The sequence below is a fragment of the Rattus norvegicus genome, chromosome 4 (assembly GCF_036323735.1).
Source record: "Rattus norvegicus strain BN/NHsdMcwi chromosome 4, GRCr8, whole genome shotgun sequence".
In the NCBI taxonomy this organism is placed as follows: domain Eukaryota; kingdom Metazoa; phylum Chordata; class Mammalia; order Rodentia; family Muridae; genus Rattus; species Rattus norvegicus.
The window spans coordinates 61,648,871-62,225,586 of record NC_086022.1 but is presented as its reverse complement, the minus strand read 5'-3'; the positions used below and the strand labels follow the sequence as shown (position 1 = coordinate 62,225,586).

General features: G+C 44.7%; 1 protein-coding gene and 3 long non-coding RNA genes across 8 annotated transcripts; 3 read left to right on the top strand and 1 right to left on the bottom strand.

Moving 5' to 3' along the window:
- The first annotated feature begins 40,616 nt into the window (after positions 1-40,616).
- On the top strand, positions 40,617-51,182 carry LOC134486671 (uncharacterized). The gene is made up of 3 exons (XR_010066015.1): positions 40,617-40,933; positions 42,554-42,643; positions 51,064-51,182. It is a non-coding gene; the product is annotated as an uncharacterized LOC134486671 (long non-coding RNA).
- Positions 51,183-96,119: 44,937 nt separating this feature from the next.
- Plxna4 (plexin A4) lies at positions 96,120-538,104 on the top strand. Of its 3 annotated transcripts, XM_063285987.1 has the most exons (33): positions 96,128-97,093; positions 134,785-134,818; positions 169,064-170,333; positions 186,924-187,106; positions 373,092-373,223; positions 432,987-433,087; positions 444,438-444,561; positions 445,926-446,079; positions 447,320-447,419; positions 449,573-449,687; positions 460,451-460,651; positions 467,979-468,075; positions 468,443-468,633; positions 472,597-472,748; positions 477,777-477,894; positions 480,831-480,967; positions 482,040-482,204; positions 484,651-484,744; positions 485,117-485,356; positions 485,824-485,970; positions 486,572-486,806; positions 490,643-490,785; positions 497,252-497,520; positions 500,009-500,075; positions 500,826-500,972; positions 504,101-504,260; positions 516,493-516,596; positions 517,187-517,286; positions 518,770-518,960; positions 520,035-520,204; positions 524,200-524,412; positions 529,377-529,527; positions 531,729-538,104. In XM_063285987.1, the coding sequence occupies exons 3-33, from the start codon at positions 169,149-169,151 to the stop codon at positions 531,822-531,824; spliced, it is 5,682 nt and encodes a 1,893-aa protein (XP_063142057.1). In that variant the 5' UTR covers positions 96,128-97,093; positions 134,785-134,818; positions 169,064-169,148; the 3' UTR covers positions 531,825-538,104. The 3 variants fall into 3 exon arrangements, with proteins under 3 accessions (XP_063142058.1, XP_063142057.1, NP_001101322.2); NM_001107852.3 differs by lacking the exon at positions 134,785-134,818 and having other exon boundaries at positions 96,142-97,093; positions 531,729-538,086; XM_063285988.1 differs by lacking the exons at positions 134,785-134,818; positions 373,092-373,223; positions 432,987-433,087; ... (25 more) ...; positions 529,377-529,527; positions 531,729-538,104 and adding an exon at positions 318,626-353,701 and having other exon boundaries at positions 96,120-97,093.
- LOC108350688 (uncharacterized) lies at positions 441,015-525,109 on the bottom strand. Of its 3 annotated transcripts, none has more exons than XR_001837561.3 (3): positions 524,970-525,109; positions 498,397-498,512; positions 441,015-442,498 (listed from the first exon to the last, which is right to left on the bottom strand). It is a non-coding gene; the product is annotated as an uncharacterized LOC108350688 (long non-coding RNA). The 3 variants fall into 3 exon arrangements; XR_005504158.2 differs by lacking the exon at positions 441,015-442,498 and adding an exon at positions 448,855-451,878; XR_005504157.2 differs by lacking the exon at positions 441,015-442,498 and adding an exon at positions 465,676-465,979.
- A 10,733-nt stretch (positions 538,105-548,837) lies between the features above and the next one.
- LOC108350687 (uncharacterized) lies at positions 548,838-560,138 on the top strand. The gene is made up of 3 exons (XR_001837559.3): positions 548,838-549,122; positions 555,463-555,537; positions 559,877-560,138. It is a non-coding gene; the product is annotated as an uncharacterized LOC108350687 (long non-coding RNA).
- The last annotated feature ends 16,578 nt before the right edge of the window (positions 560,139-576,716 follow it).

Here is a 576,716-nt window from a genome sequence, read left to right as displayed (position 1 = left end):
AAGGGGAAAAAGATCCATGCAAAGATAGGAAGCAATGTCTTATTGGATCTGCCCACTTCCTCATGGAGTCATTCCCAAGCCATCCCTGTGAGGACATTGTGGAGAAGACAGAGGAAGGGAGGCTAGTCTGATTGTGGAGAGGAGACACACCCATGCACGCGCGCACACACACACATACACACACACACACACACACACACTCACACACACATACTTCTGGGTGGGTGGGGCCAGTCCACACTTAGATGATGTTTCAGTTTCTTCTCCAGCAGAATCAACTTCTCATCAGCATCTTCTCCAGAAGGCCTACAGCTGTAGTGGGAGGACTTACTTCCTAACAATGCGTGAGTGTTGCTGGGTCACAGGAGTCATGTAGACTTTGTGCTAGGGTTGACTCATGTAAAAACAATGCGTTGGAGAAAGTGTCATTGGTGTTTCATACAGAACAAGTCCTAAGTGAGGGGCTTGTGTATAGGCAGAGCTGCTTTTTAAGGTACTGTGGTCTTACAAAAGTCATGTGAGTGTCTGTCCTTATGCTCATTGGCATCATGTGGACAGGCATCTACATTGTCCTTTATAACTTCTGGAACACACTTTGTGGTGACACTCACCTTTAACCTGAACACTCAGAAGGCAGAGGCAGATAGATTTCTGTAAGTTCAAGGTCATCTTGGTCTACATATTGAGTTCCCAGCCATCTACACAGTGAGACCCTGTTTAAAAAAATTCTTCTGAGATAAGAGATTCCAAACTTGCCCTCAGAAGCCAAACAAACAAGCTTTCATAAATTTAATATTCCAAAAGCTTGGGTCCCCATCTCTCTTAAAAACCTTAAGAAAAATGTTTTAAATTTGACTGAAGGGAGGAATAATGTCTCTCTAAGGATAGGATTCTTTTTCATGAAAGCTGTTCTCACATCTATTAATGACCAAAGCTGTAAAGGGAGAAGATACAACATGAATTAAAACTTGACAACAACCTATTATTGTTTCAAGTTGGTGGAAGTCATGAGATTCTGGACCAAAATATGGTAGTTAGATTCCCATATGAGGGAGTAAAGATGGCCAGATGACACCATGACCAAAGCAATGTATGTCTGAAAGGTTTTTATTGCAACTATGGTTCCAGAGGGACAGTTCATAATGATCTTGATAGGAAGGCATGGTGGTGGGCAACTAGAGCAGGAAGCTAAGAGATCCTATCGTTAACCACAAACATGAAGTACAGTGGGTGAACTGGAAGTGGAAGAGGCTATATATGCTTAAAGCCTGCTCCCAGTGACTTACTTCTTCCAACGAGGCTGTACCTCCTAAAAGTGCGATAACCTTCCCAAACAGTTCCACCAACTGGAGGACTATGTGTTCAATGCCCGAACTTAGGTGGGATATTTCTCATTTAAATCACCCTATCACCTATACACACAATAAATTCCATTGTAGGAAAGGAAGCCTGCATTAGTAAGCACAAATCCTTTGTAATGGGCAGTAGCCACTAATATTCCACTCATCATCTTCAAATCTATTTGCTATACAAACATTCTTAAGTGATTGGAGCAGTCACTCAATAACTTGCTGGTAAAACATGTAAAAATCACAAGAGTTTTATGGGAAAGGGCCTCCTTTTTGTTGTTGTTGTTTTGTTTTGTTTTGTTGCGTGTTTCTTTAATCTTTGTCCCTAAGTTCTATTTCCTAGCCCCATCAATTTTCATGCAGTTATCTGGGGAGGAGGGAGGCTAAGTCTTTTATTCTTCCTTGATTTGCTTTCTAGGAAGTAGCATTTATACATCTAACTCTGGAGACATCCATGATGACAAAGGCTTGCCTCCCTCTTCTAGAGTCCTCAAGGAATCTATACCTGGAAGGGACATGGTCTCATCTCCAGTTTAGAAGCATGAAGACAAATTGCATGCAATTTAGAAGCAAGCAACTTAGGTGATTAGGGATGATGCCAGGGGAAAGAGCTGCACATGTAAATGTCTGCTTAGGTTGTGGAGAAACAGCTTGAAGGCAGGGACTGTGGGAAGCATCTCTCACCTGTGTGTGCCAGGCATGCAGAACCTTTTCTAAGACAGACCTCTGGTTGTTCTTTCCTGACTTGGCCTTCCTCTGTATCACTGCATCAGTTGCTTTTCTCGTTATGGGGACCAAAATACCCGATAGAATCAACTGAAAGGAAGAAGTTCTTTAAGTTCACAGTTCAGAGGGTACCATCTATTATGGGTGGCAGTGGCATGGATGACAGTGGCATAGTGGTTAGGTACCATCTATTATGGGTGGCAGTGGCATGGTGGCTAGAGTGGTTTGGTACATGACAGTGGAAGTCATCCCTCATGGAGCCAATCAGGGAACAGAGAGTTGAGTCAAAGGTATGGCCAAGGTATAACCATCAAGGTCTACCTGTAGTACCCCATATCTGCAACTAGGTGCTAGTCTCCAAGAATTCTGCAACCTTTCAAAATAGTACTGCTGGCTGGAGCCCAAGAATTTTGAATCATAAGTCTATGGGGTATCATTTTATATCCAAACTGTAACAGTTTCCTCTCATAAAACTGGATGAAATGATTATTTTTGTTGTTGGAGATCAAAGACATATTGTATATTAATAATTGCCTAGCATGGTGCCTGGCGGTGTGTGCTAGTTTTGAAATACAATAAATGAGAACCAGAAAGAACCTTAGCCTCCTCTTCAGGGTCTCAGTTCATGGAAGATGAAAGTGAAAGTCTTGGGGGGGTCAGATAGGTGACACATGCAGAGCATTCATCACAGAGGGAACAATGCTAGCTCAACATTCATTGGAAGCAGGGTATCTTGGTGACCCAGCTGGCACAGGAAATATCTAGACCAAACTTTACTCAGAATATTCAAGACATAACATATGATGGGGGTGGGGAGATGGTTCGGTAGTTAAGAGTGTGCAGTGCTTTTGGAGAGGACCTGTGTGTCATTCTACTATGCTTTTTTGTTCATGATCATTCAATAAGAAAGAAGAATGGAAACCTACCAGACTCCAGGTGTTTCCGTGCTCCTTAAAAGCAAGTACACTGATGGATTGACATGGAATGTTCTTGTAGCAAAAGCCTTTCGAGGTTCTTCTAACTCACTTTGGATGTTGACATCAATGTGTATGATCTTGTTATTCTAGGGGCTCACTAGAGGCAGCCATAAATTCCTTAGTTCCCGCAATTCTCATTAGATATCTCCAGGTTTATGTGAAGAGAACTTATTACAACTTCCCACAGGTAAATTAATCTCCCTTCATAAACCTGCTTATGGATGCCAATTTGCTTTACTTCTAAGGAATCTCACAAGACATTTTTTCAATCAACTTCTATTGAGTCAATAATGATTATGTCTCTACCTTCTATTAATCAAAATCAACTGCCAGTCAGAGCTTTTGATTAGTCTCTGACCATTGCTTTTTCATTGGGCTATAAATCAAAACATGATGTTTTAATATAACTAAGCAAATTTATCTCCAACGAACTATTTTTGTTGTGTTTTTGGAAATAGTGAAAGTTGCCCAAAGATTCTCCTGAGTACTGCCAAGAAGCACTGGAAACCATTAGGCACAAGATCAAGCAGTAGAGATGAGCTATAATGATGGCTTAGTTGGGTAAAGCACTTGCCATGCAAGCATGAGTTCCCAAATCTTGCCTTAAAAGAGCCAAATAGACGAGTGGTGGTGTGAGTTTGCACTTCTAATATGGGGGAGGCAGAGAAAGTTGAGTCCTTGGGACTAGGCAGGCCAGTGAGAGAACTGTCTCAAAACTAAAGAACCTAGAAGGGCAAGTTCTGAGGAACAACACTGGATGTTGGCCTATGGCCTTGGTATATATATATACACACACCTATATAGAGATGTACATAATGCATACATAGAGAGAAGATGATGAAGATGAACCAGCAGCAGTAGCTAGAAGGACCTTAGGAATAATACGGTTCAACTTCTGACTTGAAAAGGAACCAAGGATTGAGATATTTATCTATGTGAATGAGTTCTCTTAGAGTTGGCCTCCAGACTCTTAACACATCGCTCTTTTCTAAGAACGAATGTAGCACAGGGGAAGACCTTCTAGTCACAACTAAGCTGTCACTTTACTCTCTTGAGCTCCTTATTTGGAACCCTGTGACAACTGGCTGTTTTTCTTTGGATAATAGTCTGAAAATGAAATAATCCCCTGTAGGTGTGTCGACTGTCTGCTGCCTAGCCGGTAGCACTATCCCCGGACAGGATCTGGAAAGTTTAGGGGGGAGGATGTAGCAGGTAGAAGTAGGTCATTGGGGTAGGGTCTTGAAGATATCTTGTCCCTGGTCCCTTCCTCTTCTGTTTGTTTCTTGGTTCATATTACCAGGATGTTCAGCATACCCCAGGCCCAAAGTGGTGTAGTCATCCAATCACAGATGAGTTCCTCAGAAGCCATGAGTCAAAATAAATATTTTCTCTTTTAAGTTGTTTTTTTTTTAAGTTTTTTTAAGTTTTTTTTTAAGGTATTTTGGCCAAAGTGCTGAGAAGACCCATGAGTACATGACAGACCCATGATCTGTCATGAGTCTGACATTCAAAAGAGATGCAGACCCTGGTATTTTAAGGCTAGGCTGCACCATGAGGAGGAATACGTGATCCCCTGAGGCCAAGCACTGGAACCAGTCCCTTGTTTTCTTCTCACATTTTAGACTTCCGAATCTTCATTAAGTTTCCTGACATAGTTCAGTGTCCTTCCAAAGAATTATTATTAAGATAAATAAATCCTATTTAGATCTGGTGTTTGATGCTGGCTACAGAAAGAACCTTAACCAAAAGGAGGCATAGGATTCATAAGTAATGATATTGCCATGAGAACCCAGACCTTGGGACCTTCAATTTAATGTTCTCTATAGCATGACATGCTGCCTCTTGAATATACATATATGTCCTTGGTGTAACTCTAATTTGAGTGACACAATAATTATTAGACAGTGGAAGTTCTAGGGGAAAATCAATCTTTTGTGATTGTTATTGAAACGTCTTTTTAAATTTTTGAGCTAGAGAAAACAAAACCCACAGTATACCTAAATACTCTATTATATTAAATTAGAATACGGAATCCAGTTTACATTAAAATGTGATCTTATAACACAATTTCTAAGGTGGATTTGCCAAAACATCAAAATACAAAATAGACATTCTGTAGATTTTGAAACCACTTTTACTGTTATATTTAATAATACCAATTGGTTTTTCTCTGAGTTCTCCATGGGGTGCAAATGAATATGCATCTCTAGACAAAAGAATACACATTTCTTCGAGTGTAAGGAGAAAAATAAGGATTTTACATTTTATGAATAGTTGTATTTTATCCGCCGAGACAATCCATGCAATTGCTAGCAATCTCCCGAGAGAAGGGAATAGAGTCAAGGGATGGTTGTCTATTAGTCAACATTCCATTACTATAGCAAAGTACTTGAGTTTGCTTTTAAATAGAGGAAAGGTTTGCTTTGTCTCAGAGCATTAGTGGTTTTAGTCCATGACTGGTTGGCTCTGTTGCTTTCGGCCTTGTGAGCCTGCCCATCATGGCAGAGGCATGCTGCTCACCAAGTGATTACTGGGAAGAGTGAGAAGGAGGAGGAGCCATATCCTTTAAGGGCATGTCCTCCTGTGACCAGGAGTTTTCTAACTAGGTCCTACTTCTTAGATGTTCTTTCATTTCCCAACAGAGCTGTGTATGGCTTGGGGACCGAGCTTCAAACACAGGGACATTTGCTCAGCACTTATTCAAACCATAGCAATGGGCTAGCCACCCCAGGTGTTTGCTGCTCTCTAACCTTTACCTTTGATTTCCAGGTAGATTTTGAACAAAAGAAAAATGATGGCTTGGTGTATGTGTTGTCCTTATAACTTCAAGCACCTTGTACATAAATAGGTGTTTAATAAATATACACAGAAAGAAGAATGGAATGAGAAAAGAAAGAAGAAAAGGACTGGGGAAGAAAACATTGCTGGCATGAATAATATCCATGAGCAGCTTATCTGAAAACTGTCTTAAGAGTCCTTGGAATACATGTCCCATGAATTTTAGTGGTAGGTTGGGCAACTTGTAGCCATCTAGGCTGGAGTAAGGGGTGGGGGACTTATCAGTATAGAAAGGGAGGATAGAGGAGAGCAGGAGAAAGAAAAGGGGAAACTAAAACAAATTAAAAGCGAAAGGAAACATGTAGGGTTGGGTTTCAGAGGAGCGTGGTATGGGACTCAGAGCTCCCAACCCTGCTGGTGCCTCCTCCTGGCTCACAGTGCCTTTTCTCCGCTTCCATCTCAAAACTTCCCAGAGGAAACTTCATAAACTTCATAGCTAAATAGCACACCATCTTCCTTTTAATGTCCCAGAGTGGGACATCCTCCCTGAAATCATGAATGTATTTCATGAACACCAGTATCAAGAGCCAACCCATGGCAGGATGGGAAAGCTAAGGTAAAAGGGTTAATGAAGGAACTATGGGGGTAGACAGAGGCAGATGGAAATAAGACCAGAAGCTTTCTCTCTCTCTCTCTCTCTCTCTCTCTCTCTCTCTCTCTATCTCTCTATCTCTCTATCTCTATCTCTCTCTCTCTCTCTCTCTCTCTCTCTCTCTCACACACACACACACACACACACACACACACACACACACACACACAGTGTGATGATCCTGTATTTGGCGACTGGGACCCAATGAGAATAGTTTACCAATAGGAATACAATGAAGGTCAAATAGAGCGAAAATAAACTGAGTGGTGGGTGTGTTTCAGACTGCTGGGAGGCTAACAACTGGTGGGAGCCATTGTAGAAGATATCACTGTACCAAGAAACTATGACATTTTAACAAATATAGATAAACTTCTGTTCTCACCTGCCTGATGCTCCTGTTGTGGTTGGATGTAGTTTGTGTCTCAAGGCTTCACAAATTGGAAGTGTAGTCCCTAGGATGGCACTGTCCAGTGGTGGATATGGATACAGTGGTACCCCAACCTTCATAGATGTTCAATGATCCTCAGCAGGAGTTCTGTTTAGCTTTTGTGAGACAATTTTTTCCTCAGGCTAGGCTACCCCATGTGTTGGGTCTCTTCTGCATGTGCCCAGTTCCTCTGAAGCTTCCCTACCATGCTATAATACAGCCAGGGAGCCCACACCAGAGGCTGAACAAATGGAAGCTACTTGACCATGGCCTTCCATGAATACTCTTTGCATTCAAAATACCATATATATTTATTGATCTGATTCAGTGCATGGCTGGGGTAATGGGGTAGGAAGGGAACAGAGGAGAAAAGGTAGCCCTCAGAAGGTAGGTGAGTAGCCAGTCTTTTAACTCTAACAGTGTGAGGCAGACTTGAGATCCAACTTTCTCACCTTGGGCCAGTACCTCAGTTTCCCTTCTAAGTGAGCGTTTTATATTCAATGCACCCTCTATTTTGTTTGGCCTTGTCAATTACACTGCATAAACAATCTGAATGCATGCCTTGATAAGATCATAGTTTACTCTTGTGATGGACTTTTGAAGTCAAAAATAACAAATGTCAAGTCTATAAATACCAAGGTGTGGAACAGGGTTCCTGAGAGAAGCAGTTTGGTGGAGTTCCCTCTTGACTCTGGTTTCTGTAAAACTCAAGAGAAATCTGTTTTGAGATGCAAAGAATGAAATTCTCTACAGAGATGTAACTCTCTGAGATAGTCCATCGTTAAGTAATTGCTTCTAAGGTGCACTATGGAGGTTGTTCAACCAGCTGCCAATGGCTCCTACCCTCTCAGCTTGTGCTTTGTCTGGAGCTGGTGAGAGGCTGGTGTTGGTGAAGCTGATGGTAGGAACCCTACCTGCCCTGATAGCCAGGAGCTGGAAAAGGCAATAGATCTGCTATAGCCAGGAGCTGGAAAAGGCAATAGGTCTGCTAAATTGAGAGCACACTGTACAGAGATCTTGAAATCATTGGAAGCATGGATAGAGGGTTTGGTAATACAGCATCTAAGGGAAACAGTATATTTTCTCTCTGGTTTGATTCCTGTGAGCACCTCAGAAGGATCAATATCATTCAGAGAAGGAAGTGAGAAGATCAATTGTTTTTATATTTATTGATCTGATTCAGTGCATGGCTGGGGTAATGGGGTAGGAAGGGAACAGAGGAGAAAAGGTAGCCCTCAGAAGGTAGGTGAGTAGCCATCTATTGGAGAAATAGAAATGTCAGGAAGGCCAGAGACTGCTCTGACCCCCTTAGAGGATGCATGTGGGGCAGGCTCCTGTGAATATGGGGTTGGGAGAAGCTTCTGTCTGTGCTAGGGGCTGGAATTTTATTCAGATACTGCAGAAATTTCTTTTTCTTCCCTGTTTTCTTCTAGTTTAGAAAATAATACAGGTTCAATTTTAGAAAAGATGGCTTACAAAAGAGTAATATAGTAGAAAAATTAATTTAATTTGTGTTGCAACTGCTCCAATCTTTCCTGTACATATGATTTAGGTAAGTTTGCTAGAACTTACATGTATGATTCCGTATCTTGCTTTCTGGCTTAGTAATAAAAATACATTTTTCATGTTATTTAAAGTTCCTCAGAACATCATTTAAATAAGACCTTTTTAAAGTAGAATAATCAGTATAGAAAAATTGAAAAATGCCAGAAGTATAGAAGTAAAATTAATAAAAAAATTGCCACCCAGAATGACTACTATTGATATTTTAATGCTTCATTTTGATGTGTACCCCAATGGATTTGTCAATCTTGCTTTTCATGAATGCTTGAAGTAATCTGCAGAAACATAATTTATGTACTATTTGATCTTACCTCCACAAGCCAGTATGACTGAATTTATAAAGAATACAGTAATGACTTTATTTATATTTGTCTTTAACTTTTTGGAACATGGGAAAAATAATATCCTGGACAGCTACATCTCAAGTGCATAGGAGAGACATACTCCTCAGTATGGGTAAAGTAAAGTTCATGGCTGTCCTCTTGACAGGAAGATGTGGAACATTGCCACTGTCACGGAGAGTCCTTAGCACAAGCACTAGAGAAGGTTACTCCACATTCTTCATTTCTAGTTTGTCTCTAGTGATAAGAATACCCTAACAAAAACAGTTTAATGGAGCAAGAATTTATTTCAGCTCATATCTAAGTGCTGGGTGCAGTGAAGCATGGCGGAGAAATCAAGGTAGTGGGAACTTGAAGCAGCCGGTTGGATTGTATCTGCAATCAGGAAGCAGAAAGGGATGAATGCATGCTGCTACTCTGATGGTCCTCCCACTTTCATAGTCCCGGATCCCAGACAGGGAATGGTGCCACCCACAGTGAGCAAGGAGTCTTTCCACCTCAATTATCACAATAAAGATAATCCCCCACAGGCATACCTGGAGGCCCACTACCCAGGTGATTCTTGAATCTATGACACTATAATTAATGCTAACTGTCAAGATATGCTTTCAGATGCCCATCGCCAGAAGCACGTCTGGGATTTTCTGTCTCCTGTTATAACCTTCAAATACCTCTTCTCAGCAAGTCCTGTTCTTCAGTTTCCCCTTAGTCTGGTTCAGAATTAGGTTTTACCCAAAGGTGGAGTTTAGAAAGGGTTTCCCCTCCTCGTGGAGGAGGGTAAAAGGTCTCTGTACTTTGACTATGTAGAGAGAGGGCATCAGTCACCACTTACCTGTTCTGAGGCCAGGCTTGCTATCATCAGGCCCTGACAGGCAGGGACACAGGCCTGGTGTGTAGAAGGAGGTGAGGTATTTGTTTCATAAACTCAGCAGAACACTGAGATGGAAACCACCTGGGATCATGTCACATGCCAAAGGCAGCTTAAAAAATGAACCACACCTTCAAGTCATTTAATTCCTATTTCAATGATGGCATCAGCATTGATGTTTCAACAGTAATAGTATCAGCAAATGCCCTCAGAGAGCTTTATAGAAAGTTCTCTGGGCCTTAATGTCCATAGGGAGAATGTCAGTGGTCAAAGAAATTATTGCTAAAGAGGGATATGTGTTTGATGGGGTGACCCTGGACCCCAGAGGAGATTGTATTAAAGACCCCTCATCCTTGTCCACTGTCTCTTCTCATAAGACTTAGAACAGAAAGGGAAGAAGATGAAGATTTCTTGATAGAGAGGAATGGGGTTGGGGAGGAACCTCATACCTCCAAGTCCCAGGTCAGCTCCCAGACTCTAGTTCTATAAGAGCAAGGGATGTGCTTATTCTGCTCCATGACCAATTTCCAGCATAGAAACAGGATGATGTGTAGGCACAGAGCATATCTGCCTTACCACCACAATTCATCTGGCCTTATTCAGCCTCTACATCCTTTTAAAGGGCAAATGTATTTTAGGAAGGATAATGAGATTTGGGACCAGAGAAAGTGCTTTTCATATTCTTAACATATCAAGTTTGTTAAATAACATTTAATATCCACATTATATATGAAATATGAGATATATGATCTATATAATAAAGTGACAGAATACACGCTGGTATGATCTGCCATCTCAATGAAGAGCCAGCGTTCACCTGCATGGTGGATGCTACCTTCACTGTTTTCTCTATGTTTTGTGGAGTCTCCTGTTTAATAAAGATAGTCACTCTTGGGCCAGGGCTATGGTCTAGTGTAGGTAAGCCTCTAGACTAAACTTTCCTCACTAGAAAATATAAGATAACCACTGTATATCATTCCCTAGACTTTCAAAGAAAAAGTTCATTTCTCTTTCTGAGAAGCATCACAGAATGTTGTTTCATTTTTCTTGCTTTTGAGCACAAACCAAAAGACATATTGATGATGATTTTTGAGACTTGCTTCTTATTCGGCATATGGGTCTTGGATTGTCCTCATGGCTGTGAGCAGCTGTACTACATTCACTTTTCACTATTTAATTCTATTATGTGGGATATACTAGAAATTATGCATTTGCTTTCCCTTCAGTGTAGATAGTTGGTTATTTCAAGCTTTGCTATCTTTGTGACTGGGAACATTTTTCCTGTTCTGTATGCCCAAAGATCTCTCTGGGTGCATCCCGGGAACAGAACAACTTGACCTCACCAGGTGGTTTTAACTTTTAAGATGTTTTCATTTGTTTTTCAAAACAACCAAATAATGTCATTAATCTTTAAAGAAACTTCATTAACCATCAGTGCACTACAGTTTATTAGGACTAGTTACTGAATATAATATTTGCCACACTGACCCATTTAGAAAAAGTGATTTAAGAAACAAACATTTGTTCTAGGGGGTTAGGAGAGGTTTTATAATTGGAAAATTTCCTCCTTTTTTCCTCTTCTTTAAAGAAGTTAGGCCTAATGCCAGATGCCCAAGGGCTTTGTGAGGGATAATTAAGGGAAAAACAAGACTGGAGTTAGACTTACCACTTATGGAAACTCAGTTGGAAAACCAAAGTGTAGGTAGTTGGTGAGTGAGTGTGTGTGTGTGTGTGTGTGTGTGTTGTGTGTGTGTGTGTGTGTGTTTTCTTTTGAGACAGAGTTTATATCTGCCAAGCCCAGAGCTTGCTGAATCTCCACATTGACACCAGTCATTCGTATTTTCCTCTACCCATTTCCATTTCTCTACCCCACTGCCCCATCATAGCAGAGTCAAAGGCACAGCAAACAATGTGGATAAGGAGAAATGGAAGCATTGGCAGAAATGACATAAGAAAGCACATGCTCCTTTCCATCCCCCAGAGCCTCACAGACAGTGAGCAAATCAGAGCAGTTTTAGCCTAAAACCAGGATCAAAGATGTCTTTTACAGAGACCTAAACTATTGATTCAAATGGAGGCTGTGCTGTTTGAAATAACGATGATGAAGAGCAGTATGTACTAATCAAGACTAACAAGAAAAGTCATAGAACCCCCTTCATGTTTCATCTCTGACAACAGAGTATGCCTAAAAGGATTATGGTGGACAGGGCATTCTTTGATGACACTACTGATCCATGTGTTCAATGTTGGGGTTGATTGTAAAAAGGTTAGAAATAAAAAAAACTATATCAAATAATTTTATTATAATGTTATTTAATATGTAAACTGTATGGGTATATATAAAATCAAGTGTGCGGAAAAAAAAAAAAACCAACCCAGCATAAAACTTGGACTAGAGAGATGGCTCAGTGGTTGAAGTACTTGCCGATCATGCAGGAGACCAGAGTTTGAGTCCCAGCACCTGTGTTATATATTTCCCAAACTCCAGTAATTCTAGCTCCAAATGAGCCAACACACTTCTTGACACCTTCAGTCATCTGTGTACATATGTGCACACACAAATAAAAATGAAATGAAATGTATTTAAAACATAACTGAATTATCACATGCTTTCTCTCAAGACTGCAGTCACTGGGGAAGAAGGAGTAGAAAGATTATAGGAGCCAGAGGTGAAAGAAGGTATCAAGGAGACATTGTTTCCCAGACTCAGCAGGTTTGATACATTGTGTACAGGACCTGCACATGCTCAAGATGGACAAAATCCCAGCACCAAAGAGGGGAAGGGGACACAGATTACACACTGAGGCAAGAGGCTATGCACAAATAATAGCTTCTAGGAGAGGAAATATCACTTTTCTCCAATAGAATGACACAATGTATTAACCATTCCCCAGGAGAGGCTCCATGATCAGGAGTAGATGGCCAACACAAAGTGGACTCCATGTTTTCTAGTGGCTCCTTCCTTCCTTCCTTCCTTCCTTCCTTCCTTCTTTCTTTCTTTCTTTCTTTCTTTCTTTCTTTCTTTCTTTCTTTCTTTCTTTCTTTCTCTTTCTAAGAGAAAGACCATTAGTTGGTAGACAGGTAGGTAGGATCTGGGAGGAGTTGGGGGATGGGAAAGAATATGATACAAATATTATGTATGAAACTGTCAAAAATCAGATTAAAAATGACCCATGTAATATTTATTCACGAATGCAGAGTTCCAGGTGCCCCTTGTCTCCATCCTCAGGTCATCCTCAGGGTCTTTAGCTTTTGTTGGTCTGTGTCAGGTGGTACTTTCTTGTCTTCATAATTTGTAGTCTCATAATGTGTATAGTAGGGGTGACCCTCCTGTCATATCTGTTTTACTTTTTGTATTACTTATGGTTAACATTCCTTTTCATGTCTTTGTCTTTTTTTGTTGAGTTTTTATCAGTTTCTAAATTGATTTAAAAGAATTATTTCTATGTTTCAGATGTGGACTCATTACCTATTAAACATTCCTCTAATGTTTTTTCTCATTTGCTCTTTACTTGTTGAATGTTGCCTCTGATTTCTTTTCTTTCTTTTGATTAGAGGTCTTCATTTTAAAGAAGACTTTTTTTTTTCAGTGCTGGGGAAATGGTTCAGTTGGTAAAATGCTTGCTATACAAGCATATAGCCCCAAATTTGATCCCAGGAGTCCACATAAAAAAGCTGATTCATCAATCTCTAACGACAAAAATAACAGGAAACAGTCACTATTCGTTACTATCTCTTAACATAAAGGACTCAATTCCCCACTAAAAAGACATAGACTAACAGACTGGATACATAAAGAGGACCCAGCATTTTGCTGCATACAGGAAACACAACTCAGTGACAAAGACAGACACTATGTCAGACTAAAAGGCTGGAAAACAACTTTCTAAGCAAATGGTCCCAAGAAATAAACTGGAATAACCATTCTAATATAGAATAAAATGGACTTTCAACCAAAATTACCAAAAAAGATAAGGAAAGACAATTCATATTCATTAAAGGAAAAATCCACCAACACGAACTCTCAATTCTGAATATCTATGCTCCACATTCAAAAAAGAAACTTTACTAAAGCTCAAAGCACACATTGCACCTCACACAATAATAATGGGAGACTTCAATATCCCACTCTCGTCAATGAAACAGAAACTAAACAGAGAGACAGAGAAACTAACAGAAGTTATGAACCAAATGAATTTAACATTTATCTATAGAACATTTCATCCTAAAACAAAAGAATATACCTTCTTCTCAGCACCTCATGGTACCTTCTCCAGAACTGACCATATAATTGGTCACAAAACAGGCCTCAACAGATACAAAAAGCTTTAAATAATCCCATGCATCCTATAAGATCACCATAAAGCTGGTCTTCAATAACAACAAAAATGAAATAAAACCTACACAATTCCTTCTATGAAGTCACAATTATGCTTATACCTAAACCACATGAAGACCCAACAAAGAAAGAGAACTTCAGACCAATTTCCCTTATGAATATCGACGCAAAAATACTCAATAAAATTTGCAAACTGAATCCAAGAACACATCAAAACGATCATCTATCATGATCAAGGAGGCTTCATCCCAGGGATACAGGGATGGTTCAATATACAGAAATCCATCAACATAATCTACTATGTAAACAAACTCAAAGAAGAAAACATGATCATCTCATTAGATGCTGAGAAAGCATTTGACAAAATTCAACACCCCTTCATGTTAAAAGTCCTGGAAAGATCAGGAATTCAAGGCCCATACCTAAACATAGTAAACGCAATATACACAAACCAGTAGTTAACATCAAACTAAATGGAGAGAAACTTGAAGCAATCCCACTAAAATGGGGACTAGACAAGGCTACCCACTCTCTCCCTACCTATTCAATATAATATTCCAAGTCCTAGCCAGAGTAATCAGACAACAAAAGGAGGTCAATGGGATACAACTTGGAAAGGAAGAAATCAAAATATCACTATTTGCAGAAGATATGCTAGTATACTTAAGTGACCCCAAAAATTCCACCAGAGAATTACTAAGCTTGATAAACAACTTCAGCAAATGGCTGGGTATAAAGTTATCTCAAACAAATCAGTAGTCTTCTTCTACTCAAAGGATAAACAGGCTGAAAAAGAAATTAGGGAAATGACACCTTTCACAATAGTCACAAATAACATAAAAATATCTCGATGTGACTCTAATCAAGCAAGTGAAAGATCTGTTTGACAAGAACTTTAAGTCTCTGAAGAAAGATATTGAAGATCTCAGAAGATGGTAAGATCTCCCATGCTCATGGATTGGCAGGATTAATATAGTAAAAATGGCCATTTTGCCAAAAGCAATCTACAGATTCAATGCAATCCTCATCCAAATTCCAACTCAATTCTTTATAGAGTTAGAAAGAGCAATTTGCAAATTCATTTGGAACAACAAAAAACCCAGGATAGGGAAAACTATTCTCAACAATAAAAGAACTTCTGGGGGAATTCTTGACCTAAAGCTGTATTACAGAGCAATAGTGTGAAAACTGTATGGTATTGGTACAGAGACAGGCAGGTAGATCAATGGAATAGAATTGAAGACCCAGAAATGAACGTACACATCTATGGTTGCTCGATCTTTGACAAAGGAGCTAAAACCATCCTGTGGGAAAAAAGATAGTATTTGCAGCAAATGGTGCTGGATCAACTGGAGGTCAGCATGTAGAAGAATGCAAATCGATCCATTCTTATCGCCCTGTAAAAAACTCAAGTCCGAGTGGATCAAGGACCTCCACATCAAATCAGATACACTCAAACTAAGAGAAAAAGAAGCAGCAAAGATCCTTGAGCACTGGGGAAAATTTCTTGAACAGAACACCAATGGTTTATGCTTTAAGATCAAGAATCTATAAATGGGACTTCATAAAATTGCAAAGGTCACTGTCATTAGGACAAAATAGCAACTAACAGATTGGGAAAAGATCTTCACCAATCCTACATCTAATAGAGGGCTAATATCCAAAATATATAAAGAACTCAAGAAGAGCCAAATAACCCTATTAAAATTGGGGTACAGAGCTAAACAAAGACTTCTCAGCTGAGGAATATCTAATGGCTGAGAAGTACTTAAAGAAATATTCAACATCTTTAATCATCAGGGAAATGTAAATCAAAACCACCCTGAGATTCCACCTCACACCACTCAGAATGGCTAAGATCAAAAACTCAGGTGACAGCAGGTGCTGGCAAGGATGTGAAGAAAGAGGAACACTCCTCCATTGTTGGAGGGATTGCAAGCTGGTACAACCACTCTGGAAATCACTCTGGTGGTTTCCTCAGAAAACTGGACCTAGTACTACTTGAAGACCCAGCTATACCATTCCTGGGCATATACCCAAAAGATGCTCCAACATATAACAAGGATACGTGCACCACTCTGTTCATAGCAGCCTCATTTATAATAGGCAGAAGCTGGAAAGAACCAAGATGTCCCTCAACAGAGGAATGGATACAGAGAATGTGGTACTACTCAACTATTAAAAACAATGACTACATGAAATTCTTAGTCAAATAGATGGACTAGTAAATATCATCCTGAGTGAGGTAACCCAATCACAAAAAAACACACATGGTATGTACTCACTGATAAGTGGGTATTAGCCCAAAAGCTCAGATTACCCAAGATACAACCCACAGACCACATGAAGCTCAAGAAGGACAACCAAAGTGCGGATGCTTCAGTCCTTCTTAGAAGGTGGAACAGAAATATTCATAGGAGGAGATATGGAGACAAAGTTTGGAGCAGAGACTGAAGGAAAGGTCATCCAGAGACTGCCCCACCTGGGGATACAGCACATATGCAGCCACCAAACCCTGACAATATTGCTGATGCCAAGAAGTGCATGCTGACAGGAGCCCGATATATCTGTCTTCCTAGAGGATCTGCCAGATTATGACAAACACAGAGGCAGATGCTCGCAGCCAACCATTGAACTGAGAACAGGGTCCCCATTGGAGGAATTGGAGAAAGGATTGAAGGAGCTGAAGTGGTTTGCAACCCCAAAAGAACAACAATACCAACCAACCAGAGCTCCCAGGGACTAAACCACCATCCAAAGAGTGCACATGGACAGACCCCTGGCTTCAGCTGCATATGTAGCAGAGGATGGCCTTGTTGGGCCTCAATGGGAGGAGAAGCCCTTGGTCCTGCCAATGCTTGATGCCCCAGTATAGGGGAATGTCATGTCAGGGAGATAGGAAGAGGTATGTGAGTGGGGAAACACTTTCATAGAAGCAGGGGGAGAAAGGATGGGATAGGGGGTTTATGGACAGAAAACCAGGAAAGGGGATGACATTTGAAATGTAAATAAAAAAATCCAATAAAAACTTTAAAGTTAAAAAAAGAAAGAAAGGAAGAAAGAAAGGAAGGAAGGAAGGAAGGAAGAAAGAGAGAGAGAGAGAAAGAAAGAAAGAAAGAAAGAAAGAAAGAAGGAAAGAAAGAAAGAAAAGCTGACTCATGTATTTGTATTCTAGTGCTGGGGAGATTAAGACCCAAAGTTGTCTGGGGCTTGCAGACCTGCCAGTTTTAGACTTTTTAATGAACCCCCAGGCCCATTAGAAGTTCTGTCTAAACAAAACAAAACAAAACAAAAAAACAAAAAGAACCAATGTGGCTGGGCAAGGTGGTGTTTGTATTTAATCCCAGTAGAGGCTGTGATCCCTGTGAATTAGAGGATGGCTTGGTCTACATTGTTCTAGGATACTGAGGGCTACATAGAGAGACCTTGTCTCCAAAGTCAAAACGAACAAACAAACAAACAAACAACAAACAAACCCAAACCCAAAACCAAAACCCTAGGATGATGTATCCTAAACAGCTAAATCCAAAATCCAACCCACTCAGTGTGTAACACATTACTTGATTGTATGTTTTCAGGGATGAACATTTGCTATTACCCGTGTACTCTTTCTTGGGGAAGGCGATTTGCCCCACTCTCAGCCTTCCTTAGTTGCCTGTAGTTCTTTGTGTAAGGGTGAAGCTCTGAACACCCCCACCTCTTCTCATGTTCATGTTTGCAGCCTATTGGTGTAGTCTTTGTTCGGTATGTATTAACAGTTAATGAAAGCAGAGGTTATGAATTTAAAAGCAATGTAAGGGGGCGTATATGGGAGGAAGGAAAGGGAAGGGGGAAATGATGTAATTATAATCTAAAAAAAAACAATTTAAAAATTAAAAAAAAAGAAGCACTTACCAATGGATTGAAGCTAATTTTGCGCTTTTATAGCATTTCATAATGGGAAATTACTCTGTAGTATTAAGTTAATGATCATGGAATTGATTTAAATCATCAATTTATGTGCTGTCCAAACAACTTACGTTTATCCTTGGAGTGATACTTTGAGTCCCACTGCTGTAAAGGGAGTTATGGTATTACAATAAAATCAGTTAACGGCCAAGAAAAAAAAGGTGGATGTCTCCTGAAGGTATCGGGCCCAGCACTGACCTCTGACCTCCATCCCCTTTACAGATGTGCATGTGCACTCAGATATGTGCATCCACAAGGACACATACCTCAACCACCAACCCCCAACATACAAGATGAAGTAGTTAGTATTTTTCTTCTGCCTGTCTGTGTGTTTTTCCCTTGTTTACTTTGGTTGAGAAAAATAACCCTCGATGTAGGACCTTGGTCCGCCCTGCCGCTGGGCACAGCCACTGGGGAGGTGAAATGCAGGGAGTTTGATTGTGCTTATCCCAGTGCTGCCTGCCGGGCAGGTGTTGGGCTTCAGGAAAGCACGGAGACACTGCTCCAGGGTGGGAAAATGCAGTCTGAGGTGTGAGAAAGCCGAAGCTGGCATTCCCTAACTTGTGGGCATCTAGTAAACAGCACAGAGAAGTCGGGAATGAAGTGTACAGCATCCAGCCCAGGGCCGGGGCTGGGAGCTCCGGCTTAGCTCATTGGCGAAGGTAGCAGTGGTTGTCTGGGAGCACAGATGGGCCATCTACAGGAGAATCAAGCAGAGGCTCTGTAGGCAAAAGCCCGCTCCATGCTCCCATGGCGGTTCTTCATGAAGGAGACAGTCCTTGGTTCCAAACTGCTTACTGGTTGTTCATTGTGGAAAATGGATGCGTACCTTTCTCTCAGGGTGGACCAGAGATCAAATACCCTTTTCAGGGAGGAATGTCCGGGAAGGGAAGCTTATAGGCTAAACCCGCGGGTCTCTAGGTACCTCATTAGCGTGGAGAACTCTGTTCTGGAACCACGTGACCACAGGTCACGTTTCCTTCTGTGGGAAGTGTGGCACGTGTTCCAGGCTAGGAATGTAATAGGAGAGGGGAACTGTGTCAGCTGTGTACCCCGAGTTTCCGGGGACTCAGACCCGCTCTTCCCACCAAGCTCCCTGTCATCCTTTACTGTTCCACACCTCCACGGTTTATCGTAAATGTTTTTTTTTTTTTTTTTTTTTTGGTTCTTTTTTTTCGGAGCTGGGGACCGAACCCAGGGCCTTGCGCTTCCTAGGTAAGCGCTCTACCACTGAGCTAAATCCCCAGCCCCTATCGTAAATGTTTTTAAATTTGCCCACCAAAGCTCAGTCCTCAGTGAACCTGGAATTAATTTTTACATGTCTCACACTTCCTGTTTTCTCTCCCCATCCTTTTGTGTGCAGCCGCTTGACTCTGTACCGTTTATTGTAAATTCATCTTTTCCCAGTGAACCTGAAACGCCACCTCTGTGTCGAGGATATGGGTCTATGTAACAAATCTGGAAGCCTGGTTGTGTAAGACCTCCATTTTATTTTTCTGCTTAAGGAAAATCTTTCTCTCATTCTTCGGAATCTGGGGGAAAGATTGTGGAACCAGCGTTCTAAGTCACAAATACCTGGGCCTTTGAGCTCTGATAATCTGTCTGTGTGAAGCTTGCTTACAAGGGGGGTACCACCGGGACTACGCCAAACCATCTGTCTGTGATGCCCAGGCTCCCCGTTCAATGTATGAAATGCCAAATCTTTTATAGCCCAAGGCTCTACTTCCAATATCCGTATAAGTCTTGAATTCCCTTAGACAGAGGAACCATCTGACACAAATGTTAGAGTTTACCCAAGGACAAGAGAAATAGCAGGGTTGACTTCTAAACCAGTTGTGCTGGATGTGACAATCCCAGGAGGGAAGTAGCCTGGTGTCAGAATGGTTCACAGACCACAGTGTTTTGTGCTGTCACACAGTAGGAGGAGAAAATGAGGCAGAGGAGAGGTGATCTGGGAGATAATCCCATCTAAACCTCTGCTTTTTGACAAATGACTTTTAGGATGCCTCTAGGAAAAGCTGAAAAGACTAAACTCAAAGAGAGATGTGTCAGGTATGGGGAGAATCTACTCATCTCTCCTTATGATAGCTGCATATCGAGCACCTACTGTGTGCTGGTTACTATCCTAGGGGATGAAGGATACAATATTAAGACAGGCTATATTAAGACATGCTAATAGGACGATACAAGCATCGAACCACAGCACAGAGCCACATGAGCAAGGTGACCTTAGATATTAGTGATGCACTTTTCTAGAAGGAAAACTGATGTTCCTCGGGGGTCATGCCTTGAGGAAGGATAACGGGCAGGAAGGGGCAGCCCTGGAGAAATCTGAGGGGCTAAGGTCCTAGTTCTGAACCAATCAGAAAGCTGGTTCAGTCTTATCATTAGATAAAGGGTTACAGAGACGAGCAATGGACCGATGGGTCAGTAGGAGTAGGAAGTGGTGTGATAGGAATCGAAAAGGCAGGAGACCACCTACTATCTAAATGCTGGGCTCCAAGTGTGGGTTCTAGCTTAAAGCATGGAAGTCACCGGAAGGTTTTAAACAGGGAAGCAAATTATGAAGGTTTAAAATTGGAAAGCGTTTGTGTTGTTCAGAACGGTGAAACAGTTCTGTGGGGATGTGAAAGACTAAAGCAATCTCTGTGAGCACATGCGGCCCAGGATCATTGCCTAAACGGTTACTCTATTCCTCAGTCTGTGAATTCATCAGTGTCTTGTTGCTGTAACAGAATAATTGAACAAACCAGTTTAAAAAGAGGAACAGGTTTGTTTGGGCTCCTGGGTTTAGCTCATGGTCACTCGTCCATCCTAGTTGCTTTGGACTTGCGACAGTACAGCACGCTGTGGTGATGACAGGGCATGGTGAGGAAGATTGCTCACTTCATGACTGCCAGGAAGCAAAGAGAGGGTGGGAGAGGGGTCAGGGTCCTGATACAGGCTTAAGTCACACCTTTAATGACCCAACTCCCTTTAATTCGGCCCCATTGCCTAAATTTTCCACTAGTTCTCCAGAAGAGACACAGACTAACAGCCAACCCAAGTCCATAATGCATGAGGCTTTGAAAGACACCCAGAACCTTCAGCACAGCAGCCTGTCTCTGAGAGCCAGATGCTCTGAACAGCGGCCTCTCTGCCAAGAGGGGTTTGGGGTGAGAAGAATGGAGCTTTTCAGGCTTGGGTGGAAGTGGAGTTAGCATGCCTCTGTGTAGTCTATCATATCTGCTTTGCAGAGGGTATGTTTTGACCACAATATTTATCAGAGGATTATCCAGCTTTGTGGAGACTCCAGACTGTGGTTTCCTGTGGACTACCGATTACTCTCTTCTGACACTATTCGTTCTTTCAAGCTCTCCCACTTCCCTTGAGGTTCTGTTTTCTTTCTTTTCTTTTTTTTTTTTCTGTTTAAGTGTTGGAGATTGTGTCTAGGACCTGGGGTATGCTTGGTGCATGATAGACCAGAATTCTACCCCGAGCTAGCTCCCCAGACTCTGGCTTTTCCTGAGAAGCTAGCCATCATGGAGTTTTCATTTTCTCTGGGCCAAAAGCATCCAGCAGGCTTCAACCCAGGCCCTTCAAACGAGCATCTGGGCTCCACTGCTGCACTTCTCTCCTTCTCCATCTGGGGAAGCCTGCAGTTTTCCTCCATGATCTTTTGAGTACCTCATACCCTGCCCCATCCAATACCCCCTGGATCTGTGATGCCGTTCTCATCCACAGCCCCAAAGCAACTGGGTGGAGCTTTCTGCCCAGCATTCCTTTCCAGAGCTGCTCACTTCTTCCAGAAACATCCCGCCTCTGCCTGAGCCACAGGATCAAATGCTCTCAGCTGGTCCAGCCAGTTGGCCTTCCCTATTTTCGTTACAATGTGCCAGGCCTCCTCTTGGACCATCTGTGGTAGAGAGGAGCCGTGACTGGAAGATTGGAGAGCCCTCCATGCAGACTTGCTGTGTGACCTTGAGTATGCTGGTCCAGATGTTCACTCATGAAACCAAAGGATTGTAGCATGAAGGTTTTGACTGTCGTGGAACTCACATCTTATTCTCCGATGAGGTGATCTGGATACTGTTCAAAAACCATTTTTTTAAAAAAGATGTAATAGAAAGATGTAACTCCAGTGAGCTATATGGCACATCGCAGCATATTTGAATGCAACATGTTAATTTGTTTTGCTAGGCTTACTCATTTGACACAGATCTTAGAACAGAGCTCTTTCTGCCATCTGGGTATGTGTATACTCAAACCATTTATTAACAGGCCCATTGACTGGTATGGATTTGCCCTTACTTGGCATGTCTGCACCCAAGGAGTAATACCACAAGTGCACTACTGCAGAGCGCATCTTTCCCGAGGGATCCCCTATGGCTAACACAGGTGCAGGTGACTTCAGCCTGCTCCTGGCATTTTCAATGGTCAGGTTCACAGTTGAGCCTGTAATGTACTGCCTGCTTTGCATTTATGATCCAGGACTGCGTGCTTTTAGACAGATGTTTTCTTTGGAAACAATTTTAGATTTAGAGATTCAGGTTTGCTACAGTTTCCCTACTTCCCACATACTTCCTGACCATTGTCAGGATGGAGAGTTAGCTACAGGAGCGATGCTCTTACCTAAGTACAGACTTCACTCAGCATTTATCTTCTAATAGCATCTTATTATGTCCTAAGAGCCACTCCAAGAGCCATTTGGCACTCTGTTGTCCTGTCTCCTTCATCTCCTCTTGTCTGTGATGTTTTTCTTCTCTTTTTTTTTTTTGTTTGTTCTGATCCTGACCCTGGAAGAACACTGATAGTGTCCATAGAGTCTCGGTTTGGGTTTGTCTGATATTCTCACATAATTAGCATGGGGTCCCAAGACGTAGTGATCATAGCCTGCTTAGACCCGTCATGTTCATGTGTAGCGATCTTGCCCACTTCTAGCCATGATCCTGTCAGTGTTCGGAGACACAACTCAGTCCTGTTAGCATCTTTTCCTTGAGCAAGATCCAGAAGCAATGAACACAGGGCTCCAGACGTCACTGCTCTTGCTTTCGTTCATCTACATGTAGGGTAAGGGTTTGCTGGAGGAGGGCTCTCATTAAGGATCACTGGAGCAAGAAGCAGTGTAACCACTGAGAATGTAAAGCAAAAGAATGAACAAGACGCAGTTCTTACTAAGTACCGTAGCTCAGGCTCTGCGGGAATTAGACGAATTTTATTTTATGTCACTAAAAAATTGCCAAGTGTTGGGCAAGGGTAAATTAGTCATTGTCACCGGGAAGTATGAGTTGAGAATGTTGGAAATGGACAGCAAGCCTGTGACCCAAAGGACAGCCCAGGTATATATGTGAGTGAATGTGTAGATAAGATAATGTATGAATATGAGTATGTGTCTGCTTGTGAGGCTGAGTGTATGCATGTGAACCCTTGTGTTTGTGAGTGTTTGAGAGTGTGACCCTGTGTGTGTGTGTGTGTGTGTGTGTGTGTGTGTATGTGTGCGTGTGCTCGCTCAAGCACAAGAGAGAGGGGGCAGTGAATTATATCCTGAATTTTGTGTATTGAGTATGTCTCAACTCCCTCTGTTTGTAGAAGGAGCCCAGTCACCAAAAGGAAGAAATAAATATAAGTAACCTTGGGTGAAAAATGAAGTGATATGCCTCCACAGGATGGTAATATTGGGACTAGCAAAATTACTGAGAGAGATAGACTGTTCACAGACAGGAAGGCTGGACCTGAAGCTCAAGTCTAGCTTTGGTTCAAGGTCAGATTACTTTGCTGCGCAGATCTGAAGGGCTGTAGACGTGAGCATCCCTGCTGCTTGTCTTCCCACTTGCTGCTGAGGTACAGTATATTATACACTAATTAAGGCTGTTAATGATTATGGCAATCTAGTAAGTAATCTACAGTATTATCTTGATCTATCTCTGTCACACTCCCTCCGTCAGGCCATTAAGGTGACAAGCTTCATAGAGCACAGTGTGCCCCTCTGTCAGCCTTCCTGGTGCTTTCCTCTGAGGAAGAGCTGTGAAGTCTCTGGGGCTGAGTCATTTGAGAACACAGCTGAAGGATGAGACTGACTGAGTTCCTCCGCCACCCAGAGATGATGCCACTCCTGAAGCATAGGCATAGGGGAAGCCTCCCTTATATTTACTCCCTATGTTGTGTTTCCCTTAAAATTCATATACTGAGGCCTTTGGGATATAATCAGGTGCAGATGAGGTTGTGTAAGCTACCACTTTCACTGACTTGACAGAAGCAAGGAAGGGTTTGTCTTGGCTCACAGTTTGAGGGTGCAGCTCATCATGGTGGGAAGGCATGGCGGTGGCAGCAGGAGTCCCTGTGTCCTTTGTCAGGAGGCAGAGCAGGGTGAATGCTGGTTCTTGGCTCACTCTCTTTTTTTCTTCAGTCGAGGTCCTCAGCCCACGTAATGGTGCCACACACACTCAGAATAAATCTTTCTTCAGTTAAGCCTCTCTGGAAATGCCCTCATGGTCATGCCCACATGTTTTTCTCCTGCTCCAAACCCAGTGAAGCTGATGATGAAGAGGGATGAGTATACAGGTCATAAAGGCTTCCAGATGGGGTTACTATCTCTGGATGAGAAAGAAGAGACACAAGAACTCTGGTTCTGCCCTGTGAAGAGATGGCCAGTGTAAGCCTAGAAGAGGGCCATCCCCAGGAACTGAAGCTGTGTATACCTGCTCTTAGACTATTAGCCTCCTGAAGTTACCCAAACTGGCTTTGTGACAGTAGCACTAGCCATCTAGGATATCCTGGTAATACTCATACCCTGAAGGTTACATCAAGTGAACATAACGAATGTAGGTATAGATTCTTTATGAGTATCTTTAGCAGCAAGTGAGTTTCCATGCTTGGTTCTGTAAGTCAAATGACACAGAACTCAGAGCCCATTCTGCTGTTTTCTGATATTTTATCCAACAGCATCCTCAGACTCTTGCCTGCTATGACTACTTTCTACCCTTGGGTGGTCATACAGTTTTGACAACTGATTCAGGAACCATACCTAGAAGGGAAGCAGGCTTCAGAATTTTTATCAGTCAAGAAGCAGAACCAACCCTCACCATTGCTCAGAGGCTGAAGTTGGAGGCCAGAGCAGGAATGTCTTAATGGCTAGTGACCTCAGTAGAAAACATTTTCTCTACCACCCAGACATTGATTCATCATCTTTAATTTTGAATGGGGCATGCATATTGTATATCTTTTCAAACCACAAATCAACTTCCATCCTTTTCTTCATCATCTTCATCATTAAATCTATCATGAAAGAGCTATAGTGGCCTGGGACCATCCATTTCCCTGACATGCATGCTTAAAAGAGGATGGGATAGCAAATGCCCTACTAGGACAATGTAATGCCCTCCACTGAATGGGGATGTGCCTCTGTGGTTATACAGCTTCTCTTCTGGGGAAGAATCAGGAAGCTGGGGAGACCATTGCTTCTTAGGCAGTAGTAGGAGGAGGCCAGGAGTAGATGTTGGACTGGAGGACTCTGAGACAACCAGAAGGAGGGGATTTCTTTTTTAGCTGCAGGCCATTATGTGCTCTGTTCTCAGGTCTGTGCCTGGGGCTGAGAGGCTCAGCAAGCTATAGGGAGTGTCCCATGCATGAGGTAGTACTAACATCCATTTCTTAAGTGCTGTGCACACATTTCTTAGGTGTATTACAATGTATTACTACTGCTTCTGCTTTACCACAGGGGAAGATTAAAGGCCCAGGGAGGAGGAACCATACTGCTGAGATTGAGCCAACCTTGACTTGACTCTAGAGTCTGAGGCTTCCTTCTCTGGTTCACAGGTTTTCATACACTTTGGGTGAAAAATCACAGTGAGAAATGTATTCATACCTCAGGGCATACTCTCTAAAACAGTGATTCTCAACCTTCCTAGCCCTTGCCCACCCCCACCCCAATCAACCATATGTGTTGCATTGCTACTACATAACTATAATTTTGCTTCTGTTATGAATCATAATGTGAATATCTGATATGCAGGATGATCTTAGGCAACCCCTGTGAAAGTGTTGTTCAACTCCAAAGGGGTTGTGACCTGCAGGTTGATAACCAGTGGTCTACATTCATTTGAAGTGATTTCATAAACCAATATATGCCTCTATCCAAAGATGGCACATCCCAATATTTACAAATCCCTTCTTTTTTAAAGGCACTACATTGGTTATACAACTTACCGATGGATTGTGACCCCTTAGTTTGTCTTTCTTTCAGGTGACTGTGAGCATTGTCTTAATCATACATGTATGTGGACACACACACACACACACACACACACACACACACACACACTAGTTCTAAGAAAGGTGTGCAAATACTGGACTGTCCAGAAAAGAGAATTCCCTGAACTCAGGCTGATAGTAAAGGTATTTGTGGGGAGGTAGATCAGTCAGTCTGGCTGCTATACTCAAGGAGCCCTTTTGGTGTATATAGCATGCCTTAGGTACTGTGGAAAAGAATTCCAAAATTGCATTTGAGGTTCCTGCTCTTGAGGAGTTGATGGGATTTTGGAACCAGGCTCCCACTATGTGAAATAGCAGGAGAGGGAAGCCGAAAGGAGCACAGAAGGATTTGTTCATCATGTCTTCCGGAAGCAGAGGCAGAGCCCCAGTTGAGTTAGCCTCACTCAGGAGACATTTTTGTTCTCTATCTTGTTCCCATTTTCTCCCCTTTCCCCTCCTCTCTCCTCCTCTTCTTTCTCCTCTTCCTTCTCATTTCATTTGGTTTTTCTGAGGGATGGCACACCTACAATAGTAAAACCTTAAAACATTTCAAAGGGCAGGACATCAAAATTCTCCTTTCCTATCCCTGGCCATTCAGTGCTCCCTCTGGGGTTTGTCTACTTCCTTGTACATCTTGGTACAAATAGTCTATCACATATAAATATAAATCATTTTTGCCTTAATTTTTTTCAGTTAGTGACTGATTAGTTCTTATTTTTTTATAATTTTATACGCAAATGCTATATTTATGTTCCTCCTCCCCTCTTTTCAACTCATGCTCATCTGAGGCACCCCCATCCAGTCCCCGACGTCTCCTTTAGTTTCGTGTGTTGGGGTGTGTAAATGTAATCTGCTCGGTCCACTTGGTGTTGCTCATATGTGTACGTATTTAGGAATGACCACTTGGGATCGGATAACCCTAGAGAAACTCCTTCTCCTCCCAGCATTCATTCATTTCCTGTAGCTCTTCATCTAGGACTGGCGTCTTGTGAGATTCCCCCTAGCTACACTGGCATAGCAACTTGTAGTTTTACTGTACAGGTCTTGTTTAGGAGACTGTACTGATAAGATTTCATGGAAACATCATTCATGTCATATGAAGAAGAGACTATTTCATAGCAGATAACCTGGTCCTTTGGTTCTTACAGTTTTATGTCCTGTCTTCCAAGATGTTCTCTGAGCCTTACGTATAATACCCATTGTATCATATTATACTCACTATTTTACATCTAGTACTTTTCATCCCCTGGCACTTACTATATCTCAGAGATCATTACACACCATTAGAACTCAATGGCCCTTCTTCATAACTGCCTACAACAGTGGTTCTCAACCCATGAGTTGTGACCCCATCTCATATGTGCCATATTCAGACTCCCTCCTCATCAGCTTCAAGTCTTCATCTTCCTGCCTCCAGTCCTCCATGCAGGTGGTTCTTCCCTTTGGAATTCTCTTCCCTGGCCACTTCCAGACCTGTCTTCGCTCTCAGTTCAAAGGCTCTTTCTCAGAGAAGTCTTCATCGTCCTAGCATGCTGGACACTTGTGATCATTCATGTCCTAAGGTGGAGATGCCTTACACGGCTTAGAATCTGAACAATTCCACTTCTTTATGTTATGCAAATAATTCACACAGTAGAACTTGGAAAAGATTTGACCATGATTTATTACGTTTAATTACAGAAATGTTGGCTTTCAACATCTCTGACATAATTTTAGATACATTTGGATATTACCATTCCATATTGTGAAGGGATTATTACATAGAAAATTAAAGGGAGAAATTGCAACAAATGAATCATTAAAATTTTTGTTGAAATCTTGAGGAAAACCTCTTCTTCATTGCATTTTGAAAATTGTGTGGCTACTTTATAAAAATGAATGTATTAAACCAAATGGTGTACTACAGCTAGTCCAATTAAATTTATTTTGCCATAGTTCATCTGATGTTTACATTCTTTTCTCCACAGTGAGATTTTCTGAGGGTTGGTGGTGCATCTCACATAAATTCTGTCTTGCAGCATGGGCTGGACAGAAGTCATGACTGCTGGTATCCATTGTCTGAGGAACCATAGGTCATGGTTGTTCCCATCAATATCTCTTTAGTTGAATTTGGTGTATGACTGACAATGCATATATGAGGTTGAGTTTATATTCAATATACTTTCAAAATGATGTCAGTCAAATTTGCCCCTGAAACAGAAATGCTTATGTGTAAAGGTACAGGCTAGCAGAGTATTGGTTTGCTGTAAGCAAGCGAAGCAGATTTCAGCATTTAAAAGACAACATTACTTCAATATTTTATTGCAAAGTAACAATGAAAATGCTTTCCAGGGTGGTTACAAAGTGAATTTTGTTCCCCTAAAATTTCTGTATTGAAAATCTAACCCTCAGAATGAATGTTTCTGATGTTTAAGCCTTTAACGAGGTCATTAAGGTTAAACGAAGTTATGTGGGTAGGCCAGAATCTAATAAGACTGATGTCTTTATTAGAACAGGAAGAGACAGTAGAGTTTTATGGCATAGAGGAGAGGACAGATAAGCGCACTACATGTTAGCAGAAGGACAGAGTCCTCTGGAGAAATCATACCAGGCCTTATCTTGACCATGGTTTTCCAGACCTGTGACACACTGATGTCACTATTTTGGTATGGCAGCCTAACCGGCTAATATTAGAGCCTAAAAAAAGAAAGAGACAACCCTAAGTGAGTGAAATTTAGAGGATGTTTCATTGCTGACATTAGTGTAAAGGAATTGTCTATGTGGGCATGTATGGGAGGATGAACATTCATCTTCAGTGACAGGTGCCAAGCGCTGGCAAGGAAGCCTTGGAGACAATCATGGGACACTTTTGAGAGTTGCTGCCTCTCCTGTCATCCATCTGAGGTGCCATCCTCAAGTCCAAGTTGGAAAGTGACTGAGCAGAATTGGACTCTAAAGTGCTAGGAAACACATCATCTTCTTACTTTGCTTTAATTTTCTTCCTGACAGCCCTGGACCAGATTATCATGAAGGCATCTATCTTGAGATTCTTTAAGAAATAAAACAAAACAAACTGATAAAACATTTCAGTAAGTCTGAAACTAACAACTAAAGTCTGAGTCTAGTGTAGTGACAAGTATCATATTTAAGCCAAGAGTTTTCAAGGTAGTACAGAGATAATAGTCACAAAGTAGTGATGGTCTTGGTTTTATAAAATAGGAGGCTTCTGTAACAAAATACCACCAATTAGGTCATATAAAAAGCAGGCATTTTTCCCACACACTTGGATGATAGAAATCTATACCAGGATGATAAAATATTTGGCTCCTGGTGAGCCCACTCTCCCTGGCTTTCCTCTGTGTCCATCCAGGATTCAGGTTCTTTGTATATGGTCTCTCTTCATCTTCAAAGGGTATTAGTCCTACTAAATTAAGAGTCCACTCCTGTGTCCTTCTAACCTTAGTTAATGTCTTCAAAGGCTGTCTTCAAATACTCAGGTCAGAGGCAAAGGCTTTAATATATGAGTTCTGGGGGACACAGTTTAGTTTATAATCTCTCATAATTTGTATTTATTTTGAGTCTTGACCAACTGAAAGATTCTGAAGAGTATAATGTTGCTTGTCAGTTTCGTGATGGGCATGGATATTTTGGTCACTTGTATAGTTTGGATCTTTTTTTTTTTTTTAATTAACTTGAGTATTTCTTATATACATTTCGAGTGTTATTCCCTTTCCCGGTATCCGGGCAAACATCCCCCTCCCCCCTCCCCTTCCTTATGGGTGTTCCCCTCCCAACCCTCCCCCCATTGCCGCCCTCCCCCCACCAGTCTAGTTCACTGGGGGTTCAGTCTTAGCAGGACCCAGGGCTTCCCCTTCCACTGGTGCTCTTACTAGGATATTCAATGCTACCTATGAGTTCAGAGTCCAGGGTCAGTCCATGTATAGTCTTTAGGTAGTGGCTTAGTCCCTGGAAGATCTGGTTGCTTGGCATTGTTGTACATATGGGGTCTCGAGCCCCTTCAAGCTCTTCCAGTTCTTTTTCTGATTCCTTCAACGGGGGTCCTATTCTCAGTTCAGTGGTTTGCTGCTGGCATTCGCCTCTGTATTTGCTGTATTCTGGCTGTGTCTCTCAGGAGCGATCTACATCCGGCTCCTGTCGGTCTGCACTTCTTTGCTTCATCCATCTTGTCTAATTGGGTGGCTGTATATGTATGGGCCACATGTGGGGCAGGCTCTGAATAGGTGTTCCTTCAGTCTCTGTTTTAATCTTTGCCTCTCTCTTCCCTGCCAAGGGTATTCTTGTTCCCCTTTTAAAGAAGGAGTGAAGCATTCACATTTTGATCATCCGTCTTGAGTTTCATTTGTTCTAGGCATCTAGGGTAATTCAAGCATTTGGGCTAATAGCCACTTATCAATGAGTGCATACCATGCATGTCTTTCTGTGATTGGGTTAGCTCACTCAGGATGATGTTTTCCAGTTCCAACCATTTGCCTACGAATTTCATAAAGTCGTTGTTTTTGATAGCTGAGTAATATTCCATTGTGTAGATGTACCACATTTTCTGTATCCATTCCTCTGTTGAAGGGCATCTGGGTTCTTTCCAGCTTCTGGCTATTATAAATAAGGCTGCAATGAACATAGTGGAGCACGTGTCTTTTTTATATGTTGGGGCATCGTTTGGGTATATGCCCAAGAGAGGTATAGCTGGATCCTCAGGCAGTTCAATGTCCAATTTTCTGAGGATCCTCCAGACTGATTTCCAGAATGGTTGTGCCAGTTTGCAATCCCACCAACAATGGAGGAGTATTCCTCTTTCTCCACATCCTCGCCAGCATCTGTTGTCCCCTGAGTTTTTGATCTTAGCCATTCTCACTGGTGTGAGGTGAAATCTCAGGGTTGTTTTGATTTGCATTTCCCTTATGACTAAAGATGTTGAACATTTCTTTAGGTGTTTCTCAGCCATTCGGCATTCCTCAGCTGTGAATTCTTTGTTTAGCTCTGAACCCCATTTTTTAATAGGGTTATTTGTTTCCCTGCGGTCTAACTTCTTGAGTTCTTTGTATATTTTGGATATAAGGCCTCTATCTGTTGTAGGATTGGTAAAGATCTTTTCCCAATCTGTTGGTTGCCGTTTTGTCCTAACCACAGTGTCCTTTGCCTTACAGAAGCTTTGCAGTTTTATGAGATCCCATTTGTCGATTCTTGATCTTAGAGCGTAAGCCATTGGTGTTTTGTTCAGGAAATTTTTTCCATGTGTTCCAGATGCTTCCCTAGTTTTTCTTCTATTAGTTTGACTGTGTCTGGTTTGATGTGGAGGTCCTTGATCCACTTGGACTTAAGCTTTGTACAGGGTGATAAGCATGGATCGATCTGCATTCTTCTACATGTTGACCTCCAGTTGAACCAGCACCATTTGCTGAAAATGCTATCTTTTTTTCCATTGGATGGTTTTGGCTCCTTTGTCAAAATTCAAGTGACCATAGGTGTGTGGGTTCATTTCTGGGTCTTCAATTCTATTCCATTGGTCTATCTGTCTGTCTCTGTACCAATACCATGCAGTTTTTATCACTATTGCTCTGTAATACTGCTTGAGTTCAGGGATAGTGATTCCCCCTGAAGTCCTTTTATTGTTGAGGATAGCTTTAGCTATCCTGGGTTTTTTGTTATTCCAGATGAATTTGAAAATTGTTCTGTCTAACTCTTTGAAGAATTGGATTGGTATTTTGATGGGGATTGCATTGAATCTGTAGATTGCTTTTGGTAAAATGGCCATTTTTACTATATTAATCCTGCCAATCCATGAGCATGGGAGATCTTTCCATCTTCTGAGGTCTTCTTCAATTTCCTTCTTCATTGTCTTGAAGTTCTTATTGTACAGATCTTTTACTTGCTTTGTTAAAGTCACACCGAGGTACTTTATATTATTTGGGTCTATTATGAAGGGTGTCGTTTCCCTAATTTCTTTCTCGGCTTGTTTCTCTTTTGTATAGAGGAAGGCAACTGATTTATTTGAGTTAATTTTATACCCAGCCACTTTGCTGAAGTTGTTCATCAGCTTTAGTAGTTCTCTGGTGGAACTTTTGGGATCACTTAAATATACTATCATATCATCTGCAAATAGTGATATTTTGACTTCTTCTTTTCCGATCTGTATCCCCTTGACCTCCTTTTGTTGTCTGATTGCTCTGGCTAGAACTTCAAGAACTATATTGAATAAGTAGGGAGAGAGTGGGCAGCCTTGTCTAGTCCCTGATTTTAGTGGGATTGCTTCAAGTTTCTCTCCATTTAGTTTAATGTTAGCAACTGGTTTGCTGTATATGGCTTTTACTATGTTTAGGTATGGGCCTTGAATTCCTATTCTTTCCAGGACTTTTATCATGAAGGGGTGTTGAATTTTGTCAAATGCTTTCTCAGCGTCTAATGAAATGATCATGTGGTTTTGTTCTTTCAGTTTGTTTATATAATGGATCACGTTGATGGTTTTCTGTATATTAAACCATCCCTGCATGCCTGAGATGAAGCCTACTTGGTCACGGTGGATGATTGTTTTGATGTGCTCTTGGATTCGGTTTGCCAGAATTTTGTTGAGTATTTTTGCGTCGATATTCATAAGGGAAATTGGTCTGAAGTTCTCTTTCTTTGTTGTGTCTTTGTGTGGTTTAGGTATAAGAGTAATTGTGGCTTCGTAGAAGGTATTTGGTAGTGATCCATCTGTTTCAATTTTGTGGAATAGTTTGGATAATATTGGTATGAGGTCTTCTATGAAGGTTTGATAGAATTCTGCACTAAACCCGTCTGGACCTGGGCTCTTTTTGGTTGGGAGACCTTTAATGACTGCTTCTATTTCCTTAGGAGTTATGGGGTTGTTTAACTGGTTTATCTGTTCCTGATTTAACTTCAGTACCTGGTATCTGTCTAGGAAATTGTCCATTTCCTGAAGATTTTCAAGTTTTGTTGAATATAGGTTTTTATAGTAAGATCTGATGATTTTTTGAATTTCCTCTGAATCTGTTGTTATGTCTCCCTTTTCATTTCTGATTTTGTTAATTTGGACGCACTCAGTGTGTCCTCTCGTTAGTCTGGCTAAGGGTTTATCTATCTTGTTGATTTTCTCAAAGAACCAACTTTTGGTTCTGTTGATTCTTTCTATGGTCCTTTTTGTTTCTACTTGGTTGATTTCTGCTCTGAGTTTGATTATTTCCTGCCTTCTACTCCTCCTGGGTGTATTTGCTTCTTTTTGTTCTAGAGCTTTTAGGTGTGCTGTCAAGCTGCTGACATACGCTCTTTCCTGTTTCTTTCTGCAGGCCCTCAGCGCTATGAGTTTTCCTCTTAGCACAGCTTTCATTGTGTCCCATAAGTTTGGGTATGTTGTACCTTCATTTTCATTAAATTCTAAAAAGTTTTTAATTTCTTTCTTTATTTCTTCCTTGACCAGGTTATCATTGAGTAGAGCATTGTTCAATTTCCAAGTATATGTGGGCATTCTTCCTTGATTGTTATTGAAGACCAGTTTTAGGCCGTGGTGGTCCGATAGCACGCATGGGATTATTTCTATCATTCTGTACCTGTTGAGGCCCATTTTTTGACCAATTATATGGTCAATTTTGGAGAAAGTACCATGAGGAGCTGAGAAGAAGGTATATCCTTTTGCTTTAGGATAGAATGTTCTATAAATATCCGTTAAGTCCATTTGGCTCATGACTTCTCTTAGTCTGTCTACATCTCTGTTTAATTTCTGTTTCCATGATCTGTCCATTGATGAGAGTGGGGTGTTGAAATCTCCCATTATTATTGTGTGAGGTGCAATGTGTGTTTTGAGCTTTAGTAAGGTTTCTTTTACATATGTAGGTGCCCTTGTATTTGGGGCATAGATATTTAGGATTGAGAGTTCATCTTGGTGGATTTTTCCATTGATGAATATGAAGTGTCCTTCCTTATCTTTTTTGATGACTTTTAGTTGAAAATTGATTTTATTTGATATTAGAATGGCTACTCCAGCTTGCTTCTTGTGACCATTTGCTTGGAAAATTGTTTTCCAGCCTTTCACTCTGAGGTAATGTCTGTCTTTGTCTCTGAGGTGTGTTTCCTGTAGGCAGCAGAATGCAGGGTCCTCGTTGCATATCCAGTTTGTTAATCTATGCCTTTTTATTGGGGAGTTGAGGCCACTGATGTTGAGAGATATTAAGGAATAGTGATTATTGCTTCCCGTTATATTCATATTTGGATGTGAGGTTATGTTTGTGTGCTTTCATTCTCTTTGTTTTGTTGCCAAGACGATTAGTTTCTTGCTTCTTCTAGGTATAGCTTGCCTCCTTATGTTGGGCTTTACCATTTATTATCCTTTGTAGTGCTGGATTTGTAGAAAGATATTGTGTAAATTTGGTTTTGTCATGGAATATCTTGGTTTCTCCATCTATGTTAATTGAGAGTTTTGCAGGATACAGTAACCTGGGCTGGCATTTGTGTTCTCTTAGGGTCTGTATGACATCAGTCCAGGATCTTCTGGCCTTCATAGTTTCTGGCGAGAAGTCTGGTGTGATTCTGATAGGTCTGCCTTTATATGTTACTTGACCTTTTTCCCTTACTGCTTTTAATATTCTTTCTTTATTTTGTGCGTTTGGTGTTTTGACTATTATGTGACGGGAGGTGTTTCTTTTCTGGTCCAATCTATTTGGAGTTCTGTAGGCTTCTTGTATGCCTATTGGTATCTCTTTTTTTAGGTTAGGGAAGTTTTCTTCTATGATTTTGTTGAAGATATTTACTGGTCCTTTGAGCTGGGAGTCTTCACTCTCTTCTATACCTATTATCCTTAGGTTTGATCTTCTCATTGAGTCCTGGATTTCCTGTATGTTTTGGACCAGTAGCTTTTTCTGCTTTACATTATCTTTGACAGTTGAGTCAATGATTTCTATGGAATCTTCTGCTCCTGAGATTCTCTCTTCCATCTCTTGTATTCTGTTGGTGAAGCTTGTATCTACAGCTCCTTGTCTCTTCTTTTGGTTTTCCATATCCAGGGTTGTTTCCATGTGTTCTTTCTTGATTGCTTCTATTTCCATTTTTAATTCCTTCAACTGTTTGGTTGTGTTTTCCTGGAATTCTTTCAGGGATTTTTGCGATTCTTTCAGGGATTTTTGCGATTCCTCTCTGTAGGCTTCTACTTGTTATTAATGTTTTCCTGTGTTTCCCTAAGGGAGTTCTTCACGTCTTTCTTGAAGTCCTCCAGCATCATGATCAAATATGATTTTGAAACTAGATCTTGCTTTTCTGGTGTGTTTGGATATTCCATGTTTGTTTTGGTGGGAGAATTGGGCTCCGATGATGCCATGTAGTCTTGGTTTCTGTTGCTTGGGTTCCTGTGCTTGCCTCTCGCCATCAGATTATCTCTAGTGTTACTTTGTTCTGCTATTTCTGACAGTGGCTAGACTGTCCTATAAGCCTGTGTGTCAGGAGTGCTGTAGACCTGTTTTCCTCTCTTTCAGTCAGTTATGGGGACAGAGTGTTCTGCTTTCAGGCGTGTAGTTTTTCCTCTCTACAGGTCTTCAGCTGTTCCTGTGGGCCTGTGTCTTGAGTTCACCAGGCAGCTTTCTTGCAGCAGAAAAGTTGATCTTACCTGTGGTCCCGAGGCTCAAGTTCGCTCGCGGGGTGCTGCCCACGGGCTCTCTGCAGCGGCAGCAACCAGGAAGATATGCACCGCCCCTTCCGGGAGCTTCAGTGCACCAGGGTTCCAGATGGCCTTTGGTGTTTTCCTCTGGCGTCCGAGATGTGTGTGCAGAGAGCAGTCTCTTCTGGTTTCCCAGGCTTGTCTGCCTCTCTGAAGGTTTAGCTCTCCCTCCCACGGGATTTGGGTGCAGAGAACTGTTTATCCGGTCTGTTTCCTTCAGGTTCCGGCTGTGTCTCAGGCAGGGGTCCTGCCGCTCCTGGGCCCTCCCCCACGGGAGCCCAGAGGCCTTATACAGTTTCCTCTTGGGCCAGGGATGTGGGCAGGGGTGGGCAGTGTTGGTGGTCTCTTCCGCTCTGCAGCCTCAGGAGTGCCCACCTGACCAGGCGGTGAGGTCTCTTTCACACGGGGTCTGGGAGCAGAGAGCTGCTGCGGGCTGGGATCCGCGGGTGTCGTATAGTTTGGATCTTAAATATCATCCAGATCTACCTGTTAAGATCTGTCCCCACGGATAGAATTATAAGACTATCTAATGTGGAATCCGATGAGAAGTCTTTAGGGCACACTCATTGGTAGTGTGTTCCTGAAGCAGACTGTGGGACTGTAGCATCCCCCTTGCCTTTTGCCCTTTATCTTGAGATGTAAGCAGTTTTACTCTACCATGTTCTCCCACCATGATGTGCTTGCTGTCTTTGCACATGACTAAAATCAATTAAGACACCTCATCATGGAGCACAACCTCAAAACTCCAAGGCAATGTAGCCCCTTTTCTCTTTGCAAGATAATTATCTCAGATAGTTTGTTATGGTGAGAGAAATCTGACCAATACATTGTTCTACCCCATCTACTGTGTAATCTATCATACCATAGATGCTCCATGATATGTACTGAATCATTGACATCTGTTTGTAAGATAATTGTCTCAGATAGTTTGTTATGGTGAGAGAAATCTGACCAATACATTGTTCTACCCCATCTATTGTGTAATCTGTCATACCATAGATGCTCCATGATATGTATTGAATCATTGACATCTGTTTGTAAGATAATTGTCTCAGGTAGTTTGTTGTAGTGAGAGGAATCTGGCAAATACATTGTTATAACCCATCTTCTATTGTGTGTCTTAGTTAGGGTTTCCATTGCTGTGAAGAAACACTATGGCCAAGGCAAATAAAAGATAGCATTTAATTTGGGCTGGCTTACAGTTCAAAGGTTCAGTCCATTATCATCAAGGCAGAAAGCATGGCAGTGTCTATGTAGGAATGGTGTTGGAGGAGCCAAGAGTTCTACATCTTGTTCTGAAGGCAAACAGAAGACTGGCTCCCATGTGTCTAGGTAGAGGGTTTCAAAGCCCACTCCTCCAACAAGGCCACACCTCCTAACAGTATGGGCCAAGCATATTCAAACCACCACACTGTGTCACCTAGCATACAGTAGAAGCTCCATGATAAGTATTGGATCAATGGCATTTCTTTGTATCTTTTCCAATAACTGAGCCCATGTAAGTCCCTGACACTTGTGTCAAAACACCAAATTCTTGGGAGACAGGGGACAAGAAGATTGTCGAAAGTTTGAGGCCAGTGGCTACCAGATCATCTGGGGCTACTGAACAGCAAGGCTCTGTTTCAAAGGAACAAAACCAAACAGCAAGAATCAAAACAGCAAAGCCCATACCAAGATATTTGAAGGTACAGCTTCCTTGAGGGATGGGGAGAGGTGCTTGTTGTAGTACAGGGTGAAATAGCATTTGCCCACATCCCACCTCCTGTATCCTTTGTGCTCATTTGTCTGTGGCCCTCTCAACCCTTTAAAATATGAAAGTGGGATGACTTAGGTGTTCCTGAGGAGTGCCAAGTCACTACATACCTGAAGTCAGCTGAGTTTCTAGAAGAGAACGCATCACAGAGAGCTGCTGGACTCAGTCTGTGCTCTGTTCCAAGTGGAATTCCCTATTGGAGTGCAGGGTGGAAAACATGTGGGATGACATCAGGTAAATCAGAGCCTCTTAAAGCCTTGGAATGATGCTAGAAGGACTTGCTGCTGCTCCACTGAGCCTCGCACGGCCTTACCAAGAAGTCAAGTTGCACGGGGACTTTCAGACATTTGCCTAGCAACTGTGGGATGGAGGTGAGGGCACAGGGACAGCAGCTGGAGTGTAAATATTTGATGTGGCCTCTGCATTCCAGACTCCCCAAAAGCCCATTCCAGAGGTTCCACAACCAAAAGCACTAGTCTTTACAGAGTCTCCCAATCCATGCAGTTAGGAGTCCAGGCTGTGAATATCAGTTCCCTTCCTTAGCACATCTTCCTGCCTCTAAGCTTCCTTTCCTCTTTATCCTGTGGCCACGACAGCCTAGAATGCTCTGTGTGATCAAGGATGATCTCAAACTCCTGATCCCTCCTATTTCCCGCTTCTGACTGCTGAGATCACAGGTGGACGCCACCATTGTTAGTTTGTGTGGTGCTGGGGATTGGACCTAGAGCTTCACACATGCTAGACAAGCGCTCTGCTAACCAAGGTGCTTTCTCAGCCTGTGCATCCCCTTGTCTACCTGACCTACTTGGCTTTTGTTGTTGTTTCAGTTTTGCTTTTGTTTAGTTTTGCTTTTGATCTACCTGCCCCTGTATCCTCTATCATTAGGAAAAGGCCCCTTGAAGGGCAGCCTCTAAAGTAGTGGTTTTCACCTGTGGATCTCTCCCTCTTTGGGGGTCAAACAACCTTTTCACAGGGGTCACCTAAGACCAACAGAAAACACAGATGTTTACATTACGATTCATAAAAGTAGTGAAATTACAGTTATGAAGGAACAGCAAAAATAATTTTATGGTTGGCAGTCACAGCAATATGAGGAACTGTATTAAAGGGCCACAGCATTGGGGGGGTTGAGAACCACTGCTTTAAAGCCTTTGGGATGCTATAAGTTCTAGAATAGACAGAGCTAACATTAGACCCAGAGCCACAGGTTTATTGCCCTCATCTCACATATATATTCTGTTGCTTAGAATGTAATGCCACCAGTAGGTATGTTATTAGAGAGGTTTCTATTGGTCATAGGTCTGGTCCAAGGTCAGGGTCTGTATCTTGTGATTGCTGTCTTGCTGGCAGAGTTCCAAGATAGAGCAAGGTATCACATGACATGTTTGTCCATATGTCTGGCGTTCCTCTCTCAGTTTGCAGAGCCTCAAGGATTCAGTCGTAGAGGCTCCATCTTAATAGGCTTGTTTAATTCTAATCATCTCTCCAAAGTCCTACTTGTGAGGTAGCACCGTGAAATTGTTCCCATCTTTGCAATTCCTCACAGAGCGGGCTGAGATTTTGACAGAGAAAAACCCTAGGAACATGGTCAAGCCACACCCAAACCACAGCACCAAACCCATCTTGAGACAGAGGTGGACTTCTTCCTGGCCCCTCACTCTGCTCTAGAGCTTTCTAGTAGGAATGCTGCCTTCCAAAGCTCAGGAACCTCAGTGTCCAGTCAAATGGTCTCTTGTTCTAGGATCTCAGAAGCTTCCTCATTCCCCACTGCCCTACCCCCACCAGCTTTCTTTCATGTCATGTGTAGATGAGATGTGATCTTCCTCTCTTTAGAAGGTACCATGAGCAGTCATTCAGACTTTGAGTTTATTGAACCCGGCCCTCACAAAATTCTTGCACTGTTTAATATATAATTTCCCCCTCCTGATTGGATAAAGGTTTGAGGACTTGCCTGGTGGAGTTTTGAGATGAAGTTTGTGGTGCTGGGTTTAGAAAGAGCCTGTCCTGGGAGTTGAGGTCGTGTCTGTGTCTTTCTTCTTCCTTAGTCCTCTAGAAACCATCGTTAGCAGTGTCCACTTGCCAGTTTCTTTTTCTGCTTTCTGTGAATGATCTACATTCTGTATTCTAACTCAGGATGGGTTTTAGCGCGGCATTGTCTTACATCTGTAGGTGGCAAGTCTTCAAATCACTTACCAGTTCTTGAGGACAGAGGCCATGTCTCATCTGGCTTTCTAAGCAAAGGAACACGGTTTTTTAAGAAAAATCCATTTGAGTTTGGGCTGTGCTCCATAGAGAAGGTGAACATGAGTGTAACACGACCTTATCTCCAAAACATAAGCGTCAAGAGACATTTCAGTGTGGCCCAGTGATGGTCAGAATGAGGTATGAATGCACATCCCAGTGATGCAGCTCAGGTGAGAGGCAGGTGACAAGGGGAAGGCTCACGGAAGCTGAGACCTCCCTCACCGAGGTCTGAAATGTTAGGTAGGAAATAGGTGGGAAGGAGAGTTGTCTGCACACAGTGAAGCACGGCAGAGGTCCAGTGGCACACATACAACAAGTGTGATTAAAATACCACGAATGCTCTGCTAGAGAGCCCCATCTTAACTGGTGGTGAGAAAAAACCGAAGAGAGCAAGGGACTGGGTTAAATCTGCCTCTCAGAAAGCCTCATTCAAGGAAGTTGGGCTATGGAGACACCTGTCAAAGCTACCTTCCCCTGAGGGTTGATGAGCCTCAGGGTCAGAGCACAGGTACTTACAGAAACTGTAAAGTACCTCAGAGGGAGAAGGACCAGAACAAAAGCCTTACCTCTCTCTCTTCAGTTACAAATAAACACTTTATGACAGTCAAACCGAAGAAGACACAATCCACAAAGAACCGGATGCCGGCCCAGTTTGCTCAGTCACCTTGGGCGGATGCTATTTGTCTTCCTTTGTCTTGGGCAATTAACTGCCTCGGCTCATTTTCTCACTTTCAGATCTCTGAGCTCAGGATACTGTCCTCAGACATGGTCTCATGGTTTTGGTATGTTCTTTTCCTTCCCTCCCTCCCTCTGTCCTTTCCTTCCTCCCTCTCTTCTTCCCCTTCTGTCCGTCTCTCTGTCTCTCTGTCTCTCTATCTCTCTCTGTGTCTGTCTGTCTGTCTGTCTCTCTCTCTGTCTCTCTGTCTCTCTCTCTGTCTCTCTGTCTCTGTCTCTGTCTCTGTCTCTGTCTCTGTCTCTGTCTCTCTCTCTCCATTTCTTTACCCACCTCCCCTTACACCCCGGCTCCTCCAGGAACATCTGGCGTTAAAGGGTGGGTGAGAAGTCCACTTGGGATGAAGGATGTCTTGGCAAAGAGCAGGTATGAGTTTCCCCACATTGGAATGTTCTTAGTATTGGGGCCTAGGGTCTTTCATTTACCCTCACTTCCAGCGGGCCTAGAAATTCTGCTCTGGATCCTGAGAAAACAGATCTGGGGAGATGATTGGTAGCTGCAAAAGATCACAGCGGGTCCCAGATATTTCTCACTGCTTTTAAGCAAATTTTGAAAAAATGAGATTATACAGCTTTTTTGTAAGTTGGAATTTATTCTGCTTAAGAACCCGCCTTTATCCCGAGATTATTTCTTCCCATTTTTTGGTGTTAATAAGTCATTTTAAAAATGAAGTGATAGTGATAACAGGATTTATTTTTGATGTGCTTATGTGGCAAAACAGAAACTTGGCAACCCTGTGTTTATCTACCCTCCCCCAAATTATTTTGAAATTTTCTTGGCACGCAAAGTCTGGAATCTGGGAGCTCTTGTGGTAGATGCTATGCTTTTGCTTCAGGGGTTGGCTAGTGGAGCACAGCCTGACCTGGAGCCAGGGACAACACAGGTTCACACCCAGACCCAGAATTATGAGCCATGTGACTTCTGAGCTTCGGATTTCCTATCCATAATATGGGGCAAATATAGGATCTACCTGTAGAGTTGTAAAGATTGAATGAGGAGTGTGATCTTCATTAATAACACATGGCAATAAAACCAAGGTTCTCTCCAAGGAGCCTGGGATGCTTCCCCATGACTGATTAATCCAACCTGTCTCCCATTTCTTTTCCATGTTTATAATAGGAAGGGACAGAGAGAGAAGGAGACCAGAAAGAGAAAAGGTGAGAGAGTGTTTACAGAGCAGGAATGGTTGCTTCTGGGAACCAAGGAATGTAGTAAATACCAACATAGTACCACAGATACTCAAGTCCCTCATATAAAATGATAGTGTTTGTACATAACCTGTGAGGCTGATATGTTCTCATCTGTTTCCAGGTTATATCTTAAGAAAAAGATTTATTTTATTTTTAATTATGTGTATGTGCATGAGTATATGCACATGAGTGCAGGGGTTCATGGGGGTCTGAAGAGGGCCTCAGACCTCCTGGAGCAAGAATGACAGGTAGTTGGCTGTGAGCTGCAGGATGTGGGTGCCGGGGACTGAACTTGGGTCTTCTGCAAGAATAGTGTATGCTCTTCTCACTGAGTCATCTCTGCAGTCTCCAGATTGCTTTTAATACCCGATAAAACGTGGAATCTGTATGAGCAACCATACCTTCCTGTTTAGGGAACAATGCCAAGGAAAATGTCTGTACATGTCCAGGACTCACATGCTTTTTAGGTGACGATTTTGATCCATTGTTGGCTGCACCCCAAAGACTGGAACTCGTAGATTTGGAAGACTGAAATGACAGATTCTGAGAGGAGAACTGAAAGCGACTTCAAATGGCTGTCTTCACCTCTGAGAAGCTGCTTTCTGTTTCTTCTTGTTACTGAAAGGCCTGGCTCTTAGCTGTGCTGGAACGTTGAAAAAGTCTGTGCTAACCCTGGAAGAGTATCTCCTCACCAAGCTCCCTAACTCAGTTGCTCCTAGAAGTGGTGTAGCTACCTCTGTATCTCCTGACTGAGGGATGGGAGAGAGTTCTTGTGACATTCCAGTGTTGTTCCCAGGTACAAGGAAAGACCATGTGATGGATCTTCTTGATTCCCAACTTGACTACATCTGGAAGGAACTACAATCCAGAAATGGAGGGCATGCCGGTGAGATATTTTGCTTGGTTTGAAGTGGGCGAATCCACTTCCAGTCAGGACTTTTGAGGTGGGGGAGACACAGGCCTTTAATCTGGATCTTAAGTTGGGAAAGCATTAATCTGTGTCACACCTTCTGCTGAAAGCTTATATAAGGTCGTGAAGGAAGTCCTTGCCCTTTGTCTGCTTACCCTTGCTTCCTAGCACATCCATTCCTTCATAGGCATTGGAGACCACTTCTTTAGGATTCCAGCACATACCGAAGACCAGCTAGGACATCCAGCACTGTGAAATGAGAAACTACGGGATTCTTGGACTTTCTGTTCACAGCCAGCCATTGTTGTACTAACTGGACTGCAACCTGGAAGTCATTCCAATAAATCCCTATAAAAATATGTACACATTTATGTATATAGACATATACATATATGTGTATATATGCATATATACATATATCTATACATACATGTATTAATTCCATATATTCATTCTACTATATATGAATACATGAATATACACATTCATTCTATGCTTTCTATTACTCTATAGAACCTTGACTAACACGGACCAATAATTCACAAGGAGCTTTTCTGGCCTCAGAGGGAGCTTGCTTTAAGTTTGAGGTCTGCCCTGCAGTGACTCGTCTTTATGTTAAGATGGGCCCTGCTTCAACTTTTTACATGGCTCAGGCTTGTAGCATGGGTTCAATCTTTGCAGGTACTGTAGTTTGAATGAGATGTCCCCACTATTCTTGGGCATTTGGGTACGTGATTCCTCATGGAAAGCATTGTTTGGGGAAGCTTCGGATGTGTGACCTAGCTAGGTGAGCTTTGAGGTTTCAAGAGCCACATGTTTGCTCCCTGCTTTTGCTTGAAGCTTGAAACATAAGTTGTCAGAGGTTCCCGCTACTCTGACTGCCTGCCACTGCCATGATGGTGACAGATTCTTACCCTTCTGGAATTATAAACCCCAAATAAACATTTCATCCTAAGGGCTGCCTTGGTTGTGATGTTTTATCAGGGCAAGAGGAAAGTAATGAATGCACAAGGCACAGAGGTGACAAAATAGCCTGAGGCTTCAGTGCCAATGCTCACCCAGAGACAAAGCACCTCAGGAATCTCAGGGAAAAGGGATCAGAAGCAAGAACACTTGGAGAAAGCTCCCACCCAGAGAACCAAGCAGAATCAATGCCTTGTCTAGTATGAAGCTCAGCTCAACCACCTACCTGATGAAAGGGCCCTTCCCTCCTCGTCCACTCTTCATGACTTCATCTACTTACTTCATTCAGCCAACACCCGGAGGTAGCTCCTAGTGGCCTGCGCTGCATTTGCTGTTGGAGGTAGGATGAGAACGAAGCTCCTTGAGATCTAAGACTCTTAAACTAAGTTGTATGCCTCGCAGAGATGCAAAACAATGAGAAAACATGATCCATCTTCCAAAGGATCTTTTTTTTTTTTACTTGATAATTAGTGAAGGAAAGGAAAACAAAGCCACCTAAATGCTAAGTAATTTAAAATAATATTTTTTTATTAAAATAAACAACACTATTACAGAATTAGGGGTAAAATTTGCATATAGTTAAAAAAATAAATCTTGAGATTTCAAAGAAATTTCATGCAAGTGATTTTGTCTTTTTTGGATATCATCCCAGAAACTTGAGAGTAAACATGTTAATTCTCTTCTGACGATGGGTGCATTGGTTAAAAGTTTAAAAGTTCTTTCTGTGTATCACAGAAGGGGATAAAATAGTTTTAGCAAGAGAAGAGACCTAATAAAGACTGAAGATTAGAGATCCCTCTCTTGAGGAATACTAAATTTATAGATTAAACATTTGTATTTATTTCTGTTGCCTTCCCCGAGTCTACTGTAGTGCCCATAAAGTTCTTTTTTTAAGGCAGATAATGTTTGCAAAATCGTGTAAAGTAGATGGCAATGAGCACATGACAAGTGACTTGACGGGAACAGAATTCTGTAACTGTGCCAGGACAAGAAGAAACACATTTGTTTACAGCAAGAAACAGAACAGAGGCGTCCTTCCTGGAAGCCTATTTTTGCATAGGTATTATGGACTGCAAGATGGCTGCCCCTCATTCATATGCTGAGGCTTCATCCCTCAGATCACTGTATTTGTGCATAGGAACATTTGCAGACAATTAAGGTTAGACTGTGTCATGAGGGTGGTCTCCTCTGTTGGTTTTCATCTTGACTGTTAGTTTGATGGGATTAGGATCACCATGGAAACACCCCTGTGTGTATCTAGGATGGTCTTTTCAGAGACAAGAAAGGGTTGGCCTCAGGGTGAGTGACACTATTCCGTGGGTGGGCTCCTGGGCTTCCAGAAAGAGGAGAGGAAGTGGAGCACCAGCATTCATCTCTTTTGGATTCCTGTCACCAGCCTTCTCAAATCCAGCCACTGTGGCTCTCCCGCCACTCTAGACTGTACCTTCAGACTGTGAGTCAAAATAAATCTTTCTTGAAATTGCTTTTGGTGGGTATCATGTCACAGCAATGAGAAAAGAAACTGGTACAGCTTCTAATCTGATTAAAATTACTTTTCTTATAACAAATGATAGTGAACCCTGTAAAGAGAAGCCACGTGAAGACAAAGCCAGAATACAGCTTTCTGACCCTCATTGGAAACCAAAATGGCTGCATATTCCTAACTTTTATATTGCATTAGGAAATACCACCATAAAAGACGCTTACAGATGAGTTTATTTGGGCATACAGCTCTGGAGGGCTAGAGTCCATGATGGTGGAACAGAGGTTGTAGTAGGAGCTCACATCTTGAACTACAACCTAGATACAGAGAGAATATACTTAAAATTGCAGTAGTTTTTAAAGCCTGCCTCCAGGGACATACTTCCTCCAATAAGGCCACACCTTCTAAACCTCCCAAACAGGTCCATCAATTGGGCACCAAATATTTAAATTGCATGACTACAAGGGACATCTCCTTCAAACTACCATAGGCTAGAACTTTAATCTTAAACTTTTAACCCCTAGGATTCTAAGAATATAAATTTCCATTGTGTATATCACTTATTCTACAATATGTTGTCATGACAACCTAAGCATGGCCATTTTGGCATTGAGAGGAGAAATGAATGAAAGTGTTTATAAGGAACATTTCGAGTCATACTTCTCACTTCTCAGAATGCGTCCATTCCTGAGTACATTTCATCATGGAATTTTTTTTTTTTGTCTATTCTGATTGATAGTTTTGTTGAGTATAGTTATCTGGGCTGATTAGTAATCTATTGTCTCTCAGGGCTTGTGGAACATCTGACCAGGCCCTCTGTCTTTCAAAGTCTCCATTGAGAAGTCAGGTGTTACCAATAGGTCTGTCTTTATATGTGACTTGGTCTTTTTTCCTTGTAGTTTTTTAATATGCTCTATACATTTAGTGTTTTGGTTTTATGATTTATGGGGAACTTTTGGTCCTGTTTATTTGGTGTTCTGTATAGCCTGGGTAGGCTTTTTTTTTTAATTTCAGGAGATTTTCCACTATTTTCTTAAAAATAGTTTCTGTGCCTTTGACCTCGGTGTCTTCTTCTTCTATGCCTATTATTTGCAGGTTTGGTATTTTCACGGTGTCCTCGATTTCCTTGATGTTTGTGATTTAACATTTTTTTTGGACTGAGCTATCTATTTCTTTTACCTTGTCCTCCAGACTTGAAATTATTTCTTCAATGTCTTTTAGTCTGTTGGTGAGGATTGCCCCTGAGAGACAATATCATGAAAATGAAAAGCAAGATAAAAGAAATAAATCTAGCAGTGACAAGATGAAGTTGGGGGCGATCTTCAAGATATTAAACGAGAATACTTAGGAACTGAAATGAAAGAGAAAAGGAAATTCACAAGACCTCAAATTTAGATTAAATATATTTAGTAAAGAAGACAAAGTGAGAGGGGGAAATGTCTTTAAAAGAACATGAACATAACGTAAAACGTTTTATGAATAATAATGAGTTGCAGTAATGAAAGGCCTCCTTGAATGCTTAGTGTAACGAAGGAGGAAGAACATACTACACTGAATTGCAACATGGGTTTAAAAATGGCATAGCTTAAAACCTGAGAGATCAGCGGAGGGAAGCAAGGAAGGAGATAAATGGGCTCCAAGAATGTAAGGAAGGAATAAGGAAGAAATGTAAAATATAAAAGAGCAAAATTCAATACAGCACAGATCAACAATATTAGAAGTGACACCTGAGATATACCTTTGGAATTCAGTGACAAAATGAGCTTGAACCTAAAATTCTATATTACTTCTAAATTTCTATAAATTCTATAAATTTCTAAATACTATAAAGTTCTAAAATTACTTCAAATGTTAGGATATAGTTAAGTTTTGCATGGAAATTCTCAAAGAAGGACATCTTAGGTATGTGCCCTTTATCAGAAATTCAGAAAAATGGGCAAACTCACAAAGCTCATGTCTGTGCCCTAGTTATTCACTGTGCTGGAGGTGGGAATTCTGGTAAAGAAAAGTATAGTATCTCATTAAAAGACTGGGGAAAATATAGTATCTCATTAAAAGACCAATTATTCTATCTGTCTTTATAGCATGGCTTACGGCAAGCCTGAGTTCACCGAAGTGGTCCTTTGGCCAGGTCAGTGACCCTGTGTAACTAGAATACAAAGTTTCCATCCAAGGCTAGATAGAGATTCGAGTCTCTTGACCAGAAAGATTTTTTTTTTAATTCTAATATTACCCTCTCTTAAGAGACAACTCTAAAATTACTTCTGGCATCTCTGACCTCTGACAAGGAAGAGGCCACCAAGAGGCCCACTTCATAGGGGAGGTCATTTAAGGACTGATGGTAAAACTGATTCTGAAGCAGTGGGTAGGTAGGGTGTGCAGAATCGAAGTAGGTCAGCTTCTGCAAAATTTGCTAAGAGCGGGAGGTCCTGACATTCAAATTGTGGGTTGCAAAACACCAAATCAACAGCCTGTGGGTTATGTGGACTAAGTTCACAACTTATCCCAGAGATAAGAAGTTATAGTTCCAGGCTCATGCATCCTTTTCCAAGACTGACTAACCCTTCGATGGGGCTTTGCATGAAAAATGGGTCCTGGGTTTTGAGCCATTTTCTCGGCCGTGAGGATGAGTCTGTGTCCCAGTGATCTCAGCAATAGACATTTGACTGCAGGGCTTGTGATGTGTTTCTCGGTGTGAAGACGACTTTGGAGATAACTGAGCTCACCACCCTGGCCTATTATAACCAGGATGAGGAGTCAGCCATACTTTGCATATAACCTCAGTGGGTGCTAGTTCACCTTCACCCCAGCATTATGGGGGCAGAAACACAGAACTTCAGGGGTGATAAGCAGGAAAAGCATTGGGACTTGGAAGCTGTGGATGTGATTCTAGGACTGCCCCGCCCTTGACCGTCTGTGTCATCTTGCCCATCGCCTAACCTCTCTGCAATTCCACTTTTATTAGGAAGATGGCAATCTCTGACTTGTTTCCTGCACAGATGCTCTGAGGACTACGTAGGACAACAAAGGGGCAAGCAGTACATAAGCATTGAAGTTTGATGTGACTATTTCTGATGGCCATGTGAAAAGAGGCCTCATTCATTTCCTCATAGCAAGTGCCTGCTGTGTGCTGGATTATAAGGCACATTCTGGAAAGACAGGATGCAAAAAGGGCAGAAAGCAACTAAGCAGAATGCAGAATGTCTTGGGTCAAAGGCAGGGGTTTTTACTTGTTCCTTTTTGGCATCACCTTTGGGTGTGGAGCCATACGTTCCAGAGATTGGTTCCTGCATGATCTTTGAATGGCGGGGTCTTTGAGTAGACAATTTATTTACTGTTCTTAGGAGAGTCCAAAGGTCAAGAGCCCATGGATGAGAGAGAGAGAGAGAGAGAGAGAGAGAGAGAGAGAGAGAGAGAGAGAGAGAGAGAGAGAGAGAACAACCAGAGGGACCCTGGTCCTCCCTGGCAGTCAGTGGGACTTGCTTCTCTTGATTGTCTTTGATTGTTTGAAAGCTGCTACTTTGGTGGCATGAGCTGGACAGCCTGTGTCCTTGATCTTTCCAAACTTTTGCATCTGACTCACTGGTGATTGTCTTTTGAAGTCCCTTTCTCCATCCCTCTTCCCAGTGGTACCCAGAAACATAGACAGCTGGTCACCATTGATGGAAAGCAACCAGGGTATAGGAGCTTTAATTTCAGTTCCTATACATAATGAGAAAGGGGCTGAGAGGATGACAAGTCACCTAGAGGTGTGGGTCAGTTTTCTTTCAAAGATGCAGGACAGCAGGTTGCACACATGGTCTGTGATAGCCACCCGGCTGGGTAGCTTTGTTTCATGAAATATGCTGGTCGTATTCCTGAGGACTCTGCCTCAGGAAATTACTCTGCTCCATATAGAGTCAACCTCAACATTTAGCCGTGTAGTAGTTTCATCACCGGTCCTGATCTCATGGGCAGCGTGCTGACAGCAAATGTTATTCCTATAGTCTCTGACCTCTCATGAAACAATTCTGCAGTCATTTAGACTCTGCAGCAATTGGTGCTTGTGGTTGATGGGGCATTTCCAAGGAAACAGTACTCTAAGCCTGACGTACTGTCCAGTGACCAGAGACTACCAATAAGAGGTACTTCTGAAGATGCTGTGAAAAGCAGGGAATTGATAATGTGTCTTTCTTATCCAAACTGTAGAAAATTCTAGAATCTTATGGTCCCATGTAGCTCCTAATTAGTTAGATGGTTTCTACTATGGATTATTCCATCCTGATACATATACCTAACTACTCAGACAACTGACTCTGGATTTCTTCAAGCTCTTTATAGTACCCACATTAATTTTAATAGATGATTCCCATTATTGATAATGGCTATGATAGGTAGATCCTTGAGTGCTCAAAATTTGTTCTGATGTTAAATCAAAATAGGCGGTCTGGATTGGCGGTATCTCTTTTTCAATAGACTCACCTGACATCTGGGTTTCTGCCATGGCTTCCAGGTTCTTCATAACTATTAGCATAAAGGTAGTTGAAGGAGAAACATGGACCAGTCCCAGAAGTGGGAAAAACCATTCCACTTTAAGGTCAGTGGCTGTATTGAGAAGAAAGACTTTACTAAACTGATCAGAAGCAAGCCAGTTTTTCACAGTCATCTCAAGGAGCACAGGAGGTTATGATGTCGCGCATATTGAATACTCTTTAATTTTAGACAATAATGTGGCCCTATAGTTTTGAACATAGTAACAATCTAAGGAGTCTGTCAAGAAACTGGCAACAGGCTGCTGCTATTGTTCTATAAGTCTCTAACTATATTCTCTATACAGTAGTATACTACTACATATAGTAGTTTAGCAGTAGATGTGTGGCTCCACAAATGAAATAAAACAGTGGGCTACACATGCTTGTTTTGTAAAAAACTACCAGACATACTCAGTTGTCAAGTGATTCTGGAATATTCTAGATCTTCTAGGAGTAGAAATAGAGGAATGGAAAAAAATCACTATTTTATTTGTAGAGATTGCAGAAACTATCCTTAGATAGTTTCTATTTTTCTCCCTCCTTCTTTCCCCCTTCCTTCTTCCTCTTTCTTTGGCAAGATCTGACACATCTTGGCTAGTATGTAGCTTGCTGTGAATCTGAGGTTAGTTTTGAACCCTTTAACTATCTTTATCTCCCAATTTCTAAGATTAAATACATGTAGTATCATACCCAGTTATAGGTATTTTTGTTGACAAAACACTAATCAATTCATAAAATTTTCATTTTCAGTATTTTTTCTATAAAATACTGGCTTGCTCACATACTATCGAGCACAGATATCAGTAATAAAGCCAATGAACTAGAAGGTAGTGGGCACCAGCAGGATGAACCAGACACCTTTCTTTGTATGTATGACAGCTAATCTTACAGACATATATGCATAGTAACTGTATTATAGTTTATATATGTGGTAAAACTGCATCGTCTTCAGTCAGAATGGTTGGATTGTCACTGCAGTGAAGACTATCAATGTCTCATGATCTATTCAGATGCTATAATAATTTCTGGTCTTGGTATTATCTTAAAATGGTTAAGAACCACTGACATATGTTTCGTTCTTTTATAGGACTGTTTATTTTTCCTAAGGTTACAAAGCAGGAAAGAAATCTTCATGAAGAAGGCTTTTTGGGACTTATTTCTTGCTGACATTTTCCCAGTGTTCTGAGTCATTCTCTCTGAGCCATAGCTTGAGGAGCGGCCAAGCTCATCAAGGCCCCAGAAACACAGCCTAACAAATTTCAAACTTTTCTCAAATAATTCAGGTCCTTTTCATGTATGATTTGGTATCATGAAGCCCATAGTGATATTCCTTAAATATATTCTTTCCTACCCATTTCTTTCATGCATCCCAATTATTCAAAAACTACCCCTCACTATCATCTTCTCCTTCTTGTCTTTTTCTCTCCTCCTTTCCCCAGGACACACAAGATCATCTGGACTGAATGAGTCTGGAGGAGACAAAGACCCTGACCTAGAGGCAGGAGAAGCTGAGAAGTACCAGAGAGAGAGGGAGAGAAAGGTTAGAGATTGATGGAGGTTATCCTGTGTCTCTCTTGTCATTCTACTAACAAGACTGAAGCCTCCTGCTGGACCATGTCTCAGAGAGGCCATCCCTAGTCCCTTGAGTGGCTAAAATGAGAAGCATTATGGGGTCATAGTGGAACCATCTAAATAATTAAGAGTGACATAGATCAGAAGACCCTGGAATATTCTACACTTTGGCTAAGAGAAATACTGTTCATATGCTGGTCTCCATGGCAGCCTCAGAAGCATCTCTTAGGAGCAGGCTCTGGTCATTGGTCTGTACATCAGGCTGTTCCCTTGGAAATATCCTATCGACCAACAAGGTCAATTACTGCAGAATGTCTGGAGGCTGCAGAATTGTTTTGTGGGAAGTAAAAAACTACCAGACATACTCAGTTGTCAAGTGATTCTTTCAGTCCCCTTATCTACAGAGGACATTTTCCACAACACCCAAGGTGCCTAAAAGTAGATCAGTATTGAAGCCTGTCCTACTATGCTTTTTTCTACAAATAAATACCTATAATGTAATTTGATTTCTAAATTAGACCAGTTAAGAATAAAGATAAAGGTTATAAAATGTACTATAAAAAGCTGCATGGGTGGTCTCTTCTCAAAATATCTTATTGTAGTTTGTATAAAGGGTTTAGCACTAGAAAGGAACTAAAACTGTAGGTAGAGATAAGGGAGGCTACCGTGCACATTTCTAAAGTGCTGTATAGGTATAAAGTGATGAAGCCTGTAATACTGAGAGGCAGAAAGAATCCAGCCTATACCCTTATGGAATACGGAGAAGAGTAAAGGATTGGCAATGTGGTATCTTGAATATTCTGGACCAACTGTACAGGTGAGTAAAGAGCTAAGTGACAGCAGAAAAGCTTCCTGAAGATCTCATGTTATACCAGGCTGCAAATTGTTCCCCCAATATCCCTTCTACTCTTCTCTCAATACAGGCATACCCAAAATGTAGTTGGTGACTACATCTCCCAGGAGTCCTTGCAGTTGAGTTTGACCATGTGACTCAATTTTAACCAATGAGATGTGAGCAGAGGTAGTATACACAATATTCGGTTTCTGCCTCTGAGATGAAAAGTGACCTTCCTTCTTTTAGTGCTGACGTCTAGAGTGTGGGCCAGAGGGTGATGACTGGATCAGCCCTCTGTGGCATAAGCTATTGCTCTTCAGTTTCCCTTTGTGTGTGTGGACCAAGACACCAAGTCATAAAAGATTGAAAAGAGATTTTCAAATTCCCTCCTCTTCTAAACTACTTTAAAATCCCATAATGCAGTTCAGTAGCCATCTTTCGGTCAGATAATCTGGGAGGCATTTGGGAAGTTGCAAATATTTTAGATTTCATTGAGCCATGGTTACCAATATGTAATACTACTAGGAACTTCTAAAAGACAAGGCACAGCTGCATCGGGGAGCTATATCAGCCTTTAAAGAAAAGGGTTTGTGTTTTGGTCTAAAATAAACTTGTTTCTATTAGGAAGCTAGATAATATGCAGAAACTAGCAAAACAGGGTCACCTCTCATCTTGGCATAGAGGTCTTTAGCCCAGGACTCACGGTTGGTCTCTGGGTTACAGCAGAAGCTATGCTTTCTCATGTAGGGTCAGAAGACTCAATCTCACCCTTAATCTCTAGGCTTGGTCTTCAGACAAGGGGCCATTTCTTACATTTTTACCTCTTCCTTGGCTTTCCTTCCTTCACCATGGTAGACTCATCATCATAGCCAAGATGTATTTGCTCAGCTCATTGTGACTCCTGGAGAGACCAAACAACAAGAAAAAAGCTGCTGCTGATGGTAGCATTTAGGTTCCGCACATAATAGTATTACTTGAGACAAGTCACAATGTGCTGCCGTAACGAAACCTTCTAGAGCATAAGGCTAGCATGACTCAGCACGACTTCTCAATTTGGCCAATCAAGGTACCTGGGATGACCCTCTCTGAGGTGTTGATCAACAAGAGGGTTCAGGCTTCTTTGTGAAATGAGAAAAGAGGCATAGAGAGTCATTTATTTTGCTTTCTAATCAAAAGGATTCATCGACTGTACAAAACAAGTCATATAACCACTCCTGACTTCAAGGGGAAGAAGGATATGAATACGAATGCATAGTGGTGGTGTCCACCACAGAGATTATCTGGGCATGAGCTGAAGGTCAAACATTCTGCACAGGATGCTTTAGAGGTGCGGAGAAGCAAAGAGGATGGCTAGGTAGATCGTTATTTTCTTTACAACTTCTATTTTCTGAGTAGATCTGTTATTTCCATTATAATGGGAATGTCTATTTATAATATACATAATTTTGGACATGTGTTGTATGTGATTATAATTACAAATAAACAAATATGTATATACTGAGGGTGGATGCTCAAAAAAAGTTTTATGGATAAGGCAAGCAATCGAAAATATTTGAAGACCATTGGGCTTGAAGAATAGAAACCAGAAATGCACATAATCTCAGTTTTCTTGGCCAATTCTGACTGTGAATCTCTTTTCAGAGGCTTCGAGGATCAATACCTGAGAGGTCCTTACAGAGCAGAGGCTATGGCAAAGTAAGCTGGGGTAAGTAACTCTTCTCCCCATTTGTCTATAGCAACTGTGGAAGCATCTGCAGCCTTGAGAAGAGGCATTACAGAGGCAGCTGACTGCAGAATGTGGGGGTAACCAGAAGAAAGGTAGACTCTCGAGCCGAGGAGGAAGACCAAAGGAAACAGGAGCAGGAAATCTGGGCACCACATGTAACTCCAATATAAGCCTTTGAAAGAGTCACTTAAAAGTTGTTGCTAGATGAGCCTGGCTGTTGTAGATAGTGATGGGGAGGGGGAACAAAGGGAGAGGAACAGAGAGGGGTTACTAGAAGGAAGAGAGAGGAGTGGGGAGTAAAGGAAGGATTGGAGGGAGAAATAGTATTAAAGAAGCTAATGAACCTTCCCTGGACAGCTATGTTTATCCTAGAGGCTGATGCAGGAGGGTCCTGTGATTTCAAGACTAAGCAAGTAAAGCAAGACAAAATGATACTTTGAGGATTGAGAGTGTATTGGCTGGTTTTGTGTGTCAGCTTGACACAAGCTAGAGTTATCCCAGAGAAAGGAGCCTTCCTTGAGGAAATGCCTCCATGAGATCCAGCTATAAGGCATTTTCTCAGTTAATAATCAAGGCGGCGGGCCTAGCCCATTATGGGCGATGCTATCCCTGGGTTGTTAGTCCTGGGATCTATAAGAAGAGCAAGCCAGGGGAAGCAAGCCAGTGAGCAGCATTCCTCCGTGGCCTTTTCATCAGCTCCTGCCTCCAAGTTCCTACCCTGTGTGAGTTCCAGTCCTGACTTCCTTTGGTGATGAACAGCAATGTGGAGGTGTAAGCTGAATAAACCCTTTCCTCCCCAACTTGCTTCTTGGTCATGATGTTTTTTTTTTTTGTTTTTTTGTTTTTTTTTTTTGCAAGATCCAAACCTTCATAAGACAGAGAGTAAGAGGGAATGAATGAGTGTTTATGCATACATGTGTGTGTACATACATGTGCCTTTGTATATTTGCTCACACATTGTAGTTTTTCTGGTCACAGTGAGGAAGATCTCCCTCACTGGGGACATGGAGAGACACTTTCTTTCCATTTGTATGTCTGCCTGAAAGAAGATCAAGGAGGAGAGAGAGTAGGGGAGGTGCCAGTGGGAGCCATGTGAGAGATTGTATCAGGAGGCAGATCAGAAAGTATACATTGAAAATGACTCTTTATTCTATTCAAAACCTGGTTCTACTGGTGGTTAGTGACCAGGGAAGCTGTATTGTACCGTACCACCTCTTATAATAAATACAGATTGATCTGCCCCCAAATATCAATAGTGCTGATGTTGAGAGACAGATGGAATACATATTTTTAGACAGAGAACTGAGTCTGTGACAGCCTGCCTGATGCCCCCTCAAATCTGTCGTCCCCTCTAAACTTAATCTAAGGCCAGAATACTTCCAGCTACAGGCAATATTCCTCAGCGCCCCATGAAATTATGTGGCTAGGTCCTGGTCTCTGGGATACAATAAGACGTATGTGGGAGAAGTCTTATTTGGGGAGACAGTTGCTAAAATGTAGCTGACTTGGCTTGTGGAAGCATCAAGGGGCCATTTCTCTTGTGTGTTCCTTATTTTCTACTGCTTAGAGGTGACCTTGTTGATGAAAGAGCACAAAGTCAGTAGGAACCTTAGCCTCTAATGGTTTCATGGCACCTGTGGGCTCTCTCCCTTCTTCCAGATGAGAGAGTGAACCTGGACTGTTAACATCTTGAGATTCCTATACCTAATTCTTCCTCTAGTGTTCCCAGGGAGGCTAAGGTCTAGCTACCATGCTGCCCCCACCACTGCACACATACTGATCCCCTTCTCTTTCTTTCCTCTCCTCTAGTTTCCTCCCCTTTCTTTTTTCTTTTTTCCCTCTCCCTCCTCTTACTCTCCCTCATATTCATTCTTTGTACAGGGATGAGGCTTGGACCCAGGGCCTTATAGTAGTAAGCTAAGTGCTGTACACTGAACCAAATCACCAAATCTATCTGCATATCTATCCATCCACCCATCCACCATCCATCCATCCATCTATCTATCTATCTATCTATCTATCTATCTATCTATCTATCTATCTATCTATCTATCCATCTATCTATCTATCTATCTATCAAGACAAGGACTCACTGAATTGCCCAGGCTGGCCTTGAACTCACTCTAGCTTACACAGGTCCTGAAACTCATCACTCATCATCTTTCTACCTCAGCTGAGACCACAGAGGCCTTTACCACCAGGCCTGGAGAAGGGCTCTTTCCACTGCATCACACTTTCTCTGGAGGCTCCATTCTCACCACAGCCATCTGTGCATCTCTGTGCTGGTCACCCCCTCCTGCTAACCTGTCAGCCACCTTCACACAGTTGTCACCATTTTTGGAAATCCTAGGCCAGACTCTGCCTTTGGTGAGGTTTGTTTTTAACTCAGTCTTCCAGATTGACACCCTGAGTTGTTTAATGAATTCTGTGCTTTGGAGGCTCACTATGGTGTGGGAGCAATATTCAAGCTCTTTGCACTCTGATCCCTCGCAGAGGCGTTCCGGAGTCATGAGGGAGTGGGTACTGAGGAATGCACGCGGGGCTCTGCTGCTGTTGTCATTTTTGAAGTCTGGAGTTTTGTGGCAGTGCTTGGATTTGGAAGCGTTAAGACATGTTTGCCAAAGGCTGGAGTTTTGATGTAGAGTGAAGGAGCTGTTACTTTGAGGGGGAGGGAAACACCTTTCATTTCTTTAGAGAAAGATAAGTAATATAACTTCGCTGGTTCGCACTTCAGATCTTCTGGAGAGCAGCTGTTCCTTCAGGAATGGTTGGTCCAGAGGCGACATATTTAAGTTCGCAAACACCACACATTTCGATGTTAGACATTTCAGTGTTGCTAAAGAAAACCAAAGGAAACAGCCAACTTTCCCTCTTAGTTTGTCAAAGAGAGACTTTATAAAATTAACTTGGCGGCTGGTAGAGGGACTGGCTCATTTGCCAGTCTCAGAGATGGGCAAGCAGGGTGGGTGGGTACTTTGGGCTGGGAAGCCCGGGTGATGGGAGGAGGGGCTTCTATAGACAGCAAAGAAGTGTGTTTCCCTTTCTGATGGAGACAGGCAGAGAGCAGCTCCTGTGGGCCCTGCCGGCTTCTGCTCGCCCGCCCACCTCACAAGTAGCCAAACTCTGCTCCTTCCGGAGGCAGTTATCTTCCCAAGCAACCAGGAAGCCACTCCTTCGCCACATGAGCCGCTAATGCTAATTCTTATAAAGATGCAGAAGGGAGGCAGAACCGGTGGGGAAAAGAGCCTTCGGTGAATGAGTGGAAAATGCTCCTTTCGATTCGCGATGAATGACACCCGGGTTTAAAGGATTGTTTAGCTGGGTAAATTGCTTCTCTTAGCCTTTTGCCCCCTGCTATCATTTATGCGTGTTTTAGTTTGAGACTAGCTGGAAGGCTGGATGCTGGCATAGAGATTTTGGATAGAGCTTCAAGAAGCCGTATCCAGCATTTTATCTTTAGAGGCATAGGGAGGGATAGGGAGAATCTTCTCGAAGAATCTAAAGGTCTTCTTTAGGAATGTGAGGATAAGAAACCTGGAGATAGCTTTTTCCAATACTTGCCCATGGAGCAGCTATAGGGATAGCTATAGGGACAGCAAAACACCACTTACGAGTGCCAGGGTCTGGTGGAAACTGAGGTAAAGAGAGTTTGTAAGGACTTGTTTCCCTTCTCCATACATTCTAGGGAGGAGCAGGGTCAGTCAGGTCTCCTAGCATCTTGTTGAAGGGCTCTGTCAGTACAATAGTGTTGGCTACATCGTATCACTTTCTGTTCTGGTTCTTAGAAGTGATTCATAAATGCCCTGTTCCGTGAAGCTCTTTCTTAAAATAGTAAGAGGATGAACTTATCTGAAGGGAAGAAAGGACCTTCTCTTAGAACTGGGCATAATTAAAAGTCACCCTGGTTTCGCTAGTTCACACAGACAGATGGTAGAGAGTACAGAAGCCAGAAAACACACACTTACCAAATTAGCACTCCACTCATCTGCTGCTACAGGGGAAAGGATGGGCACCTCTCTTTTTCACCATATAAGGTAAACAAAAAAGAGCTCACTGAGCATTGGCACTTCAGCATTGGCTGTGCCATCCACACTACACCCCCATAGGCTACAGGCATCCCCTTTTCACTCCAGGAATAGGCAGCTCAGCATAGTAAGAAGAAACAAGGCTCCCCCCAAACTATCAGTCAGAGGTTCAAATCCCAATGCCCGTACTTCCTAGCTGTGTGAAGTTTGGCAGATTAATCCCAGAGATGTTGCTTACATATATATAAAATGGAGCTGATGGTATTTATTAATTGGAGAAAACAAGAGCAAATAAACAATAGGTGGGGGACTTGTGCAGCCAAAGCTCCTTCGTAATGCCAACCAACCCCATTCTGGTGCCATCATCCAGCCTTTGGCTAAAATGGCAGTGGCCACAGGAGGGAAGAGGCCAAGGAGGTTGACTGTTCCAGGGACTATCCCCCTTCACTCTGTCATTGCTTATAGACACATGGTCCTGTAGTCAGGCCATAGATAAAGGGGGGCCAGAGACACCATGCTGCAGGGCCCTGACCCTATGACAGATCAGCTCATGCACTGCTAGGGTTGTGGTGGGGAGTTGGTATAATTTGGAAGCAGGAAGTTTTGTTCTGACTATACCTTTTACCAACCACTGCTGAGTCCCCCTACTCTGTGTCAGATAATGAGTTGGCTCTGCTGTCAAGGAATGCAAAGTCTAGGAGAGAAAAAAAGAAGCCACATGTTCTTGACACAGTTGAAAATACTATAATCACGGTGTGCCAGTGTCTGCTTGGAATGAGAGGGAAAGGATTGTTACTCCTGCGGATGCTGAGAAGGTCCAGTAGGAACAAGGGAGATTACAGTAAATGGCTGAGGTGAAGAAGGATAGCCCGGGAAGAAGGGACTCATAGAATAATGCTTTAGGGTGTGGCCTTGCTGGGTGGGCTTTTCAGGAAGGAATCAGTGGTATAGGCTGCAAATATTAGACTCATCATAGAATATTAGACATGAGTGGCAAGTGAGGCTGGATCCCACTGTGTTATGAAATTTCAATATGAAATGCCCCCTCCCCCGATCATATTTTAACTGTTTGGTCCCAAACTGGTAATGCTATTTTGGGAGGTTCTGGGAACTTTAGGAGATGATGTCTATCTGTAAGAGGTACTTAGAGCACTGGAAACACACTCCTGGGAGTGGATATCATTCCTGTTCCTCACTGTTTCTTTGTCCTATCTGTACAGACATGGAGAACAGTTCTCCTCTGTCACATGCCTCTGCTGCCGTGATGTCCTGCCCAAGCACACTGAGCCAAGTGACCCTTTGAAACCATGAGCCAAAATAAACCCTCCTCCCTTTTAGTTGTTCTGCCAGGCCTTTTGGTCATATCAATGCAAAAGTGACTAATGTGTACCATGAGCTACAGGCATAGTGTTTTTGTGTACTGCCTAAAGGTTATTCATGAGTTATTCAAGGCTGATTTCTCTGCCCTCGTATCTTGTTTTAATCCTGACAGGGCATTGTAATGCTTAGGTAAAGAATCTCCTGTCTGGAGTTTGTGTAAACAATTCTTACCATTTATTCTCGGCCTTATCAATAAATCCTGACCACCCAATGGCTGGGTAGAAGAGAGAATAGGACAGAATCTTTCCAGCCAGGGGAAGGAAAGAGAGGGAGGAAGATTTAGATTGGTCACAAGGAGGAGAGGGTCTAAGAGGACACCCTGGGAAGAAACATCTAAAGTAGAGAGAGTTAGAACAATATTAAACTGCAAATATCATGGGTGGGGGCTGGGAGGTAGCCCAATTAGCATAGGAGGTTAGGATAGATCACTACTGCCCAGATATTGAAGTGAAGCTGTTCAATAAGTCTTAGCTTCTCTATGTGGCTATTGGGGACTAGCAAAGGTAAAGAAATACAGTTGCCAAGTTAATTTACTGATCAAACTTAAATTAAAATAACTCATTTTACAATGAGGACCTTTTCTGAGCTTAATGCAGTCCTGGAGACAAGGAGAAGTTTCTGTCACCAGAGTAAGTGGTCAAGGAATCTTCCCTGAATAGAAGCTCCCTCCAGAATAGGAGTCCTTCCCTCCACTAGGCTATGCTAGAGGGACTGGACCAAAGGGTCTAGATTTTAAGGGATTCTAAAAGCCCAGAGGGCTTGCCTCAGGGCAGCAGTTTGAAGAGCAGGTTGAAACTATAATATGTGGGGAGTCTGGGAAGCTGTGGTGACGGACTGATGATTGGCAGCAGGCCAACAGCAAACACGCCGTTGCCTTCTCAGGGAATCAGAATCTCAGGCCAGCTTCCTCCTATGGCACACCAGGCATAATCCTTGGAGTTCATTTCTTCTTTGGCCACTAGGTGATCCTTCCATGCAGAAACTATGTCTTAAGTCATTCTCCCTGCACTTCTTGTGCTCATAGGGAAGAGGGGCAAACAGGCACAGAACCAAGACTTTGCTATCCCAGATGCCTATGGAAAGGGACAATGTCATCGCTCTCTCTCTGTACATTCATGGGGGATAATGTATGTCCAGCTGTTTTGCTGCACCCCCAGTATGGGGTCTCATAGATGCCTAACACACCCCGGGGGAGGGAGGCTGCTGCTGCTGGTGGTGGTGGTGGTGATAGAGGTGATGATGATGATATGATATATTACATATTTCTCTCTTTTCACAACACAATGTGTCTGAGCTTCACTGGGGACACAGGAGTTCTAATCAATAAATGTGAGTAAAGTGCCCTGATTAGAACCTCCAGGCTAAGAGAGGCCACAGACTCCAGGGACATTCCCACTACATAGCAACTACAGCTATAATAGCTGTGAAGGGCTCCATGAAGTCTCTTCTATCAAAGGTAGATAAAATTCCCTCAGTCCCACTATAATCCTTTAGAACTATCCATCTCTCCATCTATTACGCCCCTCCCCCATTCCTCAGCAACGCAGACTCATAGCTGCTTTTCGGTTGTGTTATTTGCTGTTTCTGGAGAGTGGGGGGGGGGGGAGAGGAGCCCTGTCTGCATCAATGAAGTGGGGAAGAGCCCAGGGTTGGGGAAACTGGGAAAGGTAGCAAGGCTGATTTTCCTCAGACAAGTTGAGGCACACGGACAATTTCTCCAGACTCTCAAGCTGGGATGTACCGTTCATGCTTCACAAATACATCTGCTGTGGGCAGGGGGAGGCCAGCTGCTGCTAACTGAAGTGCTCCAGGCATGGGAATCCCCATTGGCTGGATTATTGAACATCTTTGCTTTGGTTAGTCTGCTTACACTCTTTCTCTCAGTCTGCTTTCTTTCCTCAGCCATTTGAACATGAACATCCTCTTCCATTGAGTTGGTGATTCAGAAACCACCCAGGATCCTGATATAAGGATCACGCCATCTGAAATGCCAACCTTTATTACCTATAACCAGAAATGTGAGAGCAGGCCTCTATATATATATATATATTCTTGGTGGGTTTTTTTTTGTCTAAATCTGTATTTCTTATAATATTTATTTTTTAAATATTTATTTATCGTTTTATTTATGTATATGGAAGTTTCTTTGCACCACATACGTACAGCTGCCTGAAGAGTCTAGAGGGCACTGGGTCTCCTGATTATAGGTAGTTGCGAACTTCATGATGTGGGTGTTTTGGAACAGGACTAAATGCTTTTAACTGCTGATCTCTCTCTCCGGGCTTTATTTATGTCTTTTAAAAATGACTTTATAAAGTCAATGACAGATGATTCTAAATATATAAGGATTTAGGAGTTGCTTTCTGATTAATAACACTTTGCCATGTACCAGGCCCTGTCTCCTCCCTAATTGATTTCAGGCTTCCTTGTGGATCAGGATGGTTTCCTGTTAACTGATTCCAGTCCCTCTGCTGACAGCCTCAGTGAGTTTGGATGTTCAGCTTACTCTGCAATAATGCTTGTTTTATAACATAAATCTGTTCCAGTGCAGCTGATGGATCAGGGAGTGATTTGAGCATAGCACGATTTTCACGTCTACTCATGTGTGATTTAGCCTGCGAAAAACACCTAGGTGAACAGAGAAAGTTGCAAACAGCTGAACCAAATGGCATCAGAATGTATCAGAGGCACACAACTGCTTCTGATACCAACCAGAGACCTCAGCTCGCTTGGCACTGTAATTCACAACCATCCACGATTGGGTTTTTGACTCCATATTTGGTGTCAGGTAAACTTTCGTTATAATTAGGATCTTAAGTATCCCCAGGGTGGTTCTATTGAGATGTTGTGGAATCTTTGAGGGGCGGAGCCTACTGAGAGGTTCTTAGGTCATTGGGATCATGTCTTAGAAGAGAATAGTGTGATCCCAGTCTCTCTTGGCCATGATAGGAGCAATTGTGCTCTACCGTGACACTTGAATCGTCTGCTGTCTCACTGCAGGCCAAAAAACAATGAGTCCAACTGATCATGGACTAGGACTTTCAAAACTATGAGTCAGAGTAAATTTTGAGAGGTCAACTGTTTCAGGTATTTAGCTGTGGTTACAGGAACCTGACTTGACTCCCATGTCTTGCTTTGTGGTAACCCACAAGCTGCAGCCGTTCTTGTGTCCATTTTAATAAGCAAATCAAGACTTTGCCAGAGCAAATTGCCATTGTTACTTATCATAGTATTTATGGATTTTTAAAAGCCCACTTTAAGTGAGTTTTATTGATTATTATTGGGGGTGGGACACGTGACATAGCATGTGTGAAGGTCAGAGGACAACTTTGTAGAGTCACTTCTCTACTTCTACCCATTTTTAAGTAGGTTCTAGGGATTGAACACTGGTCAGTATGTACCAAACACATCTTACTAGCCCATTAGAGCCACTTTTAAAAGGCTAAATATGGTGGCACATGGCAGTAATCTTAACATTTGGATGTTGAGGAAGAAAGATCAGAAATTCAAGGTTTCAAGGGTAGTTTGGGTTACATGATTCCCTGTCTCAAAAAGGTACCAGATTATAAGCATAGGGTGTGTGTTATGATGCTGAGGTATTCCCATAGCGTAGTGGTCACCATGCTTACCAACAAATGTGTTAGGATGAAGCTTTTGAGCGTTGTACTTTACGCTTCATTTCTCCCATAAGATTATGGTTTTTAATCTCATAATTTTTTTTTACTTGATGACTATTAGCAACCTCTATGTTGCACTACAGAAAAATTGAATATAACTGGGGGGAGGGTACCCGTGAGCCTCATTCTAATCAGCTGGGAAAGTAAGATAGTTCTTATTATAGAGAGAAGGGATCTTACTGAATACAAATGATGCTTGATCTGACAACAGACAAGGCCGATTCCTCACCAAACGTGCATTACCCACAAAGAACACTTCTAAAAGGTGCCTTCTACTTTAAAGAAACAGAAACCTGACAAGATTTCAAATAGGCATATTGGTCTGCTACACAGACCATGCCCTCACAGTCTGTGTGGCATGTCCTGGGATACAGCGGCTGTGTTTAAAGGCACATGAGGGGAAGGGCTGGCATGCATTCAGTCCTTAAGATAGAATATGCGGGCTACAAGCCTTCCCTTGTTTGGCATTCATGCCCCACTGCTCCTACACCTCCATGTACCTCCTGAGTCTTACCATGTAGGAGATGCTTATCTGACACTCGGGAGACATCACAGACTCCCTGCTCCCCTGAGGGATTAGAGCTTCTGGTACAGGGAGCTAGACAGTAAACAAATAGATCAACATGCCTTCTGCCAACAGGATTACAGGCTCTAGAGAAACATAGTGCTAGAAAGAGGTCTTGGAACAAGGGGGACAAGTGGGAGGAAGCAGGCAGTGTTGTCACCTTCGTTTCTACAGAAGAGGTAAAGGGAGGAGGCCCACATTGCTCTGATCCATTGGTGGACCTGCTAGGTGGTGGGAGGGAGGGAGGCTTTTGTTTCCTGGCCTATGGGGAGAAGAAGACAGTATAGACAGGGTGGGCTGGTTTTCTGTAGAAGCCTATCTTGCTCTACCACCATGTAGCTTCCATGGTCCATATGTCATCTTCCTAACCATGGTATCCTCTTTTCCCCCTAGAACTCATTCAGGGACCCAGAGAAGGTTCTGTGATAAGAACTGTGTTATTTTCACAGGCTGGTATATCAAAGTACCAGGAACTGGGTGGTAGGAAACCATCGAGGCCTATTACCTTCTGGTTCTGAAGAGGAGAAGGTAGAAATCAAGGTGTTTGCCTAGGTAGATAAATCCTTCCTCATTTACTTAAGCTTCCAATGGGCTTACATATGTATGGTCCCATCTATGTCTCTTTGTTCATATGGTATATTTCTGTGTGTCTCTCTGTGTCCTAACCTCCATACCTGAGGACGAATACTAGTCATGTTAGATTAAGACTCATAATCTAATCTCGTTTGTATCCACAAAGATTTTACTTCCAAATAAGGTCATAATCAGATACTTGGGGCTAGGACTCCAACACTTAACCTCCTAACAACGACCATACCGCTCTCTTGTTCCAGCCCTCTTCCTAGCTTCTTGTTTCTAAGAACTAGTCCAAGTGTACTAACACCATTCATGAACTTCCTAGCAAACCTGTGCTAGCCAAATATCCCAGAAGAACAAATTAGAAAGAGAGAGGCTTCCTTTGGCTTACAGTTTCAGAGTTTCAGTCACAGTCTTTTGGCCCAATTATTCCAGGCCTGTGGGGAGGCAGGGTCACAGGCTGGGGAATGCATGGTAGAGCTCAACCTCCTGGTGACTAGAAAGGACAAGAAGGTTTAGCATCCAATCCAGATGTCACTGGACCTACTTCCTATAGCTAAGTCCCAACTCCTAAAATTTCTACTACTCTCCAGTGTGTGGAGAGCCAAGCCTGCAACAGATGAAATTCTGGGGATGTTTACCCTCCAAACCTAGGAGTATAGCTTTGGCGTCAGGTCTTTGCTGCAACTCCATTGTGCTACTGCTTCCTGGGTCAAAGTCCTCTTAGACTTTGCTCCCTGAGCTCTTGCTGAAGACTATGAATTCTTTGTTTTTCAGATTCATTTGTGTGTGTGCGCGCATATGTGTGGGTGCTCCTGGAGGCTAAGAGAGGGCTCCTGATTCCCTAGAGCTGGATGTGAAATGGTTGTGGTCCCCAGAGTTCCTGCTGGGAACCAAACTCAGGTCCTCTTCAAGAGCAACAGTACATGTGTTCTTACCACTGAGCTATCTTTTCAGCTCTTGTTTCTTAAAGCTAGTACTCATATCATTCTGGCCTCATCTATAGTAAATTCTCTAACCAAAGCCTTGTCTAAAGGGTCTAGTCTAAAGGAGTTTAGACTGGTGAAGGGCATGGCCTTTATGAGACCCAGTGTGGATCTGGGCTTTGTTTTTGCCATTTTCTAACTGTATGACCTTGAATGAATTCCTTGTTCCTTTAGGGCCTCAGCCTCTGCATCAATAAAAACGTGGATGAGAACAGCGCCAATCTCCTAAGTTGTTGTGAGAATTAAATGAAGCAGCTCCCGTGGAGTGCTCGGCATGAGGCTCGCACATTTGCTATTTCTGTTGTAAATTCTGAGGACTTCGATTCTTTCAAATGCCTCTTTTTCAGGTAGTGCCAGGACGAGTCATAGGTGCTTCCAGAGGAACAGCCATCAAGGCCAGGACACTAGGAAGGGGCAGGGCCATGCATATGGCCAGGAGTAGACCCTGACACAGGCACGTCCAGAGACACGGCTAAGAGGTATCATCATCTGTACATGAAATTAGAGACATATTGTGGTACCCACCCACCCATGTGCAGAAAAGCACTTTAATAAATGAATGGACTGTTGAATAAGTGTAGGATGAAGAAGTCGTAGGAGGAGCGACAGATTGGGAATAGCTCTTGGTAAATAATTATGTAAAGTCAGAGGTAGAGTGGGTGGGGGTGGGGAAAGGCAGGTGGGCTTCGGGAGAGGTGGGAGAACATGTAGTATATTTTGGCCAGTTCTTTCATTTTTCCTTATGATATTTACTGTTTATCGAATAATATAGGCTTACCAGATTGAGCTTCTATTATGTCTAACAAGAATCAGCTTAAACTAACTTTAACAGGAAGGGGACGTTATTAAGAGAATACTACATGTATTGCTCTTGAAGAGGACCTGAATTTGCTGCTCAGAGATAAGAGTTTCATGGAGCCCAGGCCAGAATGGAGTAAGGAGGCGGCATCCAACTTCATTCTGCTTTGTCTTTTGTCTCCTTTTCTTTGATCTTTGCTCCTCTTCCAGATCTCCTTTTGAAGACTAACTTGTTCCCTACTGCCATCACAGCATGTGGTCTTATCAGCTCCTGATTCTGTGAGACTTTAGTATTCCTTAGCACCCATCTAATGCTGAATCCTTAGGGGAAAGCATTTACCTAAGTCTGCTTGGTCAGCTGCCCACTCTGGACCATAAAGTATTCAAGAGCTGATAATTTAGCTTTCACCTCTGCATACGTAAAGACTAGATATATAAGACCCTGGGTTCAGTCCTCAGCTCTGGAAAAAAAAAAAGACTAGATATATAGAGGAACCTCTCCAAAGAGGAGGCTGGTGGAGGATCATAGCAAATAGCCCAACTCGAGCTGTGTCTGACATTAGATTGCTGTGACAAAATGCCAGGCAGAAACCACTTTATAAAGGCTGATTTATTTGAGCACTGTGTCAGAGTGTTTAGTCCAGCAAGGTGAGGAAGGCATGGCTGAGCAGCTCATATGGAGGCAGCCTCCTGTGCTAGAGATTTTGAAGGCAGTGCTTTTTGGAGGATTGGAAGCAAAGAGTGCTTCGGGTAGCTACCAGGGACAATACACCCAAAGGGACTAGCCAGTTGCCTACTTTCTCTGGCTGGGCCTCAACCCTCAAAGCCTCGAGCACTTCTAATACTAACTCCACCCATTCAAAACACTGCAAACCCACACTGCAAAGAGCCTTTTACAATGAGGTGGTCTGCTGTGTACTTTGATAATGGTATTTTAAAGATCTTCACCACAATTTACAAAGAGGTCACCAGCTTTTTCAATACACTGGTTTAGAATCTGAAGCTTTGGGGATGGAGAGATGGCTCAGTGGGTAGAATGCTTGGTACACAAGCCTAAGAACCTGAGGTTAGATTTCTTTTCCCTAAAAAAAGATAGTTAGTAGTGGTCATGGATGTCAGTAACCCTAGTGACAGAGAGTGGAGACAGGTGGTCCCCGAAGAGTGCTGGTTAGATAGTCCAAGCAATCAGGGATCTCCAGCATTAGTAAGAGATCCTGTCTCAAGAACATAATTCAGAAAGTGGTAATGGGAGATATCCAATGTCGTTCTGGCTTCTACATGCACACATATACATGTGCATACGCATCTGCACACATGTAAACACACTCACATGTATGCATCATGTACAAATACACTATACTATGCATTCATGCCTACATATACTAAAAGAACATGAGACCTGTAGTGACATCATTTGCTTAAAGGTGTTGTTCTATAGGGGATTTAGGATATTCATCTATGATTTAAGATGCCTTTAAAGTACCCTGCTTGAGTTGATTTGCCAATGCCATTGTTAATTGGTGGCTAAAGATGGGCTAATTAAGTCTATATTTTTATTTATAAATCAGAAATAAAGCAGTTGCAAAGAAGTCATGCAGAGTCATACTAGCCCTCCCTGCTGTGAGTGTAGTACACTTGACTGCAGTTGGCTACCCATCTCTCAAGTTCTAAGGCAGACCCTTGCCTTTTATTCTGGGTCTCAGCTGGGCACAGGGGATGTGAGGCCTTATGTATACCAGTATTTATTTGCAAGGCATTTGTCTGTGAGGCTGAATCCCAGCCTGCAGATGGTCAGAAGAATACGTATTAGGGGCCAGCTCTCCTACTTTATCCAGTAGCTGATAATGGTATGAGAATCCTCACAGGGAAGGTCACTGATGCTTCTGCTTAGAGACCAGACACAATCACTGGATTATCTGCAACTCAGGCCTGCCTGCCGAGTAGCCAGGCAGAAGTGATTTACAGAGGAATAATTCCCAACAAGGGATTCTGGTGACCTTATAAACTAAGAGACTGAAGCAACTGGGCTCCTCTTTTTCTAGGGTGGAATTAATTCCACTTAATTCTCTACTGTACATTTGATATTTTTTTCTAAGAAAGAGAATACAGATTCTAGCTGTCTATGCCATTTCTTTGAGAGATTAAAACTACAAGTTTTAATAGTATAGGAGCTAGTTTAAGGAAAATGGAGAAACAGAAACGGTGTAAAAGGGAGGAAAACTGGGAAATCTACTTAAAGAGCCAAATCAAAACAAAGAAAAACAAAACAAAACCACTTCCATTTCTAGGGGCAAAGCTCTTTTTTGGGTATTTTTGAAATGTAAACATTTGCATTGTTTTGTGTGTTTGTGTGTATAAGTTTATGTGTGTGTACATGCAGGTATGCTGTACATATGTATGTTAATATGTGTGCCACAGTGTATGTGTGTCAGAAGGCCAGAGGAGAGCTTTGGAGAGTCAGTTCTTTCCTTCTACCTCTAACTGAGTTCCAAGGATTGAACTCAAATCACTAGGCTTATGTGGCCCGCATCTTTTCCCAATGAACCATCTTGCTGATTCTTGCAATCACAATTATTATTTTACTTATTATGTTTGCAGTGCAGCAGATCAACCCCAGGGTCTTGTATGTTCTGGGTAAAAGACTCTTATCATTGAGCTGTATCTTCAGCTTGTTTCTATTCCTCAGTGATTTGTTAGAAACAGGTGATGGGGACATGCGTTGGGAACTAGTAGAGAGAAATGACTTTTCCTCGTGTTTCTTTTTGCTCAGAGGATTTCACAAGTAATTTCTGGTAGTATCAGGGTTATCTTCTTACTCTACTGACAAAGGGGGATTCCACTGTCAAGCCAAGTGATGACACTCTGAGATCTCTTTGTTGGTGCCTCTCTAGAGACCAAGATTTGCATCAAAGGCTGATTCTATCTGTCTTGTACTCTGTTCTCTGGCTAAGATAGGAGGCAAGTCCCTGTCATCTATTCTGTAACTACCCTGATGGTTAGGTGTTCAGAAACCAGGGTTGGAGCTTAGAAAGAGGTACTTGGTCTAGAGTCTGAACTTGCCTTATAGTCAAAACAAACAGGAAAAAAACCTAATATTTTCATTCCCTTTTAATGCATGCCTAACTTTTTTTTTAAGTATCTCAGTGCTCGGTCTTGAAAGCCATGCCAAGACCACAGGATTATTAAATGGTGGAGAAACAGAGATCAGAAGGATCTTGGTTTGACTGTGTGGATTAAAGAGATTTATAAGGAAGCTTTCTCTGCCCAGACCCTAAAGTCTCCTTGTGGAACTATAAGAAATGTGGACCCCAAACCCCAAATCACGTGAGGGAGATAGAGTGGCTCTTTGAGAGCCAAGCCCATTCACCACAAAGGATAAACTAGGTTTTTACATCTTTATATAATTGCCTTCGAGCATCTATTAGAAAGAACTGGAATTCTGGTTAAGTATTAAGGCAGAGGGTCAAACTAGAGAAAAATCATTCCACACTCTGGAGAGCTAGGACCTCTTTGACTTGGCCCAGGCAACTACTAAAGCTACAAACCCTTGAGTGTTTCCCCTCTTCTTTTAAGGTAAAAGGCTTTGGAACTAGCCTTCTTCTCATTGATTTAGTTTGGAAGGGGGTATATTTGCCCAGAGGTCAATTCTGAAGTCTGTGTAAGAATGTGAGACTGTCAGCACCATCGAGATTTTTCCCATGCATGAAATGGAGTCTCTGTTGTACCAGGGTGACCTCCAAGAAGGGGACATGTACAGTTTCTAACCTAATTCTATTCTAATCAGTTAATATGCTTAGTTACATGTCAAAGGCGTTTCCTCCCCACCACCTACCAAAGACCCCAAATAGTATCCTACAGGAAATAGGAGTTCATAATAAAGTTCAAAAGTGATCACTGGGAACTACCAAGGATGCTTCCTGACACAAGGAATCCAGGTACTATTTATCTTGCTCTGCTGTCATGGAGAAGGACGTTACTCCAAGTATTACATCTGGTCTATAGCTACTGGAGCCTTACCCATTATACACAAACCACACAAAGCAAGACACAGAAAGGGAAGAAGATATCTCTCCTGCATTTACACTTTTAAGTTGACTTGTCATTATCATTGGTATATCCTTGACTAACTGTTAATTGCTCGTTTTTTTCCAAATGGTTGTACATTAAAATAAAATAAAATAAAAGTCTTATTAGTTAAGAGAACAGAAAAGTATGATAGAATCTTTTTTTAAAAACTATACTATCTGTAGGGGGGTGGTTCTGATGTTAAGGTCCTGTTCCCCAGTTGGTTCTTGATCTGTCAGTAAAGAAAACCATGGGTCAATTGCTGGACAGAAGGTACAGGCAGGACTTCTGGGTCCCTGGAGAAAAGGGAAACACAAAGGAGGAGAACAGAGATCGCCATGCTTTGGAGAGAGAACCAGGCAACCATGTGAGAGCTCAAAATGGAGTGGCCACACAGGCTTCTCCTACAGGTAGATGGTCAGGGGAGTTTAGCAACTGAAGTTTAGGGCAAGTGGGAGAGACTGAGATAAGAAACTGATAAGGGCATGCTTCTCCAGGTGGGAGATAGTAGCACCCAGCAATTGTGCCAAGAAGGCAAGTGAAAATGAATATTTATTTATATTAAAATTGTTGGTAAATATTCTAAGCATTACTTAGGTCTCTCATTGTTATGTACATAGTTGGATGAAAATGAATAAGATAGGCTGTTGAATCAGGGCGTTTATACTTCATTCCCTTATTCAATGAACATTTGATGAAAAAAAACTCTTCTGTATACTAAGTATGTGCTAATTTCCGGAAATATAAAGTCAAAACACAACTATGACATTGAAACAAAGAAATAAAAATAAACAAAGTAAATATAAGAACAGATATCAATAAAATTAGAAACAAAAGAGAAATAATACAGATTTAGTGAAACAAAAAGTTGATTGTTTGGTGCTGTTAATAAAACAGAGCTCTGAAAAGATTAATCAAGAGGGAAGAAAAATATAAATAAATAAAATATAGACTAAAGAAAAATAACTGTAAAGTCATGACTAAAATAATGACCATTATGAGTGTGTGTGTGTGTGTGTGTATATATATATATATATATATACATATATATATATGGAAAATTTTACATATGTATGTAAAATTCCAAAATGGGTCTAAGATAAAGAATTTAGAGAATGGAATAAAATTAGACCAATAAATGACAAAGAAATTAAAATGGAAACAAATCTCTTTTATTTTTCAATTCAACCCCTAGGGCCAGATAGTTTTATATTTCTATTATAAAAAAACTTAATTCTAACTAACAATTTATATATATATATGTATATATTTGTATGTGTATAAATATATACACATATATATATATTCTATGCAACCTAATTCCTGAAGTTAATGTAACATTTATTACAAAACAAAAAAAAGTAACAAGCAATAAAACTATAACTAAAGTCTTAACTGACAAAGTCCACATATCATGATCAAACAGGATTTATTCTTAGAAAGCATGGATAGTTTAACTACAGAAAATCTACCAATATTATTTACCATATTAGTAGACTAAGCATAAAATTTGTATTGATACAGAAAAAAGTAATCGATACAGTTTAACTATTCACTACCAAACTCTTAACAAACTAAGATAGCAATGATACAAAAAATATGTAGCAAACATTGTTATTTTGGATGTTAGATGTATTTTTTTTAAAGATTGAGAATAGAGTGCCATTAGCATTGCTTTGGTTTAAGACAATACAGAAAGACTGACTGCCAAAAAGGGGGAAAGTCAGAGGTTTAAAGGCTGGAAAGAAAGGATTAGACACTGCTGTTTGAAGCTGTTATCTGTCTAAAAATACAAGACAAATGGTTAGCATAAAGAAAACATTTGTGGGTCTCAGATCTACCTAGAACCAAAAAGCATTTTTCTACAGTAGTAATAATCAAATTTAATATATTTTACCATCAAGCATTATCCTCATCAGCAATAAAGCCAGAAGTAAACTTAAGAATAATCTGAGGATTCTACAGAGAAAATGTTAATACCGATATAATGTCCAGAGCAGTTGATGACACACGACACATGCCATGTCCAAATATAGGATTTCAATATTTTAAAGATGTCAGTTTATCTCTAACTAACCAATAAATGTATTGGAATTTTGAATAGAAGCTCTAATTTGTTTAAGAAAGCCAATATGTCTGTATCCTACAACTACATCAACTGAAAAGAGGGAAGAAATAGGTCTTTCCTATTAGGAGGGGCTTGAGGGATGTAAATCTATTTTAATTAAAAGCATTAATAAAAACATAATAGTAACAAAAAGTAAAAATATATGGTTTCCTGTGACTAATTAAGACATTCAGTTAAGGTAGCTCACCAATCAGTGGGCTCAAAATGGGCCATTTAATTAGCAGATGGGTAAAGCCACATACCATGTGGAGAAGCAATAAGCCTGAGTCCCATAGTTCTGCATCTAAGTAAACTAGAGATGAACTAAGAGGGAAGGCTACTCCAGAAGGTCAATAGAAGACTATCTTTGAGACCTAAGGAAACATTTCTACAGAATAATTTAAAATAGTAGGAAGTAAGATATTTAATTATAATCACATCAAAAATTCAGGGTTTCTCTTGGATGAGGGATACCACAGAGAGTTAACTGGCAGGGATAATTGGGATAATTGGGATAACTATGTCTAAAATTGATGAAAGCCTGTTATCTAGAAAGCACGAGGCATTCTTGTAACTCAATAAGCAAAGGATGAGAATGGCAAATGAAATGGGAGCAAGGTTATGGATAGAACCACAGATTTGGAAACCCGAAAATGCTAACCAGCATTTACCAAATGAACCAAATCTATCTTTTAAATAAGAATTAAAATATCTCTTTAGCCTGCGAGAGAGACAAACCAAGATGTGAGACTATGTCCTGTGACCTGTACATCTTGAGTCCAGTGAGGGAATGAAGAAAGGACAGACACACAGACAGAGAAGCTGGGGTGAGGTGGGTTATGCACAACTCTGGTCAGGTAATACCAACTACCACAGCTATGCAGAACCTCAGCTTACATAGTGCACAATGCTGTGAGAGGAGTCAGCTAGTCTCAGTGGGAGGTCCCTGTAGTTGACTAGTCTCAGATTGTAAACACCAGGAGGAGGAAGATGTAATACTAAGTTTTTTTTCACATGCTAGTCACTTGTTTTATAAACATGGGTATGTGGGCCAAAGAAAGGCCTTGCCTTTCTAAGTCTGACTAAGGCACTGCCAGTTTTCCTTGCTCTGAGGCCTTGGTCCTTGACATGGCTGGCTTATGTCAGGCAATATGCATTCACCCACAGCTTCACTAGCTTATTCCCTACAACTATGGAAAACTTTGTGTTCTGCTGGTAGGAGTGTATATTTCTGCAGACATTCTGAAGGATAGCAAGCATAGCTTTCTCATAAATATTCAACTTCTAAATGTATATGCCATAGAATTTTAAGGGGACTCGGAGGGAATCTTGGTGCCAATGAATGAGAAGAGAATACATGGAAAGTGTGGCAGTACTCTACATCGTAGTGAAAACTCACAGGTTGAATATCTATTTAGCAATATTCAAAACACAATGTTAAGGGAAAAAGACAAAGAAGCAGATGAAGCATGTAATCTTGTGTGTTTATACAAATTAAAATTTCATGTGCATAAAAAGATTGACATTCTAGAAGAATGCATATAGTACACAAAAGAATTTCATTAAATCTGTAGTAATAGGAGGCACTGATTAGTGGTCCCTTTGAGAAAAGAGAATAAAAGGGAATAGAAAGAGAAAGAGACAAAGCAATAAACAGATAGAGACAGAGAGACAGAGAGACAGAAAAAGACAGATAAATAGACAGACAGATAGGTAGATGATAAAGAGGATAGATATATGTGAGAGACAGACAGACAGACAGTCAGAGAGACAGAGAGAGGGAAAAGGGAGGATGCTTGAATGAACCTGTCAGGAACTAGGACCACGGTTGAGTCAGTTCTCTGATCCAGTATCTAGTAGACTAGAAAAGGAAAAGGAGGTGATTAAATAAGGTCCCTAGGACTTAGATTAAAGGAGGGAGATGTACAATGATTTAGATCCTATAGGACAATTCTGCTCTTGGTAGCATACTGATGTGAATGATGGCTTAGGGACTACCACTAAGGTGGGTTCTGGGAAGATGAGGAGTGCACTTGTAGACAAGATATGAATGGGAGATATAGAAACACCAATCATATATAGACATAAATACATACTCATAAGTATATACATAAATATAAATAATACAATTCACAAAAAGAACAAGAAAGAATTAAATGTGAAGAGCTATGAATATATCTGATAAGAATGCAAAGGACAAGAAATGATCAGTCCTGAGAAAAACACATCAATAAGCCCAAAGCGCTGGGCAAGTGACACAGTCAGTCTGTGGCCACATCTAGTTTTACCCTGAAGCTCTGTCCAGTCAGATACCAACATGGCTAGTAGGAAAAATATGCTAATCAACAGATTAGGAACAACCCAAGACCCGTTAGAAAATGTAAACCTCTAATTTACATCCCAAGAGTGGAAGTGAGTCCCTTTAAAACCAGCCCCGCCACCCTTTATAGAAAGAACCATGGCATTTAGAGTCTGCCTCCAACTCTGGGGTGTAACAGGATGATTTATCATGGAAAATTATTGCTTGATCATCAAAAAGCAAAGGAAGTTGTCATAGCTTCCCTTCTTAATGGTATTTCGCACTGACCTCCTCCTCTACCCCCAAAATGAGCTTAAGGATGAGCAGGAAGCCCACCCAGTAGTCTGATGCTTGCTAATTGACAGAAGCAACCAACCATAAACACATTTTTCAGAAGTAAAGATAAATTCTGTAACTTTTTAATTAAAGCATAAAAGCCCATCGTTAAAGGTACATAAATCACCACGAAGCCTTTAGATCTTCGTAATATTTCGGGAGGTTGCATGCACATTTCCAGCTGGGTTCACTCCAAACTCAAAGGCAACAGGTTCAGGAGCAATAGGTAGGCATGGCTGGGAACTTGGGGGGCTGTGCTGTGGTGAGTAGCTGGTCCTGTGGCTGCACCGATTGGAGAGAAACGTGAGGATTCAGTTCTGCTTCTCTCTTAATCTCAGTCTGCCTTCAAAGTTCTGGGAAGTTTAGATGGTGACCAAGTATCAAGAGACAAGTCAAACAACTCTGTGGAGAAACAATCCTATAAGATGAGACTATAAAACGTCAAACCGTTAGCCTGGACTCCTCGAACTCAGCGGCGTGTAAGAGAGAAACTTGGAAAATATACTGATTTAAATGTTACAGCTAAATGTATTTGCTTTGACGGGGCCTTGGTTTTTCCAGACACAAAACCAAACCCAAGATGGCGAATGTAGTGACTCATACCTATAATCCCTGCACTCAGAAACCAGAGGCAGGAGGATTGCCACAAGTTTGAGGCCCGGCTGGTCCTCATAGGGCGTTACATAAGCTCCTTAGAGCTACATGGTGAGAATGTCTCAGAAAAAAAAAAACAAAAACAAAAACCAAAAATCAAAAGACAAAAAACAACCTAACAAAAACTATTCTTATATTAAAAAAAATCTATAAAGTACATTCCTATGAAATCACCACAAAACGCGCTAAGAATAAAACACAGAGGAAGTCAGACAAAACGGATGGAATTATGCATGATAACAATACTGTGAGTGTATGGATAACGCTTCATTCAAATTAGAGGGATGCCAAAATGTCTAAACTAAATTTTGTGATGTTTATAAAGGTGGAAAATAACAATTATAGTGTCTATAAAGCAATCGTGCGCTTATCTTGCTTTTTGAAAACTATGTATGGACTCGTTTTATAACAGTGTGGGGGAGGGGACAAACTCCTTTTGGACAGATATGTCTGGATGACTGGTCCTCTGCTGTAACTTAGTGTCTAGGTGTTGTGGAACTATACTTTTCCAAGTTTTGAAGTAAGATGAGCTTTGGGAAGGAGGTTGCTATTCAGGTCTTCACTCTGGGGCACCCATGGTTTATCTGTGTCCCATGATGCAGATAATTAGCATATAGCTCCAGTTTCTGGGGACCTCCCAGCCTAGCATGGGAAACAGATGAACAGTCAAATAGTTCCCACCGTATAGTTGTCCCTTCGGGAGGCTTCTGACCCAAATGTAACTAAGCTCAGTGTTATGCCTGAGGTCTCCAAATGTGATGAGAAACAAGGGGATCATCTATAGCTCAGTGTGATACCCACTGTTCTTGAGGTGTGGGGCATCACCACTGATGCTGGCAGTGGCTATTGGAAAAGAAGGACTGGTTAAGTCACGGAGCTGGCTGGATCTACTGGGAAACTTGATGTGATAACTGAAGTCTAGGCTTCAGGATCTAAACTCAGCCAAGACCCCCCTCCGTCCCTCCCTCCCTTCTTTCCTTCCCTTTCCTTTCTATCTATCTGTCTGTCCATGCATCTATCCATGCATCTATCCATGCATCTATCGATGCATGCATGCATGCATCCATCCATCCATCCATTACCTATGACAATGACAGCACTAAGTCAGGAAATTCCACTTTCCAGTTCCTCAGTGGAGCAACGTCCTTCTCTAAGGCTCACTGCCTGATAAAGCAAGCGAGGCTATGTGGGAGAAGGAGATCTGTATGGGGCCCATCCCTGGATTATTAAATCCATGTAGGTGGGGAGGAAATTGTCTCTGAAACATCCTTTTCAAGATGTTGAATAATCTTTTGAGAAAACTGAAAAGGGATTTGATGTAGAATGAGATTTGAAGGGATGTTGGAGATCACTGACCAATAGTTTACAGAGTGCTTGCAGGCTGTTTGAGGACTCTGAGCTCAAAGTTCAGATGCAAGTCCAGACTAAAATAGTCAGAGAGCCAAAAGCTCAATCCCACTTACCCCACGAGAGACAAGTTACATCAGTTTCCTCAGACTGCTGTAGCAAAGTGTCACAAATGAATGCCTTAGACATGTGTTGACTCATTGTGGAGGCTGGAAACCCAAGCTCGAAGTGTTGGCAGGGGAAGGATCTGTTTCAAGCCCTTTCTCTTAGCTTCTGGTGGTTCCTTGGCTAGTGACAGTGTGCCATTCTCTCAGTGGGAGTGTCTGCATCTAAATCGTCAACATAATGATGAGAGTGAGATGGGAATAGGAGCCCACCCACTCACTCCAGTATGACATCATGTTGGCCAAGTATATCGACAGTAACCTCCATCCCAACAAACACACTCACACTCCGAAGTATCGACTGAAAACTTCAAAATATGAATTTGGTGGTGGTGGTGTGGTGGTGGTAGGCTCAGGGCATAGTTAAACTTATAATATTGAACATGAAAGTAATGTATGTCCTTGCCTGGTAACGATGCCCCAAACCTGTGTCTACATCTCCTGAGGTAGCGTAAGAAACTCTCGTTGCAAGCTGCCTCCTACCTGATGCTTGGAGCAAGCACGGAGCTCTCAGGCATGCTTTTCCGAGCCCGGGCCTGTTCGTGCTCATTCAGTTTTCCAGTGTGCCTTATTGAACTTCTTTTTACGAGTCTTCTTTTTATGAGTGTCTGATCTGGTTATGCGTAGTTCCCTGTTGTGTGCCCCTTGCTTGCCTCTCTTAACAACAGAAAGAGCAGACCAACCTCTTGTCATCACTGAGCCAAGAATGAACAAATGCCTATTGATGGAACTAAACCATGGATTCTGACAAAACCGCACCTTGCAACCCATCTCACCTGGTAGGTTTATTATAAGGAGGAGTAAAGGGGGAAAGGGCAGAAGCTGCCTCTGAGTGGAGACGGGGAAGAAGGGGTTGGGGGAGGAAAATCCGCAGCTTTTTATCCAGCTGTGGCACACGCACAGGAAGACATGTAACTGGGGCGACAGTGGGAACTCATCGCCTCTGGGCACCCAGTGATGACGTTTCTTGTTGCCGGGTCCCTCGGGGCTGATGGCTCCCTTGTAGCCACGTCTCTCAGGGCTGGCCATGGAGAAGCCTGATTGCAAACACCTATGTCTTAACCCCTTGACCTCATCCTCCTGGAATATGGTCCCTGAGTGAAGGCAGACACTTTGTGCTCTAGGCTGTAGGGGCACAGGAAAGCCTGCTGGTGGAGCCTCATCTTGCTTGTTTTTTTTCAGCCTAGGAGGCTTCTAGGCTTCCCCTTTTGAGGCACTAACATTCCTTTAATAGGTTCTATCTTTGCCTAAGAGACAGGTGGAATCCATTGCTAGGACTTACAAACAAACTCTGACGGATGTTCCCAGGGTGTCTTGCTGGTTACCTGGGAAGATGACACTACATCCATTTTCATTTCAGAATGAGTCAGGACACGTATCATAAAATGTGAAAGATGGTACTTTTCTGTAAAGCAGATGTTTTTTTCTCTTTCTGTGAGTAAGGCCTCAGACTTGTTCTCTGAGACTGTGACTAACTCAACCAGGTTGGAGCTGGGGTGGGCAGGAAGGAGGTGACAACCAGCTGCCACACACTGATTTATATTCCACAACAGCCCATGTCGCGTGTCAATTGTGCGGGTAAACAGCTTCACTGGTGACAGATCACAGGGCCCGGCGATTTTTATCTTGTTAAAATGGAGCCTCAACAAAACAGATAAGCTCTGTGTCATCTCCGAGAATTAATTCACGTGTGTTTGGTTTATCTTTTGAGATGTTTGCTATGGTGTCATTTGGGTCTCCACAAACATAGGTAGGATGCATAACTCTAAATGATTTAATTTGCTTTTAGATGTACGTGGGTGGGAGACCTCTTCCAAACAAAATTATTTGAAAAATAAAATAGCACCAGGGCAAATGAAGAAATATATATGACAAACTGAAGAAGGAAGGCAAAATAAGAGGGGGAAAAAGTATGTGTGTGTGTGTGGGGAGGTCATTTTTATTAAATGCCTTAGCTTTGCTTTTGTATTTATCTTCCTGTGGCAGCGCCTGATCTAGTCAACAATGTGTAATTCTGTTAGCATTATCTCTCGGTTCATTCAAGAGGGGTTTCAGCCTGGACAGGCCGCATAAAAGACTATAGTGTTCCGGAAGCTTCTTTTTTTTTTATTTCTTCAGCAAGTTCATTCCTTTATCGGCAGCTGGCTTAAAAGCAACTAAAGGGGAGTCAGTTAAACCTTAAGTGAGATTTTTAATGTGGATTTTTTTTAAAAAAGCAAACCCAAAGCTTTCTGAGGGGAAGTTTAAATTAAATAAATGAATAATGCCTCCACAGCATGTGTAACTGATGGGTACTGTGGAGGGGCCTTTGTGTATAAAGGAGCCTCAGTATTTTCCACTTATTTATTGAGTTTTAATCATTGGGTTTTTCATGAGGAAAGTGATTCAGGTTGAATGATAGGATTCCTGGATATCTTAGCTGTCCCCCACCCCCGTCCCCCGGCAACCTTGTGACTCTGTTTCTCTGCCTGTACTCCCTGTCTTTCTTTGTCTTTAGTCCACCACAGAGGTGATGCTGGGAGGAAGAAAGGCCTGAGCTTCCTCAAGTGCCAGAAGTACCTGCAGAGGATGGAGAGGGCGGGCAGGAGGTAGATACAGGCAATTCTCATTTGCTCATGCTAATGGGACACGGGGCTCCCAGGGAGAAAGGAATCACAGGGGTAGAGCCAGGCTCTTCAGCTCGATCCTCCCCTCCCATGGGGCCTTTGGCCTGCTGTGTTGACAGAGTGTGGTTAGCTTTGCTTCCCTCCATTCTTTAGCCCTGTGGACTGTTCCTGGAAATGCCTGCCAATCAGAAAACAGGAAGGACAGACAGCAGGTAGTAGGAGATGCTAGGAGCATTGTAGTAGACTGGCCTGGGAGCGACTTGTACAGAGCTGGTAGTTCTGATCTTTCTTACTTTCTGGTACAGGGGTTGGAGGTGCTGGAAGAAGCACGTGCTAGGCATCTTTTGTTTTTGCTAATGGAATTGGGAATGACCATGACAGATGCCTGTCCTCGCCACTACAAATTGTAGGAGCTATGCAAGGGAGAACAGAGGCAGCCTTTTTTGAGGGCCCAATACGTGCCTAGTCTTGTGACAAATCCTCTATGCGCACTGCATTCTTTAAAAAAGTGTTTCCAACTTCCAAAAATCGGGCCTTTATGAGCAAATTTTTGAGCACTTCTAACATATGTACATGTATTTATTTATGAGTTATATATATGTGCTATTGTAATGTATTATGTATAATATATGCACAACTGTATATATTTTTAAAGAATGAGCGACATAAATAGGGACAGAAGTTACACTTTCTCCCTGCATCCCCACAGAGCCGTGGGCAGATGCTGGGTGCTCATAGCTCACTCTGGCAGTTTCCATTCTTCACAGCCTGCTTCACACGTAGGTGTTGTGGCTTCCATTTTGTAGATGAAGAACAGTGGCTGAAACTGTCTTAGGGATCTGTTCAGATCTGGGGCGATAGCCTATGTCTCTGATGCCTGGTTTAGGGTCCCTCCATCGCAGAGCTGTTCCTTCCTTCCTACCACCAAGGCCCTGGAGCTCAGGCATGAGTTTCTGAAGCCTATATCCCCCGCCCCTGGTCTTCTATGTAAGGTTCCACATTGGTCAAATCCACAGGGAATAACTGAGTGTTGACTGGTTCACGTCAATGTTAAATAACCCCATTCCCTTTTTGCATGGACTCACTTTCCCAGCCCCTCTTGCAGCATAAAATGGCCATGTGACCCAGTTCTGGCCAGTCAGATGCACAGGTTTCTGAGATGTCTTCTTTTGCTATTATATGGGAAAGCTCCTCCAAGAGAGTACCCCAATATCCCACTTCTCTCCTCTCTGTGTCTTAGATAATAATACAGAAGGAGGCTAGAGCTCAGGGTAGCCATTTTCTGAAAATAAGTCTAAAAACAAAAACTTGTCAGGAATAAGTACTAGAAAACCAGAAGGAAGCTGCCTCTTGGTAACCTCACTGTGTCCCTGCACTAGCCTACGGGACACCACGACCTTGTTGTTCTGTGAGGTGTGCTAGCATTAGTTGAGCATCTAGATTAGCACTTTGTTACTTATAAAAAGCCTTCCCAAAGGATACTGGTTCTGTTTCTCATCTTCATCTTCCACTTTCAACCTAATAGGGTCTGGGATCACTCAAGAAACACAACTCTAGGGTGTGTCTGTGAGGACAGTTCAAGAGCTTTAACCCCAACCTGGGTTCCCAGGTTGAATATAAAAGAAAAAGAGAGCTGAGTGCCAGGAGTCATCTCCCTGCATCTTAGCTATGGATGTGATGTGACTGTCCCGTCTTTCCTTTTGTGATAAACTGTACCTTCAAAGTGTGAACCAAAATGACGCTTCTTCCTTTCTTCCTCAAGTTGCTTTTTTCAGGTGCCTTGTCACGGCCATGAGATATGTAACTTAGTACAGTAAAAATTGTACCTAGATGTGGGTGGTTGACCTGATAAACCTGACCGTTTGGTCCATAAGCTTTTGGAACTAATTTGTGGGAGGAATGTGGAAAACTTTGGAGCCGTGGGCTAAATAATCCTTAGAGTGCTCAAGGCAGAGCTCAGCAAACCATTCGGATTGGAGTGCGGGCCACCGTGATGCTGACAGAACGTAAAGCAGTATAAATTGTTCATGGAGTTTCAGAGGAATGTAAGAACTATGATGTGAAGTGAGCTGGGAGCCATTCATGTTAGATTCTGGCAAATACACGGGCTCTATTGTACCAATGGCCCGAATACTACAGTGAGACTGGATTCCAAAGAAATGGACAGTTATTTGGTATAGGAAATTTCAAGACAGAATAATAGTTGATCTGTGGCTTGGTTATTGATTGATGCATTTACCCCCAGATTTCATCAGGAGGAGAGCATAGAGTTAGCTAGAAAAATGCAGAACAGGAATTTGTGCCAGTGAAAGATAAAGATAGGGTGTATTCAGACAAATCATCTATAATTGTTATAGAGATTAATACCATAAAAAAGAAAACTTACTTTCTTTTTTACAGGGACAATAAGAAAATCGTTCTGGTGGTAAGATCCTACCCGTCAAAGGCTCAACTTGTGAAAAAGCAAATTTGTTTGAAAGAAGAGAACCTGAACTGCTAATGCCATCGAAGGGCTCCCTGCCTGAGAAGAACTGGTTAGAGAGAGGTTTCCCAAGGCCCATCTCCCCAAAAGCATAGAAGCCACTATATGTCGTAGAAGGGAGCAGACTACATCTTGAACTAGCACAGGACTTGGCAACATTGTCCAGAACTTTAATGCTGGTCTTATAGATAGGCAAAATACATGATTTTTAGATCATAGAGGGTTGCCCCAAGGTTTCAGAAAAAACTGAGACGAGGGAACGTGTGGGGTTGAATTTCCTACAAGGAGGCCCTAAAATGCATTGTGTACAAATATGAAGGTAAATCCCAAATTATGCCAGAGACGCCAGGATGTTGGAGGGAGGAGCCAGACCTGTGGAGTAAGGAGGAAGGCTTCAGGACTGGAGCTTGCCCAAGTAAGATGCTTTGTGTGTTGCAGGTAGCCAAACTGGAGAGGCGCGGCTACCCAAGTCTGTAGAAGCCTGGATGATGTTACCACAAGCCCAGATGTCTGGCATGGAGCCATTATTGTATATGGGCAGTATAGGGGCGTGGAATTAAGATACTGCAGTCTTACTTAGAAGAGACATTGAACTTGACTCTTAAGACTTTGGGGGACTTATGGAGATGAACCAAAATAATTTTTTATTGTGAAATTAACATGAGACTTTAGGGGCCAGGGGTAGATTGTTATGATTTAAAGTGATATGTTTGGGTGCCAAGTTGACAAGGGGTGGACCTGTGATGATTGGTCTTGATTACCAACTTGACACGACTTGGAATCACCTAGAAGAGACATCTCTGCACATGCCTTTGAGAGTGTTTTCAGGGATATTATGCTGACAATAGACACAATGGGACCATCTAGCTCCTGCTCCCATTGTCTTCACTACAGCAACTCTAACCACCATGCTTCCCTGATCATGATAGACTGTATTCCCAAACTGAAGTGCAAACAACTCTTTTCTTAGATTATATTGGCTAAATGTTTGTTATAGCAAAGGGGAGATTGATGAATATTGTGGATTTATTTTTAGGAAACAAGCCTGGGTTCACACAGCATAAGAAATATTAGTACCCAACGATCTTTCTAGAGTGATAGCTGATTTCTTCTAACTCAGCTCTGTGTTCTGCAGTTATGGGACTCCATGTATTTGTGTGTTAGTCATGCTATTTGGCCCCCTTTCCTTTGTACTTGTGCTCCTACTCACCCTAATTTTATTTCTTTGGAACTATTATTCCCCTATACATCTTACCTCAGAGCCTTTGGGCCAGCTCTACCTTCCATTTTCTGTGACCTTCCCTGGCTAACTCTTATCACAGCTCAGACGTTATCATTTCAGAGCCATTTCTTTACCTTTCTCTATCTATGCTATGTTTTCATTTTCCTCATAGACCTTACCACCAGCAGAACTTGCTCGTTCACTGACCTTGTTTATTCTACCTAGAATGTGCAACAGAGGAGCAAGGACCTTGTCTGCTATGAGTTCCACTTCATTCCTGGGACCTAGACAAATGCTTGCCACACCATAGGTTCTTAGGCATATTTCCACAACAAACAAATAGAAGAAAGGATGAATGGACTTGCTTCTGTGAGCCCTTGGCTTCATTCCACAATGGAACATTTCAGTGTTTATGAAACATGGATACTCAAGTACAGCAAATCAGCTTTCCATGCCAAGGGCTAAAAGTGCACTATCATCAACTTTCCCCCATTTCAAGTCATAAACTTAGAAAAGCACGCATTTATGTCATGATTTCTTATGGAGGTGAGACTTATTTTTTGTTAAGTACTGGGACAACAGAAAAATAATGGATAGATTTATAAAAGGAATGGTTACAATGTGAACGTGACTGTGTGGCACCCGTCTCTTACAGTTCCTCACTCTCCCATGAACTGTCACCTCTTAGTCTCAGTAATGTGACTGTGATTGTATGCTTACTGTCCTCCCCCCGTCCCCACACACACTTACCTGAAAACCCCGAGGGTAGTGACTATGGCTGAGATAACTTTGATCTGCTGCACAGCACCATATGTAGGCATCCCATGTTGTTTGAACGGATGATACTGAACATGATATGAGTTATGCAAACTATCCAGTTGGCATACTTTCCTCTACAATTCCAATGAAATAAAAAAACTTTATGGTCTCATGAAAATCTCTGATCTTTGGAAGATGTTTTTATCAATGACACCACCTTACTATCTCTTCATTTTTCTCGATTACTTTCCCCTTCCTTATCCCTCATGCCTTCCTTTCTCACTCCATTCTTCCCTACCTCCCTCTTCTGACAAGACATATTATCTTTCATTGCATTTTCAAAGCACGGGTAAACATGAAGACTCAGGAGGATGAAGATGATAGAGCCTGAGAGGAATTGATGCTAGTCAATGGGGAAGAATCAGGGAGGTGCTTCTGTATTTCTTTCAGGAGAAGAAGATGATGAGGGGTTCACATTGTTCATGGTGACACAGGGGATGCACAGTCAGGAACAGCAAAGGGACATTTGGACTGGCAACTTGGAACTCCCGTGGAAGAAGCAACTTCAGATTCCTTCCCAGAAAGGTTCATTTGATGATGAAGCAATTTCCCCCAGGAGACAGGAGAGAATGTGACTTTTTAGGTGCTGAAGGACAAACCAGAGGAGGAAAAGGCAGCTGTTATTTACAGTTATCACAGTGTGGTCAGGTGTAGGATAACACCCACCCAGCCCCCAGGCTTACAGTTCCCAGAGTAAACTGGTATAAAATTACCTAGTTTCCATTACCAGAAACTTCTATGAGATCGTAAGGTCCTCAGTTTGGTTCTTAGGCCCTTGTTGGCTATAGAAAGCTCTTAAGGTTAAAAGGGATAGGGATACTGGGATAGAAAAGGTCTTCCTGGGGAAAGGAAAGGTTGTCAAGTAAAAAGGAAGACAGACCCATTTGGGTCCATACAGAAGAGAGACTGGACCTGAGTTACATGGAATGGTAGGTTGGTTTAGAAATTATCAGAATAGTTTCCTGATCCTGTGATAAAATACCCCAACAAAAGCACTTCAGGGAGGAAGGGTTTATTTGACTCACAATTCCAGGTTATAATTCATGATTCTAGGTAAGTCAAACTTGCAAGAACTTAAAGAAGCTAGTTGTAGTCGAGAATTCACAGTCAAACACAGAGGGCAATGGATCATTGCATGCATTTCAATGCTCAGTTCACTTTCTCCACTCATATAGTCAGAATCCTAAGCCTAGGGAGTGGTACTGCCAATGGTGGGCAGGTCTTTTCTCATCAATCAACTTAATCAAAATGTTCTTTCACAGATGTTATTACAGGTCAATCTGTTTTCCCAGCTTGTGTCACATTGATAGTTAAAACTAGTAGTCACAGAAACTATTGAGAAAAGTTGAGAATTTAGAACCCTGAGTTATATAAATATTTAGGGGAGGAGTGATGAAGAAGTGGTTTCATTCTGACCAGCACTGACTGAGCACAGGTGGCATCTCTAAGAAGTAGCAGGAAAGTTCAGGTGAAGAAGAGACAGGCTTTCCTGAAGGGAAGCCTCTCTCTCCCTCCAGTTCACTCTCTGGTTCTGTGCTTCTGACCCCATCCCTGAGTTCTATCCTTAGTGGTGATCTTAGGTGGGGTAATGGTTATCTTCCTTAGATGTGACCTCATGTACGTTGTAGTTCAAGTCAATAGATATCTACCGAGTCAATGCCAAGCCTATGGCGCTGTGACAGATACAAGAGTAGACCCAAAACAATTAAAATGTCAGAGCACTAGGATGTCACTTAGTCCAAATCCCAATTCCTATGTCATCATATCCCACTTCCTTCCTGAGCATGTCAAACAGTGGAGTGCTCAGAGCTACTGCAGGAAATCTATTACTCCAGAGAGCTCTGACTCTTAGAAAGACATTCCTCCTGTGGAACCTAAATGGCTCTACATAAACAAATTACACACATTGATCCTGCTTGCGTAGCTTATGGTTATATGGAACTGATACTTCAACTCACCCCTTGGCAGCCCTTTAAATATCTGAAACTTCATGCTCCCTTGAGTCTGACTTTCTTGAATAGTATCAGATGCCTTTATTGTTTCAAATGCATCGAGATTTTAAATTTCCTTTTGAGTTGGGCCACTCTTCCCTGAATGTACTCTAATTTATTATAAAGTAGAAGACATTGGGCAGCATGCATTAATCCATGTATGATCCATCTTAAAACGAAGCAGTGGTTATCACTCCCTTTGGGACTCCACTCTCCATTAATGTACCTTACATAGTACTGACCTTGGCAGCCTCCTGTGGTGACTCATATTGAGTGTATCATAGGTCTCAGCTTGCCGTCACATCTCCTTGGTACTTTATTTCCAAAGTTGTTCTCTACTCCTATGTATAGGACCTTGGGTATATTCATATCAAGTGGCCATTTTTTAAAAAAATCTTCCTCAACAACTTGAATGCAGAGTATATGCTTCATTGCTAAGCTCTGGTTGCAGGATATAGATAATGAGACTTCTTACTGCAACTTGATAATGTATCCAAAAGACAGTAAGACCATCCTCTCAAAGGACTGAGACTTATAGTTCTTTACTGGCTTCTCTGAGAGGCATAGAATAAGGACACCTAATCTATCATTACTCATCATGGAGGGCTTCCTAGTGATCTGGTGTGGTTATTTGAATACCACTATACCACTATTGAATAGCACTATTGAAAGCTGTGGCCTTGTTGGACGAATTGTGTCACTGTGGGGGTGGGCAATGAGACCCTCCTCCTAACCATGTGGGAGCCAGTCTTCTCCTTCCTTTGGAATGAGATGTTGGACTCTCAGCTCCTCCTGCTCCAGGCCTGTCTGGAGGCTATTATGCTCCTGTCTTGATAATAGTGGACTGAACCTCTGACCTGTAAGCCAGCCCTAATTAAATGTCATCCTTATAAGAGTTGCCTTGGTCATGGTATCTGTTCACAGCAGTAAAGCCCTAACTAAGACATCTGGTGACATACTGATGTCTTTCTGTCATCACATCTTTTTTCTTGCCTGGAAGGCCCCACCCTCCCTTATGCTTCCCTTCCTGCCTCCCATTGGAAACTGCTCCCCATTATCAAAATCCATCTTTCAAACACAGATGTGCTTAGCTCTTGGTTTTCCGTTTCTCAGCACAATGTCACACACCAAAGCCGAACTGCTCAATGAACACTGAATATCCCCAAATCCGAAGGTTTTTTTTTCTCTACAGAAAGGAAAGGATTACAGTATGCGTGTTCGATATTTTTAGTGTAGTCTAGACAAATTTGATAACTGTGTCTTCTCTGTCCTCATCAAAGTCACTAATCAGTGTGTTATATAGGACCAGTTCAAGAATATCTATCCCAAGGAAACATTCCTTCGTGCTGTCTTTGATGCATCTGTGAATATCACTGAGATCTAACCATTGAGTCCATTTGTCTCCCAGCCCACATCACCCACACGCTCTCCAGACTTTTATTCATCAACCGCCCTAATGCAATTCAGAAATCCTTGCTCATGTTTCCTTTTTAAGAAAATGTTATTTTTCTTGAGGATTTCATACAATATAGTTCAACAATATTCTTTCCCCACCCCTTCTCCTCAGATATATCTCCCCCACAACTTTGTCTTTGAACTCTTAATTTTGTTTTCATTTCATGTGTATGGGTGTTTTGCCTGCATGTCTGCTTGTACCGCAAATGTGCCTGATATCTGTGGTGCCCAGAAAAGGGGGTCAGATCCCCTGTGACTGGGGTTAGGATTGTAGTTAGCCAACATGTGGCTTCTGAGAATCAAACCTGGGCCATCTGAAAGACTAGCCAGTGCTCTTAGCCACCAAGCCATCTCTCCAAACCTCTCTTATTTTCTTTATCTTCAATCACTACAGCCCTACTGGATTATGGCATGAGGTTTAATATAACAAAGTTTGCTTTTGTAACTGCTCTGGAGCTGATGTTAGCGATGTCCTTAAGTTCATGTATTTCAGCCTAAAGCCCTAAACCCTGATGGTACTTAGAGATGGAGTCTTTGTAGGTGATAGGGTTTGAAATAAGGTCATGTGTGTGTGTGTGTGTGTGTGTGTGTGTGTGTGTGTGTGTGTGTGTGAACCCACTTCTGGTGGGATTAATGTCCTTATAAAAATGAAGAGACACAAGATCTTCCTCTCCCTGTCTCTCTCTCCCTCCCTCTACAAACCAAAGAGGAGGCACATGAGGACACAATGTGGAATACCGTCATCCCCAAGAACTCACTCTTGGTACCTAGCCCTCAGACTTCCAGCCTCAGAGTATTTAGGAAATAAACATTTATTTCTTAAGCACCCTTGTGTGTGCTGTTTTAATACTGTAGCCAAATGACAGAGACAGCCATCCCAGCCTTACCTAGTGACAGATCAAGTCTTGCCCTGAACCATCACATCCCAACTTTTGACTGATGAACAGGTCAGTTTCTAAACCATGTTTCTGTTTATGGATTTTCAGAATTTGTATTATTTTTCCCTTTGCAGCAATAGAGTATCATTTACCTGTCTTTGGTTTTCCTTCACTTCTTCCATTGGAAATAGTACAAAGCTTCCTTCCATGGTTAGCTCTTTTCTCTCTTTCCTTCTTTCTTTCTTTCCTTCTTTCTTTCCTTCTTTCTTTCTTTCTTCTTTCCTTTCCTTCTTTCTTTCTTTTTTCTTTCTTTCTTTTTTTTACTTCATCATATTTTTTTTATACCCATACATGTCTGGGTGTTACTGTCTTTGAGTTTTGCCAACCCTGGTAGAGAAGAATAGTTCCTTTCCCTCGACCTATGATGGCTCGTTCTAGTGTGGGAAAATGTCCTTCTGAAGTATCTATGAAATTCCCTCTGATCCACGTAGTATCAAGAAGAAATCTTCAGGCCAAGTTGACTGCTGCCTGGTCTTTAGGTTGGAAGATGAAGACTTCCTCGCTGGGGTAGACAGCCCCACTGAGTGACCTCCACTAAGGAGGAGTAGCTCGGAACAGAACAGGAGAGAGGAACAGAGGCAAGCCTGAGAGCTTGATACAGATGGGGTGGAGGAGTGGCTGCCTGGGCTCGAGAAGTGAGAGAGCAGAGGGCTGGTGGTGTGATAAAGATGTTTTTAGCAGCAGTGTATTTTTTTTTTGTTCATTTTTAAATGAGCTGTTTAAAAAAAATAGAGAATGCAGTTCTTGCACATGGTAAAATTCCACAAAGAACAAAGGATGTGCAAGAACAATGAAGTATGTGTCCTCATCTCCCCGTTTGCTTTTTAGTGCACCATTTCCCAATGGTCTATGCACATGCAGACCTATATAGACAGGCATGCACTCTTCTGTATACTTAAAAATATGCAAATACATATACCTAGCCATTTTTTTTCATGCAGAACAAAACCACATATATTTACTGCAATTTTTTCAGTATTTGCACTGCCCCCTAAATCATGGAATTTCATAATTTTAATAGTAGTACTTACAGGGGGGGATCGGCTTTAAGGTTTCAAATCCATGCACCACTCAAAGTTTGCTCTCTGCTTCCTGCTTGTGGTTTAAGATGCGAGTGCTTGGCTTGCTGCTCCATGCTTGCCTGGTGCTCGGCTTCCCCAACATAATGGCAATGGACTCGTACCCCCTAAACCCATAAACCCAAATAAACCCATTCTTCTGTAAGTTGATTTGGTCATGACGTTTTTATCATAGCAACAGAAAAGCATCTATTAACAGATTTCCATGTTGGTCTTCCTGTGTAGGCTGAGTCCAGGTAATGTTAATAGCCTTTGCTTTGGTTTTCTGGTTGGAGGAAATAAGTCACAGTCACTTGATAGAGCGAGAATACGGTCGCCTTAAATATAGAACTTGGAATTATAGCCTATAGAAAAGTGTATGCTAATATTCTCTCTAACAGTGACACGCTAGCAGAATAAGAAGCCTTATTGTGGCTACCATGACACGGAGTTAGGCTGGTGCTGTTGGTGCCTCTGACGGTGTTACTGCTGGATTCAGTCTGAATGGATGTTGGAGGCTTGGTCCTCAGTGGGTCAGTACTGTGGTGGCACTGATAAGAAATGGGGCCTTGTGGGGAGTCCTTAGGTGATTATTCTCCTGAAATACCCAAATTAGCTCTTTCTAAAAGGGAACAAATATGGTTGTTCCCCAGTCTCTTTGGCTTTCTACTGGTCATGTGACCTCTCCTTTTTCGAGTGCTTTGATGATTATGATGTTATCTATCGTGGGACCCTTTCAAGGGTGGAGGCAGTGCTCTAGAACCTACAGAACCAAGAGCTAAATAGACCTCTTTTCTTTATAAAGTTACTAACTTTGGCCATTATACTATAGCAGCAGAAGGTGAACTAATACAGGTGGAATTTGTTACCTGAATGGCTGGCAAGGCAATATGGACCAATCGCCCTTATCCAGGCTTGTCATTGGTCCTCTCTAATGTTACTCCAGCTGATGTTTAATAAAACAATCCCTAGTTGTAATGTGTGCATGTTGTCACGCTGTAAATATTTCCACAGTGTTTTTTTTTTCCAGCTACCAGCCTGGCATGACCGAATGCAGTGATGGGGAGAAATAGGAGTGACTGACTCTCCTCTATCCTTACAGGGCACCATTTACCACTGTGACCCTGGGCCATTGTTCCCCTGAATTCCAAGGGATATATGACATTTGCAAGTTTGTCAGCAGGAGAGCTTTAGGAGGAACTCCTCCAAAAACAAGGAATGGAAATGGTCCTGGTCATGGGAACAGAGGCAGGAAATTGGGGCCCCTCACACAGACCTGGCGGGAAGGTTCCCCTGAAGGGGAAAGGGTTAACATGAGTCTCAGAATTGACCCAGAACCCATCTGAAGGAGCTGTCAGAGTGTTCTTTCTACTCTGATCCAGAATAGGCACGTTCTCCCTTTTCTCATTCCTGCTCTTGGCTTCTTTTCCCCTTTCTCCCTTTCCCCAACCTTTGGATTTGATATGTGTTGGGAGTAAGTGGTTGAGGAAGGGTCTTGCTATTTAGTTCCAGCTCACTCAACTCGCTGTGCTGCCCAGAATGACCTTGCATTTCCCACCGTCGTGCCTCAGCCTGCCGAGTGCTGTGCTTGCCAATGTGTGCCACCACCTCTAGCTCTGGTCTCATCCTTGAGCATGGCCCTTGCAGCCTCCTGAGATCGATACAAGCTTTCCTAGGCTGGGCCCAGAAGACACAGGTACACCCTTGTGGGAAAGCTGTGGGAAGGAAAATTAAACTACTGGCTGCTAGTCTTGCTCCCTGCCCCTCTCGGTCTTTACTGTGCCTCCTAGCCACAAGAAGTGGCCCCATAGACTCCCTTTCACTTGTGGTGTGGTGAGCATCAAGAATCATCTGCAGGCAAAGCTTGGAGAGAGAGGCCCCAAGGGAGTGGTGTTCTGCAGATGCAAGGTCTCACACTAGGGTCCCACTTAGGCTGGTTTTCAGAAGGCTCCCTCGGTCAGGGGCTGGAGCCAGACTGCTCATTAAAATGAATAGGACCTAGCAGGCCTTCTGCGGCGCGCTCCTGGACGTCTCTGATTGCCGACCGTCTGAAACTGATGATGGCCTACTTCAAGTGAACTCTGGACTTGAACGTTCTCCGTGTTTTGCCTTCCAGACCCTTGGGTGGATTTTGTTATTTTCGTTTAATACATTGAGATGTGCTGAGAAGCTTTACCCCTGATTCCTTCAGGGAGATCCCGCCAGGGTGTGCATAGGAGCTCGGCCCTGCCCCACGTCATGATATGATGCGTGAAGCATGCCCCTCACCCCCTTTTCTTCTTCATCCTGAAGCCAAATGGGCTCAGAAAATGAGAGTAAAAGGCTAATGAGGCAGACGAGTTGGATGATTTGTTCTCCTCACTGCATCGGACACGTATTGCCGTGTGACGAATAGCCTCCAAATCTCTCCCATAAAGCACCGTCTGTCTCCTCCCTGCTCTATGTCTTGGACTTCACAGCAGATAGAAAAGACTAGAATCGAGTGTCTATACTTTCTGTAGAAAGCCACGAGTCCTGACACATCTGGACTCTGCTGTTTCTGGCCAATAGACATAGGCTATTCCTGTCCTCATACCTCGTCTCACACCACCGCATCCTCTAACTCGTCACTTTTTACCACCGGAATGGGAATGATACGTCTGCCAGTTGGTCAAGAGAGAATGCTGCAGAGCAGAGAGTGGATCAAGGAGGCTATGGAGGAGAGGGGGAACACTGGGACCATGGTTGAGGGACATAGGAGCTGCTTCTAGGCCCAGAGGATCAAGATCCCCTGTGTCCGTGCACATGTGTGGTCAGATGAGGGGCGTCCTCCTTACCTTTGCACATCCCCCTGTGGTCTAGCAGTCCATGGCAGAGCTGCCACACTGGCTGTGAACAGTAGTATAGCCAGAAAGAGGTGTCTTTAAGAAGCCACCGCATGGCTGGAAATGTCAAGATGTTTTTCCACCAAGTGACTCATGGAGGAGACCCAAAGGGAGCTGACAGTGGTGGCCAAAGCATTAGATGAGTAGAGGGGAGTGAGGTTCAGATGTTAGTATCTGCAGTCTTTTATACTTGTGGGCTGGTGAAACAGGCAGGAGCTGTTTGGGTCCTAAGACTATCACTACTATGGCGACAAGGATGATCCGTCCCCACTTTCACAAGGGAAACCATTTCTCTGTGCAACGGTTCAGTACCTGGAAGATAGACCCGTGGACTGAGAATCTGTAAATTGGCCGTTAATCTTTGAAATAGTAGTTTCTAAGAAATACCCACATTGAAGACTGCTGGAGTGTCTGGAGGAGGCCATCTGGTGACACACCCTGATAGCAGGGGTCCCTTCTGTCTGCCTGCAACTCTGTCCTGACCTTGGTAGTTTGGGGAAGCCAGAAACTGTCCTCAGTTAGATTTGGGATAAAGTCGATAATTATGCTCTCCTGCAGGTGGCGCCACAATGTAGGTTTTCAAGCAGACTTAGGCTAGAGGGTTTTTATCCTGAGCATAGAGCAGGACCCGGCTCTGGGACCGCTCTTGTGGCAAAGAAGTCCCTGCAGCACCACCAGGCTCAGGTAATTTGTTTAGTAAACAAACCTGGCCTTTATCAATGAAAATCGCGACCCTGGTCTTAAGCTGATGAAATAATGGTAGCGAAGGGTAGGGGAAGTTAGGAGTCTTCTCTCTCCCCTTAAACATGGGCCTTTTAGTCATCTATCACGAGAGACAAGCCAGTCTGCTTCTCCCAAAATCTGGCAAAGAACCACAGCCAAAATCTCACAAAAATAGCTTCTTTAGAAAACAGGGCTCTATGAAACAATATGCCATTTAACTTCTCCCTCTTGTGGCCAAGGGACCAGACGCTGACCTACCCAGCTCTGCCACCAGGCCAGGGATATACAGCTAGTGACTCACAGACCAGTCGTGGGTAGAGAACAGCTAGACTGCCCAGCGTATGTCTCTCTTCACCCTTCCTCACTGGTGGGGGCGGTAGGGGTGTGAGAGCTAAGAGGGATCATAGCAAGTGCAGAAGCGTGAGCTGGACCGTTGCACGAAGCTGCTTCTCCCAGACTATTGATTCATGGGGAAGAATCAGGAAAGCAAAGGGCCTGCCTACACCTGCGCTCCCCCTTGCGCCGCCCCCCTCCCCCGCATTGTACCACTGGAGAAAGAAGCTACTTTCCTACGACAGGGGTTGCAGATTCCTTTCACCTGCACTGTGTTGCGTTGGAGTTTCAAATCCTGCCCGTGGGGGTTGTATTTCTTGTGAATGCCCCTGCAACTAGAAGGCGTAAATGCGGCAGGCAAGCGAGGGAATGCCACGCAAGTACACGACCTGTGTGAAATGATGGTGGCGGTCAATAGCAAAGTCAAGGATGAAGATGGTCTACCTTACCCCTGCCCCCACCGCCTCATCCTAGACTCGAAGAAACTGTCAACAGGCCATCGGGTCTCTTGCTGTGGCTAGTCTGACCCTTTCTGCTATTCTTACAATGGTAGGAAGCTGTCACTGTTTCCAGCCTGCCTTCCTCCTGGGGCATTCAATAGAAGCCGAGAAAGGAAAAGGCAGCATGGGGAAGGTCCTATTAAGAACGGGAGGACGGGCAGGGGCTGCACCTGCCCTTTGTTGGTCCAGCTTTCCGCCATTCTTTTCCTGTCACTGGCCTCTGTCATTACTCTTCAGGTGCCACATGATGCTCATCCCTCTGAATGAAAACAAATGATACCACATGCTACGCAGGAGATAAAGAACAATACACATATTTTGTTTGCTACCCCTGGGGAAAAAATTCTTTGACTTCCGGTCCATCTATCAGGAGACACACACACACACACACACACACACACACACACACGAGACAAGGGGCAGGGAAGACAAAACTAGGAGCTATTACAAACTCTTGCTGGGATGATTGGCTGAGAAGGGTTTAGAGTCAGTTCTCACTTCCTTCCTCTCCCTTTGAGCATTTTTACAGAAGTCCCCTACAGCTGACAATTGGGTTCGAACAGATCTCCTGTACGCTTTAGTGAAGCGTAGTATTTAAGTAGCCTGTTGGGATTTTCTGTAGGACTTTCCAGGCTTTCGCTTCTAGGGTGAGCCTGCTATGATGGTGCCATGTGCTGGTTTCAGAGGACACTCTTATGAGAGAGTTTAGGCCCAGGTGAGGCAAGTCTTGCGGAGACCTTTGGGGACCACTTCCTTTGATTTTGCATGTGGAGTGTCTCTGAGGCATCATGTTAGACAGACACTTGGCTCCAGGGCTCCCTTAGTTCTGGAAGGAAGTCAAAGCAGCAGCAACATGGAATTAATGTTATGTGTTTCTCTAACTTGATATTGTGTGCTTTATCTCAGGTCTGGGATCCAGTGTTTCAGAGACGAGTGGAGCCAGATCAATGTATTAAAGGGAGCTAATGAGATAACCCTTGCTGTTTTCTGGGCCACACAATGCTCGGCGAACAACCAGAGCCTACACCAGGGCTCCATGCTGTCTCCTGGAACACCCTTTAACTAGAGAAATGTCTGGCTTCTTCATGCTTACACTTGATTCATTGCCTCCTTCTGGTGAGAGCACTTTCAACAAGGTCCTGGGTGGGTAAGTCGAACCCGACCCACGTGTGCTACCTGCCCCGGGGCTTGTCTACCTTGTCATCTCATAGCTCCCTTCAGAATCTACCCAGTTTATAACTTTGATTTCTGTGAAAATATAACCCCTATATATAGGAATTTATACCGCAGTTAACACGCTCCTAATAAGCAGGTTCTGAGAGGTTTGGTTGGGAGGGACAGTTATTCACAGGAAGTTACTGAGGTTGAGGAAAGTTAAGTTGAAGAAGTAGCATGGGAGAGTGGGTTAGAAACCCCAAACCATTGTCTTGAAAGGTCTTCCTTTGATGAATGGCTAGTCTTCCTGGACATGGCTGACAGTGCCATTTTCTTGAGCTTAGCATACAAGGTTGGGTGGACAAGTAGGTGTGCATCCTTTGAAAAATTGTTTTATTTTTATTTATTTGTTTTGATGGTTGGCCCATTAATGGGGGGAGGTCTTTGTAGAGATATTCTAAGTAGTTCTGCCTACTTCCTGTCCTCACCTGTACCTTGTATCCTGTCTGCCTGCCAGATGCTGTTTCAACTTAAGCAACTTCAGGATTTCTTCCTTCTGACTTCTGAAAGTACTCTGACGTTAGCAATGTCTGGGTTGTGTTTGGGACATGACCCAGGACCTAGGGCTTCAGAGTTAGAGAAGCAAGGTCAGCTCTGGACAGATCAGGTTACCCAGCAAGCTCTGTGGCATTGGCCATTTATTTCTGTCCCAGGACTAGAAGAAACCTTGGACTTGGGCATCCTCTAGTGCTCTGTGTAGGATTACCTTGGTTGGTGGGGTTGGACGAGGATTCTAGGTTGAGAGTGGATATATGTTTGGTTGGTGTCTGTTAGGAACACACAGAAGTGCCTCTGACCACCTACACCCACATGCCTGTTTGGGAGTATGCTCCAATCCAAGTGCACTTGGTGCCACCATATATGCACCACTCTGCCCTGTGTCTCCATCGCCAGGGTGGTTCGAGAAAGTCATGAAGACCCAGGGCACCCCCTTCTGCAGAAGTCCACGTTGGGGAAACCGGGCAGGCCAGTGGCGGCAGCGTGCGGGGAAGCGCCCCCTGCCCCCTCTGCCGGCCGCTCTACCTGGGTCTAGATGTCAGCCGCGAGCTCCGAGCCAGCTAGCGAGCCAGAGAGGGAGCGGCGGCGGCGGCGGCGGCAGCGGCGGCGGCGGCGGCGGGCCGCGGGCGGCGGGGAGGGGAGGAGGCGAGGAGAGGGAGGGAGGAAGGGAAGCAGGGAGGGCGGGAGGGAGGAGAGGAGGACCCAGAGAGCGCCAGGCAGCTGGAGTTTTGCAGCGCTTGGCCGGGCTTCAATGCACAGCAGCAGCGAGCCGCGGCGGCAGCAGGCAGCCCGGGAGCTCCGGCGGCGGCCGAGCCAGAGGCGGCCCCGCTCCCTGCCCCCTGCAAACTTTGCTAGCAGTCCGCCCGGGGGGCCGGGGACGCGCCTGGGAGGCTCGGCTTGGACCACGGCCGCACTCTTGGCCGCCGCAGCGCTAGCCGCCGCCGTCGCTGCTACCACCGCAGCTCCGCGCCTCCCCAGGGAGCTGCTGGCGGCTTCCGAGGCCCCCCAGCCCCGGCCCCTGGGCACTGCCCGGCTAGTCCCCGGCCAGGGGTGGGAGCAACAGCGGCGCAGTCAGCCCTGGGCTGCCAGGGGGTGGCCGTCACTGCCCAGGGAGACGCGCAGAGGCTCGCAGAGCGCTCCCCGGCGGGTCCCCAACGTACTCGCCGCCGCGCCCGGGCAGCGGCCCGACCCGGCTAGCATGGGCGGCGCGGAGTGACGCCGCCGTGCCCGCTTGGCATCAAGGACATTCAGCCCGCGGGGGTGGGGACGAAGGGGGGCAGCCCCGCGTCGCCGCCGCAGCCCCTGAGAGCCACCGCTGTCGTTGCTTGGGCTCCGGGGCTGGATGGAGGATAGGGGTGCTTGGAATTGATCTACATTTTCTGACCTTTTTGTTGGACATTACGCCCACCTTGGACGCTGCAAGAGGAGCTGTCAAGCCCGGCAGGCTCTGATTTGGCCCCCTCCGTTTTTCTCTGCTGCTCGTGGCTTCCCCGTGCCTTGGTGGAGTATTTGCGTTCGGGGCTGGGGCTGGAGGAGGCAGCCACACGCGCGCACACGCACACGTTCAGAGGAGGGCGAGAGGCAGCGGTACAGGCACCATCTGCAGTGTCAATGCGGCGCTGGGGCTGAAGGAGGGAAACGCCGCGCTTCCAGGTAAGGAGCCGCCGGCCGGGCGCAGGGCCAGCTGGGCAGAGCGGGCGGAGGTGCCGAGTCCGGTCCCGGAGTCCTCATCTGCTCCGAGGCAGCCCACTACACACACACACACACACACACACACACACACACACACACACACACACGCAAAACACAAATCGCGTGCGCGCACACACACATACACACACACATGCACACACTGCGCTCACGCACCTGCCCACGTCCCACCTGGACACCCGCGTAGGTGCATCGCAGTCGGAGCAGGGATTTCCCGTGTTCTTCTCCTTTCCGGACCTAGACTTCTCTTCCCCAGGACTTTCAGGGTGGGATTCAGTTAAATGACTGACTCTCCTATCCAGCCTGGTAGCATGAGGGAGCGATTTTGCTGTTTCTAGTTCCTTTCATTTCCTAACTGGTTTTTATAAGACAGGAGAAGTCATGGGAGGTCTTACGAGACCCGCCCAGTGCAATTGTCCCCTTAGCTTTTTTTGAATACTCGGAGATTTTTTCCCCTTTCTTTCTTTTCTTTTTTTTTTTTTTAAATAGGAGAAAGGCAGAGAGATATTGAAAGGGCAGAGATCTAGAGATCTTGGTGACCGGGCGCCTGGGAGGAGGCCACATAGGCAACTGGGGCTGCAGTTCTGTAGGGCGGCGCATAAGGAACAGACTCTGCGATTCCCCGGTAAAGGCAGCACACACGCCTTTCCGAAGCGTGGCACTGCTTCCCCGGAATGCGCTGGGATTTCAGGCAGGGAGGGGCTTTGACATCAAAGCTAGAGGAGTGTTCCTTGTCTAGGGAGGATGCTGCGGTCCTTTAAGGAGGATCAGACCTTATTTGCGTTGCCAGTCACTGGTAGACAACAAGCAGACAGGGCTTAAGGGGCACATGTTTGCAGCCAACCCCTCACTTCCTTACCCTCTGTGCATGTGAGGCGACTTCCCCCTGTGCCTTTAGTTAACACCTGTCACATGTCTTTTGGGGTGTGTGTCTGAGAACACGAACTAGGAGGGAGAGTAGAGACGGATTTAGACTAACAGAGAAAGGACTGTGAATATGCCATATTCACTTTATAACGTATTTGGTCTACTAGTGTATCCAAGTATGATAGGCTAGTAGTGTAACCCAGAGTCTAGATCCTCTGAGTGCAGGATTGCTCTCCAAAAACCAATGGTTTAAGTTGTACTTCCCCAGAGCTCCCTGCCTCCACCACCCCACTTTCAGATCCTGTTCATTTTGAAACTTCCTAGAATGGATGAGGGTGGTTGAAGTTCCAAAGGGCTTTTTTATGGCTCCCTTATTAGAGTCTAAGAGAGACTTCCTTTGGGGCTCAATTTTTGCAAGGAGAAGAATAGAAGATTTAAATAAATCATTATTTCAGGCTTGAATACATATATAGCAAGTTTCTATGTTCCTATAGCTGTCCCTTTGTGGTATTTTGTGGTTGGTTGGCTGTTTTTGGCATCCTGGCAAAAATGGGAATTGTTTCTATCCTCTTTATAAGAGAGTAGATCTCACACACCCCCCAAGTCTTTGGCTAGGTTTGGGTGGAGAGCAGATGACCCAGGAGGGAAACTCAATTCCTGTTGTGTAGTGTAAGCTGCCCTTTGATTGACTGAAAAGGGTATAAGCCGGAATAAAGGAAAGCTCTTCACAATGGGGAGACCGCAGATCGCAAAGAAACATTATTTTCTTTTTAGGAATGGTGGGTGTGTACACGTCCGGCTGTACACAGGCATTCTTAGAGCCCTGCCAAGTGCAGTCAGCTTGTACAAGCACAGGTGACGGGGTGTCCACGTCTGACTTCTGGGCTGTGACAAACATTGGCACGTTTTGGCATGCACACACTTGGAGTGTGTGGATGGGGAGGACCTGTATACGCATGCATATGGCTGTGGCACATGGTCTTGTAACAAACAGAATTACAGTGACAGGGAGTATCTCTCAGAGAGGCATTCCCTCACAGACCTGTGAGGACAGGAGGCTGGGCCGCAGATCATCCCACAACAGACTTCTGCTCCTTTCTCTTCCCTTTTGCATACATCTGCAGCCTCAGGATCTGTCATTTTAATGCAAGGTCAACTATCACTGTGCCGGTTTTAAGCTAAGCACTGGAGCTCAAAGCAATCTGCACACTTTCTGCACTCGCCATTGGTTTCTAGGAAAAGATCGACAGTAATTAACATCTGTGTATGTATTTTGCTTTTTAAATTTCCTGGCTCCTTTGCCCATCCCTGGAGTATACCACGATATCATTGCTCTACCATTCTTCCATGGACTTTTAAGTTCTCTGGTCTGCACTGGAAGGCGCTCGGTTGCACGATTTAGAAAAGGCCCAGACACAAATGCTTCTTTTTGATCAACCTCATTAAGCTGGAGGTTGTTCTGGAAACATGCCTGTGAACACCAGGCATGGATCACCCATGATCTGATCTGCCTCTTTACTAAATCCTGCATGGCCCCTCCAGCCCTGAAAATGTTTTAGGGAGGAATTTTGCTCCTAGGCAGCCAATTTGCTCCGGTCTCCTTTCCTTTCTCTATTCTACTCCAGCCCTGCTCCCTGCAGACAGGCAAATCTGCATGGCCCAGTCTGCCTACACTTGGCCTACAGATCCTTTTAATCACAAGGAAGGATGCTGGGAATTAAGTGGGGGGGTTCCTAAGGTGGCAGCATTCCTATCCTGGGGAGAGAGCTCAGGGGGTTGGGTTAGTAACTGCTCTGAGCTCCTAGGTATTACTGGGCTTTGATGGAAAGAAATTATAGAAGCATCTCTCCTCCTAGCCAGCTAGGGGGCATTTCTTAGCGGCTTTAGCCCAGTCTTACCAGGAGAAGGCACCGTACAGACAATACACATTGGAGACCTGTTGGAGTGCTTCTCTGGCTGTGATGGGGTGAATACTCTGAGCTTACTGTGATGTGATCTTGACCTCTATTACTCTGCGCCCAGTGTGTCACCCTCTCCTTTCCTCTTTATTTGTGTCCAGGGCTTCCTGATGGGAAACCAGTTCAGACCCTGGGCAGCTGTGCAGGGTTCATTTCTTTCCCTTGACACCTCCTTTCCTCCTCCAAAGCCCCATTCCTCCCTGCCCATCCACCTTCCAGCTTTGTGCTGGGATCCACCAGCCCATTTGCCCTCAAATTTGCAGCGCTCCACAGAAATCAATATAACATGAATTTAACGACAGCTGGATGATTAAGTGTTATTTATATTTAAGAGCGGTATTTAAAAAAGACATCGTGCTAATAAATCAAAGGGCTGTTTGGGAGATGCACATGATAAGGGTAATTGCCCTGGAGGCTCCATTGTGCCGTACTTGGTCCACACAGAGCCTTGCAGACGCTGTCTCTTTAAAGGCTAGTCCTTACTGTTCCCTAACACCCACCTGATCCCCTCTCACTGTCCTGACTTACTCTAGGTTTCCCTCCCGCCCACCCCTCCTCTTCCCAGACTTCGGACATTCTAGTTATGACAGGAAGGAGGAGCCAGCAAGGAGACAGGATCCGCTTTGCCTCTAAGTGGGAAGAGGTGGATCTGAAAAGGGAAGGCAAGCAGGGGTCCCCATTCCCCACTGGAGGCCAGTTCCAGAAGATGGAGGCTGTTTCTCCACTTGCTATTAAAAAGAATAGCTTCTAGAAAGTCCTCAGTGAAAGCCCTGACCTATGACCATGAGGCATCAGTGTCCCCAGGGAAGTAGCTATGAGAATAGTAGTATTGGTTATAGCCCTTCTGAAAACACTGGGATGGAAAATAATATTAATTAGTGATGATCGTGGTAGCCAGTGTTTGTGAGGCACTTCCCTTAATCTCAAATTATTTGCGTGCTCTAGATGGGGTTGCTCCTTTATTCCCCAAGAGCACCCAAAGAGGCAGTGGCTACGGCAGTCCATCTATCCTCCTAAAGGAACTGAGTTGAGGGAGATTAAGGACTTTGTCCAAAGTCACACAGCCACCAAGTGGTGGAACCAAGTCTCAGTGCTAAGTAGTCTGACCTGGCTTCTTGTAACCAGACTGCTGTCATGTGAAGGGATAGGTACTCAGGATGTTGCCTCCCCTTGCTAAGTGAGTGGGAGAGTGTAGTGGAAGGTGTGCTTTCTCCTTTAGATTATCTCTGACCTCCAAACAAAATTTCCTATTCTTTGAGCTTCAACTTCTCCATTAAGGGGATAGGGTCTTATCCTTGACTGATGGTGAAGTAGAAAGTGGTGTGGACTCTTTCTAGCAGACCATCCAGGTTGACTGTTACTTTATTTGGAAATTTCTATTTTTCTCCGTGGAAAACACAAAAGGTGCGACTGATGAATACATGAAGTCTCTGTCTTTGCTTTGAATTTGGGGAAACTCCAGGGAATGTTGGGGTCTGGTTCTTTCTAGAGAGTATTTCAAATGGCTGGCGTTGTGGGAGCAACACCCTCTCACTGAATGCTGAAAGTAGCCTGTAAGGTGGGGATGGTGGATTGCCATTTTGATGGCATAAGAACTTAGGCTGAGATGACAGTTAAAGATGCCTGAGGCCCCAGGTTGCTAGGCAACAGATGGCCAGTTCACTGTAAGGCACAGATTCATGCGATGACACTGCTCACAGGTGGTGCTCTGTAGTTGTTCTTTCATTCATTCACTGGCTCTCAGGACCCAAGCCTTAGCATCCAGAGGCAGGAAGGTGTCATGTAATCATAGGTGGAGGTTGGTGCCAGTGGCCTGCACAAGGCAATCCTGTAGCTGTAGTGCAATCAGAATTTAGAATAGAGAAGAAGAAGAAGAAGAAGAAGAAGAAGAAGAAGAAGAAGAAGAAGAAGAAGAAGAAGAAGAAGAAGAAGAAGAAGAAGAAGGAAGAAGAAGAAGAAGAAGAAGAAAGAAGAAGAAAAGGAAGAAGAAGAAGAAGAGGAGGAGGAGGAAGAAGAAGAGGAGGAGGAGGAGGAAGAAGAAGAGGAGGAGGAGGAGGAGGAAGAAGAAGAGGAGGAGGAGGAGGAGGAGGAGGAGGAGGAGGAGGAGGAGGAGGAGGAGGAGGAGGAGGAGGAGAGAGCACAGGCTAAGTGGGGCCAGTAGGACCCGGGAAGTACTATGGTGGGCACTGTCCCACCCCAAAGCCAGGACTCTTCAGACTAGGTCCCTCTGGTGTGCACACTCTTGGGCACAGAAAAGAGAGTGGTTATAGATTCCTTCTAACTTTCAAAAGACAAACTTTTATTTCCATGCATGATGTAATTTGCTTCCCCCCTCCCCCGCACTATGCAGTGTAGAAAGTTCTGCTAAGTTGGGGTTGTCTAGAAGAGGCCTGCTTAGAATTTTATCACTTTGGGACAAGAGTAAGGGAGACAGAAAGGACTCATATTTAAGCCAACAGGTGCCTGTGAGTTCAGAAGCATCCTAGGAGCCTGGGGCTGTAAGCTGGAATATCTACTCCCCTCCACGGTGCCTTTTCCATGAACCAGGATTCGCAACAGCAAATTGGATTTTAGGATGTTTTGTCACTCCAACACAAAACACATCACTAGCTAAGAGGATCTTGTCTCCACAGTCAATGTACCGAACCCAGCCTGAGTACAATCAATTTCCCAGGTCACACAAGGAAAAGTCTTTCATTATGAGGCGGGAGGAGAGGCCCTGTTCATTGAAGCTACAACAACTGCAAGTCTTTTTGTGTTCATCGCTGCAGACCAGCACTTCCCATCGGACAGGACCAGAGAACTCGTGAGAACCAGACTCACTTCCCTCAGGCCAGGGGAGATCCCAGAACCAGTTGGTGAACAAATTGGCCCTTGAGTTTGGCTCAGAGGCCATGGGGAGAGAAAGCAAGCAAAGCAGAATTGGTGGGTTGTTTTCTGCACTTTGGGCTTAGAGGCTGTGATGGCACTGGGTTTCTCTATTGAACTCGTCTACATGGCCACATGGTCAACATCTCTGATGGCAGGAGGTTCTTTTTCCTCACTTTTAATCTCAGACTTGCTTCTGGGATACCAACAGGAGAGCAAATATTCCCAAAGTTCATTCTGTGGATGTGTGAATAGATGTTATTATAAAAACCAAGGTTGCCAAGTCTGGTAAGTTTGAGACACTAGGTATAAGAGCTAAGTGAGTTTCCTGCTGTAGGATTTCTCAGAGACTTTAACATCCTGGCACATCTCACTGTGGTGTAGCCCTGGAATCTGTCTATGTAAACACTGTTGTCACTTGTGTATACATGGATGTCTACCTGGTTTTGGGTATATGTGTGTACACGTCCATATGTATGTTTATGTATCTGCTCCTATATGTGGAAGCCAGAGGTTAACCCTGAGACTCTTCTTCAGTTGAGCTCTGTTGCCTTATATTTTTTAAGACAGGGTCTGTCACTGAACCTTGAACTTGCTAACTTGGTGGGAAGAGCTGGCCGGCAAGCCACAGGAACTTCCTGTCTGCAGCCCCAGTGCTGAGATCCCAGTGCATGTTGCTGTGTTTGGCTTCTTTATGTGGGTACTGGAGAGTGAACTCATGTCTCTGTGCTTGTGTGTGAGCACTTCACTGACTGAGTCATTTCTGTAGCCTGTGTTTCCTTGTGTCATTATTAACTGGCATTTGCTGAGCCAGCCCCACACTTGTTCTTCCAAGGCAGTCAGATTTCTGAGGCATGTGGACATGCAGATTCATAAGTGATTCCTATATATTCTTTTTTGTTTACAGCCACTCATGTTATAGGAAAAGTAGGCTTTGGATACAGCAAAAATGTAAATCTCAGCTTGAACATTTACCAGAAAAGGGATTTTTGGAGAGGTCACCTTATGTTCAGTGCTACCAGTTACAAAATTAGGAGGTTGTTCTCGAATGGTAATTTTAAAAATATTTAATATAAAGGACAGGAACTCCTTGTTCGACTGAAATTTTATATGCAACCCTACTGCCCAGAAGAAGTGCAAACAATATTGTTCTGGTTAAAAAATGGGGATGCTTGGATTTGCATCTTAGCCTGCTGTCCCTTAACCCTGATCTCAGCCTAGCTTCCCCAGAAGCTGGTGAGAAATCACTTTATTGAGAGATGGTCAGGCCCAGCTCCTCTGTGGATTCTCCTGCTGTGTCTGACGATAGAACCCCACCTTTGTTCCAAAAGAAGAAAGCCAGTGATACCTTTAGGATAAGAAGGTGGACATGAGTTGTCATGTGGATGGGGATATGGGGATCAGGAGGGAAAATGGCTGAAGTTGGAAACTGTATGGGATAGGACAGATCTAGGTGGATGTATCAAATGAGTCTTGAGTAAAGAACTCTCCAAACTCCTAGAGCTGTGTCGGCCTTAGCCAACCGCACTGTGGGACACCCAGCCCACACTCCCAACTGAAACCACATTAGGACTGAATGCTGGCACTCTTTAGGGCTATTGCTACATTGTTTTTGCTCTTGTGGGTGAAATTATTTTATGAATTATGATTAGATAGCACTGATAAAATTATTGAGTTGGTCATATTAACAATCAGAGAAGATACTGAACATGGATCAACATGGATGTTGAGATAAATTAGCCCCAGGAGTGCCTTTTTCAGTGGTATGGGGACATCCCAGGCACTTCTCATGTGAGATGATGGTTCAGCTGCTGGGAAGCCTGGGACAGAAACAAATGACCTGTCTTCCAGCTTAGATCTGCGTAGTGTTGTAAGCACAATAGAGGGTATTTCTGCATAACCTATTTCTTTACGTTGTCGCCATTAGTCAACTCTGTTCTCTCTGATGTTTATTCTATTTTATTTTTTTATTTTTTTAACTCTTGCACTTTGAAGCTCTTCTCAGGTCAAGCTGGGCAGAGGCTCAGTGATCACACAGTGCTTGTGACCTCTCTCTCAGCTCTCTTCCCCATTAGAGGCTGACCCGTCTTCCTCCCCTAAATGCTCTTGCCTTTAAGCACTGACTGATGTGAACAACTCACTGGCATAGACACTGGGGCCTTCAGAGTAGCCTGCCTGAGGTCTGTGCTCCACCCCTGCTTGAAAGCGTATCTTGTGCAATCAGGAACTCCATTCGTTCTTTTCTGCAATGACAAAGAAGCTGTTGCCAGCAAGGGCAGTGATAACAATGGAAATCATGTACAACCTGCTCTCTATATCCATGGGTTCCACATCTGTGGTTTCAACTAACTGTGCAATGAAAATATTAAAAACAATCCTGTTGCTGCCGTATGCTAACAGACTCTTTTTCTTGTTATTATTTCCTACACAATGCAGCAGAACGACCATCTACATAGCCTCCCCATTGTATTAGTGCTCAAAGTAGTCGAGAGATGATTTAAAGTATACAGGGGTATAGGCATATGCTGCATGTGTGCAAGGATTACATCACTATATATAACAGTCTTGAGTATCCAAAGAGGTTTATATCCATGGAGTGTGGGGTTGTCCTGGATCCAACCTCTTGCAAGGGATGACTATATTTCCCAATGTCCTAGATTGAGAGGAACCATTTAATACTTCTCTTATACTCAGCCCAACCCAGAGTGTATCTTCTTTAGGTGATCAGTAAGTATTTGCTGACCATGTAGATGAGGGTAGATAGGGTGATGTGGGCTCTTTGTGTTGATGGGCATGGAATCAAAGTAATACTCTTCCTGTGAAACTCACTGTGGGTTAGAGGCTGATAGATGGAGAGGGATAGCTAACCTAGTTTACCCAGAGCTTTCTAAAGACTAGTCCACTAGTGGTGCTCTCTTCATGTTCCAGTGAAAAAGTTACACGGTCAAGCAAGTTCTGCAGATATCTTTTCTTGTGACTCTCCATCTAGAGATGCCTAGCAAGTGTATTAAAGGTAAAGGAGGCTTGCTATGGAGAAACCTGTTTACTGTTAACCAAATGTTTCCCAGTTCATTTGGCAGTGACTTTGTGTGGATGTATTTAAACCTGGTGACATCTCCTGGAATGAGGGTTCCATTGAGTGAAAAACACTTTTGGGCTGGGCTTATAGTTCAGTGTTGCTTAGCATGTGCAAGATCCTGACTTTGTTCCATAACTAGAGAAGTTGAAGAGGAGGAGGAGGAGGAGGAGGAAGAAGGGGAGGAGGAGGAGGAGGAGGAGGAGGAGGAGGAGGAGGAGGAGGAGGAGGAGGAGGAGGAAAACTACAATGAAGGGGAGGCAATGGCAGAGGCAACATTTTAGGAGATGCTGTCCTTCAATGGGACACTTGTAAGTTCAAGGTCAGCTTGGAGGGGACCATATTAGAAAGAGGAATCCACTGTATTGGGAAAGTGAAGACTCATGAGGTTCAGCTGTCAAAGATGCCACCTACCTCTTGTCCCTGTCATTTGCTTTTGAGAGGCTCAAAAGTACTGAATTCTTTTGTGAGTCGGACCATGGTCTGCGGGCAGGTGTCCTCTTCTGCAGGGAGTGTTTTCAGAAGTGGGAATGCAGCTCTGGTAGATCATGGACTTGTTTCCAACAAATTGTATTTTTCTATTGCACATTATTGATCAAGGTGGATGTTTGCAAAGCATGTGAGTAATGACATTTACCCTTTTCATCTCCCCAACCCCACCCAGCTGCACTTAAGGAAAACAGAACCTTCGTATAGCTGGCAAAGTGAAATGGCCTTTATCAAACTAACAAATGAGGCTTCGTTAAGGCACACACCTCTAAATTGTGAATAGTTGAAAGTTTCTCATAGGGATATGCTGGGGAGTCTTTGCCACTCTTAAAGGGGATGAAGGTTTGTGATTTGACTGTAGACTTATGGCTTTAACCATGAAATAGTGACCCAGAGGTTGTATTTCCTATAGGAATCAGTTTTTTCCACCTGTTATTCATCTTACATAGGTAAATGATCTCTCTCTCTCTCTCTCTCTCTCTCTCTCTCTCTCTCTCTCTCTCTCCGTGTGTGTGTGTGTGTGTGTGTGTGTGTGTGTGTGTGTGTGTTATAAGTGGTGGTGGTGGGGAACTTGAACTAAAGTCCCTGAAGATTTTGTAGTTTGACTGGTAAGAACATCATGACCCTCCAAGTCAGAACATTGCAGTTAAAGAACCCAAATCATCTTGGTTTATCTTTATTTTTCTTAAATAAATATTTATTGCCCACCTCTGTATCTGACTTACCACACTTCTGACTACCAAGAAAAACATTCAGAATATATTCTTAGTAAACCATTAGCTTCCATCAGCCCCAAAGCTAAGAATGTCATCAGATAGCATCTAAAACCTATATTAGAGTTTTTTCCCACCTGTGGGTGGTCTGAATGTTGTTGGTGAATGCTCTGATTTATGGCTGCCTTTTGATTTGTGGTCATACCAGTTCATACAACTGTTTCCATGATGGATCATGTTGACTGGAGCAATGCACATCTGTGTTCCCAGGCCACACTCACTCATATATGGGTCAGTGTAAACCATCTCTTATAGCCTTTGGAAGGAGAGGTGTGTTTTGCATTGACAAGGTACCATTCCAGTGGTATTTGGTCAGGGACATCAACTAATAATCCACTTGCCCAATTGTTGGACCTGTAGTACTCTCAGTCTGTATCTAGTTCCAGAGTGAATAACAGTTGCACACACACACACACACACACACACACACACACACACACACACACACCAACAGAACTCCCCTGAGATCCATTCATAATGCACCACACCGGTGATTCTATCAGCGTTAAACTGTTTGGTGACTGAGTTTAGAATTATAGGAATCGGGGAAATGAATTAGCAGTAAATCAAGTCCCAGCTGAGTTCAAACCCAACTGCAGTGAGTTTTAAATTTAAACTATCTTGCTCTGATGAAGCAGTTGTAAGTCAAGCATCGGAGCTCTGTTGCTCTAGACTTAGGGAAAGCATGGCAGCCACTCTTTGAGGGAAAAACCCTGAGAACAGCTTGTATTGATTCCTAGCCATGTTGGGAAATTGCCACTTCATTTTTTCCTTATAAACTCTTGGCTCTCTCTCTCTCTCTCTCTCTCTCTCTCTCTCTCTCTCTCTCTCTCTCTCTTGTAGAAATCCTATTTGCAGGGACACAGCAGGAGACAGGTGGGAGAGGGGCTTAGGCCCACAGGGGACTATTCAGAAGTCTCTTTGGCCCTGCCCACACCAAGTCACAGGGAAGGGGAATGTGGGGCTCAGGAGCCTGTTATCTGTCTTGTTTTCCTGATTGGGACATATTTGATTCTTCTTTCTGGGAGATTGACACAGACAATCAACGAAGAGAACAGTCCGAGGAAGCAGCAGACCGCCATGTTGCAGTTGTCAGTTGTGGTCTAATAAGAAGTCATTTACATAAGTTACAGGCTCCTCCAACTGGAGCTGGTTGGAAATGTGGCTACAGCTACTGCAGACTGATTTTTTTTCTCCTGCAAAATAATCCTGTGGTTTTCATTTTCAGAGCAATTGAGGAAGAATTATGTGCTGGTCAGGGAATAGGAAGGTCTACCTTCTAATCCTTTGTCTGCTGAGTATTCTCCAGTCAGTTCTATCTGGGGAACATCTCTCTGTTTTTTAAAGCCAGGAACAAGCTCTTTGCCCCTCACCTGCAGACCAGGAGGATGAATGTGGTCATGCATATGAAAGGCCTGGCTTCAGAAAGCAGGGTCTATTTACTCACAACATCAAGAGAAAATCAAGAAAAGATGGGTAGAGTTCAGCTTTTCACCATGATTCCTGGTGAGATTACATGGTGTCTTCCATTTGCTGATTTGGTAAAGAGTTATAAAGAACTAATCCCATTTGTCCAGGGTCAGAAAGAACAATGCAATAGAGACAGCAGGAGAAAGCGGGATGGGATGGTTAGCATCAGAAACAGAGGTCTGGGCAGGGTGGGTCAGAGAGTCATGTCCCAGTGTTCGTCACTGGGGCTTGAGCTTGGCACTTTGGAGAAGGAAAGAGGCAAGATTTCCATCCATTCTCACTTTTCCTGGTGCTTCATCCCAATATAGGTCACTATTTTAGCTAGGGAACTTTGCTGTGATGTTATAGGTGATTTCCCCAACTATCCTACCATTCATTCATTCATTTATCCATTCAACCAGGGTCTGCTGAGTGCCTACTATATGCCAGAAACTGTGGAAGGATTGCTTGTACAGAAAAGGGCTTCTCACCTTCCCTAGGGAACGGTATATATCATGGATATAGCACAGTGTGAACAGAATCTAAATGAATCACGGGAAGGATGAGGGCAGAATGAGTTCATAAGTAGGCATGTGTCCAGAAATGAGAATGAACATATAGAGAAGACCCTGGCTGGAGGAGATGCTAAACTGAGTCTTGAAGGGTCAGTAGAATGGTGAGCAAACAAAGAGGGCCTTGAGGTGGAAGGAACAACATAAGGAAGCTGGGAGAGGATGTGAGAGTGCAGCCCTGGGGTCCTATGAAACAGTTAAGGGCCAAGTGTGAAGAAATGGGGAGAAGCCAGGCCAAGACCTGCATAAATGTCCCAGGAAGGGGGTTTTCCCTGTAGGCAAGGGGTCAAGCTTTGGGGGGAATAATTCAAGGAAGAGAACGAATATGATCAGATTCTCCTAAAGAAAGGCCTCAATAGGGACCATGTAGAGAATGGTTGGAGGCACTCTAGTAACTCATGAAAGACCTGAGCAGAAGCTCAAGAAAGTTAGTGGAAAAAAAAAATAAAAGCAAAAAAGGAAGAGCCTTGAGAGCTGTGAGGAGTTCAAGTTAGTGATGGTAGCCATGATGGTAAAGGTGTGCAGAACAAGGGAAGAAGAGTTGGGGATCCCTTATAGGTATCAACTTGAGCAGGTGGTGGCAAGTGAGATCCTTTATAAAGTTGAGATTACTAGATTGGGATGGGGCTGGGTGAGGGTGGAGGTGACCAGAGAGCAGTGGTTACGAATGTCTTCTGCCTACCCATGTCAGTCTTGTTTTACCTCTGTGACTGTGAACTTTAAGAGCTTACTTTGGGATCTGGAAGAAGCTTGGTAAACAAGGAAGAAGATGCATGGATTTTTATATTTTTCAAATGATTCATGTTTTGAATTAAACATGCTGTCTTGAACAATTTACTTGAGATGCTTCTAGCGGCTCTCCAGGCATCCACCTAGCTCGTGGAGAGCCCCACTATTTTCCAGTAGAAAAAAAATGACAGTCCTGGGAGGTTGAGCAGTACCCACCGGATTAAAGAGCAAGCTTGGAGGAAAGAGGACAATAGAGAATGACAGGTCTTTGTTCTGCTCATTTTCTCGTTCTGATTCTTGGTACACACCCCTCTCCATGGCAGCGAGGTCACATTCAAAACACTACGGTCTAGAGAAAGAAGTTTCATTGACCTAAGAGATGACAAATGGATTTTGACCTTGCCCCTCAGGAATAATGGCTTGTTTATCTACTCCAACATCCTGGGTGATAGTGAAGCATGATAAAAAGACAGGGTAAATTTGAGGAGCATGTGACGAGGAAGAAGTCTCTCATCCTGGGGTCTAGTTTGCCTTTCCTGCTGAGAGTCAGGACATTTCAACACAACTGATACATTTTACCTACAAGAAAAATATGCATTTTCCTAAAGATATCTCCAATAAAAATGTTAAAAGCCATAGAATACACTTATGTCCAAGATGTCTGTGACCTTGAACTTGGTTTTTCCAACAGTAAACTCTCATCCTGAAATTCAAGCGATATAATACATCTGTCTGTCTGTCTGTCTGTCTGTCTGTCTGTCTGTCTGTCTGTATCTCTCCATGGTGAAGTCACTTGTGTAGGCTAATTTTATGTCAATTGGACACAGGCTAGTTGTGGCCCCCTGTGCCTAGTAGGCCATCAGAGGAGGGAATCCCAACTGAGAAAATGCTTTCATAAGATCAGGCTGTAGGCAGACTTGTAGAGCATTTCCTTAATTAGTGTAATTGTGATTAATGGAGGAGAATCCATCCTCTTGTGGGTGGGACCACCCTGGGCCGGTTGCCCTGGGTTCTATAATACAGCAGACTGAGCAAGCCATGAGGAGCAAGCCAGTAAGCAGCTCCAACTCTTGTCGGCAGGTTCCTGTCCTGCTTGAGTTCCTGACCTGAATTTCTTTGATGCTGAACAGTGATGGGGAAGCGTGAGCCCAGTAAGACCTTTCCTCTCCATGTACCCTCCTTTTCTTAAGCATCTCTCTCACTCTATAACATTCACATTACCTTAATAAATTGACTTTGTTTTGCTCCAGCCTGTCCTAAAATTCTTTTCTACAGGTAGTCCAGGATCCAGCTTTACCTGAATGGAGGAGCAAACTCCTCAAGCTGCTGGTGGCAGGAATGGGTTGCATGTCATGGGGACCACCACTAAACAGTAGGAGCCAGTCTGCATAGTCAAGGTGACTGGATAGGTCTGGCTTGGTCCAGAGTGTTAAAGAAATTTTTCATTGCTAAAATGCAGGCTCATTCCTATCCAGAGAGCTCAGGAGCTACTCCCTCTGTGATCACACTTTTGTTTCACCCTTAGCATTCTATAGGAAGGGTTCCATTCTGTGGTCCCTATGCTCTGCAGGGGACGGAGACTGGGCTGCGGGTGAGAATCTGCTTCTGTGTGCTTATTCTAAGGGCTCAGCGTAGGAACTGGAGAGAGCATGTCATTTGGTTTGTTTGAGCGGAGTTCGGAGAAGAAATATACTGAACTCTTTGAGCCCCCTGTGCTTCCGTGGAAGGTGATCGATCAGTCTTAGGTGAAGAGTGAAGGGCTCAGAGCAGGGTGCCTCACTATTCAAACCAATTCTTTAGAGCTAGGCTTCCAAGAGTTCAGCCCCAGAGGTCACCTGCAGCTACAGGATTACAGTGCAGCTACAGGGAAGATGATGGATCTGCTGTCTGCTAGATCATTTCTGGGCATCTCAGATCAGGAGCTGGGGTAGGGTACAGGCATTGTTTTGGGATATTCCCCTTTCAACAGGGAGCACAGAAGCAGCAGGATTCCTGGTCATATCTACTCACACCACTGTACCCAGTTTTGTGCATGCTTAACTGTTCTTGGTGTATTGTGTACAATGGAGCTGCACTTCTGGCCTTGGAAAAGTCAGTGGTTTCCCTGGTTTATCTGGTAGCACAGTCTTTCCTTATTAGGGGCCAGAGAGCAGGGCCTGGGACCTTTGGAAGGGAAGTAACGTAACCACAATGCTTGTGGTCAAAATGGAAGGAGAGCAATGGACAGCCCCAGCTCTCCTGGGGAGCTCCACACTGCTGTGGTGCCTCTTGATGTAGGCATCCGAGTCCCACCCACAGCTCTCTCCAAGCCCTGGCGAAGGTATGGATCTCCACTGCTGTCCTCTTCTCACACTGCCTTCTTAGACTTCTTTTTGGAGACTTCTCATTGACCCATGCTCTGCTGGACATCCTCAGAGGGGAAGGGTCATCTGGGGAAAGGAGAAGACTCAGGACAAGAGGCACTAAATGCTCAGTTTCAGTATGCCCTCCGTGTACATTGTGTCAAATCGGATGGAGATTCTGGGCTGATGCTGAGCCCCAGACCGTGTGTTGGGTGGAAGTGGAGAGTTCGAGCTTTGTTGACCACAGCCTTCTCAGCATTAATCGCTCCTTATCCAGTTCCCTTCATTGCCATTCCTCCTTCCAGGACTTAAGCAAGACTGGCCTTTCTTGGCAAATACTTAGAAACGGGCTCATTAAATAATTTGTATAAACTGTGTTTATGTTACTGGCTGTCATTATCCAGTGAAATACTATTTTATTTGCATTAGGATTTACAGTGATGTAATCGCTCTCTGTTTTAATTTGATGGGGCTCACGTTGGTGCGTTCAAGAGAGCCAGAGTAAAAGTCTAAGGCATATCACACAGCCAAATATAGAAAATGAATTCTACAACTGTCAAATAAAATTTCCCCAGCACATATTGTTTTGAAAGAATGGCATTTTCTCCTAAAACTTATATTTGCAAACTTTAAAATATTGCCAGGCGTGGAAGAGCCTAACTGGCTAACCAAGTTTTTGAATGCTCTTACATTCCGGCCATTTCCTGGGTCCAGCCTTACCCCCTCCCTCCCATGGCAGCCGTAGCTTACTAAGAGACTCTCTGCAAAGTCAGCCTGCCAAGAGTTTCCTGGTAAATTGCAATTTATTGACTTTATTTTGGGTATTTCCATTTACTTAATTGCACACTTCTTGAGAGCAACCATCTTCATGCACACATTTGTAATTCCCGCTGGACACAACATAATGTTTGATTTTCTTCTCTCTCTCTCCACATACTATCTTTTCTGAGCTTCAAAAAGGGGATATCTTTTCCTTGGCTTATTCTTCTCTCTCTCTCTCTCTCTCTCTCTCTCTCCCTCTCCCTCTCCCTCTCCCTCTCCCTCTCCCTCTCCCTCTCCCTCTTTCTTTATTTTTAAGATGGAACTTTTCTATGTAGCCCAGGCTGCCCTTTAACTCCTAAACCTCCTGTCTCAACCCCTCGAGCTGTTGGGATTATAAGCATGTGCTAAATCCTGACTACAAGGAGTGTTTGAGTGGCCAGATGGTGAAGGGCATTAGCCACCGGGAAACAGTGGGTACACGGGAAGCGGCAAGCAGTTTCATAGGGGAATCTGCATGTGGAGATGGCGGCTTGTGAGTTTGTTGATTCTAGTAGTCATACTTACTTCCCAGTGGATGGTGAATGGGCATCCAGTGAGCTGGGGCTTGGTCACACACTTACATGGGGGACATGAGGGTGGAGGTGGGGCTGTTAATTCTTCCTTCCCAACATGAAAAACACCACCACACTGGGCTGATTTCCTGTTGTCTTGAGCCAGAAGAGTCTGAACTCTTATAAATATCAAGCGCGTGCACACACACACATACACACACACACACACACACACACACACACACACACACACACACACACACCCTTGGTGGCTGCTTACCTATTTTTATGCCTTTCCTTGCCCATTCTTGTTATCTTTTACTCAGAAAATATCAAATAGCAGACTTTTGCCAACTCACTTCCTCTGTGTCTTGTCTGAGTCAAACACCCTGTCGGGCGGGGATGGCAAGTTGGGAGCCTTTGCAGGGGATGATGGGAACACCCCTAAGGCTGCTAGTGGTTAGGAAGGCTTTCTCTTTTATCGGCTTTCCCTGTTCATTTGTTAGGGGTGACTCTGCCTCTAACAGAGTAGTCACCATGTGCAGGGAGTGAGTGTAGCAAATCCAGGGTCAAATACATGTGCATGATGGGCTGCTGCTCAGAGGTGTCAGGAATTAGGAGCAGCCCTGTTACGTTCATCTGCAGTCTGGTATTTTTTTTTTATCTCTATATATGCATGGGTATATATCATCTATATATATGTGTGTGTGTGCGTGTGTGTGTGTGTGTGTGTGTGTGTGTGTGTGTGTGTGTGTGTTTGAAATTTAAAATCTGAACTTATTTTTATCACATTTAATTTGGGGTGGAGGGACTTTTTCTTTTTAACAGATCATGTCAAAGGGTGGGTTATGCCCACCAGTGAGCTGAGCCTTACTGTCACCACATGACTGCTCTTGTATTGTCTCATTTGACCTTCCCAAGTCCTGGAATCTGTCACCTGCAAGTTTGATAAATGTGATTCTCAGTCTTCATTCAAATTACTGATAAAAATGTGAAACAGCCTAGCCCCAAGGACAGAACCCTCGCCACCACATTTCCTGTAGAGCGTCCCTTCCGAGTTTGACAAATAACCACCGAGTGACCGTTTCTGGGTCTGGGAGTGCCGAGGACCCAGCACAGTCTCCGGAGGTAGGCAGACCCATCTGACTTATGCCACTCTGCCACAGGGACAGATTGTTTCCAGTAATGACGGATAAGTGACAGTTGTAGGCTTTCGTCTGTATCCTGCCACTGAAAGCAGATTATGAACTCCCTTCTTCCCCTCCTGCCAACCTTGTCTGTCACCAGGCCCACCCCACTCTTACAGGTGAGAAAGGGTGTGCTATCTTTCCCAGCTGCTCTACCAGGAGACAGATCACTAAGGCAATAAGTCCTTTCACCTCCCACCACCACCGCACACAAGAGAGTGTGGGAAGTGTAGATAACCGAGGCCCCTTCGTTTGGTCCTGGAGTGACTCAAAAATACGTTCTGCACACTCCACAGATGAAACACTTTGTAATACACTGATTTGGTGACTCGGGTGAGCGCATCTGAGGTAGAGGCAATACTTTAGGTGCAGGTTCCTACTCGTCTACTGGAGCCTTCCTGATGCTTCAACCCTTTAATACAGTTCCTCATGTGGTGACCCTCAACCATAAAATTGTTTTTGTTGCTACTTTTTAACGGTAAGTTTACTACTGTTAAGAAGCACAGTGTAAGCATCTGTATTTTCCAAGGGTCTTGGGCAAACCCTGCAAAAGGGCCACTTGACCCCCACCCAATGGGGTCATGACCCAGAGGTTGAGAACCACTCTTCTGGTAGGATCAGTGGGCAGACTGCTCTGAAGGCTGGAACTCAGACATAATGGGAGTCCTAGGTAAGAATAGAACCACAAAGGGCTCTGTGCTGCCAGACACTTATGCCCATGGGCAAAGATTCCTGGAAGCAACTTCTAACCAATCCTCTGTCTTTAACATCAGTTTCCATTGAAAAAGTCTTCCTAACACCTCTCATGCTCATTAGCAAATCCAGTGATGCCTGCTGAGACATTGCAGTTGGAAAGCTAAGTGTGGGCTCTGAAGGAGGCTTTCAACCCTCAGTTCACCGGCTGCGTGCGCGGGTGCACGCGTGCGTGTGCTTGCGCCTCTCTAATTGCAGTGCTCCCGATGCATATGAGCGAAAGCAGAAAACGGAGGTAGCATAAAGCATCCTCCTTTGCTCGTGGTTACATTACCCACCGTTTACGTTACTGTCACGTACGAGCCACATACACTAAATGGAAACCTCCAGAAATATATTAAGTTTTAAATCATGCACCATTGTGAGTGGCATGAAATCCATGCCCTCAGGTGATTCGCCCATAGGACATGAGCCACCTCCTTTTGCATTGTGTCCACAGTGTGTATGCTACCCCGCCCATTACTCAGGGCTGTCTTGTTATAGCTTTCACGGCATTAAAGTGCTTGTGTTTAAACCCTACCTAAGGAGTTGTCTGATAGTATTTTACAGTGCTGATAACATTAGACTTCAGCTTGTCTCATCACAGAGGGATCACACAGCCACAAGAGAGTGGGTCACTACAGTTGGATATCGAAGAATAGACCCAGGTTTATACTATATTCATTGTAGTATATTGTAGCTAAACTTGTTGCATTTCATTATTACTTATTGTTGTTAACCACTTATGGCGCCTCATTTTTAAATTAAGGCCCCTTATAGGCACGGTGCGCACATAGGAACAAGCAGTATTTATGGTATTCAGCACTGTCTACAGTTTTGGGTACCCAGTGAGAATCTTTAAATGTATCATTTATGGATGAGAGGGAGATTACTGTAATTTACAGATATCAACGTTAGCTTCCTTGGCTGTGTCCTTGAGTATGTTGCTTATTTCCGCTGCTATCCAAATTCTCTATCCCTAAAAGGTTAAGTAAGACATTAAGGACTCCTGTGACAATTAAAGGACACACTCGGGAACTGGTTTGTGTACGGTTTGGCGTATATTAATTGTCCAATTGGTAGAAGCAGCCGCAATGCTATGCAGAGCTATTACCTTCTCCTCAGACCCAAAGCTTGTTAGTTCCGCTTCTTGCCACCCTGAACTTGAATCCTCTTGCTTTAAAGTCACATCTATTTTGGGGCCGGGCTTCAGCAATCCTTGGGGTTCTGTGAACCAGCGGTAAAGGAAGAAGCGCAGGTAGCTGTTCTTACCACGTCTATTCTTGCTCCCCCTCTCTTTCTCTGAATACGACCTCTTAAAAAAGGACTTCAGATATTTATAGGGATAACTTCATTTATGAAAGAGTCAAAAATTCCCCAAGGGCCTAGATTTAGCAACTATGCTTGCACAACCAATCTGGGCTCCGTTTGGCCATTTATTTCGCCAGTACCAGCGTGTAAGTGTGCTTTATTTTTACAGCACTCACAGAGGTGATACAGATAATGCCCCCTCTCCAGCCACAGGGATGCTTACTGGCTTTCTTTATCCTATTTTTTTGCTTTGTTTTGTTTTGTTTTTACCCGAGAATCTGAATGTGGTTTTAGGAGAGGCAACACAGGAGACTCTTGGCAGTGACTAGCCACTGCTAAGCACTGCACAGACGCTATGCCAAGCATTGTAGGACACGATCTGCTACTATCTGCCTACAATGAGTCCCAGGGCTGATATGGTTCACTGGAGACCAGAGAGGTATGCTCCGTGTGTGGCATCTACAGGCTTGTATATATTCTCAATTGCACCCAACAGGGATAGTTATGAAAACACCCCATTTCTACTGTGTTCAGCCCCAGGTCCTGGTTTCCTGCCAAGATAACCTTAGACCACATAGCAAGGACCCCTGAGATTTTCCTGCACGGTTTTCACAGTGTGTGGCCAGCTAGCCAATCAGAATCTATTGCCCCAAGGCATCCTGGTTGTCAGAGAATGTTCAGTTCTCCCGGGCACCTCAGCTCTGAAAATAGGTGCCATCTCTTCGTGATGACATTCTCTTCAGCTTGGAACATTGGGTTATTCCCAGACACACTCTTACTGGAAGACAGTGGAGAAAGACAGTTTATTGTATGTATATTGGGAAGGAGAGCTTGGGGAGCCTGATCTCTCTCCCTCTCCCTCTCCCTCTCCCTCTCCCTCTCCCTCTCCCTCTCCCTCTCCCTCTCCCTCTCCCTCTCCCTCTCCCTCTCCCTCTCTCCCTCTTCCTCTCTCCCTCTCTCTCTCTCGTTCTCTCTCTCTCTCTCTCTCTCTCTCTCTCTCTCTCTCTCTCTCTCTCTGTGTGTGTGTCAGTGTGTTTCAAAGATGATGAGTCTTCTACCTACGCAGTGTAGCCAGATCTGAACAGGATAGCCTTTCCACTGCAGAGTACACCAATCAGGAAAATTGCCCCTTCCGTTCTGTCCTCCAAAGAAAACTGGGCATCTCCATTACAGATTTCTCACTAGAACCCCACCCCAGGATGCTTGTCAGAGTCATCCTTTATTCTCTAGCTATCTATAGTGAGGACAGAGAGTCCATGGTCCGGACAGCGCAATTGGTTTGAAAATAGTCGTCATCTCTGTGTCTATCATCATCTGAATAGGGATCCCCAGACAAAATCGAGGAGTTACATTTTGCCATAAGCACACCATACAGCGTCTCCTTTGTGTCTCTCCTTCCTTTCTTTAGATAGGGTCTCTAATATGCTATACCGTAGTTTATTTATTTTACTTATTTGGTTTTAGATAGGAGTCTCCCTCTGTAGACTAGGCTGGAATTGAGCTCACAGAGAGCTTCATCTGCCTCCTGTGCTGTAGTGTACACACCCACGGGGGAGAAAGACATTCTCATACACGACATTAGCTGGTCTTGCCTCTTCTTGCACTCTTCCACCCCAATGATTTCTACTTACCCAGTCCTGAATGACCAGAGGGATCAGAATTCTCTAATTCAGTAAGTATCCAGGTAAAAACCTGTGAAAACCTCAGCCTCACACCCTCCCTTTCTCTCTTTCTCTTCAGTGTTCTCTTAGTGTCTTCTAATCTCAGAGACAGAGATGTGATGGAAGGTCCCACTACCGGAGGGATTCCTACACCACCCTTCTTTTTTTTTTTTAACTTCTGACCCTTATTGCCCAATAAATTCTTAGGTGATTCTAACTTTATAGTTACATAACATTTTCTGACTATAAATCATAAAGGAATTCATTTTAAAATAACTCTTTGGAAAATAGTTTTACTACTTATTAAAGATGGGAGTGAATTTGCATCCTAGCAAGGTGGGCACTCTTGTTTATTTTTTCACAGAGAATTAAATCTCGGCTAAATATTTGATGCCATCAGACAGACATTTTCAGCATTTCTCAGCTTTTATCAGTATTTTGATTTTATGATCAGCAGTGCAAAGACTGCCACCTCATACAGACACAGCACAGAACGTCAGAAGTAAGTACACCTAGGTCCATTTTAGAAACTATTGGAAAGTCTGTCCTAATTCGAAGCCAAATTTCATTTTAAATTTGGTTTTAAAAGAAATGAAACTTAAACAGGCATCTCAAATAGCACATTGAAGAATATTTATTTTTATTTATGTCTATGAGGATTTGGATATGTACCATGTGCTTGTCTGGTCCCCATGGAGGCCAGAAGTGGGCAGTGGATCCCCGGAACTGGAATTGCAGACGTTGGGAGCTGTCACAATGTGGGTGCTGGGAACTAAACTCATGTCCACTGCAAGAACAGCAGGAGAGCAAGTTGCCCTTTCTCCTGTGCCTCAAACATCAAGGTGTTTAAAAACCTGTATCGATTATTTTTAAAAAATTGTATTTTTTCTTTTTTTTTGAGATGATAATATGATTACATTATTTTTCTCTTCTTACCCCTACCCCAACCTTACCTTATATCCCTCTTCATTCTTTAAAAAGTTCCTAATACAACCAAATCCAAAGACAAATCAAATTGGTATTAACAGGCCGAGGGGTGATGGCTGGAAAATATTAAAAGCCTGTATTTTCCCTCAGCAAAGTGTTATGTTTTCACGGGAGTTAAAAATGTTGTGGGCAAGAGTCAAACTGCAGTTCATCACACACAGGACTCTTGACCCTGAGCTGAGATGCTTCTTGCAGCTCCTCGTTGGTGTTGCTGGACGGGACTGCAAGGCCAGGCTAAGATTTACATGCTGTGTTCAGACCCAACGCTGCAGCGCTGCGAAGCTGCGTGATGTAATATAGGGAGCGCTGCCCGGCACACCTCGGATTCATTACATGCTTGATTCTGAATTAATTTTTGGTTGTTATGCTTCCGGAAACCTTTTACTGCTGCCAAGGTTTTCTCCACCTCCACAGTCAATTATGTGGTGACCCACAGCATAAGAAGCTGGGCAGCAGGAGGAGATTGTTGAGAAAAGCAAAGCGCTTGACTCGAAGAAGCAGTATCCCAACATGGCGCTTCCGAGGATGTTGACTGGTACAGGGAGACTTTGCTAGAACTTCGGGAACCTGGCAGGGAAGTGCTGCGAGTCTCTGCTGATTCACCACCACCACCGTTGTCTGTGTTTCCCACTAAGTTAGCTGTCTCTGGCTCCCGTGCATTTTCATGTGAGGAACCTGACAGGAAGTTCTGCCCCTGAGCTAATGGCTGTCACTCTTTTGCTCTTCTAATGGGTCAGGCCGGGTCTAAACCTGGAGATGTTTCCATAGTGCTGTGAGCCTCTTGGGGAAAAAGCATGACTAGTCATAATGTGGAAAATCGCTCAAGAGCCACTGAGGGCTGCCTTCTCCTGTGTCCCCATGCTTCCCTTAATATATGTCCTCACTGCCATTTTCAGGAAATGTGGGCTTCAGGGTGAGTGGGTCACAAGCCACAGCTGGTGCCAGAAACAGAGCTCAGGATGTAGGCAGACAAGAGGTTAACTGTGTGTGAGTCACACACTTAAAAGACTGGCTTCTCCAGCAAGCAGAATGAAAAAGGAAGCTAATTTCCATTGAATGAGGGTGGGAGAGGTGGGTGGGGGGCATTGCTTCTCAGTAGTGGTACTACCCAGGGCTAAGGAGCCAATTTTGCCACCTGGCAGGGTTTGCCACAAGTAATACTGGGTAAGAAGGAAAAAAATTCTTGATTTCTAATGCCTTTGAGTCAGCTGGTGTTCCTTAGCTGGTTTTGGAGGAGGGGCCAAGGCATCAGTGGACCTTGTACACACAGGCATCTCTTCTAATGTTTATCTCCAAGAAAATAAAAACTAGGCATTTGCAGCCCGAATGAGTGGGCCCCCAGCTGGAGTAAATCACGTTTCAGAGCTCACCTGAGCTCCAATAGCGAGGCGAAGTGGGTAATCAGATCCCAGTTCATCTGGAAACCTCATACGTGCAAAGCCTTTCCTCTCCTCGGTTTCTAGAGCCTTCCTGCTCTGCTCAGAGGTGTGTCACAGGAAATGTGGAAATGAGGAAGGGGGATAGTGGTCTCTGAGAGGTGGAGACCTCTAAGGCAGCCCCCGGACCAGGCATGGGGGGGGAGGTAACAAGCCCAGACTTTGGGAGTGACTAAGACTAACGCTCCCCTCCCCCAAACAAATGATTCCTTCTACAGAATTTTTTGGAGATCAAATGCTTATTGAGAATTCAGTGGGTTCTCCTAAGTTTGTTCTTAGTATTTTGAATACAGGTCTAGTAGTTAGGCTTTCGTACTGAAGTTCTGGTAATTCTTCCAGCTGCGATCTTGGACGCCATCTCTGAATGGCTTTCCCAACACCAATTAACTTCTGTCCTCCCTGCTGGTCCCATTAACTCTCACCAGGAACTTCTCTGTAGAAGGGAGGAGGCAGGGCAAGCACTTAGCTTCCCACCAACTGTCAACTTGGGCTGCCTCTTCATTGCATTCCGGACATTGATTTCACATGTCCCCTCTCAGCAAACCTGTTAATAAGATTCTTTTTCTTCCTCTCCTTCCCTTTCAGCCTCTTCCGCCTGGCCCCGTCTCCTGGTCAGACCTTGATTACATGTCTCATTGATTCCATTCGGGTATTTATTAATACACTAATTAGTATGTTCGTTTAAAGGAGAATGACACCACTTTTAAAAAGTAAACGCACAGAGGTGCAGGTTAATGGAGACTTCTGTTTGTTTAACATCGATGGTTGGTGTGAAGAGGATTCGTTTTGGATGTTAAAAGGACACGGAGGGCTTTTCCAGGGCTTAAATCACTTTAGCTGACAATCAGTAACACCCTTTGAAAGGTGACACCTAGAGTCACATTTCACTTTCCTTCTGTGATCTTAGTCTCCATGGTTCAGTTACAGGAAACCAGGAGAAGGCCAAAATGGGGCAGAGCGGGCTAGACAGTCTTACGTAGACAGGTCTGATCTAACTGGGCTGATCTAGACGGGTCTGATCTGTTGTTCTTGGGCTGCTTGGTATTAATCAGGGCAGGTGAATTCTTTAACAACTGCCAACTCACACTGGGTAAATGCCTAACAGTCTCTTATGGCTTACTGTGTATGTGATTTTGCTCCACACAATCAGATTCAGGACCCCAGCCTCCTTCTGTCTTGTTGCTTGGCTATCTCTGGGGCCTAATAATTCAATACTGGTTCTTCTGCGTCCTGCGAGAGAGGAGGTACAGGAGCCCCCATTCCTATGCTTTGGAGATAAAATCTAAGACCCCTTGTGGATATCTGAAAACGGATAGTTCTGAACTCTCTCTCTCTCTCTCTCTCTCTCCATATATATATATACATATATGTATATGTATATATGTATACACACAGACACATAGACACACAGTCACACACACAGAGACAGATACATAGACACATAGTCACACACACACACACACACATATACATATATATGTAATCACTGAGATGGCTATTAAGTAGAGGTTACATTAAGGAAGAAAAAACACATGTAATATGACTTTGTGCTTGATTATTTAAGTCTGGAGAAACGTATGGATCAATACTGGATGCTAATATTTTCCTGAAAGAAGGGTGGTAATAGAAATGGAGTGGAAAGAAGGAGAAGACAAAAAAAATGGATTTAGACTTCTTTGGTGCCGTTGGATGTTGGTAGTTAGGGGTTGGATTGAAACAGGGAGTTAAGCTAAGTTGTTTTAAAGCTTAGATCCATCTAGGTGGCATGGAAGTTGGGTGGAGGAACGTGGCCTCCAAGTGAGAGGGTTGGTGATGAGCTGTCACTCTGGTGAAAAGGTGATGAGGGTTGTCTTAGGGTTACTATTGTTGTGATGAAATATCATGATCAAAGCAGTTTGGGGGAAAAAGTTTATTAAACTTATGCTTCCATATCATAGCTGATCATCAATGAGAGTCAAGACAGGAACCCAAACAGGGCTGGAGCCTGGAAGCAGGAGCTGATGCAGAGGCCATGGAAGGGTGCTGCTTATTGGCTTGCTTCTCATGGCCTCTTTAGCCCGCTCTCTTTCTTGTAGACCCAAGGACCCACCCATAATGGCCTGGGCCGTCCCACATGAATCACTAATTAAAAAAACTGCCCTACAGGCTTACCCAAAAGCCTAATCTTATAAAGGATATTCCCCTGCCCCCACCCCCAATTGAGGCTCCTGCTTTTCTGATGAATCTAGCTTGTGACAAGTTGACGTAAAACTTGCCAGTGCAGGGGTGGCAGAATGAGAGAGTCAGTGAGAGGGATGGACAGGAGGTTCAGAAGTGGGCCTAAGTGGTAATTAGACAGTGCAGCTGAGGGGCATGGAGGAGCCAGTAAGTGGCCAGGCTCCACCAAAGAGAGAGGCTGGCAATGAAGAACAGAGGATGTGGGAAAATGTGGGCCCTTTTGGCCAATCTGACTTTGAGATCGAGGCCTGGATAGAGATAGAAGGAATAGGTATGTGTGCAGTCTGGGCATCGGGGCAAGCGAGAACAACTGAGGTCTAGACTCGTGATAAAATGAGGTGTGGCCAGAGTAGTCACCCGTGGAGTGGGTGTCCTGATAACAGAGCTGAAGCAATTTTGGAACCCTTGGCAGGTGGAGTAGCTAGACTGCCCTCCTCCTTTGCCTAGCGACTGTGGGAAAGTAACTGTGGTTAAAATTCAAATGATGATTTTTTTTCTAAGCTCATGTGCTGCGCTTGGATATATGCATCCCATGTAGCTTTTGGTAAGCAACATAAACTGACCAATGGCTGCTCTCTTAATCTGACCCTGCAATATCTCTTCCTTGCACCAGGGAGCTAGTGCTCCCTTAACTTTGAACAAAACGTCTGTGATGGGTGAGGGATAATAAAAGGACCAGGAGAGTAGCAGAGAAAGGAACTTTGCCTCATCCTGTAGCTATGTCTGCATCTCTAGGCTTGGACTATCTTCAAGGGAGTGCCTTAAGGACCAGTGCCCTGTGGCCCACTCCTGGACATCCTGTCCCTAGAGGAAAAAATCCTACAGGGGGGGGCACTCTTGAGTTCAGGTTGGAGATCCAAATTCTGCTCCTCACCTTTTTCTCCTAGGAAATGGCTTCTCCCTTCTGAGGAAAGTTCATTCTGGGGTACAGAAGTAGATGAGCTTGAGAAGCCTCCAGGGCATCAGGGGCAGAGTGAGGATGTCTGACATGGCACATTTTCCAAAGTCTAGACAGAATTCCAGCCTGCTCCTGGATCCTAGACTCAAACTCCCCTCCTTGTGAGGAAGTGGCCTGTCTTCTTGGTTTTCTCCTTCTTTACCTAATGTGCAAACTATAATTCAGATGTAACTCCACAAGAATGAGCTAGGAGATCCTTTTTGAAAACGTCGAATTGGTTAATCAGTTAATTATGTGTGTGGGTTTATGCACAGCACAACTTATACATGGAGGCTATAGGGTATCTCACAGGGGTCAGTTCTCTTCCTCCACCAGTCAGGCTCTTGGGAAGAAGCTTGGGTCATTAAGCTCAGTGGTAAGTGCCCTCTGAGCTGTCTCATCAGACCCATGAGCTGAGAGTTCTAAAATCATTTTAAGAAAAAAAGAAAAAGAGTTTCCTAAGTCACGCATCGCTCTACAAACAAAACAAACCCCGAGGAGAACCTTAAAGACCCAGCCACACTTAACCCAAGTGTTAGCGTGCATGACTGAGAGGGAAGCCCATTTTCTAAGACATCAAGTCAGGCAGTAGGCCGGGTGAAGGAACCCTGCCCCAAGAGGTATTTCACAGTCCATTTATTTTGAATGCTTTATTTTCAGGGTCTGTGGACCGGAGTTTCAAAAATCCTTGCAAGGGCCAAATATATCATAGTGTCTGTGTCACCGTGTTGGGCCCTGGGGATTTACCAACAGTTGCCAGGTGCTTCTCCTGGGCAGCCAAGTTCAGAACTATTTCAGTATCTGAACTTAGCAGTTTAGACCTCAAAGAGAGTTATAGCTCACTCAGTGTTCTGTATATGGGTGGTGATGAGGTTTTCTTGGACTGGAGTTTTCTTGGGTGCGATGGGGATGTGGATACATGCTATTCATGCAGGTCAGGAAAGAACAGATGGGTGTCTTGTTCTCCTTGTCTGGCTGGGTATTTACTGGGAAGTGTTACCATGGAATTCTTGGCCTGGGTCATTGGCCAAATTGTGACGGGCTGATTGGGATGGATGGAGGAAATATCAAAGCCCAGACATCTGCTGCCTTTCGGCGGCAGCTCTCCGGCTGATGTTTCTGTTATCAGTCCCCATGGCTGAGCCCCCTCCTTCAGTTCTCTCCTTCCAATAAACCACCCCCGAACGCATGTAAAATGATAAGACATAAACAATAACAGATAAATAAGTGAGTGGGTGAGTAAATAAAGAAATAACCCACTTGCATTTGAAATTGCCCCCCAGCTCATCAGCTTATCAGAAAAAACCTCTCAGTCATCTCCCAATTAGAATTAAAACTCTACTCTGAATTAATTTTGCATTAGGATTTAACTTGATTAAAGACAGGGACTGGGTGAGTCTTGAGCTCTGTTTCCTCCTGTGACAAGCGAATTCAACTAAACAACCAGGACACTCTAACTCCTTCCCCAATTCCACTGGATAAGAAGTGAGACATTCCTCGAAACTCTTTTGAGGCTTTCCAAAGCACTGCTTTGTCTGTCTCGCCTCCTCTCTCCCAGCAGCCCTGGAGCAAAGCCACCCATTGAAAGGGCTCTGTGTGGCTGGGTGTTTTCTTCAGTTTCACGTTTTGTTCGACAGCATTAGATCTGTTTGGGCTCAGACTCCCTGGGGCTGTGTGTGCGTCAATGTCTTTTTGTCCTAATTTGGTCATGGTGATCTTGGGCTCTGGAGTTGTGACTGCAAGGAGGTGCTTTCTACTTTCATGTCTGTCCCAGGGCTTGTTTGCAAGATGCTACACAAGGTTGGGGACAGAGTCACCTAAAGGCCAAAAATCTAAGCAAATCACTTGTTGCCTCCAAAGCCAGGGATTGGATTCTCCTGGTAGTTGGGTCTGTGGGGTCTTGATGTCCGCTGTCTCCTCTAGGCTTGCTGTTGGAACGTGTGTCCTTTGGTTCTTCTAGGAGAAAACTTATACCCAGGTCCCAGCTTCTCTTCTTGGCTTCTGCCACCTCCAAGTCCTCCGTCATGTCTTCATGCAGTCAGGAGAAGTAGAGATTACACTATGATGAAGGAGGACCTGGGTCAAGTGTGGTGGCTAAACTTAATTATCACCTTGATTCCTAGAAAGAAGAAACCTCAGTGGAAGAATTGTCTTGATCAGATTGGTTTGTGGGTATGTCTATTGGTAATTTTCTTGATGTAGGAGGGTCCAGTCCACTGGGAATGGTACCATCCCTAGGAAGGTGGATTTAAGCTTATATAAGAAAGGTAGCTGACCAGGATCCTAAGAGCATGTTAATAAGCAGCACTTTCCCATGATCCCTGCTTCAGCTCCTGCCTCCAGGTTTCTGCCTTTAGTTCCCACCCTGACTTCTCTTGGTGATGACTTTTGTCTGGAAATGTAAGAAAAAAAAAAGTCATCCCCCTGCCTCAAGCTGCTTTTGGTTGTGTTGGTTACCACCGCAACAGAAAGCAAACTAGAACATCTAAGCAGTACTCAAAGAATCAGAAATTAAAGCAAAGGTGTGCACAAGGAAGGTTTAAGAAAGCATTATCTGGAGGCTGAAGGTGGAAACTCTGGAATCAGATACAGACTAAACTCACAGTCTGCCACGTCTTAGCTTGGACAGTGACGTAATCCCTCTCCCCGCCACCTTCCTATGATGGTTGCTACTTTTGTGAAGTGTCGGCCGTTCTATCTTCGTCACAGGTGAAGCAAGATGTACATTAAAGGTTCAGCCATGATGCTTGACCTGGACCATGCAGTGCTGAAGAGAATGTCCTTGTATATCTTCCAATTTGAAAAGACATTGAACTTTAAACTCTTTCTGCTACTGGAATCAGGGAGACTACCACCAGAGAGCTAGTCTTCTGTAAACCTTTGCAAGAGAGGAAATACTTAAAAATGAATGCGTTTTTCAGGATAACTAATTTAGGCTCCCTTCCTTGAATCATGGAACCAGGCAGTCCACTTTGGTGTTTTTACTTGAATATATTCAATTTGTGGGTGTCATGGGTTGGGCCTATGATTTTCAAACCCTGCTTAGTGTGGGATTTAGCTGATGAACTTTGGAAAAATCAATCATTTCCTAGCTTCATCTCAGGCTGAGTGAATCAGAAGCTCCAAGAGGTATTAATAGTAAGGTGTGGGTATGAGAAGCCTTCTCAATATATATATATATATATATATATATATATATATATATATATATATATATATATATGTGTGTGTGTGTGTGTGTGTGTGTGTGTGTGTGTGTGTGTGTATGAAACAACAACAATAACAACAACAACAAGAGTCTGAATTTGAAAGAGGGCAAGGATGAGTGTACGTGGGGCTAGGTTTAGGAGAAGGAAAGAGAAGGGAAAAACAACACAGTTGTAATTTCAGAATTTTGAGAATTTATTTTTTAAAAAATAAAAGGAAGGAAGGTGAGTTTGACTGTAATCAGTTTGGGAAGCTCCAGGCAAGGTCATAGGTCACTATAAGGCATTTTGTTTCTGTCGTCTCCATTAATGGTGTTTCTTCTCCCCTCTGCTCCCCAGAGTATCATTAAAAAGCTGTGTACTCAAGGGACACTCAGCATCTGCCCCCTTCTGTTCCTGAATCTAAATGAGTGTCTGGTTGGGAGTTAATGATGGCCCCTATTGGCCCAGTAGTACTGCATTCTGGAGATATTCTTACAAATGACCTCCTCCATAATTCTACTTTCTTTGGATCTTTGAAACTTGACTATGAATTGGATTCCTTCCTCTTTTATTCCCTCCAGCTCTGCGCTATAACTCTATGGTATTGCCAACCTCTTTACCAATCCTCCTAGGGCTGGTGAAGAGAATGGAAGATCAAGTTCCCTTGGACGATCCAAGGGAAGTGGCTTTCTCTGTCTCTTCCCTTCATCTTTCTAGTCTCCAAACTCCTGTATGAAGGTTCATGCCAGCTGTGTCCAGAGGCAGACATTGTACAGGTTCCTCTCTCACTAATTCCTGGTTTTTTTTCTTCATTTCTTTCTACCTGGTGCTTATTACTTTTGCTAAGTTTGGAGCCATTGGTGTCTTCCGATCCTAACAGACAGGTGCTATAGGAGGGTCTACTTCATTTTTGAAGGAGAACATATTCTAGGAAGCATTGTGCCACACCCCCTTCAGGACAGGATTTAAATATTGTAAGTGGTCATAATCTGGAATCGTGCCAGCTTTGTTTCTACTAGTAACTGTGGGACTCAAGGGAAGGACTAGGGGCATTGAGTCTGTTTGTTTTTAGGGATCTCCCAGGGTTTCCTTAACATGGGTCAGGGTAGTCAGGATATGTCTCCCTTTTTGGTTGACACCACTCTTGACCCGGAGGGAGCAGTCCTTTGTGATAGGAGCTGAATCTGCTGTCAGTGACCTTGGAGAGGGAAACTAGATAACCGTGAAGGGTCTTTCACTTGGAGTCTATCTCTTCCTGCTCTCAGGTAGGAACTAAGGTCTAAAGTCTAGCAATTTAGAAGCCATTGGTTCACATCGTATGAGTGTAAGGATAATCTTTTTTGTGCACTGGGTAAATGTTGTCTTTGTCTTACTCAAATGCTGATTTCTCTAGTGCCAGAGAGTTGAGTATAGGTGGCCTTTGGTATTGTTATTTTTATGAAGCAACGTCTATCTCAGTGTTTTGTAAACATTCTTCTCCTTCATCTTCTGATTGGTCAGTAAAGAGCTGAGTTAGCCTATGACTGGGCAGATGAGGTAGGTAGACTGGACTTCCCATCCCAGCCAAAGGTCCTGAGGTAGACAGAGGGAGGAGGAGGACCACAAGGAAGGAAGAAAAGAGGTGGTCCCAAGGCAGAGAGGTCACCAAGGGATCGCCAGGAGGACACACGTGGAGCAGGGCAAGACTCAAACTGCAAGAAACATGGGGCCTGTGACTAGGAGGGTTAGAGGAGTATAATAGCCCAGCTTAGGTCTGCAGCTTAACAAAAATACCAGGTCTCTGGGTCTATTTTTTGGGAGCTAGAGCGGGTTAAAGAAGGCATAGAAATGCCTTGTAGTTATTTGTGAGCAAAGGGAGGCTTGCAAACCCTCTGAAAATTCTACTACCCACCTGGGCTGACTAATGTCCTCAAGAAAGAAACATGACTAAGAGATGCCCTAAAACCTGGTGCCTTTCAACCTGGTTCAAAACTAATGGTTTTCAGATGTGACTATTCATCAGAACCCCAAAAGCCAGATCATTTTTGTGTTTTGTTTATACCTGTGGAATATTTTGGTGTGGCCAACATTTAAAGGTTAGAAGATTGCACTTCAAGTGTGGTTTGGCACTTTTATAGAAATGCAGATCTGTCTGAGAATACTGAGGCTTTAATCCTGAATGAGACCTCTCAAAGACCTGGAGCCACTTCCTGGAGGAGCAGTCTTCAGCCTGCAGCGAACACATTCTCCCTAGCTTGCTTTAGCACTTGGTATTCTCTCTCTTGTCTTCATCTCTGGGTTGGCACCTGAGTTTGGGAGCGCTGCCCATGCCGGAAGAATGACCTCAACATCCAGAGAAGGTAGTGATTTCCAGGCCCTGCCTCTCAGGGACTTTGCTTCCCGATATGGGTTCCTACTCCAAGATATTGTACTGGGGGGCTAGTGTCCTAGAGCCCAGGGTATGGTTTGAAATGAGAAGTGGGTGTGTGTTCTTCACAAGGACAATCAAGAAAGTCCCATTGAGGGCAAAGACCATATAACTATCATTAGTACAGGGTCTAGAGTCCTGTGCTCTGTGTGGACATGGAAGATCCCATCAGCTGGGTTTTACCCTCACACTCACGAATGTGGTCTGAAAAGTACCACCTTCTTTGCGGTTGTGATTGGTGGATAATGTCAGCTTCACCAAAGCTTCTCAAAAAAGTAGGGGCTTTCTTTTCTTGGCTCTTTCAAAATAGAAGCTTCATGTTACAGCCTATTCTGGAGTGGCTGGAAATGATTCCAGAGAGTCAGCAATGAGTGAAGGAGTGTGACCTTGAGTGGCCAGAGTGAGGAAGGCCTCAGAGAACAGCCCATAGCAGGAGAATCCCTAGTACTTGGACTCTCTTGGATGTCTTATGGTCCTAGAAGCATCAGTTTCCTCATACCTACAATCTAGTCTTTAGCCTGCAGTGCTACCGTTATATTTCAGTCTGAATATTAGCTTTGGATGTAGACGAGGTGCTGTTCCTGAGTCTATGGTTAGAGTAAGGCACCCTGTGATCTGTGTAGAAGGCAAATGTCTATAGGTCTGACTCAGCAGGTTCATAACTGTGGAGAGCATCTATCCATCTGAGTCAGTTGTTAAAGTCAGGACTCTCTTGGACAAGCTCCCAATGACTGGAGTTATTAAGGACAATTGGCCACTTACTATTACGTTTCTAGGATTTTCTGGTTATTAATGATGTTACTATTCTGCCCTACTCTCCTGCTCTAAAGTTATCCCACCAATCAGCAGAAATAGAATCATTTCCCTCCTGCTGGGTCTAGATTCAGCAGGTACCTGATAACTTTGGAGTGGATGGTGTCAAGCAATCAGCCGACCTTTCTCTTCCTAGTAACACTTACTTCCTTAGCCTTCCCTGCTCTACCACGTATCTTAACACCCCAAATCCTTACTTATCCTATTTTCACCTTTCTTCCCTTAAATCTTCCTACCTCAGAATTACAGCAATTCAGGCACTGCTTTCCCTTCTTATGGAAGAGAAGCTTTGATAGGAAAGGGGTCTGGACACGCTCTCTTGGAAGAGCCTTCTTGGGACTGTGATGAACGAGCTGAAAAGGTCTTGGGTCAATTCATGGCTGTGTTCTCCGTTAGCATGTATTGGAGTCAGGTACCATGGTGAGCACTAGGGATTGAGCAGTGAACCGGCAAACTTGACCTCACCCGCAGGGACTCAATAATCGATTTCTGAGACAATTTTCCCCAGTCTTCACTTTACTGTAGTAGGGTTTTCAATCATCTTCCCAGTTCTGTGTTTTAATGTTCATGAATTACAGTAGGGCCATCCACATGATCTTATGAATTGACATCAGGGCCCTCCGGGAAAGAGTTATAAGGAACTTTCATACAACTTGAGTGCACAGGATATCGGAAGATGGGTCTCCACTCTCTTAAAGTCCAGGTATGAAGATTGAGAGGAGTCCTGGGATTGGATAAGGAAGAGGCTTCTTTTTAAGTCTTATTGATTTGGAGCAGACAATTAATAAAAAAAAGCAAAAGCCAACAGGTCCTGTGGCGAGCTTTGCTGGATGTGGCTGGATCACTCTCCTCAGTGGCTCAGCCTCAGATCGATGCCAGGCTCTGTAATTTATTTATGAAATTATATAACCCTTCCTCTAGTAACATTTTACTTTTATTTTATTTCATCTTCCAGTTCCCTACCGCGGACCCAGGAGTTATTTCCTCCTAGGAAACTGCCTTTTGACACTTATTCATATAAATGGAAGAGCAGATGGGGGAAAATAACCATAGTGTATGGTGGACATTTAGACCCAGAACGATGTGATTATAGTTTAAAGGCTTACATTTCCATTGAATCCACTTCCTAGAAACCTGGCAAGTTAACCCTTGTGGGCACTATTTCATCATTCAGCAGAACCAATAATGACAACCCTCGGAGTCTGCTAGGTCTCATGGGGACCAAACGTGTCCCTCTTATGCTCCATACACTTGAGTTTATTTCTGTGTGTCCTTTCTTTTCTATGGCACCTCCCAGCTCATGCGTCCATGTTCAGAACCTCTATATATTAACAAGTATCCTAGAGAGATTTCTCTCAAAAGGGTAACACTGCCAGCCAATCTCTCTTAGAGAACGTCTGTTAACACAAAGTAGGGTGCTCTCTCCTCAGGAGGTTGGTCCCCCTGCTTGATTATAGTGACACCATATCTGGATGTATCGTCACACGAAGCTATCCCTCAGGGAGTTTTCTGGGTTGGAGAGAGGCCATTGTCACTCATTTCAAACTGAGATCTTTCACTGAAGCAGCGTTGTGACTACGGGAGGGCAGGTAGTACTTTAGACCATCTCTGCCCCTTTGCGAGTGATTCATGTTCAAACCTCAGTGTCACTTGACTCTTTTCTGTCAGCTCTGCTTTTAGTCATTTGGCAAATCCTATCCTTCTGCTATTCGGTCTCATTTCCTTCATCTGGATTTGTTTTCATTCTTGAACTCCTGTCTTGGTCCTCTGGTTGGGATACCATACTTACAGAGGAGTCCTGACCCCCTCCTCCCATCTTCTTGTGTTTCTGTTCTTATGCTACAAACACAGTGCATCTGTGCAAATACTATTCTCTCAAGAAACCTGCTAATACTCCTTTCTGATTTGAAGTTTGAGGTACAGTGCTGAAAGACATTACCCCCTCACTGAAATGGAATTTTTTTCTTAGATAATATATCCTGATTAGGATATATTTCTCCCTTTCTACCCTTCCCAGTTCCTCCCCATCTCCCCTTCTTTCTAGATCCACTTCCTTTCTTTCTCTCATTAGAAATCAAACAGGCTTCTAAGAGATAATAACAAAAGAAAATACAATAGATTTAAAAACTAACACAGTGGACAAATTAGACAAAACAAAAAGAAAAGAGTCCAGGAGGAGTTTCAAGAACCAGACTCACTTGTTCACACACTCAGGAATCCCATAAAAACACTAAAATGGAAACCACAATATACATTTAAAGAGCCCGCTGCAGACTCCTGCGGACTCTGCACGGTGCGTCAGTCTCTAAGCTCACATGTGTTTTGCTCGTATTGACTTACAGGGCCTTGTTTTCTTGGTGTCCTCCATCTCCTCTGGATATTATGTTCTTTCTGCCTCCTCTTTCACAGGGGTTCCTGGGATCTGAGGAGAGAGATTTGATGGAGACATCCTATTTATGGTTGGTTGTCCCAAGGCCTTTCATTCTCGGTGTAATGTCTGGTTGTGGATCTCTGTATTTGTTCCCATCTGCTGCCGGAGAAAGCTTCTCTGATGATTGCTGAGCAAGGCACTGATCTATGAGTGTAGCAGAATGTCAGTGAGGGTCATTTTATTGCTACTTTTTTGGAGGTGGTAGAACAGTAGTACTTGGCGTTACCCTAGGTCCCTGGTATATCTGGGCCACCCAGTGTCAGGTATGGGTTCCATCTTATGGAGTGGTCTTAAGTCAAATCAGATGTTGGTTGGTGACTTCCATAAGTTTTGTGCCACCATTTCACTACTGTGTCTTACAGGCAGGGCACCTGGCTTGATCCAAGGGTTTGAGCCTAGGTTGGTGTTTATGTTTCTGAAAGACATTATCTTTCAAAAATTTTTAAAATATTTTAATTTTATTTTATGTGTGTAAGTGTTTGACCTGAACATACAGTATCTATAGGAGCCAGAGGAAGGTATCAATGGGTCTCCTAGAACTGGAGTGACAGACAGTTGTGAGCTGCCATGTGGATGCTGGAAATTAAATCTGTATCATCTAGAAAAGCAGCCAGTGCTCCTAACCACTGAGATACCTCTCTAGCGTAGAGAGACATGATCTCGAGCGGCCCAATCTCAAATATGTAAATCCTAGAAGGACAAGATCCTTAAAGTATTAAAACTCTGAACATCTGAATGCCAAAAATATAACTCTGGGGGAAAAGGATAAAATCCGTTTAAAGGTATTTATTTACATTTTTAAACTGAAAAATATCTAAGATTATAATTTAATTACAGCATTTCTCCTCTCCCTTTCCTTCCTCCAAACTTTCCCAAATACTCCTCCTTTCTCTCTTTCAAATTCATAACCTCTTTTCTCATTATTTGTTTTACACACACACACACACACACACACACACACACACATATTTCTAGATATAATCTGCTCAGTTGTATAATGACTCTGGCATGTATATGTCTTCAGGGCTTACTACATGGTATTGGATAACCAGTCGGCATGTTGTTCCTTAGGGAGGATGACTACTCAGCTCTCAGCATTGCTTTGTTGCCTGTGGTTCTTTACTGGGGTTCAGGCTTCCTGGGCTCTCCCCCATCCACTTTGACATGTTTCTTGGTGTCTTCTTTGCTCAGCTCATGTTCGGACAGTCATGTGTTTACATTTTTTAAGGAGGATTTATTTGGGAAACATAAAAAAGCCAGAGCAGAACACTTCTCAGGTACTTTACGTGAGAAAACGGGTAATAATAATAATGTATCTTTGCAAGCATAAACACTAAGGTACGCCAGTGGCAGTCGAATAAATAATGGCTGTGAGCAGGAAAACCACATTCGTGAAGAAGTAGGTCATAAACCAAAATGCATAACTGTCTGTCGCTGTGGTTATTGTGTACACCCAGTTTTATAAGTGTGGTGGTCTGAAATGCCTCGGCAGATGGCCTAGCTTTTGATATGATCAATCAAAGCCAGCAGAGGGTCAACATTTGCTTCCACTGTTTCCTGAACATTCAAGACCTCAAGAAATTTTTTCCTTTCACAAATACAGACACATAGAAAGGATATCTCTTCCTTTATTCTGGATCTCTCACTGTATTTGTATACAAACATGTGCTTACACACAATGTCAACATTATGATAATGAACTTTCACGGATTTAACAGATTTAGCAAGAAAACAATTGACAATTTATGCTCAAAAAATTAAGTGGGGAAAAAAAACTTAAAAGAGTTTAGTGCTTATCAAGCATGGGAATGATTTGTTTCAGGACTGTAAGTGAGCTAGTCCTTGTAGGTCCAGGCGAGAACAATGCCAGTTCTTTTTTTTTTTCCCCCAGGCTGGGGACCGAACCCAGGACCTTGTGCTTAGAGGTAAGCGCTCTACCACTGAGCTAAATCCCCAACCCCATGCCAGTTCTTAAAATGTTAGGAATACTATACTGTGTTACAAGAAGTTACTAGGTCAAGGAAACCCAGTGCTACCAGGTAGAAGACACTTTATCTTTCTCTTCAATTTTTTCATGCAGACAAATATTTGAGTGTGATACCCAAATACCAAGATGTGCCAGTGTATGAGGAACTAAATCCACATGAACTAGAACCAGCTAAAGAGATAGATTTACACATTTTCTAGATACTCCATCTAGGAAGCAGTGACTTCTAAAATATCAAGACTTACTATTCCCAAGTGGAAATGAAACAAAGCTAAAAATGTTGGCAGCAAATAGGGAACTACAGAAATTATACAGTAGGTTCAAAACAAAGACTAAATCTAGAATGGAAGAATGCAGCAATTTAAGTATGATTTCAATAGCCAGATATAAAAAGAATTCAGAAACAATCAAAGAGATAATAGAGAAAGTGGGGAACAGGGCAAAAGACATAGAGGCAACATTGAAAATGTCTTATGGATTTAATTGGAGATTTTCAAAGGGAGAGAATTGGGAAATTGTTTCTTGCAAAGGCAATAGCTGTATATTTTGCAGAACTGAGAGAAAATATCAATGCACACATTCAAAAGGTCTACAAACTCTGTCTTAGTTAGGGTTACTATTATTGTGACAAAACACCATGACCAAAAAGCAAGTTGAAGAAGAAAGGGTTTATTTGGCTTTTATTTCCATATTGTTGACCATCATTGAAGGAAGTCAGGACAGGAACCAAAACAGGGAACCTGGAGGCAGGAGCTCATGAAGAGGCCATGGAAGGGTGCTGTTTACTGACTTGCTTTCCATGGCTTGCTCAGTCTGATGTATTATAGAATCCTGGACCACCAGCCCAGGGATGGCACCACCCACAGTTGGCTGGGCCTTTCCCCACCAATCACTAGTTAAGAAAATGCCCTAAAGTCTTGTCTGTTATAGAGGCATTTTTCACAACCTAGGTTCTGTCCTTAAAAAGTGACATAAGACAGGTCAAGTGTTTCATGCATTCACAGAAGGACTAGTGACCTCCATTTTTATGTAAAAAACCCTTCAGGCTTTGTTGTGGAGTTAAACAAAATGGTGTGTGTCTGGTGATAAAGACTAAACCTAGAGTTAATAGCAAAAGTTTTCTGAATACACACTGACCAAACGTTAATTCAATATATAAGTGTTTTAGGGTTTTTATTGCTGTGAAGAGACACTATGTCCATGACAACTCTTACAAAGGACAACATTTAATTAGGGATGGCTTAGAGTTTCAAAGGGTCACTCCATTATCATCGTGGTATGTGGCACGCACGCAAACATAGTGCTAAAGAAGGAGCTGAGAATTCTACGTCCTGATGCACAGGTAGCAGGAAGAGAACTGAGACACACTTCCTCCAACAATGCAACACCTAGTCCAGCAAGGCCACACCTCCTAATAGTGCCATTTTCTTTCAAACCATCACAGTAAAGAATTCTGGGTATTTCTGTCACTGTCCACTCATGTTTCAAGACATGACTTCACCCCATCTTTGATTATGAGCTCACCATACATGCAGATGCCTTCACGCCACATAGTGTTAGGCCCACAGATGATGCCTGCAACTCCTTGACTCAGATTTGAAACTACTCTATGGTGTAGATTACAGCACATCCCAAACTTACCACTCTTGGGAAACATAATGGTTTAATTAAAGAAAACAAAGACCTATTGTTTTTCTTCCATCATCCTTCAACATTTAAATATCAAATTAGTATATTGTTGGATTGAACTACATTAAACAAATGAGCACATCAGTTCATTAGTACATTCATTTCTTTTATATTATGATTGGTAAGATTACACGAATGTTAAAGAACTGTTTTAAAATGATTTGAAATGATTTATTATCAGTAAATATTTGTATTTGTATGCCTATTTTATATACTATATTCCTGTATCATGTAAACATTTCTCCATTAAGATAGAGTCGTTAGTGGAAAAAATTTAAGATGCTGTGCACTAGGGGGAAATGCCCAGCACCTTGTGTGGCTCATACATAGTTAGGCGCTCATTCATTTTCCAAGTAGTCTTGCATGTGGCTCTACCCCACAATGCTTGTAATCCATTAAACATCTGAACAGATACAAGCAGTGGAAACTGTGACTTTGTCCCCACCTCTGCCCTAGCAGCTCCTGCTCACACGTTAAATTGAAAGTAGCAACCAATGCTCTATTTAAAGTGCTGTTGAAAATGGTACTCAAGTGTGTAGCAAAGCTATTTCCCTGATACGGGCAAGGTATTTATGGAGAGGTTGTTTTTCCTTTGGATAGGGGCCTTTATAACCAGAAGCCATTATATGACACCTGTATAGATGTCAAAAGAAAAACAACAGGAAAAAAAAAAGAGGAAAAAAAAAACCCTACTAAACTACTAGTTACTTCCAGCTCTATCAAGACAAAAAAAATCTCCCCAGTTATTTTCTCCATCAGACCATGGCTCTCCCATCAGTATCTAAGGACCACAAAATATGACCCGAGGCCAGGAAGGTTGAAGTAAGAATTGTCCAGTAGAGAAAGAATAATTGCAGTTTTGCCATTAGCATTCCAGGACTGGCTCTCTCTGGGTTTCTGCACCACCTTGGCCTGACAGCTTAATGGCTTGCAGGACAAGGAACATTTTAGCACAGTCAGTTGCTATTGTATGGGGAGGAGAAGACTGGTGAGAGCACAAGGTAGGATTCCCTAGAGAGAGGGTAGCTGTGCCTGGGAGCAGAGGTGTTAAGTCAGGAGAAATGGTCACCAACTTCCTCAGAGCTGTAGGTCATCAATGCTTCAGGAGAAGGGTGATTTGTGCGTGTGCCTCTAAGTACTGTTGTGACTGCCTCCCTCTGGTTCTCTGTCTGGGCAACATTACTTTGGGCGTCCTTTGAAGTAAATCTTTATTGCCTCTACTGATTAAATCTCCCCCTTGCACTGTTGACTCACAGAAAATGTTACCTTCTGAACAGTGCTCAAATTCAGCCCTTCTTCTTGCCTCCCAAGCCCCCCTTTGAGTCATAAATAATAACGGTTGCAAAGTTTTAAAGAGATGCCCATTATACCCATTCTTTTGACCCAACGTTGGTTTCCTGTAGGAGCTTTTGGAGAACATGGGGACTCCCGAAGGCCACAGCACTGGGATGTGTCTATGTACTCCTATGGAAATTGACATCGGGCCTAGGTTGGTGGAGGGTAAATGAGCTAGAGGCCAACCAAGCATAAAAAGAGACAAGGGAACATATAGGGTGGAACCTAGCAATGGCACCTAAACTGGGACTTCTGCTGACTACAGCAGAAACTCTTCTCATGACATTTGTCATTCCTCTCTGACATTATTGTGATTTGTTTGCTACGGGGTGTCCTATGGCATAGGGTTCAGCTCTACTTGCAGACTCTAGATGGTCAGGATTTTAAGGGAGGTTCTGGAAGTGACTATGTGTGTGAAATTCTTTATGATTCAGAGTCATCTTGTACCATCTGCAGGAGGAAGAGGATGCTCTATGACCTACTGTATCCTAGAAACCAGGTACACCCAGCCAGCCACTGACACTTCTAAGTGTTTCTAGAGACCCATAGCAGAGGGACTTGCCCCTAACTGAGAGCTTTTGTAATCAGAGAGGAGGAAGACCATGACTGAGCTCATACCTGTCATCTCAGCGCTATGGAGACTTGGGCAGAAGGATTGCTGTAAGTCCAAGGTCAGCCTCTGCTTCCCCAAACCAGAAGGACAAAACAAAGAACAAAGGAGAGAATGGTTGACATCAGTCAGTTGTTGGACTCTCCAATCTTAATAAGCCCACACAAAAAACAGGCAATCCAGTTATTACGATTATAAGTTATAAACCTAGATTGGGCAGGTCTAACACTATACTAACTTATTCCCTAGCTCTAAGACCCCTTGCTGCTTGTGGTTTCTCCTGGCCATGTGGTTCAGGTCATCATGGCTTCCTCCTCTTCTTTTGTCTTCTCTCCTTCCCCTCTGGTCTTCTTCTCCCCTCTACCTGCCCCCACTCTCCAACCTCCAATCCCACCTTTCCCCTCCACTGCCCAATCACAGATTCTAGCCTTTATTGACCAGTTAAAATGGGGAGAACGTTCACATGAGATCACTTGAGTGTGTAATCACAGTTCCTCAGGGGCAACCCCTCTTGAGGAAACAGAATTAACATCAGAATACAAAAAGCATCAGGACAACCCACAACATCCACTCCTCTCTCTGGGTTATTCAGATATATTTGAGAGCTCAGTGGCCTTGAACAATTCACTTCAAAACTTCTAGGATCCTTCACAAATGTGGAATAATCCCTCAGATTTGTTAAGATGATGAATCTAGCAAAAATTTATACAAATATGCTGGGTCTCTTCTAATGTTTGTAACCAACCACACAAAGAAGCAGCCACCATCATTAGACCAGTTTCAAGTTGGCAAACTTGCTTTGAGTTGTACCTTAATGTGTTATCTTAGTTAAGGTTTCTTTTGCTGTGAAGAGACACTATAACCAGAGCAACACTTGCAAAGGACAACATTTAATTGAGGGCTGGCTTACAGTTTCAGAGGTTTAGTCCATTATCACCATGGCAGGAAGCATGGGGGCGAGCAGACAGACACAGTACTAGAGAAGGAATTGAGAGGTCTACATCTTGAAACACAGGCAGCAGGAAAAGGACTGTGAGCCACTGAGCCTAGCCTTGAGCATGTGAGACCTCAAAGCCCAACATCACAGTGACACAGTTCCTCCAACATGGTCACACTTCTTAATAGTGTCACTCCCTCTACAAGCCAACCATTTAAACACATGAGTATATGGGGGACATTCCTATTCAAAACACCACCTGTGATAATTAATGATATGCATCAAGGTGGCCTAACACTTCAGTCAGTGGTTCTTAAACTTGGCCATGCTTCAGAGTTTCCTGGTAGGCTTGAGAGACTCAGATAGTTGGAACCTGTGTCCAGAGTTCCTTACTCTACAGAGTTCTGAGAGAGTGTGCAGTCCTAAACAAGTCTCAGATATGGCTGCTCTGCACATGTTGAGAACCATTGATTTGAGCTTTGCAATGCAGTAATCCCAGTAATTTGCAGTCCACACACATCCCTCTTCCCTGCACACAAAACTCCAGGGATTTGCATGGCCTTAGATGGGCTGTAGATCCTATGGCTGGGAAGCAACTGGGTTATAGAGTCCATCTACTGGGATTCCTGGGTCCCTCAGGAGATGGGCAGGCTGGTTGGGAGTTCCAGCTACAGGGAATCAGATAGGAACGAGGGAGATTGGAAGGCCATACAAGATATGTATCATTTTAGTCCAGAGAACTGAACTCAGAACATACAGCTATTCCTGTGATATTTGTGGATTTTGAGACTAGCAGGTTTGTATTTTCTTCAGCAAAATGTCATAGCTGGCTTCAGTTGTCAACTTGACACACCTGGGAAGAGGGAACTTCAGTTGAGGAACTGTCTCCATCATTGGAGGGTCCAGCCCTTTCTGGGCCTGAGCTGTATTAGAAAGGTGGCTTGAACAAGCCTGGAAGAGCAAGCCAGTAAGCAGCATTCCTCCACGGTCTCGGCTTCAGTTTCTTCCTTGGTTTCCTTTGATGATAGACTGTAGTTTAGATATCTTAAATTATTTGAGAATTTCATATATGGTTACTGTACTTGCATTATTTCTTTCTCTTGCTTTCTCCTGCTCAATTCCTCCTGTATCTTCCCACTTCCTCCTGAATTAATGATCTTCTCTTTATTATTGGTCACACCCATGCATCTATGAATACGGTCTGCTGAGTCCGTATAGTATTGCTTGCAGGTGCATGTGTCTCACGTTGCAGCAACAAAGACACAAAGACACAAGGTCAGCCTGAGCAAAGAGGAAGCAAGGAAAGATTTTCTTTCAGCTGTGCTTAGACTAGAGTGTGAGGAAGGGAGTTTCTTCTCTCAACAGTCACTTGTTTGGGTGTCAGTAGGAACCAAGGTTCAAGAACCAAGGAGAGGCAAACAAGGGATAGCCCTGCAGCCAACATCACCCACCCATGCTGTGGTAGCTCTCCACCCCACTCAGAGATGCTTCCAGTGTCAGCACTAGACTACAAGGATGTAGTTGTTGATGACTCACTAAATGTACCGGGAATTATATACTCCACTTTGTAGGCAGTAGAGGGATAGATCCTATTTACAAAATCCATTGTAGAGATTAAGAATATAAGTTTGAGAGATTTAGAGATGTGCTCAGATTCATATAGTAAGCAAAGTCCAGCCAGGCCAGCAATGCCTTAGGAGAACTCATGGCCTGCAATCCATTTACTCCAGTGTTTACTTAAAACTCTGGCTCCCGCATCTCTTAAATCAAAGAAGAGCCTTTTTTTGCCTTAGGGACACCAAGGTTGCATTCAATACTCAGAAGCATCTATTCCAGAGCCATGTGCAGGCTTTAGATTAGCTCTGCCCAAGGCATTGTCCTTGAACCTTGAGTATAGAACTCAAGAGGCCTGGGTGCTTCCTCTGGGTGAGCACCCATTTCCTTTCTCTTTGAGCTGCTACCGTGGGTCCTGATGTAGTTCTAGGATCCTGAGATAAAAGGCAGTGGCACCCTCCACTTAACTGGACAGGCAGAAGCACCTCTGTGGGCCTGGCTTTTCCAAGCCTGCTGCCACATATGCCCCTCGCCCCAGATTTCCATATGAGTGGCAGCTGGGGGAGAGTTTCGGAAAGGGAAGAAGAGGACAGTGATGGTTATTAGGTGGCTTTCCCAGGGTGACCTAGAAGCAAACAGCTCGCATTGGAGTGGGTCCATCCATGGATGTGCAGTATCCCACAGAGGCAAAGCTCTTTGATGAAGGGTTTTCTCCTCTGCTGGCTTGATAAATGATCCCTAGCTGTGGGAAGAGCTAAGCAGGTGGGGTGTGGGGGGCCCCAATGCTTGTGCACCTCCCCATGAAATTGACAATAGAGCTCATTGCTCAGAGGGGGTCTCAAGTCAGATAAAGACTTTTCATTTGTTTTTAGTTTGAGGCTTCCAGGCTTACTGGTGCTTTCCCTGTCATTATGGATTTGACCCTACACTCCCAGAGGGCCTTTGGCTTCTGTTTCCTTTTCGCTCTGTGCCTTCATTCCTTCTCTTCTCTGTATAGCATGAATTAGAGAAAGCTCTGAGGAAATGCCCCTGCCCTCTGCTCGGTCCTATAGCTATACTATGCTGTTTAGTCATTTAGTCTCAAGGCATCTGGAATTCTGTGTCTGGCCATCTGACCAAAGCAGGGATTCCCCAAGAATGCCCCTAAAGGGCTCTTGGGCAAAGGAGATGGCTCAGTTGGTAAAGTGCTTGCCTCAGATGAGGGAGAACCTGAGTTTGGATCTCCAGAACAACTACAAATCCCAGTGATGGCAAGAGACGCAAATCCCTGGCTCTTACTCAGGGGCTAACTATCCAAGTTCAAGTTCCAAACTAATGAGAGATCCAGTCTCAGACAAAAGGTGGGATGTCTGGGAAAAGGTGCCCAACATTGTGATTCAACCTCCACATGACAGTATGTGCACATGCTTTTCTATATACACCTGTGTGTTCAGATATGAACATGTGAGAGCATGTGTGGGCATACCCCAACAGACAGACAGAAGGATGGAAGGATGGACTCACCCACAACCCCCAAAGTCCTTGATTCACAACAATGAATAAACTCAAAAGATTAGAGTACCTTCTCCCAAATCTGCTTTACTACTTCTGTTCAAAGAGATCCTTCTATCATTCTATTAATAATTCTTAGGAAGCACAATTCTGATGAGCATTTAGAATGTGCCAGATACTGCCCAGTGCCCAGACCAGAATGGAAGTCTGTTTTCTGAGTGAAACAGTAGCAGCAGCCTAACCTATTGTACTGTCTCAGGCACTGCAGATTCTGAGAGCACGGAGATCACTGTATTCTGAGCTCTGTGGGACTTCTCTATGGACTGTGTAGCAAGCGGCCTGGCACCTGCAGGTGTGGGTGGGGCTTCTTGCTCTTTTGGAAAAAAAAAGGGAGGAGGACTCACGATGTAGCTCAATTGCAGAGTGCTTACATAGCATGCATAAGAACCTGGGCTCAGTCCCTACTGCTGCCTATATGTGCACACAGGCATATGCAAGTGCGCGTGTGCTGTTCCTCAGGTCCTTTTCACCTTTTGTTTGAAATGGTTGGAACTTTGCCAAGCAGGTTAAGCTACCTGGCTAGTAAACTAGGTCCAGGGATTTGCCTGTCTCCCATCTTGCCGTCACTGGAGTAAAGAAGGTACATACTTGTAATCCTAGCACCTAAAGGGGGAGGTAGAGTGCGAAAAACCGAAATTCAGGATTGTCCTTGGCTACAAGGTTATTCAAGGCCTGCTTAGAATACACAAGGCGCCAATCAAACACATAAAAATCAAACAAGCACTTTCTCTCATGACTCTCAGTGTCTTGACCTTGGGATCCTAGGACCTTGGACTTGATGAACCTTACTGCTATTTTGTGGTAGCTTCTGACTTGGGAGATGGCTTAGGAGTCACTGCTGTTGTAGGGGCCTCTGGACAAATTACTGTCTTGTGTTGACTCTGTGCTCACAGCCTGCTGCTGCTCTCAGCAGCTAGTTGGCTCTTGTGTGGTGCCTCTGGGCCCATTTGCCCAAGGACCAGCGGCCTAATTAGTCTCCAGGTGTCTGCGGTCCCTGTAGGACTGCCTATATCGGGCAGGTTGACGCAGAGGAGAAGGCGTGTTTGCCAGGTGTGGGCCCCGCAGATGCTGAAGAAAGCCTTGCCCTGAAGTTACTTCTCTTTGATGCTCCTCCATTCATATCCTGGGTCCATTCACTGAGGCCACGGTACAGTTGTGGTGTGTGCAGAGATGATGTGTAAGTGTCCTTTAGAATTCCCCTCTGTAATCCACAGTTTCTCCCTAAGTCAATATTGGGTTCAAAAATAGGAAATCATTAATCATATAAACAAGAGGACAGAAGAAAGCAGTATAAGGGAACAGTATAACAACAGTCCTCTTAACACAGCACTGCAGTTACTGTTCTAGCACCCACTGAAGCATTTGTGCTTGTTAACTCACTTAAAGCCTCATGCGACATGTCCTAGAATAGCCTCATGTGACACCCAGGAGATCTGAGGCTCATAGTGAAACTTGTCCAAGGACAGATGCCAAGTGTTTCTTCAACTTCTTTCTAGACTACCGTGAGAAGCAGTAGAGAGATGAGGTCAGAGATCTGGCCTGAGCGTGAGTCTAGCTCTCTACTCTAAATGACCTACTCTCTGTAACCCCTAGTTCCTTCCTCTGTCAAAGGGTTTAAATGAGGCCTAGTTACCTTGGGGCTTGAGGTGAGGATAAATAGAGATAAAGGAATCAAGCGTGCAGCCCAGAGTTTAGTGTGTGGAGCAGCAAAAGCTCAGCAGTTAACTCTTGTCCTGTAGAGGAAGATGCTTTGGCTTTCAATCACTGACAAAATGCCTTGCCTGTGGGGTCTGTAGGAAGGACCAAGGGATCAAGCAGGAATGCAAGTACAAAGAGACGAAGGTTCTAGTTCTGTGGTATACTTGCTTTTGGGCTTCCTAGGTGAATCGGTAGTTTATGGCATCACGAAATGGTTGCCATTTAGGTAAGCGAGGCTTGTGATTTGCTTACCTATCCGGGGATCCCACCCCCCACGTCCCCTGATAAAAACTCTATAGCTGGTGTGAGGAGGAAGGGTAGTCTGAGAAGGGATAAGCCCACTGAATGGTGTCAGCCATTAGGAGTCTCTACAAGATGCTTGCTCTGCTGGTGTCCCCCTGAGGCCCACCAGTCAAATATCAGTCCTTCTGTGCCCTGATGAGCCAGGGCAACCCTCAGCAGAGAGGGGAGGGGAGACATGGTCCATGGTGTTGGTCCCAGTAAGGCAGCGTCTACAAGCACATCAGTATCTAAGGGGAAGCTCATCATTCAGTAAGGCAAGCCACATCCAGTTCTCAAAATAGCCTCCTGAATGGTTTGATCCCTTTTGAGAGAGACAAGTGTCGATTCATGTACTGATTTGTTGATCCTGGGGCTTGCGGTGTGGATGATGAAGAGCTTGTGCTAGGAGTCAAGGGTGACCTCTTCATTTTCTTATTGATTAATAGTGTTTATGTTATTTAATTTTCTACTCACACTGTCCTTGTAGGGATCTCTTAAAACCATTTGCTTGTTTTTAAAACCACGGGATTGTTGAGGTGGAATCACTCAATAAATCATAAATGGTCTTAATTAGCTGAGTCCCACTGTAGTATCTTATAAAATACCAATGGTCAGCTGAGAAAGGAGGACACTGGGTCAATCCCTCAGTCTCATAGTGCTGCTTACTCTCAGGGTATCTTCAGGCAAACATGGGCCTGAGTATGCCAACCCACCAGAATTAATTTTGTATCTGGACTCTTAGATCTGGTTGCTTTCTTTCCTTTGAAATACAAATAAATATAATACAGTACAAATAAATAGAACACAGTCATGTGTGTTGTTTAATGATGGTGTATGTTCTTATATGTTCGGAGTAAATAAGCCCTAAACCAATTTCATCAGTGTGCATGTGTTGCTGTCTGTGTATACTATTATCTCAAGGCTATACAATAGACATCAATTACTTTATGTGGCATTTTTTTTTGTTTTTTTTTTCGGAGCTGGGGACCGAACCCAGGGCCTTGCGCTTCCTAGGTAAGCGCTCTACCGCTGAGCTAAATCCCCAGCCCCCTTTATGTGGCATTTTAATGTCCTTAGGAGACATGGTGGACATCGGACAGCAGAGACTGCTGCTAACGAACCCAGCATGCTGTTTTACAGCCAACTCAACTTCTAATGAGTAAAAGGAATACACAGTAGTAATAAAGCATAATGGACACATAAAACAGAAGCATAATGATATCAATATCCAGTCTTCTGTCTTGTGCATCACTGAGTCATGGGAGTCTCTCAGCACCATTTTCATTTTCACAGCTCACTGTCACATTGTAGCCTGTCATTGATAGACATGACTTCATGCAGAACATGACTGCTCCTTCTTCCTACACCTTTTTACTATGGACACCACCGTGTTAAGACATCAGGGCCAGCCTACTGATTTGTTCCAGTCTTTGAGTCACAGTCCTTCCCTCGACTATCTCTCATTCCTTACTGGCTACACTTAATGTGTCCATACCTGTGGATGACATTCACAGACGACCAGAGGTGTCCATACCTGTGGATGACATTCACGGAGGACCACATTATGGCAAGGGACTTGGCTTCTTCATTGGGTTTCAGTAAGTGGATACCAGGGATGGGACTCAGTGGGAGTGCTTGACCACAGCCCTCCTTAGGCTCAGTAGGTCTAATGACAGAAGTAGGTGGTAGGATGGGCCATGGATCAGGGTGGGAGAGGATGGGATTGTTTACTGCATTTATCCTCATTTCTCTGCTCCAACCAAGAGAGTGAATAGTCCTCTATCTTTTCCTCACTCCGCCAACCATTTTTATGTTTCACTAGGAATGCCTCAAGCTACAGCATGCTTCTTCTTTTCTCCATGTAAGTAGATTAAGCCCATAAAAAGGCAGCCATTTTTATTTCCCAGCCCACTTTTCTCCAGCCGCTCCTCCACCTCAGGGGTTATCTGTCAATTTCTTTTTCTTTGTTGCCTGGATAGTTGCTTAACAAACAAAACACTGGACCCCTTATTTTGTTCTACTAAGCAATAGGGCCCTGGGCTGAGAGAAGTGGGCTCCAGACTTCTGGGCTCATTCAAGCTCATGGGTTTATGTGTCATGATGATGCCCAGGTAGGCTGTGAGCAGAGGAAGGACCAGACAGTGGCAGCCAATGGGGAAAGGGCTGTTGAACACTCTGAGTCTACAACCTGTGTGCTGAGAAGCTGTCAGCCTTTACCAAGTCCAATTCCCTACGGTGGACCAGTCGTTGCAGCTTCATGGGCTAGCAGCACAAAGGAGAACAGATACCCTGAATGTCAAATAAGAGAAAAATTGTTTTCTTGTAGAGCCAACTTTTTTTTTAGTTTTGTTTTTGTTTAAAGTAAACACAGGGGATTCCTGGTGTAAAAGGGATCTTTGAATTACTGGAAGATGTTTGGGGCTGGAATGCTGGAATGAGGCCAACGTCTGTGGATTTGGGGGAACCCTTTGAAGAGAGGATGTCTGGAGACAAGCTAAACTAGTGCATGCCAAAGCTTTACACCCATCTAATTCCTAAATTCATGTCCCGCCCCAGCACTTGGCTCCCTTCCTTTGGGGTTCCAGGCACTATAAGGGTACTCTAGGGGACAATTTAAAGTCATCCAGCACTGATCATTTCTGCTTCTCGCTGTGGTTGGGCACTTATGCTGCTCTGGGCACTGGGCTAAAATTAGAAGTACTGTTTCTCCTCCATGGGGTTTCCTTGGCTAATGGAAGTGGACCCAAACCAGATATAAACATTTCTGCAAAGACAAAGTAGGCAGTGATGAAGAGCAGTGCTTGTGCTGTTTGCCTTATTAAGGGAAGGGCAGAGATTCCTTGGGTTTGGAAGTCAAGAATGGTCTGTGGTGGTGGCCACCAGTTCTGTGGATTGCTCTATTTAATTTTACCCTTTACTACAACTAGGAAGGTGGGTCCCATCATCATTTCCTTCTTATGGGGTCAGGAATCTGAATCATAGAGAGAAAGTAATTTTCACAGGGTAAAATCATTAAGAACAGAGATAGATAAGGAACAAAGAGAAAGGAATCCTAAGCACAGAGGAAAAAAATGTAAGTCCTGAAAGGTAGAGGACATAAGATGTCACCAAGAAACAGAGAGTCATCCTATTGGAGGCCATATCTGAATAGGCCAGCTGTCCCTTTCTCTATAGGTGGTATGGGGTCATCTGAGACTCTCATATGGGAAGGCGTTGTCATCAAATACCCTTTTGGAAAGAGTGGGCTCTGGAGATGCCAAGATCACTCAGAGCTGGTACCTACAGAATGCGTGCAGGCATGCTGCATGTACAGTGGTGCTAATCTGGATATGATGCTAATCTGGACAGTGCAGAGAAGAAATTTTCCTCCATTATTAGAGTCAATAGACTTCCAAAGAACAGAGAAAAGCAATCCACATTCCAGTTCCTCCAACTCTTGACCCACGAGACAGCCTCCAGCCATTCCCATCTCAGCCTCGTCTGTCTCTTTACCCAATTTCTTTGGCAAGGATGCCAGTTATTTTGTAGATTGTTCTCATACCAATTTGCTAACATGGGTAAACATCTTTTATGCCTTCATTTATTGACTTGAGGGGCAAAGTTGGCACATAGGAGCATCTAGCTCTCTGGGTGAAGCTTTATAGTAGCAAATGCCCCAGACTCAGGCTCTCGGTCCCATTTAACTGCACTTGTGCTTCTGTACTGTGTGGCCTCAGCATTTTGAGTTTCTGCTTCTGCAAAAGGGTTCTCTTTATTAGTGGGCTCCCAAAGTGTGGTCCTGGCTCTCAGTCCCAGGGTTAGCTAGGAACTTGGTAGAAATTCCAAATCATTTCCCACGGTGGCTGTGTGATTTTACATTCACACGACAGTATCCAAGGGTTGCAGTTTTCATTTCCCCAAATGACGAATGACACCCAGCAGGTTTTCACGTGACTGCTGGACACTGGTGCATCCTCTTTGGACAAGTAGCTCTTGAAGTTGCTTGCCCACTTTTATCTGCCTTTGTGCTTTTGTTGTTAAGTTGTAAGACTTCTTTACATGCCCTGGCTTCTTCTTTATCAGTTATTTGATCTGCAAATATTTTCTCTCGTTTTGTAGGTTTTCTGTAGGTGTATTTCAAAATACTGTATTATTAAGAGTAACTTTGCAGTTAGCTGCATTATTCATTAATGTACTTTAATAAGTTTGCACAGCACCACAGTCAACGCCTGAACGTTTCCTCATGGTCTTTGGTAGTTCCTCCATTATGCTCCTTCTCCCTGTATTGATCACAAACAACACTGGGAGGGCCCTGCAGTTGTCACTGAAGCCTAATGGGGATGTGCCTAGTTTGGGACTCAGAAGAGCAAGTCCCCACTGCCCTGGCTCAAGGCTAGCAAATATGTGATTGTGAAATCTCCTGGCTTCCCCAGGCCTGCTTCCTCATCTACACATGACAAGACTCAGCTATCACAGGTTCCCATCCACTCGCGCTCAGTAGTAGAATATTTCACGTGAGGAGCATTTTAAAAAATATTCCACTATCTCCTTCAGACCATTTAAATCAGAGTCTCTAGGAATGGGATCCTATTACCTGTACTTCTTTACATTCCTACACCCCGGCCTCTGATGATTTCCAGCACAAGCTTTGAATTCCAAAGCCCACATTTTATATATTATATTATATACTTCATATTGATTTTATTTCAATCTCTGAAAAATAGGACAGGAAGATGTCCCCTACTCAGGGCAGCAAACAATTTTATAAGACTCATACTCACAGATTCAATCAATCACACATTAAAATGTTTAAAAAGTCATCTGGACTGAATATGTATAGACTTGTGTCACAGTTGCTTAAACAATATAGTGTAAACGTGATTGGCACAGTATTTACATTGCAGTAGGTGTTGTAAGCACTCTGAAGATGAGGCCAATGAGACTGTGTGCACATTACATGCAAATGCTGTGCTGTTTTGTATAAGACGCTTGGGCATCTATGAATTTTGGTATGGGGGTGGGGATCCTGCAGCTAAGTCTCTGCCTGTGAGATTGCATAGGTGACTTGAATAGATACAAGATGCAGTGGGGTCAGGAAGGTAGCATAGATTTTCTGCTGCTACATTAAACTGCTGGTACAGTGAAAGTTAGTCACTGATGCTGACACTATCATGGGTCAGGGTCCATCTTTATTAGGGTTCCCAGAGTAAAACAGATTTTCAGAACCAATGCACTCAAATCTAAGATCCTGATGGCATTTAAGGAAGAATTCTTGATAATCCACTGTAGTGTCTTTTCTTATCAAGTTAATAAAAGAATGGGAGTTTGTCCTTTTAGACCTCTCCACAGTCTTTCTGTGACCATGGTACCTGATTTGTACATATGTAGCCCAAAGACTTCCCAAGAGTCCCAGTGTGTGCTCTCAGCTGCTGCCAGAACCAATGGCAATGAGAACATAGGAAATTGTAGGGTGGGCAGGACTTGGTCACTGCTAGCACCATCACTTTGCTAAGCCATTATGGGCACGTCATTGACATCATTCCTGGGGGCCCAGAAATCTTCAGCAGTGCCAGGCACTACAAACAGGTAGACAGATTATGGAGAACCCTGCTTTTTTTGTCTAAAGGGTGACAACTGAATGTCTCTATTTAAACCGTCAAGGAGAAAGAGAGACCACATATATATATAGAGAGAGACTATATATATATATATATATATATAGTGTTTGAGTAGCAATCCAGATGTGGTCCTCTAGAGGATAAACACTTGTATAAAGCTGGAAAGTTACTAGCCAGAGGGAAAAAAGCACCAGAAGATGGTTTCCTGGCAGAGTATAGGATCAAAAGTAGAGATTGCTTGTCTTAAGAGTTTACCTCTCTGGTGAGCCAGTTACCACAGTGCCTCTCTCTCTCTCTCTCTCTCTCTCTCTCTCTCTCTCTCTCTCTCTCTCTCTCTCTCTGAATGATGGGAGCTTGAACCCCGAGTACTTCTTGTTACTTGCTTTGCACTCCAGGCCGCCACCTTAAGCTGGTTAACACTGTCTATGTAGCCCGCTGTCTTCCTTACAGCTTTCTTGAGTTACATTGTTGTGCTGAGGATAACGTCTTGCCACCCTAATTGGACTGTAGTTCCCCACTCTTTCTGAAGCAATTTGGGGTGCCTTGTAAGGTGGCTTCTGCTGATATCTGGAGTTTCCACATGGATGTCTTGATTGTGGCTAAATTAGCTCTCAGAAGGCCACCTTATCTCCCTGCTGCAGAGGCTCTCTTTCTCTAGCTTGTGTGTGTAGGTGTCACCAGACACCTTTCAGGGCTGTTTGAAGATGTTCAGGTGGGGTCAGGTGGATGCTCCCACAGATGTTGACTCTGGTACCCAGGCACTATGCTGGCAGGTGGGGTGTGAAGTTGGTTTGGGTGACTACAAATATGACAAAATATGGTTGGGTATCAATTCAGGTGGGAAATACAGGCCATTGGTTGGTTGCCTCATTGATTTTCACAGGTTGAGCATTTGCCTCATTGATTTTTTTTTTTTTTTACTGCAAACTAAATCTTGTTCATCTGCTCTCCAGAGATTGCTTCATTTCTTTTTCTTTTTTTGTACCCATTTGGCACTTTACTCCATTGGATTGCTCTTACTCACCATCAATGCCAATCAGCTCTTTCTGAGGAGAATCTCTATGAACTTAAAAAAGGTCTTTAACCTTACTGAGTCTTGATTTCCTTATCTGCTAAGTGGAGGTAGTAATTTCTATCTAGACTGTCTAGAAGCTCAGTTGGCTACCAGAAAGAATAGTTTATGTTTGGTAGGTGGTAAGATTTGGTCAGTAAGAGAATTATCACCTTTGATGTATATTAATGTAAGGCTCAGAATTTAGACTCTACAATGGAGAAAAGGAGTTCTGCTTAAGGGATGCTAAGATCCCACAGCCTGGACCCTTGTCTAAAGACTCTGACACCCACCGTTTCGGCCATGTTGCTTTCAAGTGAAGGGATACATCTTCATGGTGATCCTCAGCCAGTGTGTTGATAACTGTCCACTGACATCTGATAGAACAGTTCAGATAGGCATCTTAAGTGGCTGTTTCTCTGAACGTGGGGTGAATAGGGGAATATATAGAGCTGTTGTAATGGGTCCATGTGTTTTCCAGTCATAATTTCTTTCCTTTTGTTGCCTCTTAAGTAAGGACACATTTTACTATTTGCTGGTTGACTATCCGTTTTCGATCCCATAGCAGACCCTCAGTACCCCTGAAAGCTTAAACCTAAAAAGATCTAGAGGAGAAAGGGAGCCTCCTCTCCCACCTGCAAAGGTGTACCGCCATTGTTTTGGGAGCCACTTTTTACTCGGATAATGGGTACCCTGAATGTTTACACCTTCTTAGGAAGTCATGGCGACCTTCACAAACATAGGCCTTTTTCATAAACCAGGACAGAAGAGTAAGTATACGTCACTGCAGCACAGGCACAAGAAACACCTGCGTGAGGCACTGCTCATGCTGAGTCAGCTCTTTGAGTCTGTAGGCTGGCAGAGCCCTTGAGTTTGGGAGTGAGCCGAGATCAGATGAGGCGCAGAGAAATGCACATCTTTTGTTCAGACAGACTCATTTGTTTCTGCTCTTTTCTCTAAGTTTAACTTGTTTTTCTTTGGGGTCTCATATAAGCACAGAAGACTGTTGTCCCTCTCACCTAAGAGAAAGCAGAACGGGGTTGTAATAGGCATTGGGCTCTGAAGATAGGTTTAGAGGAGCCCTTGTACCTTGGAACCATGGTGATGGGGATCACATGACACAATATCACTGCTCTCAGGATCAAAACCAACATATACTTACTTCCCAAAGTGTTTATCATGAAATGGTGTTCTTAAAGATTATGATAGTGTGAGGCAAGAAAAGGGCTCCTTAGTCTCACAAGTTTGAGAAACCTTGGCTCACAGACCTTAAGCAACCTTCCATCATCAGCGTGTTCTCAGGACTTTGGGTAAGCTAACGCACATCATAGTTTCCCCAGTCATTGAACAGAGTTCTTTTAGGGCTGAGCTGTGAAGGGACGGTGGCTCCTCTTAGCGTTATATTAGGATCATGTGGGCTGATGGAAGGGCATGTTTCCCCCCACTCATTATGTGTTGAAAGATACCTGTCTGCTCATTTTCTCCAATCCCCCTATCCTTATTCCCTCAAAACGGCGACTACAGAAGTTATTTTAAATAACTTCACTGGAGGGAGAGCCTCAATTATTGAAAATTAAAAACCACATTGCCCCATGTTGAATTAAAGATGGGAGACATTATGCTAAGGGAAATGTGTCAGATTCAAAAGGACAAACGCTCTTATTCTGTGTTCATACGGTTCCTGGAGCAGCCAGGATTCATAGAGACACCAAGCAGAGTGGTGACTGGGACTTGGGGGGAGAGAAGTATGCCTGTGTCTAATGGGGGAGGGTGGAGTCGAAGATGAATAGGTTCTGGAAATGGATGATGCTGTAGCTGTGCGACACCACAAGTGAATGCAAGGCCTTGGAGCCCCACCCTTAAAAGCGGTTGAAATGGTAAATCCTACACCATGCGTTCCTTAACACATCTTTAAAACAATGACACAGGATGAGTCCCTCACTTAGCCCGAGTTGTTTTGATTTCTGTTTAACTTTCTTCAGCATGGCCTTTGGGCTGACACTGTTTTCTACAGCCCAGGCTGCTGTGCATGGGCTGAAAAGATGGCTTTTTGTTATGAACTATATGGTAGACTCTGGGTACCTTTTATAAAAAAAAACATTTGATATTAATTTTGTTTGGAAACTTATCAAGTTTCAAGAAAAACCTACCTTGCAAGGACATTTTACATTTCTCTCTGTTAAAATGGGAATTTTGCTATTCTTTTTTTAAAAGAATTATTTCTTTATTTAATGTATATGAGTGCGCTGTCATTGTCTTCAGACACACCAGAGGAGGGCATCAGATCTCATTACAGATGGTTGTGAGCCACCATGTGGTTGCTGGGAATTGAACTCAGGACCTCTGGAGGGCAGTCAGTGCTCTTAACCGCTGAGCCATCTCTCTAGCCCAAGTTTTGCTATTCTTATTTCACAAGATATAAACATAAAATTCTAGTTTCCTACGTGAAGTATTATGGTTGGTGTCACTTTCTTCCAGCCTAGAATGCTTAGTGCAAAGTCTACACTGTCAAGGAATCAGCCTAGGTGAAAGGCCCTGGCCCCTCGGGTCCTTTGGTAGTAATAGGTTCATGTGCCAGCCTCGGCTCCTCTCAGTTACAGAGAGTCAGTTTCTTATCTAGAAAACACGATGATGTTAGCATCATTCTCTTGAGAGCATTTAAATGCCATGCCTTCCACAGAAGTCAAGCTCTGCCCTTTGTATCCCATTCTCCCTAGATGATTCTCATAGGCACCATTTTGGGCACGATAGCCTCTTGAAACCTAGCCCTTGAGCTCTTGACTTCTTTACCCCTATGATCTGTTCTTCCTCAGTCTTTTCCTAATCATCAAAATGACAGCACCATCCACTCAGATAGATACTCAAAGCCCTGGAGCGAAGATGAATGCCCCTTTCTTCTTCCCCTTTCATCTCCACAGTCCCCAGGAAGCATGTTGGAGCAGCCATGCTTCATTTTCTCCCATGTCCTCTGACTTAGGTCTGCCAGCACTCCTCACTGAAACTCTGCAGGTCTCTTCCACTCAAGCTCTTCCTCTGCACACTGCAGCCAGGCAGAGCCGGCTAGCCCCGCCCGCTTGCTTCACCCCTTCTCGGGGCTTCTCATGCTATTTGGGATAAACACAAACTTCTTTCCATGGTTCAGTATCTGCCATCTTCCTCTTGGACTTCACAGTTACACTTTCAGACACTCCTCGTCTTCTGGTCCCTCAGCTGTCTACTTTTTCCTTAGTGGGTTATCTTATTTTATTTATTTTTATTTTTCATGGTCCTTGTGATCTCTTTTTCACTGACCTAGAAGGCTCTCCAAATCTTTGTTTGTCAGTTACTCCCTGGCTGTCAGTTCCTGTGTGAGCACTTTAGTGAGGTTGTTTAGCTAATTGAGACTCCATGACCCCACCTGTAGAATTTTGTCTATAGAAAATACCCCTGTTCCTTGTCCTTTTGTGTGTGTGTGTTAATAATATCTAAAATCAGCTCTATTTATCTGTTTTGTTTCCTCTCTAGCACACGTGCACACACAAGTGTTGGGAAATGGAACCCAGAGTGTTATACACGCTAGGCGAGCACCCTACCATTAAACTACAACCCCGCTTCTGTTTCTTTCTTTCGTCCTGTGTTTGATAGGATCAAAGGCCTTGGATCAATCATACTGTATTCTTAGAAGGAAGGTGACTGGCACACAACGGGCAGGGCTGCACACATGTTGAACAAATGTGTGACTAGACAGGAGATGCTGGTTCGACTTGCTGGTTGACTTTGACACACTATCTGCTGTCCTCCTCCTAACTTGCACAAGTGTAGCACCTCGTTAGGTTCCATGACATGCGACCAGCGATAACTGTCAACATAATAACACTTCTAAAGATCTCACTGCGCTAATCTGACCTTCTTGCTCCTCTCAGGTAGGAACTAGACATTTTCACCAGGGTCTTGTAGGACTCATTTCTCCTACTTTTGCTATAGAATCTCCAGTGATGACTCTGATGGTAGCTTTGTACTGTAGGGGAAAATAAAATCAACAGAAGCATTAATATCGTGTGTTGGCCTGTTTTATGTCACCTTGAAACAACTTAGAGTCATTTGGGAAGATGGACTCTCAATGGGGAAAATGGCCTCTGAAAGATTGGCCTGAGGAACATTTGATTGATTAGTGGTTGACATGAAAGGCCTAGCACATTGTGGGTAATTCCACCCTTGGGCAGATGTTGAATAAGAAAGCAGGCTTGGAAAGCCTTGGGGATCAAGCCAGTGAGCAACACTCTTCCTTGGTCTCTGCTTCAGTCTCTGCTTCCCCGATTTCCCTCGGTGATGGAGTGTGGCCTGAGAGTTGTGAGTTGCTTTTGGTCATGGTGGTTTATCACAGCAACAGAATTGAACTTCTCTGAGGCTCAGTCCCTGTCTACACAGTAATACCAGAATGGGTTGGATGGGGACAGCGACATACTTTTGAAATCATGTATGTTCAGTGTTCTTGAGTTACTTGGAGGCAGAATGTTACACTCATGAGTGGTGGTAGTCATGCTGTGGGTAGACTCTTGGACCACATTTGAGAGACAGTGAACAGGCAGGAACTTCCTCCCTGTCTAGAAGATGCTGTGTTTCTGTGCATGGCTGATGTGATGTGCAGAGCAGACTCAGAAAAACCACTGGAAATACAGGGAAGCCTCCTGGGCTTTGCAGCAGTCTTGACTCTCTGTGCCCCCTGCTTTGGGGCCTCCTTTAATTCTGAATTCTTGTCATCTCAAAAAGGGGAAGGGTACAGTCTATTCACAGGGTTGCTGTTCTAGAGGAGCAGTATGCTGGGAGCCTTGGGAGTCTTGAGGACAGGGTCTGGTCCTGACTTGGTGATATGGGTTAACTGCAGATATCTAGAGTGTGCTGATCTTCCTGTGATAATGGCACCTGATAGAATGTCAGAGCTATTTGAACTGGGTTGGACATGAACATTATGGTCTTGAAGCAGAGCAGCTGTGATGACCACAGGAGATCCTCATGAGATTCTGGCCTATTGATATCCCCTACCTCCACCCCAGTGCAAGGAGGCTCACGAGATCTTCATGAAGTCCCAACCCCTGGATTTGTGTAAAAGGTAAAGGATTGTCTCAGGTGGGACTTCTCGATGGTGGAGTTGCCAATTCACCAGTGCACCGGTGAATAATGCCAGATAATGGAGTACTGATGGAATCTTTAGTTTGCCAGTCTTTCTTTGTGGGGTGCATAAATGCTTCTTATGTCTCCCCAGGAAACATTGCACAGCCCCAGTTTGAGTTTCATGTTTGAATGGGAGCAGGACAGAGGACAGGAGTTTCTGCTGCTTGCCCCATGGTGGCTCAATAAATGCTTTGTCAGTGCGGGGGAGGGGGAGAGGGTTGGCAGGGATAAAGCAACTGGGGGTAGGGAAATGTTAGATAAGCTGGAGAAATCACTGGAAGCTGTAGGTTTCAGCCTAAGGATCTGACTCACATGTTTGTGCCCACTACACCGGAGAAGACTGGTGTCTTCCTGTCCTGTGGCTGGGGACAGTGTTTTAAAGCACGCGTCAGTGCTTGGGAGTAAGGAGAAGGTGAGTCCACAATGACTTTACAAGGAAGTGACACATTATGCTGCCATTACTTAATCAATAGGAAGTGTTTTTAAAAGTCACTGTTGTCATGGTGATGGAAATGCTTTCCAAACTTTAGGGACCAGAATCCCCTGTTCTTTTCTCCTCTGTTTATTGCCAGGTAGTATTGGTGCCTCGTTTCGAAACTTTGTTGCATCCATTCTGAATTTATTTAATTTTTTTAGGGAGCAAATATAACTTCATTCAGCTTCCGGCTGCAGTGGGGGATTTCTGCCAGGATTCGAGGCACACAGCTGAAATATATTTTGTGTCTTATGAGCTTTGCCTCATCGTGGAATTAAATAGCACTAATTACACGACTATAGACCAATGAGGCAGACAACTGTTCATTTCCTGATTTCCTCTAGGATTGAAAAAGGAAGGGATGGATGGAGTAGGGGACAAGAAGGACATGTGAGAGATCATACCACCAGATTTTGGGGGACAGTAGGGGCGCCATCATCTGGCAAAGTGTGCCCCACTCAGGTCAAGTGCTCCTCCACAGTACTACTGTTTGGTGGGCTTTGGATCCTTTGCATGAAGACTATTAGGTCTGGAAGGCCAATGGTGGCATGACTCTGATATAGGTGCCAGATGCCAGTGACAGGGATGGTGGCAGTTTCAGGGGTGGTAATTGGAGAGATTCTCAAGCTCCAGGACCCAAGAACATGGCCCCTCAGTTTTGAGTTCCTAGAACCCTGCATTCATTTTTATTACTTCCAAATCCAGCAACTTTCTTGAATTATGAAAGTCTAGTTAAAGGTCTGTGATGTAGCTTGGTGGCAGAACTATTGACTAGCACATATAAATCACTGTTCTCAGTATACACACACACACATACTCATACACACATACACACACACATACACATACCACACACACATACACACACATACACACACATACACACAGTCACACACACATACATGCACACACCCACACACACTCTCACACACACTCACACACACATACAGGCACACACTCACACAAACACACATACACCTACATACACCCACACATAGACACACATACACACACATACACACACATACACACACACTCACACACACATATACACACACATACACACACACTCACACACATACAGGCACACACTCACACCTACATACACCCACACATAGACACACATACACACATACACACACATACACACACATACACACACTCACACACACATATACACACATACACACACACTCACACACACATACAGGCACACACTCACACAAACACACACACACCTACATACACCCACACATAGACACACACACACACATACACACACACTCACACACACATATACACACACATACACACACACTCACACACACATACAGGCACACACTCACACCTACATACACCCACACATAGACACACATACACACATACACACACATACACACACATACACACTCACACACACATATACACACATACACACACACTCACACACACATACAGGCACACACTCACACAAACACACACACACCTACATACACACACACATACACACACATACACACACATACACACACACTCTCACACACACTCACACACATACAGGCACACACACACACTCCCACACACATACACACACACATAGACACACATATACACAGAGTCTAGTTGGAAATGCTGCATGTGTCTGAGGAAGGGAATGTCTGTCTCTTTCTTACTTGTTAAGGGAATGGGAATAAATGGTGTAGAATCAAATTATGTGGGGTTTTATATTACACCCGCATGGGGTGTGGGGGGGTTCAGGACTTGCAGAACTCCTGCCCACTTTCTACACAACCCCAGAGGCCAAAAGCAAAACAAAACAAAGGATTAAGTCACAACATGGGTAGTCCCATGAAGCAATGGAGAACTGAGGAAGTGTGTCTTACCCCTTGGCCCTGGTCCTCTTGGAAGAGAAAAAGTAAACTCCAAGGAGAGTGATGTAGTCCACTTGATAGAAGAGGGCCCTCAGCTCTCTGAAGGAAGGCTGCAGGGTTAAAGCATGGCTGGCATGCCAGGCACATCCCCGATTTAGGTCGGGCAGCCAGGTAGCCAACTGAAGAAAGGTGTCATCTTGAGAGTGACTCCAGCACCAGCCTACCTCTGGTAAAAATCACTCCTAGTTGTTCCAGGCGTTACCATTGCACAGCTCTGCCTGGAACCCCTACAAATATGGTCGGAGGACCTCTCTTCAAATCCGCGATAACTTCTGTTCTGGGAAGTCTGAACTTCCTCACTTCTGGAGTTCACCTTAAGAGCAACTCGAGCATGATCTTTACCCCTTGCTTCTAGAAACACCCATTTGCAGGTGGGTGGAACTGACATCATGGAAAATAGGTAGATCATTACCTGTGAGGGTGCCTATTCCTAGTGTCTGCAGTGTCCTGATTCATGGTGATTCAAAGAGAAGAGGCTTCGGGGAGTGTCACTAGCATAAACATGGATGTCTGTGAGCTAAGAACATCCAGCCTCTTCCCCCTGCCTGTGAGGGGAGACGAAGATCTTCAGAGTGAGTTCTCATCTAGCAGAAGACCATTAGACAACTGAAACCAACTGGTCTGTGAGTCTGAGGCTTGAAGGCCATGTGGGCCTTCTTTCTGGATGAAAACCACTCAGCCACACAAGTCCTAAGTCACACGCACAAGACAAGTGGGCCTTGGGTCCCCTTCTGAGACCCAAATGTCTGTCACCTCTTATATAGCAAAAGTGACATCATTTTGCTACTGTGTCAGGATGTTTTGGTCCCTTTCCCACAATTTCTGTTCACTCAGAGGACAGTGCCAGTCTCTGAGGCTGGGAAACCGATACTGGGATCTCCAGGCAAAGTTACTCATGGAAGCTGTGCTGAGCAGTGGGGGCAGGAGGCAGCAGGCAGATGTCAGGTTTCAGCAGTGGGGTGTGAACCTCCATCCCTAGTGAGCCTGTGTCTTTCAGCGATACACTATAAAGAAGCTGCCAGTACTTTCCTGTCTGGATCAGGCTTCTCTGATGAGTTCTGTGTTTTAAAGTCTTCCCAGCCAGGCCTGGAGTGGACAGAGCCATCGCTTAGGGAGTCCTCACTTCTCCTTGGTGTCCTGATGCCTGGGGTATCAAGGGCCACCACCAGGTCATAATGAAGAGTCTTATAGCGGCTGGGGATGCAGACAGGGGTTGCAACCTGGGAGAACCCCTCCAGGGGCTGGGGAGGAGGTGGCCATGAAGTCCAGAAGGAGGCCTCATGGTTAGACTGACTCTAGTCCCTCCCCAAATGGGACAACTCACCCTCTGGTGGAAGTTGTGAGGCTGAAGCTGGGGAGCCCTCTCCATGGTAACATGTTCTATGGCTCTGTGAACCCAGCCCTAAGGATTGAGAGAAAGAGAGAGGGAGGAAGGGGAGGGAGAGAAAGTAAAAGGAAAGGAGGGAGTGGAGAGAGGGAGGGGGAAGGAAAAAGAAGAGGGAGTGGGGAAAGGGAGGGATGGAGGGAGGGAGGGAAAGAGTCCATAATACAGCACAGAATACCTTGGGTGCTGAGCTTGGTGCAGAATTTCCTGGGATCCAACCGGTTGCCTGATTGGGAGCCTCAATCCGTGCATGGGTCTCTATGACTCTTCCTTCTCCTCTTTACCTTTTACCTACCTTCCCTTTATAACGAATTTTATGTTTCTCCCTCTTCCAGAGAATTAGCAGCTGAGGGAAGAGTGAAGCAGTGGGTGGGAAACAGGCAGACCGAGAATCCTGAACTTTTCCTGGGTTCTGGGTACACAGTGGTGACTGTTCAGGGAGTCACCACTTGAGTGACTCTTCTCTTGAGTATGAAGTTGTTTTGACACGACCCCCATCACACCCCAGGGATAATGATGGCTGTACTGTGTCACCCATATTCTCAGTCTTTTCTCCCTTTATCCCTGGGATGCTTACTTCTGAGGTGGCAACAAAGGGGGGTAGTAAAGGTCAGGACTTGGTTATAAGCTAGACAATCAAACACTTGCAGTCTGTCTGGCTTGTAGGCCCACCGTAGACACCAGTCTGCAGCCAGCTGCACATCTGCATGTAAATATGGTTATCCAGGAAACAAAATGCTACAAAGTAACAACTCATGGGCTTCATTTCTGAAAACCCAGAACTGGAAGGGAAAATAGCAGGTAGAGAGAAAAAACTACTGCTTGGAGTAGATTACAGATTGGAGAGCGCATCTCAAACAGATTCGCATTTCTCTGTTTTAGACTTGAGGTCACTGAAGAAGGGCTAGCATTTCCTGCAAGCACGTACTGCCTCACTGGGCTAGAATTCCGGAGCAACCACTAAGAAATATGGAAGGTTTTTTCCCTTCTTATTAGATGCTGACAGAGTAGCCCTTGCTGAACTTGGAAACTTGCAGACCAGCTTTGAGAGAAAGGGAGGGAGCTACCATTAGTGTTCCCTATGCTACCCAAAGTGGAGACTTCGGAGTTCAGTGTCTGGCTTGAGGCACAGCTTTCTGTATGTAGCCTCTTCTACTTACAGTGAAGTGAATGTGATAATAGATCTGCATATGGTATGGATATGCCTGATAGGCCAAGGATCCATCCACACTACAGTTCTCCATCATCCTATGTGTCCTCAGAGTCCTATTTATCTAGCTTGGTGGTTAAGACCAAAAAAAAAAAAAAAACCCACAAAACATAGTGCCTTAGTCCATTTTCAGTTGCTATGGCAAAGTAGCAGAGAAGTGGGAAATTTACACAGAATGGGGGCTTATTTAGCACACAGTTCTGGAGGCAAGGGAGTCCAAGCATGTGGCACGATGTGATAAAGGACCTTTGTGCAGAGAGCAAACATAAAGAAGGTCAGGTCTCTATTGCTTGTCCTATAAAGCCTTGGTCTTCCTAAGAGTCTTACCTTGATGACCTCATTCAGTACTGATTACCTCCCAAACACTACCCCCAAACATCATCAACATATTAATTTAGGGATTAAATTTCCAACTTATAAAATGTATGCACATTTTCCAAACTATAGCAAGGAGACACCCATTGTGCCCTGTGTTGGCCTGGGAATATCACCACGAAAGTCACAGTCCATGAGGTCTACCCGGAATGTCACCGGGATAGTCACTGCCTGTGTGGTCTAAAAGGAGACTGTGTGACAATGTACAGGCCAGGAGATGTTCACCGTAGCTGACAGGACACTGACATCTCATGAATAGGTGCTACATATTTTTGTCACAAAGTTGGCTTTCTGTAGATGTCCTTCCTGAATGCTGGAGATACAGCTTCCTGGGCACAATACTGTCTGCAGGGTACAGGAGGTGGTGGAGTCCCTGGCTTCTAGTAATGAATGGCTGAGGAAGTGGAATTCTGCACAACTTCTCCAGGGGACAGCTACAGGCTCCTCTAGGAGACCCTCAGAGCATGGCCACCATGTCTGGAGCTAGGGGAGCTACCCTTTGTTCCCAGCTCAGGACTCTTCCAATAGCATACGTTCAATTAACAGTCCGCTGCTGTGGGGGGTGGGGTGGGAAGTCATCTGATGAATGAGCGCCTAAATGCTGGCTTCTGGCAACTTCTATCTACAGTGCTGTTTCTCCCAGTGCAACTTTCTCAGGCCCTGCTCCTTTTCCTTGACAGGAACTTCACTGGATATCTGGACTGAGTAGGGAAAGGTCTAATTTGTAGGCCCAAGGTGACTTGTGACAATATTCCAGCTGTGGACTGCTGGTCCCCTTCTAAATCATGTATGGAAGACGTAGCTTCTCAGATGCATTTGCACTCACGTTTTAAAGGGACAAAATGGAGTATTTTAAGTATTTATAAGCTCTGGAATAGGTTGGGAAAACTAACTTTGTCAATCCAGACCTTTTTTGACCTTGTTGGCATAGCACCGAGATTTACTTCGAATTTTATCCATAATTGATACCAGCTGCCGCCATGTAGACTCTGCTAAGAAAGAATCATTCATTTCTTCCTTCTTTTCTTCATCCTCAAACATTTATTACATACTTCCTGTGTCTTAGGATCTAGGTGTAAAACCAGAGATATTCAGTGATTAAAAAAAGATGATCTTTATTATTTAAAACATTTACTGCATTCATTCATTCATTCATTCATTGTGTGTGTGAGAAAGTACATGTGCCCCGTGGAGACCAGAGGACAATTTGCAAGCGTCTGTTCTTCCCCACAGACCTAGATAAACCGAACTGGGACCTAGAGACTGAACTGGGGTCACTAGACTTGGTGGCAGACACTTAACCTGGTAAAAGCCATTTTGCCAGCCCATGATCCTTAGTCTTAAGAGACTCGGGATATTAGAGAGGACAACAAATTGAGATGAACTTAACAGTTTGTCATCTGCAAGTCTCTGATGGGCCCTGGTTCTTGTACCAACATACGACAGGACGTCTTAGGTTCTTCTTGGGCTCAGAGAAGGCTTCATTTGAGAAATGAATGCAATTCCAGAAGCTAAAGCCATGGACAGGTGGAAACCTTGGGAAGGGTATGGGGTACAGCCTGAAGATAGGGAGAGCAACATGTGGTTGTGAAAGTCTGTGAGTTCATGCTCACCCCCAAATCTTACTTGGGATATTCATCACCACTGGAATGAGCTGGGGACCCATCGCTTTCTTAGGCTTCTTACTCAACCTCACTGAAGAAGAGCCTGGGAGAGAGGACGTAGCAGTAGGCGCTTCTAGATTTCCCTCTGTGTGGATTACAGTTGCCCTGGTTAGTTTTGTCAACTCGACATGAGCTATATTCATCTGGGAAGAGGGATCCTAACAAAAAGAATGCTTCTACCACATTGGCCTGTATGCCAGCCTATAGGATGTTTTACTGATTAAAGATTGATGTGGGAGTGCCCACTGTGGACAGTGCCATCCCTGAGCAGGTCTTCCTGGGTTCTATAAGAAAGTAGACTAAGCAAGCCATGCCTTTGCAAACCAGTAAGCAGCACCCCTCCCTGGCCTCTGCATCAGTTTCTGTCTCTGGTTCCTGTTCTATTAAAAATTGCTGTCTTGACTTCCCTCTGCTAGACTGAGATGTAGAGACATAAACTGAAATAATGCATCCCATCCAACTTGCATATGGCCATGGTAATTTATCACAGTAATAGAAAACAAGATCCTCTCATTAATGACTCCAGAACACTGAACCTGAACTAGCCTATGGAAAGGGGAAAGCTTTTGGCTCATGTCTATGGGTAGGGCAGGTGTCATGCACACCACCTAGACATCTATACAACCTGAGCCGGGACCAGGGCATCTCTCCTTACTTCTGTTCTCTTACGGCTTCATTCTTTGAGGATCTTTTTCATACCTACACCCTTGGGTTACAAGATGGGCCCAGCAATCGTTTGCCTGCATTGAATGGTAGCCCAACGGGGTCATGGTGAACAATGAAATCAAAACGAGGTAATGTATGTGAAGACGACTTGTAAATTCTGAAGGAATTTTGTGAGCTAATTGCTATTTTAAACTGCTCTATAATAACTTTCTTTCTGCCACTCAGGAATCTGAGAGGATGGTAGCACTCATGAAAATTAGTTTGAGCTCTTCAAAACTTGCCATATAAAACAAAGGCAGTCCCAACTGCTTTAATCAAAATGATGATCAGCTTCTAAAAATGAGTTCCTTCTCCCCTGAGAACACTCAGAGCTAAAGGATGATTTCACAAAGAGGAGGTGGCAGTGTGTTTGGGTTTGATTTGGTCTGTGGGGTTAGTGACCTGTCCTTGGTCCCCTTGCCCACTCTGCCTGGTTCAGGAAACTCTTTAAAATCTTTTGAAATGATTTGAGTTTATAAATGGAAGAATAAAGGTTGGTGCTTTTTAAATTTTAGAATTATTTTAAAATCAGCTAAATGTCTTTTTGGACGAGAGTAATTTGAAGTATCAGAAATTAGTTCTTTCCAGATCAATTATTTTTGGACCAGTAATAGGGCATTCTTGGACTAAAGATTCCATTTACATGAGTCGATGTCCTGGGAGAGACATCTTCACCCTTTGGAAGATCCAGTTTTGCAGTCTTGTGAGGTCAGAATAACCTTAGGTGACCCTGAGATGTTACTGGTGGCTCTGTCTGAGGGTCCTGAGCTGTGGTGGGAAGATTGGTATTGGCCATCTTTAGTGAGTTCAGCTGGTATCCACATGCTTGTCCATACCATGTCCTCTTCTGTTTTTTTTTTTTTTTGTTCCTTGTTTTCTAATCAATCTTTTTCCTGGGGAGTGTGCGGGAGAGAGAGAGAGGGAGGGAGAGGAAGGGGGGGGGGAGAGAGAGAGAAGCTGTTCATTCCCAGCACCAGTTATCATTTCTTGTGAGTTCCCCTTCCCCTCCAGAGCAGTAATTTCACTGTCCCCAGATAGAAGTGATAAGTATTTGAGATGCATAACCGTATCTCATTTTGGTCCCTGATAGAAGATGGCGAATGAGCTCTGGACCCTTCCTGCCCAGTAAAGTCATGATTATAGCCCTCCTTGCTTTGCTGGCACTGGCTGGGGATCTGTGGATTGGCTGTGGGTCTGCGAGTGTGTAGAATAAGATGGGCCAAGTGATTGGCACATGACATGCTCTGATACAGGGTCTGCTGAAAGTTTCCTCCCAAAGGGCTTGTGGCTATGCCCCAACCTGCCTTTGCCTGTCTGTAGTGAGCATACCAGCCCCTCTGGAATTTGGCTGTTGGCAGAGCTGCAGTGAGAGCTCTGTTAGCCAGCAGAGCATATGGTGCCCGAATAGCTGTCACTTTCAAGGCTGGGGAGCAGATGTTGGAACAGGTTTAGATAAAGTCAGAAGAGGCCAAATGTGATAGGAAGAACACTGAATGGGGAATAAATGGTCTGAGCTTCTTCACCACCATCTTTTATTCATATTTCATTGATTGATTGATTGATTGAATTTGTGTGTGTGTGTGTGTGTGTGTGTGTGTGTGTTCATGTTGGGGTACACATAAGTGTGCTAGTGCATGTGCATTTCAGTTTGTACATATAGAGGTTAGAGGTCAACCTTGGTGGACTCTCACTTGCCTAGAACTCATGGAGGTCCAGGGACCTCCCCAGGACTGGGTTTATAAACATATACCACCATGCCTGGCTTTTTAACATGCTTTCTAGGGATCAAATTCAAGTTCTCATGTTTGCATGACAAGCCCTTCACCAACGGAGCTATCCCCCTAACCTTCGTCTCATCTCCATCTTTTATCCCACTCGACCTTCTGTGATTTCCTTTGATCCCTTTCACTATCACCTTCATTGTCTCTAAAATCAGGGGTTTGAGTACCATTTAACCAGAGTACCTAGTTCAAAAAAACAAATATCTAGGATCTCCTCTGCCTTTTTGGATTTGGAAAGACAATTCGAGAGGAACTATCTTGACTCCTCATGACTTGTGCTGAAAAAAAATTTTCATTTTAATCAGTAGGTACCATCCCCCTTACTATAATCCTTGTGTTTCTAACCCAACATCATTACCATTCATTATTAAGAACAGCAGCAGCACCTGCTGTGTAAAGAGCAGAGTCCTCATGTGCTCATCAATGCTTTCAGAGTCATCACGTGTACATCTATCACTACATGCATTGCTGTGCCCGTAATGGATGTCACCTCCCGGGTAGTTCCATGCACATCACAAAAATTCCCGTTTCTTCCTGGGTTTGGTAGGTGATATCCTGGGACCTCTGTGCCTGGGACTCGTGTGAATGAAATAGGAACACCAAGGGTTCTTCTATATTCTGGGTTGTGCAATGAGGCATTTCTAGAAAGTGTTTGACTTTGCAGTGTTACAGACCTGGATCCCATCCCTAACTCTGCCCCTCGTTGGTCACCTATCATTGAAAAACTAGCTAATTCATCTGCAGAAAAGGGAAAACCATCCTGCTCTAGGGATGGCGATGATAACCATATGAGCTAATACAGAGGAAAGCATCTACCTGGCAGGGGGCCTGGGGTACAGCCAGTGCTGCACACACACCGCTCTTTCTCTCTGCTTCTGGCCTCTCTTTCTGACAGTGAGGAGATGGTTGTTGAGCCTCTACTGCATGCTGGGCAGGGCTTGGTGATATGGATGCACTAGCAACTGTTTGGCTCCTGGGTCTCATCAATCCTCAGCTCTAACTCTCCTCCAGTGAAGGTGAGGGCTTTATACAGGGCATGGAGGTACTGCTTCAAGAAACTTCTCTGTGTTTTACTTAAGTTTTTCCTCTTTCCTCAGCTCTGTGCATTTTAGTCTTGACTTCTCTCTTCTGCTATACCTTCTTTCTTATTCTTGAGCTGTGTTCTCCAAGCCTTTGCTTCCTCATCCACACCCTGGTGGAATACTTCCATTGTGGACTTCTCCCAAGAAGGCGCTTTTCTCCCGGCTTAGCTTTTCTCCGAGTTCCTGGTTTGACTCAAATGCTACTCCCTGACAAGGTTTCCGGGAGTCTGCTTCTTGTTCCTTCTCCTCAAGTAAGAACTCCCAAAGCATGCAGTCATGTGTCACACAACTCCTCATCTCCTGTGATAAGTCAGGTTCTTTCTAGAGGTTTTTACCTGGCTTGACAGGAACTGACAGCCTGACACAGACGTCCTACAATATCTTGCCTGTGTTGCACATGTTCTGAGTATACGTTTGAAACATATGAGTAAATATATGAAGGCTCTTAGTTTACAGACCTGATGTTAGGATGGGGCTTTCCTTCTGTAAAGGCCTTCTAATGTCTTACTGAGGTGCTTTTTCTTAGGTTTTTGGCTGATAGTGTAAAGTCTTTGTTGTTGTTGGTTTTTTACCCCCCTCTTCTCTGGGTGTCCAGCTAACCTGTGCTTCCTTCTTGCTGGGGTGATTTCCATTACTTTAACAATTTATCTCATCCCATAACCTCATTGTTTTAGGAGCTTGGGAGAATGAGAAATCCTACAGAGCGGAGACGCCCCTAAATAAGATATTGGCTATTCTGGACCTTATTTCATCCACTCTGGAAGAAATGAGATGCTGAAAACTCACGCAGAAAGTACACTGAATAGAAGGAAAGGGAACTGCTAGGATGGACGGCAATTTTGTTCCCAAAAGATGATTTGTTTGTTTATTGCCAGTTGGTTTCTGAATTACTTTTTCTCTTCTTTCGAAGGAAATTGTAGGAGGCAGGGGGAGTCCCCACTACAGGAGACAGAGGAGTCCTCAGCATTAGGGGCAGCCAAGATCTACCTCATTAAAATGATAGAAGAGCCCATAGTAGCTGGGTCATATACCAAGGTGGGGGGACTGCTGACTGCTGCAGATGGAAGGATGGGGATGTGGGCTTTTAGTTCAACCTCACTGTACATCTGGTAGAGGAAGCAGGAAGGATAAAGAGGATCTGGGACAGCAGTTGTAATGGGTGTCCCTCAGAAGGGGACCAGCCATAGCAATTCTGTGTACATAACAAGAAGTACAGTCCAGCTCTTGCTGTGAGAGGCTGAGATCAAATGAGATGGTGAAAGACCTGCTGTGGACTGCTTCAGCCACTCTTCCCAGTTTTGGTGGCACAAGCCACAAAAGTCTCATAGGCTGACATTGCTTAGGTGTAAAATGATGTATTAAATGATCACATGGTTCTGTTGTTAGCACTTAAAGTTCTGGCAGGTAACAATATGTATAAATTTGGTAATTTCAGCAGAAGGTAATGAGGCTTCTTAAAAGATTGCAGTCTTCAGGGGATAGTGCTGTAGTTTCGAGTTAATAACAATGAGATCTCTGTGACTGTCTCCTAGGCCTAAGAGAGTGGGCAGGAGGTGGTCCATAGACAGTGGACACAGAGAACTGAGCAAAACCCCAGTATAGGTGGCTCCTCCCTCTAGCCTTTTGCAAAAGCTGCTCACCTTGATCACTAACTTGGGTTCAATAGCAGAGAACCCACTAATGCAGAGTCCATAGGTGTCAACTTGGCGTGTACAGAAAAGTGTAGACCTTAAGTCTAGAAGGTCAACAGAAAAGTGTAGACCTTAAGTCTAGAAGGTCAACTGGAAGACGCTCACTGTGGAAGAGTTGCTAAGATGAAATGAGACAGTATCCAGAGTCATTGGCCAGGGATGATGCAAAGTCAGATACTCAGTAGGCGATGTGGCTTCCTATCAGCATCACCAATATCACCCTCACCATCACCATCACCATGACAATTATCACCATCATTATTACTGATAGGTGTACTAAGGCTGCCAGCCACCAACCCATTCACCTAAGCTGGCCTCTAGCTATCCCAGGACAGGTTGATGTCATCTATGTGCCAAATTTAGGCAGATCTGAAGGTACCACAGAACCCTGCCATGGAACACTCACAATTAAATCTTTTTTCTTTACTAGGGGAGACAGCCCTGCTGAGTCCTGGCCTCCCGAAAGGGACGGTTGTGCTGGAGTGCCGCTGTGTCTGATAGGACCTGTGTCTGAAATGAAAGCCATGCCCTGGAACTGGACTTGCCTGCTCTCCCACCTGCTGGTGGTAGGGATGGGTTCCTCTACCCTGCTTCCGCGCCAGCCACCCCAGATGTCTCAGAAGCCCTCTTTTGTCACATTCCGAGGGGAGCCCACCGAGGGCTTCAATCACCTTGTGGTGGATGAGAGGACAGGGCACATTTATTTGGGGGCTGTCAACAGGATCTACAAACTCTCTAGTGACCTCAAGGTCTTGGTGACTCATCAGACAGGGCCAGACGAGGACAACCCCAAGTGTTACCCACCTCGGATTGTTCAGACCTGCAATGAGCCCCTGGCCAGCACCAATAACGTCAACAAGATGCTGCTTATAGACTACAAAGAAAACAGGCTGATTGCATGTGGGAGCCTATACCAGGGTATCTGCAAGCTCCTGAGGCTTGAGGACCTCTTCAAGTTGGGAGAGCCCTTTCACAAGAAGGAACACTACCTCTCGGGGGTTAATGAGAGTGGTTCAGTCTTTGGGGTGATCGTTTCCTACAGCAACTTCGATGATAAACTATTTATTGCCACAGCAGTAGATGGCAAACCTGAATATTTTCCTACCATCTCCAGCAGGAAGCTGACTAAGAACTCTGAGGCGGATGGCATGTTTGCTTATGTTTTCCATGATGAATTTGTGGCCTCTATGATTAAGATCCCTTCAGACACCTTCACGGTTATCCCCGACTTTGACATTTACTATGTCTATGGTTTCAGCAGTGGCAACTTTGTCTACTTTTTGACCCTTCAGCCAGAGATGGTGTCCCCCCCAGGTTCCACGACCAAGGAGCAGGTGTACACCTCAAAGCTTGTGAGGCTCTGCAAAGAGGACACAGCCTTCAATTCCTATGTAGAGGTGCCCATTGGCTGTGAGCGCAGTGGGGTGGAGTATCGCTTACTACAGGCTGCCTACCTGTCTAAGGCTGGTGCAGTGCTCGGCCGGACCCTGGGTGTCCGCCCAGATGATGACCTCCTCTTCACCGTCTTCTCCAAGGGCCAGAAGAGGAAGATGAAATCTCTGGATGAGTCTGCCCTGTGCGTCTTCATCTTGAAGCAGATCAATGATCGCATTAAGGACCGCCTACAGTCCTGTTATAGGGGCGAGGGAACGCTTGACCTGGCCTGGCTCAAGGTGAAGGACATCCCTTGCAGCAGCGCGGTGAGTAAGGAGGGATCTCATGGGCCTGGACAGTGGGCTTTGCACAGACCATTTGTAGCCTCTATGGGGTTTCAATGGGTCTCCATTTTGGGTCTCAATTTGGACTATCACCAGCCAAGCATCCTTAGTATGAAGGAATCAGCTAGAGTTAAAATGTATATTTCTTATAGGCGACTCATTCTGGTCTCTTGTTGGTTATGAGAAACAGGGCTGCGAGTGGGTGGAGACATGTGAAGTCGACGTTCTTTGTATTTTGGTTTCCGGCAGAGAAGCTTAGAGTGAAATGATGGAAGATTCAGATAAGGCAAGTGCTAACATGGGAAGTCATTTTGCATTTGAGATGGACATGGGGTTCCAGAGAATTATGGTTTTATTTTAGCCCCTTGCGTGTCTCCAAGGAGAGATAGGAAGAGTTCAACCATATTTATAAGGTTATTCTGTGTTCACAGTGCCATGAAAAGAGGTCTTTCTTAGGTTTCTATTGCTGGGGTAAAGAGCACAACTGAAAGCATCTTGGGAACGAAAGGGTTTATTTTAGCCTACAGGCCACAGTCTTTCAGGAAGGGAATTCAAGGTGAGAATCCTGGAGCCATTTATTTTGGGTGGTAGATGATATAGTCAAAAGGATCCATAGGGATGTTATATACTTGGAGGACTCTGCAGTGCTCCCAAATGTAGGTGGTCAATGAGAAACCATATCTGTGCTGTGCGTGTATGTATGTGCGTGTATTGAACACTTAAACATAGGTCAGTTGGGGAAAACAGTAGAAGATAAGTATAGAGAACCCTCATACTTCTCTAGTGGAATGACAAGACTGGTTCACCAAATGTGAGCAGAAATATATTTGACATAGTTTCAGAGGTTGCCAAAAGGGAGAGGTGGATCTCTGTGAATCCGAGAGCCCAGTCTAGTCTACATAGTGAGTTCCAGGATAGCCAGGGAAGAAAAACCGTGTCTTGAGAAACAAAAGCAAAATAAAACAACAGCAAGTGAATCTACTCACTAACCATCTCTTAACTATCCTGTCTCTTATTCTTCTATGTATTCTGGGAAGCCCTGTCAGTGTGTAGACCTAGCGTATGTGCAGATCCTAAGGTTGATAAGGAGAATCCTTCTCAATTGCCCTTCCACCTTATTCCTTGAGGTTAAAGTCTTTCAGTCAAGCACAGAGAGCTCAGCAAAATGACTGGTTTTGCTAGCCAGCTTGCTCAGGAGACTGTCCTGCCTCCACCTTCAAGGCTGGAATTACAGGTGGGTTGCTATGCCCACCCAGTGTTTGCATGGGATTTGGTGGACTCCACACTCGGGATTCACACCTGTATAACAAGTGATTTAACCACCAAGCCCCTTTACCCAGGAAGCTCTTGATATCATTAAAATGCAATGGAATTTTAAATCTGCATTTGGGAGGGGAGAACTTCAATCCATAGTGCCTTCTTTAAATATTCATTTTATATTTGAGCACTCTGACACACTTGAATACAATGCAATAAATATCTCCACCAATGCATTTGCACACCCATGTGCATACATTGCTTATGCCCAAAAATGGCATGGCAGTAACGATCACCAAGCAGATAGTTCTTTTTGAGATCAGAGGGTTTTGCAATCTCTCAAATCTCTCATGGTTTTCTTTAGAAACCTTGCTTGACAATTGTTTTGGGTTTTGCTTTTGGGAGCAGCAGCATCTACAGGGGTCCACGTAGACTGCATGAACAGGTATCTATCCCGCTCTTGCTCCTGTCATAAAAGAAAAGCCAAGTTCGTCCCAGAGGCCTACAGAGCAGTAGGCCCTAACACTGCATGGTATCCTTGGAGAGAACAGAGGGAGTACAGCTTTTGCGAGGCAGACCAATGCCAGGACTGGGAGTAACGGAGCCAGATAACAAGCTTTTGATTTTTTTCTTTTGGCTTTAATTAGCTCTTTCAAGTTAGAGGCGAGTTCGGAGCTGAGAATAGGGAGGGGGAGGCCAGAAACTGCACAGGGCTAGGGCTGTCTCCCAGCCAGTCTAAAAAAGGCCAGGCCAGCTTTTAATGCACAGTATCAGTTTCCTTTGATTTGGTTGATACCCACGTTCCTTTGCTCAGGCTCTCTTGTTTCAATTCATTTGGGCTCTGCTCAGACCACACATGTCCCATATGGCACAATGTCAACATCAGACAGACGGTACTGCCACACTGTCCCCAGTGTCAGCTGTGCTGGCATCCCGCTTTCCTGTGGCCATCCCCAGTGTCGTTGTTTCTTCCAGTCTAGAGACAGAGAATGGACAAGGTGAACTCTGGGGCTCCCTCAGGGTCTGCAAAGTGGGAACTGAGTCTCAGACAGTGTCTTAGTTAGGGTTTCTATTACTGCGATAAACAACGTAATCAGAAGTAAGTTGGAGAGAAAGGGGTTTATTCAAACTCACAGTTCCATATCATAGTTCATCGCTAAGGGAAGCCAGGGTGGAAACTGGAAGCAAGAGCTGATGCGGAGGCCATGGAGGAGTACAGATGACTGGCTTGTCCCTTATGGCTTGCTCAAGTGGCTTTCGGATAGCACCCAGGACCACTAGCCTAGAGGTGGCACTTTCCACAGTGGGGTGGGCCCTCCCTTATCAATCATCAACCAAGATAATGCCCACAGACAAACTGTATGGAGGCTTTACTCTGTTGAGAGTTCTTCAATCCAGCTTGTGTCAAGCTGACATAAAACTTAACCATCACAGCTGGATTTGTCCCATGGGGTACTGCTACTGGAAGTAGCCAAAGGGAGGCTACGACTTTAAGAGGTTGACTTTTTAAGGGTTTGTTTGTGGAGGATGGGGAATACCTGTGGGCTTTATTATAGTTATAACTTGGAGAGCTAACAAAGGGGGATAGGACCAGAGATTTGTTTCAATTACACACTTTATCCTAATTCTGTAAGTTAGAATGCTTATCAGAACATGTTTAATGAGCTAATATGGCTTCTTCCATTTCTTGAGACATATATTTCTTCCCCTGAACTTAGAGCTGAAAGTAGTCTGACCCTGGGTCACTTGCCTACCTCATGAGTCCAGAGCCTTCTGATTGAAGCTCATGCTTCTGCTCCCTATGGGCCAGGATGGCTGTGTTCATGTTAGAGAGAAGCCTGGGGGACAGCCAGGAGTGCTCTCCTATGATGGAGTGGCTGTGAGTATCGAAACATTTGCAAGTGCCGATCCCTGGGCTACGTTGGTTATGGATACAGTGGGAGCTGGTGAGGCATCTTTAGGTGTTTTGGGGGATAGGAACAGCCCCTAACTTTGCTTTTTAAGCCTTTCTTTTCCTGGGTCCTAGTCTTTTCTAATCCAAATGGAAAAGGCATCCAATAATGAAGGCAGTAAAGCCTTCACATTGCACAGAGGATCTCGTGAGAGCCTAGGCGTAAGAGACCTAGAACAATCTGATAGGGGTCTTAGATTGTGCCTCAAGGGCCTGAGGACTAACCTAGGCATAAGAGACCTAGAACAATCTGATAGGGGTCTTAGATTGTGTCTCAAGGGCCTGAAGACTAACCTGAGACCAATTTGTTAGGAAGGCATGTAGGAGGGTTAACTGATTTGGTTTAATTTCTATTTCTGTATCTTCTCATCTCTGGCCCGGGCCCGGGCCCTGCCCTCTTTATAGACCTCTGCAACTCTCTGTCTATAGAGCACACGCCTCTAGGGCTACGTGATTTGTAGCCTACCATTTTTGTCCTGTGCTAGGATTCTGTGAAGCCCAGCCTTTTTCCCAGAAACTTGACAGTTCTAATATGAAATAGGCTGCCCACTCTGGGGAGTGCATTGTTGTGAGCTAAGCATCTGTGTCCTTCATGAGTCTAGAGGTTGTCCTAGGCTTGGATCCCTACATTTCTCTCCCTTTTCAACTTGCTGGGTCTCTCACAGAGCCCTAGCCTCTGGCTCCAAGTAAGCTCCTGAGTAGAGAGACATCTTAAATCCTGGGAATGTTTTAGGCAACTAGGCAACAGAGTGGCCAAGATCAAGGAAAGACCTCAGTCTCCAGGAATGTGAAAGGGAAGCAATCACTACAGCCTGTAGATGGGACAAAGGTTGTAGTCAAGGGAGTGTCTGTCACTCCATTTCCTGAAGTCTGAGTTTGAAACCAACTAAGAAGCATCGGGTAGCACAAGTCTAGGGCTGATAATGGGAGGCAGATACAGAGTGGATACAAATCACTTCCTCTTCTCTGTGAGCTTTGACCTCAGAATGATCTTTTGCTAGAAAAAATAAATGGGTCCATGGGGCAGGGACTCTTATTTTGAGTCATCACCAGTCACCTGTCAGTTCCTTATAACTGGGAGTAGAGAGTGAGGGTCACCATACCTTTGTATAGCCCTGTCTTTCCAGTGTGCAAGGTTTATGCCCCTTTTTATTGTTCCCAGAGTCCTATAGAACAGCAGAATAGTTAGACTCCAAGCCCAAAGGGGATAGAGGGACAAAGAGTCAAGCATTTACCTCAACATCATGTAATTAGCAGTCTAGAACATACTGTGTGTCTAAATTCCAAGCCTACTACTTTTCCCATGTCTGGATAGGCAAGGTTCCTATGCAAGGACCATCTAGGCAGAACAGGGAATGTGTGGTCCTAGACACAGAGTATCAGGTACAAATGGGCTCTCCAAGTTAAGGCATCTTGGAAACATCTCCCAAGATTCCAGAGGCCTATCTGGAAGAACTATGGCTGGGCCAAGCTCCCATAGGATTTGAAGGTTTACCCACTGGCCTAGCCAGTCCCATGGGGGTAGAGGTACAAGAACCAGCTTCATTTTCACTTCCTGCCCAACAGCATACATCATTGATATGAAGGAGAACCCTATCCCTACATGCTGTGTGAGTCATCTGTTTCCCAAACACAGCAGGTAGTCCTAGGAAGTAGGCAGGGTCATCCCCTTAGACTCAGGCTGGCCTTGTATCCCAGCATAGCTCCTCACTTAGGTTTGCCTGGTGGCGCCTGAGATCCTGAACTCCATGAAAACGAGCATCCGGAATAGCCAGGCAGCTATCCCAGGCCAGTCTCAGCCAGTCTGCTTGGGCTGTTTTCATTTCTCTGTCAGCAGGAAGCTGGGCTCTGACTCCATGGTTTTGTTTCCTGTTATGTTGAGAGGCAAGAGTTCCTCTCTTTGCTTGGCACTCACACTCCCATGGTCCAGGAACTCCTCCTCTTCCACACCCTGACTCCCTTCTCATTCCAACCAATCTTGCCAACACTACAGACCACTAAATGTTCATGGAGTAGCACATTCATGTCCCAATAGGTGCACATATGCAAGCCCTCACTCCTTGCAGGCCCTCTGAGTACACAATTTCCTTATTTAAAATTCAGATGCCTATTGTAAGACAACCCCAATGTAGCTCTCATACTAGGTGTCCAGGTCTAAAGCCATTCATTTATCTTAGCCTTCTTGGTCAGCAGGATTTGCAGAAGTCCCATCTGCATCTTTTGGGGTCATGAGATGATGGCCAAGTTCTGGGAGATGAGCTAGGTCTGGTGGGAAGAAGTCCAATGTTGACTTAATATGTTCTTTCAGGATGCTACTTGGGAGGCCATCAGGTCAGTGCGTGTGTGTGTGTGTGTGTGTGTGTGTGTGTGTGTGTGTGTGTGTGTTGGGGGGGTGTTGACTGTAGAAACCAAGAATCACAAATACCAAATTTTAATACAGGCACGTCAAAGAGAGATGGTCCCTAAGTTTCTGAGCTATGACTTAAGGACATGGATCCTCACCATGCTGAGACATCACTTCCCAGGTTCAGCACAATATCATGCACACAAGTACATATGCCCATGTGCACACACCTTCCCTGTGTCCATCTTCCCTCTTGTTGCGTCTCTTCATCTTGCTCTAAACCCCTCTCCTCCTGCTTCTTGTCTCTGTGGTTTCTCTCTACTCCTGCTCACAACACTACCTCAGTCGTGAACATAGTGATAGTCCCCTCTCACGAGTATACAAATGCATATGAGTATTTGTGCACGAGTCTCTTTCACTATGGCATAGCACAGCCTGAAATGGAATGCTGGACATCTTGTCTATCAACTCATGTATGTACCTCACTGATCACTCCAGATATGGGGTTCCCTTTGACTCATTTCATTTAGTAGCATCTTGGCAAGGATGCTGGCCAGGCAGTCCTGACCTTTGGGTTTCAGCACAGTGCCTGCTCATGAGCTATCAAAAGGCCAGTAAACAGTTCTCCTTTTGCTCTAACTTTATGCTAAAGAAGAAGTTGGTAAGACACTATATATTTCATAAAAAGTAAAAGAGAAACACACAAATGTTATTAGAAAGTAAGGGCAGGCCCGGAACTCCTTGGTGAGTACCAGTGATCCCCGCTCCACCCTGCACCCTCACCTCTGGTTATACTGTCCCTGTGGTTTATTGTGAGATCTACAACATCAGTATCTTCTTTGGCGAGGTTTGGGCTGTGTCTAACTGAGGTTACATTCAGTGTCTTCATCCCTAGAATGTGCTTGTTTGAGGCCTGCCTCCCTTTTTCCATGTACGCATAATGGAAGCTCAGACAGTGCACCAAAAGAAGACATCTTCTGAGTCACAGTCTTGTTGCTTTTTGTCTCCTATGTCCTTTAATTTTGCAAGGCTGAAGGGAATGATCACACATCCACACACTGGCAACTGCTCTCATTTCATTAACAAAGTTAGAGAGGGAAGGGACAACCAAGGGCACTTTCCTTATTCTATCTGTCCATTTAGATCCTTCGTCCCAGTGAATCTGGCTCCAAGTGCTGTCCACATACACATATTGGCATCCCCAAGAGCAAGGAAAACCAGTATTGTTCTCCATGTCATTACTGTGTCTCTGTCAGTGTTCCAAAATATAATGGGATCTGTTCTGCTGATTTATCCTGCATGCAGGCGACATTACCCAGACACACGGGCCGGAGGAGCAAGAGAGGAAGATACACGGCAACATGAGTGGAGCTAATAAAATTTATTCCCACTAACAAGGGAATGACCTACCCCATAATTCAGCCTGGTGAGCAGGGCCACTGCTTCCCTGTACCCGCCAGGAAACACACAAACTTAATCATCGTGGCATTCCTCACCTCAATTATAGTTCGAATGGTGGCTGTGGCTGCCTGCCTTAAACTCTGGGAGGGGGAGCAAGAGCTGGGATTGATGGGCAGTTTTGTATGGATGTCTCTGCCCCTGACAGGCAGCTGCTAGGGGCGGGAAAGCTAAGGTCTAGAAAGGGAGGGAAGCTTCCTGGTGGAGTTTTGGCTGGTATTGCTCACAAGGCTGAGAAACTTCTCTGGGAGTCCCCAGGGGTCCAGTTGGGGCCACTAGATTTGCTCCTGGCCTGGTTGCCACCTGCAGAGTTCTGATTCTCTTGCCAAGCTGGTCCATGGCTGTGGCCTGTGCAGGCCTCCATTGTGCCATGTCAATGGTTACTTATTAGAGGGAGGAACCCAGGGCCTTCAGCAGCAGGGCTAATGAGGAGAAGGTCACGGGTCCAGCCCCCAGTATCCTGACTGAGCTGCTCTCCGATGGTGCTGCTCAGCAACCCTTTGGAGGGCACATGGCAAACACTCGCTGCTGGTTATGACCTGGCTTGCAGAAAGCATGTCGGCATTAGTGCCCCTCTCCTGGGAATCCAGCAGAAATTAGTAGCCACAGAAGCCTATTAGAAGTCTAGCTTGTTATCACAACTATCGAAGGACTCCGTAGATGTCTGGTGACATTGGTCAACAGTTGATACCCAAATACACAGAGGTTTCAACACTAGTATAAAAAGAAACATTGCCTTAGTTGATGGCTTCCATTGCTCCATAGGTACAGAAGAAGTACAATAATTAAGCTTTGGAAGTTGCTTCTACTCCCCACCGAGCTTCTGGGACATAATTGGCTTTCTTCTGCACTGAAATTTCGCCCCTTCCATCCTTTATGAGATGCCTGGAAGCAGAGCTCTTGGTTCTTGGGAACATTGGCTACAATTTGTTGGGTTGTTTTTTCAGCCCTGAGACACTTTGCACTGAATCCCTTCAATAACATATTTGTCTAACTAGGCTACTGTGGCTGTGTCTTGCTGGCTCTCCCTCCTTTCCTCTGTACACATCCATTTTCCTTACAATTCCACTGAAAGGGACACAATAAAGAATCACTCTGAGATGATGCATTAGTAACTAAGTGGATGACTACAGTCCCCATTTCTGTCTCTGCTCTCTGTGTTCACAGCCTGGGTTCAGGGGCAACCTTCACCTCTAACAGTTCTTCCCTGGCTTCCTTCCTGCAGTAAGAGCCTCAGTAGAGCTGACAGAGAGGGTTAGGAATTATGAAGGAGAAAGCAAAGGTTATGCTCATCAGTGAAGCTATCAAAGGGTTGAAGGAGTGTGTGTGTGTGTGTGTGTGTGTGTGTGTGTGTGTGTGTGTGTGTGTTAATTCTTTGTTAGAGAAATGGTCGCTCAAACACATCTTACAGAGTAACAAACAGGCTTCTCAACAAGGCTAAACCTAAGCCTACCATAGTCTCCTGGAGTTCTTTCTAGGCTCCTAAGAGCCTCTGGGAGCCCTCTCTGTTTACCCCTGAGGAGACAGTAGAGCGTACACAGCCTCATCTCTAGAGGCCCATGCATGCAGTGCTTCAGGCCCTGGTGTATTTATGAGCACCCGAGGGGTCAGCAGCCATATTTGAGATATGGTTCCTAATAAGTGGGTGATCATTATCACCCTGTACTGCAGAGCCTCACAATCGGAATCTGTATTTAGACATGAGCTATTACAGCTTATCTGATCAATACCTCCTTTAAAAAGAAATCCCACATTCGTGTAATTCACTGGTGCTGGGTTTCTAGCAGAGGCTGGCTATGGGCAGCCCCTGCTGTGTGTGTGTGTGTGTGTGTGTGTGTGTGTGTGTGTGAGAGAGAGAGAGAGAAAGAGAGAGAGAGAGAGAGAGAGAGAGAGAGAGAGAGAGAGAGAGAGAGAGAGAGAGAGAGAGAGGTGTAATTAATGCAAAGAGGTTTGTGGTTTGTGAGAATGCAGAATTCCAGAGGTCCTCTATCCTAAGCATCTAAGCTGTGGCTTACAGATTTCTCTCCTTTTCCTCCTGTCTCACATGTTTTCAGAAAGCTTCACTTCCACCACTTCCACATTCTTCGGCATATGTGGACACTGGAGAGGAAGATACCAAATTTGATGATTGGCCAGGGACTGTCTCATCTCAAAACAGGGTTTGTTTGGTTATGACCAGGTTCTGGAAGTGACAGACAGCAGAAGTCCTTCTTTAGTAGTGGGCTTTGCTGTGCCTGAGCCTGGAAGATGCCCACTCTAAGGCTGCTGCCTAGCAACACAGTGGGCAGACATGAGGGGTTTTGTTGTTGCTGTTGTAGTTGTTTTTTTTTTCTGTCTTTTTGACCAGAAATTTGAATTTCAGTTTTCCCTGTAGCTTAATAGGTTACTAGGGCAGCTATAGTCAAGACTTGATTTTGTTTCCTATAAAATAGGTTGATTTAGACTGGTAATCTTACTTTCTTCCCTGGAATAGTACAAAAGAATGGTAGTATACTGTGTTCTAAGCCAAAAACAAACCATGGAGCAAAGACTAAGTCACCTCTGCAGAGTCTGTTTCTCTAGCAGCTGGTGGCCCTGGCCTTCCTTCTGTCCAGGGACACCTGAAGTAAGATACCAACCACTTGTCTAAACACAGCTTAGGTCTGTTTACCCAGTAGAGGAGGACACTTCGGGGGACATCAACTGAGTCTCTTATATCTTTATGTTCTTGGGACTTTCCTTAATGCTTGGTCTTTCATAAATATTCTGAAGCAAATTAATAAACAAAGATCTGTCAATAGCATTGTTCTCCCAGAAGCCCCCTTTCCCCCTTGCTCAAAACAAGGAGTTTCTCTAGGCTAAGGAACACCAGTACAGGCTTAGATGGACCTACAGTGGGAATTTTGGTGGCTTTCCTCCCTCATTTAATGGACAGGGATGGTGTCCCAGGGAAAGAGAATGCTGTGGGGGTGCCCAGAATTTCATAGGAAGCAGGGGCAATACTCCTCCCCCCAGGAAGGAGAGAAGGGCTCTTTTGCTGCTTGTGTAAAGACTCTTCTGTTTGCTGCCCTCAGAGCAAGTGTAGAACAATGTCTGGCCTTTCATTTTCCTTCCTGGGATTCAGCAAAGTCCAGCAGGTACATCCATGGTCAGAGTAGCCAGCCAACTCCATCCATCACACTGGCTCACCTGACCTGCATTTCTAGGCCAGTATGGGCTGTTTGTAAGAAGTGGATGCCTGGGGTGAGAGGGGAAGCCTGTAGCTATGGTAAAGACTATGTCCCAGAGCTCAGCTAATTGGCCACAGGGGGATGGACCTCCTGACCCCTACCTCGTTAGCACTGCCTTTGGACCACTGAGCTCTGGCCTAGTTCTGACCTTTCTGTAATAAGGGTTCACTAGGTTTCTGATAAAGGTAGGGCAGCTGGGGGCCAGGGAAAGTTTCTCTGTGTGGCACGGAAGGGGCTGCAAGGAGAAGACCAGGGTGCCCACCAGCTAGGGTGGGCAGCATCAGGATCAGGTGCCAACCCACCTCTTGCCTTATGGTCTTCAAGAGGGACTGGCATGGCTCCCAACATGATGGTTTGGTCCTTAAGAGCTGTTCACTATACCTAAGGTTGGCGGGTGATTCTGAGGGTGTGGTTCTCACCCTTCCTAGTACTGTGACCCTTTAATACAGTGCTTCATGTTGTGGTGACCGCAACCATAAAATTATTTTTGTTGCTACTTCATAATTGTAATCTTGCTACTGTTATGAATCCTAATGTAAATATCTGATGTACATATGGTCTTAAAGTGACCCACATGAAAGGGTGGTTTGACCACCAAAGGGGTCACAACCCACATGCTGAGAACTGCTGTTCTTAGGGGTTGAAAGAGAACCCCCACAGTTTCCCTTGTCTGCCTTCTCAGTCTGGGCTCCTCAAGTGGCTGCCTTGTGGTTCTGTCCCAGAGCCAGGGGACATTGACAGAAGAAGGAAGCTGGCAGTGTTTTCAGCCCCCTCTCAGTGGCGATGATAGAGCTTTTCAGAGTGCCAGTCTCTGCAGAGTGGGAGCAATTTCCCTGTAATTGGTAAAGTAACCGTAACTGCTCTGTCATTTGTATGTAGCGACACGTAATTGCACGGTAACCTTTGCTGCTGTGTGCGAGGGAAGCGTGGTAAGCTATTAGATTGTAATTCGGACTGTCAGCTATGGCTTCCCATGCCACCTTACCAAGGCTGCTGGTGCTCTGCAGGCCACTGGGTAGCTGCTGTGGGGGGCCTTAGACATTTAGGTTCAACTTGGGTGGGGTGCTACTATGCAATGACCTCTGTGAGGGGATAAAACCCAGTGTGCAGATACCTACTCTCTCCTCAGTAGGGACAAAGTCCACTCTGGTATCTTTGAAAACATAGAAACGCTAAGAAGGGCATGAAGATGTGGTCTCCTTGACCCCATTCACACTTTCTGAGGAGTGAGTTTAATTGAGACACAAGTTTTGCTTTTTTAAGAACGTGGTCCATCTTCTGGATCCAAGAGACCCTTTTTTTTGCTTCTTTATTTAGCCTCTTGGATCCAATTTCTTACCCCATCCTGAAAGTCAGTTCTAGTCACTTAATCTCCACATTCCTGAGGTAGAAACTGTGTATCTCCTCAGTACTGCTGAGAAGACTCACCAAAGTTAGCCAGTTTGTCTTCAGCTGGCAAGTAATAGCTCTCATTCTTGTAGCATTTGCTGAGTGGTAGACTGTGTTCTGTCTGGGTTAGATGACTGAGTGGTAGACTGTGTTCTGTCTGGGTTAGATGACTGAGTGGTGGACTGTGTTCTGCATGGGTTAGATCTTTATCAGCCCCATGGAATATATTCTGGTATCACAATTGCCATATTAAAATGATACATCTTAGTTGAATGATTTACCCAAGGGTACAAAGTTCAGATTGGCAAACCTAATTCTAAATTGTTAACTACTGGGAAACCAAAGCTTTTACTTGGTCATCTATCTATCTGTTTGCCACCCTGCTGTCCAGCCACCAATCTGTTTACCTCATGTGTCTTAGCGCATGAAGCAAGCGCTAAGCTACGAGTACAAAGATGTATAAAGCATTGTCCCTGTCCTCATTCTCAGAGTCGCTAGAATATAGTGAGTCATTCATCTTAAGTTAGAGCTACATATTAAAAAATGTAAATAGAACTTATTATTAAAAATTCTTGCAAATAAAGAAAAGGTAGCAAACACCAAAATTAACCAGACGCAAATTCTATACAACTTAATGAACTCATATCCTTAATTAGAGTTGGTATTCAGAATGGAAGCTGTGAGGATTACATTAAACTTCTCACTTTCAGTATCAAATAGATTTTATGCACTTATCCGCCACCAAAACCAAAGATCCATGACAGCATTAGAACTATTATAACAATTGACTTTGTATTCTTTCTCTTAAACTGTCTCCTTCATGAGACATTCATCTCAGTCCTTTCTCATCTCCTAACACTTAGTCTTTCTTATGTTCTATCCTTCGGGTTATACTGTACCTACGTGCATATTTGTTTACATATGTTCAGAAATTATTGGCTAGCTTCTATACTGCTAACCACTGGGAAATCAAAGCCTTTACTTGGTCATCCATCTACCCATCTGTCTGTCTACCCTTCCATCCATCTACCTATCTGTTTACTATATATGTCTTATCTACTATGAACTGGGCACTGAGCTAAGCGTCTAGCGATGCTTAAACCATGTTCTCTGGCCTCACTCTCAGTGTCCCCAGAATGCACTGAGTCACTCATCTAAATTTATATCGCATGAATTCTATGAGGACTTTGGGGGACAGTAGAAGGAAAAATAAGATGTCCCTTTGGTCATAAGATAGAAGACAGAGGCTGTCTGTCTCTAGTCTGTCAGCAGCATTCACATGTATTCCCTTTTGATGACCTTCCTTTGTAAGAATAGAACTCATTGGCCAGCCAGCCTAGCTGAATCAAACAACTGAGACCCTTCTCTAAAGATAAGTAAAAAGTGGTTGAGGAAGTTACCTGTTATTGACCTCTGGCTTCTACATGCTGTTTAGTCCTATGTGCACATGAATACATGAAAACACACACACACACACACACACACACACACACACACACACACACACACACACACACACACTGCTGGCTGGCAGCTATAACATGCTCATGGGAATTTCTAGAGTAACTGGAGAGAGAGCCCAGACCTGGGTCTGCAGGCACAGCTAGACTCCTGATTACAGCCTAGTCCTGGCCCCTGTGATGACTGTGGCTCTAATAATACTGTTAATGGGGCCCTGGGGAAGACCCATCTAGGGTCAGAGCAAATACTCTGACCCTAGTCACCAGGTACTTAGGAATGCATACCATCCTCACCTGCCCAAGACTTTCACCAATCAGCCAGGAGCCCAGGCATCTGCACTGTATGGCCATATGCAGGTCTGAGGGAGAATCTTCCAGATCTTTTCCCTGTGCTGCAATTATCCTGAGGCTACAGCTCAGGAAACTGCAGGGGCTTCAGCTCCCCACATCCATTATGTGTCCTGTACTGGGCTGGATTTTTACTAACAAATTCACATAAGATATCTTCCTTCACTGAAGAGCTTCCAGGTCACAGGCAGCCTTTTTCATTGCCTCATCCAGTTCTTGCCTTGGCCCTGCCTTGCTGTTTGACAGCCGAGGAAGGTGAACCTCAGGACATTAGGAACAAGTTATACCTCAGAAACAGCCCGTTGGCTATGCAAAGCCTGTCCTTTGACATTGTCTCAGAACTTCACTGTGAAAGCATCCCTTCCCTGGCGCTCTAGCTTTGAGGAATCTAAGAAAGGGCACACCTCAGGACTGATGGACAACCTCAGCAACCCACTTGTTTAAAGGCCTGGATCACCCGAGGACTCATTCAGGGGAAAACCTGACCCCCAGGGAAGCCAGGGGTGGAGGGTATCATTTTCCATTAGGTTACCCATGAGCCCCCAGCTGCATCTTCAATCTCCTTTGAGCTGAAAGACAATACTAAGGCAGGGAATGGGATGCTGAGTTTCACACAGGTGTGGAGACAGAATCTGCCTCCTGACAGGGCCTGGCAGGGAGCCCTGTGATCCAAGATGAGCAGAATCCCCAGCTCAGACAGCCAGGCTGGGCTACCCTAGCTTCCTTCTGGTGAAAACATTCCTCACCTGGGCCTCTTGCTGTGAGGTGCTGCAGAGGGAGAGAATCACAAGGCAGGCCACTCTCTGCCTCTGACAGCATGACTTCATGATGCAGTTGCTTGACTGCATGACTCTGTTTTTGTAGGTGGCTGGTGATTTGTTTGTGTTTTGCCCAGCTAAGGGGAAAAAAAACTGTTTGGTAATCCTGGCCACTCCAATGGTCTCCTAGATGAAAGTGGAGAAAGTCCAGATTTCACCTTGCCTCAGGTTAATTAGGGGTGTGTGGAGGATGGCAGTAGGGGACTACAAACACGGGCTCCCTCTCTTCCTGCCTCGGGTTCCCCTTGTGCTGAGTAGATGACCATGCAGCTTCATCTACCTGGAAGATGGGTCAAAATAGGCAGAATACAAACTTTGCTGGTTGCAGAGATCTTTGTAGCCCAACTCACGCTCAGAACACTAGGGACTCGGATTCTTTGTGAACCGGAGTCAGCAATGTTTAAAGACTGTGAGGCTTCTAGGCACCCCAGGCTGCCCTGGAAACACCTGGCAGGTTGCCATAGTTACATCTAACAAGGGATAGGCATATTCTCTTAACCTGGATCTTTCTTTCTCTTGTCTATCCATCTTTTACCGACCACCTGTCTCCTTTCTCGTTTTTCTCACAATAGGAAGAAAGATGCAGGTGAGACACGATCTTGAAGTTTTGTCATAAATGTTGCTCTGTTTTTTGTTTTGTTTTGTTGTTGTTGTTGTTTGGTTTGGTTTGGTTTGTGATGGAAGGGAAGAGTTTTGTTGGATCTGAGCTGTTGGACCAGGTGACTGCAGCAGAGGCTGGAGGTGACCAAAGGTACGAACAGACATTTGTTCCACATGTGGAAGAAGAGGAGAGGCTAGAGAACTTTCAGTGTTCAGTAAGTAATGCTCCCACTCTGGTGCCTATTGCCACTCCCCTTCAGGAAGGGAATGAAAGAGCCCTAGGCCCTGGAGAACTGAGTTGGCCACTTTCACTGGGTTGTGTTGGCAGGAGCCTGCCTGCTCTTCCCCAATGCCTCTTGCTTTGCCTGGCTTTAAGCCTTTAAAAAAAGCAACACCTTCTATTTTATTTCTCTCCCTTCTCTGAAAAGTCCAAAGACGTTTACAGGCCCAATCTTGACAGACTTTATGGTAGCCCATCAAAAGGCAGGGACTGTGTCCTTCATCTTTATAGTCTGAAAAATAAAAAGCACAGGAAGACAGAGTAACTCTTTGGATGCCACACAGCGTCTCCAGGAAAGGAACAGAAATCCAGTAAGTTCCTAGCACCTTGGAGGAGCCTGAGCTAACCCAGGGCTGCTTGAGGGGAGTGTGAGAATTCTCCACAGCCACTGTAGAGGTCTTTACCCTCCAGGACCCAGTAGAACTCAAACAGGACTCCACAGTTGCATGGGATCCTCTATGTTAGAAGTAACTGGAAGTCTGGCATGAAGAGTCAAGTTTTGGGGGAAAGATGGGGAAATTGGCCCAGGAATCCTTCCTCTTGACCCTTGACCCCTAAAGGCTGTATTTCCTAGAGTTGGAGATGAGTTGGGTCATTGGTATCACTGACTATCAAAGAACTCAGAGGTGTAAATTGGTTTGAGAATGATGTTTGGGAAAGCTTGAGACCAGGCGCCTTCCTTCTTAAGGACTTTTCTATGACCTAGTATTAAGGCTGTTTCCCAGTATGGTATCCAAGAGCTCCTTTTATGTGGAACATCTTGGGGAGTTTGATCCACAGATCTTGTTGTAGGAAAGTTTACTACAGGCACGACAAATGTACATCTGCCCTCTTCACTGTGCTGGAGGAGACAGCATCTGAGAGCAGCAGCATGAGCAGGTACAAACGTGGCTCCTTCAAACCCCACTTCTTTGCTGATCATCTGTCTGTGGCTCTCTGATCCTGTTGGCCACACTTTAAGAGTCCAGGCTGCATTCTCTCCCTTTGAGCTCTCAGCGCCACATCGGCTCCAAAGTCAGTGGGTAGACACACAGTCGTGGAGGTCATTCCTCTGACACCAGAGCCCAGGTATTTGTGGCCCATGCAGGGGGCTATCCCAGAACTTTTCAATGCAGCAATGAAGGTGGATGGTCACACCCACCATGATGGCACTTAGAAGGGTCCTTGAAGATGCTGTGGTGCAAGGTGAGAGGCACCGCCAAGGATCTGTGCTGCTGCCGTGGGCTTGCAGCTGTCTACTTGGGAGAATGTAGACAAACCATCTAGCATCTCTACAGCTGAGCTTGTAAAACAAAACAAAACATACAGATCAACCAACCAACCAAAAACAAAAACCCAAAGGATTCAGACTAAACGGTACATTGCTAAGGAGTCGTCTGGCTCTGGACCTTCCTGGCTCCACACCTGTGCCATTTCCCACCCTTCTCTTTCCTAACTTTTCTCCCATTTAATTTTCAGCTCCTTACCATTGATGACAACTTCTGTGGCCTGGATATGAATGCTCCTCTGGGAGTGTCTGAAATGGTACGTGGCATTCCAGTCTTCACAGAAGACAGGGACCGCATGACCTCCGTCATCGCATACGTCTACAAGAATCACTCTCTGGCCTTCGTGGGCACCAAAAGTGGCAAGCTAAAAAAGGTAGGAATGAGATGCGATTGTTTTAGTTAGTGTGAAGACAGTCGGTCCCCACAGTGTTTCACTGTCATGGGCCTGGTGTGCCGGGAAGACAGATTTGAGCTGAGGAGATAGGCTGCTGTTGAGGGGATGGCGGTTGCGCGTCCTTTCTCTGCCTTTATTTGTAGACTGTTGTGCGAATTGGGCGGCCTGAGTGGGTGGATTCGCCCTTCCCTAGAGCTGGCATGCACATGAGAATTGTTAGGCCAGCCTTGCTAGGTGGTTCCAAATGGTGTATTCTATTCTACTTGGCCTTGCGCCCTTAGGCAAGGGCCCTATTAAGTCTAGGTGGCTGGAAGAGGTGGACTGGGGGGAGGGCTGTGCCTGTTCCTCTTGTTCCAGCCCTTACGGGCTGGTGCATCCATCTGGCATTCATTCAGGGAACAGATGGAGCAATGTGCAGACCTGCTTGAGAGCTGCTAATGGGGCTAAGAGCCAGCCTGTGAGAGAGGGACGCCATTGCTGAAGTAGAAGCAAAGAAGTGGTTTATGGATGGATGGAATCATATGGTCCGGAGAACTTGGCGTGTGACCCTTGTCCTAGCACAATGGGCAACCTTGGCTCACTGGCAGTCTCAGGTGTGTTTGCCCATTCAGAAATGTTCTCAGCCATGGATTCTCAGGGGGATTCGGAGTGGCTTTATTGTGTGTATCTCTGATGGGGCTAAGTGCCTATCTAACGGTGGAAGCCAGAGCCCTGCTTTCTGTTGGCTGGTTATTCGATGTTCTTTAGCTTGTCTTATTTAGGCTCCCCTTGGCAATTTCCAAACACTGTGTGATTCGGATGAAGTAAAATGATGAAGACTGAACCTTGGTCCATCCTTTCCCTTTGATTTATGTCTCGGTGTTAACTTTGAATGGTTATGAGTGAGAACATATTCTATGTCAGTCTAGAAAACTGTGTCTATCCTACCATCATATTATGTAACATCACAGCAACCACTTCCTTCCTGTGGACTTGATATCCAAGCATAGGCTGCAGTGTGGAGGGCATGTGAGACAGGATCAGGAATGAGTGGTAGGTATATAGAATAATTACTGAATATCTGGAATAGAAAACAGGGCCTGCTACTAGAGTGCCATGGTACTCAGAAGAAAGCAAACATGGACTGTGGGCTTAATTTCATACTCCATTTCCATGTCCTGTCAGCAGTGCCACAGCTGAAAGACAATTTACCCATTGCCTGCACATCCCCAAGAAGTGTATGTCCTGCATCCCTGCCCTTCTTGCTGCTTGGGATTTCTATCCATATATTGAAGTGAGTTCTGTAGATGGCCAGAGATTGTGTGGCAAGGTGTTGGTCCTCAAACAGTTCTAATGTCTAATTGCTGCCACCTGTCTGCTTCTTCCTTTCCGGCTCCCTCCTGACCATGTCAATCATTCTGTCGCTGTGGGAGATGTGGCTAGCTTTTGGTTTTCTTCAGACTGAGGCTTCAAGTTTTGAGTGAACTAGGAAATCAGACCTCCAAACTTGCCGAATCCAGTGGGTCTAGGTAAAATCACGAAGAGAAGTCTGTGAGTTTTCTTGTAGTCAGAGACCTTGTGGTGTCTGTGCTGGCTAATGAGGGTTCTGCTTTCACTATTACTCACTTTGCTGGAAAAGTACATTTTAAATCTCAGTGGCATGCTGCTGTTTGGATCATCTGTGAGATGCTTGGCATTACTGGGAGATGGGGAAAGCTGGGGGTGGGGGTGGGACTGGTACACGGTTCGTCTCATCCTTGAATGGAATGGCACAATCCCATCCCTTTTTCTGTTTTTTTCCCCCTCTTTTGCTCCCTGACTCATATAAAATTTTTCCCCATTACATGCTGTTACATCATGTTATATCAACTTGACAATAGCCCAAAATGACAAGGCCAAGTGAAATTAGACTGGAACCTTCTAAATTTTGAGTCCAAATTATCCTTTCTCTCTTAATAAGTTAATTGTCTTGGGTATTTTGGGATAGTGATAAGACACTGTCCAAAACAATCACCATACACAATTCGTACAATGAAGTGTCTATTGACTGGCTACACTGGCTCCCACGGGGACACTAAACACTGTAAGTACACAAGTACTTTGGGTTGCTTTAATGCTTCCCACGAATGAGCCCCATCTTAGTACATTGGAGAATCGCCTTTCCTCATCACCCTAAAACATGGTTATCTATGGAATCTCAGACTAGCGTTCCAGACAGAATGGCTCCTGGATGAGGAGCAATTTTGTCATTTTTAGAGCCGTTTAGACTATGTTGCAAGTGTCAGGGATGTGGAGAGTTCTTTGTGTATAATGGAGGAGTTATTCAGGAAAATACACCTTTTTATTCTGGACTTGACTGCACTGTAAATCTGAAGTGGTTTAGAACAGTGCAACAGCCTGTCTCCTGCCACTGAGGCTCAGTGTCACACAGCTCGATGAGTGGGGGATGAGCACAGCAGATGAGTAAATGCACAGAAACCACCCTGCTGGGGGCATGTAGGGGCAAAGCCATGCATAGACAACAGGCAACACCTAATGGAATATTTGGAACATTCTCAGCCGCATGCAGGCTGGCATTTACCATCTTCCCCTTGGATGCGTTTGTGTAAGAACGGTCCAGCTTGAGCCACCTGGGATGTTAAATTTAATATCCAAGCAGTGGTGGGGCTGGTGAGGCATACATATCTGAAAGCTAAGAGTAGAGTTGTCGGATGGTGGGAAATAAGCTTGCGGTGGGGGTGGGGGAGCGCACCACCTAGGCAGCCAAACTTTCTGCTCCACAGGTTCAGAGTGGCAGCCGCTTAATAGCTTTGCACGAGTGTGGCCCGCGCTTCTGCAGACTCAGCACAGCCAGCCCAGGGGACAGTCTGAGTAGGAAAAGGAAGGCAGGGCTGCCATGTCGTCTGTTGTTTGAAATAATAAAAAGCGAAAGTGGCCCGTTTGTTTATTTTCCTAGACAATAGAATTTCCCACCACCAGTGGCTCAAGGTCACCACGCCCCTTTCCCTGCAATAACTCTGATTTGCTTTTCCCAGAGGTTATCAGACCCACTGCCACCTTTCTGGGCAGAGACCCAGCCATAGCCGACTGGAGGCTGCAGCTGAACTTTGCAGCAAGTTTTGTGAGGCACCGAGCCTGGGGTGTAGGAATAATGACAATCATACAGCAGCCATAATTACGGAGTTGGCGTCTTCCAGCCCTGTAATAATCTCCGGAGTGTACAAGGGCCTTTCAGAGTTCTTTACAGCATGACGAGGGGCTGGAAGTGGGCAAGGTGGGCGGGAAGGGCTTGGGTGGTTGCTGAGAGTAAGAGAAGTTGGCTGTGGGTTTTAGGGACCTGGGAGCTAGACTCCAGCTATCCATAGGCTGCCCTGGAGATTACTGACTTTTCATTTTGTTTGAAAGGTATGAGTTCCAATTATTTGCAGCCTTGCCTTTGATGACCATAATTTCATTCCTTGAGTGCATATCACATAAGGCAAGGGGAAGGGAGGTGAGGAAAGTGCCAATTTGGTTGTCTTTTGTATTTTCTGGTGTGTGTGTGTGTGTGTGTGTGTGTGTGTGTGTGTGTGTGTGTGTGTATGTATTTGACAGACATTCCCGTGGTGAACATAAAAGGCATGTTCTGTTAAGAAATCTGGCATATAAATGCTGAAACCATCAGGAGGTGCCCAGGAACTCAGAGGAACCCACAGCCTGTTAAAATTTCATCTGCAGGCAAAATCCACGAAGCAAACACCATCTTGACTTGCTTTAGGTTGTCTGCGTGAATGCTGGGGTATCTAGATTAAAAATCTGCTTGCTTAAATATCTCGTCAGCAATCCTTTCTGACTCTCCCTCTCTTTGCACCAAGCGATCATATTTTATAGCTGCTGATCATCAGTGAATTACTGCCTGACAACAGGAGGAGAGGCTGACGTTTATTGTGAACCACAACATCATAAACTTGCACCGGAGGTGTGATCTTGTCTTTCCCAAGTAACTTTCTGCCATGTGTTACACTGTTCGGTAGCTAAGAGGTGGGACACCCACCAGTGTTAGTTAATCAGATTTCATTTGGCTCATGGTTCAGGGAACACAATCCACCCTGGGTTGGAAGGTATGGCGGTGGGGCTGGCTCTGTCCATGGCAGCAGGTGACTGCTTTCTCACATCTCTGTGGAACAGGATACATAGGAGGGAAATACTGAAGCTTGGAGGCTTTCTCTTCTTTCTTTTTATTCAGATGAGGACCCAGTCAGCATTCAGGTTTAATATTAGCCTCCTTGGTTAATCCTCTGCGGAGACACAAAGGTGCATGTCACTAACACCCTAGTCATTTCTTAATCCTATCAAGTTGACAATTAAAATGAGCCATGCTGGAGCCTGCAGCAGGATGTGTGTTTGAGGAGAGCATGCCGAAGCACTCCAACCAGCCCAATAGCCCAGAATGGGAGCTGAGTGTGTGTCCATGTGGAGTCAATTTGAGTGTAAAACACAATGCGACCTTCATTACAATGTCCCACAGATTGTTTCCACTATCTTACTTTTCTGTCCTGCATCTGTTTTAAACCAATTAGCTGTGTTCCATGCGTCTACAGGGGTGAACCAGACCCAGGTTGAGGTGGGTCATGAAGACTCACACCAGGTACCATTCAGAGGACAGCTTCTCGTGATTGAGCAAGCCAAGATGGCGTTTGGCTTCATGGGTTTTGCCTGTAGATGAACTTTGAACAGGCAGTGGTTTCCTCTTAGTTCCTGGGCATCTCCTGAGGGTTTCAGAACATGTTTTTTATGTTCACCATAGAACATAATGGTGGGGGGCACAAGCATAAACACTTGAGACACACAAAGACACAGAAAGACACACACACACACACACACACACACACACACAGAGAGAGAGAGAGAGAGAGAGAGAGAGAGAGAGAGAGAGAGAGAGAGGAGAGAGAGAGAGAGAGAGAGAGAGAGCTGTATCATATCTGAGGCTCCAGCTCTGCTTTCTGCTCCCTCATACATCTGGGAATTCTTTTCAAATTTTGGATTCTGGAAATTTCAGTGTAGTTTAATTAAAAATAAATCCAGGCAAGATAAAAATAAATTTTGGCAAGATGTCTCAGAGGGTAATGGTGCTTGCCACACAAGCCTGAGGACCTGAGTTCAATCTCTGGGAACCCACATTAAGGGAGAAAGAACTGCCTTCACAACATTATCCTCTGATTTCCACATATGCACCATGACACAAGCATGTAGACACACACACACACACACACACACACACACACACACACACACACAAAGCCACACATGCAAACACACATATACACATTATAATCAATAAAATGTAAAATGAACCCATGCCATGTAGAGCTGGGCAGATGGGTGGAAGTGTCTGGAAATCTAGTTCAGGGTTGGGACTCTGTGTGTTGACCAGGAGCAAAGCAGAAATTGTACTCTGCTGATTCAAGTTTGACCATTCAGCTTGGTTGTGCAGTGAACTTTTCCAAGTGAACTGCTACTGTGAATTTGCATACGTTAGGAACAAACAGGAAGGAAAGAGTGTGAAAGGATTAGTCCTGAGCCACTTCCTGCATGGAGATGAACCTTCCTGGAGGCCTGGTAACTGTGTCCATGGTTCTGTTTGTTTGCATGTCTTATTCTGGTCTTTGCTAGTGTTAAACCTTCATGAATTTTAATTTAACCTATGCTTTCTGTATAAGACCTGAGGTTGAAGGTGCTGCAGCCCAGGATCCTCCTCTAGGTCCACCCCTAACCAGGGACAGAGGCCATTATGTCACCAGTCTCTGAACCCTTATAGCATCCCACCCAGAATAACTTTGCCTTACTTTGACGTGTCTGCTTCTGGGCATTTCGCTCACCTCATCTTGATCTCCTCTGGTGTGTCTTATGGTTTCTCTTCATGTTGTACCCAATAAGTAAGGGGATGAGCCAAGCTGGTGAACTCTCTGCCCTTTCTTGCATATTTTATGTGATTGATACTATGAAGTCCCAACCATCCTTTTTATCATGAATATTTCTACATTGGTCTTCTTTTCTTACCTCCTCTTATTTTTTTATGACTTTGCTCATGGGTCCATCTACTTTCTCCAAAGGGATCTCAAGTGGTCATTTAGAAGCAAGCGTAGCACGCCTTTACTGTGTTCTCTGCCTCCTTCAAGGCAGCTTGACAGCCATGTCTGGATTTTGACACCTTCTCTCCTGGCTCCCTGCAAAACATATATTGGGATCCCCAGCAAACAGTGCCTCAGGGGCACCTGTCACTCTCTTCCCCAGGGGAATCAGCGTTAGGGTTCATGATTGAACGACATTGTTAGAAATGAGTTTTGTCAATTCAGAATGTATTGGTACACACGCCACTTGTTTGGATTGTATGTGTGTCTATACATTGGTGTGGAAAGATCCTGACCACAAATTCAAATGAAAAGACATTGAAATTGAAGAGAGGACCACTGAACCACCCCAAATCGTAGCATGCATTCAGACAACTGGTACACAGATGTCAGGCACACTGGAGGAATTTCTCCAGTGAAATAGGCAATGGAAGAAAAATATTATGCTTTACAAGAATATGTCATTAGGAGGAAACCTAGCAGCGTATCAGGAGTCTGGCCATGTAACCAAGACAACAAAGATGAGAAAGGATGAGAGATGTGATATGCTGAGGAAGAAGGGAGCAACAGAAGGGGAGAAGGCCCCCAGCTGCAGTTGTCACCCTGACCTGCTGGGCTTTTACTACTAGACTCTCAGTTGAAAAAGAATAGTACCTAGAGGTTCAATACAGTGAAGGGTCTCAGTAAGGTTGGGACCAGAGCAGGGCTTCACCTCCAGAAGCTGCTGCATTTGCTGGTTCACTTTGATGGAGAAGGCAGTTATCATTTGGACTGAGTTGACAACCCACCTGCTGTTGCTTTCATTGGGGCTCTGTTTAGCAACTCCTTGGTCTCTGGACTCATCTTTGAATGTGTCCATTAGACTTGCTTCTTGGCAGTGTCATGGTGCTTTTCCTGGGAGCTTTGGTTTACTGTAAAAACAACTACAATGACTTTTTAAACACTTTCTCCCACATTCATCTCAAACTTTCTATCCCAGTCCAGGTGACAGAAGCATATTGTTCACCTGTAGCTGTGTGACAAGCTATCCCCAAAGAGGAATAGAGAGCGAGAGAGCGAGACAGCAAGAGATCAAGAGCGAGGGGGGAGAGAGGGGAGAAGAGGGGAGGGGAGGAGAGGGGAGGAGAGGGGAGGAGAGGGGAGGAGAGGGGGGAGAGGGGAGGAGAGGGGAGGAGAGGGGAGGGGAGGAGAGGAGAGGGGAGGGGAGGAGAGGGGAGGGAGGGAGTCTTCCTGTCTATTGAACCTAGTCCAAATGTATGTTTACCAGAGGCTTGTACCTTCTCTCTGTCCTGCTCTGACTTGGACAGTTGAAACTGATTTTCCATGTTTTTCACAGACTGTGTTACTAGAGGGGACAATGTAAGTCAGTGGGAATGAATGAGGCTTCATCTAAGAAATGCATTTGCACAATCCATTTTAAACGATCTATTTATCAATCTATGCACTACCCATCCATCCATCTGTCCTCCCACCACCCACCTATCTATCTATCTATCTATCTATCTATCTATCTATCTATCTATCTATCTATCTATCTATTATTTATTTGTTTGCTTGTTTTTTATTTTTAAGACAAGGTCTCAAAATGACTCAAGCTTACTATGGAGCTAAGATGGCCTTGAACATCTATCTGATCCTTCTGCTTCTACTTCCAAAGTGCTAGGATTCTAGGCATGTATTAACATGGCTGATTTATGCAATGCTGGGGATGGAACCCAGGGCTTTGTGATGGCCAGGCAAGTATCCTACCAACTAAACTATGTACCCAGACCTACATAATTATTTATGTAAATATTTTTTAAAGTCAGATGTATGTTTTTTACTGCAGAGCACCTGAAAGAGCAACACAGTTTCCCATAACTCACTCTCACAGTCCTCTGGGAGAGGCGTGACCTCCACCACTCAGGGTGGACTTCTCACACCCTCTGTTCCTGACCCAGGCTGTATGATTGGACTGCTGAATCTATCTGATGCTCTTAGGATAAGCCAGCCAAAGAGCAGGTCTATTAGAATGGTAGGTGTGGTTGTAGGGCTTACCCACTTCCTTGACACCACACTCTGGCTACCAAACTATGGCAACCCTACTGCCTTTCCCGATCCCAACTTCTTTCTGAGATCTTTCACTCTTGAGTGTCCTTTCAGAAAATTTCTACCCTCCCAGAGAATGCTCCTGAGGCTTCGTATGCAAAACGCCTGCAAGGGAAAGGAATAGATCTCTGTTTCTCTACCCAGGAGCTCTCCTCCCCACCAAGATTGATGGGAGTTGCTAGGGCACTGCTCTCATTTGAGTGTGTTTTAGACTAGCGGGGCACGGGAATACAGGATGGTGTTGAAACAACCTTGGTACCTGCTCTTGGTGCTCTGTGTTAAACTGAAGCCCAATTCTGATGCTTTGTGCTTCTAGGTCTTTCTCATGGGACAATAAATTTTCTGATGTTGTGCACTGAGCAGTAGGACCCTTGGGGCACTGTGGGCATCTTGTGAATACTGTGGCTGTGTGTGTGTGTTTTGTGTATATGTTTTTGTGTATATATTAGTGTATGTCCTGTGTGTGTTTTGTGTGTGTGCTTTTTGTTTATATTTTGTGTGCAAGTGTGTGTGTATGTGTGTGCATGCATGTATGTATGTGTGTTGGTGTGTGTGTGTATGTGCATGTGTGTATATGTGCATGTGTGTGTATGTGTGTAATTGTTGTCAAAACAGAGAGTGCTTAGATGCCCTTGGTCTATTTTTAAAGATCTGTAAGACAATAACTTAACTTCAACTTGATCTTTATAAAGTAGTATTTTATTAATTATTTGAGAATTTTATACTATGTATTTTGAATATCTTCACCCCCCTCCTATAACTCCTCCCATCACTTTCCTTCCATCTGTGCCCACCCAACTTTGAGATTTCTTCTTCATTTGGTCTTTCTAGTAAGTTATCAAAATTTTGTCCTGTCATCATTCAATTTTATCTTCCCCACAGAGCATGGAATTTACCCATGATTTCTTTTGAGAACAAAAGATTTCCCTAGTACAAGTGCTCTTCTTGATGGGAAAATGTGCTTTTAAAAAGTTGCATGTGGGGGTTGGGGATTTAGCTCAGTGGTAGAGCGCTTGCCTAGGAAGCGCAAGGCCCTGGGTTCGGTCCCCAGCTCCGAAAAAAAGAACCAAAAAAAAAAAAAGTTGCATGTGATCATGATCATTTTTAAATGTGTCAGGTTAACATGTATAATTACATCTATTTACATACATGGCCCTTTCAATACTGGAGGTTGAATGTAGGGCTTTGCACATAGCTAGGAGAGCTCTCTACCACTGAGCTATCTTCCCAGTCCAGAATATCTTATTTAGTGTTTATGATCCAATTTGTTCTGGGTCTTTTCCTGGTCATACCTGATTTGAGAAAGGAAAAGATGTTTATAAGCCTCACTTAGATCTTCAGAGTCTTTCCCAGATCCAGTGAGGCTTAATTGAGCAAGATGGGATAAACCCTGTGTGACTTGACCTTGCATATAAATGGCCCTCAGTGCCCAGCTGGGTAGAGCCCCAGTGACTTCTGGGACACTGGACCCCACCTGGGATGGACAGGGCTACCGTGGAAGGGATATTGGCTCTAGTGACATTGCTTCCCTGCTTCAGCTAAGCTCTGGGTTTCTTCACCTACTGAAGCTTATGGGCTTTTGGGTGGGAGAATTTAGATTCATTGAAGGATGCCAGTGAATACTTTTTAAAAATGAATAACCCACTTCTAGAATTAATAGCCTTGTGATGAATCCATGTTATCAATTTGAATTTTTATTTAGTCACATCTTGATTACCGAGAAATTACAGGAAATAAGCTTCAACATTTGTAGCTGAGATTTCTTTTCTCAAAAAGAACGTGTTATCCAGCAAAATAAAATAAATTAAAAAGGGCATGCTTACTTTCTTCAAATGGAAAACCGGCTCATTGATATAGTTGATACTGCTTTCTTGTTGCACATAAGCACTTTCTTACATGAGAACACAGGGCCACCAGATTGCCCAAGGCAGTATGGACCTGTGGATGTTGGAAATATGTATTTGGAGATTGACTATAAGAGGTTACTGCTTTGCAGTGTCTGTTTGTGTGGGTTTGAAGGGGCTTATCAGCTAGCTCAGGCTAAGTTAATTGGAGGGAACAAATGACTCCCGAATGTGTGTGACTCGCAACAACAAAGGTTATCCCCAACTCGTGTTCATATGCACCTAGGGTTGGCAGAATTTTTGTTCCACATTGTTGGGGACAGAAAATAAGACCCTGTGTGGAGTCTGTCAATCACGTGACACAGAGAGAAAATACGGAGCTTCATGTGGCTGCTGCTGCTTGGGAGGGTTGCACGTCCTCTAGTTCATTGACCATGCCACAGTGAGGAGGGAAGGCTAAGCCCACCGTAGAGCTTGCTGTGTCTGTGGGGGTAGGCTCGGGTGAGGATAGGGCATATTTTGTCAGCCCGGGTTGCTGTAAGGCTTACCATCATGACCATCAGCCTTCAGGTTGGGAATATTTCATTGGTCTATGGTGTGCCAGATGCTTCTGGAGTTAAAGAACTCATGGTTAGAACTAGAGAAACATTTTCGAACAGGGAGGTTATGGTCACTGTATGTCATCAACTACAGATACTACTGTGTTGCAGATATTTTTATTAAACTGATTTCTCACAGCTTGTTTGCAATTTACTTCTTTGCCTCCTGAAACTGTACCAAAATCGTTCATTTTCTCCCATTAGTCAGGCTCTAGATGTTTGCATCTCCCCAAATTTAGTTTTCCTTGAGATTGTGCTGCATGTTCTGACTAAAATGCAATGATTAGATTGTGCCCAGCAGATGTCTTTTGGATAACCAAATTATCCAAATTTATTGAATCATTTCTTTTACCTACAATCAAATAGAATTTCCCAAATTAATTTTTCCTAAGTAATGCAACTTGCAAAGATTCTCTCACTTTCTCTTTGAACTGCCTCTATTGACCATGATTTCTAGAAATTCATCCGGGATGCCACAGGACATTGCCCTCCAAACTTGCTGCCTTCCTGAGCATGGGAACCCAAAGCTAGCGACCAGTCAGTACCTAGAACACAAGAGTTTGATGGAATTGGAGATTTGAATGAAGATTGATAAAAGTGGATTTTTAGTTCTTTTGTTCATTTCTTGAACTACCAAATTTTTGAAGAGTATTACTTAATTTGCATGGAATCCATTGTGTCCCAGGAAGGACCAGAATAGTGTTCTTTGGGACATAAGATACACATACTCAGGCCTGGATGGACAATGACTGCAAGTTCTCAGGAGGCTGCTAACCTGCAGTTTTACTAGGAGGCACCCTCTGATTCTTTCCAAGCTCTTCACGCTTTCCGGTCAACATGCACATGTTTGACCATGCTTACCTATGCATCATGCCTAGCCTCTCCTGGAGGATTTATCCTCATAAAGAGGCATGTGGACTTGACTCATACAGACCTATAGTCATCTACCTAACCATGTAGCCCACAAATGCTCAGGACCATGCACAGACTTCTCTCTGCCACTTAAGCCTGGGGCTAGTGCCCTGGGCTCTAGCCCTCTTGGATACAGGCACCATTTCCCTTCTACTCTCTCTGAGAAATTAGCAGCCCACCACCTAATCAGTTTACCTCTGACTCGAGACCACTTTGGCCTAGAGATGATGACAGAGAACAGCTATTTAGCTGCCAAATGCTCTGACAATAGCCCAGATGGACAGCATCTCTGACATCAAGAGTGGTTTCTTCTTCCTCCAGGCTAGGGGAGGGGGTAATAGGTCTCCCACTTGGTCTTTTTCAAGTGTTTCCTGCATCTGCCTTTAATTTTCATGCCTTTTGCTTGCTGACCTTGCTTCCCAGCAGCCAGGCTAAGTGTGATTCCCATAATTAGCTTAGTGATAATTTAATCTCTGTGCTTTAAATTTGATTGTTTTTTGAGGGACTTGGGTCTGGGGATGGGAAAAGGAGACCTTTGCTTTTGAATGAACTCTTTCTCTGTCTAGAGGCAGAGGTGAAGGAAGTAGCTGGATGGGTGGGTATGGGAGGGGGACACAGTGACAGATGCTTGTGGCTTGTGGATAGATTTTGGAGGGGAAGCTGGGATGGAGTCTCTCTCTCTCTCTCTCTCTCTCTCTCTCTCTCTCTCCTTTTCTTTGTTCTCATTTCCTCATAAAAGTTCAAGGGCACGTGGGTATGTTCACACACTACACAAGAGCTGTTAGCTCAAAAAACATCTTAAAAATAGGAATGCCAAGCTTAGGGCTGAAGCTCAAGGGAAACCTTGGGTTTGATTCCCTGGCAGTGCATAAACTTGGTGCTGTGGTACCTGTTATCCCAGCACTCGGGAGATAGCAGCTGGATGAGCTAGGTTCCAGTTCCGTAGCTCAAAGGAGGAAAACAGTGCGTTCCTTGGGCTGTCATACAATCACTCTCTTAAGTCACAGAAAGATAAAGAAGAACCAGGGGTGTCGCTGAATGCCATCCCATTGTCTCCTGATTCTAGGGCACTTAGCTCTCTCTATCTAAGCATCTGCTTGGGTCTGTATCTGCAGCCCGCCATGCCTCTGAACTGTTTATAATCAAACCCGGGTGTTGTGGAAATTGTGGGACAGCTGGGAAATCTCAACTTGGTTTGTGGCTACACTTCAGGTTTGACACAAATTGGTTACACACATGTTCCAACCTTTTCCTCTTGTATGATAAAGCCATAGAATGATATTTATTTAGCATGTGTGTGCATACATGTATGTATGTGTGTGTGTATGTATGTGTGTGTGTGTGTGTGTGTGTGTGTGTGTGTTGTATTAGATGGATGTGTGCCTGTGTCTGCATAGGCCTGTGGAGGATGTCACTTGCCTTGCTCTCTACTTTATTCCCCTGAGACAGGGTCTTTTGGTGGTACTCACTGGTCTTTTGGTCAAGCTAACTGGCATGTGAGCCCACAGATCGTATTGGGACTACAGAGGTTTCTAGTCCATGCCCAGTTTTTGACTTGACTGCTGGGAATTCGAACCCATGTCCCCATGCTTACATTCCATGCCCTCTTCCCTACTGCTCAGGCCCTGCAGAATGTTTTGTGATATGGCAGGGAAAAAAAAAGGAATAAAGAAGATAGCAAATACCTCTGACTTTCTTTGTATGGTATAGCTCTAAGGAGCAACTTCAACTTTCATGGCTATGAATAGCCGTGTGAACTTGGGCGAGGTAGGACAGCAGAGTGTAGGAAGTCCTCAGAGGTCAGCATCTCCAGGGGACAATCAGAAGTTCCAAATAGATGTCTTAACCAGCCCTTATGGGACTGGGTGGGAGCGGTGTGTGTGTGTGTGTGTGTGTGTGTGTGTGTGTATCCTAGGGAAGAAGAGACCACATGACTTCAGCTGAGCAGCCCTGAGTTCCTGTGGCAGGGCCACATTGTGCTTGGAGCCAACGACTTGGGAGAAGGAGGCAGGCAGAGCTCATGCAGCTGAGATGCTAGGCTCCCTCCTCCACTTCCTGCAGTCCGGAAACAAGGCCTTAGATTTATGAGCTAACGTTTAATTAAGAGAGCACAAAAAATTATCTCCTTTTGACTTTTAAGGATAAATGCAGAACAATCCAAACTAATTTTATTTCTTCTCCCAAAACTTCAAGATCCCAGGTGGTATGACCTTGACACAGTGTTGACCGTTCTCCTGTTCTTTACCTCTGTGCTTGACCCTGTGGGCCCTTTTCTGCTGGCTGAACTGTCTGTGCTAGAACTCATCCTGGCTTTCCATCTTGCCACCTTTCTCTGTGACTTTGAACTCTTCACTTGAAAATGTGCTGTCCATCCTATTCTCATGCCTGTGGCATTTTCCTCTCTTTTGTAACATTGCTTACATTGCCCCTGGCAGAAGGGCTTAGAGTTTGGTGGTCACCCCAACTTCTCAGTGTGTTTTGATTTCTCTGACAGCCCCTCAATTATGTGTCCTGGGTGTTTCCTAGGAATGGCATTGATCAAACCAAAGGCCTTTTGTTCTTGGAAATTGATTTCCTCTAATGTGACTGAAATCAACATGGGGGTGGCCCTGGTGTGTTTAGAAGTAAGCCTGGCCTTTCTTATGTGACAACATTTATTTCCCATCACTTCTCATCACCTTTAATAGCATAATATGGATTGCACTTTAGGGTGTGACCTACCTTCTGAAAGTAGCTGTTTATTTTGTCCCTTTTATCAAGAGTCAAGTCCATTCTCCTGAGAGACTTTTATGCTGTCCTCCATCAGAAGAGTTTGTGGTTGCAGAGGTAGGAGATAAGAAACCTCACCCCAGTTGAAGAACCTTCCTGGCATCATGTCCCAGTGGTTAGAACCCTTGTAAATGGTTTTACAGGATTGGCAGGTCAAAAACCTAACCATGAAACACACTAAAAAACCTTGGGGGAGCTGATGAGCAAGTCACCAGCAGGGCAAGCCAGAGACCCCAGCTCAGAGCCACAGAAAGGGAAGCTTATATCAGTGGAAGAACTTAAAAGTTTTGCACTTGTGACAAATTTTCCATTCTTTTCTGTACAAGGACAAGGGCAATTGACCCCTTTGTTGGGCTTGTGTTATTGGCAGGAGGCAGAGGCAATGGGCTCCAGCCACTTCTGCCTTCTGCCCACTGTTGTATCTATAAATACTCCACAACATATAATGTCCTGATGAGGTGGGGAGGAACTGGCTGGGACATCGGCCATATCTCTGCAGTGAGGATGCTTGGCACTGCTTGCTGTTTATCTAGATCTTAATCGTGCTGATCATCTGTGGACTTGCTGTGAGTCTTCAGCTCTATGTGCCCAGGGCTAGGAGACCATGGGAAGATCAGAGTATCCATGTCTGGTGTCCTTCAGCCTGCCACCTGCTGGCCACACTCTAGCCACTCCTCCTCATGGGCTTAGTGTCCCTCTAAGGGGGACTTTTTGCCTGCCACCTATGTTGTAGGGGCCAGTAGTGTCTGTCACTTCTCAGCTTGTCCAAGTGATGTTTCCCTGAGCACTCTGAGGCCCCGAGGCTGTTCTGCAAGATGAGATCATTGGTGCTAAATTTATCTCTGCTGACAGCCCGGAACTGGGTTCCAGGGCCCCTAGCTGGCTTGGGAGGTAGTCAGCTAGGCGGGGGATGGGCAAATCTCCAGAATGATCTGCCCCAGCTTTTTGCTGTGATCACTGTTGTCTGGTGAGAGGAGCTTTCCTTCTTCCTTAGACAATTCTTCTTGGTGTCTTCTTGTCCCACAGGGTTCTCTGTATCAAACATTTGCTTTTTTACCCATAGCAGATCTTGGCAACTTAGAGGATCAGTTTGAAACTTAGGATAAGATGATACAGAAGAAATTGAAAACAAAACAAAACAACAAAACTAAAATAAAAAGTCTATGATATAGGGAGAAGGGCAGGTGTGAGGGACCCTTTAGAGATGGGTACTTCTGGTTGGAACAACTGACCAGGATAAACATTGAAACTAACAAGCAAGAGTCAGTGAGGAAAATATTTCTGAGCACGATCTGGCTTTGTGCTTACAAAGACCTTTCTGTAGTCCAAGAAAAAGAAATGAAAATATGGAAAAAATTGTTAAAAGTAAATATGTGGGAAGGGAAGTGAATCTGCTGAGGGAAGAAATGCCAGGTTGGCTCCTGACCTCTTGGGAGAGGGGCTTAAAGCTTGAGCTTTCTACTAAGCATAGGTGCTGAGAAACCCATGCCCACACTCGTGGCTTCGATGCTTGGCTCTTCAGACGAAGTTTGAAATGCTGTAGGTATGTCCTGCTGGGTGGTTTAAGATGACACAGTATGTTTAAGAGTCTGAAAAATAAACAAGCAAGCAAATAACAGGGTAGGTAGTGCTGACCAAGGTGAGCCAGCACGCACGCACGCACACGTCCTGCTTTGATCTTGTCTGCACACAGTCAGTTGGGAGGCTAACTCAGGAAGGGTGGTCTGTGACTGAGATCAGAGGGTAAGAGTTCTGTTCCTCCTATCCCTCTCCCTATTTTGACAAATACTTTAGAGTCCCGGGAGTTGGTAACAAGAGCTGGTGGGTCCTTTAACAAACCAGAGCCCCATGAACTGGGTGGGAAGATAGGACTCTGCTTCCTGCTGGGGGCTAAATGAGAGCTAACCCCTAGATCATCCCTAGGAGTTCCAGGAGAGGCAGAAGAGCAGAACTTTCAGGGGAGTCCAAGGACAAGGAGAGGGTAGGACCTGCCTCACCATGGACTAGCAATATGTTAGTTTCCCACTGCTCTTAATACATTTCAGGGGCTTACTGAGTTAAGGTCAATGTTATTGTCTTGTTGCCTAGAGGTCAGAATGCCACACAGGTGTCACTGGGGAAAAACTAAGGGGCTAGCAGGACTTCATTTCTATCTAGAAGTTTTTGAGGACAATCTGTTTTCTGGCCTGTACTCCTGTTGGAGGCCCTCATATTCCTTGGCTAGAGCTGTCTTGCTCCATCCCGAAAGCCAGCAGCATTACGTCTCTCCTGTTTTCTTCCATTGCCTTGACTCCCTGTGACTGCAGCCAGGAAAAGGCCTTTGCTTTTATGCCCTGATGTGATCTAAGCATGCCAGTTATTTAGGGTACTCTCCCCACCTCAAGGTCCTTAACCTTGTCACCTTCTAAGTCCCCTTTGATAGGTCAGGTGACATAGTCTGTAGATCAGAGAGACCAAAGGAATCAAGAGTCTTCTCACCCCAAGCAAAGCGTCCTATACAATCCCTGAAGAATTGCCAATGAGAGTGTGAGGTTGGACATCTCAGGGACAGGCTTGAGGAACAGAGAGCCAGTGGGCTAAATTTTTACAGAGTCTGAGGATCCTGCCAAATTTTCTGTGGTTCCCAAGTATAGTACTTGCGGTTCTCTGATCGAAGCTAGATGGGAGAAGGCTACCCCAAGTTTTTGAGCCATGCAAGCCACCCTAGTTGAACCACTGGTTCTGGTCTCTATGTTAGGCATTGAGCAAGAGAGCTCTACCTCTGTCAGCCTTTCAGTCTCATCAACTGGACTGGAGGTTTCACTGTATGTAGGACTGAAGGCTTTCTCTTGGAGTCCAGGAGAGATCTTGTAGGAACATTTTCCACTAAGTGAGACACAGCGTATTAGATCACCAAATGTTTCACTTCTTGAGAGGCAGACAGAGCATGTGGAAGACCCTGTGCAAGTATATCGGAACAAAGACTCGGGGCTACTTTCTTATTGAAAGTATGCCCTCTCCTCTACTTTGTCACTGAGCTCTGTTTGGGGGATGGGTAAGTACCCCTGAGAAGTTGTGGATATAGACTTCAATCACTAGAGTGGAGACTAACTCTGTGCTGCCAGGTAAGCCCACCACAGAGGCCAGTTCTGCTACAGAGGCGGGGACCACTTTTATTCACTCAGGGCTGGGAAAGGGAAGAGAGGAGATGGAACACAAAACCAGAAAGCAGCTGCCATCCATTGGGTCCTGTGCCACAAACCCTAAGGATTTCATAGCAGCCCCTCGAGGTGAGCGGCCTTGCTCCAGCTCTCATGAGGAAGATACTTTACATGCAGGGTAGTCACATGCATGTTTGTGTACAATCTTCAAGACCCATATCCTTTTGTGGACAAGGTAGGGGAGGAGGAGATGGAGCTCACAGCCCAGAATGGCTTTACATTAAAAGCCACTTTTTTGTAGATCAAGTTTGGAGCATAGAAGGAAGTCATTGGTACCAATCCCTCAGGTAGGCCTCCAAGCTGGATATTCTGGGCCTCTCAGGGTTTTCTGAGCTTCACGGAGAGGCCTTTTCTCTCAGTGCTGGTTGAAGGCCCTGGACTGTAGCCATGGTTTCTGTACTCACAAGACTAAGTATACTCCATTTCGGTCAGGCTCATGGAAATGAGCATCTGACATGTTATGTAATTTCTTCTCCCCTCAAATGTGTAACACTGTGTGCATAAATAGAGTGTCCGTGTGTATGTGTGTAGGGGAGGTTGTTCCTGGAAAAGCTCAAGGGGACCTGCCTGCTGTTTTTAGCCAGTTATTTTCAGCCTTTCCCTGCCTTTCTTCTCCTCTCCCTCTGTCTCTATCACTTCTGTGGTAAAAGGTGCAGAAGTCACCAGTGGCTTAGTCTTGAAAGGAGCCTTACAAGCGTTGCTGGCGCTTCCAGCCACCTCTGCCATTTTTTCTTTTGTACATCACCCCATGACTTCCCCATTTGACCTGAGATCTTTTGGTTGTGAGGACTGACAACTTTTTTTTTTCGTTCAGAGTTCACTGGGATTGGAAGCGCATGGCATTAACAATATCGGGAAAAATGGTTTGCACAGAAGATAAGATGTACGTGTATGAACATTAGTGATGTCTTCAGACATGAATTGTATTTTAAGTTTTCAGTACTACCCAGCGCGTGTGCGCACATGGTTTGAAGCCTTGGCAGATGGGATGTACATCTTTTCCTAGCTATGACATAATTACTTCAGGGCCATCTTAGGCCCAGTTGAAATGAGGTGACTAAGGTTTGTGCCACTTTTTCCAGAGTTAAGGAGCAGAAGAGACTCATCCAAATTAGTGACATAAAGAGTGATCAGAGAAAAGACTTTGGTACACTCAGGGAACCAGCTAAGAAACCAGTTGGAGCCATGTGTGCATAAATACATGAGAGCCGAGCATGGCCATCTCCAACAGTATTAATAAGAGGTGTTTCCTGAGGTCAGACAGATTCGGAGCACCTTGACATTACAAAGTGATTTGAGGATCCCATAGCTGAGAAGCCATATTTCTAGTGACCCCCAAAATAGTGTATGCCACTACTTAGTCATCACTATTGTGAACAACAGGGACATTTGAAATATTAGAAAGTTACAAGCAACCCTCTCTCATGCCACCTATGTGGACAGTCTCTTAGGTCCCCATGGAAATTGGCCTAGATTCTGTGTCCCAGGATCCAGAATTTTTCCAGACCATGGGCCTTTGCTCCTCTCTGTGTTGATTCTTCCCACTGACTTGAAGTCCAGGACACATGTTTGAGACTCTTACCTCCCAGGGAGTCTTGGGGAGTATAACTGATCCAGATTTAGGAGTCACAAACCCAGGGGCCAAGTAATTTGAAACAGGGACATTCTAAAACCACAGTTGTTCACGTGTACCTTGCAGGAGAAAGCAAATGATTCTGGCCTCAGGATGGGGAAGAAACTGAGATTTTTGTGTAACTTTTGCTTATAAGAGAGTGTGGCTAGTTCGGTTTTTGTATGCAATCCCCTCCCCCTGGCATGTGCACTGTAGGTCTCTTCCCCTTCCGCCTCGCTTTGCCCCAAGACCAGTTTCCCTGACAAGTTGTGGAATGGATGCAGCAGAGACCCTTGTCACAGCTGATTCCTTGCTGAATCAGGAGCTTGGCAGCTCTTCACACCAATAACTTCTCAGGCTGTCTCCCGTCTTCTCCCTGTGTCAGGGAAGGGTGGCTTACCTGACAGGGAGCTGTTAAGGATTACAACTAAGGCCAACTAAGAGGCAAGGATGGTGAGTATTTGTCTAAGAAGTTAAAAAGCATCTCTGACAAGTGATTTCCACAACAGTAGTCTCCTGGTAACCCAGGAGACCCAGGAAGCTATGAGTGGGCAATTACATCTATAGTTAATGCATTACCCTCAGAGGGAGAGTCACATAGAGGTGACTGTTTTGGGGTACTGTTCATACTCTGTCTGCTACCCTAGCAAGTTCAATTATCTCCTCCCAACCTTAATGAGCAGGGCTGAACCCAGAAAGGACCTCCTTGAAAAGGGTTACCTGATCTCTGTGATCAACATGTGTTTTGGTCTTACTAATTATGTAAGCTGCTCTGGGTGATTTGCATACATTAACTGTTTCTGTGCTCAGAACTTACTAAGTAGATACACTTGATGGTACCACATGCCTTTGAGGACACTGAGGCCCAGTGAGGTTAAATAGCAAATGTAAGTCACATTGGTATAGTGACAGAAGCAAGGTTCAAACACAGGGTGGGACAGAGCACAGGCTTACCCCTATCACATCCCACTGCACTGGGCTGATCAGATCTGCTCAAGACCTGCAGCTTCTAAGAACATCAGACATTCCCTCTCTTCAGGAATTACCATCTACTTGACTGAAGTTGGTTCCTTCTCACACACACTCTCATGGGGGAGATGCTGGCCTGATAAATGTTCTCAGTGTGCTGGCCTCCAGATGCTTCCCATGTTGAGGTCAGGACCAATGGTGTCATGATGACCTGTTGTGACCCAGGTTCTTTCTAACCTCTTTGAAGACATGCTCTCTGGCTCCAAGGTGGCATCCCCAATTTCTTCAACCTTTTCTTCACAATTCTGTGTTTTTTCCAAAGCAGTAGACAGGTTTCTGGGGGCTACTCCAACCCTCTTCCCCAGTTTCACTGGAAAGGGTTGCCTCTTCTGGATCTTACACACACACACACACACACACACACACACACACACACACACACACACACATACACACTACACCTGCCTGAGTCCCTTTCCAGGTCTTGCTCATTTGAGCTCCTCTGGCTTGTGTTGACAGTCCTGGTCACCGTGATGCTGGGACCACAGTGCATGGTAGAGGTAGAAGGTCTTATTCTGTGAACTAAAAAATTCCTTGTATCTAGTCGCAGTTGCCACATATGCAGAGAAGCTCTAGTAATTGTTATTGTAGGGCTGTAATTTCTGTTAAGACACTGGGTGGGTGAGAAGTCCCTTGGATGACTTTTCTCTAGTCAGGAACCAAAATGCTCTTTCTATAGACATCCTTTGGTCATAACACTGACAAGCCTTAAGAACAATGATTATGAGACCTTGTAGAGAGAAAACACTTTCTTCATGTACCATCTTACCCGGAAGTTAAACACAGAACCAATGAGTATAATTTCAGGTGAAGGGAGCAGGAGGGAGGTGAAAGGTGGTTTTTAGAGTTTTCTCTTTGTCCATGAGTTCCACTCACCTAAGACCTCGTAGAGCTCAGAGGACACCAAGCAGCACAGGCCTTACCTTCGCATACCTACCTGCCTTGTAAGTGGCCTAGATTCAGTCATGATATGCACCTAAGTGATACACCATAGTAACTAGGGGCCATAGGTCTTATGTTGTAGATAAGGAAACCAGTTTTGACGATACTTGACCCAAGCAAGGCCATAAGTATATAAGGGCTGTTGTTGTATTCTGTGCTATTAGGTAAGACCCAGAAGAGGGGGTACACATGAAGGTGAGACAATGATGAGAAGAAAGAGGAGGAGGAAGAAAAGACGGACTTCTTTAATGCTTCACGGTACATCACCATAGGAAGTGGATGAGGTTTCTGGGGCTGGTTCAGCTCTCATTGATTCCAACTAAAGTCAAGTCATCCACTGTTTTCCCAGCAAAATCTCAAACTATGAGAAAAGAGATCTTCTGATAACATTTGTCCTTAAGCAGATACGTTTCTATCTGAGAAATTCCCTAAAGACCCACATGTAAGGGAGATGTGATTGACAAACATGCTTTTTTTTTTTTTTTTTTTTTTTTTTGGTACGGGCCAGAAACAATGTCTGCTGACCTTGATCCTGCAAAGCCTGAATTACTGGAATTCTACGCATCCTGCAGAAAATGAAGTCACATGGCCATTATCATTTGGGTTATTGAGAAAAAGGTCAAGTTGGCAAGCACATCACTTTTTTTTATCATATCCTCAGGGACATTCTCATTCATTTGAGTGGCAGGCTAGAGCTGGCTGAGTCCTGCTGTGGGATTGTGGACCACAGGTCTCATTCACCTTGCAGATAAAGGAATTCAACTGAGAGATGATGCTAGCTGACTCAAGCTTGGCCACGGGACTGGCACACTGATGGGTGCCCATGAGCAAATCTTCTCAGCTCTGGTCAGATGACATTTCACTGTGTGGCAGGTGTATTTTGTTAGGAGCATGCTCAGATGAGAATCATGACGACAAAAGGCCTTTATTTTCTAGATGGTTCTCTGTTTTCTCCTAAATCTCCCATCTTCTTTCTTCCCTCACAAGCCTCTCAGGGTATGGCAGAACAGACTCTTCCTGAATCTATTCCCATTGTCATAGTTTGCATCCCAGCACCACGTGTATTGCTATTTTTATCCTGTACTAGAAACTATTAAGTGGGGGAGAAATGTTAATTGGTATTATTACAGCAAACTGTGTCCTAGTAACATTGAATTCAGAGGTAAGCTCCCCACCCCCTCCCCTGCCTTTTAGGCATATACAAGGATTTTTGTTCATTTTGCTGACAGCCAGCACAGATTCCTTTCCTTCCTTTCTTTCTTTCTTTCATTTTTTTTTTCTGGTGCTGTGCCTGTTGGGAGAGGTATTCAGAACTCTGACATATACAGGGCAGGTTGCTGGGCCTCCGTTCTGCTTAGATACAAGGGAAAGAAGCAGGGATAGATAGAGGGAATTGCCCTGACTTTAAGTGCAGTTTTAGCTACTGAAACTAGACCAGAAGGAACAGCATGGCTGTGTGGGAAGCACTCATGCTGTGTGGCTCACGGGGCCTTTGCAAGAGATTCTGGGCTGTGTGTGTTTTGTTTATTTTGGTAGTAGTAGGGATTCAACCTTGAGCCTTATGCCAAGAGGCATGTGCTCTACCCCTGAGCTATATCCCCAGCCCTTAGGGCATTTGTATTTATGGTCTAGCTAAAATAGGTAATACGCAATCTTCAAGGTGGTATTCCCCCTAAGTCAGGCTGAGGAATGAACACATTGGAAACGCATAGTGATTTCCCTAACTTCCAGAAGTTGTATGTGGCCTGAGCCCAGGACATCTGGGATCAAATCCTGGCAATTCCCTTTCTTTCCAAGCTCTGTGGCCTCAAGTAAATCTCTGGCCTTGTTTTGCTCACCAGCAAATAGGACTGGCAATATTCATGCCCCTGGTTGCTGGTGGGTAGAGCATACTCCGCAAAGCACAAATCAAGGACTTTCTGAAGATTCTTCCTAAATTCTGAGAGTCTCAAGCCATGAAGATCGGCTGGAGCGTCAATCAAGAGAAAGAGAGGTCTAGGTTCTAATCCAGTAGTGTTCACTGACTGCATCAACCTAACTCTAGAAGCCAGTAGCTCTCCATCTCTTCCTTTTCTACCCCAAATAGTTCAGTGTGATTTCTTGGTAGTTTGAAAAAGCTTTTTATAATGTCTGCCGATTTTTGAAAACAATGATAGCATTGTATATACTGTATGTATAAAACATAAAAAAAATCTAAACAAACAAACCATGGAACAAAATAACCTGAGAGGCTGAAGAGCTGACTCGGCCATTGAGAGTGCCTCCTGTGCAGCTATGAGGCCTGGAGTTTAGATCTCAGAACCTGTGACATAAGCCAGGCCACCTACAAACATCTACATGCCAGCCCTGAGGACTCTGATGGCTTCTCCTGGCCTCTGTGTGTGCACAGGCATGCGTACGCACACCCGGTGTGCATATACTCACACAAATACATACACTTGTAGTTAATTTTTAAAAGTTAAAGGTAAATAGCCCGAAATTGTACCATGTTAGAATAATATTTATTCTGATTGTGTTCCTGTGCATGGCCAGCCCCACCCCCAGTGAACATGTACTTTAAATACAGCCAAAGGTGAAATCCACATGCAGGTATGTATTAATGGTTTACTGTGAATGTTTGCTCAGGTGATTCAGTGTGCTTCAAACCCATGATTTTTCACAGTGCCTGACATTTTACAGCACACATGCTTTTGCAGTCTTCATCATTAAGTCTTCTGATTTTATTTTTTCCGGATGACTTACTTATTATTTACCTTTTATCCTCCATTCGTTTTTTCTCCCTCTCCCTCTCTGATGGCTTGAACAATAGTCAACTATTTTAACCTCAGGGCAGTTATACTTAGGATTCTGACAGCACACGTAAGCCCATGTTCCCTCAGCATCCAAGTTAAGACAACATACCTCACACTGGGATTTTTATGCCCATCTCCTTTCTCTGCTCTCCAAATTTATAATCTGATCTAGCTTTCAGGGCTCAGTATAGTAGTCTCATATTGTGATAATTTCAATAGTTGTTCATTGCAAGCATTGTTTTTGACATTTCTACATTTGTAATTGAAATCCCACCACGAGTCTTTGACACCTCCACTAGGGTATCATGGCTCATAGCTGTAGGACATTGTAATTCCCCACCTGTAGCTTCTTAATTTTGATTTGTCTCCTGGTAGATTGGCATTTATTATTAAGTCATTTTCTCCCAATGAAGGAAATGCTCTCAGGGTCTGAGAATGTCATTCTGTTGACCTCACGTGTAAATGAAAACACTGCTTGGTGTTTTTCTTCCCTCAAGGTTGTGAAATTACTTTAAGGTCCCTGAGCCGTGGGTAGAGGGGAGAAGCCTGGGGCGAGTTGGACTTTGATCTCTCTGTAGGTGATCTTGTTTCTTTCTGTCTGAAGGTTTATAGAACTTTCTCCAGATATCAAAACCATGTTTCATCATATGTATGTGGGTTGACTTAATTTCTCGTGCATTGCATTTCAAATGAGTCCTTCCTGTCTGCAGCTGCATGTTTTGTCTTTTCTGTGCACTCGTTTGACCACCAGCCTTGTTACACTGTCATCGTTTCTCTTCTGTGCTGTTTCTGAATTGGAGGGTGTGTGTGTGTGTGTGTGTGTGTGTGTGTGTGTGTGTGTGTGTGTACGCATGCGCGTGTGTAACCCAGCGTGGCCTTGAATTCACAATGTAGTGCAGCCTAGCCTCAACCTCACAACAGTCTTCCTGCCTCAGTGTTCTAAGTACTGGGATTATAGACGAGAGCCATCACACTCTGCTTGGGTGTTTCTTCGTGTGCTGCCTGCCAGTATCCAGCTTTGCTCATTCAGCTCTCCACGTGCCTCATGCTCTCACTGTCATTCAGTTTTTGCATATGATTTTGGTTACTTGCTATATTGGGATGCCTTGGTTTCAGCCGCCCATGCCACCTGCACACCTTCCCCAGGTGCAGGTCCTTCCTTCTAAATAGATGGGGCCAGATGACAGCTCGTATTTGAATATGCTTTGCATGTCGTTTACATATTGCTACTATTGGGGGAGCCAGATTGCAAAACAGACTGACCTTGGAGCTGCTACTGCTGACTGTCTAACCTTTTAACGTGTTCCAGGTAGTATTTACTTTGACTTTTATTTCTCAAACAAAAGTTTCCTTGAACTGTATCAAAATACAAGTAAAAAATTCCCAAACATTTTCTTTTTCTTCTTTTTTCTCTTATAATAATTTTACCTTGTGGAAGATTTTTTTTGTGATATGCATTTTTTAGACCTGACATCTTTCTGCTACTTTGGTAGCTCTTTTCTGTTTGTTCAGCCTTACATGGGGAGAGAGAGCTCTGATAACTCTCTGGCGGGTCGGATGTAGCTCTCTTGTCTAAGATGTTTAAATCTCTCTCTCTCTCTCTCTCTCAACCTCTCTCTCCATCTCTTCCTCCCTCCACCCCTTTGTGTGTGTGTGTGTGTGTGTGTGTGTGAGTGTGTGTCTGTCTGTGTCTCCCTCCCTCTTCTTCCTCCTCCCGTCTCCTTCCCTATCTTTCCCTTTCCCCTCTATGTATATATATATTTTCATCCTCATAGTTATTAATATTTGAGACTAGCACAGATTCATTCTTACCAAGTAAGCTAGTTAAGGAAGAAAAGGATATTGGAGGTGCAGAGAGCCTGTGGTGACACCCCACACCATTTGGTGTTTAAGTACCACTTTCTTGGGCTAAAGGCTCCCAACACTTTCCTCAGCAGGCAGCCCTTCAGCTATCCTGACTTAATTTGCTTCCCACCGGGTAGAACCTCACTCAGGGCTCTGCAACACCTAAAATTCTGGAAAGACTTTGGAAGGAGCCCTGGGAGGTAAGCTGTGTATGCAGCTAATTTCTTTTCCATGCAGCTGTTTTTGAAGATATTTGCAGAATTTATGATTTGAATTCTTTTCATATTGTGTCTGTGTTATGCAACAACCATAAGTCTTTTTTGCTATTGTTTGCTGTTGTGGAATTCACATACCAGAACTTTTAGAAGCAAGAAGTGTAAATGTCAAATGAACGCTGTGCTGTTTATTTACCTAACTGACTATAACATGTTCCTTAGAGATGGGACCTCGTACTTTATTACCGGATAGAGTAGGGGTGAACGGGCTGTATTGTGAGCCCTCGTGTCTGTTGACTATATGTGGGACATGGGAAGACTTCTTGGTAAAAACATAAACTTGAAGATAAGATACTTTTGCAACTTACTCAGCTCCAATTACCTACCCGTTTCCCTACAATGTCATCAAAACCAGTAGATAACTTAAAAAATGATCCACTTGCTCTTGGGTGTTATCTGTTACATGTGGAGGACCCCAGTCCTGTCAGGCTCCCCAATCCCTCCAGCTGCAGAGTTGTTTTCTAATCTGTGCTTTCTTGGGCCGGAGTTGAAGCCAGTCAGATTTGCTGACCGGAAGCCTGAATGAATGTCAGTGGGACTGGGAATATGCATTTAAAATGCCTGAGGCAAATGAATCACTCTGAAGAGTCTGGGGCTGGACCCTATAAGTCTCTTCTTCTGGACATCCTTAGCACCCTAATGTGCTTCACCATGACAAAATCTACAAAATCGAATCTGTTCTAGCCTGCTTATTGCTCATTGATCTTTCCCAGAATTCCTCTCTGGACTGCCAAGAAAATCACATCATTCTGGTTTGCATGTGCTGACATTCAATTTGCTTCCAGCACCTCTTCACGGAGAGAGTGTGGCCACAGATTGGGGTTCTGACATGAAGAGGACTGAGTGGTCTTTTCAACAAAACAACAACAACAACAACAACAACAACAACAACAACAACAACAACAACAAAACAACACTTCCTGCCTTTAAGAAACACCACCAGCACTACTAGTTAAGCTTTTACTACACGATTCTTCATGCAGTTTTTACATTAGGAGCTCTGTCCCAGAAAAATGGTCTGAATTTATCCCCAAAGCTGTTCACATCCTTGTTCAGACTGGGGCCCAAAGGGTCAGGGAGCCTCCTAGCAGGGTGGTAGGAGGCAGTGTGAAGGTTGTACTGACCGCCTGTTTTGGTCATGTCGTGCAAGTGTATATGTTTCACCTAGACCTGTGTAGATGTATGTGTTTATGGCTCTTAAGTTGCATATTTCAGGGCTGTAATTGCATCCTATGTCTCCACAACATTACAGACATGAAGGGAAAATGAGGGCTTTGCACGCTCGTGGAGATATAATTACGGTAATACGCAGGCCTTGTTTGCTATGCTTGTCCTGTAAGGCATTTAGCCTAGCTCTCTTCTGTGCAAACAGCTTTGCAAGCTGATGGGTTGACTGGAGAACAACGTGTAAAGTTGAATTTCTTGGGCACCATTGTCTTATTTATGCAGAATCAAGTGAACATCCCAGAGGTAGACCTTGTAGACCTAACTAGTCTCAGACACTCAACTCCTCCATGGTCTATCCTGTTGTACCAAATCAAGGATCAGAACACTTCAGTTGCCTGGAAGTCCCCTCCACCACCCTAAATCCCAGCCCCCAGCCCCCAGGGATCAGCCACCATCCTGACTTTTCACAACATTGACTTGTTTCACTGTCTGCGTACTTGATCCAAGTGGCATCCCGTGGACAGAGCCGCACACACTTTGCTGCCTCACTCCTCTTTTTCTACTGCATGGGTGTGAGAAAGATTCATGACAAGAATGTATTTGTAGGCTGTTTATTCTTTTTGTACATTTCTTTGTATATACTAAAATTCTCATTTTATTGAATGGTTCCTAATTTTTTTCTTATATGAGCACATTCCCACTTGATACCCTGGGTGGGTCTCTTGAGCAGGGATTCTAGTGGCCATATCTATGGAATTCGGTAGCGTGTAGTTTCTACTACCCCACTTTAAGCTCTGGGCAGACTGTGCTACCAGACACCACCCTGGTTCCTTTGGATTCCCTGATGAAAGACACACACACACACACACACACACACACACACACACACACACACACACACACACAGAGACAGAGAGAGAGAGAGAGAGAGAGAGAGAGAGAGAGAGAGAGAGAGAGAGAGAGCTCAATTTTAATCTGCCTTATGACTCAGTGGCTGGGCTTTTCTAAGCCTCCTGTGGCTAGCATGCTTTTTCCTTTTCTTCTTGCTCAACACCCTACATCTGCCCTAGCTTAGCTGGTTTCTGATCTCCAGCCTGGGGAAGAAGTCAGTGGTCATTCCACCCGAGATCTCCCATGGCTGGTAACTCTCTCTCCCTCTGAAACATGGTAAATTCGCTTTTCCCTCCTGTGTCTCCTAGCCTACCTGTCTCTTTCACCCAACCATTGGCCACTGGCATATTTATTGATCAATCATGAACCAATGTGGGAATAGGACCTTCACTGTTCACATGCATATTCCTGTTCAAAGCATCAGAACCACCCCCTGCAGACTTATTTTTTGGAAACATAGCACTGAGGAGTGAAATTGCTGGTTTATGTATATATTCAATTTTCACAGGTCTTATCAAATTTGAACTAGAACACTTTAAAGAGTCTTATTCTTTGGGAACAACGGCAGGCACCTAAAAAGGAATCTTCTTCATTTCCATTTCTTGACCATACAGTGTTATGGATTTTAGAGATAGACTGGAACAAGCTAGCTTTTGAGTGCTCAGTGCCTAAAGATATTGATATATCAGTACCACTTAGCTGCTGTAATAAATTGCCACAAAGTTGATGGCTTCAAGCAACCCTCCTCTGTGTATTAAGACTGTCCTCTGCTTCTCGTGGGGATGCTTGCGATTACATTTAGGATCAGTGCAGCTAATATGAGGTAATCTCTCCTCCAGGTCCTCAACCAAGTCATATTTGCACAAGGAACTATATAGGGTAACCTTCATAGGTTTGAGATACCAAGACTTTGGGGGCCATTATTCAGCTTACCATACAGGGAGGCAATACTGTGTTGACTTTTGCTATCTCATCCATTGAACCTGCCTTTAGGAAGCATTTATCTACACCACAAGTCACTCAACTCTTCTCCCAATCTTGATGGTTCTAGTTCATAATGGAAGAATGCTGATAGACTGGATCAGGGAAGTGGACTTAAAGTATAGTTGGCTAAAGACCTATCTCATCAAATTCTAACTTGCTTTTCTTAGTGTGAAGAAAAATATCATGGTCAATGATGCCCTACATGAAGTGTGGGGCCTCTGACTGGATCCTGAGACAGCAAGGGTTCTGGTTTGGATGTAAAACGTCTCTCATGCTCACATGTTTGCATAGTTGGTATCTAGCTAGAGGTCTTGCTGGGGCAAGCGGTAGAACCTTTTGAAAGTAGGACCCACCTGGAGGAAGTGGATTGTCAAGGTAGGGCAGGCCTTGGGGTTTATGGCTCAGTTCACCTCCTGTTCCATTTGTGCTCTGTTTTTGGAGGCATAAGGAGGCACTCGTGCTAGCATGATGCTTCTGCTGGCTTAGTGCTCCTGCTGGCAAGATGTTTCTGTCAACTGTTGTTCCTTTCCCACCACTATGCTGGATTGTGATACTACTTCCTAAACCATGAAACATGATAAACCTCTTTTCCCCCAAAAGTTGCTTCTTACCAGGCATTCTGTCACAGCAACAAGAAAAGTAACTGACATGGTGGGGCATTGGAAGGTATACCAGTAGTTCAGCTTTCAGTGATGTGAAATAATTATTTTCCTACAGGAAAAATATTAATAGAAAGGGTGTCTACCTGCAGGATAAGCAGCAGCTTCATGGGTTCCCTTTGCAAGGCATTCAAATTCCCCATTTATTTAATACAGACAACAAAGTCCACTGTGCACCAAGTAAGTTTATAAGGTCTGAACAGTTGATGTGCGCGCATGCGTGCGTGTGTCTGCTATATGAGCAGGTATGGATTGGTGTCATGGGGGGCAGAGGAAGGTACGTGAGATCTAAACTTATTCCCTTGAGATGGGGTTTCTTTATGAGCCTGGAGCTCACTGGTAATGAGCTTTTAAAAGGTCATGCCCACTATAAATGCCAACTTTTTGGGTGCTACTTGATGGTATGAAATAATATGACTCCTTTGGTGTCTTTTTAAGAATCTATGAGTCACTGTCCCTTAAGGTCTTCTACGCCACAAAGTAAAGATGGGCTTGAGGCACAAGTGAAAGGGTCCTGCTTGCCCAGAACTTTTGACTGATTCATAACCACTTTCCTGGTTGTGTTAGTTGCTTTTCTCATTGCTATAACAGAGTACCTAGCAGAGGACTACTTTGGCTCATGGTTTTATGGAGTACAGTCTATCACAGCTGGAAAGGAATGTTGGTGGTAGTGTAGGGCACCTAGTTATATTATGCAGTCAGGAAACAGAGAGGAAGGGTGGTACTCAGTTGGCTTTTTCTTATTTATTTATTTATTTATTTATTTATTTATTTATTTATTTAAGCCTGTGACTCTAGTCCATGAGATGAAACCATCACATTCAGAGTAGGTCTTCCTAAGTCAGTTAATCCGCTCTGGAAATTCCCTCATAGGCACACTCAGAGCTGTATCCCCTATTCATAAGTATGAATGTTGTCAGATTGACAAGGAAGATTAATATCACAAACTCACCCTTTGTCAATGTGACACCCAAACACATCCCTTTTAATCACAACATCCCATCCCTAGTCCTTAAAGGCTCATGGACATCTCATCATTCAAAACAAACTTATGAAGTTCATTTTGAAGAGTCCTCTAAATCTTAACAATTCTAACATTGTTCAAAAGCCCCAAGTACAGAGGCTCCTCTGCAATTGAAGTCAATCTCTTATGCATGAGACAAAATAAATAAACCCTTCCTTACGTTGCAGTTTGCCAGGTATTTGATCATAGCAACAGCTGGGGAAGAAGACAGTATTTGTGTCCTGCTTCCCTCCCCCTCCTGCACCCCTCCTGGCCCATCATGGGCTCAGTCTGTTAAGGGCTCCCCAGTGGCTTGCTGGCTCACGGCTGAGTTGTTATCTTCTCGTCACACACTTATCTGGGCACGGTTAGAGCTCTGTAATAAAATTTGTCACCGACTTTAATCCCATCACTGTCCAGACCCGGTTGATTAGCCCCTCTGGTTGTTGTAGCTTAGCTCTGCACCTCCAGTCCCATCTCACCCAGGAAAGACAGCCTCACCTTAGGAAAAGAATACAGAGAAGAGGCAAATGGGGACCCTAAACTGCCACCCTGTGTAAATACAACTTCATCTCCTTCCTGCCTGCTGTCAGCACTTTCTCAGGTCCATCCCAGACAGAGACAGAGAGGTGGACCTTACCTTCACTCTGCTGAAACCTTACATCCTCTGACCTTCTTCTGAAGTCTTCTGGTGTGGGGAGAGGGGTTAATAGACATGGGCAGTTAGCCAAGCAAGGGAGCTAAGGGTCTGAGGCCTTCTCTTAGTCTACTAGGAAGGCATACCACTGCCACCAAAAACTGGCTGTGGGCTCTCTGGACAGCATTCCCCTCCCTTCCACTAGGCCACATAGATTGTGCTGGCAGCCTTCTCTGCTTGCCTAACTCTCCTCACAGCTGTACATTCCATGCAGATTTGTTGCCCAGAAAGAGTGGATGTGTAGAGAATGCAAAGTGGGGATTCTCCGAGGAGGGTGTTCACTCAGCAAATGTACAGTGGGCTCCCAACAGATGTGCGAGCAGAGCATGTGTGTGTTGCCTTGGCTGTGCACATGTACATGCCTGTATGGGAATACACTGGGATTTGGCATGTCTCCAGGTATGAATACAGATAATTCTTTGGTGTATGCAAGTGAATGCATGTTATCTATTTGTGTATATGTGAAGGTCTGTACAGGTATGTGTATATATGTGTGCGTATGTGTGAGTTGGGAGGGTATGTATACGTGGGTGCATATGTATGGGTGCATGTGTATATGTGAGAATGTATGTATATGTATATGCGTGTATACATGTATGGGTATGTATGTGAGGGTAGTGTTTACGTGTGTGAACATGATTTAGTCTGGCACAATTCAACATGGTTAGCCCTTCTGTTCTTTTCTTTATTTTATGCTTTGAGCTACTATATCTCTCCAGTTTCCTCAAACCGTACTTAGAGCTAGTGTACTTCTGAGCCCCTGGACTATTCTCTGGAAGGAGATATTCTATCTCTACTGTGTAGATCTCCAACCTCAGGCTTCACATGCCCACTGGCACCTGTTGGGAGGGAAGTAGACAGCAGAAGGGCTACAATGGATGCCCAGGTACCTGCATCACAAGTACAGACAGAGCCAGATGATGCTGAAGGCAACAGGTGGTTCAGCAAGTCTATCTCCATGAGGCCTGGATAGATCCATGGTCCAGCTCGAGTAAAGATGCACTGAGCTTACCCTGCAGGAGCTGTGGGCAGTGAGCTACTCTGGTGGGCAAGGAGGGGTCATATTCATCTACTCAGGTTGCTACATCAAAGAACCATAGACTCCATTTCTAAAAGCACTGGCATGGCCATTGTGGAGACTGGAAGTCCAAAATCAAGGTGTGAGCAGGGCTGGTTTCTCTTAAAGCCTCTCTCCTTGGCCTGGGGATGGCTGCTTTCTCTCCATATCTACCTTCTCTCTCTCTCTCTCTCTCTCTCTCTGTGTGTGTGTGTGTGTGTGTGTGTGTGTGTGTGTGTGTGTGTGTGTCCTAAACACCTCCTCTTGGAAGGACATCAATCTTCTAAGATTAGGGTCTGCTCTAATTATTTCGTGTTAACTTAATTACCTCTTTAAAGGCCATTTCCAGCAATAGTCATGATCTGAGATCCTGAGAGTTAGGGCTTCTACATAAACTTGGGGCAGAGGCACAATCCAGCACCAAATCAGTTTTCTCATAGACCCTGTTGGCCTTTTTTTCTCTGTGTTTTTCCTACATGGGTTTCATTAGTGCCAGCACATGTTTCTCATAGAACCCTAGCTCCTTCTAGATACATGATGAGGCAGCTTTGACTTTATGGCTTGCAAACAAACTTCAAAGAAAATGAAGAGATCCTGTTGCCATTTTAACATTTATAGGGTATTGAGAAGGCAGAGGGATATAGAAATAAGGATAGGAAAGTTGAGATGACTCTTGGTTGCCATGTGACCCTCAGTGACATCAACCCTCAGAATGTGCTTTCTTCTGACATTAGCAAGGTTGAGTGAGGTAATGTGTGTAAAGTTTCTAGGACATGTCCTGGCACATAGTAGGTATACTAAGCATCCTTGATTTTCAAGAACCAACAACCTTGCTTTCTTCGGCCATCAGGAAGGTTGAGTGAGATAATGTGTGCAAATTTCCTAAGACATTTCTGAGCCTAGTAGGTACACTAAGCATCCCTGATTTCCAATTATAGTATTGGTGGTTGCTATAGTATATACCATACAGTATGTGGTGATGTTATAATAAACACATGGAGTTCAGTTGGACACTGGGCAAGGAAGTATCTGCTGTCCACACCAGGGAGCCAAGACAGGGGTTCTGTTTAACATGTGTCAAAATTAATTATCTTTCCAAAGAAACCATGAACTCACATGTGATTTCTGCTTATGGCATGTGTGCAGGACAATGTTGCTGGATAGCAATGAAAGTGAGGCCTAGCCTCAAGGATGAGCTTCAAACACTGGTAGGCATGAGACAGACTTTCTAAAGCTGGAGTTCTCTTTCCTTGCAGGCTTTTTTTCAGTATATGAATGATATACTACCGGGGCCTCTTGCCTTGCATACCACTAGATTTCCTGATACAGTTTCTGAGTGAATGGAGCTGAGGTAGGGCCTGAATGGTCAGCATTCCAGCAAGCTTGTGGGGCTTATTCCTGGTCCAGGGACATGTGTGGGACTCCTCCTGGCCCACAGTTTTTGTCCTAGCTTAGGTTTCACGTTACCTTGTGTTTTCAGTCTCTCTGAACCCCCTGCTATTCAGCTCTGATATAAATGCTTTACTCACATTCTTTGCAGAAACTTCTTCATCTTATCCCTTATTTGCATTTTCATCTGTTGGTGAGAAGTCGTTTCTTTACCGCATTACCCATCATTCTCCTTTTCATTCCTCCTTACCATTTTTCAGCTCCTAGAAAAGTAGAAAGGGTAAGGCAATAGCCAGCTTCCTAACTGGTGTTTGTGGTGACCCTAATTAGGAAGAGGCAAATGCAAAAGTAGAATCATTCCCACTGCCCCCCCCACATTTGGAAGCCCCACGTGTCTCTACCCCAATATGTATCCATTCCCTAGTCCCAATTCCCTAATCACTTTGCCAGAGTAAATAATTGCTGGTGTGTGGTGACCCAAGGTCATCACCAATGGAGGAATGTAATTAGGACCTTCATTTCCGCCCATCTTGGGAGCCGCCTTGCAGCTGATACTTGTTTCTCTGACCCCTTGCATTGATGTTCATGTCTCATGGTCTCTTCCCTTTCCCAGCCTAGAAAACTGGGACTGGAATAGAGTTGCTCATGGGCAGATAGCAGGCCTGCCTTTCTTTGCTTCTTTCTCTATGGGTGTGATTGGTAGAGCACCGTACTTCATGGAGCTAGAACTGTGGCTCTCACCTGGCATGCAGTGCTCTGTGTAGGTGGCTGAGTTCAAGGGACCATTTCTGGGAGGATCTAAGATTAGAAACTACCTCTGCCATGTCTTTTTAAGCATTCCCCTCTCCCCCAGCCCATCGTGGTTAGCTTTGTTTATTTTTTCCCTGTGTCAGAATATTTTACTTCCCTTCCTTCTTGCTGATATGTGCTTGGTAGAGGTGGGCATGCGTCAGGCTCCCTGTGTGCAAAAGACCTGAAGTAACTTGAAAAGTATCCTAGAGGGCGGGACACAAATGTAGGAGGCAGGAGTTTGTCCTTTCTTTCTTTGCTCTTCTATCTCTCCATACTGGCCTGATTCTTCTTGCTCAGTGGACAGTGCCAGAATGCCGTGCTGTGGAAGATGATGACAGATAAACACTTTCCAGTTCTTTTGGAAGAGGTCCTGTGGTCAGAGCAGGGGAGGGAAAGCACCTTGCCTTCGTTCTGACTCCTATGGAGAAGCCAGATTCAAGCTAAAAATAAAACTGAGAGAAAAGGCTGAGACCCTCTTAAGCATCCTCCCAGTGTTCCCTTCTGGAATGGGAGGGGCTTGGTGTGGAAGGAAGTGTGATGTCATGCTTTGCTTTTTGATGCTTTGCGTTTCCTTTTAGGAAGAATGTGCACACTGGAGGATAAAGGAAACAACAGTTTTGGGTTTTTTGTTTGTTCATTCGTTTGTTTGTTTAGTTTAGGGAAGAAGGAGATCTTTGGCTGAATCTCCAGGAAAGTACTTCTAACCAATAAACACATGCAACTTGCACAGCTTTGCCCCTTGAGTATCTGACATGCCCAGTCTGTTCCAAGCTGTGGATACAGTATAGGAGCTGGTTATGCTCAATCACATGAAGTCTCACTGGGTCCATGGACCAACCACTTGCTTTCTTCTCTAGACAGACTCTCCACTGGCAGAGACATTTTGTCACCTGCTCAGTCCACCAGACACATCAAAGCAAAGCCAGCAATAAAAAAATTGCACATCTCTCCACCCCCACTACCTTGTCAAAAGAAAACAATGCAAGAATCTCTAAGATTCCATTGCACTTGGGAATAGATTTTTCTCTTTTTAAATATTTATTTTCACATGTTTCCCCCAGTGTGTTGTTTAGCTCCTGGTTTTTCTGGGGACTACATCCATCATCCCTGCTATTTTCTGCTTCCCAAATGCCTTCTGAGTTGCTCAGCACATGGGTTCTTGTTGGTGAAAGTGCTAAGTAGTTGGTGGGTACTGCCATAGCTGCCTGTGGTAACACAAGGAACAGTACAGGGGGTATAGCAGAGAGAGAGAGAGAGAGAGAGAGAGAGAGAGAGAGAGAGAGAGAGAGAGAGAGATCAGTGTGGGAACATCAACAAAGATGCAGGAGGAGAATCCAGCTGGCCCAGAGTCACTCACCAGCCAAGCCAAGAATGCCTGAGGCCTCAGCTATAGAAAGTGAAACTCATCTGGAGCGAGCAGGACTACCAGATCTAGTCTCTCCATTTCCCATGAGACACCGTCTCCTGTGGGGTAGAAGAGTTCATCTCAGTTTTTAAATGAGTATGGTAGCAAGTAGGATCTTCAAACTCATACATTCTACACCTCACAGGCTAAGATACAAAAAGGAAGGTGACCTAAAAGCTTTGCGTTCTTTCTGAGACTTTTAAACCTTGAGTGACTGGTTGAGCTTTGAAACAATTAACCTCTGCTGGTATCCCAAGCCATGAAACAAGAGACGTAGCAACAGCTTTACATAGCTGAGCCTCTGGACTGCCAACTTGCCCAGAACACTCCAGGTCATGATAGAATACAGATCTTACTCAAGGATATGTAAAGACTATATTGGAATTCGTGAGAAAGAGCTAATGATACCTACCATAGGCAGGGGGAGCTGTTGAGTCTTGGGCAGGATGGTAGATCTTTGTTTTTATAGCAGGTTAAGAAGATTCTTTTGCTTCAAGGCTGCTGGAGTGTTCCCCTGATTCAAGGAAGGTAGGGTTCTGGTCTTGGTGCCCCCCCCCCCCAACCCCAGTTTTCTTTGAACTGAATGACTATGGACATGGGGAGAGATGACAAAGGAAACTAGAGTTCTTGCTACTGCTGAAGCACTAATGGAATTAATGGACCCTTTGGGCTCCCTGTTAACAACAGAACTCATGTGTCAGAGTCATTTATGGTCCTAGGCTTTCTGATGCAGCCTGAGATAATATCTACCTCTGTGGGAAGACTTGTCTGCATCCAGGGAAACGGTGTGGAATCCATAGATTCCTAGAAAAGGAGAGGCTAGGGCTTTGTTATTGTCTCAGTTTTAGGAAGACAAACACTAAGTAATGACAGCAAGGAACGCAAAAGGCCACATGCTTCCAGACCTGCAGTACAGCCCCATCCCTTTAACAAGTTCCTGTGTGGGCCTCAGCTTCTGTGCATAGTTTGCTCATCTGTATCTGGAGGGACCCAAATGATACTCATCTCCCTTCCTGGAGGGAAAAGGATCTGAGGGAGGACAAGAGGAGTTGGTACCCAAGAGGAAGATGGAATGGAGAGGACGATGTTTTACTAGAGGCAACAGCGTTGTCAGAAAACTTTCCCCTGTGTCCAAGCCCTGGAGGAACCATACCTGAGGTTCTGGATGAAGACCTTAAGGAGCTTGAGAGATGTAGGCACCCCTATGTGGTAGGAGAGCCCAGTGAGAGGTCCAGCTGCCTCTTCATTCCTCTGTGGGACCAGGCTTCATTTCCTCGTTTCCCTGGACTACAGTGTCCTTGAAATGATCATCTAATATGGTAGGAGGTTTGGAGCTGCTGGTCCCTCCCTGCTTCTGAGCCCTTCTGAGCACTTGCTTTGTTGTACTGACTTGAATTTAGATCCTCTTATTTGGAGTATTCAAGCTGTACTGTCCCACGTCATCAGGGACCATGCTATTATCAGCTTACTAAGAACCCAAGTCCCAAACCACATGGTTCTGAGCAAGAGACCAGAAACCTAAAAAAACTACACAAAGGGACACCAGTTAATGGCAGAGCAGGAATGAGGAGAGACATAGGCATTGATTCCAGACTCAAAGATAAGACCAAGGTTGTACCCGATGCAGGGACTATGGGTGTAGTCAGCTGGCTAATTTTGACCTAGATGGAAAATGGCATTCAAAGCCTGATCTTTAATGGTAAGTCAGTGGCTTGCTACCCATATAATTGAATTCAGCTTAAATTACTAACCTAAATATATATTAATTGTTTATGTCCTCAGTACCTTACTCAGGCCCCACGGAGCATTTTTAAGAAATAAAGGCATGATCTCTGCTTTTGATGAATTCATCAGTTAGCTACGGAGAATAAACATTTGTATAAGCTGAAGAGATTCAGGGCTAGCTGTAGACAAAGAGTATACAGAATTCAATCTGCAACTGAGAGCAAAGATCTTTGCCAGCTCTTCTGTCTACAATTTCTGGTTCGTAAGAAATAATAGGACCCCAACCCCATCATTCTCTCCAGTTAAGAACTCAGAGCCTGACCAGTAATTATTTTCTCCAGGGAAGAAACAGTACCTAAGTGAAATAAAGCTGCACCTAAGGAGAGGGCAAGTTTTAGATTGGAGATTGTTCTTTCTAAAATATCAAAGAATATGGATTCCTTGACTCACCTCCATCTTGCTCAATCTTCCCATGCCTCTTTTGTCACCTAAGTTGATGCCATAGCTGGGTATCTTCCTCCTTAACAACTGAAAAATCTGGGGGAAATGTGTTCTTATGTATGTAGCATAGTACCGTTTTTGTGATGTAAAAATTCTACTACAGTGAATGCAAGCTATCAATTAATTAACAATCTGACCAAATATTCCTAGAAACCTAATAGTCCTGTGCACCACAGGTCAACGGGTATTGAAACTCAGACAGGAAAATGTTGCCCTATTTGGCACCTTAGATCTCCGTGTTCTTACCAGAATCAGAAATGATAAGTTGAGAGAAAGGGCCTCTGTGTGTTTTGGTCCTTATACTTAGAAGGGAGACCCAGGCCCTCCTTCCTGAGATGAGCCTTCTGGGGTGATGGGTTAGAGATTATGGCCCCCTCTGTATACAACAGGATGTCACAGCCCTTTTGCCACTAAACCCATCTGACCTTCCTTAGACTTTTGGAACCATTTTTTGCTCCAGAGTTCCTTATCCAAAGGAACCCAAGTTATCAGTACTTGGGAGATCAAAACTCACAAGCTCCCACCTCCCAGGAACAGAAATTTTGTGGGGACCTCTTTCCCAACTATTGGACACTTTGAAGGAGGAGTATAGCCATCATTGTTTGGATACTAGAAATGGAGTTCAAGGGCCGTTCTGTCTTGGCTCTTGAGATCAGGAAAAGGAGGGATAAAAACCAACTCAGCGTCTCTGGGTAATGTACTGTTTCATTCTGGACTCTAGGGAGAGCCTGCTGAGTCAGCTCAAGGTCTCCATGGGGGTATCATCCAGGAATGTCAATCAAGCAGTGGAGCGGGGCCAGGAAAATCAATGCTGAATCTCCATGCCAGCAGGAGGGTGGGGGGAAGAGAAGGCTGGAATGAGAACATTTGTTTGCAATTCTAATATAACAAAGCAACAGATCACTGGGCAAAGAAGCTAATGAAAATGTGCATTATGGATGTGAGTGGGTGGGGTGGGGTAGAGGTAGAAAGTCCAGACTCCCACTTGCCAGGCAATTCTAAGGTGTTTGTTTGCGTCCATCATGAAGGGCCCGAAGGGTTCTTAAACTGCAGTCCTGGGCTGGAATTTCAAATCTCCCTTACACAGGTCAAGTGGCCTTGACCATTTTTTTCCAGTGTAAAATGGATCCAATAAGAGTAAAGCATAGAAAGGGGGGGCTTTGTGAGTTTATAGTAAGCGAACACTGGCAGCAAAGGGTGACTCTGGGGATATGGAAACAGTGACTGTGGTATTGGCATATTTAAAACATTATCACTATATCTGGTCCTTGAAGTTAGTTTCCTTCCCCTTCACTTCTCAGTGGGAATATGAATGCCAAGAGTTGGAGAAGTTAGAACCTGATATCAGGTGCCATCTAGGCCAGTGCAAAGCCTCACCTGGTTTCCTCCCTTCACTTCTCAGATGCAACCCACAGCTCCATCCTTTCCTGCCTCTCCTTCATTTTTCCTAGCATGGAGACTTACGGAGTTGCTTATTGGCCAGGATAGAGATGTTCACATAGAGCCTGGTGGTAATAGTGCCGGAGACAGACACAGTCCTGGCGTTGCATATCTTTTGTTGGGTGTATGATACAGTCCCTGGTCTGCACATGATACATGCAGAAACCCATATAGTCCTAAACAAGTGCCAATACTGTTATCTATTCATGGCCCAGGAAGATTGGGTATCAGCCTGACTGTTGGTGCTGGAGCCCATGTGTGGTTGTCTTGGTCTCTGCACATGGGGAGCATGCCAGGGACCCTGCCTTCTTCCATGTAAACTGCCATAATCTTGTTCAGAGCATAGTTGATCTGTGCCCACCAGGGCAACATCAGTTCAGCCTGCAGTGCAGAACAAACCATTCCCTTCTCCAGGGAACACTTGTTCTCTACTCCTCTCTGCTTTTACCACATGCCGTGAGAGCATCAGTGGCCCTACTGAGTATATTAAGTTTGGGACTCTCTGAGAAAGGGCACTGGAAGAAGCCAACAGTACCCTAGGAAACCCTAGAGGTTGCTTCTTACCCCCATACTCCTCTTATTCTTCCTGAATGGTGGTTACTCTTACCTTAGCGGTTACTTGGGTTACTGTGTTACAGTAAGAAAAATAACTAAGGCAGTGTTTTTGAATTAGGTTGGTCATGAAATCAAGAAAATCTTAATGAAGTACATATTTCCCTCCTTTTTCTTTTCTTAATACACTGTGGTAAGAATTTAATAACATTTTGTGTGTGAAAAATACTACCATAATGGAGTGACACAGTATGTAGGGATGACCATGATTTGCTCAAAGGTCTCTCTGGCTTACACAATGGTGCTATCTCTCATCTATACCATCTTCTATGGCAGTAGGCAACCAAATATTTTATGGGACCCAACTGGGGCTTAATGAGTGGATAGCAAAACCTGGGCACACAATCAGCCACTATCAGGAGAATGCTCTATATGCCCAAGAGAGAGAATCAAGCTGGTATGGTGTATGAATCCCTCTAGCAACAACTTTCTATTTGCATAGGAAATCACATAGAAGAAGCGGGAGGCTAGGCTGGGTACAAAACTGTGTGTGTAAGGGCACCTGTGGGTTGAGTGGTTAGATCAGTAACATAGCCAGCACTAAGTTCTATGAGATGGCCTTTAGTGGACCTAATGTGCTGCCTCTCAGTAGGTGAGGATGTTAAAACCATTACCTGGCTCTTTTGCCCTTCTAGGAAATCGGCTTAGCATACAGGCTTTACTGAGAGTGGTCCACAGAGTAATCAAATGTGGGAAATGTAGAGGATGTATAAAGCTGTAGTTACACAATTCTTAAAAGATACAACCTCAGCCAACCCCCTAGCCAACCCATCCCAGGCAACCCAACACAGACAGCCCAGCACAGACAGCCCAACACAGACAGCCCAACACAGACAGTCATTCATTTCTTTCTCAAGATTTTTAATTTAAGGGTGTATTGCTAAGGAGTAAGCCCAGGTTCTTGCCCTTTCTAGGCAGGTGCTCTATGACTAAGTTTATATACATAGACCTCAACATAGCTTAATGTCTGTGTGAATCAAGATATGACATCAGGACCTATCCTTTTACGTTGAAGCTAAAATCATCCATGATCAGAATGTACAAAAGGCAGAATGTGGGCCTCTTTGTCAAGCAGGGAGTCAGTTTCTGATCAGCACCAGCTGAGTAGAAGGGCACTACAGAGAAGTTGAGATGGTTTGCTCCATTCAGAAATTTGAAGAAGAGGATGAAGTATGTGGTAGAGAGAGTTTTTAAACCAAGAGCATTCAGACCACAGAACAGAATATTAAGGAAGGCTGGAGTTGGGTAAGATTGTTACCCATAAATGACCCTGGTCTGGCTCAGTTTGTTATCAGAGGTATTTAAAGAAAAAGGGGAAATTAAGGCTTGGAGGAATGCATGAGACAGAGCTTCATTTGTGCTGGTAGGTCCATGGCTCTCCATGTGCTCACCATGGGATCCTTCTGTTATTGTGAATCTTGGAATGGAGGTGCATATTTTCAAAAAAGGGAGCTATGCCAGAAACAATTTCATTTGAAAGAGATATCCATTTCAGAAACAATGGGAAACTTGAAAGCTGCTGCGTGTTGGTCTTCCTCAGTTTCCTCCTCGGTGTCCTTGGGCAGCAGTGTTTTTCTTTCATCATAAAGAAAAGAAGCAGAGAGCAGGTTAGCTAAGAAGGACATATAAAGGCAGACTGAGTCCAGGGACACAGGGAAATAGTGTCATGACCAGAAACAGCAGCTAGTAGAGATGTTGGCTGAACAAGCAGAGGGAAGGAGATGGCTGGCTGCCTGCGTCTGTAAATCTAGAAACAGCCTAGAGAAGAGGGCACAGAGATCATGGCTGTGGGGCTGCTGTCAGGCTGTCTTATACTCTGAAGGAAGAGGGAATACACAGAGTGATGGTGCAAATGGGTCCCTGAGAAGACGGTTCTATTGATTTAGACCCTCAGTAGTTTGATGTCTCTTTATACAGGTTTGGGACTTTGCAATCCCCCAACTGCAAGCAGTCCAGTAAACAGTAGGTTTTTAACCCCCAAAATTATATTGTTATATTATATATATATATATATATATATATATATATATAATGTTATAATGTCACTGGATCACTGTGGCTCAGCCTTCATTCCTGGCTTAATCCATGGATCAGTTCATATCTTAATTATATTATTTGAAAGTGATAGAGATGTGGGGCCTGATTGGAGGAAGTGTGTCACTGGGAACATGTTCTCCGGTCTTGTATTTTGTCCCTAACCCCTTCCTGTCATTCTCTCTGCTGCCTGAATGCCATGGGGGTAAAAATGTCTGTTTTACCACGCCCTTCCGCCATGGTGTTCTGCTGAGCTGTAGGCCCAGAAACAAGGCATCCAGCCAGTCAGCCGACTTTTGAACTCTGAAAACATCAGCCAAAATAAACCTTTCCCCTTCCAGTTGTTTTCCCAGGTATCTTGTCATAGTCATGAAAGCTGTGACTTACTCACTGCCAGTGAGATTAGCCTTTGCTGTCAAAACACAGCCACAATGAAGGGAAAGGCACAGGGCACTGGCGAAGCAACACCTTCCTGCTGGGCACGGCTTCCTGTGCCTCCACAGACTTGACAGGATCGAGACCTAGGAAGAAAGAAGTATGAAATGTGTCGGACAAATCTTGCTGTGAGGACCACTCGCCTGTGACTGTGGGACACAGCTGGTCAGATTTCTTTGCAGAAAAAGCCAGTGAGACCTTTAGAGACATGTGACTGCAGCACAGGCCCAGCAAACATACCTGACACTTCCTCAAGCAGTGGGTGGCAACCCCTTTGGGGGTTGAATGACTGTTTCACTGGGGTTACCTAAGACAATTGGAAAACACAGATATTTACATTATGATTCATTATAGTAGCAAAATTACAGTTAATGAAGTAGCAACAAAAATAAATTTGTGGTTGGGAGTCACCACAACAAGAGGAACTATATTAAAGGGTCACAGCATTAGGAAGGTTGAGAACCACTGCTCTAGCAACAACAGGCCAGCTGATGATGCCTTACTTGTAAGTCTGTCATACCGTGGTAAGGTACATCAAAAGAAGGCATATAGAAAATTCAGCAGGCAGAACATCACTTATTAGGGAAACTGGGTTCCACAGTTAACCACAATTTTTACATACATTTGTGAGCCTGACCTCAGAAAGTCTAGAGTTGTTCTTGGTCACTATTCTATAACTTGTACTCCAGCTGGGACCTGATCTATTGGGCACACTTTATAAGTTCTTCCAGATGCCAGGGTGATAGAATGGCAACAAAGGCCAGCGTCTAAAAGACAGAAAGAAGAAGAGGAGGAGGAAAGATGCCACGGGGAAGCAGCCATGAGAATCTAGAAAGAGAACGTAGGTGGCAGGGAAAGTTGCCCATTTGAGAAAGTCAGCATCTTGAGGCATTCCCAGGAAGATAGGGGGAGGGAAGGACATCTGTTAGGTCGTGGGAGAAGGGCTGGGAGCTGGGATGTTCCCTCTGTCTTTCCAGGCTCCCTGTCCTTCCTTTCTCTGCTTGCTGATTGTCAATGTCATCTGCACCTGCAGCCTCACAGCAGCCATTGTCCTCTGCCAACTCTGTGGCTCTAGGCACCAAAATGCAGGCCATTGACACTAAGCCTTCCCATTTGCTCCTGACAGACCTTCGACTCTGTCCTTTCCAAGCTCGAAGTTGTCCTCTCTTTGGTCTTTGTGTCACCCAGGCAACCCTGAAGGACAAATGTGATGATGGTAGAAGGGCTGGGGCTCTGCTAAGGGACAGTGAGCCTGTGACTTTCCGCAGCCTCAAACAGTAGGTTATCCTCTCACCTGTGACCCACTGATAGAGGAGTCCAGGAGCAGGAGCATCACAACGACATACATCTTCACCAGAAGCATTGATGGCATGTCACTTCATGGAGCATTGGCACTTCCTGTCCTGGATGGAGCCTTGACACACCTCTGTCCTTGTTAGGCTGTGTCTCCTTTGGAACGATCCTTGTCCGACACTCAGCACTTGCTGGCCTTGGGTAGACCATTCTTTTATAGGCTCTCTGACTAGAGCCAAAGCAATAAGGAGTGTTACTTGACTGAATAGGTTTTTATACTGTGGTAGAGCCAGGATATTTTTATACAATTATGATATGAAATATAAAAAGATATGAAATAAACTCTCAAAGAAGAGCTTTAAAAAGGATCTCATTCATTACTACCCTCAAAAAGCTGAGCTTCCTGGAACGAGCACATGGAAATACAACCTTGAGCCCTGTGTGCAGTGGACTGTATTACCAAGCACAATGTGCTCCCAACTAGGGAATGAAAGCAGGAGCTGAGAGAGCTTCCTTGTTATTCTCAACTCAATTTATAAGCATTTGTGGACGACTGTACAAATCCAGAAGAGTTAACCATCACCTTTTAGCTCCTAGCCCACCGTGAAGCTCAGCGTTCTGAAATACTGAAAATGGAAGCAAACAACTTGGCCAAGGTCTTATCCATGAGGCCACAATTCAAGTGATAGGCAGCTTCATGGTAGATACTAGCTGGAGGTGAGAGTGAAGCCCCATTGGGAGACTTAGGCTCAGTCTCTGTTCTAAATGAGAGCACACTATGAAACTGAGGCCAAGCACATGGGTTATTGCTGGAAGGATCCAAGGCTCCAGCCACTATCGATAGTCTAGGGTTGAGGAAGATGGGTCTGTACTACTCCCAGTCTTGGCGTGTTCTTACGTGCTTACAATGGACTGCTTACCAAGAACAATTTTTTTTTCTTTTTTCTTTTTTTCAGAGCTGGGGACCGAACCCAGGGCCTTGCGCTTGCTAGGCAAGCGCTCTACCACTGAGCTAAATCCCTAACCCCACCAAGAACAAATTTTTAACAAATTAAATGTGAGAATAGCTGTCAGCATATTTTGGGAAAAGAACTTCATGATGGTACTGAACTCTACTTCTAGAAGCAAGCATTATCTCTTATATCAGTCCCCTTTGCTCATTGCTCCTGGACACCTCAGGTGTCTGCCCCAAACCCTGTAAATCCCAGTGGTGTTGCTACAAAAAGAGTCAGATACAATTTTTTAAAAAATTCTACTTATAGACAAACATCCCACAGCAGCCTCTGTGCCCTGACCCCTGTGTAGTTAGCTTTTTCCACAAAGAAGTACCCAGTAATCACTGTTCATGCTGAAATATTTGATTTATTCTGTGGAGGTCCATTGGAGGACCTTTAAAAAAGGAAACTGTGGAAAAACATTTGCCTGGCAGCTTTAGGAATGGGATGGACGAGCAGAAAGAATTACGAGCACACACCCTTGGAATTGTTATCTTATTAAACCCGTGTTCTATGAGCCTACAGATTTTCCAATGCAGTTGGGTCTCTTGCCTCTCGACAGTGAAATCGCTCTCCTTTGCCACAGAATAAATTACCTGTCAGGCTCTTTTAAGCAGTTTCGGGGTGGTGAGTTTAAAAACAGTAGCATATGCTTCAGCCAGCAGCAGGCATTGAGTGAGAGTCCTGCCCAAAGTTGTTTTTGTGTATTGCTTGCTGCGTTATGTTGGTCCAGAGTGATTGACATCTGCACTGAGAGGTAACAGCCTCCAAGGACTGAGAGCTAGCACTCTTCAGGTGGCTTAAGGATGTAGCTCTAACAACTTATATCCTCAAGTAGCCCCAGGAAAGGTAAACTAAGGCTAAAATCTGGAGAGTCTGGTGTTTTCTTGCAGGTTGAAGCTCAGTAGATTCTTGGCTGCCTCACATGTGGGCAGTTTGGAGTGTGTAGATGGCCCCACTATGAAGATAAATATATATCTATGACAGCATGGCACAAACCCACACAGACGGATCCATCTGCATGCATACACAGAGTAAGGTTTTCCAATTAGCCAGCCAAATGCATTTATCCTAATCTCATAAAGCTTCAGAAGGAACCGTACTGCTCATTCCATGTTAAGACGACATTTTCAAGGGCCAGAAACCAGATGTTTCTCACCTGGGTAATCCTCGAGTCAGCAGGGCATAGAAGACCGTGTGTGTGTGTGTGTGTGTGTGTGTGTGTGTGTGTGTGTGTGTGTGTGAAAAAGCGGTTGCTTAAGGACTTAAAGAAAAAGGAGAAGAGAATAGAAAGAATTACTGACACTTTGGCTGGTTGCCTATCATGCAACCCTGACTTCACTTTAGAAATTGTACCTTCACTAGTGGTTTGCAAATGGTTGATTCTACAAGCAGTTTGAGCAGCAGAAAATGCCTCTCACTCTCTCACCAATATTCTTAGCAAACACCTCTGTCACCTGAGGTGAACGGGATGGGTTTCCATGTGGACCTAAATGCACAAGAAAATGTATGTATATAGTACAAATGTGTACCAGTATATGTGTATATACATATGATCTGTAATATGAACAGCCAAATTAAAGTATGATGGTCACACATTCTGAGAATCGAGTTTGCCTAGGATGAGGGTCCTCAATGGAGCTCCTGTGGACAGCACTGGCAAGCATAGGCTGCTGTAGTTTCAGGGTAGGCCTGCTGCATCTGGGGGCCATGTGCTTGAAGCTCTAGCACCTGCCAGCTGCAAGCATCAGGGCAGCTGGATCTGGCTGAGACTGTTTTCTGCATCTCAATTTCCTCCAGATCAGAGATAAAAATGAGAATTCTAGTTCGTGAATGGTACCAGAACTTGAATGAGCCAGAGACCAGCATTATTACCAGCAGTAAGGCATATTAGACATAATCATACTCACAGGTTCATAATTGATGCTTTGAATGGGGTTTAAAAGGACATGCTAGTTCATTTCAATGTTGACTGAAGAGTTAGTATGGCCACATGACTCATATAAACCTGTAAAAGTCAGGTGGGCACAGGACTCTAAATTCTGTCTGTCAGCAAACAAAGGGGAATTGTGGATTCAAGACTGAGGCCAGCCTGTCTCAAACTGTCTCAATGACTTTGCCTCAAAACAATGACAATAACAAGTGAAACCAATCAAGCACACAAAGAGACCGAGACAAGTCCATCAGTGGCTAGGAGTGACCATTTTATCTGGGAACAGGTCTTTTTGTTTTGATATTTAGACAGGGATAAAGCCTTACTTTATTTTTGATTGACAAATATTAATTGTATAATATCCTTACAGGACAGAAAGTATATTTTGATACATGTATCAACATTGTGGAGTGATCACATCAAAAAAATTAAATAGGCATCACTTCAAATATGTGTCATTCCTTTGAGATTATAATACTTGAAATCCTTTTAGCTATGCACACATTTATAGCAAGTCTGTAATGGTGGTTTACACGTATAATCTCAGCACTTGGGAGGCTGAGGTAGGGGAACTGTTATCAGTTATTGAGTGGTCTGGGCCACTGAGTGAGACTTTCTCTCTCTCCCCTTAAAAACAAAGGAAGAAATACACAGCATTTCTGTATTGCTGCTAACCACATTAACTGTCTAGATACCTCCTCCTAATGCAGATCCTGTGACTTCAAATCTGTTGACAAACCTTAGCCTCTTCCCTGGTCCTACCCTCCACTCTGCTTCTGGTGACTACCAAACTAAGATCTCTTGAAAGAACCATCAGACAAAGAAAAAGACTGTGGAGATTTAAAGCATGTCTAAACATCCACAGAACTTTTTGAGGTTTTGCCAGACATTGGACTGAAACCAGTCCAATTACTAGCAAGTGGCCAAAAATAATTTCACAGTCTAATATCAGAGTCCCTGCCTTAACACCACACTAGAAGATGCTTTTAAATAACTTCTAGACTAATGTTGAGATGATCTAGTTAGAGCAATCACCCTACACAAAGATTTTAACGAGCATTTGCGGAGCCAGTGGCTCCTTGGCAAACTGGGCAACATAACGATAGCTGTGTGGCAAATAATGAATTACGCTCTATACACATAACCTCTTCCCTTTTTGGCTGAGCCATTTTACATTATGGTGGTGGGAGGGGACTGGAAAATTAAAATAAAGCAGATGAATATTTATCAGCTCTTACTATGCCAGATATTTTTAATGGATTGTCATGAAGGCCACCCTGTGAGCATTAATTAATATTATTTCCATCACATAGATAAAGATAAAGCCCCAGGTGGTCACATACTCTAAGGCTGGTATTATGCCCAGGATCTGTGGTCATAAGCATCCCTTAGCCCAAATTTACAAACATACTTTGATCCTGGGATGGACAAACCTACACTCAAGCTGTTTGGCTGAGATGCATATCAGGTGTATAAAGATACCTTTGCAAAGGAAGGTCCACAGCTCAGGACCAGCTTTTTCCCTGGACACTAACTCCATTCTTGGATCACAACCAGAATGAATGCAGCTCCAGCCACATCCAGGCCCTCCTCCCTTCCTTATTCATGGTGCTCCTCTTGTCTGTTATCAGTTCTACTGTGCATTCCTCCCACATATTCTATAGCTCCCTTTCTCCATGGGAATGATGCTATCGATGGGGCTTTCTGCTTGGAGTGAAGAGTCCCAGCTTCTGTTTATCAGGGTGCCCTTTCTGATTCATGTGCCATTCTGCCTGCAGCACCAGGCAGCAGTATTGGCTATAGCATTTGTGCACCCATGTCACTGTTTCCATATTCTCTGGGCTTCTCTTTGTCTCTGGTGTGTGAAGCTAGAAGCATGGGGTTAATGCATGAGGGTTGGAATAAGGAAGAATTTTGTGACAAATAGATGTTGACAAGACCAACTAGGGCTCAGTGGGCTAAGGGTTTCTGTGACTAGAGATACAGGCCTAGATTTTATTGCCTCAGATGTAGCTCTTCCATTGGTGATCCTGAATTTTACATAATCACATGCACAGTCTCCCCAACTCTCACACATACACCCACACACCACCAGTTACTGCTGTTTCATTTGTGAGAATGTACATTTATGTACACACACACACACACACACACACGCGCACACACACAGTATTCAAGCACACAAGCACTTACACATGCACACACACAAATGCATGCATGCATGTGCATAGGGTTAGAAGAAAGGGAGGGAGAGAGGCCATATTCTCTCCTGCTAGATTTCTGTACACACAGAGTTAATTTTATCAGCCCCCCCCTTAATGGATTCATCTCAGGATCATGTGAAGAAAAGGAACCCTCAAATATCTGGACCCTTCAGGATCTTTCTGCTTCATGTCTTGACCATTGAACTTCCAGGGTGTCTCTGGAAGTAGATGCTTTGTATTAGTTGGTGGCTCACGGAAACAGTCCCTCTTCACTACAGGGCCAGCACATAGCTCTCCTCATGTGAGGATCCCTGGAACTAACAAAAGGAGAGCCTGCACGGATGCTCTGAGCATGCTTTTCCCACCCTTGTACTAGGTCCAAGGTTGAGACGGGCAATGCCCTTAGAATTATTCATGCTGGTGTTTGGAGAGAGCATTCAGGAGACCCACAGCCAGAAAGTCCAGTTAAATCTAAGTCAGAGATGGTACACACTTTCTGCAGGTCTGAGTTTGTCAACAGTCTAAGTCAACCCTGAGTTTCCAAATATCTGACATCAGGGGGAGTATGGGGCCCACGGAGTCACCACGTAGACCTATGCCACAGCTTTAGGGGTTGAGTGGGAATTGTAATGGGTCATTCCTAGCTGGTGGCAAATGTCTTTCAGCCTCTCTGCCCCTGACTCTTTTGCTGATCTTTGCACCATGTCCGTCTTGCACTGATTTTTAAGCTCTAATCTCTTGACTCATCACATCAGTCAGCAACAGAAACTGAGCATCTCAATTCTTCACCGGACAACTTGGAAGAGAAGAATGGGGGATTCGTATGGGAATTCTTCTCTGGAACTCTTTTCGGGTTAGAAATGGCATCTTCCACCCATTTGGCCCCTTCTGCTGTGTTTTCTGCAGGGCACATGCAAGCTCTAGAGGGGGTGAGGTTCCTAAGTGGACTGGGTCTATCCCCATGGCTTATAGTCGTCTATCCTCTGCGTCCCACCCCCTGGCTCCAGGATGGCTGGGTGAAGTAATTATCCCAGACAGCTGCACGGTGTTCATGCCATTGCCTTACCTCATCAGCCCCCCATTTTCCACTGAGCTGCTTAAAATATAAACCAGACCCCTTGTCCCCAGTAGACAGACTCCCTTCAGAGCAGGCCAGAGTGCAATATGTCATATGTCATCTGATTTGCAGTGTGTTGGGGCGATTGCCAGATGGGCATAATACAAAGGAGGGGGTAGCTATGAGCACTGGAGAGAAGTGTGCTTATTTTTCCTGGGGACAGAATCTCCAGACTGACACCTGACCCAGCAGGTAACTTTGAAAAGTTTCTTGCCGTTAGGATCCACTGGTAGAGTGGAGAAACCTGTAAGTTGTCAGTCATTTTCCAGAGGCATCTGGGGGAAGCCCCTATGCCAGACAGCCTTCAGATCAGCAGTGACTATAGAGAATGTTACAATTGCTCTGGCCAACCCAAAGGCTGACTCAAAAATGGCTGGAAGCTGCTCCCATGTTCTTTCTGGTGGCTATTAACTATGACCTTTACCTCCCAGAAGCCAGCCTTTGTCTTCAGCCTAAAGTTTTGCAAGAGAAGGAAGGCTTAGTAAATGTGCCCAACATGGTCATGCCCACAGACTGGCTGATAGTCATGTGTATGCTCAGGGCTCACTATCACAAAGACAAGTGTCCCCTGACATAGGTAGCCCCAATAGATGTTCAAAGGGACATCCACACTAATGTCAGGCTTCACCTTGGATTTCTACTTTCCACCATAGAAAGAATACTCCCATGCCTTTCCCACCCTCCGCAAACATCCTCTTAATAACCTTCCCTCTCTTTGATGCCTTCTTCTCTGTGAAGGGGACGGGGGTAATGGGAGGGTGGTGGTGGTTCTGCAGGTGTCTCAGGAGATCCGTTTCTCCCTCTTGGATAGAGCAAGGCCAGGTAGGGGCCATCACCCAGGCTGGGTGAAGGCTGTATCCACAGAGCTGATTGGAGCAGGCTGCAGTTTGAGCAACTGTAATAAGGAGCAGTTGTCATGGAAACAGGCTCTTGATGTTGTCCAGATTTCAGAATCTCTCCCCTCACCCCTCCTTGGTTATTTTCCTTCCTTCCTTGTTTTTTCCCCTGGGGCTATGGGTCTACATTGAGCAGGAGTTGTGGGCCAGCAGCAAGCATCTGCAAATCTTAGGCAGACTTCAATGGGAAGGTGGTGACCTTCCCAGTGAGAAGGTGGTCCTGTATGGCCCAGAATCCTGAGGTAACACACATGGCACATGTATTTCCTGCGTGCATTCCAAAGATACAGGATGATGGGTTCAGACTGCAGAAGACAGCCTTAAAAATTGCTGTTTATGAGCTACATAGGAGAAAATAAATCCATCTAGGAACCTAGAGCTTAGGTCTATATCCTACCCAAAGGAGCTCAAGAACCAAGGAGGGTTTTTGAACTACTATGCTCGAATTTCTCATTATGATGTAAAGATCTTCATAGGAACTTGATTGCCATCCTCATCCAGTTTTCCATCTGCACAAAGGGCTGGTCCTCAACTCTTTTACACCTTCACCTAGTCAAGGTCATGTTAGTTCATGTGGTTGAAGGTGGTCAGAACAAAGCAGAGTTTACCATTTAGGATAACACCCTCACAGACCTCATGCCTTGGTGTTTCTGAATCCATGCCTCATGTGTCTTGATCTGGTAGCATCTGTCCCAAGGATGCTGTGAAGCTAAAAAGAGACAGCAGATGGTAAACTCTTAGGAAGGGAGCAAGTATTATGTAACAGAAGGAAAGAATTGTTGAGAATCCATTGTGAGAGAGTGTTAGAACAAGTCTTGCTTAGTAGGGCTGGGGTATTGCAGGTCTTCTATGAGACCTCTCTTTCCTGGTGACAGAAGGCACATCGTTTTAAGTTAGGAAAGTACTAAGACAAGAGTTTGAAGCTTAGTTTGTAGCTTAGACACTAGCCAGCCTCTCTTTGGTGATACTTGTTCAAGCTCCAGAGGGAAATGAACGCTGTGTATAACACTGACAATTTTTCTATTTTAGAGCAGTTCTGTCTGTGGCCACGTGCTTTCTCTTTTGCTTCTGTTTTATTTGCAGTCCGTTTACCTCCAGCTGCCTGTGTGTGCAGCACTGACTAGCAACGAAGGGCCTGAAGCCTTTGCTGGGTATTTAGGATGGAAGGCTGTGTCTGCCTTGTCCACTTCAGGGACCTGAAAGGCATGCTTTTAGTATTACTTTTGTTGCTGGGACAAAAGGATAGCATCAAACCAGTTGCTGGAGCAACAGGTAACATCATATAGTTGTCAGAAAGGATGCATGGCTTTAGAGTCACAAACATTGCTATGCTTTTTTGGTCTAGTGAGAGGATGTTCATAGAATTTTGGAGAGTACATGCACCTCTTGGGGCTGAGAATATACCTTGGTAGAAGTCTAGTCTTGTGCATAAGGCCCTGAGCTCAATTCCTAGCATTTAAAAAGAAAAACTGTTTTCTGTCCTTGTTGCCTTTGTGATATGGATATTAGCATATTAGCTATAACTGGAAAGAAGAATTATATGTGTAAGAGAAACTATGCCACACAGAGTAAAATGGTATAAGCATTTTAGCAATGTGTGAATAACTTACAAAAGAGATCTGATAACAAATAGTTGGCTATAATTCCTTGAAGAGATGCTATAGAGATTTAAAAAACAAACAAACAAACAAACAAACAAACAAACAAACAAACAAAAACCCAGCTAGTCAAAGAGACTCAAAAGACCCAAATTCGAATTCAGGCAATGACATTTGAAGCTGTGCGACTCCTCTAGAATTTATCTGTAGGAAGAATAAAGGCTTGGAAAACTTGCTTTACATGAACGGGACACCATAAAATAAAATGGGAAAATATTAGAAGTGCTGCGTGCTACTCACTGTTAGAAATACTCTTCTTCTGGGCATTTCCTGAATCTCCTTTCTTCCCCATTGCCTCAGTTTCCCAGCCTGTTATATAGTGCCCTTCCACTCTTTATAAATATACAGGCCTCCTCCCATCCTCTCCTCATGTTAGTGAAGAAAAAAATAATAAATGGGAAAAGCTTCAAGAGTGGGATAAATACCCTATATTGATTATGATGATTATATCTGGGACTAGAAAAATATGATTGCCTGGTTGCCAATAGCAACCAGATAGAAAAGCAGGAGAAGGAAGTTGTACAGAGAGGTTCCCTGGGAACAGCCACGGGTACTTTTCCTTTTAACCACCCTCCCTGCTGCCTGGGCCCTGCTATTCTTGCTTTTGGGAGACATGACCATTTGTGAATGGATTTGAAGGGAGCTGTGCAAAGGACTGGCTAGGGAACTCCATGCATAGTGGAGGTCTCCTTCATCAATCCCGTGCCACCAGAAGCAGGATGATATCTTCAGCTGGAGTTAGAATGTATGTGTGGGGTGGGGTGGGGTGGGGTGGGGGAGTCAGTCGATGAACTAGTAAAGACAATACCATAGTGAACCATATAGAAGATTCAAAGGCCAGGTAATCATAGCAGGGGCTAACCTTCTAGGAGCAGTGTAGAGAGTGGAGAAGCTATGGGCTTGGCTACAGCTCCTTCCTCCCAAGCAGAAATGAAGGTCCAAGACAGTGTTGGTTAAGAAAGAGGCACATCATCGTAGAATTTGATCTGAAATATTTCTTGTGGTTTACATTTAGAGCTCTTATACTGCAGCTGGTTATGCTGTTTTAGGAGGTTGTAGAGCTTTCGGTCAGTGGGGCCTCCTTGATGGAAATATAGCATGAATGTTGGACCTTCAGAGAGTATAGCCCAACCCTCATTCCAGTCCTATTCCCTGCTCCCTGGCCCTCTATGATATGAGTTGCTATTGCCACATGCTCCCACCACTGTGGTGAGTCACTCTGCCATGACTTTTCCACTGGGTTGTATCACCATTCTTTGTAACTCTAAGCCAAATAAACATTCCCAATCAGCCTCAAGTTGTTTCTATCAAGAGGTTTGATCACCCCAATGCAAAAGTGATCAGTATACCCAACCTCCCCTCCTGTGATGGGAAAAAAACTTTCAGTCATGCCTCTGAACCTCAGAGTCCTCCATTTGTATGTGAGAGGGTCCAGGGAACTCGTTACAGTCTGTGTTGAACACACATTATTTCACATACCCTCATTAGCTCTTGGCTACATTGTCATGTGGTAGCCAGTGAGTGGCAAGGTCAAGCCCAGCACTCAGCCAGCTGTGTTCAAAGATCGTGCCCTTTGTGCCATGATATTGAACTCTCTACTCTGCAGGTCAGAGACCTAACAAGTATTTGATCATTGTATGTTGAAACTGAGGATTGCTAAAACCAGTATTAGAATCTGGACTCTCCCATGGTCAGAAGCATTCAAGTTTCTGTGCAACATCCCTGTGTTGTAAGAAGGTATTTGGCTGCAGGGTCAGGCGTTTTTTCCTCTCACCTTTGCAAAATGAGGGCTATGAGTGTTTTTCTGATCTCTGGTCACCACTAGCTAATGAGGAAGGACTGAGAAGGCGTGCGTGTTGGCTCTTCTACCCAGGACTAGGAAGTGAGAAACAGAGTGGGAGGGATTGCATTCTACCCTTCTATCTCTGCTTCAGAAAAGCTGCTCTGGCCCCAAAGGTCCCTTAACTGATTGATAGAAACTTATCCTGGTCATATACTTACATGTAGATGTGACACATTCATTCAGACAGCCTCTTCTCTAGGTGTGGAAAGCCATTCCGATATAGAGCAAATAGTGACAGCCGGTGTCTCCAGTTCCTTTGCTCTGTGCCTGGTTTTGTGGCCTGCACTTCCCATGTATAATATAACATCATCTAAAAGCCATGATGAACCCATGTATGACTCTATTTTTTTAAGCTTCATTTTGCAGACAGGAGCACTGTATGGGAGACAATTGACCATTGAGAACTGTTGCTGCTGTTGGATTTGAGCCCAGCTTAGCTAATCCCAGGCTTGACTCATAAATACTAATCACTTTGGAAGTCCCACCATATTCTAGGGGTCCAGGGAACACTCTTTGTTCCTTCCCATTGTAGCCCCCAGCCTGTCCTTATCTAGAGTTCTTTGAATGCTCCTTTCCTTCTACTGACCATAGGCTCCCTGTCATCATATTAATTTTACCTATTCTCATAGCCACCTAACCTTCTGATGAGAAGGTTCCAACTCCTTACCTCCAATGGGTTAAAATTCTTTGTCTGATATTCTTGGCCCCAGTGGACTGTAGGCAGCTTGACCGTAGATGGTTAGTAGTTGATTTCTTGGTGCCCAAGCTGCACTTGAGACTTGGCAAGAAGAATTGTGGATATATAGATCCCAACATGCCTAGGACTCTGGTGACATATCCCCTTCTCTCCTCTCCCCCTGCACTCCTCCTGTACATGCCTGAATCTCATAGGGTGCACCCATGGTTGATGTGTCTCCCCTCAGCTTAACACCAATTCTCTATCCTTTCAACCCCAATCAGATCTAGTTTTCACTAGACGGCCAACCATGTCCATCTTACACATCCTTTCATTGGCTCTCTCATTCATCTGACCTTGACTGAGTCTCTCCCATGTGCCCTTATCCTCAAGGCACTAACACCACGGGTACTTGACTGCTCTCCGTGGGTATCTGATACCCTAATCTGACTTTTTACTTGGAACAGTGCAATTTGTAGTGTGTCTTCCACTCATTCTTTGTTTTTGATGGAAGAAGGTGCTTCAGTACTACCCATTACAAGTCCTTATGTATCTGAGGGCAACCTTGAATTTCTTATCCTGCTGTCTCTACCTCCACAGTGCTTATTACAGATGTGTAGCACGAAGCAATTTTATGTGGTGCTAGGTCTCAGACTTAGGGCTTTGTGCATGCTAGGCAAGCTCTTCAAAACCAAGCAACATCACAGCACCAACACATCCTGCTTTCACAATATATCTAGTGGTTCCAATCAAGAGGTGAAGACCTCCTTCCTCTTGCAGTTGGTATCTACCAGCTGGGGCATGTGTTTAAGAGCTTGTGAATGGACGAGGCGTTGTCTAGACTTCAGAACCTTGTGTTGTCTGTGATCTGGGCAAGATTATTTTTTCTTTATCTTTGTTCCCTGTCTTGGAAATGAGAAGTTTGGACTGCTGGTCTTAAAGGTATATATGGTTGTCTGCTCTAGGAGGCCTGCTCCACAGATTGTATGGTGTGATGACTAGAGTCATTCTTTGAGCCTGGACAACACTGGTCAACTGTCTGACCAAAAGGTAGACACAGATATTTGTCCTCTTCCTCCTTCTACCTTCCAGCCCTCTCAACTCTAATGCTGTAAGGATGTAAGGACCAACCTTTTCCCCACACCCATATACATATCCCTCCCATACACCCTTCCCCATTTGGACTCAGTACAGCCTCCCCCCCCCTTTTTCTTTCTTTCTTTTTTTTTTTAATTTTGAAGTGCCTGAGATCTAGGCGGACTGTAATTATGTAATTCTTCCTTGTTATTTTTTCTAATTGTTCTCAGAGCTGTTTCCTAAACTGATTGGAAACAATTGCAGACTGGGAATGGAGTGGGAGGTGGGCGAGGACCTGGCTGCTGGCCAGAGCCAGGGTGTCTGGGGGAGGAGGCAGTATCTTGTAGTGGAGATACTGGGGTAAGCATGAGGGGACCCTTGGTACCCAGGCCATCTGAACAGCTGAGTGGTGGGGGAGAATGCACCCATGGGGGTGCTGCTTCAACCATTAAGTCCATGTCTCCCTCCTGTTCCCTGGTTCCAGAGACCTGGCTGTTTTCCCTTTCCCTGATGTCTCCATGACGTGGATAAGGCTCCCCAGTGTATTCTGCCAGGGGCCAAGAGGGAACAAGGCCTTTTCCTCCAGGCATCAAATTGTTTATGCTTTCTTGATAGGATAAAAATGTGCAACTCTTGAGCCATCTATACTCCCCAGAAAGCTAGGGAGGGTGAGTTTGTGGAATGATCGTGGGGACTTGCTGACTGGCACTGCTGCCCAAGTGGTGTGATGCAGGGTCCCCTGGAGGATAACTTGGGGAGAACAAGAAAGCTGCTGACTTCTTTGTTTCTGAGCCCCAGGAAAGTGATCCAAAATTAGTGTTCCTTGACACACCCTTCCTATAAGGACAGGGTCCTGTCTCTGCATGGTCCTTTGCATGGGAACCAGGCAGAGGGCCACTTAAGGAGCACTGGGTCTTCCTAATAACCACAGGTTGACTTGCTATGCACCTAGTCCCTCCATCTGTGGCAAGCTCCCTTCTTCCTGGTTCTTCTCACCCCTCACACTGCAAGCATACAAGGTTACTTGAAAGGAAAGGCAGGATGGAATGACACACCCTCCCCCCTGCCAACTTCTCTCCGCAGCAGCACCATCTCTTTCAATCACCCTCAGAGGGAGGGGAGGTTATTACCCTCATTTTTTTGTAGAGACATTTGAACAAGAAAACACACACACACACACACACACACACACACACACACACACACACGTGTTACATGGGGACACCCTAGAAGGCCATAGGAAAAGACTAGCAATCTCCAGGTTCTAAAGGATACTCAAACAGTGCTGGGACCAGACTCCAAATCCAAGTGTGTCTGACTTGAAGCTGAGCGGAGACTTGCCAGGACAAAAGCTTCACCATTTATTAGAAGACGGTGGCCCAGACTTGTTGGCTTTGGAGGTGTATTTTTTGGAGGGGGTCATAAGGATGTGTTCTTTGTGAGTGTAATAGTGGCAGAGGAAGCTGTTTATTCTACGTAGCTAGTTCTCCTTGCAGGCCTCCACCCTGTGAAGCTGGGGGCAGGGCCGAGGGTATGAGGGATATCAGCCCTACAGACCCACAGATCACACAACCTTTGCCCTCTACTTGGAACATGCACTCTCTCCTGGCCTCTTTGAAAGCCTGGGATCCTCTCAACCTGCTCAGGGCTGCTGCCTAGAGATTTGTTTCTTTCAGTGCTTTAAGGCTGGGATGATGTGGGCAGATACCTTGAGGTCTTTTGATTTGCAGAATCTCTTTGGTCTGACCTGAGAGAATGTACAACATTTCAGTATCTCCCTCAATCGCCCAGGAGGACCTTTAATGTTTTACTGCCTAGAAAGCTTGTGAATGCCCTCAATGGACATCTCTGGATGGGTTGGGAACAGAGACTCTCCTATGGCCATTTCTCTTTTGACCTGTTGTGTTTGGTCTCCACTGAATCTATGGGAGCCAGTCCATTTCTGGTTATATGGCCTAAATTGTGACCTGAGGGACCTTGTCTCTGGGCCAGCATTCTGAACTTATTTTTCTTCATTATCTTCTTCCCCTTAGAGGAAAATTAAATTCAAATTCTTCCTAATGAGAAGTCATGCACATTTGCTGGAGAGGGAGAGCTTTGGAAAGCTTTATAAACCATTATAAAGGTTAAAATACTGTCGTGCCTCACAACTTTTGACTTTGGGTGGGGTGTTCTACTGCCCCCATTGGGAACACGTACTCTGGGATTTCCCAGAATTGATGTAATTCCTTTATAGTCTCATTTAACATGTAGAAACAAGAGTCTTAGTGAATCAGGAAGATGATTTCAGCAATCCAGCCTAAGGAATGTGTGGCAGGGCCCCGCTCCTTTGCCATGACAACCCTTCTTGGGTACTATTGTAAGCTACTGAAGGGCTGATGAACAATGGTGGTGAGATCTTCAGAGTAACAGGGACATCTGTAGTCCTCCAGACATCTGCCACGCTTCCAGATGTGCTGTGTCCTCCCTGAAGGGAAACCCTCTTGGCCCTTTCTCTCAGAAAAAATAAAGTGGGGAATAAATTTCAGCAGTGAGAGGGTCAAGACCAAGAGGAACCAAACCTGTGAGATGCTGCCTGCCTTCCAAGTGAGGGAGCCTGGAGCCTCATGCCTGCACTTTATAAAGTGTTTCTTCAGTGTCAGGTCAGGGAGCATGGGCAGGAAGCCTGAGGGGTGCAGAAGCACCGTCTGTCTCCAGTTAGAAATGGGTTGAGTGAGTCCCCAAGTTCAGATTCAGATCCCCAACACATTGAGGTAAAGTTTAATGAAGCCCACAAACGAGAACCAGGCTTCTGGAAGTTGGCTGGTTGCTCTGTTCTGGGCCCTCAAATGCTTCTTGCTTCTTTCTTCACAGCCCCTTGTTTTAGGCCCTCTTCTTGATGTTATGGTTTGGCCATGTGTCTGCTCACCTGCCTTGCTCTTACTCACTGGTCAACTTTAAGTCAGGCCTTCTGATTAGGGCAGAATTAAGGGGGGGTGGAAGGAGGTTGGCAGACAGGGTGAGGAAGAAGAGGAAGAGGAGGGAAGGAGGAGGAGGAGGAAGAGGAGGAAGAGCAGCAGCAGCAGCAGCAGCAGCCAGAAGGGGCTCAGATCCAGCACCCAGACATTAACCTGCCCCTAGCCTGTGGAGGTCACCCCTTCCCTTCCTACCCAGGTCATAAAATCTGTTTCTAACTTTTAGCAAGTCCCCTGTTAGTACCAGAAACACACAATTAGCTTTAAAAGTGTCTCGAAGCTGTGGCCAGTTAGGAATTTATGACTTCTTTTTTTATTATTTTTAAAGCTTTCCTTTAAAGTGGCTAATTAGGTGTATTTCTCCAATGGTAATTTAAAAAATGCTAATTGGTCTGCACTTTGGAAGGAGGAGAGAACACTTTCCCCTTATTATCTCAGTACCAGAGAGAAGCAAAAAAAAAAAAGGATTGATCCCGCCTGAATGGCTGGTGCAGCCTCTGAAAAGAGAGACTGGGTGCCCACCCAGCTTTAGACTTGGTAGGAAAGAGGGGGTCAAGCAGGGAGGGTCTCAGTGGCTTTGAGAAGGGGCTGTTGCAGTATCAGGGGAGTGAGGGGCACTAATAGTTCACTCTTCCGGGAGCCATGTGACCCATCCATCCCTAGGGTATCTTGCTGGGAGAATGGAGGAACCATCAGGGTTTATGTAGGGGAATGCTACTACACCTTAGCACAGAACTCAACAGTGACCAAGCCATGTACTATCAGAATATGCCAGGTTAAAGCTCATCTTCCAAGGAGCATTAGAAACTTTCTGAAAGGGGTTGGAGTCTGAGGTCTATAATATCCTCTAGCTCAAAGATCTTTGAGTCAAAAGGAGTACTGAGACTGAATCACAGAAGCCAGTGGGGTCGTCTGCCTCTTGACTTTGAAGACACCGTGGGGCTAACTTCAAGTCTCTGATCCCAATGGAAGGATGGGGAAAAACAAGTCTCACTGGACATTATGAGGGAGTACAGAACCCTCACCTCACTCCTAATACTCTTGAGATGAGTCTTTTCATTAGTTCCTCTAACCTGATCTGCTTGGATCTTGGAAGGTGTTAGTGGTTTTCTTGAATTTGCATCTTTTACAAAAGTTACTCCAAGATGATGCAGAAAACAAGCTCAGAATCTGGGTCAGCTCTGCAGCACCAATGTGAGAATCTATACCCCGTCCATTTCTATGCTTAGAGTGAGACTCACTGTCTTTCGCTTGGGCCTGTAGAATCCACTGGGGCCAGTTCTCAAGGTGGCCTGGGGCCAGTCCCTTTAACATCTTGATTGTTCTCCCAGGAAAGCAGAGGGACTCAGGTGACTCTTGGCTGGTGCTTAGAAACACAGCGCGTGCTCTGGGAGATTGTTCAGATGGGAGGACCAAGAGAACAGCATTGCCTTGGTGCCTTGCCTGGTCTACAGGCTTGGTGGTGATAGACATATTTCAGAACTGCCATGTGGTCCCTTTGGTCCCTGTGCTGGTAGCTCTTATCCTGCCATGTCTGTGGGTTGCTCTGTGAGTAACACAGTTATGAAGACACAGACAAAGAGCAGGGAGGATTAGCAAACATTTCTGCTGTGGAAGGGGTGGAAGTCGGTTGCAGAAGCCCTTCAACATCTCATCATTTCATGATGAAGCACAATCCCAGGGAGGGAGGCCAGGTCGACTTAAAGTTCATGGTATAGGGATGGGCATGGGTGGGGGAAGGAGAGGGGGTGAAGAGTCTGACATTCTCCTGACAGTTTGTTAACATCGGCTCTTACCAGGCATCTCGCCTCCTCTCTTCAGCCCCACTACCACCTCAGGGAAACCCAGAAGAATCTATCCCTGAGTCCCTATAGCTTTCCTCCGCTCAGGGACCTAGTTTATCCATCAGTAAAAATGGGAAAAAGGGAGAAGCCTTTCTTCCCTGCATTCTCTACAGAGCAGCAGTGAGCATTCTGAATTCGGGCTTTGAAATCCCCCACTCCCAGATGAGTTTGGAAGTGTCATTGCAGCTCATAAGCTTTGGTCTGTTGGGAAAGTTCAAATGAAATAATGTGTCAATTCTGCAAAATAGAAATATCGACTCAATATGATTTTTGTAAATAGGAACGGGGATGAGTGATGTGAATCTAGTACAGAACAGGGTTCATACAGCGCAGGGATCATGGCTTCCCTCCACGGGGTGGATTTCATCCCCCTGCCATGCCTTCCTGCCTAATTCTGAAGAAGGCTGGGGATGGTGTACACAGCTCAGGAGCTGTGAAACCAATTCTGAGCCACTCCAAGGGACTAGGGGGCCAGGATGATAAATGTTCTTAATCAGAGCCCACCCCACAATCCGATTTACTCTCCCATTCCTTTCTGAGCCTAGTTGGATGGAAAATTCTTGCTTCTTAAGCAGGAGAAGGCTGTGCTTGGCTGACTTCATCTCCATGAATTTCTCTCATGTGTACATCTTCAGGAGTGTCCAGCATTGTTTAGCCCTTATGACCCCCTTTCCCATAGGGTAGTAATATAGCTACTTAATAGGGTTCTTAGGGGAATACTAGAGATTAGGTGTGATTGTGAGCTCTTGGAGCAGCTCTGAAAGTACTTAATGAATTTTGCTTCCTGCCTCCATGCCAGCCAGCTGACAGGGACCTCTTAGCTGGGTCAACCAGGAGGCAGACAGGGGAGAGAATCATGCCAGGAGGAGTGACTCACAGGAATCCGACTCTAGTTGAACTGTTGTTAGGAATGGGCTCTTGCTGTAGCAGCTGCTTGCAAGAGTAGCTAAGTTCATCGTTCTTGGAATCAGGCAAATCTGTGTTTGATTCCCAACTTTATAGCAACCAGCCATGTGACTTCGGACATGTGAGGCAGCCTTCTGTGCTTCTTTCCATGTCCTCATGCTTGGGGAGGGAAGAACATCATCTTGGGAGAACACACAGAACACCAGAACATGCCATCCATATTCCATAACCCTTTGAGCGACAGACTGATCTGTTGTAATACATTGATCTCTCCCAATCTCAAACATGCAGAGCCATTCATGAAGGTAGGGGGAGGTTCCACATCCACCCTGGCTCCCTAACCCCTTAGATGGGGCTTGGCATATGAAAATCTGAGAGTTCAGTGGGTGAATTCGTCTCACAGCATCAACACCTGCCTGTGACTGTAGGTGTGTATTTGACAATGAGTTCCTTGTAAAAGTTCTCATGGTACTCAGAAGACATTACCTCATTGCTGGAAGGGTTTTAGAGGCACCATTTGATCTACTTCATAGACAGAGGACAAAACTGTGCTGGGGGTCATGTGAAGGCCATGATATATCTGAGGCCCAGGACCTGGCTGCAGAGGTTTTAATCAATTGTTACCTCAAAAAAATGTTTCTGATGTGTGTGTGTGTGTGTGTGTGTGTGTGTGTGTGTGTGTGTGTCTGCTTGGCGTGGGGGGCATCTCTTGGGTTCCATTGCAACAGTAGGAACAGTCTGTGACCTAGGAGACATTTTTAATTGACTGTCTCTCATAATTGTCATCCCTTTGAGAAGCAAATGCTATGCTTTGTGTTAGATAATTCATACTTTAAGCTTGCACAAAAACATATAAGGAAGCCCGTTTCACTTTGTAAATAAAGTTCTAATAAGAACTTTAATAAAGGGAAGGATTGACTTAGGATGAAATCCAGCTGGTCCGATTCCTAAAAGAACCTGTGCTTCACAGTCATCATTGCAAACAAAGGCAGAGGTGGGCACGAGGAGGTTCTAGAGCAGTGGTTCTCAACCTTCCCAATGCTCAGACCCTTTAATACAGTTCCTCATGTTGTGGTAACCCCAACCATAAAGTTCTTTTAGTTGCTACTTCATAAGTGTAATTTTCTACTGTTATGAACCATAATGTAAATATCTAATATGCAGGACATCTGATATGTGACGCACAGGTTGAGAACCACTCCTCTAGGGAAAGAGTTACTGATGCACCAAAATTGGCATAGCTGGGAGAACACACAGCTATTTGGTTCTGCGTAACCCATTATCAATCTCCAGAATTTTTGTCTCCTCAAACTGAAAGCCTACACTTATTTCTCCATTGTAAATCCCCATCTCTTTCTCCTGGTGAAAAGCTGGCGAAAGCATAGCTAGCTGCCCTCTTATGTCTCATGGAAATTGGAGCCCTACGGTAAGGTATAAAAGTGAATGTGCTCCTACTCTTAAGTAAGAAAGAACTTCAGACCCATGCTCTGTATTAACCCCGAGGCTATGCCAGATACGCAGTGTAAGAGATTCAGCTGATTTGAATTATCTGATTAACTAAGACTGTAGAGATCAAAAATAGAAGGGCATTCAACAGGACCTTGGGAGAGAGAAATGAGGACTTAGATGAATGAGTGTAGGTTTTCAGTTTGGGAAGATAAATAATTCTGGAGCCTGGCAATGTTGGGTTGCGTAGAGTCAAAAATGTACTTAACTCCACTGACTTAAAGATGGTTAAAAGGACAACACGATATTACATCTGTGTAGTTGTTACTTTTCTTAGCTGTGACATCCTGACAAAACTTCCCTCCAGCAAAGCTTTACTTAAGACCCCATAACCTTCCCAGATAATGTCACTAGCTGGGACCCACGAACCTATGGGGGACCTTTCACACTGAAACCACAGGAGCTTGAGCATGAAGAGCTTCTCTCTGGACAGAGTAAGTACAGGGTAGGTGATGTTGCTGGGCTTCAGGTAGTCTGGTGAGACTGTGGAGTGCTGAAGTACAAGGCATGTGACCAAGGAGTAACTGAGACACGGTCTGGGAGCAGAGTCTCAAGGATTATGGTTTAAGTATAAGTATTCTTACAAGCTCATGCATTTGGCCATTTGGTCTCCATCATTAACACTATCTTAGGATATTTTGGAACATTTTGGAGGTAGAACTTGTTGTAAGGAAATAGGTTAAACATTAAACTTTGTGGGTTACATACATTCCACCCCATTTCTGGCCTAAGTTCTCTGCTCCCCGATTCATCAAGATGTAAACAACAATCTCTTTCCCATTGCTACAGACAGAGCTCTATTCTGCAGTCATGTCCACCCTTCTATGAGGGACTGTATTCCCTCAAATTGTGAACCAACATAAATCCTTTCTACATTAAATTGCTTCTTCTTGGGTATTTGGTCACTAGATAACATGTTACTAATATACCCACTAAGCCAGAAAAGAAAGAGACTTGGAAAGTTGGAGGATCTCCCCTCTATAGTCGATGGGTGTCAGGAAAGTTCTAGAGGTACAAAGCAACCTTGGTAAAGTCACAACAGAGAAAAACATATTCGCTCTGAAGACCCAGCTCAGTTGAGTGGGGACCACTGGTTAAAAGTGTTCATACATAGACTAACACAAATGCTTAAGACCACCCTGGACCTGATCCCGACACATGGGCAGCTATACATAGCTACACTTATTGGGACACTCCATTCTACAAACTAGTTGTGAAAATTATAGAACTCTTTCTTGAACTAAAGATTGACAGATTGTCACAAGCCATGGTTTATGGTGTACATTCTACAGATTACCAACTGTGGCTCACAGGACATATCCAGCTTGCCCTTGATCTTACACAGCCTCCTGAGGTATAGTTCTTATGGAATTCAGTAGCTTAAAAAATCACATAGCAATTCCTCATATGCAGACATGAATATAAGAGTCATAAGGTAACTTTTGTTGAGCCGACTTTGTTTACATCCTATCTATGACTGCTTTTTCTGCTGCAGTGACCAGGCTGAGTTGTGACAGGACAGTTCAGCCTGCAGATCTGATAATAATTCTTATCTGCTCTTTACAGAAAATTTTGCTGATTTCCAGTCCAGTCCGTTATTTTTTCCTCTAACCGTGGGTCATAACCGCCAGTTATGAATCAACTTTGCAGAACATGACCAGAATTCTAAACAAACAAGCAAAACAAAACATGAGAGGAAAGGAAAGAAAATACACGCGGTATGTCTCGCTCCTTAGGCTGCCGTCATTCCTTTCACTTAGATTTCAGTCTGCTATGTATGTGAATACTGAGAATGTGACGTGAACGGTTTCTGTTTTGTTGGATCTTGGTGATGAAACTAGTCTAGGTGCACCTGGGACATAGACCTCTATTACTCTGATATGTGGGACAAGGTTTTGGTAGGCGCCACACTTGGAGATATTTGCCCACAACACAAAGCCTGGACCCAGGAAGGACCCTACCTCAATACACCCAATTTACTCCCGCATGGAAAAGTTCCCCATTTTTTAAGTGGGAACAAATGAGTGAATGAATAAATGCTCATGTTTAGGCAGAAGGAGAAACACATTCCAGGACCAAGGACACAGAGCTCCCTTCTTGACCCCATTGATTGATATCTGATAGTTATAAGGGATGTCTCTCAGACAAGGTGACAAGAAGCCAGAACTGAGAAACCTTTGTGTTTACAAACATATTGCCTAAAGTGTCAGGGATATAATTGAAAAACATCAATAGCAATCAATAGCGACAAAATAACCATCCCCAGCCATTAAAAACTCAATCTAGGCCTGGAGGAAATGAAGGGGAAGAATCTATTGAGGGAAGTCACATTGCAACACAGTCACACGCTTCTGCTCCAACTTCCCTCTCTTCCCCTCTATTTCCTCCATTACCTCCTACCCTGATGCTCATATTTTCACTCAAGATACGGTGGAAGGAAAACCACAGATCTATACAACAGTCTTGGTCTTAGTTGTTGGGGAAGATTAGACTGGGGCTCCCTGCTTTCCTCTCCATCCTCCCAGCTGTGCGCAAGGACTCTGCTGAATTTCAAATAGTGAGTTTTTGAACAAGAACTTAGCTATGTCTCACATTCTCAAAGACACTGTGACTTTCCCGACGAAGGCCTTAGCAATCTGATCACAAAGGCAGACTGCGTTATTCCAGGACTTTTGGGTCTGTGCGTTGTGGCTGAGAAACTTGCAGAGGATCAAAGGGCTGTATTCGCAGGAGGTTTTTGGTCCTCACATTGATGCACACAGTTGTGGTAGGAAGCAGGTCCACTAGCCTGTGCGACAGGAGTGATTGGTTGGCATTGGGTTCCAGAATGGAGGACCTGTGTTACTACATTCTGGGGAACCAGTGTAGACATTGGGGAGAGAGGCTCAATGGCAGGAGAAATGGACCCTGATACACGAGGAGGAGGACCACTCATAAAGTCAGGTCACTTCTCAGCTTGCAAAAAGGGTGTAATCTTCTTTTTAAAAAGTAAACGTACATCCTACAGAAGCATCAAGATGACAGGTGCTAGTTCTGGGACAGCCAGTCTTGAGGATCAGCCATGTACAAGGCAGAGTCGGCTGGATACTGAGCTGTGGGTGGCCATGGGGAGCTCTCTGAGAAGAACTGTCAAGATTAACTGAAAAGACAAAGAGAGATGAGCATGAAGCGGGAAAGAAAGCGACAGGACACATAGAAAGCTAAAAGAGAGAGATATGAGAAGCTGCAAGAAAGAGAATAAGGACTCGGGACTAAGACAGAGCCAGCAGTCCTGGAAAAAAAATCAGTGGTGACCTGGGTGTAAAGTACAGTGTACAGTCCTATGTGTGTGTGTGTGTGTGGGGTGGGGGGTGGTAGCATTCTCTCTCTTTCTCTCCCCACCTCCTCGGTCTCTCTGTCTCTCTGTCTCTCTGTCTCTCTGTCTCTCTGTCTCTCTGTCTCTCTCTGTCTCTCTCTGTCTCTCTCTGTCTCTCTCTCTCTGTCTCTCTGTCTCTCTCTGTCTCTCTCTGTCTCTCTCTCTCTGTCTCTCTCTGTCTCTCTCTGTCTCTCTGTCTCTCTGTCTCTCTCTCTCTCTCTCTCTCTCTCTCTCTCACACACACACACACACACACACACACACACACAGGCACATCCATTCATTCATCCATTGTAATGATCGTTTATTCTTTGAGACACTTTTCCCGCAAACTGGGAGCTCTTGTGTAAAAGGTAATGAAATCAAATCCTTGCTCTCAAGGACTTCAGGAGCTCAAGTACCTCCTCATTTCTTACCCACGGAACAAAGCATGCATCTGAGATGGCCGTTTATCTCAGAAGAGCTACATCATCTCACTGACTGGATATGGAATTTAAAGACACAGGGTGGAGCAAGCATCTGGAGAGAGGCCGAGGAGGCAGCCCCAGTCTGAACTATGGTTCAGTTCTTCAAAGACAGGGACCCCATCTGACTCTTGGGCATGTGGAGAAAATAGCATCCTGGCAGACAGAGGTTGCTTAAGAGCCTTCCAATAGGAATCACCTTACAACTTCCTCTGTGGCTCTTGGAGCCATCCTCCATGCTCTAGCTAGTAAGTGAGTGTCAGGAGGATGGATTGGCCCCATGCACTGATGAAGGTAATGATTGGTCAAGGTCAGAGGGAACTGACTTGTAGAGAAAGCAGTAAAATCAGCCTTGAAAGTGTCTTCGGATTCTGAGAACTGGTAAGGCACTCAGTAATGTTCCTTCCTTTGCAGAAGTCAAAAATCCCCTCTTTGGTTCTTTTTTTTTTTAATTGTAAAATTATAATTATGTTATACATATGGACCAATTCTAAAATTATTATTATTTTATATGTATGCATATATATACCACATACATGCCTGGTCCTCACAGAGGCCAGTAGACATTGTTGGGGCCCTTGAGACTGGAGTCAGATGATTGTATGGTATTATGTAGGTGTTGGGAACTAAAGTGCTCCTAACCACTGAACTATCTCTCCTATCTACTTCTTCGTCTTCCCACATCAGTCACATTTTTTATACCAAGGCCTGAGATGTAGTTGTATATGTTCTGCATACTGAGATATTTTCCTTTTTAATGGCTGATTAGGAAGCACCCGAGAGTGTGTCACTAGCAGTATGGGGTGGGAGAGTGGAGCAACAATCCATGAAGCAGATAAAGGACTCCTAGGCAGGTGACATCCATCAGCTATCCACCCATCCATCCATCCACCCGTTCATCTAACCATACTTTAGTTGGCTTATTTGAGCAGTAGTCACGGCCTACAATATGCCTTAGTCCACAGGGAATAGAGAGGAATAAGATTCCAAGTTTGCTATTTCTTACTCCTGTCAGTTTCAGCCATTTAACAAACACCTGGCCCCCATTCTTGGACAGCCTCATGCCATTATAACAGAGTGGGACACAAATCTCCATGCCAGAGTCAGAATAGTGTGGTGTCATAATGAATAACGTCTGTCTTCTCTGGTGTTCTCTGGATATCTCTAAGGAGAACAGGATGATGGGGAGGATCTAGAGTAGCCTGCTGTGATGGGATAGGAAAGACTTGGATTTAATGGATCATGTAACCCAGACAGGTTACCTCCCTAGTTGTCATTGTGTCATTTGTAATGAGTAGGGGTCAGGCATGCTAACTGTCAAGGTTGCTTCCTTCTATGACATTGAGTGAAGTCACATTTGTTAGTGACACCAACCTATTGATCTGTGCCCAGCTGCTCTCTGCTCTTCACTCCCCTTATTACCTCCTTTCTTTTCCTTTCAAGATGCAAATAGCTTACAGGTTCATGCAGCCCCTCCTCCACCTGGCTTTCCTGAGAGCATTATCACTGGCTAGCCTCTACTGCTCAATAGCCACCATGGTCCAGTGAACATTCAATGATAATGCACTGGACATTCTGGTAGTCTGATACATGTGACAAATGCTTCCTTTAAATGTGGTCAGTGTGGCTGAAGAACTGCACTTTAAATAGCATTAGATTTAAATTTATCTTTAAGTAACTGTGCAGCTAGTCACTTCCTTATTGGTCAGCACAAACTTTTCCTAATGGTCTTTGGTCATTGTTGAATGTATCTATCCATCCTAAATCACTAGGTAAAGGCTTCATAAGTGCAGTGGAAATTCCTTGGCTCTAATCTTCCTTGATTACTTATTCTTTAAGGGACTTAGTGGGTAATTTATATAATATTTCAAAGCCTCAATTTCATCACCTATAACTGGACACGTTCATTATCATGCCTCCTTAAGATCACTGTGAGCATTGACTGAAAAACTGAATGGTTAACATTGATCATAGAACCTGCCGCTTTGTGTAGGTGGCACAATGAAGTATGTAGACAGATTTTCATCTTTTTTCTATTAAGAGAGCTATGACTTGAATGCCTAGTGTATTTAACCATTAGCATCCTTATGTAGACATGGAGACAACACCAGCTCTCTCAGGGTTCATATGGACATCCTTTGGACCTTCATTGCCTTTGCCCAGCTTTCTCTATATTTATGTGCCCTGGGCTAGAATGATAAAAGTCTGTCAATACCTAATTTTAATGTGAACTGAAATACCAAACATCTTCCTTCACACAGACATATGTGCAATACTTGTATGCATACGCACATGAAAACAAACATGTGCGTGCGCATGTGCGCGCGCGCACACACACACACACACACACACACACACACATACACACTTCTCCCAAAGCACAATAGCCTGTGATTTCATTCCTTCAGACATGTCAACATCTTTTGCCTATGACTACTGGCCCTTTGGGATGGGGAATAGGGTGACAACCCCATTAATTCCAGGCAGGCCCTTGTAACTTTGCAGGACTCAAACTCCCTTCAGACCTCTCTTTTGGCCAACTTCATCTCCCCAGTGACACCTCTCAATCCTGCCCCAGGAATCAGATGTCTAAATAGCGAATGAAAGATTAATGCCAGTGGCCAAGATTAGGATGTGAATAATTTAAAGAGGGAATAAAAGCCAGCTCCACTTACCAACATGGCTGCCTGGCAGAGGTCAGGGAAAGGGTAAGGGCCAACTTAGGGCCAGGGATATGGAGCTTATGCATTCCAGTATATTGACCGGGGAAAGAGTTTGTTGTCATTGCTGTTGGGAAGAATTTGTAGCTGCTACCACCAAATGGTCCCTTTGACATTCTCACCAATCTGGGGTCTCATGCCAGTTTCTCATATGGTGGCCATGTTTCTGTGGACTTTGTCAATCCTCTGTCCCTAAGGATGCAGATGCCTCCTGCTGTATACTTTCCTGTTACCTTGAACCTGATGTCCAGTATCCACATGACAAGAGAGAGTGGCTGATTGCTTAACTTTTTGCATTTGGCATATTACTTTCAGTGGATATGGAGTTTAAGATGAGGCACAAACAGGGGTTTCTGTTGATATCTGTAAAATGAACCGATACGCTACAAGGGTATGGCTGTTGTCCAGGAAGGAAACCTCTGAGTGGATATTTCCTGCTCATCTTCCTGCCAACCTTGGTCACCTCTCTGCCACTTCAGCCTCCTGTTAGGTTCACCACAGCCTTCGTTCTGATGGTTTGGGGTTTGATAAATATTTCCCCCTCCGGAAGTCTTTAGCAGTGCAACACAATAGGTTACATGATGGATTCTCCCCATCACTTAATTGAAGCCATAAAAAATGAAAAGAGAGTTTCTAATAAACCAAGCCATTACTCACTGGTGGCTAGAGAGGAGAACCCAGAACAGAGCCCTGGGAGGCACAGCTGGGAAGCCCTCCAGCTCACAGGTTATTATGATTATTAATCACAACAGCAACAGGGATCATCTGTACCAAGCTCCTTAATGAAGTTGGACTCATGTCCTTACAAGGTTGTAGCCATTACAGCAACTGGGGTCTTTCCTTGCAAATCCCTGTGGGCTTTGTTGATTGGGATGAATGTGCAAGTGGATGTTCTCGTGCTCCCAAAATTATGAGATATGTCTAGGGATGTCTAGGTGTGAGCTGTGAAAAAAATGATATCTGCTGTGAGGGAGATTTGGGTGATAGCTAAGGGTGTAAGAGTAAAGCTAATGGTCACATGTAGACAGATAATTGCCATGTATCCTAAATGGAGTCGTGAATTTTGTTTGTTGGGTGGTCAATATTGGGGTGGAAGTGTGTGTATCATACTAGTAAGTGTGCATACTTTACAATGGCATTCTGTCGATTGCTAAATCTATGCTGTTTGGGTTTAGGACACATGGTAGGCAAGATGATTCTAGAATTTATTGTCTAAACTAGAGGGAGAAACTCTTGTGGCCTTATCACCTCTCAGAGGCTCTTAATGCCATTGCATTGGTGACACTTGAACTTCTGCATTGACCCATGTCAGGGAATAATATTGACTAAATGCAGGGTTAACTCTTACTAGCAGCTAGTAAGACTTGAGGCAGCATTGGAAGCACACTGTGTGGGAGAACCAGACTGTCTTTTGCTGTTTCTCTTCACATCCCAAGCCATGCAAATCTTTCATCAAACTGTTTTGCCTCCAAAACCCCCAGATCATTGTCCCTCGAATCTCCAGTTCTCTCCTGTATGCAGTACTCTGTTTCCTGAATGGCTCTCCAAAGTGGGAGGGAGGCAGGAGGGAACACAGGAAAATTCATGCAATGTTTCTCCTCTGTGGAGGTCCTCCCCAGTGTTCTGGGCTCACCTTCCTTTTCCACTCGTCCTAAACCCACAGCAGGCAGGTAGTTCACTCCACTGATAATAGCCAGAAGAAATCTCTGCCAGTTGATTTCTTCCAAGGTCCCCTCTCTTGTACCCTCCCTATAAAAAACCCAAGAACTCCCCCCAACTCTACCAGCAACTAGATATAAACAGAAATTAATCCATCTGTGAGAAACCTCAACATGTCACCTGATCCTTATCAGTGCCTCATGATGGCCTCCGAGGAAGATCTTCATATATTCAAAAGCAATTGCCCTCCATGCCAGTTGCACTAACAGATTCTATGATATACATGGAGGATTTCATTTCCAGCACATGGGATACTCCTTCCAACTCCCTTTATCTCTGCCCAAAGTACTCACAATTCCAATTTCCCACAAGACTTCTGTCTGCAAGGTGATTGCCTCCAGAAGGGCAGCGTAGAACTTAATCAATTTTAGTTTCTCCAGTACAGGTGGAGAGCCTGGCACATAGTAGGCATTGAGTGTCTCTCCATCTCCCACTGATCCACCAACCTCACTTTATTTATTTTACTAATAGAGCCAGTGGTCAGAAGGAGAGACTGGGGGTGGGGGTGGGAACAAATAATTATAAAAAATGTAAGCAGTTACCAAAGCTTTGGAAAAGATGAAGAGAGGGATTTGGGATAATTGGGAAAAGAGGATTGACTTAAAGTAGAAATCTGTAACACTCTCTGTGAGATTAAATTGATGAGGAGGAGCTGGAGTAGAACATTCTGAGTCACAGGAAAAGCTCTACCTGGAGGTAGGATGTGGAGAGGGTCCTGGAAGGGCTCCTGGTGACAGGTCTCTGTGGATGAAGAGCAGAGGAAAGGGGTTGAGTTTGTAGGGTTAGTCAAGGACTGTGTCACATTCTATATCTCTGGTCAGGGCTGTTAGGCATGTGATCATGTGGTCAGTGAGCAGAAGTGAGGCCCCTCATCCTCAAAAATCTATGTCATTTAGGATTGAACCACATGCTGGAGAAATGAGGTGAAAGAGAGGAGGCAGTGTGAACCAGGGAAGCTTCACTGGCTGGGAGGCAAGAATTTCTGGGTCTCTTCTTCTATAAAGGCAATGGCCACATCATTTTATATGTTAAGACTTTTTTTGTTTGTTTTCCTGACTATAGATGAGTGTAGACACAACACAAACATGAATTCACCTTTAGATTCATATGCCTCTTACTTAGGAGGTAACAACTTGAAATCATGCCCAGGCCTCATCATGAGTTGAAAGAGACCAAGTTTCACACACACACACACACACACACACACACACACACACACACACACACACACTTAAAACAATCCCAATAATAGCCCATTCCTAACTTCTGTATTCTTTAGTGTCAGTAAATTGAAAGCAGTTTCAATTGGATGTAGATTCAGAGTAAAGAGCCAAGCCCATAAAATATACTTAATCAGTTACGGTCTTGTCGATTGCCTATCAGAACTAGTCTTTGATGAGGGATTTCAGGGCTGAGGCCCAAATAGGGTGGAGAGGTGCCAGAATCCAGTTCAGTTGGTGGGAGTTGCCCATCAGTGATAGTGAGATGGAACTCTGATTCCAGGAGAGCTGGGGCCTTTCTTTACAGTGAGGGGAGAGATGGGAGCATTGTTTAGACAAATGTAGCAGCCCATTAATTAGAAGTTAAATGTCCCTCTTCCTCCGCCAGCTCTGAATACATTAATGTGGAAGCATATGAGCATGTTCCTTCACGTTTATCCTCTGCTTCTCAACATCTTCTTATGTTAAACCCCCATGACATATCACATAACAACCAGATCATGTGAGGACATACGTGACTTGGATGCTGGTCAAGAACTTGGAAATTTCTTTAGATGATGCCAAGGACCCATAGCCACTGGAGTGAGTATTACCCTTGAAGCTTTGAATCCTCATGGAGTAGCAGACTATCAAGGATACTGGTCCACAGTGGATAATGCATAGTAGGATGGACAATGGTCCATTTAGAAGGGAGAAGGTGCTTAGTATCATTTACCTTCCTGACAGAGGTTAGTAAAAGAAGAACCATGATGATCTTCCCTACCAGAGCCTAGAGATCAAAAGTGGTAGGTGCCTATTTTTGATGAAGTATACAGAATTTCACGTACAACTGAAAATGAAATAAAAGCCTGACATCCTTTCCTATCAAAAGGCAATGCTCATAACCCTACTTCCATGGAGTCAACCTCCTGGGTGTCCATTTGCACATATTTTTCTGCCTCTCACAGAGAAGAAAATGCCATGCTGTCAAAGCCCTTCGCTGCCCACTGGGGTGGAGGTGACAATCCTAATGATTATCCCCCTGGAGAGGCTAACATTGAGGGTGAAGGTCTTCCCAGCTGTGAGTGTGACAGACAGGGTGACCTGAGGCCAGAGGCTCGGCCTCTCTGTGCTTCTTCATTGTGTTGGATGAATTCTGGAATAGCATCTTGTCTACATCCTGCAGATGTCATCTGAGAACTGGGATTAATGCTAGCTGGAAAGCTATGGAGAGTGGTACCATGCTGCTCTAGGGGTCAGAAGAACTCCCAGCTTGGTCTGAAGAAAGGAAACACGAATATGGAACATTGCCCAGAGGACACAGAAAAGAGGGACACAAGCTGCCTTTCCCATCCTTCCACCAGACAATTTTGCCTGAACCTCAACAGCCTTAAGCAACAGGGTCAGCTTGATGACCACTGTTATACATGGACCATCCTGGTTACTCTACATAACTCTCCAATCTAGGCTATAGGGGCAGAGTCTCTCAACCCAGTGGACTTATTTCAGGAAGAGGGCACAAGCAGAGGTGAGATACACTTCTTGATCATGAAGGATATAAAGCACTGTGCAGGTCCGAGTCCCTGGACAATCCCTACTGGGCAAAATGCAAATCCTTTAGGTGACACAGGTTAGGGGATCACAGGATGGGGGTGGAGATGCTAATGGAAGAGCCTGTGCCTTGAGGTGAAAGACAGTGGCCATTTTCCAAGTATGCTGGAAATATTTCTGTGTTTTACCATCTATCCGTCCTGATGCATGCCATCTGAACATCAGATCCATGAACAGGCATATTTTCACACTGTGAGAAAGATGGTCAGATAGAGTGTCACCAAGGAAGGAAAAAAGATCTATTCAGCTCTTTATCCAGGGTAGGAAGCCAGTTTCACCCATGGATTCTCCTCCTTTCTAACCCACCAATTGATAAGGAATTATTAAGGACTGACAGCCATAACACCAACGAAATGGGACTTAAAAACATGAGGTAGGCAACTTGGGAGATGATTCTGTATCCAGGTCTCTCTCTCTCTCTCTCTCTCTCTCTCTCTCTCTCTCTCTCTCTCTCTCTCTCTCACACACACACACACACACACACACACACACACACACACACACACTTTCCATGGAGCTCGGCCAAGGGATCTTTGTATATGGAGGCTGTAGGACAAATTAGTTATGTATCCTGCTGTCCTGATGCAGACCATCAAGCTCGCAGGCCAGCATCCTGGGAGAGGGTTCAGAGCCCCCACCTCTCCCAGCCTCGAATTCTTGGCTTCATAGCACAGCTGCCAGAGACCCCTTAATTTGGATGTTTGGCTCCAGCTGTCCAAACCCAAGGACATCATGTCAGCGTGTTTCTCTGCTGACTGTAAAGGAGCAGCTGCGTCTTCCAGAAGACCATCCAAGTCCATCACTCGTTAGGATGATTATAGTATTTTACTTGTAAGATGGTTCCGCCTCTTGGACCCCTTTTGAGATCCCATTCTCTAACACAGAAGGATGATATTTTGAGATACAGAACATTTCAACAGAATGGTTTCAGAGATCATGTGATCCGACGTACTCGTTACAGAGATGGTTTTGAGGGTGAAGTGCTAGCGGAGGGAGGTGGGAGGGAAGCAAGCAGATAGGAATCCCAACTTCCTTGAGGTCACCTGCAGAGCTGGTAGCACACCTGTTCTACAAATAATGTCCTTCTGTGTTCAAAGCTCAAACACCCAAAACAAACAACAACAAAGAAAAAAAAAAACCTACCAATGTACTTTTTTTTTGATTGGAAAAAATACAGAAATATGTAGGAAAAACACATGAATGCCTCTGCCCTGTGGACTTTCATACTACTTTTCCGTTTTATGGTAGTTATTCTCCTTTAAAATTTAATTTTGTGTTTGGATATGTACTTTTGTGCGGTGCATGCAAATGGGAAACTGAGATGCTGACTTCAGTTATCCTCTGTCACATTCTATCTTATGTTTTGGAGCCAGGGCTTCACCACTGAACCTGGACCTAGACATTTTAGGTAGACTTGTTGGTTAGTGAGTTCCAGGTATCCATCGATCTCTGCCCCCCAGGGTCTCGCTAGAGCACTCCCATGCTCAGCTTTTGTGTTGGTATTGAGGATCGCAGCTTAGGTCCTCTGGAAAACAAGCACTTTATCCACTAAAATATCCTCACAGCCTCCCGATGTTAATTTCGTTCTCTATAAAAGAATATACTACATATGTGACCCCCACCTATTCATCAAAGCATGTAACTCAACTAATTTTTCCACTTGTTATGAACTCTTCATAAACGTAATTGTAAACATCTGCTTAATATTCTATTATGTGAGTGTATCACAATTTACTTACCTACTCTTCTATGGTTTTTAAAAAGTATTTGTTACTTCTCCTTTTCAAGTTATAAATAACGTTAATGTGGAAATTATTGTGCATAAAGATTTGTGTTGTTTTAATTCTTGCATTGCAGACTGTTTCCTTTGGCTAGAGTCCCAGAAGTGGTATTTTAGGTCAGAGAGTAGGAACATGTTAAGCGATTGACTATCTAGTGCTAAATTGCTTACCAAAAGAATTATTCCAATTTATGTTCCCACCAGAAAACTATGAAATTTGATTACATCTTTTCTAATATGGTAGACAGTCCTCATTTCTGATGTGTAAAAATCCAAGGCTTCTGAGTTCAAGGGTGGCTGTAAGAAATAAAGACTCTGACATGAAGAGTTTTGCTGAGTGTTCTTAAAATTTTTATTAAGCTCTGGACCCACTCTAAAAAGCAAAGGATTGGTCCCACTTTACACAGCTGTCATTGACCTGTTCCTCAGACTGATGGTTGTACCCCAGAGCAGAAGAGATATAGTGATGTTATGATGTAACTCCTGAAGAATAAAAATAAAACAACATAGATTGGTCTCTAGGCATGTTTCTGGACCTAAACAGTCAATGTGCTTTGCCCATATTTGTATGTATCTATGTGGATCTGTGAATATCTGTGAGAATATACAATCATGCTGTGTATATGGACATGGTGTGTGTGTGTGTGTGTGTGTGTGTGTGTGTGTGTGTGTGTGTGTTTGTGCATGTTTGTAAAGCATCTTCTTTTGCTCAGAGTATAGAGTACAGGACCTACTGACTTAGACACACATCTCCCCTAGAAATCATGCATTCTTGTGAAAAGCACCCAGGTGGTCCAGTTGGCTGTGTTGATGTCTTTTTAACTCAGTAAAAGGGCCAGGTCATTTCTGCCACACTTGAAGAGAGGGCCAGTTGAGAGGAGGCTTCTCTCATAAGATTTGGCAGGCAAGATTCACATAGGGAAGACTGAATCTTTTTCCAGATGCAGGGTCAGGAGCAGTGACTGTGGGTGTCTGAAGAGGTGACTGTGGGCCTCTCTAGAGACCACAATTCGATGGCATAGTGGGGACATTAGAGACAAGCTATTCTTTGAAAAATGGTAATCTTAATTGGACAGGTCCTTTTTATATACCACAAAGGAAAAAGGTGGCCTAGAAAAATGGAGTTTCTAAACTCACCAAGCCTACCACAGTAAGAGAGCAGGGTTACCTTGGGAGTACTAGGGAAGCAGCCATCATTCTTTGTTTGTGGAGAAGCCATATAGCAAACTGTCCTGGGAGACAGATCTCCTTCTTGTCCTATGTGTGTCTGTAAGGTCCACTGCCTTCTAACCATGAAGAGGGATGCTAAATTAGGTGACTCATGGGCTCCCTTCTGTTTATTTACTTTGAGTTTTATTAATTTCCAGTGTGATAAAACATCAATTACTCCTGCAGAAGAGACATTTTGCGGGAGTGGGGGTTGGGTGGGGTGGTGGTACCCTTCATGTGGTCAGATGGCTCTGGAGTTTCAGTCCCCAGAAACATCCAAAAGGAGGCTCAAGGCAAATAACATGTGACTGAGAAAGGACCCAGGTTACTACCTTCTCCCTCACTGCAGAAGCGGAGGGAACAAAAGGAGCCTCCATTGGACTAGTTTATAACTGAATGCCATTCTAAAGAAGTTCTTGGAGTATGTGCTTGAGTGACTTATCTAATATGGGCTTCATTCATGTGCCACAAAGGAGACACTCACACCATTGAGAGGCAGGGGTGACATTCTATACCTTTGAAATGAGCCAAGTTGAGGCTGTGTTCAGAATTAACCTCTGGATGGACAGAAAGGTTCTCCATGAATTGCTTGGCTCGGGCAGGGATCTAGGCTATCCTTTTTGTTTTGTTTTGTTTTAATTTTTAACTGTGTGATTCGGTTCTGGGGCTCTTTGGGCTCTGAAATTGTCAGGCAGTCTGTCTCTCTGCAAAATGGGATCTTGGGTAGCTTTGTGGCCATGTAGAGTCATTGTCACTTCCCTGCCTCTCCAATAGCGCTTTCCAAACCATGGGTCACAACCTCTTAGTGAGCCAGGAAGGTAGTGAATTTTTAAAAGGTAATAGAATAAAGAAGGAAACTATCAGTTTTTGCAGGTATCCAGAGGAAGGGTTGCTTTTCTGTAATACTTGTTTTAGTTCTGTCTTCAAAGCCAGTAAAATCCCTATAGATAGGTCAAGTCTCAACCAACAGTTTCTAAAGCAAGAAGACAGTATATAGTAGTGGTTCTTAACCTGTGGGTCAAGACTGATTGGGGGAGGTATCAAAAGACTCTTTCACAGGGGTCACATATCAGAAATTCTTTATATCATATTTTTACATTACGATTCAAGACAGTAACAAAATTACAGTTACAAAGCAGAAACAAAGTAATTTTATGGTTGGGGGTCATCATAACACAAGGAAATGTATTATTGGGTCCCAGCACTAGGAAGGGCGAGGACCACGGCCTTAGAGGCTCTCTGTGCAGTCTTTGCAGTGTGTGCCTTGTTGATGTGGGGACGTGGAGTGGAACACATGAGCTGTATGTACCTCTATGACACGAGGGCTAAAAAGCTTTTACATAGATTGCGTCCTTGACTCTGTGATTTGAACTTCCAAATCTTGAGACCTATAAAATCAACATGTTCCTCTTTATAGGCAGGGATAAGGAGGGGGAGGGGCATAGCTGTACCTCATCTTTCCAAGGCTGGTGTGGAACCAGAACTAACCATTTTCCTTTGTTTTCTCTTGTTGGGGAGACCAGGGATGTTGAACCAAGGAAGGATGTAGGAAGACAGGGACACGAGTCAGGAGCCAAGCATCTGATATGACATCCTTTTAGCACAATGAGCTATAGAAACTGGCTCTCTAGTGGCTCAGTTCATGAGGACCTGGGAACTCTAAAAGCTAAGTGTACACAGATTGCTATAGTTGTTTTAAAGCCCAGGCTTCATCTCCATTGCATGGTGGCCCTTTCCTTGTTTGAAGCTTTACCTTTCAACAAGTAGCTATGTAGAGGGAAAGAAAGCTCATCCCTCACAGGGAAGTATGCAAAACACTCACACACACACACACACACACACACACACACACACACACACACACACACACACACATGCCCGCCCGCGCACACAGGGTTTGAATGTTTGAATGTGAAATAGCTCCCACAAGCTCTTGGTTGTCTAAGTGGTAAAACTACTTTGGGGATTGTAGAAGTTGTAGAACTTTCTGGATGTGAGACCCAACTGGAGAACACTGGGCTTGAAAGTTATAGCCTAGCCCCTTGCTTCTGGGCTGAGTCCTCTGCTTCTTGGTCAGTACTATGGCCATATGAGAACCTACCTCATTTTTGTTGCCATGGTGAGCCTTTCCTCTGTCATCCTTTCTCTACCATAATGGATGGTACTCCTTAAACAGTGGGACCCCCCCCAAAAGGCTTCTTCTACCTTAAAATACCTCCATTGGGTATTTTTAACAATAAATAACTAACTGGGCTGGAGAGATGGCTCAGCGGTTAAGAGCATTGACTGCTCTTCCAGAGGTCCTGAGTTCAGTTCCCAGCAACCACATGGTGGCTCACAACCATCTGTAATTGGATCCGATGCCGTCTTCTGGTGTGTCTGAAGATAGCTACAGTGTACTCATATAAATAAAAACAAACAAATCTTTTTAAAAAATTAAAGGAATTGACATATACCTCTAGTTACCTCTTTTGTTTACTTCTGACAAAGCTAGCTCTGGGTATTCTCTCAGAAGTAGAATGTCAGAATCATAAGGCTCGTGTCACACACCCCTACACCTCCATTGTTTCCTCCTCCCATGCCTCCTGGTCTCCTTGTCCCTGAGAGTAGTACAGTAAGAATGGCAGGGGCAGCTGGGTGTGATAGAACATGCTTTTAATCAGGAGGCAGAGGCAGATGGATCTCTGAGTTCAAGACCAACTTGATCTACATAGTGAGTTTCAGGGTGGCCAAAGCTACATGGTGGGACCAGTCACTACTGAATCAGGCTGTCCCTATTCCTAGGACGTCCCAGGAACTGTGTTAACTGATCTCTGTGCCCCACAAGCTGGCCATATTACTGTCATCCTTCTATTTGGGGTCAAAGGGAAGCACTGGAAAGTTACATCATGTCACCATATAAATGTCAAGCAGTGTGACATGAGACTCCCAGTCTCAATCACTAAATAAATATCCTATGATGAATGACCCCATGTCACTGGGTTCACTCCTAGATCCAGCCTGACCATCCCAAGCAAGCTGCATTAGTAGTGTGGCCACCCTCTTCCAACATCCAGATGTTAACGTGGCCCTCCACCCCTGTCTCTGTCTCTTTACTGAGAGGTAGAAGGTGCCGATCAGCTGCCACCTGGAGTCTCAGCCTCCGTCCTCATGAGGACTCCCAGTCGTCATCATGCATGGAGAATGATGCCACTCTGAGAGTCTCCTGTAGCTCTCCATCATCTTCGGAAAGCATTTGAGATCTTCCCGAGAGAAGCACGGGGCAAGAACCTTCAGAAGCAGCAGCACCGCGTACAGTCTCTGTTCAGTTCCCAGAGGGTCACAGAGGGCGCACACTTCTCTCGTGCTTCTGTGCTGGGGCCTCTGGGTTAATTCCACAAGGGGAATCAGACCCTTGTTGCATCATGGAGGTGCTCGGGAACTATGGAAACGAAAGAAGTGAAAGAAACTCTTCTCCCGGGGCTGGGGATTTAGCTCAGTGGTAGAGCGCTTACCTAGGAAGCGCAAGGCCCTGGGTTCGGTCCCCAGCTCAGAAAAAAAGAACCAAAAAAAAAAAAAACTCTTCTCTCTCAATCACCCACAGAGCCCAGGGGAGATCTGGTCCTGAGGAGTGACAGCCCCCACTGCAGCCCTCTCCTCCTGATTAGCTGCAAACTTTGCTCCTCGCCTTTGGCTGCACTGGGGACTGCAGGGGTTTGCTGGGAAGGAGACTGTTTTAAGAATCTGCCAGCAGGTTTGGGTGACAGCTTTCTTCTTGCTGGTCACTCAGTCCTGGAGCCTCCCTCAAGGGTTCCCAAACACATTCTTCCTCTGTGTGTGTGTGTGTGTGTGTGTGTGTGTGTGTGTGTGTGTGTTTCACCAAGGGAAGCCACAGACTTACATCTTGGGTTTGCAGGCAGAGTCCCTGTCATCAGTTTCTGTGGGGTGGGAGAGGGAGGAGGTTGCTGAGAAAAAGGAGAAGAAAGCAAGCAGGGACAAAAGTCCCCATTTACACCAGGGCCTATTGCAAGATTCAGCTGATGCAGCAAGAAAACAAGATTGGGAAGAAGTGAGAGGGGAATGATTTATGTGCTGTGCCTGAAGTGCCATAGAAGATTTTTAGGTGTCTCCCAGGCTGCCCAGGGACCTTTAGCAGCAATTAGAGTCCTCAGCCCAGGCCTGGCCATCCTACCTACATCCTCCTCACCTTTCAGGGCTTTCTGGCTCTGCTTCTATCTAGTCTCTTGGGTCCATGATTTCGAAATTTGTTCCTCCCTGCCAGGCCTCCTCTTCTTTTGTATATCTGGGTGAAAACAGGACACTGGGACCAGAGAGGACACTATTGAGAGTTGGGATTCTAGAAGAAGGTGCCCTGGCTGGGCATCCGGATTCTTCAGTTTGCAGCTTCTATTCTCCTTGCTGGAGTCCTCAGCCACCATGCATCCCTCATGCCAGGTCTTTGAGTTGGGGCATGGACCTGGTCCTCATTTAGCATGAGAGGCCAACTCTCTCTGGTTTTCGGTCAACACTACCTCTCGGGGTGTTGATATAGAAAGGTCACTAGTTCACGTGCCATTCCCAGGGCAGGCTTACCCCCTGACTTTGAACTCTGTGGAGCTAGTCAATGTAACTTAGATGGCAGATAGAGGCTCTGAGACACTCCTGGGAGCAGCTTTCCCGTAATGGCATTGGATCAGCTACATTCTCTGTGCTTTGTTAATAGCGTATAGGTCCTGAATACTAGATCAGGTGGGAGAGAGTACTCAGCATAACATGTAACTCGGTAAAGAACATGCAGTGTGTCTGACCACATTAGACTGGAGGTTACAGCAAGACCCATGACCTTCAAAGCACTGGGTCTGTCCCAGTGACATAGGAAGGGATTCTTCCACTTCTTAGCTGCTTTTGGTGAAGCCTTGTTGATAGACAGAGCAGTTCTGAGGAAACCTGCCCTTTGCTCTGAGTGCCTGGCAGGGCGATAATACCAGAGGAGGAGAAAACAGGTATGGGCTAGGACAGCATTGTGCTGACCCTGGAATCAGAGTGATTAGCCTGCTGTCCCTCCCATTGGTCACCCGTAAGAGGATCTTGTCACTTACTGTTCTACACACATTAGATACCAATCAAAAGCTAAAGAAAGAAGAGGCTTCGTGGGGCTTTTAGAACTTGGATTGTCTCAAAAGCTCTCCGTCAGGTTGCTGCCCCGACCCCCATATTAGGTAAGCACTCTGGGTAAGGTGGCATAGATGTCTCCCTCCTCCAGCCATCAGGGTGTCTGTTACCTGTCACTGTTCACTGTCATCAGTAATCTAGTCTGATGTAGCTCTGCTGCTCCTGCTCAATTTGTTCTTTTTAATTGGCCGTGGGTTTGGCAACAGACACTCAAGTTTATTAGCCTTGTGTATAGAATAAGAATAGAAGCATTGAGCAGTGAGTGACTCAAGAGTCCCTGTAAGTCAAGAGCATTAACTTGCTATGTGGGCACCGTGATTTCTGTTAGCCTTTCCCAGGTCCTGTCTAGGATTTTCTGGTACATGTCTGGCTTTTCAGATGGAAATGTCTAAGACAGTTATGTGCAGACAGGCAAAGGGACATGAGCCATGACGAGGACAGCTTACCACGACCTCCATCAATGCTGTCTCCTGAAGTCACTCTAAGGTCTCCACGTTTGGTTAGCTGAGGGATGCCAAGTGTCTGCTGGAGAATTGGCTGTTTGCTGACAATTACTCCAGACAGTTTGCAAGAGCTTAAGTTGGCCCAGATGTACATACATCCACCTGTTCAGGTGCCGGGAAGCAATGACACAGGCTGTGATTCCTTTTTTATAAATCTTCTCTCTATAAAGCTTCCCACATTCTGTCCTTCTCCACCACAGGATGATGCGTCCTTCTTCACTGGCCTAGGGATACTCGTTGCCTGCATGCTGTCTGTTTTCCTCTTCTTTGCTACACCCTGGTTGAGTTCCATCCCTGTCATATACCCTTCAGAGAAACCCTAGCCCGGCTCCCTCTGACTTCTGTACAAGTTCTGCCCAGCTTCATTCACAACTAAGCCTTTGGTCCTGACGGCATACCAATGACTTATGATTTTTGTTTGACCTTCTCCGTCTGTGTGAACAAGACTTTGTAGCCCTGAGTGCACAGTGGCATTGTGGGAACCTTTTCAAACTCTGTGGCTGAGACTAGAGTGCTATTAACTCGGACCTGTGCTTTTAAGAACTGTTAAAATAATCATAGGAGTTGCTCAAATTTTCAAAAAATTGTGCAGTGAGGTCCTTGTTCATTTTACACAGCTTTCCCCCCCATGGTCACATTGTGCAGAACTATAGTATGAAGAGATGACGTGCTAAGGGTCTTTCTGTAAATCCACACTTGGAGCTGGGACGGTGTGTGCAGGGTTGCTGGAGACCTCCTCTGGCCTGCTTGCACAGATAGCTATTTGCAGGGCTCACAAATGAAATTGAAAATAGACCAAACAATGTGACAGTTTTCTGCTGCTATTTTTTCTTCCATGAGCAGAATGTTCAGCATTATTTTTCCCCGTCTTTGTGCAATCCTGCAAGTGAGAAATAATCTGATTGGTACACCGGCTGATGCTGTGGAGAAGTCTGCTGTCCGCAGCAAAGGGAGAGATTTCCAGGAGCACATCTGGGGTCTTAGAGGGCGAAAGGGTTGACGTGTGGTCAGCTATGCCATACCCGGGTACTGAGGAGTCTGGGAAATCCATGGATCTCACCCTGTCTGTGGATATTGGCCTTGGGATGCCTGTTTTCTCTACGGGATTTGCAGAGGTTTTAGCTGGAAAACCATCAGGCAGTGTCATGGCCCATGAATGCAGAAAACAAAAGTGAGAGTACCTCAGACTGGGACTTCTTTTGTTTGAGGCTTGGTCAACTGAATAGTTTAGGAGTACTCTGGGTGGCTACTAGCTTGCTTTCCTGGAGGGTTTCATCACCCACTCTGTGCCTGTCAGGGATACTTGCTTCTTGGGATACAAAAATGAATGGTGTCCTGATTGACTAGGCATCCACCTCACTAGGTCGGGCTTGACTCTGTTTTCTGTTTGCTCCTGAGGAGAGGTGAGTTGTTCTGATGTATTTAGTTTACATGTGCCCAGCAGATGTGGTTACCGGATGATCAGATATAAAGGTTACATTCTTAGTCTTCATCCCCTATAAAAATGTTCTAGATCTTGATGGGAATTTCAGCTACACAGGCGAACACAATTTGTCAAAAATTCAACACAAGCACTTACTATTACAAGTATTAGTAATATTTCACTAAGTGTAAATTTTATCTCTAAAAATTCACATTCTGGACAGATACAGAAAGGAAGAAAGGTCACAGAAAAGAGAAAACTAGTTAGTGATAAGGCTGATTTTGAAATTTCATCCTTGTATCATTTCTCAGGCTGTAGTTCCCTCCAAAATGAAATGTAGCTGTGACTCCAAAACTCTGCCTTCCAAAGGATACATGTAGGTCTTTGGCAAACCATCTCCAGCCCTGACCTGTAGTGCAGTAGGATCATGAAGATGCCACCTCTTCCAGGAAGTCCCTCATGACCTCTCTAGTCAAAGTAACCTTTCCCCTTTCTGATTCACCTTAGTTTCCCTATAATGCGACCCTTTACTCACTGTCATTTGTAGTTTCTAAATAAGTTCATGACTGAAAGAACTGGCATACTTTCGTTACTGGATGAATGAGCATTATTAATTCTATTATAGTTTTTTGGCTAGGACTTTGTATGAGTCCAGCAGGGCCAATCTTATGTCCTTTGATGGCAAGCATGATTGGAGGAGACTAGGCACCATTTAACACCTGCATAGGTACATGTTGACTTCAGGCAAATTCGAAGCTCATGTTTGGAAGAAGCTGCCTATGCCAGAGAAGTGATCAAGACAAGTTCTAGTAGGGTCTCTGTACTTAGATGCAGCCCCAAGCACCTTCCCCTTGTGGGGAAGGAATTAATGTCCAGAGTTCTGAGCCCTTCCTTAGGGTTGTTTGAGAGTCCCCGAGACAAACCGGGTCCTGCACCCATGACAAATAGAGGTACTTGGCCTTTGTGAATTATGTTTTATATTTATTATGGGCGATTCAGGGTGGGGTAATAAGGTGCCCTTGGTGACAACATCTCTGCCTTTCAAAATGACACTCAGCAAAGGGCCATAGTGACAAGGACACCTGCTCATTGCTCTTGCCCACATCCAATGGGCACAGGCTGGACCACCCTGTTCATTAGGTCAGCATCTGTCCCTACCAGCTTGCTGCCAGCTGATGCTCATTAATCCTGGAGCCCTGAGCATGCAGGCCGGAAAGGGCTGAGCTTTTAGAGCCATTTATGGCTGTGGGCTCTGGGAGAGCTGCTAGATTGATTTATAATTGGGCCGAGGGGCCTCCCTGTGTCCCTGGAGCCCCAGTCTTAAACAGGGCCAGCCCAAGAGAGTAGTTTTGGCTCACTGGCTTCCTGAAAAGGACCACTGTAGGGATGAGGCTCTTGCTAGACCAGCATGGATGGCAGCTCCACTGATATGATGCCAACATAATCCCTAGGGCCTCCTGGCCTGGCTGATGTGGGCATGTGTATGGAGTTCACTGTTTGAGAGACCAAGCAGGCTTTGCACTAGTGAGAACACAGTCCCTTCAATGGGAAAGACACTCCATAGAGCCTTCCTGGCTGACCCGGTATGTCTTCTAAAATTACAGCATTTTTCTTTTCTTTCTTTCTTCCTTCCTTTCTTTCTTTCTTTCTTTCTTTCTTTCTTTCTTTCTTTCTTTCTTTCTTTCTTCCTGTCTGTCTGTCTGTCTGTCTGTCTGTCTTTCCTCTTCTCTTCCTTCCTTCCTTCCTTTCTTCCTTCTTTTGTTTGCCTTCCTTTGCCTTTCTTTTCTTTTCTTCTCTTCTCTTTTCTTCCTTCCTTCTTTCCTCTTTCTTTCTTTCTTTCTTTCGTTCGTTCGTTCGTTCTTTCTTGACTAACAATGGAACCACCAAGATGTTTACTGGCTGCCCAGTATCTACTTGGTATTGTCCTGCGACATTCCAACATCTATTCTTGTCCAACAAGGAAAAGAACAATAATAAGCTGATTTGACAGATGGGGAAACTGAGGTACAGCAAGTTAAATAGCCTGCTTAGGCTCATGTCTTTGTAGAGGCAGAGTTCAGCTTTGAAGCGTGGGAGTGTTTTATGTGGTTTCTTCCCATTGCCCTAGGCCCCCAACTTGGCTCTATTAGCTTGGGAGCATCAGGGATGCTGAGAGTTTCCTCAGAAGGATAGGCGGTCAGATCTGACAGACGGAGATAGGAGTTGTGCATGTCAAGAGACTAGGGTTATAACTGCATCCCATCCACTGAACAACATGCAGTTTGGGGTTCTTTCTTCCCCTCACTCTGTGCCCTTTGTCACATGGGTGTGCTGTCCACCACTGTAGTTTTGTAATAAATATTCCAGCCTGTAGTAAATGGGAAAACTGCCCTTGACCCAGTAAAAAGGAAGTACAAACTTGGTTGAGAACGTCCCACTTGAGGTGTAGCTGGCAGACGATTAACAGTCTGGGTGTGCTTCATCCTGGACAAGGGTGAATTCTGGCTGTCTCTTGGCCTTTGGCCTCATGGCGAGGATGGACACCTGTGAAGTCTTAGCCCATGTCAGCTGTCAGCTCACCTCTTGGTTCCTTCTATTGTGTGAGGTTGACTTGCGAGCATGCCCTGTAAGTGTGGGACTCTCTTGCCTGCTCCCCAGATTCTTCCAACCCCCTTTTTTCATATCCCCACTCCTCCCTTTCTCTCTGTCTGCTGCTTCACTGTCATCAAAGACAAATCTCACTACCCAAACTGCGCTCCCAACTGTCTTCATTGCTGCAGGTTTCGGAACAGCCCGAGTGGCGGTGGCGCTTTTTTATGGCAACAGAAGCTGCTGATGCATAATTCAACAAACAATCCAGAAATGCACCAGAATCCAAATCGCTCACATCAGAAGGCTCTTGATGTTAAATGGTGTTTCTGAAAAACCCACTCCATTCATGCCGATCCCCACACTTTTATCTTCCAGCATTTGTACAATTTTCGAGAAGACTGGTTACGGAGAGGAGTTTGAGCTTCCAGTGGATGGCTGGGTTTCCCAGCAGAGAGCATGAGCAGTGTGGGGTCCCATCCCCCCACCCCTGGGCAGCTGTCAGAATGGCAGGAGCCTGGGGATGAGTCTCGTGTGTGGAGCCCCTCAGGGACAGGTTGAAGGTGGAGCCAGGCCAGGGCAGCCTCAGAGCCCTCATTCCAGCAAGGCTGGGACAGGCCTTGAAGAAACCGGTGGCCCTGTTCAATCTGGAGAGGCCATGCCATATATTGGTTAAGAGTGTGGCCTTGAGCTGGGGAACATAGTTCAGTTGGTGAAGTGCTTACTTTGCATACCCTGGGTTTAATGCCAAGTCTACTGGTGTGGTGGTATACCCCTGTAACCCTAATATTCCAGAGGTGGAGGCATGAAGTTCAGAAGTTCAAGGTCATTCTGGGCTCTATAGAGAGCCTAGGCTAACTGGGCTACGTAAGACTGTCTGGGTGTTGGGGAGGAGTGCAGTTTTTGGGAAGAACATCTACAAGGTAAAGTCTGACTATTACTAATCTATTGTTTGACTTCAGGCATGACTCTTAATCTTTGTGACTATAGAATGTGAATTAAATGCCCCTTATCTTACCGCTGTGGAAACAAAAGTTCAACACACGTGAGTGCTACATCAGTGCTGGTTATTATTGTGCTAGAGACTTCTCTGGCTCTCTAGCCAGGAAGTCCCGGATCTGTTCATTCCTTTAGGGCAGTGGTTCCCAACCTTCCTAATGCTGTGGCCCTTTAATACAGTATTTTCTGTTGTGGTGACCATAAAATTATTTTCGTTGTTACTTCATAGCTCTAAATTTGATACTGATATGAGCTGTAAGGTAAAAATCTGTGTTTTCCAATGGTCTTATGTGACCCCAGGTTGGTTGACTCCCCAAAAAGGTCAGGACCCACAGGTTGAGAACCACTGCCTTAGGATATTTCAAAGCATGGGCCTAGCATGGTCCTCATCGGTGAGTGTCTGACTGAATCCCTCATATCCTGTCCTGTCATCCACGGCAGGAATATTCCAGAGTGGGCTTGATGAAAGCAGATTTATATTTATGGGATACGTTTGACCTAAGCCCTCTTAGGTCTAATCATGTGACCATCAAAAGCCTTAAGCCACATCGTCCTTCCTGGTAAGGCTCTAGGATCCGTTTATGCTCTATCATACTAGGACACTCTTGGGAAACTGTCTTCCATAACTAGGGAGCAGGCAGAACCAAACTTTCCCCAACCAAAAAGAGTGTAGGCCCCAAGGGCGAGGAGTGTGACCCAGCACTAATGAGGGACTGCAGGCCCCAGGTGTGAAGTGTCTCGTTCTGCACTGGGGAAGAACTGGTTTCATCATGCATCTCTTGGCCACCAAGGCCCTGACACTTAGCACCATCCCTTCCAGGTTCAGTGACTCCTTATAGAGTTTGCATCTGGTCTTCCTGTTTCTTCTTGGTGGCAGAGTCAAATGGCATTTTCCTGTCTTTGCAAGGAGCCAGCACCTCATCTTTAGACTTATCTTGTGACCTGGCCAGCTACAGTTGCTAGGTGGTCTGACTTAGCTATTTTTTCCTCTTGCTACTATACCAAAGAAATTAAATGAGAAGTGGTTTATTTGGTTCATAATTCCAGGTTACCATCCATACCTGTAGGAAAGTTGAGGTGATAGGGATATGAAGCAACTGTCTATATTACATCCACAGCCAACAGTGCAGAGAAACAAATGCATACACACACACACACACACACACACACACACACACACACACACACACTAATGCTGAGCTTGCTCCCTGTAATCTTATATATAGTTCAGAATCCCCAGCCGAGAGGATGGTGCTGCCCTTGGTAGGTGGATCTCCTCACTGCAATTAACTTAATCAAAGCAGTCCCCCACAGACATGCCCATAGGTCAACCTAATACAGGCAATTTCTCATTGAGATTTCTTTCTCAAGTGACTCTAGATTATATCACATTGACAATCAAAATTAATCAACAAAGGGTCTATCAGAAGTACCAGTGCATCTGTTGTGTGTGGGGTGGGGAGGCAGGAGGTGAAGGGAACAGTCTTTCCTCTTTGTTTCTGCCATCAAAGGCCTTGGAGACTTCATGTCTTTATAGCTCAGAGATGTATGGTTGCCTGAAAAACTTAGGAAGGATGTTGCCTGGCTTCAAGCTTCTGTCTCCCATTTCTTCTTGCTGTACTCTCTTCTACAGAGTTTCTTCAGGCCTTCATTTGTATCCTTCTTGGATAGTATTGACATTTAAAGAGATTTCCTGCTTGCCCAAGATGATGGCCAACCACCCTCATCCTCCAGTGTGTTCACCAGCATACGAGAGACTGATTTTCAGTCCTGGCACATCCCAGAAGTCTGGAGGGCTTGCCAAGCCAGCCTGTATATTAGCCACCAACAGTTTTTGCTGTGGTTGTTATTGTTCAACGTTTCTCCATCCCTTCCAAATGGGAAAGGTGTAGTCAAATGCTCAAATGTCCTTCTTGCTAGCTGATGTCCCTTTGAGTCTGCAGGAGGATGAACCTCACATCCACGGGACCATGCAGAAATTCACTGCTCCCAAAGGGAAGGCCACATGAGGATGTGATGGGGGAGTTGAGTCCTCAAAGGCTGATGATTCCCAGACTGAGAACTTAGTAGGCTAAATCTAAGCTTCTGATGGCCGTGGAGAATTTGGGTTATAAGAGAGCCAGTAATGGGTAGGAAGCATGGAGCAGGTCAGAGCAGGATTAGATAGGTGGACAGACTGCTGTCTCCACAATGTGTTAGGCAGTGGAGGACATAGGAAAGTGCTTTATGAATCCTCTGACTCTATCTTGGGTTCAGTGGTGGCCTGCACCCTTTGTTTTAACACATACCATTTTTGCCCCCATTCTTTATGGGATATGACCTCTCATGGTCTGCTAACTTTTAACAGGAGATTAGCAGGACTTGCCTAGGATTTCATAGCAGGTCACTATAGAAATGAGGGCCTGGGCTGTTGCCTATCAAATCAGTATGCTTGCTTCTCGAACAGAGGCATGGACCTAGATCACAGGGACATCGGTTCAGACATCCCTGTGCAATGTGACTTTTGCACGGTCACCCCTCTTATTAGTTACAGAATCGGGGTTAGAATCTAGGTTTCCTAATTTTAATTTGGTGTTTGTTCCACTTCTCACCCTTGGTCTGGTCCTCTGGTTCCCTCACCTGATCCCTCATTAGCCAGGAGGAGGGAGCTCCCTTGATACCGGCATCTGCCGGTGCCATCTGCACTAGTTCAGCCTGGCAGTCCCTAGAGGGTAGGACAGAGGCAGCCCTTCCCGGCTGGGCATCACTTCAGAGGCAACTTGGCTGCCCAGCACAGGGGCTGAATGGAAGAGCAGGTTTAGCATAAGCTGAGCCCATCCCCCTCACCCCGCCCTTCCCATGTGTCCTGGGTCTCAGCCAGAGCTTGGAAAAAAAATTAAAATAAATAAATTCTGGGTGGCTGCTAGCCAGGCAGACACCCAGGTTATTGGAGGATTGGGGAAGGTCAGACAGGGAGGCCAGTTAGCATGGGAAAAAAAATAAAAAGACACTGGTGTGAATGGGTGGCCTGGGTCTTACGGGCTCTGTGCCTGGAATTGGTAATGTGTCTGGTGGCGGGGTGGCTTCTGGCTGCACAGCTTCTCGGGAAAACCCAGGCTTTATATCCCCACTCTGAAGAGGGATCCATGTCCTGGCATCTCAGATGAATTTGGCTTCCCCATAACCCAGTGAACTGGGCATTCTTTGCACCTATGGGGGTGTCTGGAGCCTCAGACATGGGTACCTAGCAGTCTTTCCTCAACACACCATCCTTTCTTCTGTCTTTCCTAGTTCTGGCATCTCCAGAGAATTGATAACATGTCTTGCTGCTAAATAACTACCTCTCAGATAAAATAAGTAAATGCTGGAGTAGTAACACTAGGAGCTGAGCAATAAGATTGGTGGGCTCTTAGCCCTGGCCACAAAGTCCAGTTGTGTGTGAGGCTGTGTTCTTTCCATTCATGGCTAAGACATTGGGTTCATGACACCCTCTCCAGAAATCAGCCCCAACCAACAGCTCTACTGTATGCCTGGAAGTGTCTTTAATACTTGCCTGATAGCCTTACAAGAAGGGCAAATTCCTTAACTTGAGAGCAGCAATGTCTGGTTGGGGAGTCAGGGTGATGGCCTGCAGGAGCCTAGAGAAAGTGTCCCTATGGGTGGAGGAGTTGAGGGCTACCACTAGAGTAGGCAATGGTGATGTTGGGGTTGGCATGTTAAATAGGCACAGAGAGAGCACAGGTTAGCTCTGATGAGCCAGTAGATATCTCCATGCAGTTGGTAGGGAATAGTCTTTGAAACCACAGGGCCTGGAACTGACAATTAGAGCAGGGTTCTTTCGCAGTTTAACATAACTGGTCTACGGGGTGAAGAGTGGCAGGCAGGGCCTTGCTGGGGAAGATTAGCATGAGAAGAGATGTTTCTGTGTTGTCAGACACTCAGACCTGGCTGCTCACCCTGCACAGAGGCAGCATATCTGAGCATCACTGAAGTTTTGCAAACGACAATACCTATGTATATCTACTGACTGGCCTCTTTGCCTGCACAGTGACCAGGACAGCTGTGATTTATGAAACATCCACAGTCTCTGACACAGTTCCACTGGGATGGCTCAGAGGACGTCAGATACTGGCTGTTTCCACAGCAGCTGCCAAGCCAAGCACGTGACAGCACAGCAGAGGCTGAGCACCCACACAGAAGACTACTGACACTAGACAGCAACTTGGGACCTCTTAGGCAGCTGACACCCATCCAAAATGTCCCTGTCACCTGAGCCACTTATCATGGTATGGTGAATCTGATCCGGGGACTCGGAGAAGAGAACTCTGGAGGTGAATGAAAGGTGGACAGGAGAAAGGAAAACCTTCATGCCCTCTATGAACTTCTAAGCCACCTGTCCTGGTGATGGGGAACAATGTCGTAAGCATCCTTGGAAGAAGGGTAGCAATGGAAAGAAAGAGATAGAATCTGGTCCCCCAGGTCCCTACCACTATTGGTAGCCAGAACTGGCTATAATCATCCTTAAGGTCTCTTCCTCAGCATGCTCTATCTCTGACTTGGGGCCACCATCAATCCTGTTCATTCATCGATCCTCAGGTCAAAAGTTGGCTAAGGTTCTTCCTCTCTCCAGGCTCAGGGTAATGTGTTTTTCATCTCTGTGGTTTTTGTAGGGGAGGACAAATGTAGGATGAGTAGCCATGAGCACAGAAGCCATGCTGATGTCATCTTGGAAGGTGGCCATGCTACTGGGCACACATGACACATCTGCTCTGCTTAACAGGTGGCATAGCCCATACTCTTAGCTAGACGTACAGCATTTTTCCAATAATGCTTCCTGATTTCTGGGGGAGGATGGAAACAAGGATCCATCAGCTCTTTGTTCATTCAGAAGGAAAGAGGGAAGGGGAGAGTGGGTCAAAAGGGAATACCTTAAGACTATGGAGCCTAGGAGAAATGACAGAGCTGGCCCTCTGTGTCCCTTACTGATCCACAAGCCTCCTCTGCTCCCTGGCTTTTGAGTCACCAGCCAAGAATTTTTCCTTTTATTGCTGACATCATTTTATAAGGCTGAAAACACAAAAGCATGAAATGGAAAAAAAGATGTCATAGCTGTCATAGCCCATCTCATGAGCTACCAGTGAGAGAACACCCTGAACTGAATGTTCTGGTTCTCAACTGATCTGGTGCACACAGACAAGTGTTTCTAGGGGCCACTCTGAGGGTGGGGTGTTACGGTTACCCACGTGGAACAAAGGTGAGTGGGTCACACTCTGGCTTGTTTGGGGACTTACTTTGTCATAAGATGTTTGTGATAGCTGAGTTTGTAGCTGTGCCTTCCCGTCAGAGCTGCGGGTAGGCTACAGCTTGTCTGAGATGCCTGGCATTACTTATTACTCAGTTATTCCATAACTGAGAGAGTTGGCCTGACTGGAGACAGTAGCCTATTTATTCACAACATATCTGTTGGACAGCTGGCTGGCATTCAAGGAGTTGGTTGACAGTCATTAGGCCATGCACCCTCAGCTCAGGGTCCCCTCATCGGTTACAGGGCTTGATAGAAAGATGTCCCACTTTGAAGTGTGGAGTAATGAAGGCTAGTGTTCCCCAATGTCTCACAGGATTAGGAGAGAGGACGGAATGAGACAATTCCATTAACCTCTGGTTCAAATTCCTCCGATCCTGAATCCTAGACTGGAGCCACTCTTGAAGTTAGTGTGCCCCAGCATGGAGGCCTGGGAATAGGGAATAGGGCCTAGGGAATAACACAGAAGAGCTATGGGGCCAAACTCACACTGATTTATTCTTCAGGGGTTTGAATGCTGGAGCCCCTTCGGGAGGAAAAGATACAAGGCCAAGGCCAAAGGAAATGGAATGATCACAAACAAGTGTTCCGAACACAAACTAGTTGATAATGACATAATGTTAAATACACACACACACACACACACACACACACACACACACACACACAAATGTCGCTGTCATTTAGTGACTAAGCTTAGTTAATCCCGGGATTTATAAAACATCACTTTTCTCATTTTGGTCTTGGGCAGGGAAACAGACTGTCCGGATGACTTGAGAAAGATGATCACTGGAGACCCCAATTTCAAGGATTACCCCATATCTAATAATTGATTATATTGGAGAATGAGAAGAATCTCCTATGGGGGGGTTCACATTGATGTTAGTGTCATACTTATATGATGCCCAGAGAATTCAGGGTGGCTGAGGCCACCGCGATTCTCTTCTCACCCCTGTACAGGTTGGCTTTATTAATTAAATACTAACCTGTGACTCAGTGGCAATTGGTTGAAACAAGTCTGCAGTTTGAGGCAGAGGCATGTGGGAAGATGGAGGGGCAGAGAGGCCCTGGGAGCCTGTCTGGACAATCTGTCTGGCTCTGTGCTGGAAACAGACTAGGATGTGGAGAGCCTTCAATGGCAAACGGATTAGGGGAGAAGTTACAGCTGAGGGTGCATAGCCTAGTGACTGGTAACCAACTCTTTGAATACGAAACAGCAGGCCAATAGACATGATGTAAATAAATAGGCTACTGTCTCCAGTCAGGCCGGCCCTTTCAGTTATGCAATCAAGTTGCTCCCATTCCCTGACCTTGGACTTTCCAAGTCACCCTCTGAAATGCTCCATATCCTCACAGCAGCTCTGAAACATCTCCCATCTCTCATGCTTACTCTGCTGGACTCACTGTTGATCTAGCCTGTATGGCATTCCTTGTCTAGAAGCTTCTAAGCCACAGTATCATCCAACCGCAGCGGAGATCTCCATCCTCCACATTTTCTCTGCTTTGTTTCTGATCAGTTACCAAATATCCATAAAATAGTTCAGCTTGGAGACTCTTTACACCTGCCTTCTACTCCAACATAGTTAACATGCTTTTGTATATGTGTATATGCATGTGCACATGCATATACATATACTCTTGGATGTGCAGGCATATATTCACATACGTGTATGTGTTGTGTGGAACCAGAAGACCACTTCAAATGTTGTCCCTCTGAAACCATCTACCTTGTTCATTCATTTTTTTATCTCTCCCTCTATGTCCTGCTCCCCATCTCCAGAGTCTTCCATTGACCTGGCCCTTGCCAAGTAGGTCAGGCTGACTGCCAGCAACCCACAGGGAGCTACTTGTCTCTACTTCCCCAGTACTGGGATTATAAGCCTTTGTCACCACGCCTGGCTTTATGTTACCTGTGTCGTAGGGTTCAAGCTTAGCGCCTTCTCTTTTAAAAGGGAACTCTTTACCGACGGAGCCATTCCTTTAGCCCCTCAGCTAAGATGCTTTAACACGAAGAACAGTTTTTACTCGAAGACATCTCTAGGGTTGAGTGTGGAAATAAAAACTTTTGAGTGCATTAAACAATGAGCTTGGTCAATTCCACCATATTTCAAATGTTGGCATACTCAGAACTCACGTGAGGGCTTTTTGCAAATGCAAAATTCTTACTCAGTAGGTCTGGAGTGACGCATGAGATAGAGCTCCGAAGTACTCTGGGTACTTGAGCCATATAGTAGTCTAGACTAGACCTAAGTGTGGCTTGCAAAGCATTGGTTAATGGTCTGTGTAGGGCAGACGTCAGAGCGAACACTTGGAAATGTGCACACCGCTTCCATGTGGTTCCGTATCAGGGAGTGTGCCCAATGAATTTGCATGCTGTCCTTTTCTGTATTATTTTCCCTAGTTAACTTTTCTGGTATTTGACAAAAGTATCCTACGAAAGACTGGACATTATCACTGAATGGCTCTCTACTACAGATAGTTTGGGAGAAGCATCGAGTTAGAGAATGCCTCTGAAACTTTCAGATGTTCTGAGCTCCTGCACAAAAGTACCCTGTCTTGGGCAACATATCCTGGAGATGGTAATCCCTGCTAAGGATTTCCAGCAAGGTTTTTGGCATCATCCCATCTCCCCCTGTTTTCCACACTCAGTTCAGTGTTTTCTTTTCTGAGGCAGAATTCCAGTGATCTCAGACAAAGGTTAAGCTTATCAGAAGGGCTGTGCCAGGAAATGCCAGGAGAGTGGGTGCTGGGGCGCCTGAGTGCACAGCCCTGAGGTACCATCCCAACCCTGGGCAGCTTACTCTCTCCCTTCCCAGCAGGCTCTCCTTCTACTGTGGCAACCATCTGCCCCACTTCTGAGAGAGAGAAAAAAACAGGCTGAAAAGCAGGCCTGGAGAAGGCTTCCTGCCCCACTGGCTAGAAGGGAGGGCTGGGTTAATGAAGCCAAGTGCAGTTATGAGGGGAACTGGGCCAGCTGGAGCTCTCCCAGGCTTGACCTGCCGTCCTTTGGCAGGACCCGGGCTGCTGGGGGAGTGGCTAGAGACAAAAACATAGTCTGGTTTTCTCCCTGCAGAGGAGGTCTTTGTTGCACTTGGACTTCTGTGGACTGTCAGGCATACTGGCCAGCCCTGGTGGGACGACCCTGGGGAGTGAGGACTGGCTGGTCTTCTTTTAAATTTGCCTTCTTCCTCACATTCCCCAGCCTCCGTTTCTGGTCCTGTGCAGAGCAGTCGATAGACCCTTCTAACAATATTCTTTTTTTAGTCAGTCAGTAGTCAGTCAGTCAGTCAGTCAGTCAGTCAGTCAGTTGTTCAGTCATTCAGGCTTTTGGTTTGTTTGCTGGCCTTAAACTCACAATCTTCTCTCCATCTTCCCAGTGCTGAGACTACTGTTGTACACCACCTTGCCCAGCTTTCAGCGTCTGTTAATAGACTGGCTTCTTTTTGCCTTTCTCTTCTGAGCTTTAGGGAATCCCCTACGTAGAGCTGCTTCATGGACCATCTCACAATCTTTACTAAGTGCTAATTAAAGTACAGTAACTCAGAGAGTAAAGAGATCAGTGTTGAATAACTATGCTCTGAATGATCTCGCATCATTTGCAGATCAGCCACTCCAGCGTTCAAAAAAGATATGATTTTAGTCAGGCCCAGATTTAGTTGAGTGGTTAGATTTTAAAGTGTGCTCATGATTTATTGGATGATTCTACTCTGTTTCATTTCTCAGTCTATGTAATTTGTGAGTGAGGTGTCATGTTGGTCACAGGAGGACATGTCATTAAGAAACTGTGTGTATGTGTGTGTGTGCACACACACGTGTGCGAACATTCACATCTGTATATATGCATGCTTTCTCTCTTTTACATAAAAAGAGATTCTAGATATGGTGGTGCTTCTAGTGTTTTCTGCCAGTGAAGAAGATGAACCATTGCAACCTGAGGTTACAACCAGACAAAAAGGAAAGGTGATTGGACTGACTTTGGGGCATGTGCTCTGCTGTACTCAGTAAGAACACGTTTACATGTAAGATTGGCTTCATCGTGCGTGTCTGCCCTCCCAGCCTTAGAGGTAGTTATGAGCCTCCTGTTCCCTCTGATTATTTATGACTCAGGTCACTACCGAGCTTACTATGCCAGTTCCTGGGGCTGGGTCTGATGCACAGACCCAGGATCCCATGCTAAGCTCTTTGACTGACCCAGGATTTGGCCCATGGCAGTGGCCTCATTAACCAGGGAGTCTCTCAACATTTTGTGAAGGTGAACTTCAGCGTGCACATTTCCTGAAAAGGGAAAGCAAGGAAAGTAGGGGGTTTGGGGACATTTCTGTGTGCCATGGCCCAAGCCTGCTAAGATACTTGAAGGCATGACCTTGTTTTTACTGATATTCACCTCCCTTTGCCCTTCCCCTCAGAGGCAGGCAGCCCCAGGTTCCACTGACCAACAGTTTCTCTGTGGATCTGTCTCCAGCTGTTAGTGCAGAACTTCAAAGCTTCGTGTACTTAGAGTGGCATCGACCTTGAATGTTGAAAACTGGAAAACACAAGCCAGCATTGTCCTCAGCATGGTCCAGGCTTGCATCACAGTTCATGCTGTGCTATCTGAGTCCTGGGGACAGGGAGAAGGAGTCTGTTATTGTCTCTCTGCTTCATATGGTTAAGTAACTGGTCTATGATCCCTGCCCTAGGCACCCTGTGGGCCTCCTAGACACTGGAGTGTAGGCACAGTCAACTTTTCTGGTGTTTCCACTTAACGAAACTAGATGAGTCCCTCACTGGAATACAGGCATCTCTCGGACTTGGCTCACTGCTTTCCTTTGAGATGGAGAGATCTGATCAATTACAGCTTCCATGGCCAGTGTCTCAGTCAGGGTTCCTATCCCTGCACAAACATCATGATCAAGGGGAGGAAAGGGTTTATTCAACTCACACTTCCATGCTGCTGTTCATCACCAAAGGACGTCAGGACTGGAACTCAAGCAGGTCAGGAAGCAGGAGCTGATGCAGAGGCCATGGAGGGATGTTTCTTACTGGCTTGCTTCCCCTGGCTTGTACAGCTTGCTCTCTTACAGAACCCAGGACCACCAGCCCAGGGACGGCCCCACCCACAGTGGGCTGGGTCCTCCCTACTTGATCACTAGTTGAGAAAATGCCTTACAGCTGGGGCTCATGAAGGCATTTCCACAACTGACACTTCTTTCTCTGTGATAACTCCAGCTTGTGTTGAGTTGGCACAGAGAACCAGTCAGTACAGCCAGTCACTGGACGCTAGGGCTGGGAATGGAGAAACGCAACTTATTACAGTGGCATTAAGCAGCTAAGGCAGGGCTCACAATCAGGCTGAGATGCATGCTGAGGAGAGCTTTGTTCTCTCCTAATACACCACACACACACACACACACACACACACACACACTACACACACACACACATACACACACACTACACACACATACACACACATACACACACATACACACACTACACACACACATACACACACTACACACACATACACACACACATACACACACTACACACACATACACACTACACACACATACACACACATACACACACTACACACACTACACACACACATACACACACTACACACATATACACACACATACATACACACTCACACACACTCACACACACTCACACTCACACACACACTCACACACACACTCACACACACACTACACACACACTACACACACATACACACATACACACATACACACACACTCACACACACACACTACACACACACATACACACATACACTCACACACTCACACACACACTCACACACACACTCACACACACACTACACACATACACACACACACTACACACACACACACACACACACACACACACACTCCTTTCCTTATGTCTGGTTGCAATGGCATGCCAGCCATGTCTCCTGCACAGCCAGTGTTTGGCACATTTCTGGAATTCTCGGTGAGGAAAGCTGGGGAAGCGAGTGGCTAAGGAGGTAGGAATCCTTGGCGTCACATCCTTTCATGATTTCTACTAGGTCACCAGGAGAAAGGGCTGGTAAGAACGCTCAGCAGGTAAAGGCTCCCCACTGAGCTTGATAACGTATGCCAGACCTCCTGGAATCAAGTGATATAAAGAAAAAACACTAGCTCTGACCTACACATGGATGTCTGTGGCATGTGCACTAACACACACAAATTGCACCTGTGCATACACATACATGTATATGCACAAAGTAAATCGCTGTAATGAAACATTTTAAAAAATTCAGGAAAAAAATATAAAATTAGAGAACACAGTACCTAAACACAAGGCAAAAGGCTGTATGTTTTTTCATCTGCTGAGAAGCACCATACTAAACAGAGATGGTTCCTGTGGGATATATAGAGATATCATTCCTACTAGAATGTTCCTCAAAGGCAGACATTGATGAATCAGAAGTATGGGTCAGAAGGTTTCTCTGGCATGAGTTCCCAGGATAGAGACCTTGTTGGAGGTGGCACTCCCATGTTTGATGGTCTGTATCCTCAGGATTGAGGTTCAGCACAGGCCTTCGGCAGGTACAGAGGGACAGGTAAAGCAGGGACCGTGAAGGAGCTGAACAACATTCTAAGCAGTTGTTGATAAATGATTCCCAGAGGTGTGCTTCAAAACTGGCTTTGTTTGCATTGAAGCGTGGCTGTGGGAATTCTAACTAGTGCAACACTCTTAGGAAACAATTCACAAATATTTAGCAAGAGCCTTGCAAACAGTCAAATCCTTTGAATTAGTGGTAGTTTCTGTAGGAACCAACTGTAGATAAATCACTTATGTATACAATTCAACATTACTTAGCATACCAAAAACTGAAATTATGCTGGTCATAGTGGAACATGCCTGTAATTTTAGCGCTTGGGAACCTGAGGCAGGAGGATTGCCAGTTTGAGACCAGCTTGGCTTACAGAGTTAGTTCCTGGCCAGTATGACCCCATTTAAAAAATGAAATTGATTTAAATACTATTTATAGGAGAATGGTTAAATAGATTTTGTATATTACATAGCCACTGGAAATTTACTCTCTAAAGGCCAATCTTGTAACTGAGTCTCATGAAATAACATTAAGGGAAAAAACATGATACAATTAAGCCTTCTATAATGCACAAAGTAAAAACCAGAAAGGAATCTACCAAATGCTAGCTGTAGCTGTATTGGGAGAATGAAACAAGATTTGCTTTATTATTTTTTTCTATGCATACACATTTTTTAGAGTTTCCTTAATGAGCATTTATTACTTCTGTAATTGAAAAATTTTGTGAGAAATGTTCTAAGATCCTGGGTCCTAGAACAAAGGCGTTTTAAGAGTCCACGATCCTGTCCACACCAGGCATGCAGCTTAGTGGCAGACTCACTCAGTTGCAAGGTGGCCTTTTTCTGAATTGGTAACTGTGTTTGTTTGGTGGCTCAGCTATCTCATGCCACATGACACAGATGAGACTTGAGGGATAGAACTTGAAGGGCGCTATAAGTCTGAGTCTTCCCCCACATCTGGGCTGAGATAGATAGCCAACAGGACTTACTTGTTTCAAACTAAGGATCATGGAAAAGAACTGCATGGGAAAAAATAATTGTCTTTAAAGATGTGCATTCCTTGGGCTTGGGGAGTTTGCTCCGTGGCAAGCGTGGCAATTGGAGTTTGGCTCCTAAGAGTCACACATAAATGGTAGATAGGCATGGTGGCCTTTTTGTGACTTCAGCATCCACAAATCAGAGACAGAGATCCCAAAAGTAAGCTGGCTAGCTAGACTTGACTACTGGCTAGCTTTGGATTCAACTGAGAGCCCCCGTAGTAATGGCAGAAGAACCAACTTCACCCTTGGGCCCCCATACACATACACATGTGAACATGCATACACATCACAAACACATACACATCCAAAACCAACCAGACAAAAGAATTGCATAGCCATCTGAGATAAGACACTTATTCATAGACACCAAAAGCAGTTCTTCTGTTGTTGGTGGAATTACAGGCTGATACGACAACTCTGGAAATCAATCTGGCAGTTCTTCAGATAATTGGATATAGTACTACTACTACCTGAGGTCCCAGCTATACCACTCCTGGGCATACACCCAAAAGATACTCCAACATATAACAAGGACACATGCTCCACTATGTTCATAGCAGCTTTATTTATAATAGCCAGAAGCTGGAAAGAACTCAGATATCCCTCAACAGAGGGATGGATACAGAAAAATGTACATTTACACAATGGGGTACTACTCAGCTATTAAAAACAAAGGCATCATAAAATTCCTAGGCAAATGGATGGAACTAGAAAATACCATCCTGATTGAGGTAACCCAATCACAAAAGAACACACATGGTATGCATTCACTGATAAGCACATATTAGCCCAAAAGCTCGGAATACCCAAGTTACAATTCACAAACCACATGAAGCTCAGGAAGGAGGAAGAGCAAAGTGTGGATGATTCAGACCTTTTTAGAAGGGGGAACAAAATACTCACAGGAGAAAATATGGAGACAAAGTATGGAGCAGAGTCTGAAGGAAAGGCTATCCAGAAACTGCCCCACCTGGAGGATCCATCCCCCTGTACAGACACCAAACCCAGACAACATTGTCAATGCCAAGAAGTGCATGCTGAAAGGAGCCTCATATGGAGCCTCATATTTCTACCAGAGCCTGAAAAATACAGAGGTGGATGCTTGCAGCCAACCATTGCACTGAGAAGGTGTCCCCAAAGGAGGAGTTTGAGAAAGGACTGAAGTAGCTGGAGGAGTTTGCAACCCCATAAGAAGAACAACAACATCAACCAACCAGACTCTCCCCCACACCTCTGAGCTTCCAGGGACTAAACCACCATCCCCGAGTACACAGGGATGGACCTATGGCTCCATCTGAATATGTAGCAGAAGATGGCCTTGTTGGGCATCAATGGGAAGAGAAGCCCTTGGTCCTGTGAAGGCTTGATGCCCCATGTCAGGGCAGGGAGGTGTGAGGTAGTAGGTGGGTGAGTGATGGCGCACCCTCATAGAAGCAGGGGGAGAGGGGATGGGGTAGTGGGTTTCTGGAGGGGAAACCTGGAAAGGGGATAACATTTAAAATGTAAATTAAAAATATCCAATAAAAAAATTAAAATAAAAAACAGCAGTTCATGAGCATGATAACATGCATCTACATTGTGTATATGTATATTTGGGTGTGTGCAGATATGTGCACTCCCAAGTGCACACTGAGAGCACCCTCTAATGTGTTAGTAGCTTGGACAATATCTGATCTTTGTGCAACGGAAAATAAGCACTTATAATATGGTGTTAGCAGCATTGTCTTTAAACACAAAGGACAGCATAGCATTGCAGTTCATTTTGATAGTGATAACAGTGATTGCAGATCACGTCAATACTCTCTCTCTCTTATTAATGAGCTGATGCTGTAGCAATCTCCACTGGCGAAATGCCACACAGCAATTTTAGAGTCTTCAGCCCTTTGCCAAAGTTGACTATGCATGCTTACCGGGAGAGGCTAGTGATTGGATTTTCTGTTTGGTTCTCGCTTGAGTCCCTCCAGGTGAGTTTGAACAGCCTGGTTCCTTTGATCCAGGCGGAGGCTGAGCACGCCATGGGATGCTCCTAAAACTGGCATGATGCAGAGCTCCTGTGTCTGCATCATGGGTCTCAGCTGCTCAAATATTACCCAGGCAGGCAAGGCAAACAAGCTTAAGAGGCTGGTGTTCCGGCCTGGGTCACTGGTTCAGACCCTGGAGACTAGCAGCGCTCTTGGCTCCCACTCGAAGCTGCTTTTCCCAGGGGCTTCAGGGAAAGAAGGGCAAATGCCACATTGCATTAGAGAGTATGCCTTGTGTCTGCCCCTCTGCCCCCAGGAGAGCCCCTGGCTTCCTTCTCTTCCCGCCACTTGCAGCCCTTTTCTTTTCTTTTATCTCTCCTGAAAAAGGCAAATAGTTAGAAATGTGAACAATTGGTTGAGAAAGCCCTGGCTGACTAATGGTTCTGGAGGGAATTATGAGGCCCGTGGAAGACAGAAGGGGTGGCTTCTAGGATGGCCCCTCTGGCTACTGCTCTGCAGGGGTGGCAGGTTACAAGGGGCATCTGGTACCAGTGACCTCGGGCCTTGCTTGGAGCTCCTGGAATTGGCGTTAGAGCTGTGTCAATGCTGTAGGGGCCTGGTAGTCATTTTCTCTTCTGATCTGATTTGGATCACACCAGGCATGATGTCTCTGCTGACTTCAACCTGTGGCTGTGTCCTGAAGTGGAACGTGGGCTTGCGGTTAAATCCTTGACTTTATTAATATCTAGGCCAAAGGTTACTAGGCTGTGTTCTTCACAGTTATGCCACTAGATAGTAAATAGTTTACAAATGATTCTCTGCTTAAATATCTTTGTGTCTCTGTTTGCCCCATTCCCTTAATTCTAATCTTCATTCTGCATGCTAGACGTATACATCCAAGCCCTCTCATCCAATTTGAGAAACGTTATATAGCCTCCTCTCTGAAAGTGACTATACACTCAATTTTTACATTAAATAAGACATCTAATAAATTTAATAGATTCTTTATTTTTAATTTTTTTAAGATTGTAATTACAGCATTTGCCCTTTCCTTTTCTCCCTTTAAATCTTTCTATATATACCCCTATCTCTTTCAAATGCATGACATCTTATTCTCTGAATTTTTTGTTTCTCTCTCTCTCTCTCTCTGTGTGTGTGTGTGTGTGTGTGTGTGTGTGTGTGTGCATGTGTGTGTCTGTACGTGTCTATGTATGTCTCTGTCTCTCTCTGTCTCTCTGTTCTATCTGAATATGTAAATATCACCTACTGATATTATAAGGATAACATCCTTACATCCTTATGATGTTACTTGTATGTATATATTTTAGGGTTGACCATTTGGATTGGATAACAAATTGATGTGCTCTTCCCTGGGGCAGACATTCCTTCTGATCTCACCATTCCTTAGTTACCTGTCATTCTTAGTCTATGGCTGAGGCCTCCTGAACTTTCCCCTATCTGTGTTGGCAAATCCACTGGTATCATCATTGCTCAGGTCTCGGTAAAGCAGCCATGCTGTTGAGACTTCATGGGTCTAGCTTCTGACACTTCTAGGAGATACAGTCTTGAAGCAAACTTCCTTACAGTCTGCCTTTTCTTCCACACTGATCTCTGAGCTTTCCGTGAAGGAGTTTGGTTGTATTGGTTGGGACTGGGCTTCCTAGCTCTGCATTCTGATCAGTTGTGGTTCTCTAACCGTCTCCATCTGTTACAAAGAGAAGTTTCTCTGATTAAGGGGGAGGACTACGCTTATCTCTGGGCATAGGGATAAGTATTTAGAATGCAGTTAGAGATTATGCTGTTTTAGTAAAGTTGTAGGTCCTTCTCCAAAATCCAAACTACAACTAGCTCCAGGTAGCTGGCTGGGTTTCTAGTGCCAGGCATGATTTTCTTCTTGTTAAGAGGGACTCGGAGAGCTGTGGGTTACTGCCAAGATACGTGTGTCTGTATTGTAACCTTAGGGATATCGTGCCATGCTTAGTTCATCATAACTGGTTAAGAGTGTTGATTGCCTCCTTCCTTTGGAAGCTTGCGTAAGGTCTTTTAGGACCATGAAAACTAGAAAGGGGCTTTTAGGTCAGATCCAGCTTGAGTCCTCTGGGTGACTTGTTCCAAATGCATGGTATCTTCAACAACCAATACTCTCCTTCTACCTCTGTGGGTTAACTAAGGGCAGCAGCACAGCCTACAATGTTTTGGGAGTCTCTTTGACAATCCTGACCAACAATCAAAAGAGGGCTTCTCATGCCTAATGTGAGTGTATTTGTTAGTCCATGGCTCTTGGGTGGAGTTTGTCAGCCCAGATAGAAAAAATTCATTAAACACACACACACACACACACACACACACACACACACACACACGGGGAGAGAGAGAGAGAGAGAGAGAGAGAGAGAGAGAGAGAGAGAGAGAGAGAGAGACACCATCACTGGGTAGGACTATTGGAACACACACATACATACTCACACCTACAGTGCCGGTATGTGTGTACACTGACTTACATATATGACTGTCTTCAGACATCCTGTTTTTACCCCTTCCTGCTTTTTATGTATTTAACTCCTACCCCTCCTTAACTGAAGCCGCCCTTTGCTCCCCATTTCCCTGACTGGATCACTTGTACCCTGCTATTCTCCTAACAATAGATCTTTGCTTGCATTTGAGTATTCCAAATGTGTTTGATTATGAGACTGCATTTTGGATTATCTTAAATTATGTTTTCTTTTTCCCACCATGAGAAACATCATCTCAAGTTCCCAACTGAGGACACGTTAGGGTGTATAGCTTCTCTCCTCACCATATGTCTTCAAGAAGACATAATAAGACTTCAACAAGACTATAGATGTGACTTTTATTCCCAAATTAACCTTCCCCTGCTAGATTGAGACTGTGCAGGAGGACTTTCCAAGTCTCTATTTCTCCATCAATATCAAAGAGAAAGCCAAACAAACCTCAGTTGGAACCTGCTATTGCAGGCGACATGCTTGGAATATAGCAGTTATTCCAAGCCACTGTGTGAAAAGCGATTACAACACAAACTGTGGCAGACAAACTTACCTTATTACTAAAAGGATTTGGACTCATCTTGGAAGCATAAGCCTTCAACATAGACTTCAACTTCAACTCTTCCTATGACTCGTCTTCTGCCCAGCCCTTAACCTTGACAGTGGGAAGTTCTGCCTGGTAGTAACTTCCTTATTCACTGGGGTTGAACTAAAGCTACTCCCTCTAAAGCATAGCTCCTGAGCTGACCACTTTAGCATCACCTGAGCTCTTGGTTAAACATATACATGCATTCAAGAATTCTTTCTGAGCATGGTGGCTCATGCCTTTTCTTCCAGTAGTTAGGAGGCTGAGGCAGGAGAATCATCTTGAGTTTGAGGCTGGCCTGGGGTACATTGTGAGTTCCAGTTTGAGTTATAGAGTTAGACCCAGTCTCAAACCTGCATGCACTCTGAGTGGGCACATGCACACACACGCGTATGCGTGCACATATACACATACACACACAATCAGGGAGGTGTGCAGTGTGTGCGTGTGCGTACGTGTGTGTGTGTGTGTGTGTGTGTGTGTGTGTGTGTGTGTGTGTACAAGCATGCATGTACAATATCTTGGTACCTTAGACTTATTCTTTCTCCTTGTTTTCCTTCCTGGGATGGGATACTATTTCCTATGTTTCTGTGATGCAACGAAGTTGTTTAAAATCAGGATTATGAAGCTTTTGGAAGCTGACAACTGTCCATACCTGAGCCTCAGCCCTGGATGTGAAATATCACATCTTATCTGCTCCCTCTGTGGATTTGCAAACCTCTGGGCAGTTTCTGTGGTATGACCCATCTGTGCTAGGCACCAGGGATTGAGCCAAGAAGACCATGCTATTGCAGTGGAGAGAAAAAAAAAAAAAACGAGCTCTCTGGGGGAGGCATGCTAGATAAATATGCCTCCTTGTTATCTCCATGGGGCCTGGTGCTGCCCTTCACACATGACCACAGCACTGCAAATTCCACAGGCACCTCTCCATGGGGAGTTGGGCAATGGATAACAACTGTCAGGAGGCTTTTTTCTTTGGTATTTTGGTTCATTAAAAAAGTTATCTGTAGTTCCCAGAAGTCCCAAGAGGATGGTCTGCTTTTACTCCTGGAATCCCATCTGGGGCCAGTTTCAGTGACTTCTGCCCAATCCATAACTGGAAGTCAGCCAGGACCATGACATTACTCGGTGAACCTTGCCTTGGAGTATGGGGGCAGGGAGTAGAGAGGGTGGTGTCTGGATCCAAGACCATATGGACTAGTAGTAAACACCAGATTTGGATTGAATACCTGGTCACGACCCCCAAAGGTCTTGGGATCTGGTGATATTGTGGAGGCTAAGCAAGCTAATCATTTTGGTCAGCAGCTGTCAATGGAGCTACAACCCAGGGTTCTGGAAATGTGAACTTTTTATAACACTGTCACTTGTGGATTGTGGCCCTGGGCAAGACGGAGTCTTTATTACAAATTAGTTCTTTCCTTTCAGAAAACTCGGTTTGACTGACACTGACTAAGCTTTTTGTTGGTGTTTACCAGAGGAGATGCACAGCCTCTGTTCTCAAAGATCACACCATTGAGAGATGGAGACATCTCTAAGGCCAAGTAGGGCACAGAGACCTGAGCACTCAGAACAAATCCTTCCACGGACCATGGAGGTTAGCACAAAGTCCAGGGGAAGACTAGAAAACAGAGCCACACATGCTAGAGTGGTGCCTTTTAAAGAAGGCCTTGGGATGCTGTTTCCCCTTCCTCCTTCTCTTCCTGGGGCTTTACAAAAGCCAGGACATGTCAACCAGGCTGTAGTTGCTCTGCTGCCCAGGCATCTGGTAGCCCTTGTTATAGAGAACTTGGACACCAAACGGTCTGGCTATCTGTTATAAACAAGAGAGAATGCTCACATCAGAACTTTTAGACCAGAGGATGGGTGTCCGTTTAAGGATTGTGTTGGCTACCATGTTGGTTTGAAGTAAATTAAAGCTCAACAAGTAATGCAGTTATGGACAGAATTTCAAACTTCAGTGGTTCAAACACTATCAGAAGTTGTGGGGGGGTATATCTATAACATATAAATCATCCCCATAGCATCTCTTTAAACATCATTTCATTTTACACTTTTGACACCAACTCTGTAGCTCAGGCTGGCTCCCAACTCATAACGGTCTTCATGCCTCAGTTTCCCACGTGATTGAGTTACAGGAGTCACTATGTACAGCTAGACACTGTTTTGGCACAAATTTTCTGAGACCCAGAGAAGTTATTCCAAGTTAATATTTAACTTGGCTATTCGCCACGAAACTTCTTAAAATGTCTGAGTTTTTCAGAGAACGGGGAAGGGCAAGAAGGTAAGAACACTGCTCAGGTAACAGGTTGGTCGGAGTCCTCAGAAGTTATGTGGCCACAGAGGAGTAGAAGAGTCTAACACACAGCAGCACACCTCACACCCCCTCCCCACTCACACTCCTTACATGGGAGTAAGCAGTAACGCAGTCATTTCTCAGAGCACTCACTCCACCGTGTGCCAGGGGCGATGAGGAGGCAGAGCCTTGAATTAAACACCCCCACTCTGCTCCACAACAGATCTCCAACTCTGAAATGGTCACAGTAACCATTCCCGAGGCTTCAGAACACCAGCCAAGTGACACAGGAGAGAAAAACCGCTTGCACTTTATGAGGCAGTGAGCCTATAACAATTAACTCCACTCCCAGGCACCGGCAGGACTGCCAGTCTAACCTAGATGTTTCTTACAGAAACACAACAATCAGGAAACCTAAAGAGATTTCACCAGAGCACACAATGGGGGTGGAGTTTCCCAGAGACAGCACATACCCTGAGTCCTGATATCCAGAGAAGAGGAACCTGTTAGCAGAAGTGGGTAGTTACTCCTAAGGCAGCTCTCACAAAAGACTGGGCCTCCTCCTCCTCTCTGCATCCAACAGCCTTTTACACCACCCAGGCGGTGCTGTTTGCTTTTTGCCATCCTAGACTGCATTGTTGTGTTGTGGGAAACTGTGCTTCTGTGGAGACATCACCCCCTTTCTTTGCTCCACTCAGTCCCAGGCCTCTCCCACTCCAATCACCACTGCCAGCGCCTCTTCCTACTCACAGGAAGCTCCTGGAGAGCAAAGTGCTTCTCAAGTAGAGAGCAGAATGGCTGTGAGATGTGCCGGTGGTCACAAGGGCAGCCAGGAAATCAAATGGTCTTCACTGATACACAGCAAAGAGCTGAGGGGGCGGGGCCCTCAGTGAGCGGGAGCAGGAGAGGCTGATGCTGCAGACACTGCAGACACAAGAGGACAACTGAACCCTAAGGCTTGAGGCTGGGCCCATCCCTGGGTGCTTCCCAGTGAGACAAGGAAGGGATTGAGTTAACTACTTCAGTTTTATTTTTCCAATGAGAAAGAAGTCAATGAGTGAATGGTCGGTTGATTTTTTGTTTGTTTGTTTTTGTGGCATGATCTCAGGTATCTCAGGCTGACTTTGAACTTGCTATGCAGAGTGCACATATGGTGAAGTGAGGAGTGAGGTGCTGGTGATATAACCCAGTGCTTTATGCATGCTAGGCAAGCACTATGCTACATCACTAGCCCTGTTCTTCAAAATTTAGCCTGTCAGAGGGAGTGATTTCTTTCCCCCATTCTTGGATCCTCCTTTTCCTTCATTCCTTTTTCTTTTGGAACTTGAAGAAGCCTGAGTAGGGAAGCTTTGGGCTTCTCAGAGAACACTTTCAGCCTGTGCTATCCTTGAAGAATCTATGGGCCCAAAGCAAAGGACGTTTAGCTTAGAAAAATGTTCCTCAGGATTGAGATCATTTGAAGCAATTTTGGTAGGAAAAAATGAGAGAATTTATTTATTCGGGGACCTGCTTCTTTTCCACCTGGTCCCAGTAAGCAAGGCTAGTAAGCTATTTTATAGCATAAATATTTCATATTTGACAGCCTTTTCTAAATGACAGGAGAGAGACTGAGGGGGGAGAGAGAGAGAGAGAGAGAGAGAGAGAGAGAGAGAGAGAGAGAGAGTGAGAGAGCGCATTTGCCATTGTCTCATAGAGAATATCTGGGGAATACAGTGTAGGTTTTTCCCCCTGTGTTTTGTTTTTTACAAAATTCATGAGACTCGCAGAGAAGTTTTTGCTAGCATTCATGTTTGATGAAGAGAGCAATGCAGGCAAGAGAACTTTCATAAACAAGCATTGCCAGAGGCACCTGCAATGCTTCCCACGGCTTGCAGGGAGGCAATTGGCCTGCCTCCACTGAGGTGGACATGGCAGAACAGAGAGACGCAGGCAAGCATCTGGAAGCCTCAGGGCAGGTAGGCTAGGTTACCTTATGCTCATTCTGTGTCCTTTCTAGCAGTCTTGGGGGCAATTTCTTCTGATTCCAAGTCTTGGCCCAAGCCACAGGAAGGATGGAATGGATGGAGTTACAGGTGATGGATGCTGACTCCCTTGCCGGACGGAGCTGTTGAGGGGCTGGGTGTCTCTTTTGCCTTACCAGCAGCTGATCAGCCCCCGAGGAATGGTTATTATGGAGCAAATCTCTTCCTGGTAGCAGTTTAACAGCTGAATTTATTTTTCATGTGGGTTATTTCTTGCTGTAAGTGCCTTGTCTAACACTGTTGATTTTATTTTTGAAGTCTGAAGGACCCTCAAAATACACCCTTCAAGGGAAAGTATTTGGGAAAGCTGGGTAGGGCGTAAATGAGGAGAAGCAGCTACTTACTTGGGAAGCAGTAGGTACTGGGACTTTATTTAGCATCAAGCCCCTGCATGGAGTGCAGCAAATGCAGAGATTCACATCGTCCCTTCCATGTCCTTGACTGGTGGCCTCATGGAATAATGGGCAATTTCTTTTAGCATAGATTCTTTAGCAAAGTTTGCCCAGCCCCAGGGCCCGTGTGACACACTTGCCGGTAATGGAGTATCTCTTTGTGTCTTTCTGCTTCCTTCCATTTTTTAAGTCAGCAATGCTTTGCTCCTAAAGCCCTTTCTACCTTTCATCCTCAAGGCAGAATGTGTGTCAAGCACTGTGTGGGATAGCCATCTTTGTCTTGCAGATTGGGGGCTAAGGCTCAGCTGCTAAGGCTCAGGCATTTTTCTGAGATCACCCGCCTGGAGCTGAGGTTCAGACCCCTCTGTTTACCCACTTTAGAAAAATTCTATTACATAAATTTAGTAATTATTTAGTGTGCATGTTTGCATATGTGTGTGCGCATGTGTCAAGGAGATCATGTGGAAGTCAGAGGACAGCCATGAGGACCTTCCTTCCACTGTGTGGGTCCTAAGGAGCATTCTTAGGTTGCTATCCTTGACAGGGTACATATTTACCTGCTAAGCCATCTTGTCTGCCCTTTTCACCCTATGAAGGACTTGTGGACTGGAAGGAAGGGATGCTCATGCTTTTCCTCACTTCATTAGCTGCTTTCTTCCTAAATCCCATGTAAGTTCACCCTCGCTCTGTATGTCTACCTCATTGACTCCTAACCTACACCCTGTTCACCCAGATCGTGGTGCCGTTCCCATCACCCTAACCAAACATGGCGAATCTTCTGTGCACAGCATCTTTACCTATCCTATTCCCCATCCTAGCAGCTCCTTCTCAGTTCAGACACCACCTCTCATGGAAAGCTGTCTTTGATCTGTCCTAGTGGTTCTTCACCTGTGGGTCATAATCCCCTGGTGGGGGGGGGGCAAACGACCCTTTTCTCAGGGATCACATATGAGATATCCTGCATATCATAGATTTACATTACAATTCATAACAGTAGCAAAATTGCAGTTATGAGGTAGCAGCAAGATAGTTTATAGTTGGCAGTCACCACAACATGAGTAACTGTATTAAATGGTCCCAGCATTAGGAAGGTTGAGAACCACTGATGTACTCCGCCCTTTCTTCTCATCCCTGAGCAGACCAAAACATTCTCGTCCTTTTGGGCCTTCCGTCATGCCTAAACTGGATAATACTACGATTATTTAACCCACTGTCTGCCATTCTTCCTGGATTCTGTGTTGGGTAGCTACAAATGTGCACATAGTACAGATACTCCTCAAGGTCTGATGTGGTTATGGACTGACAAACCCATTGTAAGTTGAACAGATCATGAGTTTCAAAAGTGCATCCATTATAACTCATCTATTACCTCCCCCAGCTTAGCCTGGCCACTTAAACATACTCAGAGCACTTACCTTAGCCTGTAGTGGAGCAAAGTCACTTAACACACAGACCATTTGATAATATGTTGCATACCTAGAGTGATTTATTGACTGCCCTGCTAAAAATGATGAGTGAATGCTTGTGTGGGTGAGCTTTGACACCAAGTCCAGGAATCCTAAGTTAAAGGAAGTGGGGGTTGTGGTTTGTTTGTTGGTTGCTTTGTTTGTTTTAATGAATGCAGTGTGGTGCCCACAAAGCCTAATCTATAAGACATTGTCCTTTAGTGTCTAGAGGCTCTTCTACTTCAGGAGGGACATTCAGACTTCTGTACCCGAAGGGAGACTAACCCTGCTATATGAAATTCTTCCAAGAGTTGGCTCAGGGTGGAATTGGGGTTGGTTGGGACCTCCGGAGAATATTGAAAGGCAAGGAGATGCCATGCTTCTCAGAGCACACCTTGTCACATGGATACTGAGAGGTTGCCACACCCACCTGAGTCCCTATCTGAGCAGGTGCTCTCACACCATCCTCCCAATTGGGCCTCTCCTGGGAAACACTACAATTGAATGGAGACTAGAGATGGCCTAGACCAGAGGGCTAGTGACAATCCGAAAAGGAGAAGGTGACAACCTTGTTATTGCTGGGCTTTTCTCCTACATACTTAAACTCCCTGTCACAATCTGTCTCTGACTGCCACTCTTCTTTCCTTGTTTCAAGGCAGAGAAGATGGTCATAGTGACTATCTACTACTGAAATTACACTTTTCCTCTACAGATCTCCTTTGGTGAATTTGGGAGTGTTTTTCCTTGCACTGATATAGAATTGCCAGATAACTACATGCTCCATGTTGATACAAGGACTTCATGCGGACTTACAGCAGCAGTCATAGTATTTCTGTTTGTCTTGGGAACATAGCTAGGATGCATAGAATGTTGAATAGCTAGGAGCTGTGTTTAGAATTCAAGGGTCTGGCAAGTGATGCTTCCTTGGCAATCATAGAGAAAGAAGCCGGCACCAATATCATTTCCCACAACTCACGATGGCAATGAGTGTGTTTATCTTTATAGATTTCTGATGGATGCGTTCTGATACCCACCAGTGACTTCTAATTATCAGCTCCTAACCCACAACTTCCCTCCAGCTCTCCATGGCTCAGACATGGCATCTATCAGCAGCTCCCTTTGACGTCCCCCTTGTTTTGAGAAGGTGCCTGTCACGGAATATTAAGGCTCAGTGGATCATCCCCTCAGAACTGAGAGTGAGACCCCCCCAGATCGAATTGCATGTGACAGGAGAGATGAATTCATCAAAATCAACAGCTCCTAATGAACACAACGTCTGGGTGCTAATGGGAACCTTAAGGAGTTAGGCGTGGAGTAAAGGCTCCAAGGCTTTCAAATGTAGATGTCCCCTAATAAATCACACGTTGGAGCTCACCGCTTACTCCTGGGGTCCACTTTTAATGAAGACCATGGTGAGCTTGCTTCTGAGCTAGGGAATGAACAGGAGCAAAGCTGCCATCCTCATTCAGCCCAGGTCAGCCTGGAATGTCTTGTGATTGTTCTCTGATGTGCAATGGCTGCATGGTGCTGGGCAGGCGGCTCTGCAATCAATCCCAGCTGCTGAGCTGTGGGACTGGGGTGGGGTTGGGGGTGGACTTCCACCTGAGCCTCAGGTTGGAATCATCTCTTATATCCCCATTAAACCCTGGCCCCCTACCACATGGGAGAATTTACAGGGGGAAATGAGGTTTTATTAAAGCCAGGGGACCTCCTTGACAGAACAGAAAACCTAATAAGATCTATGTGGCTTTCTTATCTCTGATGAAACTTTCCATTTTCCCAGAGTCCTTCTTTACATTGGCGCTGCTGTTTCGTGTCTCTATTTCCACTGGTGCCTCATTATTTGGCTTAAAAAAATGCCCAAAAGCAGTTAGTAGCCAAACTATCCAACAGTTTTTCCCCTCTAATGAAGGCCCAGTGGCTTAGACTACATGCGTTTTAATGTCTGAACACGGTGACTTCAAAAGGTGTGTGAGCTTCCTGACAGTTGTGTGATCTGGATTTCGAGGAGGGGGTGAAAAAAAAAGGCAGGCCTGACAAATGGGAATATCTGTGTCTATTATACCAAGAGGAACCTGTGTCCGGGCATGCTGAATCTAGCCTCTTGAGGTGCTGTCTAGTGGTCTCTGAATACTTTAAACTTATGTACAATTAGGGAGGCACAGCCTGACCATAGCACCCTGTGTGGAAGGCATCAGGCACCCACTTTATCTTTCCTTGCCTCCCTCTGAATTTGTCTGAGCCTCGCAGAGAACATGGCAGGACTGGTCTGGGCCAATCACTGGGCATGTGCAGTGAGTATTTCTGGAATCTGCACTCTGGCTGAAGAGGAATTCATCTAGATTTGCACGGAGAGTCAAACTATGTTGCTGCTTTGCAGACTCTCATTTCCTTCTGTTGCCTGGTCACACCCACCATGCTCTGACAACTTGCGAAACTCTTGCCTGTGTCAAGTGGGAGAGTGGGATATCGATGATGGCATTTACCAACAAAACCATATTTTGAAAATTAATGGGGATAATGCATGCTTCACCCTCAGAGAGTGCTCAGTATTACATCATTGGCATCACACAAAAGATTCTTATCACTTTACTAGTCAGTGCTTCCGAATTACCAATTTCTGGAGCACTTTTGGGTCTCTATGCCAGACCCTCTGCCAAGACCACAGACAAAGCTTCTCTTTCTCAGAGCTCTGTCCATTTATAGATAAGAATGTTGAGGCTTTTAGAAACTATACAGCATCATACAGCGTGTATGAGCCTGAGTTTCATCCATCAGATGCCTACCCAGTGACTCCTGTGGGCCAGGCACTCTCCTGGTGCTGTATTTATTCTAAAAGCCACATTTCCAATTCATCCTTAGGGCTTCCAGGATTAAAATAGTGACAGGGTGAACATATGTCCTGCCACAGAAGGCTTCAAATCAGAGCAGGCACGCTGGTTGACTGAGGGACTCCCCTTCCAGCACAGAGTCTGACTGAAGTTGCGAAGATTATGCCACAGAGAGGAGAGATCTTCTCTGGACCCATCGTAGCATACCAGAGGACCAAAATCCACCAGTCTGGAGGAAAAAAACCATAAGTTCCTGTAATGAAGAAAGAATGGGTGGTGTCTTAGTAAACTCTTCTATTGCTGTGCAGAGATACCATGGCCAACCAGAAATGCATTTAATTGGGGTTTAAATACTGTTTCAGAGGTGAGCTCTTGACCAGTATAGTGGGATGCATGACAGTGAGTAGATAAGCATGGCATTGGAGCAGTGGCTGAGAGCTTTGCACCCTCACCTAAAGATAAAAGGCTGGGAGGAAGAGGGAATGGGAGGGAGAGGGAAGAGAGAGAAAGGGAGAAAGAGAAGGAGGGAGGGAGGGAGAGGGAGAGGGAGGGGGAGGGAGGGAGGGAGAGGGAGAGGGAGGGAGAAGAAGGGAGGGAGGGAGAAGAAGGGAGGGAGGGAGAGGGAGGGAGGGAGGGAGAGGGAGGGAGGGAGGGAGAGGGAGGGAGGGAGGGAGAGGGAGAGGGAGGGAGGGAGGGAGAAGATTGGGAATGATATGGGCTTCTGAAAGTTCACAACCAATTCCCAGTGGCACACTTCCCCCAATAAGGCCACATACTCTCCAACAAGGTCACACCTCCTAATCCTTCTCAAATAATTTCACCAACTGGGGACCAAGCATTTGAATGTATGAGCCTATGGGTGACATTCCCATTCAAACTGCCACAGTTGCTCAGACAAAGCACCAACTACACCATGTGTAGGATTGGTGTGGTGCATTTCATTCCAGGGATTTTTTTTTTTTAAAAAAATCCCTGGAGAGTTTTAGATCCGTAGTCTGCTCAACATTATCATCTCTAGCTTTGCTTAGTTCTACTTCTTTAGGGTTGGAAAATTTAATCTCTCTGCTTCAGAAACTCTGTTTCTGTTTAGTACTCATCATAGCATGCTATGTGGCATAAGCTTTCCCCAAAATATCATGAGCATAGTAATGGGCACCATGGGGAGTGAACTGAATGATAAAATCCAGGCTGGGACGAGAATCAGGCAAGTCTCCATTCAGAGATGATAATCAATGATCAATAATAACCAAAACACAGAACGCTCATCAAATGTTCATAACTTTGGTCCTGATGATCGTTTTCACATATTTCTGAACTTGCTTTCCAGGCCAGGTTTTCCTAAGGTTATATCTCAGTAGTCTGTTCACAAGGATGCAGATCCTCCTCAGGGTCAAGGGATCGACCAGACTCTCTGTGTGAGTAAGTGGGAAGAGATCCAGTTCCTTCCTGCTAGTGATTGTTGTGCCATTCTCTTGCTCTTGTACCTTGTGCACACTCTATCTTGAGTGGACCCCTGTCTCCAAGTCTCCCTTAGACTTTAAGAGCAGGATTAAGCCTCTAGGGCTTCTGTCATAAAGCTCTGTTCGGCCATGTGCTCTCACATTGGAGAGGTTCTGGATCCTGGTGATGGACTCTCCAGTACAGATTTCCTGTCAGGGAGGTGCAGGGAGAGCTGTCAGACCCTAAAGGACAGAGAAGTGGAGATGCTGAGGCTACTTACTTGGAGAATGCCTCAGAAACACCTGCTATGCTCTGGTAAAGCTTTTTGGCAGATTCTTCCTTACATGCCCAGGGGTTCACTCCTAGTGTCTCCCACCCATCTTTCCACCCTCCTTGTCCACAAGGCCAAGGAGTGTCACCAAAGCTTTTGAAAGACCATATCCCAGCTAAGAAATCACATAACCCTGGCTTCTGAGGCCCCCTCATCATCCCTGCAGGCTGCCGACTACTACCCTCTAACCTCAGGCCAGGGTCTCTCTCTACCTAGGAGAGCTAGGCTTGGGTACCTGGGTCTCTTACATTCTGCTTCTCAATTAGGGGGAGGATTAGGAAGGAGAACAATCATTCTTACCTTGTCTCTTCAGCCTCCGATGTATGTGCTCTCTTTCAGAGGGGTCAAGTTCCTGCTTGCTGTCTGGAACCACACAGCACATCATCTGTTTAATCATCGCCTACTACTCAGGGGACTGTACAGGACATATTAGGCATCCATAGCAGTTCTTTCCAGAACACCTATAAACACACTTTCTTTGATGAGCCTGTTATTGGCAGGGATGGTTCCCAAGCAGTCACGAAATGCCTGCCTGTTGGCTGAGGCTGCAGCAGGATATTTTCCTGTTGACACTGACTATCGGTGCCTCACTTTGGGGTATATATTTTACCCACAGGAACTCTCCTTGCCTTCCAAACAGCCCCCTGGCTTCCTCCATTAGCAGAGCCCGTACAATCATTATCCTGCCCCCTTGGAAGGCTCCTCAGCTTTGTGACCAGATAACAGGAGCCATCGACCCTGCTCCCTCTGTTCTCCCCAGGCCTGGGGAGCTCTCTGCTCACTTCATCTTTGTCTCCAGGAAGCCATGTCCTGTCAATTTGCTGAGAAGGGAAAATATGCTTATGATATCAGCAAGGGGTCTGCTGATGGTCTTAGCAGGTTGCTGGCGCCTGGGTGGCTCTTGGGGCCTGAGAATCAAAGCAGGGGCTTAGGCCACTGGGCTCAGTGTTGTCTTTGCGGCTGATTTTGCCAGAGGGGAAGACAGGAGTTGAAAGGAGCTGTCTTGGTTGAAGGGCAGAGGGACGGTGGATTCTGTCTTCTCAAGTTGAGGGAGACTCGGAGTCCTATGCAGGCAGGCCAAGCACATTGGAGCAGGTGGACAGACCCAGGCAAGGAGTCGAATGCAGGAGCATGAAGAAATGCAAGAGTGGGGGTTAAAGCAAGAGCGTGGGAAGTAGGGAGCAGGGTACAGTCGCTCATGTGATCCTGAACAGCTAACACTTCAGACTATGCATGAGGTGAATTTGAGGCCAGGGACAGATTTGAATTTGATTCCCAAGGTTATCACTGGAAATCCAGCGTCCCCACATGCCATGTGGCTGACACCAGCCAATTTCATCCTGGCAACTGTACAGTTTGGAGGACTTTTCTTCAGAACTCTGCAGACAAGTGCGTGTCAGTTCTCCCAGCCTATGGCTCAGCCGGCAGCCAGTGACTGAGATGGGCACATTGCCTAGGGCAAAGTCAGGTGTTTGTGTGCTGGGCACCATGAACCTCACCTGTGATGGATGCTGCTCGGAGCCCAGGCCTGTGCACTCTCCCCGATGTCAGAACAGGGGCAGTAGTGACGGAAGAAGGCAGGACCGTGGCTTGTCTTCTGCTTCTCATATCCATAGGGGATCCCCAACATCTGGACTTGCGGCACTTGGACATCTGCTCTTATGGATGCTTAACAGGTTGTGGCAGAAAGGAGCAGGGCAGGAGGAGAGCCTGGGTGCATGCAGAGGCTTCGTCCCTTCCCCTTTCCCTGGGACATCCTGTCTCCTTGCTGCTTCTCTTTTTCATTAGATCTTAAGAGTTGATCAAACCCTTTTTCATGTTAACTTAAAAGGGGAAAAACTAACCAGAACAAAATATTCAAGCATGCTCCATTGTATTTTCACACAGCCTCCCTCCACTCTCCCTCCTCATGGGCCCACACTGCTTCTGACTGTGGATCATGTGGTGGGTAATTATTATAGTTCAGGTCAGCACCCTGCTGGGAAGCCCACTTCCTCTCTTTCTATACCCTGATTGTCCCTGGGTCTTTCTTAGGTTGTCATAGGAAACTCCTTGTCCCACCTCATAATGATCTCAGGGCTGCAGTCTGAGCAGAAAGAAGAGGACATAGGACAGCAAGCTTAGCAAAGAATTCCAGTTCTGCTGTTCCTAGTGGGAGAACTGGGCCAACCACTTGGCTTCCCTTCCCTTCAACACTCTACCTAGAACTGTGGTAGGACTCAGACCCACCCAGAGACAGAGACTAGCTTTTAGTTATTCTATCTTCCTAGGTTCACCTTCCTGTTTTTTCAGCAGGACCCCAAGATGGGTCCCCTTAAACACACCTCCTCTATGTTGTTATCTGTCATCAGCCAGAACATGTCCATCATCTGACTGAGTATCTTTGTTTTCTATTGATGTAGTAAGCAACAGTGAAGGGTATCTTAGCTTACAGTTATACTCCATCAAGAAGGGAAGTCAGGGCAGGAACCAAGATAGAAACCTGGAGGCATGGACTGAATCAGAGGCTATGGAAGAATGCTGCTTATTGTATTGCTTGCTTTGGCTTGCTCAGTTTATTATACACCTCAGGACAACCTAGTAAGGGATGGTACCGCCTATTGTGGGCTAGATCCTTTTATATCCATCATCAACCAAGGAAATACCCCAACAGCTTGGCTTCAGGCTAGTCTGATGGGAACAGTTTATCAATTGAGTTTCCTTTTTCTCAGATTACTCTAGATTGTGTCAATGTGACAAAAAACAAAAAACAAAACAAACAATAAAAGACCCAAATAACTAAATAGACACACCGAGTCACCCCTGATGTTCACCTGTACTGAGTGCTGCATTTCTAGGAGGCTTCAGATCTGCCTTTCTTGGCATTTTAAAAGTTGCTCCCATTGTATCCCATTTGCAGAATTCAATAATCTTCCAGCTAATTTTCTCAAGGTGCGTTACAACTGGGCCCTCCCTAGAACCATAGCCATTTATTTTATTGGATAGCTACTCTTAATATCCTGGACAGCCCCAATCTAGAAGGTGGACCAGAGAAAGAAATGTTGCTTATTTTCTTCTTTCTCTTTTTTATACTATCTTAGGCAGTAGTAAGGCACAGATCTTACTTGACAGGACCTCTTGACATGAGAAACGGGGCATAGATCTTGGAGCTCTTCACCAGACACTGTACAGCAGTGGTTGTCGACCTCTCTAATGCTATAACCCTTTAATACAGAGCTTCATGTTGTGATGACTCCCAGCCATAAAATTACTTCATTGCTACTTCATAACTGTAATTTTGCTACTGTTATAGATGATAATGTAAATATCTGATATGCTGACATCTGATATGGAAATCCCTGTGGGGGTTGAGACCCACCAGTTGAGGCCCACTGCTGGGAAGTATTTGTTTAGGTATCTAGAAGCCCAGATTTATCCTTTGCCGGATTTACAAAGTGTTCCTTTCCTGGTTTTTCTATCCGTTAATTGGAGTTCCTGGCCATGGTTCTACTGAATCATACACTTTAACAATGTATTTGTCACATGTTTTGTTTTAGAAGTGAAGAAACTGAATCCTGGGAGCTTGAGGGGATGGAGGGAGGGATGACCTTTTCAAGACAGAAGGGAGCTTATTAGCCAGTTATTTAACTTCTATGTCAACCACATTTGCCATCACTCCAACCCTACTCCACACACCCAGATGCAAATTCAGGGATTCAGGTCATAGAAACACCAAGAAGGACACCTTCTCCAAAGCACTCAAATGACCCACATACACTGAAGTTTTGTTGACTTACCACTGACCTGGCTCAGTCAACTGCCCAGCAGCAGGAATATACTTCTAGCATGTTTTCTAACCATTCTAATTTGGTGAGAAGACATAAGCATCAAGAAATGCTCACATACAGCTTTCTGGAGCATCAGAGGAAAGACATTCATCAGAATGAATACCCATTGAGGGGTATTTGGCTAAATCTTTCTCCAGAAGGACACCTGATTGAGATGATAGCAGCCCTAGAGTCTTGAATGATGCTCATATACACCAGACTCTTATAGCATTGTATGAGTAAAGCTGACATCCTGCTGATTACTAGACACAGATAAAACAAGTGAGGGTTAAACCATATGACTGAGGTAACTTCCTTCAATTCACAAGCTGTTCAGTGTCCCCTCTGGTAGTCCAACTACCAGAGTTTGATCCCATGGGGATTTTTAGTAATAAGGAAAATCTCTGCTGTCGGAATGGAATGGTTGCCTTATCATTTGCTCCCAGCAAGAAGGTGGGCAGTGGTGTGACCTTCAGTGGACCTTTTGAAATCTCATGTCTCAGACAGACTTAACACTGTTACACTTATTTCCAACTCAGAAATGGATGCTGGGGCCTTGTCTTTTTTTTAAATAACCTTAATAAGCTGTCAAGAGAATTGGCACCCTCAGATGCCAATGGCACCCTCAGCTGGGACGCGCCCAGGCAGCTCTGCCCCTTAATGGCTCTACGTTGGCATTCCACCACTGCTCCATCACAGAGAGGACAGGATCACAGGCTCTGTGCTCTCACAGACTGGCCCTGCTCGCACCAGCTGCCAGGCCTTTGTGGAACAAAGAAAGGCAGCGTGTTTCTTTCTTTGTAGCCCATTATTTGAAAGCAGTGTCTATCAGAACATCCTATCATTAGCTCCACATGACGAGGTCTGAACATAAATATGTCACAACCGAAATGCTAATGGCTTCCTCCCACCACCATTGCCCACCCTTCCCCATCACACCCTCCCCCAGTCCACACCCTTGTTGCAGATGGAGCTGCCTTTCAGGGGTGACATCTGAGCGGTACCCCTGCCAAGGAAAACACTGAGTCTGATGAGTGAGAATGCTCTTCCCCACAGGCCCAGGGACCACCTGCTCTTCACACACTAGGCGTGATAAAGTGGACAGGCTCAAGCTGTTGCTCAAACTCTACCCTGGACCTCTGACAGAGCAAGGTGGCCAGCCAGCTGCAGTCAGGGCAGCAGCCAGGGAAGGGGGATTTTCTAGGTACTCCTGCCGAGGCATACGTCATACATAGCTAAGGTCAACTTGAATTTCTTCAGCCTTTGCCTTCGAAGGCTCTTTTACCATCTTCACCAACTATGTCAAGCAACATAGACTAATCTAAATTTTCACATGAGAGCGTCTGGGAGGGAGGTTATTAAAAATTAAGTATAGGATTATCATATGGTCTACTAATTGACTAAAAAGAGTTGAAAACAGGGTCACAAACAGATTTTTTATACGTTCATGCTCTAACAAAATGTAGGCGTAGCCCATGTCAGTTGATGGATGTATAGATAGGCAAAATGTGGTATATCCATACAATGGAATATTATTCGGCCTTTAAAAATGAAAGAATTGAAACATTTTAATGACACGAATGAATTTGGATGATGTACTAAATGAAATAAGTCAGTCACAAAAAGTCAGCTTGTTTATTATTATGTTACTAAGGACTAGTCAAATTTTATAGATATATAATTAGGGTAAAGAGGGTTTATACTGAATTTGTTGAAAATAGAAAAATTAATATTATGTATTTTACTTAAGAAATAAAGGCATAGAATATCTCAACCTATTTCACATATTGCTGGTATTCATGTCATTTTTACTGTTTGAGTGATAGGACATGTGTGTGTCAGAAATCTTTGTCTTTCCCAAGGTAATGGATCATGATCTTTGAGCTCCATGTCCAGAGCTCTTTCCAATGTACCATTGTGTATCATGACATAGCCATGTATACGATTTATGTTCAAGTCGACCTGTAGACTACTCATTACTTATCTGAGCCAGTATTCATTGCAACTTCAGAAGGATTCTTTATTGATGCTTTAGTCAGTCACTACCAATCAGTCAGAGTTAACATATATGCTACATTTCACTTCCCATTTCTGGATTTTTGTTTTGTTTTGTTTTAAGAGAGGGTCTCAGTCTCAGGGTTTCTATTGTTGTGAAGAGACACCATGACCAAGACAACTCTTACAAAAGAAAGCACTTTATTTAGGCTAATTTATTTGAGGCCTAATTCAGTTTCAGAGGTTCAGACCATTATTGTCATGGCTAGAAGCATGGTGGCATATAGGCAGATGTGGTAGAGGCTGAAGAGGTAGCTGGGATTTGTAGGTCGGAGGGGCAGACAGCTGGAAGAGAGAGTGAGCCACAAGGTCTAGCTTGAGCTTCTGAAACCTCAAAGCTACTCCCCCGTGACACCCTTCCTACGAGGCCAAACCTCCAATAATGGCATTACTGTGAGTCTATGGGGGCCATTTTCATTCATGGTCTTATGTAACTCAGACTGGCCTCAAGTTCATTTTGTAACTAAGAATGACTTTGAACTTCTGATCTCTGTGCCTTGGCCTTCTGAGTGTGCAGATTACAGCATGCATCACCATGCCTAGTTTTATACAGTGTTGGGAACTGAGCCCAGAGCTTCCCATGTGCTTAACTTTATCAATGGAGACCTGTCCCCAGCTCCCATCTCTGCCATTTGTCACTCGCATTGATTTCTTGGTTACTCTGTCACTATGGCCTTGCAAAGTCTTGGAGCTATGTGGCGTTGGTGTAAATATGATGTCACTATCCCTGGGTAGCTCTGAAGTTAGTTAACAACCATTACTGGAATCCGTGCTTGTGCTCTGTCCCCCTAGAATGCTGCTGCCTAGGACCACCCTTTGGGGTTCAGACGAGCACTGTGTGAATGGCATTCCACCCTGGCCCTTTTGATGGACATTTCAGATTACACCCTCCTTCCTCTTACGCCTTGATCTGAGTTGATCAAGTTCCAGTGCATCTCAGTAGTTTCCTGCCTTAGATGGGGATCCATGGAGGTGACAAGGCCTATCACCAAGAGTACATCCTTCAGGGTCTCTTGTGGGTCTTACAAGCCACGTTTTCTAAATGCATTTTATTCACAATCAGCCTAGACTGGGAGTTTCTGACTATCCTTTCAGATCCAGTTTTGCTATTGATAGCACTGAAGGAAAGAAGGGACGAAATAGGTGTTGATTTCTCCTTTTCTTTTTTAATGTCCTTCTTTCCTTTGAAAGATCAAAGGAGGACCACATAGAACCAGCTCTCTTTTTGTTCTTCACCACCCCCCATCATAATAGAACACAGGAGGGAGAATTCCAGCAAACAAAATTGTTCTCAGACATCTTTTTATTTCCTTTCAGTGGCTTTGATTGAGGTCCTATGGCTTTAATCAAAATATTCAGGGAGGCAGAGAAATGAGTCAGTTAAACTAACTCCTGGCCTCACTCTCTTCCTTTCCAAATGCTCCCGCCTTCCTCCACACACACCCCCTTTTTATTGTTCTTTCCCCCCCTCTTCTTATTCATTAATGTGAGTAGGAGAAAATATTCTTCCAACAAAAGGAGAAAGTGAGGACAAGAAGAAATTTTTTCTTCTGAGCGAATAACTGCATGCTGGCTCAGCCACTCTGCAGCTGACAGACCCCTCTCCAAACTCCACTGTCCCCGCCTCCTTCCCACTTCGCTGAATTCATCCATCACTCTGGGCACGATGAATAAAAGGCCCAATAAAAAAATCAATCCATCATTTTTTGTGAGCTCATTCGATGCCTGCAGTGGAAACACAGGTGGGCCCCTGGTCAGTGAATGTTCACCCCAGGTATCCCCAGTCCATGGTAGCTTTTAGAGATACTAGCCTGTCACTGGGATGCCACCATGGGTGACCTTGTGGCTGCCATCACTGTCTTTGGCACACCTGAGATGTTTTTCTCTCCAAGTTTCCTTCTGATTTTCTCTGGAAGGAATTCACTGGCCAACAGCAGCAACTACCCCTGGGGCCTTAGTATGACCAAGACCTTGTGGGGAGAGGATGGCATGGAAGATTGGCCAGATTAAGGTCGCCATCTTGAAAGCGGTGTTTGCACAGCTCTCGGTAAGTTGGTAGATGACACCCATTCCTTTGTTGCATCTGACATTCATTCTGTGAACGTTTAACGAGATACTGCACAAGGTTATGAAAATCTTAGCCACCAGGAACGAAATGCCACCTGGCACCCATGGTCCTGTGCTCAAGCTGCATTTCATAGAGCAACATAGCAGGTTGGAAATGTGGTGGGGAGAGATAGAAGTGGGTGTGCCAGCCTAAAGCCTATACCTGCTACAACCAGTCCATGGAGGCCTGTCTGCTATGTCCTCTATGCTCCTGGATAGATGCAGTGTCAGGCCATGATATAATGGTTCCAGGAGGGTTTGTGATGCTTTTTCCTATGTCTGTCAATTTTTATCTGGGATCTGTTTGATTTTCTATTGTTTGGGTTGAGAGAGGCACCACTGGGCTCTGAGACCAGTGCTAATCCTATCCTCTCCAAAGCCTGCCACAGAAAAGTCATTTCTTCCCTGCTGAAGAACAAATGGTTGGTCTTTGTATTCTCAGACATTGTCTTTTTACCCTGAACTTCATGGTCTCCTCGTTGGGGTTGTGGTAACAGAGGAACATTGGGGGCTTGGGAGAGATGGGCAGAGTATCAGGGACTATTCCCACAATCTTTTTTGAAGTCCATCAGGAGACCTGACAGACCAGGAGAATGCTAACAGTTGTATGTGGATGGTAACCAGGTCCTTTTCTGGACAATTTTATATTGTAATCTCCCCTAAACCCTGAGATTGGGCTGGAGAAAGGTCAGTTTGGGCAAAGAAGGTACCCATACTTCCAGATATGTAGCAGTCATCCTTAGAGCTGTGGACTTTGGTAGGACGAGAAAGGGGATGCTGCTGTGTCTGTCACCTCCCTAAAGGGAATACATTTGTTAAATGTTATAATTACCCTTCTACAGCTGAACTCCATAGCAAATGAGAACTCGATAGCAATTGAGACCTGTATAGCAGTTGAAGCCACGCAGAGGCCCATTACTGTTTCTCAAATGACGTATTCATTTAGATAAGGCAGGCAATTATACATCTTGATTAGACCACTGCCCTCAAGGGGATAAGGCATTTTTCAGATTGTCTCCTACTTGTAAATAATGCCATAGGACTGTAGCCCATGTCTGACATATCTTGTGTTTCTCTCTCTCTCTCTCTCTCTCTCTCTCTCTCTCTCTCTCTCTCTCTCTCTCTCTCCCTCTCTCTCTCTCGACCTAAATAGTGGGATAAGGGTAGAAAGCACAGGGCTGTGTGCATCACAGACATTGTTATCCTTCTCAACTCTCAGGAACAGTGTGGTGTGTCTGCATGAGCATGGTAGATGTCAGGAAGGACAATGCTAAAACCTTAGACACACATTTCCTTCACTTTGCCAATCGTACTATGTTATTTCTTTTAATGACTACCACAATGAAATAGGGATAATAGGATGACTATTAAAGGCCTTGATTATTTTCTCCTTCTGAAATAGGAGGGGGCTGCACATCAAAACACCCTAAGATGCCTCTTCTACTTAAACACTAACCCGTTTTCCATAACACTTTACAGATAAGAAACCCACATTGCAAAGTCTGTGGTGACTTTGCATACTTTTAATACCCGTGCTGAGGAGGAAGGGACAAGCACATCCCTTGAGCTTGCTAGCTACCCAGCATAGCCTATTTGGTGAGCTTATGTCTGGCTAGACACCTTTGTCTTTAAAAAGTCCAGATGGATGGTACCTGGGAATTAACAAATAAGCTGTGCCCTGACTGACACACATGAAAACGTGTGTGCTTCCACATGTCTTTACTGGTATGCAAATGAAAACACCACACACACACACACACACACACACACACACACACACACACACACACACACACTCCTGTTTCTTCTTCTCAAAGAACATAGGCCATTGATCCAAGACTGCTCACTCAGGGGAAGGATATCCCTTAGGCAATCTCCTTTCATTTTCAGACGAAAACCCCAAGTGGCAGACACTTTCTACAGAGGACACACATCTGGCTTGAATTGAAAGTATAGGAAAAAAAGGATTTGTGTGTTTCAAAATATCTGGATAATTAAATAACTTCACAGCACCCTTCCAGATGGTTGGTGGCGCATGGATGCAGCCACAGAAAGATTTTGTTTTAAACTTTAAGAACAATTTAATAGTGGCAGTGGAATTTGAATCTTGTTCACAAATCCTCATCTTCACTGCGACACACTTACTTCGGGTGTGTGGGAAAGAATGTGCTGTGGTCTTTCCCCCTGCATGGAGGGCTGTGTGTCCAGTTGCTTCCTGCCTTCTGGTAACACGTTTCTCTGTAATTCCTTTCTCAGACTTTGGCTTAACAAAATCCTTCACTTTAACTTGGGCTCAGCCAGGCACTGTTATTTATTTATTAGAGTTGCCTGCAGAGTTCTAAGACCACCGGGTGTACGCACAAATCCATAAAAACACACAATGCAATTTCCAAACACTGCAGTAAAGTCCCCCTGAAGAGTGCACTGTCACTGGGGATGTTAAACTGAAAAGACCGGTGATGGCAGCAGAGAAGGTTGGCTGGCTTCCTGTAAATTGAATGAGGAGGGAGAGGTGTAGTCTTTAGTTCTTCTTGGGGAAACATCTGAGCCCCCACATGGGCTCAGAGAAAATGAGGGAGGCTCAGCCTGATCCTGTCTTTATGAGAACCTGGTGGGCAGACACCACACTGAAAGGCAGGAATATTGCTATCTGGGTCTTGTAAGATTCCTAAGTGGACCTGGACTCAGGGTCAAGCTCTTGCATGAGTTCAGGGGGCACTGTGTACTAAAATTGTAGAATTTAACTTTCCGGTGGAATGAGGATCCAGGACAAGTGCATCTTCCCATGAGGCAGACCCTGTGAGCAGCAGAAGGAGGCAGAGAGGCCTCTATCTCTCTCTGCTTTCCTCTATCCCTTTATTCCTTCACCTCCACCATGAACCTCAGTGGAGGCCTTTTGTCCAGGAACGCTATCCAATGCCCAGGTGACTTCCCGAGTGCAAAGCTCTGCTTGGTGCTTCTCAACCTTCCTAATGCTGCAACCCTTTAATACAGTTCCTCACAGTGCGATTGGTTGGCCCCCAACCGTAACATTATTTTGTTGCTAATCCTCAACGGTAATTTTTCTACACTTATGAATCATGATGTAAACAGGTGACACTTCAACTTTCTCCTTTTCTGCCTTGTGTCCCTGTGTTCATTGCTCTGTCATGTACCTTATGGGGTATTGTTGGTTCTGTTACAGCTCTTCCTCAGAGAAGGAAGGTTACTTCCGATCTGTTTTATGGGACTCCCCCCACACAGAGGGAGAAATTCTTATTCAATTCCAACTCCATTGTTTTTTGCTTTGTCTAATAAGCTCTTCTATGTTCTCTCTCTGCTCTTTGACCATGCTGCACCACTTTCACCTGGAAGTCTCAGAATTTGCTTGTGCTATGGAAGGAATGCTGCCTGGCTCAGAATGACTGTCTGACTGTTCTGTAGTATCTGTGCCTGAATCTTCTGTTTGGTAGCCAACATCAGTGGACTCAGGTCTGTCCTAGGAAATTACCAAAGCAGCCAGCCACTAATGGGTAGTGACAGTAACTCTACCTGCAAGGCCGCTTCTGAAAGAGCGTAAGATGACGGGAACATTTAAAGAATGAACCTTCCACTTTTGTTTCTTAACAACAGCATTGACCGAACGCAGGAAGTTCATCTTTAATATCACTGTTTATAAGCTGCTTGGCGATGTTTACCATGGTTATAATTGGTATCATTAAGCTTAGGTGACATTATTAATGCCGCTGATTAAATTGCTATAAACCCAACTCTGCCATTTACACAAACAGCCATGTCTGAGCTCCTGGCATACACATCTGAGCATAGGGGTGGAAGCACAGGCCATGGCAGGCGTGATTGGGCAGAATCGGAACCTCTGAATTTTTTTAACTTTCTGTTGGAGTTTCAGAATTATGCATGAAAATACCTTCACTTGCTACTAATGATACAGTTCTCCTTTCTAAAGTTCCATCAGTGCAAGGAGCATTAGCTATCCCTCTCCGTGTACCCCTGTCTCAGAGCCCCTCCTGCATCTCAAAAAGAGCATCCATGGCCTGCAGCTTCATTGTGTCCCTTGTTCTACAGTCTACTTCACCATGTGGCATATAAGCCTCTTCCTATCAAGTCTTCCACTTAACAAATAAGAGATTCTTAGCTGGCGATTGGCTGTCCCCACCAAAACTCACGTTGTGACTCACATGCCATCAAAATAGTATTAAAAAACCTTGGGGAGGTCACTCTATCTTCAGAAATGGATTTGTGCCATAGTAGGGAAGTGGGCTTCTTATTGTCAATCATTCTTTTCCCCCCCATCTTTATTAACCTGAGTATTTCTTATTTACATTTCGATTGTTATTCCCCTTCCCGGTTTCTAGGTCAACATCCCCCTAGACCCTCCCCCTCCCCTTCTATATTGGTGTTCCCCTCCCAATCCTCTCCCCATTACCACCCTCCCCCCAATAATCCCATTCACTGGGGTTCAGTCTTGGCAGGACCAAGGGCTTCCCCTTCCACTGGTGCTCTTACTAGGCTATTCATTGCTACCTATGAGGTTGGAGCCCAGGGCCAGTCCATGTATAATCTTTGGGTAGTGGCTTAGTCCCTGGAAGCTCTGGTTGGTTGGCATTGTTGTTCATATGGGGTCTCAAGCCCCTTCAAGCTCTTTCAGTCCTTTCTAAGATTCCTTCAATGGGGGTCCCGTTCTCAGTTCAGTGGTTTGCTGCTGGCATTCGCCTATGTATTTGCTGTATTCTGGCTCTGTCTCTCAGGAGCGATCTACATCCGGTTCCTGTCGGCCTGCACTTCTTTGCTTCATCCATCTTGTCTAATTGGGTGGCTGTATATGTATGGGCCACATGTGGGGCAGGCCCTGATTGGGTGTTCCTTCTTCCTCTGTTCTAAACTTTGCCTCCCTATTCCCTCCTAAGGGTACTCTTGTTCCCCTTTTAAAGAAAGAGTGAAGCGTTCGCATTTTGGTCATCCTTCTTGAGTTTCATGTGTTCTGTGCATCTAGGGTAATTCAAGCATTTGGGCTAATAGCCACTTATCAATGAGTGCATAACATGTGTGTTTTCTGTGATTGGGTTACCTCACTCAGGATGATATTTTCCAGTTCTATCCATTTGCCTATGAATTTCATAAAGTCATTGTTTTTGATAGCTGAGTAATATTCCATTGTGTAGATGTACCACATTTTCTGTATCCATTCCTCTGTTGAAGGGCATTTGGGTTCTTTCCAGCTTCTGGCTATTATAAATAAAGCTGCTATGAACATAGTGGAGCACGTGTCTTTGTTATATGTTGGGGCATCTTTTTGGTGTATGCCCAGGAGAGGTATAGCTGGGTCCTCAGGTAGTTCAATGTCCAATTTATTGTCAATCATTCTTAAGAGTGGCTTTGCTACGAAAGTGATATTATTTTTCTCCTTCTCTCTCTCCCCATGTTTCTCAGCAGACAGACATTCTATATGTACAAGATGTATCCTGTCCATTTGAACTTCCGAGCCCCCAATTGTGAGAACTGAAACTCATTTATCATTTACCCAGCTTGTGGCCTCTTGTTACTGCAGCATAACTTGACTAAGCCATCTCTTCTCCCAGAAACACATCCCATACCTGCTGCAGAGGCTCTCCATCTCTCTTCTTCACCTTCCCCTAGATCAGAGGTGTCTCCCTGTCCACGGAACCTGTCTTAAAGGCTCTCCATCTCTCTCCTCTTCATCTTCTCTATGTTCTGTTTGTTTTCTAACTTGTGGCTGGAGCTCTTGGATCTAAGGTAGAGGCAGGCGTACGTCGGTGCTAGATAACTAGTAACAATCAGTGGGAGTCTGTTAGGCATGGGCGGTGTCATTGACTGGACAGTTGATGGAAATTAGGGGCTGGGATGGGTGTGTCTCTACCTCTAAGTCAATGGCCTCTCCATTCTGAGTAATAAAATCCAACAATAGTTGTCTTTGGGATTTGCCAGTTAGAGTCTCTATTACAAGGAACAGTGACTGATCAGAATGTCCTATCAGAAAACAAATGTATAGGGGATGACACCAGGGCTCCTAGAACAGATGGATAGCTAGGGTGCAGACTAACACCAAGTACAGCATTTGGGTCACTTGTGCAGCTGGAAATAGCAGTATCTCTTGCAGGCCACGTTAGCTCCTTCTGTGTTGAACCATCCTACATGGTTTCTTCTCATCTTGCCATGGGCTTATCCTCTGGAGATGCAAAGTATGGGGAGTAGAAGCAAAAAGTCACCAGTATCATGGCTAAGAGAGGACACAGTTCATTTGTCATCACAGTAGGAGTGTATGGTCTTACCTGCCACCACAGCCTCCTATAACAGAATGTGTCCCCCAAAGGAGGGACTGCTTGCCTATTGGATTCTCCTAAAACAGTGTGCCTCAAAGAGATGCCCATACTTCCTGAACTTTGTACCAACCACATTTCAAAGCTGCTCAAAACCCCTCTATCCTGCAGGTATTGCAAAGGGCTACAGGCACCTTCTTCACACTTCCCTGGTATCGTCAGTTAAGTTGCCTCCAAGAGGACCTTTGTGGAACTCACCATTCCTTGTCTGGTTCTCTGCCTTTGCCACATCTGTGCATGCCAGTTGGTAAGCAGAGGGAGGGGCTGGGACATCTTCCTTTTAAAGACAGTCATCCCTCTCTGCAAGCTTTCCTTGTCTAGATTAACGACAACATCTGCAGAGCAGAGGTATACTAGGACACACACATGTCTTCAGGCATCCAGGGATTATGGGCCAGCCATGTTGTTACCCCTATTTCAGTAACTTACGTGCGTGAGCACTCAACAGCATGACCATGACAATACATTACGTCAAGAAGTTATTTTTATCAAAGGCTCCAGCCTAACACCCTCTGCCATGGGAATATTGTTTTCCCTGGTGGGAGAAAGAAGCTCTATAGTGGCATAGCTCCTGTGGCTATGAGAACAGAGACCAACATGTTGGCTCCAGATAACTGAGCCCTTGAAAGATTCTCAACCCCAGTGAGTTTCAAATCATTCCTTGCCCTGGATGAATCAGTGTGGTATGATCCATGTGCGTGGATTCCAGCCCATTCTTTAATACACTGGCTTGGTGCTTTCCTTACTCTAGGCAAGTGGTACTCAACTCTTGTCTGTAATGATTCAGATGCCATTAATTCAAACCCACCAGGACAGTTGCTCGTTTGATGTTCCCTTGGGGGAACATTCCAGGAGGTCCCACTCTTACTGATGTGGAACTCTCTGGGGGTCAGTGTGCATTGAGGACATCTGTTGAGGGTGGGGGAAAGTAAAAGAGAGAGAAAAAAAACATCCTCTGGGCTCAGGCTGCATGAGGGAACCAGATCTGACTTGAAAAGAGCAGAGACTTGGAGGGGTAACAAAGCTCTCCAGAAGCTCTCCAGACTTGGTGAATGCTAGGCTCAGAGGGTCTTCCCCTCAGGGAAAAGGACAACTGCTACCTCCTCTCGTGACTGGGCAAGACGATCCTCCCTAGACCACTGCCTTAGTTTCCTCCCTTCATGCATGAGGAGAGAATACATGTTTTCTCTCAATGACAGAAGCGAATTGTTCCTAGGCAATCCTCAAGTAACTAGGGTAGAGGAAACTGCAGATCACAACCTGGATTCACGTTGGTCTGATTTCCTTTTGTTTTAGTTTCTTTTCAGTGTCAGAATATCACCTAAATTAAACTTGCGGCACAGGCGTTGCAAGATGTAATAAGGTGTGTTGAATGCAAAGGTCCCAATGAATATAAAACGGCATTGTTTATAAATATTAGATTTACAAGCAACTTTCCCCAACATGCGTATGCTGTGCTGTGTAGAACAGAGCAAGCAAGCCTGTGATTAAGTAATAATGATAAGATTACAGCAATTGGCACCACACTGATGCTAAGTTTATACCATAACAATTAGCCCTCAGATGTGATTTAATACAGGCAGAAGCACATACTTAAGATCGGGTCTAAGAACTACTCAGAAAGCGATCACAGAAAGTGTTCTGGGCTGGAGCCATAAAAATCGGGCCAGTAAACCTCCTTCAGCCAACCAGACATTCTGTTATTTGATAAAACTAATAATGCAAAACTTATTGCTAGAGCAGAAACGTCATAAAAATGTAGTAAAAAATAAACAAGCACATGGTTCTGGCAGAAGAGTTGAAAACAAGTGTGGAAATTGAAGACAGCAAAGTATAGCCAAGAAAGCGTCTTGGCAAGTGGGAATGGGCGATGTTCACATGTATTAGTGAAAATTCTTGAGGAATTTTGTGTGTTTTTCTCATGTTTGAGCAATATTTTGGGAGGTGATATTTCATACATCCTTGCCTCTGTACCAAGAATTTTCTCATCCCAACCTTATTTTGTAACATACTTGGTTGGTGACGTCTGTTGCTATGATGGTGCCTTTTAGTAGAACTATTTGAAGCTTGGAAAAACAAAGGAAAGAGGAAAAGGCTTGAAGGTTATTAAGCCTCAGAAGCTTCATTTTACCAGTGTTCTCCAAGTTAGCTTCCATAACATTCTGGAGGAGGAAGGGGTACTATAACCCCACTTTACAGAGGAGGGAAGTAAAACTCTGGTGGGTGGGAGATGGATGTGGATCCCTGCACAGCTCTAGGCTAGACCATTATACTCCTGCCTGGAGCATCTCTTTTTGACAGAGGTGAGGATAAAGTAAGTCAAGCCAAGGTTCAGACTCAGATCCATTGATAGAAAATTTGCCTTTGATCTCAACCACTGCATAAAGCTAGGCTTGGTGACATCAACCTGTAATCCCTGAGCTCAGGAGGTAAAGGCAAGAGGATCAGAAGGCCATGGTTATCTATTCCTGGTTACACCACAAGGGAGAGCTGAGTCCTCAGGTAGGACCTGCTGCTGGCCTGATGAACTCACAACTTCCCATAGTAGAAAAACTCTTTTCCTGTTTTCCTTTTCTATTCAAATTCCACCTGCCCAAGGGCCATTTGGGGTTCAAAGACCAAGGTATAGTATTTCTAGCTTTAAATCCTCTGCTTCATCATGGCCTCATCAGAAGGCCCAGCTTCCTGCAATCAGTCAGTGGCTCTCTCTGCAGTTGCATCCAGAGAGGCAAGGTAAACCTCTTGTCTCAGAGCTCTACTCAGAAGCCCACTGCACAGCCTGGTTGGTACCTTAGGTTAGGCTTCCATGGCTACCGAATGAGGTGTCTGCCAGGCAGCAAAAGGCACATATATGCCCTATTCTAGGGCAGCCTATTAGAGGAGGAGAAAGGAGACTGCAGTTTGGAGTCTGAATGGGTTAGAGGCCTGCTTGGACCCTCAGATGGTGGCCAGCAGGGATGTTGTGAGAGGAATACCAAATTTCCCCCTGCAGGGGCCTATTCCAACTGAATGCAGCCTCCTTGCCCTTAAATCCAATTAAAGGCCAATATTATGTCAGTGGAAATGTATGCCAATCCTAATATAGTCTAATAAGGCTTAAAATAGCACTCTGCGAGTGGAAAGCCCTGTGGTTTAATTTGATTCGCAGCCCAATAACAGGCTTAATAAGAGGGAATTGGCCCCCTTTTCTTTTCCAATGCTCTTTTCTTCTTTTCTTTCTTTGCTTCCTCTTTTTCTTTTTCTGGAGCTTTCTGGAATGACTGAGCAAAGGAGGAGCAAGGGAAAGATGAGTACTCCTTTCCCTGTCAAGCTTCTATTAGACAACCTCACATTCCTGCTACCCAAGGGAATGTGGATCTGGCATTGGACAAGCCCTCTAGGCCCTTTGCTTGGTCCTACATTTAACTCATGCCATACCTGGACAAGAGGCATTCTCTATGCTTCCTGCCTCCCATTGGAAATAAGATGGTGGATGGAGGACATATTTCTACTCGCTGGATGAGGGGCCTCACCACTCCCTTCTTTATAGACCTTGGCTCTTACTTTCCTGACTAGTGAGGACAGTGACCATTCACTGTTTCAGTGGCCCATCATGGCAGACTTCAGGATGACTGGCCATAGATGAACCTTAAGAACATGATAGAGATTGATCCTGGAATTTGCCTGTGGCTCAGCCTCCAACCAAGGATTCTTAAACTTCAAAAACAGAGTTTTGTTATTTGGTGTATTTTTCTAAAAGCATAATAAAATATAATTCACATGCCATATAGTTTATTCATTTGAAGACAGTGTTCAATGGTTTTTATAATTCAATAGCTTTAACTACATTTACAGAGTTGTACAGCCATCACCGCATTTGATGTTAGAATATTTTTATTAATCTAAAAGTGAACTCCATACCCTTTAGCCATCACCTTCCAACTTACCATGCCTCTCAGTCCTAAGCAACTACTGATCCTCTTTGGCTAGACTTGTCAGTTTGGACATTGTATGTCAATGACATTATATAATATGTGACCTTTCGTGTCTGCCTTCTTTCATTCGGCATCATATTACTGAAGTTCATCCACGTATCTCAGCAGTTTGTTCCTTTTTATTGCCAGAAATATTCCATTATAGGACTATAGTAATTCTACGTATTCACTCCTCATTTATGGAGTTTTGGACCTTTAAAAAACTTTTGACAGTGTCTCACATAGCCCAGGCTAGCCTCCAACTCACTAAATAGCCAAGGCTACCCTTAAAGGATCCTCTTGCCTCTGTCTGACAAGTGCTTGGATTGAAGGCGTGTGCCATCATACCTGACTTGACTGTTGTTGCATCACTTCCACTTTGAGCTTGTGGTGAATGATGCTTCTGGGAACAGTTACAGACATGAGCTATATTTTCATTCCTCGTAGCTGCAGACATAGCATTGTGAGGTCATGTAGCAATCTTTATCTGCCCATTTGAGGAAGACCCTGACTGTTTGCAAAGCAGATGTGTCCCTGACATGTGTACCAGCAATGTGTGAAGGTCTTGATTTCTCTACTTCTTTACCAATACTTGTTCCGACCCAACTTTTATTGTGACCATCCCAGCAGGTGTGTAATGGAGTCTCATCATGGCTTTGATTTGCATTTCCTGAATGAGACTGATAGATTGTTGCTACAAACTGGTCTGTGAATTTATAAACAACTAGATCTGAATTCAAACCTCATGCTAACGTGATTTGGAGGGGGACATATTTGATGTCTTAGAATCTTTATTAACAGACTTGTGAAGCTGAGGTTGACTTATTTTCTCTGAAAAGATGCACTGAGAAAACTTGGCAGCATTCCGCATGTGTTTCTGCCTTCCTCTCACTCTTCCCTGATTAGCATGCCCCCATCATAATGGGACAGTGGGCCGGAATGCTGTGTATATACACTCTGCTAATTTTGCCACGATGTCAAGAGAAAGATCATAGTTTTGAAAAGAAAGGAGGGTGGTGGTGATGATGGATTGTCCCAGCACAAAGGAAAAAGGCTTTTCATGCCAAAATAAAGAAATAAGAGCTCTGTTTTCCCCCTCCTCACAAGGAGAAGCAGAGGATGAGGAGTGACCTAATAGGCATTCTCAGTGTAAGAGGGTCATTATGAGGAGGATGGTGACCAGCTGTTCCTGACTCAATGAAGGACTTCACAGGGAAAGGACACTGGAGCTGTGCAAAGCTGCCTGGAACTTGGCTATTAGGTGCAGCTCCTTTGCTGTCAGGGTCGTGAAACATTGCAATGGGAATTCATCAAATTTCCTGTCCCCAAAGTCCTTTCCAAATGTGATAAAGTACATCTAGGAATGAGATGCCCAGAGGCAGGGCAGATTGTTCCAACACACGTGTGTAAGCTCACTCACGTGCATGCTCACACACACACACACACACACACACACACACACACACACACACACACAGAGCAATTCCTGGCCCTACCCACCTCAGCTGCCCTCCCTGAAACCCCCTGCACATGCCAGGCACCACAGGGCACCATCCCCTCATCCCATGTTTTGGCTGGATTGGGTTTCTTTCCCCATTCTCCCTAAGTGCTGTGGGGGCGTTACCACTCCTCTCTATTTCAGTAGAGAGTGATGGGGTTTCTATACATAGCTGAGGCTTCTAACTTCTCTGGCAGCTCCTGGGTTGAAAGATGCTGTTAAGAGAGAGGGAGGGGAAGAGCTAAGTAACTCCTTTATTTATTTATTTTCAAAAAGCTCCCAAGAAAAGCTCAAATGTTTGGTCCCTCATTGTGACAGCATGAGGAGGTGGATAGTGTGGCCCTCAGCAGGTCATTCAGGCTTGGAAGCTGAAAAACTCTGTGTTAAAGATGAGCAAACCAAGGGCACACTAGGGAAGGCCTAGGATGAGGGTCACAGAGAACAAGCCCCATATTTGTGACAGTTTTTCCATTAGGGATCATGTCCCCTTCCATTCTGTTTGTGGTGGGAACAGTGAGAGTTTCTGACCCAGCATTCTGCTTTTCTCCTACAGTAATCAGATTTAAGATGATAGCTCCACCCCCAGGGCCAGAGAAAGGCTTCTATTGGCTCAATCTAATCAGGGTATTTTGTCCATTTTGTCTCCAGGGTTACCTAGAATCATAATCCTTAAACTAATTGGTGTCCTGAGTCTCCCTGGCTCTAGAGATTGTAGCTATGTCCTTCATAATTTTGAGCTGCCCGTTCTTTTCTGTTTCTTGATCACAGCACAAAGACACTGATCCCTGCACTCCTAGGAGCCTCTAGTAGGAATGAGCGGCAGCTTGGAACCACTTGCCTGCAACAGTAAACAACCTCCAGTTTATGTTGGCATTGTATGAACATTAGGATTTTTCTAGTATGCTATGATATGAAGAGAGTTGGGAAGTACTGAGCCGGAAGAGACCAGGTTTGGAATGAAGAGAAGGTCAGCTTGCCTTCATCCATGAACTCACTCATGTGCAGTTAGATCTGTGAGTCATGTTCTTGGACCAGAAGAAGTGCAAGTGGCACCTCAGAGCTATGTGCTCGACCTTGGAAGATGGGTGTGTCTATACTTATACAAAGCTGTGACCCGCATACCTAAATAAACAAACTGAAGGGAGAAGGGTTCACTTTGCTTATGCTTTCAGGAGGTTCAGTGTCTGTGGTTTAGTCCCTTTGGCAGAATATTGTGGTAAAAGATATTCTCTACTTCACGGGAGGCAGGAAGAAGAGTACAGAAGGGATAAGAACTTTTGAAGACGCTCCCCAGTAACCTGCTTCCTCTCGTTCCTCCCAAAGGTGCTATACCCTCACAGTAGCACCACCAGCTGAAGACCAAGTATTTGACAAAATGAGTCTACATTTTCAATAATATCAGTCAGTTTGTCATGGTTCTTATATTACTGGGCAATGAGTAAGGTGAGTGAGAAGGAGAGCCTTACATATAACACCAAACCAATAGAGTTCTCCCCCACTACCAACTGAGACTAATTCCTCCTTCCCATTCACCTTTTATCCCATAGCTGTTCCAAGAGAGCCATGATGGCTTCTGTCCATGGCTCTCTACAGGGGGAACTGAGTTAAGATGAACCTGTGGGAAGCACTATATACGGCCGTGTCTCCCAAGAGCAGGTGCTTCCTGGGGAAGGAGGTAGAGCCAGCCCCAAATGGTAAGATGGCTCCAGGTTGAGTAAGGAAATGTAGGGTAGAATCTAGGCTCTGCCACTGTCATTGTCATTCTGGGAAACTGTCCTCTCTTCCTTGCTAGTCATGCCATGCCATCTGAAGACTAGAAGATATGCTATCCCCATCCCATGGATAATAGGCTCATCGTTGAATTTAATATTTCCTACCTGGCCATCTTAGATGACTGTCTGGATAATAAAATCTTGTCTTCAGAAATCTCTCTTGCTTGATTTGTTTGATTTCTGGGACCCTGCTAAAGGTTTGTTGTTTCCTCTCTTCTCTGTCCATTACCTGAATTCAAGCAGACTCACTCCAAACTTCCCAACATATGCCCCTCCTTTTGTATCTTGTTTCGAGTTTCCAGGTGATGAAACTGGCCTTGGCCTGGGTGGTTGTCATGGAGATGCATCCCAGCTTCCCTCCTCACACCGGCCTTTAAGCTTTTCGCAGCAGCAACCTCTCTGGGCTAGACAAGGAAGAGAAGTCTGCCTTTGAGCTCTGTATTCCCCCACCCCCATTTTTTTTATGGGGGATGGGGTTTCAGCCGAGGGCTTTAATGTCATTTAATCCAGGTTGTTCCACGGGGATAGGGGAGGAGGAGAGTGATTTAGCAAAAAGTCCAGGTGGTTTTCTATTTGGCTTGTTGTACTAGCTAATTATCTCAAGTGGTAATCAGAATAAAAAGAAAAAAAATGAAACCAGGGTAGCATCCATGTTATTTCTATTTTATCATGTTTTCCAAGCTCACAAAGGGAGGCAGTTTTATTTCTCTGCCCTTTCCTTTTAATGTCATCTTCTTACTGCTGATCAAATCTTTCTGCCTAGTGATATCACTGTCAAGGCTGCCTCACCTTTTCATTCAACACTCTGGATACGATCACATCAATAATGTCTGCCGGAACCTCTGCTGAGCCACCGACTCTAGGAGCTTGTACTCATCCACGTTTCTAGGAAACTCTCTGTCTCTCTGTCTCTGTCTCTGTCTCTGTCTCTGTCTCTCTCTCTCTCTCTCTCTCTCTGTGTGTGTGTGTGTGTGTGTGTGCACGTGAGGGTTTATGTGTGTGTGGGCACATGCATGTGCTTGTGTGAACACAAGTGTGCATGTGTGAATGTGTGTGTGTGTGTAAATGAGTTGCTGTGTGTGTGTTTATTTGTGAGTGTGTATATGTGTGTAAGTGTATGTGTATCTGTATGTGAGTGTGTGCCTGTATGTGAGTCTGTGTGTGGGTGTGTGTATGTATGAGTGTATGTTAGTGAGTGTGTGTGTGTGTGTGTGTGTGTGTGTGTGTGTGTGTGTGTGTAAAATTTACCCAGAATAGATCTCCAAGAACCTCAAAATACTTTCACATTGTCTTCTATAATACAGGTAGAAAAGGACACCTGACCCTGCTACCACAAGTAGGTGAGAAACACTGAGGTACAAAATGAAAATGAAGGATAGTGTACACTTTTTATAGAGTCTAAGAAATGAGACAGGTTCCCATCTAGTGACCAAAAAGGGAAAGCACCTATGCTTCCTGACAGGTCTGTCAATCCCCCAGTGGGTTTGGAAAGCAGAGCTTCCCCTAGAAATTCTACTTACTGAATTCTCTCTGTAGAAAGACAGACTTAACAATGGTAGGGGGGACTGGGGACATGGGTTATCCCTACTTCTTCTATGACTGACCTTGTAAATCACTTTTATGTTGTTTCTCTGTCCCCAAAGGAAAGAAAGAAAGAAAGAAAGACTGAAAGAAAGAAAGACTGAAAGAAAGAAAGACTGAAAGACGAAAGAAAGAAAGGAAGGAAGGGAGGAAGGAAGGAAGCCAAGAGTTGAAACACTTACCTACCTCTCTTCTCTTCTTCACAACTTTTGAAGTCGTGAAGATCGTATAAAGCATGTAAAACATGCTAGGAATTTAACGAAAGCATCGAGATATCTTATTCAGCCTTTCACCTGTTCTCTAAAGTCAGCATTGTTTTGTGATGTGCAGAGATGTCAAACAACTTGGCCTAAGTCCCATAGTAGCAAGTGATCATACCTACACCAGAATCTGCTAACTTCAACTTGAGTGCTTCTCATGAACCCACAGCTATCCATGGGAACGAGCTTTACTCAGCATTGAGGCAGGATTCAGATGGTAGGTCATTTCAAGGTCACCCCAACAAACAGCCTGCTGTAGTAGCTTTGGGATGATATGCAGCCCTGTTGACCAGGAGTGATAGGGGCCTTAGAGCTCATGTAGCAGATGGGGAAGGGAGGAAAAGGGACTTGGGGGGGGGAGAAGAGAAAAATGACTGGGAAAGGAAGCCATGAACACAACCCTCTAGCCTGGCAGAGCAGAGGGTAAATGTGCCATGCCAAAGTCCTTTGAGCCAAGAGAAAATGTGTGTCTTTATCTTTGTCAGTACAATTTATGGCCCAGCTGGGCTCTCCTGTGAGGTTGGGGCTATTCTGGCACTGCCTGCAGAGTTCCTCCTGGGGTGAGACTCTTGGAGCCTCTGGGACACTGCCAGCAACTTCCTGTAGCCATGGTTATTGAAGAATGTTCCCACTAGGATTTGGCTGGTTCAGCCAGAAGATTTAGGGGACAGATCTATGGGGTTCCCAGAGCAGCTAGCTTACCTGAACTGGGTGGTGGGTCCATGGGTTACATCATTTCCTTCCCCAATATCCCACAGACACTTTTCCTCAACTCATTCGCTCATCCTATTCATTCGGTTCAACACAGCAGGCTGGTGGTTGTTACTGCCCTAGGGGAGTGATTGCATTTCGTTCTGTGGGAGAGCACACTGGGTATATTTGAGATTTCTTGCCCTTAAGAAATAAGCAGGAGAAAAACATTAATGTTTAATGCATATATAACAAGCACTTTGGATGAACAAATTGTTGTAGCTCTTTGTTTCTCAGACAGATTTTTTTTTCAGTTGCTCATATCCGGGGATTAATGGTGGTCTTCGGAGTGTTGCTTTAATACCAGAGTTGGTTAAGCAATGGAATGTAGTACTGGGCACTTTGGAGGTGTTGGTATTTACCAAATTGCCACCCTTAATGGATCAATAGTTTAGACTTAGTGATTGTATTTCATTGGCTATTAAATCCTCTGCTCGTGTGACTCTCTACTTTTGCACCTATTCCCAAAAGAAATGATTTTAAAGACATGCCCCAAATGTAGAGGAACAGGAATGAATTTCCTCAGCCACTCACTCGTTCGTTACACTGATATCCATCAGCTGCTCATGCCTATTCTGTTGGAGGAATATTTATTGTCTATAAATTTGTAGTGAGAACACTGAGGTAGAATGTTCCAGCAAGCACAGATAATCCAGCTACTTTACAGCAGACATCATTTCCCCTTTTAGGATAGGAGGTCTCCTCATGGCGGTGTGGCTTTCAACCCAGGATGCCTACATACTGGGGAGTTGGCACTGCCACTCCTTGTGTTGGCAAGCAACGCCTCAATCCATCTCTTCCTTGTCACTTGATTAAATCCCAGTGCTGAGAAATGAAATGACCACACTTGGAGAACAGAAGTAAAAATAGAACATGTTTTGATTGGCAGCTGCTGGGGATCTACACACAATCACCATGGAGTTAATAGGACAGCTAAGGGAAGAGAATTGGGAGACAGCTAACCACAGAGGAAGCATCAGGGTCCAGACCAGGCTCTCACTCAACAGGGTCAAGGGTTGACTACTTCAGGCACATCAGAGGTACTATGGGATAGAACATCTTCATGGTCCATGGTGGGGTGAGATGCCCTTCACTGTTCTGGTCTCTCATCTACAGGGAACTAAGTTTTTCTGAAGTCTTAGTTCCGTAAAAAGCGACAGACTTTTATTGTATCATGGCACATATAGAAAGTGATTTTCTGGGGCACACAGCTGACCCCCAAGAGCCAAGGGGGCTGGGGGAAACCCCTGTCACGATATTCCTGTACCTTATTAATAGTCTGTCTTCTATGCTTCTCACACTGTTAGGATGAGCTCACAAAAGAAAACCTGTCTCCCATGGCAAGAGCATAGCTTTCAAGATGGCATCCCACCTGTTCTCCTGCCTGAGACAAGAGTCACAGTGTCATTAGAGAAGACACAGCCATTCACAGTGGCAGTGGGTGTGATGATGATGAGTGTGGGATGGCATTTGTGAGTGTAAATGAATCATCCGCCTGTGCTCCTCGCTGCACTGTGTGGCCCAGGGTTTACCCTCATCTGAGCCTCACTTTTCCTATTACAAGTGCTCTCTAAGGATTTGAGGAGTCTCTTCCACCTTTAAGTGAGAATTTCAGAAAGCTCACTGAGAAAACACACATACTTATTATGGACTAGTCCACATGGAAAGAACTTTCCAGATGGGCCTGGTGGTATAAATCTAGATATTCAAGGGGTAAAGCAGGAGGATTACAAACTCAAGGCTAGCTTGGGCTACATGGGTTCTAAGATCATCTCCTGAAAGCATATACTCAACATTATATATACTGAGTGAGTTGTATTTATATGTTAGGAATATATATGCATATACATATGCATGTAACAATAATAAAAAGGGGTCATGAATTTGAAAGAGCAAGGAGGAGAGTTTAGAAGAAGAAGCAAAGGGAAGAGAAAAATGATATAACCTATTAATAAAATAAAAGACAAAATGATGAATAATTTTATGATAAAAAATCAAAAACATAATAAAATTTGTTCAATTCTTTTAAAAAATAAAAAGTGGGCTAGAGATATAATTCTTTGGTAGAGTGCTTGTGTAGAACAAGGATCTGTATTTAATCCCACTATTATTTTTTCAATTTAAGTGTGTGTGTGTGTGTGTGTGTGTGTGTGTGTGTGTGTGTGTGTTATAGCAAACACCTCTACCCACTGATCCATCACAAAGGCCTAACCAGTATTATTTATTCATTTTAGTATGTAGTTGTTCATTTTAGCAAGTTGTTTTTGTAGTTGTTTGGTTTTTGTTTCTGTGGTTTTGGTTTTGGTGTTAGTTTTCTTTTTCTTTTGTTTAAGATAGGGTTTCATATAGTCCAAGCTGGTTCAAACTCATTATGTAGCTGAAGACAACCTTGAATTTCTGTTCCTCCCAACTCCACCTCCCAAGTCCTGAGATTAAGCATGCAGCATCACACTTTGCTTGTTTGTTGTTTGTTTGTTTATTGCATTGACTTGGAACATTTTTATAAAGCCCTTCGAGTATAGTCCCTGCTCACCCCACCATCTTCCTCTCCCTCCTGTTTGTTCCCTTTGGCCCCCGACAGTTTTGATTCTGTTTTCACTCCATGCACAGAGATGTAATCTTATGTACCTATGTAAAATCTATGAGCCACAAAGAACAGAAAGCGTGCAGTATTTACCTCTCTGAGACTGGCTTAATTTATTAAATATGATTATTTCCAGTTATATTCATTTCCTTCAAACAATATAGCTTTATCCTTCTTTTTTGCTGAGGGAATCCTACTGAACTTTCTCCACCATTCCTCTGTGATAGACACATCGATTGGTTCCATACCTAGCCATCATGAACAGTGCCATGGGACCCATTGGTGCCCCAGTATCTGTGCCATGGGTTAACTTTCAGTCCTTCAGGTAAATTCCCAGGATCAGTGTGGCTGGTTTATACAGTCAGTCTTTTGGGTCATCTATGGGACATCTTTGAAAACAGCTCTCTTTACATTTTCCAAGGGTGTGGTCCTTGTGAAGGACATCTGCTAGATGCATGCATTCCCTCGGAAACACCCCAGGGACGCATTTGCCTACACAGTCAGGCTTGGATAGCTCTTCTTAAGCCATGTGGAAGACTTAGAGGCTACATACACAACTCAGTGTTATCTCTGGTCATCCTGGGTTAGAGAAACAGAAGACAGAACTCTGCTTTGGGGTTATGATTTCAAATGGATTAAATGACACACTTGTCGACAACATGGTTTTAAACCCAGTTTAATTTATAAAAACAGCAATAATCACAGACACTTCTTATTTTACAGCCAAGATGGATCTGCTTGCAGCTCATTATATTCCTTGATTCTTTATTTGACTAATACGAGTGTGTTACGGTGGCTCGTGAATTCTCCCTTATTACCAGCATTGTTCTTCGTACTTTGATCCAATGTTATTATTTTGGTCTAGTTTCCTTTTTCTTTAGTTTTCCATAATGTCTCAAAGCTTTTGTTTTATTTATAATCATACACTTCTTCATGGCAGAGACAATTTTGTTGATGTTCCAGGGAGGAGGAAGGGTAAGGAACAGAGCTAGACTGGATGGTTCCCCACAAAACCATTTCCACACCAAAGGAAAACCATGGTGATGGATTTGTTCATGCTACTTCTTGCCTGGCATGGTGCCCGTGCTTAAAGCCCCTCGAGTGCAAGGCATCTAAAAATGGACAATGATGTGTCCCAGAGTGTGTCTGAATACTATTTTGACTAAGCAATCCAGTCAGTAGCTTGAATGAATTCAGCAAAGTGACTCACTTTCTTCATTAGATAACATTAGTACCAATTCTTTATGTGGGATAAATGGTTCCTAACTCTATTGGTATGAAGACAAGACTTAATATACATATAGCCTGGCCCTTTTGAGTCTGAGACTTTCTGCTTCCTGATCTAACCCCTCTGACATAGACAGAAGCCATTCCCAGATGCAAGGCCTTTTCCCATCACAGACTTGTAGCTTTTAACCATTAGGCAGAGTAAATCCTTCCTCCTCTTAGTTGCTTTGGCTACATTGATAAGCAAAGTAACTACCACCAGGCTAGGCTAATCTAAGATAATCAGTAAGTTAAATGCTTGCTTTGTTTCTTTGTTTTTTCCTTATGATATTTCAACTGACTGTTGGTTATCAGTATATCACCTGATCACATATGCATGTGTGTATGTGTATGCATGTGTGTGCATATAATTTGATTATCTGCACCCAGTAGATGCTTAATAATATTAAATTATTATTTAATCTTCCTGAGGAACTTAAAATATATTGAAAGAAAAAACCTCCAACAACAACACTACCCCACCAAATACTAAGGCGTATGCTCTAAAGGAACAGGGTAGGGGCCATGCCGCAGACAGAACATAATGTGGGGTTCTTCCAGTTGGAGAGGGGTGTTTATTTACATTCTGGGTAAAAGGTGCAGCCTCAATCCAGGTCTAGGTGGAGAAGGTGTGAGTGAGCTGGTAAAGGAACAATAGGGCTGGCTGAAGCCCTGGCTCATGGACAGAGATGAGGGAGGGTGGAGACATCAGTCAGGCCCATTCTGCCAAGGGCTTGAATCCTGTTAAGATTTAGGTTTGACTCTATTTTAGCAATTCTAAAACACACATTTTTCCTTCCATTTTCAACGTCTCTGAAAATGAATGCATCTTACAATCAATGCATTGTCATACTTAATTGCTAGTGCTTTTTTTTGTTTTGTTTTGTTTTTTGCTTTTTTCTTTCTTTTTTAGTAGTACATAAAATTACAGTGCGCTGTACAACTGGTGCCTTAGTTTAGATGAAATGCTGTGTGCTAAAGGCTGCAAGACCCAAGGATTTTAGAAAGCTCCCTGTTTGTCTCTGTGCCCTCTTGTCTGCTTTTCTCTATTGAGCAAAGCTGTCTTTTGGGGGTGCTAAATTCATGGTTCTGTCTGTTGTAGGGACAAGGGTAAGGAGACCCAGGTAAGTGTGACCCTTCCTTCTCCCCAGGGGCTTCTCCCCACTGGCTCTCAAGGACAAAAGGGCTGGTGTTGAAGGGAGGAGAGCAGGTTCAGTTGGCAGGAACACTGACAAATAGATTGACTTCCAGTATCACCATCAACCAGACAGCTCAGTTTAATTCAGGGTAAATAGGGATACATATAGATCTTGGGGAGTGGGTAAGAAATGCCAAGGTGGATATAAGCTATTGGCTAGGGTGAAGGCCTGGGAATGCGTCATTTACATAGAGAGAAATTCCAAGATACTCCTTACCAGGAGAGAGGAAGTTGAACCTGTAAATCTGGTCACACATTATGTGACTGTCCTCAGAGGTGGGGACATTCTACATTTCTTGTGTTGCCCTTTCTTCACCAGGCTTCACTTTATCTGGTCTTTAAAGGGACCAGATACACGGATACCATTGCACTCTGCATTCTTTTACCAAGTGAGCATCTGAGCTGGTTGGGGGGATGGGGAGGATGGAACCTCTTGTCAAAACATATCTGTAGGCTTCAATTTATCTTCTGCCTCCTCCCTGAAAAGTGCTGTCATAGAGAACAGTGACAGGCAGCTGGCACCATCCCACTGGCAGTTTTATCAGCTACCCTACTTATTGACCATGTAGCAAACTCAACATCTGAATGTGACTTTAGGACAAGTCTTCTTGGGGGAGAAAACGGCCCTTTCCTTGTCGGTCTCGTGTTGAATGTGCAAAGGGGACAGCTGGACCATCACTTTCCATTCTTATTTGAAGACAGACTCTGTGTCTTAGTCAGTTGTATGTCTCCAGAGCCAGACCCTTGTCACCCTCTGATATTTGCAGTGTGGTCACTAAGTAATTTTTGACTGAATGCTAAGCATTGTTACTCTTAAGAGACATTTCAGACTAGTCTAGGAGGCTGTATGTCTATCTATAGAATATCCTCCTATGGTGAGGGTGAGGATGTCAGATAATCACTGTAAATATCTGTGTAATTACTCTGCTGGCAGCATTTGAAAGACAATTTGTCCTGAAAGCATGAAACAGCTCATGTTATGAAAAGCATACAGCACCATGTTTTCAGTCGCCCTTAGTAGTTGGCTTTGATAACTTGATGCTTCTGTACAGTACACAAGAGATTACCCATACAAGAAAATTGGCATTCACATTCAATCCCAAAGGGATCTGGAGTGGTAAGAGTTTACAGGATCCTCAGTGGCCTACAGACGAGTCATTGTCTCCTTTAGGGCCTGAAGGAAATTTGGTGTTCACTGTTCTGTTCCCCATACTGTCCAGAGAGGTAGAGTCGACCCGAGTCCCCCAGCTCTTAACCCAAACTTCTCTCCAAGACATACATAGCTGTCCATTCCACGTTTCTTTCTAAAACTGACATTAAGACCATGCCCTCCCCTGTAGTATGCAGCTTGGAACATGGATTCTATGGGTGTGGATGTGGCAACAGATTTGAGAGGCAGCCAGTTTCAGAGGTAAATAACAGGTTTCTATAGTGTCTACGTGATGAGCAGCTGTCTCCCCTCAGCACAAGAATTACCAGGCTTAGCTTGCTCCTCTGGGAAGGACTTAGAGCGGACAAATAGGAGAACATCCTTGCTTTGCCCTCTGGGCTTGGCAGTTATGGGAACTGCAAGGGTCAGTGCAATGAACCAGATGTACCCAGCTGCCAGAAATGACTTTTCCCCCTGCCCCCACTACATGCAACCCTTCTCTCTCAGTGTGGAGAAAAACCAAGTTAGTGAGCAAGGGGCATTTTTGTCCAGCGTAGACACTATCACAGCAGAGCTTCACATTCCCCAAACTGATTACTTCCTGCTCACTTGGGCATGGCAGCTGCCCGTGTCATTTTGGATGGCTTCTTTCTTAGAGTTAGGTCAGGCAGAGAAGGTTCCAGATTTTAAACATTACTTCTACAGGATAGTTTAAGCTTGCTATAACTGGGGATTATTGGTTGATGACAGAGGTCTACGATGTAGCTACTGGTGGACTAGGCATGCAAAGAGAAGAGTACACCTCCCTGTCTGTCTAATAGCCATTTGAGCACCAGTGTTGAGTAAGAATGAATGTGTCCAACACAGGTACAGGCGTACCATTTTTTTATGTTTCTGCACATGTATGCAAGTATTCACATATACAGTTGTATGTGCTTCCACAGCAGGGGATGTATATCTGACCTTGCATGTGTACAGCACTCCTGTAAGATTTTATTTGCCTGTGAGCCCACAGCACAGGTGTGCAGAACAGGTATCTAAAATATGTCTATTCTGATTTTGCTCATGTGACGCTTCCCCCCCTCTCCAATCTTTCTAGGGAAGAAACTGTGCAGCGTTGGCCATGTAATAAAGAGAAGCGCATTTCTACAGAGCCCTCCTTTGCCCTGCAGACACATTGCCACAGCTTTTATGCAGCACATTACACTGTGGTGAAATTTAGTTAATTTTATGGTTTGTTATTACAACAGCAGAGAGGATTGAGAGAAGCAGCTTTTGTTGGCTCCCAGTCCCACATTTCCTGGGTGTGAAGGGAGTGAGTAGAGGCAGGAAGCTGGCTGTGGTAGGAGATGAAGTCCACATAGAAGCAAAGTGGCTGCTCTGATTGGCTATTAATTTTTAGACCTACAGGAGTTATTTCTGTAGTCAACGGAGACTTGGCTGCTACCCCTGTGGAATATAAATTTTGGTCAGGGAAATGGGGGAGACAGGCCGAACAATGAAGAAGCAATAGATAGGTCCATAGTCAGTTCTGCTGAGAAGTGTCTTAGTGAAGAGAGCTCTGTAGCGTGAACATTGCATGTTCAAATACCACCTTTACTTGCTATGTGCTCCCTTGTCTCTGATCTCAACTTATTGTCTGCTTTATTTGCAGGTAGGGGGCTGGCAGGCCACTGCTGCTATTTGAATCTGAATGTCCTCCATGATTCATGTATTCCAGTGTGGTCTTTTAACGTGGAGACGAGATGGTAGAACCTTTAGGAGGTGGCCATCTAATGGAAGGGTCTTAGGTCATTGGGAACGTGCTCTTAAGAGAAATGTAAAGACCTCCATCTCTCTTTTGTTTCTGATCATTAGGCAAATCAAACTCAGTATTCTACCTGTATAGTATGCAGACTTATCACAGACCTGAAGGTGACAATGCCAACTGACATGGGACTGAAAATACCAAAACATCCCTATATCAACTGATTGTCTTGGGTAGTACATTTATTATACTGACAAGAAACCAACTAACCCCTATCTTCACATACCTGGAAGTCAATACCTGCCACACAGTTAATGTTCAGGAAATGTACATCTCAGCTGTGTTCCTGCCAAGGAAACTCAGAGAATACTTCCAGAAACTTCTCAACAGAGAAACACAGAGTGGTCAGGTTATGAAATCAGGCACGTTCTGTCTAATAAATCCCCCAAGGATAACAACCTGAGAGGAGGAGAGCTTTACTGCGGTTCTTGGGTTCGAAGGTTTCAGTTCATGGTTGGCCAGTCAGGAAACAGAGTATCATGGCAGCAGGAGCATGTGGCTGACACATTGTTTGCCTGCTGCTGAACCGAAAGCACAGGGAGCAAGAGAGAGAATCTGACTCTCCGTAGCCTTGTACAAGTAATCTCTTGTGCACTGAATGGAAGCATCAGTGGCTTGATCCATTCATGAAATCAAAGTTCTTATGGTCCTATCACTTTGCATAAGCCCCCTTCTGAGCACAAATACACTGGAGATCTAGTCTCCAACGTAGGAGCTTTGGGGGCATATGTCAGACCTAAACTATCAGATACCAAGTGAGGAGTGACTACACATGCACAGATCACAATGGACATATTTCTGAAGCTCCTACTCCACACCTCTTATCAGGTCATACCATCAAGAACTTGTGAAGGATTATTCTGGAAAAGGCAGAATACAGGGGGGAGAAATGTATGCTGCTCAGATCATAGGCTCAGTATGCTGAATCTGGCCAGGATTAAAGCCTGTTAGCTGATTGGGGGGGATAAACTGTCAGTTGCTCTGAATGAAACAAAGCTATTGGCATACTTATTTGTGTTACTAATCGAGCTAATTAAATCTTAAATCCAGAAACAGTTAACATGGACTAGATTACTTCGAGAGCAGAAGCTATTTTCACGAGAACATGGCTTTCCCTCTTGTTCTCAGCTGGGTCCTCGATTGCTGCCATGAGCAGTAAGGCAAGCAGATGATAAAGAATATGTCATCCCCACTTTCATTCCTCCGAGGTCTGGCAACTTCTCCCTCAGTCTGGGAGGCTGTTTATCTCTGTGCCCATGGTGTCTTCCTTCTCAGCAGACAGTAGCCCAGTGGCTCTGCTGGTATTGCCAAAGGTACCAGCAGGCCCCCATCTCCTTCTACAATGTGAGACCATCTTCACAGGAAGCAACAAAACAGATAGAATCAGGGCCTTTGGGTGAAGGTAGGCCCTAGAGTCACAATTTAGAGATGCTGTGAATCCATGTTTGCTGGGTTTGAATGAGAGAAAAACAATGATGTCTTTGTTTCATGAGTTGAAACTCATCATTTCCTGGACACTGTCAAAACGTACCAATTTAATGTAGGGTGGCCTTGAACTTTAATGATTAAATCAGGGTTGAGGAGGCTTCTATTGTAGTCCAGGAGCCCCATACTGAAAGTACTAGAAAATCTCCAAACAAGACTGAGTCACTTAAGGAAGATTAACTTTTGTAATGGGGGCAGGGGCGGGAGGAAGGTGGCATTGGGAATGAGCAACCTCTAACAGAGAACGCAGGCTTCTGAGTCAGCGCATCATAGAATAATTAGACCTTGGCAATGGCTGAGCCACCCCCTTATTACAGAAAAAGGAAGCCTGTTTATTTAGTGTCTTCCTTCTAGACTCAAAGGTTCAGATTCCTCATTATTCCTGAACCCTTAGTTTCTTTACAAAATGTTTGTTGACACATGCATATGTGTGTGCGTGTATGTGTGTGTGTATGGACACACAAGTGGACATGCATGGGTGGGTATGGGCACATTTGGAGGGGGCAGAGGACAACCTTAAATGTCATTATTCAGGAAGGCTGTTGTAATTTCTAAGATGGGGTTTCTTGTTGTCCTGAAGCTCACCAATTGGGATGTACAACTACCTAGCCAGTGGACTAAGAGATCTTCCTGTCTCTACTTCGTTAACGCTGGGTTTACAGACATGTACAATATTTTTATTTGGGTCCTAGTGGTCAAACACAGGTTCTTGCAGTGCTTGGAAGACACACACTTACCAACTAATTCTCCTCCACCTCTCAGTCTCAGAGCCCTAACTTTAACTTCATGGTCTCTATAGAAGTTGATATGTAACCAGCTCCACCACAAAGACTTTGCTTAGGACCGTCATCGACTTGTGATACACAGCCCAGGGAGGGCGAGCTGTTAAGAGATTAAAAGACAGTAAGTTGTATTTCAAACTAAAACTATGCTGACTAATTCTTTTTAATTAACAGAAGCAGTGCAGATTTTCCCAGGGCTTAGAACACTTATCTCCAATGTTGAACTGTCAGGGTAGAGAGCCGGCATTCTGGTTAACAGAAAGACCTGGTAACAAGAACCACCGAGCTTGCATTTTTTATTAAAGAGTTTGAAGTAACATTTGAAATAAATTAGCCTCTGTGGACAGCCACCTTGTTATAGCCAATGTTGGCATCCCAGCCACTGCTTAGTGGGCTGTCTGAAGGTAGGCTTGAAGAAATAGCAGGGAAACTCTTTTTCCTCTCGTGAAGAGGGGCGGGCTGTAAGATCCTTGCCCTCTGCTCTTCCACCCATGTGGTCCAGCCCCGATGCTGCCCTAATATCCTTTCTGAGCCTGAACTTGGACTTCCCACTGGTTACTATCAGGCCACAGGATCCAAAGTGTCTCTTGCTACACTGAGCAAAATAGCTCACAAAGCACCAGGGGGTGATTCTTAGCAGAGGGTCTAGTTCTTCGTGAATATAAACATGAGACCGCTTTCTGTGCAAAAAAATGTCTACTTCTGTCCACCCCCTGCTGCTTCTGTATCTTACACCAGGCCATAAGAATTCTATTAGAGAGATGACTCACACTGCAGAAACCAGAAGTTTGAGATGCTATAAAATCATCCCAATTATTAAATGCATCTAATGAGCATGCAAACAGTAACTGAGTGTGTGAGCAAAGCCCTGTTTGGCTTGAAGGACTTTAATAAATTAAGTGAGTTCTCTTCTTGGAAGAAAGGGGCGTCAGGGGATAGGGGATGTACTGAAGGATCCTTGCATACTGCTAATGCCAACAGGCTTCCCTCAAGGTATTCCTGGCATGGTTTACAAGGAAACGTTCATGGCAAAGCCTTGGAGAGTGTCTTCCTTCATGGAATCTCGCAGTAAGGAGATACAGTGCTTCCTTCCCTTTTTTGGGTGGGCTGCTTGTTCTAGGTGTTCTCTCAGAGTCCCACAAGTCTCAGCTCTCACTCTGGGGGAAGATCAACCTTATGAAGAAGCGCCTCTACAGATATAGACAATTCCTTAAAGTCACCCATCCAGATTAGCTGCTGAGGACCTACTGCAGCCAGGGATTGCTCTCTCTGTTAGCAGTAGAAGTGCACATGTGTGTGCGCATGTGTGTGCGCGAGTGTGTGTGTGTGTGTGTGTGCGCGTGTGCGTGTGCATGTCTCCTTATGTGGCCTCTTCTACTACTTGTCCTTGCCTAGGTTACTTGTGATTGCTACACACACACACACAGAGACACACACCACCACCACCACCACCACCACCACCTTCATGTCCCTTTTTTTCCTCCCAGGGGATTTCAGGGTGGGGAGCAGATGCAGGGTGGCAGAGCTTCCTTCCATAACCACGTGGGCAAATTGACATTAAAGTGGACACTCCTTAACAAGTCCCCCTTCTGGAGACCTCTTCCTGTGAACCCCTAGTAGCAGGGCCCTGCCTAAGGGAAGCCGTTCTGAAGCCTACACGATGGACAGCAAAGATCCAAAGAACTAATCGTCCTGATCTCCAACTACAGCACCAGAAACAGCCACTCTTCTTTCAAAACCCTCTAATCCAGTGACTAGAAAAGGTGAGAAACTCATTAATGTGTCATGAAAATAACATAATGGGTCATAAGCAGAATTTTACTTTAGGAGAGAGAGGGGAACATGAATGCAAAAAGAAATGCTTGCTTCAGTCCATACAAAGAACTGTCCCAGTTCGTTCACCCTTGCAAATGGCCCAAGTGATTTCTTGCCTCTCCTTGCAAGTGTGCATGAAGGCAAAGGGAGGAACTGGGGATTTCAGAGGCCTCTGGAATGTTTCCTTAAATTCGCAATGACTTTACTTTTAATAGGCATGAGTACTTGAAGAGAACTTAGAAATTGTCCACTTCACCCCCTTTATTTTACACAGATGACATACTGTCCATGAGGGTCCACTGTGAATCAACACAGCTGAGCAGAATCTACAGCCAGATTTTAACCCTTAAGTTCCCCTTCCTCTTTCTCATGGGACCTCAAGTCTCTGACATAACTGTGGTGTCTCTGCTGCTCCTATGGGTTGGTAAGGCCAGATTTAGCTGTCTCCATCTATCCTTCCTGCAGTCTACATAGCACCTTTACTTCTGACCATCCCCCTTTCTGTACAAGAGCCCAGGGGAAGTTAGATCAGAGTGCCGGTGTTCTGGGCCCCCTAATGGGAAGGCATGGAAGGAGGACTAAGAGCAGTTGCCACCCATGATGATGATGGGAGAAATACTGCACGCTCAAGGTTATTATTAGATTTAATGGCCGAGTAAGCAATTTACTTGGCCCTAACGGAAAATATTTCCTGACAACTCTCTATGGTCATAGGACCTTGTGGGAGGCAACTAAGAGAAACTTTGTCATCTCTGCTGGGAGTAACATATGCTGGGCTCAGGTTGGGGTGCTCTTCTCCAGAAGCTCACAGCACATGTGGCTCCTTCAGGGCCTGCATCTCTGAACAAGGATGAGAGCAGAGAGTTGCCAGCCTGCAGGGTCCAAATGATTGCCCTTGGCAGAAGAGGCCAGAGCTCTGTCGCTGGCAAAGAGGCCATGTGCAAGGTTGTGATGGCCTCTTGGCCAGCTTCAGCTGACATGGTTGAGGGGCTGGAGGCGGCGGAAGCCCCTGTATCCATCTGCTTTTTTGGCTCTCAGCTAAGCCCATTAGAAATGTATCTCTGCCTCCTGATTGCTCTTCTGTGCTATTAATTTGTAGCTGTATTAATTCCTGCTGTTATTATACAGCCAGGTGATGCAGAACAAAGCTCATTAATGTGGCCCAGGAGCAGCTCTCACCACTTGGGCTGACATATTCTTCTCCGCCATCAGGCCCCAATCCTATCTCCACTTACTCTGTCCTGGCGTGAGTGGAGTCTTGAACCTTGGAAAATGACTGGCAGGACCTAAGACTCAGGTAGCTATTTGGAGGCACAGGTAGCTAGTGAGATACAGTACAGGGGATTGTTTTGCTCTGTGAGTGCCCATGGCTGGCTTTCCCCTTTATCTAAAAGCACTACCCGCTCATCCTCATGCCAGGTGTCCCGGGCTGCTGTGGGGATGAGTAGGAGCCAGGATGCACCGGGTCACATTCACATGGTGTCTTCTGGGTGTGATCTCTGTCTGTGATCTCAGACATCGCCTTCCTTATGTGAGCTCATTGATTCATGGCCTAGATCAACCCCACAGCTCAACACAGTCACTGGTTCTTCAACCAATCAACTGACTTCTGACTTTCCTCTGTACCCATCACCTCTAAATTGTTCACTGTTACTGTCCAGAAAAAAAAAAAGCTCTAAACAAGTGTGAGAGGCAGGTCAGGGTGATGAAATAAAAGCCGTGGTGTTCCTGGGGAGTCTGGGGGCTCCAGAAGGTCTGGAGTAGGCCTTGGAAGAGTAAGCTTGGAGCTTGACTCAAGAGACAGATTTGTTCACTTACAGTCAGGTGCAAAGCATTTATGTTGGACCCGGGGACCAGGGATGTCCAATGTTTTGAGGTGATGTCACATTGTCATCTATGAAAGTGCCAGGCCTTGTCCACACCCAGGCTTTGTTCCCTTGGAGTGTGGAAGAGAGATAGTACCATACTCACTCTCAGTCAGCCACTGTGAGCCAGTTGTGTCCCAGAGTCCCCCAATATTAGGTGTCCAGTACTCCTCACGCTTATCACACTGTGCCTCACTGTCCCGTCGGTTCCAGCCAAGCTGGGTGCCTTCTAGTCACTCAAACACCTCCAGCCTTTCCCACCTCCCTGTCTGCCCATGATTTCATTTCTTTCCCACTGGAAGAATGTCCACATGTTCCTTAAGATCCAGCTCAGAGAAATGTGCTCTGCATTCCTTGCCTCCCTGCAGGCACACACGCACGCACGCATGCACGCAAGCATGCACGCACGCACGCACAGAATGAAAAGTACCTCAAAAGTGTGTTAAGTATTGTGTGGTCCTGATGCCTAGCACAGAGCCTGGCTTCTGTAAACCCCCAGACAAATGCTACCTGGGTGGTAAAGTCTCCCACACCTTCTGACTATAAAACCTTCATTGTGGTGCTTAGGGGAACTGGGTCAAGTCATCTTATAAAGTTTCAGGGACAGGTTGGGGAAATGGGTCACTTGGTAAAAATACGTTTGTGCGAAGACTTGAATTCAAACTCTTTTTTTTTTCCGGAGCTGGGGACCGAACCCAGGGCCTTGCGCTTGCTAGGCAAGCGCTCTACCACTGAGCTAAATCCCCAACGAATTCAAACTCTTAAAACCCATGTAAACCAAAGTTGATCCACAATTCTAGTAGTTCTTTTTCTTCTTTCTTCCTTTCTTTTTCCTCTCTCTCTCTCTCTCTCTCTCTCTCTCTCTCTCTCTCTCTCTCTCTCTTTCTTTTGCAAGATGGGTGGCAGAGGCAGGAGAATTTTCTCCAAGTTTGCAGGACAGCTGGCTTGGGATATAGAACAAGAGACCCTATCTCAAGCAAGGCAAAAGGTGAGGTTGTTCTCTGATCTCCACATACACACACACATACACACACACACACACACACACACACACACACACACACACACACACACGGTGGCAGGGGAGCAGGATTAGAACCCGAGAAGCCAGGTATCCCTGGGGTTCACTTCCATTTGTCCATCAGAATGGCTGGATGTGCAGTGATCCCAGAAGCCAGCAGTCATCCATTTTATCTTGATGGCCTTTGGTCCCTCTTGAGAGTGGCTAGTGCAAAGATCTGGCAGCTTCTTCTTATTTTGATAATTAAAAACACCCTGGTTGAATAGGAAGCCTGTTGTGCAAGGACAACAAAGCAGCTGGAATTGGCTCCTAGCTCTGGGCAGTGCCACCACAATTAAAACTTGTGCTTAATCGATTCTCTCTGGTGTCTGTGAAGGCAGAGTGTGACAGTCATTGCATCCCTGGGGTGTAGGGCCAGTGGCAAGGATAGAGGCAGGAATGGGGCTAAGCACCCTGATTGGAGCCCCAAGGGTACACCAGGAGTTAACGTGCATAGGAAGAAGGAAAAGCTCTAAGTAAGTGTGAGGGGTCTAGGTGTGGAAATAAAAACAATGGTGTTCCTGGGGATTCTGGGGACTCCTGAGGGGTCTGGAGTGGACCTTGGAAGAGTAACCTTGGAGCTTAACTCAAGAGACAAATTTGCTCTTTTACAGTCCGGCATACAGCATTTATGTTTGGCCTGGGGCCCAGGGATGTCCAATTTTCTAATGCTGTGATGTGACATTGTCATCTACTAAAAATGCCAGACCTCATCCATAGTCATTTTGGAACACACATAGCCTATGGACTATAGGTCAGACATTCCTGGTAGGTGTTTCCTTTGTGGATCAACAAAGGAAGCCTTTGAGCAGAAGTCCTAAGTTGGAGTGGGCATCAGGTTCCTGGCAGGGCGGAGACCACTGGGCTCTATCCTGAGGTTTTGATCCAGGAGCTTCAGAAGAAAGCCCAGGCTATGCATTTTGAATACATTAAAGGATGCTGATGATGGCAACCCCAGGGCTGTGTTTGGGGAGCCACTGTCCTGGAGAAATAAAAGCAAGCTTTCCCAGAGAACAAGACAGTCCGCACTGTCTGAGGCATGCTCAGGGCTGAGAAGAGATAGCCTTTTATTTATCTTCAGTGGTCTCTCTCCGTCTGAGAGTTCCCAAGAGCAAGACAGGGTACAGTGCTTTAAAAGTACCCAGCAGCATCTAGCACATGTAACTCAGTTGAAAGCAGTGGATTTGACAATTTTTCGTTATTATTATTTTTGTCAGCTTGCTCTGCCAGTTTGAGATGCTCTTCTAGGTGGCCGCATCATTCTGAATCTACGTCCCTGGCTTCTCTTTGAGGCAATCATCCTGTAAGACTGGATAGTAAGGGACTCAGATGAGAATGTATGTGAGTCTAGGTAGCCTGTCCCCAGGATAGAGAACCCTCTCTACAGAAAGCCCCCTCCTACTAAATGCCTGGCAGACCCCAAGCAACACATTATCAGGATTGGGAAGCTTCTGGGTCACAACCCCATGATGGGGAAGTACCACTGGAGTTGATATTTCCCACACCCAGCAGCACACAAAATGGCATCCATTTTTATCACCACATGTTCTGCTGCAATGGTCAGCCCTTGAGCCAGCTCACTCATTGCCCCTGCCCCAGTTGATTAGACCAGGAGCAGAATTTGAGGCACGTCTTCTAGGGATGGTTCTTTGTAGGCTGGATTATGGTAGGTGAGCTGTACCATTTGGGGCTGTGGTGATAGGGCACGGTGCATGCCAGCTGCCCAGGGACAGAAAGGTCATCTTCTAAGCCTTCCCCAGAGCTGCAGAAAAGCAGATGTGTTTTTCTGGGGGGTGTTCTCCCAACAGGCACAACAAAGAGACTTCTGGGTGGTGCATTGATCTTCTGGTCACTGCCCAGAATTACACAGTTGCAGAGAGTTTTCTGGATAGCTCCTGGGTAGAGAATATACTCCCTGGGTTCTGAATTCTAGGTGCTGTCCCATAAACTCCTCTAAAGAAGTTTCACCCTGCATCTAGCCAGGAGTATGTTGAGCCTCGTGGCTTCTGCTGATAACGCTACAGTCGATAATGTCTACTATAGAAAACGGTGGTACCCACTCATCCTATCTAAGACACTGGACCAAGAGGCTTGGGCAGGATGAGATGACTTCCTTACCATGCCTTTCCAGAATCTTGCACAAAATGCTCCTTTGTGTAGTCCTCCCCCAACCTTAGGAGCTTCAGTGATGTCATGAAGTTTGGAGGGGGAGGGCTACCACCCTGCATTTGGGGGAGGGTGACAGGGGCCGAGAGGATCAGAAATGCAGCTGAGAAGGTGGCTCAAAATAGCTCATGGAGAACAGGCTTCTGCTTGACAGGCTGACAAGGATGTGCCTGGAGCCAAACGCTCCTCTTTGAATGCTCTGTCTCCTTCTAATTATGGATCTGTCAGGAGGAAGAGAAGCCAGCGCCTGCCTGACCCCTGTGACCCCTCACTTAACGTGGCAACAGGGAAGTAAAGCGGAGTCCCCATTAGCAGGGTCAGACGCCTAGGGCTGCCAGGACCAGAACTGGGAGCAGAATTCAAAGGCGTCTTCTGTCACATCTGGCACTCCACCTCTTACTTCCATCAGTACTTGAAATTCTTTCTTCTCCTCCCCCATTACCCAGAGCTCACCTGGGCCTCTCAGTGGGAACAGGGGTGACCCCTGTTCTCAGAGTGTAGTATCCAGGGCTAGGACCTCCTTCTCTAATACGTAGATGAACCAACTGGTGCATGAGAAGTTACTGGAAATAACCTCACCATGAGAAACTGGTTCTTTGCTCCTTCATCATAGATAGGACACAACTGACCACACACTCCGATGAATATTTTTTTACAGATAAAATATCTATGCATGAAACCTTTTATAGAAGGATTTATAATTTTCTCTAATTTAATGAACAACTCGTGCAAACTTGGGTTTTACTTTTGTCACAGAGTACCTGCTTACATGTCTAAGGACTCAGAGTAATAGCACATATTGCCATAATGGGGTGACCAGGCTGCTGTAAGGTTGGTCACTGCATTGCATCAAAATGGGTTTAGCTTTCCAGGCAAGCAAGATGCTTATGGGTCTTATTCTGGACAAAGAATTTACCTCTTTAGAAAATTTTGGAATAGGTATGAGTGTTCCCTTTTTTCTTTCCTTTCTCTTTTCTTTCTTCCTTCTCTGATTCTCTCCTTCTTTCTCCATTCCCCCCCAAAATACTTTCTGTCTATCAGTTCTGTCCCTGAACAGGGCATAGCCACTGTAGGTAAGGAAAAGGCAGACGTGGATCCTGCCTCTGGGGAGTTTACATTCTTACAAGCAGGAAGAAAATACATAACTAGCTGTGGTTTCAGGTATCAATATAAAGAAAATAAAATAATAAAATATAGTAATGATAATAAATAATCAAGTTGAATGTATTAGAGGAATGGGAGACGTCAGAGTTGAGAGAGTCAAGGAAGGTGTCTCTGAGGAGAGGTGTTTTAGTTAAGGTTTTATTGCTGTGAGTAAACACCATAACCATAACAACCCCTAGAAAGAAAAATGTTTAACTGGTGCTAACTTGAGCTTTAGTCCTTTAAAATCATGGTGGGAAGCATGGCAGCTCGAAGGCAGACGCGGTGCTGGACTTGTTGAGAGTTCTACATCTGGGTCAGCACAGACACTGGGCCTAGTTTGAACATTTGAAATATCAAAGCCCACCCCCAGTGACACACTTCTCCCAACAAGGCCGCACCTCCTAAGAGTACACTCCCAATTTGTCTTTGGGGCCATTTTCACTCAACCCACCACTAGCAGCGTTTGGAGGCCAGGAGAAAGGGGACAGTTATGGGAACGTAACACACGGTAACTATATCTGTGTATAAAGGAAAATACATTGACTGCAATAAAGCATTTCCTTAGAAACATGAACTAAAGCTCTCTGTTCTTTTTTGCCCTCTTGGTCCTTGGCTCTCAGCTACTTGTCCCCTCTCCTCTCTCTCTTCTCTTCCTCTCTCAGCCTCTCTTCCTGACTCTTCTCATGGCCCAGTTCAGTCTGTTGGCCATGTTCTTTCTTAGATTTTTCCAGATGCCTCTGGCTGTACTCTCTCTCATATCTATGATAAAAATCCTTCTCCTCAACCATAAAAGAGAGAGAGAAAGGAAAGAAGGAAGGAAGGAAGGAAGGAAGAAAAACTGGAGTAAGACAATATGCATAAAGTATATTTACTGTGCATTATTGAATGAATTGTGATTCTTACCACCCCAAGATTATATATTGAACTCCTAACTCCTGGTACCTCCTTGTTTGACTGTATTTGAAGTAAGATAATTGTAGATGTAATTAGTTAAAATGAGATCACTAGGATGGGTCATAGTCTGGTACCAAATATCAAATTCAAATAGAGATGTATAATAGTGTTTATTTATACACAAGACTGGTTCTCTGTATATACATACATGTATATGCTCACATATTCATTTTTTATTTACTTATATAAACTGACCCATTTATTACAGAGGTAGCAGAGCTCACAGTTGGCCTGCTGAGGAACCAAGATATTAATGCTATACTCTCAGTCTGAGTTAGAGTACGAATGCAGGAGACCAATGTCTCTATTTGAGAATAGACAGACAACACACGTTCTCTCCCAGCATGCACCTTTCGTTTTATTCAGACCTGTTGTGAGTGTCTGACACCCATATATAAAAGGAAGGCCAACTGCTCTACTCAGTTCTTGACTCAAAGCTAATCTCATCTAGAAACATCTTCACAGATGAACCCAGACTAATGTTTAACCAAACATCTGGCTACATAGGGACTCAGTCAAGTTGAATCTAAGGAACTAGCACACAAAATGACTCAGTTAAAAGCATTTTGAAAAGATGAGAGATGGGAAGAAGGAGGTTGGAAGACTGCTATGCCCTGGATGTTGGCTTCTGGGGCATCTATTGCCTGCTGGTCCTTGGTAGAACTTCAAGGCTCATGTACACTTCTTCTTTTTCCACAGCCATCTCTAACTTCTAAGAACAACGTGGAGATTAGCTGCATCCTTCTCATATGGCTGTGGTTATGGAGGATCGTAAACTGGGAGGCTGAGACACTGGGAACTTATTCTCTCTCTCACAGTTCCATAAGACAGAAATTGGAAAGAGATATATCCCCGCAGCCCCAAGATTCAGCATGGAACCTTTCCTTGCCCCTCTTGACTTCTAGCATTGACCTCCTCTTTGGGGTGTTCCTTGGCTTGGACTGTGTTACTTTATTCTGTCTGTATCTCCTCATGGTGCTTTCTTCTTACTTAATGATGCCAGGATTTTTGAATTAGGCTCTGCCTTAGTTACTGTATCTTATCTTGATTATATCTGCGAAGAGATATACAAATTAAGTCCTAGTCACAGGCATTGAGTGGGACTCCATATGCATTTGGTTGACACAACTCAAGACTCTTGTCTCCATGGGTTTCTCACAGTAGCCAAAGATATGATGACAGGGGCCTTGGTTATTAAATTGGCAAGAATTACATTGTTCTTTCAGTTATCAACAAACTGTAAGTGACCAGACACCCAGAAATTTCTCTGAAGCCTTGAAGCACCCTCGCCCATGCCTCAGATCCAAGAAAAGGTTTTTTTCTATTAAATTGTTTTACATTTATTTGTTTATTAAGAAAGTGTATGTGTGAGCATGCAGGCACACACATACACAAACAAACATGCACACATGCTTGTCAGAGAACAATTTCTTGGAATCTGATTTCCCCTTCTACCAGGGGCTTCAGGAATTGAACTCAAGTCATCAAACTTAGTTAGTAAGTGTTCTTAACCACTGAGCCACCTTGTCAGACGTCCAACAGGGGAAGTTTTAAAATCAAACTGTGGCCACTGAGTGAGATTTGCTTTCTTCTCAAATGTGTATCCAGAAGTTACCAAAAGAAAGGGTAGGTGGGGCAGCCCTGTAAGCAAAGGCAAGTTGAAGTAAGTGTCTATTTAGTCTAGCCACCGGTGTTCCTGTGGCAGTCTGCCAGTCAGAGATCCCAGTAAAAATGTAGGCAGAGAAGGACCCTGGTGCCTCTTCTTGGTGCTCTGTTGGGGTGGGAATTCTTGACTGTAATCTTTTCCTGAGGACATAAGGAAGGCCCATGAAGGGTATTCTGTTTCCTGTCACTCACTGACTGCCATTCAAATACCTTCCCAGAAATCTTTGGTGCTTCTATTTTTGGCATGATTCAGCTTTTATTCATTTTCTGTTGTCTGCCCCCCTCCCTGCGCACCCATACAATCCTCCCAGCTCAAACTCTGGCTTCAGGCAGGACTCCCATTAGCCCCAGGGACTGGGGGGAGAAACATTTAATCTGCAAAATTACTTTGAACTTATCTGAAGGGGGGCTCTTGGATTCATGGTGTGATTTCAATAGCCAAATCTCATTCCAGTCTCTGTGGGAAGATGGGGTGGGGGAGATTTACTTCAGCCATTTTATCCCAAGTAAATCTTGACTATCTTGGGTTTTACATTTTAACGAGAAACAAGCACTTTATAATAACGGCCCAGATTAAACTCCAACATACTTTCAAACCATTAACCTGAAGGAATTGTAACGATAAATTAAACATATTAATGATGCTGTACTACAAGCTCAAAATTTGTTAGGTAATTGTAGATTATTAACAACCAACGTGACTTATCATCTATCATTGGGGGAAAATGGACTAAAACACTGATTACATAGTATGTACACATTGGCAGAATAAATAAAAACAAAAATGGCTGTTAACAGGAAAAGCAGACCCGCTAGGACATTTTCATGCAGGATTCAGAGAAGGCAGCTCTTTTCCACATGGTTCTGCCTCTCTCTCCATCCTTCCTTCACTCCCCTTCTGCTTTTTCCTCTGTTTCCCTTTCTCTTCTTCTCTTCCCAGCCATCAAGCTCACTGTGCTTTGAGCTTAGCATCCCAGTTGAGGATTTGCTGTGAATAACCTTGTCTATGGTTCTCCAGTAGCTCTGTAGACAATACAAGTGTCTGCAGTCTCTTCTTACCCATTGTCTTGCTGTCTTTGGTTACCTTAGAGTTGCTCAATGTGGTCCAGGTCTTCATTGGTCCTCTGGTGGACATTGTGATTATTTGTACCTGAATTTATTTGTATTTTGTGTGGAATCACTATGTGCTTGGAGGAGCCACAGTGAGAGGAGGATCACACTACCTTAGAGGGTAGGGTTTATTTCCCATAGCTGCCAAGATACCGAAGACTGGTGACCACAATAATGATGGCAGTGGTGGTGGTGAAGTCTTCCTGCTATGACAACCTTGTAAATTTCGCCATGGTATTGTCAATCTTGGGTTGAGTCCTTTTTTGGAACCTGAAATAATGTTCTTCACCTAATCATGGTCACCACTCTAAGCTAGCAGAGTTTTCTTCAACCACAACGCAAGAGGTCCTCCCGGAGGACTGCCTAGCACAATGACAACCTATACCATAGAGCCCTTGGGAGACAGGAGGACAATAGACCTGCACTGGAGGAGAGCATCTGCCTTAATGGCTAGAATAAATCTTCTCTTCACCTTTCCATGGAGAAGTGTGCTGGGTTGACAGTGACACAAATTAAAAGTCATCTGACAGGAAGAAGCCTCAATAAAAAACAAAACAAAACAAAACAAATAAACAAACAAAAAAAAACAGCTTCCATAAGATTGAGCTGTAGCCGAACCTGTGGAGCATTTTCTTAATTAGCGACTGATAGGGAAAGCCCAGACTATTGTTGGCGTTACCACCAAGCATCTGGCCACTGGTTCTATGACTCATGGGTCAGCCCTAAGCGTTATGCAGGCACAGGTGATTTATAGCCATCTTATGGGGTAGGAGAGAAGGGCTAGGCAAGGTGAAGTCACAGGGACCACAGCTCAGTGGCCACCTGAGTTATGAGTCTCTGCTTCCATACATCTCTTCCCTCCATGGATTCCCATTATGTCACCATAGTGTCCCATGGGCGCCAGAGGAGCATACACTGATATAAATGGCCCCTCCTCCAACCTTGTAGTTCTCATCCTGAAGTCTTTTCTGTTTGCATTTTCAGAAGACAAATGAGAGCAGTGGGGGGACTGACTGTGCCTCTCCCCCTGAATGACCCTGAACATCACAGAAAATGGAGCCTCGGGATTTTGTGACATCCTTTTCCTCCTAAGCATCTCTTCTTGTTTCAGAGTGACTCAATGACTTCCTAAGCCCGCAATACAGAACAGGTCACAATAACATAAAAAATGCGTATGCTAGGTGAGGTATTTAAGAAGTAAAGGCAAGGAGATGCTGTCTCCAGCCTCCGGAAGCAGGAGAGGTGGGGAGACTCTGCTTCTTAGGTGTGCTTTGGGGATTGAAATGTCATCAGAGTCACTAAGAGGGAGCTGTGGTCAGGACACCCAACTACTCGTGTGTGTGTGTGTGTGTGTGTGTGTGTGTGTGTGTGTGTGTGTGTGTGTGAGTGTGTGTGTGTGTGTGTCTGACTGTCTGTCTTGGGGGAGTGCGGGGTGTGGGTATGTGATTGCTGGTAGCCTCTGAGGCCAGAGGCATCAGATCTCTCTGGGACTGGAGTTACAGATAGCTGTGAGCTGTCCACATGGGTGCCGGGGATCAAACTTTGATCCTGAGTAGTACCTTTCTTAACCACTGAGCTGTCTCTCCACCACCACCCCCCTCCTCCCCACCGTGTGCCCTCTTGCTGTGTGGTACATACTTCTCTCGAATCCTGATGTGGATGGAATGGAAATAATTCGGGCAGCCTTTTTAAGGAAGCTAAACTCAAGCAAGCCCTTGTCTGTCCGGCTTATAGATTCTATGCAAATTGGGGTCTCAGACCAAAGTGCCTGCCTGTGAAGATGTCTAGATTCTTCACACAGTCTCTTTGAAACCCCATCCCCTCTCTGTGTTCATTTTGACTGAACAATGATTCTACTATGACTATCCCTGGTTTGTGCTTCAGATCTAAAAGATGGAAACACTGGATTCAAATCTGCCAAGAGCTTCTATTTGCACGGTACTCTGTATTTCTAATATCCCTCCTCCCTTTCTCCTTCCACGGCTTCCTTTCTTGTGCATGTTTAGACTGGGCAGAGTTCCCAGGGACTTGGGACTATGCTAGGGGTTTTCCCATCCCCGTACATGAGTGTGCCCAGGCACGCACATACGCCTACACTTTTAGTGCATGCATCCTATCTCTGCAGAAGACTTTGTTGTAACCCTCCTCACCTCCCCACCGGAATAGCTTTTATTTCTTGAGCATTTACCAGGTACTAACACCTGTCCTCCAAACCCCCTTCATGTCTATCTCTCTGCCTGCCTGCAGCTCTGTGTGCAGACAGGCACATACCAGCATCTAAGGTGGCGGGGAAACAGCTTTTCCAGGGGATCACAAATATGAGCAGATGCCAGGGATGGCCCATCATCTCTTATTCATAGTAGTTGTTCATCCCCTGGATCAGGCAGTGTGTACAGAGACTGTCACTGCTGGCATAAAGCACATCCAAGAGGTTGCCACTGGCAGCTCCCTGGGAATTAGACCATGGTTTTAAAAACAAAACAAAAACCCAACAACAACAAACGCTTGCTTAGAACTCAGACACGCTAGGATAACTGTAGATCTTATGTTCACGCACACCCTGGGCTTGACATTCTTGCCTTCAGCAGCTTGGCAGATAGGAAAAAAAATATAACAGTTTGTTTTGTGTGTGAGCAGAGTTAACTTAACCAACCCCTGGCAAGCTTTCCTCTCTGTCAAGACAAAGTGATGGAGGGAGGTGAGGACAGGCAAGTATGTATGAGGGCAGCCAGGTAAAAAGAGACAGAAGGCAGGCTGTGATCACAGGAGTAGACATTCTCAGGCTGCCCACAGGAGGCCATGTAGAGGGCCTCAGGGAGGAGCATGCCTGCAACGGAGCACAGAAGGATGGGGAGATCTTGGCAATAAGTGATGTTTGGTTGCTGGCCGTTGCTGGGGGCACTCTCATATCCTCCGCTACTAAAATTATCTCTTCAAGTACAATAAAGCATCAAGGATTATTCAGTGCAGGCAACTTAATGGATTAAGTCCTCTGAGCTTCTGAGTCCACAGAGTTCGACTTACTGTTGAGTTCCCAAATGCCACTGGACAGTGGCAGGCCCTCAGAACCACTAGCACGGAAGCCTGAAGCTTCTTGCTTTAAATTCTTCTGACCCAGGATGTCCTGAAGGCTGTATATGAATGTGGTTTGCATACTGTACCCACCAAAAGAAACTCTTGACCCAGTGAGAAGGAAAAGGGGGGAATGCTGAGACCCCCATCTCTGTTCCCCTCTTGCCGACAGAAGGGAAGAAGTGAAAGACATCCTTCTTTGGTTTCTAGCCTGCTACATGTTGAACTGCGGTCCTCCAAAAGAAAAAGAGAAATCTTAACTTCTGGTGTCGTGTAAAATGGCTGGCTTGGATATGAGCTCTTTATGGGTGGAATCAAGCTAGGATGAAATCTGACAGGATCACAGTATCTGTAGAAGCCAAAGGAAGCAGCCATTATGGGGACACATGGGGAAGAAAGATGTTGACAACAACAAGGCTTTGAACAGCCACAAGAAGTAGGAAGAGGAGGACACTAGTGTCCTTTCAAGAGATGTGACCCCGCTGGGTACCATGACTTGATACTTCGGAACCTGAGCACTTGGTGAGAAGCCTTTCTGTAGTCTGGGACCGTCTGTTAGTGCCATCAGAGTGAACTGGGATACATGGTCTCCCGGGCCTCTCTGTGTTGTGCTATCCCAAGCATGAGGGTGACGCTTTTGTTTGGGTCTCATGCTCTGCTGACTTTGAAGGGTGATGCCCTGATTCTATATCTGTCAGCACAGCTTCAGGTAGCTCATCTATGGAACCTCTTACCAAGCCAGTTGACTCTGTTGGGGCCAGGGATGCAGGAGCGTGAGGAGGGCACAGGAGCAAGGTTGGGGGTGACAGGGCCCCCTCTCTGCAGTGTGAGAAACTCTTCTTAGAAGACAGGTAGTCCTCTTAAGTCCTACTTAACAGGACAGTAGTCTCATAACCCCAGGAATGCACCAGAGGAAAGTACAAAGTGATTAAGAATTGGAGTTGAAGCCCTGCCCCCACCTCAGGGTGAGTTGTAGGAATGTGGGTACTAGTGACACAGGCCTGAAAACTGGCCTAGGTGACCCTGTATACTACAGGTTTCTTTCTTAATCAGGGTTCCCTGGACTCAGCACACAGACCACCACAAGTGTTTATTTGAAGTTAAAGTTCCCTGGTCCCTGCAATTCTAATGAATGATATTCCAAATGGAAGGGATTCGGGAAGCTGCACTATCACAAACCCCCTAGGCAGGGTCCGGTGTTCACTCAGTCTAAAATCCATGCTTCCCAGATGTGGAAAACCAAAAGAGAAATAAAACAGATATCAGCAAAACCACCACCACCAAAGTCTCCCCTTCTAGATAAACCTAGGGTAGAAGAAATCAAGAGAAACAGACACATTTTGAAGGAGTTTTGGCTAGCTCTCCTTCAAATCGTCTTGCTTAGGACCTCTGTCTGCATAGGCCACCTCAGGGTGGAGGCGCTGAAGGGGGGTTTGTTTCACTTGGACTTGTCCTCCCTTCCTAGTCCTGACCCTGATGCCACAGGACTGGAATCAGCGGCCTGTTGCAGCTCTGCCACCTACTGGCTGCAGGAGGAGATGCAAGATTCAGTGTGGATTCCACTCTGGTTTAAAGAGCAGCTTCAGAAAACCACAAATGAACAGGCACGTGGGTGCAGGCATGCATGCATACATTCATAGCCATTTATGTAATAAACATGCACGTCTACACACCTCACTAACCAGGCCCCCTCCCTCCAGTCTTGTGCAGCCTGCAGCAGCAGCTGGGGTTATCTGCTGTAGTGAACACAGATGTATTAGATTTCTGTCTTAAGAGACAGATGAGATTGGAGAGAGAAGAGAGAAGAAAAGCCAAGTTCATGGTGATAACTAGAGGCTTTAAAAGATTCCATTCTCCTTCCTATTTTCTGGAGCAGGGGAGACCCACGGGCTAAGGTGTTAGTGAGAGCAGCGGAGCTCCTCCCTGTGTGGGAGATAGGAGGGGAGTGGGGCTAGAACCTTGGCTCCCAGCCCTAGGGAGAGAAGCAGTTGACCTTCCTTCCATCAAGCCCCCGTAGAGCCAAAGCAACCGACTATAGAATGATTAAACTTTTCTCCCCTGAAGCTCTGGATTTGGGGCACGTGTGTGTGTGTGTGTGTGTGTGTGTGTGTGTGTGTGTGTGTGTGTTTCCTGCCTCAGTTTCTCTGCAGTGAGCAGATAGGGTTAACAAAGAGTTAACTCACTGTGGCCTCCTCGGATGCTTAGAACCCTGGACCTGTTCACTTCTTTGATCAGAATGGGTGCCAGTTCCCCCAGGGCTGCTCTGCCCCCCCCTTCTTCCTGCCTTCTTTGCACACACCTGCAAGCCCACTTGTTGTATGTAGATGAACTTCTGACATTGCCTTGCCTCTGTCTATGACCTTATGTCACAACCACTCAGGATTGAGTTTCATTGACCGAGTTACCCCAGTCTGGAGGGAAAACAGATCACAGCCTTTCCCAGGAGTCAGATTCTCCTACTCTGAGAGATTGCTTGCTGGCATGCAAACTCAGCTGCCTGGCTCTGCCCCTCCCAGTGCTCTGCCTGCTATCTCTGGCTCTTAACTCCCTGACTTTGGCTCTCTTCCTTAGTCCCCTTTGGAAGCAACTTGGATGGTTGGTTGCAATCTGAGCCAGCTAAGGAAAGGGACTAACTAGGAGGGTCCCTACGGAAAGGGACCAACTAGGAGGGTCCCTGAAGCTGGTGTTCAGACAATGTGGTACTGTCCTTTGCTTGTGGGGCCCCACTGTGTTCTTGCCACACTCATTTTGGCTACTGTGGAATTCAGTGGGTGGGTATTGGTTACCACAGAATGTAAGCAATCAGGAAAAATTTGGGATCCAGCCTTGCTTAATTCACACGGAGATCAGTAAACCAACCCAATTCAATCCCATTCAGCCCAACTTAATTCAACCTAATCTAACCCAACCTAACTCATTCTACTCCAATCCAACTGAAGCCAGTTCAGTGTCTTCCAGTCGAGTACATTTAACCCAATGCGGCCTAATTAAATATAACACAACACAGTAGTACACACCTAGGTCCAAGAAATGGTAAGATTTATAACACCTCATTTGTTCATGCAAATTTTTCATTGATCGAAAGAGGGAGTCGGAGGACTAAACAGTGGGTTTTCTGAGATAAGTCTCTAATGCTTTACTTGTAAAACTGTTGAAAGGAAAATAAATGTCAAGGCCACATGGTAATGGCAGTAGGCTTAGCGCACAAGACCTGGCGAGCTGCAATGGTCATTTTACATCCAGTTTGTTTTGTTTAGTTTGTCCCACATCTTGCTAGGAGGCTGGTACCCAAGAGTCTTTATAAAGCTGGCTCCCTACAAGGCTATAAGGGTCCACCGACATGATCTACATGAAAACCCTCTTCAAAGTTTGAGCTGGGAAACTACTGTTCGTTAAGTGCTTTAGAAAGAAGTTTTAAAATCTTACACGCTCGTGAGAGTTTAGGGTCTCTACTCCCCACAACCACTCCATCAGGGGACAGGGGAATTAAAATAAGGAACTTACCATTTTCCAGGAGCCTGAATTAATTAATTCACTTTCTGGTGAGGTTGGGAAGGTTTTCCAAGCTTCAAATAAAAGCTTGCTGCAAAGAAATGTGTTATTACTCCAAGGCAAACATGGAAACTAGACTATGAGAGATCTAACTGAGTGCCGTGTGACAGACTGGTGCGGTCAGGATGGGGTTTGACTGAGGAAGAACACTGGTTACTGCATCATACCTTTCTCCAGTCCACCTTGAGGGATGAGAAATCAAGAAGGCCAGTTAATAGATCAAAGTCTGTGAGCCAAGAGGTGCAGTTTTGTCACAGGGCTTGTATTTTGAAGTCTTAATAGAGACCATTTTTACAGTTTGAGAACACAGGAGCCTGTAAAATCTGGGCTCCATCACCTTCTCCACTCTCACCCTCTTCCCTCCCCTCACTTCCCTCCTCCCATCACCTCCCTTCTACTTCCTTGCTGATTAGGGTTCACTTAGAGAAGCAGAAATGATCTGGTGGCAGTCCTCTCATGTCAGATACTGGCTTGAGACCTGATGTGCAGTGACCTTAGGTCTTCAGGGGAGAAAAGGAACCAATCACACCCACCATCCTCAGAGTACAAACCCTTCTGTTTTATGTCTAAGTCCCCACAGGAAATAAACCCTGAGGACTGTGTGTGTGTGTGTGTGTGTGTGTGTGTGTGTGTGTGTGTGAGAGAGAGAGAGAGAGAGAGAGAGAGAGAGAGAGAGAGAGAGAGAGAGAGAGAGAGAAGAATGTATAGTTTTTGAAATTTGAAACTCACATTGTTTTTGGGGCAGTGGAGAAGTCCGTGAAATCATTTTAGGTAAAACTGTAAACTTTGTGCAATGAGAGGTACTTCTTTAATTGCACAAAAGGACTTCCTACTCCCCAACCTTGGTTTCTTTTGTCCTTTTGCTAACCTTTCTACACACACACACACACACACACACACACACACACACACACACACACACACACACACACACGTATATTATGTATGATATAGACAGATTTATGCTTATAGTGATATAATTACGTTTAGCTATGTAATTATAGATATTTATTGTATATATATAATTTTGTAATTTGGGCCTCAGGAAGCATCTAACCTTATCATTTTGCAGAGAAAAGAGTAGTCTGAGACAAGGCTGCAGAGCTTGACAACAACTGGACTGGGCCATACTCAGGTTTTCTTCCTCCCTGGGTCTCTCTCTTCACCACCCTCCTCCTCTTCTTCAGCAAAGCATTTGTATATTAAAAGATGCTTAACTCCAAGAAAAATGCCTCCCTCACTGGAATCCAAAGGTGCTAGTCAGAGTGCGGCAGAGGTCTTTGCATAACTATGTCTCCCGTGTGCCATTTAAAGTTTATGTGGATAAGGTATACAACCCAGTGAAGCTACATGACTTTGGGGAACTGAACCAATTTCTCTGGCCTTTGTTTTCTTCACTATGAAACACAAGCACTAAGGGTTCAGGGCTGCCTCCTGCTGCATCACTAGGATAAAGAAAGAATGAGGTGTCCTGGGTTCTACCATCAATGTCTATGTGGCAGCATACAGTATAGCATGGCTTCCCCCTCTCCCTCACAGTGATAGGGCTGGGGAACAGGACCTTGTGGCTGTGTGTCTGAGTCAAGGAATAGTCTGTGATAACAACTTTAGCTTAGCTCAGATAGTGTGCTGGATGCTGAGCTAAAATCTGCTCATCCTTAACTCTTCGCACCAGCAGAACAGGGTTGGTTCTCTTGGTGTTTGTGTCTCATAGTGAGAAAAGCAAAGGTCAGAGAAGCTGACTCATTTCCCAAAAGCCATGTAGCAGGTTCCAAGAAGAGCTATGATTGGAATTTGTAGAGCTCATTTAAATCATTACATTACTTAATATTTTGGGAAGCCTAGTGTGATCGCTATTCTTGGTTGCCCACTTGACTACATCTAGACTGAACCCAAGTGTCTGAGCACACCTATGGGGGATTCTTGGTTGCATCATTTGGAACGGAAGTCCCACTTATCTAAGGCTTTTGGAGTGGAAAGATACACCTGTATTCCATATCTTTTGAGGTGGGAAGTTCTACCTTTAATCTGGGTCACACCTTCTGGTGGAAGCCTATATAAAGGACATGGAAGAAAAACAACTTTTGCCTACTTCCTCTTACTGAGAACTCCATTCTTTGCTGGCATTAGAGCCTACATCTTCTGGATTATGCTGTATTCTGAAGACCAGCTGAGAAATCCAGCCCTGTGGACTGAAAAACTACTGGATTCTTGGACCTTTCATTGGTAGAGCACATTCTATGGAGCACAGTCCATAACTCATTTCAGTAAATCATATATACATACATGAGTGTATAATTTATAGTATTATATATATTCATATATATGTATACATATATAAGTGATAAGTGTATATATGTATTCATTTTGTAAGTTCTGCTTCATTAGAGAACCTAGAAGGTAACACCACCAGTGTAGAATAAATGCTGGCCAAGTGAATATAATGCTATTAATGTGTTAATGTAACATTTGCATATTATATGAGTTCATTGCTAGCTGATTATTTCAGCCACAGACTCCTATGGCCCTGGTGACTTTCTCAGTAGATAGCCTCAGTCTTCATATCTGAAGTATGGGAGAAATAATTCCCACAGGGACAGCAACAATGCCAAAGGGATTTGCTCAGTGCCTCAGAGTCCTGAGATCAATAATGTAATTGCTGTGAAACACGCAGGCCATAGTACCGCTGCATAAATAATTGTAATCACTGTGGCCAGTGACAGAGAGGATGGCTTTCCAATATCTTATTCTAAAATGCATTTCTCTGCAATTAAATTCATGGGTTTGGGGCAGAATGAGCATTCCACACAGACAGACACATAGAATTTGTTTTCCTTGCTAGGCCCTGAAACACTTCAACTCTAGCACCTCCTTCTCCTCCAGGCTCTCCCTTGCTGAGGTCAAAAGTTACCATCTGACTTGAGTGTCTTTAGACCCCCACCACCACTGAGGGTGGGGGTGGCTAAGAGGTGGTCAAAAGAGCCTTTGTAGTATCCCAGCCATCCCTTCCCCCTAGACCCTGGGCCCCTAGCTTTCTACATCTGTGCATTCCAGCTCCATCTGGTGATGTCATCCAGGCACAGGCACGCCCTTTTCAGATCCACAACTTGAAGTCAGGGAAGGGTCTTTCCCTACAGTGTCTTTGGGGACAGATTTTCTGACTATGGGCCATTCACATGCTTACTCCAAGAATCAAGAATTCCAAGGCGCTCATTTGTGGCAAGTCTAAGTATTTCTTTCTCAGGGTGGCTGCTATTTAGAGAGAGAGAGAGAGAGAGAGAGAGAGAGAGAGAGAGAGAGAAGGAAACTACAGGATTGGAGTAGAAAGAGGAAGCATAGCGGTTTATGAGATGGCACACAGTGAGGCCCACTCCAAGAGGCTCCAGTAATTTGTTACTAGACAGTAAGTGATGTTCTCACAGTGGCATGTGACAACATCTACCCTTAGAAGTGTTATTGCCAAGTACAGGTTTCAAGCCAAAACTGTCAACTCAAGACTAGAGTTCTCTGATATCTTTAGCACTGTGAGCCCCTTAGTCAAAAGTACACAGACAGGAAGGAAGGGTGAAGGAGCATTAAGGAACCCCTACTGTGACCCCTCATGTGACGCCCCACATGCAGGAGGCGCTTCATGAGTAAGATGTTCACGGACAGTTGCCGCAGCACATAGACGACATGGGTTTTGTCCTGGCATTCAGTTGGATGATGGAGAAACCTTTCATTTTTACTGATACTTGAGCTAGGTCTTTGGTAATGTGGCATACATGGTTGATAACTTGACATCTTGTTTTATGTACACACACACACACACACACACACACACACATACACACTCACTCACTCACACCCCACATCTATATCTATATTTCGTCTGATTCTGGGTTTTTCAAGTCTCTTACCGTCTTTTTTTTTTTTTCGGAGCTGGGGACCGAACCCAGGGCCTTGAGCTTGCTAGGCAAGCGCTCTACCACTGAGCTAAATCCCCAACCCTGTCTCTTACCGGCTTAAAGCAACTCCCAGTTTTCCAGCCAGCAGCCAGGCGGCACCACTTGGATCAGTGTGGCCCACAAAGTGGAGCTATCATGTGGTCCTAATGCCAAGAGGTTGAAGGACGGAGACTGCTGTCCTTTTTTTGGGAGTAGCATTCTCCTTCCACACCCACCATGGGAGATTATCTGATTCTTCACTCCTTTGTCCCAGGTAAACAGACCATTCTTTGCTACACAACTGCTCACACATCTGTCCCTGCAGGGCAGTCTTCATGCTCCACAGAAAGACCCATTCCCCGGCAGCTTGATGGGGCTGTTGGGAAAGGACTAGAGCAGAGCTCATCAGTGGGAGCAGATGTCGAGCTAATACACACTTGTCTGATGCTCCTGGGGTTATTTATTTCTCAAGGAAATTGCAGAACAGTGCCTAGGGGAAGAGCAACAATTGGTCTCCTGGAGTTTCCCACAGATAGCTGGGAGCAATAGAAGAAGATGAGAACCATGTAGAGCTGCATTCCTGAGGTTCTTGGTGTTAGGAAACCCAGTGGTCCTTTAGGATGATGAGACATTAGGAGAGGTAAGCTTAGGAGATAGTAATGGGGTGTCTTAGAACTCTGGGACCCTTTGGGGATGTTTTCCCCTATGAATGCAGTGTACATGTTCACTAGTCAATTTAGTAAGCATCTACTAAGCAACTAGTATATACTGGCTGTTGAAGATCTTGCTGGGAAGCACTGTTTTGCTCTATTGCCATGCACGTCTTTGGGTCTATTCTGCATCTTAACTCTAAGTAATCATTCTGCTTCAACTCACATCCACATGTTCTTACTCCTAGTGATGAAGAACATTTGGTTATGTACACAGTGGCCTGAGATGGGAACTCAGAGCCCTACAGTTCATCTGAGGCCACCCAACAAATCAAACACATGCTGTAAAAAGTAACAGGAGGCAAGAGGGTAGGGTATGGATGAGTCCATGACTTGCACTGGAATCTGGCCCCTGAACATCTGCCCTGGGGACTTTGACCTTCTGGGATGGAAACAGAGCGTGCAGGAATCATGGGGAGGAAAGAAGCGGCTTTGGAGTCCATTAGAGTGTTGATAGCTTTTTGCTCAATGACAAACACAGCTTGGGAAGATGCCGCATTGAGGAAGTGATGGTAGTGGGCAGGTATGATAAAAATAAAACTGCCCTGGGGTCAGTTTCAGAGACACTGGTGAACTGGGCAGGTTAAGGGAAGCAGAAAGGCTATTGAAGGAAGGTGTTTTAGCTGGGGTTACTATGGCTGCGACAAAACACCATGACCAAAACAAACTGGGGAGGAAAGGGTTTCTTTGGCTTATACTTCCACATTGCTGTTGATCATTGAAGGAAGTCATGAAAGGAACTCAAACAGGGCAGGAACCTGAGGGCAGGAGCTGATGCAGAGGCCATGGAGGGATGTTACTTATGAGCTTGCACCTCATGGCTTGCTTATCCCGATTTCTTATAGAACCCAGGACCATGAGCCCAGGGCTGACCCCATGTAAGGTGAGCTGGGTCCTCTTCACTGAACACTAAGTGAGAAAATGCCTCATAGCTGGATCCCATGGAGGCACGTCTTCAATTGAGATTCCTTCCTCTCGGATAACTCTTGTGTCAAGCTCACATAAAATTAGTTAGAACACAAAGAGATGGGGTGGGCACAGTTGAAAGGACTATTTACAAAGGCCCACTGCATCTTGGAGAGACTTGATCTGCAATGCTTTGGATGGTTAATATCCCACTGTTACTGGGAAAGATGGGAGGGAGCAGAGAGAGGATCTAGGAGAGTGTCAGTTTCACTGGGGTGGTGTTGACGGTGGCCATATGTAGAAGAGTTTAAGGTGGAAATGACAAAGTACAGATGAGGGCACAGCTCAGAAGCTTCAGTTCTGACACTGATGAGATAGGCCTTAGGACGACTGGTGGACCAGAAGTATGTGCAGTCTGGTAAAGCTAGGAATGTAAGAGTAAAACCTGGAGGAAACTTAGGCAGGCCATCTTTCCTCATCTGGTTCACATTTGTTGTGTCTCTATCCAGTACCCAGCTGTGTGCTAGCACCTTCTAACATGAGTTAGAATTTGGCCATTTCAGACAAAACAACAAACGAAAAGCAATGGTGCACCTGTTTAGGCAGGGGTGTGCCAGCTCAGGGAGGGGTTCACCATTTCCAAGCCAGTCACTTCCCTTTCCCTGTGCCTCTAGCTAGACAGGAGTTCCTGGATCCCTGTAGAGAGTGCATATCCACAGTCAGTGAGCTTGCTGTGGCTTTTCCACACTCACCTGTTCATAATGGTAATTTTGCACACAGCATGTTTCTGTGTATGCAGGTGGTAAACATTTCTGTGTGTGCACATGCATGTAGACCAAGGGCAAGCTTGAGTGTCAGTCTTCAGAAGCTACCAGACTTGTTTATTAAAATAAGGTCTCATTGGTCCTAAAGTGGCCAAGTAGGCTGGATCTACCTGTCCCAACTCATCAGCACTAGATTATAAATATGTACCACCAGGCCTAGCTAGTTTTATGTGTATATTTCGGGATCAAACTCAGGTTTTAGTGTTTGCAAGGTGAACATTTTACTGACTGAATGATCTCCCCAACCCCGATTGCTAGTTTTTATTGAAGCATGATGGCTACCCTTCATTATATATTTTACACGCTTAGAACATTATCACACTGACACAATATCAATAATGATGAAGCTGTTATTATTCTGCTTTTAATATGAGCAAAGTGAAGCTTGGAAAACTTTTGGTGGATTGTTTCAGTGCACACAGTTCCTAAGCGGCAGAGCCACGACTCACAGTGCTTGCCCATGGGCTTCACTGCTGCCTGCCAACGTGTCCCATCTTCAGGACTCTGATCTTTCATAGCGTGGATGAACATGGTCCATCTGCCAGGCACCAGAAGGAACTGATGCAGGTAAAGCGCATGGCAAGGTACCTACCTGGCTTGTGGCAGGCAGCGAATTAACTAACTACCCATTTGTACTACTGTTCTGGGGAGTGGGAGCAGTCTGTCCAGGCTCCCATTAGAACAGAGAAACATCAGGAATGGCCAACCAAAGTTTGTGAGGGAAGATTACTCATGACAAAAGGTGGCTTTCACCGAGCTTTCAATCCTATAAGTGCGTAATGTAAGCTCCTGAGGCATCTCTTGGAAAGGTGGAATCAGGGAGAGAATTTTAAAGTAGTCTGTATTTTAAATATGTCAGTCCGAGACATTTCTGGTCCTTGCCTTTATGAACCATGTCCACTTTTCTCTTCATTTCTTCAGATTCTCTGCCTTCTATAGTTGGAGATTTTCTCTGTGTACCACCCATGCACACATGCAGTTCAGAGGCCAAGGTCCCTGAATTCTTTTTTTTTTTTTTTGAACTGGACAATGTGGGGAAAGATCTAATGACTGCTTAGAAGTCATCACTCAGCCCTTTGAATGTGTCTAATGGGAGACCCAAAGGGACCAGTTTTGCCAGCAGTGTTTGGTAAAGTGGATGTGGTGTGGGATTCATGCGCACGCAGTGCCTGTTAATTAATTGCTGTTTACAGTCTTGCTGTTCCTTTTGCGTTCTCTTTCTCCTGGCTGGGATCAGGAAATCAAAACAAAGAGCTTCATTGTGCTATTCTGGGGCAACTTAAAGAGGATAAACATGGGTGTTGGGGGCCAGGCCCACTTTCTAAATCTCAGATTGGGGAGGCACACCACACCACATAGTAGAATTCACATTGACAGGGAAAGGGCACTACTGCCTACCAGGGCCCACGTAGGGAAGATCCAGCACCATCTTTGCCCTGGATCCTTTTCCATCAGTGTAAGATAGGGAAGCCCTCCATCATGAGGGTGAATAAAGATGCCAATGGCCATTTGTATTCATCCACCCACCCACCCACCCACTCCATCCATCCATCCACCCACCCACTCCATCCATCCATCCATCCATCTATCCATCCATCCATCCATCCATCCTTTCAGTCACTTAGCAAACGTCCAAGAACCCACTCTGTGCATGGTTCAAGGGTTCGTGAGATACACCTTGCTAAAGGTTTCTACATTCCAGCCAGAGGTCACACAATAGGCATCATAACTGAGCACAGTGCAGAGTAAGGCATAGGCAACAGGTGCTGTGGGAGAAGAAAGGGGGCCATAGAAGGCAGATGGGAAGTGGCAGCAAGGGACCAGGGGGAATTTTTAAAACAAACGCCCTGGGGAAATTCAGGGCGGAAAGTGAGTAAGATTTTCTCAACAGATGTCTTTGGTTTGTGGTTCCGTGCATACTGGCAGGAAGTGGGTACGTAGGGCATGAGGGAAGCCTGCTCAGTAGTGGGTATGCTTCTCAATTCTCAGACGAGAATGTGAGGCCCCAGTCCACCACCACACAAAGCTGTCATCTCCTCTCCAGGGATAAGGGGGGAGCGAAGGATCACCTTTCCCAAATGTTTAACACCCCATCAGCCAAAGCCAAGGTACTCAAGCCTCACCTCACCTCGGCCTCTGATGAACCTCCTGCATCCTCCCCAGTTCATCCACCTCCTTATCAGAGTTAAACCAGCCCTGCACCGCTTTTCATAAAACCACACCAGGGAACTTCCAAAGGCTGTGCTTCAGCCGAGAACCACTTCTTTGGAGACAAAGCCTGTGTATATGTGTAGGTGTGTTTATGTGTGTGTACAAATGGGCAGGTACATGTGGTGTGTGTGTGTGTGTGTGTGTGTGTGTGAGAGAGAGAGAGAGAGAGAGAGAGAGAGAGAGAGAGAGAGAGAGAGAGTAGCATCCCATACTAGAGTTGGTTTCTCGGATCATTCATTTAACTATGTTGCTGACTCTGGCATTGTGTGGTATAGTATTCTCGCCCCCCCCCGCCCCCCTTTTTTAACCTGCTTCTGTAGCCTGTGTGACAAGATGCTTAAAAAGGTGACCAGGGCTACATCAACTAGTGCCTGTGTTACTCAAATGAACAAACTCCACCTAGGATCCAATGGCTATTGATGTGTCTGCCTGAGGGAATCCGAGCCCTATAGTGCTCCTCGGTCCTCATCCCTTATCAACTGCCCTCATCATGACTTCTGCCTCAATGATAAGGCCAGGAAACTGAGACAGCCAAAATCATGCACTTGAGGCTTCTGAGAGGAAGAGCCAAAGCCCGGGTCCTTCTCCTTCCTCCTTAGCCACTTTGCTGATCTCTGCCTGCCCCATCAAAGGCTAACTTTGGAAACTCCCCATATAGATGTGAAAGAGGGATGAGGCACACCATTAAGTTTAACCTTCACTCCTCCCCCTCCATTGCCAGTTCTGCCTCCATTTCCCTGCCTTACAGAATGATGGCAGGGGAACCTAATTTTTGTACCTGGACACAGCCTAGCAGCCTGGCAGGTGTAGCTGTTCATGGAGAAGCTAGAGGAGAATATGCAGGGAGGGAGGAAAAGGGGGGTGCAGGGGTGGCCCACGTCTTCTGAGATGAATGGCACTGTTTGCTCATTAGGGAGATTATTTCAAGCAAGACGGCAGCCAGAACGCTCTAGTGCAAGCATCTGCCTGCTACTGGGAGACGATATTTATTGTTCAATCCTTCAATGGATGTAAATAAACAGCCCGGCCCAGATAATGTTCCAATAAACAAACAAGCAGCTGCCAGGAGCTCCCTGGATGGCTGACCTTTGTGGAGGCCACCCTGCTGATGTTTCAATAGCAGTCTGCCTGGCAGCACAGAGAGTCACTGTGCCAGGGACGGAGATAGGTGTCTTGCTGACTGGTGGATAGGCAGGGGGCCAGAAGGCTGGAAGGACAGGGGCTGGCTGCCTAGAAAGATTCTGGGCTGGAGACTGACTGGCTGGAGGAGGGTAGAGTAGTTTGGTCACCCAGTGTGTGTGTGTGTGTGTGTGTGTGTGTGTGTGTGTGTGTGTGTGTGTGTGTCCCTGCTAAGCCACATGGAGGGAGTGGATCAGTACATGCTCAATGCTGAAATAGAGGTTCCTATATGTGCCACAAAGGGGTGATGTTCAATTGTTAACTCCTAGTGTGGCCTCTCCAGTTGTCAATACTGAAGTACATCTGTGTAGTTGGTAGTTATCCCATTACCATCTAATTGTCTGCCTGCCACCTTCTCCCCAGCAGATGTAGCTGCTATAGCTGGAAGCCTCCAGAAACCTGCTCCCACAGCACGTGTTTGACTGGTTGGTCTCATATCACAAGCAGATGTGATATATGTTGTCTATCATGCAGGGTACTGGGAGTCCTGCTGTGCAGGAAGCATGCCCAGAGTATGGGAAGGAAAGGTAGGAGTATGTCCAAAAAAGCCTAGCAAGTGTGAGGTTGGATTTGAACCAGGGCCATGCAACTGAGCATCTTGACTTTCTTGGCCTGAAAGAGGCCATACAACAGGTTGATGCTTACAGCTTCTGAACATTGTAAACACAAGGACTGTGAAACATACTAGGATATACTGCAGATGGAAGGTCCCTGGGAGATTTTAGTGTATTGTTAGTAAGCAAGACCTATGCCTATGGAACCCCTGAGAAGATAGTCACCAAGATAAATTCTGAGCCAAGTTAGATAGTAAATATAGAGATAAGAAGTATGGAATGGCATCATTCAATATGGTAGCCATTACCCACATAGTGGGCACCCAAAATATAGATGTCCCAAATGAGATGTATAATATACAAGAGCTTTCAGTGATTTAAATGTTCAGTGATTTCTCAGATTTCAATGATTCAGGGTCAGAAATATCTAAAAACATCTCATTGATAATTTTATACTTACATGTATATTAATATAATCATATTTGGGACATACTGGTTAGATAAAAATGTTATAATCATTAACTTTGTTAGTTTTTTTTAAAAAGTATGGTCACTATTAGAAAATTTTAATGGCATATATGGTCTATATTAGTGGTTTAGATATTTCTGATGTCCAATGTTGGCCTAGAATATCCCAGGCTTCCTCTCTGCCACAGGAAATAGTCAGGCATTAGATCTTCTTCCTTTACTACATCCTCATGAAAATGCTGCAGACAATGATCACATTACCCATTTCATATATTTACCTCTGTGTCAGGCTCTCATAGCTTTAAGAAGTCATTAGTACCATCAATTTGGCTCCTTTGGTTCAGTCTTTTTAATGACCTAAGAGATTTAGTAACTCATTGTGGCTTTTAAGTTACCTGCTGTGTGTTTTTAGTCAAAGTTTCATGGTCAGATGTGCTGTGTTGAAAGTCCTTTGCCATGTGACCTGCCTGTGCTGTCCCCTATATCTATTGTCATTTGAGGCTGCCCTTGCCATTCCTAGTTATATCCCAAACAGTTGTTCAGACTTCCCAGAAAGAACCAATAGTGGCATTTGGAACCCCTTTGCTCATGGACCTCATTGGTATGAAGATTGAACTGTTTCAGAGCCAAGCCTCCTGGAAGGCCAGGTTGGAACCACCTCAAATGTAGGATACACAGTGCATGAGCATGTTACTACAAGAGGGAACTCACAGAGTGGGGATGTCATTTCAGAGATGAACATTTCCAGTATCTAAGTTTGCATTCATGACCGCCCCCCAACACACACAATTGTTCTCCCTTCATCTTATGCCTTTAAACACAAGACACTTCTTTGCTGATCTTTTCCCACTGCTTAGGTGACACACCAGTATCATCTGCATAGTATAAAGTAGCAAACCTTGTCTACTTATGCTGGTACTTCGAAAGTTTTGGGGTATCTTTTATACTATGACTGAAGCACAACTACTGGTCAGCAGTCTCCTTACATCTTGACACTCCATTGTATTGTCAAGACTTGGACTGTTGTTTCTGAGCTGATCTTGAGTTCCAAACGTCTGAACTATATTTCTACCTTATGAAGAGTGGACTGAATGGTACAGCCTGTGCTCAGGTAGAGCTGGTCTGTGATGACTTTGTGACATCCCACTGGAATTTCATCTAACATTGTGTTGAATACCCCAGTCATGTGGGAAGCAAACATTGTCATATTGGAGTCACCTTCTTCATTATGCCTCTTATTTTGATCATGTTTAACAACTGAGAGTCCATTGTTGGATTGCTAGTGTAGTTTTCATTTACTCAATAATCTGTTACTGAGTACCAGCTCTGCCCTACAGCGTATGAGGAATAAAAAAGAGATGACCCTTGAGACTTACACCAGCAGGGTTGTCTCTCTCATAACAGCATCTCTCTCACTGTCAGTCCTTGGAAGACAGAACCTGTTAGCATTTTATCTAGGCTCCCCTGCCCCACAGTTAGTTACCAGGCAACAGCCAGGTGTGCCTAACTAACTATAAAAAGGGGCTGCTCACCCTCTCCTCTCTCTTGCCTTCTTGCTCTTGCTCTGTCCTCTTGTCCCACTCTCCCCCTCGTCCCATCCCTCTCCCCCACTCTCCATATGCTCATGGCCAGCTTCTACTACTCTACTCTCTCTCTTTCTCTCTCTCTTCCTTCCTCTGCCTTTCTCTGTCTCTACTACCTTCTCAACTCCCCTCCCCATGCCCTGAATAAACTCTATTCTATACTATACACTATGCCATCATGTGGCTCATCCCTCAGGGTGAAGGGATGCCTCAGTATGGGCCCGCAGGGGCATCCCCTTTCCCCACACCTGATTGCAAAACCACCAAACTCCTTCTCGCTCTATTTTTATAAAACACAACAAAGCTTCTTCCTATAGTTCTGTCTTCATTGTTGAGTTTTTTGTTAGCCCTCAATGCTTAGAATCTTCTGGAAGTTTCCTGGTGCCTTATCTAGATCATGCATTAAAAATTATAGGACTAGTGGCAACACCAGTGCTTAGGGAGTTCTCAGTTCCATATCTCCAGGCAGAAATATGTCTGTTCCTGTCTCTAAGTCAGTTCTACTTCTTTGGTCAAATTGCCTGAGATCCCATGGAGACTCATTATGTTAAAATACCTTTCCATGTGGAGCCTTGTCAAAGGCTTTTGGATAAACTAAACAGTGAGGAGGGAAGTGCTGATCTAGTAGTTGGGAGAGACCTCAGTTCTAGGTTAGCCTGACATTGGCTTTCCACTGAACTTTGGGCAAGACTCACATCAGTTTCCATTTCAGCCGATTCATCAATAAGATGAGAATGATTATTCAGACAGTCAACATTATAAAAATTTTATGATCATCAGACAAGAGACTGTTAAAAATACTTTGCAAGGTCTAAAATTAAAAAAAAATAGAGAGGCTCATTATTTTGGAAATTCACAGCCTTGTCTTCTTCCTATGCACATTCCTTCCCAAAAGAACTGCAGTAGATAAAGGCACACTTCCTCTACCCAACCTCTAGTGTAATGTTTGCATGACACAGACTTGTAGAATGAAAACTTATATTAGCAATAGGATGGAGTTAATTGTTAGGGTTTGAGGCCTAGTATAAAGGTTCAGTGTAGTGTGTGAACTCGTAGAAACATGGCCACGTCTGGGTGTGATTTCATATCCACATTCACTGGACATACAACCTTAGACAGGTTATTTAGCCACCCACAAGCCTCATCCACAAGCATGGGTAATATTAACATTGGTGACAGATTTATGAGATGTGAATGCCAGACACATTGTCTAGTTCATGAAGAGTATTTCTTATTTGTCTAAGTAGAGTCTGGAAAACTGGAAGCTCGTCCATTCTACCAAAAATTTAGGATTATTCACCAAACAGCCAATTTTATAATAAACTTTTGCTCATATCTTGTGTCTGGTTCTCTCAGGAAATAGATACATGAGTCCTTTTCTTTCTGCAGTATATAAAGCTGTGGTCTGGGTTGGGGTAGAAGAGAGAAGAAGGAGAAGAGAGACATTCTCAGTTGCTCTCCCACTCCAGCAGAATAGGGAGGGTAGGAAAGAAAAGAGGCCAAGCCTATGAAAGTTTGGTCCTTTTGGTGTCTACAGAATCTTTGTTTCTTTCACGTGATGTCTATCACATCTAACATGTCACCCTATCCTACGGATCAGCGAGTTAGAGGTAGATGATAAGGAATGCTGCTAAGGCACTAAATGTAACTTCCAATGGGGATCAGACCAAGGGCATGGGATGGAGCTTAGTCCTACCAGCATTCCCTATGGGAGAACATGCCTTTCAGAACCCCAAGAGAGCCAGACCTCAGCCAGGGTGCTCAATATCACTCTCTGCCCACACTCCATGCATCCTCCCAGCTGGGGATGAAGCCTGGTTGGGCCACTGGCCACAACTATCACTCCATCGATAGACTGGTTTTGCATGAATTTCTGTTTTATTCCAGTTGAGAAAATGCCTGGCCAGTGCGTACACTGGCAGCTCAGCAATGGGTGCAGAAATGGGGCTCTGGGACATTGAGGCATTTCCACTGCAAAGCCTCTGCTAGCTTCCCTGTTCTTTGTTTTCATGAGCATAATGGGGAATCAGCAAACAGGAGCCTTCATTTCGTTTTATTGAAAAATAAATAGTGGTCAAGTGATCAAACATACGACCACAAAATCAACTAACATCCAAGTCCAGGGAACTCAGAGAAACAAGGCATTCTGGTGATCTGATGCAGTATTTGTCATCCGTTGTGGTGTCCCTTTCTATCATTTAGTTCCTCTGAATAACTCTTTTATTCTCCTTGATCTCTTAAGTGGTTGAAAGTTATAAAGGAAAAATTAAAAAGGTTACGTAACGGTCGCACTTGGAATGCAATGTGTTCTTCAGTTTGGTTATTGAAATCACTAACATTTCCCCAGAGATGCCTTGTGAAACCGTCTGTTAGCAGCATATCATCAAGTCCTCTGATACCCCAGCTCACACCTAGCTACATCCTCAGGAGTGCTTGTCCCAACTTGTATAGATAGTGCCATTCACATAAGCCAGGGAGTCTGCTGGATCTGCACACTTAAATTTCAGATGGCTCTAGAGACTTGGGCCAGAGGCCAGATAAACATTGTGTATAGTTGGGAAGTCCAAACCTTTTCTAGGTTTATTCTCAGTGATGGTGTGGGTGGAACATCTCTTCTGGTGGTTTCCAGATTGTATAAATATTTCTAGGAAGGATTTGGGGGTGGCCCAGGGATTATCATTAGATAATCATCTAAGTATCCTTGAAAGGTTGAGGATGGCTCATGTCTGAGACACATTTTTCTGTGATTTCCTTCCGTTGAGCCACAAATAGAACCTCCTGAGCTGTTTCAGGACTGATCATCTATTCTAAACCTTGAAGTGTAAGTTGCTGCCTTCTATGAACCAAAAGAGATCAGGGATGTAAAGCTTCTGGGACTGACTCCCCTCCCAAAACAGAGCGGTGATGTCCTTGGTAGACTTTTCCGTTACTAAGCCCATGTCCATATATCGAAAACACTTCTGCTAGCAAAGTATTGCCTTTCTTCTGTTTGTATGATCCTCTGATATGAAGTTGCCTCAATTAACTAACCCAGACCCTTCATTGTGACACCATATTCACCAGCCTCATACTCACCTCTAAAGGCCAGCAAACTGATCCCAGGGCATAGAGAACCAGAGAACAAAACCAGATTCTTTCCAAAGCCCAGACTGGTCATTCCCCTCCCTTCTGCGTGAGCTTCCATTAGTAGACCACAGCAGGCTTCTGTCACCTATGTCTGTGATTTTGGATTCTAAGCTCTGGAGAGACAGAGGTCCCCACCTCTCTTGGCTGTTGGGAGTGTCTCTAGGCTGAAGTTGGCTGTGAGTAATACAAGATCTAAACTCATTGTAGTGGTTTGGGTAAGATGTCCCTCATAGTCTCAGACATTTGAATGTCTGGTCTTCACTTGGTTGAGTTACTTCAGGAACCTTAGGGGATGTGGCTCTGTTGAAGGAAGCATCCCTATCATGAGACGTGGCCTTTGAGAGTAAAATACTTCAACTGATGCTAGTTTGTCTTCTCTGCTTCGTGTTTGTCATTCAAGGTGTGAGTCATCAGCCTGCCATTCCTGCTACCATATCTACCGCTCACTGCTATGCTTTCCTGCCTTCACAGATTCTTATCCCTCTGGGTCCATAAACTCAGATATCTGTTCTTTTTATAAGCGGGTTTGGTCACACTGTTTTATTGCAGCAACAGAAAAGGAATATTCACCTCACCTTTGTGTTTCATTTTCTCTGCAGATCCGGGTTGATGGGCCCAAGGGCAATGCCCTCCAGTATGAGACTGTACAGGTGGTGGACTCAGGACCAGTCCTCCGGGACATGGCCTTTTCCAAGGACCACGAGCAACTCTACATCATGTCAGAAAGGCAGGTAAGGCTGTTGAGCTCTGCTCGACATTTGTCTCACAACTAAATACTAGCCTGTGGCTCCATAGAAACCTACAGGAGGTCTGCTGCAGAAAGGTGATTTGATTTATTTGGTTCAGTGTGTTTCTCTTCAGTTATGTTGCCTGGGGACTGGTACTGTGTATGTTGTAACAGGAATGGAACATTTGAAATGTGAAAATATCCACAAGTCTAGGACAAATTCACTAGCTTCAAAATGATGCCGTGGATAGGCTCAAAGCCAACATTTCCTACTTTGAAGAAGAAGAACTCAGGTGTACAATCCCAAGTTCTTGGTCAAATTTCCTCACACAAAGAATAATCACCAATCAAAGTCACATTCCTGGTCTGAAGAGGTTTGTGTGATGGCAAAGATTTAGTGGTAAGTGAGTGTCACAGAAGAGTCAGGTGAATGATAGTTTGAAAAACAGTGCAGTGAAATGAGATGATGCATCGTGTGCTTCGAGCCCTCTTCAACTTTGTGGAACCTCTAGAAGGTTATATGAAAGCCAATCTGTGAACAGAGAGTACATAGGGATGGTTGCTGGCTCAGACTGGAAGACTTAACAATGTTAGGTTTGGTTCTGGAGCTTAGTCAAGTGCTAAGTAAGTTGTTCATAGGTCCTCAGTGTAAACAAGTGACTCATTTGTAGCAAACAAATGAAGATTCCCCTGGGTAATTCCATATAACTAAGGGTGTTTCCCATAGCCCTCTAACTCTCTGCCCAAAGTGTTACATTCCACAATATATCACAGAACCCCCAAGTGTGGGTAGGCATTGCTGTACCTCTGCCCTATTGCTTCTAGGGGTCATATTGGAAGCTGTCCATCTAGCTCATGAATATAGATGCCTTGGCATTGAGTGACAGTGGCAGTGACCATGAGGGACAGCTCTCTCTCTTATTCATCTTCATTACTGTGCCTGAACTCTCTGGAGGACCTTGCTGACAGAGTCTGGATTGTTTTGCCTGTCCCAACTCCACAGAGTAAGGGAGATGAATTCCACATTATGCCACCCACAGTACTTGTGCATTATGTCTGGGTAGCCCACAGCAGCCCCTCCTTCATAGGATCTTGATGACATCTTCTCTCAGTGTGGGTCTCTGGATCTGCCAGCTTCAGCAATACAGGGATTCATTGTGGTGTCCATTGGTTCACTGTTGCTTGAGGATGGTGAAATATTTCACTTTGGGATTGGATACAACTGACATGGAATGAACAGCTGGTGATGAATCCATCCTCCTGTCTGCTTTTTTCCCCCCTTTTCTTAAAGTGATTCCCCACTCCTTACTTTTTGCCTAACTGTATGGCCATAGGAGATAGGGAGGGGAATGAGGTTTTTTTGTTTTTGTTGTTGTTTTTTTTTTTTTTTGATGGAATTGAAATTCTTAAGGAAGCCCAAGACCTGAATTATGACATCGAACATTTCAGCATGCCTTGCCTAATCTGAAATCTGGAATTTCTAAACTTGGCACTTAAAACATGGAAGGAGTTTAAAAGATGTGACAGTTTTAAATGCCTAGTATGAGTGATCAGTCCTCTCTGGTAACCCTGGGTACGAGCATCCCTCTGCCTTTGAAGAATTCAGCTAAAGACTCAGTTGTCTCTTTGTCCTCACTCAGCTCCTGTCTCCTCTAGTGTGCTCTCTACCCACTCTGGCTTGGTAATGAAGCATGCTGGGACCTTGATTATGGCATATTGGACAGGAAAGAAAGGCAGGAGTGAGAAGGCCAGTTGTCCATGCATTTTGGAATTGATCTTCAAAGAAATGGAAAATGAAAGTCAGAGGTTCCGTTGCCTATGTCAACACTGGTGTCCTGTGGATTGGTGGATCCATTGTGTGACACATTGGTTAAGGGCACAGGCTTTGGCACCATAGCATCTGAGTGTATTAGTTTCTTATCACTACTATGACCAGATATCCCTGACAGGAACAGCTTAGGGATTTTATTAACTGATGGATCAAGGGATATAGTCCATCATGGTAAAGAAGACTAGAGTTCATTGCAATTGGAGCTTGGAGTGCCTTGCTTATATTGGGGTATCAAACAAGAAACACAGAACTCAGGCTAGATGTGGAGTTAGGTTGTAATCCTGAAAGACCTGCTCCTAGTCATCTTTGTCCACTAGGTTGGCCCCATGTTCCAAAGAGCCCAGAACCTCTCACACCAGTGCCACCATCTGAGGGCCAAGTGTTCAAACACATGAGTCTATGATGGGCATTCACACTCAAACTGTAACACTGTGCATCAACCCTCACTCTTCTATTTACTAAATGTAGTATCAAGTAAGTTCTAGAGCCCATAAAAGATCAACATCCTCTACTATCTAACAGCTACTACTCCAAACAAAAAGTAATATGACATGTATAGCAAGCTTAGCCATGAGGTTAATCCCTGCATTTCAAGGCAGACCTGTTCTTAACTGACTGGTGACCCTAGACACATTGTTTGAGTTCCATGTTCTGGTTGGCTTTATCTTAGAATGTGATAAAGCACTAAACAAAAATGACTTTGGGGAGGAAAAGGTTCCTCTCAGTTTACAGGTCACAGTCCCACCATTGATGAAGACAGGAGCTTAAGGTGTGAAGTGAGGCAGAGACACCAGAGGAATTCTGCTTACTTATTTGCTCTCTGTGGTTCACTCAGCTGGTTTTCTTGGCCATTCCTGGACCTCCTGATGATGGATGTCACTGCCCACAACGGGCTAGATCCTTATACACCAATCATTATCGACAACATCAATAACAAAGACCTCACAGACACGACCATAGGCCAATCTAATGAAGAGAATTCCTCAATTGGGTTCCCTCTTCCAGGTAATTTCTAGTTTGTGTCAAGTTGAGAGATAATTAGCACACTACCGGTCTTGGCTTTGTCGTCTCTAACCTAAGAGTAACAGTGACAAGCCATTTCACGTGAGAACTTTAATAACTCAAGAGTAACATGTACTAGTCTTTGGATTACTTTTTTTTTCTTCATAAGAGTAAAGACCTAAATATTCCTGAAGTATGTGAGTTAATAACACAAAATACCCAAAGAGTTAGTCCTAGGATCTGTGGCCTTTTCCCAGAAAGTCTCAACTAATTTGGAGTTGAGGATCCATGGTCTGTATGGACTCTGTTGCATCATCCAACTCTGCTGTCTTGACATAAAGCTGCCATTGACAACATACAAATAAACAGCTGTGGCTGTTCACAGTGCTACTTCATTCATAAAAATGCAATAATTTTATAAAACTTGAGTTGCTCTTTCCATGGAAACACATTGAAGGATTCCCCTAGCATTGGGTCCTTGGTGGAGCTACTGTGTGAAGAAGCTCAGAGAAATTTAAGAGACAACGACTTCATCTATGAGCATCAAAACTTAGGAAAACCAGCCTGTCTTTGAATTATTGTTTCTAAGGTCCCTCAACATCCTGGATTTTCTGTTACCTCTGTGGTTGCTGCTTCTTGATCACTACCTGGTCCCTTCTCAACGTTCCTTTATCCTTTTAGTGTTATATTACTCTTTAATGTTGGCATGCAGTCTCATGGTTTCATATCTCACATGATGCTCTCTACTCAGCCTTTCTAATATAGCTACGTACCTCCTAGATATCGTCGTATAGGTACATTCCATACACTTTCAATTTAACATGCCCAAGGCCACATTTCTCATCTTCTCTAGCACTCCTCATCTGTAGTAATCTCTATTTTACTTAATACCAACCAAGTCATCCAAGCTGAAAACTTTATAGACATCTTTAACTTCTTTTTCAACTCACAACTCTAAATCCAACATATTAGAAAAACCATTAATTCTTTGAAATATTTCTAAAATATGATAAATTTCCACTTCTTGATCAAGACTGATATTTTCAATACACCCCTATTTATTCTTTCTATAACCATTTATTTTCCCAGACTTTTTCCAAGGCAAATAACCCAATCTCTTAAACTTCAAATTAGAACATGTCATTACATCAGCACTGATGAGGACCCAGAAAATCTATGTATTCCTTTTATTCATGTCTGAAGGTTGGTTTTTGTTTGTTTTGTTTTTTAAAAGAGTATTGTATATCCCACCTTGGACTTTAATTTGCTATGTGGCTAAGGATAACCTTGAACTTCTGATCCCTTTGTCTCTATTTCCCCAATGCTAAGATTGTAGGCATATGCTACTGTTCTAGCTTTATACCTGTTGCTATAATAAAACATCTAGACAGAAAGCCACTTGGGGAGAAAAGGGCTTATTTGAGTTACAATTTCAGCTTCTAGTCTATCACGTAGGAAGGTCACAGTGACGAGAGCTTCAAGTTGCTAATCTTATCTACATTCTAGACCAGAGATGTATAACTAAATGTATGCTTGCTCGATTTCTGCATGCTTACATGGTTTAGGCCCTTCTGAGTAGAGAATGGCTCTGCCCACAGTGCACTAGGTCTACCCACATTGATTAAGGTGGTCAAGATTGTCCCTTCATGGAAATACCCATAGGCCAACACAATATAAACAGACCCTGATTAAAAATCTTACCCCAGGTCATTCTTGATTTTGTTAAGTTGGCAATTAAAGCTAACCATCGCCGCCACCATGCCCAGTGATATCTTTTATGCTCTCTATTCTAGAGCTATCTAACCTCATCACCCTCTATCTCACTCTGCTCTCATACCAACTCTGCAGAATCAGGGCAGGACAAATAAGTCTTCCAAAGAAAGAAATACCCCAAGATGACAGTCCTCTGGTATGCCAGGCATGCTCTTACCTTTGGTCTTTGTTCTGATGATCCCCATGTCTTAAGTTGCCATGTCTTAAGTTGCCTCCAGGCATGGAACCTGCAAGGCTGACTCACTTCCAAGTCTTTGATTCCAAGAGGTTCCCCTGAGATCTTCAGAAAATTCCAACTTGCAGATCCAAGTTGGTAGATCTAGCAACTACCAACTCCACACGTTTATCTATTTCTATCTAGGATACTTAGTCTCTTCTTGTATTGTTCCTATGCCTGATATGAACACTATTTACTTGCATGTTTTTCTTCGTTAGAATGCAAGCACCACAAGAAAAGAACTGTTGACATTTCATCATGTATGACAGGGGTGTTTAAGCTCATGCATAAGAAAGCCTGAGAAAGTTTCCCCATGGCCATATGGTGAGAGGCTCAGACAAAAGCATTCATTTTGAATGTATGTAGCATGAGAACAGAAATGCTATTATGTTTTTATCTTTTTTGTTCACTTATGTATCATAGCTCTCCAGAATTATATCAAACACATAAGAATGCAGTACATGTATATTAAATTGATAAGAAAATAAACAAACTGAGCTCCTGGATTCTATGGCCTTGAGTTACTTGTTTCAGTTATGTTACTCTGACTTGTTTCCATCATCAGATCCTGAAGCTGACCACAAAGCACCCCAAGGTCTGTGTTTTCCAACCTCATGAGATGTGCAGGATTGCTCTTAGACCCAGTGCAATGGCAAACTGAATTAGAGCCCACTTCAGGGTTAAGGACCTGTGTCAGAGGGAGCAGGTAGTGGAGAATGCCAGCCGCGATCCACCACACCTACACAGAGAAGACTCTTCCAGTCTTCTTTTGAAGCTCGTTTGGATTGGTGCAGGACAGTTGCCTAATGGAACTTTTGGTCCTGGTGCTATGTCTGATGTAAGGGCAAGAAGGAGGCAGCCTGGTGAGAAGTGAAGAGAGAAGAGAGTGGAGGCTGAGAGCCAGCTAACTGAGTTTTTCCACCACTGGTGCTTTTCTGTTTCTCTTGGCATAAAACACAAATTCTAGTCTTGGACCCTTGGTTCCATGCTATGACCCTGCTCAGAGTCATCCTTTGATTCTCTCCTCTGATTCCCTTGTGCCAGCCACCACTGTATCCCTAAACCTGTACAGTTCTTTCCAGATGAAGGACCTTTGTCCATCTTCACATCTATGACTGCTTTCTTCTTTAGCTGCTGATTACCTATCTAGAGATGAGCCCTGATCCCACACCAGCATCATGGCTTCTCCCTGACTCTCTTGTTTTTTTCCACTTCCTAATGGCCTGAATATTCTGTTAGCTTATTTTTCTTTTCTGTGCATTGGCATGGGAATTCCCAGAGAACTTTGTCCCACTTATGTTTGGAACTAGAAGAGTGCTTTTCCTAAAGTAAAGGTCCTAAGAAATTCTCTAAATTCCTGTGGGGTTGATGCCAAGGACAGAGTCATAGGCCTAACTATAAGACACGGCCCTTCTCTAGAGGCCTAGGGTACTAAAGAAGATTTAGATGAGATACTGGGCTTGGGGTAAGACCCAGAGAGTATTGGTTCTGGGAGCTCCTCACCTGCTCTGTGATGTCACTGCTGGGCCTGAGAAATTTTCCACTTGGGCCATGAGTCAGAGGCCACTGCAATAGGGTCTGCCTCATACTCATCCTTGTCCATTCCCAGCTTCCTTTTGTGATGCTGACCTCTGCAGTTCTGCCCCACTTAGAATATATTGTATTCAACACTAGAGAAAGGAGAGTTTGGAGACCAGGGAAAGATTCTGCATGCATTCTGTTATTGTGGTACATAAGGGACCTATAGACAAGGAAGATTTAGAGAATCTTTAAGTTGTGGTTTGAAGTTTTTCTTGGAATCCAGATGATCTCTCACCATAGGCCAGCTCTAATTGTGAGAAAAAATGGTGGGACGATGGCGATGAGGAAGTCCTCATGACAACAGAGGTAGAGAATGAAGTGGGCGGGTAGCTGTATTTGTAGAAGACTCCTATGTATCATATGCATGGATACTATGTCCTGGCTCTGTAACTCCAACCAAGTTACTAGCTTCCTCAACCTCTTACTCCTTGGATCTGCAACAACTATTTACTGAGCATTTACTGTGTAAGATTTAAAGGGATGCCTTTAAATTTAAAGGAATTCTGTGTGGATCCAGGTAACAAGATCATCTTCTTTAGGCATCATACTTTCTGGAAAAAATGAAGGAATGTGTAAATTAATTGAATTACACCTAACCCCGCCTAGCTTCCAAATGAATGAGACTTAATACTATTATTTATTTACCTTGGCACAATTACTGGGGGATTACCCCTAATCTATTTTTCTAGCAGCTAGACTGGACTGACTACTTCCCCAGCTGTGCTCCCCAAATACTTGCTGTATGTGTCTTCCTGGGTTATTTCTGCTCCATCAGTCTGTCCTGGGGCGCATTTTGTTCAGGCATGTGATTCTGCCCCATCATGTCTGATGTAGACCTCCTCGTCTCCCCGTCTTCTCCCTCCTCCATTTTCCTTTTCTCTCTTCATTTTTCTCTTGGTCCCTACCTATGACTGACAGCCAGTAACTCAAAGTCCACCTCTGTCTATTTGCCCCAGTAATTGGCTATAGCTATTTTTATTTAACCCAATAGTTTAAAATTGGGGAGCAAGGTTTGTACAACAAAGGCCAATATTTGTGGGAATTTTCTCGTCTTGAGGCAACCAGATCTTAAGGTATAGAATTTAGCATTTGAATATATAGCAGTACCAGACCAACTGCCAACAGGAATGAGTGAATGACTTACCTCAGGTAATAGTGTGTACAGTGGAAAACGGACTGACTTGGGAGTAAAGCGATATCTCAGAGAGTTACAGAGATGCTCTTTGAAAGACAGTCCCCAGGAAATTGTTCCTGGGGAAGGGACCTTCTGAGCAAAAGGCAACACAAAACTAGGTGGCACAAGGGGACATGGGGAAACACAGCAAGCTCCAAGGTTCTGAGAATATAGAAGCGTTAATATATAGAGAGAGTGGTGTGTATTGGTGTGGCCATTGTGGAGAGGGATCACACAGGAACTCATTTACTATCTTTACAATGGGAATGTAAGAAGTAGGATCAATCTACACTTGTAGTGAGGATTAAATAAGATACATATAGAGAATGCTTATCTTGACATCTGGTAGCCAGGTGACAGCGAGCAAAAGTGGGCGCTTTGTTTGATTATTTGCAAGCTGTGCCACCAGTAGTCAGGACTTTGTATCTGTTTTCTCACTGTGTGGGTTCCTGTCTCTCATTCAGCCAACACTGCTTTACATGAAGACTTTTCCTTGTAGTGAATGAGTGCACATTCCAGGTGTCAATGTCCTTTGACGACAGCAAACTAGACTCTTTCTGTGTCGTTTATGGCTCTGTCATTTTCCCCTTTATTCCGCATAGTTCTAAGCATTGTTTGGATGCATGTGTGTCTATGTGTAAGAGTATGGACACACATGTCCACACACATACTTCTTCCCTCATTCCTGTTTCTCTCTGTCAGCCTCATCTGTGAATCGCTGTGTGAATACGGGTGCATGTGTGTGGTATGTATGTGGACCTCCACAAACATGGAGGGAATGTCTATACACTAGGAAACTACTGTGTGATTTTACAAACAACAGCAAGATGATGCTGTCAATATCTTGTCAAGATGACAGGAAGGACTTGAAAGGAAATGTCAGCAAGGCAGACCAAGGAGGAAATGAGGTGATTGAGTCAGGGATCCTGGAATTTGGGAATGACCCCAACAGGAGAACTGTCTCCCAGTCACGGCAGGCTCTACTTTGATAGACCCCAGAGAAAGGGTAGATTTCTCTGCCACTCTTATCATCTCTACCATCCCACACCAGTCAGTCCTTCCTTATGTGAGGTCCACGGGGCCCACATGTTCCCACTCTCTAGAGCTCTGCTTTCTATAGCTGAGCCAACACCAGCTTTCATGGCATCCTTTGTTTTACTGACTTCTGTTGACAGTGGGAGGCATCCAGGTATCTGGGGATACTCCTAAGCCTGTTCTCACTCCTGAGTACTTAGGGACTGGAAGATAAAGCTACCCCAGAGAGCAAGATGCAGGGGGCAGGGGCATCCCTGCCTGACCCCTTCAACATGATCCAATAAGCAAGGCTTTAAGGCCACTTTGCTCTGTCACATGTCACCCACTGCTCACACAAAGCACCTACTCTGCGCTAAACACTAGTCAAAGCATCTGGGTCAGAACCTTGAAGGGATAGTCTTGGTTCTGTCAAGAATGGCAGCCAAGAGGCGGTGAACATAATGGATACCTCGCAGAGGAGCCTAGCAAGTGATAAGAGCTCTAGAGGAGGGAAATGAAGCAAAGGTGTAGCCTCTTAGACCCAGTAGGAGCAAAGGCTGTGGTCTGAGTGTCCAGAAAAGGAAGCCAGAGAAGAGGAAGCCTCCAAAAGCATAAAGACAGGCAGCTCGTTCATGCCCTTTCCCCCTTCTCTGCTTTATGGGGGTTTCATTTGTTTGTTTGTTCATTTTAAGATTCTTTGCTTGACTTTTAAGATGGAGAGATGGTTAAGCTGTCCTGAAGGAGGTAAATGGCAAGAGGGGATCTTTTTATTGTGATGTTTGCCACACTGAGAGTTTCTGAGGGAAACATGGTTCAAGGAGAAAGGGGGATTGTAGCTTGAGAATGGTCTGTGGGCCTGGAGAGATGACCCAGAGGTCAAGAACAACAGCTCCTCTTGCAGAGGACTTGGGTTCATTGCCAGCATCCACATGGAGGCTCCACAACCACCTACCTATAACCCCAGTCCCAGGGGATCCAACGCCCTCATCTGGACTTCACAGACACTAAGCACATGTGGTATACAGAAGTTCATGTAGACAAAATACCCATACACCAAATAAAATAAAAGATTAAAAAAAAAGGTCGACGACACTCAGGGCTCCAAAATATCTCCCATATCACAATTTATGGCCATTTTATTTTGTGCCTCAGTGTCCCTGGAGGTATTCTGAGTATAGCTGATAAGAGCTGTCACAATCTTGAAACTGATATTAAGTGTGACAATCTTGGACACTAATTCAGTAGAAAATGGTATTGTGTAAAGTGGAGATAGGTGTTTTATTTTGTTTTGTGTTGTCTTGTCTTGTTGGCGGTGCTAGGCTTCTGTAGAAGTGGTCCTTACTCTATCAGCACTGGGTCTCCAAGATGCTCTCACCTGAGGGCTGTTTGACAGTGATGCCGTCACTATCGCTCCATCGTCCTTTTCATTCCTATGGAGGACCAAGTTGTCAGTTCTGGTTTGTCTGGATGCTTGACACTGTGACAAGCTGGTTTGGACATTTGCTCCTGGCACCCAGACTGGGCTGTGTTTGATAGCTCCTGGGAGTGTGAACTTGAAATGGAGGCTGCAAAGTGAGTGACATGGAGCTGCGCCACCTCAGGCATTCACAAAGAGAAAAGCTGTTGCAGCAATTCACCCAGGCTCACTCAGGACAGAGCCTTTCCATTGGTCTGTAATGGATCCCAAAGGCTCCAGTGTGTCATTGCTGAAACCTTCTCTCTTCCCTCTTGCTTCTCAATCAATGAAGAATGTCTCCATTTAACAATTTCTGAGCTTCAGAGAGAGAAGAGGCAGCTTTCTCCCCAAATTTCCTACTGTCTCTTTGCTGACATCTTGCATTTCCCTTTGTGCCCTTGCCCTTGAAATGGAAACATTCCCAAAGACTTCTCTGATCAAACACTCTCCTCCTGCCTGCTTCCTGCCCAGGATTAGTGGGCAGCATTTCCAGACCCACACAATAAGCTGAAGCAAGAGCCAGGCTGTAAGACAGATTTGGCTTCTATGGTAGATTCTTCCTCAGGTCTCTTCTTAGGAGAAACTAAGTTCTTTACAGTAGTAAGCAATACTGTCTGTCATTTTGGCTTTTCAGCAGGGAAGCTATGCACTGTACTTTCAGAACATACCTTAGAATGTAAGAAGAGCCCCAAGGGTTGGTGAAGCAAGATGGTTTGGTGAAAGTGGTTAGATAAAGATCCACCCCTTCTTCTGGGGTAAGAAGGTCCCTTAATTTGGTCTCTGTTGGTTCTAGCCTGGTACAGTTGAAACTAGAGCCCCTTTGCAACATCTGAGGTATCTTGATTACACAGAATCCCAGTCAATGCCAACTTTACCATTTCAGAGACAGGAAGAGAAGCATCCCTTCCCCTTATACATTCCAAACATGTGCTTCTATATAGCCAATCATGTAGCAGAAAAATCTTTAGCACCTAAATATGATGACTTTAGTAGCGTCTTTTATAATAAATTTGGGCTCCTGGACTATTCAAAGAGGTAATCGGAAGGCAGAAGTGTGTATGAGCTAGAGTCCATGGGGGTTCATAAATAGACTATGAACTTGGCTTTTCACCTAGGCTCACAGACTCTGCTGCCCGGAGCAAACTGTTCAAGTCGTTTATAATCTGGGTTCTTGCTGTTTTGGTTGTAGCCTTAGCTTTTAATGGCTGAGCTACCATTCTCGTTCATCCTATCACAACATTACTATCAGAAGCTGTATTGTTGGGGGCCAGGACTCCTAATCAAACTTCAGCCTGAGGCTAAAGCCTGGTTCAATTTCCGATACCAACCACTATCTAAGAGCCCTGCCTCCTTCAAAATCCCCTGGGAAATTCCAAGGTACAGTCCTTCTTCACATTGCTGAGCAATACCTTCTAGGGAATGGAGTCTTGGTCTCCTGTTTTAATTAGACAAAGCCATGTCACCTGAATAGAGGCTTGTGGAGATTCTTTTATTTTTCTTCTTCCCACTCTAGAGAAAGCATTTTAATACATTTGAGTCCAGCCTCATTGGATTCTTAGATAAACTTCATCTAAGACTAAGGAACTATATTAGTTTTCACTAGTGCAGAGTGGCTATAGAGTTTTTACCTCTATGGCCAAAGACTTGACAGAAATAATTTATAAGGAAAGGTATATTTTGGCTCATGGTTTCACAGAGCTCAGTCTAGGTTCATTGAGTTCTCTATGTTTAGACATGGCATCATGCCAGCAGCAATATGTGGTGGAGGAGAGCTACTCAATTTATGGAGGACCAGGAAACAGGGTGGTGGGAAGTAAAGAGGATAATGTATCTACCCAAGGACTTACCTCAATGGCCTAATTCTCCAGCTAAACTCTACCTCCTGGTTTCCATGTCTTTTCCAAAGTACCACCAGCTAGAGAACAAGCATTTAAAACGTGGGCTTGTGGGGAGCAATGCTAATTCACAGCTGTAACCACAGCCAAAAGGAATTTCTTGTGCCTCATCTTCTAGGACATTTAGGATAGACGGGAACATGGCCTATTCTCCTTCCCTCTGTCTTGGAACAAGATGCTATATAAAGGCAGAACACTGGCAGACAAGGGAGGGATGTGAAAACAGATGAGGTGAGAATTATAAATGTTTATATAATAGGCAGGTTCTGTAAAGGAGTATAGCATGCATATGCATATTTATATAAAGGAGAATTGCTAAAATGGCTTACATGATAGAGAGTGAGTAAACCAATGGCCACCTGTATCATGGAGAGGCTGAAAATAAAGCCATGGTTCAGTCCTCCCTCAGCTGTTCCAATCTGGTGAGGAAGGTCCAAAAATTCCATAGCAAGTTGTTGATCTTCAGTTCAGAATGAAGACCAAAGAGACTGAAGCCAGACGTCTGTGAAGGACAGTAATGGCAACAGCAGCAGTGGAGATGGAAATGTTCACCAGCAAGAAGCTAAGGCAAGCAGTCAAGCAAAACCACTGTGCTCCTCACAGCTCCTTGTAAACAATCAGAAGGAACCATCCACCCTTGGGAAGGGTCCCTTCCCTTCAGTTAATCCTTTCTGGAAATGCCCTGGAAGATAGACTAGAAGGCATCAGAAGTTCAAGATGCTATCATGTTGACAATCAAGATCAGCCATCAGGGCTGGTAACTAGGACAGGTGTTGACAGCTCTCTCTCCACTTCTGAGCTCCATTAAGCAACTGTCTCTGGCAATTGCCCTGACAGTCACTCTTCTTAATTTGGTGTCATCATCCTGATACTTTGGTTCACTTGAGGTGCCATTCTTAAAGACAACCAGCTGGAATGTTCTGGAAAGCATCACAAGGGACACCACCATGTGGGTACACAGGGCCTTGGGCTGATTTTCTACTGGCTCACTTCCTATTCTGGTGTGATTATTTGTGGGTTTGGGCTTGGGTGTTAGTGAACTTTCTGCTGCTATGACAAAATACCTGCAGAAATCAACTTAAGGTGGGAAAATTATTTAGACTCACAATACTACTGGTTTCCATTCATAGTTTCTCTTGGACTCTGTCTATGAAGAACATGATGTTAGGGAAGAGTAAAGCAAAGAGGTTCACTTCATGGTAGTTGGTAAGGAAGTTTGGTGAATGGAGAAGAAGCAGGGATGAGAAATATCAATTAAGATTGCCTGCTCCTGAGTTGGAGAGATGACTCAGGGTTTAAGATCACTGGCTGATCTTTCAGAGGTCCTGAGTTCAATTCCCAGCAACAGCTTATAACAAACTATAGTGAGATCTGGTACCCTCTTCTGGGCTGTAGGTATACATGCAGGCAGAAGGCTACATAATAAATAAATCTGAAAAAGAAGAAGAGGAAGAAGAAGGAGAAGAAATTCTTGCTCCTATGACATTTTTCTCCCAGCTAACATTTCTGCTCTCATCTATTTGCCTATTGCTATAAGTCTATGAGATCATAGTCCTCAACAGGGGCCACACAACTGAACACTGCTGTATTGGGGACCACGCTCATCAAAACATGAGCCTTGGGAGGGGCCATTTTTTATATCAAAAAGAGAAATGACAGTTATCAGCAGGATACATTATCTTCTCTGTTACAAGGAAGCTGGTCTGGAGACTGAAACTTATGAGATATCCCTGGGTCTATTGGGTCTGTGGAGGAGTCTAGGTGACTCACTTCCTTACCCAAAGCTCCATGTTTGGAAAGCTAATACACATTCCTAAGCCTTTCTCTCCCTATCTTCTTTGATGAGAAGTAGTGAAATTCTATGAATTCTGATTAACTGGCCCTGGAGTTCTATTAGAAAGAAACCAGAAATCTTAGGTACTTAATAAATACATTGTCTACTCAGTTAGAATATTTGAGATATTTTCAAAAGCAAATAGGTGCCTGTTAATGTGTGCCATGTTCAAGATGACCACACGGCTTTAATGTTGTCATGTAACTTTATCAAATGAAATATAAGACTAAAAGGACAAATTGCAGATGGCAGAGCTGTATCTCATGTGAGTTCATGAAGTGCATTTAAGTAGTACAAGAAGACAGTGGTAATGAGAACGGTATTGGGTGCGATGGTTTCCAGGGAATAGCTAGCGGTGGAGGGTGGTATGAACTGGGTATTTGTTTATAGAAAGTTCAGCAGAACAGAGAAGCAGTGGATAAATGGGAGTAGCATGGACTACACTGGCACTGCCAGTCCCATGCTGAGCCCAGGGTGGGTCAGAGCAGGAAATATGATCTCTCCTGTCTGGTCCTGTTTTTCCACTTAACCTTTAGCAGCTTATTTGCCCTCTGATTATTCGAGGCTTCTCGCTAGCAAAATGAGGCTATATGTGTACCCATTGACCGAGTGGTTACAGTGAATAATTTATATGAAAACATATGCCTACGGTTCTGAGAACCCTGGCACATGAGGGATCAATCACTCTCAGCTATCAGGCAGTTGGTAGTGGCTATAAGACTGTCCAGATTATATTGCAAAAATTCACCTGAACTGTTTTCCTTCCATCATTTATAAGGTCATCCCATAGCCTTTGAATTTATTTTAGGCTTGGTGGTTTTGACCACCACGAATAATCGAAAGGAGACAGGTAACTTCCTCACAGCCTGAGTCAGTGGTACCAAGGACTCTTCAGACACCCTATTGGTTGTACAGTGCCAACCTCACTTCCCTGAGATACATAAGCCTGTGACTCAGTTTACTGCTTGTACTTGAGGTTGCCTTCATAAACTCTACTCCCCTGCCCATAAGACCTGGAGCTACATAGTCCTTGTTAAAATGCAGGGTCTTGGGCACAAAGGACCCTACATGTGTAAGCAAGCTTGCCCACAAGTCTTGCCTGGGTACAGGGTTCAGCACCTGTCAATCTGGCGTTTCCCAGAGTTCACTTCTTGGAGCTAAGGAGCAGAAGAGAAAGTTTCTTTCATCAGATGCATCTGGGGAAATCTGAGTTGAGTAGAGAACTCCACAGAAACATTTCTTGAATGTTTAATAGGTTGGTATTACGAATCTGCAAGCTATGCTGACCATATGGGAGACGATGTCACTCAAATCTGTTTGGCCTCAGCACTCAATTAGCTAGGAGCCCTGAGATCTGAGGGTGTATTGATGGACCCTTGGTAGGGAAGACTCAATCCTCTTTTCCCAGCTCCTAACTTTCCGCTCCCTTGTCTCCGTCTGCTTTCCCTGGCTCTGACCTTGGCTCTGCTCATTCCTTATGCTCTTCTCTCTCTTGGCACAGGCAGACTTTCAGATCACAGCACTGGTGATCTGGGGGAATAAAAATTCTTTTCAGCAGATCCTTAAGTCCCCCACCCCCCATACAGTTGGGCAGAGATGCCCCTTCCAGCTAACTAACATCTGGACCAATCAGGCCTCCAGCATCTCACAGGTCTCTGCAGCTTAAGCTCCCTGCATCTTGAGCGCAACCTTCAACTTCAATCTATTACTCAGCATCTCTTTCTAAAATTTATTCATTTAATTGAAACTATTGCAATTCTCCCTCCTACCTATGCTCTCCACTAATCGACACAGTTCTAACAGGGAGTTGCAGCTTCTCAGATGGCTTTTAGGTTAGAGACCATTGTTTATCATCAAGTGCGTACATTTAACAGTTCACACCAAAACACAGGCCATCCAGGACCCTAAAATTCAATGATCTGGAGGAATTTGTGTACATATTATGTTTTTACAGAAATATCAGAGACTCTAAAACATCTAGATTCACATTTTCTGATCTTTTAAAACATTATTTTTTATGGATAGAAATTATTCCTTTATGCATGTATGTGTTTTGTTTGAGTGTATGCCTATGTACCATGTGTATGCCTGGTACTCATAGAGGCCCGAGAGGGGATCAAGTCCTCTGAGTTACAGATGGTTGTGAACCATCATAGGAGGGCTGGGAATTGAACCTTTGTCCTCTGGAAGAGCAGCCAGTACTTTTAATCTCTGAGCCATCCCTTACCTCTGTCATAGTACTCCAAAATTGCATTTTAATACTTAAAGGCACTGAAAACACAATCTAATGGTGTGAGGGAAGAAAGTCTTACCACTTTTTTTTTTTGTTCTTTTTTTCGGAGCTGGGGACCGAACCCAGGGCCTTGCGCTTCCTAGGTAAGCGCTCTACCACTGACCTAAATCCCCAGCCCCAAGTCTTACCACTTTTACTTCCTTATTTTTGCTTTTGAGATTATAACATAATTATAAGCTTTCTCTCTCCTCCCTCCAAAACCCTCCCATGGCCTCTGTTTTCATTCATTGTTATTTCCTTTTAAGTCTTCTTTTTAAAGCAAAAAGTTTGGCCTAATTTGTATTTCACATGTAGTTGATACTCGCTCCATCCCCACTCCTGAGCCTGTTATCTCTCATGCCTGCTCATCCTATAGCAGCCATTGACCATTGTAAAGCATGGAGCTCTGTGGGCATCAGAGTTTGGGGAGAATAACACCAGCACTCTTTCTAGATGATCCTGTTACATACTACAATGGATTTGTAGTTTATTTGGGACAGACATTACGAACATCATAAACACAAACCTTTAGACAACATTTTTATGGTATTTTTGCAGTCCTCTAGAAGGGACCTTGACTTATTTATTCACTTATATTATTTTTTATGCAACACAGACATGTGCCACTTTGGGAAATTTAATTAAGCAGTTTTCTTTTAAAAGAACCAAAATGTTCCTTGTTCATTGACCTTTTCAGTTCTGACAAGCAGCTGTCAGAAAATGCCACTTTTCTGATAACTTTGAAGAAAATATGCATTTCATCTTACCCTTCAGTATAAAGGTAACATAGTAACAGCGAGTAGGGAAGTCAGTACTTGCAGATAGAGAGGGTGGGTGGAGAGACCCCGGTGGGGGAAGACTGTTTGGAATATGTTTTATCATGGTATGGTTTGGTGCAGATAATGAGTGTGCCACTTGAAAAATTTATACCTAAAAACTTTGAAAACGTAGTCACAAAACCTTCTAGCTGCTTAAAAGTCTTCCAGATGCAAAACTTCAGAGTACTCGGCTCACTGCTAAGATATGTGTAAAAACTCAGCACCGTCCTATGAGTCCTAAGAAAGCTGACTGACACCAGGGAAGACAGATCTAGTAGCCGACCTCCAACACCAATCTTCACGTAATTGGTTCATGGACCTGAAACAACAAATAATTACCTTGAGTTAAGCATTAGCCAGCAAAGCCCACGTCTGCATCTCTGTTTCTCTATGGGGTGTCCTTCCCCATGTGGTAGCCATTGATAAAGACTGCTGAATATGTATTGAAACTCAGGATTGGGTTTCTGTATCATTAAATGCCAAATGAAGATTTAAAAAAAGGAATGCTAAAACATCATTGCTACTAGTATTAATAAGAATTTTCTTGGTGATAGTAAGACGTTTTTATTATTTGTTAATAAAGCAAAGATTATGATGAAATTTTACCTTTATGGAGATTATTTTCAGTGGTGGTGACTCCATGAATAGAATCCTGTCTCTGGCTAATGCCAAGCAAGTGTCCTACCACTGTGGTATGTGCCCAGACCTGTCATTTCCTTATCTCATGTCCTAACTTTTATATTAGTTTTAAATTATTAAATGTACAAAATAGTTTTTCCTTTGTGTGGAATGAATGTTTATGTGTGCAGGTGCAATATGTGTGTGTGTGGTTTGTGCACACATATGATTGCAGGTGTACATGCTGTATGTGCATGAATGGAGGCCAGTGAAGGATATTGGATGTTCTTCCCTGGTCTGGTTGGTTATGCCAGCTTGGCACAACAGCAATGTGGAAATGCAAGCCAAATAAATCCTTTCCTCTACAACTTCTTGTTCATGGTGTTTTATCACAGTAATAGAAACCTAACTAAGACATGTCCTATCACATCTTAAAGAAGAGATTTTTCACTATCCTTGGAGCTAGTCCAATAGTCAGAGAGTTTTAGTCATTCTCCCGTGGCACTGGGGTTACAAGTACGCACATGGTGATTCCTGGCCTTGTAACTTAGGTGCTAAAGTCTGAATTCAGGTTCTCCTGCTTTTACAGCAAGTGCTCTTATCCACCGGCTGTGTCCAGAGCCAAGGCTAGGCTTTCTCATGGCATTTTCACACACGTGCGGCAGGCGCTTTGCTCGTGTTTGCTGCCATTATCCCCCGTTTTACTTTGCCCTGGCATGCTGACCCCCTTCATCTCTCCAAACAGTCCCCCTTCTGTTTTCATGGTGGTGTTTAAAAATCTAGATACATATGTAAATCCTAAACATCTAAATATATATTTAAACCTAGGTTCTTTACAGGACAATGATCGTTCAGGATGTGTCTTTCCCTCCAGCTATCGCTTTATTCTTTGCCACTTCCCATTGTTATTCTGTTTCCCATATCAAATAGGCCATATATAATACACACACACACACACACACACACACACGTACTTTATATGCTTTTAAAGATTAGATTCCACATGTAAGAGAAACTAATATTTTTCCTTGTCTTTCTGGATCTGGTTCTTTCTTTTTTCTTAGCTTGATAAACCCAGTTTCACTCATTACCCAATTTCCTGAAAATTATACAATTTCCATTCTACTTTTTGCTTGAATATACCTCATTTTCTTTATCCATTTATGTGATGTCTATCTCATTTCTTTACCTTCTAATTGTTAATAGATCTATTAATATAATGATCTAACAAGCTGAATATATGTTCTTTATAAATAGTTTAAAAAAAAGCTTGACTAAGAAGTTTGCAAAGCCATTTAGAGACCTCTGACCATGTACTGAGCACTGCAGCTTGGGGCTAGAACCTGGATTGGAGCAGTAGGGAGTTAAGAAAGGACACACACACACACACACACACACACACACACACACACGCACACACACACACACATAAAGCTAGAGTCAGGTGGGCTCTGCTGTTCTAACAGAGCCACACCTACTAGCAGTGAAACCTGGAACTCAAATTATTTACAGCACAGAGGAAGGGGTTAGCTAGTCTCAGTAGCGGGCCTCTGTGGGTGAGTTGTATCAGGGTGGAAACATCAGGAGGAAGAACCTGCAGTTGCTAGTTCTTGCACACACTGGTCAATTGTTGGTAAACAGTCATACTTAGACCAGAGGAAGAAGGCTTTGACAATTCTGAGCCTGAGCCATTTGCAGAAAGTTTTTGTTGGTACTCCATGGATCCCAGGCCGTAGTCCCTCCCATGGCTATGCCCAGGTCAATGATTCCTTAGAATGTCACTCACTCAGAGCTTCTTCTGCTCACTGCAACCATGGCCGCAGATTCATCTGTAGCTTCATTCTAAACTATTCTCTCTAATGTTCATAACCCTATTGGCCTTCTTCCCTATCTCCTTGATACCAAGGCTTGCTCTTTACTCCCCCTGTTCAGAAATCGGTAGAGCCTGCTTTGAATCAGAGTGAAGGGGAAAGTGTGGCTAGCTTCCTTCTTGCTGAGTATGTGTCCTGTGTCTTCTAACCCTTTGTATAGTCCATAACTGTGAGCAATCTATGGGAAATTCTCTCGGAGCAGTAAGAAGGAATTTGATGAGGCTGCCAGACTCATGTCCAGATACAGTGGTGGGAAGACTGTGGTCAGAATGACCCCTGAAACTTGAGGGTAGTGACCAGCAAGATGAGTCTATCAACCAGGGATCTCTCAATGTCTCCATACCCACTTCCTGAGCCTTAAAAGAGGAGAAACCTGTGGTCAGAACAGATGGATCCTGAGAAAAGGGGTGAGGGAGAGAGGCTGTAAAGCTTGAGATCTCAGGCAACCTGTGAGCACAAGGACAACAGACTCTCTTGGGAGACAGACTTCATAGAGACAGCTCATTTAATTGGGTAGGAGTCTTCCAGAAGAGTATACATTATTGGCTAGTGTCAGTGAGCTGAGGATGCCTCTTATGCATGGGGGAGGGGGTGGATTTCAGATATTGCTGGACATAACCTTATAAAGAAAGAGAGTTCATCTTGGTTGCCTGGTTACATACCTCCTCCAAGTGGCAAAGGTTGGGGGGCAGACCTGGGGCATTGAGGGAACAGTGTTGCTCCTGTTGATCTCAGAATATGCCTCAACCCTACTCTTGCTCCAGGCTGGCTCCCCACATCTTCCACAGTTCCCTAGCCCCACATATCAGTACAGGGTATCTATCAGCCTAAGACCTTTATCAAGCCAAGGCTACCCTTTCTTGCTAGCTCTCCAGTTTCCTATTCAATTCTTTCTTCCCATTTTTTGCCTTGTCCCATCTTATGTTATCTCATCATCCTTTTATCTCCATCTTCCAACCCTATCCTCTTCATCTTTACCTTCACTTTCGTTCTTCTACTCCCTCCCAGAGGAGAGAGACAAAGCCTCTATAGGGTCAGGCCAGTGTTTTTTCAAGCTGCCGGTCATGACACATTAGTAGGTCACGGAATCCATTTGGTGGGTCATGAAATCAATTTAAAGGGTCATGACCAGAATTTTGTTTTAAATGGAATAAAATAAAATGGTGTCTATCAAACATAGTGAGGGTAAGTACTATTTGTTTTACTGTCTAGGCACATGGCGATTTGTCCCAAATAACAATGTAAAACATGTCTCTTGCATGAGCCACTGTCGGAATGAAAGGTGTGGTCCAGAGAGGATACCTTACCTGTCTTGCCATCCCATTGCCCCTGGTTTTGAATGTTCATCTCACATTTCTAGCCATGATAATGTCATTTTATGTCTTCCCATTCATTTTTATTCAGGTGATTTCTTAATCTTTGCAATTGGGCTTGAACAACCCTCTGTGGATGTTTTCATAGATAGCCATGGAGTAGGGCCATAAGGAATTGGGCAATCAATCAGCCAAGTGGTAGGCAGGACTCAAGTCTTTGTTCAGGACTTGTGAGTCTCCTTTCATTCATGAACCAGATCAATATTTTCTAAGCTGTTACCACAAGAAGGCCCAGGTGGAAAACAAGTGAATTTCTACATCTCTGTAAAGAAATGGAGGCTCCTTAGGACCTCAGGAGACCAATGCCTGGGAACTCAGTCTATTCCAGACATTTTCCAGCTGTTCTACTAGCTGGTAGTATCAATAAAGATACATAATTATAGCCTGTCACAGTGCGGCAACATTCTCCAGTTGGGAAGCTGTACCATATCACGCTGCACAGCTTAAGAAGTCTTTGTTCCCACAATTCTGTGCAGGTCTCCACAGTAGGAATAGCCACAGATGTACAAGACATGTTTGGCCCTCTAGGAGCTTCCAATTTAGTGCTTGTGATTACCATTTGCAGTTTGCAAGCGATGCTATGCGGTCTGAGACACAGTCAGCCTAGCAATGATGAACACTTACTGTACATTCTCCTCTCCTTGCCTTGACACTTGAAAGTCTCATTTGTTTCTATGGGAGATGAACCCTCACCACCCTCAAACAGCCTTTCAGTCTTGTTATTTCTTAGTTATAGACATAAAGCTGGGGCAAGCCAGGAAGAGGGGCACAGAATCTGATAGTTCTCCAAATGCCAAATCCTGCTGCATTCACCATGTGCACTGAACAGGAAAAAACTAATTACTACCTTTCTAAACACATGAGCATGAGTGACATATGCCCTTGAAAGTGGCCAGCAGAGGTGCATCCTGCCAATCATTGTCCCCCCATAGAACTGCAAGTCTCTCTGCTAGAGCCTCTACCTCCTTGAAGACCCCTGCCTTAGGCCATTAGCAAAGAGGCTGGTCATTATTAACTACTTGGCATTGACTGGTGCCACTGCAAAGGGATTCTGGCCATGCATGGACTGGCAGCAGGCACTCAGTTGACCCCTGGAATTTAGAGTTTATTCCGCTGTGAAAAAGAAATCTACTAGAGGATGAACAGAAAATCCCTGATTAAACATACTGGCGAGAGAGAGAGAGAGAGAGAGAGAGAGAGAGAGAGAGAGAGAGAGAGAGAACTCAATAGTCCCCTATCCCACCCAACCACATTGATTACAAGAATCTTGCCACTCAGGCCCTTAGTTATCACACTAAAACTTGACATGAGAAGAGAAAGCCCTTTTCTTAACTGTACCTGGGGCTTTGTGCCACTATGGGGGTTGGGGTGGGAGGGGCTTGTGAATCTCTTGCATACCAGAGGAGATTCCAGACTGTGGTTGGCACGTAAGAGACCTGTTGCTTACTTTGTGTTTACCCAACAACTTGTATGGTACATGTAGCATGGGAATCTTTCTGCCTAGAAAATAGCTTTCATTAACAGGTTCTGCACCTGTTTACTCTGTTGAGTCCGATCTGATCTTTCTTTCAAGTGAGATTCACTGTCATTTGGTGGTAGCCTTTCAACTCAATTCAGTATGTACTGAACAGTTCATCTATTAGAGTGGCTTGGGACAGCACGAATTTGTCCAAACACCTGCTTTTGTGAGTGAAATTTCATTGTAGCTTGGTCATCCCCATTCATTTACATATACTATGTGGCTCTGCTTACCACAGAAGCAGGGTGGCATAATTTAAACAAAGTCTAAAATATAAGCTATCTTTGATATAAAGCAATATGGCTTTTCCTGCCTTACGGGTAAATATAAATAGTAGAATGAAGTCTGTAACAGGATCTTCATCTACTGGGAGGTTATGTGTTTATTGCAGAGAAAGGCCTGAACACATAAAGCATATGCTGCTAACAGTTCCCTACCTTCTGCACAATCACATGATATGTAGCCTCCCTCCTGAGTTCCTGCTTTGATCATCTGTCCAGGACACTCTGTGTGTCATATCCCTGAGGAAATTCCACACTGGCTTCTGATGCACAGACCCTAGGCTGCATGTTCCTCCAGGGCACAACCTGGGTCTCCTGTTTGTCTTACATCCCTTACATCCCTGCCCCACCCACCCCCCATTGTGGGATCTGCTTAGCCTTTCATTCCTTGCAGATTCCCAATAAGCATTTGGTTCATTCATTTAACTGAATTCGAAAATAATGCTAAGCACTGATTTGAGGGGGCGGGAAGGACTAACCTGAAATAGGCTCTTAAGGAGTACAAAGGACAAGTCCAAATAGACCCTGAGTTAAACTCATCAAATGAAAATCCCCCATGTCTCTACTGTCCAGTACCATGGCTTTGGCCTTTAAACAGAACCAAAGTGCTCCAAATAATCAAACCATCTGATAATTGTATTCAAAGCAAGATGTTCTTTCTGGATAATGTCTGAACATTTTTGCTTTATAAGAAAGAGGCTAAGTATCTCCGTCCTACTCAATGCTCTTAAACCCCACCACCACACAAAAGAAATTTAAAGAAAAAAATCAAGATGAAAACAATAATTTTCTGTGACAGGAGTATTTATATGGCAGCTTTCCTCCGATGAGCCCATCTGGGGTTCAGCACCTCCCCCTATGCCAATTCATAAATCAGGAAATGCTATTACCCACTGGCCATAAAAGAAAATCCCACCGCCAATGCAGGGGGCTCATTTCAGAAGCAGCAGCCCCATTGCTGGGGCAGAAATGAGCTCAGAAAATCCACTTGGCTGACCAGAGAGTGGAGAAAGGTCTTTTCCTTGATAATCAGTCTTTCTTTCTTCTCCATCCTTTTTCTTTCTTGAAATATATAGAAAGTAAGGCTACCTGCCACTCTGAAGAAATAATAATAATAGCTAACTAGATTGGAGTGGAGCAAAGGGCAGACATGGGGAGGACTAGGAGCCTGTGGGTTTCTTGGGCAGTCTTGCCTATTGGCTGAAGTCTTGTGCATGAATAAATAGTGTAGAGAGAATTGAGTAAGAGACCTCCCTTTTGGGCATGCTTCCTGAACACTCAGCAAGCACAGGCTGTGAGCCAAAGGAAGTCAGGGTGCTGAGGGATGCTTCAGGGAAGGCCAGAGGGAGCAGGTGGGACTCCTTTGTGTGCCTTTGAAACCCACCAGTACCTTTAAAGTCAGTCACCAGCACCTCCTCCTGCTCCCTTTTCTCCTCCTCCCTCACTTTCTTCTGCTTTTAAATATTTTCTTATGCAAAGGATGGAACCCTGAGTCTTGAACATCCTAGATAAGTGGTATACCACCAAGCTACATTTTCATCCCATATTGTCTTCATTTTTACTCCCTGGGTCGGGGGGGGGTGTTGAGATGGAGAAGGGACCTAAAAAGAACTGAAGATGAAGAAAGGGGAAAAGAAAATGGGACTGGAAGGAAGGGGAGCTCATCTAGGGAAAGAGTCCATTGCAGGATTCCCCACACACATACACAGGATGAAGAGTGGCAGGAAAGGCAGAAAAACACAGGCTTATGAGCCACGTGTCTCATGAACTAGATGAGACATATGAGGTACAAAGAATGGTAAAGAGTCAGCTACTACAATTTCATGTTCTTGTGACAGGTGCCAGAAGGAAAACAATTGTGTTATAGAGACACTGGCATGGCAGATAGGAGGAAGTAAACCAGTTGGCCCAGGAGGCTGTTGAGATTACATGGGAGTTTATCAATAACTATCTGTGAGGGAAAGAATTTATATAGAGAGAAGAATTTTATATAGAAGAATTTATATAGAGTGAAGGTCCTGAGGAGTGTTATACTTGGTATATGCAAGTACCAGAAAAACAGCTAGGCAGAGAGAAGAAAGAAGAAGAAATGGAACCCCATGCTGATGTGGAGGGTAGAACCTTTGCGCATCACTCCAGTAGTTCTAGAGCTATGCTGGACTCAGGTGCTCATGACTCTATCTAATCCACCCAGATAAGCAGTAGTCAAGGGCATCCCTTTCCCACATTTCTTTGTTGCCTGCACTGGCCTCTCATGACCAGCTAAGCCACTAGACCCTCAAGCACAGAGCAGCAGTAATGAGAGGTGAGGGTGACAGACACCATTGTTTGTCTTGCAGAAGTCTGATGGATCAGCCTAGTTTTTTTGCTAGGTGTGTTAAAGTATGACTTTCATATGATTACCAGTTTTAATTGGTAGATCTAGTGATCTAGACATGATAAAGTAATATCAACTATAGTCACAGTTCATGCCAATGTTCTTGTACATGGGGTCAGATTACTTGAAACTTTTATATCTGACTTCTGTCACTCAACCCATTGCTTTTAAGTGTCACCTATAATGCTATTCCTTTCTTATCACCAATGAGTGATCTCTGATGTTCAGACACTCTGTTTTTCATTTACCAGTTAGTGATCCTTGAGTCTTTTTCCAGTTTGGAGTGATTGTGAACAAAGTTCCTTCAGATACTCTCTTGTGAGCATACATTCTTGGTTTCTCTAGAGTTAAAGACCCAAGAATGGGGCTGCTGACTCATAGAATATGAAACTACGAACTGCTTTCCAGGCTGGTTGCTGTTTTAATTTTTGTCAGCAATATGTAGGAATTCCAATTGATTCTCAGTTTCACCAATATTTGAAACTATTAGATTTAAAAAAATATTCACCTCCCTAGATATAGTGGTATAAACCTCTAGTCTCTGTACTTGGGGATTAGAGGCAGGAGGATCAGTAGCTAAAGGTTATCTTTGAGTACACAGCAAGTTCAGGTCCAACCTGAAATACATAAGACCCTGTCTCATAAAACAAACAAGCAAACAAAAACAAAACAAAAAAACCCACCACTAACAAAAAGCTACTTATCTAATCATGGGGATTATTATTATTGTTGTTGTTGTTATTATTATTATTATTAATTATTAGTTTAATTTGTACTTTTCCTTATGACTAAGGATTATAAATGTCTTCTTCATACATATTTGCCATGTATGTTTCTTCTTTGACAAAATGTTTGGTTTTTTGTTTTTTTGCCAGTTTTAAAAATCATGTTCCTGTGAAAGTTAGTCACCTATTCTGCAAAACCATTTTTTTGCCATATATGCAATTTGTAAATATTGTCTCACAACCTATATGGGAAGTATATCCTCTTAGTCACTCGATTGTACTGACTCTGGATGGTCACCATACCAGAGGACACAAAGATACACCACCATCCTGTTCCCCTATCAGTTAAGATTCTACTTTCTCTACCCAAAGAACCTCCAACCCCTGCAGTAGCTACTGGAATCCTCAGTAGAAATCAGACAGGGTCTGCTAATCTCCCACATAGACCTCTATTTATAGAATATTCCTCTATAAGTTGAAGGCACACCTTGTCAACTTTTTGGTTTCCATAAAAATAATTATTCATTAATTATAATTTCTTAACCACACATAAAACCCCTTCTTCTGAAAACAAAAGGGATATTCTTTGTCTAATGATATTGTAAGCTTATTTTAGCTTCCTCTGCTTAATTTTTGGCAGCCCAGTTAGATAGTTCTCTTGAAGTTGCTCATGTACTTCCAAAGGAAGGATCAGGGATGAAGGGTTCTTTTACGTGTTGAGGTTTTGCGAGTGGAATTGAGGACACTAGCCTTTGCTTAAAGATCTTTTGTCATTTAAGGTATGGAGGCTGGCTCTTTGCTTTTTGGATCTTGGTGGGTAGAAAATATCTAAAGTTATAAAAACCCATTCCATTTTGTGGACTAGAGGAAAGAAGGACAAAGTCTAGGCTGTGACTATAGAAAGCCAGACACCAGGCAGTCTGAAGATTTTGATGAGTGCAATACCCAACAGATTCACTCATTGTCCCTACCTTCTCTGTTCTTCTGAGCCTGAGTCCCAAGCTGCATGGCAACACCTCAGCAAATGACTAAGAAGAGATGCTACACACCAGCAGCATAGCTTTTTTATATCCCAGGATCAATGCAAGATGGAAAAAAAATCAGGTTTGTACATTTGATTTCAGTCAGCAAAGCTGGGTACAATTCCCTAGGCTGAACTAGTCTATGTTATGAGTCCAGATACAAGTTCAAAGGAAAGCTCAGGTGTATGTTTATGTATGTAAAAGGTGTATTTAAAACAGACAATGTATAGACTAGAGAGCTTTGATATAAGGTAGTATGTTTCATTTTCCTATGATTATAGGTCTTGGTACCTCCCCTTTCAATGATTCTGAAAGCAAGAAATAAGTAGAGTAGGTGGCATAGGTTCCATGAAGACGTGAACTAGGTAGGGTCGATCTTATATTCGCTAGACTGATGGATAGATTTGTGGTTGCTCTGTGTAGGCCTTCATTCCATTAGCATTTACCAAATGCTTGAAAAATGTTTGTCAAGTATGAGCTACCTTTGTAGGCAGAGAAGTCACAGGAACAAACTAAACTCAGCTTATCCTTCAAGGAGTGCATGAGGTTTAACGGTCATCATGCAAACACACAAACAGTAACATGGTGAGGTAAGTATGACTGCAGCAGTGACCATGTGATAAAGAACTGGCTAGGCTTGTGATACTGCCCATGAACTGAGTTTCAGTGGTGAGCAGTTTATATAGAAACCAGTTCAGTGATGAGCAGTTATTATAGAAACCAGAGATTAAAAAAAGAAGAAAGAAAAGAAAGAAAGAAACAAAACATTCTTAGTAGTAGGAACAGAATTAGAAAGTCAAGGGACACTTTGAAATATTGTGGTATCTTAAAGCTATAAGTTTTGTTTTGTTGCTGGAATATTCACTAAGGTTCAAACTGGTAAAGGATTCAGAATCAGACAAGCTGTGTCTTAACTCAAAGCTAACAAGAACCCTGGACTTGATCCCATGAACCATAAAGTATTTTTTGACTGTTGCTGCCATGCTCAATTCATTGTGTTATCAGTAGTGCGTTTGCATGATGACAGTTGATCCTTGTGGACTCTTGGAAGGATGGGATGAGTCTGATATGTTTCAGTACCTTCCTTGCCTACACCAACACCTCATACTTGACAGAAATCATCAAATACTTATCAAGATCACTCTGATAACATCAATAGGTACCCAAAACTCCAGAGCTATACAGTTTTGGAAATTTTTATTATTACTATGCTGGCTACTTATTTAAATTTCCAGACAGTACTGAGAGTAGTTTTTATTTATTTCAACTTGTAGATAGGAAACTAAGAGGTATATAATTTGTCGTCATGCAGCTGGTAAGGAATAATTATGACAGCTTTATCAAAGTCAAGGGCCCTACTTAAAAGGCTGTAGGAATAGAGACATAGCAAGATAGAATTAAGGGATGCTTGTGATGTTGCATGGCCTTGGTGGTGGCAGAATGCATGGGATCAGAAGAGATACATTGAGATGATTGCTTGAAATGATTCCTAGATCTTTTGATCACTGTAAATCGGTTGGATGGTGATGCCAAGCTTTCAATAAGAAGTATAGAAGGACTACCTTTTCAAAATCATCGTGTGACATCCCTGCTTTATAGTAAATATCTTCTGTGTTCTAAACCCCACTGCCTTGAAACACAACAGAGACTTCCTATCCATGTTTCTTAAACAGAGTCTCATTATGTAGCTTAGACTGGCCTTGAACTCAAGATCTCTTTCTTCAGCCTTCAAATGCTTCAAGGATTATTGGGATGACTATCATGCCTAGTAACTTTTTAAGCTCCTACTTCCTGTCATCAGATAGGTTTGCCTCTATCTCCAACACATTCAACCTTCAACTTTGTTGTTGTTGTTGTTCTTGTTGTTTTTAACCTACAGCCCCATTTCTTTTCTATACCATCAAATAAACTCAAATCTGTGGTTTAGAGGTCTACTTTCATTTCTCTATCATTTCTTTTCCAGACCTCTGCAATCTGGACTTTCTAATGAAACAATTCTCTTAAAAGGTAACTGGGGCCTCTGCTTGACCAACCCTCTGATGTTTGCTTGGCTCTGATCCGCTTTGACCTTGGCTTGATGATCACATCCATCATCTTGTGGCTGTGATGCTGACCTTAACCTGGATTCTTCCTTCATAGGACTCTGATCAACAGAAATACAATATGGATTCTCTGAACCTTTTAAAGAAGAGTGAAGAAATAGAATTTTATGCCAAATAAGCATTTAAGCCTCTGAAAATAGTTCTTTCATAGCATTTACAAATAAGTCACTTATAAGTCACCACCATCAGGAGAAGGACATTGCCAGTAGTATGTCCTCTTTTTCCCCTCCATATGACTGATTGTTTTCCTTCCTTATATATTTGTTTATCTTTCTCTGCAACAGGATGAGGTTTTTGTGATAGACTTAATCTGTAGATAAAATAATTAATTAAAAATATTAGTTATGGGGTAAGGTAGCATCAGAAATGTTCTAAACTTTCATGGACTTAAAACACAGAATGTTTTATTGCTATTTCATTCAAATTTTCCTATCAACCTGACCTCCTGTAGAGATGGACCTCCGTTTCTTAGATATGGTCTGTCTTGATATTGCTTCTTGGGAAAGAGAAGGCTAGACATTATTTAAACAGTTTTCATATAGTGGTTACACATAGAAATTTTCCTAACATCTCACTGGCCAGGAATATGACATCATATTCAGTTGTGAAAATGGAAAAGTCTCTTTCTATACCTAGGTAAGACAGACGACCTGTGTGTACATGACCACTGCTACTTGTCTTTACCACATTGAGAAGTTTCGAGGATTTTTGCCTTAATTCTCTAGTGGTTAGATGAGGACTCATTTAGTTTTACACTGTTCATCAAGCAGAAAGTCTTGTTAGAGCCAAGAACGCACACTAGTTCAAATTGTGGAGGTTCTTCAAATGCTAAAAATCTGTGATGTTGCATATCAGCACTGGAATGTGAGGACAGCTCCCCGCCCTGTACTTGGTCTGCTGTGTATCAGATTTCCTACAAGCACTGATTGGCAGAATTTTCATTGGGATGTAAATGTATACACAGTGTCAAATACAGCAACTAAATCTCCTCCTCATTGCCATTCCTCTGGCCCACAAATTGGAGTAACTTCCTTGATGAGCAGGCTGTTAAGTGCCATTCTCTCTCTCCCTGTTTGGTTGACATGTCCATCTAAATTTTAAGCGACAACCTGTACGCTGTGTTTATGAGTCTGCACTGATTTTCACCCTAATGAAACTGCCAAGTAATTTTGGAATCACTGGAGAAAGTCTGGCTCTAACCCCCAGGAGATAGATTGAATAACTAGTCTCTTGCTGACCTCCATCAGTCTGTAATTTCTAGCCATCTTCGGCTTTCATCTCTGAATCTGCCCCTCTCTCCAGGTTCTATTTGGAAGCCATCTCCATGCTACATATAACTTAAGGAGTCATGGGCACACCAATTACCCATGAAAGAAATGCTTGTGTGGCAGCTCCCTCAGTATGTGGTATGGAAATTAATAAGTATTTATCTTATGGCAATGTTTTCTTTAAAAAAGCACTATAGGTAGTTTATGCCCTTGCTTTTCTGTATATGTATATCTTTATCAAAGAGTTTCTTGCTAAATAAGCATTTAGGAAGGTGGTTCAGCTCGTAGAAACCCGAGAGTGAACAGAATGGATTCTGTGCATGCTGGTGTTCTCGATTATGCCTGTCATCCCCTCAAGCACGTTTCTTCATGATTTCCCATTAGAAGTGGGGTCTCAGCACTGACTACCCATAACATGCCGAGAGCAGCTCCTGCTACCCTCTGCAGGCCTCCCTATTTACCCCATTCCATTCTCTCTGATGATAAAATATCAGACACCCCAGTGGTGTGTCCTTATTCATCCATACCTGGCAACCTCTTAGGGAAAAGGACAACAGGATGAAGCTACACTCTCAGGAAAAAACACTAAAGATAAAATAAACTCTCCAGAAGGACAGGTTTGGGGGAAGGGCAATCGCTGGCAGAAAGAAAGTGACCATTCTTAGCAGAAAGAAAAAAAGCACCTCAGAATGTCAACACTAGGTCAGCGTTCTGTTATTTCTTTACTAAGACAATATTTGTACTTTCAGGTCACACTGCCCTTTCCATATGTAGCCAACCCATCATCAAAACCACACCCAAGTGCTTGGGAGTTCACCCAACCAGTAATAGGCTTGCTGTGGCACAAGCTTGAGAAATTGAGTTCAGTTTCCAGCACTTACACACAAGATCTCAATGGCAGTATTGGAGGTTCTGTCATAGCACTTTTCCTGGGTTCTCTCTTCTCCCTCTCTCTCTCCCTCTCCTTCTGCCTCTCCCTCTCTCTCTTCCTCTCACCTCACTCTCTTCCTCTTTTTCATCCTTCCCTCCCTCCTTTCCTTCTTTTCTTTCTTTCTCACAGATCTTTTTACATATATATATTATTCCCAATGTTGTGTTTTTCTGGGATTTCCGTGTGTGCAAATGTGTGTATCTCTACATCTGTATGTGTTTCTTAAACCTTTCTTTGGGTAGATACTTTTTTCTCCTGGTGGATACTATTCTTATTAGTTTGTTTTTATTTTATCTTACATCTTACTTGTTATTACTTTTTTTAAGATTCCTGTTTGTGTTGCAATTAGAGAAAGAAAGAAAGGCTGTGAGTGTGAGGGGATGGGGAGTTGGGGGAGTGTCTTGGAGGTGGATAGGGCCTAAGAATTAGCACCCAATTAGACAAGATGGATGAAGCAAAGAAGTGCAGACCGACAGGAGCCGGATGTAGATTGTTCCAGAGAGACACAGCCAGAATACAGCAAATACAGAGGCGAATGCCAGCAGCAAACCACTGAACTGAGAATAGGACCCCCATTGAAGGAATCAGAGAAAGAACTGGAAGAGCTTGAAGGGGCTCGAGACCCCTTATGAACAACAATGCCAAGCAACCAGAGCTTCCAGGGACTAAGCCACTACCTAAAGACTATACATGGACTGACCCTGGACTCTGACCTCATAGGTAGCAATGAATATCCTAGTAAGAGCACCAGTGGAAGGGGAAGCCCTGGGTCCTGCTAAGACTGAACCCCCAGTGAACTAGACTGTTGGGGGGAGGGCGGCAATGGGGGGAGGGTGGGGAGGGGAACACCCATAACGAAGGGGAGGGGGGAGGGGGATGTTTGCCCGGAAACCGGGAAAGGGAATAACACTCGAAATGTATATAAGAAATACTCAAGTTAATAAAAAAAAAAAAAGGAAAAGGAAAAAAAAGAATAAGACACACAGGGATGTAAAAAAATAATGCAGGATGTTTAGACCCTATATAATGCTATCTAATGTGGTTTAAAAATAGAGACAATGAAAAGATAAATTAATTGAAGTAGGCAAAAAAGAAAAAAAAGAATTAGCACTCCAGGTTGATCTTGATCTTTGACTTCCACATAAATGTATATACACACTTGCACAGACACACACACACACACACACACACACACAAACACAAATATACATGGGGGGTAGGGGACTAGAGGTATGTCTCACTGGTGGTATGTTTTCCTGGCATGCAAAAGGCCTTATGTTCAGACTCCAATACTGATAAAGAAAAAAAAAAATCCTACCAACTTGTGAAACCCAGCAGATGTGGTGATCCATTCTGCTTTAGGACTCATGAGTTGAATTATTTAATTCCCTTCTAATCTATAATGTTTGCTTACCAGTCAGCACATCTGGATACATTCCAAAAATAAAGAGCACGAGCTAACAGAATAATAATACCTCAGATTTACATAACACTTTCCTTGGAGAGACTCCAATTACTTTCTCAATTACATCCCACTGGCCCTAAAAGAGGGGTTACTATCCTTTGCTACTGACAGGGACAACTGAAATTTCAATAAGACAGAAGAAGGAAAGGCTGCATTCCATTCATGTGTCTACTCCATTCATGGCTCTATCCCTGCAGATGGCATACCAGATATATGCCTCACTTCACCAAAGTCATAAAACAGAGAAAAGGGTCAGGACCCTCTCTTCCAGGGAGTCTGGCACTCTTACTCCTGGAGGAAGCAGTGTCTGAGATGCTCAGTGGAGTGTCATACTGACCAAGGCCCTGCATTGCACATCTGAGCAAAAGCACGTGACGCTTAGTTGTCTCAGCAGCATATCAGGTAGCAGTTCTCAACCTATAGGTTGAGACCCTTTTAGGAGTTGGACAACTCTTTCACAGGGGTCGCCTAAGACCATCTGAAAACACAGATATCTTTGTTAAGATTCATAACAGTAGCAAAATTACAGTTATGAAGTAGCAACAAAAGAGTTTTATAGTTGGGGATCACCAAAACATGAGGAACTGAAGTGAAGGGTCCCAACATTAGGAAGGTTGAGAAGCACTACCATAGGGCGAGCCTCTTAGCCCCTAAGTAAATAAGTTCCTCACTTTCCCCACTAGCCACATTGGGCCTCTTTCAAGTAGTTTCTCCTAAGTATTTCATAATGATATAAACAGTTTCAGATCCATGATAAAGCTGAATAAAGATTCAATGGAAGGTTGGGTAAACTAGGTGACAAACCAGTGTTATATTGGATCTAGGGAAGTGGGGCAAAAGTGGAAGCTACTAGTGGTTCTCTAGCATAACCTGTTTCCATCTCTGATATTTTATACATGGACTAGGGGCATGCACAAGATAGGTTCACCTGCAAAGAGGAGCCACCCTACTTATTTCCTTGTGTAATAAATGTCTTTTCTGTGAGAGCAGAGCACTTACAACAGGTCAGGAAATTCCATGCCAGTCAGGTCATAGCTCAAGTTTGCGAACCATAGAGTGGCACCAGAGGTTGGTGAGTTCATGAGTTCATAAATTATCCTCCCTGTCGGGTCGATCGCGTTTTTAATCAGGGTGTGCACGTGAGCACTAATGGCACTTGCTTACAGGATGAAGCTCCAGTATTTATCTTGTTTTAATTATATTAGAAAGCAGTGATATTCAATTAACCAACTAATCAAGCAAGCCAATCAATAGTGGTCTTGGCAGGATTCCCTACTGCCTGGTTGGGCTGCTTGTTGTGGGTGGTAGTATATGGTTAGAGTTGCGTGATATTAGCTTTTTGGGCTTAGGTGGTCTTACTAGGAAATGAGAGGAAGAAAACCAGATTGTAGCTTTCAAATCAGCACAGAGACTCTAAAGCTTTTCCCAGGCCTGATTATGGTAAGCATCGGCAGCAGGGTCTTTTGGAGTTAAGGTGTAATCTGTTTGACTGGGTATGCTTGTTTTCCTAATATAGTTGTCCCAGTATATATGTCTGATTGGCTCCAGAAATCCCAATGGACAGCGGATCTGTGGGTGCTCAACTCTCTTCTATATAGGGTAGTATTTTCATATGGCTTTTACAGCTGTCCCTGCATATTTTAAATCACTTCTGCAAGGCTAATGATATCTAATACCATAGAAATGCAAGAGAAATTCTGCACAAGCTTAGGAAAGATAGTTTACTTAATATTTTTGGTCTAAAGTTGGTTGGTGGTAGGACCCACAAAAACAAAGAACCAACTGTGCATTCGAAGTGCTGTTTTCCTTCATTGTAAGGACTCGAGCTCCAAGATTCACATATTCCAAGACAGGCCAAATACAGTGTATTAAATACATCTCAGGGTGTGATGCTTTCTGTGGGGATAAGGTGGTCTCTCGATTCACCAAGCAGTCTCCTAGCAGCCTACCACCGTGGAAAAACCTCTTCTGGGAACACTGGGGCATGTGTGCGTGCCCAGACTAGAAAACAGCCAGATGCTGTGGTTCCGTGGCCGAGCTGTGAGGTGGGATGGGTACTCACTCCTCCCTCATCACTGACACGCACTAGCTGTTTGAAACTTGGGGATGATTGGTAGCCAAAGAGGACAGTGTTCCCCTGGACTGTATTCATTACTTCCTTAGCTTCACCAAGAGCATCTCATTAATATGCAAGCTGCAACTCCACCTCCATGATGACCCAAGGATGGGAGTTTTTTCAGGGTTGCCCCATTATCTGACAAGATGTGTGTAAACACTCATTCCAGGGGACATCCCCAAGTGTCATTCCTCAGTGACAGGACACCTTTTTCTTTGAGACAGGGTCTCCTGCTGTCCTGGAATTCACCAAATGGGATAGACCAGATGGTTACAAGTGTCAGGGATCTCTTGTCTCTGCCTTCCCATGACTGGCATTATAAACACTTGTAACCACGACTGGCTGTCTCTTTTTTCACATGAGTTCTGGGTCTCAAATTCAGCTTCTTATGCTTGTGAAGCAAGCACTTTATGGACTTAACTAGTTTCTCAGTGCATCTCACTGGTTTTTTTGACTTGTAAGGGAAAAAAAGCCCAAGGTGGCATTTGACCTTAGATGCTCTCAACTTCAGTGAATATTATTCTCTAGACCCTGAGCCTAGTAGTCAGTGCGTCAGGATTTGTCATTAGCCCCATCACAAAGCCAGAGGTCTCCATGACAACAACTGTGGGTCCTTTACCTGTAGTTGAAGATGGTATTGGGAAAGGAGAACACCTCCATTAGAGATTGCATTTCCACAAGCCCATCCTATAAACTCACCAATGTGAAGTGGAATCCCCGTACAGATACAAGTTTAATTGCCCAGAAGTCCATTTAAGTTGCTGGAAAAGGGAAGGAAGTCAAGTGTCAACCACACCTTGGACAATCTTTTCAAATGCATCAACACTCCAATGGCATCCTTGGAGGGACATGGGAAACACTTGGTGCAATCCAAAGGTCGACACTTGCACAGAACAACTTGCTGTTGATTCAAGAACTGCCAGAGTCCTCCAGGCCTTGCACTTCCCTTGAGCCACTGACTCCCTACTGTTTCAGGTGAGCTAGGTATTCCTGAAAATGTGTAAACATAATGGAGTATAAGGGAAAGTGAGATAGTTCACACAGAGATACATGAAAAGGAAAAGAATGTGAAGGCTGCTGTCATTTCCAGGCGTTTGATGAGTTTCAATTCATTAAGAGTTTTGTAGACTTGTTAATTTAATAAGGGCAAACAGGGCTCCAATGTCAGACAACAATCAGTAATTTGAAGGGGAAGAAAAGGGATAAGGAGCAAATTGGTCATTACCTAGCACAGTGTTTAATCAGAAGACCCTGGGAACTCTCAGCCTTAGAGTAATGCTGTCAAAGATTAGGGATCTCTAAAGAACAGTTCAGGCTTCTGTTCTTGTTGTTTGCTACTGTTTCTTGTTTGTTTGTTTTCACCGTGAGGGGCAGGTCAGAAAAATGGATGTAGTTGCATTGGATTTTAAAATTCAACTCATCTCCTTGCCTCACCACATACAGGTGTGCGCCCTAAGAGGTCTTTCTTCCCCAGAACTACATTCAGTCCAGCAAACAGAGAGGACATCATTACCATAATGCCTGAGGTCTGCTGGGGCACACATGGATGCAGAATAGAATGTTTATCTCTGAATAATTAGAACATCCTCCTTTTCCCCTTTTTTCTTCATTTCCCATCATCCATTTCCAGGCTTCAGTAAAGAAGCTTCCCATGCACCCTCCACTTACCCTGCCTCCACCAGGAAGGCAGTGGCCATGTGCTCGTGGACTCCCCCTACCATCTAGACCCAGTGTCCTACTCAAACATCAAGTTCTTGTTGGTTATTGGTATGTAAGTGCCCATACATGTGACTGGTAGGGTTACAGTACATACTACTTATACGTGTACCCTGCCCTGTTTTTCCAAGAGTGTATAGACTCCCATTTCCACTTCAAGGGCCTGGGCACACTTGCCTGTACTACACACCTTACCAGTCAGAGAGAGATGAGTGGTAGTTCTCAGTTTGATGTCTTCCTTTTGTTCAGTCCAGATCTTTAGTCAATGAAATAATTTCTCCCACATCAAGAGAGGGTCTTCCACCTCAGCTTGCTTCATTTAGTTCATACCTCACAGACATGCCCAAAAGCTCATCTCCTAAGTGAATATAGATCCTATTAAATTGGTAATCAATATTAACTATCACATGAGAACACATTGATGCCTCTTTTTTTTAACAGGAATGAATGAGTTCTAAATCATATAAATTCCAGAACTAAGCCAAGTTTGTCCAAATCTCACACCTGACAGTCATTCCATTGTCACCTCTGGGCTCTGTCGGTTGATTGTCCTTAAAGACAGAGTCGCTGAAATATTTGCTGCAGAGAAAGCAGAGGGGAAGGGAACTTGATTTCTGAAAAACAGTTATCCTGGGGCCCAGAATTTTCAGTTTAATTAAGCTGATCTTAAGCTTTTGGGTCTGTCTCTGGGCCTGGCTGCTATCTCTTCTCTTCTCTTCTCTCTTCTCTTCTCTTCTCTTCTCTTCTCTTCTCTTCTCTTCTCTTCTCTTCTCTTCTCTTCTCTTCTCTTCTCTCTCTCTCTCTCTCTCTCTCTCTCTCTCTCTCTCTCTCTCTCTCTCTCTCTCATTTCTTTGTTTGTAATGGTCTCACTTCTTCTGTCCAGTCCAGTATTTCAGTGGAGCAGGATATCAGAAAGAATTACTAGTGACTATCACTAGTTCTTCAGACAGCTCAATGTAGGTGGCTTCGAAATTCTTTTTGCTGAAAGGTCAGTGGTAGCTGATGAAAGGATACCATAGATCTGTTCCAGACTTGCAATTTCCAAAGTGCTTTTTTCATACAATATCTCCTTGAACCTGTTTGGCACCTCCTCACTATTGGTACAGCGATCTTCCGGAGGCAGGTGAAAGAGGTTAAATTGACTTCTCAGAGGTCTCACCGCTGATGTATGGAAGGCAAGTCTGCAGCCCAGATTTGAGCCCAGGGCCTCTGCAATGACTCCAGAAACCATCCTGTGTCTCATCTTGGATGTTGCTTTTAATTTTCTCTCCCACAAAATCAATGCAAGCAAATGGTCAAGTTGGTCGGTTTTGTATAGTATCGCCTTTCTGTCTTCTGGAAGACATGCTAATAGGGATGAAATATTCCAGCTAACCTATTGCTGGGATGCTCTCATATCAACCAAGGTAGGGATCATTAGCTCCATTTTTCAATGAAGACACTGAGGCTGAGATGTCAGGGAACTTGCTCACAAATACTGAATCATGGGGTTGTCCACCTACATTGCTCAATGGCAATACACAGTGTAAAGATTGAAACTCACTTCCTAGCAAACTTATATTGCAATGGCTATGTTATTCAAATGAGTGGAGCACATTGGTTGGCCCTGTAGTTCCTCCCACAATCCCACATTAGCTTTGTTTCACTGGTGGTAGCCGTGCTGATTTTCCTCTTCCATAAACCTCTCCACTTCACATATCTGCCAAGTAGACCTTGGCAGGAAAGGTCAGGAATGCTCTAGAATTGCAAGGAGAATCTCAGGCTCTTCCTACCTGGCATGTGTTTTCATCCATGGTCCTGTGTTGACTGTATGCACACATGTCAGCCTTGGGACTCCAGGCACAATGTAAAGCCCCAGAGGCTGGAAATGAAGAGATGGGGTTCAGATTCCCTGGACAAAAGACCTGGTTTGACTCTGGGTCACTTGCTTTTCTCTGCTTGCATCCTTGTCAAAGCCTCAGTTTCAGTATCCTGTGGTTGTATAAACTCGAATCCTTGACTTAGGGAATCACAGACTGTGGTTAAACTCCAGAACTAAGCACCCCTGCAACTTTTACCCCTTAACCAACACCCCACTTCCCTCTCCAGGTACTGAAGCCCACAGGAGATCCCTCCTCACCTATCAGGGGCCATCTAAAGCAGATGGTAGCTCTCTCTTTGATCACATAAGGACTAACCCCAACTACTATATTAAACGATCAGCTAATTAATTTGAAGATGTGTTGCCTGGGGAACCAGATGGGCACATGGCACTGTCTCGCCACCCACTGAGAAGCCTGGGAGAAGCGAACTATTTCCACTTGTGCCCCTGGATCTTCTATTCTCTCCACCAAGGAGTTGTATAGAAAAACAAGCCCAGTCCCAGAAGGCATATCTGTCTACCGCTAGAAAGTAGGGAGGAAGCCCATCGCAATCCCTTGTCAAGGGTCTATTGGAAACGAAGTTACAAACAGTCACAGTGTGTTTCAGAACATCTGGGCTCCCATCCATCAGTCCAGGGCGTCATTAATAATCCACAGCCTAATGACAAAGATGAATATTGAAGTAGAGAGTAGGGAGGGTGGCAATCTCAGAGCAGCAAGGAGGAGAGTGACACATTAAGCCAGCATCTATGTAAGCTTCTCCCCACAACCAGGCTGGGCCCTGAATGATTTATTGATACAGTAAACTGATTTTTATAATTAAAATTGATTTTCTTGTTTTGTTTTAGTGTGGTCTAGAAGGACTGGGTCAAGTTCAAGAGGAGAGACAGAGAAGGAAAAAGAGTGTGCTCTCAATTTTCCATATGTCTTAGATTATTAGAGGTAGAAGGAGCCTCTCGTTGTACAACTGAGAAAGCAGTAGTTTGGAGAGGCTGACCTACTTGGCCAGCCTCCAGAGGCAGGGAGAGGCAAGGCCAAGCTGGGCCTGGATCTCTGAGACACTCTCATTTGCTTGGGATTGCCAGTGCAGATTGCAGACGAGCATGGATCCACAACACACTGCTAGTTGCTGCTTTAGGTTTCCCTGGGGAGACATGAACAATTACTTACCCCAGGTATGGCAGCAGTAGTAGACAAAGAAAGGATTCTTCCCAAGTCTAGCTTGTTGGGACAGTGAGTTTATTAGGGTGACTTATAGGAGGAGCATGGCTGACTTGAGCAATTGCACCACCATAAAAACCTCAGCCCTACTTGTGATTCTGAAGAACCACATCACTAGTTTCCTGCACAGCCTGGAATCAGTTCCACTGAAGAGTTCCTCCTTCCCCTCCCTAGGTATTTTTATACTTCTATAATCTCAGAAGTCACTTTGTGGATTTGTAAGTATCTCAAAGGAGGGACTGTTTCATTTGGAGGGAATAGTTATCCAATAGTTGCGCACTGTACAAGGACACTTGCTTCACTAAGGGATGCTGAGTTAGGACTGACTTGGCACCATGCCTTTTGTATGAATATGGAGTTCTTCTAGCAGAGGCTGAGTTCACAGGTACCTCTGGGACTCACTGAGCAGTTGTTGTGGTCCTCTGCCTCTGTGCCCATCTGACCCTCATACCATAGCCTAGTGCTCAAAGAGATATGCTGGAGTTCCTCCAGAGTTTGGTATATGCCAAAGAGATGCATCAGCCCAGGCTCTGACCCCAAGAAAGGCAGACATAAATCTATAAATGGGATGATGAAGTCTTCATGATCAGAAATGCACATCTAAGCACACATGTAAGATGAGACAGGCATGAGCACATGTACATATACTATCCTTAACTTCCCTCAAGATAAGGCTCAGAGAGGGCGAGGAGAGGGGACTCATGATCATTGTTGATTCCACTGAACCACTTCTTTCTAATCCATCCTATCACGTGACTTGAATCAAGAGCTCTGAGTCTCATTTTGGTCTTCATGTCAGGAGTCCCAAGCAACCCTGGTGGCAGTACTGCTTTCACTTCCCCATGTCCACTTAGGCGTGTCATGTTAAACTGTATAAGGAAGCAGCTAAGGATACGTGAACATGAACATAATCATCAAAAGTTGATAAAAATGGGAAAACAGTATGTTGCCTCTTCCCCTTTTCTATTTTAATTGGATTTTTTAAAAAGTTGTTTCAGGATCATCACAAATTTTAGCATAAAGAATTCCCATAGACTTCTGTATGGGAATTCCTCATGGGCCCATGACCTTTCCCACTATCAGTATCTTCCCCCAGAGTGGTTTGGTATAATGCACATAGTGCACTGATGCATCATTAGTACCCAGAACCCACAGTTCACTCTGGAGTTGCTCCTTGCTGATATGCATCTAATAGATCTAGATGAGTGTGTAATGACATGTGTTTATCATGCTGCTGTCATACAGGATACCTTCATTGCCCTAACAGTCCTCTGACTCAGCTTACTCATTCTTCCTTCCTCTCCCCAGAAGGGCACATAGTTGGATTCATACAGCATGTAACCTTTTCAGTTACAGTACCATGTGTTTAAGGCTCCTCCATGTCTTTTCCTGAATCCAAAGCACATCTGTTTGTAGTGTTAAATAATATTTCTTTGTCAAGCTGTGTCTGTATCTTTAGCCAGTCTTCCAATAAAGAACATCTCAGTTGCCTCAAGTGTGCACACTGATGAATACAGATGTTCTAAATACTAGATGTGCATCTAGTTCTGGTTTGCATTTTCACTTGCCTAGCTAGACTGATACCTCCAACAGGGAGAAGACCCCAGATGAATAGAGAGTTTGGTGAGTGAAGAAGAGCTGAAAGACCTCAAGGGTCCCTTTCACTTTACTCATAGATTCCAGCCCATGCTCTGATCCCAGAGGGATCACTACATCTGTTTCCTGGTGCTTGAAAGGGCGCCTCTCCAAGGCTAGGTACCTATAGACGGTGAAGAAACTCAGCATCCTTTATTTTCACACTTATGACTGGATCAGATGGCACTCTCACTGCAGCTAAATACAGTTAGATGCTTCATGGAATTCTTTCATAAGTTACAGTTAAGAGTGTGTCCAGCTCTTTTAAAATATTTTAATTAAATTGATTTATTTACTGATGTGTGTGTGCACACATGCTTGCGCATGTTGTCAAAGGACAACTTGAGGAAATCTGTTCTCTCCTTCTACCATGTGGGTACCAGGGATCGAACCCAGTAAGTCTTGTGTTTTTGCTCACTGATCCGTCACACCATCCCATGTGCCCTATTCTAATTGTTTTCTTTTTGACTTCCTGTAACTGGCAAGCACCCCGCATTCATGGCTGTGTTGAATGGTTGACTTAGTGAAAACGATAGATTATATTGGCCTCTTGGTATTTGAATTAGCTTCATGTATCCAGCCCATACTTTGGTAGCATTGTGTCTTGTCCTCTTCCTGTGTACTTGCTTGTTGTCTGGATGAATATGGGTAGCTTTTACAGAATCACAAAGTTCTGAGTGTTAGCATATAGAGTAATACATATAAGGGTCATCAGGAGCTTGGTCACTGTCTCAGTTGCTGTTCTATCACTGTGAAGAGACATTAAGAAGGCCATAGCTCTCAATCCTTCTAATCCTTTCAAATAGCGCCACTTTCTGATAAATGAATTTTCAAGTATATGCACCTATGGGAACCACTCTTATTCAAACCACAATTGTCACGGAGGACAGGAAGAAGAAAGGTGAAACAGTGGCTCCATAAGTAGAGACCAATCAGGCAAGGTGCTTCTGCAGTCACGGGGACACAGGGCTCTCACTCCTATCCCATGGTTCTGCTTTCAGAAACAGCATAACATGAGCCCATTTACACCAAATGCCAAATGAGTCGGGTTATTTCTGAGATTTTTCTTAGAGCACTAAAATGGGTTGCCAAGTCAGAGGAACCTGTCATACCCGTGGTGACGTGCCTGTTTTCTGCTCAGTGCCAGTCTCCTTTCTCCATGATGGCTACTCCTTTTGCAGGGTTTTCCCACGCTCTTCCTTCCCAGAGACCCACAGGACCAGGGAGATCCTCCAGCCTTTGCTGAATCTAACTAAGCCTCGTGTGAGGGGAGAGCCAGCTATGCCTCAGTGGTAGAACTCTTTCATTGACTTTTCTGCATTAAATGACCCCTTATCTAACCAAAGCCTCTGTGCTAAAGAGTCAATTTTACTACGTCCACACTAGCCATGGTTCTGATAGATTCTTCCTAAAGGCCAGGAAGTTGAGCTGGAAGAATCAAAGTAAACAGTCTGCAAAGCTGAGTCACAAGCTCCCAGTTCCCCAGCGTGCCAAGTCTTCAGGGTCATATGCATTCTTCACCACTATCAGGAAGGGCACCCAAAGGGCATGGCCCAGAAAAGCCAGGCCACATCACTGCATTTTAGTCTCAGCCCTAGCATGTTGGGAGCAGGAGGAAATGCCGTCTTGAAGAGTTGGCCATCAGTGGGTTTTTGCTAACCTCTGCTCCTTGACTTTCCTGAACTGAGGACCAAAGCCAGATATTCATTCTCTACTCAGTCCTGGGCAACAGCTGCCCTGGGACACATGCCAACCCAGAAGTCTGATGCCCCAAGAGCCATAATATCTGCTCCATAAGAAATAATGGTCTAAAATCTCTGTGATGGTCCAGAGTCCTGCCTGGCTCTATAAGATGGGCCTTATCTGGATAAGAGTATGAAGACTATGGCCAGGGAACAGACTGCTCACAAAGTAATTGTAAGGTATATTTGCCTGGGTCCTGGCCAACCCCAATGCTGCCCTGCCAGAGCTTGCAGAATTTGAAGCCACTGCCCTGCAAGTGATTTGGGTAGACTTGTTCCTTATAGGTAGAACTTTCTTGCCACCTAACCTCTGCCATAGAGAGATCTTCAGAGAAAAGAGGCTATACCAGGCCTGGGAGTCCTCACAGGTCAAGGACAAAGGTGAGTTTGAGTCCTGGCCCAGGCATACTGACTACATGACCTTAAGCCAGTCGTTAAGTCACTTAGCCCCTCTAACATGTGTCTTGACCTGTAAAATAGGGGCCGCCATCCCTGACATGGAGACCTTGCCAAGTTGTGGTGGAAGTCACTCATGATCACAACTGTGAAATTGCTTCATCAATTGTGAAGCTGTGTCCTGCTGTCTGGTGTGAGTGCTAGCCCCACCCCACTCTGCCTCTCTACCCTCTACCCACTGGATCTGTCAGACAAGGGCATTTCCCCTAACATCTCTTGATTCTGCTTTCCCTGGGTCAGACTAGTTGTCCCAAACCCAGCTCCTCATCAAGGTAGTCAGTGCTGGTTGATTAGAAGGAGACGAAGAATGCTTTGGAAAAATATATCCCAGATCTTGGACATCCTGATTTTGCTGGACTCAGCTTGCCTGAACAAAGATATTTTTAATCTCTCTCTCTGTCTCTCTGTCTCTGTCTCTGTCTCTCTGTCTCTGTCTCTCTCTTTGTCTCTCTGTTTCTCTCTGTCTCTCTGTCTCTCTGTCTCTCTGTCTCTCTCTCTCTCTCTCTCTCTCTCTCTCTCTGTGTGTGTGTGTGTGTGTGTGTGTAGGTCAGATGATTATTTGCAGAAATCAGTGTTTACCTTCACTATATGTGTCTCCAAGGAATCAAATTCAGGTCTCTGGGCTGAACATCAGCATTTTTAACAGATCTAAAATGAATTCTGATATTCAGCTATGTTTGAGGGCTCTTCACTAAGATTCCCCCTTCCAATTCTGGGCCTTTACCCCTTCTCTAGCACTTTACAAGAGTTCTGGTTGTCTCCATGATTATAGAGGATCCCTGAGGAGGGCTGTAACTTGGCAAGCAGTAGCACCCTATTGAGCTTGCAGGAGGGGACATACAATGCAAAGCAGCCCCTGGTGAGCCAGATGCTGTATTACACCAGGCTATGCTCAAAATGGTATCCCAAGCAGACTTAACAGAAGAGGAATGGCAGCTGCCAATGGCTAACACTCATAGCAAGCTCCCTACCCTACACAGTTGGGTTTATTTTCTCACTGCTGCCTCAGCCTCCGCAGGCTGCAGGTTTGTTTGCAAACTCAGCAAACAGGGAGACAGCATCCTCTAGTCCTAGTCACCTCAGGGACCTCCAGACTTTGTGCCAATGCTGCCATGCTGGGCTTCACTGCCTGACCCTGGCCTGCCAGATGTACTGTGCCAACCCATGTCCCTACATGCTGGCATGCACTACAGCCTCTTATGCTTGGCCAGGAACCAGCTCAATTTTCTGTCTCAGACCCGTGGCCAACTTTGGATTGTGTCTGCTCACAGAGGTCAGTGAAAGATCAAACCGAGGAAGTCTACAGCTGACCTTGTCCTTGCTTTATCTGATAGAATTGTTCGCTGCCTTAGCCCAGCCTGCCCAGATGACATGAGGAAGAGATTCTCTAAAGTTCCTGTCCTTCTCTGTGTCATTCAAAGCAGAAGAAAAGTTTGGCCTGGGGAGATGACTGAGTCATTAAAGTGCTCGTCAGACAAGCATGGGAGCCTGAGTTCAGAGCCTCAGCACCCACACAAAATCTGGGTGCAATGACATACATCTATATTCCTAGCATTAGATGATAAAACCAGAGAGCCTCTGGGGCAAATTTACCAACTAGTCTAGAACTGGTGAGCTTCAGGTCCTGTGAGAGACTGTCTAGAAATATAAAGTGCAGAAATTACAGAAGACACATAATATTGACTCCTACGTGCTCATACCTGCATATTCACCTGCTTCTGTGGAAAAAGCTAGTGTGTGGAGAATAAAGGATACTGGCTAGAGAACTGGCTAGTGGGTTATGGCTAGATTGCAGAATCCTTTTTATGGGAGGATATCTGTATAGCTGAGACTCTGGAACAGTACCAGGGACATGGTTCCTCGGTCTGGAATGAGGGGGTAAAGCCCCATCACAGCTTGTTCCTTCCTTGGCATGTAGTCATAGGCCAGTGAGGGCAGAAGTGGTCAGTCACCACAGGGCGCTTCTATCCACCCTTGAAGTTGAACTTTAAAGTTGACCTTTTCATTTAGAGGGACGCTGTCTATGCTGGGAGAAGCAAATGCCCTGGTTGTCCTGACTGTGATAACAGCCACTATCGATTTGGGTTGGATGTTGTGAGAAGTGGTGTTGAGTCCTTGTGCCTATTATATGATTTCATCTGCATAATGTTTCAGAGGTGTTGAGGATGATAAACGCTTGGTTCAGCTAGGAGTGGTCTGGTGAAGAGCTTACATTGCAAGCCGGGTACCATCAGCTGTATGTCTTGGTTTCCAGACCTCATGGCTCCTGCCCAACATGGAGTCACTGGGAACCACTCCCCCTCTACCTCCGGTGTACTCTACACTTCTAGAGACTTCTACCTCTCAGCTTCTCTAACTGTTAAAGTTCACTACTGAGAGTAGGGCTAAAGCTCCAAATCTTTCTCCAGGCCACCCACATTTGTCTGCTGAGAACACCCCACTGGGCAGACACAGAGGCCCCCTCCTGCATTCACACCCTGGCCCAGCAGTTACCTCAGGCGAGTCCCCTGTCTACATATAGTACTGGCAACCATTTGCCATTTCCAAGGAACTACTCCTGTAAGCTCTAATGAAATGTCGATTGGTTCCCTCATCCACATAAGACATAGAACAGGTATATTACCTCCCTCCACCTCCACGCAGCACTGGAAAGTGAATCTCCTAATTGAACCCCCTGAGCATCCTCTTAGCCCTAGCTGCAGTGTGGTGAGGCCAGGCCCTGGCAGACAGAGGTGGGAAGTGCTGCCCATCTCCACCTCCTTGGGAAATGTGACCATTCTCACCACTGTGAACCTGACTGTCCTTCTTGTCCCATTTAAAGACAGACAATCAACTAAAATAGGACTTGCCTGTCACCTAGAGGGGATAGGTTTTTATTACCCCCACTGGACATATGAGGAATACAGGCTAAGATTTGAGTGAAGAACAGGTTCAAAAGCCTTTGAGGTTTCCATCCCATCAGGCTCGTCTAGTCATGTCTCCTCGCAGACATATTGACTCTTTAACCATTCTGCTGTTTATGGTAAGGGGAGAGAAGTCACCATAGTACACGATGGTGGCCTTCTAGTTTATCATCACAAGCTGTGGTCTTTTACTATCATTGAATCCAAAGCATATGCCAGATTAACATCCTGCTACTTTGTCGAAGTCATAAGAACTAGGGCAGAACTCAGCATCCCATTATGCAGACAGATCCAGTTCCCAAGACAGGGATGAAGTTGGGAGAGATCCTGGAGCAAGGCACCTGAGGCCTTGTCCACTGTTAAGATGGTGGGTTATGAGGGACTGTTCTGCTAGACAGGACAACAGAGAGTCACTTTGAAGTGAGAACACATTCCTCAGGTCTCACAGCAAATTAGGGAAGAATGTAAGATGAGTATGCGTGTCTTAGATCCCCTACCCCACCCCACCCCACCCCTCAGTGCTGGTCTGGCACCCCATGACTGACTGTCTAGTGAGGAAATGGACCTGTTCCAAACACACCACAGTAGATTCTAAGCCTGTAGGGACCACAGACTGAGGAATCCTAGTCTTCGCCTAGGATCTTCTGTGGGCAGTTAAGAGACTTCTCCAGGTTGGATGGGAATAACTTCTGGGTAAGCAGGTGACCTGACTTGGTGGTGTTATTGTCAAATGGTGACACTCCATTCCACGAGTTTGTTAACTTTTCAAAGGGAAAACATTTTGACAGTGGCAGGGTCCATTGTCACAAGATGGACCAAGAGAAGACACTAATAATCCGTGAATCCTCTGCATAGCTCTCAAGCAGTGGTTCTCCACCTTCCTAATGCTGAAACCTTTTAATACAGTGCCTCATAGTATGTTTCCCAAAATCATAAAGTTATTTTTGTTGCTACTCCATAACTGTAATAGTTCTACTGTTTTGAATCATAATGGTCATAGTGATCCCCCCCCCCCAGATTGAAAACTACTGTTCTAGATGGTTTGAAATTGTATGAATGTTAAAAACAGAGAACAACTAAAGTTTGGATCCTAAAATACATTTTGGGGCTAAAACATTTTTTAAAGAAAGGATCTCTCAGAGATCTGCCTGCCCTTGCCTCCCGAATGCTGGAATTAAGGGTACGCATGCCACTACCTGGCCATGCTAACTCATACTTAGAGCTTATCTGTGACAATTTTAAATCTCCCATTGTTAACTCCTGCTAACAACTCAATTCTCTCCAGAAACTATTCTCACCATAGAAATCTGCCTGTGCATATGACTGTGTGCTGCACAGTACTCTTTGAAAGCTAAAAACAGATCTGGACACAGTGCTGCACTCCTGTAATTCCAGCACTCAGGGTGCTCCAGAGGGAGGATGAGTAAGAATTTGCTCAGGTGAATGGATAATGAAAACTTGGTACATGTATACTATTCTGCTCTAGGAATTACAGAATGTGCAAGAAAATGGATGTAGAAGGTATGTTAGGCGAGGTCCCACAGAACCTGCGTGCTCGCTCATATGCAGATCTGAGCCTGTAATATATGTATGTGTGGATGTAAACAAGTGTGCATATGGATGCAGCATATATGTAGAAAGGAGAATAAGAAAACCTGAGTGTTAGGTGATGAGGAAGGGTGGAGAGCCCGCAATAGAGACAAGTCATGAAAGGGATAGAAAGCTCTGTCTTCCCAGTATTAACTTTGCCCAGGGTTTCACTGTGTGCAGAGAGTGGGCTGGGGGTTAAGTGCAAAAACTGTATTTGATAGTCTAAGTATAAATCTAATGCCAAGCTCTTCAGCTTCAGAATGGCTATTTTAACTGGATAGACACTCAATGACATGTATAGATTTCTGAATCTGGCTAATCTTACTGCATTTTTTCAGCAAGTCCTTTACAATAAAGTTTAACAAAAAAAGAATATGATCTGAGCTACCCATCAAGATCCTGTCAAAAATAAAATTTGAATCATAAATTGCCTTTTCTGAATTACACTTTTTAAACTCAAAAGATCGATCATGGCTACCTGTCCACATTAGTAGATATCAGACTGGTATTGTTCCAGACTATGGGTGTTTCACCATACTCCACCCTATGGATGGACATTCGGTTTTCTCCAAATAACCATTAGCACAGTGACTAGCCACAGCCTTGTGCCTATACTTGGGGCACTGGTGTGTCTACTGCAAAGACTGTAAAAAGGGAGCCTGATCGGTCATTTATTTTAGGTTTCAACCATCCCTGAAAAGTCATTCCTCAGAAAGGTTTTACCCACACATCTGAAGCCAGTTCTCTTAGCATGCACTTTCATGCATTAAGTGCCCTCACCCTGTTCTCATACAAAGATCACACTAAGCCTGTGTAGGCACAGGTGACCTAGTGAGCAAAGACTTCTGCCCAGCACTGTCCTGGGCCCATCTGACAAACTGAGCCTGAGTGGGTGCTGGTGGGTTGTGTGGTACCTTGAGGCAAGTGGGGAGTGGGGAGGAAAAGAGTTTAGGAGTCTTGACAGCATGCATGGTTTCTGTCATCTCCAAAAGCTAGCAGCACCTGGCTTACTGAGAGAGGGGACCCTTAAGGCTCCCTGTGAGAGAAGTATCACTTTCCAAGCCTTGGGGCACAGTGACTTTCCCAGGATCAAATTACTTCTAGAAGAAAGGGGGGGAAATGCCTCTTGCTCAAAGTGCCCATCTAGTCAGGGATGTCTGCAAGGAAAAATCAGGGTTTTTTTTTCCCCCTGTGTCCCAGAATCCACAGGTATGTGGAAAAACCACCATGATCAGCCAACACACCTGAGCCCACCCCTCGGCTGCTGCACACATGCTCATATGAATGGACTGTGGACAGTTTCCATAGCCAGACCAAACTGGGGACAGTGGCTGAGTGATGCCCTTGACTGAGGTTGTCAGAGGGAGGGGAAGAACAGTCGGTGGAGGAGGGCCCATCCACCTACCCTGCTGCTTCCCACAAAGAGCCAGCCAGCAGAGGAGTGCTTAGCATATGCCTCCAAACCAGCTTGTCTCAGCTGCCCATGAGGAGTGGAGTTAGGTGTCCCTGTGCCAGCCTCTCCTCCTCCCTCTCCTTCTTGGCTGCAGGAACAAAGGCCCCCATTGAGCAGGCTGGGCTTAGAAAACTCAGCCAGCAGGTCCCCAGTCCCAGCTCACATGAGTCCATTCCCTTTGTCGATGTCACTGGTGAAAGATGGCTGGAGCGGGAACAGCACTTTGATCCCCAGTACAAAAGCTGCTTCTTCACCTGTCAGACTAGGGATGGGAGGGAGCTCTTATCCACGCCCCACCCCCATGCTCCCGACTACCCCAGCCAGGTTCTGGTCCTCTGAGTTTGTCTCTTCTTTCAGCTTTGACCTCAAGACTAGGTCAAGAAACAGCATCTTAGCCATAATGGTTGTGTCAGGCAGCAAAAAACAAGCACTGGTAACCATGTGGTCTCAGATTATCCCTGAAACCACAGAAGAAAGAGAAGAGGAAGAAAGATTATGCCCAAGATCCCCTTCAGCCTGTTAACCCTGAAAATGCCAGAATGTTCATTCTTTCCCTGGGTTCTATTTCCCCTAAACGCAGGCAGGGATGGGTAGGATGGGCGCGTGGTTGGTGGTGTTCTCCGTTGGAGTGTGCTGTCCCAGGCAGGTCTCTGGAGACAACTGTGCAATGTAAGCATGATGCAGTAGAGGACAGAGACTTGGGCCTTTTACTTACACGGTGAATTTGTGATTTAGGGTAATAATCTGAATTTGAGACCGTAATCCAAAATGATTTAAACCTTTGATTTAAAGTAGAGTCAAAATTTTTCCAAATCAAGAGATTTCCTTTTTCTTTTTCTAATGCCTAGGAGCTTGACAGGGATAAATTTCACTCGTTCAAGCTTTCATTCATTCCTGAATCCATGCCTTTATGTTTGTATGCAGGCATGCATTTCTGTCTGCATCCATTCTTGCATTCATGCATGCATGCATGCAGTCATGAAGGCAGGCATTCACACGCCTATTCTCACAGACTGTGCATGAGCAGAATACAAGGTGTGGGGGAGGGGGAGAGAGGACTTGTAGCTGAGTAAGATGCTGGAACAATAGATGAGCACATGTTATTGGGATTTCACTCACACACTCATCTGTGCCATCCCAAGTAACCCTCAACCCTCCGGCCTGAGGAGAGGAGAAGGGGCTCAGCAGAGTGAAGAAGTTGCCCACAGCACATAGGAAGTGGCAGACACAGTACTCAAACCCAATTTCGTTTCTTCCCCAAACCCCAGCTTCTCACTTGTCATTGAGACAAAGCTATTTCAACCTTCATTTCCTTCTCTGATTATACTTGCCAGAGCCAAAGAGGATCCCTAGAGGAGAAAGAAATGTACAGACAGCAGTCACTGCTCTCTCTCTTTAGGGCTGCCACTTAGCACTTGCTTCTTTGATTTCTGGGGAGGCTGTGTTGTTGCTCCACCCCTGAACTCAGCCAACCCATCCTGGTCTTACAGCAAGAATCCGATGTGCTGTGAAAACTTCAATCCAAGTCCTAGGTATAGGTGTGACAAGTTCCTCAGTCCCCTGGGTCATATGTGGAAAGAGACAGCAGACCCCGGAAGACACAATGGCAGCCTGCAGCTGTGGCCTCATTCCCTTTTCCACCGTCATTACAGCCCAGCTAAGTGACCTTGAGGAAGCTGTTCAGCTTTTGTGGGCCATGGTCTTTTCCATTTTTGGAAAGGGGTTCAGCTCTCTCCATGGTGAGGGGTCTGGCTAGGACGGTGCTGCGCCACTGAGGTACAGGTCACAGTGGGAGGCTCAGAAATGGGGTGAGGTGCAGGGATGGGCTGAGGTACGGGGAGACCGTGATTTCTTGAGGCTCTGCAGAACGCACAGCACTCCTCGCCCAGCTTCCCAGCCACCACCACTAGCTAATGAGGAGCAGCATATGTTGCTGATTCCGGCGCCTGCACTCACTCCTTGGCTGTCCAAGATCCCAGAGCAAACTGGCTTCCTATTAGGCATTTATACTTATTAATAGCAGCAAATTGCAGCCCTTCACAACATCTGCTACTTCGCATCGCAGAATGCTTCCTGAACCATTTGTATTAGGATTTTGTGACCGGTACTCAGAGACAGCACGACTTATCCACCTATCTGAAGCAGATCCTCTGAAGCCTGGTGGCAGGGGAGGAGGCTTCATCCAAGGTCAGCAATGCATCCAGAGCAGACTGAGGCTCAGCTCTGAGCCTTCTAAGCTTCCTGTCTGGAGTTACTATGCTAACCTAAATATTAATGACCTTGACCTCAGAACTCCGACCTGCAGGCAGGAGGAGGCTACGTTGACCTACTGAAGCACATGTCCTGATGCATTCGCTGTACTTGCTGCATTTGCCATAAGCTCCAGGGATAATTAGAATTCAAAAGGCTCAAAGAAAACTTCTTCCCAAGGCTAGGACACCAGGAAGTCAGTCTGGTGGGCCAATCTAGAGAGCTGGGCTCTTTCCAGAGTTTTTTTTGGGGGGGGCGTGGGGTGGGGTGAGGGGGTATTTTGTCACATAGACCTAAGAAAGTATGACGAACACAGAAGGACATGAAAGGATCCACTGAGCTATGTTGAAGTTGTGACAAACCTCTGAATATGCACTTACTACCACTAACCTAACTGTGGGTTTGACTTTGATGCCCAGGATTGAAAGAGGCTTACATATGAAAACCTATCTCTCCTCCATCTTCCTTCCTTCTTTCCTTCCTTCTTTCCTTCCTTCCTTCCTATCTCTCACAAGGCCTTTGTGCCTTCTGCAACTCTCTTCTAAGCACCTATGTCTTATCCAGCTATTGCCACAACAGTGTATATTACTAGGCTAACACAGAACTTAGCAGCACATCGTAGACATGTATCCTTATACTCACTTATAGAGCCATGCCATACACTTGTCTCACTGGGTAGTGCTTCAAGCTAGCCTGACATCTGGCTGCTGATGGAGTTCTGATCTTGGTTCATACAGATTCTTTAATGCCCAAGAGGAAACAAGGACTTAGGACATTTTTCTTGCAGAGATGCCATAAGCACAGAAGGGCAAAGTCGAATCCATGAGCAAATCTCAGGCATGTACTGGTCCTGTGGTCATGACCATCTCATTGATCCAGCCAAGTCTTGAAGCCATGCCCAGTGTGAAAGGCGGGAAAAGTACATTCTACCTCCTTGTTCTCCATGAGGTAACAGTAAGGGCGATCCTAAAAGGCCAACATAGGTAAACGGAGGTGCAAAGTATAGTCCATAATTACTTGGGACCAGTCTCCTGACATCTGTCTCTCTTACTAAGCAGCCAAGTTAGAAAGCTCCCCACCTCTAAGAAGAGTGGTGAGTTTAATGGTTCCAGGTACTTGAGGGGAATTCAACCATAGGTGACAGTCTTGGCTATGATGGGCTTCCAGGAACTCTATGAATTCCTTTCATGACCCCAAGTCAGAAGAAACAAACCTGGAAATGTAGCCACAGGTCACAAAAAAAGAAAGGCCCAAGAGGAGACTCTGAAAGCTCTCCAATACCATGCCACTGAGATGTATGTGCGTTATTCAGCTAACTCGCTCCTAGAAGGAGCGACTTTCTTCAGCTCCACTTCCCTTGCATAGGACCAGGAGACAGGGGGACAGCATGAAGAATGGCACCAAGTGCCACATCTGTGCAGCTTGACAGCTCCCCAGGAGCTTCTTCGAGTTTCTTAATGGGTCTTCTTGCCTCTTTTTTCCTTCCTTTCTTTTCTTTCTTTTTCTGTGTGACAATTTTGAAGGAAATTGGGTACTTAGGAAGCCTTTTGGACATTTAAATTAACTCCAGCCATCAGGCTCAGTGTAGCCACTGTGGCATTAGCATCCAATTATAAGAGTAGAGATGGAGTAATAACTCACACTTCGACCAGGATGTCAAATGCTTAAACAAATGAGAGATGCACACAGAGACTGTGCACAGTAGAGAAGGAGTGTTTCTGCATGGAATCTGTGGAGAAGCAGGCACCCTTTGGGATGAATGAGAGCTGCAACAGGCAGGGTAGAGCCCAACTGCCAGAGAAAGGCATCTTGGAAAAGGGAAAACTGGCAGGGGTTGACCACCACGAGCCAGGCCTCATGAGACCATACCAATTCCTCTAGTGACTAGGGAATGCTCTCTTTCTTCCTGTAAGAATGGAGTAAACTTGGCCAATTCAGAAACTTAGGACGACCACGGCCAGGTCTTGGGAGCTGGGATGGGCCCTCTGCTCTGTTCTGTCTCTCATCAGCTTCCAGCCTAGACTGCTGTTGTGTAAGTCAGTGGGCTCTGGTCATGAGACTAGTGAGGTAAGGAAGGTGATAATGACAGCGATGATGACGATGATGAGGATTCTGTTGATCAAAGTAGGGATGGGGCTTAGCTCAATCAGCAAAGTTCTTGGCTTGAAAACATGTATTAGATGCCTAGCCACATGAGACATCCAGTCATATTGGATCCCTGGATAGTTAGCCAGCTTAGTCTACTTGGTGAGCTCCGGGCCAGTAAGATACTCATCTTCAAAAACACAACGTTGAAATGCTCTGAGAAATGATAGTCTAGTTTTCACATATGCACACATGAACACATGCATGTCTGAATATGCACACATATGCACATATATATGTACATACAAATAAAAGTAAATGATGATACTCTTTAACATAGTCTAAGACCAAGCCAGGGTATACTATATTATTTAAGGAAGCTAACTTTAGTTGGAAAGGGATAAAGAAAAGAAGTGTTCTTTGCAAGAAAGCAATCAAAAGACACAAAGTACAGGGAAGGGAGGATAGGGAACAGTCCACAGGTCATAAATGGGCAGAAGGGTAATGATCTGAATTCAGGGATTGGGCTGAAGAAATGCAACAGAGGTTAAGAAGGTATACTGTCCCTGTAGAGAATGCAAGTTCAGTTCCCAAAACCAGACTAGAGAGCTCACAACTGCTGAATTCTCGTTCCGGGGTACTCAGCGCCATCTCCTAGCCTCAGAGAATACCTGTGTACACACAGTGAGCACAAACTCATACAGGCACATAAACAAACTTTAAAATAGAACAAACAAATCTGTCAAGTCAGAGACTACTCACCATCAAGTCAAACATTTGAATTCTGCACCTCTTGAAGAGTATGGAGAAAAGGGACCTTCTGGATAGACAGGCTGTGAGATTATCTTTTCAAATCAGGAAACAAATGATAGGAGATGGTTATCTCCAAACCATCCTTGTCCAAGGAAGATTAATCTGAGGAGCTGAAAAGAGTGGGTCTATTTACCAAAATATCTCAGACTATTTCATGAGCACGGAGCATGGATGCATGCCCCAGACCTGGGAGCTGGGCAAGTGTTCTCATGTCAACTCTTCTCTGCTGAAGGTGAGACCTTGGCCAACATCCACTCAAGACCATTTCTACAGCATCTTAATAATGACTGTAAAATAGATATAGCATGAAATTAGCTACTTAACTGTTTCTGGGTCCTCATGGGCATCAGGGCATATATAAATGGTGTAGCCATTTCGAAAACAGTTTTGTCTTTCTAAACTGAACCTCTGTACCCATTCAATAGCAATTTACTCCTCCCTTCTTACTTTCAGTCCCTGGTGGCCACTATTCTAACTTCTCACTGTGACTCTCTAGCAGTCTCATGTGTGTTGTGGTGGCTTTCCGTTTATGTCTTACCTATTTTATGTAAAATATTGTTCTTAAAGTTTATCTAGAATTTCTTACCCCTCTTCCCTCTCTCCTTCCCTCCCTCCTTTTTTGGCTTCTTGAGATAAGATCTCTCTATGTAGTTCCGGCTAGCCTCTTACTTCTCCGGCCCCAGCTTCCAGAGTGTGTGCCCCAACCTGTCTTCCTTCCCTTTGAAGGCTGTATACCATTCAGTGTGTGTACAGACCACATTTTCTTCATCCTCTGGGTACGTTCCATTTTTAACTATTTTGAATAATTCTATGAACATGAATGTGCAAATATGTCTTTGAGGCCCAACTTTCTCATCTTTTGACTATGTACTTGGTAGTGAAGTCACTATCTTACGTGGGAAATCTGTTTTTGAGCAATTGCTCACAGCCTAGGGACAGCGTACCAAGACAGTTCTATGCAGATCCCACCCCACTCATGTTCTAGGAGCTACATTCCCCTCTGCTATAGTGGGGGTGGTCCTGAAAAGGGGTGGGGCTCACTTTCTGGAAACACTAAAGGCTACATTGTAGCCACATCAATCAACAACCTCTCCTGGAGTCTAGTGGCCAGGGGAGGGACCTCAATCTTCTGTGTTTTCTGACACCATCTATCATTATGATAGCTTAGGTCACACTGTCATCTGATTTGTTCTCCCCAACAGAAGTCAGCCCCTCAACACACACACTTCTTTTTCACCTCTTCCTGTGGTCTAAATTCCCTCACTCGGTTAATTAGCATGCCTGGCACTGTAGCTTAAGACTTTAATCAGCGTGTGGTGCTTTTAATTAATCGTGTGGCTCTGCATCTGGAGTGGTTCGTGTTCCAGGGTCAGGAGAGGAACTGAGGTGGGGGATGGAGAGGCAGCTTTGTTTGGTGTCCAGTGTAGGTAGTGAATCCAGATACTGGGGAGAGAGAGAACTCATAGGGGCAAGGTGGCTGAGAAGCCATCTGGCCACCTTTGCAACATACTAGCAAGAGGTAAAAGGGAACCCAGGACTTTCCTGTATGCATTTTGTAACCGAGATAAATGGCTGTACTTATTCCAGTTTGCAAAAGTGATTCTAAAAGTGTCAGGAAAACTTCTGACATGTTCTAGAATTGTCCACAGGAAAGCAATGCTATAGCTAGAGAAGCAGGAGCCACAGTGGCAGTGTTAGGCCATGCCATAGAGAAAGTTACTGGAGAGTGAGACTTCTGAGAATCCTTGGTCCCTGCCCTTCCCTGGGGAGGTCCTGCAAAGGGGAGAGAGATGACATCAATCCCTTGAATGACAACTATTTTCTCTTGTCTAGTGGAGAATTCCATTGTGGCCCCCTTAATTTTAGCATCTATGCTTTGAAAGACTGGGGAATGTTTAGAACAACCTCACGAGCAGGTAATAAAAATGACACGATGTCTGGGGAACAAGCTGGAAGGAAGGTAAAGATCTCTGGCCTTTCAAAGGGAGAACTTTAGACTCCCAGATCTTCAGGGTGTGTTTTCTTGACCATACCCAATATCGTGTTTACACATGTCCACAAAAGAGAACTGACTGCCTTGGGTGAGGCTTTGTCTGGACACTTAGAAGCAGCTGGAACATCAGATCCAAAAGGAATTCTAGAATGAACTCATATCATTGCTTATTTTATAGATGATTGAATAGGGACCCAGAAAGAATTATTCAAGTTCATCTGGAGCAATGGGAGCAAAGCAGTAGCTAAGACCTAGCTTTTAAACTCTCGGAGATTAGATGTGGGGCTGGCCCCATATAGATGTTTAGTTGAAGTCGAAGAACAGCATGGAGCGTACTTGGAAGCCAAAATAGGTTTCTGAATTAGTCCGGGATGCTCAGGTAACTTCAGAGCCCTATCTGAAGTGTGGGCTGGTGAATGGCTTAGGGGCTGATGTCACACTCCAAGAGGAAATGGCACAATGAAAGGACGAAGGAGGAACAAGTCTTGCAGGTCTGTTTACTCCCAGTGTAGCTCTCCAGTTCTAGAAAGGCTTTGTGATCCTCTGTGACTTGGGAAGGTGTCAGTGTACTGAACAACAGGGGATGGAATGCTTCCAGGGAAGCCTGTGGAAATCTTAAACATCGCCTGTAAGTGCCAGACCCCAGACCAAATCCATTTCATGGTCCTATGCTTCAGGAATAGGAGTGTTGGGAGTGGGGTTTAGCTCCATGCTTCAGGACAAGGAAAATAAGTCTCAGAGACAGTAGAGACTCATCGCTAGTAATTGCCAAGGATGCTTTGAAACTCCCCTGGTAGGCTCCAACATCCTTTCCAACTAAACAGAAAACGGCAGCTGTTTAAAATCAAGGGAGGAAGGATTTTATAATTCTGGGCTATTGACATTATTAAACACCAGTTACAAGCTATTTTTAGAATGCAAAATTTCTGAGGTATCTGACTTACTCAGTGGTTGGCCCCCTACTCAAAGTGGCATACCCCAGAACTCCAGAAAACACAAACACCCTGGAATCCCAGGGGAAAGTTCAGAACTCTAAGGTGAGCCCTACAGTGCTGGGGTGTACCCTAGGACTCTCTCGGGTACACCTCAGAATCCAAGCTAACATTCCAGAATCCCAGAAGACACCCCATCATCTCAAGGTATACTCCAGAACTGCAAGGCATACCTTAGCGTTCACCCTGAAATCCCAGGGTTAGCCCTGGAATTCCAGAGTATATTCCATGCAAGACAGATTACCAAACAGGTCGATATGAGAAGCTAGGGAGAGTGTTAATTAAGTTTAGACCAAGAAAATGCTTTTGCTTGAACGAGTCATGATATTTTTTTTTCCTTTAAGCCCATGCAAAATATGGAGTGCCAGACAGGCAGCTGGAACCCATGAAAACATGATTATGTGCTTATGGTTCCCAACTTTCACCATCTATAGCCCTTTTTATTATTTCTTCCCTCAGGGAGTCACATTTTGAAAGATTCTGTCTACTAAACAAACTGCATTTATTAAGTAATAATATATTTCCTATTTTAATACGGGACGCACATGAGTATGCATAACCACGTAAAACAGCAACAGTCCAATTTCCAGTAGGTTTTTTGGAAATATTGAAAATAGCTCGTGAATCTCATTCCTACTCCTAAATTCCTAGGAGTCAGGATCCTCTGGGTCGGGCACTATTTATGCCTGTGTTTACGTGACTAGGAGGTATTTGCTAAAGGAGGGACAGAAAAATTAAAGAGGCAGCAGGAATAAGCTAAATTCCTAGTTGCCTGTGGAGCCAGCAGTGTAAATCACAAAATCTGGTCAGCAAACTTAATTATAAAGGCATTGCAGTCATGGGGAAATCACCTGGTCAATGACAGAAATTAAGGTAAAATTCCAGGGGCAGGAGAGGTGGCTTAGTGGATACTGGGGCTTGCCACTAAGCCTGCTCGCCAGTGTTCTAGTCCCAGAATCCACAAGGTGGAAAGAGAAAATGAATCCTGCAGGTTGATCTTTGTCCCTCACCTGCGTGCATGAAAAATGTGTGTGCAAGTGCGCAGGCGTGAACATGCACATACACACAAATAAATAAATGTGAAAAAAATATAGAAAAATCCAAATGCAAAGCCAAGTCATTAAGAGCAAGCCACAAAGGCCAAGGGCAAAGCTGCAAGAATGAGAGAAGACAGCTACAAAAAGATAGATAAAGGAAATGAGGAAATTAAGGGAAAGGAGACCGTGGTGGGACTTGGAATTAATTATTAATTAATTCCAAAAGAGTGTGGAGACTAATTGAGCAGGCTCTGGTGCCAGTTCGACTGTGCATGAGTTACAAGTAGCCCCTGCCAAGTGGACATAATTGTAGAGCACAGATGCTTTATGGAATAGCAGGGGAAAAACAGCCTCTGTACTCCCTCATGAGCACAGACGGTTCAGCCAGTGTCAGCACGGACAACTTATTGTGCTGGTTCTGAGGGTGACCATAGCTAGTTGTCCTGGCTCTAGCTAAAAGACTAGGCAAGAAGCCCTCTGTGGGATAAAAAGTAGATAATATAAAATATCCACAAATGAAAAAAATTTAACTTTTTTTTAAAAAAGAAGTAACTAGCAAAATGGAAAATAAAAACCAAGGTTATAAAAAAGAAAATAAAAATTCCATCTGATCATGAGCGTCCTCTTTAAATACCTACTACGTTGCTGGGACTTGGGCATCATGTAAGGCGACATCAAGGCTGCCTTGGAGAACAAAGAAATTCAAACGGTATTTAAGTGCATGCAGGAAATAGAGGCATTTGAGCTAAGTGAAAATGTCATGTGGAACATTTTATGTTAACAAGCTGCCGTTGGAAGGGGATGTAAAGTCTCTGGGCTGGAGAGGAAGCCTCAAATCACAAAAAGGGTGTGGGTAGGGGGAAAACAGCAAGGCTGATCTTTAAAAGAACCACAGTGAAATCAATTTTTGGAGTGAGTTGGTCAACAGTACGAAGCAGGGGAAGGCAGAAGACAGCCACGGGGTAGATCCAGCACCTTGTTAAACAGTGAGGAGGAAGAGGAGAGAAGTGCTGGGTGGGGGCTAAGTACTCTCTGGAAAAAAATAAAAGTGCTGAGACCTAATGGAAGGGAGGTGAGAGAAAGTAAAACAAGATGGAGAAAGAATGAACAATCGGCCTTATTGCTTTGGTAGGAAACAAATATGTAATGGACTGGGTATTTGCAGAAATCTGTGGGAGTGTGGGTCATAGGAAAACTTAAAAGTGTAGTGTCTAAGTCTATTTTATGGTATTTTATACAAAGTCAATGTGGCCTCATTTCCCAATACATCTTAGGACCTAATATTTGTATCCTCAGAATGCTATGCAGTTACCTACTCCAATATGGCCACTCAAAGTCCCTCTGTGCTGGGACCCTAAGCTCCCCCATGCTCCTCTGCTATCTTGGGTAATACGATTGTACTTAGAATGGCAACTTTAGCTGTGACCCATCAGGTGTTCTGAAGACTGGTGACTGACTGCTTGGTCTTCCGTGTGCTGTTCTAGCTTACTAGAGTTCCTGTGGAGTCCTGTGGGCAATATCGGAGCTGTGGCGAGTGTCTTGGCTCAGGTGACCCCCATTGTGGCTGGTGTGTGCTCCACAACACGTGAGTACCATTGGCTACTGCCCCCGCCTCCTGTTTCCTCCCAGGGGCTCACAACCTCCTCTCTGTCCTTCCTCTCACCCTGTGTGCATTCCTCTCATCCTCTTCCTTCCTTCCTTCCACCCTCTGCAAGTTTTATCACTCTTCTGTGCTTTCTGGGTTCACTTTCCTTGCCCAGTTCCACTAAGACATAGATGGCAATGGCACCATGGAACAGTGACAGGTCAGAATATGGCAGTTACCCTGGCAGTGACACCCTGAAGAACCACAGGGAGACAGACTCCTGGACTTGTCTAACTTCAGTTTGCAGAGCACCCCTACACATCACAACAGTACTTTGTCTCCTTGTATGTCCATTTTGTGGGGACCCCATTTATTCTCTAGAAGAGGGGAGAAGGCAGTCATAGTAAAGTGGAAATAAATAGTACCTTGAAGATTGAATTGAGAGATGCAGACAACTAGCCAGGAAATAGGAGAGAGGTGAAGATCATTTTTAAATTGTAATTAATTTTTCTCTTATGTGTATTGCTATTTGGCCTGCATGCATGTCTGTGCACTACAAGTATGCTTGGTGCCCTAGGGTCCAGAGAATAGTTCAGATCCCCCAGGACTAGAGTTACAGATGTTTGTGAACTGCGCTGTGAATACTAGGAATTGAATCTGGGTGCTCTGGAAGAACAGTTACCAACTGATGCATCTCTCCAGTCCCAGATCTTTGTTCTTCCTAACACCCACCAGAGTTACACCCCATTTGAATAGAATTTATCTCACTTTAGCTATGGTTGATTCCTGTGGCCACCTGAAATCTGTTATTCTCTGAACTAGATACACACATTATAAAGTAAGATCTTAGTCTTCGCATTAACAACCTGAATTTCTTGGGACCAATGACATTTATTGTAATTTTCAGTCATTTTAAACTATCAGAAATTGAAGGTGGGATCTGTCTCTTTCCTCTTCCAAAGACAGGAAATATTCTCTAGATTCTGACAGTTAAAAACACCCTCCTAATTTCTCATAAGTCTCTCCAAGAGAACAGTCAACTTCCCTATTTCTGGGTGTGGGACATAATGAGGCTTTGTGTCTCTTAAGGGAAGGCCTGAAATGTTAGGGGTATTTTAGCAGAAAGAAATTGAGAACCATCAAATCATGCTGAAAGGCACCCAACTCTAAGATAGGTTGGAAGCTGTGCTCAAGTGTACATCAAGGTCATCCAGTAATAGTGTGATGGAACCCAGGATTGCCCCCCACAAAGGAAAGTGTAGAGGCACATTTAGAATGCATACCAGCTCCTGTCAAACCAGAAGAGTTCCCTCATACTACCTTGTAAGAAAGAAAGGGGTTCGTTTCTTTGTCCTGTATAGTAGGATCTCTCAGAAAAGGAATTAATGCCTTACCTTAATGCCTTCCTTGGGGACTTGGACGCCACCTAGCTTACTGATTGGTGGAGCATGCTTAGTAGCTACAGCGTGGTATGAGTGTCACTTCAGGGCGATCAGAAAAGCTGGCCCCTCCCCAAAATCCTTCAGGACCAAAACACAGGTTTCTGTGTCCCTGTTAGTTTGTGTCATGATGCTATTCCAGCCCCCATATGGCACTGATCTCAGTGAGAATTCACCACCACAGCTGGGTTAAGCAGGTCTGAGAAGAAAAAAGATGCCATACAGTACTTCAATGGCCTCAGCTTCCTCTTTTATGACATGGTACCTGACCCCTGTGGCAGAAAACAAGGGTAAACTAAAGCCAAAAAATAGTCAGGGTCATTCATAAAGCAGGCTATCTCATAGGAAAAGCAGCAGCTCATCTCAGCATGTCAGAATGGAAACAGTCATGGACATGACTGCAGTGTCTGACACAGAATTCATATGCAAATCTCCCCAGGACTATTTCTGTGGCCTGGAAAGAGGATGCATGGTTTGTCTACTTCACTGGGCTACAGGAGAATTGATGGGCCCAACCACTTGGGTCAGAGGCTTTGTGCTTAGTAGAACCCTGGTAGAGTAGTTAAAGATCTCATAGGCTACAGCAACAACCAAGAGCTCACGAGTATCCTTCCTACTGGGCTCTGGTAGACTCCAGTGATTTTCTAGATGGTCCTTGAATGGTGTGCTTGAGTCCCTGAAGGTGTCACACCTTCAAGCTGTCTTTTCTTGGCTGGCAGATGTTCCTGCTGTTCCCCCCTTACCTCCTTCAGTCTGGCATCAAATCTCACCCCAGTCTGCATACCAGATGTCAAACCTTCCTAAGAGCAGTGGCTGTACAAGGGTTGTCTTGTGTGCCAACCAACACTCAACTGCTGCTTCTGGGGCCTCTCTTTGCCCAAGGAGCCACAGTGAGAGCTACTACGTGGCTATGACATGGGATCTTGTAATGATTACTGAAATCAGTGCAGTCTAGTTCTCCTGTTTTCTACACTTGTGAGATTGAGTACAGCTGATTTGCATTATGTTTAGTAGTGGTATTCTATAAAAAGAACTATTAACAAAAAAGAAAAAAGAACTGTTAATGAATTAGCAAATTAGCAAACCACTGCCTCTAAAAGGAATGGAGGGTCAGGCCCCTGAAACCACTGGTCACGTTTTTAACGAATGAATTGATACATAACCTTAATTTGTTGGACATCTGTATTAAGATATCTTTCTCAATAAATATTATTAATTCATTAATGGTCAACTCATGACCAACAGAACTATAACTTCATACCTGGATGAAGTTCTCATGATCTTCCTGCCTCCACCTCTTCCTCATATCCTTCTGCATGTGCCTTTACAACTGGTTGAATGAAGCTTCAGTAACATACACATACTCACCTTCTCTGTGTCATACCTTGGCCTTGATGTGCTTAGGAATACTGGGCAGTAAATCCTTCAAAGTCGGACAACTACAAAACCCCCCCAAAATATGGTATTAAATAGGCTTCAAAGGATCCTCATTTATAATGCAATTACTGAAACAACAAGGCAGACTGTCACCTCTTTCTACTCTAGCTGGGAACATGTGACTTGAGTCATTCCCTACACTGCATTTGGTCATGAGAAACCTCAAAAATGCCATGAAGACAAGCTTGGGGGGCACTAATAACTGTTAGCAGTTAGCTGAATTTGAAATAGGAAATCTGCAAATACTGAAGTTTGGCCATAGCACTGTATGGAAGACATTTGGTGTCTACATTTGCAAGGAGGGAGAGTCATGGCTTATGGTGCTAACCCAAGGATGAGATGGATAGTAGTGAGGTGTATGGGTGATGATGCCAGACCTGCAGGGACGTTGGAGCTGTGCCCAGGGGTCTTGTAACTTCTTGGTAGGACACAACTCATGAGTTCCACCAGCCCAGACTATCTACCAATCACTGAACTACTCAGCAGTCACTTCCCTGCCCTCCCAGAGTTAATGACCAAAATTAGCTCCCAAGTGTTAGGGCAAATGGCAAGGGCAGGTCCTTGGTTCTCTAAGATGCCTTTCATTGACACAGTTCTAAACTTGTATGGAATCAAATGGACAGATCGAAGTATTCTGTCTGAAAAACTTCAACATACGTAAACTCGGGTAGCCCAAGTAGACAACACTGCCTCCCTCCCTCAGTACTACCTATGGGTCTTGATTCAAATTAAACACAGAAGTTGTTCCTCCTGCCCCACACTGCCTTGTCCTTTTCAGTGAGCACATCACGAACATACATGATTTAGAGACAACAAAAAAGACATGAAAAGGGGAGAAAGGAGAGGTAGGTGTGAACAGTGAACAGAGTTAGTGTGGGAACAAGTCTAGGGATATTGGTCCTGAGAGGCTCTGCTAGGAATGGGTAGCCTCAGCATTCCCTAAAGTACTGTGAACACACACACACACACACACACACACACACACACACACACACACTTCTGAAACTAGTCCTACACATTCTATGCTAGACACAGTGCTAGGCTTGGGATGCAAAATTATTGTTATATTGTTTCTGCCCTGTAGCTTCTTGGAGACCAGGTTTTTGATGCAATGATGGGGTATAGGAATCAGCATATTTGTCAGGCTTCCTCACTGGGCAAGACTCTATGCTAACTGATAGTGTCCCTTGCCGTGTGCCCCAGCAAGCTTGGTCTTCATGAACTCCATGGCAAAGAACAAAACAGGACCTTCTGAGTGTGAGTTGGAGTCTGTTTGTGTTCATAGTCATTTTTGACAACCTTTCCTGTGGTAGGGAGGGAGGGTGTGTGTGTGAGCGGGGGGTGGGAGGGAGCTATAGAAAAGAAGCCAACAGAACAAGAAGCCTGAGGACAGAGCCTCTGCAAACAGGTGGCCCATGTCACTGAAAGAGCTTTTGTAGCAAGGATATCACGGGGGGGGGGGGGGGGGCTATGGGCTGAACATGCTGAAGAGATGATGCAATCATTTCTTTCTTTCTGCTTTCCATCCTGCACTAGTAAATGTGGCAAAGTGCATACCTGCCAGTCCAGGGGGTAAGGAGAAGTCTCTACATTGAATTCTTCTGCAGCCCCGGCCCTGTCTCCAGGCCTGTCTTCCTAATAGCAAGGACAGCAAACACAAAGCTGCCTATTTATTCAGCCTGCAGTTTTCTGCCTGCATTCCCAGGGCTTTCCTCTGAGTACGAGCCCACCTGTTCTGATCTGGGCCAAAGGGAATAAAACCATCCGAGCCTGGTCTGTCTTTGTCCCATCACAGATGTCTCCTGTCCTGGGCCTGGAACACACCCTCCAGGCTTGGCAGGCCCTGAGCCCCCTCCCATCTTCCCTTGCCTTGGCACCATTCCCAGACAAAGAAGCCTATCTTAGTCTAGGTAGGTAACAGGATCCCACCGCCTGTGGAAGACTCAGCTCATTGATTGGCCCAGGCGCTACTCTTCCTTGGAAGACTCGTGGGCACCACCATCGGGAAGATCATTTGCAGACTTACACAGCATCTCCTCTTCATGTCCTGGAGATTGCCTCTGTGAGGAGAAGCCCCATCCCTCCCCAAGTGGGTAGCACAGGGATTTATTTCTTCTTTCCTGTAGTGTTTTGGCCAAACAGGAGGGAGAGAATAGAAAGGAAGATAGAAGGATAGTAAAAATCTAAGAAGCTATCTGTAGACAAAGCGGTCCAGATTCCTTTCCTAAGGTCTGAATGTTCATGAGAGGAGCCATCTTACAACCACGCTGTCAAAGCCAAGGGATGGGATGGGTAGTAAGCCACTTCTCAGCTATAACTATGATGACTGTGACCTTGTCACTAGGGGCTGGGGTTGGACCCCAGGGTCTCCTTCCTAGAGTCCCTTCTTCTCTTTCCTTTCTCAGGATTGGAGTGCTTGGGCCAACCATTACAAGAAAGCACACCTTCCCTCCTTAGAGAAGCTTCACCACTGATTATGCATTTAGACTGCCTGCACACAGGCCATCTGGGAAAGTACAGAGTAGTTTGTTCCCAAAGCAAGATCTCTGGTCACCTTCTAAGAAGTTTTGACTCTAAGATATGAGTTGTTCCTTGCTTCTTGTCAGCAGATCCCAGAGACTTGTCTTTTTTCTTAATTTCTTAACCTACTCCCTTACCACTAACCTATGTCTAGGTATCTTCTAGGACTGCTGGCCAAAGGCTTTCAGAAGCATGAGGAATGATAGGCTCTGCTTCTGCCAGCATACTTGTTTTGATTGACTCTTTATCAAACGTTATTAGATAATCTTTCCGGAGGAAAGTCTGAAACTTAGTACTAGTACATCCAACCTCTTCCCCATGGCTTACTAGCTCCAGACTAATTTAAACCCTTGACACCTTGTGTGTGTGTGTGTGTGTATGTGTGTGTGTGTGTGTGTGTGTGTGTGTGTGTGTGTGTGTGTACATATTCTCAAGTTTAATAGGTGCTTCATAATGTAAGGACAAGTAGACAATGCCACCTTCTCATATAAGTCAGAGGCTCGGGAGATGGCTTAGTCTTGTCATGCCATATAACATTCTTGTCATGCAAGCTTGAGAACCTGAACCTAGATCCCTTGCACTTACATAAAAAGCCAACTATGTCCATAGGTTTCTGCAATCCCAGCTTTGGGGAAGTAAAGACTGGGGATCCCTGGGGCCCACTGGCTAGTCAACCTAGCCAAATCAGTAAAATTCCCACTCAGTGATGGGTCCTTGTCTCAAAATATAAGGGAGTTTAGTAATCAAAAGAGACATCCTTTGTCCACATTGCCTTTGTGTTTATATGTACATGCATGTATATGTACATCTACCTACATACATGTGCAAACATGAATATACAAGCATATAGCACATGTACATATAGCTTTATGGTTAGTTTACCAGTCTAACATCCTGGCTATCTGGAGATATTCCAAAGAGCAGGGCTGATTCTAAGGCTTAAATTTATACACACACACACACACACACACACACACACACACACACACACACACACACTGGTGCTTGTACAAAGGAGCAGCATGAACGTGCAGAGCAAACTGTTTCCCTGTAGCAAGCCTGTTGTACCTTATGACACTAAGGACCTGAAAACACCAGGACCTTGGATAAACTACATCACAAAGCTGATCAGAGTTAATCAGAGTCACTGTTGCAGTGTGTCTCAAGTAAAAGGCAATGTTTTCCTCAGCACAGACTGTGTTGGAAATAAAGTAGATCTACCAGGATGTGTCTTTGCCTTCTCTGGATCTTCCTCCTACCCTCGGCTCCTCATCTGTCAAGTCCAGCTTACTATCCACCTGGTCTTTCCTATTTGCTTGGTTCTGTTACATTGTGTCTGTGACAGCACAGGATGCCATGGTGGGAACATGTAGTAGAGAACATGTGGCAACTGGGAAGCATAAGAAAGGTCCTGGTCGGGGTTGGGGATTTAGCTCAGTGGTAGAGTGCTTGCCTAGCAAGCGCAAGGCCCTGGGTTCGGTCCCCAGCTTCGCAAAAAGGAAAAGAAAAAAAAAAAGAAAGAAAGAAAGGTCCTGGTCTCATGTCCTCTTCAAGGCTTTCCCCCCATATCCTGGCCTCATTCTAATGGGCCCTATCTCCTAGCTGTCCTTCCACTTCCTGATAGAACCATAGACCAGGAAACAAGGCTTTAACACATGAATTCATAGGAGACTTTGAAGACCCAAGCAATATTCTTCTGGAAGACCACCCAACTTACTCTTTTTCTTCCTATTCCTCCTCCACCTCCTCTTCTTCCTTCTCCTCTTCTTTTTCCTCTTCTTCCTCTTCCCCTCCTTCTTCCCCCTCCTCCTCTTTGTCTTCTGTTTCATTATGATCTAAGCATGGGACTTCTAATGATTCAATTCAAGCATAGGCCAAGATCAAACCATAGTGCCAAGGGTTGAAGACCATCTGACTTGAAGATAGTGTTTCTATCTGGTTCTGAGCCCAGTGGGCCCACACAGAAGAGTCTGAGGAGACAGTTGAGTTAGGATCTGCCCAGCTGGGAGGCGTACCTGAGCCAGCCGATCAGAGAACCTGGTTTCCATGCTGAAATCTTTTTGCTTGGCCAGCAGCACTGGAAGCTAATATTTTTCTGTGTGTTTAGGAATTAATTTCTACTAAACGTAATCACCCCCACTCTCCTTCCCTCTCACTCACCCCCTTCCTTTCTCCATTCCTTTCCCTTCTAATTTTCCACTTGGCTGGGAATTCTCCAGCAGTGAAAGTTCAGGCTTAGGGGAGGGCGGAGGTAACTGCTTCATTAGAGAGGATAATCTCATTGGAGCCACTGGCTTGAATAATAACCCCTTCCAGAGGCCTGGGGCCTTTCTCCCTAGAGCTGTTAGAACCTCTGGTCTATGGCTGTAAGGGCCCAGTGCACAGGAGGTAGAATGAAAACAGGAGCAAAGACTACTTAGTAAGGAAGACCTTAACTCGGAGGTAAGGGGAGATGGGTCTCCTTGGGGCCTGCTGGTCACCTGCTCATCTGTATTTGGGACAGAGGCAACTTTGGGAATGACAGAGACAGATGCCTGAAAACTCAGTTGCAAAGCATGTATTTTGTGAGTCTGCATAAGCACAACTTCCTCTACATGGAAAACAGATGAAGCGAGACCTTGATGCCTCTCCTAAAGAATGGAGAGTACTGCCTTCCCACATACTGGAGCCCTTGGTGGGAACTGACTCAGGAACTCCTGTAAGAACAGAAATGAAGCCCTTTCACATTTTAACTCTGGTCTGAGTCACTAGAAAACCACAGTCCTCAAAGAGCCAAGGGCTATTACCTTGACGAACCCCACAAGACATCAGAAGCCTGGGACCTTCCCTGCCATTATCCCATCACATTTAAGGTCAGTTGTCTGTGCTTTTAGACATTTGTAGCCTCCACCCTCGTGAACCATGCAGGATGGTAGAAATGTCAAAACACCCCTGGTTCTGACCTTAAGCTTAACTTTCCACTGAGAGAGAGCTGAGTTCTCAATATGCTTTGACAGCTATTAAGAAAACAACCCATAGCATGCTTTCTCTCTCCTGGTCTTCCTGGCCTCTGAGCCTCTCCCTCCACCTTCATTGTAAGGAACACTGCCTCAGCCTTCCCTTCTCCCTTTGATGTGCACAATGAAATGATGAAACGTTCTGTATCAGCTGTAGTTTGGAGCCATGGAACGAGGACTTAGGGAAGTGATGGGCTAACAATACCAGCTCACACTTGTTGACATCTCTTCTTATAACTGCTTACTGCACTCTTACCTTATGACATCTTCAGGAACCCCTAGCTGTTTGCTACTATTTTGCTCCCATTTTCTAGAAGAAAAGACTAAGGCGTCAAGAGGTTAAGCATTTAGCCCTGATGCTTGAAGCTATAAATTATGCATGGTTTTGTGTATACAGTACTTTCTAGAACTGGAGCAAGATGCAGCCCTGGGAATCTGGGTAGCAGCAAACAACACAGGTCAGACTTGTCCCTGTTTAACTACCAGTGTCACTTCCCCCAACCTGGGAGAGAGATGAAGCCCATCTATTCTATTAAGTGACTTCTGGTGATGTTTGGCCAGGAAGCAGCTTTATCCCCCACCTCAATACACACACACTCTTTATAATTTAATCAAAGATATTTTTTCAGACCTACTGATTCGTCTTGAAAACAAGAACTTCAAAGTTGGTGAGTCAGTGAATAATTGAAGCCATACCAGTTCTCTGGGTCTGCTGCTAATGGGCGTAATAACACTATTAATAGCAATGTCAGTTCAGACACTCTGCAAAAGTCCATAACATTAGCCTAATGGCTGAAGGTAATGGAGTCCTTGCCGAGGAGCTGGTAAATTAACTTCCAAGACTTAGAGGCAGACACTCTTGTGGCCAGTGGTTTGCTCCAGCAGCCCAAGAAATCTGTGGCGACTCCCAGATGCATTTCTGACCTTTCTCTCCTGCTTTGGAGGCCTCTTGAATTCATCCCAGCAATTTCAGGTTTGTCCAACAAGTATCCATGAAAGTCAGGTGCTTTCTGGTGAGCCTAAAAGAAATGGTGGAGAGGAAATGTTTAAAGAGCCTTAGGGATGTAAGAGAAGCATTAAGGTAAGGAACATGGTTTAGTCTGCACAGGGGTCTACTCCCTTACTTCTTAGCCTGGAAGCTTCTAGAATCTTAGCACAGTTGTAAGGAATAGAGACTCTAAGTTTGTCTGGGCTTGATATGGACTCAGATTAGCTCTGACCTGGATGAAGAAGTGACTTGCTCATCCTCTTCTATGGTATTCTGAGCTCTAAGATGGGCTGAACACAGGAAACTTAAATGGTATAGAATGTAAAACCTTATTACAGTGTAAGTACACAGTAACTAGTGGTCATGATTGCATTACAGAGAGATGGGGTGACTTTTGGTCTGCCTCCTGCTTAATCCCCCTTTATTTTCCCATCTTCCTTCCAAGTCAGCTTCAGGTGCCGCCTTTAGTGCTTTCCCCTTAGTTAGCTAAACTCTCATCTCCAGTTCTGCACTTGGAGGCCAGGCCTCCAGCTTTGGCTAACATGTCTTTTTTTCCTCCAACTGGGAGAACCACAGCTTCCTCTAGGACTCAGTTGATCCACAAGCCACCAGGGGTACCCCAGTACCTCTTCTCCTTTCCTGTCTTACTCTACCCCCACAGCTGTCTTTCCTGAAGGAAGTCCTCCTGTGTCTCTCCACATACTATTCCCCATCCCAAGTTACTGTTTCCTTTTGTCATTCTGCCTAGACCTCCCTCAACAGCTGCTAACAACAGTCTTTTCTCTTCAGCCCAAAGAGACTAGCCATGCAGTGGTGATTTCTAGATAGTTCCACCTCATCTCAGCCTGTCCCTCTGGAGCACCTCGCCCGCCTGTGCTTCACGATATAATCCATATTGCAGTGCATCCAAATCCTGGACATTGGACACAGCTCCGTATTTGTAAGATTTATCTGGCTTGGGTTAAATATTCTTCTCTGAGCTCAGATACCTTCATGCTGTGAACATAGGGATGTATACATTCGGACACAGAACCTGGTTTTCTGTGCAGCTTTCTCTCAAACCCTAGTCAGTAGACTGTTAAAAGCCAAGGCCACCCTGGATGTGGTGCGCCTGTGACTTGGTACACTTTGTACAACACAGGGCATTAAACAGTGACAGAAACCTTACGTAGTAGTTCCCCAATGCCACAGAGATGGAGTTCTGATGCTGTTAGCTACTACCCTCTATTTCTTGTATCCTCTCTGCTTTCTCCTGCACCCCCCTCTCTCGCCTACCTGCACTCTCTTTTCTCCATTGCTAGAATCCGTGAGGGGGATTCCAAAAGACAGCAGACACCGTGTCTTCTCTTGAGAAGCTCCTACTTGGCAAGAATGGGCTACTTTTATTTCAATAATTATCATAAAACATAAAAAGTTCTAGACTGTGGGAAACTCCAGGGTGCTATAGGGAAATAAAGAGATAATTCATATCTGCTTGGGTCAGGACAGAGGGATTGTGGGTACGAAAGAACTAAAGCTACTCTGTAGATCAAGATGGAACTGGACAGGTAAAGGGGTGGAAATCCATGGAATTACATAAACAATACAATATGTATTATGTACTATACACATATATGGGAAGAAGTGAGGTTTGCTGAAAGGGGTGCGGGGTGTCAGAGACTATGAATGAATGTAGTCTCCACTGTACAACTCTCCATGTAAATTGAAGGGAGTGAGGGGAATTTAAGTTGACTCAAGGTTTTGGGTTTTGTTCTTTTGTTTTGTTTTTTGTTTTTTGGTTTTTTTTTTGTTGTTGTTGTTGTTGGTTTTTTTTTTTTTTTTTTTTTTTTTTTTTTTTTGAGATGGCTGCCTTTTCCAAAGCTAAGCGTGATAGAGGAGCGCCAACCCTGAAGAAGGAAATAAAATCAGCAAGAGCATCTGAAGATGTTTGCCTCTTTCTGGACCAATTGATCGTTGTGTGTCCTTGCCAGGTGCACCCGGAAAGAACGGTGTGAACGCTCCAGGGAGCCCCGAAGATTTGCCTCAGAGATGAAGCAGTGTGTCCGGCTGACGGTCCATCCCAACAACATCTCTGTCTCTCAGTACAACGTGCTGGTAAGGGTGGGAAGGTCAGACTCCAGGGAAGAACTCTCACCAGCGATAGGCACCACGGCCTCTCAGGAGCGACTCTAGATCAAGGGCAGGATGTTAGCCAAGAAGTATCTACTGGGGGCCCAAGAAAGGGGACGTGGGCAAGAAAATTAAAGAAAAGGTTCCAGTCATAAGGACAAGGAAATGACCATACCAAGGTGATCGAGGAATACAAAGTAAGGCTACATTGATATTCCAGCTCACTCTAGTCAGAATGGCAGTCAAGAGAGCAAATAAAAACAAACGCTGGTAGAAAATTAAATGAGTCTAGGCACTATGGAAATCAGCACTGAGGTTCTTCAACAGACTGAAGGTAGATGCCCCTCCCCCCATATGACCCAGATAGAATACCCACTCCAGGCTATGAGATACTTGAGCACTGATGTCTTTTTGCAGACTTATTCATAACTGCTAATTTGTAGAACGAACCTAAGTGTTTGTCAACCAAGGAATGAATAAAGAACCAGGGTTTATAGACACAGAGAAATCCCTTTCTTTTCAGTCATAAAGAAGAACACATCCATGTCATTTGAAGAAAAATGGGTGCAACAAGATCATACTATTAAGTGAATTTAAATCTGTTTCAGAAAGACAAATCCCATGTTCTCTCTCATTTGTGGGTCTTGGATGTTATAGAGACATAAAATCATATATTTACATATGGCATGAAAATGGGAGCTCTAAGAAGGGAGAAAGTAGGCCCAACAGGAGAGTGAGGGATGCGAAGGGGGATAGTGGAGCATGATGTAATGTGCTCAAAATACATTTTATATATGCAGAAAAAAGCATTACATGACTAAGCATAATAAAAGGCGTAATATTTTATTATAATCCAAAGCTTGCAGTAGGTACACCTAACTACCCATTAGCCAACTTGAGATTAGTTGCTGTGTAAGTTAACACGGAATGACAGAATAAGACTACATAGCAATGAGTGTTGTCAATGATCTCTTTATCTACAAAGGAGCAATGCTGGGAGAATGGGATGCAGACCCTGAGTTCTAGCACTAGGCCTTTGGTGTTCTTATTTTACCAAATGGAAGAGGTGTCCTGTCATCCAACCTGGTCCTGCTCAGAATTCTTCTAGCACACAAATCCCCTAAGTGTTCCCACTTTCTGGCACCAAATCCACTCCAATTCTAGTGGATTTCTTTAGTTTGTATCTCTACTTCCCACTGCCTTCTCTACACGACTCTTGTAACAAGCTGGTTTATGTTAATAATTCTTTGTCCTTTGTCTGTCTCTTCTCTTTCCTCTCCCTTTCTTTCTTCCTTTCCCCATTTCTCCCTCCTCTTCTCTTTTCCTCTGCCTGGCTGGGTGGTTCACAGCTGGTCCTAGAGACATACAATGTCCCGGAACTGTCAGCAGGTGTCAACTGTACCTTTGAGGATCTGTCAGAGATGGATGGGCTGGTAATAGGCAATCAGATCCAGTGCTACTCCCCTGCAGCCAAGGAGGTGCCCCGGATCATCACAGAAAATGGTGAGCAAGTGATCCCAGGAGGCAAAGTTGGGTGACAGACTTCTCATTGTGCCTGGGTAGCAGAACTCATGACAGATGTGGGGTATTGATGGAGCCTAGGGGCAGGAATAAGTTGGGGGGGGGAGAAGTGGGCTGATGGTTAAAAGAGATAGACATGAGATTTTTCTCCTTTACCCTTGGAAATTAACTGGTACAGTCCTTCTGTCTCAGCCCTAGCTTAGCAACCAAACTTCTATCTCATCCTAGATGAGGAGGAGCTACAGAGAAGGTAGGTACAGGCAGGTCTGGAACAGTGGTGGTGTAAGTCCGTGGTCGTCTGCTCATTTTAGCTAGCCCGGGTGAACAGTGGAAGAGGAAAGTTAGCCTGGAGCAAGGATGTGATGGGGCAGGTCGAATGGCTTGCTGACGATTTGTTCGTACTCACATGACTAGGACTCAGACTTTTTCCTCACCCTCCCACACATAGCTGCCTGCTGCTTATAGCCAACTCTCATAGGAAGGCTGTGAGTGGACACAGGCTAAGCGCATGTAAGGGATAGGCTGGCTAGGTAGAGGGATTCCATGTTGTCCGTCCCATTTTGATTTGTCACATTTATTCAGAGCCGGTTGATTAATGAGGCTCTTGGGGAAAGGAGAGAACAAGGCTGGAAGCAGGGTCAGGACTGTGAATTAAACATGGGCTCCAATGCCTCCTTGGAGCCGGCTGAGGAATCTAGTATCTCTTACCCCCATGGAGCCAAATCCCACAGAGAAGGCAGTATCAGGACCAGGTCTCTCGGCTCAGAGATGAGATAAGCCTGTGTGTGCACACATTTATACATATACGTAATGCCACTCATGCCATTGGCAATGGTTTTCCTGAGATACTACATTTTATTCCTCCCTGGCTACGCATCATGATTTCATGAATCTTTCAGACACAGCACAGGAGGACATGTACGTGTGTGTGTGTGTGTGTGTGTGTGTGTGTGTGTGTGTGTGTGTGTGTGTGTGAGAGAGAGAGAGAGAGAGAGAGAGAGAGAGAGAGAGAGAGAGAGAAGTGACATAACAGAGAAGGGATATTAATCCCAATTTGGTTTGCTTGTGTATATATGTGTGGGAGGGGGCCATCCTGGAACTGAACCTTGCTGACAGCATCCCAGAGGAAGAGGCTCTCTTCCCCAGAGTACATTACTGCTAATGGGACTTCGACTTGGGTTTTGAACTTCCCCTGGCCCCCATGGTGGGCTCTGCCTTATAGGGGACCATCATGTTGTCCAGCTGCAACTCAAGTCAAAGGAGACTGGGATGACCTTCGCCAGCACCAGCTTTGTCTTCTACAACTGCAGTGTCCACAATTCGTAAGTGTCCTGGCTTTACTCAGCTTCCTGTCCCTAGGATCAAGGTTCATGTTAAGCTCATCAGACCTCATTATGATTTCAAGAAATTATTTTGTGGAGGCTTTCAAAGAGGTGTCCTTAACCCAAAAAAGACAGACCTCTCTCCTGTACCAATAGTGTGAATGGAAAAAACCTAGAAAGAGACAAACTCGAGAGCATGTGGTATGAGCCCAACGAATCCCTAGCCTATGCATCTTTTCTGGCGTAAATCTTCTACCTTGATTCCCTTCCCATAATTCCCTTCCCACCATCTACTAGAGGTGATGAAGGACAGAAGTTCATACCTACACAGAGGAGGAACCAGAGAAGGGAGGGACGCCTTTACATGTATTCAAGAGAGGTTAGAAGGTTTAACAAGTCAACCAAACGCCCACTCTGTAGGCTGGTCAGGACTTGGGCTGATAGGGGCAAAGGAAAGGTCAAACGGCAGAGTGGCTGAGGCCCTGCAATAAAGGCATAGGGGCTGGGTTCTGACTTTTTGACTTTGGCATCTCCTCCCTCTAAGTTGTAATCATGGACAGCAAATAAGCTAGAGTATTTAACTGTTCTATTCTCTAGTGTTCTCTATAAGATGGGATATAAGTGCACTGGCACCATAATATGTAGTGATTGGACTGTTAGTTACTTTTTTAATCACTGTGACAGAATTCTTGGTGGAAGGGACCTAAGGGAAGAAAAGTTTTCAATGGTTGTCCGCATAAAATCCATTGCAATGGAGACATCATGGTAGCTGGAAGGGTTTTTGTGCAACGATGAGAGTTTGTAGAATGGCAAATTATGTCTTGGCAGATCAGGAAGTAGAGCAGCCAGCAAACATTAACTTCAAGGTCTGCCTCCAGTAACTTCCTTCAGGTCATAGTCCTCAAGATTTTACAAATCTCCCAAAACAGTGCCACCAACCAGGAACTACGAGTTCGAGCAAAGAAGTCATGGAAAGATTCCACACTCACCTGCATCATGACAACCCAAGAGTACTGTCCTATCTGAGCAGTCCTTGCCTGAGACACTGCCATTGCCACCATCATGAATCAGACAACTCTCCAAAGGATGGCTATAAGGAGTCAAAGAGTCATTGCAGGGCACCATTTTGAACCCCAAGTGGCAAATTGGTTAGGTGCTACTTGAGCTTTTTGTTGGGATTTTATTGTCATTTGCTCTGTGACGTGATGAGATTGAACCAGATAGTAGATGTCCAATTTTTTTAAAAAACCTTTTCTTTATAGACACTGAAATTAGGTATGGAAGCCCAATATGCAAAGTAGATAGAATAAGGTGCTGTTTACTGGGGGGTTAGGAGTCTAGGAACCTCTCTATCTAGGAGTCCCATGGGACTCTAGATAGTCTCCAAAGGAGCTCTGTAGAAGCTTCAGGGTTCCACAGAAGAGTTTGAAATACACATGGCCTGACACCCTCCGACACACACACAACATTAACATGCTGTTCTGCATTCCTATCTTCACAGGTAGGCATCTAACATGACACTTGGGGAGCACTAATAGAATAAAAACTTATGGCCCATAATAGGATTGAGTCCATGCAGATTATCCATGAGACTAGAAGTTAGCTCAGTCAGGACCTAGGGGAAGGAAGCCTGTCTCCTGCCCAGCCAGAGCCCAGCTGCATCAACATCATGGCTTTCTTCTCACTTCTTGCCATGAGTTGCCAGTGATGTCACCTCTTAGTGGCATCCCATCCATAGTGTTACTCATCATATGGAGGATTCACAAATTAATAAGATCATAGCACTCAGGCCCTGCCCTCCACTAGAACCATTACCTGCCCAACTGCCCGGTCTCTAACAGTGAGACTCAGGTACAATTTGAATTAAAACCTGGGTTGGGCTTTGTCTTAGTTCTTAGGGACTCTGCTTCTTATCAATATCCTGTTTTGCAAAGGACCACGTCAACAATGGGGAGAGAGGGAGGCTCACAGGTTTCCAGCGCTCAGTGAGGAGTTCATCCTATGAAGTCTTGAGAAGGATGGATTTGTGTGAGGCCTTTGATTGCTCATCATTAAAGGGTCATCTCTCCTAATAGCAAAATGTTCTACTAGAGTCTAAGGATATAATAGCTAAAGCTGAGGTTCTAAGATGTGTGCTTCTTCTCTGTGCCCAGATGTCTGTCCTGTGTGGAGAGCCCATACCGCTGCCACTGGTGTAAATACCGGCATGTTTGTACCCATGACCCCAAGACATGCTCCTTCCAGGAAGGCCGAGTGAAGCTCCCTGAGGTAGGTTCCAGCAGTGGTGTGGTGAGAGGTACTGTTTGTAAGCACAGAACATATGTGCAGCCCATCTATTGAGAGGGAAAACCAAGAGAAGTTTCTAGAAGTCTCCTCCACTCTCCCTAACCTTGGCTCTTCAGGGGTGGTGCATAAAAGCAATGGACAAGCTCAGCCCTTCACTGGTGCCATGGTTCTGGCTCAGCCCAGGAGGTTTGGGTACAAATATACAAGTGTGGGTATCCTCTGTAGTTCTTGACTACTTCCAAGGGAATAGGAGAGATGTGAGTCAGACAGCCAGTGGGGCCACCGTGGCATGAAAAGCTGGCAACAGGCTGACAGTCTTTATCTATGGGTCTTGATCTTAGGGACAGGAACAGAAGGGCAGATCAATTCCCTTGGGGGAAGGGGTCAAGGCCCCTGAAAATACCCATCTGAATCTACCAGGAACATGACAGAAGTCAGACAAAATGGCTTTCAGGGTATCTCCTGCTCTCAAAATAGTGAACCTGACCAAGGTATTGGGAACAGAAAGGCCAAGGCTGTTAGGAGAACAAAAGCAATGGACTTTGTAGACTGCTTCTTGCCATTCTCTTTGAGGAGGCCTGAAATTTCTTTTCTCTCATACTTGTTCCCTTCCTGTTCTTTTTGTGACAACATTATCCTAGATGCTCAGAAAGGAAGATTAAAAGAGCCAAAGAAAGCAAAGTTAGAGCTACCAAGGTTCCCAGAACAATGGTGTGGGGTCTGTGGGAGATGGTGTTTTCAAGTACAAGGTACCAAATTTATGCCTGGCTTTGTCAGCACCTTCTAGGGATCCAAGGTCTCTCAAGAGATTTGATGCCAGGGACCCTGAGAAAGGAACAGACTTGGAGGCATATGGCTGATTACAAGGGCACGAGATAGACCCGGGTCTTGCTATCACCCTTCCGTTCTTTCCAGTTTCCATAAGCTGTGCATGGTAGCTGGGCAGGCCTCTAGAGTAGGAGACTCTATCATAACTCAGAATCTTCCATATCTCCTTATCACAGCATTACATGGGTTAAACTTGGGCCCCTCTGTTTTTTGGTTTTTTGTTTGTTTTTTGGGGGGTTGTTGTTGTTTTGTTTTGTTTGGTTTGGTTTTTTTGGATTTGTGCTTATTTTAAGAGAAAGACATTCTAAGAGTTTACTTCTGGTCCAACTGCATCCCAGGGCCATTTTGAAGTAAGCATAGAGGGAGAGATTGAGTTAGATACCTCATTTGGTTGCTGTGACAACATCTTCCTAGTAGATGCACCAGATAGGAACTAAGTAAATAAATGTTTCTGAACTATTGACTGAGTCACTAAGAGCAGTTATTGTTTTCAAAACTCAAAATAGGATTCCCTACTTGCTAGTGTAAATGTAGCCTTTTTAAAAAAGAAAAGAAAATACCATTAGCATTTTGGTTTTTGTTTCTGGACATAAACTAGAGCAGAAAGATGGTCTTTATTCACAGGCTAGTCATCTAAATGTCTGCTATTGTGGTACCACTGCAAATGCCTGTGAGAAATAATTGAAAAGGAGGAAAAGTTGGGGCAGAAGGATTTTAAAAGCCAAAGGATTGGGGGTTTTATATAAGACTGTCTCCTAGTAATATTAGAAGCTTTACTCATAAAGTCTCACCAACGTGACTACCTAAACAAGAGCTAAATAATAAACATGCAAATGTAAATGTGGGTGAGTCTATGAGTGAGTTCTCAACCCCATACAAAGAGCTACAGGCAACTAAGGGATGTTGAAAGTACAGGAAGAATACATCGATTGGTTAGTCAACACCAAAAGGTCAGCCCTGAAAACATACATATGAGTAGCATATTCAAACTGACTAGGTTATAATTATGAATATAATTATATTCTCATAGGGTGCCTATCCAGTCAAGTCTTAGAGATCCATGATGTATCTGACTGGGTGATTCATGGTCTTAGACCCTGAAGTTGCTCTAGGCATCGGGGCAAGACTCTTGCAATGCTGGTACAGGAATTCTTCTGGAGCTCCCTGGGTTCACGTCCTTCTTTACCCTGTGAGGTGATGAAGATAAGGTCCTTTTGTTTAGCCAAGAATGAGGCTGCCAGGTGACTTTTCATCTGTGGCACCATCTTGCATCCCCAAGTATGCTTTCATCTCCCCTCACACTGGTTTTGCTGGCTATCACCAGGAGTGTTGAGTTACTTTTTTCCTGTGAACAAAGAGCACGTTCAGGCAAGGTTATTGGTCTGGAATGGAGAACTGGTGGGCCATTGTAGTTGTGTTATAAACAGCAAGTATTCAGGCATAATTACCATTATTAGAAATAGAATGTCCAGTAACATATGTCGAGTATAGTAACTATATCCCAGTTACAAGGGATGGTTTTGTTTCAACTAATGATGTTATTGTGATAGCAACTTAGACCCTTAGATCAGCTGCCAGAGCCCAGGCAGCAAATAGAAAGGGAGAGGAGAGGAGAGATGAGGTGAAGAGAAAAAAAGCACACTAGGGTGGCAGTGTCTCTCTTCTTGTGCTCAGTTCTGTTCTCCCAGTACCCTCTAAGGCTTCCTGCCATATCCTGAAATGGCCTATGGCTGTAGGAGCCTCTGTCCTTGTGTGCCCTAGAGGTTCCTCTACAGCCTGAACAGAGACATCTGGCCCACACAATTGGTACTGATGGTTAAGATGAACTGCTGTAGAAAACAAATCCACTGGCAAAGAGGTAGTCCTCAATGGGCAGTTGTACTGTTATTTCTCGTCAGAGCTGAAATATCCAAGTGATCCATTATCGAAGCTGTGTTCTCTGGGTACCAATCTAGAAAAGCTATACATGCCAGGGTGGTTCCCAGTGATCAATCTCAGAAAGGAGGTGCCACCTACTACTTTTCCTCTTCAACTTTAACCAGTGTGCTTCCTCCAGAGAACAATTGTAAGAGGAGGTGGAATACATTCTGTTTGATCTGCAGTGTTGTACTTGAAAGGTTCTCCCAACGTCCACTGCCACCCTGATGGCTCTGCGGTATCCTACATTAGGACAGGTATGACAGACCCTAGGACCCTAAATGTCAAGTTCAGGCTAGAACTACAGAATCAGAAATGAAGAGTCCTAGACTGCTGCTTGTCCCTGATGCTGAATGAAACCCACCCTTAGAGATAACAGTCAAAAGCATTTATTTATCCCAGGCTTGACTTTGGAAAGAAATTACACTATCCCCCATTTGTCAGTAATTCTGCTTTAATTCCATCAGACAGCTCTTCCTGGGAACCACCTCTGCCATGCCTTTCACCTCCCTTGAGAAAACAAAGCCAAACCCAGCTCAAAAACTTGTTTCCAACCCATGCACACATCCCCCTTTCAGGTATTCAATTACTGGGCTGCCATTTCTCCAGACAACTGCACTTTCCATCAATCTCACCTGCCCCTCCCCCTTGGGGTTATGGGTATTTCCTTTCTGTATTATTAGTTCTCTCTCTCCATAAACCAACCCATCGTAGATCATGCTAATGGCATTATAAACTTGGGGAACAGCAAGAAAATATATGGTGCATTACATCTTTGTATTGAGCATCAGGGGTCTAAGAGGGTGAGTATAAATTTGGGGAGTTGTTAGGACTACTAGGGCTGGCTCCTGTTTGGAATTGATGGGGGGGGTGCTGGTGTGGTATTGGGGGAGGAGAAGTTACCTACAAATCATGTTTTCCTTAGCCACTCTAGATCTGATGTCCCCAAGAGCTTTGCATTCTCCCAATTTCATTGTAACAACCAGGAGAAACAGAGCTCTCATCTCACAAATACACCAGGGGCTGTAAATCCACAAGCCTGTCTGTCCCCAGCCTCAGGCAGCCCTAGCCCTTGAAGGCAGTGTTCTCTTTCCCAGCCCAGGAGCAGTCTTTATGTCCTTGTTCAATTATTTAAATATGCTGCAAAGCCTCTGCCTAAAGGAACCACTGGCAAGCTGAACATAGTGAATAGAAAGGCAGCTCTCTGGATTTCATACATTGGCTTTGCTCTCCTGCACTCAGCACCCTTAGCCTCATTTTGTACCTTTAAATGAAGGCCAAAATATACAAGGGGCCAACTGTTGACCTAGAGTCATCTGGATCTATCTTCAGAATTCCAAGTTATTAAATATTTGCTTGTCCCTCCAGCCACTGTCCCTCCATACCCTTGGTCTATTCGTACAACTGTAGAATGTAGCCACAGGGTGAAACAGCCTTCAAAGGAGACTGCTGCTTATTACATGCATTCAAGTCTCCACATAATCTTGCCAAACACAGGTGTTTTCCATTCTGCAAGAGTTGGCCCTTTCAAAAGACAGTTTGGTGAAATGCCTGCTTTGAAAAGAGAAGGGCAGTGTATTTTGGAGGGAAATCAGTATGGGGTTAGATAATCATCTGTGGCTGGAAATAAGATGAGCAGAAGAAAATATTGACTCACCATTTGTGAGTTCCAAGGTTACTGCTTATTTGAATCGTTTTCATTGAAATATCAGGATGATGATATGAGTTGTGTTACAAAACAGGATCGCACACGGTAAGAAATGTGTGAAGGGGGTGGGGACTAAATCCCTGTACCAAGTTAACTACATCAACTGGAATTATAACAGTAGTACAGAATGCCTACCAGGTACAGTGCTAGGAGATACAAGGTTAAAAAAATACCAATGATTAAAATAATAAAATACTTCCCTGCTTATAAATAGCTATACCTCCTCATTGAGCTCCCCCATCACCCTTGCTGTTTATCATTAATCGAGTTTGATTGGCATTTTAAATACCACATTTTAAACTAACTGATCAGATACTGATTTCATTTTGCTTTTAATTTCTTTAAGTTAGCATGTAAAGAAATATATTTGATCATGCTGTTTGTGTGCACATGTGAGTTATTCTCTGTTCTTGATTGAGGAGATATTGTTATTTCTATTGTAGAGATGGAAAAATTGAGCCTCAAAATATTTTATTGATGAATCTCAGATCATCTATGGGACTAATAATGGAGCAAAGACAGAAAGCAAAACAGGCCATTCTTCATATGTTCATTCATGATATCACATACTTGACTTTTCCTTACTAACCTGTTCTCTAATCTCCAGACAGTAGCTAGGATGCCTATGACTTAATTCAATTCTGATGCTAGTTACCTGGAGTTAGTGTCAAGGCCACAGGTTAAAAGACTGAGTTCCACAAGCTCACCCCACCACACACACACACACACACACACACACACACTTAGGATGCCGGTCACAAGTCACAGATATGCTCACTTGTGTTTCTGACCAACTGACTATTCCATGGGGGCTCCCCAAATTTCTTCTTCAAGTTTGATGCTTTGTTGTAATATGTCACATCTCTCAGAGAAACATTTATTTACATTCCCTGGTTTATTAGAAACGATGCTGCAAAGGATACAGAGGAACAGCAAGTGAAAACTGTCAGGAACAAGATCTGTGGGGAGGGGCCCAGGGCTCCATTTCTGCTTCGTGTGCATGTTATCCCAGGACATCCATCTGTTCACCAGCTAGGAAGTTTCTGGTTCTTCCATGTAAGGTTGTTGATGGTTTAAGCTTTATTTTTACTTTATTTTTATTTTTATTTTTACTGTGTGTATTGTGTACAGAGACACCAGAGGAGGCTAGAAGAGGGTATTAGATCCCTTAGAGCTAGAGTTACATATAGTTATGAGTTACCTAATGTGGGTGCTAGGAACCAAACTGTAGTCCTCTGCAAGAGCAGTCAGTGCCTGTAACCAATAAGCATCTCCTGAACTCCTTACGTGGGGTTTCTATGCCTGTTCCTTTATGTAGACATGATTGATTTAACTCTTCTTGAAGTTCAACCAATGGGCTTACTCCAGAGAACAGTTGTAAGATCAGAGGAGATGAAATGTATTCTATTTGATCTGCAATGTTGTTCTTAAAAGGTTCTCCCCACATCTGCTACCACACTGGCCACTGGTGGTGAACTTAACCTTTAGTTCCTCGCTCTTCTGCAGCATCTGGAAAGACGCTGTCATCCTAAAGTTAGCTAGCACATAGTCCTCATTCTCAGATGAGTTCCTCACTGGCATAAACTCAAGTATGGTTAAAATGGGCTTATTGAGAACAACAACAGAAAGTTCCTATCCCCAGAATCGTTCAGGAAATTCTAAGGGTTCTAGAAGTAGCATGCAAAGAACCAGGGGGAAAGTCCAAATGTTACATTTTCTATTGTGTCCTAATATCCAGGACCATATAAACCATCAAGTCCAGACCATGTCTTTATTTTATAGGTGAAGGGAGGATTTGGTGGTTACACCCAATGCCATTGGTTCAGAGTATGTGACAATGCAGCAGCAGAATGTTACTTCTGATACGTAGATAAATCCAGGGGACCAGATAGATGCAGTGGGCTATAGTAATAGAACCACTAAGACTCCCTGTACGAGCACTTCATGGTTCCCGGAGACCCATCTCCTTAGAGCCTTAGGATCTCCTCTGAGAAGAAGAGCAAGACTGTGGTGGATCTTCACTACAGCTCCTTCTACTGCCCTGAGGCTTCACTACTCCTTTGTGTTTTAAGTTCGTAAAGCTTAAATAAAAAGCAATGCCATCATATGGCCAAACAATGACTGCTTCAGCTAGTGACTCATCCCATGGGCAAGCACCAATCCCTGACTCTATTAATGATACTCTCTTATGCTTGCAGACAGAGGCCTAGCAAAACTGTTCTCTGAGAGGCTCCACCCAGCATCTGGCCAAAACAGATGCAGAGACCCATAAACATTAGCCGGAGCCCAGGAAGTCTTGTGGAAGAGTTGGTGAAAGGACTGAGAGACCAAGAGAGGAGGGTAGGGATTCCACAAAAAGACCAACAGAGCCAACTAACCCGGACCCTTGGAAACTCCCAGAGACTGAACTACCAACCAAAGAGCATATACACGGGCTGGATCTAACCTCCTTCCCATGCATACATAGCAGATGTATAGCTTGGTATTCATGTGTACTTTCCAACAACTGGAGTGGGGGCTGTCCCTGATTCTATTGCCTGCCTGTGAATCCTGTTTTCCTAAATGTGCTGCTTTGTCTGGCCTCAGTGGGAGTGGATATGCCTAGTCTTGCAGTGTGACTTGAGGTAACAGGGTAGGTTGGTACCCAGGTTGGGGGCGGGTCTTACCCTTCTCAGAGGAAAAGATGAGGGGACAGGAGCCATGGGGAAATATTCGGGGGGAACTGAAATTGGGATATAAAGTGAAATAAATAAATAAATAAATAAATAAATAAATAAATAAATAAATAAATAGGAACAGACTGTCTCATAGAGGACTCTCAGTAGGAGAGACTGGGGACAGAATGCATGTCACCCCACTTGTCTCTCCTAAGCTTGAGGCACTCAAATATGGAAATGAGTCAGGTCCATTAAGAGACATGAAGTCTAGAAGGCTGGAAGAGGTAGTATAATTCTGGAAAAGATAGAGAGGCAGGAGTGGGCGAACAGGGTCCTATAAGTTGGAGGAAGAACTTGGAGAAGAAGAGGAACAGAGCTGCAACCTGAGCTGAGAGAGGCAAGGAAAGAAGGAATTCTTGCTGGATGCTGGCTTTCTTTGAGCCTTGCCCACAATAACTCATGTAATCTCCAGGACATACATTTAGAGGAAGAATTCTTATCCCAGAGTTAGGTCAGTCAATGACAAGATCATTCTTCATGAGTAAGCAGGAAGAAACATGGACTCACTAACTCAATTCTATGACTTCCCAGCATCTATCTCTAGCCAGAGAACCCTAAATGTTGATGACCAGGGAGGGGGTCAGAGTCCCTAAACCCCTTGGTTGAGAAATAGTTGGGTTTTCTTGTTTTTGTTTTGTTTGTTTTTTTGTTTTGTTTTTTTGGGGGGGATTGTTTTGTTTTTTTTTTTTTTTTTTGTTGTTGAGGAGTATGAGAACTTCTCTGACATTTCCCATGAGTCTGTAGGTAGCTTTGCACCTGGAATCTTAGCAGACAGCAGGTCAATCTGGGATGATAGGTGGGAGGAAGGGCAGGGTGGTGGAGATGGCCTCTTCATGCCTTGTTGCCTAGGGGAAAATTGCCGTTTTACATTTCAATTAAGCAGGGGCACTGGGGTCAAAAATCATCACTACTTAGAGGAAGATGTGTCCAGCCCATCCCTGGGCCTCTCCAATTATTATTAATGAACTTCCTCTCAGAACTGCCAACCTTTTTATATGCAAACTAGGCCTTTATGTGGCCACTGCTAATCAGGACTCATTAGAGCACTCCTAACAAGCTTCAGTGAGAATCTTACAGGGACAAGTGAGGAGGGCTTTTTGGCTCTTGCCATCTTCTGGACAGAGCAGGGTTCCAGGCTTGCTCAAACGGGTATCACTGTACCATCTGAGAGATTCCATTCTACTCACTAGGACCTGTTCTTTCACAAAGGGGAGGGAGGAGGATGATACAAGCAATTGGCTTCTTTAGCTGTCCATCCATCAACTGACATTGAGTTCTTTTTTTTCTTACCCTGACTCAGTTTCTTCTTGAGGAAGAGATTAGACAGATTGTTCAGAGGAGTTTGGAATTCCAGGTTCCCTGAGACTGATCATGGGTGGCAACATTTGCTCAGGGGTGTGGAGGTGAGAGGTATTGGTGTACCCTGGGTCTCTTATCAAGTGTGGGCACAGGAAAGATAATCTGGACTTAGGAGCAGATAGGTCTACACTCCCCCAAGAACTGGCTCATGACTTCCAGTTCTTTACAGAAATGCTATCCACAGTCTTCCAGGCCCACATACCTCCTATTCTGTCTAAGCATGAATCTCTCCAAGGAACAATCCCTCTGGTCTCTGTATACAACATTCACATCTTGTAAGGACACGCAGGGCCAGATAGATAGACTCAGAAAGTGTGAGGAAATGGAGCCTTGAAGACTCCCTAAGTGGGTACCTCATGGTTCCCAGATACCTACCTCTTCAAAACCTTAGGGCTTCCTGTAAGAGGAAGATCAAGGCAATGGTATGTCCTCACTCCCAGTCTCTTACTGCCCTGAGACCTTGCCACTCCTTTATGTTTTAGGTTTTCTGATTGGTTGGTTTTAACGGTAGTGAAATACACAAATGACAATACTGTTTTAACCTATCTCAAGGGTACATATAAGTACAATCACACTGTATATCTAACCCCATAGTCCTCAACTGAAGCTCTCCTCCATGGAGCAACATTCCATTTCCCCTTATTTTAGATATCATCATTCTCCTTTCTGTCTTAAAATATGACTACTCTATCTACCCTGTGCACATGAAGTCATGCAGAATTTGTCATTATGGGGCTAGCTTATTTCACTTAGCATAATGTCTTCAGTGTTTAGCCATATTGTGGGTCAGAATTTTCACCTGTTTAAAGATGGATACTTTTCTATTGTGTGGGTATGGTATCTATATTTATTGCTAGATATTGATGATAGAGATCTAGATAGAGATAGATAGGTTTATCTATCTGTCTGTCTGTCTATCTACCAATGAATCACACACTTAGACAGACAGTTACTTTCATCCATCTATGGACCTTAGTGACAATGCCTTTCAGCTATTGTCATTGATGCTACTATGAATGTGACATAAAAAGATTTGTCTAAGTTCCTGTTTCCCTTAGTTGGAGGACACCTGAGGTGTAGGATATTAGTGTGTGCTGCTCCCCTTTCTTTGCCAGATACCCAATTCCTATCTAACAGACAAAGGGATGTTGAATCTCAGTATAGCGGTATATAGGATCAAAAGTTCAGTGTTATCTGGTGCAGCTCTCAGTGACATAAGGAATCAGTCCCTCATTTGCTTTGAAAGACAATTTCTAATTATCTTTAAGATCCCATGGTGTCTTTAATCAACATCACTCCATGGAAACTATTAATCTGTCTGAACATTCCAAGGAAAGATATGCTTTCTCTGGTCAGCCTGCTCACATCATCTGGTTTGATAGTACCTGGACAGAGGGAGGAACCTGAAGGATTGTGGAACCTTCCAGGCACAAAGCAGAGTACCCACCATATCATCTTCTGACTCTATTATTCTCCAAGCCCATCCTGGCCTCTCAAGTTAGTGCTGAGTATCTCAAAAGAAAGGGGCCCAGTGATTGTTTCCTCCATGCCAAAGGCTCTCTGTGGTCCCAGGAGTTGCAGCCATCAAAGAGAGGCAGTGCGTATCTGCTCTGAGGAGCATTTTCTCAGTTTCAACCATCCTCAGCACTTACTCAGAAGCTTCTAGACCGAAAAATCCACTGAATACTAGTCCAGAACATTGCCAAATGCCTCGCTTAGTCCATATACTAGAGGCCTTCTCAGTTTCCCTAGCTGTGTTCCACATTTGAGTTCTATGAACAGAGCTGGGGCCCAGGCTGTTACCTCCATGTATATTTCCCCATATGGCCAATCTGTCCTAACTCCTGGCTGCCTGGAACTTGGCAGACAAAGGTGCCATCAGTCCCTAAAGGAGCAAGATGCCCAGGCAGCAGGGTCAGTCTCTGCCAAGGAAGGAAAGGAATTGGGAGGAGACCACAGGCCTATTAGAGCATCTTAGGTGTAAACTGACATTAAAACTAACTTGAAGAGGCCAAGGATAAACTCCAAGAGGAGTGACCTCAAGACGGTAACACTAACACTTGATATTTCTCATCCCTACTCCTTCCCCAATGTGGGCACATGGTCATCTGGAGAACCAGCCACAACAAAGGTCAACATCTGTGTAATGTTGGCAGAGGTCACTGTCCTTTTGTGTGTCCCATGTGCTGAAGCTGAGCCATGCCTTCTGTCCCCAGGACTGCCCCCAGCTGCTGCGAGTGGACAAGATCCTGGTTCCAGTAGAGGTGATCAAGCCCATCACTCTGAAGGCTAAGAACCTCCCACAGCCTCAGTCGGGACAGAGAGGCTACGAGTGCATCTTGAACATCCAAGGCATGGAGCAGAGGGTACCTGCCCTGCGCTTCAACAGCTCCAGTGTGCAGTGTCAGAACACCTCCGTGAGTCACCCTCCTGGCCCTGTTCCTATGGGCCTTGATTAGTCCCAATAACTCAGCTCTGTTGGACTTGTTATATCATAGATCCCTGGGCTCCCTGCCCACGGGAATCCTTCTTCCTATTCCTACCCTTGACTGTCCAATCTAATCCCTGAACATGTGGTTTAATGGATTTATGGCTACCAAAAAGTCCACCAGCTGTAAACTCTGATTATAACCATTGTACGATCAGGGTCACCTGCATAAGACATACTTACCGTTGGACCAGCGTAGAGTTCTGTCTGTGAGCAGATGTAACAATAGAAAGAAAACTCTTCCCTTTCTTCTGGCAGAAAGACTTAGGCCCTTCCTTTTTCACCTAGCCTGACCTAAGTGTTTCATTCAAGCCCAGAAAAACCCACCACTGCCTTTAAACCTACACAAAAACTGTGTCTTAGCAAGGAATGTCTGGGGACAGATCAAGTAATAGCATCAAGCACCATTGTTGAGGTGGGAGTTGGCTTGGATCAGATGGCCCCTGCCCTGTGTTTATAAGCTCCATAGTTAAGGTCAGGCTCTGCCAGTGGGCGTCAGCGCCCCCAGGATGCCAACAGCTAGCTGTCATCTGGATCTCTAGGGAACAGTGTCCCTGACCATGTGCCCCTTTCCAACGGGTTTATTCTTTGCCTTCAGGCCCTGGCTCTGCTCCCTTTCACTCATCTGGGCTCCCTTCTCTTCACCTAGATGCTTAAGAGCAGCTGATTTTGGGTTAAGGACTTAGGGACCTATGATGCTTTCCAGCAATGAAAAACCATACAGTTCTTTACAGAACAAAAGAGAAGCAGAACTCAGGTCCAGTGGCTTGTGCCTATAGCCCCAGCATTTGAGAGATGGGTGCAGGATGATCAGCACCAGTCTGAGCCTAATGTGGGCTACAGAATGAGACCCTGTCTCAAAAAAAAAAAAGAAAAAAGAAAAAAGAAAAAAAATAAGAGAGGCAGAAGGGGAGGAGGAGGGGAACGGAAAGAATATAAAGGCCCAAGTTGGAGATGCAGATCCAGGTTGGAGGATCTGAAGTTTATGCAGTTTGGGTACCTTGTTTAGTGTCCAAATGTAGGAAGTATAAAATTAGATTTGTGGGCAAATCTTAGCAGGGCACCTGAGAGCAAATCAAAACCCTGAAGCTGAGGCTCTGTTTGCTGCCAGGCAACCTGCCCTTACCCAAAGGAGAGTGACTTAACTCAAGGTCACACTGTGACCAGTAGAGGGCTGGCTGGCTTTGGAGTCCTCTTCTGTGTCACACTGTCTCCTCGCCATGCATCTAGTTGCTATTGAGTGGGTAAACACACTGGCTTTATTTAAGAGTGTAACTGGAGGCCCAGAGAGTCCCCACACAAAGAACTGCAAAGGAACACCCTGCCTTTCCTTTAGGAAGTTGTCTGGGATGAAATGGGGCTCAGAGAAGCCTGCTCCGTGTCACTCAGCAATACAGGAGACTGATCTGTTCCCACAGCTTCTTGCCTGAGGGTGGGGGTGGTAGGGATGAGGGGGGCACCTCTCCTGCTTCTACACTCATCAAGACTATCCCCCCAGATTTCTGCAGTATAGGAGACACTAGCTTTGTCCTCAAAAATCTTGAGGTCAAGCAAATCAGCCCCAAGGGTTTGGCTCAACTAATTCTCCCCCAAACGAGAAGAGAGAGGGAAGCTGGGATCCCCCACTGGACTCCACAGACACAGTGAGATTTCAGATTGCAAAGAAAACAGCCTGTCTTCCTGGGAGAAGCTGCCCTAGGGTATGGGAAAATGTCTGAAGTGAGGAGAGAGTCTGTGACTTTGGTCACAAGTGTCATTCGATGCCCCTGGGACCCCATGCATAGTCTAACCTGATCTTATAAATCCCCAGTGAGACCTTCCTCTGTGCCCTGGAGACTAACTGACCTTCCAAAAAGCTGGTTTAGATCGGCAGCTTGCTCTCTTCAGTGCTGAATCCAAAGCAGCCGGGATTGCCATGTCCTCAGCAGGTCTAATTCCTGTGTCCTCCACCACAGTTCAAGGGCCACTTGCCCAGTGAGCTCTTGGTAGTCTCAGGAGAGTTTCTGGATATGAGGTTGACTCTAGAGGTGCCTAAGGAAAGAGTCCAAAGGGGTAGGCTAGCATTGTCTCCTCTTCCATGGTGCCCATGAAGTACTTGGCACCGGCACCCAATTAGCATGAATGGGAATACAATAGGACAGTATAGGTGTCTGTCTTGTCTATCTGATTCTGAATTCCAGGCCTTAAGGGCTCAAAAGGTGACACACTCCCCCATGGGGACCCTTTCATCTGGGAAACCCAGTGCTCCAGGCCCTATGCTTACAAGTGCTTCTGGTGCAAGCCAGGGCCTCTAAGCTCCTGAGCTCTCAGCCCCAGGTGCTTCCAGATCTACTTCTGGAAAAATGAGAAGTCTTATAGCTGTCTGGATACAGAAGCCAAGGCACTGACCAACCACCAAGGACAGTGTTGGGGCCTTTAGGAACTGCAGAGTCTCCCACTGCTCTGTCCTCAGTCAGGTCTAGTTTCAGCTAGCGCTGGGGCCTCAGGGCTCTCCTGCAACCTCAGCTATCTCTGACCACATGACCTTTTTTTTACTTTAAGAACCCCAACGATGGGAGAGTTTTAAGTCTCAGGTACTGAGACAGTAGGAGTGGTAACTTCAAAATAGATTTGAGAGGAGACCCCTATCCCACTAGATCCCCTAGATTCTTGCAGTTCAGGAATGCTCAGCCCCGGCTTTCCCTAGGAGCATCTCTTTTGGAGGACAGGAGTATGGGGGGCTGGGCGTGTTGTAGATCCCAGGATAATGTGAATCTCAGCCATGTAGACTCCTTAATCTGGCAGATTAAGACAGATGGGGGCACTTCCAGATCCAGTATTTGGGGACAGGCCTGGGGGCAGTAACTGTAGCTCTTGGGGACAAAGGGAGGAGCAGAGGGATAGTTGCAGGCAGCCACAGAGGAGCCGCTGTAGGGATGCATGGCCTACTTTAGACCAAGGCTCCAGGAAAATGTCAAGTGCTGCTAATAATAGAACCTGCCACCTCCTCTCAGGCTGGCGGTCACGAGCACGAGTGGGCTGCAAAGGGCACAGGCCCACCACAGTGCTGGTCAAAGAGGGAAGGAGGCCATGAAGCCAGTCAGAGCCCTGGAAATAGACACTGTATTCCAGTGCTTTGGGAGCTTGCTTGTTCAAATAACTAAAGTCCCCAGCAGAATCCCTCAGTACTTGGGACAAGGAAGTTCTGTTCAGAAGCAAGAATAACTCCATGTAGAGTTCTTCCTGTCCTTACAATGAGAGAAAGCTGGGGGTCACTCATCCCCAAGAGGATGAAGAAGTCATCACTACCGAGATGGAGGTTCACCAGCCTTGATTGAGAAACTTAACCTCCAGGCCTTCAGGAGCCTGCAGTCTCTCCTTCTTCCTGCATTCTGTGTCCTGTGCAGCCCTGAACTCTGTGCAGATGAACTGCCTGCTGATTACAGAGTGCTATATAAATGCTAAGTGGGGCAGAGGGAGGGAGGTCAGGGGGATGGTCCAAGCTGCCCAGCTTTGGGACATACAGAGAGCTCCTACTGTGCCCTATGTGTCCTGTATAGATGCAGGTCACCTAGAGAGGGCAGATCTGCAGAACACTGCGACTTCCCCAGAGGCTCAGGACTGGCGGGGGCACCTGGGGTTAATGATGTCTACAGTATTGCCCAGTTGCAACCTCAGAAAATAGGAGAGAAAAAGAAAAGACACTGCCCGAGTATTTGATCCTCGGAGCCTTTTGTTTTTCAATTTTCTTCAAAAGGCAAATGCACACAGACATTTGCACACAGCAGAACACATAAGCAGTCTCATGTGCACACAGCTCCATATGTACCAAGTGTCTGGCACAGAAACACTCAGTTCATGCCTGCTATTATTATTCCCCATAAACATAAACACAGGCAGCACAAATGGTTTCACAGAGCATCCCCAGGTGTACACACTCAGATCAAAACACACAGCATTCTTTGGGGCTTAGAGCAGGTGACAGACGCTGTACTTAGAGCTCTGTTTGCATTATCTTCAGGCCACATGGCGATCATCCAAGGTGTGTGATTTTCTTAATTCCAACTTTCCAAATAAGAGACACAAACTTACTTTGGTCATTTACTTGTGTTCATGTTTCTCTCGTTTTCTGTCCCCCCACCTTCCTCTTCTATGTATGAATGTGTATATGAGACATACATACATTCACATACAAATTGACATGTAATCACATTTGTACACACAAACAATCTCATACAAGCATAGTAAGAATTTCTTGCATATTCCTTCCTGGGTTATTTCAGAATCATCCTGAGGGGAACCTAAAGACTTCACTGATATCTGGATAACTCCATTCTAGTCAACACCTGCTGTTCCCACATTAAGTCCTGACTAGAGCTGGCTTGAGGGACAGAAGCTGAGTTCCAAGCCTGACTTAGTCACCCCAGAAACCTTCCAAAGTTCAAGTCTGTGGATCTCCAGTGCTGCCTGAAGATCCATCTTGGGTGGACCAGATGACTCTACCCAGAATCCTCCAGTGGGGAGGCTAAGACCTTAATCATCTCATCACACTGGGGACTATAGGCCTGCAAGGAAGCAGAAGGGATGGAGTGGGAAAGAGGAGACTGGGGGAGAGGTCTGTAAGTACCCTACACTTTTCTCACAAAAGGGAGGTTACCTTCTCCTCCCTCTTCTGGGCAGCCCCTGACTCCATACCTCTGGTAGGTTTATTATTTTATTGGCCAACACCAGAACCACAGTTGGAAAAAACTATATGAAAACATCCCTGTCTCTAGACATTGGATCTCTCCACTTCTAGGGTAGGGTCCTGGGATTTGCACCTTAATCTACTCCACGTGGCTACAGTGACATAACTTGGGGTGACCCAGTGTTGTGTGACAAAACTTTTTTCTGGGGAGATACAACATTCATGCCTCCTCACTCCAGATAGGGAGCCTATGACAGATCAATGTATGGATACCACCAAAGTCCAACTTAGAGAACCAGTGAGTTTTATTCGGGTCACTTACACAAGTATGGGTGAGGAATTACTCAAGGGACAGAAATGACTCAAAGACACCAAGTGTGGCTTCTCTAAAAGCTGGAAACCTGGAGCACACTGAACGGCTTGCAGTCAGCTCAACAGGTCAGAGAATGTCCTTTCTAGTTGCATGAGGTTGCTCTAAGCCTTTTTCAGGTAGCTCTGCTGGTTTCTGCTTCTTCCATGCAGCGGGCTGGGTCAAAAAGTCGTTGTGGCCTGGCTTGTCTGAAGGTCTTCTTTGTAGCTTTATTGCTTACTCTGGGAGGGAGGGACCCAATGAATCTAGTCAGTTTCAAGGACTTCCTGATGCTATTTTGAGCTGATTCCCTCCCAGTTCAGTACTGGAGAGTTGATTGAGTTGCCTTCCCCTACCTACAATTTTACTTTTCATAGTTATCCAGGATCAACCACAGTAAAAAACAACAACAACAAAAAAAACTATTAAGTAGAATATTACAGAAGTAAGTTTTTGATGGGGATCCCCCATTTCCTGCATAGCAGCAAATGGACCATGTCTTTGTCCAGTGTATCCATACCATATATATCAGCTGCCTGTTGGTACTTAGTAGACAACTTGTTTATCATATTGTTTTACATTTTTGAGTTCTTTTGAGACAGGTTTTCATTATGTAGCCTTGGCTGGCCTAAACCCACTAACAGGTGGACCAGGCTGACCCGGCACTAACAGAGATCCTCCTGTCTCTGGTTGGATTAAAGGTGTAGACCACCAGGTAGGCTCTTCGTTATCTGGCTCAGGACAGTACATTCTGAGGAGAGCGGACAGTAGATCTGAATGATAATCCCAAAGCAAGCATATCCTCCATCATCTCAGGGTAATGGGGTAGCAGTATGGTAGGAAGCTGGGCTTGTGAGTGCATTCGAAATCTTTCTCAGATTCCTAGGCTTGTCCTGGTAGCAGCAGGGGTAGGTTGGGAACACAGGATTTCCTTCCTTTCCCTAAAGCTTCTAGGGGATCCATTTCTCTCCCATCCTCAGCCATCCCTCCCCCTTTGAGCATTCTTATTCATTGCAACTCACCCCCTCTGCCTGGGCTCAGTGGTCTCTCATTGCAGGCTCTTGGCAAAGGGATGACCTACAGTGAACGTTTTCTGATATTAAGAGTTAGTTCCATGTAGACTTACAACCTGACAGAATCCATGGACCAGAGTTCCCTGGGCAGTCAAGACAGAACAGGGCTCTTTCCTAGACTAAACTCCTGCCTGCAACCCCCTCCTTGAGACTGTTGTCTGCAATTAGCAGTTTATCCAGTCTGTTTTTGCCTTTCCCCTTCAACAATTCCACACATGTGCAATACAATATGATCATACCACCACTTCCAGTTTTCCCTTCCGACTCTTCCAGGACTACACACACACACACACACACACACACACACACACACACACACACACACACACTTCCCAGATTCATTTCCTTCCTTCTCCTCTTCCTCCTCTTCTTCTTCATCTTCTTTACTTAATAACCTAGTAAGTTCTTTTACTGCTATTCATATATGATTGAGTATAGAGCTTTCTGCTTTAATATGGGCAACTTACCAGTGGCCATATCCCCAACAAAGAACAATCCCCCTGCTACCAGCTTTTAACTGCCAGTTGTTCCTCAGTGGATGAGGCCTTATGAGTTCCCCATCCACCCATACTACAAGTAGACTGACTTGAACTTGTGCATGTCTTGCGCTGGTAGCCGCAGCTGCTATGAGGTCACGAGTGTGGTAGCCACGTCTTGTCCAGAAGCCAGTGTTTCACGGTGTTCATCATCACCCTTTGGCTCTTACATTCTTTCTACATCCTCTTTTGTCTCCTGATCTTGGTGGGGTTCCCTGACTTTCGTGGAGTTCCCCGGGACATGGGAGTTGATAACCATTTTCCATTTGGGCCAAAGCACTCATTATCGCTTATTTTCAGTACTTTAAGAGTCTCTGCATTGACTGCTGTGGTGTGTTTCTTGATCCAGTCCCCATGCATGTACTATTACACATCTGTTCTACCTGTTGCTGTGCAGATATACTGTTGCACAGGTAGATTGCTACATGGATATGTTACCAGCGAGGTATTCTGTAGAAACCCAGCTCCACTTTCTGCATTATCATCTCTGCCCCTCCATCTGACTAGACACATGTACACACATACAGTCTTGGCTAGCCCTTAACCCTGTGTGCTCTTGGCTAAGCACTCCACAGAGATCTCTGTAACAGGTTTTTCTCTGCTCTTCCTTTGCTCCCTCTATCTGGCTGCAGTATTCCTATGAAGGGATGGAGATCAACAACCTGCCAGTGGAGCTGACAGTCGTGTGGAATGGACACTTCAACATCGACAACCCAGCTCAGAATAAAGGTGTGAAGAGGCCAGGGCTGGTGGAGACGGCAGAGAGGGGTGGGAGTGAGATAAGGGAGGGAAGGAGAGACCCTGGGCTGCATTCCTGGGACGATGTCATCTCTGTCATCTTGTCTTTACCTCCCTGAAACTGTCCCTCTCCCTTGGGCTTTGAGCCTTTCCTTCACAGACCTCGCTCTTTACCATCCACTTTTGCCTGTTACTTTTTGACCCTGGGCTTTGTCCTGTGGTGGCTCCCAGGAGTGAGGAAGAGTGGCTGGAGCTTCCTGGGAAGGATGGCTGAGACCAAATGGAGATTCACAGTTTCCCTGTGGCCACTCTCAACCCCTCCCCATCCCAAAGTGCCTCTTGTCCTTGTCTTTCAAAGTTTACCTCTACAAGTGTGGGGCCATGCGTGAGAGCTGTGGGCTGTGCCTCAAGGCTGACCCGGATTTCGAGTGTGGCTGGTGTCAGAGCCCTGGACAGTGTACTCTACGCCAGCATTGCCCTGCCCATGAGAGCCGGTGGCTAGAACTGTCAGGTGCCAATAGCAAATGCACCAACCCTCGGATCACAGAGGTAAGTCACTGTCCCACCTATAACCTTCTGCAGAGCCACTCTGTATTTTACCAAGACTAGGTCTCTCAAGATAGTGCCTAGCTATGCTGTTGGCCACCCCTTATGGTCATCAGGTAGACTATACGATCTAATTAGCCAGCCATAGCCTCAGTCTCCTTCACAGCTTCTTCTGGAATCTTAGGCTTGGTTCAGAGACCTTTACCTCACCCAAGAAGATTGGGGACAGAAAGGGACCCTGCTATCCTGTTAGAGTCTGATTCCTCCCTCCCTCTCCCTTTCTCTTGGCCAGACATCTCAGTGGCAAGACTGTGAAACTTCATCAGCAGTAGCGTCACTAGACGTTGGCCAACAGTTATAGCTGTACTTGGTCTAGGGGGCAGAGCCCAGCTCTGACAGCAGCAGGAAGCCTCCGCAGAGAGACACCAATACTTACCCCAATAAGACCTAAGCTGTAGACGTATATTTGAATGTAGTTAACGAGTCTAACTGGAGAACAGAGAGGAGCAGGGCAGAACAAAGGTAGTGGGGACAAAGAAGGGTCTGTGCAGGGCTCTGTGGGCATGCCTCACCTGTGCAGGAGTAGGCTGTGTCACAGGGAGTTTCAGGGGTTGGCTTGAAGGCATGATGCTTCCTTTGTAGCACTTTTGGGAAGCTTATCAGCCTCCCCCACCTCCTTCTTGCACCATTCTGGGTAAAGTTACTACCAAGAGTATCTAAGTAAGGGATCTGCTGCCCCTGGGAATTATATAGACAGTTTTGTCTCCTGTTCCTGTTCCATACTTCTGACAAGGAGTCCACCTAAGATATTTCCCACCAGGCTGGAGATCTTTGCTTTTCTCCCAAATAGTTAATATAAACATAGTCTCCAACATAAGGATCCATCATATATATAATCCTGGTATAACCTCAGGAACAGGGCTTAGCACACAGTAGGTACTCAATACCTCTCAGCCGTGGAGGATGCAAATAAGGAAACAGCTGTATTTGCATCTGTAAATCAGGAGGACACACTGGCACCCAGCTTTGCTTAATGTTGCTAATGTGTCCGGCCCATATTGAGCAATGATGACGCTAGACTGTGTGTGCATATAATGTTTTGGAGTTTGTACTTTTCCTTCATATTCCCGGTTAGTCAGCACAGAAGCCCTGTTATGCTGGGCTATGGAAGTTTTATAGCCAAGCATCTCAAACTATGTAGCTTAAACAATTGCTATCCTGGAGGCAGAAGTTCAAGATCAAGGTGCCAGCAAGGCTGGTTGCTTCTGAAGGCTGTGAAGGAGCTGGCTAGGTGTCACCTGTCCCCATTTCATGTTTCCCTCTATACATGTCTCCATATGAGCCAGTTGTAATATCATGATCACACTGGGAGGGCCCAAAGACCTCCTTAATGCTTAATGATCTCTGCAAAGACTTATCTCCACCTAAAGTCACGTATGCAGTCCTGGACTCCTGTAGTTTGAATGAAATGTCTTTCACAAGCTTGTGTGTTTGGACACCTGGTCTCCAGCTGGTGGCTGAGTTTTAGGAGGTTACAGAGCTTTTAGAAGGTAGAACTAAGCTCGGGGACATGGAGGGTGAGCACTGGAGGTTGGAGCCCAACTTCCTCCTGTATTCTCTGCCTCACAGATAATACCACTCAGCAAGCAGCTGCCACATGCTCTTGCCACCAGGGGTCAAGCCCTGTGTAATGCCTTCCCCACCATAATCGATCTAATCACCCCCTTAACATGAGCCAAAATAAATCCTTTTTCTCCTTAAGTTGCTTTTCTCAGGTATTTGGTCATAGCAACAAGAAAATTAACTAAGTCATGAGATTAGTTAGAATGTCCACCTATGTATTGGAGGGGAGGGGCATTATCAGGTCTTCCATCAATGTATTGGCAGGGTTGGGGGTGAATATAATTAAACCCTTCACAGCCGCGAAGTCCAGAGTTATTATTTTCCTTTCCCAGATAGAGACTAGTGTCAGAGCTGTGGCTTTACAATAACCAGAGTATAAAGAATACAGTGTTGCCTCCCAAATCTCCTGAGTCTTGAATTCATATTTTTCTTCACCCCAGTGACAGGGCATATACTGCTCTTGCAAAGTGTGCCACTGGAAGGGGTCTGGGCAAAACTGGTGTTGGCTTTTATGAGTGAGCCCCTTCGGCCACCTGAGGGTGACCTTCAAAATGCATCCCTTGTCTGAAACCCTCCATCCTCAGCATTCCTGGTGATGGTGGTACCCAAACTGGGACTTCCTCCAAGCCCCTACTTCACTGTAAGGCTAATGACTTCCAGGCCGGAGGACTGGGTTGGGGGGTGGTAAATGCCCTTCAGCCTACTTTCCCATATCCTTATCTCTCCTTCCCAGTCCATTCACAATCCTGTGCCTTCTCTAGGGGACCACTACTCTCATGCTGTTAACAGCTAAGCCCTCCCTGGGGCTGTGGCACATGGTGACTCAGTGCATTGAAACCTATCAGCTGGATTTGCTTTCTCCTTGGCCTGAATCCAAGAAAATCACAAGAAAGGGGTGACAAATTAAACAAATCACACCATGGTGGGGCTACTTAACTGCCTCCAACCTGGCATCAGCCTTCCAGGGGACCTTGGACTGGTTCAAAGATAAAATCCTTCTTACAGGAGGACAAGCTGGGGCTGGAACTCAGTGCAGGCACCCCTGCCAGGTGCCAGGGATGCACTGGGGACCCACCATCTGGACAAGCATTGTGGGAGAATCTAAGCACCCTCTCCTTGCCTTCCACACATCTGTTCACCTAACGTGAACAGAAATGGACCCGTTTCTCCAATAAGGCTGTTTTCCACTGTAATGGGAATATGCTCGTGTAAACTCACATAGCGCATAGATGCTTACTTACACGCATGTGCATTCACAAAGAGATACATAAGAGGAAGGAAGTTGCTGATAAGAGGAAGGAAACTGTTAGCCTAGGGGTAAGTAAACAACACTTCCCCTCCTGGAAATGCTGCACCAGAGATAGCTCAGTCCAGTACCTTTGGTTCGCCAATTTTACCAGCTATGCAGGACTGCCCCATATGCAGCCCTTTCAGAATGGGGTAGTAGGACATTCTGGAAAGAACTAGAGACCCCTGTCATTCAGAATCTCCCACATGGACCTCACTGCAGGTTGTAAGTGCTCTGAAAACCAGGAACAGAAGAGGGCTTTACTGTGGGGAGTTACAATTAGATTACTTTCACTGTCCACAGCCCCTACCTCAAAACAGGCCAAGTCCTGATTGACGAATCCCTACATTCTGATTATGACGTTTAACATTCATGGTGATATCTCTGGAAGGGAGGACAGTTGCTTTGACCAGAATACCCAGGGTAAAGTCTAAATTAAAACCACGTCCATGAGAAGCCAAGGGAACAAGGAAGGTAAATGATATGTCAAATGTTCTGAAGAGAGATCTGTTGGCTTGGCTGCAACAGCATGCCACTATTGATAAGACACACAGGGGATACTAGAGAGACACTTGCATTAGGAAGCTGACGTTCAAGAGAGGAGGAAGGGCTAAGAGGAAGGATGGGGAACTGGACCAAAATAGTGATTGTCAAGAAGAAAGTGTGAGAAGGTGCCTTGGGATTTCAGTGTAAAGAAATAACATGGAGACAGTACATTTCATCTTGAAACTGGGTGGAATGGTCCTTGGTACAGGTGAGGTACAAGAGGGTTATATTCTGTGCCAGAAGTCTCTTCTGATTTTCTCTGAATTATTTAGTAACACTGCAGTTATAGTCTCTTCTTCTATGAGATGGAATGATAGACGAGGGGCTTTGATCATGGCTCTCAGGGCCACAGAGCAACACAGACTCTTTACCCAAGGATAACAGTGCTAGCCGGACCCACTGGAGGAACTGTGCACAGACGCATAAAGAGCCACGCCCACTCTAGCCTCTAGCAAGTAGACGGTGATGCTTCATGGGGCCTGACAGATCAACTCTTCTTCTTCCTGCAGATCATCCCAGTGACAGGCCCTCGGGAGGGGGGCACCAAAGTCACCATCCGAGGGGAGAACTTGGGCCTGGAATTCCGTGACATTGCTTCACATGTCAAGGTGGCTGGTGTGGAATGCATCCCCTTGGTGGATGGCTACATCCCGGCAGAACAGTAAGTGAGAGCTACTTGGGAGATGGAGGCAACCCAAAGAGGAGGGAAGAGATGGCCCACAGGCCTGATGCCCCTTATCACAATACTTGGGACCTGAAGTATTTTGGAGTGGGAATTTTTTCATATATAGAGTGTTTTCATACACATAATGAGATAGCCTAGGAATGGGTCCAAAATCTAACACAACATTTGTGTCTCATATACATCTTATACACATAGCCCTGAAGGTGGTTCTATAGAGTAATTCCCATCAAATAAAGTTTCCTGCTATACAATTTTTCATTGATGGTGTCAAAATCAAGGTTCAAGTGTTTTAGATTTGGGATTTGCAGATTAGGGACTGCCATTGGGGTTAATGGCAAACTCAGAGCTGAGTGATGGGGAGTAAAAATGCAGATCACATTTTAGGGTGCCTACGGGGCCACCCTCAACTCGCTGCCTTCTGAGACTATGAGATGCCATACTAGGGAGCTGTAGACCAGGATGGAAATGACAGGGAGAGGGGGATTATGGCTGCTGGCCTTGTGGGGTCCAGAGAGGTGAGAAAGAGGAAAATTAAAGTCTGCTGGGGAGTGCGAATTCAATTCTCTCTATTGTCTCTAACTCACCATGAGCTTTCCCATGGGAAGCAAGCCCTGGGCTGTCCTCTGTGGAGGCCGAAAATGAAATCCTGTACTTATTCCCAGGCCTGTGCACTCTCTGGCTAATTTTTCTCTTGGTAAAAGGTCATTCAACAGATGACCTTGACCCCTAACCCACCTAGTGGGGGAGATATGGTAAGCTACATATGGTAAATGAGTAAACACTACTTTCCAGCCCAGCAAACACAACCATACAATGCTTGGCATCACAGTAGAAGCTGTATTCCAACCTGCCTCACCACACTGTCACCTATCATGCATTCTGTGAGCATTAGAGGGGGGCTGCTAGCATGGCCTTCTCAGGTTTGACAGTGCCCTGCCACGGTGCTTGTTCGACTGAGTGATGCAGAAGCACATAGATGCTGCATGTGCCATCCCTCCTGATGGCCATCACGATCCTGACGGTCACCAGGAGATCTCCATGGCACTGGTAGCAGGTGAGATGCTCAAGGTTTCACTCTGACTTAACCCCTTCCCTCTCAGCTACCATCATTCAGTAACCCGAACATCTATCCGTGGCTCCTACAATTTTCTAAAATCAAAGCAAAGCCAACAGTTGCTGATACAGCATGATGTGGGAAAAGCTTACCATCCCCCACCCATGGACCAGGCGTCAACAATGTTATTATAAAGCCAGATGATTAAAGCGTTTCGATATCAGATCCATGGAATGAGATAGGATGCTCAGGGCAAGAATCCTGACATGTAAGAATTTAGTATGTGATGAAGGTTCAAATCAACAAGGAAAGGTGAGATCCTTCAGTAAACGGTTCTGGGTAATACCAGCAAAAAGAATAACGGCAGATCCTGAGTTCACATTAAACACCCAAATAAATTCCAGGTAGATTAAAGAGTTAGGGGCACAAAAATGAAATGGAAAGATTAGAAGAAAACGCAGGTGTGAATTCATTTGATTTCACGAAGGGGGAAAATGTTTCAAGCATGAGCAGAAAAATAAATCATAAAGAAAAGATTAGAGGTTTTGAGTACATTCAACTTAAAAATGTATACAGCAGGAAGCAGTGTAAGAAAAATAAAAGTGAGTGAAAGCTGGGGATGTGGTTGTACCCGTTGCAGTTAATAGATACCTTCTTCTTAGCAGATAAAGAGGCTTTATAAATAAAAGACAGTTATCACAGAATGAGCAAAGAGCGTGAATGTATAATTCCCGAGATGCACAGAGAGAGCCAAAGCTCATAAGGGCAATGAAATGCCAATGAAAGAATGGAGAACACCTTTCAAAAGTTAGTGCTCAGGAGGCCAAAGCTGAACTCACTTGGTAGAGGGCTCGCCTAGCTACAGGAAGCCCTAACTTCAATCCCCAGCTCCGTACCAACCAGGTGCGATCCTAGGACTAGATGGGCACAAACAGGAAGGTCAGAAGTTCAAGGTCATCCTCAACCACCTGGTAGTTTGACCCTAGCCTGGACTACAGGGGATGCTGTCTCCATAGAAACAAAAATAAAAGTAAGTACCAGATGCAATTGGCGTGTTTACTTGTGGTGGGAGGAAAACTGGGACAAACTCTCTGGAAGGCATTTGGACATGGATTTAAAGTCTTGGCTAGAAGCTCCAGATGGCCTCAGGTGCACCCGGGGATAAGAGACAGACGGCTGCCTGGAGCTCACCTAGCTGAAGGGGGAAGCTTCTAGTTCAGACAGTAAGGCGAGAGTAATGCAGTGGGACTCCCACCACCCTTCTCTGGCCTCGTGTGCACAAGCATATCCACCCACAGGCCCGCATGCGTGCATCACACACGTACCACAGGTCTACAGTGTGCTCCCTCCCTCTCTTCCTTTCTCCCCCACTCCCTCTCCCAAAAGTATCAAAAAGAAAACCAGAAAACAAAGGTTTCAGACGGCACTTTAAGTATAAGTCTGTAACTTCAGATACTTGGGAGGCTGAGGTAGGAGAGTCTCATGTTCAAGTCCTGCCTCAGCTAGAGTGGCAGCCTAGGCAGCTTGGTGAGACTGTCCCGAAATCAAGAATGAGAAAGAACAGAAAAAGGAAGCTGAAGATATAACTCAGTGATAGGACCCTTGACCCCTTGTACAATTTCCAGTATCACATTCCATCCCCCACAGTCTTTAGTCTAGCTCAGTGTTTCTCAATCTTCCCAAGACCATTTAATACAGCTCCTCATGTTGTGACCCCCAACCACAAAATCATTTTTTGCTACTTTATAACTGTAATTTTTCTACTGATATGAATTATAATGTAAATATCTGTTTTCTGATGATCTTAGGAGACCCCTGGGAAATGATTCTTGGAACCCCAAAGGAGTTGTGACCCTCAGGTTGAGAACCACTGTTCTAGCTAATATGTTCTAGAGTCATTAGTCAATGCTTCTAGAGCATTCCCTAAACAACCAGACTGTACAAAAAGTTACACTTAAGAATGCTTATCTCAGCTTTATTTATAATGGAAATAGTTCAGAAGCAATGATAAAAATGGAGAATTCATCAGTTCGAAAAGTTACTGTACAGATGTTTCTCAACCTTACATCTCTTTTGGACATGATATGGACTGAACCCAGGGCCGTGTGCACGCTAGGCAAGTGTTGTACTACTGAGCTGCATTCTCAGCCCTTGGCATTGTGTCTTCATAAACCTTTAATAAGCTGAAAGCAGCATGAGATAAAAATGTGTTCTATATTCCTAACCAGCTTCCAATGTTGTTTCTTCCTGTAGTCCCCGGGTCACAGGGACCTGAAACTTTCTGCCACTGGCCAGCCTCACAGAGAGAATCTGTGGCTAGCTCAAGAAAAGATCGAAATTCAAAGTATAAGATTCTAGGCAAAATTTAAAGTGCAAGATTGTAGACAAGAGTCTATAGACTTACACTTCCCTTTCATATCATCGTAAAGCTGGAATCTTGCCAGTTATGGCTTTATAGTTAATCTACCACCTCAGACGAATACAGATAGCAGACAGGCACACAGTCAAGGTATCACCCTCACACACAGGAGACCAAGCAGAGTACAGCTTCTAATTAATTTTACGCAAGAAAAGCTAGTCCTTTTTTTCTCCCCACACTAAACATTTACTTTTTATTTTATTATGCTGTTTGTACAGAAACACACACAGACAAACACACACACACATACCTACACATACACACACATACACACATATACATATACACATACACACATATACATACACACATACACATACACACATATACACACACATACACATACACACACATACACATGCACAAACACACACACACATACACACACACACACACACACACACACACACACACACACACACTATGTTTCCTCAGCAGTTCTTTTTGAGAAACATAACACAGAAACAACAATGTTGGGGATATGACTCAGTGATGGGGGCTTTTGTGTGATCATCCCCAGAACTATAAATAAATAAATAAATAAATAAATAAATAAATAAATAAATAAATAAATAAAATGAAAACAAAAACCAGAACAGCACTAAAACCAACCAGCCAAACAAAAAACTCTACAGGACACAAAACCTAGAAACAAAAAAGTAAAAAATTAGTCTGTTTGGCTAGACAGATACTTTTGAATGCTAATGCAGCAGAGTATACTGAAAACCAAGTTTTAAAAAAAAAACAGATTAGAAGTTGAGAGTCAGGAAGAAAATAGCTGCGGCATTTACAACAAATGAAAGTGACTATGCCTAGTTAAGGTTTCACAAAAGAACAATTGGTCAGCCTAATAGAGAGCACTTTAGTAGAGATGTCAAAGGGAGGCAATTAAAAGAAGGCACATGAACACGTGTGTATTCTCTGTAATAACCAGCAGACTTAAAACAAGATCTGTTCTAAAACTTTCAAAAGATTTTGACTATTTAGTCTTAACTAAAACAATGGACCACTGATACAAGTACAAATTGGTAAAGCTTTAGGGGAACATTATTGGGCCCTATGTGAGCAAACCTATTCAATCCAGTGTATCCCCCCTGAGAAGTCTATTCTAATAAATGCATGATACTCAGGTATGTGTGTGTTGGCTCATTTGGCTGGGTTTTCTGAAGCAAGAGAAAAATCAGAATATTTGCATGCCCATCAATAGGACAACTGTTACGTACATGGTGGTTCAAACATGTGCGTAGTATTACAAAGCTCTTAGGAAGAATGAAGTGGAGTCATGTATGTAGAGACTAGATGGAAGCACCATAGAAAGTTAAGTACCAGCTGGTGTTTAGAACAGTGTAACTCTATGTTTTACACTTGTCTTTAAAACATATTTATGTGTACAAATAGAAAATGTATAGAATCATATATGAGCTCATCTGTTGAGCTCACATGGGCCAGCCTCCATCCCTAAGCCCTGCCATAGGTCTAAGCCATGACTGGAAGTCCTGTGGCTCATGAGGTATCTCCTTTCTTCCTATAGGATTGTGTGTGAGATGGGAGAGGCCAAGCCTAGCCAGCACGCGGGCTTTGTGGAGATCTGTGTGGCTGTGTGTCGGCCTGAGTTCATGGCCCGCTCCTCACAGCTCTATTACTTCATGGTGAGTCCTGAATGCCAAAGACCTGACTGGGTGCAGGCCACAGCAAACCATATGGCCATCTTTGCAGAGCATTGCTTCTACCTTACTCACCTACGTTCACCTCTGAACCCTATGAGAACAGGGTGGGAGCAGAGCCTTGATGTCCCAAAGAGGCAAGGTGTATCCAGGCTAGACTCTAGCTTCCTTGTGGCACTTGCTGGGCGGGTACATTCCTTAGCATAAAACTGACCCTGTGGACTCATCCCAAAAGACAGGAATGAGGAGGGAAAAGAATGTGAAGAGGAGAAAAATAGGAGCAGAGAGGCCACACAGAATGATGAACTGTAGCTGCTATAGAGCAAGCACTGTGCCACTTTCACGGTTTAAGGAACCTTCTAAGGAAATTACTTAATGTCACACATCCTCTAGGGTAGACATTCAGGGAGGAAGAATGACCCAGCCCCTTCCTCTATCCCATACTTACTTAGAGGTAGACTCTTGGGGGCTAGGTGTTTCCCAGTGAGAATGAAAAGCAGGGCTCCCCCAGAGCTTTGTAGGGTCAAGGGGAAAGGCAGACTCACATTCTAATTATGCTTCTGAGTGGCTTTGAGCCCTCATTACCTTTTCCTCAGCTAGGTGGCTTGTGGGAGCGGTCACCTTCTAAGTACTATCTAGAAAGCCCTGTCCTGAGGGGTCTTGGCATAGGTTTCCTCAAGCTCCTCTGGGGATGTCTAGAGCTCGGAGGTCTGCTGAGACCTTCCCGGTGCCAAGGCTAGGGGATGCTAGCAGGCATCCACGGGCGTTTCCAGAGTCTCCTGTCCTGGAACTGAGATTGGACAGATGTGAATAGCTGCAGGAGCAGGGACCGTTTATTAGTGAATGATACACTTCCAAGGGCAGGAGCAGTCTGGGACAGGGAGGAAGTTTACAAGCTTAGCTCAGAGCCCACTGTGGGGCTTTCATGTCTCATTTCACAGGCTTTGGGGGGGTGGTTTGGGCTTTCTCACACCTGCTCTGTTACCTTGAATTCACCTCGTTTCCTGTATCTCAGGGGCTCAAATCTCCACAGATGAGGGGCAGGGTTTTGGTATTATAGTGACGTATGGGTCACCTGCAGATACTGGTGCCTCTGTGAACCTGTGAGTGTACTGATGATCCCACAGTTCAGGTCAAGTGTGTGTGCGCGCGCGCGCGCACACACACACACACCAGTTGTCTGTGTTTTCAGTCCTCCTCTTTGCTAATGGATTTTTCTCCCCTACTAATTTTGCAGTCTTTCATTCAGGGCTCTCACAGGCTTTACTCTCTGCCCAACTCTCCTGCTTTAGGAACAAACTTGGGTTCCCCTCAGTTTCCCTCCACCAATCAAACCAGGCTCTGATGTGTGGGTTAGTCACCGGAATGTCAAAGCTACAAAAGGCCCAGATCAACGCTCCTGGCCCATCACCAGCTCTGTCCCAGGAGGTCTCCATGCTGGGAATGCGCCTTCTCCCTCTCCCTTCTAGTCTGTTCCTTTACGGAGCCAAGTGAAAAGCCGGCAAATAATTCAGACTTTGATTTCCCGTGCAAACCCACTGTGAAATATTTATGAAGCATGACTTGAATAATTAATAGTTTCTCACAAGTCTAAAACATGTTTCCATAACACCCTCTCACACCCGGAGCAGACCCCTTCCAGCCAGCCCCTGCATCATCAGCACAGCAATGAGGCTAATTTCAAGCAGCTACACTTCCCAGCATTTGATGCCAGACTTCCTCATAGCCAAGGGGCACAGGACACCTGCTGACAGACCTAGTGTTTTCTCTCTGGGGAAGTCAAGGGGGCAAAGCTGTGGTGGAAATAGCTGTAGTTTACTGAACAAGAAAACTGTCATGTGTGCTGGAGATAACCATTTTTGGGCCCAGTTCCTAATTCTGTGACCGGAGAAGTTGACTGTCTTGTCCGGAGTCCCACACCATAATATCAAAAGTCCTTTGTGTTTGGATGTTCAGGCCACAAAGCAAAGATTGCAAACCTAGCTGAGGAACATTAGAGTCAAGGTCAGCATGTGTCTCCAGGTGAATGCCACCAGGGTCCCCAGTCTGGGATCCGGGTACATGGCAGTTGGTTTGGTTGGCTAGTCCCCAAAGGAGGCTCCCTGCAGGAGAGCAAGCATGGCCCTATGAACTCAGAGGGTTCAGTTTCAGTACAGAGTTCTTTGAGTGTGGCTGTGGGGAAAGGAAAGAGAAGTCTTCATTTGAATGCAGATACAGGCTTCTCACCTGGGACCAGGGAAAGTTTTTCCATTAAAATGCTAATGAAAGAACAAACTGCAAACTCCAAATCCCTGGCAATCTAGGGCTCTGCTCCCCGCCCCCACCTTAGCCTGCTCCTCACCTCCAGCCAGAGCAGGGGGCTTGACGGGCCTTAGGAAGCTTCCCTGGGCCCACTCCTCACACAAACCATGCTCTGGCGCCTTGGGAGTGCTCTGGAGAGAGCTTTGGGATGTCTGGAGAGATCTTTGGGCTTGGCAGGTCCCCTTCTCAGGCACCAGGAGGTTGTTTATTGGCCAAGTGGCTGGAGATCAGAGCTCAGGAGTCAGGTATCAGTCACAGTCCTTTTTAGCTATGTGTCCTTGGAGAACTTAGTGAACCTCTCTGAACCTCATCTATGAAATAGATAATGATAGTCATTTTTTTAAAAAAAAATCATTGGGTAATTATAGATACACGTGTGTCTCTTCTCACTATAGATAAAACCTGTTACTAAAAAAAAAAAAAATCAGTACACAGAAGCTATCGTGACTACTATTATTCTTGTAGAGATGAAAGTTCTTGTCACACAAGAATATAAAATGCCTTGCAGAGGCCTCATGAGTGGATTCTAGATGGCAGCTCCCCAGTATGAAGCACTGCCTAAGGCCTGTCCCAGCCTCCGCCTATCCCAGCATGCCTCAGTCCTCTTCTTTTCTACACAGACTCTGACTCTAGCAGATCTGAAGCCCAACCGAGGACCCATGTCTGGGGGTACCCAGGTCACCATCACAGGCACCAACCTGAATGCAGGCAGCAATGTGGTGGTGATGTTTGGGAGCCAGCCCTGCCTCTTCCACAGGTAACCATGGGCCCAGGAAGGAAATGTGGGGTCCCACAGAGGTAGATAGGAACTGCCCCTCACCCATGCTGACTTTTGTGAGTCCTTCTAAAAACTGGCACTCTTCCTCCCTTTGGTGAAGCACAGCAAATAGGATCCCTGCATTCCCTGGGAGACAGGGAGGTGTTGTGCTCCTGTCCACAGTTCAGCCTGTGCAGAGAATGGGGTACCACTGAGCATCTATCTAGCTTAGAACCAGAAGCCTCTTCAGGTCCAGAACCTCTCCTTCTGGGAGCTGCCTGGGATCACCGTTTCAGCCTTGAAATGGTTATCTCAAAAGGCCAAGGCTGAGCCAACCAGGGTAAGAGGGCTTCAGCTCAGCTGGGCTCTTTAGCCCAAAGAAATACACACTTTACCTAGCCAGAAGCCAAAGGGAGCCCATACATGGAATGCATTGAAAAATGTAACCAATCTGAGACAAAGTTCCCAGAGATAAGTGTTCTTACAAAAACTATGGTGGATTCAAAGTCAGCCTGCACTGTGCATTACTGCTATAAGCCATTGCTTGGATTCTTTCGGGAGTGGTGAGAATGAGTTTGCTCAAAGCAACTACAGAAGGGCTGAGACTCATAAGAAGGCAGAGGGTGAGCTCAAGCCCAGAGCAGCAAGCACAGTTGCAGATTTAAGAGCTGCGAGCCAGGTCTCAGGACTCAGAATCACAGGGCGCAGGTGGCAAAGGGCCAATTCCCACCAAACCCACTTCACAGGACTCTCACTGCAGGGTAGCAATGGGACAGGAAGGAAAGAGCTTTACCAAACTTATGTAGCTAGGTCCTTGTGAAAATTGGAGCAAGGGTTAGGGATAAGGATAGCCTAAAGAGCAGGCCTCTTTGAAAGGCAGGCCCAGAAGAACCTTTTGAAAGGCTCTTCTGGGCCTGTCTTTCAAAGAGGCCCTTGTCTCTGGCTTGCACACTTTCGATCTGTGGCAGTGCTCACCCTTACTTCTGAGAAACCGATGCACCAAGAAAGGGGTTGACCTGGGACCACTGCTAGGCTTAGTACCTGGGAGCCCACGCTCTATCCTCCCTTGCAGGCGCTCACCATCCTACATTATCTGTAACACTACGTCCTCAGAGGAAGTGTTGGACATGAAGGTGACTGTACAGGTGGACAGGGCCAGGATCCGCCAGGACCTGGTCTTTCAGTATGTGGAGGACCCCACCATCGTGCGTATTGAGCCTGAATGGAGCATTGTCAGGTAGGAGGACACATTCCCACAGTCTTCTCCCTGCATCTGGGTCTCGGTTTCTCCTTCTCAGACATCAAAACACCAAGGGAAACCAGGCTTGGTGACAAGAACTTATCACCCCAGGGACTTGGGAGACTGAGACCTTTCTCTCGCCAGCCCTCTCTTCATCAGCCCTGTTGCCTGTTTCCCTATGTTCCTCTCATAAAACAGACTCATCCAGGAAAAGTTCGGTCCTTATTTCTCGCTGCTTCCCCAATGCCCAACACAAATGCACTACACAAAAGGACACAGAATATAGAAGAGGGCACATGATGCTGCTATAGGAAGAACCCAGACAGGGAGTCAGGCACCTTAGTAGTTTACTGGTGCAAACCATGAACCTTCTTGGGCTGCTTTCTTTAGGAGGATTCTCCTAGAGAGATTACAGGATCTCTGGAGTGTGGGAGTATAGCACCTCTCATCAGAGATGGAGCTGCAGGCATTTGACTATGGCATTTTCCAAGCCTGGAGGATATTATCAGGATGAGACGTTTCCATGAAGGCTGGGCTCCCTCTGAGAGTCCCTTGAGATCATTGGAAAGCTGATGCTCTGGGGTGCATTGGGGACACAGTGAAGACTTGGGGTGGGAAAGAACAGATACAGTCAATGCTCTTTACCTGACCAATGACCTTAGCACCTTACTCTCGACTTGTTCCCTGCTCAGTGCCCCACGCAGTCAATTCCAGCCAGGAAGGGCCCAGGACTGGAGAAATTAGTAAAGACAGAATAAAGAAGTTCTTTGCCCTGCCTGAGGTAGGAGTAAGCCTACGCTAAGCGTGAAACTTAGACCATGGACCCAAGGGCCATATCTGACTGGATGCCTGAATTTTTGTAAATAAAATTTTATTGGCACCCGGCTCTGCTCGCTGGTTGTATTGTCTACAGTTGCTCGCTCATGGCTGCACAGAGTTGAGTAATTGTGACAGAGACCATATGGCCTGTGGAGCCTGAAATATTTGCTGCCTGGCCCATCATAGAAATAGTTGGCCACCCTCTGCTTGAAGACCAGAGAGAACAGGTCTGGTTGGTGAGATGAGAAAGGCCATTGGCTGTCCTTAGCTAAAATGTGAAGGGGAAACAGTCTGTCAGAACCATGCCAGGCCTTGGCCTCAGAGCCTGGCGATTCAGGAAGGTGACACAGCCCTTTGTGATTCACGGAAGACACTAGGCAGTGATGCTCTGGGACATTCATGGCCTTATTGAATTTAGTTTCCCTTCATATTGTCACAGAAATAAAGGTGTCATCTTCCTGGCACTCAGCAGTGTCCCAAGTCACACTCATGCCACAAGGGAGGTTGGACACATTCTGGACTGCCAGCATTTTTGCTTAAGTTAAAGAAATCTGAGGATGAACTTGGCTCTGCACAGTGTATAAATTTGAGTATCCTGTAAGTGCTTGGGTTGTTTGGGGACAATGATGAGGTTATTTGAAACTGAATGTAGAATTAGTGGTTGGAAAGGCTGGGGACTTGGAGGCTAGATACCAGAAACTCTTCTGTAGAAAGAATCCTGCAGGAACAGCTGGAGGTATATGTGAGCACATGAATTCATGGAAGACATACTCAATGCGAAAGAGGAACCATGAGACGTTTAAAAATGGGAAAGTAGATAGATGGATAGATACCTATTGAGTACAGGTGACAAAGAATCTTAGCTACTCTGGTTAGAAGCGATTTACCTACAATATACTGATTTCAGCAGCAGGATATTTGTCAGTGACACTCTGTTGACTAGCACTCAGGCCATTGCTCACTCTAGTCTAAGGAGGACAGAGCCAGACACAGGGCTGCCTACCCTCCCCACCAGCTCCTTCCTAGATACAGAGCATAACACCCTTTGAAGGGCCGCACTGAGCTAAATCACCTGAGTCCTCCTCACCTCTGTCCTGTGCCACTCCAGAGCTCAGGAGACTTGAGTCTCGGAGCATGTTACACCCGTCCTCTTAGAAAAGGTGTGTCTGGTCCAGGACTGTGGTTGTCATGGGTCTCAACTGGACTGAAGCCACTAAGGAGGAAATCTGTAGTATGACTGTCATGGGAAACAGATTGTGCTTGGTGTTTGGCCACTGGGGGTTCTGCTGGGGACCGTTTAGAACAAGACCAAGAGTGGTAAGGGTTAGGGAAGGAGACGACAGGGCTGAAATATCTGGCTCACGTTTGGGAGCCTCTGTGAGATGCACTGGTTACAAACAGCTCAGCAAGGGACAATGTGGACATCTGGTCACCACTGTCCTGCTCTGTCCTTCTGAGCTGCTTTTCCTTGTTATTACACTCAGCTTCACATCCTTGTCTCCAAGGACACAATTGTGCTTCCCCGTCCTTATTGTTGTGGTTCATCCTGATGACCGCTGTTGTCATGGCCACTCTATCTCCTATGCCTGCTGTTCACACACTCCTTTCTTTCTTTTTTGGGCAGTGGGAACACACCTATTGCCGTCTGGGGAACTCATCTGGACCTCATACAGAACCCACAGATCCGTGCCAAGCACGGAGGGAAAGAGCACATCAACGTGAGTCCCTTGGCAGGTCCTTGCCTACATAGATGACTTGTGTCATGGCATACCTTCACGACCTGGATATGGGAGTTGGCCTGACCGTGTTTACAGCTTTGGGGATATAGGCCTGAAAGACCAATAATTTCCACAGTTCGTGGAGTTCCATTCTCACCCCCACCGTTCCTACACAGATTAACATTACCCCATTCACATTGGGCAAAGCAAGAGCTAGAAAACAGCCACAGAGTGCAGTCTGCGAGTAGCCAAGGGTATGGTCCTGGTTGCATCCTTCATAATCTTCCTATATCAACCCCGTGTAATGGCAGCTCACATCAGGAGTCCTGGTGTGGAAATGCTGCTCACTGTTCACTCCTCTGTCTCCTGCAGATCTGTGAGGTCCTAAATGCTACTGAGATGACCTGCCAGGCTCCAGCCCTTGCCCTGGGTCCTGACCACCAGTCAGATCTCACTGAGAGGCCTGAAGAATTTGGTTTCATCCTGGACAACGTCCAGTCTCTGCTAATTCTGAACAAGACCAACTTCACCTACTATCCTAACCCTGTGTTTGAGGCTTTCAGTCCCTCAGGAATCCTGGAGCTCAAGCCTGGCACCCCCATTATCCTAAAGGTATTCCAGATAAGCTTTCCATGGCATTTCAGTTATCAGTTATTGATTCCTTACTGGGAGGATGAGAGGACACTAGTGTATGTAATATACTAACTTGTTTTCTGCTATTATCACAAAATACTTATTGCTGGACACTTATGAAAGAAAACAGTTAACTTGCCTCATTGTTCTGGAAAATGAAAGATCAAATAATAGCCCTGGTTCTCATAAGGACCTTCTAACAGGGCCCCCGGTGAGAAGGGAACCAGAGGGGAAGTCATAAAACCAGCTCCACATCTTAAAGGTCCCACTATGCCTTACCTAACTGCACTAGGGACCAAACTCATAGCACACCACACTGAACTTGCTATTGACAGCCTCTTTCCTGGTCCATCCATAAGATCAGATGTTGAGTAGCAGGCCACAGCAGCCACCAGCATTTGTGGTTTTGACTCAGGGTTGGGGATGGTGGCTTTCTTGTTGTTCAGGGCAAGAACCTGATCCCACCTGTGGCTGGAGGCAATGTGAAGCTGAACTATACTGTGCTGGTTGGGGAGAAACCATGCACCGTGACAGTGTCAGATGTGCAGCTGCTCTGCGAGTCTCCCAACCTCATCGGCAGGCACAAAGTGATGGTGAGATCTACTGGGACACCCTTGTGTGTGGTGCAGGCATGAGGGCTGCTGGGTGAGAGTGGCTCGGCTGTATCTAGGCTACCAGAGACTTTGGAGAGTACATCCTGCCCACTGTGAACTTTTCCCCAGCTCACCCCAGACTTGCTTCCATTGTCCTGCCCCACTAGCCAGCTTCTTATGTATTAGCACTCCCTCTGTCCTGGCTATTGCAACAAGAGCAAAACATTAAAGGGAGTGGCAAGTTGTGTTAGGAGAGAGGGGGAAGAGGGGGAGGGGAGGGGAGGGGGAGAGGGAGAAGGAGCCTTTAAGAAGCTGGTGTAAGGTAGTCCATGATACTGTTTTCTGTGTCTTAGTTCCCAGCTCAGATGGCAGGACGATTTTCAGGGAAGCCAGTTGGAGCTTTATCACTGTGCTTATAGTGTAGTTATGAGCTGTTTCCTTATGATGACAACAGCATCCTCCTGAGTTAGAGGATGGGCACATTTTCTAATGGAGTCATTGTCTCCTTCATCCATGCTCTCTCTGGGGAGGGCTCCTCACTGGCAATCATGCTCTCCTTCAGCCTGCCCTGCTACCCTCCATTTCTTTTCTATGTCCACAGGCACGGGTGGGTGGTATGGAATATTCCCCTGGGATGGTGTACATCGCCCCAGACAGCCCTCTCAGCCTGCCCGCCATCGTCAGCATCGCAGTGGCTGGTGGTCTCCTCATCATCTTTATTGTGGCTGTGCTCATTGCTTACAAACGCAAGTCCCGAGAAAGTGACCTCACTCTGAAGAGGCTGCAGATGCAGATGGACAACCTTGAATCCCGTGTGGCCCTGGAGTGCAAGGAAGGTACTGAGCATCCAGGGGCTGGTCCCTGGTGCTGGAGTCTGTGTGTGTGCACGTGTGTACCTATCACAGGAGAGCATGTAGGCTGGGCAGCAGTGGGTAGTATTAGAGGTTATGTATGCATGCAAGCACATGTAACTCACTGTATGTATGCAGGTATACATGTGTTTCTGTACTATACCAACCAGCCTGGGCAGCATTTGGTGGCACTGAAGGTCATGTGTGTGTACACTTTACATTTATGTATGTCAGTGCATTAGCCAACAGGTGGCACTTCGGTGGAGGGTAGTTATGTGTGTAAAAGTACATAATTGTGTTTGTATCTTTCGTTTACAAGCCAGCAGGTTAGGTGACAGCAGCCAGTGGTAAAGGTTGCTTGAATTTGTGCATGCACTTGTATGAGGATGGGGGGGGGGGTAGGTGCAACATGTGTGTGCCTCCTGTTCACAGCCCAGCAAGCTGCAGAACCTTTCTGCCAGTCTCTGAGCTTAGCCAGGGTCCCAGCCCAAAGCCCTGTCTAGCAATCTGCCATTGGTTTTCTCCTTACTTGTCTAGATATGTTACTGGGATCATTTATACACCAAGAACAGCATCCAGATTCAGAACTCTGGCTTGCGGGGAGGGAGAGTTCACAGTCTCCTCTAGGGAAGACCTGGGAACTGTCTCAATATGGCGCATGTGAGCAATCCCTCAGTTCTCGGCCATCAGCAGGCCGGGAATTCTGTAGGGTTGATCTGAGATTTCAAAGGAAGTGCATTTCACAGCTTGTGTTTGAAAAATGTACACAAGCGACCATGAAGGGAGATCAGCAGTGTCAAACCCAAGTAGGCAGCTTAGCGAGAAGACTTATATAACCCCAGGACATCCTTCTGTAAGCCACCCTGGGAGGAAGGAGCTGAGCTATATCTCTGTGGGTAATATGTATACAGAGTTAATCCGGCCCTATACCTGGGCTCAGGATCATGCAGATTCCCACTGGGGAGGCTCCGCCTCTTTTGATGGAGTCTAGGCTCCATCTCTACATCCTTCAGCTGTCATCCTGGCATCTGCCTTGTGGGACTGTTAATTACTGCCTTTTATTATATTTACACTGCTTAATTTTTTTCTCTGCAATGTACTCTTCCCTCTAATTAGGCGTAGTGATTAGAATCTCTTTTATGTGAGGCAGGCGTGAGGCTTTGAATGTTGGAGGTGCGTGGTGACTTAAAGGAAACTGCAGACACATCAATCCTGACTCCCTCCTTCTCCTCCTGGCCAGTGAAGCAGCCCAATCCGGATGAGGCAATGGAAGGGAGGGGTGCCAGCCTCCCCAGGGAAGGGAACTCAGCAGGCAGAAACCCATGCAGTCCCATAGGAGACTGTGGCTTCTGGCTGGGGACAGTTAGGCTGCTGGGACAGAAGGAGGCATCTTACAGCAAAGGACATGCAGGGTTACTGACAGAGGGACTTTCCAGGATGCCAGGACAGCTGCTGCATATTTATAAGGCAACTTGGGCCCGGGGACAAGGTTTGTGTAGAGAGTTCAGTCAGTCAGGAAGCTACCCACACCCATAGTTAGAAGACATCAGCCCAGACCTGAGCTTTGAGTATATTGGCACACACATGTACAAACACACATTTTCACATTGACATATCACTGACATGCTTGCACAGTCTTGTACAGCCACACACTCTGTGTACCTTACTCTTGCTTATGTATAACTCTCCACCAACTCATACAAACACAGATATGTGTTCTTTATTCCAGACATGCACAAGCATGTTGGTCCGTTTATATTATTGTGATCTAATAACCCACTGGAACCAAACTAAAGGAGTACAGGTCTCCCTTCTTATGGTTTCAGAGGGTTCATCCATCATGGAGTAGGAGAGCATGGTGAAATGCTCAACTGGTAGTTGCCAGAAAGCAAAGAAGAACAGAAACAGAAAAGGACCAGGGCAAGATACAGTCCCGAGAACAGCTCCAACCCCAGTGATCTCGCTAGCCCTTACTTTCCAACCATCAATTCCTTCCCAACAGCAATATCATATTATAAACCCATCAAAGGACGAGTCAATCCATTGGTAACTACTATCTAGTTGTTTCTGAAAAGACCCTTGCTGACATACCCAGAGCTGTGCTTCACTAATCACTTAGGTAATTCTCAAGCCACTCAAGCTAGCAATTAAGATCAACCATCAATACGTGTTTGTTAGGCTTTGATGATAGCGCATACCAAAGGGGTCCCCTGACTCCCTTGTTCAGTTGTTCATATGCATTGGTGTGTGTTAAGAAACTCTGGAACAACTGTCTCAGATGTCCTAACAGGATGTCATAACAAGAACTCCAGCATCCATATAGCAAACACATAGTGGGGCTGTAGGTCTGCTTAGCTCCCCATGCTTTTCAGCAAGCCTTGGGGCTCTCCTGGCATGAAGACCCATGAAAACCAGCAGACCTCTTGTTAGCTCTACTGTAGTCACCAAGAAGCACAGGGCAGGACCCTGTGTGCAGCTCAAGATACTTGTGTCATGTTAACATGTCATTACATCCTGCTGGGCACTAGGCTCACTCTTTGGTGTCCCTAGAGTCACTTTGGGCCTGTGAATACCTTTTGAAGCCACCAACTATTCTTTTATCTTCATCTTAGGTTTTACAAAAACAAATTGGAAACAAATATTGGTTAGGCAGCAGTCATGATTTGTTCTTTGGCTGTGTGTGCCAATATCCCTGTTAATGTGTGTGCATATATGTGCTTGCATGTATACATGCAGAGGTATGTGTGGGCATACACTAAGGAGAATGCCACAGTTTAGCAGTATTGACAGCTGCACCTCTGAGGTGAACAAAGGATGGCCTCAGGAATATTGTGCTCAGAATAGAGTATGACAGCTTTGGCTCTGGGCTGTACTGCATGCCAGGTTTTCCTAGTGGTCTTGTGACTCTATCATCTGGAGGCCTGAGCTGCCCTTACAGACAGTACCTATATGCAATTAAAATATACCACCAAATAACACAGCGTCTAGGTAGGAAGTGCAAAAGTACCCTCTTCATATCTGTGCAGAAGAAATAGGTTATGATGACAGTTTCTCTGCCCAAGCTTTGTTTGGTGTCTGAGAACTACATGACCCAGAATTGGATGCTCAAACCCTTTTTTATTGGAAGAACTTGTTCTTGACTTTGATAAGGAAATCCAGTTCAAAGTTCTACACTAGGCATAGGCTCACCGATTCCTTGTCCCCTCTGTCCTGCCCTACTATATTTCCCTTCCCAACACATTTTACAAACCAGAGCCCTTCCTCTTCTGATCCTGATATTATCACAAGTCGGAGGGCAGCCTCTGTTGTTTGAAAGACATGAGCCCCAGACCAGCTTTCTCCCATATCAATTCAAAGATCCACAGACCATACCCCTGGGGCCTGGGTGAGGGCTCTGAACATTCTCAGAGGAATAACCCTTAGGCTGGCCCCATCCAGCATCTCACAGGATTCTCAGCTATTGTTCTTCTAGTGCCATCCATCAGGTCTTTCACTGGCCTGGATCTTCCCAAGTGGTGTAGGTTAGCTGGCTGATGGGTACCAGGATCTTCCTGTTTCCATGGCCTTAATGCAGGATCACAAGTGTGTACCATTATGCACAGGGAATGAATACACACACACACACACACACACACACACACACACCATGCATATGCATGTATGTGTATGTATATATGTATGTGTATATATATGTATGCATGTGCATGTGTCTCTGTGTGTATGAATTATAGAGATCAAGCTCAGGTCCTCATGCTTGCAAGGCAAGCACTTACTAACTGAGCTGTCATCCCAGGCTCCTCACAGACTCTTTTTTGTGCCAGCTTTTGCAGAGCTGCAGACAGATATTCATGAGCTTACCAGTGACCTGGATGGAGCTGGGATTCCTTTTCTGGACTACAGGACCTATACCATGCGGGTGCTGTTCCCAGGGATTGAAGACCACCCTGTGCTACGAGACCTTGAGGTAAAAATCTGTGCCTAGTCCCATATTACAGTAGGTCAGTGATACTGGTGATCAACACACTCAGCACCCTGATTCAGAAGTGAAAAAATGGAGACCATGGAAACAGCACATCTTGCCTGAGGTCTTCCAGCTTGTAAACACCAATGTGTGTGTTATAGGACCAAGCCATGAAACCCCAAAGTACACATTTCAGTAGCACTTCAGGGCCTTGGGGGATCCTAGAGACCTTATAGGATTGGATGAGTAGAAAGGACCCCCTCCCACGAAATTGATACATGTATGTCTTGGTTAGTTTTCTATTGAGTGATAGGACACCATGACCAAAGCAACTTATAGAGAAAAGAGTCTTACAGGTTCAGAGGGTGAGAAGCATGGCAGTAGGCAGGCAACCATGAAGCTAGAGCATTAGCTGAGAGCTCACATCTTGAAGCAACAACTATTAAATAGAGAGGTTTACCTGGGAATGGCACAGACTTTTGAAACTTCTAAGTCCACCCATGCTGTCACACCTCCTCCACCAAGGCCATATATCATAATGCTTTCTGAACAGTGCCACCAATTGGGGACCAAGAATTTAAATTTATGAGTCCACCAGAGTTCTTCTCATTCAAACTAACCCAATGAATACACAACCAAACAAAGAGGCTAAATAAACATGGGCAGTTCATGGGTTTAGATTTAGTGAACGGCAGTAGAAAGGGTTTTACTAGCGAATCAGTGCTCAGTAAGTGTTTAAGGGATGTTACTGCTTGCTTCCTCAGGAAAGGAAAGTGACACATGAGGAAGGGAAGTGGAAATGGGAATGATAAAACCCCACTGTCGCACTGCCATCAGCGGCCCCCATCCTCTGAAAACATTATCCCACTTACTGTCTAGCCTGCCATCTCACTTATGCAGATATTTCAAATTGCACTCTATTCTGAAAGGGCTTTGGAATGGCTTATCAAGATAAATACCAGGGAGAAGGGAAAGATGATAAATGAGGAAAACAGGACAAAAGAAGAATCCTGAGGACCAACATTGATGGCCATTAAAATTCCTACGTAGCGGGGTTGGGGATTTAGCTCAGTGGTAGAGCGCTTGCCTAGCAAGTGCAAGGCCCTGGGTTCGGTCCCCGGCTCCGAAAAAAAAAAAAAAAAGAAAGAAAAAAAAAAAAGAAAAAAAGAAAATTCCTACATAGCTTTAAGTACTTTTCATTCATTCAGCCATCTGCCTTCCCTGCAGCCCTCCGAGTAGGCTAGCCCATTTTACAGGTGAGCAAAGTAAGAGGGCAGAGGATCCCACTGAGTAGCTAGGCATACAGCTGATGGCCACAGAGCCAGAAATAGAGCCAAGGCTGTCAGACTTTATGTTTCTTCCTGGCTGCAAGCCTGTGCCCCAAACTCTGGGTGTCCTTCAGTTCTGCTTCTATGTCAGGAGCAAATGGAATGTACAGACGAAGCACCAGTGGGAAATAAGACGCAATTCCGGGGGACATGTTCCACACAAGGAAAACAGGCCCTCTGCTCAGGGTTGTAGATAATGTCGTCGGAGGAAGTATCCTCATGGGGTCTCTTTGGGTGCAGCAGGCTGTGCGCTGTGGCAGCTCACGACGCTCTTCCACAGTGATGCTTACGGCACACACGTTGCTCTGTATTTGTTTGATGATGCGAATGTGAGCATGCGTGCGTGCATGCGTGCGTGCGTGCGTGCATGCGTGCGTGCATGCGTGCATGCGTGCGTGCATGCGTGCGTGCGTGCGTGCGTGTGTGCGTAAATTTGGAATGAGAGAATGGGCAGTTCTGTCTTGGAGAAGCTCTCCTTGCCCCTCTGTCTGACAGACACTAGGAAGTACTTGTAGAGACTTTGGGTAATGTCCCCCATTCTCTCTGACACGAACCTTTAGTCTCTGTCAATATGTATGCGTGCATGTGTGCCTGTACTTTTACATGCATCAAATATTTGTGTACAAAGACACTATGTATCTCAGGATGCCATCCTTTGCCTTGCTTGCACTCTTCATCTTCCTTCTTCCTTCTTCTACTCTTCTTTACCTTTCATCTTTTCTTATCCTCACTTTAATTTGCACCCAGACACCAGACTGCTCAGGACATAAAAGAGCATGTGAGTTCCTGGTTCAGAGAAGTCGGTGTGGTAGGCAGATAGGTCACTGCCTGTATGCATGAGGGTGTTGCTTGTGTATAGACTGTGTACTTCATTTTATGGTCTGACTTCCTACCAGAAGAGTATACCCCAGCATAGAGTATTAGTGTAGGAAATATCTGAGTAAAGGACTGTCTGTCTGTGTCTGTCTGTCTGTCTGCCTGTCTGTACAAGAGAAGAAACAGTAGTACTAACATCAGGAGTGATGTCCTGTCTCTGGGGCATCAGAAGGAATAATCAAAGAATTCAACCAGGAGAGGTATTTAGAGTTATTTTGTAGTTATAATATTTCTTAGTTATTATATTCTCTAGTTAGTATATTTCCTAGTTATTATATCCCTCAGTATATAGAATTATTTAACTAGTTCAGAATCCCAAGTCTCCACAAAGATGTAAGTTTTAAGTGGGGTTTTCTAAGCCCATGTCAAAATTGGGCCCAGAAATCAACTTTATCATCCCTATATTAGCCTGTGTCTGTGGACCTTATGTGGTCCTATGTGGACTATTCTTTTGTTGGTTTCCACCCTATTCTTGCTATGGAAAGTCTCTCCTTGATGTTCTGTGTGTAAAGGACCGCCCCCATTGTTAGGAGGAGTGTTTCAGCTGCATGGGACACATGCCCACAGGGGAAAGTATGAAGGGAGAGTGTCTCCTTGCTTTGGTGCATTGCCAGTCCACACGGGCACATGGAGGCATTTGAGGAAGAGACTTTCCTGGCCCCAATCGCATACTAGTGCTTTAAAAACACAAAGAATGTCAGTCCGTCGGTCACACACTCCTGGCTTTAACCCATCACTGGCTCCTAAATTCTAACCTATTGGGTTACAATTAAATTTTACTATCCAGTTTTATATGTGCAGAATTCCAACTAAAGTGGAGAACCATCTGGATAATAAAGAATATTTGGTTTCAGAGTGACTCTGGCTGGGGTTGGGAGAGAGTGGCAGAGTATGAAAGGGTGCTCCTGGATACACTTTCCAAGATACTTTACCTCCATCTCTGTTCTCTATCAAATGGAGAGAGAAAGTGTCTACTTCGAGCATCAGGACAGAGAGTGATGTGTGTTAGGTGTTAAGAAACTCCGGGTGAACAGAGACAGACAGAAAAAAACACAACAGCAACAACAACAGCAACAACAGCAACAAACCCTGCAGTCCAGGGATGTGTAGAGGCAGGTAATAAAACCACTGCTGATTCTGCGCACATAGCATATGCCAAGTACTTCATGTTCATTATCTTATTTAATGTTCATAAAACATGAGACAGACCTTCCTACTCTCATTTTATAGATAAAGCAGTAGACTCTGGAGGGATTGGAGCTCTCTTCCACGCCCAGTTACCATGTTCTCTGATTCCAGAGCCCAGGTTGCTGACCATGGTACCTAGTCTGCAAGAGGCTAGCCAAAATGTCTTACCTGGGCCCCAGGTACTTGTTGGCCACAGGCATATGAATTTTTTAAAGGTGGAAGAACAGCTCACACAGTAGGTTCATAATGGGTCTTCATGGCATGGGGTGACCTATAGCTGGCACAGTGTCCTCTCTATATGCTGTACTGCCAAACCTGCCCATGGCCACCCTTCCTCTTAACAGACAATCAGGGAAGCTGAGAGACTGTGTCTGGGAAGGCTGCAGGGAGAAGCCTGAGTTGACTTCAGACAGCTGCTGAGTCCAGTAATAAGGTAGACACGGTGATAGGTGTTGGGGTGGGGGGGGTCTTGAAAATGCAGCTCTGCCCTTTAGCAGCAGGGTGGCCTGGGGACACGTGTGGTGATTTCTCCGAGGACCTGAAGGTGTGAGATCATTAGAAGACTCCATAGGAAGCTTGCGCATAAAGTGCACTGCACACAGCATTATCTGTTACCATTAGTTCAAGTAGCAGAGGAATCATTCTGAGAAGAGGTGGAAGGAGAGGAAGTAAAAGCACGACCATGTGTGTGAGGGGATGGTCACAGGTTTGGAAAGGAGGTCAGGAGGAAACAGACAGGTTGTAGATTAGCACCTGAGCTATGGCAGAAGAGGCTACCATGTATCCCTGGCCAGTACTACGACAGCTCACCGGGGATTGGGAACCAAAGGAGCCAGGTATAAGGTAAGCCAAGGCCAGGCCCTCTTGGGATAATGAGGAACTCAGGGAATGGGGCTATGATGAGGGCCAAGATGAGGGCCAGGTTGTCTGGCTGATCCATAATGTATCCTCTTGGCTCTGTCATTCTCCCACCTCTGTCTGAGAATTGTCCTCCCTAGTACTAGTACTGCAGCCAGAGGAATGACAAAGGACTTGCTTTGGGTGCAGACAGGCTTCCTCTCAGATTTCAGACCTACCAGAATGCCTGCCACCAGGAATGCTTGCATAAGACCTCTGCCATGCAGAGTAGACAGAGGGCCAACGTGCCATCTGAAGAGGAGCCAAGGACTTGGGACTGGCTTTTAGCTGACAACAGCCTGCTGCCAATGCCACAGCCTGAATCCAGAACACGGGGGTTTCTGAGTCATGTGAAGAATGTCTATTTCTGCCATCTTCTATGACCTGGGGCCAACAGGCCATCTCTGCCTGTCTTTGTCAGTCCTTGCCAGTTGAAACGTGGGGGTGCGGGGTGCAGCGATGGACAGCAGAATAAAATAGCTACTCTTTGTGACTCAGCCATTTCTGGTACTCAGTTCCACAGGTCTCTCATAAGTCATCTGAGCCTATGTGATGGCTCCTGGGGAGGGTATGTATGGACTGTCTGGGTCTATGGTCTAGCTTGGAAGATCCTGAAGAAACTCCTGTCCTCATGTGGTCCTAGAGGTCCTAACAGATCCTGTACCCTAGATTTTGTGTGGATAAAATGAGTAAATATATCCAAAATGGTCCAAACAGGACTTGGCAAAGAGTAAGGTAAGGTTCATATGCATATTAGCTCTTCTAGCAGCTGTACTTTTCTTGAAGAAATTGACAACTGATGAGTGACCGCTATGAATCCAACCCAGGCTTGACCAATAGAAACCATGTTCTTCACTGTGACATTCATGACAGTCCTTCTCAAAGACCTGGGGGGTTGGGACATAGCTCTTAAGTTGCTTCATTGGCACCTCTGTTAGCTGTCCCTCCTTCCTCAGCATACCCCCCCCCCAGGATTGCATTCAAGGGGACAAGCACTTCTCAGTGTTCCACGAAGGCTCCCTATGAAGGCCAAGCCTGTGGCAACATTCTCAAGAGCAGTTTTCTTAGAAGAAAACATGCAGAGCAGTGCACATGCATCACCACTCAGCACAATGACAAGACAGCCTACTTGTCCCACCTGTGAAGCCATTGTTCAGATCAAAAGGCAGAGCAGTAGTACCAGCTCTATAGGTATCCTGTGTCCCTCTCCCAGTTGCCCAAGAAAACCACTTTCTGACCATCATAGAGTTATCTTCCCTGCCCCAATCAGTGTTTAAATGGTGCTATATGGAGAGCGAGCCCACTCTAGTGTCTGTCTTTTGCATTCAGTGTGTTCCCAGCATCTGCCTCTTTGCTGTGGCTTGGATAGGTCATTCATGCTCAGTACTGTGGAGCATCCATTCATTCCATTGCTGCTGAGCATCGGGGAGGCACCAGCCTGAGGTTCCTCTGAACAGAGCCTTTATGGACATCTCTGTCCTCCATGCTCAGCTAGGTGACTGCCATGCACCTTTCAATTTGATTGTACCGTTTTCCCAAAAACCTACCCTGCGGAGAGGAAGGTTGAGTCCATCCTCCCCTGGGTGAAGAACAGAGACTGTCTCTCCCTTTCTAAAAGTAGGGCGGTTGGGGTCCCTAAGAGATAAATGAATTTGCACAAGTTTACAGAGTATGGAGGTGGCAGAGTCCAGGGGAAATCCAGTCATCTTGATGGCTTAACCATAGAGTCTTTGGAGTCAGAGGGGAGTTAGGTTAGATGTGAGTCCTGGCCTGGTAATTCCTCAGGCAGGACACAAACCACAGCAGTTCTGGCCTCTCAAAGCTCCAGAGAATTAGAAGGCGATCTGAGACAAGGGCCCTTCATTAGTTCTGCATCATCATCAGGAAAGAGCTCAGCCTCTAGAGTCTAGCACAGGTGGATTCAAGTTCTATTGATACATCTTATGAATGGTGGCTAATTTTCCCTGGTCTTAGTGACTGTGTCTCAAAATCTGCATGTACTTACCTACTTTGCAGCCTGTGATGCAGGGTAAACAGGTATTAGGCCCTAGGCTTGACAACTGAGAAGGACTTGGTAGTGTTAGCCAGATCAGCTGTGCCTGGAGTAGAGGGGGTTGGAGCCTATTCAGTTAGTGGGACAGCCAGAAGCTCATATTAAGATCCTGGATCTCCCCCAACAGGTCCCAGGCTACCGTCAGGAGCGTGTGGAGAAAGGATTGAAGCTCTTCGCCCAGCTCATCAACAACAAGGTGTTCCTACTCTCTTTCATCCGCACTCTTGAGTCTCAGCGCAGTTTTTCCATGCGCGACCGAGGCAACGTGGCCTCGCTCATCATGACTGTACTTCAGAGCAAGCTAGAGTATGCCACTGATGTGCTGAAGCAGCTCCTGGCTGACCTCATTGATAAGAACCTGGAGAGCAAGAACCATCCCAAGCTGCTACTCAGGAGGTGAGAAAGGCCTACGGTGGCCCGCCAGGGTCAGAATATCCCCTGTCCCTGCATAATCCTAATGCATGGGTCATGGAGCACTTCATGTACACCAGGCAAGCTGCAGAAGGATCACCTAAGAGTGAGGCACTGGCCAGTAGGAGGCCAGTCCCACCTATCACTTGGGTGCCTACGGCTCAGCTCATCCCATACCTGCTTTTCATTATATAACTGCCCTTCTGAACTGTACTATTTTCTCTTGTAATTCTGTATCAGGGATCAGTTAGTCCATGGCCTGGCTTCACCTAGGCCAGGACTAGAAGGAGACCTCAAGCTGCCCATGAGCTAGCAGCATGATCATACAAGCATATAGACAGGAAGCTACTTGGGCCTTTCCCAGACCTAATGGGAACCTACATTTTAACAGGGAATTAAGTAATTTGACCATGTTTTCCCATTTGAGAATCAGGAGGTGAAAGTGTTTTAGGACAACTGACTTAGGACAGTCCAGCAAACAGGACCTGACCCCTACAAAGGCTCAGGATTTACTGCTGGACAAAGTCAGATGCTGTTAGGTTCCCTTATGTCTGTGACCAGTCTCCTGACACAAGCAAATTAAAGTAGGGGTGGTTTGAGGAAAGTAGCCCATGGTTTGAGGAAATACAGGCCATTACGGTGAACAAGATTTTGGCAGCTTTGTGCCCAGTGGCTTACTTCTTCCAGCCTGGCCCCACCTCTTAAAGGTTCCATAACCCTCCAAAACAGTGTCGCCACCAGCTAGGAACTCAGTGTTCAAATATATGAACTTGTGGAAAATATCTCCTTTGAACCATAACATATGTTCCTACCGTACGTTTTGAAAACCGATAAGGTTAGACAAGTGTCGGCCCTGCCTACCCTGGGACTTTGGCTTGGTTAAAAAGCACAGGCACTCCATTCTCAGCTTGCATCCACTTGAAGGGTGACCACTTCTCTTCTTAACTGTTAATCCAATGTCCAGCTGTGCGGCACATCTGCAATTAGAAAACACCATGAAAAAACACCCACATCCATCTTTGTGCTCAGACCACTCTATCCTGCCTGACCTCTGGCCCATGGTCTCTGTGTTAGACTCCAGGCCTCAGTAGTGCTCACTATGACTGGCAGATAGATAGACTTAGTCTTTGAATAGTTTGTCCTGAGCTTTCTCTGGTGGGGAGGGGACACCTGTGTGCACAGCTGCAAAAGGCTGCAGTGCAGAGGAGAATCCCACAGCTCTGCCAACAGCAAGGTAGATAATTTTGATTTTTGTTTTACCTTCGCTGTGTAGCCACCCACTGGCATAATTCTAGGGTTGCCGCTGCCTGCTAGCCCTCCCACTGACAACTTCCTGGCGTGGTCTCATGGTCTCGCTCTGGGGCTCTGTCTTCTCTCCTTATTTTCTGCTTGTGCTCCCTGAATGCTCCTGCACTGTCCCCTCCCTCTTTCCTCCTTTTCTTCTCGCCACTGGCTGCTCCCCAACCTCCAGTATTCTTCCTTCTTTCCCTTCCTTGGCTTCACTGCCAACCAACAGCTGTCTAGACACCTGGAGATTTTGGTTACCAGCATTTTCTAACAACCGTGTATTTAAATCCACCAAACCTGTCTGGATGGGCTAATTTGTCTCTGGAGCTAGTCATGTTCTCAGCCCAAATTCCAACCTAGGCTGTTCAGTTGCTCCTGGGCACTGTAACTACTGGGCACTGGAAATGTAGCCTGCGTGCGGCCCAACTCAACAATGCCACCACGGAGTCTACTTTCACAAAAGGAAACAATAAGAAGGCTTGAGTCAGGACATGTAAGACTCCAATACGTATTCCCTGCCCTGCCGTTGCAGAAGCTTTCCTTTAGAGGTGTGCAGTGGCCTTTGAGATAGAACAATGCTATGGCCCTCCTCTGTGTGGCTGCCAATGCTGTGGGTCTAGATAAGGCTTCACATGGAATACCTGGTCTCTCTATCCTATGCTACTTTCCTTCTGATGTCCCAGCTAATTGGTACCCCCTGTTTCCTATTCTGCGTTTTCTTTCTTTCTTATCAATAGGGACCCATCCGCCAATGCACTCCCAAGTTCTTCTAATGCGGTTTTATCCAATGGGGAAGCTTCCACCACATGTAAAGACTCAAATCTAATTCACTAAAGTGGATAAACTTCAGCTCCTCCGACCCACCAGGCAGTAGCCACGTGTGGCCAGTAGCAACTGGACACCCTAAGTGAAGACCTTAGCCATCACTGTGAAGTGGTATAGGATGCCACAAGGAAGACCCCGCATAAGCCATATGCGCCCCCAGATGCCAAGCTCCAGATTCCCAAACAGAGCTCTGTTCTCAACCCTGGAGCATGGCAGTCTGCAAGACTCTCCTATGTGTTAGGTTACCAGACACAGAAATCAGTAAGATCCTGGCAGGTTCTCCCTCACTCTACCCAGCCCATAGCCTCTGACCAATCACCTCTTGTCGTCTTTCTCCCATCCCCTCTATGACTGATGCCAGGACGGAGTCGGTGGCCGAGAAGATGTTGACTAATTGGTTCACTTTCCTCCTCTACAAGTTCCTCAAGGTAGGATGGAATGAGGACCAATTCCCAGCCCTCCTTCCTCTCCTGGGTGTAAACCTTTACCTCCTGAGCCTGCCACACCTTACAACTACTGTGCCCTTTCTTATGGAGCCTGCTGCATCCAATCCACAAGAAATGCAGTCCTTTATTATCAGGGAACTGAATGGAAGAGAGCTCCCTGTCTGGTCTAACTGCAGAAACAGCACCCTCTGTGGCTAGTTCTTCCCAAGTGAGAAGCAGATTTATCACTGAGACAGTTCCATGTGGTTGGAAGCTAAATTCCCATTTTTAGTTGAGCACAAGTTACCTGTAAGTTCCTGGTGTCCTCTCCCCGCTACCCAACATCCTCTTCTTCCTCCTAGTACCAGACTTATAGAAGCTGATTAAAGGTCCTAGGGCAGGCACATAAGGCACGAGGCTTCAGATAAGTAGAGGATCTGCCTGGGTGTGTGTGTGTGTGTGTGTGTGTGTGTGTGTGTATGTGTGTGTGTGTGTGTGTGTGTAAGAGCAGAGCTGCTCGACTTTCAGTCACCTGCTTTAGCAGGCCAACCTCTGCTTCCTAATTGGTTCACAGAGGAAGCAGATGTGGTGGGGTGGGACAAAGAGCAGAAAGGAGGGGAGGAAGGAAGAAAGGAAGGGCAGAGGAAATGGGGAAAGGCAGCCAGGAAGCAGTTAGGAAAGCCAGAACAGTGGGGTGTGCCCTGCCTACCTTTGATCCCCAAACTCTGATAGTGGGATTCTTCTCTCATGCAGGAGTGTGCTGGGGAGCCCCTCTTCTCCCTGTTCTGTGCCATCAAGCAGCAGATGGAGAAAGGTCCTATCGATGCCATCACAGGAGAGGCTCGCTACTCACTAAGTGAGGACAAGCTCATCCGGCAGCAGATTGAATATAAGACCCTGGTGAGTATCACCACTGCTTCCCTTTGCTATGGTAGGTCAGCTCTCTTCTGAGGCAGGAACGACAAAAATGCCGAACAAACCACTTTTCCAACTTTATCTGCTGTAGGGCCCAGGCAGGTGCTCTCCTGTATGAGCCCACGTCTGTTTCCTGTGGCCCATATACCAGGGTTTAGCTGTGGCTCAGTGATTCTTCAGTTGGTACATGGGTGTGGTTCCAGACAGGTGCTGAATTGAGTAGTCAAGGCCCAGCAGGGGTGAGGGAGGAGGTCATGCTGATAGGGACAGACGCTCACACAAACATGTTCAGACACTATGACCGGGTAGGAAGATTTCCTCAGAACAAAGCTAGACGTCCATTCAGGTTTTCCCATTCCCATCTTTCTAAGGGGCCCAGAATCCCAACAGATTGACTACCTGAGAACCCAAAGGCACAGACTGTTGGGCTTCTGCTCCCTCTCAGTTTCCACCTCATAGGAGAAAGTCACAGACTACAATAAAAATGGCAAAGAGGGAAGACACCCTTCCCGAAAGAATGGTAGAATTGCCTCAGGACAGAGCTGACCTACCATAGGCTTGAATGGATTTCTTAGTGCGAGAAATATGGTTAAAACGTTTCTGGTTCCACCCTATGCCATCCCCTTGCAACACAATGCATTATGAGCACAATCATACTCTGTCCCCAAATTGCAGCAACCTTTATTCCACAAGCCAAAAGATTATGTCAATTATGCCCAGCTCATGTCAAGTGACAGACTTATAGAGAGTGTGAAGAATTGAGTGGGCCTGGAGGACTATTTGTTAAGTTGGAAACATCTGGAATGTGAGAGAGATGGGAAGACTATTTCGCTTGGAGTTGGTAGGATGGTTAGAAAGGGTGTTCCTACATCTAAAGGCGACACTCCATTCAGTGATGATGCAGGAAGAAGGTCCTGCACCAGGACAGACAAAGCAAGTCAAATGCAGAATTGGGAACTGTGGGGGTGTGCAGTGACTGGAGGAACCCCAGGCGCCCTGAGTTTGGTAGCAGTGACCTTGTCCTGCTGGAGCTTGAGTTAGTACAACCACAGTAGTGTTCCAGGACCCACATTCCCAGGGAGCCTGCTGGAGTGTTAGACACTCACCTGGTTACCTGCCAGAGGACAAGATGCTTGGTAGGTTACCTAGGGACTGGCTAGAGTATAAGATACATTCCAGTTACCTGCCAGAGTTTTAGATGTGTGTCCCCCGGGAGCCCACTAGCTGTCTAGATATTCCCGTAGGAGCCTACTAGAGTGCCACTCTCCTTCCCAGGAACCTAATAGAATGTTAAATGTTCCTGGCGAGACCACCAGATGGCTAGAGCCTCTCTAGGAACCTTCAGAGAAAGCACCAGGTAGAGGATTCTGAAGCGATTAAGAGCCAGAAGTAGAAGACGTGTTTCTGAGTCTGGGACCTTGTCCTTTGTGGGTAAATGTTTTTCCTCTCAAGGATCAGTGCTGGCCTTGAGGCATGCTAAGACAGATCAACCTTAAGTATCAACCTCTGCTCCATGGTCCTTCTGGGAAAAGAGTTCAGACAAAGCCATTTTGCTGCCTAGAGAAGGCTAAGTTGCCCATCAATGGCCTGGCAAAAGGACAATATGGCAGCCGGAGCAGGAGGGAGGGATATGGAAGGTTCTTAGGAGAGGGGGATTGGCTGACCTGTCCAGAAATTTAGCTCAGAGACCCAGCCTCCCATATTTTCAGTTTAGGACATTTTGAAGGTGAGAGTAGATTTTTTTAAAAAATGGATTTAGGCTTGTTTTTTCCCCTTCCTCTTAATGGAATAAGCATGTTCCCCATTTGTGCTCATAGTAGCTGCTAATGAGAGGCAGGAGTCCGGGGCCAGGGTTCTGATTACCACCACATGGAGCAGAGGAGGGCTGGTGTCTGGTTCTGCGAGCCAGAAGGGGATGTTGGGAAATGGTTACTGGGAGGGGCCTCTGGGGGGTTAAGTTCCGAAAAGGCAGGGGACCCAGAGTGCTCAGGCTTTACAGACAGAGGAGTAGTTGGAGACCCAGAACAGCAGCACATCTGGCTTCAACTCCCACAACACCCAGACCTCTCTGCCTGGCTCTTACACACCACTGGTCATTCCTGTACCCCATAGTTCCCTTCCTCTTCCACTGGCAGCTACCCAGAGAACCCCCAAAGCAATATAGAAAGAGCAAGCACACCATAAGGATAGCTAGCGGACAGCATTTAAGGAGGCAAGCAGCTAGTGAAGCAGTTTTATTTTGCTCACCTCTTTCTGAATGTAGAAGCTCTGCACTAGCAGTGGCCTCATCCCCTGACCAGGGCTTCAGGTTCACAGCCAGGGAGGCCACTCGGGGGCCTGCAACTGTGGTTTTTTAAAAGGCACCTTTTTATACTTAAAGAATATATTAAGTCCTAATAGATCTAGCAGCCTCCAATCATCCTGAAACACTTCCCAAACCAACCAAAGCTATTAAATCTTTTAAAACAGGAGCTCAGTTTCTCATTAGTACTGAGCATGTGTGTGAGAGTATGAGAGAGAGTGGGGGGGAGGGAGAGAGAGAGAGAAAGGGAGAGGGAGAGAGAAAGGGAGAGGGAGAGGGAGAGAGACAGAGACAGAGAGAGAGGGAGGCAGAGAGAGAGAGAGAGAGAGAGAGAGAGAGAGAGAGAGAGAGAGAGGTGATTGTGTATTAGAGGAACAATGAAGGGCGACTCGTAGATGTGGAGTTGGAGTGGGTAAGGATCTCAATGTGTTGATGGGGTGCCACCCTACACAAAGGTGTATAGGAGAGACTGCACATATGTGCATGCTTCTATGTTGTTCTTGTTATAGACCATCCCCCCCTCCCATTATAGCATGGCATCATTCTTTGTAGAATACTGTTATTCCCTTTGAGAAAGCTGAGCATCTGTCCTAATAGTGTGCAGTTATAATTAAGTGTGCAGTTTATAATCCTGCAGTGATGTTGAAGACATGGTCTCATCCCGTCTCTCTCTGGACAGGATGGAGTTGCCCTGACCCCTTCAGATCCCATCATGGAGAGAAGTCATTCATGGAGGATCTCAGGGTGCTGTTGGGATCTGGGAGCCCTTCCCACCGTTCTTATCCATGTGACCTCTCCCTGTCACCCTCAGGTCCTGAGCTGTGTCAGTCCAGATAACGCTAACAGCCCAGAGGTCCCAGTGAAGATCCTCAACTGTGACACAATCACTCAGGTCAAGGAGAAGATCCTAGACGCCATCTTCAAGAATGTTCCATGCTCCCATCGGCCCAAAGCTGCAGACATGGACCTGGGTAAGAGAGCCAATCTCCAGAGCTGTCCCAGAGGCTGGTCACGGTCAGCTCCTGCTTCTCGGGTCAGCAGTAGATAGGTCTGGGCTTCAGGGAACAGAACAGGAGCAGTGGATGGAGGCAGGCAAGCTGGGTTTGCTGTTACAGTCTGCTTGGAATTGGTGGAAGCAGATCCCCGAGCCTCAAACGAAAGAGGGGCCAAAGGTCACTAGGCCATCTGTTGGTGAACCCTCCTGTTAGGGAATGTCTCTGCGGTGCTTTGAGTGGCTGAGGGCCAGGATTTGCAAATGTCATATCTGAATGCAGGGATATAAGGGCAAAGCTCCTCTTCCAAGTCCCTGTGGCGAAGGTCTTGACACTGCCTCGGTTCCCTCTAGGCTCTCCCTCCCCTCTGTGCTGCGCCTATAATTTTTGCTGAATACTCAGTGCTTGAGGGATCTGGGTCAGCCATGGAGGATAGAGAAAGAGGGGCTGGAGAGATGGCTCAGCCGTTAAAGGCTAGGCTCACAACCAAAAATATAAGAGAAAGAGAACTGAGAAAAATGAGATAGGACGGCCTGCTGGGGAGAAGGGTGATGCTGTATTTCAGTGTTCCATGGAGAGGTAGCCTAGCCTGTATTATAAACAAGGGCATGACACCCAGAGGCGGTTGCACTTTGCCTGAATGCTCAATAGAACATCATGCAGGGCATGTCCTCTGGAGGAGGCTCTGAAGAAACCAGGGTGGAAAAAAGTCAACTCCAGCATTGTTTGTGGCACTTGGCTCTGAGGCCGGGTGTCCCTAAGTCCTTGCTGTGTGACCTTGTCCAAATTACTTAAACTCTCTGTACCTTCCTTTCTTTGCCTATGAGGTAGAGATGGTAACAGCAACTACTTCACAGTGAGAGTTCAGTAGGGGTGACGCATTGAAAGCTTTTCATGTGGTGTAGCCGGACTCTGGGAGCGGGAAAGTGCTGCTAAGGACACTGGCTGGCTGTGGATCTTTATGAATTCCAGGCATAAGAAGAGTGTTGACTCCTGACAACATGGGGGCAGGGTGAAAGACCCTCAGAAGCCCTACACATCCATCTGGCCTCTAAGCTGGCTTCCGCTAAGCTGAATAGGACAGATGGGCTTCTATGATTTTGCTCAAATCCAGGGTGGTGATTTTCACCCCTCCCTCCAACTTACACTTTCAGCTATGTTCTGCTGCCTAAAGATCTCAAGGCTCGGGTAGTTCTGTTAGCTCCTTGAATGTCTGATATCCCCTCTCAACCCTGTCTCCTTCCACTAGGCTTAAGACTAGATCTGTACAGAAGGATCCCATGCACCTCTTGCAGTAGTGTCTCCAAGTGTCTCTAAGGCTTTGCGGCAGGGGACATGAAAATATTTATATATTTTCATGAATGAAATGGCTCCAGTATAGAAGGCTTTGGTGCTAATCTCTCAAACCATTCCAGAGCCCTCTCTAATGAGTGGGAGAACCAGGAAGCGCCCACATTCCTTTTCTTACTTTATCTATGGGCCCAGGATGGGGCCACCCCTCAGCTCCTCGCATCAATATCTTTGAAGAGAGTGGAGGCCTGGGAAGAGGTGATGGAGAGTAGGGGTGCTGGAAGGTAAAGGGAGTCCTGAGTGTGTCCTGTGCTTGAGAACATGGTGACTTTCTAAGGAGGCAAGCCTACTCCGCTTAAGAACAACTCAGTTGCTACAAGGGAATAGCTTCTCTGATACATTAAAAGCCAGTGGGTGACTGTGTGAGCTTCAGGCCTGATGGAGTTAAGAAAGGTAGGACCAGTGTTTCACATCAGACTCCAAGTAGAGGAACTGTGTCCCTCCTGTACCAGCTGGCTATCCTTGAGAGACTGGGTTGGGGTTAATGACTACTGCCTATGACTGATCTTCCCTTCCTAGAGACCTCCAAGCCTGTATGTGGGAGAGGGAAGGAAACACTAGTTTTAGAGAATTGCTTCAGAGGATACAAACCCATCAAATATGTCTCCAGTGAAGAAATATAGTGTGTCTCTTGTGGCATGTCTCACAACCACAGGCGGTACTCATCTTGAACAGAGGCTGCAGTATCTAAAGAAGTCATTTTTTTTCCACATCCTTTAGGAGAGAAGGGAGCCTGAGAGATGCTTAATCCCAGGCCCCACCAGAAGGTGGCTGTACTCTTAACCAACAGGCTACAGAGGCCCAAGAAAGTCTACTTCCCTCCAAGAGAGTGGGTCTCTCATAACCCTGTGGTAGTCATGTCCAAGTGTCCAGAGCAGACTTTCTCTCCCACTTTGGTGTTCTTAGGATTGCTCCAAAGGAGCTACACCACTCTGTAGCAAGGAGGTTACAGTGGGGATGCATAAACCAGTGTAAACTCAGGACTCACAATCTCACCAGTGTGAACCCAAGATATGTCCCAGGAGAAGTGGGTTCCTGCTGTGTCTTCCCAAGGGCCTTGTGTTCAACCCCACTTCTTTATCTCTTCACCCAGGGTCCCCTCCCTCCTTTCCTTTTTCCTTCCTTCCTTCCTTCCTTTCTTCCTTCCTCCCGCCCTCCCTCCCTCTCTCTCTTCCTTCCTTCCTTCCTTCCTTCCTTTCTTCCTTTCTTTCTTTCTTTCTTTCTTTCTTTCTTTCTTTCTTTCTCTCCTTCTTTCTTTCCGATTAAAGCAGGAGTTTGCAGCAGCCCCAAAATTCTGTTTTTCTTCAGACCAAAACTAGTTGCAAAGCATAGAAAATGAAGCCTCCTCAGAGAGCTAAAAGTCATTTCCATACCTGTCCTTGTCAGGAGAGGGAGGTGAGGTGAATTGTCCATGTAGATGAAAGTGCTTTGAAAGCTTAAATCAAGGGATAAAGGGAGATGTCATTGTCACCACAAATCAATCTATGCCAAGGGTCACCTAGCCACCTGGCACACAGACTGGGCGAAGTCTTGTCATCCCACGCTGGGCAAAGCCAGCAGAGCACCCACTACTTCTCCTTGAGCCTCTTGCTCAGAGAAGGGCGTCTCACACAAGCTGCCTCTTCTTCCCAGATGACCAGCTCCTGTCCCAGACTGAAGAAAGAAGACAGTCTGATACCTCTATTATCCTAAAGAAATCTATCCCAGCATACCTCTCCCTGACATGAAATAACTTTCATCTTCCCAGAAGCCCAGGCTGTAGCCACTGTCTCCCTCACATCTCCTCATGGCTGCTTGGGTTGGAGCCCTCCCAGCATTCCCTTCATCTCTACATGAGCTTTGTCCAGACCCAGACTTTAAAGGAACTATGTGGGCAGTTGTGACTGGCAGGGATCCAAGGGCAACAGAGCCAATATCCCAGTGTACAGTGGGATAGAGCATACCCATTCAGTGTTCTATTGCTCACCGCCAGTGGTATGTTCTACACTGTACAGGAGGTCTTCATCACATAAGAAAGGGCAGACTTTGGTCAGATGACTTGGCCCAACTGTAGGCTCTATATGTAAGTGCTCTCGGGTGTTTAAGCTGAGCTATGCTAGGGTAAATTTTTTACTTATCATAAGTTTCACTTATGATGGGCTTATCTGGGCACAGCTCTGGGTAAGTTGAGAGGGGTGTGTGTGTGTGTGTGTGTGTGTGTGTGTGTGTGTGTAATGGGGGTTGCCTCTGCATCTTGTACATAATTGACCATATGATTTTGGAAGCCAGCAAGTCCAATCTGTCCAAATCCTGCAGGGTACACTAGAAGTCTGGAGGCCCAGGGAAGAGCATATGGTCATCTGCATGTAGAACTCCCTCTATCTCGGGGATGGCCAGCATTTGCTCACTATAGATCTTCAACCATTTGGAAGAAGCCTACCCACATTCTAGAGAGTAATCTGCTTTCCCCCAAGCCCCTGGATTTAAATGCTAACCTTACATAGCCACATCTCACATACAGACTGAATAATGTTTTTTCAAGTGGCTGGATGTTAAAACCCTGCTAAGGTTACACATAAAATCACCATCACAGGACACAAAGCAAAGAATGCAGTGTCTGCCTGCGCTATATGGAATATATGGAAGGAAAGATAATCACAGACAAATGTTTTAAGAGAGTAGGGTTCTGAAAGCACAGTGTCAAGGTGGCGCCCCACCCTGAATATATGAGCTGGCCCCATCAGTTCACCACCAAGGATTTGTTTGATTCTCAACTCTTCAATAACCTGTCCATCTTTCATATCTGTTGTAATGCCCTGCCAGGAGTGACTAGGAAACTAGGAGATTAGGAGAAGCTCATCACTTCTCAGCATAGGACATTTTTCTCTGTGAGCTAAAGAACTCTTCTTGATACCTCCATCTACTCCCCAGAGGGAAGAAGAATGTTTGCCTTCAACAAATAGGGAATGAGCAGCCCAGTGAGGCACAGTACCAAGGCCTATAGCACACAGCAAAGAGATGGAGAGAGGACCCATCTTCTCCCTGTAGGCTCCTCCATAGGCCTTTCTTCTCCCTCGGTTACTGCCTGTGACCTCCAGAGATTCTTCTGCTTTAAGTCAATGCTCTGTCAATACAACCCCTGGAACTCTGCCACCCATGCCGTCCTGCCGCTGAGGTCATTCTGAAAGGATATATTTTTTTTTTCAAATAAGAAATCCCTGTATGGAATAAAAGATACACCCTCTTCTGAGTGAAATATAAAGAGTTCATGGCAGCTGTCTCTCCCCCGTTTGCATTTTCTGCTGGCTGATGGGAAGGACAGATAAAGATAATGGGATTTCTTCTTTTTTTATTTCGCCTCCCTCTCGCTCTGGAAGGTGGAACTATAACAAATTGGATTGTGAATGGGTCTGTCCTCTATCACTGGTGCCTGGAGCAGGGCATGTGCCTGTGGGGCGGAGCTGTGGGCAGAGAGGCCTGCAGTTTTCTCTTGATGCATGCATATGGATGCCAGGGTCACCTTTCTTCCTCTCCATGGTCACCACCCGCCTGCTAATTCTGTTTTGACCCAGAACACTGTCTGGAGCCATAGTGTATCAGAAATAGCCACTGAAGCCCTTGGTACAGCCTTGTGATCCCAGCTGTGGAGGAGGCTGAAGCAGGAAGACCCCCAAGTTCAAGGCAGGTATGCCCAGGCTAAAGAATGAGTTCAAGGCTAATCTGGGCAATTTCTAAGACCTTGACTCAGAATATAAAATGATAATGAGGCCTGTGGATATAGCTTGGCAGTCGGATGATTCTTACACATAAGAACCTGGACTTGAAAGGTCCCTGAGCTGTGGCTGGGCTCTCTTTTGCCTCTCCTACAACTTGCCAGGGCAGGGCATGCCACAGTTTACAAGACCTGTGTTGCATTTCTATTTTAAAATTACTCCTCTTAAGCCCTAAATTTCATAGACCAGTCATTTTCTACTTGAGACCTTGCTGTCACAATAAATGTCTTCTTCTTAACAAAACCACTTTAGGTGGTCACCTCCCCATCACTGGGGTCAGTTTTCTTACTGTTCCCTGTGGTTTTTCAAAGGTCTACGGATTGAACGTAGGACGCTGTACATGTCAGATAAACATTCTACTGAGCTATATTCCCAGACCTTTATTTACCTTTCATTTTGAGACAGAATCTGCTCTAAATTGCCTAGGCTGGCCTGAAACTTGCTCTGTAGCCTGGGTAGACTTTGAACTTCTAATTCTCCTGCCCAACCTCATGAGTAGTTCAAATTATAGGCCTATAGTACCATGACAAGTTTATAATCCCTTGGTACTCATTCCTACCCTCTCAGGGCTTTTCCAAGCTTACTTGTGGTTCTTGTCCCACAGGGGAGTGGGTATGGAGAAAGTTGGGGCCCTTTGCTGGGTTGCCTTGGCCTCACCTGATCAAAGGGAGACAAGAAGGGAATCTAATGGGACAGGGTGGGTTTCTGGAGAGGGACTCTGCCACAGAGTCCAAGGGGTGAAAGTGGAGCCTCTAGGCTCTGAATTTCCTGGAATAATTTTAGTCTGTCTTTGCCTGTCAGCATCAGCCTTTTTGAAGCCTCCTGAGACAAGGCCCTCTGAGAGTGACTACAGGGGAGCTGGGCTCCAGCATCACTGCCCAGAATAGAATGATGAAATGAACTATGCTACTATCTGCTTCTGCATGTGCATGTGTGTATGTATACCCATGCATGCATGAGTCTACCTGTAGGCAACACTACAAGGGCCAGGGCAGGACCTGCTGAGGTTCTGTGGACCCTGGAAATGGTTTACCACTTCCTATACCATTACTCTCTATATCTAGTACTTGCTGTTAACTGGAAATACTCTGTTTAGTAAAATTTAATTGGGGGTTTCTACCCCACTTCAGTTCCCAAATAAAAGACAAAACCTTTATATTTATAATTAGCCTTAAAAGCACTAGATATCAGCCCTCTATGCTATTTTGTCTACTTCCCTGTCAATAACCCTGAGATATCACTTGCCACATTCCACCTGGACTGCTCTTGCTCCCACTGGCCGACCCTCATGGCCATGTGCTAACCATCCACCTATCCCATGGAATTTTCTCCTCTGTTCACCTCCCTGCCCTCTCTGGTGGTTTCTCCTCAGACCCCAAGCCAGGCAAGTGAAGCCCCACCTACTTCTATTCCCCCCAGCTATAAGCTGTAGGCATTTTTATTCAACCAATAGTTTTAAATTGCAAGGTTACATCGAATTAATTGGTGTGGGTGAGGACTTCCTTGTCCCTAAAAATCTCCTCATCAGGGGCAACTAGATCTTGGGGGCCAGTATTTAGCATTACAACACATAGCAACAGACCAAACATCAACAACAGGCTCCGAGACAATGTCCCCTTCCAGGTCAGCTGCAGGTGATTTCTTCCCCGCTCTAAACCTGAATCTCCACTGCTAACTGCACGTCTCCTCTAAGCTCTGTGTACGTTCTGTGTTCCCATCTTCCAGGTGCAGCTCCAAGTGCTTCTGGCTCATGTCCTGAACACACCTGTGATCTGTGTCCCAGCCCTTCCCTGTCTCTCCTCGCCCCTCCCATTTCTGCCCTGCAGAAAAATAGCCCCTTTCTGCAGGGTTCTCTGCTCCCATTGCTCTAAGACTGGCCTCTACCCTCACTTTTCTGCAACCCATGGCCTCCAGCTCAACCTCACATGCCATGGTCTGGCCTACTGGATCATATCGGGGCATCTTCTGAGAGTCAAAAGTCCCTCAAGCCTCTCATACCTATGTATTCATACTTAGAGATTCCTCAAAGTCACACAAGTGCCACACTGAACCAGAGCACCTAGCTCTTGTCAGCTAGGCAGAAGCATACTGTCCTTTACAGTCCAATTGGGGTGGCCTTTTCATACCTAGCTCCTCTCCCGCAGTGCTTCTTTCTGTTTCCATCCAGCCTCTCTGGTAAGCTCAGTCAAGGTGAGGGTCTTGTTCACCTCTGTCACCTGCCCTGCACTGCATTGCTCACACCCCTCTGCCACCAATAAATGTAGTGTGATGAGAGTGGACCTCGGAGATGTTCCATGTTTGGCCTTTCAATATGGTAGTCACAGCAGGCTCCTTTTCTAGACGATTTGCTCAGTGTTCTCATCTGCAGAAGGTATTGTCAAGAATTACCCAGAGCCAGGGTTCATGTCACTGACTGAGCTTGGCATATCATTCAGTACTTGGGGGAGGTTTTCCCCATCACTGGACTCTAAGGGCAGTCCTATCAGTCTCAGCTTCTACCCACATCACTGCCATTGGCTGACTTGTCACATTGTCCCTTGGCTATCCTGACATGGTCACCTCATACAGAGCAAGACAGATACACAAAGAGAAGGATTTTTATTTTTTTTAATTTTTATTGCACTTTAATTAATTTATTTTATGTACATATGGTCAGGGTATGGAAGCACATGTGCTCTGGAAGTTAGAGGGTAACATAAAGGAGTCAATTCTCTCCTTCCAGAATGTGTGTCCTGGGGATTGAACTCAGGTTGTCAGGCTTGGCGGCAAACACCTCACCTACTGAGCCATCTCACCAGCCTAAGAATGGTTTTAATACTGATTTTCACAAGCTATAGTAGATACTCATCTGCTGCAAAGAGGACTAGGGGTTTGGATATCTGAGCTCTTTTTCCCCTTTGCTGCTTAAAAAAATACCTAATGTTTAGCATGCACACAATAAGCATATCTCCTCCCAGGGTCCTCCTGAGATGACACAGACAATGGTGTATGCAGCCTGGGGCCCTAGGCACTGCCCCTCATATCTTAGGATGGCAGGCCTTCTCTGTCTCCTAAGTTCATCTTGGTTTGTCTTTCCTGGTGTGGGGTAAGAGTTTATGGACCCAGCACACAGATCAGGAGCAGGCTACTCATAGGACAGAAAGAGTGATTGGCTTTGACTTTGGCATTTCCTCAGTGCCTGCTTTCCTCCCTAGGACTTAATGATTCATTCCTCTATCATGGCAAGCTCATGAAATGGAACAAGAGCATCCAGATAGCTGAGCCCACACTTTAGATTTTTCTGAGATGTACCAAAGACATAGGAAATAATTAGTATTTATTTGGAGGAGAGATGATTGAGTGAAAACAAATGAACGAATGAGAAGCAGTGAGAGCCCAGATGAATGACTGACAATGCAGCTCTGGGCCTCTGGAATCTGGATTTTTAACACTGTGTGCACAGGGCATATGGAAAAGTGTATGGACCGGAAGCCAGAAGCCAGAATCAGCCTCTGGGAGGATCCAAGACAATGGAAGGTTGGTCAGTGTGCACATGGAGTGGAAGTTGAGCCCTCCAGTAGAGGTAAATGTGGAGACTCTGGTCAGGGAGAAGTCCTTGGAAGCACTTCCCTTGTTGATCTACTGAAAATCTGTCAGGGAACTTAGGGTTGCCTTCCAGTTGTAGCCCCACACTCCCCTCCACCCAGAGATCAACTCGGTGGCCAACGGATAGGCCTGGCTTCTTTGTTACAATCGCAGGAATGAAGCTGCCAATAGCAGCCACCCAGCCCCCAGGTTGTCTTTCATCAACAGAGAATTGGGATGACACACATCTTCAGTCTTTAAAAACCTTTCTGATAGTTTAGGTAAAAAGCACATAGCAAGTTTTCTGTGTAAGAAGTAACAAAAATAGCAGACTTAAGGGCTCTGAAAGCATGGCTAAGTGTCCCTGATTCATCTTACAGCCCTTATGTTGGTATTTAAGGGGACATCCCTAACTGCTTGAGATTAAAAGACAACGACTGCCAAATCCCAGGCACCTATAGATACACTGCTCAGGCATGTGCCTTGGTTGGAGGCTGTCAGACTGGGTAGCCCAGAGGCTTTTTCCTATAGCTCTAGACCCTGAGACTGAGCACTGGCATCCATGGTAAGTGTGTGTCTTGCCTGCCCACTGCCCAGCATCCATACCATGGTTGTGGGGAAACACGAGATCATGCCACATCGTGGGAAGGGAAGCACTAGGCCCAAGGAAAGTAGTTAGCGGCCTGTCAGAGCTCCGAAGAGGTTTAGTCATGACATTATAATTCTGGCAACAGTTGAGAGTACAAGCCCCTCCTTTTGTTTCCCTTCCTCCCATTCCAAGCACTCATGGCTGGCCTTAGGCGACAGTGCCTGAGCTGTATCCACACCCATGCTCTGCTCTGAGAGACTCTTTTTGTGGACCCCGAGTGACCCCTAAAGGGGAAGGGGAGCTGTGAAGGCCCCTGGTTGTGAACTCAGGGGACCAGTATACTGAAGCACAGCCTGGCATGATGGCCTCTGCGCCTGGCTTCCTGAATTGACCTGTTTTTCATTTTCCCAGTTGTAATGTTGGTGGAATGTGGGACAATGATCAAAGACCAGGTCACACTTCTCAGTTCCCATAATTCTCTCTCCCAGGTCGCTAGCAGCAGCTCACAGTTCACCTCCAACTGTCGCTCACTGCCCATCTGCCGTGGGATGGACATAACACAAATGTGAGGTCCTCTTTTTACGGTGATAAAACAGGCAATCATGACCAAGTCACATGTGCCCTTTCTTCAGTAGCTTGTGTGCCCACTTGTTCATTCAATGCATGGATATTTGTCAAGGGCTTCCTGTGCAATGTGTGAGCCCTGCTGGTAGGTATCCAGCTTCATCAATATCTTACTCCAAGGACAGTCTGTGCCCCTGGGGAGACTCGGCCTTTTTCTGCCCTATTTTTTTGAATGGGGGCATGGGAACAGACTCCCATTTGCTTACATAATTACTGGACAAGACTCACAACCATGGCTCCTGAATATGTCTGGACAGGCTGTGCATTGCACAACGCCAGGGGGGAGTTTTGCAATGGAAATTTGACACTGCAGCCCAGTAGCTCATTAGTGCCCAGATATCATGGAGACTACTGTAGCCCTACCATCAAGGGTACCAGTATGTTACTAATCTAGGAGACTGGAAGCTGGACCCCAGGGAGAACCTTCTCTGACTCAGTTAATAGCCAAAACCCTCCGTGGGGTGCTTTGAAGTTTCTCCTGTGCTGCCCTCATCACATCAATGCAGCTTCTGACTTCACCATGTAAGCAGAACACACCCACTGCCATGTTTCTCTGCCCAGCTGGTTGTCACCATGGTCCACTGCACTGAGAATCAGCTGCTTGACCAGAATAGAGCGATTCCTCTTTCTGCGGCATGAGAGTTTATAGACCCATGGGGAATTGAAAGAGCAAACAGAAAGGAACAGCCTAATGATGGAAACATGGGCCAGCATGTGCTTCACAGAGCACTTCCCTCCTACACATCACCCTACCTGCCCCAGGCCCAAATCACCCTGAGAAATTCCATCAGAATCATCTGCAGGCCTCAGAGACAGGAATCCCCAGTGACTTCTCCACTCCAGTGAACAAACAGGCCATACTTGAACCACCCCTTTGAATCTTAGCATGGTGCAAAAGCTAGGCAGCAGGGATGCATGCCCTGATGAAGCAAGGCTGGGCTAGGGTATCAAGAACCCCTTTGCTCTTCCCAGGGCAAGATGCTTCCCTTCTAGGCCTGGATCCCATGTTCGGTGGAGTCAACAGTTGTAACCACAGCACACGCAATGTAAGAAAAAATGGAACTTTTTGTGACTCAAATGGAGCCAGAAGGGGAGGCACAGCCTGACCTTGGCAGGAGGGAAGCAAGGCAGGAATCTACACATGTATCTCTGGGGCCCATAGGACAGGCTAGGCAGGCAGTGTTATGCAAGGGATGCCTGTATCCATTTGCATGCACTCTGAGCAAACCCAGTGTGCTTTGCACAATTAGTAATGGCAACATCTGTGATCCAGGACTCACTGTATGGGCTACCTGAGAACCAGGCCAGCAGCTACTTGGATGGGACACATGTTACGTTTGACTTGAAAAGGCTGTTACCACTTGCAGGTGTGTGCTCATGGGGATGGTATCTATGTGTACGCGCACACATGTGTGAGCACATGTAGGAGAGCTGCCATGCACATATATTTCCATGTGTGTTTCAAGACTGTGATGTGTCCTTCTCTCTCCACATGTGATCTCTGCTAAATAAGACACAGGTTTCCAGCTGATGAGAAACCAGCTCTTAAACCCTGTCTCTTTCTAGAATGCATCAACAAGAGCCTGGGGTGTAGATACTGAAGTGGGGGACAGGGAAGTAGGAATTTTACACACACACACACACACACAGAGAGAGAGAGAGAGAGAGAGAGAGAGAGAGAGAGAGAGAGAGAGAGACCGAGACAGAGAGAGACAGAGAGAGACAGAGAGAGACAGAGACAGAGAGACAGAGACAGAGGTATATATGATGTTATTTAGTTTGGAGGTATAAGAATGGTCCATACAGTTTTTACTCAATCCTCTTGCAAGGGTGATCCACCACTCCCTGCAAAGCATACCAAGGAAAAAAGGTGAGGGGCTGCATGAGTGAACCTGCAAAATAGATTTCACCACCTCTGGGAATTTCCAATACAGACAGTGAGTGGAGCTGTCGTGTTAGTGCCACCTGCATTTGCCAGTACTTTGCTGAGCCCTTTGTGTCCTGTTGAGTTCTAGTTCATTCATCCCTTGTATACTACACAGTGCTTCGTGATGCTCTGAGCGCTCACAGGTGCAGGGAGAACAGGTGGTGTTATTAATGTCTCCTTTCTTTTGACATAATTTGTTGACTTGGGACCAGAACTTGTGGTCTGGCCCTCTCTGCCTTGACAACATCAAAATTCATCCTCTTGGGGCGACTTGTGCTTCATTAGTCTGTCTGTGAATGCATTCTGGAGATGGCACCATGTGGTTCTGATGTGAGACACACAGGAACAGGATGCTCCCAGGAGGGACCTTAGGGCCTTTCTGAATTGCCACCATTCTCTCTGCAGAGTGGCGACAAGGAAGTGGGGCGAGAATGATTCTGCAGGACGAAGATATCACCACCAAGATTGAGAATGATTGGAAGAGACTCAACACAGTAGCCCACTACCAGGTGAGCTGACCACAGAAGCCAGGAGCTGGTCCAGTAGATGGCAAAGTTCTTGGAAGCTACAAGTTTTAAGTTACAGCCACTCAGGGTTCGACACCAAGCCCCCATTTTATTTCTTCACCAGCAACCCATGATCCTTGGTGGCAAGTAGTGAACCATGAGCATGGAGACCAAAAGGAAGGGGATCGGGGAGCTCCAAGGGGAGCTGACATCACCCAGTCAGAGACTCTAGCCTCCTTGGAGATAAGATGCTGACGTGCCTGTTTCTTGTAGGGTGTGGGGAGATTCTTCAAGGACCCTGTTTAAAAGGCGTCCTGAGCATTTAAGGTTGGATGCTCTCCAAAAAGTCTAGGGAGGGAGAAAGTGAGGGAGCAGAAGTTGCACCATATAGAACCCACAAAATGTAATGCAGCTACAACTCAGGTCTTTGTCTTGGGTTATCAAAAGGGGAGGGAGTAGATCCCAAAGTCTAAGTTTTTAGCAAGGTGCTAATTGCCCCTCATTGCCTGGAAAAATCCTAATTTGTCCCTATTTCCTGGAATGGGTGGGAAGAATTTCTATGCCCAAGCTCTTAGACACCTTTACCCCTGTAGGTGCCGGATGGTTCCTTGGTGGCTTTAGTGTCCAAGCAAGTGACAGCCTATAATGCAGTGAATAACTCCACTGTCTCCAGGACCTCAGCGAGTAAATATGGTAAGATCTCATCAGGTGTAAGGGGTGGGAAGCAGAGGCATCCAGAGTGGGTGTGGTCAACAGACGGCATTGGCTAGAGGTAGAGGGTCAGGTCAGCTGACCATTGGGGAAAACAGTCATGTTGGCACAGGGCAACTGGTCCTAATTGCTAGCTCTGGGGCATAAGTATGAACTTTTTTCTGCATGCAAAAAGAAATGTAGGGCTTGGAATGGCTGCACTCATAAAAGGCTTGCCATGCAAGCATGAGGATTGAAATTCTATCTCCAGAACCCAGGTAAAAGTGCCAGAATTGGTGGTGTATGCTTGTAATCTTAGCTCTAGAGAAGTGGAAATAGGAGGGTACCTAAAGCTTATTGGCTAGCCAACTTAGCTTAATGGTTAGCTCCAGGCCAATGAGAGAACCATCTTAAAAAGCAAGAGGGATACACTTATGAAATGGCATCCAAGATGAACCTCTGATCTCCACATACATACACACGCACATATGCATGAATACACACACACACACACACACACACACACACACACACACACACACACACATGAGAGAGAGAGAAAAAGAACCTAACCTTCATGAAGTCGTACAGTCTATAAGCCTTACTTTTTCCCATCATCTCACATCACATTTGAAATAATCTAGTGAATTAAATAATTATTATTTCCCTCTATTATTTATATTAGTAAGTTATAACTCAGAAGCACAGAGCTTGAACGATTGGTAAAGATCACACTGTCATTATGCAATGGCAGGAATGGCAAGGAGGGGAAAGGGCGCTGGTTATAATGTCAAAGCTCCAGAGAGTCCCTGTTCTGTCACCACGTGTGTGCTCAGGGTCACATGATCACCCTGAGCAATGGCATTCTTGTTGTAAAGCAGGAATTAGGGGAAAAGGACAGATACCACCAGTCATTTTGGATGATAAAGAGATGAACATCTTAAGCTACACACAGGCATGATAGGGACCTCATCCTTTGCCTGTCTGTTCCCATTTTACCATAACTCAAAATAGAGGAAGAGGTTCATAAAGTAAGTGAGAAGAATTGGCTGGGGCCAGCGTGGGATGGAGATGAGCAGCTGCCCTAGCCAAGACTCATTAAGAAACACAGGCTACCTGCTCTTACATGTGCAGTTAATTGGCCACATGCGCTACAGGACTTGAGAGCACGTACAAGGAAAAGTGTACAAGAAGCACAAGCTTATATTTCTACAAATTGAATAATTAAGGGTTGACTCAATGCCAAGTACAGGAGTCAGGGCGGCATGAGTGGGTAGAATTCGCTACAGTTAATTTCTGTAGGTGGCAGGAAAGGCAGAAGCATTTCGGGGCATGTGCCACTTGGAGGCAAAGTAGCAGCGCCAGCCAGTGGCATGAAGGAGCAAATAATAGTGGCTTTGGCTTGGGAGAGGAGTGTGCTGTGGACTGTTGGGTATAGGACTGCCACTCTCACTCTTACTGGGCTGCTGCACTCTTACATTGGCAGAAAACATGATCCGGTACACAGGCAGCCCTGACAGCCTCCGTTCCCGAACACCCATGATCACCCCTGACCTGGAAAGTGGGGTCAAGCTGTGGCATCTGGTGAAGAACCATGAACATGGAGACCAGAAAGAGGGGGATCGGGGGAGCAAGATGGTGTCTGAGATCTATCTGACACGACTGCTGGCCACAAAGGTATCTGACAGGAGAACAGGGTACAGGGAACGTGTGGTCACAGGAAGGGCCTTCATCTGCCATGAAAATACTGGGGTTGAGGGCTGAAGAGATGGCTCAGTTGGTAAAGAGCTTGCTATGAAAGCGTGAGAACCCAAGTTTGATAGTCTAAGTCCTCATTAGAAAGGGAATCTATGCACAGTGCCTTGCTTATGCTGGAGAGGCTGAGAAGGGAGACTGCCTGGAGTTTGCTGACCAGCCAGTTTAGCCAAATAGCAAGCAAAACTCCTGTCTCATAAACTGTGGGGAGAGATGGAGGAAAACACTCGAGGTTGCCCCCTGGCTTCCGCATGGGCACACACATGCACATGCACATGCATACATGCATCCCTACATACCAAACAGACACGTAATTGCTAGCACAGGTGCTAAGCATGCACCAGGCCCTTTTGTTGACCTCCCACATCAGGGACTGTCAGGAGCCCAGGGGTGCTGTGGGATCGAGCTGCAGGATCCTGTTCAACCTGTCACTCTGGGAATATCCAAGCAGACATCAATTAGCACACAATCTAAGGTTTCCTTCCCACCTTCCTCAGCACCCTGTCTCACCTGCAGACACTCTCCACGTCTCTCCCCATACCCCCACCATTCCTTAGGGAAGAACCACTTTTTCTCAGGGATGCCATGTCCCATCAGTAAGGTAGTAGCCAAACAGAACCAGCAGATTGTATTTGTCAGCTCTGACCAAGCATACTCATTAGCATTTTAGGAACGTGATACAATAGCGCTGGCAGAGATATGAAACCAAACCCTGTGACTGGCAGAGAAAGGTAGTTTTGGCCCTTGTCCTGTGTCTTCTGCCTATGGTCTGTGCACAGAGGAAAGGTAGAACTCCCAGGGAACTGTGAAAGGGGAGATCTGATGAGCAGTGTCCTCTCCTCCTCCCGCCCCACCCCCTCCCCAATGTCATGTTCAGCAGAGGTTCAGAGCACTGACCTCGCTTGACCTGTCCCTGAGGTAGCTTTCCAACCCACCCTCCCACCCCCAGATTAGATCTGCCTAGCCTGGGCTGCATCTGAATGTCCCCTTCCCCAGGGCACACTGCAGAAGTTTGTGGATGACCTGTTCGAGACCATCTTCAGCACAGCCCACCGTGGTTCCGCTCTGCCCCTAGCCATCAAGTACATGTTTGACTTCCTTGATGAGCAGGCTGATAAGCATGGCATCCATGACCCGCATGTCCGCCATACCTGGAAGAGCAACTGGTAAGTGAAGGGGGGAAGGGCACATCTACAGAGATCAGTGACCCGCCCACCCAGGCCTGCATCAGGGAGGCAGGCTTTCCAGCGGTGAACTGGCCACTGTCAACCTGCTACTCTACTGGACCCCAGGCTCTGTTCTACCCCACTGTCTCACTTCCCTCTCTAATCTGTCTTTGTACCTTTCTTCCCAGCCAGTTATTCAGTCAACAAACTATGCTAATTCGATGAGCAAAAGCTCATAAATACCACGACAGCCAGGCTCTGTGGCATCCAACTGCATCCTGGGGATGGGGCAATATGACTAATACTGAGGCTCTTAGATTAGTTAGGGTCCCTGCCCTCAGGAAGCCAGCAGGTAAAGATGTGGGATGGACGAGAGGCAGTTGTCTATAGACATGGACAAATGCTAGCATAGGAAATGCACGTGTTGAACAGGTCAGGAGGGTTTTGAGGCACAAGCAGATGGTCCCTGGCTGAATGAGGTACACCCCAACCCTATCCAATCAGCTTATCTTTTTCTTCCCCAAACTGCCCAGAGTCACATTGTGTTCCCTGAAGGACACAGGGTTTTCTAACTACTGACAGCACTCTGAGCATCTCTACCATGGGCCCCACTCTCCTTTGAATGCACAATATCCCCCCTGCCATATGTATGGAGCGAATATTTCATTTGAGGTTGAAGTCACAAGGCCAAGCATCAGTATTCAACACAGGATGCAGAAGCTTGAAGAAATGGGGCTCAGTAAATATTGATGAGGTGCGGGCAGCGATGACCCTGCTTGAGCTCCAGCAGCACTAGCTGATGCCCATCCTCTAGAACTGAATCTCGATTGCCCCCTTTCGAGGCCACTCTTCGCCAGCTGTTTCTTCTGAAACAGCATAGACCTAGTGCCCAGAGCTGTAACTACTAAGATTTGCCAAGCTCTAGGGTATAAGCAGGCACCCTGATGCCCATCTAGGGGCCCAGACCTGACAACTGAGAAAGCAGAAGTCATCTTGGGGTATCAGTGCTATTCTCCTGGACATTCTGTGGCCTTTCCCTCTTTGACTTGCAGAGGATCACTAGCCCCCAAAGAGGCTCAAGCCATACAGCAGATTCCTTACCAACTTTCTGAAGCAGGGACCCTAGAACTTGGGTTCCATTCTGTGTAGCCACTCTGGTGAGTTAGGTTTCATCTCTCTGAGTCCTGCCTGTGTGACTCTTGGGAGGCATCTGAGGGGCAGCACCCACCCCCAAATCTACATCACCCTGATGAGTCTTTACCTAGTCTCAGCCACCTTCAGATGGGGCAGATGCTCCACTGAGCCCTCGTGACTTTGTAAACCACCCCCCTATGTGGCAGCTTTCTTTCTGAGTCATCCCAAGGTTGCAGGTGCTGCCTACAGACATGGACCTGGAAATAGGGAGCCCAGGAAAAAAGCACACTTCATTTACTGTAGGAAGAATGACACCAGCTTCAAGTTCTTCCTTAGAAGGGTGTCTCCTGTCCCTGCCCTCATCCCCTGGTGCCAGGGACCCTATGCAGTTAGAAATAATCAACTCTGTCTGTGACTAGAGTTCATCATCCCCGATGCTGAGGGCATTGTCTCTTTATTCCTGATTCAAGGTATGACTCGCCTGCCCCTCCCACCCCTTCTCCCCCAGTTCTCTACAGGTTCTCTGTTAAATAACACTCCTTCCCATTTAGCCGGAGTGGCTGTAATCAGCCGGAGATGAGCATCACCGCTGATGTTAATGACATGCTAATATTTCATTAGGCAGGAGCTTCAATGGTACCTCTGCTTCCTGTGTGGTATACCTGCCTCACTGCTGGCTTAAGGGACAGGGAAAAACAGTTCCAGCCGCCACGTGGGTTCCCAACACCTCTCATCTGAGTGGGACAAAGGAAAAAGCAAGGGAGACTGGAACAGGAAAATAACCTAGAAGGGAAACCAAGCCCAGAGCTTCAAGTCCAGAAACCACGACTGCCTTTTAGGAAGGTTGGGAAGCCACTGTGAGACCCTGGACCCATGTGCTGCCACTCCGTTTATTTCCTGCCCTAGATTCCCCACGATGATGCAAATGACCGACACCAGATATTAGCAAACCTCAGTGTGCCTGCCCCAACCCTATGTGGCACTTATTGTAGAGACTTAATAAATGCTTGTTGATTGATTGGCATCTGCGGATGTCAGGTCTTCCCGCATTTATGGTGCCTGTTGTTTGTATTATACAGATTGGCTGCTGGCAGATAGAACAAGAGCAAAACTATTGTACCTGGTGCCTTGAAATAACGTAATTCAAAGATGTTAAGTTCTAAGAGGCGAGCCAAACACACGCCGGCATTGTAACTATCACCAGCCGTGAGCACAGCCACCAAAACAACAATAAAACATCAGGGAAAGAGGCAGGAGGCAGAGGTGGGAGCAGAGAGAAAGAAGAAAGCAGGGCCTCACTGTCCCCCTCCTTACTGGCAGCTCAGCAGGTTGGTGGGAGCTGCAGAGCTAGACAGACAGGAAGAACACAGCCCAAAACACTGTGCTCCGGATGCTCCTCCACCTGCAGGCCTTCTGTCTAGTGCAGTGACTACAGAATCAGGCCATAATATGATTTTTTCTTTGTCTCTACATGTGCATTCCCTACCTGTCGTCCATCTAAGGAATACACCTATGCAGTGTTTTAAGTAAGCATAGACCTGGGGATGTTTGAGCTCTAGGTTTGATCCCCCAAACCACATAAACTGTGTTGTGGTACACACATGAACTCCAGTACTTACAAAGCAAAGGCAGCGGATCCTCAGTCACGTAATAAATTTAAGGACAGCCTGGGCTACTTAAGATCCTGTCTCAAAATGGGAAATGAGGAACTGGGAGATGGCTCAGTTGGTAAAGGGCTTGCCATGCATGTATTGGACATGAGTTCAATCCCCAACACCTATAGAAGAAGCTGGTCATTGTAGTCGCTCTTGTAAGTTGGCACTGGAGAGACCAAGGCAAGAGGGACTCCAAAGATTTCTGGTCAGCCAGGTAAACCTGGTCAGTGAGCTCCAGGCAGGTGAGAGACCCTGTCTCAAAAGAACAATCTAAACAATTAGAGATGATGGCTCCGGAGTGATGAGAGTAGAGGGTGACCCTAGCCTCCACATGCACAAACACACAACTATATCCCTCCCTTCCTACACTAACTTACTCACAGAATAACAACAACAAAGAACAAACTCAACAAGTGTCCCCTCAGAAGAGGCTTTGCAAGGGCTGCTGTCTGTGTAGATTTGGTGCCTGGTTCAGTCCAATATTCTCTGCTCTCAGTGGGAAGCATGTGCATTTGGCTGCATGCACCGTCCCTGCAACCCTAGAATGCAGGATTCCTGAGGACAGAGGATGTGTCCCTGTCCTTGTATTTCCTGTTGTTAACTGAGCTCTTGGCAGGCAGTAGGTACTGACTGGAAGACAGGAGGGAAGGGATTGGATGCCATGGGGTAAAGAAGGGGTTAGTGCTACATGGCATCCTGGTGATAAAAGATCACTTGGTTATAACCATCCTCTATGCCGGTTCCTTCACAGGCAGGAAGTAGCCTATGGCACTAGACAGGAAACAAGGGTGTGTCTTTTGCCAAATCATGCAGTAAGCAGTCAGATGCAAAAATCTATGCTTACCAAAGAGACAGTCCCAGCAACAGGCAGATAGAAATGAAGACCTAAATTCTGCTTTGTGGTATGCACAGGGCTGATTCCTATTCCAAAAGGAAAGCACAGAGTCCCACATCACAACTGGGTATCCTCTCACGTTCCTCCAGTGGTACGTCTCTAGGTGAACCCCACCTCACCCCAATCCTGCTGATTTCCTGTATGCTGAATAGACCCACTCCCCTGCCTGTACCCTTTACTTCCCGCAGCAGTCACAGATGGTTTCCAGGCTCTGTGGGATGTGCCCATTGTTCCTTCTCAGAACAATGATGCCTCAAGCTGTACCCCACTACCCTGCCACTCCTGACGAGATGCTTCTTCCCTCCACACAGCCTGCCCCTACGGTTTTGGGTGAATATGATCAAGAACCCTCAGTTTGTGTTTGACATCCATAAGAACAGCATCACAGATGCCTGCCTCTCTGTGGTGGCCCAGACTTTCATGGACTCCTGCTCCACCTCGGAGCACCGACTGGGCAAGGATTCCCCCTCGAACAAGCTGCTCTACGCCAAGGACATTCCCAGCTACAAGAACTGGGTAGAGAGGTGAGTATGGCCTATGGAGTCTTGGGGGTGTCTGTCTGGAGCAGGCTATAACCCTGGAACAGGAAGCAGACTGATGCTTCCAGACTAGTCACTGCCACAGCTGTCCCTGCAGTGGGAACATCCACAACTCGCAGCCTCCACACTGAAGCAAGCACTGGGAATCTAGCAGAGGTTACCAAGTGACCCACCTCCCTATATGGAACAGCATGGATCTTAATGACTGTAGTATCCTTTAGGCCCAGAAGGAGATGTAGTCTCTGAATCCCACCCCCCATACATATTTCTACTACACGCATACACATGCAGAGCATATGTAACATATATATAGATCATATACACATGCATGGTCCATGCAGGCACAGGTATTGTGAACAGATGTATACTCTGAATATACATGAAACCACAATATGTACATACACATATCTACATGCCATCCGTGTCCGTTCACCTATATACCATACACACAGTACACATGCATGCATGCATAACATACATCTTCCCATTGCTCCTGCCACTATCCTTTTCCCAGCCCTCATCCCACTTCTGTCTCTACGCACCTTGTCATGGTAGTGGTGGTGACCCCTGAATGCTTTCATCCTTTACTCTCGCAGTCGGGTTTTTGCTTGTGGTTAAGTGTGAGAGGAGAGCCTCTTGCTTTCCTCAGAACTGTTGATTGCTGTACTGCCTTCCCTGAGAGAACCCAATTGTTCATTCTCCTGAAGCTGGCATGTGATTGGCTGTCCTTTCTATTGTACTATCCGTAGCAGTGGACTCTACTTTCCCTGGGTTGGCTTTTCTTTGTTGTTTTGTTGTTATTGTTTATTTAAAGACTATTGTTTCATATCCATTATGCCCAGTAATGGGCCTCATTATGACATTTTCTATAGGAATATCATGCTCTGCTTATATACACTCCATTACCCTCTGATCTCCCGGTTCCTCCGATTTTAACCCTGTCCCTAGTAGTATGACTCTCACTCATTTACTGTGTGCAGACTTTGTCTGTAGGAGCTGAGCAGAGAAGAGCCGCTGTTGGCTCACTCAGGGACCACAGCAGGGTGTGCCATGTACAAACAACATGCTATATCTATGGCATGCAGCGTAGCACAAAGAAGGTGACACATTGTAAGCATTTAAATACACCTTCTAAGGAACCCTCATGAACTCTGTGCCATCTCCCCACCAGTGGCGAAGATCTCTGGCTTTAGATATAAGTGAAAGCTGCCCTGGAAGCAGCTCTGAGGGGAGCCTGGGCATCTGGCATACACGCACTCCCTAAGCTGACATGGATGCATCTGTGTGCCACTCTGAGTGTATTGGGCACAAGGGAAACACTAGACCTGACCCGTTCTTGCAGCTCTCACATCTTAGTGTCTAGCAAGACCCACAAGCTGGAGTTGGAGGGATCAAGGAGTGAGGCTTTCATTCCTCCGAGTCTGGGGTACATCAGCCATCTATTCCCAGAGGCCTCTGAAAGCCACATTTAAAGGCATCACAGCATGAGGCTCAAAATGACATCCTGTCTGTATTTCCATCCACCTACCATAACACTCCGCTGAAGATTCCTTCCAGCTTCTTTCTACCCATCACACTCAGACTCACGAACGTGGAAGAATCCAGGACCTTTGCCTGAATAGCACTCCCTGAGCTCTGATGTGGGGCCCCAGAGGCTGGCCTCCCACTAGGTTGGGCAAAGCTCAGCAAGAAAAGTGACCTAAAGTCATGGGCAGAACTCAGCCCCTCCCTGCCAGAGCAATGGAAGTCAGCAGTCCAGGTTGCCAGGGCCAGCCAGTTCTGGTATGGGGGAGGAGGAGAGCTAGGTAACTTTCAGAGCCTCTCTGAAGAGGGGGCTCATTGTAGGCAGAAATTCTGTAAGTTCAAGAAGAGGGTCAAGGCTGACCTTTCTGTTCTCCGTGTGCAGTCAGCTGATGAGAACACTTGTTTGAAGTTCATTGTCAGGGCTTTATTGCATTCTTAGCAATCGATAAGGCATCTCTGCTAAAGTCCCAGCATGAAGGCCAGCTTGGCGGGAGTGGGAAGAAGGAATTGTATGCATGGCGGAGAAGACTCCATGCAGGGTCATGGTCAGCCTGGGGGGCGGGGGATGGACTGGCTAGCTGTAGGCTGGGCAGAGCCTTGGAGGGGATGGAAGCATTAGCTAAGCTCTGCAGAGAGAATGGGACCATTGAACAGCAGGCAGCCTAGGGCTGAGAACAGGGTACAAAGCCAGTAACTGAGTTGCCTCTAGCCACTTGCCTCCACCCATCCAGAACCTCCAAAGATAAATCGATGTAGTTGATCTGCCCAGGGGCTAACAGAGAACCTCAGACATGCCCTGGTCCAGACCAGTCTCCTCAGGGCAAAGAAGAGTATCAGAAATGAAGCCATACCATGGGGGAGCTAATAGCATATCAGGGAGAAGACTGGAAGGCACATCCTAGTCAACATGTCTTCGCCCATTAGCTTCAGATGAGAAAGTTCTAGTCCCTGTTCTTACTTACCCTCTCCATTCTTATTTTTCCAACCCTCTACAAACTTCTCTGTTATCTCGTTCACACACACACACACACACACACACACACACACACACACACACTCCTTTTCTCACTTTTCCTAAGTATTCTCTTTGGAGAAATGCCTTACTTATGCACTCTGCAGGAGGCAAACAATTGCAAGGGACAGACATCAAGCATCTTCTGCTTCTGGCATGGAAAGGGTCAGTTCTGTGTGCAGACAATAATCTCTAGCCTAGGCTACTATGCCCCTCAGGGACCATGAAGGCAGCAGGGGAGCCTGTGTTGTCTGTAAGAAGCCTGACAGTTTCACAGGCAGGCAACAGGAGCAGCAGGAGCCTTCACTTCTGTTGACAGTTATGTCCTCTCTGTGGGAACCTGAGTTTTCCATCCCACACAGAGATTGGTTCTCTACGGATGACAGAGTGTGGACAAAAGCCTTGAACACAGCCATGTCCAATGAGCTCTTGGCCATAGTAGTGAAAGTGAGAGAAATCACTGCTCACGTTTCTCAGGAATAGGACCTTAAAGATAACTTCCTTGGCAAACCTATCTGGCTTGGTAGTCACAGGATCCACGAGGGCACAGCGACACAAATCTTGGCAATGCCAAGGTCAGGAACCTGCTAGTGAAACTTTTATGCTTCTGCTGTAAACTGGAAGGTTGGCATTTATTGGATCCAGATTTTATTAGTGGCAATGAACGGAGATACCTGCTGGACCTACAGTATCTAGAACATCACTAATTCACTCAAACCTCAGTATTGGAGCATGGAGACACGTGTTTGGGGTAGAGCCTGCCTTGTTAATAAAAATGCCTTCTAGGGTGAAGGAACAGAAATGAAGCAGGTCAAGAACACAAGGGCTATGGGGTTTCTGAGGACTGGAAGTCTGTAAGAAAGAGCCTTGTTAAGGACAGGACTCAGGAGTTTAGATGAGTCAAGGGCAGCACATCTTCCAAATGTTCTCAAGTGCTCCCTGAAAGGTCTCATCATCCAGCCTTTGACTCATTATCATCTAGGCAGCAAGCCAAAGACCAAGACCTCCTTGCCAACCACACAGCAAGATGGCACTCAACAGGCAGTGGGTACTGTGTCTGCTGCAGGAAACTGGTTTTTGAGGCCACAGGAGTTTCCTTCTGACTACCCCCTTCCCTGGCCAGTGACCAGATCTTTTCCTTCCCTGAAATGCAGTGGCAATCCCAGCAGACTGTGGCCCAAGGCAAGCAGCCATCTCTGCTCTTACATGCCTGGGAAGATTCTGGTCACAGATTAAGCTGTCATTCACTGTAGGCCTAGAGCCAGAGATCGGTGGAGCCCTAAAACACCATTTATGATGAGTCTGTCACCCAAGTACTGGCACTGTTGGGGACAGGGAGAATTTAGGGGAGTGGCAAGGGAATGGGGCAGGAATACCCTGTCAGAAGAGGGAGGGATATAAGCAAAAAAACACACAGAGCAGGAACAGTGACACTATATGGTTAACCTTGTGAAGGAAGCCTGAGCCCTTGGAGCTCTGAGAGTCAAGATTCAGAAAACCTTGAAGGAGTTTCCCTCCTTAAACCCCTTGCTGATACCTCACCTGGAATCTCTTCTCCCTTCCCAGATTCTGATGCTGATTCTCTTCCTTATGCTGATGGCTGCAGCCCTGCAGCCCAGTGACTTGGTGTAACATGGGCCAGCAACTACAGGACCTCTTGACTTGCCAGTGACTCCCCATCTTTTCAGCTACCTCTTCTTTATTTCCTGCCACCTACAACCAACCCTAAAGCACATTGTAGAGGATGAGAAAGTGGTCGTCTTAGGGGCACGGGGACCTCTTACTTCCTCATTAGGAAACTGTGCGTCTCTCCTCTGGCGGGGGACTTGGAGGTCTGATGCATAAAATGTCAAATAGCAGAAATTAAAAATGTAAATGCTGGCATCTAATTAACCAGTTGACAGCAGTGCACAGCTGCAAGTGACAGTGACTGATTGCCTTCTGCCAGCCTCTCTCTCCCAGCAGCCTCCGCCTCTCTTCTCTTAACCTCCAGAGAGCACAGGCCATCAGAGAAGAACAACTGTTCAGAAGAACCCTGCAACCCTGTTGGAGAAGGCACAAGGCATGCTGGAGCCCTGTGTCAGGAGCTGGGAACAAAGTAGATGCTCTGGACCAGAAACCCTCTGACTCCTGCTAACTCCTGGTTCTTCGCTGACCACCCTCCCATAGCCTTCTCTCTCTCTCTCTCTCTCTCTCTCTCTCTCTCTCTCTCTCTCTCTCTCTCTCTCTCTCTCGGCATCTTCTGTATCAGAGTTGCAGAGGGGTCACCCTAGTTGTGACATGGAAGTCCAGATGGGGCATTACCGTGATCACCGGGTGATCACAGCATAGGATACCATCACTTAGAGCTTCTGTGTCTCCTGTATACTCTCTGTATATAATTCCAGCTCTGTCTTTCTCCCACTCCTCACAGGTATTATTCAGACATTGGGAAGATGCCGGCGATAAGTGACCAGGACATGAACGCGTACCTGGCTGAGCAATCGCGGATGCACATGAATGAGTTCAACACAATGAGTGCGCTCTCGGAGATCTTCTCCTATGTGGGCAAATACAGTGAGGAGGTAAGCTTTGCCCTGCCCTGCCCTGCCAGCACCTATACTGACAGAGATGGGGGCCATATCTGAATGTTTCATGCATGGAAACAGCCCCATGTATCTGTCATGGAAATTCTACCATCTAGACCTAGGACAGAACTGTGGGACTTAAAGAAGGCACTGGGGGGTCATCCAGTCTATATATTCTGCAACAACTATTCTCAGATATACAAACCTTTTGCATTTTTCCTTTCCACCCCTTGCCCTAGGACTGAACCTAAGGCCTCCCACATGCAAGACAAGGGCTCTACCACATTTTCTTTTGAGATAGTTTCCACAAATTTGCAACATTGATCTTAATTCAAATCTGTACCCTGAGACCCAAGCCTGACCTTGAACTTACCTCATGCCTCAACCTTCTAAAGTATCTAGGAACACAGTATGCCCCACCAAACCCAGCTGGTTTTCTCTCCATTATTGCCTTTTAATTTTTAAAATTTCCTCTCTGATCTAATTCTCTTTGAACAAAGACTTCCTCACTCTTGTGGATGACATAGTGCGTTATGGCATCCGGTGGAGCAGAACAGGCCAGAGCAGAATAGAAACAGAGCAGAAGAGGATGGAGTCAAAGAGGAGAGAGTAGAATAGAAGGAGAGAGTGGAATAGGAGGGCAGAAAAAGAGTGGAAATGAATGGGGCTGAATGAAGAGAAGGAATAGAATGGGATGGTGTGTATGATTTATCATTGTGTTCCCTAGTTGGAAAACAGTACCTGGGTAGCCACCACTGTGGATTCTGCCTTCATTCTAGTCAATACAAAGGTGCTATGGGAGTTGCTTAGCTGTGCAGGTACAGACCAAGTAGTTCAGGATCCAGAGTCCCTGAATCATTGCTGCCTTCTTGGAGCAGAAGGTCGTACCAAGAGCTGGAGCCAGTGCCCAGGCTCTTTCTCCCCTTACAACTTTGTCATCCAAAAGTTCAAGAGCCCTGCTAAAGGACCCCAGAAGGTACAGAGCCCAATGTCCTTCAGGCCATGAACAACATATTCTATTCTGTTAACAGAAAGCAGCAGTGAGTCCCTTAGGGGAAGGACCCCTGTCACCAGTCTGCAGATGAGTTAGGGGCCAGGGAATAGTGCTCCTGTTTGCAGCAGGCAACTTAATAAGGTTGTTCTGTGAGACGGCACTGTAAGATTCCTGCTTCACTCACCCTTCCCCTATGAGAGCACTTGCCTACTTTTAGCATCATAGCAGTAAAGGACAATTCCTCACCAACTCAGTAAGCAGCTCTAGCATGATATCCCCACCTTAATTTAACTAGTCATGAAATCCAAAGCCCAAGGTGCTTCCAAGTCTCCCTAAACTCATCCAGCAGTTTCTGCTCTCCAACCTTACCCTTCAGACCAGAGAGCACCCCACCCTGCTTGTCTAGTACTTCCTGTGGGGCAGGCATTGTGTCTAGGGTGCTCATGTGTGTGACCTGGCCTTACTCACTGCACCCAAACAAATCAGATGTAGATTACAGAGAAGGAAGCATGATCCTTCAGAAAGATCATGCTTCACCCCAGATCACCAGACTGGCAACTGGCAGAACAATGATTCAATCTAGCATGTCCTGAGTCTCTGGGAAAGCCCAGAAACTTTCCCACAAACAGTGCAATCCCCCATCATTGCCTTCTATCAACCACCTGACCTCAGAAATGCTAAATAGCAATTCAACTTACAACCTTATTCCTTTAGGGCTATTTGGCTTTTAATAGACCAAGTTAAGCCAACTAGCTTTCTAAATGTGGATATTTGGGAGCTGTTGGGGAAGCACTTCTTTATTTTGGAAGGAAAGGTAGGATTTGTTGTAACAGAAAAGCATATTCTGTTCCCCTGAGCATCCCACTTGGGTATGGGACTCGCCAGATGCCATTGAGACGATAGGTGACAGGATTCTCTGCATAGGCATCTGCAACAAGGCTTCTCCTTCGGCCAGCCATCTCTCAGTGGAATGCACACATTATCCAAGTATGACAGTGTATGTGTTGGTGTCTGGTGACACAGGGTCTCACATGCTTCTCACTTCTCCATACCTGCATCACTCAGGTTGCTTGCTTACACAATAGTATCAGTAGTAACAAGACACACTAGTGCCCTGACAACATCCATACTGTCTATTTTGTACCCTAGAAATACAGGTGCATATGCCCAGACTAGTAATCTCCCATTTTTGATCCTTCCACAGATCCTTGGACCCCTGGACCATGATGACCAGTGTGGAAAGCAGAAACTGGCTTACAAACTAGAACAAGTCATAACCCTCATGAGCTTAGACAGCTGAGAACTGTCCTTCCAGGGCCATCCTGGAGGGAGGGACACACCAAGCCGTGCCTCAGTCTAGATTATCATCTTTACCAAGTGCAAGTTCCGACAGGCATCAGCAGCAATCCCCAAGCAGCGCCGTCTCTCCTTTCATTTCTCTGCCTCTTCTGTCTCTCCCTCCTTCCGGAGTCCCATCTCTTTCAGTTGCTCTGCCAGTGGAATTGGACCACATCGCTGACCCTCCATCAATTTAGGGATGGCCAGGCCATAGTGAGGGACCTGACCAGATCTCAGAGTCAGGCTCCCTCCCAGCTGCTCCTGGCCCCATGCATCAGTGGCAGGGCTCAGAAAGGATGAGGAGCTGAGGACAGAACATTCCTATGCTGCTACTTCACCGTCTGCTTTGGCAATCCCCACTGTGGTCCAAAACCTGGCTTCGGGAAGCAACTGTGAGCTCAGTATTATCTGAAGTAGGAGACATCACTCAGATCTCCCTTTCCAACACACTCAACAATAAGAGGCCAGGCAGTGGGCCTGGGTGCTTTGTAACTGTGAGATAAAGGCCTTGCCTCCTACTGATGTTGGATTGGGGACCAGTGGAAGTTTAAAGATGCTCTCTCAGCAGCTGCTGCCTATCTATTTGATGTCCAGCAGCCTTCTGTCCCCTTCTAATATCCTTGGAGGCCTTCCGAATGACCTTCCTCCCCTTCCTGTGGAAAGTCAGACAGGAAAAGGTAACAGTTACATTCCACCATGGAGATGCTCCTACATTATCTAATCTGGTTCCTAATAGCAGAAATGTAACATGGAGAGAGAGAGAAGAGGAAAAAGAATGCCATGTATGCCAGAAGCACCAATGAATTATTCTCTATTCACCCCAAGTTCAAATGCATCATGACCATAGTCAAGGATCTATTGCCAGAGCCTTGTGTGTTGTCTAGAGAAGGCATCTCCATGCTCCTTTGTCACCATCACCAATGCTCACCGTGAAATGCAGATGCATCCAGGAGAGTCTACCTCCAGCCGTCTCCGAGGCTCCATCCCTACTGTCTAAGAGAACTCCATAGATGGCCAGGCCAGAAGGCCTAGCCCTTGTCCCTCCTGCAGAATCCGGTGCCATTGCTATGCAGATGACTTTGTCACTGAAATGTCCAGACCTCTGTGGGAATTGTTTCATCAACATCTCAGCTGTCTCTTCAGTGGTTCTTCCTCTTACCCTTCCTGAAGTCACCTACCACTGAAGAAACATACTTACGCACACCAAGACAAAACAAGACGCCAGCAGCCTCAGCCAACAGCTTGTGCCTGGAAGGGACTAGAGAGCTAAGTGAGGGACCTGGCTGGATATGGAGAACAGTACATACCACTAAACAGTGGCCTTGGCATTTGCGTCTCCATTGTGTCTTTCCATCTTTGGATATGCCATTTTGCTTTAGCAAATGTGTGTTCGGAAATGTACCAAGTGGCTATGCCAAGAGGTGGTCTTTTGGTGGGTCCTGGGAACATACAGTCTTGAAAACATCATAGATACTTAGTGAACCAGTCTCCACCATAAGCAAGAATCTCTTTAGGCAGCTCTGGCTTCTTGTTGTCCAACACTCATGGAGGCAAGAGAGGCACTGGAGAAGGTGTTAATAGCATCCCACAGTCTCGCCTTCCTTCATTCGCCATGCATCACATACCATTACTTTCCGTCACTAAGCTTCATATGGAGCAAAGTCCATGTGTCTGTCATCCTGCCCCTGTAAGGACACCGAGTCCCTCTGCATGTGAGAGAACAGGGTTGGGGGAGGCACCCAGGAACCCGCAGGAAATATGCAAGGATTTCTTATCCATGTACGAGGATGCTGAGGCAGTCCCCTTCTCTGTCCCCTGGTTCATCTGTCCAGTCTTCAGTGTCAGTGTACTTCACTGAGTGGTAGTGTATGTGGTAAGAACATTCTTCTAATCACAGGAAATCAAAATGCTACCTACCAAGGCTGACCTGTGGCGACTCAGAGCAGAAGGCCCCACGTGGCATTGCTGTAGACAAACAGCAAAGACACACCGATGTAGCAAACAGGAAAAGGAGGCTGGGGAGAGATGCATTGGAGTCTGGGAAGGGTAATGAGAAACAATAACAAGAAAACCAAAGGTTTTGGCAAATCAACTGCCGGGTGGAGACATGCAGAATTTCTGTCACCACATATCGTTTTCTTCCATGAAGCCACAGGACCTGGCAGGCTTTAGGGTGCATGTGGGGGTTCGGCTGGAAGAGTACCTCAGCTGCAAAGGTCTTTTTACACATATGAAGGGTTAGGGAGAAGAGAGACAGGAACCTATTTAATGCAGACTTGTGGACAGAAGGAAGGTGTGTGTGTGTGTGTGGTGTGTGTGTGTGTGTGTGTGTGTGTGTGTGTGTGTGTTTAGATGCATGAGCGAGAGATATTTGAGTTTTAAGTTTTGCACAGTTAGAAAAATATGAACAAGCAGCAAAAGAGTTCGTGACCTTGCTGACTTTTTTTTTTTACTGGATGATTTTATTGTTATTATTTTGTCGGTACAGAATTTTTTTTTTTTGTCATTTTTGTTACAAGCAAAACTTCAAACACCTCAGAGAAACACACATATCAGGAAGAAAGAGGCCAGGACAGTCACATTTCCTGGGTATCCTCATTTCTCTTGGGAGGGAGGGGCTTTAGTTATTTTACTTTACTTGGTAATGTAGGCAGTCCCAGTGGCTTGCTTGAGGAACTCAGAAGTTGAGGTCCATCTTGCCTGTAAAAAACTCTCCTTTTTGCTGCTTGTTTGTTTGTTTGTTTGTTTGTTTGTTTGTTTACTTTCCATTTCTTCCATTTGAATTTTTGGTGCAAGTGTGATACATTTAAAAGCAAGTATAGGCAATGTTATCCAAAATCTGTCAAATCCTCCCATATATTCCTACCCAACTCCTCCTTGGGGTTCTCTAGTTCCTCTTAGCAGCCAAAGACCCTGGTGGTCTGTGAACTTCCAGAGAACTAACTCAGAGAAGCTTGGCCATGCAGTGCAGTGGTGCCTTGCCCTCTTTCCAGAGTTCATTTGCAGGGTGTTGCAGATCTGTTAAAGGAGAAACTTTCATTTATCTGCTAGAGTTTGTTCCAAAGGTATGTGTGGAGGGGGCAGAGGGGAAGTAGTCTCTCTCACCTCCCACTCACCTCTATATCCTCCTGTTCATAACACCACTGGTCAAAATGGTACTGATCACACATCCAAAATATCAGGCCAAGTGAGGATTTGAATCTTGAAGGGAGATTAGCAAGGAATTTGATAGGGTCCTGCATGCAAAAGAATTTGTGGAAGAAACCAAGGAAGGTATCTGCGGGTTGGTTATGTCTCTGTGGCATATGTCTCTTTAGGTGTGGGCATGGTCCGGTCATGTCTTCCTCCTTCTGTGAAAGGAGACGCCCTAATGTTTCTTAGTGCCATGAAGTCAAGTTAGCCTTTGAGTCAGTTACTTCCTCAGGAAAATACTTTCTTGCCTTCTTCTTTCAGTATAATTTTAAACTTGGGGACAGAGAATAAATAGAAGATTCCCCAGACCAAGGTACTTTGCAACCCTGTGCAACATGCATGGCCAGACCCAACCCCTGGAGTCTCCATGCTGGAAGCCCATAGCCCTGGAGTAAGCTTGTGGTACCCGAATGGCAGCACATTTGGAAAGAGAAATACTTTTAATGAATCTTGCAGCTCAAGGTAGAGCATCCAGGACAATTGCAAGAAAGCATGAGCTGCTAACAGACAAAGCCTTTCTATGCTCCCAGGTTCAACTCCTGTTCCCACTGGGTTAATATTGATATAGTGCCCAGCTTGTCCACCTCCTTATGACTCTGAGGTGTTTATTTACCACCCCACACTCCCACCCCCAGTTGCATGTCTGTCTACTGACTATACCCCACCCTGGCAGCTAGCTTCCTCCCTGTTCTTCCTTGAACCTCCTGTACAAGGAGCCTCCCTGAGGCCAAGTACTGATTCTGATACAGGAATTGCTCAGTACCTTAGTCTATTAGTAGTAAGTGCTGTCCCAACCCAGCTTTGGCTGCTTTGTTGAGTGAAAGGGTCACCCTCCTCCAGCCAACACCCTGTGGGTCCTCCCCTAGGGAAACCACAAGCAATGGCATCCCCAGTGATCTCCAAGATGTGAGACTCTGACACACTTTCCAGGACCATGGGTGATGCTGCCGTGGTCTATCTTGGCCTAAGCACCTCTCATTTTGATAGAAATAAGACAGCCTCCATCCTGCTATCTCTCCTAGGACTCGCTGCCATTGACTTCACTAGACAGCAAGTAAATGCTTCATCTTGAGAAAGGCCAATACTCCTGTCATCAGGAACAAATTTTCCTGATGTCATAGAATCAACTCGAGCTTCATGCTGACAAGTGAGCAGCTGAGGGATCATTGCAGGTGGAGGTAAAGGGGCAGCTCCTGAGAAAGAGGCTGGAGCCTTGCGAGCTTCCCCTGAGGTTCTGATGAGGGCCACACCCCTCTCCCATTTAGAAAGCAATCACTGAAGGAAACATTTCAAATCTTAGGAGAGACATTTTGTTGTTGTTGTTTTGCTACAGATCATTGCTCTTCAATAATATTGCTTTTTATTAGAGGGAGCATCCAAGTTTAAAAAAAAAAAAAACTATGTCTTTCGGTTGTAAAGACAGAATGCCTTTGTGAGCACCTGGATGGAATCCCTTGAGTAGACTGATAGCTATCAGAAGCTGAGCAGAGCAAGCAGTTCCCAAGGAGTGAAGAGAAGGTCATGTTCTACCTCCTGGCAAAGATCCCCGGTGAGGGCTCTAAGTAGTTGGTTGGGGAAACTCACATCCCTCCTCCCTCCTCCCTTCTCCTTGGGCTCCTATCTAGTCCTCCCTCTCTGAGCTGCCCCTGGAACTGCTGAGTCCTTCAAATTTTTTCTCAGCCTCCTTCAAACTGCACCTAAGCTCATTTTGGGGGACCCAAGCTCCCTGTCCCCAATAAGACAAATACAAGTGGCCACTCAATTAGCCAGTTTCTTCCTCTTCTGCCCATTTATTTTGTCTATATATTTAAAGTTAAGACTCAAGCACATGTTGGAAGGGCTCCCTTATGAGATTGGAGTTCAAAACAGAGGGTACAGTTAAGCAGCACCGCAAAAACACTTTGAAGCAGAGACCTCTCCAGCAAACAGAATCAAGGAACACTCCTGTGCAGAAATCAGTTCAGTTCTATCCAAGCAAGAGAGGAAGATGGCATATGTCCTCTCATTTCTGTGCAGAGATCAGTTCTATCTAAACAAGGGGAAGATGTCTCCCTTGTCCCTTCCCTGGCATTCTTGTCAGCTTGTTGGCTTATTAAACCTTCCGTTCTTTAAAAACAAAAGCTAGTTTACCTCAAAGAATTTTGCTTCCATTTAGAAACCAGTAACAGGGCTGGAGAATAGATGACACTCCTCATATCTCTCCCTACCTGGGCCTGGTGTCTTTGGGACACGTGGTCTTACCTTAGTCCTGAGTCCTGAGTGCTCTAAGCGGGAACCAGGTCCCCAGACCTGCGATGGGAAGGAAGGATTGTATGCAGCCTTTCTCCCTGCTTAGCATGTAGGGAACAGCCTCTGTCTCTTCCATCAGGGTCTTGTCAAGTTACCATAGCAACCAGCAACTCCAGGTACCACAAAAGACAATGCCTCCAAGAGCTGAGGTGTGAGAGAGAGCACAGGGTTCTGGCCTGGTCAGAGGACCCAGAATTAAGCCCCAGATGCTAAGAGAGTAAAGGAAGGAGGGATGGAACTGGATACATGAGTGGGTTAAGTAGCTGCAGCGGCCTTGCGAGTCTGAGAAAGGCCACTGGCAGAGCTAGAACAGATCCCTTCTGTTTTCCTCACCACTTACCCTTCTCCAGCCTGCCCCACCTCTATTCCAAAACTCTCCCCTTGAATTCCGACCCTTTGAAAGAAGAAAGCAAAATATACCTTTAGACAACAGTGTTACCCTGAGCCGCAAGGACAGGTGGATGGGAATCTCTGAAAGAAAAAAAAAAAGGAGGGTCTTCTGGTTTTGATTTTTAAAAAGAGTATCCTAGTAAGAATAAAAACAAAAAGATTTAAAAAAAGTTTTTAAAAGAAAACCTATGCTATTTAAATTGGAGCCCAGTTGTAACTTGGTAAAGGTAAGCCTCGGTACCTTTGTTATAATTAATTGTATACCTGTGTATGTAAATATAAGGCATTCCTATTTTGCAGTTCAGAACAAAAAAAACTATTTGTAATATAGAATAAAGTTTATTAAAAAATAATAAAAATGCAGTTTGAGATTCGGGGTCTTTATGTGACTGTTTGGGTAAGGCGGGTCATAAGTAAACTTCAACCTCCACCAAGATTGTCGACACATGACACCTCCTCTCTCCAGATACCAGATACGTAAGATCTAATGATCTGAGGGTTGTCTTTCTACCTAAAGCTTAGTTTCCATGTAAGGCATCTACATGGGGTGGGGACTCTGCATGCTAGGGGGAGGAAATTCACTCTCACAATGTCCACAACAGACAATGTTTCCCTGGGGCGGGGGACCTCCACTTTGAACCTATCTCAATACAGCATTCCAGCATTCCAGCATTCACTCTAACCTTGGCGCTGCTTTTCAAGGTGAAACAAAGTTTGTTACTCTGCTCTAATCCTTCCTGGTAAGCCAAGCTTTAGTCTCTCCACCCTGCTGGCTGGTGTAGATTACTCAATAAGGAGGTGACCTTGGCCATTGTGAGTGATGAGGAGGGCAGGAAGGGACTCTAGGGAAAGGCCCTGGGTGTGCCTATGGTTTTAACACTTCAGCATTCCAACTCCAGGCAGTCATTCTGGAACTTGACGGAACCTCTAAGGAAAAAGATCAACGAGGCTGGGAGGCAGCAACCTGGAGCAGACAACAGATAGCCTAGACAAGCAAGTGACCCAGGAACACCTCAGCCACGGCTTGGGAATGGAGGGAGACACGTCTGTGGCCTCCAGAACTGGGCGTGATTATCCAGACTGAGTCAGGAAAGAAGCTAGTGATCAGAAAGAATGTCGTCTCCTGAATAAACATGGAAGACGGATAGCAATAGGTAGCTTGAGATGTGCCACGCCACCCTATTCCTGCCGCAGCCTCTGCAGATTTTACCAGTGCAAACTTAAGTGTCACCAGACTCAACCAGCATGCAGACCACTTCTTGGCACACTGATTTCCTTATTCTCAAACGAAGGATTGTTCTAGCTGCACCATGAAGCCCAGAAAGGCTTTTAGTCTGACTTAGACAATTGATTGAAAAGAGATCTGATGTTCCGCAAAAGGCCATGTAAACACGTATGGTTTTATTAGTCGTGAAAACAACTCTGTACAAACACAAGTGGATCAGCGCTGGAGCCTCAGTGACATTTAGAGGGGCTGCCTTAGTTACTCACTGGGAGGAAAAAAAAACAGTAAATATCTCATGCCTTATGAAAAATACTGTCGTTAAACTGGGATTCTTGAAGGCAGTGGCCATTACTCAGTTGAATGTTCCCCTGGTTTAATTCAGTGACTGGCTCAAGGAGATATTCAGTCAACTGTGGGTGAATTGAGGGAGGGGAAGGAGCTGGGGAAGTTCACAAACGCAATCAGCAACTGAATTGGACACTGAGCTGTCTTCCCACTGTGAGCATGGGGTCCATTATTCTCCACAATGGACTACACATCCTATCCCATGAATACTTTATCTTCAGGATGAGGGAGAGAACTGGTATTATCATTAAATTAGCAGAGCTGCTCCTGGCCTAGCAGAGGCCTCAGTTTTGGCACCTTGAACTTTCTTGAAACCCACCTGACTTTTGTTTGAGCAAAACACCTTCCTTGAATGTGGAGGCAGAAACTGGAGGGCTGCCGAGAGAACCTACTAGAACTAATGATACATGTATGATTTTGGAGCCATGCCTAGGGACAACTGAGAATTTGTTACTGTACCATAATTTTGTTCCTTCCCTGAGTAAGCAATACAATATCTCACTCCAATAAAGTACATCTGGCCCACAACTTACTTCCAACCAGTGAAGTATGAGAGTTGAGAGTTGGGTGATATAAGGACCTGTAGTGTTCCAGGAGTGCCCCCCCCCCCTCCAAATCAACCTGGGCAATGACAACATACAAAAGAGCCACTGGGTGATGCAAGTGGACATACAGATTAAGTTCAAAATCAATCCTTGCTTCTCTGTGTACAGGATATAAGAGTTCTTGTTACTGAGGCATAACAGCCCACCCTGACTGCTACTGGGAATAAGAGGTTTACTCCGAACAAGGCAACCCCTGAAATTAACCTACAGAGGACTATTCTTTTGACCAAGAAGTCGTCGTCATTGTCGTCATTGTCGTCATCATCTTCTCCTTCTCCTTCTCCTTCTCCTTCTCCTTCTCCTTCTCCTTCTCCTTCTCCTTCTCCTTCTCCTTCTCCTTCTCCTTCTCCTTCTCCTTCTCCTTCTCCTTCTCCTTCTCCTTCTTCTTCTTCTTCTTCTTCTTCTTCTTCTTCTTCTTCTTCTTCTTCTTCTTCTCCTTCTCCTCCTCCACCACCTCCTTCTCCTTCTCCTTCTCCTCCTCCTCTTCCTCTTTTCCCTCCCTCCCCTTCTCTTCCTCTCTCCCTCCTATCACTTTCTCCCTTCCCCTCCCTCCCTCTCTTCATCCCTCCACCCCCACCAGGCTCTCCTTATACACAGTTCAGGCTCATTATCTTCCTGTCTCTGCCTCAGGAGTGCTGAGATTTCAGGTACTTGGCTCAGTCTAAGTCTATTAAAAATACAACATAGATTATTTACTTATGAAATGAGTTCATTTTTGATGCTCCTAATTTTTCCAAGCTGGGCCTGGAAAACAAAAAGCTGAAAGAGAAGGCTAAGAGAGTAAGGGAGAGGTGGAAAGATGGCTATTCAGGGAGAAGTGAGAAGGGGAGGGGATGAACCCAGACAGGATTGTGAACAACAACCTATAGTTTTCTATCATTTTTATTCTGATCCCATAATCAGAAGCTGGGAAGCAGATGACTCAGCCTCACAGACAGAGACCCTTGTCTTCTTGTTCCAGCTGAGTCAGGAGCCATGGATTAATGGTCAAGTGCAAGAACCACACCAAGCACAATTGCCCTCCCAAATGGCACAGAGATAAAATGAAGAATGCCCGGGTACAAGACACATGTCTCTTAAGGAGAAAGACCTCAAGTATTGGGGGAACATGTCATTTGCCAAATAGCACAAGAATGAGCTTAAGAAGGTACAGGTAAGCAATGCCAAGAGCGCATGTGCCAAGGATATTAAGTTCCCTGCCCATAAAACCCAAAGAAATCAAACCCAAGATCCAAAAGGGTATCAACTACAAGCTCCATCAACTTCCTAACTCTTCCACTCCAGGCCTATGAAGCACGTTCATGCTCTCATTGGCACAGTGTGCAAGCCAAAGACCGAGGCTCTTCTCTTCTCTGAGTCAGGCCAAGACTCCATCAGAGGCTTCCAAAGGCATCCAAGCCTCCATGAAAGACCATAGAAAAGGCCTCTGTCTGGCAATATGAGGACAAATGGGCTAATGTGATGGTGTGACTTTCCTGTCCCTAGGACTTTTTGAAGGTGATTAGTCTCCTGGAACTGAATCCCAAGCACAAACAAAAGAAACAGGGACTGTGCTTGCAACCCAAATTCTGTTCAACATGGTCTCTGCCTTTCCAGGCTCTTGATGAAAGTGTGACACCTAATAAGACATTGCCCCAGTTTAGGGAAAGCCTGATAGTTCTTCTAAGACACTAGGAAAACAAAATACATCCTTATTCTCCACTAGCTACAGGCATACACCGATTAGGATCTTCCCACCCATCCCACAGAAGACCCATGACTTGGACTGTTCTCTAATCATTCCCATAAAACCTCCCCAAACCCCACTAGGTTCCTAAGGAGGTGCACCAGACTCTGCACTGTGAATATATCTGCCATTATAGGACATACCCTGCTTTCAAAAACCAAATAACTTCAGAGAGGCTTGAACCATGATCCTTACCTCTGTGCTACACTTTTTGTTCCTTTTCTACTTTAGAGTGTCTTCTGCTCTTCCCTTTCCCATGAACAACACAAACTTAAGCTGTTACTAGTGCTACCACAAAGCCACATTAGCAGCCCATCCATGCAGACAGCTAGAACTACTACCTCCAGGATGAATTCCCGATTCTCCTTTATGGTCTAATCATACCTACTGTCTACACTGAGTAACGAATATACCCATGGCCTGGCTCAAATATACCCTGTACTGACTCTTTCTAGAACCAGTTTCTAACAATCTTTAACCCTCAGATTCCTCATCTGTCAAGATAAGAGCAATGGCTTCTTTCTCATAGGATTGTTGCAAGTGAGATAATGATTAGAATACTTAACACAGGTCCTGATACCTTGTAAGTTCATGACAAGTGGTAGCTTCTTCTGTTCTGGAGAACATACTCCTGAAGCAGAACCTCGCATGGTTGCCGTCCAGCCCTAGTTCACAGGATAGCACTCAGTATTTGGTAGTTACTCTAAAATGGTGCTTTAAATAAACATGAAATTAAGCAGGTGTAGAATATTTCAACAGTACAATCTTGCAATACAAGTATATGTCAGCTTCCCAGTGAACTTCAGAAATAATAACTAAAGAGTACAACTCCCAGAGTTCCCAAACCAGCACCTGATACTAGGGCTTGCAAGCCAGTGGTCCTGAGGAATGGGAGTGGGGCATAAGAAAGCAAAGACAAGACAATTCAAAGTGCCTCTCCCCCAGTACAGGCAGCAGGGACTCCATTCCCCTGGATCAGTGGGACCCTGGGGTGGCTCTCATTCCTAATTGCCTAAAGACTGCCTGGTGGCCATTTATTCCTTTTTTCTAAATGAGCATGTTGGAACAGCTAAGTGGCATCCCCAGTTGGAGCAGAGGAGTCACAGGACAGAATGGAGATACAGCTTCCTTAAAGCAGATGCTGCCACACAACAGGTGAATGCCACCTGGTTGGTGTGAGGACAGCTGGGACGGAAAGATGGGTAAATGGGATATGCCAAACGGAGCAAAGGGCACATGCGACATAAGGTATAATCCTTTAAAGCCCTTAACTGATTCTATAATACCCATGTTAGAATCATTCAAATGATATTTTTTCTGGTAAGAATCCCTTATTTGCTTCTACTTGAAGATTTTTCCCCCATTGTTCCTTTGTTCTCTTTAGCACTTTATTAGTTCTTTAAGAACTTTGTATAGTAGATTTTTGAAGTGGAAACTTAAGGGTTCTTTGGAAAGTCAGTTGTGTTGGACGGTGTTTTGCTGGGGCAAACATGGGTAGTGCTTTCCTGAAGTGGACACAGGTGGCTGGCTGAGGTAGACTCATGAAGGAACATTTGGCTGAAGCAGACACAGGAGAAATGATGTTCTGCTAAAGCAAGCACTTGAACGGATGCATGATAAAGGATTTTTTTTTGCTAACGACACACATGTATTGGTCTGCCTTGCATTGCATAGTTGAGCTCCACTTGTTGGGACACCATAGAGAGAAAGGTGCCAAAAACCTTGTGGTGATGTGTTGTAGTTTCTTGCCACGTTGAAGGACTCAGGCTGAATGGCAGAGTGGTATCAGCTGAGACAGACACATATTCTGAGGCAGGACATGTGCTGAGGCTACACTCATGAAGGACACGTGATGTTTGGAAGGAATATATAAGGACTCCACCGACAGTGCCAGAGTCTGAGCTAGGCTTGCTGGTAGAGCTAGCTGTGCAACACTTGTTGGTCTCTCGTCTTTGCTGATCCTCAATTCACTGAAAGAGACACAACTGAGAACTTCTCCTGGAGTTCCTCCTAGTCCCTCCTGCTGAATCATGCTGAGGCTGAGGCCTGGCTTTCTCTGCTAGGTAGTGTAACTGCTGCTGATTCATGTTTGCTATTCCACAGGGTGTTTGTGAATGGATCCATCTGCCGCTGCTACCCCATAAACTGAATAGCCAATTCCCAGACAACACAGACTAGAGTCACTCCAAAGAACCTTTCTCAACGGGTCCACTTCCTCTATATCCCTTTTTTCCACTACCTCTAATGGATGGTAGGACACAAAGGAGGTTAAAGCATTTAAGAACCATTATTATAAATAAGGTTTGAAGAAAATTGAAGTTACAGATTTTGGTCATATTTGTCCCCCTCCCACAAATCCTCAGATTCACTCCTTCTTCCCAACTCTCCCAACTTTGTGTTGTCCTTTTTTAACCCAACAAATACAGTTTGTACTGCTACATGTCCTAGATATCTGGTTACCCACTGAAATGTGGTTTTACTACAAAACAGAATTCTATTAAAGAACACTCTACCTTCTCTCAATGGCAATCAATTGTCAATAGTTCCTAAGGTAAGGGTGAAACTCCATGTTCAACCTCCCCTCTCTGTTGGGGACCAGAGTCCGAACCAAGCAAAGCTAAAGCCCTGCCCTTAGCAGATTCCTGAGAAGGACTTGACCTTTTCAAAGAACTTGTCCCTGGAAGACTGTTGCCAGTGTCTAAGGAGGATATCTTGCAGTTTAATGATTTACCTTATGTCCTTGGGCACTTCCCAGTACTCCCCCGCCATAAGCTTCAGTTCCTGCTTCAATTCCTGCTTCAGAGCTTTAAATGCTGTACATTCCTCTCAATAAACGAGACCTTGACAACAGAACCTTGCTTGGTCTCCTTCTTTTCTCCCCGCCTTGACCCTCAGGTAGCGCCTCTTTGGGACCTTGAATAACTGGACCTGCTGGATGGGTCACCTCTCCATGTTGGGATTATATCTAGCTTGGGGTCGAGCAAGTCATGTATATTTTTCAGCTATTTCTATATCTACTTACAGTCATTTACCTTTTTCATTATCATTATAAAGATTTTTTTAAAAGAAAAAATCTTCGTTGATCTTTCTTTGAGAATTTCATACATTTATGCAATGTGTTTTGACTTGACCACTCTGCCAGCATGCACACGCACACACACACACGTGCACACATCCTAATTTCGTATTCTTTTTTGTTTTATAATCCACTCAGTCCACAGGGCCATCAAATGGAGCGTGGACCACACCCCTGAAGAAAACTGACTTTCTCCCTCAACAAACATCCAACTGCCAATAGCTCATAGGATCTCATGATCCCCTCCCATACATTCTGGAATGTTAGCTGGCTTGATTTTGTGCAGGTGGCCACAGCTGCTGTGAGCTCATGAGTGCAACAGCCCTGAAATGCCAAAACAATGCTCTTTTGCAATACTCCTTCTCAGTCTCTGGCCATGACTATCTTCCTGACCCTTTTCTCACAATGAGCACTTGGAGGGAGGAATGACACAGATGTCCCATTTGAGGCTGAACACTGTGCAGTCAGTTATTCTCTGTTCTCTGACTGGTTGTGGTTCTCTCTGTTAACCACCACCCTCTACAATAAGAGGCTTCTTTGATAAAGGATGAGAGCTTCAGGAATATAAATATATGGATAAATATTTAGAGGGCAGTTTTATGCTCTATCTATTTATCAAAGTAATAGGAGTTAAGCTCTTCCCTAAGATCTCTAGCTATAGGTTCTCAGCCAGGTTTATGGTACCAAGTCTTCGTTCTCTTCTGTGGATCATGCCTTAAATATAATCACAGATTCATTGTAGCTATGATATTTGTGTCACTGTTTCACCTTAGAATTTGACTAAGTTTTTGTTTAGCATGCTGACCATCAGACCACTGACCGCAATTCTCCCCAAGCAACTTTTCTACCTGTACCAATGCCAGACACCAGAGAGCTTTCAGTGTAGCCCCAGCTTATTCCTTCATGTCCTTTAGTTAATTCTGAAGTATCTTCAACAATAGGGGCTTACTATCCAGTTCTGGAATACTCCTGGCCCTTGACTTCTTACTCAACCACCTTGAGAGTCCCAGGAGTTCCTTTTTAATCCCCACTCAGAGGGCCTTCATTCAAGGTTCTTCAAGTGTTGTTTGTACTATTTTTACAGATGTTTTCCCAAATGTTAACTCAAGGGTTAATATTATATGATAAACTTCCCCATGCAGAAGATGGACAGGACTGTCAGAGGCCCATGACCGATTGACCCATTTCAATCACATGGTCTTGGGATTCAGCTACTCAGTGAAAAGGCCAGGTGTGTTGATACATGCTTATATTTCCAATATTTGAGGGACTGAGAGAGAAGAATGAGAGAGAAGAACTCACCACAAGTTCAAGAGTAGTTTGGGTCACATAGGGCTCAACCCTAATGTGGGCTACATAGTAAAACCATGTCTCAAAAACAAAAAGTCAAAATAAACAAGCAAAAGTTAGAAAAGTTCAATATGCCTGAAAATATCTCAGCTCTTATATCAATCATTCACTGAAAGTATAATATTGAATACATCAGTTTGTATTTCTAGCTTTCTACAATCTGCATTCATTATCCATGAGCCACTTAACTATCTCATCCAAGAGGACTGCTATAGGACCACTACTTATCTCTCCATCTGCTTGGCTTAGCTGGGTCCAATGCCGAGGGAAATCAAGGATACATTATTGCCTGTAGAGCCAACCCCTCAAGCCAGCTCCCTAGGTCCAACAGGATCCTGATTAATATTGTAGTAATTGCCTCTCTAGCAGCCATAACTGGATGCTTAAAGGGTCCTAACTAAACAAGCTATCTCCATCCTCAGTACACTTTCTTGCAGAGGAGAAATGCATATAGCGTACTGCTGGAGGATAACTGTCCATTCCTAGGACAAGAATAACCTTTTTCTACTGTGCCTCTGTGCCTCGTACCATCCATACCTTCTGTGAACTATTGCTCAGACTAAACAAACAAACAATGACAAAAACCTGCCAGGGATTCACACACACACACACACACACACACACACACACACACACACACGCACGCACTCGAGCACCACTGAATTTGTATTCTAATGAAGTTTTCCCTAGGAACTCTAGTTTAACACAATCTTGCCATATTTGCTTTGAAATGGGCCCAGACAGGACCCATGGCCTGCCTTTCTTATATTCTGTCCCCTCCTGGGTATTTTGTACACTACAGGAGCCTGGCTTAAATGCCAATCTAAATCATGCCGATTCAATACAGCTTCTTCTACCTCATAAAGATCACATACCACCACAGGGCTCAGCAAATCCACTAACATCCCACATCAAGTCCCAATGTTCCCGCTGAATTAACTTCCTTCTTGACTCTCCTATGAACTCAATTCTACCTGGACTCAAGTACTGAACATAAACCCACATCCCTCATGACCAATTCCCTCAATAATGTTGTCTTCCAGTCCCTAATGTTCATGGGGCCTTTAGCCAATAATAGCCAAGTCTTCCTAATGGCTCATGTGAAACAGTCCACAAGAGACTTGTTTTCCCCGTATTGCCTCAGATTATGTAGACTTTCTCTCAAGGAGGAATGAGTTCTCTCCTGAGTTTCTCCACTTTCACAACATTCAGACTGATCCCATCTCTCAAGCCTACCCAAGCCAGGATGTGAATGCTCTTTCACTTCTTATTTAAATATTTTTCTCAATTCAGAGACAAATCATATCCTGACCTTCTGTGCTGGACCATTATTAGTAAGTCCCCTATCTCTATGCACAATTATAGATTGTCCTTTTCTCTGAGTTAAAGGTTGGATCTGAGTGAGGGCTATCTTCTATCACTTTTATCTATCTCTCTCCCATACCACTGTCCATGGATCCAACTCTTTGGATCCTAGGAAGGGATCAGGAGCATAGACCAAATTAGTACCCTTTTCCTCTCACTTCACTAGGAAAGAAATGGCATGCTAACACATCTCATCTTTCTATTTTCCAAATTTCCATGACAAATCTGAAGCTAATGAAGAGGATAACAACTGTGTGACCTTTTCCATTGTAATACCTCCATTATGAGAGCAGGCTCTTTCTAAAAAGATGGCTCAGCCTCAGGTGTATGTCATATCACTCACAGTAGGAGTCTTGCAATTGCCATCATAGCTTGTTTGCCAAAATATCCCATGTGTGCTACTTTTAGGGATTACATTACATTTTCTAATGTAATCCATTAGTTATTTGGGGGTTATCCCAATGACAAACCCCATGTATTAAGAGGAACACAGACGCACAGAATTCCCCCAGGAGTGCAGAATTCCCCTCAGACAGTGCAGTTTCAATTGCACAAATTATTCCATAGTAGGATCCAAACAAGTACTCCTCAAGACCCACCAATCTCTGTCCAGCACCAATTGGTCTGTGACTTTTTCTAGGAAGTCTCCTTATGAGAGAGAGAGGAGAGAGGGAGAGAGAGAGAGGGAGAGAGAGAGAGAGAGAGAGAGAGAGAGAGAGAGACAGAGACAGAGACAGAGACAGAGAGACAGAGAGACAGAGAGACAGAAAGACAGACAAATTCAGTCTGATGAACCAATGAGTTTGTTGGGATTACTTACTCCTTACCATCAAGTTGTGAAGGAAACAGTCTGTGCTGTTTGGGGATCATTTACTAACTACTCAAAAAGATGTAATCCACTCCTAGTACTGGGAATTTGGTAACAGATGATATCTAGTTGGGGCATTGACTCCCGCACTGTATGGTGAATCCATTTAAATTCCATTCATACATAATATATGAGATTCTAGAGTAGTAGGTTTCCAAATGGTTTCTCAAAAGGACTTTAGTTATCCCTCCTCAGAGTCTCCCCTTTACTCTGCCCTTCATCCCCAACCCCTTTAGTCTTTCTGTTCTAATTTGGCCTTTATTCCTTTACAACACCATACTCTTTATCTCCTTCTTTGCAAGATCCCCAGTTCCTTACTAAACACACACATCAAAAGCATAAATGTTACCATGTACATATAAGAGAAAGCATGCAATGTTTGTCTTTTAGCTCACTCAGACACATGGGCAACAGCTGTAGTGATATTTTTTAATTAATAAATTTCAGTAGCAGGTCTGCTACCCACCCCAGTGTTCTGGTTTCCCAAATGAAAGACACACACCCAGTCTTATATTTTGATATATCTTAAACAGAACAATAGCTGGGCCACTTCCTAACCTCTACTCAGTTACTCCACCTCTGGCCAAAAATGCCAAGTTGTTACTTACTAAATTCTAAATTCTATATTCTTACTAAATTCTAAATACTATATTCTATATTCTATATTGGGCAGCCCTCTGGCCACACTCTCCCAGCTCCTTCACATGGCTTTACGACTCCTGTCCTCCACTCCTTGTAGGCATGGCATCGCCTCTCCTCCACACTCTCCCAGGATCTCTTCCTTTTCTTCTCTTCTCTTGTTTTACTGATCTTGGCCATTCTGAACAGGGTAAGATAAAATTTCAAAGCAGTTTTAATTTGAATTTCCCTGATGACGAAAGCTACTGAACAATTTTTGCTAGTAATGCTTTTTATTATCAATTTTTTTATTTTCCTCATGTTTTCCCCTCCTCAATATCCTCCCAGATCCTCCTGCCCTCCCTCCTGACTCAACTTCATGTTCTTTTTCTCTTTCTCCAAAAAAACCCACCAAAATTATAGCAAACAAATAATACAAAAAAAGGCACAAAAAGAATACTAAACTTAAAGCTCACCGAAAAAAAAAAGATTTATTTAAAAGTGCTACTCAGCCATCAGTATTTCATCTCTTGAGAACTCTGGTTCTGCACCTCATTTTAAAACTGGATTATTTGTTTTCTTGATGCTGCTTTGTGTGTGTGTGTGTGTGTGTGTGTGTGTGTGTGTGTGTGTGTTTATATATTCTAGATAAGATTCTGTCAGATGTGTAATTGTCAAAGTTTTTTTTTGTTGTTCTGTAGGTTGCCTCATTACTTAAATGATGGTGTCCTTTGTTGTACAAAAGTTGTTTGTTTGTTTTATTTCATGAGATCCTACTTATTAACTGTTGAGAATGAGTGTTGAGGTGAGTTATCCAAAATATTTAGTGATGAAACAAAGGATAGGTCTCTTTGTGGGATGCATCGTAGTTACGAAAAAAAAAAATTATCAAGCCACTGGTTGACACTTAGTAGTGTATGTATGACTGGAAACTGAATGATTCTATCTCTATAATTTTCTACCCACTCTGTGAAAAGGCCATGCTTTGCGAGATTTAAGTGTGTTACATACACATACACATGCATAGTATGCATACCTCATTAAAGGTGAATATTTTTTCCCTTTATTCTTCCTTTCTGTTTTAAAAATTCAGTATTGGCAATTGAATCGTAGGCTTTTAATTCTAAAGAAGCACTTTACTATTAGTTGTGTCTCCCATCTTTTAAATTACCATTTCAAGAAGGCTCCACTAAGTTGCCCAGGTTGGTCTCAAATGTCTGTAACAGAGGAAAATCTTGAGCTTGTGATTCTTCTGCCTAAGCAAAGACTGGGGCTCCAGGCCTGCACACCAGATCCCACGAGGATGCTTGTTCCACTGATGTGACATTCAAAACTGTCCAGGTGGAGCCACCTCTTCATCCTGGTCATGACAGAAGCCACTGCTGAGTCTGGGGAAGGTCTTGAACATATTGATAGTCATCTACCAAAATGGTGTCCTACCACATACATCATCCCAAGATAGAAGAGGACTATTTCCAGCTACTTCAGCGAGTTTCTCTTGGGCTGTGCCTTTCCCTAAGGCGCAGGCATTTTCTCCCTGGTGAGAATTCGGAGAAGACCATTCTAATGCAGCAGCCCAGATGTATGTTCAAGACAAAGAAAAGGAAAAATGGCTCCCTTCCGCACATTTGAATCATCCACAAAGAGTTCGCTTTGTCTTGCTATGCAATTCCATAGTACCCAATGCAAATTGGTTGACTGTATGGAATGGCACGGAAATCCACAGAATGCCTTCCATCTGCTGTTTGGTCCTACAGCTCTGTGTGCCTCCTGGTCTCAACTTCTTGGCAGCTCACTCTGACACAGCCCCACAGAATCACTGACACGGAAGCCCAGATGCTAGGGACTATGCCAATCTTCTCACCATTTCCTTACAGAGGCCTCGTGCTGCTGGCACCCAGATGGGCCTTCCCGGGGGTCCTTGAGCAAGAACTGAGGCCAAGCTGCAGGAAAGACCCGGCTCCAGAGAGTTATGGGACTGTAATTCCTTCAAGGGCTTCTGGAGAGATTGTAAACTTGCATCCCAAGCCTCCCCAATTCCCGGCCCTTCTCTCTTTAGAATGATTTACAAGTCTATAATTCTGAGTCAGGATTGCCTCTTAGTTCACATAATCCAAATATTTAAGCAAAACAGCATCAGGCCTTCTCTTGGCTTCCAGTTCCTCCCTCAGAACTAACAGGCTGCAACACTGTCCTCTAGTGTTGAGCCCCAGGAGAGACCCTTTTGTTTTGTAAAAAGAAGGTGATATTTATCTTGAGATGCTATATACAAATTTGAGTTTTACATGAAACCAAGTGGCCATAAGGGGCTTCTCAAAGATGTCCAGATATGAGCTGAGAAGGACTATCAAAGCTTTGATCTCGGTGGGCTCTGGGTCATTCAGTTGACAAGCATGAGTTGGGCCTCCACTGGTGTGAGCTACATGGCAAAGTGTGTATCCTACCCTCTGCCATGTGTCTGCTCTTCACATCTCACATGCTAAAGACAGTGCATCAACATCGTCACCCTTGGCACAACCCTTCCTGGCCCAATACACCATCCTTCAGCCAAAAGAATGAATATAATGTCTGTAAACCCTACATATTTGTGCTCTAATAAAAGAATAAAGGCTTCCTGAAGACACTAGCTGGCACTAGCTGAGCTCTGCCGCATGGCTCCAAGCAGTCTTATTTATTGAATAAAATATAAACACAGGAATGAGCAAATGTGAGAGACTACAGCAGAGACCCCAACAATGGTAGAGATAGAGGCTTGCCTTGGAGGGTCCCAATCTTGTGTTTGATTATGGAGAGCCAGAAGTCTTCCTGCCATCTTTCCTTTATGGTCACCTGTATTCCATATTCTTCATGGGAAATTGTGGTAGCAATATCCCGTCATTAATCCTGAGGAATTCTGCCTTTGAGATGGAAACAGCTAAACTAACTTCTTCATGTGTGCAGGGTCCTGGATTCTCTCTCTTGCTTGGAGCCCACCTTGTATCCAGCACTCTCCTTCCCTTCTGCTCTGCCTTTCTGACTTCAGTCTATGCCTGGGTTTTCCTTTTAAGATATGCTCATATTCTCATCAGTGGTGGCTGGTAACTATGGAAACTACAATTAAGAGGCAGCAGCCTCTGACTTATCAGAGACCTAGCTCAAGTTCTTCCGTATGTGCTAGGATGCACCCCCGTGTGAATCTGAGATGATGCTCCTAAAGGCATCAGTAATGAAGGACCAGTTTCTCCTTTTCAATAGTTCTAATTCATTGCAGTCCAATGTTTTTGTAATATACAATGAAAACAAATTAGGAATGAAATGAAAAGAAATAAACACACAACATACATGCTCCAGTTTTATAATAGTATATTCAATAGGCATAAGATTACTCCTTCATTAGCAATGCGTTTCTCAAACATTGACTCTCTGTTTCCACACCGTGTCATTGTGGGTCATCACAGGTTTATAGATAAGCTCCAGTCCATGGATTCTTTCTAAATAAACCTGGCCTGGAACTCCTGGGAGTTAGTCTAAGCTACCAGCCAGTCTTCATTCAAACCTAGGTGCATTACTAGCCAAGCCTTCTGACCTTGTTTAACTCGGGGCTCTATGCAAATATACATCAAGATGACAGGTGGGGCTTTCTCTTAAGCAACGGGAAACCCACAGAAAGGTCTGTGCTTGACCTCCAGCAAATATGTGCAAAATCATCTCCAGGGTCCTTGTCATACCTGGAAGTGCTCCTCAACATCCAGTGATCTACACCAGACTTAATGGAGAAGACTAGATGTCACCTAGAGGGATTTCATAGAATTTATGCTTCTCTGCAATTTCCCCACTTCAGCCTACAAGCTTTCTAGATTGTCTGCATGATCCATCATTTACTTTCTCTCTAACACACTTTATAAAATCAAAGCATACATTCTAGACAATAAAATGAGTAGGTATTATTATCTATATCTTTAGCCCAGATCATGGTATAGAATTCATCCATCATCCCAGAAAGTTTTCCTATGCCCTGGTATAAAGGGTTCTTCATCTGAAGATTCAGCCAACTGTGAACTGAAAGTATTTGAAAAAAATGTCCACACTGATATGTCTACTATTTATTATTATTATTATTATTATTATTATTATTATTTTATTGCTCCATAAACAATACAGCTTGACAGCATTTGCTGTGTATTAGAAACCTTTTAATAATCTAGACACTATGTAAGTATATGGAAAGATAAATGTCAGATCGCACACATAGTATGCTAATTTTAGAAGGGACTTGAGTATTCAGCTTTTGGTATGAGATGTTCTTGGAGCAAATCAGCTTTTTGCACACCAAGGCATGTCTAAATAACTCACACAGACCTCTGGATCACCATGTAGAATATGTCCAATACTTCTCCCCCCCCTCATATCTTTTTGAGTAAATATAACCTCTCCCCCACCACACATACACACACACACACACACACACACACACACACACACACACACACACACACACACAGCCTCCAGATAACTACTCTTCTAATTTTTACCATCACTAATTGGTTTAGTACAAACTTCACTTAAAGGGGTGTGGACTCTAGTCCATTACTTTTACCTACCATACACATGTGTGACTTGCTCCAGATTGTCTTTCCCTTTTGTTTCCTTGCTGCAGTTGTGTTCCATTGTGGCTGAGACCCTGTCTGTCCAAATCTTTCTGTACAAGCCTATTTATATTAGGTAAATACCTGACAGGGAGTAGTTCAATCAAGTAGATAAATGTTTGGGTTTTCAAGCAGACACATAACTACTTTCCCAAAGCAACTGAACAAACAAACTCTGTATGAGAATTGAGGTTGCTTGTAGGCTTTGTAACACTTGAGTGCAATAGTCTTTCAAATTTACCACTCTTAATGGATGCATGGTGACATATCTCTATGGTTGAAATTTACATTATTCTGTTGTAAAATGATGGCAGGGCCTTCTTCATATGATCTTTCATTTGGAATTTCTTCTGTAGAGTGATAATTACATTCCATCCCTTAAAATAGTTGAATTTTGGGCTGCAGAGTTGGCTTGGCAGTGAAGATAGCTGGCTGCTCTTCCAGAAGACCCGGGTTGAATTCCCAGCACCCCATGGCATCTCATGACTGTCTGCAACCCTAGTTTTGGGGGATCTGACATCCTCACACAGACACACATGCAGGTGAAACACCAACACACATAAAACAAACAGACAAACTAGTTGGATTTTTTTATCCAACTATATACTATTAACATCCTATAGTCTATGACTTAACTGATATTCTACATTCTTTAAAAATATATTTATTTTTAATTTAAGGTATATGAGTGATTTGCCTGCAAGGCATGTAAGTATACTGCATGTGTGCCTGTTGGCCATGGAAGCCAGAGAGAGAGTTAGATGGCCTGGGACTGGAGTTATAGATAATTTTAAATCACCTCATGGGTTCTAGGAAGGAAACCTGGGTCCTCTGGAAGAGCAGCAAGTACTCTTAACCACTGAACCATCCCTCTAGCTCTTGATTTTTACATTGTAAATAAAGTCTTTAACAGAAAACCAGCTCTGATTACAAAGTGCATAGCTCAGTGGATCACTCTGTCCCTTTATGAGTACTAAGTTTGTGTACCCCGTAAGAAGTTGCTGCCTGTCTTCAAGGTCATGATGACATTCTTGTTTCCTTTAAGATTTTTCTTTTATCTTACACATATTTGTGATCCACATAAAACTACTTAGTGAGAGCTAGAGGGCAAAGCTCCCCAACCCGACATGGATATTAATGTCTTCAGTTTCACTTCATGAAAAGACCACTGTTTACCCAACAGAACTCCAGCAGAGTTTTGGTAGAAATCTCATGATCGTGTAGGTGTGAATTCATTTCTAGATCATCTGTCTCATGTCACTATCTAGTCCATTTGTATCCCTAATAATAAGTCTTAGTTCTATAGCCTATATTAACAATGAAAATATTTTCTATAATTTCTTTTACCAATATTTTTAGTAGTCAATGTAAAAATCTTGCAATTTGGGGCTGGGGATTTAGCTCAGTGGTAGAGCGCTTACCTAGGAAGCGCAAGGCCCTGGGTTCGGTCCCCAGCTCCGAAAAAAAGAACCAAAAAAAAAAATCTTGCAATTTTATTAGATTTATTCTTAGCTATTTGACATTTCTAAATATCAATCAAATTTTTATCAGGTAAAAACATAATCATAAACTTACTGTGTTACTTTTCTTCATTTTATTTTATATAAATGAGTGTTTTGCCTGCATGTACGTTTGTGCCCTATGTGCATTCTGGGTGCCAACAGAAGCAAGAAGATGCCAGTTCCCTTGAAACTGAAACTACATGTGGTTGTGCCACATGGGTGCTGGGAATTGAACCTAGGTATTCTAAAAGAGCAGTCAGTCAATACTGTTAGCTATTTAGCCTTTCTCTCATCTATTTTTAAGTGTGCACTATGATATATATATATATATCAACATATATATACCCTATCCACATTGAACAATAATTCTCCATTTTCTGATGCTCTCACTCCTGGTAACAAATTTCTAATTTTGTTTCTTTAGATCTGACTACTTCAGACACATGATGTATGACAACATACAAAGGAGGAAGTGCCTTTTGGTAACTGATTTATTTCAGTAAGCAAGCAATCCTTTATGTTTTTCCACATTCTGTCATAAAACAGGATTCCTTTCTTTTGAAGGCTAAATAATGTTCCAGTACTCGTGTGCATGCGTGCATGTACACATGGATATGCATGTGTGCACATGTTAAGTGTATGTGTGCTTATGCATATGTGCGTGTACATGTGTGCACGTGACACAAGTGTGTGTATGCATATATCAGTGCTCTTTAAATTTTATTTCGATTCTTCTTCCTAGTTGTTGTAAAGAATGCTATATGAGTATATAAACATCTGTTTGAGATCCTATGCCCATTTCTTTTCTCTCTTTTGTCCTTTTTATATAAATTTGCTCTTTGACAATTTTATACAGGAATATAATGCATTCTGACTATTCTCATTCCTGGTAATCCCCACTACTCCCTAAAATTCCTTTACCCACACCCGTGGTCTCTTTGTTCAGTTTTGTCAGCCATGGAATCTTACCAAGACTCTCCGTATGACCATGACTTTGAAACTACCCATTGGAGACTGATGAGATCACCAGTGGGCAAGAAACTAAAGACAATAAACCTCTGTCTGTTAGACTCTATTAGTAACCAATAGTTCATTGGGGGACTAGAGCCCTTTGACCCCATCCCCAGTGTATGAGACTGTTGACAGGGCCAGTCTTGTGCAGACCCAGTGCTGGTGACTGTAGCTGCTGTTGAGTCCATCACTACAATAGCTCTCATGCTTAATAGATGACATTTTTCAGCCTCTCTACCTCTTTTCCAGATGTTGCATTCTATAGACTCCCTCTTCTTGATGTTCCTTGAGCCTTAGATGGGAAGCTATTAATGTCTGTCTTATTTAGGACTGAGCATGTAGCTGTCTACTTATTCAAGAACAAGAATGCAGAGACTCATGACACTTTGAGCAGCCATGAGTTGCTGCATTCATTGTTCATACAACTAAAGACTTCACTGAGTAAGGCTGGGAACAGAATTTCTCTATGGCTATGAACATAGATATTTAGAAGACATTTTGACCCTGTGTCAATTTAGCTAAACAACAGTAGTAAGTTCTCTCCATGACCTTTGAGTTCCCAGGCACTTAATTTTGACTTGGTTACAGTGCGGGGCATTAATTCCCTCTTGTGGAGAAGACCTGATCAAATCTGATCAGGTGAGTTATTGCCATAACAGCCACGCAACTATTGTACAAGTAGACTAATCTTGTCATCAGGCTGGTAGGAGAGTCTGGAGGGCTCACAGTTGGGTGAGAGCAGGAAAATACGGTTGCCCTAAGGAAAGATACATAGTAAAACAGCAAAATGAAGGTTAAGAAGGGTAAGAGCACAAGTGGAAAACGTTTAAGCAGAGTAAGGAGAGGGGGGTGGGGGAAATGGGCAAACAATGATGGAGGGCTAGCCAAAAGAAAGGGTAGATGAAAAAGCCATATGGAAAGCAACCATCTTATAACTCAATTAAAATATATAATTTAAAAAGAGAAAAGAGGGGGTTGGGGATTTAGCTCAGTGGTAGAACACTTGCCTAGCAAGCACAAGGCCCTGGGTTCGGTCCCCAGCTCTGAAAAAAAGAAAAAAAAATAAAAAGAGAAAAGAAATAGCTGTTTGACTGCATACTACTACTCCTAGAAGCCCTGCGTTATTAAATAAGAATGTCAGTGCAGATGTGGCATACTTCTATATGAGTTGTTGATCAAGATGCCCCACAAGTCTTCAAAATAATACTGTTTCTTGCCATGTCTCCTGGTGGCCCATTAGAGGGTATGGTGGCCTTGCATCCAAGACAGAGATATCAAGCTGACTGAACTAGAGCCTACCTGCTGCCTAGCATTTATACTGCCAGAGGGTTCTACCCAGACTGCTGAGAGAGAAAAAGCACCAATGGTCTTACCTAGCTGTGAACTATATAAACCATAGTGTCCTTTTATCCCCAAATACACACACACACACACACACACACACACACACACACACACACACACAATGCCTGGCTTTCATAATACCAGAGGGTGCAATACAGACTTGCTGGAAGAGAAAAACCAACAGAGAATGCTATACAGACTGCTGGGAGAGAAAAAACACCAAAGGTCTTACCTAGCTGTGAACTATATAAATGACAGTACCTGTTCTCTTGAATACATACATACATACAGAGAGAGGGAGGGAGAGAGAGAGAGAGAGAGAGAGAGAGAGAGAGAGAGAGAGAGAGAGAGAGGGAGGGAGAGGGAGAGAGAGAGAGAGAGAGAGAGAGAGAGAGAGAGAGAGAGAGAGAGAGAGAGATACACGTACACGTACATGTGGGATGCCTGCACATATACACATCCATGTACATATATACACAGGAATTGGATTCTGGGTCCACATAGTAATTCTGTTTTTTAATCTTTTGATGAAACTCCACATTATTTTTTCAAGCAACACCACTGTATACTCCCTATGAACAGCATTTTAAACATCTCATTTCCAGTTGTTTGTATCTATTAATACAATGTGTATTTTACATCCCAACTTTGTCTGCACTGATATTTGCTAAAATAAGTTAGTTTAATAGATTACAGATACTGTTGGGTTGTTTACAAATACAGTGTTGATAACTGTAAAAGATGATAGCATTTTACTATTTATATCCAATGTCTATATCTTTTATTTTCTATCACCATATGGAAATGTAAGGACCTTCAGTGATGTTGAACAGAAGGGTCATGCTATATTCTCTTTACCCTTTTCCATGTTTAAAAAGTCTTCTACCCCATGGGCTTAACTGGGAGGGTATGTGGCCCCCAACTAGAAGCTGAAATTCTTGGTGCTTATTTTCCCAGCTACTTTTGCATACTCCCCATTAAAAAGGGAAGGCATTTCCAGATTGGCTCTGGAAAGACTTGAGGGAAGGAGTATCTATAATGATGTGGGTCGGGCTACAAAAACCAACAAGCATTCAGAAGCATTCAGAGATTATCAAACTAGCACACTCTTTCTATGCTCAGACCTAGAGAGAGTAAGTGATGGGATGCTTCCTTGGTGTGGTGAATTTGGATCCCTGGAAGAGGATCACCCATGGGAAGCTGATGTTTTGGGGAAATGGAATACTCTGCTATCTCTGCACTTAAGTAAGGAGGGAGTAAGTGGGAGCAGAAATATCTTGGTTTCTTTCTCTCCTCACTCTCTCGTCTCCTACTGGAACCTTCCAACTGGTCTAACCAATGGAAACCAGAGGGGCCCTGGGAGAAGAGTCCTTGGGCATTCATTAGGCCCTTGTACATTAAAACAAACAAGCTAGAAAGAGGAGAATGAGTGAGCTGAGTGAGCATGAGAAGAAGGTTGAAAATAACTGGCATAGAGAGGATCATGTGACTTAGGCTTAGCCAATCAGAGACATACTTCCTAGACCTTGAATCAGAATCGTACAGCACAAAGAACTTAAAACATGTAGAATATGCTCACAGCACCAGGGACAGCGCAGTATCTAGACTGGAAACTGCCAGTGTTGCTGGGAGGTGAGGCATGAGTCCTCTGCAAACTATCCAATATCAATCTGACAAGTTTCTTTTTGAAGAGTACAGAAGTGAGTTAGTTCAAGCATAGCTAAGAACTTGATTTAAACACGCTCTAATGGAGGACGCTTATTTCCATACCAAAAATATTTTGAAACATCATATGCTATCACCAAAATCAGCTGAGAAACATTTACTGACTACCTACCATCATCCCGGTCAAGGCCAACTGTGCACTGTGAGATCCTTACTGTTACTCACAATGTGGCCAACAAGGATTAGCTGTGACTCCAAGATAGTTAAGGCCTTAGGGTATTATGAAATATCGTTATCATTAATTTTACATAAAAGTGCTTTGAAGAAGATTGATTTGCTAATAAATAATTTTTATGGTAAAATAATCATTCATGCTATGGAGTTGAATGAAAAAGTTTTCCTGACCCCCATGAAACAAACCTTAGGGCCTCAAATACATTTCCTAATTAGAATTGTCCACAACTTAACACACAGAGTGTTAAGGAAAATCACACTGGCAACATCTCCTGTTGCCAGTGTGGTCTCTCCAGAACATCAGACCACTTGGGATTGGGGGAGGCTGGAGTACCACTCAAGTTTCTAAAAGTTGCTATAGAGAGAAAGAATAGCTGATTATAATCTGGCCATTAGAATTTAAATATAAGGGCTGTATTTGAAATGAATTGTATTTGAAATGATCAAGAAGGACTTTCATCAATAATATTATTAATATATTCTAAAAACCTCAAAGAGTCTTATGCCTGACCCTTGAATACTCAGCTTTTACCAATATGACAGTAACTGATGTTTCCAGCAGGGTGTTGTCTGCTTGGTTTTAGATGAGCTGTCTCCCATGATGATGATGACCAAGATGTGCAGAGGTCTATTGTTGGTAAGCTACAGACCTAGAAGAGCTGACAATTACATACTTCCAGCCCCAAAGCCAGAAGCCATGGGACCCAAGAAGAGTAGATGCTTCATTTCAAGTCTCAAGGCAGGAAGAGTGAGGCAGAAGGCATACCCTTAGTTAACCTTTTCATTCTATTATTTCTATTATATATTATATTTCTATTCATTCTATTATATTCTATTAATATAATATTTCATTCTAGTCTTTGGTTGATTGGATGAGGCTGGCCCACATTAGGGAGGGGTGCAACCATCCACTTAAGTCATTCCACATATCCAAATGTTCATTTCATTCAGTTATCCCCTTACAGACATACTCAGGAAAACTAATGCCAAACGTCTGGGTACCCTGGATCCATTCAAGTTGATATATCAAGCTGACCACCACATCTCTATACATACATATGTCCCAGTAGTTCTGTCTTCGAGGCAGCCTGGTGACACAGCAGGACACAGGTAGTCTAATACTACTTTAATGCATCTATCTATCTTTCTACTAATCCCATTAAGCAAAAGCTGGGGTAGCCAGCAAGGTCCTGACCATAGTACTATCAAATGATGCCTATAAGAAAGACCATCTCCCTGTAGATGGACTTTGTGGGTTCTTTCTGCCACCCTTCTTCACCACTCTTCCTACACCCTCTCAAATCCCAAACACTAGATAGGAAAGAAAAAAGGATAGAGAGGAAAAGGGTCAACAATATCATTAGACTACTTCCTGCTGATTAGGGACATTGAGCTCTTTGGGGAAAGTTTGATCTTCACCTGCAGGATATCTAATTTCTTCTCTCTTTGCACATGACCATTTGACAAACCATAACCAACAGCATCCACCTACCAACCACCAACCACCAACCACCAACTAGACAATCAGTCAACCAGTCAACCAACCACTCCTATTGGGTACTTAGCATTTATATATCCTCTGAAAAGTCCCCAGAATTCCAGATGTCACACACTTGCAAAAACTATTTGTAGTTGGCAACAATACACCCTCGGTAGAGGAAGAGGCAAATCATAGTCACCTCCTCTAAAGCAGCCCCATATCCTCACACTTGGATGAAAACAAAAATATGTTCCCACCAAATCTCTGTATTTTTTTTTTAAAGAAATAAAAATTCTCACTACACATCCTAGTGCATCCATGGATTTCCTGGTCTTTATCACAGAAAGTACAACATTCTGAAGTCCTATCTTAGAGGTAAGACCTGCCAACTTTTATACATCTCTAAGCTATAACACTCGCTCTTTCTTTCCCTTAATTGTAAGAAAGAAAGAAGAGACACTAAAGCTTGCTTTTCCTTACTCACGGCATCTTAGGCTGTATAGTTAGTCTAAAATCCCATTTATTAGAGTGAAAAGAATATACTTGGAGTCCTACCTTTAGATTCAAGAAATCTATTCTTTTTTTTCCCAGACAGGGTTTCACTGTGTAGACTTAGCTGCCTTGGAACTTACTCTATAAAACATACTGCTCTGAAACTCATGAGATTCACCTGCCTTTGCCTCCCAAGTGCTGGAATTAAAAGCATGTGCCACCACCACCTGGCAATAAATCCATCCTTAAACAAACACTCTGTAGTAGTGTGTGCTCCAACACTGTGCCTATCTTAAGGCTAGAGCTACTATAAAGTTTCCTTGAGCTCTAGTTGATGTAGCCACTGTTTTGCAAGGGCCTGATAAAGGCCACTCTTTCTTAGTATTGCATATCTCTCTAAATGTTCTCACCATGGTACCTGCTTGAGTTTTTCTTTCATTTTCTTTTAAATGATGAGAACTGAACCCAGGCCCTTCTGAAAATGAGGTGAATGATCTCCTACTGAGCTATATTCACAGCCATTTGATGGGTTCTTTCTAAGCTAACACAGCCACAAATGGGAGCTTGATACCTCCACCAATGAGACTTTATTGTGTGCCAAGGTAGCTTCAGAGACATGAAATGTTCATCAGGGAAATATGTGCTTTCTGGCATCTCTGGGAGCCTCCACACAGCCTCCACCCCAATATAGCAGTCCTAGCAGAAGCATGCTGAATAGAGCACGAACAAAGGCAGGAAAGGGAGCAAGAGTGAGAGGCAGAGAAAGAGCACAAGGCATCTCTCTCTTTCTTAAGATAATTGGGACCTGTTTCATTACTGTTGTTGATTTTCCTGCTTTCACAAATGAACACTGCCTGCTTGCACTCCAAGCTTCTCAATGAAAAGAAACAGAAGCTCCTAAGTGTGTGATTAAGGCAGACATAAATATTCCTTGTAAGAAAATGGTGATCCACTATGGTGGAGTGGACTTTGTCCATAGGAGAGCTGGGGAGGAGGGTGTGACCAAACAACGGACACCGTTCACCCTTGCATGTCAAGACCATCCCTTCCTTCAGCCCCTGACTTGTGCCATATTATGTAATTTGTATAATGAATGTTGCCACTGGTCAGTGCTTATTGTGTTGTTTTTAATTGGTAATGCATGCACATGGTACCCAATTCAAATGGGGAAGTCTATTCTACCTATATCCCAGTCATCAGTTTCCTTACCTGGGATAGCTCAGCTTTTCTCTTTACCCATGAGTGCTTCATGATACCATTAGTTATCTAGTTGTATGTTTTCAGACAACACAAGTTTGAACGCAATGAGTAATAGCTTGAGGATCTAAAACCTGTCTGACTACATACAGTGTCTGATGCAGAACTTTTGCTCATTGGTTTATTTGGGAACAGTTTCTTCCTACTTTTTAAATTCACACACACACACACACACACACACACATACGCAACACACACATACACAATATACACACATATGTGGAATACACATACACAGTGGAATTGTGTGTGTGTGTGTGTGTGTGTGTGTGTGTGTGTGTGTGTGTGTGTAAGGAGGGAGATGAGACAAGAGGATGGACAGCAATAAGAAGACCTTGGCATATTAGAGGGGTCTTTCTTCCAAGGTTTCCTCCTAGATCAGGTTCCAGACTGGGGGCACACTGAGGCTTTTGGGGATCAGGGTGGTGAAATATAGAAACCATCTTTCCATGGTCTCTTCTACTCCATTACCTCTCTAGCCTCTCTTAGGAGCTTCCTTGTGTGCACAGTAAAAATTTGGAACTGCTGGAAACTTCCTCCTCTGGGAACATTCTCTTCTTTTAAGCGCAAGGATTCTATCAACTGGAATTCCTCCCCATGCAATTTCAAGTCTCTAACTCAGCCTTCTGGGACAAAGATAGCAAGAGTGCATAGGTGGGCAGAGAGGGGACAGAAATACACAATGAAGGCAACTTTCCAATCCTGGAGCTATGAAACTAAGGATCTTTGGGGGCATGGGTTGTGGGTAAATTCCTGCTCACCCCTGTGTTTTAAAATCATGGAACTGCAAGGCAGGGCACAAGCTATGTGTATTATGGTATGTTAGGGCAGTCCTGCCCTTGTGCCCCGTATAAAATACTCCTTTAATTGAGGCTGCAATATTAGAGACCCCCATGAAATATGATTCAAACCCCCAATTCTGATCCCAGTTAGTTTAGTAAGAGCAAGATTCCCTGGCTTCAATCTCTCAACCTCATCAGGTTTTCCTGTGGGACAGACAGAGTATCCATTTTGTCCTCTAAAAGTGGGATCTCCACTGTTCTTGGCATAGAGGAGCACTGATCCTTTCGAGATGTGGGCTTTGCTCTCAGTGCTACAGTTTACCTAACTAAGCCATAACAATGTGAGAGTTACATAGATGATTTGACCAACCTTTGCCAGTGTACCAAAACTATCACACAACATTTTGGTGACAGGTGTTAAATAAGTAGACAGATTGTCATTGCTTCCTAGGGGTACCTTGAAAAGCACTCAGCAAAGGCTCTTTGCAGAAGCTATATTAGAGGGCAGAGAAGTTGCAAATAGAAAATAGAAGGTCACCAAGCCACATCATAAACAATTAGCACTTACCCTGGGCTCTGAGGACATCCCTGCACAGCTGTAGATGGTCAGACCGTGACACCCAAGAGAATTAGGACTACACCCCAAATCAACAACACTAGATGGTTTTGTGTTAACATAACACAAGATTGAGTCATTTGAGAAGAGGGACATCCAACTGAAAATCAAAGTCCTCATCAGATTGCACAATGGATAAACCTGTGGGGCATTTTCTTGATTGATTACTAATGTGAGAGGGTCCATTTCCCTGTGGGTGGTGACACTCCTGGGCAGGAGGTATTGAATGGAATGAGAAAGCAGGTTGAGCAAGCCACTGGAAACAAACCAGTAAGCACCTTTCCTCCATGGTGTCCCCTTCTCCTGCTCTTTTTTTAAAAATTTATTTATCTATCTATTTGTTTGTTTGTTAATTTATATCCCAAATATTTCCCCCTCCCAGTCCCTCCTCTCAGAGTTCCTCCCCCACTTTGCCTCTAAGAAGGCAGCATACCCCTGTCTCCCCCTGACCCTGGGGCATCAAGTCCCTGCAAGATTAGGCACATCCTCTCCCACTGAGGCAGCTAGGCAAGGCAACCCTCTGTTACACTATGTATCAGGGGCCTCAGTCCAGCCAATGTATGCTCTTTGGATGGTGTCTCAGTCTCTGGGAACTCCTAGGGGTCCAGGTTAGTTGACACTGTTAGTCTTCCTGTGGGGTTGCCATCTCCTTGACGGCCTTCAATCCTTCCGCTAACTCTTCCATACAGGCCTCTGACCTCCATCCAATGTTTGTGAGTATCTGCATCTGTCTCAGTCAGCTTCTGGATAGAGCCTCTCAGAGGGCTGCTAAGCTAGACTCCTATCTGCAAGCATCATTAGTAGTGTGAAGGATTCGTGCCTATCCATGTGATAAGTCTCAAAATGGGCCAGTTACTAGTCGGCCATTCCTTCACTCTCTGTTCCAATTTTGTCCTTTCGTTTCTTTTAGACAGGACTAATTTTGAATCAAAAGCTCTGTAGGTGGGTTGGTGTCCCCATTCCTCCAATGGGGTCCTGTCTGGCTACTGGAGGTGGTCTCTTCAGGTTCCATATCCCAACTGTCTGGCATTTCTGCTAAAGTCACCTGCATTGACTCCTGGGAGCCTCTCTCATCCTGGGTCTCTGGGACTTCTTAGAGAATCCTCCCATCCCCTACCCCTGGCAGCTGCATATCCTGTTTTTAACCCAACATTCTTGCCCTGGTTGAGTTCCTGCCCTGACTTCAGCCAGTAACTATTAACCAGAAGTGTAAGGTAAATAAACCCTTCCCTCCCTAGGGCACTCTTATTCATTCTGTCAGGACAATGGAAACCCTGGCAAACACATTTACAGGGCAGGGCTCCTATTCCAACTCCTGGATTCCTGGGTCAGTCCTTATTATGCCCCGTGGAGCCTTTTTCTCTGTCATTTGCCTCGTGATGCTCCGGCCCCTACCTGGCATTGGTAGGAGGCTGGTCCATCAGCAGATCTCAGTGTGAGAGTGTCTGCATCCTTCTGGGGCCACCTGCCTGCCCCTTCCTGTCACTTGTCTGCAGCTAAGTAACACAGGTCTTCTCTATTGTTTCTTTGTGCTGCTCTGCCCCCTTCACATCCAGGAGGGAGGGAGGGAGGGAAGGAGCGAGGGAGAGAGAGAGAGAAAGAGAGAGAGAGAGAGAGAGAGAGAGAAGCAAATTGCTGCTAATGTTTCCTCCCCTCTCTCCATTAGAAGTGTCACTTATACATATTGAAGAACCAAGTGCCGCCGACCACCCAAGCCCCACTGTCTGGTGGCTGCAAGGCCCTTTCTTTTGTCTCCCAGGGCATCCCTTCTGGACGTGTGTGGGGAGACACCCTGCCTCACGATCGAGGATGCAGGCAGGCCAGGAGCAATGTCAGAGCCGCCCACAAAGCTGTTCACCAATGGGACAGAGAGCTCCTATTAGTGGGGGCATGGTACCCAGGCAGGAGTCATAGAAGAAGACTGCCACCCTCAGAGGAGAGGTAGAAGGTGCCAAGATACAGGTTGAGAGGGGCAAAGGTACTAAAAGCAAACAGTAATACTATAAAGAGAAATAAAAGTCACTTGCACCCATCCCTGCCACCAACTCCGAGTAGCATTTCAAGTTGAAGCATGGGACATAGGAGGTACATGCGAGCTATGCTGAAGCCATGAGAGAGGAAGAGGACACCAGGTCTCTGGGGACAAGGCATGCCCCGATACTGCCACAGAGGCCTTTGTGATTTATAAATCCAGTCAGAAGAGAGGCCAGGGAAACAACCCATCCCAAGTGGTGTTGCCATTCCTGGAGCTGGAACTACAAGATGTCTTGTCAAGGGAAGGAGTGATACTTTCAGGGCATGTACTAGACTCCCAACGAGCAAAGAGGACAGGTGGGATCAGCAAGTCAAGCTAACTCAGAGAAATCCTACAGGTGCCATGCAGGGGAGTCATTGCTTTGGATCAAGCATATGAGAAAAGAGTAGGTAACATCAGGGTGAGGCAGTGCTGGTGTCGACAGAGAGCTCCGCTCTTTCCCTAGAAACAAAAAGGTTACACTTTTGCTGCAGATAGGCAGGAAACAGGAATTAGGGAAGACAGACGTGGGAATGTAAACCAAGTGATGATAGTAAATCAAGGACATCCAGGGCAAGCGTACATAGAACACTTAGAAAGAGAAACAAACCAAAACAAAACAAAAGTAGTTATAGTCTGAATCATTCTATCCTGTACAGACTTGAATTGCTTGTAGTGGCAACTGTCATTAAACGTCTTCCTTCCTTCCTTCCTTCCTTCCTTCCTTCCTTCCTTTTTTCTTTCCTTCCTTCCTTTAAACTTTCTTTTTTCCTTTCATCTATCTATCTATCTATCTATCTATCTATCTATCTATCCATCTACATATCCATATGTCTATATATCATCTATGTATCTATATGTGTATGTATGTATGTATGTATGTATGTATCTATCTATCTATCTATCTATCTATCTATCTATCTATCTATCATCTGTTAGATTGATCCTCCAGTCTCACACATGGTAGATAGTTTTCTACCACTAAGCTGTATCTCCAGCCCTCACTTGAAGTTGCTCCTAACCCAGGCAAGCCTGGAACTTGCAATATTCCTGCGGAGGAGGACCATTGTGCCATAATCCTTAGTAGCTGGAATTCCAGGCTTGCACCACAGGCCCAGCTCATCAGGCTATGATCCTGCAGCTGCTGGAAGGAAAGGAAAGGAACCGTGAGCTACACATGTGCAATGGAGGCAGGTACAAAGAGGAGACCAAGAAGTGTTGTGTGGTGAGCTCGGGGCTTCTGTGATCCCCACCCAATTTTTTGTCTTTTCCAGGCTTCGGAGGGGGGCAATTTTACACTGAAAGGTTAGAAGCTGTCAGTCCACTCAATCCCTCAGCTGGACCCAGAACAAACAAAGCAGTGTTTTTGTCCACTGCCCAGTGCCCGCTCCTTCCCTTCTCCATCAGCAGTAAGATACTGAACATGGAGTCTGGGTGTGAGGGTCCATGGGAATTTCAATCCTGATTAAAAGAACGTGGGGCTCTCAAGTTAGTGGCTTTTTATCTTGATCTCCATTTGACAGCCAAATCAATTCTTCCTTTTTGGCAACCACTTCTGCTTTCCCTCTGATGGGCTCCCAGCTGGTGGAGAGAGTTCCTTTTCTCCTAAGCCCACCTCCATGCTCTTGATTCAGTTTCTTAGAAAACAGAACTGAAAGACCCTGCCTGCTACTAGTCATATTTTGCTTTAGGAATTATATGGGTCTAGTCTCAGGAAAGTCATTGTGGGGAAACATCTCTGAATGCTGAACAGTTAATATGCTCTAGGAGAGGGTCATGTCTAAATAAAAAAAAAGGCAGAGGAAGGGTCTGGGGGGAAAGCACTATGTGAGCCTTCATCATGTATGTGGTACTGCAAAAGGCACTTTACATACAAGGCATGAAGAAAATTGATTGCCCTATACTTGTCCACCCTTCTTGCCCATCAACCAGCTGGCCATGCCTTACTGTGTGGCTCTCTTTCTTCTATATCCTCACAACACACACACAAGCACTAAGAGAGAAATTCCCCTCTGAGTTCTAAGGGGCTTATGTGATCAGTCAAGAGAGTAGATGGGCATAAGGAAAGAGGTAAAAGGTAGGGGTGTGTGAGTAAGCTGGATAAGTTAGCCAAGAAAACTAAAACCCTATACATAGCAGCAATAACTAAAAAAGAGGGAGACAGCTAGAGACCAGGGTAAGAGCATTTTGGGGCACGAAAGAGAACCCATCAGGGCAGAAAGAGCTGTCCATGATGGCTGTGGACTCAGGATTCTATTTCTTTATTGTTCTTTAGGATATGCAAGTGACGTTGGGGTTCTTTTCTATACTTGACTTGCCATTTGGCCAATGTCTATCTGAACCTCCTTAAATACACTTCTCTCCCTAAGTGTGGCTGTGGAGCTGAGAAGCTGTTCAGCAAGGAGGTATCAGAAGTGATCTTCAGCCACAGGTACAACCTGCATACGAACCTTCAAACTCCAACCTAGACTTCATCTCGAACAAAGAGTACAGCTTTGCCTTGACCACACAGTAATATGATCACGTCTGTCAAGAGACATGGGTGAGGCAGGAGTCAACTGGGGGACAAATCTAAGCAGGTCAGATGTTGACATTTTCTCACTGCTGAGAAAGGATTCCAGTTTCTTAGGAAAGTCGATTTTATTGAGGTTGGATTGAAGGGATGAAAATGAATGTCTTAGCTTCACGAGGAAATTTTTTTTTAAGTATTTTGATTCAGTGATCGCTCATAATACCACCTGGTACATTACGTTCCGAGCCCTGCACTCTCCTCTAAATTGTAATGCTGCCTTCCCTGCATCTTCTCCATTTCTCCAGCTTTGAGATGGCACCAAATGAGCCACATGGGGCCTTGGGATTTATTTTGATTACAGATACATTTACCCTGTAATGAGATGAAGTAGTGGCTTTGTCCTGGGAGTCTATTGTTAGTACTTGATGTTTTAAATTTAAATTATGGCATCTGACCTTTTAAACTCAATGAATTTAGGAAACATTATGAATTTTTTAAAAAGTTTAAATCACGATGTACTAAGATAAAATGTAAGGGTGTGTGTGTGTGTGTGTGTGTGTGTGTGTGTGTGTGTGTGTGTACATATATCAGGACATGGGTGTGGAGTCCAGAAGTCAGGTATTGTTACCCTTTAGGCAATCTGCTAGGCTGCTAGGCTCCTCTCAGGGACCTAGCAATAGCATAAGTCATCATCTGCCACCATCTGTGCCACTAGGTACAGGCACCACATAAAAAGACACCCCCCACTCCAGAATTTGTTTCTCTCTCTCTCTCTCTCTCTCTCTCTCTCTCTCTCTCTCTCTCTCTCTCTGCATGTGTTTCTAGACTTTCTGTCATGTCTCAGCCTCTTCTCCTTTATCACCATCTTTTTTTTTCAATGTATTTTAAGTCACTTGTTCCTAAATCCTTTTCCTGGAGGTCATTACCTTGACTTCAAGAGTTATTACAGATTTCCTTTATTCTGAAGTATAGTTTACAAGCCATGAAATGTACTTTGGGGGGCAGATTCACCCAGTACTGGCAAACACATATACCTGCCATAACTCATATTCATATCAACATAGGCACTTTCCCACCATTCCAGAAAATTCCTCTTCCCAGCAACCCTCTTGCTTCCAACTCTCAAGGCTACTCACCTCCCTGACTTTTTCTGGAGTAGATTGTCACAGTCTGTCCTATATGAATGGAACCATGCTGTTACTCCATCTGTTTATGTTAGGTGGCATGTATCAAACCCAGGGCTTTATTCATACTGGATAACCATTCTATTTTAAATCTAAAACAAAACAACCTCTGGATCCTTTCAGGGAAAGGGATATTTGGGCAACTTCTCTTGCATAGCTACAGAAAATGGAGTTTGCTCTATTATCATCAAGACTGAGGTTCCTGGACCATTCCTCAATCTTATGAGCACTCTCTGAAGACTGAAGTAAAACTGTCCTGGGCAGGAGGCCTGTAGAAACACTAGGCATGTGGAGGTGGAATGGGTCCCTCCCTGTACTCCTACAGCCTTTCCTATTTTATGGGAAGCATTTCCTATAGCTCCATTAGCACCTTCAGCTTCTAGAACCTCTGGGATCTGTTAGGCTGATGTTGTGCTCAAGGTCAGGAAATAAGGTGCCAGGTGTCCAATTCGTTTGGCCTCCCAGACACCCCCATTTGGTCCCCATTTGACTCTTTGATGTTGATGGCTGTGGCATTTCACCAGGACTAAGCCTTGAGGACCCTGCGGAATTTGTGCGTGGTGAGAAACTGAGAAATGCCTGTTTTCTTTGTGAGCTCTGCAGGAAGGATCAGGCAAAGGAAGCAGCCCCCTGCTCTGCCTGTGCTGGAAGACCACCCGCCAGCACAAAACAGGAAGCAGAAGAAAGTAAACAGACCAGATTCAGAGATGTGCTCATCAGCTCAGTCTGTCCCTGAATATTTTTTCAGCCAGATAGTGAGAGTGTCAAGATGCAACCAAGCAGGAGGAACTAATCAGTGAGGCCTACCACAGTGTTGAAGAGTGGAGAGGAGACATCTAGATGGCATCTGGGCCCATACACATGTGGCAGGGCAGGATGTCCTGCCTCAGTCACAGAGGGCTATCAGCTCAGCTTAGCCTGTTAGTTTCTTAAACGTGGATTTCTTCCATCAGTCACTACTCCCATGAGTTCTGGACTGTTGGACTATATGATGACCATGAAAGCAGTGGTGGTGATGATGTGGTTGGTGTTGATGGGGTTGGTGATGGTGTGGTTGGGATGAGAGAGGAACCTGGAACACCCAAGGAAGACATCTTAAGTTTGTTCAATGCCGCTACATATAGATACTTACCTTCACTTAAGATGAAAAGGTCCTGTCCAAGTGGAAAGTATGCATACGAAATGTATATATAATGTAGCTAAGCTACTGAGCATCAGTGTTAAGCCACACAGCTCACTGTAGAGGATCGTTGGTCTCCCACCTAACCACATGACTAACAATGGAGCAACTACAGGACACTACCCTAGCATTTCAAATCCATTAAAAACTGTAGAAATGATTTCTACTGAAAGCATAGGACTTTAACGATATTGTAAAGTTGAAAAATTCTGCATCAGAACACTGAAAGCCAGGATCAGCTGTCTTTATGAATCGCTTGCCCTACTTTAAGTGGTGATTGGCATGTAGAGTCTAAAGATCTGAAAGAGCACAAGACCAAGGGAAATTCCTCATGTTGAGCCCTGCCACCCTATGCCAAGTCTCAATCAGCCCAAGTGGGAATTCTTCTGAAACTCCTAGTCCCTGTCTCTGGAGTATAGGAGGCTGTTTACAAAGGAGGGAGAGGTGGAACAAGGAAAGGAGGGAGGGGAAGAGTAGCTGGAGGGAACTTCCCCCTTCATGGCTAATTGAAATTCACTGAATGTTTATATGTATTAAGACTCAGATCCAGACGTCGTAGGGTCGCAGGTGCAGAGATTGCTGAAGGGAAAAGTCCACACACATTCCAAGCCTCTCCGTTGGAGCTAATAAGAATGCTAATGGGGGTGATTAAAGACCGATTGATTACCAGGGATGAACTGAGTGGTGTCATGGGTTAGTACACATTAGAGCTGAGGACCATGTATCCTGGAGACAAGAGCCAAATTGTGCATTCCCCAGGTCCTCTTGATGAAGTGGTGAGCCTTGGAGCCCTGCAGGTATAGCTAGCATTAAAGGAATCCACAGCATCTGGAAGCTGAGAAAGCACCATTGTTTGGAGACTAAGGACCAGACTGTAGAAGAGTAAGATTTTTTCCTGTGTTTTCCTGTTGTAAACTCTAAATATTGACCCTGTTTCTCCTTGGATACTTCATGAAGAAAATGCATAATGACCTTGGACTCCATCAGGGAATGTTCCTGATCTACTTCCAGGCAACAATGTCCTTCTTTTCTACCTCTCCAGCTTCGTTCCCTTCTTCCGTACTGACACAAACACAAAAATCCAAGGAACCAGTATATTAAGACACTAAATCAAGAAGTGATGTAGAATGAATGGGCCCTGTCTTTAAGGAATTAAGCATTCTAACTATCCCATAAAAGACACATAATCCAGGTTTTTATTTATAAGCCTTAAGTCTATGTTAAGCAGGTTTAGAGTTATTCTAATTTATTTCCTTGTCATAATGTCCCTTGTTTTTCTTGGCCACATGCTCATGGTCCATCTCCTCTCATGGCAGCCTCCTCCAGCTCCATGCCCTTTCTTCTTATCTTCTGTATCCCTGTGACCCCAGCCAGGTATCTGAAAACCCACCTACATCTATCTACTGCCCAATCACAGGCTTTAGCCTTTTATTGACCAATTAATTTGAGGAACAAGGTTCCATAGCAGCATTTGGCACATGTGAATATCCCCTAGGCCCTGAGGATCTCCTGGTCAGGGGCAACCAGATTCAATTTAGCATTTGAATATATAGCAGTACCAGACCAATTCCCTGCACCTGCCTGATTAATAACCTGAGCTCCATGGTTATTAATCACTGTCATGATTAATGTTAATTGTCACCTAACAGGATCTCAAAACATCTAGAAGACAAATCTCTGGGCATGAGAGAGTTAATTGAGGTGGGTGGAACTATTCCATGGTTTGGGGTTCTGGACTGAATAAAAAGGAGAAAGAGAGCTGAGCATCAATGTTTCATCTCTGGCTGCTTCCTGTCTGTGGAGGCAATGTGACCGGCCATTTCAAGCTCTCACTGCCATGACTTCTCCACCATGATGGATTGTACCCTCAGACCATGAGTCAAAACACAACACCTTTTCTTCAGTGGCTTTTGTTAGGTCTGTTGTCATAGCGACTATAAAAGTAACATGTGCAATCACTATCCTTGAGCGACAAAACAAGCTAGATGAGGTAAGTGTGTTTGACACAGTCAGGAGGCAGAGAAGGGACTATTTATTCTAAGAACCAAGGGAAGAGAAATGTCACAGCCCAAATTGGATCCCAGAATTCCATGGTGTGGTGGTTTGACTATTGTGGTAGTTTGAATATGCTTGATCCAGGGAGTGGCACTATTTGGAGGTGTGGCCTTGTTGGAGGAAGTGTGTCACTATGGGCATGAATTTTTAAGACCCTCTGGGGGTCTTAAAAGAACCATGTGGGAGTCAGTCTTCTCCTAGAGGCCTTTAGATGAACATGTAGGACTCTCAGCTCCTCCTAAACCATGCCTGCCTGGACGATCCCATGTTCCTATCTTAATGATATTGGACTGAACCTCTGAACCTGTAAGCCAGCTCCAATTAAATGTTGGCCTTAAAAGAGTTGCCTTGGTCATGGTGTCTGTTCACAGCAGCAAAACCCTAAGACAACTTTGTAGGGATTTAATTTCTCACTGTGGCAGTGTTGGCAGGTGAGGCATACTGGGAGAGGTTTTGGGTCCTAGGATCATGTTTTACATCAAGAATAAGTTGGCGACCTGTGGAAGTGGACTCCCTTTTCTTTTTTCCACATGCACCCATATGCCCTTCTGCTTTCGTTTAGGATTCAAAGCAGCACGAGTCTCTCACCAGAAGCTGAGCAGATGCCAGTGTCAATGCTTGCAGACTCCCTAGCCTTTACACCCCACCAGAACAGACTTGTAAATTAGCAAGACTCAGTTATTCTGTTAGGACGGGAAGAAAATAAAAAGACTAAGACATGTGGCATCTACCTCAATTGATGCTGCTTCAGGACTGAAACATTAAGGACAGACCCACCCTCACCCACCTACTTACATCACTTTTAAAATCCAAGCCTGAGTCTCACACCCCACGTATACTGGCTTTATTGTCCACCCCTGTGCTCCTTCTCTTCTCTACCACTTTGCCAGGAGAAGATTGGGGAGGCTCCCATGCTTGTAGTCTTGAGCAGTTCCTTTCCTACAGGGCATTTTATGGCTTCCTGCCAAACCTTTCTAACCCTGGACAACTGCCTACTCTAGGGAGAGGCCCAGATTATCACTGCATGGACAAACTCAGGAGCAAAGCTATTGGGAAAAGCCTCACACATGTGAACAGGAACATACATACAGGAATACAGATGCACACATTCACATATTTACATACACAGCATACACACACATGTACCATAAACAACCCACACACCACATATATCACACATACATATAGCACACATACTACACACACACACATGCATATTTACAAGCGTACCATACACACACATATACTATAAACAGCACACATCATACCACACATACATACCACACATACACCCAAACACACACACACACACACACACACACACACACACACACACACACACACACCAACCTCTGCCAGTCAATCTTACCTCTATGTGAAACAATTCACAATGCAGCCATTGCCCAATTAAAAAAAAATTACAAAAGAACTGCTCTGGAACTTCAATCTGTTTTGTGCCCTGCTCTGCCAGGTCATCTGTTTCACCCTCTAGAGCACATGGCACTGCTTTGCATCGGGGAGCCTGTTTGAGGCAACTTAACAATTATTCCAGTGTCTCTAGACACCACTAATTGGATTGTGTGATGGGTACTGTTACCTAATATGAAAATAGCTTCAGTTCCCAAAAACACAGTGGCTCCTGGGATATAACTATTGGGGGAGACTGTGCACAAGTGTTTAGAAGGAGGGAAGGAAGACATGCTAGGATGAGGAGAAACCAGAGGGGGCCATTTTCCAGGGAAAGGACTGATGGCGTATCTCTGACACAAAGCCAGAGAAAAAGGAGCCAGTGACACATGACCAGGCCAGGAAACTGAGGACTTCCCCAACATGAGAGATAACAAAACGAACTGGGACAGGGGGTTAACAAAGTTGGAGAGCCAAGAAAGATGACCCTGAGGGAACCTGAGAAATGAGCTCCTCTGGCTACTTGTTATACATGTGAGGGCACCAACCTAGTAAGACTAGAATTTGACACAGCTCCCAGAGACCATAGGAGCACTTGGCCTCTAAGTTCCACTAGTGCTCCTTCTACCACATGCTGAGATGCCACTGCGACATGGTCTGGCCCCAGTAAAATGACAACCTGAATTCAATCGTCAGATCTCCCAGTGGAAAGAGAAACTCACCCCTGGAAGACTGTGCTCTGACCTCCACACGTGTGTTGACTCCTCTCTCTCTCTCTCTCTCTCTCTCTCTCTCTCTCTCTCTCTCTCTCTCATGCACACACACACACACACACACACACACACAAGTATAAATACATTTTTTAAAAAGTAAAAACTGGTTTAAATTGCAGAATGCAAGCAGAACTTTAAAAAAGAATAAAGAGGATCGGAAGGACCCAAAATCCCTTTCTCTCTGAGGATTGCTGTGACTTCCTCTAATTTGTTTTCATGGCCCTTTTCAGTCTTTCACATAGAGAAAGAACAGAAGGGAAGTCGGTGGGGCTGAGTGAGCATAAGGGTGGAGCAGACAATGAAACCAGTGAGCAACAGGCATCCCATCCAACAGGGCCAATAGGCACACTTGTCCACACATCCTCCCAGTGCTCCCCCATAGACTTTCAGGCAAGGGAGCAGGTGAGCATCCAAGCTGAGGGACAGAGACCAGTGAAGGCTGAGGGAGTGTAGGTTCTTACAGACTGGATACCTCCTCCTTCATGGTTGCATTACCATGGTGACAGGCCACAGTAGTGTGTCTGCATCTTTTGCATCCTTTTGTCTACCTCCCCTCCTGCCCTCAGAGGATATAGGCATTACCCAGGAAGAGCTAGGATTATTTCTAACACCAAACTCCACCTCTGCCAGCTGTGTGACCTTGAGCAATGTTCCAAACTCCTTAAATATCATCTTCTTCATCCGGAAAAGGGAAGTAATACCTTCTTTCTCTCTGGTTCTTGGGGAGGATCAAGGAAAAGACAGAAACAGATGTGACCTCAGCCCACGAGAGTCACTCTGTGAAGACTTTACTTCCTGAGTCTTTCTTTGATGGATCTGCAAGGCTTAGCATTGCCATCGGGGATCCCTTGCCCAACCTGTGACATGACAAGAAAAGATGAGAGGAGGGAAAAACATTTTCCATGAGCTCATAAGACAGACAGACACCATGTGGCAGTGTTCTAAGGGTCACAAGACAGACACCATGTGGTAGTATTCTAAGGATCACCCATAACTCTCTGGACAATTTGTGACCGGAGGACTCTGTGATTTGGCTCTTAATTGTAAGTATAAGGAAGGGAGACAGCAAGTAGTTACAGGGAGAGAAAGAAGAGGGTGTCAGGTAGACCCAGCCCTTTGCTAGACTCTGTGTGAGCTGGGGGAGTAGAGCAATTAGGCATACTCTGGTCACCTCTGTGTACCTGAAACTAGGCTGTGATTTAGCATGTTTGATGACATATTTGTTATGGAAATCACCTAATGAGCAACAAAATTATTATCTAACTGGAAACAGTACTATCATAAATATTACAAATTAGATTAGGCCACCTTTGCTTAATGAAACAAATCACAAGGGTAATTGGACTTCTGCTGTACCGGCAAGTGCAGCCCACTTGTTCTTCAGGATGTTTCTGTTGATGCAGGCATTTATTTTAAGGCTATGTGGGATGAAGAAGAAGCCATCCTCTCTGGTCATCTGTCTGGCAATCCCACTGTTCTGATGAAATTCTCCCCAGCAGTGAAAGGAATCTCCATGGACGATGTGGTATGTGGTCATGTGGGTGAGGGAGTTGCTGGTTGATTCTGCTTGTCAAGGGGACTCCAGGCTTTCGTCCTTCTGCAAAATCACCTCATTCTCTACTTTTCACTCACAGACTGAAATAGATTTTCACTTTGGGAACTTTTATCTATA

Coding starts and splice junctions, on each gene's coding strand:
- Plxna4 (XM_063285987.1), top strand. CDS start 169,149: ATGAAAGCCATGCCCTGGAACTGGACTTGCCTGCTCTCCCACCTGCTG. Junction 447,420..449,572: donor AACTGCAGTGTCCACAATTC/GTAAGTGTCCTG, acceptor CTCTGTGCCCAG/ATGTCTGTCCTGTGTGGAGA. Junction 504,261..516,492: donor AGCTGCAGACATGGACCTGG/GTAAGAGAGCCA, acceptor TTCTCTCTGCAG/AGTGGCGACAAGGAAGTGGG.